General features: G+C 42.2%; 1 protein-coding gene and 3 long non-coding RNA genes across 6 annotated transcripts; 1 reads left to right on the top strand and 3 right to left on the bottom strand.

The window, feature by feature from the left end:
* Nucleotides 1-122,875: 122,875 nt before the first annotated feature.
* LOC114014676 (uncharacterized) lies at nucleotides 122,876-130,918 on the bottom strand. Its single transcript, XR_008731637.1, has 4 exons — nucleotides 130,785-130,918; nucleotides 128,959-129,070; nucleotides 125,299-125,420; nucleotides 122,876-124,816 (listed from the first exon to the last, which is right to left on the bottom strand). It is a non-coding gene; the product is annotated as an uncharacterized LOC114014676 (long non-coding RNA).
* A 136,006-nt stretch (nucleotides 130,919-266,924) lies between these two features.
* On the top strand, nucleotides 266,925-271,010 carry PRL (prolactin). The gene is made up of 3 exons (XM_005434920.2): nucleotides 266,925-267,058; nucleotides 268,498-268,677; nucleotides 270,604-271,010. Exons 1-3 carry the CDS (start codon nucleotides 266,927-266,929, stop codon nucleotides 270,793-270,795), a joined length of 504 nt encoding a protein of 167 aa, XP_005434977.2. The 5' UTR covers nucleotides 266,925-266,926; the 3' UTR covers nucleotides 270,796-271,010.
* Nucleotides 271,011-282,718: 11,708 nt separating this feature from the next.
* Nucleotides 282,719-301,070, bottom strand: LOC114014692 (uncharacterized). Its single transcript, XR_008731455.1, has 5 exons — nucleotides 300,333-301,070; nucleotides 286,244-286,471; nucleotides 284,284-284,370; nucleotides 283,280-283,402; nucleotides 282,719-282,782 (listed from the first exon to the last, which is right to left on the bottom strand). It is a non-coding gene; the product is annotated as an uncharacterized LOC114014692 (long non-coding RNA).
* Nucleotides 301,071-306,876: 5,806 nt separating this feature from the next.
* Nucleotides 306,877-575,151, bottom strand: LOC114014675 (uncharacterized). Of its 3 annotated transcripts, none has more exons than XR_008731533.1 (10): nucleotides 574,916-575,151; nucleotides 572,487-572,798; nucleotides 517,464-517,645; nucleotides 493,612-493,691; nucleotides 437,779-437,894; nucleotides 435,968-436,040; nucleotides 418,923-419,066; nucleotides 411,405-411,474; nucleotides 356,559-356,711; nucleotides 306,877-311,400 (listed from the first exon to the last, which is right to left on the bottom strand). It is a non-coding gene; the product is annotated as an uncharacterized LOC114014675 (long non-coding RNA). The 3 variants fall into 3 exon arrangements; XR_008731534.1 differs by lacking the exon at nucleotides 517,464-517,645 and adding an exon at nucleotides 328,608-328,805; XR_008731532.1 differs by lacking the exon at nucleotides 517,464-517,645.
* Nucleotides 575,152-576,716: the final 1,565 nt, after the last annotated feature.

The following is a 576,716-nucleotide window of genomic DNA, read 5'->3' as shown; positions in this document are numbered from 1 at the left end:
GGAGCTGATTAGAGTACAGGAGTGGATCACCCACCTTGCAGACCAAGGCCAGGCCTTGCTGAAGCAGGTCCCATGGGAAAGTCCTACCCTGCAGCCGGGAACTGCTGTGCTGCCATTTCAGGTCTGGGTTGGTCAGGAAGCGCTTGCAAGTTCTTTGTGAAATCTGGTGTTAGGACAAAAAAAAAAAAAAAAAAAAAAAAAAAAGCAAGCTGTTAGATCACGCCAAATGGGTGCAGCTAAAAGCAAACAGCAGCAAAACCACCAAATTGCAGAACATGTGTTTCATGCAAGCCCAGAGGATGTCTGGATAGGACTAACTCGCCTGGCTTAACAGCACAAGGCTATTACAAACCCAGGTTCATAAATCAGGCCGTATTAATTGTCCTTCAAGCTAGAATGGTGATAGAAAGGAGCTTCTGTGGGTCAGGATTTCCTCTTGTTTAGTTTCCACATCTGCAAGGGCCAGAGATGAAAAAGAGTGTTTAAATTTGAAAGGAGTTTTAAGCATCCTTCCTGACTGAGAGCAGCTTTCCTGAATCGGAGTGGGCAGGGTCGTCAATGTGCCTGCATGCCTACATGCTGTGAGTCTGCTCTGACCACTGGTCACGGAGTGTGGTTGCAAAGCTGAATTGTTTGCAGTATGTTTTAGAGGCATGAAGTTCAATCCGTGCTCAGTAAAGTTAGCTCAGTAGAAGTTTTGCTGGAGAAGATGCATGAGTCCATCTCCTCCAAAGTCACGGCCCAGATGATACCGTGCTCTGTGCCCACCTCGGCGAGAATATCTCTCATCCCTGCTGCACTGCTGTCCTCCATGAAACATTTTGCCAGAGGAAAATTAGATATGGGCTTGGGTAGATGCAGGTATTTCTGTCTAGTGATACTTTAGAGTATGAGCCAGTAAATAACGCATAACATCAACCACAAGAAAACAATAGCAAAATAAACTGTACAAAGAATAATAATTTAAACGTCGGTCCAGAAAGGAAAAAGAGGTCACAACAAATGCAGGCCTGCCTTAAAGGGATGGAAAAAAATATTTGAAGGAGGCACAAGCACTTGTCTCATTGACACTGTGTGTGGGGATGAAAGGCAGGCACTAGTCTTCAGGTCAGCCCTCAGAAATCCCACAGTTAAGGGAGAAAATACTCAGCATTGACTGTATCCTTCTGCCTCTCTTAGACAAGAAACAAATACAAGGGGAAGCTGCAGCCAAAGGTGGTGTTTTTTTTTAAAGGAATTGTTCTTTGTTCGTAAGGGGTTGAAAGCCCAGCTGTGTGCCTTGATATTTTGGATATGGTTGCTTCAGTAGGATCAGCAGAACATAATTTTGTGCTAAGTGGCCTTGCTTGAATCGGACTTGCTGTTTCTTTGGTCTTTCAGTACCAGCTACATATGCTGATTACAAAACTCATGTTGCTCCCAGCAAGGTGTTGTAGACAATTGAAAGACCAAGCAGAAATTTGTGGGTTTGTAACCTTCCCGTGGAAACCGCTGTCAGAAGAAATGTAGCCAGACAGAAGTTCAACATGGTGGCAGGCTGGAGTATTTAACCTTTACCCATGGACAGATCCACGGGCTCTAGCCTGGCCGGGCACTTTGCTCTTCTGCAAGGAAGAGAAACGCAGAGGCTGCTCCCTGGGACGTCACGAGTCAGCTCTGTCACAGCGGAGGATGAGCATGAGCGTCTCTCCTATCCACATGTGGGCAGCTGACTGTGGCCTGAAATGATGAGGTCAGGCTTAAAAAAAACAACAAGGCAGAGCTAGCACAGGCTTAGCACAATTTCCCAAAGCACTATACATTTATTTGTGTCTGACTATGAATACACAAGGCTAACTTTAGTTCCTGTTTTTGAAAATGTTGGCCCTAATCTACATAGATCATCATTTATTCCCTGCCCTGCCCCCTCCACTGCCTCCCATTTTTTAACAGATGGAAATATCATTTTCCAGAGCGAGCTTTTTCCAGGTGGAATGCCTCCAAACCATAAAAGCGAATTTCTCACAATCATCTATGGACAGAATTAATACCAGAACTTTAAGTGAATTGGAATGTACTGTCAGAAAATCTCAGTTAGGTGTGTAGCAGGCAGTGGCGAGCCTGCAAGGGGGTGAGTTTGCCTTTTTATTTTTCCTTTTTGTTATTCAGAAAGCTCAGTGAAAAACTGGAGAAACAGTGGCCCCACTCCAGCTTTGCCCCTTTTCCGTATGAAATCAGGCCATAATTATAGCACGGAGCAGAGGGTACGGCTCCAAAAGTTCAGCCACCCATTTGAATCTTTTTCAAGTTGAAATCATGTTCAGAAGCAAAGTTGCTTAAGCGCAGCCCTGGAATTCATTCTGCTGGCTACAGACACCTGCAGAGTCACCAGAAGATTACTCCTAATGCAAATAATCCAGCCCGTGGCATGGAGTACATCACAGAGATTTAGTTACCACCGTCAGTGGGGAAACCAGAGATCTGTGGCCAGAAATATCACACAGATGGGCCTCTTTGAAAATCCGCTGCATCCTGGGCTTTCAGACCTTAAAAACAGATGAAGTGATTCCAGCGTGACCCCTGCTGTGATATAATGGATCCTGTCTGTGCGTGCAGTGTTTGTCATGATTTACCTCTTGCAATTCCTGGCTTGTGTAACAGACAGCAATTCTGAAAATGAATTACTATTGATTAGACATCCTGCGCTATTGAGTTCTGGGCAATTTTATGAATTTATTTATTTGAATAAAAGCTTTTAATGACCCCACTAATTTCAAATGGCTCTAACAAAACAGCAATTCTTCTTTCCTTTTTTCCTGTTTGTGAACGGCAGATACATACTTCCAGGCCCTGCTTATGTCAGCTATGACTTGCTGGCACTCTTAAATGGGCAGAGCTACCTGATTAAAATTACAACGTGGGTTTGGGGAGAAGCAGGAGGGACCCCCTCCGGGGGATGGAGCTCTTGCCTTTCTGTGGCAGGTGGAAGGGGTCAAGCCCCAGTCCCAGAGCATCGTCGGGGCAGAGCATCCCTCCTTCTGCTCAGCACAGCAGCAGCCGGCTGCAAATAAAGGGCTAGCAACAATACAACGGGGGGGCCAGGCCCCTTAATTACCCCTCACACCCTCCTGCCAAAAAGAAAATTTTCTGCTGAGAAAGGGGAGGATTAGGTGCTGCTCCACTAAAGATGGGATTGTACAGAAATGAATGAAGGTCCCAAACAGGCGGTCTAGGGCTTGGAATGGGCTGTGTTTCAAAGACTAAATCTTGCCAATGTCTTATTAGGCCTATCTGCTTACTGCAGAAATAAACACTGAGGCAAAAATGTAGCCTGGTGCTGAGCAGTGCTCTGATGGAAATAAATGACACAACATGCTCGTTGGGGTCAGGTGCTCTGTGCTCTCCCTAAAAGCTGAGGAGGCTTCTGCAAAGGTGTTCCCAGTGCCTCTACATTAATGGTCTCATCATAGGAGGTTTTGCTGAATAACCTAATGTGTGAGAATAGTGTGCGTATTGCAAAAATCAACAGCAGCCCACTTCCCACCATTAGAGGGAATGGATTCAGCAGGATTTTGAGGGGGTACAAAGGATCTGAACGTAGGAATAATATGGCTTTTGATATATGATAGTTTCAGGAGACTGACACAAAAACAGGCTGAAGAAAAGTCCTCCAAGGCACCTATACACATTTTCAAGCCTTGGAAATAGCTTGTATACAGAACATCCTCCTCTCATTCAGCCAAAAAGGAATGTGCTTACATGGCAGAAAGGACAAGGAGCAGGAGTCACGCGTGGCTTCCTGTGATTATTTCCAGCCATAATCAATGCGCTACTAATGTACCAAGGTATCAGCTCAGTAAACAGCCTTGAGTATGCTGGCTATGGAATAATATTTAAAAAGAGGGAGAGAGAATGAGAGAGGCAGAGAAGGAGGAAAAGAAGGAGCTCAAGAGGGGCTGCTCGATTACAAGCAGAAAAACAGGTTCCTGAAAGATGGATCAGGGCTGAGGCAGGCACTTAAAGCCTTTAAACAAGCTCTGCAGGGAATTGAATTCTCTACCTTCCTGTGAAAACATGTAGTGATAAAACAGGCTGTTTATGACACAGACTATCCATGATTTTAATTGAAATTTTTCAGAAAAATGTACCTCCATGAATGGATGCTGAATTTAAGTGCTCAAAGTGAAAAAAAGCAAGCAAGAAGGTACAACGCGCTCAGTCTTCCAGAAGCCCATGGAAATGTAGGCTTTTTCATTTAGTTATTAGGTGAGTATTTCATGCCCTAAAGGCAGATCATTTCCACAGGAATCAGAGTAAGTTTTGACGGTAAGGATGGATTTGAATGTGGGCTCCTGCAGTGCCTCCCTTAATCCCTGAATGAGTATAAATAAGGCAAGTGAGAAACCAGTGGCTGTTCTGGTACCTTAACAAGCTGTTTTCCTCCCTGTGATGGTGGCTGCTGTCACCACCACAAGGTGACAGGCCAGTCCCTCCTACTTCCTTCCCTCTTTCCTCCCACCCCATTACCCCCCTCTTTCCCCCGCGTTCATAGTCTGGCATTCAAATCAAAGGTTTGCTTTGAAGTTATAACCTAAAATGGGAAGTTGATAACTATTTTCCTCCCAGTGCTTTAGTGATGATGAATTGCTGATCACAAAAAGGAAATTACGTCCTTTTTTTCTTTCTTTTTTCCCCCTTTTTTTTTTTTATTTACATGCAAGCAGTAAAAGTCAAAGCTCCACACTGCAAATATGTGCAAATTCATCCACTGGCTGTGTGTGCTACAGCAAATCCTATGGAGATAAGGAGCTAAAGCAGCAGGGGTGCAGCAACATAAGCTTCAAAGCTAGACATGCAATTTAATAGGCAACAAACTTAACAAAGGGCAAAGGGATATTTAACAGGGAGGTAAAATATTCCAACCATTAAAACCAGTAAATTGCTGTGATGGCCAGCGGTTTAGCGCTGCACCTCAATATAGAATATATATGTGGGAAGAAATGTAGATGTTTGCCCAAGAATTGGCATAGATAATAATTTTTTTTTTTCAAGCAAAGGGATGTTCTGAGGGATGGAGATTGTTGCTGTTGTTATGAACAGAATTAAGTAAAATAATATTGGGGCAGGGTAGGGGGGGAGCTTAGTAATTGGTGCTGAACGCTCAAGGTAATCATCCTGTTCATCATAAATGATGGTGTTTAACTATAAGCAAATTAGACTGTGTCAATCTTATAGGACGCAATTAAAGCAATAGATTTTCTGTGGCCTGTTTTCACACGCATGGGGCCTGATTCAACTCCCGTCTGCCTCTCCTGGGCACCAGCGTACCTCGTGGCTGCAGTGCAGCTACGTCTGACTTTTACCACTATCAGTGGTAACTGGGTCAAGCCCAGTTACAGGGCAGAAATGTTCTTCAAAAGGAAAAGAAAATAAAAATCTCTTCTAAACAGGTATCAGTCCTTCCTAAAACAACAATCTAGTAAAGAACTGATTCTGCTCCAGATTCCTAACACCTAATGATGGAGAGACTAGAAGGTATTTCGGTTTGCTAAGCGCTTGCAGCAGTAGCAGTTGATCGACGTTTTTTCCCCAGTCACCTGGATCTGCAGATAGACACATTAAGAGGCTGCACCTACATTGCGAACTGGCCTTTTTCTTTCATTTTCTGCAGTTCGTTTGTATCCAATCAGGTTGCATCAGGATTCATTGCATTTAATGGGAAATGCACTCGTCTGGATCAGATACCTGTTTTCAATTTGGAGAGTATCTGATTCCGATGGCAGAGGTGACAGGAATGAAGAGGAAAGGAGAAGCAAGTGCCTATAGTATAGATTTCTGCCACACTAACAGAGCTGCCAGTTTCTGAATCACTGGGACCTTAGAATTTACTTATATTTTCCAATTTGTGGTGGTGAAAGAAGTGAAAAATTAACTGTCATTTGCACTTATTTGAAAATTAACTATTGTCTTTTTCTAAGAATAATAACTGGGTTTTGAGATAAAAGTATCTCCCCAGAGTCACAGTCTTCTAAAGAGCCCACTACTCTGCAGTGGTGCTCTGCAGGAGTATTCCTGACATACAACCTAACTTAGCATCAGGCTTACTACTGGTTAGAGTGGGATGAAGTTCAGGCTCATTATCACTTGCTGTATCTTTCAAGTGTCGTCTTGAGGGTTTGATAAGGGGAGGAATGATGGACAATGTATCTGTGGGGGTTATTTTTTTTTTTAATTAAAAAGTCTCTGCCTCCAAAAATAAATCGTGTCATGGAGACAGTATATTTTCTGTACCAAGCTTTGATGTAATTTGTATTAGGAAAAGCACCTGCTCGTATTTATCTGTGGCAGAAATGTTGGTGTACCATTTTCCTAAGAAGTAGAAAGAAAAATTACGTGGCATCACAGCATTAATACTGTAGACCCCTGCGTCACTTCAAAAACAGTCTGCCCAGATTTATTCAATCTATTTAAATTATGGAGAAGCTAGACCTGTGCCGGTTACTATTTCCAACTTGCTTACAGGCCTTTGGAAGAGGTCAGCTCCTATATAGAAGTAAAAGGATAAGGAAAATTTGGGATCAGCTTTGGTCCCTTGTATCTCACCATTTCAGGTGTCCAACAAGCTTACCTTGAAGGTCTGAGAGAAGTGACGTTTGGAGAAAAGAACCAGAAGGGCAGGAAGGAAATTATTAATATAAGAAAGTAAGCGAAGAGAGGCTTCTTCTTGCCTCTAAATAAACTATTGAATCCTGCCCTGGATTGCTGTACGCTGTGACAAAATCCTCCATCAGACACGGATGGCCGTGGCATGTAACCAAGCTGAACGCCAGACAAACCACCAAGGGGCCACTTCCACTTTGCCAACCAGATCATGCAGATGATGGAGCTTTCCAAGTGGCATAGAGTTGCTCCTTCCCACTCACCAACAAACAGCCCATCGATATTCCCTGAATTCAGCACATTCATTCATCTCATCAGGACATAACAGACGCCCTCAAGGAGCCGCAACCTCAGCCCCAGGAGGTGGCCTGTGTCCCTCTTTGGCTTGGGAAAGAAAATGCTCAACAGCTGGTGCCACTCCTGAGGGCAGCTGCCAGTGCGACACTCAGACAGAGGGTCCTCCTCTTTCTGACCATCTGTTAGTCCAGCGCTGACAAAAGTGACGTTGCAGACCTCATTTCTGGCCAGCTGGCACCCAGTCCCATAGCTCTGAGTTTACCCAGAAGCCAGCAAAAGCCAGCGTCAGGGCTGCCAGAGGTAGCAGCACAGAAGTGGGCAAACTAAGACAGAGATGGGTGGACATTTTCAAAATAAAGCTATATTTCATGAGAAAGCACCCTATAGCTAAACCTGAGATGTTCTATGAAAAGAGACCAAGTCTGGACAAACTTTGGGTGAACAGTCAATGGGCTTGCAAGGGACTACACTTGGTGGGCTGCATTGGGTACTAAAGAGTCCACATTTTCAGACCTGTCTTAATATATTCCCTAAATTCTGCCACCTAAAAGCCAGAGGAGTTACCAGGAGCCCAACAGCTCTAGGGTCTGGATCTCCCAGTTCCCACCAGTGAACCTGCAAGCCCTAAAAGGCTGCAGCTGCTAAAGTTCATGGCCCTGCAGCCCTGTGTCCCACCAGGGAGATGGCAGTGCCACTGTTCCTGATGGGCTGGAAGTGGTTGGCCTGAGTTTACTTGGAGGCCGGGCAACAGCCTGAGCCAGGGTGGCCGGGAGAAAGGCAAACCCAGCAGGTTTCTAGTGGCAGCAAGTGACCGTGGCCATGCTGCTGGCTCTGCCTGTGCCAGACCCCGCGGGAAGCTGGAGTTGCTGCAAGGGCAAAACCGGCAGCAGTTGCTCCCTGCCCACCTGGCACTGGCAGGAGGAGATGTGCCAGCCCTCTGTGACCTCCCTTGGCTCTGCTTCCCAGCTCTGCTCTCCTTGCCTTCCCTTCCCATAGCTGGAGCATCCCACCTCCAACACCACTGCCCCAGCGGAGCAGCACGCGACGTTGCAGGAGCTGCAGTGAAGGCTTGAGCCAGCCCTGCCTGCAGCCAGCTCCCTCGGTGAGCAGAGACCGTCGCAACCCAGCCCCATGGCTGGCAGCACGAGGTGCACTCTCACCTTCGCCTGCCTCCTCCAACAAAAATACCTGGCAGCACATGCGTTTGCAAATATCACACCAAAACAACGCTCCGTCCCGGGGGAGAGTATGAAGATCTAAACAGCCTGTGACAGATGTTAGCTGTGTTGCTGAAGGCTTTACTTAATGGCACTTGCAAACCAGGGGGGTTGTCACGGTACAAAAAACTACATAAAAGAGAAGAATTAATCCTTTCACCAGAAAATGCACACACACACATACACACAAACCCAAAAACAAACACCACAACAAAAAACAACCAAAAACAAAGTTATGGTCTCAAGATGTCCAGTTCAGCAGCATTTGTGAGCTGACATAGCTGAGAGCAGTGAGGAAGAAAGGCCTTTTTGTTAAGACACTGGAATCAGAGACTAAGGAGATCTAGATCTGAAGCACAGCTTAAATGGACCTTCCTGACTCTGCCTCAAGTTTCTTACATTTCCTTAGGCAAAACATTTAATCTCTCTGTACTGGGTTCCTCATTTGTAAAATAAGGGTAATGCTTCCTTCCTCCGTCTTGTCTAATGAGTCAACCAGGGCCAAAGCTGTAAAAGAACTTTGCTACCTAAAGTGAAATTTAAGTGACTGAATTAAAATACGGGTCCGCAGTATGTTCTCACAGCTGCTGCCTAGAGACATCTGAAACCTGTATACACATACATTCAGAAATGGGATGCACCCCCACGTTCTCACCTAGGTATTGAACCTTTCAGGCACCTGAATTCCCTTGCATCTTTAGCCTTTGCTATCATTTGGGGATTTATTGTACTGACCTTCATAACAGTTATCATTTAGGAGACAAAAATATCTGACTTCCAGGGAACATGCAGTTGATTTTGAGGAGCGAGCGGTTTGTCTGATAAGAAGAGATGTCAAAGTGAGACCGTTTAGTGTAATTTAGTGCTGAATGAAAAGATGCCGCATAACAAGGACTGTCTGATCACAAAGGCTTTGAAAGAGTAGGAGCACGCGTATCCTGTTTGACAGCATCCCCCATAATGTGTCATTATAGATATTGATGATTATATAGCCATAATTAAAGTGTTGTGCTTTAAATAGCTAAATGCAGAAAGAAGAGTCAGATCATTAACACAACTTTAAGGTAAATCATCTACTTTATGTCTGGTGATGCAGCCTGCACATAAGAGCCAAGGCAAATATTTGAGTTTCCTTGCTTAAAAGAAGAGTTACTATGTCTAATCATCAAAGCAGAGCTGCTTGCCAAGAACATAAAAACCTAATGGGTTTTGCAAGAAAATCATGTCACCTTCAAATCAATGTTGATAATACAGGTGCCATTTATAAAAGGTAAAGTCATTCATATTAACACAGTGTATCTCCAGCGACTGTCAAAAGAGATTACGAACCCACTGTCCAGAAAGACGTTTTGCCAAAGCAGGGTTTTGTAAGAATAAGACAGGCTGACAAATCAGTGACTTTATTTTTTTCCTGAAAATTTCTTCATTTGGACTTAAACAGTGACATATGGATGCCTCATTTTGTGCAAATAATCAGGAGTATTCAGGCAGCTACTGGTGTTATTCCCATGCTTTATTTTTTTTGTGATGCTCAGAGGATCAGCATTGACTCCATGTGTGAATGCAGGAATGGACTTCACAGAATTTGCAGAGAAAGAAATGGTCTTTCAACATAACATAAATGTCAGCTACCTTAGAAAAAAACACGGGATGGGAGAAGGTACACAAATATTGAGCAGAAAGTTATATATAATGCTTATTTAAAAAAAAAATAATCAAGAGGGATCCTTGTAACTGCTTCACATTTGTTAAAAAAAAATAATCAGTTTAACTATAGAAGTTTCATTGCTTTATTTGGATAGGTGTGCATTTGTTGGAGTGCCCCATGCTGCATTTCCTGAAACCTTTTTCTAAAAGCTAACTGAGATACTCTTCCACAGGAAAGTGTAATGTACATCAAAAGTTGTAAAAGACAATAGGCAAAGAATAACGATGAATAATGAAGTAGTAAATCATTAGCATCCTGAATTCTACCACTGGACATAACGACCCTATCCATGAGAATTTTGTGGTGCTGTTGTGGTTGAATGAATGATTTCATACCAGAGAATGAAGTACAGAAAACCAGCGTAAATTGTGATCTTCTAGCATGAACATACATAATAAAATGAGACTGAAATATGAAATTTATGATCTGCTAGACACTAGGAAATACAATTCCAAACACAGAAGTAAAAGGACCGGGGACTGGTGCTAATGATGGAGACTCACTGTTGAGCATGGGCAGTGAAATCAGGCTTGTGCTTCAAGTACGAGCTGACATGAGAGAAATAGAACCACCCTCAACAGTCAATATGTTGCAGAGGCAGGGGAAATATTTTATGCATCAAGGTTGTATGAGAACCATCATCTGGAATATTGCATCATTACACCAGATACATACTGTGTATGGGAAAGGTGCCCAGAGGGGATCAACATAATTCAGGAAAAGCCTGAAATAAATATATATATATATATAAAAATCCACAATAAAACTCATTCTGGCATTGTGACATTCCATCAACATTTGGGAAACAGAGATGAATTTTTTAGTCTAACTAATAATCGACATTTAGCATCACATAATGGATGTAGCTGAGTAAATGGAAGGAAATTAGGAGTGAAATTTTAAGAGGAATTTCAGGGAAAACTTCTTGACAGTGAAATATAATAGGTTGTGGAGTAGTCTCCCCAGGGAAATAATGAAAGCACTGTCACTTGGGACTTTTAAAATTACACTGAAAAAAAAAATACCCAAACCCCACAATGGAGTCTCTGGTAGAGGAAGAGCCTTTGAATTGGCTTCGGGGAGTCAAACGGAATGGCTTAATTGGTCTTCTCAGGCTCTAATTTCTGCAGGACAGACCATGCCCTATGTGCTTTCCACACGGGAAACCCCAGCCCAGGCAGTCCCCCACCAGGGTATTGAGTTTCCCATCGCCTGTGCGGAGGGGGGAAGAGGGCTGAGCCCCCAGCCCAGCCCTGGCTGCCCCCTCCTCCCATTCCTGCACCCAGCCCCCCTCACCTCCCCTGGCTGGAGATAGACTGTGTCGATATGAATGGCTTTACCCGGATTAACTTATTTCAGCGTGTTGTAAACTCTCATCTAGGGGGACTGATGGCAGAAATTTATTTTTTTTTTTCCAATAGGTGCTTCTGCCCCACACTCTTAAATTTAGAGAATTCTCCTGTATCTGGACATTGGCTATAGAGAAGTAATGAACAAAAGTGTCCATGGCTCTTGGGTCCTACCTTTCTGTCTAATTGATCACAAGTTCCTTCTTTTCTGAGCCCAGCAGCTGATTTTCTTCACGCTGTCTCTTGGTGTAACTTTTTATATCATTTGATCATTTAGAAAAAGGTTCAGCTCGTGTTTTGCATCATTTGATCATTTAGAAAAAGGTTCAGCTCATGTTTCAGGTTTCTGCATTCCATTTTTTCTCAAAAGAAACAGCTAAAAGAAAAAAAAAAAAGAAATAAGGAAAACACTGTTACTTAGGCCAATGAAGCTGTAACCGTGGAAAATTTTTGTAGTGTAAAACCACTAACCTCAGTTCTCTGGTATAACAGGACTGTTTTCTATGAGTTATCAGCACGGTAAGGGAGGTTCCGCATGTGATGTGGGATTTGATGCAGGAGAAGAGGTGTGACTGGATCACAAGATACTCTTCATACTGTACATGTACCTAACGCTTTGTTAAATTCAATCGATCTTAAGTTCAGAGGCATAAATTCAAGCAGCCCTAAGGTGCACTGGAGCTGTACTAGGGCTACAGAGAAGGAAGCGAGATGCCAGCCAGATGCGATTGCTGTCTCAGTTCATTTTGTATGCAGTGGCGATTCAGCAAACTGGTAACAGATAGCAAATTTTAATCATGTGAGCATCCCAATCAAAACCATTCTGCCTCCGCAAGTGCTTAATTAGTCTTCGTTTACAGAAGGGAGACCAGCAGATAACATAATCTGGCAATTATGAAAAGTATTAGTGGTTCTTGTAAATGAGAAAGGCTGTCTGCTGCTCAGAGGAGTTTGGTTTTTTCTGACTGATGGCCACCAAACGAAACCAGCTAGCAGCTGCACAGCAGCCATGCTGCCTTCCTCAGCTCATTCTGCACAGCAGCAGCTGACTTTCCTGATGAGACCCTCCCAGATGGACGTCAGGCTCTTGTCCTGCCCAGCGTTTCACAGTGGGTTTGCTGTCTCTTTTAGGTTTCTTCCTACTCGCCTGATCCAGGTCTTCTTCTCCATCATCCCACTTTCTCGCTTTCCTGATGGAAGAGTTTAGCACCTATGTCTGGATCCCATCGGAGGAACAAGGTGTTGAGGCATTGCAGGACTAGCCATTAAGCCCTTAGGTCTGAACTTTGGGGATCTTCTTCAAATAACAGTAAAGGCATGTATCTGTTTGGCCCCTGGGTTGGAAATGGCCCCTGTGCATCTCACAGCAGGCATTGATCTGCTGCAGAGCAGAACCTGGTTGTCTTGGTGGAACAGGCTCGTGCTGGTCTTGTGTACTGGTGTTCGAAAGCACTGGGAGCTCTTTCCTCAGTTTCAGTGGTGTCCTGATGATGTCCTATGTTAGCAAAGACACTAAAAATAATGTGATCAAAGTATTACTTGCAGTCAGGGCATCTGGTTCATTTTCATTATTTTTTTTAACTTCAAATGTATTTTAAATGATTCATTTATACTCCATTTACTTTTTTACCCTTTCCTACCCATCTCTTCTGCTGAAGGACACTGATGCAGTAAAGTGCTTGAACTTACTGCTGAGTTTATGGACACAGATAGTAATGTTACTGGGCTTTTATGGGCCTTTTTTTTAGGTGCATAACACTATCCAAAGGAGCCAAGTGCTGTTTGCCTTATCTTACAGGTGGGGAATCGTGGTACTTGTGCTGTGTAATGACTGAGCTGGGAAGGTAAGCGAGGACCCCGGCAGGTATATTGCATTTCCAGTGATTTCAGTGAGAATATTCATATGTTTATAGTCAAGTAAAAGCTTTCCCACTTCTCTGACGTGAGCAATCTCCCTTCCTCATGCCCTCCCTCCTAAAGCCCAAATCAGAAACGCTCCCCCCACAGACTGTTTGCTGAAACTAGACTGAAAAAAAAAAAAAACCCCAAACAAAAAAAAAGATTAAAAAAAGCATGAACAAGCATGTGAAAGGTGCTGTGGAGTATTAGCCGAGCCTGTCTTTGTGGGCCTGAAAAGCCCATGATAATGAGCTCCTCCACCAGGGCTGGGGAGAGGCACACATGCAAAAGAGGGTCCTGGGCTTCGCATTTCATTAAAGACAGGTTTCAGCCTTCTTCCTCGGTAAAAAATCAGCTTTGAAAATGGAAAGCGACACAAACTGATCATTATGGTTGAAAGCGCCATCATTAAAAAATCTGTCATCATTCACAGGCTCCTGACAGCTGGCCGCTGGGGCCTGAATAAACACAGTCAGCGCCGCGTGGATTTGGGGGAAGAGGCTCCACGTTTCCCTAGCTGCTGGGGGGGGACACAAACTGTGTCTGCAGGGCCACCTCGCCCCCCGCCCCCCCAGGCTACCTGCCAGCTGGCAATCGCTGGGGGAAGCATCCCCTGCCCCTGGCTGCCAGCAGGACCCCTGCCTGGTGACAATGCCCTATTGAGGGCCTTGGGATGCTGTGAATGCCCACCAGCCCGCTTTGTCCCACTCCCCTTCTCCACCTCCTTCTCCCCTCTCTGCCCTCTCCCAACCTCTCCCTTTTCTCTGGCAGAGTATTTCCCCATCCAAACGCCTTTTGCTGCAGTGGCTCCTCTTGTCCTGCCATCACGCCTGGCTGAGCCTGCTGTCCCGGCAGCAGCCTCGCTCCGTGGGGACCACGGGGAGATGCTGAGACGCTGAGCTTTATTCAGCGTGGCACAAAATGGGCCTGGCCACATGAGCAGCAGCAACCCCCCAACGCTTAACGTGCTCTTCAACCCAGAATGGGGGCTGTCTCCTGCCACCCACCTGTTTCTGGGGTAGATGTCTGGGCAGGGGCACCTACGTGTCCTTCCTGTGTGTCCCTGGCTTCTCTCCAAAGCCATTTTAACTCCCCCATCAGCTGCGTGACCCTACCTATTCCCTGCTGAGCCAGACCATAGGGCACCGTTATTCCAAGGTGTCTGCAGATACTTAAATTGCCAACAAAGTAAATATCACAAATGCTTCACAGGGAAAAGAAAAGGAGAAAGAGGAGAGGGAATGAAACTGGAATGGAAATCATCATTGGACTGGCTTTCCTTGCATGTTGCTTGCTAGTAAGCAGAGAGGCTGGAAGTCAGGAAGGGGAGGGAGGGATGGGGGAAACAGGGAGAATGGAGTCGGGGAGGAAAACAGTGCTACAGCCAACACTGAATGGAGCCCATAAACAAACATCTGCTTTGAGATGGCTAAGGAGAGAGCCAGGCTTTGTGCAGTCTGACAAAAAAGAGGCTGTCTTATATGTATTTAATGTTTTAGGCACACTGGGTCTGAGGAAAGTTGCTGAGCATTTAATGCTTTATGGAAACAGCTAAGGATGGGAATTGTAACTTCTGAGTTTTGCATCCTTTATTAAAAAAAAAAAAAAAAGTCAAAGGCTTCGGTTTCTCTTTAAACTGTTTTTCCAAATAGGTGTTTGCAATCATTCAGGAGTAAATGCATACTTCCCTGGGTGTAAAATAGATTTCTCTGGAAATTTCTACGTGACAAGAGTCACTATCCAGCAGGTTTACTGCTACTGTGAAATGACTGCTGAGACGACACATCAGTGACACTAAGGTGACACCGTTGGCATGCAGAGTAGAAACAGAGAGGCAGGTTTATACTGCAAGGTTACAAAAACCCTACCTCCCCTAAAAAGACTGTGGATTATTGCAAGTCTGAAATGCAAAAAACGAGGCCTGGTGCTAGGCACAAACTACTCCATAAATGCTGCTCTCATGCTGCTTTCATGCCTTGTAAAATTACAGTCTCTTTTAAATGGCTCCTCTTTTCTTTTTCTTCCTCTTCCTTAATAATTGTATGAAGGTTGGTGATTTAGAGTTGTTCTGGCTAATAACCATACTACAAAATTAAATCAGACTTCCTCACAGTCTTCATTGTAAAAGTTCCTTCCCATTCAGAAAAAATATTTTGAGCTAAGAAAGGTGAACTGTGACTAAAATGAAATATTTAATTATTTATTTAGCATTTTATAGTGGCAGGAGTGTGGTCGCTGTTCTCAGTGTCACCCTGAGCTCCTTTCACAGTAGCAGGCTCTGAGCAAACCCATGGCACTTTGGAATTTTCGTCGTGGGTGGAAAGATGGGAGAAGGGAGATGGAGGCCAAAAGAGGTGGAGGATAGTTCACAGGATGGGTTATAGATAAGCAGCCACGTTGAGACGAGAATGTGGAGGTGAGATCTTGGATTCCTGATGTAAAGGAAGTTTTGCTGACAGCATCGGGGAGGCTTATTTGGGACCACTGCTCCCAACAGCCAAGTGAGCTAATATATCTGATCCATGCGAGCAAACTCCTTCTCAGACCAGGATGCTTCCCAGGAGAGTCATCTATCTACAACGGGAAAGAGGTTTCCATTTAGTTTGAATGTTAAAAACCATTGAATTATTTACAAGCATTTACACTGCTTGCTTATTATCTGTATTTAAAAATCAACACACACTTCCACAGAGAAATACTTCGACTGTTCTAAGATTCTGCAGAAACCTGTCTTCTAAAAATGTAATTTGCAGGCTAAGTCTGACTCAACAGAACACATTTACAATAGTGTACAAGTCAAGTCACAAAATAGTGCCAGAATTAAATTTAAACAATCAGTTCTAAAAATAAATGTTGGCTGATGGATCGAATCAATTTCTGAATTTACACACAACACTTCTGTGCAATAGGTCTGGGAATCACCGCAGCAGTTTCCAGTAAGGCAAGGAAGAAGCACTTGTGATGATGTTAAGTTGTATTTTCCTACAAGCTCAGTGTTTTTTACTTCTCAGGACTTGCTCACGCTGCAGTTTCATGTAAGTAACCGTAACTGGTGGCACTACAGAACCACCCTGTACCTTGTATTTTCAAAGTCAGTCACACATACACAGACAAGGCAAGTCCTCTCCTTCTGGCCAGAAGCAATGTGGGCAGAACAAAAAAAAACACCCAGCAGACCAAAAAAAGCTCAGCACCTGCAAAATGAGGACCATATGTTACAATGTACAATGAGAACTGGATTTAAGAAAAATGAGGCGAACAGTCCCCTTTAAAAAAAAAAGAAAAGCAACCCACACTGGTTTTGCAGTCTCCCAACGAGTCACAGACACATTTTGCTTTCTGGTGATAGATTAGAGTGTTTGGGGGCCATGGGATCGGGATCGGCTGATACAGTAAAATGTATGGCCCTAAAGAGTGATGTCAGAGAACTGCATAACTAAGGCCTCACCAGAGGCACCCAGCGGGGTGAGATTTCTAGCTACTGATAAATCATCGTGTCTGCTCTTAATGTAGTGACATCAGCACATCCCCTGTGAAAATACTCCCAAATTTTGCCTTAGTAGCAACTGATGTGTAACCAGCTACATCCAGTTCTCCAGCTGCTCTGCCAGAAGCACCTGCAGCTACTTCATCTTGCTTCTCTGCTTGCCCGCAGGGGATAACCAAGATGTAGGTTTTCTCTCTTTTGTCGTGAGTTTCCCGATTTTTGTGGAAATCAATGAGGAACTCAAACTCCTTTCCGTATCAGTGGTCATTTCTCAGTACTCTTACTGCTGCTAATAAACAAGTAAGTAATTTTAGAGCTGTATGGAGATCCTGCTGAAGACAATTACAGACTACAGATGGAGCTGACTTAACGCTTAGATACTAGCTAAAACCTCAGCGCTTCTTCCACAGTGGTGGTGCTTCCCCTGAGAAAGCAGAATTTTTGATTGCTGAATGTCTTGATGGCCTTGAACGTAAAGATGGTGCAGGAGTAACATTTGCTCTTGAAGGCAATCTAACAGCCCACTATAACATACGCATGGCAACTATGGACTTTTTTTCCTGATCTTATACTATCGCTTGGGTGAAGTGCTGCAGCTTTGCACCAGCTGCGCGTTGCTTGTGCCCACCCCACCTCTGTGTGGAGAGACCACATTTCTGATGCAGGTGCATGCATCAGGGCAAGCATGCAGGGCAAGTATCAGGGCAACATGCAGGGTATGCATCAGGGAAAGCATGCAGGGAAAGCATGCAGGGAAAGCACCAGGGCAAGCATGCAGGACATGCATCAGGGCAATCACGCACAGCAAGCATTAGGGCAAGCATGCATAGCAAGCATCAGGGCAAGCATCAGGGCAACATGCGGGGTATGCATCAGGGAAAGCTTGCAGGGAAAGCATGCAGAGAAAGCACCAGGGCAAGCACGCAGGGCATGCATCAGGGAAAGCATGCACAGCAAGCATCAGGACATGCATCAGGGAAAGCACTGGGTTCCCCAGGCCAGGTTCCTCTTCATGCTGGATTTTACCCTGGGTGCAGCGCACCATACACCCAGCTTAAAACCAGCAGGGGTGTCTGGCACCCAAGCAGAAGGAGGAAAGGGAAATGAAAACTTCTTGTGATTTGCCCACTCCCATGGGCTACTTTCGTTACTGCCTGCCAGGAGAAGCCCTGTGCTCAGAGATGGGGGGTTGCCTGGAGTGTGCTTGGCAGGGCCCCATGGCACTGCTCCTGAGCTGCCAGCAACTCCAGAAGAGCAGAAATGTCTCTCAAAAACTATTCCTGCTGGTGACTTCTGATAAAACACTTGCAGCCTGGCAAGAATATTGTGTTATTAAAGCGTCACTACCGGAGGCTTTCTGCAAGGTGGGGAGCACAGAGCTTTGCTGTCTTCAGCTGGTGCACAGAGCCTGGCTGGTGCCACCACCTCAGTCATGGGGCAGAGACAACAGCAGCCACTGCCTGAGCTGTGCTCACACTGAGCTCAGCTGCTCCAGCCGGCACTGCGCTAGCTCAAGGGACATGTTTTCTGTGGCACAGCATTTACCAAGAGCAGACATGAGCCTCCAAAGAAGTAAGAATAAAGCAAAATCCCTAGGTGCCTGGGAATTCAGTGGATCTCTCACACACACCAAAAAAACCCCCCAAAACAAACAAACAAACAAAAAAGTAATAATTTCAAAATTCTCAGAAAAAAAAACCAATACAAAAACAAAACCAAAGAAACAAACAAAACCCCCAACAACATGGAGAAAAGGAAGAAAGAATGCCTCAGTGGCAAACAGCCAATTTGGCACTACAGCAAAGTTGCTAATTTTGGATGCGCTGCCCTTTGCTGCTGTTGTACAACAATTATTCACACAGGTCTGGGGCTTGCCCTAGCTTATGATACATCTGTGTTTAATTATACCTAAGGTGGGGATGTGAGTTAATTTGGTAGACACAAACAAAGTAATTTTTGTTTTGTCTCTGCAGGCCTGTGAGAACACGTGTGAGTGTGATGGATGGCAGTGGGAGTGCACGCATCCACATCCCGGCTGTCAGGATGGGGCTCTGGAAGTCGATCCTTTCTGCCAGCGCTTCTGTCCTGCCCATTCCTGTGATAACCATAGGCAGGCTCTGCAGCTGGCCACAGAGCAGAAGTAGTTTGCTGTGTCCTGGAGCATTTGCATGCCAGCCAGCCAGGCAGGAGTGCTGGTGGTGCCTGAGCCTCCTGACGAGTCATCTAAACCTGCTCACGACATCACGCTGCAGGCAGGGAGGTAGAAGTGCCAGCCAACGACATCAAGTGTCCAGCCAACAGCAAGTCACCTCTCATTTCTGCTAGAAGTGAAGCTAAACTGGTGAGCTTTAGCTTCTGCGTTTGTGAGGAGGAGGTGGCATGAGGAGTACCATGAAGCTTAGTGAATGTGTGTAAAGCGCTTCCCAGCAAAAATCCTCCTATCTAAAACTCACTTGTCAAATGTCAGGCTGTCAGTGTCAGTCAAGCGTGTGCCACCTGTCTTCTGCTACTCAGCCACATCACAGCCTCCTGTGCATTCACTGACAGTGACATGACATCTCTCTGACTTCAGGTACAGGCTGGTGCATGGGCAGTGGGGGAAGCAGCAGCCCCAGTGCTGGGTGGTAAGTAGCGTGCATAAATTGGCTCACCTCGGGATGCAACGTTCATGAAGCGCCCTGTGTTTCCCCCCAAAATAAATCAGTCACTTCTCTTACGGAGTGCTAGACTTCCCCATCACACTCCCTGAAACGCTCAGCTTAACTGGGAGGTTGCTAACGACAGACACAACTGCCCTGCCATCCAGCTAGGAGGCAGAGCAGGGCTTCGCATCCTCACTGGGGCGGGGAGGCAGCTCCAGGGGGAGGTCATCTGCTCCACCACTGACACCGAAACAGTGGGGAAGCCACTCAGTGGGACTTCTGTGAAAACAGTCCCAGAAAAAACAGCTTTCAGTGCCAGTCGCAGGTACCAGAGGAGGAGGCAGCATCGCCGCGCCCCTAGGACAGCCACATTGCACGTCCTTCTCCCACGCAGGCCGTGCAGAAGAAGTTCTCAACACAAGTAATTTGGGTGGTGTGTGATGTGTAGGGGCTGCGGCTGCCCACAGGCTGAATCCGTATCACTTCCCAGAGAATTTTGTAGCCCCCTGTGCCATCTAGTACATCCCTGTCCTAGAGAAGGATTGATGGTACCTGTTTTTATTCTTGATCAATATTTGTCTGTGTCCTCAAAATTCTCTGATGCTGGCAACTCTCCTAGCCCATCGGAACCCTGTCCCTCCTGCTAGAAAATATTTTTAACCTCTTTGCTGATATTTTTACTGCTGAGATTTAAGACTCTGGGTTATTGCCCTCCTCCCTCTCCTCTCCTATCCCTCTTCGCTGCAGCTTTTCACCTTTCTGGAGGCACTTTTCTTGCTATTCCTCCAATTTTCTCTTTAGGCTGAATAACTCCAATTTTTATTCACGTGTTTTCTAGACTACTGAATAATCTGGGCTCTGCTCAGCTGTCCTGCGTCTTTCGTGAAAGAGCAAAGTTCCCAGCTGAGGCTGTAGGAGAGCTGGGCAGAGTAGGAAGGATTGCTTCACGTGTCTGTAGGCAAGACTTCACTACTTGCTTTATCATGACTTTTTCCTTTTTTGCAACAACATCTCAGCGCAATCTGGTTAGAGACATGACAACTCCAGATGCCTTCTGCAGAGCAGCTCCCCAGCCAGCTGCTCCTCAGCCTGCACTTGTGTAGCTGGCTATTCCTGTCTGAGGGTGGGATCCTCGGCGCAGGAAATCATGGCCCAGGACACTTGCCAAAGCAAAGCTGGATGCACGCTACACTCATTTGTATATAATTATCTCGAATAGGTTGTTTCACAGACGCATTTAATTCTGAGCCCTGGGAATGATCCAAAGGCTTGGCTGGCTTTAGCTTGTGTGTCAAAGTCATGTTTTTCATCTGTGTTCTAGCAGGAACTACCTTGAACGGTGCTTTTGAGAGGGCTCGTTCTCTGTAAAGTTCTACTGAAAATTTTGCACTTCTTTTGTACTCGGATCTGTTATTGAGACTGCATAGATTTTACCAGTGGGATCAAAGAAATTAAAATAGTCTGTAGTTTCTGTCAAGAAGAAATAGTCAGCTAGAAAGTCAGCATTTTCTTGCAGTAAAATAAAGAAAATAAAATACCAGTTTCCTGAAACCTCTGACAGTAAGTTTTCTTTACTGAAAAAAAACAACCCCACCAACCTGCTGTGGATATGCTGAATGACAGATTCCTGCTCCTCTGAGTAGGCACAGGAACATGCACAAAATCCTTTTCCGCAGTAACCTCCAGTTGTTAATATTTCTGGGGTTAGTGGCTAAAGGGAGACATAGAGATGATTTTGGGGAGATTCCATCACAGTGGTTTCATTCACCATTTGTATATTTTGCTTTTAATAAGAAAATTGATTGCCTGGGGAGAGCAGCAAGGATGCTGGTATAAAGGTTACTACGGCAGAAAAAATGGAAAATAAAAGAATGAAAAGGATAAACTATTTCCCTCCTCCCCTTCCTCTCTCTTTTTGTTGCCTGGAGCTGCTCTATTGTATCAGTAGGGGGGAAAAAGGTATCAGTAGCTTTTCATTCAGATATTTTCTTACCATGGCTTTGATAACGCCGGAACAGGATAATGGGAAACTCTGACCTTTGACTGAGAGTAGGATTGTCATAAAAAGCATGAAAAAACAATATTCATATGACATATTGTCTCAACCTTTCAGCCCCAAGACAGTTTTTCTCTCCTCCCTTCTCCCTCTGGACCAAAGCCCATTTCCCAGCGCATCAAATGCAGCATGAAAGGCAGCAGTGGCCCCTTCACCCCAGAGGAGAGGAGCCCCAGCTGATACGGGCCGTAGGGACGCACCTCGTGTAGCATCACTTTGCTTCCTCTCGGGGTGGCCAAAGGGTGCTAAGGACAGGGGGGACCTGGGGGTCACCACCGGCTGCTCGTGCTTCCCTGGGCAGGTGGGTAGAGGCTGCGGCGCTGCGGGGCTGTGGCAGGCTTCCCACAGGCTCCACGAGGAGGGAGCGCATTTTTCTAAGACAAAACCCTCTTCCTCCTCACAGACAGAGGGGGTGGGGAGAGAGAGGACATTACATCCTTCCTGGTCTCCCCATGTGGATTTTTTTTTTTTTTTTCTGTTCCATGGGTTGTACTAAATTTGTAGTTATTTCCCACATGAGTAATACCTGGATAACTTATGGCTTACATAGGCTCGACACTTGAAATGAAAAGCAGATTGCCGTGCAGATTTGAATTATCTTCCAATATTTCATGATATATATTCCATCTTCATGGGTTAGTATTGTTATATATTTCATAGTTATGATTTCCATGGTATCAGACTTCTCATTATCTGCCAGTGCTATCCAGCTATAAATGCCAGAGCTCTCCAGCAGCAGTGTGTCCTTTTTCAGACGTATAGTTCTGTGTTCTGTGGATATTCAGCATTTAATGGTGCTGAATAAAACAGAACTGCCATCACGCTCACACAGAAACCCCAGCTAGGCTATTGACAGTGTAAGTTTCATTTAATTCCTTGATTCAACAGCCATTTCTAGATGTTTCCTGAGCAATGCAATAAACACAAAATGCAGTGCTCAAATTGAATATTTAAAAGTCAATCAGGCTTGAAATTTAATTTTATCTAATTGGTTTGCTACATTCACACACAACTGAATGACATTTAGAAAAACTCAACCATCCTATATAATTTCATGTTTACTCCAGTCACAAGATGGATATTTTTTTTAACTTCTTTTAATCTCATTTTAATGCTTTAGCTAATTGACTACCAGCTCTGCCACAGTTTTAATACAGTGTTTTGGAATCCATCTTTGTTCTACTGATACACAGTACTATCAAAGCAACCTCCAGTCTTATTTAGCTCCCCGTGCAGGATGCCTAAAGGAAAAGCATATATATTTTTGTGGATCTCATTTTGCGAGGTGGGAAAGGGGTTTGGTAATTCTGTGACATTTACAGGTAAGTGTTGAGTCAGGAATCAGACACAAGCCAATGTTAGTTTATTGGTCCTATAGAAAACCAAGGGTGGGTATTTAATGGTCTTTAATTTCCTTTACAGGTTCTTTGTTAATCAATGATACACACACACTGAGGGACAGATCACTCCTGTCTAGAGCCGGTGGGCAGCGTTACAGGTTTCCAAGGTTCTCCTCTGGAAAAGGAGTTGTGCCACAAGCTGTCAGTGATGCAGCCTTGTGTGGAGTAATGGTCACCTCAACAAAGACATTTTTGAAGCGTTTCTGAAAAGCACAAGGAAAATTATAAAGGTGCAACATATATATATGTCTATATATGTGTGTATATATATATATAGACAACATATAATGTACCTTTGCAAATAAAAATTTCTCTTGACTGTAAGAAAGAGACCACTGTGAAACACAAGTTTAAAAATAAATGTGCAATTGAATGTCGTAGGTGAAGAACTCACATTACATCTCTCACAACACCAAATTCCAGGGGACCTTCAGGGATGGGAACCTGAAATCCCAGGAAGATGCTGCGGGGCTCATTGCCACAGGAGCCTCACCTGCAAGGGCCAGCGGAGCAGGTCCATGCGAGTGCCTGGACGGGAGCCCGGAGCGCTTGGCACTGCTCTGCTCCCCCACCACGGCCTGTCTGGACCTACCAGCTTGCTCTCCATGCCACCATCATGCTCTGCGCAGGCGCAGCCAAGGCTGACCAACTTCACAGCATCTTTTAATGAGTCATGCACTCCTATAGATAGTATTAGCTACATTAGTTAAAGCTTTTACTTTAACTAAGTTAGAAGGTCTATAAAAAGTCAGGGTGTAGTGGTGGTCTCTAACGGCTGGAGAGACATTTCTAGGAAGACATTTATTTGGAGAGGACATTTATAGGGCCACAATTGCCCCCTGGAAAAGGCTGAGCCAGGGTTTCTTGCTCCTTCCCAGCAACCAAGGTCAGTCATTTCTGCAAACAAGGTACTAGACCAAGCAAACAGCAGTCTGGGTCCTATACCTCATTTGACCTGTCCCTTAAAGCATTACCAGCCTCTATGAGCATCTCACATGATGCCACTAATTTCAAGCAAGATCCTACCTCAGTGAGTACCTGCTTTTCATTTCCCGTAGGAAAACCTGAGGAGCTGGCAGCATGGAATTATTTTATTTTTATTTGACCATTATTTTTCTTCATTTTCCTTTCCTTCATACTAACAGCTATACAAAAGAGATGAATCCCTCCTGGAAACATACCGAGGGCACAAAAGCTGCTGAACATAAATATTATTTTTTGGCATATAACATCAGAGCAGATATCTAGTTTACCCTTAAACTTAGTAAAAGCTATTATCTCGCTTTGATATGTGAAGCTTTATACATTTAACTTCCCATATAATGAGGTGAAAATACAGCTCCCCATCCCTGGAAGCTCTGCCAATTTGTCATACTGTGTGAAGATGGACAGACAGTGCCTCTTCCTTTAAGAAAAAACACATGGATAGCAAAGTGATTGCCTAAGAATACAGCTATGCACAAAACACTTACAGAGTACCTGAAAATAGAGTGTGTTTATAAAATGTGTATAATATTTGCTGTCAAGACTTTAAAATTCACTTCAGTAGTGACTAGCAGAGACTAACCCATGCCTGGTCGGCTTGTGGTGAGCTAGGACACAGTCAATCCAAACAGCACTTCAGGTTTTTCTTGTGTTGTCCTCATTTTCTGCAAAATGTATGCTTTCATTTTTCTAAAGTTGAAGTTTTTTAACTGTAAGATTTCCAAGACAACCCTCAGAGAGGGAAGCAAGGCACTGGTGTTTGACAGGGGCAGCAGGCAGTCAGGAGCAATACTTCCAAGAGAAGTGTGAACAACTTCATTTGTCTCAGAAGAGCATTGGCTCCAACACCCAGTGATGACAATTTAAACATCAACTATTCCAGGCTAAGTGATTTGAACAGAAGCATCCAACTTTGCCTTTAATCCAGTGTTGGTGGTTACAATACAGATCAGAGATACCAAATACATGGTATGACACCTTTTCCATTTCCTGAAAGGCCAGCCTAGGTGGTTTCTGAACGTACTTATACCTCAAATATTGCTACGTCTAGTTTTAACGCAGAGCTTTCTCTTCCACAGGTTTTCCCACCACCACAACTCCTGCCCAAAAAACCCAAAAAACAAAAAAAAAAAAAGGGGGGGGGGGGGGGGGAAGGGGAAAAAAGGAAAGAAGAAAAAGGTAAAAAAAAAAAAAAGAAAAAGTATAAAAAAAGTGAAAAAAAAAAGTCAAGTCTGCTGAAGAATTTCAAAGTCGTTCTGGGACAGCAGCAGCACTTTGAGTTGGGCAGGTGCAGGCTGCACCTCCCCTCTTTGGGACAGATCCAGCCCACCCAGACTGGTGCTTTGGGACTGCAGACGCTGCAGTTTAAAGAAAGGAAGAGGAGCGGGGTGACCTAAACACCGATGGCTGTTGTCTGGGTGCTTTGCGTGCTTACCCCAAGCATAAGCAGCGTGGGGGGAAAGAGGGGCAGAGCCGCGGGGCAGGGGGTCTCCCCCCAGCTCCCTGCCTCCCCACACCGCGGTGCGTGTCAGATATCCAGGCGAGGTACAGCAGCATTTGATGTACTTTGAAATGCAGCCCAGAGCCAGTTTCTCAGAAACCTGATATGCTTTTAAACCCCTCCGGTCTCCCATTAGTAAACTCAAGAGATATAAGTAATGACTTTCCCTAATCAATTAGCTTGTCTGGAGAGTGTTTAAGTCTACACCTGCACTGTGTGTTGAACCCGTGATCCACTGGCTTGTTTAAAACTGTCTTTCAGTTGTGGGTTTTTTGTTTTTTTTTTTTTTTTTTTTTGTTGGTTTGTTGTTTTTTTTTTAATATGTTTTGGGTGTGTTTTGGCTGCCAGATCCTGGGAGTAAAATGGTTTTCTTGACACCACTTCTGTGTTATCTCACATCTGCGTATCTAGCTCCTTAACACCTAATAAAGTAAAAACCTTGCCTCGGCTTCTGACGTGTAATTCCAAATGTCAGTCGATTACGGCTCTGGCTGTTTGAGCATCTGCACTTGGGTGGATATTGCTTTTTGGCTTATTGACTCCATACCTTGAGTCTAGCCTGAAAGAACAGAAGCAGAGTTTTCAGACAGTGAAAATTTCTACAGCCTCTGAGGAGTAAGGACCCACATCTGATTTGGAGAGGGATAATTTTGAAGGAAAGGTAATCCTCAGAAAGTGTAAGAGCAGCTTATGCTTTCAGTCAAGCTCCCCTAGGACATGCCGTGCATTGATGAGTATTTTTTCACTAACACTTGTCAGTAAAAAGTCCAGATTCTGAAGTAAATGCCATGAAAGAAATTCATATGAACATATTAATGAGATTATGAACTATAGAATTTCTCCTATGATTTTTTGTGGGTGCTGTTTGTAGGTCCTGTGTCTGTTCTCTCAGAGGGAATGGACAACAGAGCCTTCCATGGAGGGACCCCCTCTTTTTCCCTTTTTCCCTTTTGAAAGAGCTGTGGTCTGCAACCAGTCTTGGTTGACCTGGTAAAACCAAAGCTGTTCGGTGGCAGAGATCTCCACTGTGCTCTCAGGCTGCCGTGGGTGACCCCAGGGCATTGCAAATGGGGAGCCCTTTCAGTGACAGCACACAGCACCAAGGGAAAGCAACCCCCTCTCCTGATGCCGTCAACGCGACGCAGGACCACAAGCAGCTGCCTCTTTTGGAAAGAGCCATGTCAAAAGCAGCCTGGCCACTCTGCAGCGTGACGCAAGGTGCCACGTGGGTTGCAAACTCTAGCTAAGCCTCCACCATATGGCTTGAGAAAATTAACCATGTATGTTACACCTGCTATAGGAATGAAGCAGAAGTCCACACTCTTTATTGTGTTTTCTCCTATTTTGTACAGGTAAACCCCCTTTTTTCTAATTTCTTTAATTTACACTAGGATATCTGTCTATAGGGAAAGACAAGGAAGAGGAACAATACCTTTACTAGTGGGAATAAAGTCAGCTGTCATTCATTTTCATTGGGTTAATTTAATTTGGGTTAATTTTGCCTAAAAGTGTCTAGATAAAGGACTAATAAATAAAAGGAAGGATTGATTTAATCATCAGGAAATGACTGGGAAAAATACAAATTAACTGAGAATACACAATAAGAGATCAGAAGATACAAGGGCTAAGATGGAAGGTGCTGTGAGCCCTTAAATTGCTATACCTTTTCTCAGCTGAGTCAAAAAACATTTATTATTTGCTTGAGTGATTTAATCTGACTAGGTTTGAGATGAGAATGGAGATTTAGACCCTATGAGCATTTCCATCCTATAGAAACAAATGCCCTTCATCAGCAAGATCGATCAGCTGTAGTGATGACTCTGCAGTGCTGGAGAGCCTTCCTCCTCTGGTAACTAGACTCTCCTGTATAGTTCATCCTGTGAAAAGTGAAAGCATAATTATTCCTCCTAAAGACAGCCTCTTAATTGGACCTAATTACCTGTTGTATTAATTTGACAATAGATCCTGTTTGTGCAAAGATTTATTTTCAGATATGACCTCAGGTTAGTAGAACTGTAGGAACAATCAGCAATATATTTGCTATGCATATATTGCCCAGCTTACTCTTTTTAATAAAATCTATAAAAAGTACACAGAATGGGTGTATTCCATTAAGCAGCAGCACGGTTCATAAACTTTGAAGGCACAAATATCCTTAGGTTAGAAATCTTCAAGGTATTGGATTCTGCTTCCAAATTAATATCAAGGTCCTTCACAGAATGTTAAAGCCATTCATGGCACAGACACCACTTGGCCATTTCATGGGCAATGGATCTCGGAAACTAATTTAGTGCTTTGCAACAGAATCCTCAAAGTTTAGTATGATTTTTTTTTTCCTTAACACAAACAAATCAGAAGCACTCAGATTAATTTAATTTTGCTGTACAAACAATCTGGGGGAGAGCATTAGGGAGAACAAAATAAGGCATATGAGAAAAAATCATGGGTCTGAGTTTAAAATGATACCAGCCCTCGAACACTAAACGATTAGTAAATGTATTTCTCCATGCTGAAAGGGAGAAGAAGGAAGAGTCAAGACATTTGAAACCCATCAAAACAAAACCACCATTTTGTTATAAAAAAGAATGAAGAAAATTCATCCACATAGTGTAACTGTTGGCATGCCAACAGGGGTGTCCTGAGGGCCATTTGGAATAACTGTATGGATATTTCAGGAGCATCTAAGATTTACAGTGGACCCGAGGGTGCACTCCTGAGTGACCTGTCGTGTGCTTTGCTCCCATGTGGCATGCCACAAGTCTGCCAACATATTTCCCACAGTTGCAGTATGGCCCTTGCTGTTATCCTCCCAACACGTGCATGACAGAAGGAAAATCTTCCAGTACCAACGATCTTGTGATCTCTGCAGTGGGTGCTGGGTGGTTTGACATCAAAGGTGAACATGTTGTGCACCCTGAATGCTGCTGTGATGCCCCCATAGCGGAACTGCAGTATGGTTTTCGCCAGGAAAGGTTGTGCAATTTGCTAAGAAATCACCCTGTGGGCTTCTTGCATGAAAACCTTCTGAAGCCTGACAGATTTGAAAGAAATAACTATGCAGATGATGTCTGAGAACACAGAGGTTTCACACAGTTTTGAGAGGGACAGTTTCAGGAGGGCAAGGTAAGCATTTAGGGCTGGAGCAAGAATGACACTGCCAGTCAGAGCAGGTTTTGTTTGACGAGAAGCCTGTCCTCTGGAGACTCCCAACAGCTCTAATCCTCCTGCAGTGTAGCAGAAGATTGTTCTTGCTGTTACTCCATAAGCATGGTATTTCTAGATGTGTTTGTATATATATATATATATAAAATGGTATTTTGGAGTTATAGAATGAGAAAGAAGGCCAAAATGGAAGAGGCACTTTAAGAAACCAGTTTATCTATATGCCTGCTGAGTTCCTTCTTCAGGTGTTCTCTGCTCTTCCAGCTTTGAGCAATGGTTTGGAGGAAGGGGGGAGTGGTGAGGGGTAATGGGGCTGACAAGAAAAGTACAGTGTAAAGGAGATGATTGATGACAGAAAAAAAACAAGAAGATACACAAGAAAGTTCAGATACGATTTGAATTTTGGGCTTGTAGATTATATTGAAGCACCAAATCATTTCTTTCATGTATCAAAACCCTAGCATGCTTTGCTGTTACCTGATCTTCCCCCTCTTTTTCCACTTCACCCTCATAGTTTTGCACCTTTTAGATATGCTTTGATCTGTAGGATAAAATTCCCGTTTCATGAACTATCATTCGCATAATTCCATGATGCACATTGTGACTGGGGACCCCTTAGTAAGTTGCACGAGATCTGCTTTACTCCAGCTCCAGACCAAGCAGCCAATGGTTAACACCACCAAAGAGCTTCATAGCTTTCCACCCAGTCTTTGCCTCTCAGAAGTTCAACCCCTACTGACTCAATCCTCTGTAATATACAATATGTATTGCATGCAATATGCAGTGCAATAGAGAACTAAGAACTATGGATTACAATAATAAGTTTCTGGAATTAATATTTAGCTTTACTGCCATGCCATCTTGACTCAAGTAAGTTTGAGTGCTGTAGGAGAAGGTGGTCCGTACCAGTTAGAAAAAAATGAAGAGGTGATGCAGCTGTGTGAAGGACTTGAGATTCAAACGATAGATCATCACACCCCCAGGACAATTTCCATAACATTTTCACCTCTTACACCTAGTCTTTCATTTCCATCGTTACACCCTATGTGTTCAGAGGCAGTGCATTCGTGGGGATAGTCAAGAATGGAAACAGGCTCAAAAGACAGTGTCAGCAACAAAAAAAGGTTAAAAGCAGTATCCACAAGTGCAGTAAAAGCCTATCTGGAAGTATGTGTTCAGTTTCTTCCTCTATCTGTAATAATCTGGAAGGCTGATAATGTAGGAAAGAAGTTTCAGTATTTGAATCAAAGGAGCACACAAAGCCAGCTGTGGGTATTATGGCTCAGTAGTTTGTATTATCCCCAGTCCTCTCCTCCATGAAGACATTACTCCCAATTAAGTCATAGATACAGACTCATTCCTTGGATTTGGCCATAATTCAAAGCACTCTTGTGCTCTCATGTGCAGACACTTGGTTTGTATGATCAATGGCTTTTTTGCATGTCTGATGTTGCCCCATTGATTCGTTTTTTGGCTCACATGCATATTGTATCACACTGGCTTGTCGTGCTGTGCGGTGAATAATGGTGGAAAGCAAGATAACAGATGTAACACAATGCAATAACCAAAAAAAGACAAGTAATTTTCTGATCAATAAGCCAATCCAATTGGTGAGATAGAAGACATCGGTTTGGAGACATGATTTATTTTCCCTTTAGGCAATGCTTGAAGGTCCTTACAATTAGGAGTCTTGTGTGTCTGACTTACCAGAACTCTCCTGTGTGTAGGTCATGTAGCACAGCTGACAGATGCATGATGGTTTTCCACAGTGCTCTCTGTGGGCATGCTCTGCAGAATTTCAGGGGTCTGCACAGGCGCTAGTTTCCAAGGCGCTAGATGTGCCCCCTTTCTCTCTTTTTACTGCAGGTTTCCATCTGCAGAGGACCAGCTCCAGTCAACGTGATCCTGCTTATCTGACATCCCCCGTGTGCTTGCGTGGACTGCGAGGTGGAGCCAACACATCAGATATTGCTCACTAACACAACTTCTGACCAAAAGCAAAATAAATCTGGGACATCTAATATACAGGCAGTAGTCGGAGCTACCCGACTAAAATCTAGTGGTTCCAATCAAAACATTAGGCTCAAAAGGACCAAAAGATCTCTGCTCACCTTAATGCCTTTTCCTGTTCCCTTTTCATGGTGATGGTTCGTTTTACCATCGGCATGATAGCCTTATCCCTGAGAGACAGCACTGTCCACCAGCCTGCCCACCCAGAGGATGTCCCCTCTGCCCACAGGACAAAGTGCTTCTCCATACAACACCTGGGACATACAACACCTGAGGACCTGGCTGTCCTCAGCCTTGCTTATATATATATATGTGTGTATATATATATATATTCCCTGTACACCCACCACTACTTCCAGGGCACTCCAGTGCTTGAGAAGCAGTTTTATTGGGGGCAGACAAATAGTTTTCAATACACATCAAGGGACTGCAGCTCACTGCGTGTGTCAATGACGCTTGTTCATACCTTCTGCAATGGGTGAATGGGTGCCTATAGGAGGGGAGAGCCTCCTTCCCCCTTCTCCAAGAGTCTGAGTGGGTCCTGTCTCTTCTTCCAAAGTTTTATTGACATTTGTTATGTTAAAAAAGGAGTGTGTTCTCTAAAGTGTTTTTAATGAGCTCCTGAGGTTGTACCTAATGGGAGAAGCGATCAACACCAGAGACGGACAATTCACCCCAAGTTTTCACTCTTGTTTGCTGGCAGAGCATTACCAGCAGCTATAAGGATCCCGTGTTAGCACATCACTGGTTTTATGGCTGTCAGGTGGGAATCCTGGTCTGATTATTTGTCTGGGAGGATTTCAACTCCTCATTTCAAATTTCAAAAGGATAGGCAGCAATTAGTTTCAGCACCTTTGTTCCTTCTTCTTCACAACCACATGCAAAACCCGGGATGTTTTACTCTCAGCTATTAGTACTTCCATGAGATTCCTCAGCCTGCCTTTTCCTCTTCCGCTCTCGTCTGCTTTGTCCGAGAGTGCAGAGCTGACACAAACCCTGATAGTTCAGTGCCTCAAAGAAAAGTTAGACATCACCGTCATGAGACACAGTTTGACTGCTTGTTAGCAAATACTCCAGCAGTTTGCAAATCTCCTGAGTCTGATCTTCATGTTTTCTGATGATTTAACAAGTCAAGATTTAAAGAGAGAGGGGAGCAATTAAAAAAAGGCAGAGAACAAAGGCTACCATCATAAAAATCTGGTAATGACTTATCCTGAGGGCTGGATGCTAACTATTGCCTTTAGGATCCTACACACAAACTTTCATCTCTTCTGTCCTGTAAGTTGCTATGACCCTTCCTGGTATACAGATGTTCCTTCTTCTTTCTTCACTAGCTCATCACTTTCTGAGGCATTCACCTTGCAAGAGGCATTTTTTTCAGTGTTGGCTCCTGCCTGCAGCCGTTTTATTTTTTTAACAATGTTGTTAAAAGAATCCTAAAAAAAGTGTAGTTAAGAAAAACGTACTTTCCCTATTCAGAAGGAAAAAAAAAAAATGATCCAGGTTATATTTTAATAATTACAGAATCTTAAGGGGATAATGGAATAGTCAGTGTGGAAATAACCCAGAGGGTAAGGTGCTATTGAATCTTCTGTTGAAAAGTCTCGATGGATAGAGAATTTGCCAAAAATAGTGATAAGCGTGTGAACAACTGTGACTATGCAGATATTGTATTTTTAAAAGGAGAGATTTCACACAGGATGGACAAAACAAGAACTGTAAAGGTGACCTTTATTGTTTCACTGCACTATTGGTAAAGCCAAAGCTACCCCAATTCCTCTGTAGGGTTAGAGCTCACAAGGCAGAGACTTGTTTCTGCGCACCCTTTGGCAGCCAACACACAGCACCAATTACCAGTTGATTTAGAGGAAGAATCTTTCCATCACTTTCTCCTCTTAAGTGCACACATGCTCTTGCCCCAAGCTTGCCAGCTCTCCTCTTCTTTTGCAGTCCACAACTGCAGCATCTCTTGCTCTCCCTGCTTCTGGATGCTTCCTCATCCACTGGGCTTTGCCTGTCTGCCTACCCTTCCCTTCCCTCCAAGTCCTCCCCAAATGAAAGGTCTTACACTGCTGTTCCCTTCTGGGACATACCTAGTTATCCCCACCTCTTGGAGAGCAAAGGTGAAAAATCAATCAATGTTTTGGGCTCCTGTACCTTGCCTCAGACATTGAAGTGTCATTGACATGACCACCACCTGTTGGGAGCCCCAGAGAATACTGCACTCTGGAGGTGCCTCCTCAGGGGGAGGAGAAAATGCCACATAAAGGAGCTACTGTTGCTATTTCAGTATTAGGAAATTGCATTAAAAAAAAAAAAAAAAAAAGTGCTGAAGTTATGCATCAGAGGCTGTGAAAGTCAGGTGGGTAGAAAACTTTATTTGAACATCCACACATATCCCCTTCCCTTGCACAGACATGTTTAATGTTTGTCCTAATCCCGTTTACAAATAATGCTGCATTACACACTGTTCAGAAAGCTCATTTTGATGACTAGGCAGATAGACGGTAGATAGGCAGGCAGGCGGATAGGCGGGCACAGATGCAACAGCGAGATGCAGCTCTTCCTTGGCCAGGGCACGCTGCTTATCCAACCCCCCCCACTCCCACCTTGCTGCCTGGGTGCCCTGGTTTGTGCATGTTTCAGGCTCGGTTTTGTGTTCAGGTAAATCCTGACCACCAGGGATCCCTTGTTTGCAGCATGTTTACAAGCACAGCTTGGCAACACCCCCAGTAACGTCTGTATGGCTGGAGGGGTCACTGCCCAGCTTTGGCTCCAGGACATCTGGCAAGGGTAGCCTTTTCTCAATATTAGACCTATAGAAGTTTTTTTTAGTTAATTAAGTATTGATGGCTGCTTTAAAGTGGAAGTTTAGAACTGGTGAGTGCTGGCATCAGTTGCATAAGGTCTGTTTTCTCAGAGAAAGCATCTTCCCACACAAGACTCAAAATAAAGACAGTGGCTGATGAAAGCAATAAAAACTCTACAGCTACTACAGAAGAAAATAATTACACAACACATTGTTACATATTTTTTCAAAAGAGTTAATGATAGCTTGGGATGTTTCTGCTATTGATTCCATGATTTCTGCTTCAGCAGTAAAATGTTTTATCATGGAACCGTTGCATGACTTCATCACTTCAGAGCAGCACTAATGAAAATAATCAATCTCTATATTGATAATATGTAACTGCATATAACCATCACTACCCATGTATAGAAGACAGAGAGCAGAGTGTAAAGGACTGGAAAGTTGTTTTTTTTGCAACAAGGCACTTTCAAGAGAAACATGTGCAGGTCAGCTAGAGTTTTCAGCTCCAGATGCTGAAGGTGCATGGTTGCATTACTCAGTGTTGCCATCATTTGGGTCCCACACTGAACAGTAATCCCTGGACTGAGAACACTGAATTAGAACTGCTTGTTAGACCAAGTGGAGAAGGCAATTCTGACAGCAGCCATCATTCCTGGGGTGAAAAAAACCCATACAAAGCACGGCAAACATGAGGATGTGGTTCTCACAGGTGTATTTGTGGAGACAACACCAGCATCAATAGTTGTGTGCCATTTTACATTCCCTACATCTCCACCATCGGTCCTCTTTGAAGACCTTATCACTGTTTTTACTGGAGCTTTTAACAAGGTGCTGTTAAAAGTCAAAGAGCTCCCGTGGCTTTGCCTCCTCTGTGGGAATCCGGAGTACAAGGGCATGGCCAAGACGCATGTCGCGGCAGTGAGCTAGCTATGGCCAGAACCCCTCACAAGCCACAGCCTTCACTTTGGGGCTTTCAACATGGAAATCAGAGGGTGGTTACAGCAATAGATTATCTGGCTCACCCTCCACTTTGTCACCTGTTTTTTTACAATGATAATTTGGAAAATAGCTCTGCTTTCAGAAACATTTTGATGGAAACATACCACGTCACTGTAACCTCTTATTTCGTCAGCTGCTCCTGGTTGTTTCCCTGCCCCCCCACGCCCCACCCACCCCACCCACGCCCCTCCCCACTGCCCCAGCACCAGTAAATTGAAAAGGGCCGGCGTGTTTTTGCTTCACAAAGGCCACATGTATGGACACTTCAGACTGTTTGCAAGACAGAAGCCTGTGAAAAGAGTACAATCTGTTTTAATGAGCCAGAACTCCGCATCTATGAGACTTGTTCTGCACCCCACAACAGGGTTAAGTGCCATACATTACCTGCACCCCACTACATGGTTAAGTGCCATACATTACCTGCTTAGGAAAAGCCCCTTCGTGAAAGCATGAAGTGTATGAGGGAAGCCATTGACTTCACACAAGCATAACGAGTGCAGGAGTCCTACAATAATGATGCAATCATAACTAGTCTCTCCAGGCACACATGTTCTCTGACTCTTTACAGAGCACTGGTGTATAAAAACAATGATTACACTCGTTTTCTTTTTGCTGGAAAGGTGCAAACCACAATCCCCTTGTCCTTGGAGCGAGAAGCCTACGTGGGCCATGATGTTGCACTCAGGCTCATGCGAGGGGTACTGCAAGCCCACCGAGGGGAGAGGTGCAATGGTGCTTGTCAAAGCAATCGGTGTTTGGGGGGTAGGAAAGATCCATGGAGGAATGAGAAGGAAGAGAGGGAAGGAAACGCAGCTGTACCACTGAGCTTATGGTGTGGTAACCAGTGGCTGGATCATGCAAGCATGCTGAAAAGAGCTGAATGCCTGAGGGGAGGGCATGGATGGGAAATCCATGTCGCAGTCCAAGTGTGACCATCTGGGGCGGATACACCTAGCTAGTCAAAATGTCATGGAATAAAACCGAGAGCTAAAATCCTTTCCATGGAGGAGGTCTGCAGCCCTGCCACCCTTCCCCTTGCTGGCATTTCCAGTGGGTAATGGTACATTAAGTGACAGTGGGGCTGCTCAGTCCAGTTTTAAATGAACACTGTAAAGTGGGCTTTTGACAACTTATTAAAAATGTAAGTAAAATTCCAAACCCTCGAGGTAGTTGATTTTATAGTTAACATTTCTCTGTTGGAATAGCAACACATGATGTCTGTCAGCAAGCCAGCCACAATAGCTCCAGGCTGATTTTCCAAAAATAAAATAGCAGTCTATATCTCTCAGGGCTGTGCCGGTGCCATGTTCTACATGGGCACTTCTTTAACCTGATAATTCACACAGCTGGAACTTGTCTAAGGATCGGCTGAAGTCTTCTTGCAATGTGGAAGAAACCCTGTTCTCTTCACCAACATGGCATAATCAGACTAGCTACTGGCAACAGGCTTTCAAAACAGTCCACAGGTTATGTCAGAGAGCACCGAAAAGTCACAACTTACCAAAGTTAGGCAGGTACATGAGGGAAAAAAAAAAAAAAAAAAAAAAAAAAAAAAAAAAAAAAAGAAGAAGAGAGAGGTTGGTCCATTTTAAAATGAAAAGACGGTTATAGAATTTTTTTTTAAGGGAAGTAAGATCAAGGAAAAAATGTGCTTCAACAGAGCACTGCCCCTGATGGCAATGGAGACCTAAGTTTGCCCATGTTCATGACTGATTTGGTATGTGATACCTGGCACAAACACAGCCTGGCTGGGTTTGTTTTCTCCTTTTCTAAGGAGGGTAGTGATGTCCCAACGACTTGCAACTGCAGTTGAGTGTGTACAAGCACCCATACAAAATCTGCATAAAATGCAAATGTTTACTGAAAATCAAGAAGGTTAACTTTTAGGGGTTTTTTTCAAATATAGACTAAAATCAATTGTGCCGAAATATTTTAAGGAAAGAGGCACACCACCCCAGAGAACCTAACAGCTTTGGAGGCTAACAAGGCAGCCATGTGCAAGCCCTTGTGTTGACTGACTTGCAGTAACAACTTGGGGCTTCCTCAGATGCTACCTTAACCTAGGGACAGGGAGTCAAGCTCTCTTCAGAAACTAGTTTTTACAAGAGGAGATAACTTTAGCCGTATGATTGCTAACTGGAGGAAGAGAAGGAGCAGAAGTTCAGATGCAGATAAAGATGGGCTTAGCGTGGGACCCAGGTGCATACCAAAGCTCTTGACTGTTCTGCAGTAACAGAGTACGCAATGTTTTCCTCGGTAATAACTGCTACCCTGACCGTGAGAAAGTGTTTGCAAAAGCAGCTTTGCTATCTCCATCATTTACTCCATATAATTTCGTTATTTGGGTAAGCTTGCTTTTTCTGTCTCTCCCTCCCAGTTAAAACTTGCTCAACTCACACATATGTGTGCACAGTATTCAAATATTTAATAATGTGCATATGTCTCTGTAAAAATTTCAGCACACACACAACTTCCAGCTATAGTAAGATTGATAGTTGGTCTGGGGGATGTTCTTCAGAAAAATGAAAGAGCAGAACTAAGTAGCATTTACTTTGCAAGTGCTTCCAGTTTGGCGAATTTGAAGGCCTTTTTAATTACTTATTCTCTGTCTATAATACTTCTATCTGTGAGCGTTATAAAGGGCGTCACAGGGAAGGATTATTAATTTATGGTTTCTTTTTTTCTATTTACAACAGTAACGAATTGTGACAAGGTTACAGAGCTGCTGTAGTCTGAACATGGGAAATTACATGGAATATTCCCATTTCACTGCAAAAGTGATTGTTTATAGTCTGTTTTTCCTTACAGAATGGAGATCCATAAGGACGCCACTGTCTGCATTTCAGCTAAGAGTACATATGAAAACCCAAACCATGAGGCCATGGAATACAGCCCCTTTTTAGAGATGATGAAGTGACAGTTCAATTTGTCATGGCACTGAGCGCAGCTGACCACTAAGGAAAATGGATCCTCTGTCTGCAGCGGTCACGTTCTGAAATTAATCCTTTCACTGTATCGCACTGTTAGTGAGACTGTGAAAAGCCAGGCATTCCCATCGAAACTGATCAAATTTAATGTAATACAAGTTACAATTATTGCCCATATTTGTGGTAAAGAGATTCTGCTCCAGAACTTCACTTCTTGGATGGGACTTTTCAGTTTCAACGCCCAATTCATTCAGAAGCAGTCTGTATGTATTTATTTCTGTGCCACCCCCGGTGTCTTTGCTTAGCTCTCATTTCACAAGGCCAGAACCAGGCGAGGGGGTCGAGCTTTCCAGCCATTGCCCTGGTCAATTGGCCTTTTTTCTGCATCTATTCCTCTTTTATTTCAGTAGATCTTTCCTCATCATGGAGCATGAACATTGTACACAGTGTCTCGTGTGGAGTCTTCCCATATTGTTTAGAAGGCCATTAACAGCACTCTGGGAAATGCTCCCACTTAGCAACACTTGGTTTTCTAAGGAAAAAGTTGCTTTTCTTCTCAACAGACCCTTATCTAACTGAGCCTAAGGTGCTGGGCCTTTGCTGCTTCGCCCTTAAGTGAGGTCTGAGATTCAGCAAGACTATTACTACTGCACAACAATACAGATTGCTATAATTGCAAATGGATTTATTGGATGAAAAAAAAGAGGTACAAAACTGTATCTACGAGACAGGACAGAAGAAAAAGATAAAGTAAGTTAGGCATCAAATGTTTCTTACATTTTTTAGGGAAGTGCTGAGTATTGTACTTCTTGCTACATCACGTAGAAGTTACATATGTCATTGCCCAGTTTCCAAGTGTAACTATATCTGTCGTGGCCATTACCCATCTTGCGTTCCATCAGAAGGGCTGGTTTTAGTTTCAGTCCAATCTGTCGTAGGTTGTGTTTGCTCTACTAAAGAGGATTGTATTGCTGCTCAATGATGTATGCTGGAGGCACTTTACAACCAGCTGTAAAAGATATTAAATATACGGGAATGTGGGCAAACATTTCAATTACATAGAATGGACAAAACCCAGTTTTTCTTCCCTGTCCTCCTCCCTTGCTACTGAATTAAGGAATAGCACTTATCCTTAAGCCATTGGCTCCATTGTGCTCATATGCTTAAGTCATTTTAAGCACAAGCATAGTAACCTATACTGAGAAAAACTAATTCCCATCTCTCCCTTGCACCCTGTTCTTGAACGTACATGCTGAGAAGCAAGGGGTGAGTGTATTATGGAAGTGGAAGGAATACATTAAGAGAGATAGTCTCAAATTTTGTACTTCACTGTGCAATACTGTATAATGTAATAAATGTTATACTTACATTGATGTCTACTTTATAGGTAAGAATTGTTTGAGGAATTGGATAGCACCTCTTGCTCCCTCAGATAGTTTTACTCATCTTTGTCCCATTTATCACTAATGTGCGTAACACAGGAATAAAGGACTGGGAGGGACATCCTGGTCACAAACGTGAATGCCAAAATACTCAGCACCCCTGTAAAAGTCTCTTCCACCAGCTGACAGCCTTCCTCAGACAGCAGTCCTGTTTTAAATAGCGCCTGCGCTACTCTGCCTTCACTGCAGTTGCACGTTTCCGTAGCACACCATCACTGATATGGAAATGCCATGTAACTACAGCATTAATAAGGAGATGAAACTGTCATGATTTTTTTTTTTTTTTCAAATAAAATACCGATTGTCTGCAAATTGACTAACATATCCAGGCACTTTGTACTTCATTCCCAGCAAAAGTTCCCTAAAGACACTGGACTTAGATCTTACACAAGGACATGTCTATAGATCAGGAATATATGTGTGTGAAGTTTAAAATGCATTTGTTTCTTCTCTCCAATAATATCCTGTCATTTGACTTAATTTATTTCATCATCAATAAAAATTTTCTCTCTTACAAATCCCAGCTTTTGCCCTTTTGCAGCAATGTTAGCTAAGTCTTTCCTTCTATGAAATCTTTCAAGACATACTTCAGAACAGCAACATAGAAGCTTCACTGAAGGATTGAGGGTTTTTTTATATTTATAGACATTTCTATAGAGAATATCACCTGAGCACTTTGATTGAGTTGGAACAGACGTTCAAGAAGGGTACAAGGAAAGAAACCTTGCTTAAACGTGAATATCTGTAATAATGGCTCACTGGGAAGGTGACTTTGATGGCACTGTGGGTAAGGTGAGAACCAGGCTATACATCTATCCAAAGAAATTCAGAAGGCCACATCTTTTGTAGTGTGTGCCTTTTCACGTGTGTGCCTGAGCACAAGCCCCTGGTGTTTCCAGAACCCTCCACCTGGCACGGGAGAGCTCTCAAGCTATATTTGGAGGTATGCAACACATTCAAGAAAATACCACACTATGCACAGGGCTGTCAGGCACTTGCTGGTGACAGCTCATATGATGAGTTAAAAATGGAGAGGTAGATAGGATACCAAGCCTCTGCTGGGCCAGATTAGGAAAGAGAAAAAAAAAAAAAAAAAAAAGAAAACCAATCACGGCTGTAAAGTAAGCATTAGTGGAACTGTGTCATGGATTTACCTTGGGACCGTACTGAACTCCCAGTATGAGCAGTCATATATCGGGCCACAAGGAGAATAGTCTGGTACACAAAGCAGAGAGAAAAGACGAGTATGTCGAAAAGAAAAAAGAGAAAGATATAAGTCCTTACAATATTTGGACTCAAAACTCCTCTGGCATTTCGCCTGCATCTTTTGCCCCCATTTAAGCTGATAATTGCCCAGAATGGCAAGGAAACCTCTAAAAGCACTACACTGATTCCCACTGATTCCAGATTTCAACAGGAACCATGGCTATGTATATTGTTTCCAGGGAGAAAGTACCCTGACATTCAGCCATATATCCTGCTCTTTAGCAGGCAGGCATGATTTATCAGTGTTCTGGCAGAGCTCTCGCTTTGAAGTATTTGTCTTGCACTTTCATGTCAAATGCACTATGTCATATGCACATGCCTCTTACCTTCTGCACCAGAAATATCCTTGGAAATATCACAAGAGAGCCAGAGGAGAACTAACTGATTTTCTGGTCTAGAGTGGACAGTTTGAAGCTGCAAATGAACCACTACCTCTCAAGCAATTTAGCTATTCAGGACTGGAGGGAGCATGTTTTAAAGCTGCTTAGCATAGCCAGTGACAGCACACAAATCTGTTGGGCTCTGTCTGGTAACAGCAATACAGGAATCACAGTGCACTAATTGTGTCTGACACTGTTGGCTCTGTGCAAATGTCTTTTTAATTAGAAAATGTGGGAAAAAGTCTAAAGCACCTAGGTTAAACTGCAAGTGCAAACATGACATGTAGAGATACAGGTGATTTGGTTTAGGCTTAGATGAAATAACACAACAGTCCTTCACGATGAATGTTTTCAGTCTCTCAAATGTGCAAGGAATATGTATATTCATTTTCACTTCCCTTTATTGAGTTGTTTCACCTCTCTGCTGTCATTCTCAAAGCAAGGAGAAGCATTAGTGTGACAGCACAGGACACATTCACAGTGGTGTTCAAAGGTTTCAGAGGCTTTCAATATTTTTCTAGAGATGTCAGAAGTACCCATTCACCACGGGACGGCACAACCTTCAGATCCAGCACTTGAAAATGCACCAGGAGTGCCGTGATAGCTCACACAACTGATAGGGATGTAGATAGCCAAAGATGCTGACATGAAGGAATGCAATCGTGGCCTCACTGGAGTTAGCACAGACTCAGGCATCGATCTCAGCGTGACTGTGATTTTAACAGTGATTTTAGAAATGCCAGGCACGCCTCATGAGCCTAATTGGTGGAAACATTTTCATGAATGTCAAATTTTAAAATGCCATTTTTACCTCAAACACATGGCTTGCTTCTATACTGATTCCAAGTGCAGGCTTTTACAGCACAGTATAGGACATACCATGATTTTTACACACATAGCTCTGGTAGCGGGGTCCTCGATAGCTGGAGTTATTGCTAGGATGTGGAATAACGCTCAGGAGCTCCAGCTTTGTGCCTGCATAGTTGTGCTATTGGTGATACCAAGCTGTGCAACAGTAACTTCAAATAGTTAGCTGAGAAAACAAAACAAAACAAAACAAACCCCCCCAACATTTCTATGTGATTAAGACTTCTGCTTGAGCACCCAGCATTTCTGCAGTGCCTATACAGCAGCTTAGGGAAACCAAACTAAAATCAGCTGTTACTGCATCTACAACTCCTTTCACTGTTCCCATAGAGGTCCCACAGAAACAGCTGCAAGTCAGGTACTCGGACTGGAGAGCAATGGACGTTCTTCTTCTTCCTCTAGTCCCCATCATATGCTGTGCTATCAAACAATGCCAAAGCCAGAATATAAATAAGGCTAGAACATATCTTTATAAAATATACATCTGTATGCATGCACATGCTGTATACGTTAGCCCAGGTGCACATAGCATACTGGACTGCTAACCAGCTCTCTGTATGGGCTTTGCAGGAGCAGAGACCCTGTTATGAACTGCTCCCCTTCATTATTTTTTTCCCCATACACTCAAGCTATTGTAACATCTTCTCTCCCAGCAGTGCTTCTTTTCTCTTGACCTTTTAACCCCTCTGCTTCAGCACTTCTATGAATGGCAGTGAAGCAAAACGGGAGAAAAATCAAGAGAAGAGTAATTAACAAGACGACGACTGTTCCAGCTCCTCAGAGGTATCCTTACAGAGTGACTCTCTCAAATCACCAGTGCAACAGAAGACACCAGTGTCAGGGTTAAACAGGAATGGGCAGAACTTGAAAAAAACCCTAAGATAATCAAGGGACTGCCTTAGTTAATTTTGACTCCCTTTTTATTGGAATAATATAACATCAATGCGAATTAAAAGCTTATGCAATTTAGGCTGGCATTATGTTTTTTAAGCTATAGCTGTTCAAGTGGACTGTATGGTTATACTGATGCTTCAGCTCCTGGAAATCTTGTGTCATGTGTGTTTGAACAGTATCAAAACAGTAATACTGGGAGAAAAGTCTGTTAATACTCAGTTATTCAATACGGTATTGCCAAATTACCTGGAGAGACGCCGTAGATAGAACGTTGAATGTTAAACAGCTACCAAGCCTTATCTGTTTCATCTAGCTCTACCTTGAGTAATACAAGAGCTAATATAGATTGGGGAATTTCAAATGTATGCCCCAAGCATGCACATATATTACAGCAGTAAAACCTAATAGTGAACCTGTTCCTTAGGCATTATTAATAGGATTTGGATAATCACAGGAAAAGCCCTTGGTGCTGAAATGATATTCTTTTTGTTGACAACACATTACCTAATGGGACTGTATGAAGCTGAAAAGAAAACACACTGATTGACATGCATATTACAGTCAAAAAACCCCAACAACTTCAGTGAGGCCTCCCTGCAAGTTAATAATTTGCTTTACATTCCCCTCCTTGCTCGTCTCAAGGAATATTTTTGAATGAAAATAACATGCTCGTGCCTCCTAGCTGGAGTTAAGTACTCAGATAGCAGGTTCTACAGTGTGCGCCGTGGGGCTTAGAAGCCCTCCTACCAGGAAGCCACACCTGGTGCACATTTCGCGCAGGGACCACGGGGGTCCTGCCTTGAGAACGCTTCTTCTCGGTCATTTCCTTCATCACCCACACACAAAAAAAATCCATCAGTGACACTTCACACGTTGTTTGCTGCTGCAAGCTCTCCTATCCTGGCCCTTGGCCAACGAGATGAAATTATATATATTCCATAAAATTACTGAAAATTGTGTTTCAGCATCTAATGCTGCATCTGATGTTCCAGCATCTCTTAATACGATTGCTGCTGCCTGCCGAAGAAAGACAGACCGAGTTAGGTAAAGAGAGGCTACAGCCAAACTGGAACAGTTAATAATTAACTGGGAAGTTTGAAGGACAGATGCCTCGCAGAAGGAGGCTGTCCCTTGGCTCTCCAACATGCCCTTCTCCCGGTCATCCGTGAGCTTCTCCTGAACGTGCAGCCCGAGTCATTCTTCCATGCAAGGATGTGGAAGGAAGAGCAGATTCTGCTGCTTTCCCCCCCTTATTCCTGGTTTCTGTCTTTTGCCAGTGGGCACACAGTCCCACAAAAGGATGACAGAAAAGCAGGCACGTGTAGAAGTCACTCTCCAGTGGCGTTTTACTGGCACCAGGCTACTGTGCCACGAGCAGTTATGGGTCACACACTACAAACTTTTCTTTCCCAGCTTTCTGGCCACAAGGTACCAAACGCCCTGCCTGCAGCAGGAGGCAGGTGCCTGCTGCTGGTATGCGACCAAAGGGAAGAGGAGCTTTCCAGACTCCTTGGGCTATTCACAGCCATTGTCCTAAGCGACCTTTGGCTGCCGGAACGCTGTACCTTACACTGAACATCACGTGGTGGGGGTAGAGGCGGGGCTTTGATCCCTTATTTCTACAATTTGTAAAAAGGTAAATGTTTATCTCAATTTTGGCACTGCGAGGAAGAACAGAGAGGGGTTTAAAGGCACCTTGCCTGTAAGTATTCATGAAACAATTCTGTTATTCTTGCACAGCGGGCGGTAACCAGCAGAAAGAGACATAACAACGTAGCAATGCAAAATGAGCTCCAGGCATGTGGTAATTGCACCTTTTTTCTTTTTAAAAACCCTCACAACACTGAATTGCACAGGGTCAATCTGACCTGTTCTTGACGCTGTTCACAGTGGTAGGAAGCCTTTGTGATTCACACTTTCAATCAGCAGAACACTTTAGATTATTCAGGTGGGGAGAGAAAAAAACAACTGACTGTTTATTTGCACCCATTTTATGACCTCAAAGGGCTCTGGGTTTCATGATTTGCATTGGTTAGTGATTTCTAAAAGTATTTATCCAAAAGATGTGGTTTTATCATGCAGCCCCCAAACCAAACGTAATTAGTTCCATTATATGCAACCTATCTTTCTGACTTTATGTTAAGACATACAATGATATGGATCTGTGGAAGCATGTGATTCAGAGAAGCAATGCAACGTGCCAAATGTTTGCAATTTAAAGGTACTGGCTGTTCCCTGGGGCAGGTACTTCAGCATCATGACAGCCAGGATGCTCTGTAATGAAAGCAATGGCTGTGGATGGCTCAGCCTCTGCTTCTCAGAGTTTTTGTCAACTGGTTCCTCATGCAGCATCTAAAAGCCTGTGCTCCATACCTGGTGCTCCTGTGGAAAGGGTGGGGAGAGATGAGTGCTTTTAAATCCAAAACCCAAGCATCCAGGCAACAGGAATGAGCATCCTTCCTGGCTCTACCAGAGGCGAGTATAGCCAGGCACCTGCAGAAAGAAACATGCACCCACCACCAGCAAGGCGAGCAGTGACACTGGCTTTCAGGTGCTCCTCTGCTCCATCAACACTGCATCCCAGGTGGTGCAACAAGGAGACAGGTCCCACCACACCTACCTCTAGTGCCAAGAGATGGCATCAGCCAGGAGGTGCCAGGCTAGCACAGCCCCCCGCGGTGCAGGCGGCAAGAGCCCAGAGCCGCAGGCGGCCAGACTCACACGATGACCACAAGTGCCCCATGGCTAACCTCGGCACGGCACTGCGCCCAACAGGCACAGCCTGGGAAGAAGCCTGTTGGCTGTGCACCATCCTGATGGCTGCATGGCTCTCCGGCCAGAACGGGGCTGGGAGCACCAGTTGGGAGCACCAGCAAGCAGCCCTGCTCCCCAGCAAGTCTGCTCCTGCCATCTGTCATCGCTGGGAGCTTGGTACGTAGTGATTTGGGCAAAACCAGGATCTGAACCTCGCATCCTTCCTCAAGATGAGCAGTCAGTATTCTTTACTCACACCACTTCAGTGTGCAGGTCCTCTGCAGTAAGTAAATGCCTTGGGACTCAGCCAATAAAAAAAAAATTGATGACAAGTGGATGTAAAAGATTGCGTATTCCTACAGATAACGTTTATGTGCCTGTAACCCACCTTGTAGTTAACCATACAAACAGTATTAAAAAACACCCAAACAAAAATATTTAGCTCTCACCACTAGTTCTACTTCTTGCAATTAAGTGTCATCCATAAATACCGAGGGGTTGTTCACTCCAACCATGTTATGTTTTAATTGTTAGAACCAGAAATAGTATTACTTTTCTGCCACACATTCAATTTAATAATAGTTACCATGTTGGAAAGAATAATGAGAAAAACCTTTCCTTAGGTTATCAGAGGGAGAGAGCTAATATCTGCCAGCAAATCCCATTATGATTATTATGTATGACTCTAGGTTGGATTCATTCACAGATTGCACAGATATTACTAAATAAGAATTCAGGCAAACACACATGAATTTCTGTAAATTGTGATCAGGCCTCAGCACAGTGGCCGCCAGGTAATGGATTAACGAGCTGTCAGTATTAAATTCATTCATTTCCTCTTATCATTTACAGCGCAGGTGGCCTCTAACTCTACCAGTCTGCACACACAGCTCTGAAAGACTTCGAGCTTTTTGCAGAGAAATGGAAGGAACAGCAGCAGATTTCATTTATCAGGAATAACATTCTGCTCATGACCTTTCATCTCCAGCACCTAGGCAGACTCAATCTGCCGCTGCTATTGACCCTGCACATTTTCTGCAGGCTGGGGTGGAATGATGATAAATATACTGAAATAGGATAGACTTGCTGTAACTTGAAATTAAGCAAGGCCTTGAAAGAAAAACCTTCAAAGGATTAAAAATGTGTGCATGCATGCATGTATTTGTTCAAAGAAAGCACGTAGTGATTGATTGGACCGTGTTCTGCAGATATGCACATATATTGGTTTTGGTGGAACTGTAAAGTGTATAACTCAGTGCAAAATTTGTCTTACCCTTCTAAAAGTCAAGTCAGTCCTGGCTGTTTCTGTCACATACACAATGTAAATTCGGATAAATTTAAAATATGTGAATTAATTTCACTAATTTATTTAAAACAAGTAAAACTAAAAATGCTGGAAACATTTAATAGTTATTTTAAAATAAAGAGAGATAACCCCTAGTCTAGTCAGGATATATTGTCCCTTTTCCCCCTCTCCTTTCACTGTACTAGAGCCAATAAAATATTTGGCTTGGAAAAATGAAAAAGGGTGGGAAAGAGTTCCATTTTGACCTTTAACTCAACAGCTCGTCTGATTGAATCTCCATATGCTGAACAAACGAAGGCGGGCGAGCAAGCAGGAGAGTTTCCTTTCACTAGGCAGGGCCTCAGTGGGGCTACACTTCCTATCATCTCCCTTGTTTACACAGTGTGTTTATAAAAACTCTTGCAGCTCCCTATCTGCGTCTGCAGTATTCCCATTACAAGCTAAAAGGGTACCAAGGACTTGCTTGGGGAGGAACGGCAATCACAAACAAAGTGAAATGTCCACCTGCTCTGCACCAGCAGGGAGCTCTTCTGCAGGTGAAGATAAAGAGGAGCAGCACAAGATTTGTTGAAAGAGTTTTGTAACACTTCTCATCTTGTCTTACCATGGTGGTAAGTGTTGTCAAGGAGTGCTTTCCCCGAGGAGCTGAATTACAGTCATCATAAAGAACGAGGCCATGCTATTGCCATCAAGACTCCTGATGGCATAGTGCAACGCTGTGTGCAATGAAAATTTGAAAGACAGGATGGATCTGCCATCAAAGGAAGCTTTTTCTTATCTGGACAGGGGAGTTTTGCATGGCTTTTTATGAGACTTCTGTATTTAAAACAAACATACAAAAAAACCCCACAACAGATAAAGGAATTTTTAAAGTAGCCCATGAGAAAAATCGTACTAGAAACACTTGTTGTCTTTTGGGGGGTAACTGGAATGTATGAATTAGGGTGGGTATCTCAAAAAAAAAAAAAAAAAGAAAAAAAAAAAAAGAACAGCCAAATCATTTCTCCAGGAATTGTGTATGCTTACATTTCTGAGCCCTACACATGTGCTAAAAAACATCTCTATTTTCATTCCCGAAGCACCGCTGCCATGCACGGTACTTGGAATTCAGAGCAGTGTGACATTTAGAAGGCAGGTATAATGTAAAACTGTTTCATTAAAAGCACATCATATCAGGAGCCAAACAGAAATACACTTTATCCTGGAATGCCTGAAAATTGGTCTGCACGGTCTCTTTTGCCATGAGCTTCTCCGAAGAAGGTGGCCCAACTAGACCTTTACGTTGTGCCCCAGAAGGGCCTTTGGACACCCACGTTGCTCAGAGAAGTGTGACAGCAGCTGACGCTGATTCCTAATTCCCAGGCAGTGACACCACAGAGAAGTCCACTTCCACAATTTTTTAACAGAAGTAATCTCTTCTTTTTACCTCCATGTGGATGAACATACTCGCATGGATCCCCACCTCACTCCATTTATATATAACTGAAATTATTCAATTGAATTGAATATATAATAATTTCAATTGTTATTGAAGGTAAAAAGGACAGTGGCTGGTTTTACAAAGTCACAGTAGACAATAAACCCATTTTCAGTCTTTTGGCATACATGTCCTTTCTTCCTGAAAATAAGAAAATTATGCTTTAATAGAAAAAATCACCCAATTGTTTCCCCAATGAATCAGAAAGTAGCTGTTTCTGTCATGAAAAAAGAAAAAAGTAGTACTTGAAATGGCGACACTCAGATGCAATTATTTCTATTTTGCTTTTTCCCTTTCTTCTTCCTCATTATTCCATTGGGTTAATGTTCTCCATGTGAAATTTTGAAGAAGTTGAAAAAAGAAACCCGTGAGATTATCCTCCCTTTATCTGACTTGCGACCTGTTGTGTATAATGCCCTATGCATAAATAATTATATATACATATAATAAAATAGGTTTCCCATCAGTTGTTTTTTTTTACTTCTATGGGTAGCCCTGACCTTTTTCCCCTGCTTCTAAAATAAATGTTTGCTCCAAAAATATGCTAAACGTCCAGTGTTTTGTTTGCACTCTATTCAGGAGCTTGCATAAACATTCAAGATACACAGAGAAAAAAGGGAGGAAAATGCCTGATATTCTACTTTACGTTACTGGGATTCCTTACGTGACTGAAACAAACCCTTAGCCACGTTTGGTTCACACACTTCTGTGGGGAACTACTGGCAAGCCATGTGAACCCTGGATGCTGGGTCTCTTCTCCTTTCATCTCCTCTCTTTCAGTATATAGGGATTCCTTACTGTATACCACCTACCTACACTTACACTGCTGGCAGCACGCCAGCCTGCTCTCCCCCTGGTTCCTCCTTCACACCCTCTTTGCCCCCCCCAGCCTGCCTGCAGCATCCACCTTGCTCCCTAGGCTCTCCCTCATTCTCTTCTGTTGGTGCCCTGCTGATTAGAACTCCTCCACCAGTTATTTCCCAATCCTTAGATACAAAAGGGTATGTAAAATGCTTTCAGTTTGCCACCTCAGTGGTGTTAATCAACTACTCTTCCCCAATCCTTACTAATGAAATGGTATGTAAAATGCTTTCAGTTTGCCAGCTCAATGGTGTTATGCAAGTTATTCCATTGCTTATCAGATTAATGAATATTTAGATCAATCAGGCTTTCTCTAGGCAGCCGGCTTCAGTGTGTGCAGGAATGCTAATTGCAAGGTGGGGGAGATAATGACTCACTTGGTACTTTGAGCAACCAAGCAGGTACCAGGGAGGGAAGCCAAACTCTTTGAGCCAACGACCTTCACATCTCATTGCTGATGGAGACCCACAAGTCACAGCCCATAACCAATTACCTATATTTTGGAGTTGTTCACATCAATCAATACACTTGAGTTTTCTCTTTGTTTTGTAAGGAAACAAAGCCTACATAGCCGCTCTCTCTCTTTCTACTCACAAACGCCTAACACCTGGTGTTGGTTTTTGGTACTGGATTGTCCCCTTTCACATGCTACCAGCCATCAGCCAAGACACAGGTCAATAGTCCTGCAAAATGGGGACAGTGCAGAGGTTTGCATTTGTGCAACGTAACCCATCCCAGGCACTGCGACGGTGGGAACACAAGAGACGGTACATGACAGGGAAGAAGCCCACTGACATTTGCAGGAATGTCTCTGGTACTTTTAACAGCCTTTTGTACCAGCCCTGTGAGAAGCTCCTCTGCCGCAAGCCTCTCTCTGCTCTCCTGTTTGCAACATTTCCTAGTCCAAAGCTGAGATCTTCAAAGGATACAAAGAGATTTAGGAACATAAATGTCCCTGAATGCTGATGGCACTTTGCTAATGTTCTCAAACTACTTATAAGAAATGCCTCTTCAACGGTTCTGTGAGTGATTTTATTTTTTTTTTTTAATCACATGGTCATTCTTTTGGTTCCTTTCTGGACTGCAAATCAAAAGAAACCAATTTTCTACTCATATAGTAGCTTGCAGAAAACTTATTCAGCCTAAACTACATCCAAAATTTAGCCACAATTCAGCATGGAATTTAAACAATATTACAAAAACAAAAGGCAGCAATAGTCTATCACTAACATTTAAAAGCACTAGCTTTATCACACTTCAAATATAGAAAATGTTCCAGGATTAGTTAATACCAGTACATTTTTCTTACTCTCAGCCAGAAGTAACTGATCTCCTGTTAAACACTTTTTCTCAGAAAGTAATCCACAATTTGTAGTACTTCCTGAATTTAAAAAGTTAATTGCTATCTAACTGAAGTAGCTTATTATACAAGTACTGGGACTACGCCTGTCTGCCAGTCGAATACACTAAAGCATTCCATTTAAGCAATTTAAATTAAAATATAATTTTATAAAGTTGTTTTGATTGTGATTGCATACTGAGATTTTAAATAATTTTGACTTAATTTCAAGGGAGATGGATTCATTTTGTATATTATCAGATTGTAATCATTTCTATGTGATTAACATTTAATTTATGTCTACACTTTTAGCACTTTCCTTCCCTATAGCCGTAGTTGTATTATACCTTGTAAAACAGCTGAGTGTTCTGTGCAATGCACGGTGGAGATGAAGTTGCAAAAAGCACGATGCAAAACCCCACATTTGGAGCTCTACCACCAGCCCCCCAGTAGAAGGCCACCATCACGTTTCATCACACAGCCAAAAAGATAGCGCTGTAACGGTAGAGGAGGCTTTGTAATAGAGACAAATCAAAATACCAATGGGTGCTCTATAGTGCAGTATAGTCCCTTGCTAACCAGAACCAACACAAACCAGAAAACAGCTCTAGATGAGCGTTCAGCCCAACCTTTTTCTACTCAGGAGACAGCAGCACAGACATAGTAGCGCTGTCCTCTCTGCAGCACAGGCGGCTGCCTCTTCTCGGTCCTTCTTCAAGGTCTACTTCAGGACTCACCCCTCCCCCATTTTGAGAAACAGTGAGACCGCACATGCTCCACTGCAAATGTATTATTCATGAATGGAAGTGGGCATTTCTTTTCCATTTTGGTAGCTGGTGGGGTTTGGGGGTGGGTTTTTTTTGGTTTTTTTGTTTGGTTGGGGGGGGGGGGGAGGGGAGGGTATGCAAAATAGCTGAATTATCAAAACAGTGAATAGTCTGCACAAATAGGTCATCTGTGGTGAATGGCTCTAGCCAAATGTGATAAAGCAGGAAAAATAAATGTCAGGAGCAGAAAGACAAAGCCTTCTGATTTTTTTAAAAATTATTTTTTTCTGATTTTTTTGCTAAGTTCACTGGGGGACACCTTTTCTAGTCGTTAAGCTGCATTTGAGGTGAATTACCTGGAAACAGTCCAGTTCAGATAACTTGGATTACCTAGGGAAGGCTGCAGGAAAATATATGCCTCTGAATACGCTTTCAAAGTTAAAGGAGTGCTCTGAATTCCCTCAGCCATGAGCAAACTGGTGAAGAACAAGCACGGACTGAGACTTTAGCTTTTGACTTACACTGAATTTCACCCAGGCAAATCTTTCACGTGTACACAGCAACCGCTGTGGTCAGTACGACTTTAAATCCAAGTGTCCCAGGTAATTGCACAACTCCCCGTGTCTCTTCTGAAGGAAATACCGTTAGCAGCGATCTGACTGAGCTCATCGGAAACAAGTGCCAAGCAGGAATTTACATCCTGTCTTTGTCTCAGGGCTTGATCTCCAATTTACAGATTTGTTTTCCCTGCTAAGGTTTATAAATGAGTCCATGGATGGTTTGTCAATGCGCACCATGTATTATTTTCCCCCCTTGTCAGCTCTTTGCTTTGGAAAGATGATGTGAAATATCCCTGCTAGCAGGTTTTTTGAGTGTTCGGTTAATATGCTGTAAACCAAAATGCACACATAAAATAGAAAAAGAAATAAAAAATCTATAAGGTAAATGCACCAGTACAGCAGCTGAAGGCACTTACGAAATTACAGTCTTTGTAATGACGCAGTAAAAGCAGGAATAACGTAATCCAAAGGGCAGATTGTTTTAAAAAATCTGCACATGCAAGTTACAGCAACCATATTTAAAGTATATTAATTTGGAATTTTTGGATTTGGTCTTTTTAAGGTTAAAAGGTACCTTTAAATACAAGTTCTAGCTCACCAGCCTCAGACTTTGATTTGCACCTAAAAAGGCAAATCCCAAGAATTAGACTCCTCAACCTTCTCTACCTTCAGGCAAATTCTACTTTAAAACGCCTATTCTAGTGATCCTAACCAGCTGACACCACCGTTTTGTTCACCATCTTTTTAATTGACTTTGGGACATTCTCAAATAAAATTCCCCTTGCTTAAAAGGCTGTGCACTGAAAACAAAAGGTTAGTTTATTTCAGTGAACAAGCCTCACCTGAGCCTTCTGAGTTTGTCTAAATGTAGACACTTCAATCAACATGGATTGGCAGAATGAAAACCCACCAGCAGAAAACAAAGCTAACGACCTTCACACTGCACAAAGGAAAACGTACAAAAAGAATTGGTTGCAAAGGGCCAAATCCTGAGGGACTTTAAGCACCCACAGGATTGCTAAATTGACAAAGATGTTGGCACTTGACAGCTCTGAAAATTTGCATCTAACATCAAAATCTACCTGTTCTCATGTTGCATTTAATCACATGAAATACTGTCATGTGCCGTGCTTCTGTGCCCCACGGTTTTGCTGCCCCTGCTACGCTGAGGATTTTTGTCCAGCTCTAGGTCTTCTAGATACTTTCATATTCAAAATGGACAGAAGAATTTACAGAGCATTTGTTTTTTATATAGCATCTAGTATTTGTTCTATCTACAGAAATTACATCCCTGAAGCGTCTTAACCAATAAGAACTGGAAAAAATATTTTAACTGAACTAATGATCTTCATTCCTCCACCTCTTTTACATTAACACATGAACTACTGTAGAGCTCCTTACAGAGCTGCAACACAAGCTTTGCAACCTGCAAGACTTATGCATAACAGGGTTTAGTGTTTCACATGACAAACTTTTGCCTTGATTTCCAAGTGCTCCATCACACTGTCTGAATTACTCCCCAGGCAGGACACCTGAAGGTATGGCAGATATGTAAGAGGTCACCCTTACCATTAGCTTCAGGGACCACCTAAAGGTCTCTGAAGAACTTGCAGGTTTGATGGACTCTCAGAAAAGAGCTGGGAGTACAGATATCTGGGCCGGTAGAGCAAAAAATGAGGCAGAACAAGTTTCACATCTTCTTCCATTAAAAACAACAGAAAAACCTTGCACCACTGCTGCATGCAGGTTTTTTTGAGAAGACAGCATTACATTACCAGTCATTCTTGAACAATGATGTTCATCTCATAGTGGCGTATTAATCTTATCACTTACCGCTTTCATCTCTGCCATTTCTTCTCTTATTTACGAAGGCAGTGTGCTACCCTCCACTTTCACATAGTCACAGAGATTACAGCCTTACGTAAAGGATTTGGGTCAAAATGAACACTTTCTTCCTCTCTTTGCTCTTTCTTGATGTACTGTGGGAAGTTGCCTGAAGAACTTACTCTCCAAATAAAATAGTTTTAAATCCCAGCCCCAGCAGCTTTTGAAGCTAATACACACTTTTTTTTCCCCTCTAGTTACACATGCTAACTTTTCCAGAAATCCCTCTAATACAATATCTGTGTGTGTATACACACATCTTTTATTATCTCGGCAAGGAAGCGTGGACAAAGAAGACTTAGTAGCAAATCATTTAGATAAGAGCTAAAAATCCATAAAAGACTGAAAAGCTATCTTACTGTGGTGTTCTTTTTTTCCTCCTTAAAACATTGCTATTCCAGAGAAGCGCTAAAAAAAGGAGCTTTGGGAAATGAAGCTCTTCAGAATGGGTTATCAGTCTCATTGACCCATATCTCTGTCCTGCCTTTTCATCCTTGTGTGACAAGTTCAGTCCCTGTGACTTCCCTAACCCACTGCCAGCTAGGTTAGCCAAAACAGCGAGGATTTACATAACACGCTCGTCTGTCCCGTAGACAGGAGGATGAAATGCAAACATGCAGCTGTCAGATTGTCATCACCTTGAGTCTCTGCAGAGCAGGCTCAAGAGCTGTGGAAGGCCTCCTGCTCACAAACCCCCTTGCACAATCAGTGTTGCAAAAAGCAGCAAAGAAGCCACATTCTAGTAAGTTGACTGTAATTAACTACATTATGTGAAAGGCCTGAGGAACAGAGGGGGAGAAGTGAAGCAAGAAGTCTGTCTCCTGGGTGAGGGTGCCCAAACACCAGCATGCTGCGACCTACCTGGTGGCACATGCGCTGCCTCAGGCAGGAGGGCAGATCAGGGAGCTCATCCCGTGGCTGGCTTACCACCCAGGGAGCCTGCAGGACTCTCTCTCTGAGTATTTCCTAAAGGTAGCTTTCAAGATATGCCCCAGCTGGTGAGCCTGTAATTAGAGTAAGGGCTAATCACCATGGTGGTGGCCCCAAGCTGGCGGACATGGGTGAGTAGGCTGGGCAGAGGAACTGTTCCTCCAACAGGATTCAAGGTCAGCCTCCAAGGCAGCGAGGGAAAACACAGATGCAAGGAAAAACATTGGATCTCCTGGCAAGGTGGCCACACATGCTCACCCTGCCCTCCCCACCTCCGGCCGTGCCACCTGCACTGGCATTGCCCAGCCTCCCTGCTTCCCCAAGGAGGGGGGAAATATTTTTATATACATATATATATATATATATATACAAGTTTCCCAAGTTTCAAAACACTTCTAACAATGAGCTGTTGCTGCACCTGCTTCCTTAGCACCGAGTGAGCTGCCAGAGCTCACCTCCTGTGCAAAGGCAAGCCTGGCTCACGATGATTAACTCCAGAACACAATGGTCAACATCTGAACCGCCTCTGTGCCAAGGAGCATGTTTTCCTTGTTTATCTTGCACAGCAAGTTTTTAGCACCGCTTTTTTTTTTTTTTTTTTTTTAACAAAGGCCATGCCTACTCCAGATTCCCAGACAGTGAGTCAGCCACAGTCCCTGGTAAACCTGGGGAGCCATGTGATGGAGGGTGAGGAAACTTCACCCGGTGGAGGGGTCAGGCGGGCTTGCCACTGGCACGCAGCCGGATTTTAAAAAAACAAACCTGTTTCCTACCTCCACGCTCTGGCCTCAGCCAGCAAGTAAACAACTCGTGGAGGGTGGGTTCCCTGCAAACCATGCTTCTGCTCCTGCCTGTCTTTCCAGCCTCAGGGCTGCAGCAGCAAAGTGTCTGCTTTTCACCAACGCTCGGCATTATACCCTCATGGTATAGAAGCATGATTACTCTTTTTCTTTTTTTTTTTTTTTTCCCCAAGGCTGAGTAATCTATGTACATTACAGGGCTGTCATCTTAATTCCTAAGCCACCCAAGCTCTCAGTCTGAAGTACAGGGTGTGGATGTGCTGTCTCCAGCAAAACCCAACAAGGAGAACGGGAGTTTGAGGTCATGAGCAGCCAGTTGGAAATTACAGCAGCCCTGAGGCTAAAGAAACTCAGAGGCGGTAGAAAGTTTCAGCTAAGCAAGAAAGAAGTCCAACGTGCAGAGTGTGTGCTACAAGGACGTTTGCGTCCCACAGCATTTGCCATCTCAGTAAGTGACTTGTTAGAAGTGAGAAGTATGGAAGTGATGATATTTTGCACCACCTTCCCACTTTTGTAGCATATAGCAATGACATACACAATTCATTTTCTGATAGAATGCTATGGATAATATTCTGTAAGGGTATCACATTGTGCTATGAAGTGGGGAGTGGTTGTCATGACGAGGGAATTTATTATCACTGCTAAAGATGGCCCCAAAGTGCCTAGAATAACCTTTGTAAGATGCAAGGTAGATTAGAAAGTGTGAGTGTTTTTCTGCTTATGCTATTGAGGGCTTTTGCTCTATCCTTCAGCCTGGGTATGTGTTATCTTACCACCACTGCTGTGCTGTGAGTCAAACCATGGGCAACAACACCGCGTGAGGCCAAACCTAGATATCAGTGCTATCCCAGCGCCTCTGGCACCGCTGTAGCGCCACTCGGTGAAGTCCAGCCCAGGTCTGCTCAGCACTACTTGGTCTCAATGTTCTTCTACCTTGTTTATCTTTTCCAGGCTTGGCCTGTGTTATGAGCTGGGGCTGAGGGTGGTGGTGTGGTGTGAATAGATCCCAGGATGGGGATAGGCAGGGTTGGTGGGAGAACAGAACAGTAATGAAAATTGGTCAGCCTCCTCAGGCTGTCCATGCACTGCCTGCTCTCACCATGCACACTGTCTGACCTACCCTCCCTTACCACCTCCTCCCCCAAGCTAGCCAAATTTGTGCTGGCCATCATATCAGGACAACCTTGGTTGCTTCATGGATCTGGCCCCAGTACCAGTTTCACTGAGATCAAGGTGGCAGAAAGAGAAATGTTCCTCCTTTAACTCCTGCAAACCTTGAAGTATGTGTGATTTAGAGGAGAGCTGTGGGGACCAGAGCACTGTACCATTTAAATTATGGTTTGCTGATTTACCCTCCTTGTAATTCCGCATTGGTTTTATTATTACTATTTATTAAGAACTAAATATAATGAAAGTTTTGTCTTTGACCTGAGTGAAATTTTGTTTGGTTCCTTTACCGTTAAGCACCACTTTCCACCATCTCCTCTCACAGGCAGGGTTAGTGTAGACCTTGGTGAGAGGTGTGAGCTGCAGGCTGGGAATGCCAGAGACTTCCCACACAATGCCCACAAAGTTTCTGAGACTGATTATGTCGTAGCTTGTTTTTAACAAATGTCAAAATGGAAAAAAATCAAGTCGTCAGTCCACACACTGAGCCCTTCTTTGCAAAACAGAGGACCTTTATGGGAAACCCAGCATCCACGGTACAGCATCGTAGGTGCCCAGCGACTTGTGTGATGGACATACAGATTACCCCACGTTTTTTCACCTAGAGAAAATCATGCTTGAAATCATGATTTCCATCTCCAAGGCTCATTCAACCCAGAAGGTTTTCATTTTATAAAAGAACATATGGTTTAATTGAAGTCATGGTATTGAGCCTAGCTTGCTGAATGGCTATTGTTAGAAAGCATTGGTAACATGTGGGATAGTGGAGTTTTGTTTTGGTTAGAGGTTTTATGCAGGATTTTGATATTTATTTATTTTTTCTTAACAACTACAGCAACACAAGCTGGATGGATTAAAGCACTTCAGTCGTGTCATCGTTTATATTGTCATAGACTGTCACAATGATTGGTGTTCAGAAAGGATGAGATGAAATGTTTATGTGGAAAACTAATCATTGTTTTGTACTTTTTATTGACACTTTGCATGGTATATCCTATGCTGTTTTTGTGAGGCAGGAGGGTGGTTTTTCTTTTAGCTGTCTAGCTCTTGCAGACGGCCTGATCCCGCTCCTGCTGAAACCTTTGGGCATTTTACCACCCTTGTGAGCCGGCCTGGAGCCATATTGTCTACGGATGCAATAACAGAAGCCCCAAGTCTATGATGAGCTCTGAGCAGAGGGAATTCCATCCCCGTATATGAGACCTTGCTCAGCTACAAAACATGTCAGCTTTAAGCCAGATTTTCTGCAGAGCGGCTAAATAGAGCAAAGCTGCTTTAAGTGCAAGGTACTGCTTTAGCACTACAATGTCAGCTGCTGTTTTTCAGTCTGGGAAGCGCATCTGGACTGTTCATACCGTTCACCTTGCTAAACACTGGCATTAAGGTCTAGCTCCACCGCCTTTCTTTGAGGAAAAGGAGCTTCTACACTCTTCCTCTGTGGATGCAGGGCTAAGGGCCAGCAGACCTCTGGGCTATGCTGAACTTGAAGTGTAAAGGAGATATATATCCCTTATTCATAATAAAAGAGTAACTGCGGTTTTTTTCCCCACATGCCAATCTGTTTCCAAATTGGATATGCTCCATTTTAAAGAGAGGTGGGGGTGTTTTGGAAATAGCTGATGGCAGTGACCCCAGACAGAGAGCTGTCATCCAAAACCTGGTACCCTACAGAAAGCCTAACTATTTTCCCAGTGTTGGTCCTTCACCCATCTTACCTGCTCAACCGTGCCAGCAAGTCCACTCCTCAGAGGGTGCAGGAGCCGCCTCTCAGCCTTCGGAGGGTGGATTTCCTTGGCAGCACTTGGCGGGTGATGCTGGCTCTGGGGTGTGAGTGAACGGGCGGTGTAACTCCAGCGCAGAGGGACAATCACACAGCTTCAGCCTTCTTTCACGGCAGGGGGAAAACTGTACTTGACTTTCACATAACTTCCACCTCCTGGCTTTCCTCAGCAGTTCCCCAGGTAGACGAGATGGCTGAATTTAAAATGGAGGTTAAGAGATGCCCTGGAGCATTATTTAAGCCTTATTACTTGTCCTTGTGAAGACCTGTACTTTGTAATGTGTAAGTGGCAGTGGACATCCTATTGGCCTCCCTCCTGCCCCGGCTCATCTCACATTAAGGGGATACAGACTCAGAAATGGGTCATTTTATACCTGGAAAAGAAATAGGGGTTGAAATTATGCCTTCATCAAGGACAGAGATGTCAGACTAGCCAGAAAGTTAATGTCCAGGATTACTGGAAACATTACCTAAAATAATAGTTTTCTAAAGCCCACTTATCAAAGGATAGATGCCTGTGGCTGAGACATTGCTGAAGATTAGACTCCAGCAGTGATGCATCCTGCTGGGAGGGGCAGTAGGACAATGCTTCCGAGAGCGAGGCGGTGGTGGGGACAAGACATGTCACAGCTGTGTCCCTGCAGGCTGGTTTCTCCAGCCAGACTGAAGCCTCAGCCAAAGCAGCCACCTTTGGCAAAACAAACGTCAAGTGGGTTTATGTTACAAATTAGGCAGCATTTCTTCATAACAACTTCTTAATCTAAAGACAAGGTCACATTTTTTTGTAGGCATGGTTTCTCACTAGCCACCTTGGCATGAGTAGTTCTTTATGTCCACTAAGTTTTGATATGTCTACATTGGTATCATTTTTCATATCTGGGGTTTAGATTTCTGTATGGATGCGTGTAGAAATTATGATTAAAAGCCTAGACTGAAATTCAGCATCCAAGGAACAGGAACAACAGTGTTCGAACTGCAGTTTGTCCTCTGCCTCAGCTCTTCAATGACAGTGTGTATATGGTGAAAGCTTCTGCTCGGTGTGCATTACCCACTCTTTGCTGTACCGTTACTTCCAGGGAGATGAACCTGTTGCAGATCTCAGCTGCACCTGTCTGCAAAAGCAAATTATTTCAGTTTATCTACAAATCAGTTTTGCAGTTTTTATAATTTCTATGGTGTGTTCAGTCCTAGCTTTAGCTGATAAAAAGGATTTATAGGGATGGAACAGTGGAGGAAATGGAGTTTCCTTCCTTCCTTCATTGTCCTCAGAAACTGTGCACCCAGATTTTCCTTTGTTCATCACTCTGAGGATGTGACACAGCTGGAGGTGTCACACCACTTGCAGGCATAGTGGCAAATAGAGAAGGCTACCTGAAGAGGTGTGTGAAAATGTTAGCAGTAAGGGACATGCTATAGATAAGGCAGAGTTTTGTAGTTAACTTTTTAAGGCATAATATGGAACAAATGAAGAGTTTTTAAGGGACAACATTCTCTTTAGTTATCATGTTAATAATTGAATTTTGATTATTAACAGTGGTAATTGATCATTATCTATGGATGCCAAGGGGATTATCAATAGCCGTAGTGGGTAAACCAAAGGCTTGTGCAGGTCAGTACCCTGTCGCCAGCAGCAGGCGTGAAGAGGTACATAGGAAAGATAAGACAGCGAGCACATATGATGCTCCCCATGGTTACTCTCTCCTCTGCCAAACATTTTAAACTTCAGAGTTGAACTAAGGTGTCTGGAGTTTCTTTGTGTTTGGTAATAGATTTCAGCTACATACACTTGTCTATCCTTCCCTCCCTTTTGAACTTTTGGCATTCATAACATCCTTCGGTTACGAGTTGCTTGTGCCTGCTCTGTTGTGTGGACCATCTCCCTTCCCCTTGAGCCCAGCTTCCCTTACTGTTCTTTCATTCTTGTACCGAATATGTTCATGTTATAACACCATCACCAAGCAGAAGGTAGAGTGGATGGAGCCAGGCAAGTTCTGACTTTTTGGTATGCCCTGAAGGAACTCTCCCCAGCTGAGGAGCAGTGCAGAGTGCAGCACACAGCCTTTAGCTGGAAACGGGGACAGAGGAACCCTATCAGCCATGCACAAAACTCCGGTGACAAGAGGCTTAGAGCTGCCAAATACTCAGTAGCTAAAATTCACTCACTAGAACCTTCTAATCAAGTTCATATTGCATATTGAAGGTCCTACAGGAGGAGTAACGCTATGTGTCTCCGAGCACACGTCTCTGTGCTCACTGTATTAAATTTGGCAATTACAAAGAAAAACTTTGCATTTGGAGATGGTTCTAACACTAGAGAGGTTTGCAGAGTGCTTAGGAAAGTCATGAGGAGCTGTAGATCATTCCATAATGTGCTCATGAGTTCATGAGTAATAGTGTTCTTTGATTTGAGTATCTAAGCCTTGAAATACAGACAATTATCATCTTTTTTGGTGATGTTGGAGACACAAAAGATAGCTTAAATTTCCATAGAGCTCTTCTGCTGAAATTCTAAATGTGATAAATGGATAAACTCCCCAGCACACTGTGATGTGGGTCTGAGTTGTCCTGAACAGAAAGGATTTAGGTGGCCATGGGAACACCTGGTGAGCAGAACCTTTCATAAGAAGACTGTACTTGTACGTGAACTGTGTTTCCTTTTTAACAAAAAAAATGGTCAGCAAAGGCAGAAGCTGAAATTCCACTTCACGTAGAGTAACACCCAATTTGCCTATTATGTTACAGATCTCTCCTGCATTTGTGATTCAATTTAGGAGATAATGTCAATGAAATTGAACGTTGTGACTGGATAATAGACAGCTACTGAAAGGTAAATGCTAAAGAGAAGAGATATATTTTCAGAGAAAAAACCCCCCACTATTTTTTAATGATGAAAGTATGGTTCCATTACAGGTATTACTGTTATACCAACCAAGATGCTATTATTTGTGCAATGCGATAAACAATTTTCTTCTGTCCATGACAAGCAAAAAGAAATTTGCTTTTATACTTCATTTTTTTTTAATTCAGAACTTAATTGATTCAAAATCTATGGTTTTGTTAGCCAAAAGATGGAGCAAATCAGTGAGAACTTAGTCTGTGTGTCAGCTCCCCAAATGTTGCTATAAACAACCCTTTCCATCTCCTTCTATAATTACCTAAATATCAGTCACATAGATCAACATCTTGAACAATCTGAACTAAAGGATCATTTAGAACTGCAGAAATGTTTGGTTCAGGAGGTGGCCAAGACTTCTGCTGGCTAACACCGAGTTTCTATGGTATGCTTGCTACAAAGATTGCATTAAAGGAAAAGTTAAACGCCAAGCACTGGGGTTTCAAAGTTCCAACATTTAAAACAATAAGAAATTTAATAGGTCTGGAAGATCTAATTCAGACCCTTTATGCATATGCTTTGCACCACAAGGCTGTGTTTTCTTTTGTTTTGTATTATAACAACCTGACCTCTCATTGTCATTTGCTATCTCTGCTCCTTTCCCCCTCTCTCCCTCTTATCTGTCTTCCCTTTTGTTTTTTTCCCCTAGTCTAATTTATCATTCCATCTTTGCTTTCCTTCTTTCTTCCTCATCCTTTAGTGTTTGCTGCAGCAGCCACAAGGAGTCTCCAGGGCCTCAGCTCTCATGTCTAGGCGCTATGACAGCCAACCAGCGGAATGGCAGATCCACATTAGCTTCTGCCTCCCTCTCTTGTATGTACCGTCACTTCATTGCTATAAAAAATAATAATCCAGCCATCGGTTAGGAATTTTAAAAGAATGCAAGATGCTTAGTGTTTTATGTAGATGGATCTGATAGCCAGACTCTAACAAGTTTTGGGGAACCAATTATTTATTTTTATTTTGTTTAAGGCAGGGCAAAGGCAAACAGAATCCCAGTCGTTATATGAGTAGAGGCAGCTGTATTTACAAATGCAGGCGCACACGGAAGCACGCTGGCTAAGAGCACACACAGTTTTGAGCTGATCTGCAGCACAGGCTTCCAGCCGACTGCTTTCCTCGATGTCTTCCAAATGGAGGTTTCACCGTTGTCCTCACGGACACTGCTTGTTGTGTGGCAGGTACCTGGTTGCCTGTGGAATTATCTGTTGTGGAAGCAATCTTGAAAGCAGCATGAACAAATTCTGAGCTGCAGCAACTCACCAGGAGTTGACCATAAAGCTGAAGAACATTTGGGATCCATGCTTGTCAGGCCACATGCCAATGGGCCATGCTGTTGGCAGGGGAGATGATTGTTCTCGGGTTACTGATGCTGAGATTGTGGGACTGATATGCAGCATGTATCAGGACCCCAAGACTGTTAGCTGTAAGCAAAGATAGAATGATATCTTCCACAAATGCACTAAGGGCAGCATTCCCCCGAGTGGAACCCAGGTGTACTTGTCTCGAGGACAGACCCAGTGCAGGTGGGTGTTCGGCTCCTCTGGGCACCACGGGGCTATCACAGACAGCAGGCAGCCATGACAAAGCAGCTAATAGGCTGTGTCACACCTCCCACAGCAATGAACGGTACAGTGCCAAAATTGCTATGCCCAGGAGCTGTACAACCCAACATATGTTGTCTCTCTTTGAGGTGGTACTTGCTTCTCATGAAATGCCATGAAGCCACACCTGTAAAGTAGTAGTCCTCTAGTAGCTATCCTTTGCCAGTTTGTGCCTTAGGCAAAGTCATGACTACCATGACATAGCAAAACTGAGTGTGTCAGCAATTTTTTCTGAAGATTTCTGGTCCACTTTCTCATATCAGTCAGGGTGGCATGGTTTGGAAGATGACTTGGTCCTCCTTGCCCATCAGGATTCCTCCTGTTCTTTTTAGCTTTCTTGACCTCACTGATAACATCTTGGTTTAGTGGGGTGTGAGCAATATGAATTCAATATTTTGTTATATGGTAGGTCTTAATGTCAGCACATTGCAGGCATTGGAGGAATACTGCGACTGCCAGATGGCCCTTATTAGGATGGCCACCAAAGATCTGAAGAGTAGGTGACATTTCAAATCCAGCCAGTCTTGCACACCATATAGATGCGCCCGGATGTCCTAGAGATGCCCTAGGAATCGGAAGCATCGACATAGAGAGATCACTCACGCTTGGGACTCTATGACTTGGGACAGCACTTGTGATGGCCCTAAGAATCAGGAGAAGCTTGGGACTCAAAGATGTAACAGAGCTGAGCACAGCTGTTAGCCACTACACCTCCACTCCCGAAGTATAAACACATTTTTCAAGTATTTTCAAGTATTTTTCAAGCTATCATAATAGCTGTGCATGGAGTTCCATCGACAGAAACTCATGGAAATACTGCCTAAATTGGACACTTCACACAAGTCGTTACTAACATATTTACAGGCGTGCCACAAAGTGAAATAATTAATTGCAACATTAATGGTTTTCATGGTATGAGTATCCTGTGACAGCATCTGTTGCTTTCAAATTCCCCACACAACAGATTTCTTTTTGCTGTGGCCTTGCCTTCACATTAGACACCATCGTACCTCAAAGAACATGCAGAAGTTCAGTTGCCTTCTCAGCCAAGCAGTGAAACAGAAGCACTATGTGCCAGTTGGCAGTTACAGACTCACTGAAAGAGAAAAAGAAAGACTTCAGCTGTTTGCATCCTTTTGTTTGTGTCAGGTTTACTTGGCCTCATTGGGATGGTTATTATTTGCTCTATGTGAATATTTCAATTAAAAAGCAGACTGCAGAACAAATAGTTTGCTACCAAGATACAATACAGGCTTTTCTGAACAACATTAATATTAATATTAATATTATTATTAATATTAATAACAACAACAACAACAACAATAGAGGAGACTATTAAGAAGATTATACCACATCTTGGAGAAGTACACTTGAGTGTTGCTCGGTATCTAACAGGGCTTATGGACAGCCTGATAAGCCTTCAGTAAAAAATCTTAAAATACATGAACAGGTAAATCAGTGGAAGAGGATATACAGCTTGTTTTCATCAATTTTGCATATGAGGTCATTTGTGGCTGTGTCTAGGGGGTCCCACATGCTGTGCACAGGGCACAAAAGTTAAATTCAGATTTAAAAAATCCATTGTATGTTCCCCCATCAATAGGGATTGCATGGAATTTGTTTACTCAATGTATTTACATTCTTTGACCATCTTTAATAGTCATATAATTTCATATGGATATAACAGACTTTAGACATCTATGAAAATATTCTGAATGTTCTCAAAAGCAAAATAATGTACAATTTACTAAAGAACACCAAAGAGAAGTTGCAATTCTTGTCAGAGTTAAAAAATTATTAATAAAGAAGTGCCTTTGCAGATTGCAAGGACTCTTGGCAGTAAAGGGGCCTGATGGTTTTGGTTTTTCTTCAGCCCAATAAAAGCAAATGATTTCTATGGGGAATATTCTTATTTCAGTGCTGCAGGTTCTATTACCTAAACCAATAGTGTTTTTTAATGCAATGAATCAAGATATTCATAGGAACTATTTTTTTTCATAAAGTTTTCCACAAAGAACCAAAACAATGGGAAATGCATAATTCATGTGTTTCACAGGAGAAGGGACACATTTTATTTACTTGTAAAAGTAAAAAAGAACTTATGTTGTGAAGTACCCTGTGTAATATCAGATCAAATTCAGTGTTAATAAAAGATGGTGTGAATTAGAGACATAAGGTTCAAGACTGTACAAAAAGTAACCCTTTTGAGGTCTGGTGTATAAAAAGCAGAAGACTGGAGGATATGGTTTCAAAGGTTTTATATGAAATATTTTCTGTCAAGGAGAACAGTGCACTCATTTTTAGAAATGTATAAAGTGATACTATCCACTTCAGTCCATCAAATTAGGTCTAAAATTACAAAATATTTAGAAGGGGGGCATTGCATTTCAAAAACTACAGATTCTGATTATTTCTATTATTTTCTATTGTAGGTTTATATACTGAATTTGCTGAATTTATGACTGTTTCTTAATATTGTATTGAGTTAACCACTCAGTGAATAACAGAATAAATGAAGCTGGAAGGGAACTCTGGAGATGGTCTGGTCCAGCCCTCTGCTCCAGGCAGGGCTATCATCAAAGGCAGACCAGGTTGCTCAGGGCTTTGCTCAGCTGAGCTCTGAAATTCTCCGAGGATGGAGATTCCACAACCTCTATGGCAAACCCATGATGATGTCACAGTAGTATTCCAAGGCATGTCTTTTTTTAGAAATATGTGGGGCTTTCATCTGAATTCCAACTTCAAATCCTGTTGATGTGCCACCTAGAGCTGTACAAGTCTAGAATTTCTCATGCCCAGTTCAGTATGTTGCTGTATTTCAAGTATTTTCAGCATTTAAATGATATGTATGTGAAAGACACATCAGCAAAGAATATAATCCCCTTAGGATGCATTCAGTGTGTACAGTGATGTAATGCTGAATTCATTTCTGTAGTGCTGCATATGTTTATTATTGCTTGAAAACATTTTAAATTATTAATATAATAACTATTCAAGTGGTATAGTATATAGTAGTACCTCTTATAGACTAAGGATGTTATTTAAAGTCCTCTCCCTCTTCTTGAAGTAGCAATTAGTTTAATTTCAATAAAGAATTCACTAGGAAATGCTCATTTTTATTCTCCACCCACCCCCACAAAAAAAAAAAAAAAAAGTGAAAAGTCGTGCTTTTCTCCCAGATATGTAAATAATCTATGAACGTGACGTGTTTTGTGCGGATTCCAAGTCCCTCAGTTGACTAAACACTCCTTAAACTCACTTAAATTAGCTAACTTTGTCTCACTAATTTGTAAGTTATGGAAAGGCATCCAGGCTATTCTTTGAGGAACGATATTTTTTATATATATTTGAAAGAATTTCTGTATCTTTGAAAGAAGGTGTGCATTATCGTAGACACAGATTTGGAAGATCTGTTTTGGGGATTATATGGAAAGATGATTTGAATGGTGCTAAGTTTTGTAGGCACTGATGAGAAGCTAAAGCCTATGGAGTGGTGCCATGAATTTTTATTTTATTGGAGGAGGAGGAGATATTGCACTAGCTAGAGCTTCTTCTGCTGAAAATATCAAGTGCTTAGAAGGTGATGTGTTGGCTTTTTAGTATCCACCCTAAATTCAATCAGCAAGATTAAAATCGACTATGATGTGCATGCAAAGCATGTATGTGCCACAAACAGGCAGTGCGCTCGGAGTGCTCTGTCATCGGCTGCAGCAGACCAAGGATACACCACTCTCCACTCCAAAAAGAATTTAACTTGATGGTGGTGGGTTTGTTCTTTCTGGTTTGGGTGTGGGTTTTGTGATTTTTATTTTATTTTATTTTATTTATTACTTTATTTCATTTCATTTCATTTTATTTTAAAGTTGCTCTCTTATTATGAAACCCTAATGGTCCTCCTGTCACTTGGATAGCCCGAATAGATAATGTTATCCATTGTGACAATGCTATTAATTCACTGTAACAATAAACCATGACTATCTGTAGTGTGCATGCTGCAGGCTGAAATTCATATGATTACATTAGTTAATAATGGGGGATTTTGTCTGCTATTCTTCGTTGTTTTTTCCAACAGATCTTCATAAAAAGTTGAAGTTTCTCCCACTCAGTAACAGGTCATAACTCCTTGCAGGTACCTCTGTTTTCTTATCATATAAGGGACTGCCCTTTCTCTCTTTCCTTTTTTTTTTTTTTACTGACTGTAATTACTACTTGAAATCTGTGTCCATCTTCTTTTGATAAAGCAAATAAAACTGCAAAATCTCTGAAAAATTAAGCACTGTCTGTATTAATGAAACAAGCCAAGATGGTGTTTAGCTATTGACACCGGCGTGATCCATTCTGCTAAATATTTGCATTATGTATCTTGCTGCATGTATGTAGAAAAACCTTGACCTCAGCACAACCTTTGTTTCAGTTTCTTGAAGGATAGCTTTGCTTTAGTCCTACTTCAGTGACTGCATGAACTATCTGACCTGGCCTGTGTCAAGGGAAGTAGCTCCTTTGCGGTGGTGCTAAAAAACTGAATTTGAAAGCAGTGACCTCACAATCACTCGAAATTACCAGTTGCCCTCCATCAATTTCAGGTAGGGCTCCCAGATTTCCATCTGAGATTTTCTGAGAAAAAAACAGATCCCAAGAGGTCTACATTTTTCTGGCTTACCTACCACGCATCCGACCTACCAAGGCTTGGGCTATAGAAACACATTTGCTCTCATTAAGTACATCGCATGCCAAACACATCAGACCTACTATGTGGATAATCAATTTAGTAAGATGATTAGGTTAGTAAGATGATTTGCATGCAAGGTTTAGCATAATGCAAACATGAAAACGTTTGTCAGCTGAACACAGCAGAGCTGTCCACTTTCACTTAAAGCATCTAAAATGAAGGCTCCAAAGCCAGCAAGGAAAGAGGGTGCTTTGTACCACTTGTTGTCAGCCGTATCCATCTCTCTGTGAAGACAGTTGCAGGTTCCCACTGGTTTCAATTACAGGTGACTACCTGTGCATCACCTTCCACAAAAGCAACATGAGCACAGTTTCACCACCTAAGCCAGCAGTGGTAACTAAAACATGACATGTATGTTCCTTCCAATATGTTGGTATAAATATCCAATATCCACAGACAAACACATCTATCTGGGCATAAGGGTCATTCTTGTTAGAAAAAGCGTTATTCTTTCAGTTGGTTATCTTTCCCCCCACCCCCACCTCCACCCGCCCCCGATGAATACATTACAATTTCCAACAAAAAGAAAATGCACAGAGCAATGTTTCCTGCAATCCCCTCAAAGGACTTCCATAGAAACACCAAAAGTTTAGAAGAAAACTATCTGAATAACCTTTGCTCTTCTGCCAAATGTCTTCACTGTGGCAAAAGTAAAGGCGACTACGCACTCCAGCATCAGCATACACAGCAGTGACGGTTACAATTCCATGAGCAGGGGAGAACTCTATGCTGGATTATACTCTTCACTGTAAATAGCAAGAAGATTTATAGTCCTTTTTCTACACTTTATCGAAAACATCTGATGATGACTATACAGTGATAAAGACCTTGGCACTAAAAATGTTTTCACTGCAGTTTACACTCCAGTTTAACAATTCCATAATATCTTCAACTCTCCCATGTATTAATTATGCCACAGCTTCTTCCCTTGGGCAGGGTTTGAGAACCAGTGCGGTGGGATTGCAGCCTCCCCGATGCTGCTTCCTCACTGCTGGCCCTTGGAGGAGGAGGGGAGGGGAGAGGGGCTGCTTAGCAAAACACACCGTCTCCTTGAATTTAAGTTGGGTTTTACATCTCTGCCCCCACCCCCACCACCCCCTCCAAGTCCCCCTGGCCTTTTGATGAACCCTCGAGGAATAAGGCCCCAGGAGCAGGCAGGGGAGGGACGAGCCCCTTTCCTGCCCGGTCCCAGTGCAACGCTGCTGGCAGGGCATGGCTCTGCCCCTCGCCGGCTGCAGGTGACCGGGCAGGGAGTCGCGTGTGAGGCTGGGCACAGTGCAGAGGAAACCACTACCTCTCAACTATGCTGTAACTAGGATGACTTATTACTCTGGGGAAAAAAATGCATATATACATACATAAATTTAACTGGAGCTGGAATAAAAATGCATGGGAAGGGAGAAGGCATATTCCTTTTTTATTATCTCCCACCACCGGAATGCCATTCCTTTCACTCTGTAGCACTTAAGTACAAGTGGACATGCCATTTACCTTCTGAAGCCTCTTTTTGCTGCAGAAACATTTCTTGAATTTGTCCTGGTGTTCAAGTTCGCTTGACAATTTGAGGATGCGTTGTGTTAGATCAGGTATATTTAGATCCTTGATCTTTGGGCAAACCGTGATCAAGTGCAGGACCTCTGTCTATTCCCCCGCTTACCTGTGTCTGTTAAGCTGTGATTGCTTGCATCTGCATATCCATAAAGCCGTGGTGTGGCGTTTTGCTTCTTTTTTTTCACTTGCTCAGCGTATCCTCTCCTGATACCTAAATTTAGATTCAGCAGCAATTCATTCTGCAACTGGTACTGCTGACAGGGTAGATTGTTCCACGGTGATATTCTCTCTGATGTGCTGAACACTGCACAAGACAGAGAAGAAGTCATTAATGTACTAAACTTAACAAGATGACAATTAATGGAGAACATGGCTCTCTGGATGTATTTCAAACATACATTTGAAATTTGAACGTAAATTGTTTTACAATCTGAACTGTTCTCTAGTTAAGTTTCCTAATTGCGATTGAGAGCTACTAATGATATTGACCTGATCTCAAGCCACTCATGCCAGGATTGATTTTCTAAAGGGATGAGCACTCTGGACCCAATTCTGCAAGGGCTTCTTATGCACATGCCTAACTTTAAGCCACATGAATAGTTCCATTTAGCATAAAGTCCGTTCTTGTGCTCTCGGGCTGAACATGTACTCAGCTGCTTTGCTGGAGCAGGGCAGGAGCATGCATCCCTTTTGGTAGTTTTTCACCCACAACAATTTAATTGTCTTATCCAATATCTTATTGCTGGGCTTTCAGGTAAGTCATTTAGAGCAAAGACTCCCCTCTAAATCTTCCTTCCCTTTCTGTCTGTTTAACTAAAGCTCCATTTTTAAAACTGCAGCAACTGCTGCCAAACCAAAAAATATGTTTTGGTTTAGCTTGGCATTATTTAAAATTGACTTCTTTTCAGCAAGTTAGGAGAACCCTAAAGAAGCCACGCTGAACACTAGAGTAGGGATTTTGCATCAGGTTTAAGTTAGACACATATATCCAAACAATCTTCTTGCCTTTCCCTGTTATCACACATCACTTGGACTGTGCCGATCCTGATGTGGAATAGCACTAGGCAAAAGGCATCACAGACCCGCTGTGCGTGTTTTCTCTGAAGTATGGGGCATATCTTATACAATAAATTTAAACCTGAATTTATTTCACCACTGTTTAAGAGCAGCCAGATTATTGTGAGTTTCCTGTGATTATTAATGTACATCTGCCCATTATCATGATCAAACTGAAAAAGCTCAAATTCTGGCAAACCGCAGCTGCTAGATCACATGGTTCATAAAATACTTTGGAGACCCATTTATTCCAAGTCCATGCAAGATCCTTGCATACACAAGTCTCAATTTAGTTTAATGCATCATGCAATGGTGTATCATCAGTAATAGCATCTGCAGAGTGTAACAAGTGGCTGAACATGGCACAAGCCCAGCTGCAAGAAGCCTGACCAAGGGAAATCTAGTTCATCTGAAGTCTAGTTTATGAATGCTCTTGCAAGACTGCTAACACAGTTCTGCACCTAGAAATACACCAGAGGCCTTCTGGCTTCCTACAGCGAGGAGGAACATAGATCACAGCATGGAAAATCAGTTCAGGAAAGTTCTTTGTGACAACAAAAAATGCATTCTTGCTTCAGAGCATCTTCAGAGCATCCTTTGCCCAACCCAAAACCACAGCAGCAGAGTGACAAATAAGTCTCCCTCTCTAAAGCTATGATGAAGAGCTAGATTAACAAGGCAATAAAAAGGCTTGTCATAAATTAACTGCTTGGTTTTCTCAGGGAACAGCAAAAATGTTCCTGTTCCAGCCCATTCCACCCTCTACATTCAAACGCTCCCAGGGGCTGGCAGGCGCTTGGTCCTGTGGGGACATCCCGCTCTCCCTGCGGGTGGTCTGCTGAAGCTGGTGCCCACCCGTGGCATGGAATATGCAGCCTCCACCCTCTCCACCCATCCACGGTGCTGCCCCAAGGAGGCCAGAAGGCTTATGGAATACCTCCCTGTTGGTACCCGATTTCTTTCTGCTTGTGCAGAAACAGACTGGCAGCAGCATCCTTGCAAAGATATGGAGGCATCAGGCTGAGGCATGACCTTTACTTCCATACGGTCATTTTATCATGGCTGTATATTAACGAGTAGCGGCATCCTAAAGAGCAGCAGATATGGAGCTCATATTCTCATACTGTTAATTTTTTACCATATATCAAATTCAGTAGGCTAAGCCTCCTGCTGGGACGTTGCTTGGCACAAAGGTGGGTGCATGTGCGCAGACATACATGTGTGCGCATGCACGGACATATGTGTGTGCACATGCGTGTTGAACAGCTGCCTGTGAGCAGTGATGGTTTAACAGTGTGTTTGCTGGAGTAAGTGGTGTTCACACAGTTCCCGAGCAGATGTAAGGTATCCATAGGCTGTGCTTTTTTACCTCTTCAACCAGATTTACTGTTAAAATATGTGCAGTATGTGATGGCGAGTTTTAGCTTATCTATTTATCACTACTGGGTCTTGGATCTTTTTTCTTGCTTTACTTGCTTGTGAGCATCCTGGTAGAACATTCATTAGCATTTACTGCGTTAATAAAGGGTTTCTATTTTCCAGCCCTGTTATCATTTTCTACTACATTTTTTGAATCAATTATTTTATTATGCTGTTATCCAGCCTTGTAAAAACAACTTTGAAAATCAGCACCTTAAAATGAAATACCCACTAGAAAACATGTGACAAGAAATACCTGTCCCCCTGTCCCTTGATGGGTTTTCTCACTGTTTTAAGCAAACATTTTGGAGCCAAGTCCTTTATCTCTAGGCTGCCCAGCAGCTAGATAGAGATGCACCCATATATCCGTCTATCTACTTAGCTAAATATCTTCTGTTTGCTTACTGAAACATTTTTCCTGGACAGTTTATTTTTTCAGCAGAAATTCGCAACTTCTGAAACAAAGTGAATCAAGGGTTGAATATGCTGTTATCCAAACTTTCCCCCAAAAGGGCAGACTTTGGGAAGTTTTCTTCCAATGCACAGATCATCACTACTTCATATTCTCTGCAAAAAAAAAAGTGAGTGAAAAATGAACAAGTCATGGATTTTCAGTGCTCTAATGACTTATACTAATGTATTCCTTCATCTAAATACAGATTTCTATTTAAAATTCAGTATGCAGGGGTATTATGAATTCTAGTTTAATAGATTCCAAATAATTGCCCTTTAGAAATGATGAATAGCTGTTTAAAGCCACTGATAAGAATATACTATTCCTCCCCTAACAATGGGCCTTCCGCATTAACTGTATCATATATGCCTGAAATTAGTTTATTAATTTTTTTTATTGATATGCAAACTACCAGCTGATGGCAGATGGCAAATAACCCCTCACTCTAACACCAAACCCTCCAAAAAAAGCCTTGTCTCTGCTACTGTTCTTGTAGGGGGACAAAAAAGAGAGATAAGAAGATAGCTTTTATATTGAAGGCAGGCCACTGAAATGCAGATGATGCCATCCTCTCTTGTACTCAGTTTTCAGATTTTCTGGCTTAAAAAGAATAAGAAACAAGGTTGAATTAATGACCAGATTTTGCACAACTGCAAATCAAGATGCTTTCTCTGTGCTGTTCACGCTATCTCTGACTGCCCTTTAAAACAGCCATTCTAGACTTGTTCTTTCATTTAAAAGATGAGCATCCAGAAATACTGAAATTAAGAATACATTATTCATATATTCAACATAGGAGTGACCTGACAAAAATTTCACTTCACTGAGCTGATGGTTTCTTCACAACATGTGAAACCCTTTGAAAACACCAAGCAAAATAGATTAAATGCATCTGCAGTTGAATTTGCAGTTATGCACACAACATGATATTGGAACTTTCTGAGGCTGTATGTGTTTTGTGTGCTTAAACACACCTGCTGTACTTAAATGCAGCACTTGGGAAAATATATTCAAAATGTGAATCTCTTAGAAAACTAACACCAATAGCTTTTTCTTTAAAAAAAGTGTGTTTGTGTATATATGTGTGTGTGTGAAGTATTATCTCAAATATTTAAGAAGACATACAAAGATATTGGACACTGACACCAGTGGTTTTGTCAAATACTGTGGTAATGCTGAATTTATTAAAAGACTGCTGTATATTCATATGGGTTTTCTCTGCATAATGGTTGGATTCTACCAAGCTTTTAGATTACAAGCAGAAATAAAACACCTGCTGTGTGAAAAGTACATATATTTATTTATATATTTATAAAATTAAATTGCATTAAGAAACATTACTATTTCCTACTATGCACATACTGTGCAATGTAACATCCTTGTACTGGTGCTCGCTTGGTCTCTCTGTCCATGTGTGACTGCACGTAATTGTATTTGTGTACAGAGACTGCATCTCAGCTAAATGTTTGCTGCTAGAAAAATAGTTGCTAGTGTCCTTATATGCTAAAGCTAACAGAAGAAAGAAAACCTCTTCGTTCTTTCCTAGAGCTTAGAAAGATACGGTAAGAATTGTTTCACTTTCCTCATTTTCATCCTTCCTACCTACAAGCAACTTAGATTTACTTTCCAATTGATTTTCCCTTAGCAAAGTTAACAACACCGCAAGAGGTCCTGAAAGTGGTTTTAAGCACTTTTACGTCTTAACTGTAGTTGCGTCTATAATGCTTGGCGCTGGTCCCTTTCGCCTTTCATTTTTTTTCTATAGGAGCAGGGCAGTTACCCCTGTCTCAGGGCCTTTTCTTCCTCCCTCTGGGGTAGGCTGCCTTCTCCACACACCACTGGTACCCAGAAAAGAATGGTTCTTCTGTTTGTCTGGCTGCCTGCATATTGCATCCATTGCTCCATTCAGCCTGTCTTTTCAGGTCTGCTAGCTGCTGTACAACTTAGCTTTTGTGCTCTACTGCCAGGGGTTTTCTGAAGCCAGACGCTTTTTGAAAAGAGGGTATATTTGCATAAACAATACCATGTGAGGAGGTCTGCTGGAAACAAAATCAAAATTCAGCTGAGCAAATCTTCCTGAACAACTCATTTCTTGCAACCAACACCTCCTATCTTTACCATCTGTGTACTAAATTATGGCCGAAAATGTGTGCAGCTCTTCTTTTTTACTTGCTCTTGTGTACAGATGCCTCATATCAGCTGCAGTGCATTTTGTTTTCAAATTTAGGCTGAACAGGGACCCTTGAACAGAATTTGGTATATGGAATGAGAAAAATATGGTTGTGTTAAATAAGGAACAGAAGGCCAGCCATGCATCAGCTAGCTTGCAACCCAGATTGGATTTGTACTGAAGGCTCATCAAAATGCATATCAGAAACAAGATCTACCCCTCAGCTTGCTGAGATTTCAGGTCAGTGATGGCAGGGCAGCTTTATCAGAACAGAGCAGGGAGAGGAAGGCTTACCTCTGTGGCTGATAGCTGTAGGAATCGTCCTGGAAATGTGTGTGCTTAAAACAAATCTCTAGTGGCTTAAGCTATCAGGTATACTGAGTGCATGTGTCTGTGTACGCACATAAACACAAACATATAGAGGTCATACGTACATATACATGAGTGAATTCATGTCTATTTCTACGCACAAGCAAACATACACACATGGTCTGTGCTACATCCTCTGTGCATTTACAATATCTTACCCATGGGAATAAAAATAATTAGGCTAACCCTGCAAAAAGGCAGGCAGGCAAACCAAAAGTAGCCACATGGAAAAAAGGAAGAATGCAGTTTCATAAGCCACTGCTCAAATCTCCCTCTTATTTGCATTTTTTATTCAAATATCTAGCTAGGTAATGCATCTCTCACTATTCCATTAAATTGCAATCTTAATTTTGCTTTCTTGCTCAGATGCTTTAGATATAATTAATAACAATATTCAAAATGTGCCTCCCCTAATGCATTAGGTCTGTACGTACAGCATCTCCTGGTTTGCACTGCCTGTTCAACCACATTCCTGTGTCCGAAAAATGGTGCCTATGGATGCGTTCAGCACACACAAATTCCACAGATGAGGGCTTCTCTTCTCCTGCCCCGCTGCCCTGGTCATCACTGCCTGCTTCCCAAGCCCTAGTGCCAGGCAGGTTGGGGAAGCCAGATTGCCTCCATCCACGGGTTAAAACAACACACACAGGGGATTTTTGTGGGCCTCTTTTATTAATCTGGGTTCTTTCCACACAAAACCCAGCTCAGGGGAGCAGTTTGAACAGAAGATCTTAACGTGTATTTTCACCTACAGACAGAGGTCCTATCCAACAGCTTCCCAGGCATGTCCTGAGTGTCTGAACTAGCCCCTTGCCATCAGCCAGACTTAATTTCTGTCACAGGGCTCCAGTCAGGGTGCATCCCACCCCAAGGATGTTCCCAAATAGACAGGTAGCAGAAAACTGGAAGGAAACACATTCATTCCTTTGTATAATTTCCTGGTCCTCTGTATCAGATGTGGAGCTTTGTTATTCTTACCAAGAATGTAAAGTAGCCCATTTCATACAAGACTGGGAAATGAAGGTCAGTGAAGATCCTGGTAAGGAACTGGGCTTTGTGACTCTTTTTACCAGATTTCAGTTGGGGGAATCATCCCTTTAAGGTATTTACCATTTGTTACATGAAAAAATTAGCTACACAAATGACACACATAAAACGCCCATTAGGGTTTAATAGGTGCGCTAGAGATAGGAATGCCCACTACTTAGCATCTGTAAATATGGCTTTATTATTCTACTTCATTGCCTATAATAAATCTTTCATTATTATGAAATTGAAGGCATGGCCAGCACCCGTTATTCAAACCACGCCCAGTATTAGCTTACAACATAAGGGACTGTATCAAGCAAAAGAGAAAACAATAACAACAATAAGCAGAATTTGGCACTTGACCAACAGAATCCCAAAGCCCTGCTCCAACCATGCCATTGAGTTGTAAGCTGAAGCACCAGAGAGCACGTTTGCTCAGCCAGCAGCTTACAGGTTTGCAGTAAGGAGTGAGTCTCTCCTGAGCTCAGTCGTCCCCACGTGTCCCTGTGCAGCCCCGCAGGGCCAAGCACAAGGTCCTTCATCTCTGCAAAGGCCAGATGTGACCCCATTGCTACCTCACCCAGCTCACTCTGGTCCTGACCGGTACTCTCATATGTCTTGTCCTCGCAAGGTCTGAAAATGGTCTTACGGATCTTACGGTCCCTCTGGCTGTAACCGTGCGGAGCCGTCCGCTGATGGCAGCAGGGAAACATCTGTGTCGTGTGTTGGCCTCAGATCAGCCAGGCTCACGGAGGGCAACCTGCCCTGGTCTCCCTCGAAGCAATTCCTCCCATCACAGCTGGACATACATGGGGGAGTACAGGAGAAACACACATTTCAACGTTAACCGGTGCCACCTTGCTGGTGTAACCATGGTCTGTGCTCCCTTCATTTAAGACCAGTTAGCTTTGTGGTGACTGGGCTGCTTCTTTAAAACGACCCCCCAAGGGTCTATTGACTAATAAAGACTATTTCAAAAACAAAGCTCAGGAATATGTCAGTTTGATAGCAGAAGTTGCACTTGAGTGATTGCATCCTGCAGTTAATAGGTTCCACATATGTTAGCATATACATTAATCTGCATGTTAATCTCTCTGCTTTCTTAAGGATTTTCTCTATATTACCCTCCCTGTCTTGAAAAAAAAAAAAAAAAAAAAAAAAAAACCAACCAAAAAACCAAAAAACCCAAAACAAACCCCACACACAGAAGAAATGATAGTGTGTCTGTAAGAGAGACATTGCTTGATTAGCATTACCTGTGGGCTCATTATAGTGCAAGAAAAATTAGAGGGGAGGCTCGGAAGTAGGAGAGAGGGAAAAGTGAACTCTGCTGTTTGCAGAATGTATTTTTCATGGAGTCTGCAGAATGCTTTGGAGGGGGGTTTGCATGACTGGATTTTGTAATCCTCATAACTTGGAAATCAATAAGATAAATGGAGGAGAACTGAACAGCTAGTGGCCTCAGTCTTGATTCCAGGATAAATCCTTTTAATAAACATGAAACTGCAGCAGAGCAGAAACTCTAAGTCCTACTTTTGATTTAAAGATGTTTACCTCTGTATCTGCTACATTTCTCAGGTTTTATTCTCCTCCTATCTTTTCAATTTTATCTCTCTGGCTACCCATACGGTTAATTGTTTTTTTGCATTTATTCTTCAATGGGAAAGCACGCATTTACGTACATAACACATTAATATATGCAGGCTGTGGGGACATACATATAGTTTTGCTTTGTAGTGGCTCCCGAGAAGCCTTAATGTAAAATGACTGTCATCCTATAGTCATTTGGTGCGTGCTTGAAACATGCTGTTTTCTATACGGGAGAGTCACATTTCTGAAACAGGCAGAGGTAGAGGAAACGAAGGGAAATGTCATTTAGTGAAAACTTAGTTACAGATAGAGTCTGCTGGTGGTGGCAAAGGTATTGTTTTAAAAAATGAAATAAAATTGCACTGGTTTCATGGTATTAGGATTCTGTCACTAGTCAACCCACCAGAAGTGGGATTTGACAAGGCTTGGTTATATACATATGTATGTAAGTATATATATCTGTATGTGTGTATATATATAAAATAAATGTGATTTATACTTTTCTACACTATAACAAAAAGAATTTGGAAGTTCAAGATTTAATATCATGGCTTCCTTTGATATACACGGGGCGGGGGGGAGGGGGGAGAATACATTTAGATCTCTCATTTATTTTCCAATTAACTGTTCTTTATCCGTGCATTAATATTACAGATGTCTCAAGAATAATTAAAACAGATAAGCAATTTATAAAAATCTTCACATTTCATGCTAATTACCATAATGTAATGTTACATTTCTATTAGCAGCTTTTGTTCCCTCCCTGCACCCTTTACTTCCAGCAACCCTGGGGCCTTAGCCAGTCAGCATGTTATAAATCTTTGTTAAAATATGACACAAAGCTAAGAAGCTTGCAACAAAGCAAATTGGACAGTGATGGAGCTTCCTTTCTTTACCTTCATTTCCCAACAGCCAGCCTGTCATCAAATATCAAAACAACGATGTTTTTTCACAACTTTTCACTGTGAAGGCTAAGGGGCTCCCGGGACAGAGGGCTGTGAGTACGGACCTCGAAGGATCACGGCCAGGCCATGAGAAAGGCAGAGGAGAGCAGCTTGATCCTGGGATCCTGTTGGACATACATCATGAGTCCAGGAAGGAAATGTAGCATCAACATACCTGGTATCACCATATCACGCAATTCTATTCACAAGTAATTAAGTCCCGTTTGAAAATGAGTTGGCTTCCTTGTTCCCACCATTCCTATGCCAGATTATTACAGGGATAAAAAAAAAAAAAAATATTTAAAAGTTCTAAGGGGAATTTTCTGCTGATGTCTAATGTTCAAGCCAACAAACCAGAGCACAGAAGTGATGCCCCGTGCTAGCACACAAGCTCTCCCACACCTCCGGTCCAGCCATCAGTAGAATCGAACGTGCAGTCAAGCTAAGCAGCGTGGCTATCGTGAGTAGTTTGGAGTACGAAATACAAACAGGTTCAAAATCCTGATCAAGTGAATGGTTTACATTGATAAAGAGGTTTCCTTTGCTGAAATATGAGACTTCGTCTCAGTAAAATTAAGTAGGTGATCAAATGTTTAAAGGACCAGGATAAACACGTCCAATGAATTATCTAGAACGATACCTGAATATCATGATATCACGAGCAACAGGATGAGCTCCACTGGCAGCAATACAAGTGGCAAGCACGTTCGCATGTGCCCGGGCAGGCTCACGTGTGCATCCCTGTCTACTCCCATGCTGTGCGGCAAAGCCAAGCTCTCAGCTCTGCCACTGGCTGCACCTCTCCGCAGCCTCTTCCACTCAGCCCCTGAGCAGTAATTTGTGTCATAATACACATAATGTACCTCCATATGTTTCAAAAATACACTCATCTAAGCTTTCAGAAATAATAATGCCGTTTAGGTTTCAGTTTTGTTTTTATTCCTGAAATAGACTTTGGTACAAGGCAGTGGAAGTGAGATATTAAATAAAAATCTTCCTCTGGTGCCAAGTCCTGAAACCTTTCTTTAAGGAGAATAGTACATATGTGCATCTTCTCAGCTGCTACCCAGACTATTGATTCAAAGCTACAATTTTTTTTTAATATTACTTAATTTATCTTTATTTATTGCAACACTGATAACATTCAAACTGCATTAGATAATGTACTAGATTAGATACCTTTTTAAAACCTCTTACTGAGATCCTATTGGGACTGGCATGTAATTGAAAACACTTAATGGAATATTTCAGGGCATATTGCCAGAAAATGAACAAGAGAATCACATTTCATTTTAAACTGCCATACAAAAATCACTTAAAATGATCATAGCTGTGGTTTAGCGTAGAAAAGGATGGGTATTATAATTTACATAGACTTTCTTTCTTTCTAAAATTATTTTCTCTCTTTGTTACATCTGACAACTCACCCACTGTCTTTTCAGAAATGCCTGACATTCCTTTTAATTAAGTAGTGAGGGGCGACAAGCAATACATTTTTTAAATATTGCTGAATGCATTGGGTGTGTTTTCAGCCCCGGGGCCAAATCCCAGTTGGTTTGTTCCCTGGGGAAGAAATATCAGTGCTTACAAGTTTTGCCTTGACCAGTGCTGCGACGGCGCAAAGCCAAATTGCACTGTTCTGAGTTGGGGCTTGGTTTGCACTGTCCTGACTTCTGTGAGGCCATAATAACATTTGAGCTCTCGGGAGGCTCAAAGCTATTAACTTCTGTGGTTTCTGTTGCCAATACAGCAAAACCCAGCCAAGACACTTTGCAAGCTGGAGGTCTTATCGTGAACTTTCTGGGTGCTTGCACAGCCCCAGACAAAAGGAGATGTCCTTCTTCACCTCTTAGAAGTAAACTGATAAACAGAGACTTTAAGCGATCACACAAGAGACTACCAAGCAAGCTAGGAATAGCGGCCAACCTGCCTGTCTTCATCATCCTGTAGACTACAGAAGGAGATGCCTTGTAGGCAGATGACAACACATTCATGCTGCAAATTTACCACTGAAACTCTCCCTCAAGTGCTTTTGCACAAGGAAAGCTTTTGCAGAAGAGAAACCTTTTGTGCAAGGAAAAAAAAAGTTTCCACCAGGAATGTTGTAGCCAGGAGAAGCGCTAAAAGGTGCCTTCAGCTGACACAAAAAAATCTCTAAGTTAAATGAATAAAAGCAAGGAAATTAATTTCAGATGTAAATTTGCAAAATCTGCCTCTACACACAGAGGCAAGTACACAATAATTTGCTGAATCAGGCTTGGCCAGCCTCATACTAGAAGCCTCTCTTTGTATATGTGAGGAATTATGTATTATTTTTATTACACAAATGTTTAGTTGGACCTGTGCAATTTTAGGAGCCTTGAGCACTCAAATCCTTTTACCCTCATTTCGTAGACTAATATTGTTTAATTGCTACTGACATTTTAGCTCTAATTAATGCTAAAAGTATTGGTGCCACAAAGACCTGTGTCACCCAACTCCATTGCATTTTAACAGCAGGCAGAGAATCCACCTGGGGCAAAGGACTGTGTAATTCAGCCTCTGTTCCTTTCGCAGTCTCTTCTGCAAGTTGCATTTAGCACTTGGTTGCTTTTATCCTGGCAATGGGCAAGAGAACCAGGTCCCTTTTATGGCCTGGCATTAAAAATTAGGGCTAAATCCAAACACCAAGCTTGAATTCAAAATCCCTCCAAACACCGTGTTTTGACAGGCAGCTCCAGATCAAAATGTGTTTGAGTCCTGTTGGTAACTAACTCTTCTCAGAGGAATCTCTTAACATCAGTCAGCCAACGTCTTACAGGGTGTATAGCTTGTCCCTTGTCTATAATCCTGGTCCTGGACCTGGATTTATATGAGCACAGGGATGTGACCACATATTATCACCAGATGTCAATGTATATTTGCCTGCAGTTTTGAGTGCCACATTAGTAAATAGGCCCTTCATAAATGTGTGCAATGACAATAAAATACAGCAAATATTCTGAGACCTATCTCATCCTTTCCACTTGTCACTATCTACATGATTCTGTGCTGCTATCAGCTAATATTCCCTGCAGGCAGATTTTTCCCACTGGGTGCTCCGAAATGATGAGGTTCACTAGAGCTGTTCTCTCTTCTTTTCTGTTCTGAGTCTGTTGCAATGATGACCCTAAATCTGGAAACAGAATGTGGTGAGGAAGCCACAATCACCAAAACTGAGACGGCTTATCAGCTTGATTCTTGTTTTGCAAAGGTCAGCCCCAAGCACCCCTGATGCTGAGAGATCTCACGTCACAGAGATAAGCCGAATGTGGAAAGAGCCTGCAGTGAGCAGGAACCTGTGTACCAGAGTGGAGATCAGAAATCAACGCACTTGGATTTCAGCCTATGGAAAATGGATGGAATGTGTGAGCTACCTGCACTGATGGTTGTGCTGCTGGAAGTGTGGGGGGTTTACCACCTGCTTGAACAGCACCAGCCAATTTATTCAAAATCAAAGTCTTACTAGCTAATAAAAGCAAATCAGCATCAGTCACACGATCACTGCTAATTAATGCCTCTCTCAGAATACATCCAAACCTCTCCGATAAAACAATTGCCTTGATAATATCCTGTCTGCCTCTTGCAAATCTCATGCCCATTCTCCCCTGACGCTCCTGAGGCAGAGTGATCGAGAAGGAAGAACACACAGCATATGCTCACAGCTGGGTCATGTCAAAAGCAGGTTTTGAACCAGGGCGTAGTGCAGAGATGCTTAAAGCAGTGGTGATAAATATCTTCCTTATGGCTGTGATTTAAAGCCCAGGTTTACAGTGTTTGACCTCATCTGCCTTTGACAAAGTCACAGGTACCAATGACCTATTTCTGTTTATAGTGCCAAGCTGGAGTGGATGTTGCCTTGGAGGACACACTCCATATATCCTCTGCTATCTGAGGTGATGAACACAGGCAGGATACAAAAAATAAATAATCAGTGTGGTGATGCCATGCAATTCCACATACACATCATGAGGGACGGGGTTTGCAAGGGTATACGTGCGCTGCTGCTTGCCAATAGACACAGATTGTTTAACAGCCACCTCCAGGCAGTAAAACCAGTTGCCAGTTCAAGTGCCAGGTAATTTTATAGGATAATTATTAACCTCACTGAAGTTATTAGAGACTAGCTACTGGGAGACTTGTGAAGTGTGAATTATCACTATCCGTCTGAGCAGGAAGGATAGCTAATCCCCTCAAACATTTTATGCCAGGCTGAAGATTATCCCCCTTTTTAGATATTAGAAAAATCTTCAGAAATGATCAAATTACATACAATTTTTACAGTTGTGAGAGAGAATTTACAAGATTTCTCTTCCATTTCTCCACCACCCTTCATGTTCACCCTTCTTTCCAGCAATGTTAGGAAAACACAGTTCTATCTCAGCCCTCTCTGATACTGCCATCTTCTTAGTACACCGCAAGTAGTGAAGGAGTGATGTGAATCTCATTATATCATGCATGGAAAACCTTTCTAAAGATGATAGCAGAGCTAACACCATGTGTTAAGGCAGCCAGCACAGCTCTTTCAAGGTCCCACAGCATCCCTGCCTCCTCCTTCCCACTCAAAGTAAAATTGGGTTTGCTGAGGATATAAAAATTAGGTTTTATTTTTCTTTTTTATCAAGCCACTGCTGAACTACAACTGCGAGACAGCATGGTTACCTTGCTCTCCTTCACACCACTTTCACTCAACATTGTCCCTAACGTTGAGCTTCCAGTACCTGTCCCAAAGTCCAGTGCCACTATGGGACATTACAAGGCCACATGCTGTGAAGGAAAATGTGAGCAAGTTCTGCCTCTGCCAGGGCCAACTGGTTCAAAGAAAGTAGCACATGACAGTACTGAAAAGAATTGGAGGTTAACCAGAGCAGAAGAAATGAAGAAAAATGGTAGCCCAGGTTTTGGAGGGTCTCTTTGGTTGCCTTGAAAAGTGAAATGATAGAGTACCACCGCAGCGTGCCCTCTCGCATGTGGTGTTCCTCACCAGTGGTGTCTCAGCCCTGCCCTGACACACAACCATGTGTTTGCATATCCTTTCTCCCTGGGTGTCTGGCACAGCCATCTGTGAGGAACATGCCGAACTGGACTATTTCTGCCACAATTGCAGAAACGTCGTCTCAGTACCCCTGGAGATGCTCATGTCTTTGTTCCAAGCCCCAGCTGATGCTGCTCCCACTCGTTAAGCTCCTGCCCCATACCTGCGTCTGTGCATACTGGTGTTAACTGTGCAGATGGAGAGATGGTTTCCTGATGTGAGCTACTGCCATTTCCAGTCTATGACTGGCGACTGTCTGCCACTAGGGAAAGCCGTAAATTTCAAAAGTCTGTCCTTTGCTGATTTGTTGCCCATCTTGCGGCTGCTTCCTCTCCTCCCTTCCACATGTCTCTTTTGAAATAGCACATTTCTGCTGGCATGCTTTGAAGAGATGTTCCCTTCATTGCCTTGCCCTTTCTTCTTCTATCCCCAGAGCTTTGTAACTGTCTTTTTCACCCCTGAGAGAAAAAAAAAATATATATATATATACTGTGCTGTTGCCTTCCTCTTCAGAGAATTGCTACATGTTAATGCACACAGACTTGCATTCCTTGTCCTGTTGGCTTCCTCTCTACCCACTTTATTTTTGATCAGGAAATATCTTCTTAAGGACTGCACAAAGGCAAAAGTTTGCTATTTCTACTGCACCAAAAGGGGTGAATCTGTGTGACAGTAAGGCTGCAGAAAATGCAGCCACCCAGATTCCCACCACAGAGCAACTGCTGTGTTACATGGCCACGACTAATAGAACTGAGACACACGGGAGTCCAGCAAACACTTTCAGTCATACCCCTAAATTCCATAGGAATTTTTTTTGGTTTGAATTTTTCTGAATGTGACACTAGATTAAATGTGAGTTTTCTTATGCTATGTGTACTAAGCAATCTCCACTTACATACTATTTTTGTGCCAGTAAGACACCTTAGTTATTGCAGAAACTAAGAGGCAAGGACACTCATACCAATGCATTCTCTTTCATGGAGCCTCTGGTATCTTTTCTTTATTCCCTGATTTTATCTTCAAGCTCCAAGAATGCTGTATTTTCACCTTTTACACTCTATAGTATAAAGGAAAAGGAAGCCTTTTATTACTTATTTGCCTTGTTTGATAAAGGTCCTGGTGATATAGTTTGTAAACTAAAAGAATGTTGGGACAGCTTCATTTAAAAGAGGGTTTAAAACTACTCTTTTATATTGATGGGCTTACTTAATTTGTTGAACTTCTTGAGCCTTCTACCAGTCAAATGTGAAAATAGATTTGTAAATTATTGTTATTCATTTAGATAGAAGGGGAAATAAACTGTTGCAGTTTCTGTATATATAGACTGGTAAGAAATTCTGCATAATCAGAGTCCAGAGGCCATTGCACATTCAAAACAATATTATTCATTTCATAAAGTGTAAGGCTGAGGCATGGGATTTCTTTTCCTTGGTGCCTTTTTTGGATATTTTTGGTTAATCCAGGGCATGGCTTGAGTAAATAATTTCCTCCTTATGCTTTATTATACCCATCTTGTCCATCTGGGCCTTTTTTAGCTTGTCTACTCTCAGGAATGAAGTTATGTGTGTTCACAGAGTGCTCAGTGCACTGAGGCGCTGAGCTCAGGTAAAGCCTCTAACTAATTTCTAAGTAAATTCCACAGAAAGGAAGAATTTAAGCCATCAAGTTTTGTCCCACAAAGACTTCCTGGCTGGTGGGTAAAAGGCATGAGCCTTGCCCCGTCTTTAATCCTGGAGGACCCAACCTTGTGTTTGCACAGGTAGGAAAAATCAAAAGGCAGCTGCTCGGTGCTGGCCGGAGGGGAGGGTGAGGGAAGGTCAGTCTAGACAGGAAAAATGGGTGAGAACAATTGCTCCACCGCTTGCTCGGTGCCTCTTAAGTCACTCTGCCAACAGGCCAGGGCTCCCCTCTTTGACAAGGAGACATTTTACTCTTAAAGGTGCCACCTGCAGCAAAAACATCTTTTTTCAGTTACCTAGCCAAGTATCCTGAAAATATATTACATCAAATTAATAAAGTTTGATACATGGGTTTTATATATCTTGCTGTTGGAAGGGAAGGTCTCCAAGGAAATTTATTTTATTTAATTTATATATTGCACCCCATGATCAACTTTTAGACAAATTTTAAATAAAATACAATAAATATTTCAGTGTGACATGCCAGCTGTATCAGTGTTGGCACAAGGGCAGCAAGTGCCTCATCAATAAATAAAGCTACTATGGGTCTTTCAGGTAATTTTACTCCTTGTAGAAGCCTGTTCCAACACCCCCCCCCTCTGCAGCTAGCAGTGTTTTGCTGACATGGTAGCCTTTTCAAGGCTACATGGATCCACAATTATGATCTACTTGTTATGTCAGTATTGTCCCTAACTTTAAAAATTAATCTTGACCATAGCTGCCTCTCCTCCTAATATATTTAAGGGAGCAGTCACATCACCCCTTCTGCCTTTATTTTTCCAGGCTAAAAAATAAATATCTTATTTTTTCATTCAGGTTTGGTTACCGTAAGTGCAGCCCATTCTCTAGAAGCCATTTCAACGTGATCGCTCCTGCTTAAAAATGAGGTCTTAGGAGAGGCTGCAGAGCATCAGATGTAGTTTTCCTCATGGAACAACAGTCTGCCCTGCTCACAGTACAACAGCATGGATATTCTTCGTATAGGAAGCTACTTCAGGGAATTAGCTGCCTGAGTTTCATTTCACCTGGCTTAAAGGTTCTTTTTTGATTACTCCATAATGAAGGTTTTTTTTTTTTTTTTTCCCAGTCCCAGCCCTCATTTCCTAACAGATATACACACATTATTAAATATTTTTTACAAGAATCCAGTCTAGTAGTTGTTACTGTTTTCCAGGCTTTCCCATTTTAGGGGGTGGGAACCACTGCTTTATAGCCACATTTACCCACTGCAAACTTAGAAGCAGCTTTAAACTTGGTAAGACTATGTGATATTCTTTTGCTTCCTAGACATTTCCTCTGCTGTTTGAACGTGTTACAGAGTCCCAGAAACTTGTCCACCTATCTTCCATTCCAAGGAAAAGGCTTGAAATCACCACAGCTGATGGCACAGCAATGTCCCATTGAGCGATGGTGCAACCAAATAGGTGAGGATGAAGCCAGCCTGTTACCCAGGGTCAGTGTGGTGAGTGGTGGTTTAAGAACATGAAAAAGTGAAATATGGATTTTTCATGGTCCTTTCCCATTCTATAAAAGGATTCTGACTGGAGGACTGTACCCATCTGAGGACTTGGGGAGCAAAGCCCAAGCGCTGCACTCGGTTGAACTGCTTGGGCCAATGGGATCTTGCTTGAGTAAGTATGGAGTAACAGAGTATGTAGGACCTAGGCTTATTAATCATCCCACTCTGTACACATCTTGGCTTATGAAGGTCTTAATTTTTTCTCTTACTAAATCTTAAATGAGACTCTGACTCCCCTTGCACCCAATGCTCAGGAAAAGTTCTTTCACTGAAACAAAAATGTTCCCATATGTGTTTATTTCAAGGAAATGCATCCATTTTTAGTTCTTTGGCTTCCTTGATTTCATTTCCCAAGATATAAATCTGCTCTGGAGTCCCTTCCATAGCTTGTTTACTTCTTTCCTTCTTTCTTTCTATTTTCCCTTTTTCTAGTCTTCATTTATTGCTCCAGTCCAGGCTTAGGTTCATCAATTTTCAGCCCGGCCGAATTTAAAAAAAACCAACACACTATTCACTTCCTTCTGTTGTGTGTATCTGAATTTGGTTGTGTCTTTTCCTATGAAAAGCTTTGCCAAGAGACTGTTAATTTAACCTTGTGTCATTATATCTTTCATGGAAATCCATGATGTGGAGAGGTCTTTACCATCTGCTTCCATCAGGAGGGTTATCTCAGTGTCTAGACACTATAGTGATAGGCTTTTTAGGGTTGCTGATAGATAGACGGGGCTTTGGAAAGCTTGCATTTAATCCTCTTCAGATGTGGATGGATGTTTTCTGGCAGTCTGGGATGAAGGTCAGGATTGTATTTCAAATTTGTCCTGGAGTGTAAATGGGACAACTTTGGTTAAGAGTAAACTCTAACAGGTCTGAGGGATTAAATGTGGGACTAAATAATATGCGAATCAGAGGGCCTGCATTTTGATCTAGGATAAGTTTGTCTTCTTTTGATTTTTAGCACAAATTAAAATTCTTAAAGTAAAAACTTATTCATGCAATTTTAATGGCAATGGTTTCCTTCAAGGAAAAATGTTATAAGAAAAAAAAAAAAACCACCACATAAAAGAGCAAAATAGAAAGGAAGTGTGTACCTATATGCACGTGAATTTTTTTCACTGACTCTTTAAAATATATAGATTATTAAATTATTTTTTAAAATGTTTCTAACTGCTCACCCTTTGTTTATTTTGGCACAATTCTGTTCTCAGAACATGAGAATAAGGCAAACAAACATACTCCTGCCCTGTTGCATTCTGGTTCTCATGTGAGACCACAATGCAGCAATGTTTGTGTCTCAAACAGCAGAAAGCAGAGTCTGTTCTGCAAACCTGCCTCCGTGGAAACTTTTAAAACCGCCAGACATTCCTGTGCTGTGAGGTGTATGTCCTGCAGCAGCCTTCCTGGTGTTCCCACCATCCCCCCTGCGAGGTGGGCAGTGCCCTTAGGAGCAAGTTCTTTCAAAGATGCTGAAAGTGCTTTTACCTGAGAGGAGAAGCTCGCTATCACGATGCTGGTCCTGCATCCCTGCCCTTCTCTGGCTGCAGCTCTCACCAACACCCCCATCTCGACCCTCTCTCCTGCGAGCCTTCCTGGGCAGACCCCCATCATCTTGCCCTGGCTCCTACTCTTGCCCCAGCTCCCCAGTCATCTTGAAAAATGAGTTGGAATACTTCGGGTAGTACAGCCGGGAGGTGATAGGCACAAGTCCCCTTCAGGAGAGCTAGTTCATCAAGGGGAGTTCCTCAGGAAACAAATCTGGGACTGATCTTGGTTTTATTATTTACCAATGCAAAAGTAGGTGTAAGAATGAATGAATGAATGAATGAATGAAAGAAAAGTGGCCATTAGCTAACACCATAAATGTGGAAGGTGAAAGGAAAGAAGACCTCGATGCTCTTTCAGAGCAATCTTCTTTTCTTGCAATATGATCAGAAACACGAGTATAAAATCATGTCTTTTTAGGAAAAATAAATTAATATTTAATGAATATCTGTTATGAAATGGAACCAACAGAAAAATCAGAGAGGACAGACTCATGTCCAGACTAGTTGCATACAGTATGGTTGGAGCTAGCACTGTAACATGGTCACGAGAAAGATACGTATGGCCCTTGGAGATAGATGGCAACTCTCTCTGGCTGAAGTAAGGAAGCTTTTATACCTTTATGCGAAGATGTTGATAGCACCCTCATGGGAGCATTATACACTGTATACTGACAATCCACACCGAGGAGCAACAAAATTGGGAATGGGGGAAGGAGGTCACTGCACCCAACCAGGAGAATGGAAGGATTGTCATGCAAGAAAGATTAAAAGGCTTAGGCCTGCCTGGCTAAATACAGGCTTTAAGGACATAGGTTTGCTGCTCCAGGGAAACGTGCACAGCCGGAGGAAAGCCCCCCAGGCTGGCAGCCAGCCTGCAGTGGGACAGGCAGGTGGGAGGGAGCTGTGCACAGAGCCGTGCTGGGGAGCAGAGGGTTTCTAACTGCCACTGTCCAGAGATGCACATCCCAGTGTGTGGAACAGCAGCATAGTTTTTAGTGTCTTTGAGACGGAACCAGCCGTGTTTCTGAGGGGGTCACAGAGTGTCGCTCCCTGCAAGTGCGGCAGCTGAGCTGAGTGCCCCCACACCACTCACTGCGCTCGTGCTTGTCAAGGAGCCAAACAAAACCAGGTAACCCTCTTATGCTGTAGCACTGTTTCAGTTTCGATGCAAACTACAATACCAAAGTGAAGAGACACCGAAACGACATATGCCTTTCCTGCCTGGAATTTAACCGTCCTTCCGAACAGCCTGATATGCTGCTGTCTTTCTCAACTCGCTGGCCCCCAGGGTATGCTTTGTTCTTGTTCTTCTCTTCCTCTTTCAGGGATTTCTCTCATCAAGCTTTCAAACCTTCTCATCAGCCTGGTTCAGCTATGGAAGACAACTCTGCACAGTGGTGGAAAAAGAATTTAAAATCCTACTCCGGAGGCGAGTCCTACGTATTGGCTAAGACACATTTGTCAGCGCATACCTCAGGCACATCAGGAAACGCTGCAAATTGGGCTGAAGGGCAGTTTAATTAAGCTGCCTCTTCAGTCATTTACCTGTTGAAAGAGACTGTTACAACGTGATGTACGTTGGACACAACAGGCTGGATTAAGCTCACGAACACACCCAACACAAGCTGCTGACCAGACATTGAATTTACCAAGAGTGCTGCATGCCAGTTTGGCATGCACACATCCCAGATTTTTCACGGCCAGGCTGTAGACTATCTGAGCCTTTTCCAGCTCAGGAGGGTCCTGCAAGGATACTGCCTTTTGTCCACCAAAAGTACAAACTAGCACTTCACCACTGGTAAAGCATGCCTGGCTTCATGCCCACGCTTCTGCAGAGAGGAGCGCAATTCAGTTCTTCAATCAAAGTTTCACACCACCTTTTCCGAAATGGTTTTCTTGAGAGGTTTACTGAGTGTTTTCCTCTGAAGCACAGTAAATTGAGCATTGCTGGAACTTGTCCTGACAGCCAACAGTGTCAAGATGGCATACCTGCAGGTGAAGATACGCCGCGGCAGGGTTTATGGGGCATGCTCCCTGATGCCTGGCAGTCCCACGTGGAGGAAGAGCAGATGCCCCGCTCTGCAGCACCGCAGCACGCTGATGCCGGAGTGAGCAGCTCTGGGACAGGCTGAGCTAAACATTTCCCTTCAGCTGGGATTCAGAAGTCGGGACAATTGACAGGACAGGGCTTTTTCCTTGTGCTTTTGCAAGCAGCCAGAAGAACGCATGCTTTCTGGTCTGAGATGCTGTGTGGCTATCGGTGTCTGGCTTTCGTAACTGTCACTTGTTATTGTTACCTCACAGGGAATAGCAGGCAAGCAAGGAAATAAACCCCAACCCAACATGTTTATTTATTTAAGAAGTTCTTATTTGACAAATGAAAAACTAAAAATCAGATAAACGTGAGAACAAGCTGCTGTGGAAAAAAAAGTACCTAGCTGTAACTCAGAAAAAACACCCAAATTGGTGGTCTTGCAATATGATCAGAAATAAAGGAGAACAAATATACAGTGTGAATACAGGTATCTGTCATATCTGATCTGTGAAAGAACAACTTACATTCCTGCTCCTGTGTGGGTTATAGCTCAGATTTCAAAGCTCCGACTGCAAAAAGTGTAGGAATTTGTTAAAAACATCACTGCCCTTAACTAACAGGCATATTATAACTCTCAGACTGTAATTTATCAACTATGTAAATTGAAAGAGATTGATCACGAGAGGCTTCACAAGTCCTATCCTGCTGTTAATATTCAATAGTGTTTTAACATACTGAAGAGTTTGTGTTGCCCAGAACACTGGGGTGCTCTGATTTACCAGCTATGATTGATTATGTTTCTGGTAGTACAGACGGGCTGAAGTTTTGGTCAGGGGAATTTCTTGATACGATGGAATAAATTCTCAGCTGCCACATCAGGGCACAAGGGTCCTTCTCCCTGGGGAGAAGGCAGCACATGGTTTTGCTGACGGGTGCGTGTCTGTTGTATTTGGGACCATACACACAGTTCTCCCTCTCCTCTCTACGTGCTTTCAACTATATTCTCCTAAAGGAAGCTTCCAGTTATCAGTTACAAACGACCAATGTAATCACAGTTCCCACTGAAATGGCAAGCAGGGACTGCCAGTCAACTGGTGAAAGGAAGAAGGTTGCTGGATCCAGCCACTGCTTGACTGGTCTTGCTAAAGTTTCAATTCTGACCAATCCAGCGTGGAAGCAGAAGGATGAGAGAAGAAATCATATAGAGTCTTGCTTCTCTGTCAGATCAGTGTAGAGTTCAGGGACTCACTTGCATTCCTTTGCATGTAGAAGAACTGGGAGAAGAACAAGAACAGAACCACGAGTGAATTCCACTTGTCACGTGTGCTGAAGCATGGTCCAGCCTTTAGGCAGCAGATGGCAGATGAGTGATGTTGGTCACTTCTGAAACAAAACACGCTCACATACTTTTCCCAGGCTCATCCTGTCAACTCAGCTTCAGAATTGGGGATGCACTCAGTGGGGATCTTTGCCAGGTTCAGCCAGGGTAGACAAGGGGAAGATCTCTATTCTAGAAAGAATCATTGCCATGATCTCAGCAAATCAGGGCATATGTGTTCCCAAACCACTTGGAGTTCTGCACCCGCTTCCATGGCTTAGACCGCCTGCAGGCCTGAGATGGCTGCTGGCAAAGATGGTGCCTGCACACGCTCCTGAGCTTGGCTTTGTTGGCAGCTCCGTTGTGAAACTGGCTGCCACAGGTGAGGGCTGCAGTGGGGTACATGGCCACTGGGATCACATGGGCCATCTTTCTGAGATGCCAGCAAGGTGAAGGTTGGCCAGAGCTACTAGGAGCCATGAAAGGCTTCCTGGCCTCTGAATGCATTGCTCTGTAAAATCAGCTTGCTTTGGCCTTCTTTCTTACACGTTGGGGTTTTTGTGTTTGTTTGGTTTGGGGTTTTTTTGTTTGTTTTGGTTTTTTTTTAAATGAACAATTTTTTGTAATATTTTGTATCATGTCGTGCAGGTTATCATCCATGACTACATGCAGATATTTCATTACTTTGTTTTTTAGGTGGTGATTTGGACTCAACTCCAATTCTTTCAGCTAGAATTGGGACCGTATAGAGAAATGTTTCCTTTCCTGTTAAATACTTATGAGCAAAGTTCAAGAGTTAAAGAGCACATTATGCTCAAAAGACATCACTCATTGACAGCAGAGAATACACAGGACTAACAAAGGCAAAATCATCCATCTTTCCTCTGACCTCATTCTGCTACAGACGTTCATTACTGTGGGGATGTTTTCATACACATGTACTTATTTTACAGCTGGAATATAGTATTTCTCCCCACTGCTGGAAATGGAGACTCTCCTGCTGGTTCAGAGCAGAGACTCTTTTTGTTGGAGCAGAACGTTCCCTGATTGCTCAACTGGATGTGGAACAGCTCACAAAGCTGAGAGGTCTCACAAACATCACCTTCCTGCTACCTCTGTTCACAAGGCAGGAGTTCTCGTGTGATGACAGTTAAACAGGTGAGAAGTCTCACTGAATCACACTGAGAAATTTTCTCCTTGCTGGAGCGAGACAGTGTGCTGTGAAAAGCTGTTTGAAAGTGAACAAGTCTCAGCCAAAATAAGTGAGAGGTGACAGGTTTGGTCCTGCACGTTACATTCCTTTGTAAACCAGAGAGGTGCTTTCTGTGAAGATTTTCCATGGTCCATTACAAAAAATAATCTTATCTTGCATGTATGCTGTAGACAGAGACTGCTTAACTGTAGTGGTGGATGGGATTTACAAGGAAAGCTACACTTCTGAAGCAAGAGGGAAGAAAAAAGGCTTCATACATTTAAAGGACTACATTTCAGACTGTTGAAGGATAAGAAAATAAGTTTCACTAAGCATTACTAACAACACAGGAAGCTACCATCAGAATCTCGAGCACGTACTAGGAAAAATTTTCTAAGTCACAGGAGCAGGCTGCAGGGCATCAGGGTTCTCCTGTTCTGCATAAAGCTTAGGGTATGAATTGAGGGGAAACATTCTGCTTAATATTTGGCAAAACTATCTCTATATTCTGCTTCGTCATCATCCACAACAGCTCATGGCTTGTGCACTGGAGAGGAAGGAATTGCTAAGGAGGAAGAAGGGCTGCAGTTGCAGAAGTAATGACCCTAAGTTGCAGCCCGAGACTTTGGTTAGGTTTTCGGGAAAATCATAACCCAAGCCTCAAATCCTGTGTTGCAGAAGCCATTTTTCTACCACAAGAGTGAAAACCAGTCTTTCAAATGTCAGATCTAAGAAATCGGAGGCATTTTGCCTGGGTAGTGTAGACAAATCCAATTTTTATTACTGGGGGAAAATAGAAGCTAACAATTAAAAATAAAAGCTGTAACTAGAACACACGTAATTTTCTCCTTATAAAAATATAAACCCTCCATGTATACGTGGGGAACATACTAGCTGATACATTATGGTTTACCTCTATTTATTGCTAACTTGAGGCTAATGCCTTCACTCATGAGTCAAATCATATTCTTTAAGCAACATTGACCTAAACAGACTTGCAAGAGCAATGAAGTACTACTTGAGTACTCCTTTGGGGTGTCAGCACCTGGCCCTAGAAGCTGCATTAATTTTAAATATACTTTAGAAAACACAAAAGTGTTTAGACATTGCCACTTCTGATCGTTAAATTGCTATGACAAACTTTGCCAACTGGCCCACGCATACACAAAACAGAACGACAAATGTTTGCATCCAGCACAGAGCAGTTACAGAATAAGCCTTATATGCTTGCATGTACACACACACACTTCAGCTTTTTGAAGGAGAACCAACTGGAACAAAAGACAGTCCAGAAGCTTTTCCCATTGAGCTGAAACAAAGGCTTGGGTAACGGCTTGGGTAACATGGCTCTGCTCGGTGCTCTCTACAAAACAGTGCATCTAACTGGAAGCAAGGCTGTGTGAGTCCCTAAGGAGGTAGCAAGCATGCAGCTGCTCTAGTAAACAGGGCAAGCTGGTGGGAGAAGTGTTTGGCAGCCTTTTGAGAGATTGGGTGGTTAATGGAAAACGTGATCCAGAACCTGGAGCAAGTGAAAGCATTTCCTTGTTAACAAATCTTCAGTATTTGCCCAGAAAATGCACTCTCCAGCTTCATTTGCTACCTGATGCCCCCCCTGCAATCAATGGCATGTAGAGCAAGCCGTAACAATGTGAGACAGGGCACAGCGAAGGGTCCTCTCGGCTCCTCCAGACCCACATCTCTATGCCAATAAACACAGAGTTGTATCTGTTAGGGTATATCAGATAGTTACAACTTCCAAAACCTTTTCACCAGCAGAACAGAGAGAAATGAAAACTCTGAAGGTACCAGTGAAATGCAGGCAGGAAGGCAGATCCATTCTGCTGCTGAGGAAGCCCGAGGCCACCAGTGACCAAGAACATCCAAGCAGACGGAGGGACTTATTCTTGGGACCAGAGCCAAATTGAATGTTTCTAAAAATAAATAAATAAATCATTAGTACCATTAATATTTGTGTTTGGGGTAACAACCGTAGTGGATTGCTTTTCTGACTAATCCCCTAGGCGAAAATGAGTGCTAGGAGTGAAGAGCTATCACCCAGGAGAGGTTTATTAAAGTTGTCAGAAATATTTTTTCTTCTCTCTTATTTGTCTATGTCCTGATTTCAACCTGAGAGTCACAGGATCACAAGATCACAGCCCTGTTCAGGCTGGGAGGGACTTCAGGTGTCTCTAACCCAACTTTCTGCCCAAAGCAAAGTCACTTGCAGGATCAGACCAGGTGGCTCAGGGCTTTATACAGCTGTATCTTGAAAACCTCTAAGGATGCAGACCACACAGTCTTCCTGGGCTTCTGCCCCACTGCTTGGCTGTCTTCATGGGCAAGCACTCTCTCCTTACATACAGTCTGATCCTCTCTTGTTTTAACTTAGGCACATTCCCACCACACAATACTGTTAAGAGCCCGTCTCCATCTTCCTGAGTCCTGCTGGGGAAGGCAAATATACCAACAGGCATAGTCACAAAAACTAATATGATGGGAACTTTTACAATCAGATTTACTATGAGCATATTATCAGGCTTATTTTCTGAAGGTAGTGTTCATGTAAAGTAATACAGCTTTAGCAAAATAGACCAATTCTGACAGAATATAGGGACACAATCCTAGAGATTAGACTTTTACTAAAGACAGACCAATCTGACTATGTATGTAAGTACACAAAAGCTCTCCAAATATTTGATGCTTGCATGGCCACTCCCCCACCCCAAGCACAGCAGTAGCTCCGTGTTACAGATCTTTTTTTCAATGCCACTATTGCAAGGAAGAGTACATCAATATTCTCTACAACATCTTTTGAAAACAGACATGAACTAGGTAGGAGTATAGAAGGTGGAAAATCTTCATAGATATAAAAAAAGAAGTGTTGTAAAGCAGATGGTGATCAGTTGTTCAAGTCAACTAAAAGCAGTCATTGGTTTTCTTTGCATGAAAGATATTAGCAAAAAATCCAAGTTATGAGGGCAGTAAGGGGCGAACCACAGGGGGACTCTGTGAGAGCAGAGTAGGCTCAGTAGAGCCTTTCAAGAAGTTAACATCTGTTGGAGTTGAAGGGTCTACCCTGGGATACTTCTGCTTCAAGACAAGAGTTAGATCGTCTCATGGATGCAGCTTTTCTTTGTCACCATGAAGGGTTAGCTCCCAGGCTTTTAATGTCACATGTGAATCTACAGTTCAGAATTTTTTTAAAAAAAAAGCCACACAAACCCCCGAAAAGATAACTGACTGCTGGAGATAAAAGCATAGAAAAATCATGAGGCTGGTGCAAGGACAAAAAGGAGAGCCAATAAGTAAGGAAGTTAAAGACCTGAAGGGCAACAGAGAGATGAGTGCTGGGAGGAGTAAGGCCATTCTTGAATTTGCTGACAAAGTTGGCAAGCAGTACTGTGGAGCATCATAGATGCTTTCCAAGCCATAAGAGTTGATTGTTTGCCAGCAGACTCACAACTTCACAGAAGGAACCATGGATGGGACAGAACCTAAGAGGAAGCGTAACAGCCTTGGGCTGAGAAATGCTTCTATCAGCAAAGACTTTGCACTTTTGGGTGGTAAGTACCATTCACCCCCATTACAGACAAGGGACAAGGTAACAGAAACCAAACTGTAGGTTCTTGGGTGTCAGGATCGGCTCCTTTGAAGCCCAGCAGAAAAAATGTTTCTTCATTAGCTATGGAGTTGTACGTTAGCTATTAGTCAGAAGGCCACATGGAAGAGGATCCTGGCTCTGCCACAGCTCTTGCCCCACAAAACCTGATTCTTGAGCTCCAGTGTCAGGATGTGTTCAGGTTGGCAGGACAGAATCCGACTGGCAAATTAGAGCAGAATCTGGCAAAGTAACTGTAGCTGCTACAGACCTGTGCTTATAAACCTGTACTTGCATTACACAGGGGGCAGGGCCAGGAGTTCGAACGCCTGCCTCCTGCACCGCTCCCAGGGGAACAGCAGAAGAGTCACTCACATAGCTACAACGGGCTTAAGGGTGTTGAGTGATGGAATGAAAATATATTTACCATGAAACAAGACAATCTGAATCCAGAGCACTTTTTCAACCATCTACAGAATATTTAATTGGTATTAAATTGGAGACTGTATAGTGTAAGCAGAACCCTTCAATTCTACCATGGCAGTCTAACCACAGAAAAAAGGAAACCCATAACTGTCCTTATGAAGTTGAAGCCTGTGGGTTTGGATTAAGAAAATAACATGAATTATTTTATTTATTTTTTTTAGATCAAAAGTTCAGTCTGGTTTCTTTTGCAGATTCTCCATAGCTCTGCCCTGCCGGGCTTTGACTGAAAGGAACAGCAGAAGTGTCAAAACATCTCGTCTATTCCTCTTCTTGCAACATTTCTGGCCCAGCCAAACCCAGGATCCTTCTGCTCCCACTGACCAGCGGCTGCCTGAAGTCTGTTCTTCCAGGACAGTTATTTAAGGGGTGTGACTGTCAGGGGCAGCCAGGCGGTGTTTACATCCTCTGCCGATCCTCTTTCCCAGAGCTTGCTGTCATGCTCCCAGGGGCATGCGTGCCCAGATAGGGCAGCGCCTCACCAGCCTCCCCAAACCCTACTAAAGACGACTATTTTGCTGCAGCAAAGGGTTTCCTCCCACTCCTTTTTGTGCAGCCACACGTTATACATCCCCTAATGTGGGGAAGAGCTGCAGACATGGATCAAAGCTGCTAATAGAATCATGGAATAAATGAGGCTTAATATGCTAACTACTTCAAATGTGATTAAAGTTACAAGAAACCAATCCTTCTCCTTAACCAGGCCTGGCAGTTCCAGGTTAAAAACTGATTTTGTGAGGTTAGATGCTCCTCTTCCACATTAGTCTACTTTCTGTATTTTCCCCCTGTTCCCACAAGCTGCAATTTGCACATTTCCCAGCAGAACCCTGCCAAGCCATCAAACAGACAAGCTGGCAGCTTCAGGGACTCGGCAGCAGTTTTAAGCAGAAGAGAAGGAGCCGGCCAGCTACTCAGCTCCCTTCCCCCTCCCAGCAAGTCTCTGCCACAGCTTTGTAGGTCCCTGTACTTTTATTCACCTTGTATAACGAGTAATTTATCAAGTCTGCCTCTCCCTGTCACTTGCTGTCCTGTATATTGTATTGATTTAAAATACAGGAGACACTACACTGGGAGCGTTCCCCTGCAGCAGATACCGCGTGCCATTGCAATTTTCATGTTCATCTTTGAAGGTATTCCACATATTAAAAATATGAAACAAGATTATTTTTTTCATGCAAATTAAGAGTTATTGTGACAGAGGGTGAACTGAATTTAAGAGAGATTAGCTACAGTAGCGATGGATCTGGTGTGTGTTTGTATTTTCTCATTTGTGTAAAATACACTGTGTTATCGTTAGGTGTTTGTAACCAGCCAGCACTAAGTTCAGGATGGGAGACTACATGTAATTGATGCTACCTGGATTATGATGAGATTAAATTGCTAAAGTGGAGGGGGGGGGGGGGGGGGGGGGGGGCAAGTATTTAGGAGACATTTTGTAACACTTGTTGGATTTTTAAAACATCCATCATCCAAACAACATCAGTAAGGTTAAGACCATTTGCAAAGCCCATACCGCCTGGTAAGGGACAGCTTTCTTAAAAGGAAGAGTTAATAATCAGAAGGGACCTCCACAGAGGTCTGTGTAATTGAGACCACCAGGGAAGGTGCCCAGGGATTGAGCCTGTCACAACAGGAGAGCTAGGGGACCTCAAATGAAATTAACAGGTGGCAGGCTTAAAACAAACAAAAGGAAGTACCTTTTTTTAACCCATTACATTATGGAAATTCATTACCACAGGATGTTGCAGATGCCAAGAGCTCACACAGCTCCAAGAACAGATTAGACAAGGTAATGTGAGAAAATTAACCAAAGGCTGAGGCACACGAGGCACAGGTCCCTGCTGTAGGGCATCCCTGAGCCACCGACGGCAGGAGGCAGGGCAAGCACACCAGGACAGCATCTCTATACCCTTGCCTGTTCTTGTTGCCTCCCTGACATGTCTGTCCTTGGCTACCAGCAGAGACAGGACATTGCTCCATGGGGCCCTTTGATTTAAGCAAGAAAGCCATTCTTACACATCGATGTTAACTGGCAGCCAATGTGCCAATTCGGGCTGATACAGCACTCCCACCTGGCCTGCTCTCTTTTCCCAGAGGAGCCCAGAAATAGCTGTTCAAGAAGCAAATGCCACCCAGCTGGCTCAGCTACATTCACATATAACCCAGAGTGGGGATGAACGGCAGCTGCTGTGGGTGCAGCCTCTGCCAGGCAGCTTCCCCGACTCCCCCTGAAGCAGCAGCCATGGGGCTGGCAGGCTCCCATCCCATCTTCTGCTCCCAGGCAAGCAGGGAGAACCTTAAGGGGTTTGCCCAAGGCAGGACTGAGAGAAGCATTTGCAGCATGTGGGAAGGGAGAGAGGCTTGGGCCAGACCAGTCTGAGCACTTGGAGTGTGAGAGGGTGATGCGTCCTGCCCATGGCACAGAAGATGTGCACCTACAGCCCAGGCTTAACTACTGTGAACACCGGAGCACGTTGAGCCTCGCCTATCCATTGAAACATGCCAAAAAAACTAAAATACAGACAAAGTCTTCCACATCTCTTTTCTACACTCCTAGTATACATCCACCGAAGGCAATGGCAGCTCTGCTGTCAGCTGCCAGGGCATAGGGTCAGCCAAAAAATGCAGGCATGGTGCTACAAGGCTTTTCCCCCCCCTTATTTATCATTTTTTTTCCCTCCTTATGTTCCAGACCAGAATTACATGGCAAATACATTATCTGGTGGATTAACCTAAATAAAATCTCTACTCCAGCTTCTGGAGGTAGCCACCTGATCTCCTTATTCAGCATAGATTATATGCTTTTAAGGTCTTTGAATGGCAGAAGCCAGAAATACCCCATAAAACATAAGGTACATCTGAATACATTTGATTTTTGTAAGATGGTGTTAATATTCAAGGAACCTGAGAAGTATGAGTTCATCATCAAGTGTTCCAAAGACTGATCAATGTTCATTTATGAATGCATGTATAATATATATACATATCAGTCATAAGTTCATGGGTTACATGCCTGTAAAGAAATCTGTGAAAACTTAAACAAGAAGCTGTCATCCCATCAGCCTTGAAAAGCTGAGACAGCAGAGAAAGGTACTTTGTTAATGGAGCTCTGGTTCTATTTTTGCTTTCTACTTAATGATTTTCCTTCTGCCTTTTAGTTATTTCAGCTACTTTGCAATTTAAAAACAGCTATAACACAGCAGAATAAAATACTTTGTGTTTCTAGAGACCCTTTGAGAAAAATGGATCAGAACTTTCCTTATAGCCTCCCTCTGGGCAGTATTGCCTTTTCCAAAAGGTTGGTGGGTTGGGTTTTTTCCCCCCTGCTCTGGTTTCACAGAGTCAAGTATCTTTCTTTATGCAGCAGGAATTAAGCAATTATGAATAGCTTCATGAGGAACAACATATTTTGGACACATATACATAGCTACTGCAACAACTTTTCAGCAAACACCACACTATCTCCTCCAGAAAAACTCATGGAAAGGGACACACACAGCCCTTTTTCTTGAACAGAAATCCCTTACCTTTCTAAAGCATTAAACACGTCAGTTCTTTAAAATACAGCCTGCTGTATAAATCACTGAACAATGGAAGGGCTCTTAAAGAACCAGAAATGCATCAGGATTTACTGCCATGGATGTATATTCTTTCAAGACTCCTCCAACAATTTTTTTTTTCCATTTTCCCTTTTCAGTGCCTGATGAACAAGGTCCCGATTCCTGTCCCTGCAGAGGGCAACAAAGAGCTTTGCTACTGGTCAAATGATTTGATTTGCACCCTAATGAAATGCTGTGGCCAATTATACCATGCTGTGGCTACCAGCCAGCCCAAAGCCCCCGGTGGCCCATCGCCTCCAGGAGTGTGGTACTGCTGCCTGACCATGGGATGCTGCACCAGCCGGGAGCCGGGCTCCACATCCCAGCCTTGATTCTTCTGACTTACTGACCCATGTGTCTCATGGGGGAAACCTATAAACCCTGTAGAAAAAGGAATGCAGGCAGGAAAGCTAGATCTGTGATCATTCAAAACATCATATGATGTTTTTTAAGTCGTCGGGGCTTTTTCCCCTCCTCTAACGCAGCTGAAGAATTAGGCTTTCAAAAATCTTGAATCCATAAATCAGTTGTTTTTTGGAAGAGTAAAATATTGACTTCACAAAAGTGCAGGATAACACATAAAATAAAGTTACACATAGAAACAGTTTTCAGTGTTACATTTCACATTTTTTGCAGGAGATGTTATTAGAAAGCCTGAAATATTTAAGTACCCAGCAATGCAAGCTGCATTCTGCTACATACAGAATATTTATTCTTATCCCTATCTTTCCTCCCCTACCTATAGGGGTAACTACCACTTCATCTGAACGCCCACAGTATATCGGTGCATCTGTGTGTTGGAGTGGGGGAGAGCTGCACTCACTCCGCTAGAGTGGAAGTTTCCAGCATGCCATATGCATTGTGGCTCGCAGCACAGCTCGTGCCCGCAGGCTGACAGGCTCCCGTCCTGTATCTCTTCATTATCCCCAGCCCCTGACAGCACGGTGAGATGGGCAGGCAGCAGGAGATGCACCAGTCCGCATCTCAGCTGCATGAATCGGGGCTATCAGTCATCAGGTAAAGGATTATCCTGGCAACTTTGAGAGATGTTGAGGAAAATACAGCAGAGCCTAAAACAGCAGGTGAAGGAAAACCTACCAGAGGTCTCTGTTGGGTGTGTGAGCTGTGTGCCCTGGCTACCTTCAGCTGCATACAGTTAAGCGCATGCAGAGATGGCTACCAATGTGCACACCTACATTGCCCAAATACCTAGAGTCCTACCAAATCATAGGATGGTTTGGGTTGGCAAGGACCTTAAAGACCACCTATTCCCAACCCCCTGCCATGGGCAAGGACACCTTCCACCAGACCAGGCTTCTCCCAGCCCTGTCCAGCCTGGCCTTGGGCACTGCCAGGGATGGGGCATCCACAGCTGCTCTGGGCAGCCTGTGCCAGTGCCTCACCACCCTGTAGTAAAGAATTTCTTCCCAATATCTAATCTAAACCTGCCCTCTTTCAGTTTAAAGCCATTTCCTCTTGTCCTGTCACTACAGGCCTTATTAACAAGTCTGTCCTCACCTTTCTAATAAGCCCCCTTTAGGTACTGGCAGGTGCTTTAAGGTCTGCCTGGAGGCTTCTTTTCTCCAGGCTAAAGAATCCCAACTCTCTCAGCCTGTCTCCATGGGAGAAAGGCTCGAGCCCTCTGAGCATCTTTGTGGCCTCCTCTGGGCTCACTCCAACAGTCTGTGTCCTTCCCACGTTGGTGGCCCCAGAGCTGGATGCAGCGTTGCGGGAGGGGGTCTCACCAGAGCGGAGCAGAGGGGCAGAATCCCCTCCCTCGCCCTGCTGGCCACGCTGCTGGGGATGCAGCCCAGGGCACGGGGGGCTTTCTGGGCTGGGAGCATGCAGTGCCAGGCCATGGTGAGCCATTTGTCCACCAGAACCCTCAAGTCCTTCTCCTGAGGGCTGATCTCAATCCATTCTCCACCCAGCCTGTATTGATACTGGGGTATCAGTATTAACCTCTGAAGTTTTGGTGTGGGGTTTTTTTGTTTGGTTGTTTTTTTTGATTTTTCTTTCCCCTTTTCAAATTATAGGTAAGACTAGGGAGCTGAGCAGCAACACAAGCCAGCCCCATACTGCAGTGCCTTGTTCCAGAAGGACAAGCCAAACACCCCTTGTTAAACAGCTCTCCATCACATCTGCTGGAAAGCCTTGCTCAGGTCCTGTAGCTGAGATGGGCTAAGGATAAGTGCAGGGAAGCAGGTAGGATGGAGCAATATCTATCAGCAGAAAAACTGACAGAATTCAATGGGGTAGTGCAGGATTGCTTTTGGCAATGCCAATCTTTTTCAGGTCAAAGAGCCCGGGAGAGCTCATCCCACGTTCACGCAGGGTTTGCTTCCCACAGGCTTAGCACTTCATGAGTACAACCACTCCCTCAGGTGACTCAGGTTTTCACATATCCAACAACAAACACATTTGCAAGTTCAGGGCCTAGAACATGTTTAGAAACTTCAAGACCTGGGGAAAAAATCCTGGAAACATATACAGAAAAAGTTAACATTGGAAGATTTATTTTTTCCCCTGGGCCTGGTAGGGAAAAATTGGGGGTGGGGGGAAAAAGGAGGCTTTCATGTTAAATACTCTGACTCAGAATGAGCAGTGAAAATATGTTTAAAGCAGTGTTTACAATTATACTGGAAATTTTCCCTGAAATAGATGTTTTTTCTGAACATCTCCTTCCATCCCCTCCCCCTCTGTACTTTCCAAGGAAAATATTTTCTTTCCAAACTTGCTATATTTCCAAAATTTTTACATCTGTGAGAAGATTAGGGCTGGGGATAACACTAGGATAAAGATCTGGGCCAGTAAGGTAGGATAAAATAAGGCAGACACGTCATAAAATAAGGATTATATAGGAGAAACTCGAGGTGAGGTGTGTGGCTGGTACAGTCATGGGACCCTGACTGGGGCTGGGGACCTCTGACTGCTCCTGGAAGCCCCCCATGAGGCTGGCAGCCTTTGCAGGTGTGGGTGAGCTGACTTGGTTTAATCCTGAAGCTCACTAGCTTCTTGCTGTAACAACCAGGTCAGATCTAACAATTCCTACCATCCAGAACAAAGGGATAAATTAGTTTTAAATTTAAACCAGAGTGTGTCAAAGCTTCGCCGGATGCAGCCACGGACCGGCAGAGGCAGTGCCAGGGCTCAGGCAGACAGCGATCCTGTCAAGGGAAAGGGTGCCCATCTTAATCTTTGTTTCTGGAAATTATTTTTCTTTTCTGTATTATAGAGCTACAACTCCACTCACTGCATTTCTCTTTGAAAGCCACCGACATCTGAGTTCTTGTTTTGTATAGAGGTCACCACCACTCTTGATTTTTATTTTCAAGGTGTAATTCTGACTTCCTACCTCAAGGATATGTCAACAGTTAGCAAATGCACTTGAGAACACTGGTGTGTGGGAAAGCACCATCTTCAGCATTTGGTACAGCTATTAGTATTCAAGAGTAAAGTAATTGTATGCATTTATTTTATATACTAATACTTTATAAATTACTAAGTATATTTAGCTATACTAGCTAAATACATGCTAGCTAAACCCAGTAGACTTTTTTGTTTATAAAGAGATAAAACTTCATTTTCATAAACACATAATAAAGACAAACATTTTGTTTTCCCCAAATTTCTCTTTGCTTTTCCTCTAATAATAATAAAAAATTCTAATAATAAAAAAAGGAATCTCTAACAGTCCTCTTTTCATTAAAAAGACATATAGATGTTCTACCTTTTCTCACCATAACATTTGCATAGTTCAAATCAACCTAGTAACGATGTGCTCACAGTAAACATAACATAGCTTGCACTCACCAGTCTCAAAGCACCAGAGAAAAGTACCTCAGCCCAGGATAACATCCCACAGCCATTTGCTTTTAGCCATGGAACCAAACTTGTTGGAGGCCTACTTCCCCTCCCTAAATAATGAGAAAGCTAATTACATTTCACAGCCAGGTGTGAGTCAGAAAAGCCTTTCCTAATGTAACTCCCTGTAAGGACCCAGCTGACTTCAAGAATGTGTTTTTGGAAACTCAATTAAGAGCATGCCTCACCTGTGTTAATAGTGAGGCCAGACCTTGGAAAAAATTGTGCCTAAATTCACGTTATTTGACACTATCTGTAACTTTTATATGTGTGTGTGTGTGGGCGGGGGATGTGTGGGTGTGGGTATGTATACAGATATAAAAACCCAATGGTGTCGCTTGTTAGGTTCATAGAGATGATAACCACAGTTGAAAGCAGGCAGGAAAGTTTGACACAATAAATGTATGGAGTGTAGGAATTCATCGGTAGCAGTGCTCATTGCAGAGGCGTTTATCCCTGGTTGCTCTCACAATTCTTCCTCCAGTGGCATGGTTGTGCAGCAGCCTTCCTCACACTGCCGCACAGGTCTTGCTTCACTTTGCACCATCCATTTATTACAAATACCGAGTCCTCGTAACTCCTCATACCTACAGGTCCGTGGCCCCGTAGTGGTTAGAAAGGTTGGACAACAGTAAGTTACACTCGGTTAGCACGCATCCATCCTCAGGAATTCACTCTGGGGAGCCACACCTTAACATGGAGCTGAGCAGTATCTCAGTTACACCCCCAAGTAACTCAAGGTCAAGGCTAAGAGTAACTCCCAGGTACGTAGCTAGCTTGCCACACTCACATATTTCACCATTATTTGTGTAAGGTACCACAACCGTGCTGTGGGTTATCCGCTTATAACGTCCACACAAATGCGTCGCAGCCTTCACCGGCTCTCCTCTGCTGCCCATTACAGCTCAGAAAAGAGTTGAGAGATGAACACTTGTTTCAAATATCTGTATTAATGTAAACTTAATTTCTCCTTGAAGGTTTCTACAAACCTTTCATGATTATTTTATATGGATCCGCCCAAACTCAACTTCCCTAGTTGTGAAAATCCACAGAATAAAATTCTTCCTACCTCATTCACCCTCAACAAATTTCAGCTGAGCTGCAACCCAACTGCTGACATTCACAATTCAGAGAATTTAATTTCTGCCTTTATAACTCACAGTTCTCAGTGGGAACAGTTGCATCGATCATGCTGTTTTGCTTTTGTTCCTGATTGCACAATATAACAGTGTGACCATACCAGAGTGAAATTTTCATGTTACACCCAGATACGGATTTCAAAATTTCTTCTCTGTTGGCTTATTACTTTGGCCACCAAAAGAGGGAAGGAAACAATACTATGTAATTAACAAATGCAACATACATATTTACATGAAATATTAAATTTTTACAAATTAAACTTTTAAATTGGCATAAGCTAAATGTAACAGTTGACGGTTACACAACAAATACACCATTTCTTTAAACTCTTCTGACTGGATCTTTTAAAATACACACCATAGGCAGGACTTATTGATTATTCAGTATAACTGCATCAGTGGAAGGAGGGAGATAGAAGTGAGGCCAGGGGAACATGCACAGAGCCTTCTATCTCTAAAAAGCTTGGCAGCAAGCTCCAGCTCCAGCTCCATCCAAATATCCTTTTGTCAAGCGCAACTTGTGTATTTCTACCTAATCCATAGGCTTTTTGAGCTCCCACTGGACTAAACCAACCTCACCAACACACTCCTGCCCTACGCAAAACAGCTCAGAAATATTTAGAGGAGCCATCAGGATCGGCGTCCTGATGGGTTTCAGGCAAGATTCATCCTTGGCAAAAGCTTTCTAGCGGCATGCTGCAGGTTTAAGTTCCCCTGGATATCTGCCCTGGTCTTCTTGGAGCTGTGCCTAAATATCTAATGACATCTAGGTAGAGAGGAGAGTAAATGTGCTTTCTCTGGCCCCGAAGGCTCATGCCGGAGAGGGGAGCAGCAGGGAGCTGGCAAACCCCGGGGGAGGTTTCAGAAGCATGGTCCTTTCCAGCCTAGCCCTGCCAGCCTCAGGCACTGAAGTGTTTTGGGGATGTGGGTTTCATTTTTCTGTCCATTCGTAGCAGAGGTAGAAGATGCCCAGCTGTTTTGCTGGCCTGCCAGTCTGTTCCCATCCCTCACGCAGCCCTGCAGTGTGCAGCCGGTTAAACCGCGCAAAGAGCAAGTACATCGTTAGCCTTCCACCAGAAGTTGTAGTTTACCCACAATTTACATCAGTATCAATTACTAGACTGGGGAAAGCAGTGGAAGATCCAGCCTTTTGTGGAAGTAGTTAGGTGGTATGGGGAACACACGTGAAGGGCTTCGCAACGGCTCCCATCTGCTGGCTTGCAGAAGGATGCACGAGCCCAGTCCCTCATCCCAGCACTCGGAGGTGAACTTCACATCGCATTGACTGAGATGTATGGATGTTATTTATTTTAATAATGCTGGGTGAAACTAATCTGTGTTTTCTCAGAAGGAGCACATGTATCTGAGTGAAAAATAAAACCAAACTGTCTTTCAGGGGGCGGGGGGCGGAATATCTTAGGAAAAGTTTTATGTAAATAAAGTGAAAATCACTTAAGAATGAGATATTGAGGGACATTGGAGTCATCAGCAAAACTAACAGCTTAGGTGTCTTGGGCTTGAGCGGCCCCTCAGCACAGCCCCTCACCCTGACAGGCCATGCTGTTCCTCCTCCCGATGACTGCTAAACTCGGGGGAAGGGGCCATTTGCAGCTCTGCTCAAGGAAAACTAATCTTCTGTGGTGCTCCACCATACATTCTGGCTTTCTCTATTAACAAACACAGTCCTGCACTAATGACATGCCAGACCTGTACCATGAACAGGAGCCACTTATTTTCTGAGGGAGAATAACACTTTTTTCCCCCTTTTTCTTCCCCCTCACCTCTAACCCCCTGTGTGCTCTACTCTAATGAAAGGTCAGAGGTTAGGACTTTATTTTCCTCCAGACCATGAATGCTATATAGCATCAGCACGAACAGTTCAATGACCCCTGTGTGTTCTGAAGCCACTGAAAAACGAAAACAAATGTTAATCTGGGGTCTGGCTCAGGCTCTCATGGCTGATCTATACTTATGGAGCACATTAGGGCCACTTACATCATCGGAGCGAGGGCTGACCCCTGACCCTGCTCCGTTTTCAGATGGCCTCGCTCCTTGCAGGGGGGGCCTGGTGCCGCTGGCCCCAGGGGTCGCCACTCCTGCCCCTGTGGTGCCCGCTGCCGTGCACGTGCAGCTTACACAAACCAGAGCAATCGCCAGCACACATCAATGGCAGCGCTCCAGTTTGAAAGTAGATGGCTGGAGGAGGTGTTATTAGTACCCCGTGTCAAGCGGTGATTGCTCACATATGGCTGCAGGCTGAATAGCACTTTTGATTCAGGGCAGAGAAAGAAAAAGTTGGTGGTAAGAAGAAAATTTAAAAAAAAAAAAAAAAAAAAGATGAAGGAGGCTTGATCCTACCATTTTCTGATTTGAAGTGGCTGGATTAGAAATAACTACAGCCAAAAAGAAATCAAGTTGGATGTCATTGAGATACCTGTATGTGTCGTCTTCTGGGTTCCTGGGTGGGTGAACTGGAAGTCCTAGTCCAGCGACGTCAAAGCCACATATTCAAGAGCAAACCAGTTGTTTGCCAAAGGCTTCTAATGAAGAAGAAATTCTTCTTGGTAGCATGAAAAAAGAAGCAAGAGAGATATTTTCTCTATAAAATTAATATTAAACAACAGTAATGTTCTTGCATTTAATCTCATCGTTCTGAGGCAGACACTTAATTTCTTTTTCTTTTTCTTTTTTTTTTAATTTTACCCTAGTCTTTTTCCTTTTTCCAATGTCTCTAATGCAAATAAAAACCAGAGGTTTAAGTCTGCACTGTTGAGATCTGAAGATTACTGTTGGTCTATGAATGTGGGCTATGTGAAGACTGTTACAGAATTTGCCTTTCTTTTTTTTTTTTTTCTTTTTCTGGAAAAATATCCTGGATTTAAAATCACATGCCACATTACTTTCTATTTGAATATTTCTTGCTGAAGGACTGCCTAAAAAGCATATGTTGTGCATATACAGTATTGTGCAAGGGGAAAAAAGGAGAGGAGACATGATAGACTAATAAAGTTTGTGAAGTGAAATAAGCAATGAAATAAAGTTCTCCTTTGAAACAGTCAAGCCTCAAAACAGCAGAAAAGCCAATGCGCACTTCATTCGGGAGGGTTGCACTGAACATATTTCTAAGCTCACAGGTACATAAAACCCCGATATTCTAATGTATTGTAATTCTCTGCTTGAGCACTTAAAAACAATGTGCAATTTTCTCTGATTCAACAGGGCTCTTCAAGTGAACAGGCTGAGCACTAGGGGTCAGAAAGCACTAGACGTTCTCTTTCATAAAGCAGCAATTGTTCACAAATTTCCTGCATACTTTGAGTTTCAATACAATTAGTTTCCACTGGGTTTAGAGAATACGATTTCCTATTTGCTTCTGGGGACATCACCTGGTGTTGTATTTGTGACCATTAAACTGATGTTAGCTCTCTTCAGTATTTGCTGTTTTCTTTGTTTCAAATTTCAAGGTAAATCTAATGTCAATATGTAGTGGTTAGCAATTTCATTCAGAATAACAAAACCTCATACCTTGTTATTATTCATGATTTTTATGCCATTTAGGTGAGTCTGGCCTATACTGACTTGGTCAGAAGGTCAGGTCTTTTGTAATGTGATGGATACATATATGGGCTGGTATTACAGAGTCAACATTTACTGTAAGTTCTTAAAGTCCTGTTGGCTGACACTCATGAAAAAACACTACAAGCTTCTTAATGGTGACAACCATAAGTGGGTAGATTAGCTGTAGATGTATATTCACCTTTAAGCTGTAAAACTTGGTAAGACTGAGGAGGAAAAAGCTGATGGGAGGGAAGAAATAAATGCATAGATCACCAGCATTGCTAGAAGCAAAGCATTTTCAATTTAAGCATGTAAAACTTAATTTAAACATGTCTTCTCTTGAGTTTCCCAACTTTTCGTTATTCGTGGTTTGAAATCCACCAGTGATTTTCAACAGATATATCTTGACAGTGCCTTGTACAAACAACCTTAGTCCGGAAAACTTCCCCCCCTGCCCGAGAGCCTGACTCCTGAGCAGTTCACCCAGCAGTCCAAGAGCTGAACTGGCTGACAGATGTCTGCAAGATTCACCATTTTTGTGTAAAATCCTAAATACTGAATTATTCAATTTCACATGTTTTTCCTTAGGCTATAGGATGAGCTAAGTGAGTAATTGAGGTAAGATTGAAAGCACAGTGGGGTGTTGAGGGGTATTTTGCAGAACTGCCCAGGAGAAAAATCTCTTCCATAGAGTGTTTCTTGCCTACATTTCTGGCATCCTTGAAAACCTGTTTAATTTTTTACTTCATTCTAATTTTGAAGTTGTTTAGTGTGTTTCCTCTTTCTTTTTCCCTTGCTTTTCTTTTGGTTATCTATAAAGCAAGAAGCCTTGCACTGACATAGCCTTGTTCCTGTTATCTTCAAAGTCATCTGCAGGTTTTAAGGCTGCGTACCAACTATCCGTGTAATCTGTATAGACCCCCCATATGATAATTATATAACTTATGTAAGTATTTCTGTAACTATGAGTAAGGATACATACCGTTATAATGCAAAGCTGCGTTAGCACCACAAAAGAATATAAAACCATACAAAAATGTAGGCACTTTTTCCTAAATGATCTTACCTGGCATTGTGGCTTTGGATTGAAGTACAGACCTGGATGTGAAAGAAGGACACTCCTTCCACCAAAATTAATTTTCATTACCCAGGTGCCGCTTTCCTTATGTATGGAGAGAAAAAAACCTTGTGTACTTAAAACCTCACTCTTCTGTGAAGTATTTTCTTCTCTTAGATGTATTCTGAACACAGTCTTTCCGTGGGTAGGACTCTAGCAGTCGTCTCTTGAACAGGGGTTATATAAACATTGTGTTACTCAGTCTTGCTTTTTTTCAGGGCCAGATTTTTAATTTGGGTCTAAATAGCCCTTTCATGGGGCTACTAACTGAAGGGACCCAGACAGATTGCTTCTCTCGTATTGTCCTCCCACACCTCCCTGCAGAAGCAACATGCATATGCAGGAAATCCTGGCAGACAGCAATTTGGGAGCCAAACCCTGGAAACGAGGCAAAGCAAGGAGAAAATGCTGGGAGCAAGGCCACGTTTCTTGTTGCCTACCTCCAGGCCTGTCAGCTGGTTAATACAGGCTAGCTCCTTTCCAAACCCACCCGAGCTATGAATCCTCCTTCCTAGGACACATGGCAGCTTTTGAGCAAGAGGGCACGGGGGTATCATCTCAGATGGGGACAAGATTTACTTGTCACTGCTCTGAGTGAAGTGATTCATGTGCTGTCAGTTTGCATCTCACTTTACACCTATCGTAAATACTCTGTCTTCACTCAGAAGTGAAATATAGATATATATAGATAATAGAAAATGCAGGTCCAGGTCGAAGGGGTGGGTGGTTGTGGAGAAGAGGACATAGGTTTAATGGGAACAGACTATCAGAAACCATTTAAAGAAAACAATGGAAAGACAAGAAAAAATTATGAAAAGGAAGAAAACGTGCATTACTTCCCCAGCTTTTAAATATACAGAACTTCCACACCGAGCATCAACTGCTAGAAAACTATTGATCCCACACCAGCATCCTCAGAAAGATTTTGGAAAGTTTGTTCAGTGAGTTAGGTCTGTGAAATTTATGTGAGCTATTTGAAGCAGGAGCTATCTTTTATGTATTTGTACAATATCTGGCACAAGATATTTGTAAATGTCTAGCCAGATAAATGGAGTTATTGGGTAGTGTCACCTAAAATGCAAATACCAATAGCAACAGCAACAATAAATCTCTCTGTACTGAACAGGAATTTAACTTTGAATCACAAGTGGTTTAGCTTCATTTCTTGAAAACTTATGGCATGTATATCTAGCCGGACAAATGAGAGAAGCTGGGTCTCATAGCTCTATATCTATAGCTCTAGAGAAGAAGTGCACAGTATGCTGGAAGGCTGAGGAGTAAAACCAATGGGAACGATGGGTCGCCTGCAGCAACACGAGCCAAGAACCTGCTGGCAGGCATGCAGCCGCCTTCTTGTGCACCGCTGAGCCTGCTGCTGCAGCCCAGCCAGCACAGCGCCCTGCCACGCGTGTGCCTGCGCCTCTCCACAAAGCCCTGCCTCAGTTTACCAGGCTGAAAATAGCTCTATTGCATTTTTGTTGTCCTAGGAATTATGGAATCCATGACCAAATAAATATAACATGGCAATATATGGTAATGCTTTATTGAAAGGCAGGAAATATATACCTGTGTGGCTATGTATGTATATATACACCTACATACGCATGTATGAATGCCTGTGTGCATATATGTGAATACATATATATGTATGTATAGATGTGTGTGTGTGTATACAATCACTAAAGACTATAAAACACAAGAGATCATACTATACAACATATGGTAAAGGAGAAAGAGTCGAAATCCAAAATCACTACCCCTACAGGATCTGCACGTTAAGAAACCAATTGCATAAATATCAGAACAGGTATTTTAAGCGAACTTACGGACTCCTATCCCTGTCGGAGTAACCTCCCAAACAAGGACCTTATGGAAACATTTTCTGATCTGTGTTCCTAAAGTGTAATTTATTTATTACATCAACAGACACCCATCTTACTGGAGGGAGAAAAATTTCATATGCAAAACTCTTAGTCTGGATGAAGTTTATTCTTCCTCTCATATTTTTGCTTTTTTTCAGTTTACAAGAATAAGGTCTCTGAAAAAAAGAAGAGAAAAAAAACCCCCAACACCTCTCATCTATGCCTCTAACTTTGTCATCACTGTCTGACACTGTGGCAAATATTGTTTGATACATACAGTCCTTGAACCCCCAGGAAATAAAATGGACTATGTAAACAGTGACAGCAGCAACTATGGATGAATAAAGACCACAGTGAGCTATAATTTTTCCAAACTGAATAGATATACTAGGAATGCACCCCAAAAACAATCAGGGCCTCCAGGCTGTCTCTTCCTCATCTTATCTCCTGGTCCTCGCATTAACATTGATTTCTATTGATTTAATTCCTAGAGTGTCTCAGCTGAGCTCGCTGGTAATATTACCACATTTCCTACAATAAAAAATTGTCTTTCTTTTGAAGACAGTTCCCTCTCAAGAAGTGGGAAAATACGATTGGTTTTACATGCCCAGCGAGTGGCAAAGCTGGGTGTAAAACCTACGTGTACCAGCTCCTCACCCCATGGTCTAAAACAGTTTGGTGCCAACATTCATCTGATTCACCAGTCTACCTGGACGGTGAAAATCCCACCTTAATTATGAGCTAGAAGGAAGGATGACAACCCTCTGTGCTTGCTTTCCTGATTGCAATTAATGCCAGATGCCTGCCTGAGGCAAACACGGGTGTGTGAGCTGACGCAGTGCACACAGGACTCGGGTTTGCCCATCCCGCCTAGGTAATGGGCAGCCAGCCGGAGTGGTGGGATAGTTTCATGAGCACACAGCTGACAAAAAATCCGGGTCTGGAAAGATGGCCTCACCTTTTCCAGATTCTTGTCCCAGGCAAGAGGAGCTGGAGTCAACATCCCAAAACTGTGTTGTGGCTAAAGACCAGCGAGCATTTCAGAAACGGCAAATTTGCCTAAAAGCACAGTTTCGTGGCTATGAATGGGAAGATATTCCAGATGAAAGAAGGAGTTACAGAGGGCAGAGCTTGAAATACCCCCAACACCCATTTTACCAGGGTTCATTTCTAAAGGGTTCAGATGACATTTTTTCACATGGCTGTCAATGTGGCGTTACGATAAAGCTCCACACTGCTTCTGTCTTGGCAGATGCTCAGCAGCTCTCCCTCTCTTCTGCTCTCCCTGTCAGCAGCATCTGGCTGCAGCGTTTCCACCTCTGCAGCTGTTTCTCAGCTGTGCGCACAGCCGGGCGGAGTGGGGGTGACACACAACCACCAGGAAACCAGGCAAGACAGGGAAACACAGTCTTAGAAAGGAGGTTATGGCGTGCCTAGGAATCATTTCCAACCCTGAAGAAAGGATAAGATACAGGTTTGCCAGCTGATGAAGGATGTAAAGAAAAGACCAACTGGTCCATGTGGTGAGAAGCTGGGGAACTGAAAGAGGGTGTATGAGGATGGGAGTTGTGTCCTCCACCAAACTACAGAAATCTCTAGACAGGTCTCAACATGTGGGACGGTTCAGCCACAAGCATCAACACCTGGATGGTGTGGAATGACTCCTCCAGCAGCTGTGTCAGGTGCTGGTGGCGGAATGAAATGGTCAGTGTTGGTCACACCTACATCGGCTATTTACATCAGAGGCTGTGGTGGGGCAGCAAGGTAATGAGAACATCATGGACACTCTTGGTGCCTCTGCACAGTGTTTTCTCTCTTTCTGTGAAACAACTGTTCATAATACCTTAAAAAAAATAAAATCCTGACTGCAGACTGGGAGCAGCTTTAAGCTGAACAACCCAGGCATCACGCTTGCACAGCCTCGCGGTTCTGTGCCGGGGCACCGACCCCTCCACTGTGCAGACGGGGCATTCGACTCCAGGTACTGTTGGACGGGTGAATCAACTCGCTGGAGAAACACAGGACTTTTGAGTTTCTCCTCCTCCCACTGCTGGATGGCCTTTCTCTGTTCCTGTTCATGCTTCTCTCCTTCCCTCCAGCCTCTTAACCCCACACCACAGTCACGGAGCTGAAGCCCAGCATTGCTGGCAGACGTTCTTATGTGTTCTCGGTCTGGGCTGATTTTGTTTCTCCAAAGCACATCACTGAGGGCTTCAGGCATCGCTCCTTACCTAGCAGGCAGCTGCCACTGCTCCAGAAAGGGGCAAGCAGGAGTTGCCTGCTGCTGCTGCTGCTCACTTGGGTGCCGGGGCTGGTAAATCTCTTCTCTTACCAGCTCAGCTGTTTGAGAGATTCCTAACAAGTGAAACCGAGGTAATTTCCTTCTGAGCAGGATTTCCTTCCACCTTCATGATGTCCACAGGCTTCCCCTGATGACATTGTGTGGCATTAATCTGAAAACATACAGCATTAGGAGCTACTCCGGTGCTCATTTGTTTCCTTTTTAGAACAGGCTCACAATATAAAAACGTTGCAAACGCTGACCGTTGTGACAACAGCCCATACAGAAGTACAGGTGAGACTGCCCCTGATGGGAGCAGCTATGGCTATCAGAACATGTAGGAGCAGAAAGCTGCTTGAACTGTTCCTGAGCCCAGCAAGGTCTCTCCGCGAGTGCCAGGAGCAGAAGCTCAAGCTCCGTGCCCAGCCTCACCACCTCCACGAGCCACCTCAGTCCCGGAGCCCCGGTCCCCCAGGAGCCAGAGCCATGCCAAGGAAAATGGGGAGGAACCAGTTCCCCTGCCCCGCATCCCCAGCCGTCCCCCCTGTGTCACTGAAGAAGGGCGGGAGTCCTCCCCAGGACTGCCACCAGACAGGGTGACTTTGCATCGCCTCTGGCTCAGGCTGGTGGCAAAATATCCCTCTTTGGCCTCATGTCTGTTTTTTAAGCTTTAGTTTTCCTCAGCTGTGGTGGGATTGCTGGGGTAGCAGTGGGATGCTGACCTGGAAAGAATGAAAATGGTGGAATATGCTTGCCAAGTATATTTCAGAGATGAATTTTGGAAAATCGTGTTTTGTTTTTATGTCTATACATTAAATTAATCTCTCTAGTAAGCCAGGTTTGCTCGAGAATGTGACTTTTGAGAAGGAGTGGCAATTAAAATTCCTTATGTACTTTCCACCCTTAGAGCTGGGGCCAATGCATCTTAAAAAATAAAAGCAAACCACAAACACATGTGCACACTGTGAGCATCTCATCACCTGACTTCAATCAATGGATATTTATTTTTTTTCTGTTTTTCAAATACAAAATACTGTTTTTCAAAAGTATTGACTGCCACAAGTGATCCCTCTGATCTCTTTATAGGGATGCCTACCAGACAGATGGATGGATGGATGGAAGGAGTAGGGGGGAAACCTGCTCCTGCTCTGGTGGTTACCATGTAGCTCCTCTTTTTTATGGAACCTTTCTAACAGTCTCCACCAGCTTTTTGAAGGAGAGTCACTACTGGAGGGAAGACAGGGAAAAGGCTTTTATTGCTTTAAATGCAATGGAGAGGAAACCCAGCATGAACTTTTCTCCAGCCCTTGTGTCCTCTTTATTCCTTTTATTGGCTTTTCACAGTCTTGGGCTGTCTGTATTTGAGACAACACTTTGGATAGGGTCCCCAGCAGTCCATGACTTTAGTCAAGAATTGAAATCAGCCTTAACCTCCCAGGGACATTTTTTTTTTTCCCCTGAAAGCAAAAGATTTCCACATGATTTGAAATTTAAAATGTGATTTTAACTTTTTTTTTTCTTTCACGGGAGCTGCCTGCTGAATCTCAGTGAGTTTCAGCCACCTAACCCTCTTAGGCTCCCTTGGAAATCCCACCCTCAGCCAGAAAAAGCACGGTGGTTTAGCTGAGCAAGGAAGTTAGCGTTCACATGGCTATCTGCTCCTAGGGTTTATTACTAGAGGACAGACTTAAAGAACATGGGAACTGAACAGCAGAATAATTAACTGTGGAACTTTCTCACTCTATTAAACAGAATTACAGTGCCCAATAACAGAGGCAAGAAAGGGAGGTCAGAGGAGAGATGAGAAGCTAAAAGCCAGCTGCTGGAATATGAGCTATTTCCTTCCTGCATGTAAAATGAGAGACCTGAATATCCTCATGGATCTTAGTGAGGAATGGAAGTTGAACCAAAATGGTGGGAAGAAGAGTCATACAAAAAAGGAGAGCACAACTCTCTTTTTTTTTTTTTTTTTTTTTTTTTATTTATTTTTGCACATCTTAGAAGGTGCTCCCATTCTGTTTTGAGAAATAAATTTTAGCTTTTATGGACTGGTTTGTTCATCACAGTTTGAAGAGGGCAACTACAAGGTGAAAAAGTAAGTAAGATGGGAAAAAATGCAGTCATGTCTAAAAATAATCCTAAATATATAATAAATCTGCAGTCTGGGTTATAGTCTTCAGTTTTATTTAGGGAATTACAAACATGAGTTTAAGGAAACTTGTTTGTACGTAAGAAGTATAAATATGCTTATAAAATAAACATAACCTTTAATCTTTTGGGAATCCTACTGAAAGCTATATATGTCTGTATATATACACAGACATGTGTGTGTGGAGGTGGGAATGAGATTCAGATGCAGTAAGAAAGCAGCATCAGGACTTTCTTCCTCTAGTCAATAGACTCCTCTCTGGGAGGGAAGGTAGCAGCTGTTTAGCAGGGTGATGTTACTAATACGAGCACTTCACACATCACAGGCACTTAGCATATATCCAAATAGAGCAGTAAAGTGAACTTAAAGAATGAGATACAATTAAGTCTGAAACTTGGTCCCTCAAAATGTGAAATTTACTTTGCAGTGTGAATAAAGACAAACAGCACCTTATTTTTCTCTTTTTCAGCACAAACTCCATGCTTAAATGCTGGTTCAGTAGGGATCCAGAAGCACCATCTTCTCTTGAAACATGAACAGCCTTTTCTTCATCATCTGGACTGTTGCTAACCCAATTCTGCTGAAATACTAAGGTGTAATGAGCTCGTTTGTTGGGTTTGGTTTGGGTTTTGTTTTGTGTTGGGGTTTTTTTGTTTTTTTGTTTTTTTTTTTAATATGGCCCAGCAGAGTAAAACAAGTTAAAGAGCTTTGGCTTAGTTGAGACCTAAGATTATCAGGCTTTAGCCGCACGCAAGCAAATTTAGCAGTGAATAGCAACTTGGTCCAGTCTGGGTCAAGGCTGGGGAAATCACATTTTGGAGAAGAGGTGATCCCCACTCCACAGCCTCTGAAGATTGCAGCTAAAATTAGATGGTGGCTGCTAGCCAGAGAGAGAGGACATTTTTCCCCTGTTTTGCAGTATATCCAGAAACCATGTTTTCAGGGAGATTTGGTACTGTTGACAGTGATTTCTATAAATCTGTCAGACATTCAAGAAAAATCATAGGTCTTCCCATTTACTTGTGAACCCAAAGTTGACAACTCAGTCACAGAGCCGAATATGTTCTGGCTTGGAAGAATATTTAGGAAATAAGTATCATCTCACTGTCCCCATTTATGTCAGCTCAGAGAAATAAATAGGCAGCTTTCAGCTGTATTTAGGGACCTAGCCTGAATCTCAGATTTCGAAGGTGGACTGAATTTCAGGAATAATCACTAGGCACTCTATAAAAACCAGGCCCCTTTCACTTTCACATCCCTTGCATTAGACCTCCAAGACCTCACATATCTTCTGAAAACCTTAAGTTTTCAATACCTATACCTACAGAAAGAGATCCTAGAAATTTAGTCCTTGGTGCCCCAAGAAGTTCTCTGTGGCCAAGTGTGAAAGGGCGAGCAGAGTTCAGACCCGTTACCTTCAAAGGGCCAGAGCTCTGAGTCACCAAAAACCAGTGGCTGAAACAGCATATTTGCACTGTTCCTCTGATGAGAAACCTGGATGTCAGATGGGGGAAATTCTGATTCTCATGGGAAAAAAATTTGGTAAACATGTTTCACATCGAACACGGTCTGCCCACACAGACAAATCCAGTTTGCAGCTCTGTTAGTTTTTCTCCTTATTTAGTAAGAAAACATATATATAAATGTAATCTTTTTTCATTTTCTTGTGGCTGAAGCCTCACTTATGGTCTTCCAAAATGACACCACTGAAGAGCAGAGCCTAACCTCACTGTTTGGTGAAAAAACAGAGAAAAGGCAGCACCTCCCCTGAGGAAAGGAGTAGGAGCAATGAGCAATATTTCCAAACAAGTGGACAAACAAAAATATACAAAGCAGCCACTACAAAGTCAGTGCACCTCTTCTCATTTCTTCTGGATATTTAAGGTGAATCAAAGCCAAGCCAGAGGCTCATCCAAACACGGGGAAACAGTCCAGTCCACATGTTTAGGCTGTTTTCCTGTGGCATTTCATGATTAAAAACTGCGAAGCGCAACACTCTTTCTCTGAGCTCCTCAGGTTTTGTATATCATTCCACATAAAATAGACACTGACAGCAAAGATCCAGCTGCTCTCTGTTTTGCTATTGCTATTTGGAAGAATGGTAAATCTCCATTTGGGATGGGAGAAGAGGGATTTCTTTGAGGACAGGTGACCGTGGTGAAGCAGAATTATTTTTTTTTTTTTAAACCTCCCACTCTAAATTCACTTTCTTTCTCAAAGGACCTGGTGTTTGTAAGGAGTATCCATGCAACATGGTGGTTGAGCATATACCAGTATGATCTAGTATGAGAGAGCCTCCTAGCATGTGCACAAAGGCTGGCAGCAAAGAATACTCATTATAACTTATTTCTTTCCTGAAATAGCTGAATAACTGTTTTACAGAACTGCTGGGGAATGTAGAAGAAATACCCATATGCAAAATGATAGGTGCCAGAGAAATCATATCCCTCCATCAAAGCTGTAGCTATCTTACAATCCCCTTTTTGATAGGAAGGTCATTTGAACTAGCAAGTGGGGGCAGGGAGTTATTGTTGGTAGGTACAGCCCCATATTGATGGTTCCTCTATATGTCAGTGCACGAGCATTAACGTTGCTCAGATAATCTTGCTGGCAAGCAAAGAAACAACTATCATGTTACTTGAAAGAACTGAAGCTATATTGTACAGCAGTCATTAGCCTCCTTGAATCTGCTCATAATGGTGAATGCATCATTCTGCCTGCCTGCAACTTGTGTAACAAACAGCATAGCCAAGTCTTTTCCAGTTCTGTTATTCTGTTTTAAAAAACACTGACATTTTCTTAAACAGACATAATTTACAATTTTAAGTAACACAACAGTGCCTTGGTGTGTAAGGGCCAGCAAGAAAACAAGACTCCTTTCACAAAGATTAAAAAAAAAAAAACAACCAAAAAAACCCACAGAGTCTCGTGCTCTCTGAGGTCACCATGGCTTAAAAGTGGGGTGAGGGGGGGAGGAATGAGGACCCTTCTGTGACATATCTTTGGCTTTGAAATATGTGTTATACTGCCACAGCAGAAACCCCAAGCGCAAGTACAGTTAAAAGCAACATGTAATGCCCTCTGGGGACAAACAGCTGCCTGTGTCCCCACCACCCTATGAAAGCACCTCAGGCGGCCGTCTCGGGGTCTGAGCATCCATGCTGTTTTGATTCCTGGTTTATATCCCCAGCTTGCCTGTGTCCCCCCTGACTGCAACACCGCATGGCAAACATGGGGAGCACCCAGCTGGCACAGCACCCACCAAAGTGTCCCCCGCACACCATCTGACTGAACCACTTTGTCGGGCACCGCTGCCTGGAGCATCCTCCGCCTGCCAGCATGTACCCACCGGTCTGCGTGGGATGATGCTTATCACCCACCTTTCCGGGCAGAAATCACTTTCCTTTATACGACAGGCTCAGCTAGGAGGCGTGCCCTGCATAGCCATCCTCTGGGTGCCACCCATCTCTACTGGAAAGCACAAGGTGGTGCTCATGAACTGACCAGCAAAGTCCCAATGTACGGAGAAATATTAGTAAATAGCATCAATTCCCTTCTGGTGGGCACCGAACAGAAAACACTGTCCTGCTTATGGCCCTGGCACAGCTGGGCTTTTCCACTGCCTGGACAATTCAACTCCTCTCAGCGTAGCAGCTGAAGACAGGTCACAAGCACATGATCTTGCAGGCCTCCAGGACAAAAATAATGGTGGGCTTGTCAATGCTGGACTGCTGTGGCACAGGTCTAGAGGAGATCAGCGTGGCAGCCAAGGAGTGGATGCACTTTCCTCTCATGCCTTGTGTACAAGATGCCATAAAGGGCCACAGAGGGGGCCTTTCGTGCCTGCAATTAGCTTCTTGCTGTCTGTTTTTCCACTTTTGGAAGACAACATGCTTCCCTCTGTGGGACTCCAACGTATACCATAAGGTAAAACTGTTCTCTGCCACAGGGCATTGGCTAATACAGCTTATGGCAACCATCCTACCTCTGGCTGTCATGGCAGTGGGTTCATGCTTCCCCCAGGCAGAGCACTCGGCAGAGCCCCCCCCCCCCCCGCTGCCCTCCCACCTCTGCAGGCTGCAGAGTGGGCAAGGGCGTCAGCACGGTGCTGTAGGACCAAGTGATGGGAGGCAGCTGGGCGTCTATGGGGGGTGTGCGATCAATATGCATTGGGGCTGGGGCTCGTGTCTAGAGGGGTTGTGGGGCACAGGTGCTTGAAGCAGCCCCTTGTAATGTAAACAAGCTTCCTTGGAGGCTCATGCAAAGCTTACACGGTGGGTGGTGCATACCCTGCATTGCTCTGCAAGGGGGCTCCTTAATATTAGCCTAGCAGAGTTAGCAGATACAGCCAGAGATTTTTGATCTGAGCTTGATCCTTATTCAACCGAAGTCAGTGATTTACCTTCCACTGGTTTCAAGATGCAGGCTCACACATTCAAACTCTGGTTTTCTTCCTTAAGAAGCCAGTGTGAAACTTTCTGGAGCTGATTCACTTTTATTATTGGTGGTCCTCCACCACCATTCTTCCCATAGAGCTTTAGCACTGGAGAAACTCAGAGCACACCTATGGTTCTCTGGCTACAACAATACTATGGCTTTGCAGAAAATACTGACTGATGTCACAGCTAAATAAACTATCCCATATATACCTGCCTCAGGCAAAATAAATAAATGAAAGTCCTTCTTTCAATGAGGATTATTAACTCTGGGTTAGTGAAAAGAGGTTCTAGAATCCAAGATCCTTCACTAAAATTGCTCGCTCTCTCTTCCATCAGCCCCTGGGACTGGAGTAGGAAGGTACAGCATCTTGTCGACAGCGGCAGCGTATGAAAAGCACATGACTGTTACATTAATTTGTGATGGACTGAACAGAGCAAGTGTCACACAAACTGCAAGGCTGGTATTGTCAAATATTTGAGCAGAACCACTCTGCAACGGCAGTAACACAGCCTGGAGGGTGAGGAGGGGTGCACTGACCACTCCCCCAAACGTCTGTGCTCTGTGCTCAGGGCTTACTCACTGCATCACAATTAAAGTTTGTTTAAGTGTCAGGGCTTTTGTTTGGTTTTTGACCTTTAATGGATGTTGGGTCATGGACGTACTCATAAAACCACATTAATAGAGGGGAAAAAACCTATGTGTTTACATTTTAGTCTCCAAGTGAGATCATGAATGTCCTAAGCAGCGTGACAAAGGCTGCTGTCAGGAGATGGTTTGGGACTGAGCAGAAGCAGGAAGCATGGTGACTCACACGTGACGGCCCATACCTGGACATTTCCAGAAAATTTCGCAAATGTGAGTAGTTCACATAACTCAGATAAGAATTAGGTAAGAATGCAAATATGGGGGTTTTATCTGAAAGAAATTCAAGCTGTGAACTTTTCCAAAACCTCTTGGTCTGGAGTACACTCCCCGTGTACATTCAGCCTTTCAGTCGTGCTTATGTTTTGCTGAAGAAGCAAGTTTTATAATATTTTCTATACTCACTCTTTCCCCATCTTCCAAAACTTCAGCCCACAACAGTAAAATAACATGATCCACCAGGGAAATTGTCCTATTTTTCCATTGTCTACAAGCTAGAGAAAATCTGAAATCAAATCTGAAATTAAAAAATTGGCAGAAAATGAATTGAAGTCAGTATTAACTAGAAACTTCAGCACAAAGTATATTCATCTGATCAAAGCAATATTCTATATCCCGTGGAAGCTTTTGAAGAATATTTAGAAGTAAAACAAGTGGGAAAAATGTCTCCGTGCCAAATTTGGGGCTGTTTTTTAAACACACATCAAGGCAAAGCCATAAAGCAGCCAATTGCCTGTATCTTCTGCCAAGAGCAGCATTCCCCGCCCCCCCCCCCCCCCCCCCCCCCGCCTCTCTCCCTCACTTTTTCCCCTCCTCCTTCACCCAAATGAATGAGATCAAGATCAAGAAAATTGTATCAGGTCCTTGAAGCGCTTTTCATGTTTGCAGGAATATATACTATTGCACTCACATGAGTACAAAAACGCACACACACACACGTGCGCACACCCAAGTCCTTGTAGATGCTCCTGCTGCCACCACCACCAAGGAGCAACCACAGGACTGTGGAGGTAGTTAGTGGCACAGGGGGGTGACTGAGGGAGGGAAGCAGAGAATTTGGTAGCTGGTGGAACGCTAAAGAGCAGAAGTGGGGTCGGAGAGGGAAGGGAGAGAGCGGGTAGCATTTGCTCTGGATGCCAAAAATGTCTCCCTACAGCTGTGTGCTAATATTATGATTATTATTTTGGCAGAGGTCTTTTTGTTTTCTTTCCCAAGCTGTTCCTGCTCCCCTCTTGTGCAGGTATTGAGCTTGTGCTGGGCCAAAAAAGCAAAAGAAACAAGGCCATCGGTTTTAGATCTGCTGTGGTCTATCCAAGATATATAGCACAGGGCAGCAGGGGAAAGCAGGAGAAGGGGAGAAAAGGACCATGTTAATAGTCACAGCCTAGGTAAGGACCTTTGACTTCTCTAATAGTTCTAGTTCAGGGTGAAAAGGTGACAGGAATGAAGAGTTTTAATTCCCAGATCGCCTCTGATGTAAATAACTTGGTGTATCTGATTAGCCTGAAGCTCTCTGAAAACATTAAAAAAGCGTTAGTACTAGAATATTTTACTGGAGGAGGTTATGGTCAGATCCTTCTACGCCTCTCTCTCTCGTTCTTCCTTCTTCTGTCACACTACAGTATGTAAATCATTAAAGACCTTTTATAGCTGGCACTAGGTTACATCAGCTCAAGCCCTCTGCATATCACATGCTGAATCAGCAGCCCCCCAGACAGTGCTATCCGTGACAGGCACCGCTGCCCAGTGGCAGCAAGGCAGTTGTAGTTTCTCCATAGCCTGAAAAAGTCTTACATACAGTGAAAATGTTGCTTTTGAGCAAAACTATTCCTTAGATACCCCGTTCCTTAGAATTATTACACACGCACTCACACACACACACACACATGCCCCTACACACACCACTATTCTTTTATGCCTTAGAAAATAAAGCTCTGCACTCTGAGGTGCATCAGCATCCCTCCTGTGCTTGGGACTCCCTGCAATATGGAGCTTCCAGGCACTTTTTCTCCCAACTCCCTAGCACAGGGCAGCATGACTAAATATGAGGCAGTATGGGAACAAGTGAGAGTAGAAGCTGAATTGGTGACTGTCAGTGAAGCGTGCTGCAATTTAAATTTTTAACATAAGAGGAGGTGTCAGTCTTAAATTAACATTCTATTTCCACTTTCTATGTCCTTTATCCCCCCCCTCATTCTATTACTTTGACATTTATTTTCACATGTTGCTTCCCTCTGTAAGCCCATTACTTTTATATGGTTTTTTTTCCTTCCTTTACTTAAAAGTCTCTACAACATTCCACATACTTTTTCCTCTTGGTAGTGTCTCTTTCGAGCCAGCCTCCATTTTCTTGTCTGAAACAGCTACACTCATTTGTCCTTTTTAGGGCCTTGATCCTGAAAACCATCTTAAATCCGAAAACACTTAAGCACATGTTTAGCACTGGGGTTAATTTTTACATGAAGTGCAAGGTAAGCATTTACCTGAAGTTGATCAAAGTTCAACTGCTCTGCCAAACAGGTGTAGATTTTATATACATATATATATATACATATACATACACGCATGCATGCATATAAAATAAATGTTTTGGTTTGAAACTGAACAGCTTTCCAGAAGGGGAACCACTGGCTCATGAAAAGTATTTGGCAAATTATAACCTCTGTCTCAGGTACCTAAGACATATTGCAGTCATTACCATCAGTCATCTCAGCACCTATCGAGTAAGACCCTGAACAAAACACATCCTCCCTTCACCCGTGACACACAAGTGGGTTTTTTTTCCCACCTGTTTGTTCCTGTGCTGCACTACACCTCTGCAGAGAGGAGCAGCCACTGCGGTAGCAGGGCAGCAGGGGAAGCAGGACATCCTGGAGTTGCTCTGGTACGGGGGCACAAGTGTGGCATCTAGAAGATGTCCACCATCTCAGATGATGCCCAAAGCTCTGTGAAGAGGCTAAGGTGACCTGCCTTTGCATGGGCTCAACAGAGCTTCTCATCGGGAGCCTGCAGAGGAGGGTGGCATGGCCACAGCCCCACGGCACAGATAGCCACCCAGAGAGCTCCTTCAGATTGCAGACTGAGCACCTTTACAGCAGAAGGGAGCTCAGAAGATCTTTCACAGGGTTCCCATCCACTGCTACTCATTGTTTGTACTGAAAAATTATCCTCAAGTGCTCATTTTTCCATTCAGCTCCCATTGCAGCTGTCTCTCAGGTTGCACACAGAAGCTCACTCATGTCTTGAGCAGGGCATCGCTCCACCTTGACCTGGGCTCCTTTGCTTTGTTGGCTGGGTAGTCTAAAAGATGGGAGTATTCATTTCAAGCACAGGAGAGATGTGGCTTTCAAACTGGAGAATTTTCCTATGCAGGATTCCAGAATGTGGGCAGAGGAGTTTGTGTTCGCTTGTGCTCTCAGTCTCTGCCAGAAGCAGGGCTTGACCCACATGCTCCCTCCACCTTTCTTCCCAGGTGAGCTGCTTCGCTCCATGCTCAGTTTGCTGCATTTGCTGAACCTGTTCTCAGGTGCTCTATTTTCACATTGTATCAGGAGCCTGAACCATGAATTCTGCTGGGAACAGTTTGCTGTTTTGGGGCTTTACAAAGCCTATATCCGTGTGGGGTTTCAGTCGTTAAGCCCATTTAGGTATGCCAAGGGTACCAAGCGCGTTTAGGTACCTTGCCGAACAGAGATTATATTAACATTAATAAGAGCTACTTCCACAGGAAAGTAATTGCAAAACTGGGAGCCTTTTTGTTTTGTTTTACTTTTAATTTCGGAGCCTGCTCTCAGAGTAAGACCCTGGGTGAGGAAGTGGAAAGGCAATTACTTCCAGTGTGCTGGGCGAATTTGCCAGAGGAGAGAAACTGAATGTTTGATGTGTTCCCCAAGGCCAATGTTCTACAATTATAAAAATACACTACCTTCCCTGTAACTCTGTGAATATGAAACGAAGCAGCTTACCTACTATTAATTAGCTATATTTTGTAGTTTTATGGACATTGAACATGGTGTGCTAATTTGCATACATTAGCATGTAATTTAGATGCTTACTTCAAGGTATTCAGTTTTATTGCCATTACCTTTTGTGGCCTATTTCTCTAATGACTGTAATGGAATACAAAAGAGATTTCTCATTGTGTTTACCCTGTTACCTTATACATGAGTTTCAGAATAATGTGTCATGCTGAGAAGTGGGAATTTTCCTGCAGAAGGTTTTGCTTTCAAGTCTGAGCCACGTTGTGACCACCCACCCTGCTGAATTTTCTGACGCCGCCTGCATTTCCTTGGCTGCTGTACTTTTTTCACCCGTGTAAGGACACACAATCTTCTAAAAGTCAGGTACAAGTGCAGAAATCTGCTCCATTGCCTGCACTAAAAAAAGAAAGTCAGACACAAGAATTAATGGGTCCTATTCTGTCTATCAGCACCTAAAGGCACAGAGAGAGAAAAATAATCTGCAGCTGGGGAGAGCAGAGCAGGGTCGAAGGGCAGTGCCTGCATCTGCATTCACTGAGAGGCAGGGAGCAAAAATAAAGGGTCTCTTTTTGTTGCAGCTCAGCACTATTTTAGAAAGCGCAGATACTAACTTAATTACCACAGTTCCCTTTTGCACTAGAGCATTGCAGCAGGCTATAAATCAATACTTAAGGTCACATTCCTAAAAGCCCTGAAAACCAGCCTTTTCTCTCACTAAAGCATGTTGTTTGCTACTCCTGCATCAGTGTCGCACAAGTTCAAGATCAGCTAGGGGACAGGGCTAAAACAACGATTATAAAAAGAAATCAGAATTGCAAAACAGTAAGTTGTACAGCGAGCAAGTCCAGCTTGTGGCAGATACCACAACTGCATCAAACCTTCCATCCTCTCCGAGCAGAGAGGCAGGAGACGCATCGGCAGGTGCTCAGGAGTATGAAATGTGTTTCACTGTGTGCTGAATTCTGGTGCTGGAGGCCAAGTTGATGGAAGAAGAGCAGATCTGAAAAAATTACAGTTATTTCTGCTGAGTATATCTTTGGCAACTTTACTGTACATCTGAAATCAATTATACATGTGCATGCATGACATCTTATTTCAATAAATTGTTGGGAATGGGACTCGGGAGTTGCAAAAATAGATATTTTTTTTTTCCATTTGCTTTTCTATTATACCTGCTGACCCAGATATTTCACAACCTTTGGAAGAGAAAACAATTCGTATGAGATTGGGAAGATATGGAAAAAGCCACTTCCAGCTGAGATACACTTGGCACAGCACTGAACGGCCTAGCCAGAGGGAGGCTTCTTTTTGTTTGGGTTGACGCTGGCAGTATGTGGCCAACAGTAATATCAGATATAGAGAGGACTTGCATCCAGGTGCCCAGGGAACTACCAGAATGAGGTGCAGGATCCTGTAAATTTAAAACCTGATTTAGATACTAGATAGTCTTTATCTAAAAAAAAGTCTTTATATAAAAAAAAAACCAAACAGCTTTAATGTTTACAAAGTAATTTAGGAATCTTATTAAATGTGTACATTGCAGGGTGGGGGTGGGGATTAAAGAAGTTAGACATCTATTCAACATTAAAAAACAAATTTCAAGGAAATTTTAATTTTCAATGCGAAACTAGATTTTCACCAAAACTGAAATTTAATTTCCAAAACTTGCATGTTTCCTTACCAGGGACTTGGATTCCAGATGGATCACAGCACACTGCTGAACAGCATTATTAGTTCAGGTGCAAAATGGTGCAGATGCATTCAGTTCAGAGCCATCACTTGTAGATTCCCTGGATTTCAGCCCAAATACAGCCCCTGGAGGTCTGCCATACAAGTGGGAGAGCATGGACACATGTCCAGGAGCTCATCATCTCAGGCATGCACTGCGCGGCTCATCAAGATGTCTTTTGATTTAGAAGGCAAGCCTTGGACAATGCATTTTGGACTCCACAAATCACATTTTCCAATGGCATTTGTGAAAAATTTCTGAGAAGAATAGCAAAAGCATGATATCATTTGTAGTTGATGGGGTGAATATTTTTTACCCTTTTGCACGAGTATAAATAGCTCCAATAGCCTGTGACATGTCCATCCTGACAGCAAGGGTCCCCAGAGCACTGGAGCCAGCTTCCTGAGACATTGTTTGACGAGGACCTGGTCTAGATTATGGCATGCACAGGATAAAATTGTCCACGTGCATCTTCACGGTTACACATAAAGACAAAACTAATCTCTTCCTTTCCATTCTTTGTTAGAGAGACTCATGCGTGACTAGTGAACATGTGCTGGCGAGGAAGAGGAAAAAGATATTTCTCTTTTTAAAAACGTTGGTATTCTGATGATGGGCATTACACTGGTTCCTGAACAGCTACAGAGACAGGGCTGTCTTTTTGAAGGTATTCTCAGTTACTAATGCACTTCTGTATATGTTTAGGTTAGAAAATGTTGAAAGGCTCCAGACCAAATGGATAAGTATTTGTGGTAAAATTTGACAAAGCTTCTATACTACAGTAAAAACAAGGAAAAATCCCAACATTCAAAGCTATGCCCAGAGTAAATTTACTACTTCCTAATTCATTGATGTGCTGTTGACTTGAAATCATCAGTTAAGGCGTATAAGTCCTCTATGATAAAATAATGTCTGATACAACTTTTTTTGAAGGCTTAAGTAGTGCTGTAGAAGGAAGGAAACCTCAATGTACTTTAAATCATAGCAGGCTAGTCAATGCCTAAACATCCGACAGCACATATTTGTCACATAATTTACTACAGTGACAGTTATGAGCATCCAATTAACAATGCATTCAAAATGTTGCTGTATTATTTAAATCTGATCATTTGCCATAGCTCATCCCAGTCTTCAAGTAGGTACAGCCCAGGCTTTAAGAAACAGTTACAGAGCTATAAATGAGAAAGTGGCTGGGGATTAAACATTGTGCCAAAACTCTAGAAAACAACACCGGGGTTTTCAGAAGAGAGCTGCAATACCTTGAAAGTAAGATGTAAAGCATGGCTTAGGAAAACCTTCAGTCAGTATTTTCTACATGATATGTAAAAGTAATTTTTTATAATGTCTTGTGCTGTTGTGTGATACGACTGGCATGAAAGTAAAAAAGCCTGACTGGGCCTTGACTGTTCTTGTCATACATTCCTCATGCATTTCAGCTGCTGAAGAAGCCTTCTTTTATGCTCAGAGGGGCTGCACTGTTCATTAATCACAGGCTTGCTCAAGCAGTGCCACCATAAATACTAAATATGCATAAAATTCACAACTGAACCTACACTGCCTTTCCCCCCCTCCCCCTTCCACGGACTATCATATGCAGAAGTGACGTAGAGAAATCCAATAACATAGATAGAATAAACCCAAAAAGAGCACTTCCTCATGTCAAGCAGATTTTGCTTGGAGGATTCATTAAGATGATACTTTTCATCTTGGAATTCTTGAATACTGGAGTTTTTACCCTTAATACAGGTAGGTAGTCTTCAGCCATAGTGAGTGTATGGTTTCAGGTTTAAAAGAAAACAAAAATCCTGTAATTATTTCCGTATTATGTGCATACTTTCTCTAAATGCAGCCTCATAAAAGTACATTTCCTTTACATTCACTGTATCATATTTAGAGCTACATATGCTACCAGGCTAAAGGGCTTTCACGCAGACAGCTGAAAACACCCTTAATTAACAACCTTGAACATACGTGTGTGTATATATATATACACACATATTTCTGTGTCTGATATGTATAATACTGATTTGATTCACTAATGAATAAAAAAGAAGGGAATACTGTTATTTCTAAATATCTGTCTCATCTATATTCCTTCCATGCCTTGATAATTGCACAGTATGAAATTAACAGTACTTCTGCTTACAGTATGCATATAAATGTTTGTGGATTTGGAGGACTAGAACAAGCAACAGAAATTTGAACAGATTTGTATCCACTCCTAGCTCCTTTGTGGTTTTTTGGTGTAACCTTAATCAAGTCAGAGAAAATCTGCTCCTTTCTTAGGTGATCTATAAAGTGGGATGAGGTTTTTAATCTATATCATACTGATGTTATGAGACTTAGTTGCTGCAGTTAAGGCACTGAAATGTTTTACATGCTTTTGCAGGAGAGTTTCTGCATGGAATACCCATTCCATCACTGTATGAAGGGTCTGTTAAAACAGTACCAGATAAACCTTTCACAGGGAACTTGAATCAAGAGTTATGGATGCTAAAAAGTTCAGAAACTGTGCAATATATTCTTGAGCACCATCTACTGGTACTGAAAATGGTCAAAAACATCCGTAGAATCATCAACAAATATGTCGGTCTTCAACAAGTTGAAACTGTGAATAAAAGTAGATGTTTTTTGTTATTTTAAATTACGTTGTTCTGCTCATTTGGTGCTTTGTGATTTGCTTTGGTTTTCTTTTGTGGGGTAGGGGACTTGGGTGTCTACAAAAATGGAAATATCTTGGCCAAAATGCAAAATACAATGATTTGAGATGTGCTGCCACAGCGTCTCCTAACATGCGTAGTTTGCTTACTTTGTGCTTCACGCTCATCAGTTTGTAGACCTCTTTGGCCAGCCTACATCTCCAACACTGCACTCCCTTTTCTTCCCTGGGGGAATCTCCATGTTGCCTAAGCAAAAAACTCCTATGGGTAAAGAAAAAACGAGCCATCATTTAGCCTTGGAAGATAGATAGCCACTTAATCTTTGCAGAAACATTGACAGTTTAGGGGTAGGGTGCATGTCCTGGGCTGACTGTCACCCAGATGCAGTCAGACCACGACATCACCCTCATCTAAGGGCTGGGGAGCCCATGGAGTTCAGGCAAACCTACAGCCAGATGAGGCTTCGGTGCAGCAGCATTTACAGCTACAGATTATCCTTTAATCATGCCAGTGGGCAGTGGCACTGCACTGTGTAAAGCACAGCTTTGCTGATGTGTCTGCATCCACAGTACGAGTGTTTGAAGAGTTCCACGTGCCTGACAAGCACGGGCAGTACAGACACAGCGGGAGGGGAGGTGGAAGGCAGAGGGTCCTTACTCAGTCCTTATCAGCCCTGGGAGCAGGCGGGTTTGCTGGAGAGACTGGAAAGAAACTTACAAAAGTAGGAAAGAACTGGGTGTTGCTGCAGGTATATTCCTTAAGGGAAGCTGTTTCTTTGCTTGTGTTGGCTGACAAGGCCAGTAAAAGGCAAAGCAGGATGATTTTTCCTGAGTGGTGCCTGCAGATATTCTGCTTTTAACAAGCAAAAGACCACAGCCCTCTGCTGACCCTCTTCTGGCAATGTTAGGCACCGGACTCTCATATTTTTATGATATGCCTTCACAATATTTTGGGGATATTGATTAACTCCTTTCTAAGGAAGCCACTGGATAATCCAGTGGAAGACTTGAATCTATCTAGTAACATGCCAGAGGGGAGTCGAACAGAAAAGCCAAAAATGGGAAGAGTAAAACAAGCTGAAATAAAGCTAGGGAAGCGGTTTAAAAGTTTGGTTAATCAAGGCACAAGTCAGCTGAAGTTCAAGTACTATGGAATTGAGGGGCTCAGAATATTCATAACATTATCTTCCTTAGTGTACCAAAATTGACCAATGCCAAGCAGCTGCTTTAGCACTCCAGGACTTTGTGTCCAGTCCCTTATAGCTGAAAGTACAAAATGGGACTGCCCAGGTGAAAATCCCAACTTACTAAAAAATGACTGCCATACTCGAAACTTCTTGCACTCTTTACATCAATTTAAACATTCCTTAGAGCCATAACAAAACCAAAATTCTGCCGACTTTTGCACATATTTTTCTTAAAGATAGAAAAATAAAAATTTTTAAAAAATGTTTTCCAATTTTTACAAATAATCTAAAAGACCAGGATGCAAAGTGTTTTGTATGTTCAGTAATCTACTAATAATACATATGTTTTTTCCCTAAAAGATCTCAGTCTCTGCCTGGAAGAAACATTTTGAACATCATGAAGCCATCTAAACATTTCTTGCAATTGTAGCAAATTTAGGCAGGATTACTGCAGCAATATTCAGGCTTTTGATTCTGCTGACAAAGTTTAAATCCCTCCACCTAATATATACCTCCTGTTTCTCCAAGCCGCAAGGAACACTTTCCAAGACCAAATCTCCATAGCAATCCCTCCGGCTTTTTGGTTTAGAGGAATTTTGGCCTGTGCCATTGGTTACGAGGGCTGGAGAAACTGGGTTACCTGCCAAAAGTCTGGCAACACGTGATGATCAGATAAGCACCCCAAAGCCTTGACTCTGTGATTCCTCACGCCTTGAGCCTTTGCACAAGCACCAGGCTCTAATAACCCTCTGGGGGATGCCAGCAACCAGGGCAAGGGCAATTACTCACGATGGTCCAGAGGGCATGGGTGTAAGCAGCTCGTGTTTCTGGTCAGATGCCAAGCTGAGGTAAAGCCCGGGGAAAGAAGAGCTCAGTTCTGAGGGAGTGAAGATGTGTTGCTGTGGTTTTCCTTGTTAAAGCACAAGAAGGAGAGCAGGCTTTAGGCTCTGTAGGGTTCTCCCCCTCCCCCCTTTTCCTGTTTGAATACAAAATTAAATGTTTAGTTCAAGGAGTTAAGGGTTAGAATCACAAAACTGCCGAAGAGAGGGGCTTCCTTTTTTACCCCACTGCTCTGTGACTAAGACCGGGATCCAGGAAAGATCCACCACGTTTCAATTCCTTCCTCTTCTTCCTGGAGTATGAGAAGATGAGTATCTTTGTATCCATTGATACGTCCTCTCTTTCTTCTCTGGTCTGCCCTCTGCCCAGCAAGCTTCTTACCCTGCTTTCAGCTGTCTCCTCATCAGCCGAACCTTCTTCCCCTCCTCTTTTTGTGCAAGTGTTCAAAACATCATAATCTGGTTCCATGCAATTAGGTGTTAAATGCTACTGTGATAAAGCTATACACATTTTGCTTACCTAGTTTTCAAAAGAGGGAATAGAGAAACGAAGGACAAGCCCAAGAATTATAGAACTGGGGAGTTTTTAAGAATATTATCCCACATTCCTGCCACCACATCATGCTCATCCATACCAGCAAATGTGATTCATCCACTTCATGCAGCAGCAATTATTTGTGAAAGCATCCCTCCTTTCCTAAGTGTAAAGCTCTTCTTCATTTTGTTAGGTTATCAAGGTATCAATCATCACAGGGGGGTTGGGTTGTTTTTGTTTGTTTCTGTTTGGTTTTTTTTTTTTCCCTGAGTGTGTACACAGTGGCTTCTTCAATAGCACAGGTCTTACAAGATTTTGTTTCAGAAAAGGACTGTGTACTTCATTAAAGACAAAACAAGAAACACCTAGAGCAACACACACGCACCTATACACACACAGAGAAATAAATGAGAGTAAGTCTTCTGTGACAGCACCGTTTTCCACTGTCTGAGTGATTACAGAGTCCAATGCTTTTTATCAAAGACAACCTCTTTCTCTCCCTTCGAGCTTTAAGTAAATACTTGTGCTAATTGCAGATAGCAGCAGAATACAGCACCGAGTGTTTTGAAACTGGCATGGATGTGAAAGGGGCTAAACAAGCTATGGTAGATTAAACACTGTGGAGTGCTGTTTTTCTGTCACTGTAAGAGTGTATAGTAAAGAGTCCTGTGCTATTTTACTGTTTCTGCCCCTGTAATGCATGCCGGATACCTATAATTTATGACACGGAGCCATTGCTTCATGAGTTGCACTTCCTTTTAAACTGATGCTGAACTCGTTAGTGGGGGAAATGTGACAGGCTGATAGTGGTTTCTTATCTGCAGGTTAAACATTGTCAGAATAATTCATGGCCAGGCAACTGTTAGAACTGTAATGTTTTTATAATTAGAGCTGGAGTGGACTGTTCGCTCAGGATCTGAGCTCCAGCAAACAGGCCCCCATCACTGTCAGTCTGAAGCTTGTTGCCTTCCCATCCATCAGATTTCAGGGAGGAAACGTTCTGAAACTCAATCTGCTGAGCTCAGAGGAAATGTCCCCAGCACTGAAGCCACCAGCACTCTGAAAAGCCAAGGATGACCATATTTCCAGCCATCACCACTCAAAAATAACGAGTCAGGTGCCAGACATAAGCTTTACTTTAATATCATAACACTTTTGGGGGCTGTAATGTTATTGCTATTTTTGTCCTCTCAACTTTTAATCATTAAGATATGTGTTTTGAAGCATTTTAACTATCAAGGCCAGAATCTTGGTTTCCAGTTTATTGAGCAAAGGCTTTGATTCCTTTGAAATCCTGTGACTTAGAGAGATGGAGATTTACAAAACATACCATGAGACTCGCAGCAAAAGTTACCAAAGTTTACCCTGTAAAGGTCACAATCCAAATGAGGACTTTCTAACACAAGTTTAATTGCTCTGTTGAGCTATATCAGCTTACACCAACTGAGAATCTAGTTGTGTCTCTGATTTCACCAGCACATATACTCCGACAGCTGTGTGAGTTATGTGTAAAGAGGAATTTTTCTGTGTTCCTCAAGAACCACGGTATACTCTAGTATTCAGTACAATGGCTAAAATGAATTCACATTTGCGCAGTCTGCGTTATAGCTCTTTGCTCATTTGGCGAATCGCATCGCAGATAGGTTTAACCCAAAACTTCACTGTTGGAATGTGCAAAAATTCCAAGGGAGCATTTTTGTTACAATTGAGCCCAACAGCAGTAAGATCAACTGTTGTTTTTAATACTGACCTGTTATGTGCATCCATTCATTGCCATACAATTTTCTTTCACTATTTTTGTACATTCACAAGAGTCATGGAGGGCTCTTGGGCCATGCCTTCGGAGAATGACACCTGCCTATAGCTTCTGTATCATGAAATATGGCATAAATCCTGATTAGAGCTTATCCACAGCAAGAAACCTGCCTTATACCCTTCCTTCCAACAGATGAGTTGGGGTTTTTTTCTTTCCAAGTTTATTAGAGAAATAAAGCATTCAGTATTTTTAAAAAAGTGGAAAAAACCACTGTAAATAAATAAGTAAGCAAACACACGTGCATTTTTAATAATGCACGAACACTTATTTTAAGAATAATATTCCTGGAAGAGCTATGATTGTTATATGCCTAAAATTCCCAAATGGCAAAATATAATTAAAGTAAGAACTGTTGAACAGATAAACCTGTTAAATACACAATATTACCAGGCAAAATGGATATGCATTTATCACTTTGCCACTTTAATTACACTGACTGCTGCTCTTCATGCATATATTAATAGCTGACTAACATTATGGAGGCTGAAACATAAATTGCAAAGCACTGACTTAAAGGAAGACTTTTACCCAGGCACAGTGCAGTAGTAACAAGTATTACATATTTTTACAAAAAAATTTTACATTGAATCCATTTGCTGGTTTTATTTGGATAGTCATTTCTTGCAGTTCTGAGAAACCTCATCTCCGTAAAACAGTAATTAATGAAGCGCTGGCTTGGAAAGCCTAGCTAGAATGGGTTTCAGATACTGCAACTCAAGAGACTCAGCTTGGGATTCTGAAAGTAGCTGAAGTGTGAAACTCACAGGAGATATTTGGTTTATCTTGAGAAAAGAAAGGAAAGGAAAAAACAGTATGTCATTTGATGTCATTTCTGTTTTCTGTGTAAATAAAGACTCCTATTTTAAGATTGTTCGGATTATTTTGGGAGGTTCTGCCTCATCATCGATTGGCTGGATGTGGCTTGGAGTGGGTGTGCTAGCAATTCACAGCAAAGAAGGTCAGGAAATTCATTCCCATGGGATGAACTTTTCTGAACCTGGAAATGAGCGAAGAGACTTGGAAGTGACTTTTGACCACTTGGACGAATGATGCCAAAGCCGCCTTCAGCACATTGTAATTCTTATAATGTATGCGGCACTGCCTGTGTTTTGGGACTAGAAGCTATTAAATAGTCATTGGGCCTGAGAAATCCCTGGGAATGTGAGGTGTGTCTGAAGAAAATTAGGGAGAGATTCTCACACAGCATGTCACCTTAAGGACCCACTTACAGAGGGCTTATTAAATGTTAATATTTGACTAATAGCTGTTAAAACTATATTACAGGCATGAGTAATACGTGTTACACAGGGTTATAGGCATTTCAGAAGAAAGTGTCTAGACCGTTTCTGTTCCAAAATATCAAGTGCATTAGAAAAGTCAAGCCTGTGAATATTTAACTGAGCCCAGTTGTGTGTATTTAACCACTCAGTCACATCCTATTTTCTTCATGCTCCCCGCCTCACCCAGAGTACAGGAAAGAAAACACCTCCACAGTGGGAATCGGTTCTCTCTCCGTAGCGCCCCATACACTAACCCCAGAGCAGAAGACAGCTCATCAGTCTTGTTCTACTTACAGAGATATCAATTTCTTCACTGAAGCCCGGCATTTTAATATTTTTGTTGTTCCCAAGCATTAACAGTTCAATCTTTCAAACTTCTCTGTGGATGGAGAGTGTAGGATTTCCCTTATTTAATACATTAAGAGCTAAGGCATATACAGGAGTTTTGAGGAGTTCTTCATTCCTGGGTTGAAAACCTAAGATCTAATTTTTCAGGTTCCTTCACTTGTTATACCATTCTATGCATTAACAGGTTCAGAAAAATTAAAATACAACTGTAATTATTTAACACCTTGCAAAGCTGCCACTGGGTGCCTGGAACTGACACTGCAGAAAAATGGGAGGCAGATGAACAGCTGCTCAAATGCATGATTATATCCATGGATTTTCCGGGATTGTGCAGAAATTGTGTGCTACTAAGAAGGGTAGAATTGCATTTTGATGGTGAGTATTTGCCACAAAGTCTTGCAATCTCTCCCTGCTGTCTTGCCTTACCTGCTGTACACTTTCCAAATCCTGCTGTCAGAGGGGCACAAATGTTCTGGCAAAACCTTTATTCACTTGTCAGTGTTGGCTTGTTCTTGAGCAGGTTTATTCACTCCTATGAACAACACAGAAGCAGGGTAAGAGAACTCACGATCACATACATAAGTAACACAGACCTGTAAAAGGACCCAAATTCAAATTGCATTGACAACTTGAGGGCTAATATCCTTGGCTTCTGACCACATGATCATGCAACCTAAATTAAAACAGAACAAAAATACAAGAACATTATGTTAAAAATGTATGCATAAAACTGCATAAAGTGGAACCGTAACAGGACTGCAATCTCTGCCTCCATCACATCATCTTCTACTGACCAAACAGGGTAACCAACAGCAACAGGCAGCAGGAGGCTGATACCCTGAGTAACCTGCCCTTAGCAATGGGGTAAGGACAAAGCTTGACACTGTATTTCACAACTATTTGCTTCACAACTTGAAGTAATGTTGCAATTCAGGAACCTCCTGTGCTTTTCCAGATCCATGGAAGTTCAGTGTAGAAAGCTTCCTGCTATTCCCTCCCATGGTTCTCTCTCCATGTTCCTGTCTCCCTAACACCTATATATGGATACTCATCCTTATGGCCTCAGTCCTGGCTCTGTCCCATCCTGCTCCATTCTTTTCTCCCTGCTCCTATAGCCTCGAAGATGCAAAGGCAATTGCAGACAATAAAGCACCTAAGGAATATCAAATTTCTGCCAAACCTGTTGAAACTGAAATTCGTTAGACTGAACACCTTGCCAAATTTGGACAGATCTTCACATTTTAAGTGACTCCTCCAAAGCATGGAGGTGTCTCATTTCCTTCACATCATACTTCTTTTGGAGGAAGCCAATCTACTTGTGTCACTATTACCTATGGGTTGGGGTTTTTTTTTATTGAGTTTGACCAAAATTTTGTCATCAAAAGGGTGACACAGAGAATATCATGATATCAAGAATGCCTTGTCACTGACACCTAGATAACTGGGCAGCTCTACACAAATGAAAAATACAGATTGGAAAAATAATAATTTTATTGGTAAATTACCTGTGTGGTTTTAACAATGCCATTTTCTTTAGCAAAGTATAAAGTTCAAAGAGCAAGTGTGAGGCATTTTTCTAAAAAATAAAATAAAATAAAAACGCTTAGTTGCATTTGAATAGATTTTTATTTTCTTACATTTCATATCGTCATGCTTCAGGAGTGCTCCCACTGAAAGCTGCAAAGGAAGATAATGCATAGGAAACATTATAAAATCTAATCCTTAATTCCTGTAGACCATTCTTCAGATACATCAGCATACACATTGCACCTTTAGTCATCCACAAGTTACAGTAGGTTTGCCTGCTGTATGTATATTACAAGTATACAGTAAAAATTTTGAATAAAGCAAGATTTTTCAGATTTGTTTTGTTACTGTAGATCCAAAAAAATTGTCCTTTCAAATTCAAATCAGGCACTATCTTGTAGAACATTCCGAAAAGTCCCTTAATTTCTGCTAAGAGAATAAAATTCCTACTTTGTAAGGCAAAAAAAAAATAATCCATCATCTCATGTTGCAAGTAATGAAAAAGCAGATTTTCAGCTGGTATACGATGCAACAAGTAGTGTAAAAGCAGATTTTCAGCTGGTATAAGATGCAAGCATTCTCACAAACTCCTGAAAAGCTATGCTGTTTTATACCACTGTGCTTAAGGACAGCTGTGGGGTTTAGAACAATGATGATTATTAGAAAAAATTACAAAGAAAACCACTTTTTTTTTGTAAAGGTGCTCAAAAATGAAACTTAAGGGAAAATTCTCTGGCAGAAATTACCCTGTCAGAGAATAACATAGACCACTGGAATAACAACCACACTATCAAAACATAGCCAAAGGAACAGTTTGAAAAGAATTAGAATATCATTATCAATGACATGAAGAAAAAAAGATAAGAGCAGCTTAACTACTGCCTGTCATTGCATGCACCTAGTGCAGCACCCAGCTTAAATACTAGCCAGGCAGCTGCCTGTGGATATACCCAATATTACATGTTAATGTAAAAGTTAAGACTGCCAAGATAACACTTTCCCCCCCCCCCCCCCCCCCCCCGCCCCTTGTTCATTTGAATGGAAACACCAGAGACTATATTAAACTTTTTTGCACGGTGTGTACTATGATTGCAGAATCGAACACCGAGATGTTCAGGGTGGCTCCGTGGCTGACAGCCGTTCCATGCTCTGCAGTGTAGTTAAAAAGGCAGGGGTCAGCACATGGACGGGGCTTCAGGTTCTTACGAAAAAGCCTCCAAACTTTCTCAATGTTAATCTCATCCACAAGTCTTCACCTCCTAGTAGCTCCGCTTTCCCACCTCTACAACGAATACAAGTGTTTGTCTACTTGGATAGTACTGGAATGGAATTTAATATCTACCTGTCACAATAAATTCTTGGTCAACAGATAGGGGAAAGGCACTTGAAATAACGGGTTTGGGTTCTAGCCCTGTTTTTATGGAAAACCCATGCAGTAACAGCTCCTTTTTACGTTTTCGCCTCTTTGTTTTCCCTCCCCCATCTTGCATTGGCTGCTCAAGAGTTTATGGAGGGGCTGCCTCTGATGGTGCACTTTCATCTCTTGCTCTTCTCATGCCTAGCACAGAGGAGTCCTTCAATGGTAACACTGCTCAGAGCATCTGCCGCTGTAATTTGAATTTTTAAATGATTTCATGTAACTTCAAAATAATTGTTTTCTTTAATGCACTAAATATATCAGGCTGTAACCCACAAATCCTGAAAGAAATAATAAAAGAAACACAGTGTAAAACTGAAACAGATGTCAACTTGATAGGCTACCATGGCTCAAGAGGAATTACAGTCTGTCATTCAAAAAGTCAAATACACAGTGGTTAAATATTCAATAATATTTATGAGACAAACAGCAGTATTCAGAGTTCAGATAAAGAGGCTGTTCTGAGGCATGACACAAAATGGCATCTGTTGAAATACTTCAAGCACAGAGAAATCTGAGATAGCATTCTTCTTCCTCAGGTATGGCAGTCTTTATCGTTTCCCTCAGTAGGTGGATTAAAATGATGACAGATGAAGATCCATTGCCAAAGTAAATGAAGGCTCACGTTTAGATACGTAATTGCTTGGTTCTGGTCCATTAAAAAATACCAAAAAAAAAAATAAATAAAAGGACGCTAAAAAACAGGCTCAGCCTGGTAATATTAAATTGTTCTTTGATATTTTACCAACACTCAGAAACTCAGAATAGCAGTGCATTTCTGAGTAAAGATCACAGCCCTGGTGATGTGCTGACCATGTCCCCTAGGTTTTAGTAAATACCTGTTGCAGCATACAGCTTTCAGCTAAACAGGTGCATAAAATTATCTTCTTCAAGAAACACTGTCTAGTTCATACGCGTGCAGAGTTTCCAGGTCCTCTGTACGATGAAACAGGTAAGTCCTGTTGCAGCGCTGAAGACTTGGCATGAAACCCTAACCCTACTGAAATAAATGGGATTTATTCCACAAATTTCAGTCGGGCTTGGATTTCACCTCTGGATGAGAGAATAACTCGATAGCTCATTGGGTTCCTAACCATTCCCTCAAGTCAAATAGGACGTAATATGTTTCTGTGATACTCCTCAAAGCCACTGTTTTTGTTTCAATGTGGTGACAGATGCCAGCCATAGTGGATGCTTTTCAAATTGACTCCGAGTGAGACATAACTTACTGCCCCGAGAACAAACTTTCCTCTTATATTCGCTGAGTGCATTAGGGAACGTTTCAGACATGTTTTGCAGGACAAACCCTTTTGTTTTGCTTAATAGGGCTCATGTACACACTTCCAGTGGGAAAACATCTGTTTTACAAATCTGTCCTCCTAGATATAGCTGGATCCAAGCTTCAGACTTGGGAACTGCATCCAAACATTCCCAAGTTCAGCAGTGCTTGGATCAGGGGGTTGGACTGAAGTCATTACGGAGAAATGGGCCAGGTTTGAGATTTAAATTTACACTTTCAGGACACTGTGGGGTTTTGTCTTAGGTCCAGCTCTGCTTCTCAGTTACGAGCACAGTCATTTACTGATGCTTTGGGCAGGCAGGCAGCACCTACCCACAGCAACGTAGTACAAGCATGTGTCAGTCAAGGGAACTGCTCTCATGAAAAACTGAGGTGAGATTAAAAGTGACTCTCTAATTACCTTCTAGTTCACCCACCGAAGACACTCAGAAACTTCTGCCTCAGTGCACACCTCAGGCAGGCAATACAACAGTATCCAGGCTTCGTTTTTGTTTTGTAGCAGTGTGTTAGCTAGCATCTAAGGGTTGTCAGCTTTGACATATTGTTGATCTTGTTTTAATATTGGGCTCAGTTTAAAATTTATTAATAAGTGGGGAGGTAATTATCTTAGGTTTTTGAAAATATGTAGGTTTGATCCAGCTCCTTAATAAACTGTCATCCAATAAAAAATAAACAAGAAAGAATTGAAAGAGACCTTGATAATTTGGACAGAAGGACCTCTGTAAACTTCTAAAGTGAGGGATTAAAGTCTTTTGAAACATCTGCTGCTCAATAATCTTTATCAAGTCGGAAGTTTCACATGTAGAATCTATTCCTGGAAAACATATAACAGATGTTGCTGTTCATTATCTTACATACAACATGTGAATATGCAAGAGAGGTATAATAAAGGAGACAAAGGTAGCAAAAAGTCTTATGAAGGTACCCGTGTTCCTCCTGGAGACAGTATCCAGATCCATGCCAGTGAAGGGCCCACACTGAAAGTCACAGCTTCAGGTACCTAAAAAATTTAGAAAACACACTAAGCAAATGGACTGCCCAAGCAGGGCCAAGCAGCCAAAAACATTACCCTGAAATAACAAATAGCCATAGCTATTGTTACCTATCTATATCTGTCTACACACATATACATATACATATACATATACATATACATATACATATACATATACATATACATACACACACACACACATACACACACTTCTATACATCTATACATAATATATAATACGTATATAAACACATATATACCTATATACAATCTATACTCACTGAGCTCCCTAATCAATAGACTAACAATAAAATGTTGCTCTAAATCCTCATTCGGAGAGACACTACTTACCAATAATCAAAACAATGCAAATTATAACATCAGTCATTGTATCTACATGTGACACCTGATGCAAAGAACACGCTGAGGGAAGCTCAGACCACTGGTGCTGACGAAGCCGTAGCCAGGCAGCTCCGTCTCCAGCTGAAGCAGCCTCTGTCCCCCTCCCTCCCGCTGCTGATGCCCTTTCACTTCTTGCCCTGCACCACACGTGCCAGCACAGCTACATAACTGCACCGTGAGCAGAAGCAGGGGGGAAATTCTGCTAAGAAATACCTCATTTTTCGGCCACATCACTCTTTACCCACAAGGAATGAGAGTGGAGGGAGATGATAGCAAGGAGCAGGTACTGCCTAAAAGGACTCCAAACACAAAATGGCAGCCAAAGGCTATTTCTGTAGCTGTAGTGAGCTCTAGGCTGAGTCTTATCTCTGTTACAAAGGGTTTGCCACACAGCTATTGTTTCTCTTTCAGCTTAAAGGGCAGAGCCCAGCCTAGTTCCCTTGTTTACCTCTGCCAGCAGCAAGTGATGGTGACAACAACCATCCCAGTATCTTCTACAGAACTTCCTCCCCAAACATAGAAGTAACTTACACTATTTTTTGGATGACACAAAACCCCTTAAGTGGTGCGAATATTCAGGAAAATTTATATAACATACATGCCACCTAAAATACTGTAGTTCTGTAAAGCTGAGAGAGGCAATTTGTACATTGCCCAGATGAGCTGCCAGGACAAGAACAGCTCGCCACTAGATGAATGCCATAGCATTCTTTTTTAAGGGGGATACATGCTTGTGAGAAAAATCTCCTACCATAAAAATTCTGCTATTGTGAAATACCCAAAGTATTCTCAAAAATCTTCAAAATAATAATAATAAAATAATAAAAAATCCAAAATTCTCTATCCTCCTTTGGGCTACAAAGACCAAGGAGTGAGTTCTGTGGTGGGAGAGTGGTTCTTTTGGGAGACTGCTCGATGCAGAGCAGTTATCTCTGAGAAGGGCTAGAGCCAAATGCCTTGGGGGCAGGCTATTGGACTATGTGACATAGTTTTTTTCCCAGAACTACTTTGCTCTGATAGATTAAAGGAATCTAGGTTTCTTCCAGCCTCCACAGCAAGACTTCAGTGCAGTACTTTGGCGTGTCTCAGGCTATGGCACAACGAGGCAAGTGTGTGGAGCAGGTGGTTCACCTCACTCATCATGAGTCCAAGATAGATGAGAAGGGAGGCAACTCTTGAGAGATCTCTTGCAGCCTGGCAGCAGTTAAGTCCATCTCAGTGCTTCTTGCAAAGATCTGGCAGGATCTAACCACTTCAAAAAAAATTCCTCCCCTTGAACCCCCTAAAAAACCCACAAAGTTTATTTTAGAGTGGACTTTGCCCCATAACTCCAGAAGCTCTGATCACTATAACCAGGAGTGAAAGCACAAGGTCACTGCTGGTGGAGTTCGTTCTGAGCCAGGACTGCTGGCACACACTCTAGAAGAAAGCACAAAGTAAGCACAATTTTAAAGAACTAGCAGTCAGCTAGACTTGTGGATGTTTTGCCTAGAAGCAAAATTAACGTAACATATTTCTCTTCCCTTGAGATTATACAGGGCACTGCCATCCCAAAGAAGCTGGGGTCACTAAAATGTTGGTGTATGGCACCATCCTCATCACTCTTTAGAGACAAAATTGGGGCATTCTGAGTGTTCCTCCTTCAATCAGTTTTAGACAGAGCTGTTTGGGTATCTGACAGGACAGCTCTTTTTGCATCCCAACTGCCTCCCCACTATTGAGGGACGACCCAAGGAACAGAACAGGAAAAGGTATATGGAAGAAATGAGGGGCTCCCTCTGTCAATATGAGAGTCCCATCGATGACCTTGGGTTGGTAAGAACAAAAGCTTTCAGACCTCTGGATCTTTTGCAATCTTAAAAAAAGGGTCATTGACCCACTCAAGAAAGTGTCTATATAAAGAAACCCATTTCTGGGTTTCAGATGCCTGCTATCATCATGATTAAAACTAATAAGCATTTGTGTTGGCAACAAAGAAGTTAAGGATTTAATGGATACAGAGAAGATACAACCTTCCAGCCTAAGGGGCTCTACCCCAGCTATATTAAGCTGATATATCCTAGCCTGAGGAAAAAGGAAGGAGCTTGCCCGTGCAAGACTTAGTATGTCACACTTAGGAATTATTATGGAAAAACAGGAGTTTTCATCTGTTCTTCAAACATGAAGCTTGGGCTCTTCTGTTGCTGACAGAAATCCTTCAGCTCCACCAGTGTTACATATTTGACCAGGACTCAGAAACCCTCTCCCTTCTCTTTAAAGATTCCCAAGCTAAGGTGAATTGGAAAATTATAAAAGGCCTTGTACCCCAAACGAAAAAAGCAGCATTTCCACACTATGCTGTTTGCAATGTATGGGCTCCCTTTACTTAGAAGAGGAGAAAAATGGCTCTGCCTCAAGTTGCAGGTCTCACACTGAAAAACAAGAGTGCCAAAAAACAAGTACGACTAGTACATAGGGGAAAAAGGACATCTCTTTTTTCATGCTCTAGTTTTAATTTGAAAGGCATCAAAATTAATACAATCTTCCATAAATGAAAATTCCCTGGAACTTGCAGCTGTTGAACGAAACTGATGTCCCGTGAGTTTTATAACTGAAAATTATGAAAATTCCCAGCAATCACAGGGGAAATTAGAAGTTCCCCAAATCTGCTAATGAAAATGGTAATCTTGATACTGGCAGTGCTTGCAGGGTACTTGTTTCTTAGCCATGTCTACAAGCTATGTCTATATTAGGATGTAGTGCAGACCAACAGATTATAGAAACAGTTGGTGCTGAGAACCCACAGTATATATGTATAATTTGGTTTTGTTGTTTTTTTTTTATACAAGTTTTATCTTGGAATACTTCCACCTCTTGTGGATTGAACTCCCATTAGTGATAGAAGGAGGTTGTGTTTGCTCATCAAATACATCATTTGGTTTAGTTTAATTTCACCAGAATCCAGCTACGGAGCCTGAGACCTCCATGCAATGGAAAGCCCAGCACAAGAAGCACAAGGGTACAGTCTGGAGATTTGCTTCTAGAAGGTATAATTCAGCCAAAACAATATGCTCATGTAGATGCCTCTCAAAGAAGATGAGGTATAACTTTGACTAGGCAAGTAGGAATAAAAAAGAAGCAGGGTATCCTGGTGGCGTGGACATATGGAGAGGTTCACCTTCCTGGCAGTATTTGAGCCTTTCCATGCCCATCCAAGTGAATCCCAGAGCAACACAGTCCTGCTCAGCTGGGCAAACTCCACGTCTGCTGGAGTGAAGGGAAGCACAACTTCACTGATTTACTCAATTGAGTCTGATCTTTATCACAATAGTTCCATAAAGCTAAAAGTACCATCTTATTTTCTTATACACCCAGTCATACGAGTCTTCCCATTCATTGTGAAATGCTCCTACAAAAATAAGTATGGCAACTGGGGCTGCCCATGTTTTCTGGGAGCCCTGAAAAGAAAGCAAATAATCCTATTTTGTCCAGAGTAGGAATAATGTAAAAGAGTTACACAGATGTATCCATCTGAGGCCAAGTATTTTGAGTCCATTCCAAAGCTTACAAAAACTAAGTCAAGATTTTCATGGACCAGGCACATTCTGCCTTTCTTCTGCTGTATCACTGGAGGATAAACAATTAATGATCAGTGGAGAATTTATGAGTTAATTATGGATCACTTTCTATCTGACTTGCTCTCCTGAATCATTTTTATTGTAAACTAAACTCTTGCTGCTTTTGTCATTGTCATTCATGAATTCCTGGTAATACCAGTTCTGAGCCTGATATCTACCCCTGATAACTTGCTATCTGACAAATTAAGGAAGCTAGACCTTTTTTTTTTTTTTTTTTTCCCATACCATGAATATCTGAAGTAATTATGTTAATTGGTACCTGGACTGTTTTATAGAAACTAAGTACTGGAATAATGTAACAAGATGATCAAGCAACCCAGAGATAATTAATTGCAAAAAGAGGTTAATAATAACAGAGCCATCTTAAGGCTTCTCCGCAGTGTAAGGAAAATTGAACTATGTAGCCCCAGAAGATAACAAAACTCAGTCCTAGGACACCATCAGATTTTGTTCTTGGGTGGAAAAGGGAAGGCCTTGGGAGGTATAGTGAGAAAACCATGGCTGTGAAACTGGATTTGGATCCCATGGGACTGAGAAAAGAAGGAGAGGGACTAGAAGAGTCACCAGGATATGGAAGCCTATACTATATTTTGTGGGGGAGTTCCATACTCACCTTATCCTATAATCCTGCAGGACTTCATTCAATCTGTTTGTCTACAAAAGCTGACTCTGGACATGCCAATGACATGGGATCCTGTTTATCTGGCCAGTGCACATTAATTGCCATCTTCCACAGGCCCCCAGCTCTCATCCCTTCCTTCCCCACCTCCCCAGACAGCAGATGTGATGGGACAGCCAGTGAATCTCCTGCTCTGCCTTTTGTAAGTGAAGGATACACCAAGGCATTTCCAGCTTGGTCTGGCCTCGGAGCGGAGGAATTCTGTGGCAGGCATGTGTCTCTTGGCAAGGCAGAGGTCCACAGGCCTTTGGCAGACAGCGGGTATCCCCCCTTGGATGCCGAGCACGCTTCTCCTCGTCTGTGTGACCAAAGCGGGCAGGACCAGGGAGTGGACTCAGCCTCTCCTAGCAAGGATTATGTCCTTGTTTCTGCCATGAAGCTCCCACCTTCAAGGCCACGGAGGAGACGGGAGCGCACAGAGGGCCAACTGCCCTAATGGTGCACAGGCCCGTAAAGGCTACCCGGGCAGAAGGAATTCTGTCAGTCCAAAGATAGCTGACTTCATTGATTTGCAAACTTCCTTGGAAACAGCAAGATTTTTGACTGAGTTATTTTGTTCTGAAACACAAAATAGAGCCGGTTAGAAAAAAACCCCAAAACTCAGCAAAATGTCTGCCTGTTGTAGGATCATAGGGTCACCTGAAAAGACATAGTTTTTCTTTGATAAAGATTCCTTCCAAAGGAAAAAGAATGGTTTTAAGGCTTCTTTTAAATTTGAAAAGTTCCAATCCAGACTGTTCAGAAAGGCATGGTACATTTTTCCCTCTTGAAATTAATTTTTAATTAACCTGCCTGGCTCTGGACACGCTCCAGCCCCTCAGCGTCCCTCTGGCAGCGAGGGGCCCAGAGCTGAGCCCAGGGCTCCAGGGGCGGCCCCGACAGGGCCCGGCGCGGGGGGACGGGCACTGCCCCGGCCCTGCTGGCCACATTATTTCTAATACATTTCTGATTTTTGCATCCTTTCAAGAATTTAATAAACATTCTTTCATGAACTTACCCCACGCAGGTCTTAATGATGACCACAGTGCTTTTTCACTCTGGATACTCATGCCTTTCCTTCTGCGCATCTCATCCCAGTTTGCAGTTGGACTTCTAGGATGGGAATACAAACCATGGTCATCTTTAGGGTTCCAAAATCACTGGATTCTTAATACATGTCATAGAAATATAATCCAGGTTTCCCTTATTAAAATACAGAAGTGTTTGTTTTCATTAATTTGACCAGACTCTAGATTCCATCCACTGCCCAGAGCTGTTAACTACAAAACCCATCCTGCACTGTCTGTCAGAGGTACAATACGTTGCTGCAAGAACACAGATGCACTTGGACTTTCATCTTCCCACAGCCACTGTCATGCATGTTGCTTTTGCTGTCACACCCCAGAGTTTCCCAGACAGGCAAAGCCCAAACTACAGCGCGAATGCTACGTTTCTTCTTCACAAAAAAGTATGCAGAGTCCATACAGGGAGCATCAAAATATCATTCCCTGCTGTGCAATTGGGACAAACATATAGACAGCTTTCTCAACAGTCTGAGAGGGTAAGAAAGGCACTTTCAGCACTGCATAAATTGCAGAGCTCTGCTGACCACAGAATTTCAGAAGGCATGCAGCTCTAGGCTCGAGTGGGCACTAAATTCTGTCAATCTATATACAACCAGCAAAAATTTCTAAGATGAGCGCTACAAATATTAGAAAGACTGTATCAATGGATAGGACTTTACACCACTGAACTATTTAATTGGCAAGATTTTGTATGATAACAGCAACGTGAGGGAAGGATAACCCAGTGCACAGGGTGCTCAAACAGGAGCTCACACCACTGGCCAAGTTGTGACTGCACAACCAGTTGCAACTGTACAGGTATCAGCTCAGCGTGTTCCAGCTGTCAGACTGTGTAAATCACCTTACAGTATTTCATCAGAGTTTCAGTGACCCATAAATCACACATCAGAATTTTAAAGTGTGTTTCACCCTTCTCTCAACCAAGATTTCCTCTGTGACCTTTGACGCGATATTGCATTTTAGCCTTAGTGCAGGCCCCCACCTACAAAAAGGGGCCAGCGCATGCCTGGTGTAGGAGGCGGTTCTGTGAAGGTACACGCTCAGCACAGAGCAAGGCACTCAGAAGCCACCCTACTAACAGCTGGACAAACCAGGCAAGAAAAGGAGCTAAGCACAAGGCAGCTAAACCAGTTTGCTAAATGTTTTGTTGTTCTTTAAACATGGATTGTTCATGAGGGCAGATGTGCTATGAATTAATAAACAGGTGACACTACTGTAAGAATTTCAAAAATGGATATTGTGTGAGAGTTTACATTAGGGCAGGCTCCAAGAGACAGAGGCAGGCACAGGCACACACATCCTTGCATTTATTTGCACGTGCAAGTTCAGGTGCATGTGAAAACTCATTTTTATTTGCAGGTGCAAACTTTTTCCAGTATCAAGGATTACAACTCAGGAAATTTTGCACATTTCACAAGGGTGGAAAAAAGTTTTGATTTCATGGTAAATATTTCATGAAACAAAGACCAGATGTTTGCCTTAGCTCCTGTTTTTACTCTGCCTTACTTTTCCAGCTGGAGTTATTAATTATACCTTTTATTCTCCTACTGCAGCTCTTAACTCTAAAAGATTAAATGGCTTGATTAGCACTGTTTAGCTTTTCCTAGGTGGTTTATTGAATGTCACATTTAACATTCTGGCACCTCACAGATGAAGCTAAATTCCTGTAGCCTTGAAGAAATATGGCTGGTTTTTTTTCCCAGAGAGCAAGAGAAGGGCATTTGTTACATATTTATGAACACATCACATTGGACATTTCTATTTATTCTTTAACACACTTTCACAAACACACAGACTATCCTAGATTATATGTTTGTCTATAAATGTTGATAGGTCTTTTGGAATTGCCTACTGGAAATTTTTTTGTAAAAACAGTGACTGGAAGGGTTACAGAGATTTGTGGAAACCTTGGAATCAACCGAATATTCTCACATGATTTTTCAAACTTTTCTACCTTCTTGGAAGCCTATAGAAAAGAATGCAATGAAGTACACAAAACTTTAGTGGATAAAGAACACTTAATTCTTCATCCTGGTGCAGCCTTATGGCTGTACCTATGCTCATAAGATAGAATCAATAATTCACCATAAGAGATCTCTGACACTGCTCCACTAGTGACTGGTTAAGATAGTGCCAAGATTCATGCTTTGAAATTGCCTAACACCCAAATCCTAAAGCTCTCTACTCAACTGAATCTTGAGCCAACCATCAGGTGATGGCCATCCCAATGTTTGCATTGGACCAGTATCTAAAGTCAGAAGGCTGGTGTGGGATTGCTGTAAAATAAAAAGCAGCCTTAGCCTTAACACACAGGCTATGAAAAGTGCTTGCAAACAGTTTTCTCTCTTCTCCCTCCTACCCTTAATGTCCAGGGCTAACCTGGGTAGCTACCTAGTTAGCTGAAAGTGCTTTCAAAGCCATACCTTTAGATCTATTTAATCCATATTCTTCAACATCTCTTGAGATTCTAATGTTTTAAGGACTTTTTAGAAAATGCTGTAAGATTTCATGTGTTTTCTACCTCCAAGAAAACACAAAGATGACCGACTAGCTACTTACCCCGAGGAAAGAGAGATTACATAGACTCCAACTGCTAGTAACAGAATACAGTAAGAGGTAAAAGTTGAACGCAGATTTCACCCTGCATCAAGACAGAGGTCCTATGTAACCACTGAAAGGTGTTCCTGTGTGGATGGAGTCAATGCGAGCTCACTTTGGTCAATTTTTTGCAATCATACCTTTGGATCCAGAGGCACCTGGCCTTAAAAACCATATATTTTATTTCTTCCAGTTTGCATACACATATATAGATGCCCACAGCAGAGGGGCTGTATCTGCACCACAACAGAGCACAGGGGTGAGGGCACTGCATGGAGCCTGCCGGGTGGAGGAGCTCAAACTACGAAGCTGGGAGCAGCAAGGTCAAACTCTGGGTAAATTAGACAGAGACCCTCTTTCATTCTTTGCACCACACACCGAGCATCCTGCACGCTGGGCACGGGGCAAGAGCAATACACCTTTACGTCTGTGTTTACATACATGTGCCAGGAGCTCTGGCCGCTGGCACAAGAGCAGAAACAATTAAGGTTCACAAACGTTTCTAAACCCGAAATGATTTTTATTTGTCACGGATTATCCCCTCACCCCACTCCCTCCCGTGGTCTCTCACTCTGGTTGGTTTCCCATTCCATTTACTTCCAAAGTGACCCCCTGAGCCCCAGACAAACAAAACCAGATGTGGGACTAAAATGCTGGTTTGTGTCACTGCAGCAGCCCTTTGTTTTGCCTTGTTTGTCTAGCTCTAGTTTGTAAGAACTTTGGGGCAGAGGCTCTCAATTGCTCTTTGTTTACATCTCATCTGCAAAAGGGCCTCCTCCTTCTTTGTGGGCTCTTGTGCTCTGCCACAATAATGATGACTATTAATAATATGACCTTCAGCTAGCTGGAATGTATTCAGCAATTTAAGGCATTGACATTGGAGAAATCCTTATGAATGCCTGAGATCATATAACCCTTCCATTTGTTTTCAGACCTATCTCCAAGCTGTGGTTAAGTAGCTATCATTTCTAACATTTGCATTCCTCTTACCCCATAGTGTGTGTGGGGGATGGTACTATCATAATTATACCACATTCTTCTGGGTTCCATAACGAGCTATTATTTTGCTAATGGAATATTCAAGCAGTCTGCAGTAATTTATCAAATAGTCCCAAGTCCCATTTTCTCTGTGTGAATCTTTTTGTTCACAGGTAAATTGATGTGTGGGGGGTTATCAAGGCTTTTTTGTAATTCAAATTAACCATTCCACCCCCCTCTCTGAAAAAAGATCATTAGACACAGAATGTTGGGTGGTTGTTTTTTTTTTTTTCTAATGATGTTTAGAATTAGAATTGTGCAGGCTTCCTGTGAGTGGCAATTTCTGCATTTTAATTCATTCTTACAGTGTTTTTGCATTTTAAGGCCTAATTTTGAAAATTTGCCTAAACTAAAGGGGGGCAAAATGTATTCCATTTCTCCTTACAACCATTGTCTGCTCCACTGTCAGATTAAACTGCCAACAGTGTAGAGTGCCATTGAATTGGAGATGAGAGAGAAAAAACACCACCCTCTCCTTTTATTTTACTTACAGTAAAAAAAAAAAAAAAAAAAAAGCCAAAATCCAAGATGTGCACATATACATAGACCACACTGCACGCACACAAACACACCTCTCTCCCACTGTGTATTGCTCCGGGTAGGAGGAGGGGGAAGGAGTGTGTGTGCGTGCAGGTGTGCACACGCAGGGTAGGAGGGGGAGCTGGTACCTCATAAAAGAGCGGTAAGTGCCAATTATTTCTGTGGAAGACAGTATTTCTTTCCTTCTCAAAAACTGTCTCTGCCACGGTTCCTCACTTACCTCCTAACTACAGTTAGGAAATTAATAGCTGGCGATGTCGGCGGAGAGTTTTAGTGTAGAATCACGGGATGGCTGAGGTGAGAAGGGACGTCTGGAGGTCAGCTGGTCCAACCTCCTGCTTTGAGAACGATGGCACAGGTGGCACAAAACTAGGAGGAGTGGTTGGTACACCTGATGGTTGTCAGTTAGAGCAGGTTGCTCAGGACATTAGCTGGTTTTGAATATCGTTATGGAGATATTCACATAACCTTTCTGTGTTATGTGAGACTCAGAGACTCCACAACCTTTCTGGACAACCTGTTCCAGTGCTTGACTACCCCCCCTGTTAAAAAAAAAGGAAGGTTTAATGTTTAAATGGAATTTCCTTTACTTCAGTTTGTGCCCATTGCCCCTCCTCTTGCCACTGAGCACCACTATGAAAAGTCTTTTTCCATTTCTTTGTCCCCCCAATCAGGTAATTATACACATTAATAAGATCTCCCAGAACCTTCTGTCCTCTGGGCTGAAGAGTCCCAGCTTTCAGCCTCTCCTCGTACATGGGATGCTCCCTGCACCCAGCGCATCTCACCAGGGAAAATGCAGGGGAAGGACCGCCTCACTTGACCTGCCAGCAATGTTCTTCCCAGGGCAGTCCAGGATACCTTTGGCTTTCTGTGCTCCAAGAGCACGTTGCTGACTCATGGTCAACCTGGTTCTTTCCAAGACCCCCGGGGCCTTTTGCCAGGCTAATTTCCAGTCAGTTGGCCCCAGCCTGCCCTGGTGCATGGGGTTATTCCCCCCAGGGGCAGGACTTGACATTTTCCTTTTTTGAACTTCATAAGATTCCCCTCACCAATTTCTATAGTCTGTTTACATCCCTCTGGCTGGCAGCACAACCATCAGGGGCATCAGCCGCTCCTCCCAGTTTTTTGTCATCTGTAATCTTGCTGAGGGTACACTCTGTCCCATCATCCAGGACATTAATGAAGACAGGAAACACTAGCTGCAGGATTGATTTCTGGGATACAGCACTAGTGACCGGTCTCCAGCTGAACTGTGCCACTGATCACAAACCTCTGAGCCCATCAGTTCAACCAGTTTTCAACTTACCTCAGAGTCCACTTCCTTCATTTTCCACACCTCATAGTCCACACTTCATTTTCTATGAAGATGTTAGAGGAAGCAGTATTGTATGTGACAGAGAAAATGAAAAGAAAAAAAAAATCATATGGAGAGATTATTGCGCTCATCTGCTTCTATATACGTTCTGTCCATCTCATCTTCTTAGATCCTGGTCCTCACCACAAATACGGTAAGTGGGATCCCATGGCTTTTCTGGGGATCTGCCTCTATAAAGTACATTACACAGGGAGTGCTTTGGTTTTTCAAACAGAGTTAATTTTCCTTTGCATTTGAACACTATATACTGCCACGAGGTTGCATTCCACTTAGGGTGCCTGAATACAGGAACCTGTTCACTCTCTCTCATAGGAAAAACAGCTCCCACTCATCTGTTGTGGAGTGGAAAACAGAACCAGCTAACAAACCATTTTGGGATCCAGTCTGTGAGGCATGAAACCAGAAAATCTACCATCCATAAGTTTTTCATCCTTGGCCTGCTATTTTGGGCCAAAACTATATCCTGTAGCCAAGCATTTGTCCCAGTGAAGTTTTATATTCAAACTGACACATTACTGGGGAGAGAGGTACAGGGAATTTTGTGACTAGGTGGCCTTTTCTAATGAAAACCATTCTGTTGCAAAGAATTTCCAATTTGCCCCAGCAAGATTATCTTCCTGTAGCCTTAGCTTGGGCAGATGCTGAGCCAGGTATCATCTGACTGTGCTGACCTGTTCTAGTATCTTTACTAAAAGCACTTCTAACTTCTTATGTGCTCTTCTTATTGAAATAGATAAGAATCAAAATAACCAAACGATTTGAATGTCACCAGTTACCAGCCAAACAGTCTCTCCATTCTTTGGTTCACGCCTTCAGAATAAACTGGTTCCTCCCTCCTGTGCTGGATAACCACTGCAGGGCAGCATGGGTTCCTCCTGGCTGTGAGCAGCGCTGAATTCCAGCCTTCCATTCCAAGAACTCACATCAGGTTCTGCATCCCTCAGGTGTATGCGTGCCTACCCCAGCATGTCTTACAGGGGACCTTATAGGTGGGGTATCCTGACGGTATAGCATGAAAACAAACTGGTCAGATAGATACTCATTCTTACCAAGTCACACAAGTGGTATGAACAGCACTGTTACTGGCAGAGGGAGCTGGGGAGGTGGGCAGGAATTTGCAGCTGAGCTAGAAATACCTACCAGAAGACATACAGTCAACAAGTCAATGTGTAATGTGGGAATTTTAACCCTGAATCAACATTCTGCCATGAGCAAGTGAGTGAATCTCTTGCAATTCCCTGAATGTGGGCGGGTTTTTGGTTGTTTTTTTTTTTCATTTCCATCTTAGAACATATGTTATATCTTATACTATTGTGACACATTTTCTTTGAACAGTATCACTCCCATTTATAAATATGTCATTTGAAGTGGTGAAATGCCAGGAGACTGCTCTATTGCCACATCATTCATTGGACATAAATACTCAGAAGCTGAGCACCACTAGCCACATTTTTAGTTGATGAAAGTTGTGCAATATAAACATTTGGTTCACAAATAAATAAGCCATGAATGTCTTTGACTGCTACCTCCTGCTGATAGCAGCTTAGGTTAAATGCAAGCTAAACTCTCCATGTTTCCAGTAGATTCATGGCATTATGGTTAAACCAGAATTCCCTTCTTTGTTTAGCCCACCTTTGACAGTGAAGGTTGCCACCACTGAAAACCTGCAAACCTGCAGCCTTTGCTTAAGAAAAAAATCTGAAAAGGTAGTTTGTTGAGAGTTTTCCCCTGGATTTACATTTGCTGATGTGTGGGGTTTGGTGTTGGTTTTGCTGGAACAGACAGGTAAAGCAATGAAACAAAACTAAAGGCCTATATTTTAAAAGTGAAGACATTTAAAAACAGAGGTATGCTTTGTGCAGCACAGTAACATTTGTATGAATACAGTGTCTTGCCATGGCTTTAAAAAGCTACACAAGCCATTATCTACTCTACATCCAAAAAGTTACATTTAATTTATGATTCCTGTAGATAAAGACAGAATTACAGTACATATTTTGCTGGCAAAGATCAGTTGGTCAAAGGTTTCTCTGCTTCATACTGTTACCAACAAAACTGTATGAGAAAAAGTTTATATGAAGATATGCTATTAAAAGCATGCTTTGGCTAGCACAGCTGCAGATACTCAGGGGAGTGCTGGGGAAGCTTGGATAAGTCTTGGCAGTGCTGCAGCATTGCCTGTGTAAAAGCACTGCAAACGTGAAGGCATTTGCCATCACAAGATACTGATGGAACTGTTCAGACCTAGTACAGATTTGTCCTGCAATAGAACTAAATACAGGCACACCTCAAGACAGGATGATATTAGGTACATACAGGAGACGTTTGGCAATCCATATGTGCACATAATCTTCCCCAGCACTTACCAGCGATGGTCTTTTTGCAACAAGGAAATCTCTGCACTGAAAATAATGTAAACTCATTTTGCAACAGGCTGATGAACAAGACAGCACAAAGCAACAGCTTCCAGCTCTGTGAAGTAAAACTGAAACAGAGCAGCCTGCCGAGAACTGAGCATCCCATTGCTAATGCTGTGAGCCAGTCCACTATTCATTCGTAGTGTGACAAAATGGAACAAGGGTTTTGGGGGAGGGGTAGCTTCTTTAGCAATATAAATTCTTTTCAATACTAATTTATGTACTGCAAGAGCAAACCAGCGTGTGTTATGTACACCCTCATGATACTGCTCTTTCAGCTGACTGGGATCCTGCTTTTCAGGCCATTCGATCAGCTCACATTGTCCAGGGATGAATCCTACCAATTTCGCTTCAGTCTCGAGCTGTAAATGGGCACACACACACAGAGGAAGGGTGGTCCAGCAGTGGAGGCACTGTCCCTTGGGGACCAAGGCCACAGCTGCTGCTTTGCCACTGACTTCTGATCTCACAAAGGTCATTAACTGGCTATGGGTGAGCACAGGGAGAATGAAACCTCCCCCCTTTGCTAGCAGGAGGAAAGGAAGAGTAAAAATTGTCAGATAGGTTCAACTCTATAGAGATCCACTGCCAGCCCAGTGTCTGATCAATCGTATTTCGACCATAGACGCCTGGGGCCAGACCCAATACTCTGTACTTCTGCCGTGGTTGATGCGATGGCACCCTGAGCTCTCTTGGCTCATTCTGCCACAGAATGTATTATTGTTATTTGTACTATAACAGCACCTTTTTTTTTTTTTTTTTTGTGGCAAATAAAAGTTCTGCTTCCCAGAAGTATCTCATATATACAATGAAATTCATCTCAGAGGAGAGCTGGATGCTCAGCTGCATTGCTTTCTTTTCATCAGATGTTTTTGTGCAATTACATATCCAAAAGATTTTTTTCCAAAATAACACTTCCACATTGCTTTTCTATACAATTCAAAGCCTCCCTGCCTTTTCCCAGAAGATTTTCCCAGTTCAGCATATTCAGTTGAGAGTTACTCTTTCTATCTCTGGTAAAGTGATTTCATTAATGTGGAAAGGACCACACTCAGAGGTTGCTTTTATTTGTGCAGAAAATAGGAGTTCTCCTGTGTCCTGCGAGAGGATGGACCAAGATGCCAATCTTCATTAAAACCTGCCCCGTTTAAACTAACATTCCCCTAACCTTATCTCTTGCTGTTGCTGTGGTCTGGTTAATGCAAAACTCAACTGCAAAACACATGACACTGAGAAGAATTTAAACACACACATGTACGCATAGTAACCACAGTTAATGTAAAGGTCTTCCACAAGGTGACTGTCCCCTCAGCAATACTGTGTGACAGTGGAATTTATAGCTGGTCCAGGCACAAAAGTTCACATTGCTGTTGTACATTTGACATCCTAGTAAGCTCAGGGAAGGAAAAAACAAAAAACTCAGCTTGCCCTTGATCCTGACAAAGAGCTCGTACGAGCCCCAGCACTGCAGCTGTTTCAACTGAGAAATCTTAATTTTGCTGAAAATCCTTTCCTGCCCTCTTGTCTTCAGAATCAATATGTTGGAGTGAGTTATTTCGTTAAGTACTCCTTATGCTCTGCACACAGCTTGCCTTTGAGGACAACCTTTGGGTATACCTGCTGCCTGTGGGGCTGCTAGTAAAAGGACACCTGGTATTTTGTGGTGGGGATAAGCCATGTGGGCTCCTCCCTAGTCTTCTTCATAAATATGTATGACAATTGCTCCCATAACTAAGGAAAAGAAAATTGTCTTTCGGTTGTTAACAAGACATATTTGTTCCCTTCCCACCTTCGCTTCCAGGCTGACCTCTCTCCTACAGACAGACATGGAGACAACCTTAAGTGACAATGGGACAAATTTCAATTTGTTGTGAACTGCTTTTTCAATTATTTTTATCCTCTCTATTTCTCCCAGCTGACCCAGACCAGGCTGTTACTCTGGCAGCAGTCCCTAACCTCCAGATTAAAATATGTAAATTATCGTCTTCCCTTCCACTTAGACCTGTGTCAGATACACAGTAATTACGAGGAAATGTTTGATTCAGGTTTATATGAGAAGAACATAGTTACTTAGTTTTGTCATTTTCCTTTATAAAATAAACCAAATTTGACATGATGTAATCAATGTTCAGGTACAATATAGATCAGAGAGTATTTTAGATACAGTGGGGCAGCTGCTGTTATAAAAAAAAAATAAATCAAACAACTTCTGAGAATCTCTAGCACCCACAACTTTCTACCTTCCACTTCCCACCTTTCAATTAGTATTAATTAGTTAATAATTAATTATAAATTAGTATTACACTAAAACAATTGAAAGAAAAGCAGGTGCAACACATCAAGTTTTGAATTTCCTTCAAATAATGCACACTAAAGTCTTATAGATTGATATTAATGATAACTGGCTTAAGAATTTACAAAGAAATTATTTCCAAAATCCATGGATATATTCCAGTTTTCAATCACTGTAAAGCAAAATTTAGCCAACATTTTTAAATTGCAGAATTACACTATACAAAGAATGGCTCTGTGCAGAGGGTTCTTTTCCCCGGCTTTCTAATTCCTCTTGGTTTTTAACAAATTCTTAAAAGCCCATTCAGTAGTATCAGAATTAATAATGATGATATAACAGAGGTCTCTAGGTACAGAGAGTTTTAAAAATACAGTGTTGAAAGAGAACTGTACATGGTCAAAGCAAATTCTTTCCAGATTTTACAGGGAAATTTGGAGACGTAGCTAAAAAAAAAAAAAAAAAAAGACTGTTTCCATAAGCATGAATCACTTTCTGTTCCAGGTACTGTTACAGCATAACATAATAGCTGAAAACCTGGAATTTCATGAATGCAGTCCTACATAGTTGATCCAATTTGCCAACACATGACATAGAGGGTGCATTGCTGGAAACACAGTGCATGTGTTAGTGGGGACGTGAGTTTTCCTGCTGTGAAATGGCATCTAGGTCCTCCTGTGTGCTGCCCACACTGTGCGTGTTGGTGTAGAGGCACTTCAGCAGGGTTGTTGATCCCACCACCTTTGTGGGGCAGAAGCCCTAATTCCTACCTGACCATTCCCAGGTGTTTCCGTGGCTTCTAACACATCAATAATCCTTGTGTCTTTGCTGACACATGGATCTCCATCCCCTGGCTCCACTGAGGCGGCAGACCAAAGGACCTCGCTAGCACACTGACCCTCAAACATCAGTGTGCCGCCCCCATGCTTATCTCTAGAGAACTGGGTTTTATCCCTTCCCCCTCCAAATCTAGCCTCAAGCTCTTTCCACGAGCCCTGCTAACTCCTGTGCAAAGAGCCTTCCCCCCTTTGAGCCAGGTGTACCCCATCTGTCACCAGCAGGCCTGCTGTTGTGTACACCAACATGTGATCAAACCCCCAAATTCTGCTGGTGGCACTGGGAGCCAGGTATTGACCTGCTGGCTCTTCTTGTTTCTTCTTCATCATCCCCTGCAACTGGAAGGATAGGGAACACTACGTGTGCTCCTGATCCCTTAACCAGTTGTCCCAAGGCCCTGAAGTTTCTCTTGATTGCTCTTGGACTTCTTGTTGCAACTTCATTGCTTCTTACGTGAAGAATCAATAATGGATAATAACCTGAGGGTTGTACCAGGGTGGAAAGTTTTCTCTACACCTTTAACCTTGACCACAGGAGACATCAGAGTTCCCTACAAAGTGGCTCCATTCTGTATATTGGGCCTTCTGCTCCCTTCAGAAGGGAGTCCTCTATGAAAATTACTTGGGTTTTTTTTTCCTTATGGAAGCATTTTTGATGCAGGGCATAGGCTGACTCAACACCTCCGTGTTAGATGAACCATCGTCCTTGTTACTGTTGGGTTCTGCTTGCAGAGCCCCATAGGTGTTACACATGGGCACCTGGGCAGGTGGGGTGGTCCCAGAGGAGACGCACCTGCTGCACTGGCCAGGGACTTGTCACCATTGCCCCCATCGCTTCAGTCGCTGTGTTCAGCCAGGCGGAGAGCGGGTAAGGAATCCATATCCCGTGTCCTGTCTGCGTGTTGGGCCCACCCCCGGGAAGGCAGGGTGCCATTCCAGTAGCCTATCTCTCTCTTACATTCCCAGATGCTTCTCAAGCTATGCACCTCCTCCTGGATCTCTGTCCCAAAGCGGAGGAGGTCCTCCCCGGGCACAGTCCCACAGGAGCACTCACCTCGGCCGTAAGTGCTGGGCACAGCCAGCAGCTCGGCACCAGGGGAGCGGCGTGTTCCCACCAGAGCTGTGCCTGGGCAGCTCCACCTGCCGTGGTGGGTGCCAAGCTGTGGGCTCCTGGCTTGTCCAACACAAAAAGATTGATGCCATTTCAGTGGGATGCGAGATGAATACAGCACAGTAATTATCCCTCTAGGAAGGGATTCAGGTGTCTGTGACAAACTCTCTGTGCAACTGTAACCACATCGCATGGAGCCACGTACACAAAATTTACATTTGCCAAGAAAAAACAACATAAACCCAGTCTGGTACTTAAGCACAAGTAAGCCTTCCCTCAGTAGTCCGGCTGAACGCTTGAGAGGCTGCCGGCTTTTGTGCTGCAGCCACCAAAAAAAAAAAAAAAATCACATAACTTTGTGCATGTCTGCAGACCATTCTGGCCAAGCTGCACATCTTGCAACGCATCTCCTCCCCATGCCCGGGACTTCACAAATTAATCTTATTCCATGGCTGTCTTTATGTACAAAAAGAGTACCTTAATTAATTCCCATTTTTATCAGGCAGGTGAAACTAACTGCTTAGGCATTGCTAGAGGAAAAAAAAGTGACTCAGGTATTCATACTCAAAGAAGCAAATTGAGTAAATCAGGCCAAAAAGCTGTTTCAATCTGATAATCCCTGCTTCATCAACGTGCCTGGCTTAGCCTCCTCCTCCAAGAAAATGTCTAAATCTGGAGAAAAAAAAAAAAAAAAAAAAAAGATAGAAATGAAGACCTCTGTCCTCAGTGTTTCTTCCTGGCTTAAGCAGCCTCTCCTTCATGCCAGGACAGATAACATACCCGCTGTTCACTGTACAAGGAATCTCAGTGTCTGGATTACCACGTGTGTTTGTGAATAGGGCATCCCAAGACTTTAACCACTAAGGGTGATGCTGTGATGCTCCCTGAAACACTTCTGTATGCCCACAAGCCACATCCATACATGTAACACACAACTACAGAAACATTTCCATACCTGACAGCATCAAAGCACTCCCAGTTTTTTCAGAACCTTTGAACAGAAAAAAAATTACACACAAAAATAATAATGATGTTGTGAGGCCAGGAGGGCCCCCTATGATGCTCAAAAGAGAGACAGAAAAAAATGCTTTGTAATTCTACAGGGTGTTTCCCCCAGGCAGGGTATGCATGCCTGGTTGATGCCACCTGGCTTTGGTTTTAGTGAGTAGCTTGGGCACAATCTTGGTGATCTTCTTTGACCTCCTTCCCGTCAATCCTCACTCTCTCCTCCACGACCTTCTCGGGAGGCTGGCATTCCTTCCATGAGTGATCCCTGTCGGATAACACCAGCTCTTTCTGCAGCATGGCCAGCTGCCTGCCTGAGCCAATCCAGGACCCAGTAACTTAATGTATCTTAGCAAATAGTCAACAGATTGTAAGAATTATTCACTAAAACCACTAAGGACTACAGTCACAGTGGTAAGGTAAAGAAAAAAAGATTTAGTATCCTGTTACCAATCCCTCAGCCTGCTACTTCATATAAATAATTCTGCCTGGGATTTCTTATTATCTGCAGCACTTCTATTTAAAATCCTTCCTAAAAGTCTGGAAAACCAATTTTAGAGAAAATTCCAATTTAAACTTGGTTACAATTTACTTGTTAGATTAATCTTGCAAACTTTTAATGGGTATATTAATTAGACATCATTAATAACTCCCGTATCAGCCGTGAATTTCTGTTGTCCCTTAAACTAAATATGATTAACTTCACTCTTTCTCAAGGGCATAAATTTACAAAAATTGGCAAGCATGAAAGCATAAGCTACTCTGGTATTAAAACTGTCATTTTGTTTATGATTTCCTGTGCAGGGCCAGATCAGCCTAAGAAGCACCCAGAACCTCATGCATTTTTACACCAACATCCTTGTGGGATTGAAGATAGCTATCAAACGGAAACTGCCTCAAAATGCCAATTTTTTCAGCCACACTTCCTATATTCTAAGGCAGTTTATCTGAAAAAGAATCATCTCACCTCAAACTGATCTTTTTTTAAACATTACAGTGTACCTTGAGATACTGCAGAAGTCCAGCGGTGCTCAGATCTCTAATGCAAAGGTTCACGAAGGACACAGTCCTGGTTGCGCAGAATGCAATGGGAAAAGATGCTATTAAAGGTTTCCCTTTGCTCCTATAATTGCAGCTCTTTAATTAACCCTTAGACCGAAGGTATCATCAAGACCCTGGGAAACAGAAAACTACACTGTTCCTAGCATTTTTGGCAGACTCTTGCTTTGCTGCTTCATTGGGTCTCTCTTGCCCTTAGTCCCACAGCTGGCAGCCAAGTCTGTGCTGCACATGGCAGGGTGACCCCCCAGCAAGCCAGCACGGCTCCCAGGTACCTAGCAGCTACCCAGCCACACATGATTCCTAGCAATTCCCATCTCTCACTCTCTCTGAACAGTACTACCAAATTCCTGTCTGCCCTTCAAATACATGTTCTCCACAATCTAGCTCAAGTTTTGTACATGATTCATCTCCCGATGACTTACAGTACAAGCACACCATCATCACAGATGCCCTTTTTATCATGGCATTGTTCTGGCCCCAGTTCTTCTTTCACTTGTCCTGACAGAACCACTTCACATTTCAAGAGGTTAAGTAATTTACAAGAAGTAGGTCAGCAAACTGCAAAACACAACATTCCCAGTGCATGAGGCTGCCATGGAGTCTGGTCCTCACGCAAAGGTTGGTAAGTCACTTGTTGCCTTTCCTGCCCGCACATCCCCCCCAATATGGAGGGTACCCTCTCTTGCACACAGGGCTCGTTCAGGCCATGACACTGCATTAAACCCTATGTAATCAGATTTAGAGCTAAATATTCAGGCCCATCTAAGAGGGAGCTGCCACAACCCCATGCACCTTCTCAATTGTTCACACTCCTGTCTGCTCCTTCCATATGACCCAACAGTCTCCAGTGCTCCATCAAATAAAGGTGAACACAACAGAGCATTCAGTGCTCCCCATCTGCACAGGACAGATGATGAATCAAACTTCTGCCAATCAACCATTCCTGAAGGGAGAAATCTTCGGGTGATCAATTGGTGCTTCATCAAATGGACCCCTTGTCCTTGCAGCTCCAACTCTTCTGATTGTTTTCTGTTAAATATCTGAGACAAAGAACTGCTGACCTCAACTTTCAAACTTCAACTTTCAGCATCGATCAAGAGCAAATAATGGATAAGCCCTTGACAATACATTTCCATGCTATATCACTTTTTCTTCAGCTGGTGTATCAAGTCACAAGGATGCAACTCCATCCCCAGAGACCACAGAGGTCTTTGAAGTTCCTGTAAACTGAGAGCAATCCAGAACTTTATGCACTTAAATCATCTTCCCACTGCTCGGGACACCAGACAGTTGACAGCCAGTGTGTGGGACCACTTATATAATCTCAGGCAATCCACAGCACAGCTTTCAAGCTTTCAGAAAATTAATTAATTCAGGATAATATAGCAAACTCGGAGCTGGGAAAGGAACCATCATATTTGTTGAGTGTGTTACGAATTCATATTGTATTTATATGGTGAGAAAAACAATATTGGATGGGTTTTTTTGTTACATTCATTTGCTTGAGAAAAAGATACTGAGGAATCAGTGGGCAAAAAGCTAAAGCTAATTTTGAATGAGGCAACATGTAAAGCGAATGCCTTCATATAAGATAAGTTAGTGAATAACTATTGCAGCTATTTAAATGTTTAAGTCTGGGAATCAACTGTGAGGAGAAGGAGGGGAAAGAGATATCTACATTTTTCTATGCTAAAATTTTTTTGTTGTAGGTATTTTTCGTATTGCACAGCTTCATCTGGTGACATCCAACTGATTCATCATTTTAAAAAGAAATAACAAACCTTCAGAACCGCATCCCTTTCCAGTTGAGCTCAGTAACATGGGAGAGTGGGGGATACTGCCTTGCCTTTTCTCACAGTGCAGAGCTTCACGTTTTTAGCAAGTTCTCATTTTCTAAGCACCAAAAAACAATCTCCTTGGCAGTTTTCCTCCCTGGTATGAACCTCATTTTCAGCAGGCGAACGCCTGTCCAGCCAGAATCCACTTATTTCTTATGCTAATACTGAACCTCTACAAGCTGACAACAAGGAGCTTTTTTTGTATCTGTTACATTTTGGGGAAACACAGCCTCGTCGCATGCACCAGGGCCTCAGACTTGCTCATATTAGCTTACGCCATGGAGGAACTTGGTCTAGTAATTCCCGATGTTGGCTCATCATTGCTAAACTATAAATGGATATCTCCTGATTGGCTGGGTGCCCAGGCAGCTTTCCTTTAAATTCTTAATCCCACTTTAACAGCATGTTCTTAATAGAAACAAGTGGTGGTTTCCATACAGTATCTAAGTAACTAAATAAAGCACAGCTACCACCAATTACCATCTTGCCAGCATGACTCGCCAAAGTGCTGAAGACTAAAGGCTATCTGACAATTCTGTTTCTGATGCTGCTATTCCTGCTTTTTCCAGCCAGCTCTTCATCTTTCTCCCTCAGACAGTCAGTAAGAAAGTCACGTTCTGCATCACCCACCTTGGTGCAATGACCTTAGGGTGGCCCCAACTAACCACATTCATCTCACCATTGTACATACCCTCATCCATTTATGACTCTTGAGTATCTTGGTGCCTTCCATACACCTCTCCCAATATTCAGGTTTTCTCCATAGGTCCTATATTGCTCACCCACTTCATGGGCAGACTTGATTCTCCTTTTTATGGCTAGAAAGGGTCAAGCTGTCACGGTAACATTTATCCCCACAGATATTGCCATTCTGTCTGTTGTATTTCCATTAAAAACTATCCCAAACCTCACCTGGTAAAAATGTTTTATACCGGGAAAAAAACAAGGAGTACATCAGAAAACATATGCAGCTGGCAAGGAGGAACACCAAAGAAGGGTTCCATTCTGGAGTGGCCAACTATATACATCAAAAACATTGAACAACACTTGATGAGAGAAGCCAAAGTATCTCCGTTGTAAAAGAAATACAGCCCTCTTGTCACAAATACACCTCCTGCCAGCTTGTTCTTTCACTAGTAAAATATATAAATACATAATGGCATTTCTGATCTATAAAAAAAACAAAAGCCTCTTATCCGTATACTTTGTAGGCAATAAAATGTGGGCCCATGTTTCCCCATCTATTTTAAGACTTCCTAATGTAGTTCAGACGTGGAAGCTGGGGGGAAAGAACATGTATCAGAAACTTGCATTCTTCTCCGTAGTACAGGTTTTAGCCACATTTGTTACAATGCCCCAACTTGTTTACAACTCAGTATTTATTTGTATACTTAAACAACAATGTAAGCCTTGTTCACTGTTGCACTGTAGAATTTATGTGGCTACAGCCAGTACCCCAACTGCGAGTCAAGAGAGCCTGATCTGGGACACTAAGCTTCTTCGGAAGGCATAACCCATCCTCAAACTCATGAATAATGTCCGTCTACTTCCATGGTAAATGGATTGTGTAAATACACATGCCTGAGTGATTTCTTTAATCAGGGTCTTGTTTTCTTTAGCGAGAAGTCCAGAAGCATTCCCATGCAACCAGTTTGTTTCTTTTTTCTCCCAGCTGTGAACTTGCAGGCCATCCAGGTCTTCTGACCAAGCACTGCTGGCATGACCTGGGACTCTGCACGGACACAACAGGGAATGTGGCAGGTTCACGACACTGGGAAACTGCAAAAAAACCCCACCAACTACAGTAGGTGTGCAACTCAAACATTTTCTGTATCTCTTAGTCCAAACATTGTCAGAAGCTGAGCACCAAACCATAGACAGGTTTTTAACAAGAAACCTTCTCCCGTTCCAGCACAGCATCCATTCATTACCTACTTTGTTACACTAGTCACTGTCTATTGAGCATTATATGTTTGTTTATTTTTTAAAATAATGTGGTTACAGATCTATTTGCCTGCAAAAAAATAATAAAGAAAAGCCTTCAGAGATGTGATTAGCTCTGAAGGTTGTGTTAAAGTTGGGGAGAATAGAGACTTTTAACAGAATGTGGGAGAATATGTGTATATGAAGGCTGCCAATATTTCAGTCGAGTGGATTTTATTTTGTATTCTGTCTGGTTTCACTTATATGATAATTGAAGGGAAATGGTGAGAGAAAATAAAGCACTTTCCCATGCTGTGTCTAAAGCTTTTTTCATGATTAAATGTCATCATGTCTCAAGAGTACCAAAAATACTGGTGAAGGCCATCTTAATTTTGAAAAGCAAATATGCATGAGAACTGGTTGTAGCTGGACACAGTTTTGAACTGCAGCAGGTCTGCTGTAAGCATAAGTTTTATCGTGACGTGCCCTGGAGAGTTTCTCTTAGGATGTTCAGGAGAAAAACAGTAAAAGATCTTTAAATCCAGCTAAAACACCCCCTCTGCATGGAAGACTGGCCATATCACTTGTTTTTGTCACAAGTAAAAATATCACTAAAGGTGTAACTGTAGCTTACCCCATGAGAGCAGCGCTGGTCTCTGCTCTTACTCCGACAGATGTACCTTTTGTTTATAAACGAAAACAGTTGGCCCTTAACAGGAAAGGAAAGGAAGGAAAAAACCCAAACAAACAAAACAAACAAGCAAAAAAAAACAACCCCAAAAAACCCCCAACAAAACAAAAACAGAGAAAAGCAAGCAGCTAAGAAAAGCACAAAAGGGAAAAATGGGACACAGAAAAAACTTGTAGAACTTAATTCTCCAGCTGATGACGGGAAGTTTCTCCCGTTCCTACTGACCTGGCTGGGATTGAATTAAGAACCTGTCTCCATATATCAAAACATTTCATTCCCGTCCCGTATGACTCAGGATCCAGTCGTCAAGTATATACATCAATGTATATATTCATACCTCATGGATGTAAGCATACATCCAGTCCTAATCAAAGCAGGCAGCTTTAATTTCTCGATTTCCATGCATTTCACTGTTCCCTTTCACTTGGTTCTGGAAATTTATGTTGTTTGCTACCTAGTTTCTGTGCCAGGCATTCAAACACTGGCTGCCAGCAGGCGGGCTTTCCATGAGACAGCGCAGTTCTTCCCTCTCCACCGGCAGCCTGTCCGGGGGGAATGCGAGTGGTGGGAGCCCAGATGGAGCACTAAAGGAAGGTGACAGCAAAAGCCTGATAGCTACCACCTGTAGACGTGAATTCAAACTGATGTAGTTCTGTCCTGCATCAGCTATCTGACTCAGCTTGGGGTTTTAAGGGGAATCTATATGTCCGTTGCCTCAGTTTCCTTGCAAATTGGGACAAAGTTTTTGAAACAGCAAATCCTTACTAAAATATTAAAAACTCCCATTGGTCACGACAAAGGCCAAGTCAGCTAATTGATTAAGAGATTACTATTTTATTATTCTATTTTACTCACTTCAGAACTCAACCATGACGGTTTGAAGAAGATTTTGGTCTGTTAGCACATGCATTTGGACACTATTTTATGAATTTCCACTATGTTTGGACTTCAGAGGTCTCTATTCCCACCAGAGAAATCTCACAAGATTCCTATTATCTCATTTTCCCTTTTTTTGGCCTTGCACTTTGACTCTGGCATTCTCAAAAGGACACTTGGCTTTTTACATTAGGCTTCAACCACAGACTGGTTTTCTAAACAATAAAAAACAGTAACTCCTAGTCCATACTTGTCCAGAGTCAGAGAGACAAGCTCCACAAGCCAAACAGATACAGTGGGAAAGTATAATTTAAAACATTCCAGACTAAACATTTTAAAATCAGACAAAATAAATATTTCAAAGCACTAACCTGTAAACCATTGCTTGCTGATTCTGGAGCTTGATGTTGTTACTGCTGTAGCTCCTTGTTAAAAGATCATGAATCTTTAATGCTTTCAGACATCCTACAGATAACGCGAGCAGTGTACATTGGCTCACAAACTATTTGTTGTCCTTCAGCATAACCTGCTATATGCAGTGTTGTTCCTTGGAAATTTGGAGTTTTGACAGTTAATGGAAAGGCTGCCCTTCCTAGGATCAGTTATTTACTTTTTTGAAAGTATAATATTTTGAACAATGAGTACTTGTAGCTATATGAGATAAGAATATTAGGCTCAGGGCAGCAGTTATAATAGGAATTATTACTCCTGTCGTTCCATGGATAAAGATGTTGAGGCAGGCGAGGGTTACCCTGGTATCAGGTAATTGCTGGGAGCACAGGCAAGGCACCACCAGCTCCAGGCCACTTGCTCCAGCCCATCCAGGAGGACAGGAGGGTGGCTTGAGCCGCCAGCAGCTGGCAGGCAGGGTGCCCAAGGATCACAGCAGCTACGCTGCTGTAAGTCTCAATCATGACAGAGCATTTCATTGCTCACAGCTCCAGCCGGAACAGGAGCAGGGTGAAAGGAGCCAGCTGAAGGAAGAGCTTAGGGCTGGACAGGGTCATCCTCCACAACAAGGCATTGCTGCTTCTCCCAGGTACTTGCATTTCCCAGACCTCTGTGGTTCTGCCTCCTTGGACAGACTCTCACCAGGCTCAGAAAGAGATGCAAACACTATCAGAATATGGGCGGCATCTGCTGTATTCCACAGGTTTTCTCTCCAGAGGTTTGGGAGGGGTTTTTTTTTTTGAGAGATGGGGAGGTTGTTAACTATAGGATTAAATTCAGTAGGGTATTCAGCTCTACAGGCCACTTAATAATTCAGCATCACTTAACCTTCAGCACGCAGATCAGACTACAGCCTATGCAGAAGTGTTCATGGTATCAAAAATGAAAGTGTTTTGGGATTATCTAGGGCCTGTACCCCAAGCAAATCACCTGCCTAAGCACTAAAACCAGGAGTGTAGATAACGAGGTATCAAATCTGGATTTATTATTCCACCAGAAAAATGAGATTTGTCTTTCATTAAGAAAGAAAAAGTAAAAGACTTGCAGCTCAGGAGCCTGAGGAAAGCTCTGGTAAAAATGTCTTGCAACTACGTAACAGTAGATGTCTGTACCAGATGATTTCATGCTCCAGTGGGATGTTTATCATGCTTTCAGTGTCACCAACAAGTAAACCGAGAGGTCACACAAGCTATTTCTAGAGCCTTCAGAAGGATCTGAAGGAGTCAGATTTTTCCACTGACCAATGGGAAGGACATCACTATCCTTCCACTTGGCTTTCCAAACTGCTTTACCCAGCTTACCTAGGGAGAAAACATCTTGTGAAATGAGTGAGTCATTAAAACACGGCATGCACCTGGTGCCAATGAGGACAGGCACTGTACACTACTACTATTACTGTCACATGCAAAATTAAAGGCTGAGCAAAATACTTCTCTCAGTCAGTAAGACACAAAAACTTTTTTTTCTAGCTTTACTCTGGGATTCTGACAGCAGGAGAACTTATGTATCTAAGTACCACTTACTCTTGTAAAGTTAGATCTGATGACCCTGCTCATGCAAAATTCCCAATGTTAGAGCAAATTTGCAGTTTGGATCTGCTACTGGGGTTGACACATTCCTAAGAAGGAAACACTCAGGAGCAGGTGCTGTCTCTGAGCGAAGACTCAGAGGCCAAAATGTAGGCCACGAGCATGACAACATCGTATGCCGTGCATGCTGAAGCTAATAATTTTGTATCAATTTCAATTCAGTGTTGAAGGCCAAGCATCCAGCCCAATTTGCAGTGGTAAGCCCAAGAGTCCATGACACAGGAGGAGACAAAAGCTGTCCATTTTCATGAGATAAGTTAGTAATTTTACAGTATTTAATTAGATATTACTAGGGACCAGGTCATAAAGCAAAAAGAACAGTATGTATTATAGAATTATCTATAAGCCAACAGACAATCACAGAAGTGACATCCAAAACCACCCTGTAGCATCACTGCTGGTACAGGACATTTTATAATACTAGATGCAAGTGAGTGCTATACAATCTGTGTGTGCCCATGTACTTTAATTTTCTCACAGCAAAAAAGCTATTCATTAATGTGACGGTATATGACATAGTTGAGAACCACCAGGAAAAACATATGCACTACTCTCATGTTTCCTGTTTTCTAAATGGAGATTTGTATTAAGAGATGACATAAATTCCCAGGCTCTGTAAAAAAGCAATTAGCTGGTATGCAACCGTATACAGTAGGGAAGATTTTAAAAACTATCTATGAAATCTTTTTCAGCCATCAGAAGGAAGCAGCAAGCTGACTTGCTACCTCTTAAAGTAAGTAGTTACTACTGCCTTCTTTCAGAACAAGTCCTTGCATGGATATACTTTTTCTGCAATAAGAATATCAGCACAGAGGTTTTATACAACCCACAATTTCACCCCTGGAAAAAGAAAAGAAAATCCTAATACCTCTTTGCAGCATTTATTTCCGAGCAGCTGTATTGTAGATTCCCACATGTGGACAAGTTCTTGCATCAGTGATCATGGGTTAACACGATACACTACGATGTTGAATGTTGCCATTTATAAGAATAAGGTCTATGCGTGCAAACAAATAAATAATTGTGTCATTAAACATCAGTTTTGCTATCTAATAGTAAGATAATTATAAAAATCAATTCATTAGTTCAATGGGTACTTCAGTGGGTACTGCCAGTTACTTCTCTTAACCTACTAACCCTTCTCATAGCAAGTGTATATGTTATCCTTCTTCCTCACTATGGGAAGATATCAAATAAGCACAATCATTCCTAGTGTGAGCAGCACTTACTACATCTTTTTCTGAAATGCAAAAGGTACCACTTAAATTACATACTGTAACTAACTGACAAGAACAAACATGCTTCGTGAACTTGCCCATGGTTTTACCAGAAGATGACAAACATGGTTTTCTACTGCACTGCCTAAAGCAAATTAGCTGCACCCCCCCAGTCAGCTACTGAGGGACTTCAAACACATCCAGCACTGCTCTACAAAGTCTTAGATGTAAATAATGAAATTATCAAAGGCAAAGGTATACAGTAATTGCTGCACAGCTCAGGAAGACAAATGCTGTATGTTCTACTACTAAATACAACACCGCGCACCTCATCAGGTGAAGCATTTGATCTGAATTGTCCTATATACCAAGGCCAATGCAGAATATATGTACACCATAGAAACAGTCAGCACTGAGTCACTTTCACCTGCGCTAAATCCAGAACCTGAACTCCTAGAGGTGTTGCTGCAAGGACACTGATGCTGATTAGACATGACACAGGAATGAAGTAGACACACTTGAAAATATTAAATACTGCTCCCAGACTCATGCTGGTAAGCCTGTACAGCTGCTGTGCAATACCAAATGAATACACTGGTCTGGATCTGCACTAAAGGTCGTAACATCATGTTCGGTCAAATAATGTAGATGCTGCAAGGCTCCCTATGCTGCCTCCATGTGAAAGAACCAGGTGGAGGGTGCTTAGCTCAAGAGTAAATGATGTTTACTTTTAAAAGAACCCATTTCCACTAGCAAGGCAGAGAGCAGAAACAAGACTTGCGTTCTTAAGGGTAATACATCACAACTTCTCACATGAAGAAAATCGTGCAAAAGCAACCATACCTGGTGTATGAACTGCTGGGAGTTTGTTCCCTATGTAATTCTTCCACCTTTCGAAAATACTCACAGTGTCCGAGTGCTAATCCACCGCTTGTACATTGTCTCTCTGGATGGCCTGGGTTTCCAGCCTGAGACTTTTTCTTCTTTCCACCTAGGAAAACTGCATTTTAAGAATAAATCTTATCATCAATTGTTTCAAAGGCAAAATATTTACTACATTTTGAAAGTGGTAATCCTCATATACCTCCATATTCAGTGAGATGCAGGGACATATCTGAAGGACTAAAGGATTAATATGACCATATATTCCAGATGAGGTAGCAGAATTCCGTTTGCTTTAAGAAGTGCCTGTGTGTCTGTTTTCCATGTTCTTCTAATGAGTATTGCATATGGGTTTTAATGCAATGCAAGAGTAGAGCATAACGTAGGTCGGTGTGATGGATATGGGGTAGTGCATTGCTGCTGAAAAGCCAAGTGGATGTGGCCAAAGTGGAAGAAGCAGTGCCCCTGTGAAACTTCAACAGCTGTAGGAAAACTAACAGTTCAGCAAGCTTTAGTAAGCTATGAAATTCTCTGCTTTGTTGTCACTGTCGAAATATGCTTGCATGTTCCCTGTCAGCCATTTCACTTTGTTGACTGAATGAGATGTTTTGCAGTCCTGGATAACAACAACAACAAATTCAAACCCCAACACTCCTTGTTTATAATTTGACTGCATTCATGAAGTATGCCACATCAACCCACCAAAAACAGCACAGCAAACCCTCTATTCTATACACTGTAAAATCAAATTATTACAGCTTTTCAATTAAGGAGCCCAAGATCTTCCCTAACTTTTTCGTAACTAATCAAATTAGTTGTAGTTCAGGGACATTTCCTTTGGTTTGCAAAGCATTCTCTGCATCTGCCCCGCAAATCCTTTCTTCGGCTGAAGCTGAGGACAGACAGAGCTCAGAAGTGCCGACCACCGAAGGAAGATGCACAGATTTAGCTGATGTCCCATGAATGCTGTTCAGCAGCAGTTATCTGAAGGAAAGACGTCCTTTGTCACTGTGGCTGCCTAGGTATGCATTTATTGATCAGAGTATTGAGGCTGAAAAAACAGAGACAAGAAAACAACATTGCACGCAACACACCAGGTATTGCAAGACTACGGTGTCAGTTTGATGTGGAGGACATTTAATTTTTATGTCATATTTGAAGTATGGCCAGTTTCCATCTAATTGCTAAGAACAAACTATGTGGCAATTTCAGTGAAAGCCCTTAGGCTTCAGTCATCTACAAATGTGTTTGAAGTTTTCCACAATCCAGCAGATGTTCGATCTCTCTTTTTATTATTTTTTTTCAAATCTGATAAAAAAAAACACCAAAACCCCAAACCACAACTGTTTCATCTTATGCTTTTAAGGTTGCTCAAAAGTCTTGCTCATGATATACTTAAGATTGCACTAGAAAACGCAAGGACAACTCAAGGTCAAATCTATACATCATGGAGATGGAATAGCCTGTTTCCTTCACTGCAGCTCATGGTCTAGAGGACAGCAACGGGTGAAGAGCAGAGTTCCTTGCACAAAGCACATGGCATTGACCTCAGGTGCCCTCCTATGAACATGGGAGCTATTGCAGGGAGGTGATGGCAAGGGTAGCAATATAGTACTTTGTAGCTCCCACTCTTGAACAAGGCAGGGAAAGAAAAAATATTTCAGCCCTCGAGACATTTGCTGAGCTAATATTTTTTCCTCTTCTTTTTTCACAGCCCCAGCATAGTTACAGTAATGAACTATTTATGCTGGTGCAGCTAACGGTCCCCTAAGCATAAGAGTCAAGTCATCAGCCATCTTAAGTGCATTAAAAAAATAAAATAATAATAATAAAAAATGCACAGTTGCCTTCTGTCTATCTGTCTGCCTATCAGCCTGAAGGATTCATTATGTACAGCTCCTCTGAAGAAAGTTGCTGCTATGACATTGACGGCATGCGTAAACACACAGGTACAGATAAGAGGTGATGGATGTAGTCGGAATTGTCCTCCATCATTCCCATTCACCTTTTTGATTGGTCCTCATTTTTTACCTGTGGCAGGGAATAATTTAAAGGCACACTCATGTTTTCATAATTAAATGATCATATTCTTTCAGGCGCTATGGAGATTTCATAGTGGGTTCCAAGCATGTTGGCTTGGCTCTGGAGAGATAAGGGCTTTTTCCTCCGAGCACCATCTGCTTGAGGACTTCCTCCTTTTTTAGATGTTTTCCTGCTCAGGACCTGTACAGATAGCAGTCTATGAGATGGAAAATAATGAAAGAACATATTCCTTGGGGTCAGATTGTCTGTGCTGTCCTTTCTCCAGAGTATTGAAAATGAAGACCAGATTTTCAGTTCCATCCAAAATTCAGACAGAAAAAAGGAAAGGCTGTACCAGGGGGATAGAGTGTACTACAGTATTCCTTCCTCCTCATTTCTCATTCCTGTGTATACTCAAAAGTAGCTTGTGTCTTGCTGGGGCTGATGGGTGTAATACAGGTCTGAACTTAAAATTGATGTTCACAGCAACATCAAGGTGAGAACCACTCTACTCTGGTCTTAACTGAGTTCAGCTAACCTGATGCTGTAGGAGCAATTTCCTAAGAATTCAACTGTTTGGTCCAGGAACATAGTCGGTGTGTAGAATCTTACAACTTTAACATTTCAGTGCCCTGAATGCAGAAGCATTTAAGGTATCTCCTTGAAAAGCAAGCTGCCTGCATAAAAATACTTCACTATAGCAGGTATTGGAGGAACTAAAGAAGCCATCAGAATATCAAGCTTACTAACCCCCTGGATGTCTTTGAAAATGCTTTGAAATACTTCAGGGGGTTTATGATTTTTCATACCTAGTCCTGCAATGCTCAGTTCTGTTCGTGATGCCCTTGCAAGCTTCAAAAACCATCACTGATACTTGGGGGACTGAGAGTAATATGCTTAGGTTTCCAGCTGCTAGTGGTAAGATAAATTGTAATCGATACATATTGAACAGTGTCTGGTACCAAAACATGCCAATTTCTCAGAAATCGTATTGGTCTTATGTTCACACAACAGCCATAAACACCACCACTATTGGTCTGGCTGCTCAAACACGACGGGCAGCTTCACAAAGTCTGCGTTCACCTGTAGTCAACACACACTGGCCACTGTTTTATGGAGATGGAAAAAAAAATTAAACAGTTGTGGTACAGAAGAAATCATGTGACTGTGAAATAGTTGTAAAGTCACTTTGTAGTCACTTGCTCATTGTTCCCTAGTAATCAAAAACATCATTAAGCACCTGCTCCCATCACCAGACCAACACCAGTTTCAAGAACCATCCAGGTTACACATCTCTTTGCAGTCATAGTGAAATGCTGTAAAGAACACAAATAAAACTTAAAAAGCTAGATGCATATTTAAAATAAATTACAAGGATGGCATGTTCCATAACATTGAATCCTAATTATTTTCTGTTGAGGAAAAAATTAGAAAAAAATCTGCTGAACTTTCTGATTTTAACTACTTCACAGTGAAAACAAACAAACAAAAAACCTACCAGGTCCTTATCTTTATTTGTGAGCTTATTTTTGGTAAGTTTCCTTCAGAAATAATTAGGGATTCTTTAAAGAAATATTGAATCATCTAGCCAAGTAAGAAAATAATTTCAACATAAAAGTTTAACCAGAAAGTTTCTGACAACTAAACAAAGCAATAGCAGTATGCTTATGAAAATATACAATTTTTTATAAAAAAACAATGGCAGAGCATATATTTGAATATGCTGTTATGCTGTGGCTTTAGTATTCAAGCTCAAGGATAAACAAGAACAAAAATTTCCATATATAGATACATTCTGTAAGCTAAAAAGACAGTGGTATATAATGTAGATTAGGTGGTTAGTAAGAGCAGCATGAGAAACCGCACCAGAGGGTAAAAACTAATGATTGACAAATATTCAGCATCAAAAGGACTGCATGTAAAAGGGGAAAAAACAGGACTTGTTGACAAGTGAAGAGCAGTGAGGGGAGATGAGCTGAACATATTTTTTTTTAATGAGGTGTTAAGTACATCAGCTGGAGAGGCTGGATAATGACTGTGCTGATGAGTTGGCCAGGGTGAAAAAAAGCTGAATAACATGACATTTGGGAAACTCAGGAGAACAGTGAAACATAAGATGAGATAGCTTCTGGGGGAAAAGGTGAACTACTTTGGCCACTCAGATAACTTTTTGTGATGCTAGTGCTGCAAGGACTTGGCATCTCACTAAGAAACACATACAAAAAAACTCCAAAAGTGCACAATTTAAAGAAAAAAAATCCTACCTTGTATCAACTCCCTCATTCCCGGAGAAAACTTCTGAAAATGCGGGTGCTCTGTTACTCTTCAGGGCTTGGTTAAGCAGTCAAGCAGCACAGCAGGTGCAGCTGCTCAGCTACGCTATAGCACGGTCAATGCAGAAGCGCGCTGGGCAGTCCTTGGGGGGAAACGGGTATTCGTCTGGAAGAGTCCTGGGACACTGTCAGGTGTTCTAAATGCTCCACAGAAATAGATTACAAAAGAAAAGCAAGAAACACACAGTAAGATCATGAGTTTTCTACCTTCTGATCTTTGCCAGAATTGTTTCCTGCAGAGAGTGGGGGACAGGACATTGACCTAAACCAGCCTTCATATCATAGCCACCGGCTCCTCAGCACAGAAGAGTAGGCTGTGCTTCTGTGTCTTATCTGTTGGGTGTCTGAATCCTTTCACATGCCTGCAGTATCACTGGGCACTTCCAAGCTTTTCCTAAGCATTGTCAATTCTACTCTATGTCCATAACTTTAGTGTCCCTCTGGAAAACTGGGGGGACAGGTCTACCACCAAGACAGTACCGTATCAATGGAGCAAGCAGGGGGAAGAGAACAAAAAGAACAGGCAGGGTTTGCTTCATCGAGTGTCAGAATTAAAAAAAATAAAAGAAAAATCAAACTAACCCTCTTGGAACATTTTAATGGGAGAAAGAGTAAGCAGGAGCATTGTTAGGTTAGGCAAAAAAAGGATTTTAAAAGTGTCTAAAATAGCTGGCGGCTGTTTGAAGGAATTTGACAGTGACAAAAGCAGAGGAAGTTTGTGGTGGGTGTTCAGGGATGGCAACCAACAGGATATGTTTATGTGCAGAGATGCTAAATATAAACACCAAGGCGCAGCAGAGATGAAAGACAGCTTATCAACAGCATCTGTAGAAGGCCAGGGTGCAATATAAAACTGGGGAAAAGACATAGGCCACTATTCACACAGAAGATAGCAGAGAGAGATTTTATGCCACTTTCCCATGGTTTTGCTGGGCCAATATATAAAAATACATAAAAGCTACCCTTACAAACAAGTTTTATTTGTAGCAGAATCACAAACAACACAAGCTGAAGAAGTGGGGACCCACACTGCAAAATCATTACTCTGCGTAAGCAGTATTTTACAGAATAAGCGCACTATTAAAGTCAGTGCAACAGTGTCTGACTGGCTGCTCATCAGAAGAGATGAATGGAAATATTAGGATTTCAGACTTGTCGTTTTTTTCCTGTGATAGAAGTGAAGATGGCTGAGTTCTGAGAATGTCATCAGACACTGCCACAAAATTAGAAGAAAGGGCTGTATAAATACATAAGGTAAAATTTCCTTTAAAAGAGAGTTTGAGATACTGCTGGCATGACAGCCCACACCACAGCAAACTTAGGATTGCATATGAAGTTTTGTTTCAAAGAAAATTTTTCAAGTTTCATGGCCTGTGAGTTATATTTTAAAAAAACAAGTATGAGACTTGTCTGCCAGTAAGGCAAAGGGATTTATACAGAGGTCGTTGCAGAAAGGCTAGGCATGGAAATCATGAAGTGATGTAAACCCACTGAAGAGGGTTCTGACCATATGACTTAGTTCTTCCTTCACAAATAACCAGTTGATAGGCAAAACTATGTTCATCAGCCTCTCAGAGTAGACACTTCTACTCATTACCTGGTGCAGCTGTGGTTTTAATTCATGAAGCAATCAGATATTTAATTCATCAGATGGTCCATTTCCAGACCACAGTTCCTTCCAAGACCATTTCCTGAGTCTTATTTTTCAGGTAAGAATCCAATGGCCCTTGTTTCAAGTGATTGTGACAGTGAAATCCATCCAGAAAGCTCAAACACAGACAGTCCACCTTCAGCTGCTTTTCTTGAGCATTGCAGCCTCATTTAAGCTGGAATCAATTGGTATTGATTAAAAATGCAAGGGAATCTCAAAGGGGTGAAGTAGGGTAGATGGGCAGGCATAGGGCAGGGTGGGAACGGTGACACCGCTCGGTTCTAGCTTTACCTGCGTCCTGCGAAGAAAGCACTAACTGCACAGTGAGCCGTGGGAAGAGCAGGGTGAGCAGACTGACTTTTGTTATTATTTCTGCTACTTACACCCATCTTAGCAGCTACAAAGAAGGAAGATCACCTAAAGGAGAACTTTCCTACTCTGTGTCCTGACACAGGTCTTTCCACATCAGCTGGAGCTCCAGCCCAGCCATGCTGGCTGTGGCTCGTGTGGTAGGCAAAGAAATCAACACATTCAAAGTAGAATCAACAAATCAAATCAGATTTGTTGATTCAAAAGAGAATCAACAAACAGAATCAAAAGGAATCAACAAATTCAAAACAGCAGAGGAAGAAGAGGGAGAGACGCTGAGGGGAAGAACACGAAAAGCCAACAACAACAAAGGAACAATAACAGTTTTCAATTTCCATTTCAAATGGAAATACTGAATGTTTTCCCAGGAAGCATGTCTTTATGGGCCACCTGAAAAATATCTACGTTTTATTTGATTATTATGTTATGTGGCCAGAGGAGATTGCAGCATGAAGTAGATAATGATGTCCGCTAGCTCGGTAGTATTCAAGTTTTACGGGTAGTTTTTTTCTACTGCTCTTAATCAGAACACGGAGACCAGCAGATGGGCCACCTGTGATGAAAGGCAAGTAGAAAAATTGAGCTTGCCATTGTTCTTAAAACTGTTACTCACATGTCTGACAGCAACTAGCTTAGATCAAAGCAGAGTGCAGAGGAGATCAGAAAGCAACAGCCACTAAAGCAGGAAAAGACGAAGTGAAAAGAGCTACAAGCTAACTAACCACAGGGACATACAATGGGTATTGACCAAAGCTGCAAAACAATGGCACCCAGCAGTATCAAAGGCACTGTTTTATTGCAAAAGAAATGAAAAAGTGGTGTCATGAAAGAGAGGGTTGTAATAAGAGTGTAAAGATGTAACATCAAGAACCTCTTGTACAACTAAAGTTGCAAACACCCAACAGGGGAGATCAGATGCTGTGTTTTCACCTACACAGAAATTATTTCACATAAACAAATAGGTTTGGGAACAATAAAACAGCAGTCCTGCCATTAGGTATGGGTAGCAGAAGTGGAACTGGAATACCCTTTTTCTTCCCCTAGATTACTGCATTAAACTTCAAGGACTGTTAAATACTGGAAACATGTGTCCTTAACCAGTTTTGTTTTTCCCACTCCAGGCTGCTGTCATCCTTGTAGATCCAGACACAGGGAGTGATACGCAGCGTTATTTGTATGCCAGTCACACTCACCCTAGGCCAGATAACCCTGTATTGTAGAGAGCCCAAGAGAGCTGGTAATCACTAAAACCTCTTGGATATACCTCAGCATCGATCCCTCTGTCAGTGGGAAAGTCAGGGCTCTCTCCAAAGGGCTCTCCCCAGACCACCAAACCAGGTCTAGACAAAGTGCTGTGGATATGCCATCTCCATGGCTCTCTGACAGAGAATCTTTAAGGGATTCTCCTATTTTCTAAGCAATAAGCAAATTTCAGTCTGGGATTTAATCCAGCTAGGACAATCACAATTTTCATTTTATAAACCAATTTGCTTAGCCATGTGAAACAGAAAGTAAGGCACAAGGTCACTTGTCAATGGAAAAGCATCAAAGGAAGAAGAGCCCTTTCTTCTGACACTAAAATATAAGTTTTACTACATCATTTCAGAGGAAAAAAAAGGGAAAAAAAAAAAAAAGAAAGCAGTAACATATCCTACTCTAGTGTCTTTGCTTCTTCCCTTCAAACCATAAATTCTCTAGCCTTCCCTTAGCTCACCTCCTGCTATCAATTTAGACAAACTGCTCGCAACTCTTCGCCGATGTAAGAGGCACACGGCATCACCCACCTGCCCCAGCAGACATCAGGAAGAGCATCAGCTGCCGGCTCTGCCCTGGCAGTGGAACGGCACGAAGGTGGCAGCTGAAGCGCCAACAAGACGGATGGAAAGTGGCTCTGTGCTGAAGTTGGCGGTACTGTGTCAGGAAAAGTTCAAGCAGAGGATGTCAGAGTTAAGGGTCTGCTCTTCCCTGTGACCTGTCCTTCCACCAGGACAATCTGTAGTGGGTTGCTGTGCAGACATGTAACTGGTAGAAAAAGGTACTGTAAATTGTTTCCTTTCTGTCAGATTAATTGCTGTGTGCTTTATTTAGGAGCAACTTAATCACACAGAGCATAAAAATAAATGTGTGTTCAGCAGCTCAATTTATCCTCAAGCCCTGCCCAGCCTGCTGTGAGCCTACAGTTTCAATCATGAGATGCATTTCTCTTCAACAGATAAATTTGCTGGACATTCAGTGGAAAAAAAGCTTCCATTAGAGCACACAGCCGGTCTGCTGAGAACCTGGCATTTGTTGACGTTGGCTTCACTGGATTCAGGGACAGGGAACCCAACCTCAGCCGCTCTTTAAGGCTCCAGTTTTGCATCACCGTGTAGTTGGCCTTTGCTACTCAGTCTGAAGCTGAAAAAGAAATAGGATGCCCTCCGCTCGGAGTGAAAAGGGGATGTAAAATGAAAATGATAGGGCTTTTTGAAAGAAGCTTATGCTCAAATTCTTCCCTCTGCGTCACGACTCCATACCCGGGGGGTGGGGAAAAAAAACCAGTCAAAACCCCTGGCAGCTACCCTCCTGTATGTGAATGTGAATGTGAAATACGCAGTAAGAGTTCTCATTAGTTCACATGTTGAGCATGAAATGGCTCCTGTACATTGAAAGAATGTATATGTATACACGACAAGAGTTTTGAAAACTGTTACCAAATGATTGCTTTACCAAACTGTGAACTCCAAACTCTGGAGAGATGGAAATGGCTTTCCCTTTTCACTCATCCTTTCCTCACCGTCAGAGCAGAGCTGTGCCGAATGCCTCCCAGCCTTCCCAGCACAAGTGGGTGACGCATCTTGAAAGCTGCCTTGCAAAAACGACTGTTTCAATGATAAACCAGCATAACTGCTTAAGAATAACACGAGTGACATAAAAGTATTACTGCTTATCTCTTTAGATATAGTTAGCCTAATTAAATGACTGTAAACAGCCACACCACACAAATACAGGAATTTTGTTATTATTATCATAAATTTTATCGTTATCTTAAAACCTATGTATGTCGCAGATTTACAAGAAAGAATGAACCAGTCACCAAAAAGAGAAACTCCTGTCTTAGAAAAATGTGGGCCCATGACAACACACTCTCACACTCGCAACTTAAGGAATTTATCTTTTAATGAGGTGGTGTGTGCCTCACCCTTTGCTGCTCTGGAGAGCGTGGTCTCAGGTTCCTGGAGCTCCCCATGTGCGGATGGGGTTCTCACTGCACCCCCATTCCCAGGAGGATCAGGGGAGCTGAAGAACACAATGCTACATACTGCATTACATTTAGGTTTTGTGTGATTGTTCTTAAGATTCATATATTCCTAGAAATGTAACTACATTATTAAGAAGACAAACGCTTCACAGAATGTGGAAGGACACCCTCCCAAAAAACATTAGTTAGAAAGATCATTGCTATTATTACTTCTGCTGAGGGCAATACTTTTCTGTTAAGGAGTAATGCAGATGAACTTGAATATAAAACATGCAATATATCAGTTATTGTTTCAGAGGTATTAGTGAAAGAAGCTGAGAACTGAAATATTCTTTTCTCTTCCCCCTGTAAAACGCTGGAGTGAAAGTGGGACTGACTAGAGTGAAAGTGGGATTGAAATGGGGTTTGTTAAGACTTGAAACTACAGGAGGGATGAGGGATGGGTTCCCAAACAGAGAAGTTATTGGCAAGCTGTGCCGGGGGAGGGCTGAGGGGTCACTGAAAACAGGATAATATAAAAGAAGGCAGGAAGGTAAGAGCTGCAGGTAAAATCAAGTTTGTAGATGTAAAGAAACAAGCTGGATTAATATTGATGCAAAAAAAAAGAGAGAGGTTAGCATGTAGATGCAGACAAACACTGCAAATTAAAACCATGGGGAGTTTCTCTATACAAAATATTAGCTGTCAGGTGGCACCAAGTTATAGACACAGATATGAAGCCTTAATCATGTTGGCTTCTCTTTCTTGATCATGTATAAAAAATATCCTCAACATGAGGGCTATGGCCAACAAGACCTTAAATATCACAAGGCATGCAAAGTTGGTGTAAAGAGGAGGCAAAGACAGAAGAAATTGATGGAAGGAGCAAGAGAGTTCATTCCACTGTCTTAGCTTAACGAGAAGCAAGAAGAGGTAAGTTACAGTCCTTTGGACTATGAGACACTGTTCACATATTGAATGCTTAATCTGGCTCAGGTAATTTACTTTTCCACAAGCACTCTAAAGCCTAGTTTTTAACAAAATCTTAGCTAAATCCTTGAATGTGAAAAATTGCACTGAACATCCACAAAGAACAACCAAAGTATGTTTCTAGGATATTTTTCTGTAAATTTTTACATAGAAACTTTTATGTAGAACTAAATATCTCAAAACATTTATTTCTCTTGTGCTCTTTCTTCCTATTTAATCCCAAATATGAAAAAAAATATGTATTTATTTAGCGCTAAGTTTGAATGTCAGAAAATGCTATTCTGAGGATGTGGCAGTTTGTAGTTTATGGGAGCGGGTTTGCCTATTCCTGAGAAATGCCTCTAAACACAAAAGTGAGGAGTGAAGCTAAGAATAAAACAACAGGCAGCAGAAATGCACCACAGCCAGTAGTACAGAGAAGGGACTTCAAACACAATGCAGCTTGCCAGACACTGGCACAGCTTTAAAATCAAATAACATTGCCACATCTCTGGTTCTGCCATCACTTCTCATAAAAATATGGGCTCGGATATTTTCTGTGTTACTTGTCTATACAGTAGAAGCACAAATTCCAGCCAAACGAGGAAAGTGTGGCTTGCCTTCCAAGAGATAAATGAAAGCCTGAACCCTTCAAAGCTGGCATGTTTTTTCCCCACACCTGAAAGCTAAGTGAAAAATCCCCTTTTACAGCACAGTTGACCCATTTCTGCTCAAGGGACTTTAAGTGATAAGAAACCCAGCATGAAAGACACACCTGTTGGGGTTCTTTTTAATTCCTTGTTGAAATTCTGACACAGGTATGAATATGCTAAATGTATTATCAAAATATAACCTAGTGGTACAATAGAACACTTTTTTTCATAAGCCTTTAAATTAACTCCACGTTTCTGTTCATGCTGAACACAGATACACACACACAGAATGAAGACTGCAGTTAATAATTAAACAATGAAAGCAGTTTGAAGGGCAGATATGCTGTGCATCAAGGTATTTGAAGAACTAGACAGTTTATAAATCCCAGATAATAAACATCAAATGAATCTTCACGACTGTGCTGAAGTAGCGACGCCTGTCAGCTGCTATTTCATCTTCGGTAGTTCTGTGTGTTTGGGTAGCCTGGAATTTTCTTGGTGCAGAATCAAAGCTGAATTTTGAACTAATCCAGTGAAATAATTTAGAAATGCTTAATGCTTCTGCATTTCCAGCTTGTAGTTCCTGGTGTAACCATTTAACACATTGCTTGGATCAGTTGGGTGCTCCCCTTACAATGAACAATCTCATTTCTGCTGCTTCTCCTGTGTCACCACCAATCAAGGGCATGAAGCTGAACTCATGTTTAAAACAAACAAAAAAATATTTCTTAAGAGACTTCACCACAAAGAGAGGACAGTAACAAAAGTCAGGAATAGGCATTTTGATAGGCAAGGATCTTATCACATATGTGGGACTTTGACTATATAGACTTAAACTCCTGAGAATTACAAGCTAGTAATGCCAGCTGTATAGCTTTTATTTAGTATGATCTTGTAGCCTATTCATTTTAACGGATGCTGAATAGTTTTAGGAAAAACAAAAACAAAAACAAAAACAAAAACAAAAACCCACAATGGTAATTACCAGTCTCAGCATTTTCTATCTTATCCCAATTTAGAACAAAGCATCAATTACAAACTTATAAATGATCCTATGAAATGCTTTTAGAGAGCTGCTTGAAATCAATCCACAGTCACCCTAGAAACAATACGAGAATGTACTTATCCTTCCCAACATTTGGCATTTCTGCTTCCAGATCTAGCTGTAAGGCAGGGAGATGGGAAAAAAAAGTATGAAAACATTTCTTTTGTCGCTCTGTTTGTGTTCTTATGTATTTGAACTTGTATTAGATATACCTTTTAAGTTTCCTTTGTGTTTGCATATTCTTGCTCTAAAGCTGAACAAGGCACCCTCATGAACCAAGTCCTCGCGTAAAACTCACCTTGACTTCAATGGGGGTTTAGCACAAAGAGAAAATTAAACCCACAGACCTTAAAGCAGGGGGCAATGAATTTGTGTGTACATTATGTATGAAATAAATAATTTGCACCACTTTTCTGGACTCACACAAAGGTTTACGGGAATAGCCACTAGGCCAGACAGAAAGCGATACATTTTCCTAAACATTTTCAACCTATTAACTTGGTGCAATTTTGCACTTCCCCGTGTTGATGCTGAAGCTCTGAAAAGACATAGTGCATGCTGGATAAAGCAAACTTTCAGCATTCACACTCCATTAATTAATTCATCACCTAAAAGCTAAGTATTGATTTTTTAATGGCTCTACAAATCTGTTTAAGCTACTATGATGTAATTAAGAGGACATGTGTTTACTGTAAATTATCTAACAAGTACAAGGGCTGTGAATTCAGCAGTAACAGAAATTTTAGCTCAAAGCAGACAACACGGAAAATGACTGTTTGAAATTTTTTTTCCACTAATTGTATAAAGTACCATGATTATTGTCAAGCTGGATTATTAAAAGCCTCCTATAGCACTAAAAATGGAAGGTCTGATATTCCTTCCATGGAAATCAAGAGATTGTGTGCAAATTCAGTGGTGGGGAGCCAAATGCTTAACACAGGTGTCCAAAGGGATGGTGAATTAGGCATTTCAAGATGAGCTTTACAGAAAAATGACTGTAGTGCATGGACTCCTTATAACATATTCTATCCGAAATATTAGCAAAAAACCCAAAGCCATAATTCCCACAGGTGGCATCTGGTTAGCCACTAAAATCATACTCGAGAATCAAATGAACACATGAAATTGATATTAACTTCTTCCACTAGAAGCATGAAGACTTATGGTTAAATGCAGAATGGTGTGCCACATACCTCTTGTGAGAGTGTGAGAAAAGCTGCAATCAAGTCAACCACTGGCATGCAGACTCTCTCTCTCTCTATGTATAAATGCGTGTGTGTGTGTATATATCTATATCTATCTATCTATATATCTAACAGAGGAGCAACCTGATAAATAGTACAGATGTAGATTGCTGCAACTACAGATAGTTTCCTACCTTACATTTACACTGCAAAAAATGAAATATGCAGAGAGTATCATGATTGCCACCAAGGAAAAAAATAAAGGAAGATGAGGTGGGGAAGGAGGGGGAGTTGTGATTACAGATACCAAAACAAGAGATGTGAGATGTAGTGCAGGGAGGGGAGCAGAAATTATGCAGGATAAGTCTCTTATTGATACATTCAGAAATCAGTATGAAAAGGTCCACACGATCTTGACCTCTGACCAGCCTCAGCAACCTCTTCAATCTGAGAAGACATCCTGCAGCTATCTTTGCCTGCAAATCTCTAGCTTTTCAATTACCTTGGAAAAAAATAAATTCTAGCCATGTATACCTCTACGGCTGAAATGTGGAATGCATATTTTATTGTATAGCAGCCTCCAGAGGGAGGGCTTCAACAGTTCTGCTGAGAATAGTTACTATTATTACTCAGTTTTCAAATGGCATCCAACTGTTAATGGGAGAAGGGAGGATATTTGAAGGTACTTATCATGCAGAGATAAAAAGACACCAGAATAATCCAGCTATGTCTTTTGATAACATTAATTAGCAGTAGAGCTTAGTTAGGTTTTTAAAAATAAAAAATGCATCAGTGTTTTATTCTTAGTAGCAAAAATGCAGAAGCGTCTAAATATTTAATAACAACAGCATGAACGTGTTTTTTCAATGTCATATTTTGGTTGAAGAAAGGACTTTCCCAACGGTATACTAATCTTTCTTTTTTATTTTTTTTTTGCTTTGCTTTGCAACTATAATGAAATTTTGCATAATCAGCCTTTTTCACCAACCTCATGTTCCATGTTTACTGATAGGAGCAAAAGAGGAGCTGGTTTTTACATCAGTGGGGCTGGCAGGGGACAGACATCTCAGTATTCTGAGTCCATTCTCTTGAAGGGTTGGGAAAGACACCGGCTAAGCCAAAAGCAGCTCCAGTCTGTGACAACGGAACAGAAGAAAACATGAAGGTAATTATTGTATATGTGCATGGCACAAAGTGTGAATCAATAATTAAAGAGTTAATTATCTCACCAGTTATGGATACAGGCTGGTGATTAATCCCTGCAAATAGGCCGAGAGACAATTACGCTCCCTGCATGCAGCCCGTGATAACCAGCCCTTCCCTGGCTGCACAGATGGGATTCACGAAGGTGCTGTGCCCCCACAGGGGGAATAATTCAGAAATGATCGGTGACAACACACGGCAATAACCAGTGGCAAGACAGTAATCCTCTACACCTCTGTATGTCCAGGCTGAGAAACCTCTAGTAGCGATAACAACGTAGTGTTAATGCATCCTTTTGCAGAAAATCAAAATTAGTGCTACTAAGTGAATCATAATGGCTGCTAAGACAATTAATTCCCTCTTTCATCATTGTTATGTGCTGAAAGCCTTTCTTGGTGCTATAAAAAGCGAGCCACAGATTTAATGAAATCATAATAAGTGATCTCAAAAACGAGTACATTTTAAATGCTTTTGAATTCCTTTCGGTCTGCTCATTTTCCCAGGTAAAATCCCAGTGCAAAAGCAGCAAATACAAACATGGAAAACAGACACAAACTATAGCTGAAAAATCTGTTGAGAGACTAGCAACTGAATTAATTAATTAATTAATTGATGGCTTCAACTTTTCTCCTTTGCCTGGTTTCATCAACTTTACATGTATTGTATAGAGAAGCTTTTATTTTTAGTTGGATTTCCAAATGAAATGAGATGTATTTACAGCCAGCATCTGCCCCAAGTGTTCTCAAGTTATCAGCCAGTTTCAGTTTAGACCTGAAGAAAAAAGAAGCCTCAATGATGATGAAGATGATGGCCTCAAAGATGATGGACAAAAATCCATAAGGAAACAGAGCTCACTGGTTTCGTGGCTTACAGAACTGTGTACTTAAGGATAGGATGTAGCTGTTGAGAGACGATGCCAAAGCCAGAGGCCTGGGCTGTCAAACGCGGTTCCTACAGCAGCAGACTAGAGCCCACAGCAGTCTGGTTTTGGCATTATATAACCCTTTAATTAAAAAAAAAAAAAAAAAAAAGAGAGAGGTACAAGCTGATTTTGCTTTGTATGTGATATTCTATGTATTACTCACTATTGCCAACCTCAAGCTTTTGAAAACCATGAGTCAAGCCACAAAATATCATGAGATTAGCTGTAACATGAGTTACCGAAAAATAAATAAATACATTTGTGTGGTTTATTTGCCTTTTAATGCAGGGTGAGTTCAGGTCATGTTTTTGAAGCTTTCTTTCACAAACACCAAGGCTACAGGCTTTTTTTGGCTTTTTTTTTTCTTCCAAGTGGATTTGAGCTAAGAAACCATAAGACTTGGTAACACTGACACTTTTCAAACATCACACGTAGCTGCACCGACTGTGAGGAACTTTCGCTGCCCCCTCAGCGGCGGTGGTGAGGCCAACCCAGTGATTAACTGGGGCATGGCTATGGCAAAGGTCCCAGCATGTGCTGGGGCTGTGGGAGCCTCCCCAGCCACAGCTCTGCGGGGAGCCCAAGGGTGTGTGAGAACGTAGTGACCAGGTGCCCCGCCACAAAGCCAGTACTCACCACCATGCTTTGCACAGGTGGGCACCCCTGGGAGACATCTTACCTCCCAACCAGCTGTTGGCCATGCAAAGAAATGGAATCAGGCCAAGGGAGTGGAACTTCAGCCACAAAAACATCTTTTTTTCCAAAAAAGTTGGGGGTTTGATTGTTGTTGGTTTGTTTTTTTGGTTTTGGTTTGGTTTTTTTTTTTTTTTTGCAATAATCTTCATTCTTCTCAAAATATTTGGGCATTCAGAAAGAAAACACAACCTTTTCCCCTAGAAATGAAATGGGACAAAGCCTAAATATGTCGAGGTAAATGACACGTTATTGCATTGTGTTCACTTTGTGTGGGAAGTTCTCACCTTCTCCCGCAACAAGCACAAGCCTTCCCTAACTCCGGTGGGCTCCTAACTCTTTTTCTTATGGTTAATTTTAATGACATCAACACACAGCGCATCATAACCAGCTTTTTATATCACTGCTCCATTCTCACATGGTTCAGACTTCACATTTAAGCCTGGGACGTTCTAGCTGGTAACATGCACCATACATACAGAGCCATTCCTATTTTCCTCCTCCTGTGCTCCTTCATGGGTGGCATAAATTAAAAATAGTTTTGGGGGTGTTGAAATTAAAACTGCTCCGCAGAGGCAGTTGGGAACAGTCTCAGGAAATACTTTCTGGTGGTTGGTAGGTTGGTTTTGTGGTTTTTTTTTTCCTTGATTACTTTTTGTGGGGGCGATTTCTATTCATCAGAACCAGAACTTTCCGTGGGAGCAGACCACACCTTTGCAGCTATGTGCAAAGTGTCTGCTCAAAGTAAACAAGACCATTGCACACAGTGAGAGCAGCTACTTACACGCTGCTCAGGGAAGTTATTTGGAGTATCCCATTGCAAATGCCAGCTCTGCTTCATCAGAGTGGGGACTTAGAGCTGAGGCAGCACCCAAAACACTGTGCTTTTTTTTTTTTGCTTTTTTTTTTTTTTTTTTTTTTTTTATCCCTCAGCCTAGAGTAATTTAAAATTTCAAAGTGCAACAAGGAAATTTCTGGTTTGAAAAACTTAGGGGAATAAATCCACCTTTTCAACTCTCACAACCAGTTACCTTGCAGATTACCAATTTCAGATATTTATCAGCTTTAGGATTTATACATATATCAACCATCCCTGCTTGACCAACATACAGTGCCAAGAGACTTTTAATTTCGTTTTAAACCCAAGAGGCTTTTAATCTGGAATAAATATTGTCCCCAGAGAGAACATTAAGAAAATGTACCTCTCATATTGTTCTAGTTCCCAAGTTCTAGAACTTGCTCTTTTGCTCTCATTTAACTTCAGTTTTCAGGCTTCACCTCTAGGTAAAGGGTGGGTAAACCTCTCCTGCCTGCCTCTTGCAGTTCTACCCTACATTTTACACCAGGAGTGCTTAACCTGCAGGTCAAATCCTGCATGCCAACATGATGCAACTAGGTTTTGACACAGTGCCTGGCACCCTCTCTCCCAAGAGTATCTCCCAAGATGTCCTCCCTACCATCACAGTGACCGAAAGGCAGGCATCTGCTGTTTCCTCTCAAGGATGTGTACCTACAGGTCACATCACATGAAAGGCATGAACCTCATTCTTCTCCTGTATTTTGTTATGATGGCACACTGGAGCAGCCCCTACACACAACTTCACATCTATGAACACTCCCATTATACAACCCAATACATCCACCTGGTTATGTGGTACCCAGTGATGGGACAGCCACATGAGAGGTCCTAATCTGCTGCGTCTGGGTGCTTCCAGGAAAGCCAGAGATCTCTTACCACTGTTTTATACATGTTCCTCTGAGAGAGATTAGTAAAAAGGAAGGGATAGAAACAGGATAAAAGGATCTAACTTGTGCTTCCACAGGAGTAGAATAAGGTCAACTTATTCTAGAGTGCTTATCCCAGCGTGCTTATTCCAGAGCGCCTATTCCAGCATGCTTATTCTAGAGTGCTTCTAGAAACGTACCTGGTGTCCGCAGGTGAAAGAGCAGGCAAGATTCCTTTTCTGATGAGCTCTGGCACACTCAGGGACTTGGGCCTCATACCTTCAGTCATAAAAAATGCAAAGAACCAGAACAAAACACTCATAAGGCACTTTAGCAGCTCAGGATTTGTATAACCCAGCACCCTTGTGTCATACAACCATATTCCCCCGGTACCTCAGTATCTCCACGCAGGAACTGGCAATATCCATCACAGGACTGCAGCACCTGCAGCAGAGGGCAATGCCGGCAGGACTGGAGCCTGGGGAGCCCACAGCCAGGGCACTGCCACGGGCACTCAGCTCTGCTGTTCTGGCACCGTCTTTCTTTTCAGTGTTTCAGCTCCGGTTTTAACCCGCATACAGTGTATAACTCGGGATACGGTGCTGGCCTGTTGGTATGTCACAGCAAAGCTGTGTCAGGACGGCTGCAGAAGTTATTCTTTTAAGCTGATGCGAGCTTCTTCACAACATGCTCTGCTAAATTCAACCCATTAAAAACACCACATGTTTTTTGTTCATTATTTGAAATTAAATTCCAGCTGGTCTGAGAAACTCTATCTGCCTCTGGTTTGTATGTCCAAATCCCTGGTGCTGTTGTAATTCTTGTAAACACCACAAATAGGTTTTTACCAAAGTCTGCTGCTGAAGAAATGACAAACCACTGTAGATTCGTAACATGAGCGTGTCATTGTTAACTGCAGTTGCGACATAGAGGATACTAAAAAAATAACCATGGTAAAAATTGTATTTTGGAGATCAGTGCAAACAATACAAGCTCCATTTAACAAACTTCAGCTTCATCTTACTGAGGCATTTAGCTGGACGAAAGGAGTGAGACCGGAGGGAAGATAACCTTCAGGAAAATTTCATACATGCCAGTGCATCAACTATACCAACCTTCTGACAATTTCACATTTGTACATGTAATGAAACAAACTGAATCTTGATAACAACAAAAAATAGGTATTTTTATATCAGTAGTTAACAATGAGCATATAGTAGTCGTTTCCCACTGGTGTTTCTTACTGTGCTGAGCTTTCATATTCATACAGCTGAGCTGTGATTTGCTCACAAATTGGAGCTTCCAATTTTCTTTTAGTTTTTGCGTCAGCACATACAGAAGTGATGCCTTAGTTTAAAACCATATGGTCCAAGAAAGCACTGAGAGTAGAGTAGGGTAACAATTCCCTGGGGCTTTGCTATAGCTCCTCCTTTTTGGTTCAAAGCCTTTGGTTTGCTTCAACCTGGTATGCATATGCTTTTGTAAGACCTTTCTTCTTTCAGTGCCCTCTTCAGAGAAATATTTCTAGGTCTACTGGTGATTTATAGTAACTTCTCAAAATAATTTGTTTTTATTGTTTGCCGTTGTGACGAGCTCTCTATTATTCAGCTTCAACCAAATATTTTTTACTTGTCCATGTAACTATCACAACACTGCTGGATAGATTTCCTTTGACTATCTAAAACATATTTCCCTCATTTATCACAGAAGTCTGAATTCAGCTGAATTAATATGGCTTATTTAGCCTTCCCTAAAGGAAATGTATAATACTTTACAGAAGTAGTGTGGCTTTTTATATAAAAATCCCACTATAAATCATAGAAAACTAGCTTCAATAGCCTGCTTATCCATGAAAAACAACTAACTCGAAATAGCTTTACCCATAAGCAAATACCCATGTGCGTGGGCTTCTTTGTCATTTCTTCACCTGTTTCTGCACGAGCACAGTGCTCATGGGAAGTGCCGGACAGGCAGACTTGGAAGCACAAATCCCGATTTTTATCTGCACAGTCAACAGCACAGAGATGCCCCAAACTGTGCCTTTGCAGGGTGAGCCCGACGGGGGATGCGCAGCCCCCCTGCCCACCCTGTGCTCCCCGAGCCCACCCCCCCAAGTCCACCACAGGGGTGCTGCTCACAGGCTGGCCCCCTCCAGACACAAAACCCAGCCAAGTGGCTGTTCTGTTCCGATAACACAGCCCGATTGCTCTTAACCTAGATCAGTCTTCTGGGGGGAACCTGGATCTTCTCCTTTTCCATTCTTCAGCCTCCCCTCTCACATCATCCTACCAGTAACTAGCTATACTGATTCCCAGAGTGCTGAAAACATAGCTTTCCCTCTTGAACCCCAAATCCCCCGCCTTTGCTTTTAAATCATGTCAGCCTCTACCTCCCTTCAGTCTGAGATACCAGCCTCTATCAGCCACTTGTTTGGAAACTGAAAAAACAACAGTTTTATCTTACGCTGCACTTCACATAGAAGAGGCTTCCTGTCAACACCAGCAGCACTTACGCGTTATCTGTTTTCATATCTCACCTTGAAAATATTCTTTGCTATGAAGTGCAAAGCAAAAACAAAAACAGAAACAAAAAACCCGAAAAGCAAACACAAAAGCAAAACAATTTCGGAGGCGGGAAAATAAAAAGGCCAGCAAATGGAACACAGAAATTTTAAAAATTTATAATGGCTATTTCCATTTTTTAAAAAAGAAGTTGGACGAGTCTAGTAGAAAAGTATGGGGAAAAGAGATATCTTTTTGATTGCAAAAACTTGACTCAGTCTTCTCCGTCTCTTCTCTGCCCTTCACAGAATACTAACAATTATGTTGTACCTTCATTCTCCTTTTGAAATCTTGAACCTCTGTGTTTCATGTCTTCCAGCTTTCCTATACTATCATAAAGGCTAAGAAGTTAATTTATTTCTCAATGAAAAGCAACATTATCAGACTCCAGGAGGGAAAACTATAGCAAAGGCATCAAACACCACAAATCTCATAATGCAAATATCAGATTTGCTAGTGCAGGAGAACTGGAAAACGGTCTGTCTCACACCGATGCCTGAGGTAGCTCGCCCCAGCTCACAGCCTCTCTAAACCCACCTGACCTACATATTCTTTTTTTCTTTTTTCCAGGCCTCACTGAGAAGACAAGCTTCTTAGTCCTATTGTGAGGTTCACTGGGAGGTTAAAAACATGGAGAGTTATCTTTAAGTATAGAAAGAGCAAAGTTTATTGTGTAAACATTTACACTGTGAGCTGACCTTCTCCTGACTTCGACTGCTAAAGAGACTGGGGGGAAATGTTTGGGGTGGGAGTCCAGGAAGCTGAGTGGAATGGGAAGATAAAGAGTGGGCCACAGTTGAACAGGGCAGTGGGGAGAGAGACCGGGAATGCTCCTCTGGTCTGTGAAAAGGACCGTGCAGCTTTGGAAAAGGATTCCATGACACTGTGCACTGAGGAGAGCAGGGGAGCAGAGCCGGTGACCCAGAAATTCCTTTCTGTGTCTTATCAGGATAGTTTCTCAGGCATCCTGGAAGACAGAGCATCTCCTTGAGGGTGCAGGGATGGAGGGCATCCCAGGGGCATGAGCTAATACTCACACCACACCATCCTTTGAACCACACAGACACAGCTGGGATCCTCTGGATGACTCCCAGTTCAGGGACCTGAATTCTCCTAAGATTAAGCTGTGCAGTGGAATGCAGCTGCCTAAACATGGTGTCATCATAGATACCCAGGGGCATCCCACTGCCAATCCAGAAACATGTGTGTGTTGGTGATCCCTTGTAGGTCTCACACGTCAGCCCCATGGGTGAGTCTCAGATGCTAGGATGCCTGCCTCAGGTGGCACCTGGCGCGTTTACATGTTTCAATCTGGAGCTGGCTACAATGCGTACTGATTCCCAGCAGGCTTTGAAAGCCTATGGAGTGATATATCGTATATACTAATGTATAATATGCAGCCAGTAATACATTTAAAAAAAATACTTCTTATATTTTCAGAAATCTGAACACTGCGGATCTTCTTCATTTGTCCAACATATAGTGGGTATATAGTGCCTAGTACATTTAAGATGCCCTAGGATGTCTAAGACATCCAGCTAGGAACAGCAGATGTTACACAAGACTTGAAAGAAATCTATGACAACCTGGCTGTGAGCCAGGTAGGAGACTGTAGGGTAGCTCAAACCATAGCAGATACCCTTGAATGACAATTGGCTGGTTTTTGGTTTGGGTTTTTGGTGTTGTTTTTTTTAACTGTAGAAATTTGATGCATGTTGGTTAACTTTAACATGAACAGTGACCCCTCACCTATCCCCTAATTTCTGCATGCTCGGTGTGATGGGGCATGTGGGTTGTGATGGGGATTGGCAAGGATCTGTGCTGGTAGTGTACTAGTGGTCTGTAATTTACCGACAACTCAAATTAACTGCCAGTCCCAAGCCACTGGATAATTGACATTTCCCGGTCAAAACAAGACAGCGGATTTTGTATAGGTGTGGGCATGGGAACGGTGTGTGGAGAGAGATCTGTATAACTTCCCTGCTTGTAAAATAAACAACACACCACCACTGTCTGTTAAGGACAGTGGTGATGTAATGTGTGACATAATTTCTACTTACCCTATATCTTAGATTTTTTTCTATGTACATCAAAGAAAACTCTAGATACTTCACCAGGTACCCTAGAAAGTGAAAAACCAAGGATGTTATGTGAATGTTTTGCCCAAAGCTGAGACAATACTGTATGTCCTCAGAAAATGGGTTACATTGTAATTTAAGATCCCAGGCACCACTTCACTCTTGCGTGGAGTTTACATGCAAAGACATATTTTCACATAGGAAAGAATAAAGATTTTGTTTGGCAGATGGATCCCATGAGCTATGACACCTCTTTTAATCCCAGTTCACTGTGTCTACCTGTGTGCTTCATATAGTATAGCTTTCTTCCAAAAAGCAGTCACTGGGAAAGAAAAAAAATCAGTTCCACAGAAACAAACAAACAACAACAACAACAAAAACCTCAAAGCATTCAGCATAGAACTGCAGGTGCAAGTGTTCAGTTAAGCCGTATTACATATTTCTGTCAACATTTGTGAAGTTCAGTAGTTTGGGGTCACAGAGACAGTCAGTTTGGATTTTATTATTATTATTATTAATACCTCCAGGTTTCTTTTTCTTACCTATTTTGGGAAATAGGAATAGAGACAAAGACTGTGCTGATGACATCAGGAGCCTCTGTCAGTGTCAAGAATTCAAGTAGAATTACAAGGAACAGGTTTTAAGCAAGGCAAGAGCAAGAGGGGGAAAAAACTAATGTAGTGCTCCTTTGAACTCTGACAAGACAGATGAACCTCCAGCTAAGATACTTGAGAAGGCAGATTGATGCCTTTCCAGGGCAGATATTTGACTGCAAGTTCAGGCCATCCATGTCAGAACTCGAGGTGAGGTTTAAAGTACGGAATGATTGAGTTATCTAAGAAAAAGGTATTAGTGAGTCTTTGAGCAGGAAAGGCAAATAATTACAATACTAAGGTATCCGATACCTTTAATACAGTATGAGATGGCTGCAAGACTTCATGCTTTTCAGCTGTGGAGAGATTCCTCTCTTCTTTGACAAGGCAATTAGGCGCTGCACACTCACCACGAGCTGAGGACTTGCATAGGTATCGAGCAGTACCGAAGTCAATACATGAAGTCATTAGAGAAATGATTTCTTAGGAAAATTCCTCTCTCCCTCTCTTCTCTAAACACAGTTGAGAAATGTCTGTCTCCTGCTGCTACCCGACATATACCCACTCGCTCTCTGGCTAAATTCTTACAGCGTCCTACGTAAAGATGTGAAAATTTGTTATGAATCAGGCCCTAAAAATCTGACAGCAAATCTCATGCTGAAATCCTAGAGGCAGAGTGGAAAAGATTTCTGGAGAATAACTGGAATGCTGCCAAGAATTTTAAAGAGCTTGGTTGTCTTGGGGGAATATATAAAAACAACCTCATGATTCAGCTAACCAAAGCAGTAAAACAAGTTCCTGAAGGCAGGGATCAGCACTTTGAATATATTTGGGTGCTGCCTTTAATTTCTGTGTTTCTTTTTCCTTCTTCTGTCCTTTTCCCAGTTCCTTTCTACTTTGAAGTTAGGAAGGTAGGCTTTATAAGTTACTTTTCCTTCTCACCCAGCCAACAGGGAAGGGTCATAAGTAGGGCAGCCAGTTCCCTCTTCTTTGAAAGCTGTATGACTGTTCTACTTTAGATACACATCCTCCCGCATAAGCCCCAGCACAGTGAGAGCCCTATCACAAATTTATAAGCTCCAGTTCTGTCCTGTATACTACCTAGTCCAGACATGTAACAGTCAACTTAATTATAACTCAAATGTAGAAAGCATGCCGATGCGTCGTCATCTTTCATGACTAAAACAGGGCAAAGCATCTATAGGAGTGCCTTATAAAATAGTGTTTAATTTCCAGCACACAAAAGACCACTGCTGCACCACTGAAAAAATGCTTCTATGCGTTGTCTGTCCTGGAAGTGGGCTCTCTCTGCTTCGAAGCAGCTTGTCTGACCCTCATGAATAATGAACTCTTTAAGAACTTAAAGAAGAATCCTCAAAGAGATCAATGAAGTGAGACCAAAAGGAATGACAAGAATACAAGATTAAAGAAGAGTCTCTGATATAATCTTGACAAAGTTGATTTAAGCACCTAAAAGTTTAATAGATTTAACTGACAGTGGCTAAAGCTAACTCACACTTTACGGCTTGCATGATCCTTGTTGGAAGCATTTTAGATACCTGTGAGCAGTCTCAGGTCATTTGGACTTTCTAAAGTATGTTGTACTTGACTATTAGTTAGGAAACCATGGCGGCTTTTAGAACCTTATTGGCTCTTGGAGGTATCAGGGTAATATGATTTCACCAACAAAAGAATTGCTTCTAAGGACAAGAAAGCGTCAGTCATCAGCTATATCCATGTTAGCAGGTGGTATGACGGAGCAGATAGTCAACTGAAGCAGTCACTGCAGACACCTCTATCCCATACGCAGATCACAGGTTGTGTTTCAGACTTTGTCCAGTCTTGTGAACCAAATGACTCGTCCATATACGTGGTTCAACCTGCTGAAAGGATCAGATCTTCCTGGGTTTAATACCACTTTGGGTTGTAGTGCATCTGACAAGCATTTTGAACAGACCTTTCAGTGTGTCTTCTTAATAACTTTAGGTCCAAACATAAAAATAAAAAGATTTTGGAAAGCCAAATGAGGACAATCCTTTCATTTCTCAGGTGAAAAGAACAGCAAACAGAATCTTCATGACATGCTTGCCAGATTTTAGGGCATTTTGACACTGCCAGCAGCTTGGAGTTCTAAGGAGAATGCAACAGCGGTGCAACAGACAACGTTGTACCACCAGGAGTGGCAACACCTTCCATCTTTAAATGGTGTTGGAATAGAAGGTGAAAGGCTCTAACAAGGCAGGAATTTCCGTTTAGAAATAACATAGGACAAGAATGCTAAGGAGCTTTTAATGACTGACTGAGTTTCAAAAGAAAACTTGGCCAAGGCTGCCACTGAATTCCCTAGAAGAGGTCCCAGCTGTTCACTGTACCCAGTGGTTCCAGTAACATGAAGAATCTTCATCTATCACTAGGAATCCAGTAGTCATCTCTCTTTGTGATTAAAAAAAAATAAAAATGGTTTGTTCCTAACAAAAATACTGTTTTTTCCGAGGTAGTTTATTTAAGGTCTGAGAAGCAATGAAATAATCCTGCAAGTTCAAGAAGTGGTGCCATGTAAACCTCATGAGGTTCAAGAAGGTCAAGTACAAGGTTCTGCATCTGGGGCAATCCCCAGTATCAATCCCCAGTATCAATCCAGGCTGTGGGATGAAGGGATTGAGAGCAGCCCTGTGAAGAAGAAATGGGGGTACTGGTGGATGAAAAACTGGACATGAGTTGGTGACGCGCACAACCTAGAAAGCCAACCATATCCCGGGCTGCATCAGAAGCAGCGTGGCCAGCACACCAAAGGAGGTGAACCTGTTGGAGCGGGTCCAGAGGAGGCCACTAAATCAATCAGAGGGCTGGAGCCCCTCTCCCATGGAGACAGGCTGAAAGAGTTGGGGTTCTTCAGCCTTGAGAATAGAAGGCTCCAGGGAGACCTTACTGTGGCCTTTCAATACCTAAAGGGAGCTTCATAAGAAAGATGGAGACGGGCCTTTCAGTAGGGCTTGTTGTGATAGGACAAGAGGTAATGGTTTTAAACTAAAAGAGGGGAGATTTAGACTAGATACAGGAAGACATTTTTTGCAATAAGGGTGGTGAGCCACTGGCAAGAGAGGTTGTAGATGCCCCATCCCTCGAAACATTCAAGGTCAGGTTGGACAGGGCTCTGAGCAACCTGATCTAGTTGAAAATGTCCCTGATCATTGCAGGGGTGCTTGGACTAGGTGACCTTTAAATGTTCCTTCTGACCCAAACTCTATGATTCTATGATTCTCTGAATCCAGCACTCTGATGAACAAGAAGAATTCAGCATTTGAAAATCCCACCAGTTTAGTAATGGTCCCATGGATCGAGCTACCACAGTCGAGGAGGTTTAAAATAATGACATCATCCATATGCACACATTAATCTTATGAACGGCAGGAAGCATAGTCCCAGGCCTTCAATCTCAAATCTCTGGTTCATTTAAAATTTCTGTCCAGTGCTTGACCACTAGCTCTCCAAAAATACTGAGCCAGCAGTCAAAAATGGAATCTAACACCATGCCAGACATAAAGAGAAAGTATCCATGACTCAAAGTCTGCAGACAAAGCATTTTTGAGTCACACTGAAATTCAGTCCCAGGAACCAACAAAGGTAAACAAACTGTTCCACCAGCCATGTGATGGGCTTAGCATACTGTAAGTGGCAAAGTGAGGACATACAGTAAAGCACGCAGACACTAAGCCTCCCTACCAGAGATTACGCCTCCGCAGAAGTGACCAAGAAAGGGCTATGCACGAGTTCAAAGAGTTTGAGGATCAGAAAACAAAGGTCTTAAAATTATCCCATCATTACCCTCCAAAGCACATTTTGTCAAAAAGAACTGCATTTTGTCAGAGGAGACGGAAATAAACTTCAAAGTGATCAAGAATATGAGAATACTTCTACAAGCCAATGTCTGCTCTATAAACAAAATGGCTAATTTCAATCACATCTTTCCTCATTTGAGAAGAACAATACTTCACTGCAGCAGAGCACATGAAGGAACACACACTTAACATCCCTTAAAAACACAAACAACCCCACTGGGGAAGATTGGCCTATTCACAGGCTTTATATGATGCACAAATTAAAGCACTTCACCAAATCAAGGTCTCAGTTTGCTGAACCAGACTTCCCAATTGGCAGCAAATGAGCCTGAAGTACAAACGAGAGGTTTATTTTATCTGTAGCATGAAGTGTCAGGTGTTACTTGTATATTTAAGTACAAATGGTCTGCATTTCACAAGCCCAGCAGCAAAAGTGAGTGCTTTAAAAAAAAAAAAGCAATCAGTCTCATTCTTTTCTCATTTATACCTGCTTAAGAAATTGAAGCCAAAGGAGTTCCACTGCCACCTGCAATCAATAATATCAACATGGAAGAATGTTCATTACGAGAACATAATTTAGCAATGAACTTCAATGTGAACAAAACTAGTGAACCCCAAGTCTCATCACGTAAAATAAACCGAAACACCACTCTTACACAATATCTAGAGCTTATATTTTGTACTTTCATAGGCCCCTCTAAGTATCTGAAGGTTTTCAATTGTTAATGTGAATAGACAAAAGGAGACATTTAGGATGGGCAGTAGTCCTCCTCTCCCCCCGTAGTGATGTGATTTTTTTCCCCCTATTTTTAACACAACCTAATTGAAGTCTTCTTAATTGATTTATCAAGGAAAAGGCCCTTCCCTGAGAGTTCTCCACAGACAGAACGGTCAGTGCCACCAGCAGGAGTTCCTGGTGTGACACTGATGCATTTACACCTCCAATCTAACTAGAATTCTTGACGAGACAGCTTCTACCATGCTACAACACTGGTACTCCATGAATGACTGGATCAAATCCAGCAATGATTTCAAAACCAGGTGTTTGTCAATTTAGTGTTGCTGAAAGAATGCCAACAAAAGTATCCTCCATGCTCGGCAGTATCCCTAACGTGACACAACATGTGCGGTTATATACCGAGACCTCAGCGCTGGTTCTATTAACAGACACAGATATCGCCTAATCACTGTGCCTCATTTTCCAGTTTCAGCAATGAGGCTACTGAAGGATTCCTAGCAATAATTAAAGTCTTTTGTAATGCACCCACCTGTTTGATGACAAATGGATCAACGGGGTCTGACGGACTGTGACAGGCAACAGACACTCCACAAATGCCTGTGAACAGCCACCGATCTCGCCTTTAATAAAGACCTTTGTCAAACTCCTACTAAACTCCTTCAAGCACACCAGGGAAAACAGCCTGGATGAAATTAGCCTGAGATGGGCGCACAGGCGGCTCAAAACTGTATTTAAAAGGTGGGTATCAGCATTTGCAGTCAAACGGGACATATTTATTAAATGTGACCTCCTGAAGTCCATGGTATTGTATGGTTTCGTTAACAACGGGAATCAGGAAAACTTTCGTGGCCTTTGAAAACAGCATCCAACAGGGTGGGCAGCAGGCACGTCTGACAATAAGACTAGAGTGGAAAAGGTCTCTTGTCCACTGGAGCAATACTCTGAAATACAGAAGAGGTCAGAAAAGAGGAGCGCAAGCTCCTGCATTCAGATCAGAATTAACAACTCTATAAATATAACAGGGGGGAAATCCAGCTGATCAGAAGCTTTGCAGGAAAAGGATCTGGGGGATTTCAAAGTGCATATGGGTCAGCTGACTTAGGTTGTTTCAAAAATACACCATACACCAGTTAGAGATGTAAAAATAGGAGCATTAGAAGAAAGGCAAGCTAAGGAATCCTCTCACTTTCCTCGCCCCACAGCTGAGCATTTTGCCAGCTGTAGGAGCACTCTTCTAGTGGGACAGCAGCCACTGAGCATCCAGAGAAGAACAACAGGCACTGTAAAAAAAGAATGAGATTCTTTACTCTAGAGAAATGCGCCCTGTAAAGAAACATCATCTTAAAATATGGTAAAGACTGCCACAAAAAAGAAGCTGTTCTCCTTATCCACCAAGGCAAGGACAAAAATAATAAGCTTAAAGTCCAGTTGTGAAAATGCAGAATAAACATTAGGAAAAGGTTTCTAATAGTATGGTGTGGAAAAAAAAATATTAAAGAAATAAGGGTGAGAACACTGTAAGATCCTTCCATAGGATCTGGGACAAGCAAGTAAGATCTTAAATAAGGTCTGTCTGCTGTTGTGCCTCTGAGTCTGTGAACAGAATTGTCCTCTCCAGCTTTTGTCAGAAGGGCTGTAGAAGGGCTGCTCTGCTAATCTTAGAAGAAGCTTAAGATGAAAACCAGCAGACAGGCAGCATCTCAGTCTCTGAGTGAGTATGTGTGAGTGTGTGTACACTCACATCACTCTCTGTGTGAGCACGTGTGTGCCTTCCTACATGTGTGTGTCTGCGTGTACAAGCCTGTGTTTATACAGATTCTTGTGTGAATGTGGTGTCCTTAACAGCTGAAATTTAGTTTTAAAAACATGTGACAAAGATTTCCCTCCATTGAGCCTCGATAGTGTAAAGGGTTAGAGCATGTAGGGTGGTTGCTATCCAGGGATGCTCTCATGCTGGTATTCTTGCCCACCTTTTTCTCCCAAAGCACAGCAGGTTTGCAGAGGTATCAAAGTAAATGTGAAAAGGGTTTGTTGTTGGTTTTGGTTTTTTTTTTTGAAAGGGTAGTTGACATAGCTTTTGTCTCATTTACATCTGCAAGTAGCACTGAATGCAGCCAAATGACAGCAGTATAGAACTGACTTGAAGAGAGAAACAGATCTTTGTATGATTATATATGAATATATGAAAAGCTATTGATTTGAAGATTTGTTCCACAAGGGTGAGTAAGATTATTCAACAAGCATGCTTGATGAGACTTGCACATAATAGCCTCATGGTGGTACCAGAATGTGATACAAAATAAACATCCAGGCAATGCAAGCTGTATCTAAACCTGGTGAATGAAGGAGACAATTATCCCCAGTATTCAGACCAAATGGTTTTCATTTACACTTGGCAGCTCCTTTTCTCCATTTTGGAATATCTAGGCAAAGTTTCCCTCAGTATTGCATTCCCACTCCATAGTTTCAGTGCTCTGGGTAGCTGCCCAATGAAAAGCTAATCAGCTATGTGCATTTCACTTAATCATACCAATATATCACCTCTGCTCATGACCACACAGTCCAAAGAGTGGCAGCACACAAGAAATCTGAGAGCACACTGAAGTTGCATGGGAGGACGCGAAGGAAGTTAGGTAATTCTATTATGAGAACAAAGTTACTTAATTAAAATCCCTTTAAAAGTTTATGAGATAGTCTGATGAGGCCAGGAAATAAAGTTTTCCCGAAATGGAACGCAGCAAAAGCCAGCCATATGACTTGCAGGAAGGAGGGAATGGGAATTTACCCTAAAAATATTTAGCTCCTTCCAGCAATGAAGAAAATTGTTTGCAATACTCAAAAATCCTGGGGATATGGTTAGTTGTTTTTTGTTGCTTTTGTTTTGTTGTTTTGTTTTGTTTTAGATATAGATATAGATATAGATATAGATATATAAAAGGGCCCTGCTCACTGGAATAGCAGTATGCTCTCTGTTGTTGCTCTAACAAAGATACAAGCCTGGGGATGGAGGAAGAAGAAAAGCCTCAGCTTATACATGGCCATTCAAAACCTTAAATTCTCTCAGATAAAAATCCCTGTGGATCTTCTGTGCATTAAACGTGCTTGAGGCTCTCACCGCTCCCAGTAGCGCCCACTGCCTAGGCTGCACATGTGCCTCCCTCCGAGGATGAGTGAGTATGTTCCATTCCCTCAGAGCTCCCCAGGCTCGCCGGGCTGCACATGTGCAACTGGGACAGATACGCTCCAGCCCAAGGCTGCTGCGGCTGGCAGAGCCAGAATTTCGCTGTAATGGCTGGAACTGTGACCAAGAACCTGTCTCTCCACCCTTCCCAGTAATCCCCCTGCTAGCAGTATATGGCAGGAAACCATCTCATTTTAATGCAGGAAGGATAAGAGGAAAAACTGAATAGTAAAACCAGGGGAGTGGGGCACAAGAAAAACAGGCATACAGATACGTCTAGGCAAATATATTAAGAACTGGGAGAATGTGGAGAAGCAAAAGATGGAGAAAATTACTCTCATGAGCTAAGAGAGCTTGACGTTGGAGAAGATGCCTGGCAAGGAAATTGAGACATGACAGAAACAGTTTAGAGGAGAAAGAGGAAAAGGGATCAAGCTGGAAAGGGAATGAGGAGAAAAGTTTGTGCCCAGCAGAGAACGTTCTCCTGCAGAGCTTGAAGTGGAGCTCAGCATCTCCCTTTGTTTGACCGTTACAAATGTTTATATCAAAAAATCTTATGCTCATCCAGCGATGATCATTCACACAGGACAACAACTCAATTATTCCTCAACAACTCAATTGCTCCTTAACTCAAGCAGCAGAAACATGAGCAGTTTGCCTAAACCATTGTGATCAACCTCCTCTAGACCACTGATCTCATTTTCAAAACAAGGAGAAATTATACATGTACATGAAGAATACTCAACGAGTATTGCTAAATTTGAAAAGCCAAACACTTAGGAAAAAAGAAATGCTAGAATCAAGGCTATATCTATGTTGCATAAGCCTCTCATGCAGATGTGTTAGGACATAAACATATAATGTTTATATGCAGACCGCCTTTGTCTTAACAAAGTATCAAGATGCATCAGATCTGAACTAACACTAGTCTTTAATATTTTTGGGGGGTTTATCCTTTTATCCCAGATTTCTTGTTTCCTGGGTGTTTTTTGGGGGTTTTTTGGTTTGTTTGGGTTTTTTTTCCCTGTTCACTTTCTATTCTTGCAGCAAACGCAGAGGAGCAGGGGCAGAATTCTATGAACAATTCCCTTTTCCTGTAACAGTGCTCATTAATTCCAAAAACCTATGTGTGCACCTGTGTCTGTGCTACTGAAGAAAATAAGCCAGGCACTGCTCTTTGGCTGAGAGAAAGCAACAGCACAGTCCAAATCTACATGGGTAAACTCTTCTCCTCCCCCCCAAACGAGACAGGCTGCCTCTAAACTATCTGTTAGGAAATGACCTGGGTTCCCAGCTTGTGTTCAGGCATTGACTGCACAGATGCTCTTCAACTTGAATAAAAAAAATATACCAACGGGGTCATGCTAAAAATTACACAGTATGGAGACCTGTAATCCCATGCTTAAGCCCATATACGTTCCCTGTTTCATTTAGTAGAACAACTATAGCAGAGAAGACTAGAATTCCATGCAAGAAGGATGTGCTATTTAATAAAAAACATCATCATCTATGCATAAGGCAGCATCTTCAGATCTGGCGTTTCCAAATAAATGTACTTGTCTTTGAAACATCAGTAATGTCCTTTTACTATCATTTGTCTGATGTGTTGTGTAATTCACACAGGGACACCAAGCCCTGCATGATAAGCTGGTTGGCAAATCCTGAAACAAACAAACAATCAAGAAACAACCTGAAGAAACAAAACAAAACAGCCAGCTATAGGACTCGAAACCTAAGCTCTCCTATTAGACAGCATTCAGGCTCTATGTCTTAGCCTTGAACAAAATGCATACATTATGCACACGTATCACTAATTCCTGAAATAGCACGTGCAGCATGGCATATCATTCTGCAGACAAGCAATTGGCAGGTAGTTTTTACAATAGCAAGATGAATTCACAGTATGGGATATGTTGATTGCTCATGTCAGTCCCTTTGAAATTTTAAAGCGATAGTAATCAGAGCTATAAATCTCTCCTAAGTATAATTAGATTACTATTTATACCTACTGTTGTTAAAACCAGCCTAAGAAATTACTTTTAGGGTACCATTACTGAATAAATAATCTCTTTAAAACAATAATCACTGAGTTAAGTACAATTCATATTCTTACTTTCTATAATGAGAATGCATAATTCAGGTATTTAAGAATACTGAATCTCTTCCTATTTAAAAGTTTGATAATGGCATTTTCAGACTTCAAAGTTTGTTTCACATTGTAAGGCAGGTGTGGGAGCACCCTCCAACGTTGTAACATGCTGAGATGAGGGATCGGATCCAGTGCCACCTCTCCCTAGAAGGCACCCATCGAGGGACGCAAGTTTTGTGTTACAGCAGGTGCAGGTTATGACTGCTGTAGGGCCCTGGGGGAGCTATTATGATAACGAGACAATTATGATCAACTGACTAGAACTAGAGTTATCTCCATAGACTTTTTATCTTTTAGGAACAAATTAGGAATTCTAAAAGATGGTACATTTGTATAATCTGGTCCAGTGGTTCACTCTAGCTAATTTACATCTTATTTCCCATGGGAACTGTCTTGACTATTTTTTTAAATTTTTTTTTTTAACAGCAGAGAGAAGGCATAGCAACATGCAGTCCATAAAAACCAAAAATGTCTAGTACCACCTCCCGATTAAACAGATCTCAATAGAGATAGCAACAGGATTCTAAAATAAAAAGAGAGATCTTGAATCCCCAGGTAAAAGCATGGCATTCCAGAGGAATGGGGAATTTTTTCTCTTGCAGAATGCTCCAGGATGCAAGTGTTCATGGCTAGCTACTCGCTGTGGAGTTGCAGGCTTCGGTCAGAAGATGCTGATACAGCTCGAAGCTTGCCGGTGTTCTGCAGAGAGTACCTTCCTCAAGCACTGGCCACTGCATGAAGAACGCTGCTTCCAAATCCAAGGCTGGAATAACCTAGGCAGATAAAAGATGAAGGAGTTACAGTACTAAAATAAAATCATAATAGTATACATTGTCACTGGAGCTAGAAGCAAAAGAGCCTACGCCTCTCTTTCTCTCTTGATGTTTATAAACCTCAGTAGACTTTGTTCCTCATTTTTCTAGTGGAGGTTCATGATCTTGTAGTTTTCTTCATGCAAACCAGATTCCTGAACTCAGCAGCCCTCAGAGAGGCTTTGTGCATGACCTACTCATGTGAAGTTCAGGGCAAAACTGCCCCCACGGTCTCACAGCATTGTAAAGTGAGTTCTCATACAGAACATCCCCCCTTTCCCTCAAGGAGTCACTCCATTCCCCCATTAATATTTTATTACACAAATCTCAGAAATGGAAAAAGCATATGTTTGGAATGATATGTAGCAATAAGAATAGGACCCCATTTTTATGTAGTTTTCCATTGCATGATCCAGCTCATGTATTTAAAACAGTTTTGGTTCCATTCTCTTCCAATTACATTTTTCTTCTCTTAAAATCTTCAGATGAAGAATATTTCTAATAGATGTATTTTATCTTAATTGTTAAGAGGCCTCTATTTAAGTCTCTAGATATTGCAAAACATAGTATTAGTCAAGTCTAACAACTTATAAAAATCAGAGTTCAAGCATAATTCATCAGGTAATGCTATTCTCCCACCAGGCACAATCTAGTTTTCCTGTGCTATTACACTTTCTCTTCACTCAGCATTAGTCATAAAGCAATGGATGTGTGCTGAGATTTTGGGTTTGGTTTACTTTGCTACACGTTACTGATTTAATGGAATGTATCGATTCATCAATTTATCTCAATTATAAGTATCATTTCAACAGCTAGACCACCTATTCACAGAGACAGGTTAGGGTTTTTAAGGGGTAACAGGGGACAGAGGCTCCCCAACGTTAGCCTTGCTATGTGTCACCATGCTACTGTCACAACATTCCACTGCTGCTCTCACGGGTAATAGTGCTGTAGACATCAGTCTCACAAGAACAGGGATCAAGGCATGGAAGACACAGCCCTATTCGACATCGACACCTAAAACGTGCTTTGTGATTCCTAACAATTTTAGGGTTTTTTTTTCTCAAGAGGCTCAAACACAGATTCTGCTTCAGCATACGAGCAGTCTCATTTAAGACACCACCTACAAACTCTGACCACAGCCATCAAGCACATTCTAACACAAGTAACTCATCCACCAAGGAGCAAAGCTCCATTCCAAACCCCACATTAAAATTACCTACACACACTGTTTTATATGTGCCTTTGTTTGCTAGAGACACCATGAATGGTACACGGCATGGTGTCACCAGTGCCCAGGCCTGTTACACACAGGCCACACGGTGTTTGAATGACTTAAAAGTCCAGAGGTAAAAAGAGGAGGGGAAGAACCAGGAAAATCTAAGATGTTTCCTATTTCAGATTCACTTAGACTCAGCTGCATGTATCATTTGGGCCATTTGTTAGCAGCTACCAGTAAGCAACTATGCCCAAAGGGGAAATGTATTCTAGTTAAAGATTGGCTTATGGCCTCATCAGCCAGGTTTTACAGCTCTTAAAGCACAGCAAGAGAAATATTTATACTGAACTTGTTGCACAGGGACTTCAGATAGCAGGACAGTCATTTCTTGCATAAGTATTATATTTAGCTGGAGACAGCAGAGTTACGTTAAAAGGGAAGCAGGGACTTCTAAAAATAAAATGTCTAGAAAATAAGATGAAAATGGAGAAATGCTACGCTCACAATTCGAAGTAATTCATTTTTTTTCTGAAAATGTTCCCAAGACTACAAAATATTTTATGTGTCCTTTGAGTTTTGAACACCCTAAGTACAGTAGCATATGTCTGTGCTGTTTAACCAAACCCTCCAATGATTGGAACCACTTCTATTTTTATTTTTTTTTTCCCTGTGTATGTGTTTGTATAGAAGGGAATATTATTTATAACCATCTAAGGTCTGGCACAGCATTTTTGAATTCATGCCATTCAACACATCAATGTTACAGTTGTTCTATATTAATCTAATTGTTTTAACAACATTGGAAAGTTTGTTCTTAACTAACATATATATTTACATGTTCTACAGTTCTAGCCTGTTGGGTAATGAGGTCCTAAAGAAGAATGTTTCAGCACTACTTTTTACACTAATATTAAAAGAAAAAATAAATAAATAAATCACCACAAGTACATACCTATTCAGGGACCTCCCAGTATTATTAAAGTCTCCAGGAAGTCTCAGTCTAGCTAAACTGATGTAGGATTTGAAGTGGTAAAACTAAGGAATGTAATTTCTGCAAAGAGAAACACCCTAGGAGATGGGAGAGAAGAAAGATTTCATAGAATTCAAAGATGAGATTGCCAAAAATATTAGAGCAGGTAAATTAAAATGTAATAGTCAGTTAAGCCAGCAGGAACTGGGACCGAGAGTTTATGCTGGGTTTCTGTTCTGGAAGGCTGGTTCCTCCTGTCTGGTGGTACTTGCTTGCATCTCATCAGCAATGTGTTACATCCATACCCAGTGACAACTTCTGGTGCTGGTATTTTAAAATACAGTCACAAAAGACTAAGTAAACATACCAGATGATCAGGAGTTCCATTTCTGAAAAGAGAAGTGCTTTTTGAGTGAAGTCACGTTCACTGAGCATGAAGTCAGTTGTTTTCTAGAGATGTAGCCCAGTACTGTGCCCCTAAGAAAGCTGCAGTTACGTATGGAGTGTACAACCTCGTGATTGACTTTGCGTGTGCGTGGGCATGTGGACATATATGTATACACACACTTGTGTATGCATGTGCGTGCTTCTTTACTCATTTTTTTTTTAGAAAAAATGAAAATATTTGCACATCATCATATTTTTGGTCTAATTTGTAGCTCCAAACAGGCAAGTAGCCATCTGACCACCCACTGGGATGATGTGACTGGCTTTGAGAGGTAGAAGATACGTTGGAGTGGCAGGAAACAATACTATTAGGAAACTTCAGCAACACCTGTGTAGATCAGGGAAAAGTCACATCAGGGCCTGGTGTTGAGACCAAATATTTAAACACCGCTAATGACTCATTCATGGAGCCACTAATGAGGAAACCCACAAGAGGGAACCGACAAGAGGAAACCCTTGAACCTGAGCAGTGCTTCAGGCGCTTCTGAAACTCTCACTCATCTAACTAATATACAGCTGCAATTGCAAACTTTGTGGTTCAAACCAATTGCCAATGGGTTTCCAGCATCCTTCATCACAGAAATTTGAACGCTGAGACTAAAATCCTGCATCCATCTTCTCAAAACTGTCAGAGTAGAAATTTGAGCTACAAATCAATAATTTCCGCAAAGGTCAAGCTGATTGCTTCACAGTGGGATTAAGGCCATCATAAAACCAGGCTCCAACTGCCATCACAAATATTTGAATTTAATTCCAGGATCTAATCACAGTCCATTTCTAATGGAGAAGTGATAGAGGAAGTACAAAATGGGACATGAAATTGGACCGTGTGTTGTTTCCACATACAGGTTTCATACCAGAGGGGTAACGATTTTGAACCAACAGACCTCACCAAAGCCTGAAAGTAATAATTTATATGTGTGTGTTTATGACATTGCAACAGCTATTTCAGTTCCCTTTGTACTTCCTACTACTTCCAACGCACATATATTTTTAATTGCCTAGCTTTTCTGTGTTATCTTTTACTATTCTTAGTCTAGGAAGAGTTATTCAATAAGCTTTTTCACATTAATTGTTCTAATTTAATATTGTGCTTTTTAGTAGAAAATCTAATTTGAAATGGCAAAGGGTTAATTATGGAATATTCCAAGGGACTATCCCAAGGAAAGAAAGAGATATGGACTAAAATCAGTGAAATGCTAATTTTAGAGTCTAATTTCTACTTTTAATTTTTCTATATAAGGTACTTTTATATTAACCCTACATATGGAGAAACATCTCTAAAATAAACACATGCTTTTAATGTTCTGAATGCCACTCCACAAGCAAGCAAAATAGAGCATGTGTTAAACAAGAATGCTAAGTAATCTTTTATTTAATTCAGTATATTTACACACTTGATTAAACATGAATATCTAAAGACCTGCATGTGTCATTTTAATTATAAATAGATGTAATTATATGTAACAAGCTCAAATTTTCTTTATCTTTCATAAACTCAGGCTTCTGAACTCTTCCATTTAACTATGGCTATTTGTTTAATAATCTCAGTGTGCTGGATTCTGGTGCTTTCAGAGGTTTTATATTTGTGCGTGGAACAGGATGGTTTTAGGCACACTACTGTCACACAGGGTGTAAAGGAAACCTCTGTGGCTCGACAAACATGCAGACAGGCATGAGCACATACGTGCAAATACGTCCCCAACACAGTTTTTTTGCAGGTGAGATTTGAACCCAGGACCTCGCGTTTTGGGGAGATGCTGACATAGAGTCAGCCAAGGAGATTTGTTTTGAAGAAAGCGATGTATTCAGAGAGGAGAATATTTCAGAGCTGGGTCTTTGGCTTCCAAAAGAACCAAAACTCTGGTGTGCCTAGTGATGTCTGAGGTTTAGGCAGAAGCAACTCCCCCCATCACTAACCCTTCCAGAGGTTTTCACCATAACTACGGTAGCACCGAGAGCAAAAGGTGCTCAGGAGAGTACTTCAGCCCTCTGCCTCTTCTCTCCCCAGCTCCTCATCCCTGGTAATTGCTCGTTGGTTGCTATCTCAACCGGCCGATTGTGTTTGCTGGACTGCAAAAGCAAAAGCCCATCTTCTCAGGGCAATGAAACAATCCGCAGCCTTGACTTCTCATGAGATTGCTTGATTTGAGCCAGACATTATGTCCCAGAAAGAAACATTTGCTTTAAAGTGCAGTAAATCTGTGCAACAGCCTGGTACTCCTACATCTATATTTCTAGTCTCATATACATCTGCAGGCAATTAATTTGGTCAGCCATATCAACCTTTCTCTTAGAGGGGCCAGTGAGCCTCACGCAGTACACAGGAATAAGGCACAAGGGAGCCAGCTCCATTTTCTACCTTTTCCGTTCACAGAATCAATTTGAGCCCATCAGTTTGAATAAATCAGCAACTGCTCGGTCTCCAGCCCCCCAGAGTGGAAATGCCGTAACTTGCTGACATTTGTAAGGCACTCTTAGTCACCTGAAGGAAAAGAGACTGGCTTTAAAATTTGATTTTATACAAATTTCAAAGGAGCCTCAGGAAAATCTTCCAAATCCCATCGCACGGTGGTAGAAGTTGAACACCCAAGTCCTCCCAGCATCTTTGTTGAAGTCACTTTTTCTGCCCACACATACACACACACCTCTGATAAACTTCTCAAACCTTTGCACTTTGCTGGCAAGACATTACTCATAAAACCCTCAAAGAGGCCATTTGTGCCCTGGCTGTCAAATACATCCAGAAAAACACAAAAGTTTATGAGTGGCAAATGGAAATAAGGAAGTTTATGCCTCATATATTAAATAAAATTAGAATCTTGAGCCATGTAGCTGCTAAACAAATTGAACCTGTCACATGCTGAAGCTGTGCAACAGGGCATATGTACTTGTCTCATCATTCAAGTTGTCAGCTGTCCATCAAATCTGTAAATAGAACTGAGATTATCAATTATTCTACCACCTTTGATTATTTATTTACACATGGGAGTGAAAATGCAAATTTGTCCAAACAGAACTACTAATACATAGTGTATGTGTTTATATCCTGTGACTGCTGGTAAGGAATTCACTGGGAAACATGTGTTATCGGGTATTTATATTCTTTGGAAAACCTTGCTTGTAATCCTATCTTTTAACATCAATCTGTGTACTTCACTCAACTGAAAGACTAACAATGCACTGTAGTTTATGTCTGGCCTCTAGATGATGCTACAATGCTTTTAACTCTCTGGCCTTTAGTAGCATGTTACATGCAAGCAACTTTGAACTATACTCAAACCATTTAGTACCGTAACATAAGAGCAACAGAAAAGTGACTCTACAAAAAACCAGAAGTATAGGAAGACCAAGCAGGTTTCTACTGCAAGTGGATTGATGTTAAGCACACAATAAAAATGTTATTAGATTTGGTTTGCTGCATTTCGTGATGACATCAAGAGTCGATCAAATTTAACTCCTTAACTCCTCCAGTCTGTAGCAACAGGTCTCAAAATCCTCACCCTGCATCCTCAGATTTCTCCCCCGCCACAAAGTACCCTTCACTCCGCTTTGATCCATCCTGTGACAAATGTATTTGGCTCACTGGCCAATAACCGCTGCTAAAACTTGATGGTTATTGAAGATTTCCATAGCTGCAGGGAGCACTTTCCTGGTGACTCAGGCTACCTGCACAGTACGTTAATTGCCATGACACTGTCCAGGTGACCCCACTGAGAAACAAGTTCCTTTGACTTTGGGGAGCACTTGTAGCTGCCCTTAAAATCACGCCTGAGTAGACCTTGGCTGTTTCCTAACGCCTCTGCTTCCCGTTCCCCAGTGATGACTTCCTGTCCACCTGCTGCCCAGATCCACGAAAGGATGCAGGAAGTCTACATTTATGGTTCCAACAGTAAAAACTTGAAAACAAGAGTTGCAGGCAAGTCACCAAGACAGAACAAAAAAAAAAAATAAAAAGAGAGAGATGGGTTTGTTCCATTTGTTATTGGTTTTTGGTTTTGTTTTTTTTTTAGCAAATCAGATGGTGTACAGCAAACTGGTGAATTTTCTCTGGGATGCTCTCCCATTTGGCATCTTGAGAAAACCCTTAATGTTGTGAGAAGAACATGATGAGGTTCTGACAGGTACAAGAACCTTACACTTCAGAAGTTTCCACCTTCTTTTCAAAACTTTGATAGGGCTAGTAAAATCAGTGACAAATTATTTGTTTTAATCCTTCGGAAGATACATTTCTTAGATTTATATTTTTCACCTGATGACTACTAGTGGTTGCTAAGCAGTGGCTAGTCTACAGTAGCCACCCTGCCATGCTCATATGTCACGCTACACTGTCACACAGAAGGTCTCACCTAAGCCATTTGGTAATAAGTGCAATAGGAGACATATTATCTTTAAGGCATTACCATATTAAGGATTCAGACACTGCTCTCCCAATAATGGATCTATTCTGATTTCTTCAGAACGAGGGTCTGCAAAAAAAACCCCACCAACAACCAAACCCCCATGCCTCAGTGCTGTTGATTTGGCAGGTGATACCACCTCCTCACGTCCTGGTGGGAAGCCCAGATAGCTGGTCCGGTGGGAAGGCTGACTTTCACCCTGACGTCCAGGCTCTGGGTTATAAGGATGCCTGCCCCCCCCCCCCCCCCCCCCCCGGCTTTGCCATGCAGTCTGTCTCCTAACCCAACAGCCAAGGGAGTCTCCTGCCTTAAACACTTCTGCTCTCCCTGCTGAGCCGACTTCCCTGCTGCACATTTCCTGATCACACTGGCTGTCAAACGCACAGACTGGGGCCCCTATAGCCTGGGGAAGGGGTACGATAATGGATTTATCGCGTCCCCAAATGTGACTGTTGGTAGCTCCCTGCTATGGAAGCAGAAACTGCTTGGGGGCCGCGCTCAGCACCCCTCGGCAGCCTGCACCCAGGGTCCCGGCAAACCGGGGCAGAGGTGGGAAGGGACTTGGAGGTTTTTTTTTCCTCCACTTTTTCTCTCCCAGCTGCTGCCAGGGACCTCAGCCTTCGTGGCCCATAGATAAACATGTCGGTGTCTACAGTTGCGTGGAAGGTTATTTATGGGAGGTGGGGGAGGGAGTTCACATTTGCTTCACATGAGGTAATCGGTTCCTGTGTATACCTCAGGAAGCTGTTACAAGGCTTAAAAAAAATTAAGAGGAGATTATTTTATGTTTCCAGGGTCTAGCTAAAGTGTCTCATCACAGTTTCTCAGAGCACATGAACCTGTAGCTACACACAACGGTTCATAGATCAACAAGACAGCAAAGCCTTCAAAAAGGAGGTGTGGAAAAAAGCAAGAGGACCAGCAGCTGAAGAATAGTCATGGCTACAGCTTCTGACAGCTCTTCAGGCTGGAGAGACTGCTGGTCATGACAGCCCCTTTAACATTAACCACCTCCATGTCTTGATTAGGTGGCAATGGCACATCAAGCAAGGGGAGAACCCAAGCAGGCAGTGTCGAAACAGATGGAACTGCCACCGCCGTCCCCCTGCCAGCTGCCCGGGGACAAGGTCTCCACCCTGCAACAAAACCGGCACGACCTCAGGGGGGTCCCACACCACCCACCTGCATCGGCAGAGGGGCACCTCGCGAGCTGTGGGTGGAGCATGGCACAGGGACAAGCAAACATCCAACTTGTAGCAAGCTTGAATCCCAGGTACCTACTGGAAACACGTGGCATCTGGGTTCGTTTCCAGTTGGAAATGTAAAACAGAGAAAATTATGACATATATATGCAAAATTAAAGCCTGGTTTGGAATCAGAGGAAAACATGATCTATTTGTTCTCCTTACCAATGGTCTTACAAGTATTTCTTTCAAACACTGGCTTATGTTCTCACAGGTGCTCTTCGGTAGATGAAAAACTAGTCCTACCATGCCAGGACTGGAAAGATTTGTGAGACAATCGCATTTGTCCATTTACAAATATTTTTGGTTTCAACATCTTTATACTTCTTTTCCCTTTCAGATACGTTTACTCCACTTATGTTATTGTAAAAAAGGCCCAGCATAATTCAATACAATCTTCAGGACAGAATTCTGATCACATAGAATAGGTGTCTGGGGTTATCACTCAGTCCTTGCCACCTTTCCCCATTTTCGGAAGACACATGAAGAGCATATTTTGGGTTTTCCTGTGCAATATCTCTGGCAGAGCCATCTCCCACACAGTAATTACAGGGGAGTAGACAATATTGAAACACACATTACTGCACATAGAAAAACAGGAGTGAATAAAATCTACCCACTGTAAAAGACCAAGGTGTATAACTCAAGTAAATGGTTTTCCTGCAAGGAAATAGGGCCAGATAATGAACGGAGAGTTTTTCTTTTTTTCCACCTGTTGCGTGGAAATGCTTCCTGCACAGATTTCCCCCATTAAAAAAATATAATAATTGTCCTACAATAAAAGCTCCAAACAACAGCTTTCTATGATATTTTTAGTATATTGTTTCAGGCCATTGTGAAACAGTGCCATTTCACTTCTAAGAGTTAGTAAGTCAAGACAATAGAGAGGTGATTTGTTTCACCTACCTGCCAGCAACATTCATTTCTCTACTCCAGATCTCTGACATAGAATAAAACATGTGAAAGAGGCAAAAAAATAAAAATAATAATCCTTCAGGGGTTACACCAACATACGTAATCTTGGCTACAGTGTTCAGCCTCCGCAGCCATATCGCACGTTCACTAGAATTTTTCTAAGGGGACTATGTGCTTTGGGACCATTTGAAATGGGAATGGAGGTAACACTTGAGCCTTGAGCTGGGGCTCGATGCGCAGTCCAGGGGTGCAGCGGGTTGTGACCATCTTTACCAAGTTCAGCCCTGCACAGAACCGACCACCACCACGACTATGTGCCTTGCCAGATTTTCCACCGCAGCCACCGGTTGAGGTGTAACCAGATGGCAACGGGGCACAGTGCAAGAGGACCATGGTGTTTGCCAGAATGCAGCTCAGCTGGAGGAGTTTTTTTGAGCAACTTTGATTCAGCAACATGAGGTTAAACTGGACCAAAGCTTTGAGTTGTGGGGTTTTTAATCTGGAATGAAACAGCCTAGAGTTTGTTTCTTGTATTGCAGAATCATGGTCTTTAGGCCAGGCAATGAAGTTCGCAATAGCCTGAAGGTCAGAGCAGCACACGCAGCATGTCAAATGACTCAGAGAATAAACAGACTCAGGAAGGGCAAATACCCAGGCTCCAGAGGCAACACAATAGACTGACCTTCTCAACTTTCTTTCTTCAGCCTACCACGTCACCAGACGTAAATGCGGGCAAGGAGATAAAATAAATGAAAGATGGATCTCAGCAAGTGGTCAGGTTTTCAGCTACTGGCTGCTCAGGCTGCCTTGCGTAACAGAGCACAGGGATGAACATGAAAACAAGCAGAATGTTTCTAGCCAGCTGTTTCAGCTTTAGTACCAACCTGAAAAATATTAGCAGATGTATTTTCAAATAGTTCAAAAAAAAAAAAAAAAAAAAAAAAAAGGGCAGGGGGAGGAAAGCTTTAACAAACATTCTGTTGCAGGTATAGATTTGATACAAATTCTTAGAGAAGACAGCGGGATTTATTTGAATGCATGGTACAATGTAAAATAGCAATTAGAGCTAAGAAGGCACTTCAGCTGGCTGCTGGCTGCCAACAAAATATAAATTTGGATTACCCAAACTTATCACAAATACACATCAAGATCATCAGATTCTCACAGCCAAGAACGTCCTCTAAAAGCCAAAACGGTTCATTTCAAGATTTTCAAAACAGAATATTAAGATTCTAGTCTCAAAAGGTTTTGAAAACATTTTACTTTTTACTCAACAACAAATTAAAATGAAACCAAATGTTTAACCTGGAACAGTCCCCCACACCCTTGATTAAACCAGCAAAACAAAAAAAAACCAAAAGTCAATTATTTGCACAGCTGGACTACTAATTAGGAAATAAAGGCAACACAGTTGATGTCTGACTAGTGACTACCACATCCTACTCCAATGTGGTCTTTGAATAAAATAAAAGCAAGAAAGACTAAGGCAGCTTTGAACAATAGCTTTTTAGTTAAAGGCTGGATCTCCCAACATAGCCCCCCATCAGCTGGAGGCTGTATCGCTGAAATCCAGCTCTAAAAGCTCTGTGAACACAAGAGAATTTGGGTAGGTGAAATCACCACCAAGAAGTTAATAACTGTCTTTCCCTTGGAGGAGCAAATTCAAGCCAAGCACACAAATATAAGAAGTTTCCTTTATAGATTTGAGATCCAAAGCCAAGAGGTGCTGCATAAGGGTTTCACTCCCCCTGAAAACATTCTCCAGCAATAAAAATGGACCGCAGACTAAAAGGAAATAAAGTGAGAGGAAGGAGCTCCTCTGCCCTTATGCCGAGCTGACCCTGGACTGATGACAGCTTCATTTTCCACTTGGCACAGGCTGACTTTGGAATGGCCCCAACTGTATGAGAAGTGCTCCCAAAAATCCCGTGGCCCACTTGTGACCTGAAGCAGAGTCCAGCACTGTGGGTGAATCACATCACTTAACACCTTGCAGGATTCCATAAAATAAAACAAAATATTCTTTAAAAAAAAACACAAAACAAAACAAAACCCACAATACACAAGAGGGAGAGGGAGAGGGAGAGGGAGAGGAGGGGAATTGAGAGGGAAAGGAAGAAGAAGGCAGAGAGGGAGAGGAGGAGAAGCACACTCCCGCGCTTTCTGGTGAAAGGATGTGATCAGAGCAGGGCAGCTCACTTGTTCTGTTCCAAACTGAAAACCCGAGCCCATTCCCCGTGGCTGTCCTGCGCACAGTGAGCTCTCTATATTTTCAGCAGTACATCTGAGTTCAAAACTGCTTGTTATTTCCAAGCAAACATTAATTTCAACTGCATAAGTGCCCAAACAAAGAGAGATCAGACCTTAGCCTGGCTGTGCTCAGTGACCAAAGGGGTGGGAAGGGGAGGGATTGTCTGTAGCTAGATCCTGAGCTAGCACAGCCCCAAAAGCAGCTGGAGCAGCCCAGGATTTACTGCCATTTATGCAACAAGCTGGACTTTACAGCAGTGGTGGTTTGGCAGAGCATGACTCTGTTTTGCATTCTCTCTACTGCAAAGGAGTTGTTTTTGCTGTGTTTATAACTGGGGAAGGAGTTCCCTTCTGTCTGAGGCCATAATATGCCAGTTAATTAATATCCAGGACAAGCCCTTTTTGCACTGGAGTAGTGGTGAGGCTGTCTGGCAAAAATCGCTGCTCAGAAAGGTTCTAGCACTTAAAAAAGCATGAAGCCCAGATCCCAGGTACAAGCCACACTTGTCCAACGCCACACACATGTTATTGTCTTGCACAACTGGAGCATGTGGCGTTTCGCAGCCAAAGACCTTGGTTAGTCCTACAAGGTCTTAAGTAAACAGCTTTCTTGTCAAAAGTGGCACACACCAGATTGTTCCTCTACAAATGCCATCAGCAGAAGCTTTCCCTAAATTCGAAGTTACAAATGTATTGCTGCCTGAGCGATTCTGAAAGCCTTAGTCATCAGTTTTAGGGCAAGATACATGCAAGTGGCCTCGGGACATTATGAAGGATTACTGCATGAATAACACTAATGTAAACTCATTCCTGAGCTGATTGTTTCTTTTCTGATACAAGATTATTGTGTTCTGGTGTGTTATTTTTTGGATTATTTTTTTTTTACTCTCAGCTTTTTCTTTGCTTTCATTAAACTACAAAGATTTATTAGGCCTCTCCTTCGCAATATTCCAAATCTTGACTGGTTTTGTGTCATTGGAAGACCATATTTTCAGTATATGAGGAATTCACTCTACTGAGACCTCTTTTATTGCAAGTTCGGGTAGAAAGTGGATTACAGACTAAGAAATGAACACCTTCCTGCAGGTGATGGCAAACAGTATCCCTCCAAGCGGTGTGGACGTTTTGGCTTCATTCCGAAATGCCACTTGCAGAGGCAGTAAAGCAGAGTACAGCCGGCTCCCCACCTCCCCCCAGCTCCCACTGCTGTGGCTGCTAAGTAGATCCACATGCAGCCAGGTTGGGGCTACTGGTGACAGAACCAGGGATGAACCAGTAAGTCCCAATGTCCCGTGCTTCATTCTAGAGAGTGATATACGCCCCTGCACTGCACGGCCCAGCACCCCAGTTCCTGAGGTGCAATGCAACCTTTGCCTTGCTTCCCTCTGGCATAGTATATTACTTTGTATTTCGGACCGTAAAAAAAATCCAACCAGCTTAAATTGTTTCTAGACTTGAAGCAACTTGGCAAACAGACTCTTATTTTAATAGTGCTGCCCCTGTCAGATTTTAACAGGCTCTCCATGTATGGAGCAAAGAAGTCATATCTCATATAAAGTGACTATTAATAAAAGCTCACTACAAGTGACTGAACACATGGACATATACTCAACAGTAAAATCACAGCCACCTGATAGCATCCGTGGCAAGCACACTTGGTGCCTGACGCCAAGTAGCACCCAAAGGTCTGGCTTCACTGATATTTTTGCCCAGAGTCAATACCTTGAATGCCTTTTCACAGGCTGGCCTCAACCCTGCTAAGAAACAGCCCTAGAAAAACCTGCTCATCTAAGGGTGGTAGTCAGCAGCTGAGATACAGGCATCTAATGCCACTTCTGTGTCATTGGATACCTAAGGCACTTGTGTAGATATGGTAGATAAAACACAAGAGGCCCCACCACCATGACCAGACAGCCAGAGGCTGGACAAAACATCTAAGGGTATCTAAAATGGTACCTGGTCCTACTTCTAGACACCTGCATTGCTCTCCACTATACCTCATGGGCTACTACTGTTACGTAGGCTGACCTGCCTGTAAATCTTGAGTGAGCAACACCTACTTCTAACCCACTTGAGCTAAAAAGATATCCAGGTCTGTTTTAAAGGTATTTATAGTGACTGAGCTGTCACAAGTAGATTCTACAGATCACCTGAATTGTCTTCTGTCGTGGTTTAACCCCAGCCAGCAACTAAGCCCTGCAAGGCCACTCACTCACCCCCCACCAATGGGACAGGGGGCGAGAATCAGAAGGGTTAAAAGTGAGAAAACTGGTGGGTTGAGATGAAGACAGTTTGATCAGTAAAGCAAAAGCTGTGCACACAAGCGAAGCAGCAAGAGGCACCCATTTCCTGCTCCTCAGGGGCGGGCAGGAGGGGCTCAGCCATCCCAGGACAGCCGGGCTCCATCATGCCTGATGGGGGCTTGGGGAAGCAAACGCCATCACTCCGTATGTCCCCCCTTCCTTCTTCCTCTTTTCCCCCAGCTTTATATGCCGAGCATGATGCCATATGGTATGGAATATCCCTTCGGTCAGCTGGGACCCACATCTGTCCCAGCTGTGCCCCCTCCCAGCGCCTGGTGCCCCCCAGCTGCTCGCGGTGGGGGAGGTGAGGAGCAGAGGAGCCCTTGGCACTGTGTAAGTGCTGCTCACCCATAACAGAACCACCCCTGTGTTACCAACACTGTCTCCAGCACAAATCCACACCGTAGCCCCACACCAGCCACTATGTAGAAAATTGACTCTATCCCAGCCCAAACCAGCACACCTTCAAAGAACAGGTTCAGTCTTTTCAACGTGCACTTAAATCTTGTCCTAAAAGAATTTTTTCCCGATTGAATTCACTATCTCCAAGGAGATACTTCACTTAAAAAAATATATTGGGTGAAATCTTCAACACAGGCTGTAATTTAGTTTCTCAATTTGTATGTGCTGCCTGAATAGCTTTAAGATGTTACAGCAGTCAGTGTCAATTTATTCCAAAGGATTATAATCATACACTGCAAGTCACAGAGATGCCACACTAAAGCCATGTTGCTGTGGGATTCAGAATATTTTGGGCTGGGGATTTACTGGTTTAGTACCTCTTTTGTTCATTCTAAAACTGCTGTCATATTTTGAGTCTTACAGAGTAGTGGACTTACAAAGTTATGTTCCCTCATAAATTAAACTGCTTAGCAAAAGTGCTTAGTAATGATTTTACATTTTGGCTTAAGCACAAACCTTTTTAATTTGTTGTATTACAGCCTGTACTCCTTGTGGAGCTATCAGCTAATTTAATAGCCTGCTTGTCTAGCTTCCCTTTTAGTCAAGACAAGACTTTCATATAGTCCTTCAACAGTTCTGATTCTGCCTCCAGGATTCACAGGGAAAATAAAAAAAAAAGGTCATTTTCCTCTGTCATAGGAAGAAAAAAGTGACTTTTAAAATGAACAAGGATCATTACACAAAAAGTGGTCTCTGCACAGACTTTGTCAGATCCCACCCAACGGGGGCTTTAAAAATACAGTGTGGCCCATGTATGAATTTAATATAATGCCTGAAATGACAGTAATATGCCTCAGGAGATTTGTGAGAACAAATTCATTAGTATTTGAACGATGCTTTCAGAACAGCCTTTCTCTTTTGCCTTGTTTTGCTGGTTATCTAGAAAGAAGGCTCAGTATGAAAGCATGGGCTTGATCCCTTGGGAATGCAGTACATGTTGCATAAACAAGTGATTTTATGTGCTCATCTACTAAGACACATTTTAGAGGGGTTTCAAGCCAGCTTTAAAAATCCAGTGTTTCAAGTCTGTGTTGTGGTCTGCACAAATACATGGATTAAGCAAAAGAAAGACAGACGGGGGGAAATGCGGTTTACTTTCTGAATGTATACTTAAAGAAAATTAAATTATCAGATAACTTTGCCATACCAAAGTGCTCCTGCTCTGGGTGCTCACTTGAAAAGCAGCCTACTACTCTGCCTGGGGTTGTTCACAGTGTAGGAGCTACATTACTGATCTGCTGGGAGTAAGTAAAATTAATGTAAGGCTGTCCTAACTCAAATTGTCCATGTTTTTATTGGGCTGCACCTGCGCTTTAACATCAACTCTATTTTTAGCATTTAATATGACAGTAAAACAAATCATATAAGGCTTGTTCTTAATGGATTTGCAGCATGCATACTTATCACACACCATAACGTATTTCCAATTCATATTAATCATAGGAGGATAATACATTGGACAATAAACCACATTTTTGACAGGTTTGTGCAAGTTTAGATTTGCTCAGCCCAGCTCTCCCTTCCCTAGAATCATGCTCTACCTGATTTATGTTTCAACACTTTCCTAAGACATCCCTTCCGCCTGCAAGATTGTTAAGTACATTGCTGCAATCCAGCTTACTATTCCAAGTGACTGCATATTTGAATCAAGTATTAAACTCCATTTTAGGGTAATTTATGTTCCCAGAAAGCTACATAAAAGCTTTCATTTTCTCTTCATACTTATGCCCTACGAGTCTTGCCATTTTATGTCATTTAAATGAGAGAAACACAAAATGGAATCTACTCATGCCAATCATATAAGATCTGTGCACCCACACACAAGGCAACATCCCCCTCACACACCACCACCCCCAAAAACAAAGAGAAACCAAACACAAAACCCCCACCAAAGCAACTACCTTATTGTTACAGGCGTCTTCCTCCCAGTCAACTTCCACAGATCCCACAGGAACTAATTGGTGATGGACTTGATGCAGCCAATTCCAAAGCAAAATCCACACTTCCAAAGACTGGGTTTGGACATTGTCCCCCCTTGTTATCTGCTGCCCAGCCCGTGGGCATTTAGTTACTGCTGCTTTCCTGTGTTCCTATCTGCAACGTGCAGGTACCCCACATGGTGAGAACTCAGGGTGCACTTCACAGCGGGGGAACTGGTCTGGACCGGTCACTAAAATGAAGGAATCCCTTGGTGTAAATGTGTAACGTGAAATACATTTGTTCTCCTTTTCTAGGCACCCCTGTTTGTTAGCAGTTTACCTTCGCCTGGCTAACTAAGACTCCACTTGAGCCTTCTGTCCTATTTGTCTTGCACCTGCGAGCATCACCAGTGCTGCAAGTGCCGCGTGCGGGATGTGTACGTGACTTCGCACACACTTGGCTCAGTCTGAGCGGGCTGGCTGACACAGCATTCAGCAGCGAAGGTCGGATCAGCTCCACGCCAAGCAAAGCTTACCCAGCACCTGCAAGATGGCCTCTCACAATACCTCTCCTGCTAGAACGGCTGCTTGTGGGTGGTAAGGGTCTCGGCTGTCATACAGTACCTTTTCCCTGCAGCAGGATGTTTTTAACCAAATGTTTGACTGGGCTCTACCTTAACAGCTACAACCACCACACTGAATTATTGTTATTAGAAAGACCCTGCCTATGGTTCTGGACCCAAGGAGTTTTGCTGTCATCATGGTTCTGTACAGACTGCTACATTTCAATATTGACCTATTGTCAAACTATACTTGGAAATTTGGGGACTGAAGGTTCTGATTGAGTTCCAGGTTTTCTGGTCTGGGATAGAAGTTTCTAGTGACCATCTCTAAAGCAAGCTGAAATCCCAGAAGTGCACGTGTCTCTGAAGATAGATGACCCAAGTGCCAACCTAAGCACAAGTCAGATTCCACCGACTAGTAATTGTCAAGAAACCCTGGCCACACTGACATCAATGGCAAAATGGAACCCATAGCCTATTTTGGCTTCAGTTCATTTTATATTTTATATTTTTGATACATTTTATGATATAGTCATGAAAGTTCAGTATGTCTTACAGGTTCATAACAGGCATCAACATGCAAAGACCCAGCCTCATGCTTAATATAAAGGGGGGGTTTTGGTTTTTGTTTTGGTTTTTTTTTTGGGTTGGGGTTTTTTTGTGAATTTAGAAGTATCTGTGTACGGGTTTTTTAACACAAAAAATTACTCATAGAGTGCTGTTGTCACTGAAGAATCATCACTGGATTTTAGCATACTGACTCAGGCACTCAGTGAACAAAATAGGAAAGACAGCAGTCATGTATCTCATTTTGAGGCTGTTATTTCATTAGTTTAGGAAGGAGGAACACGGCAGAACCAATTGTCAATCAATGTCTTCCATATCACAGGTTTTAAAAATTAAAAAATACCTGGTCGCAAAAACTGAGCCTACTTCAGGTTTCCTGAAATGCAGTCATACAGATGAAGACAAAGAAGTTCCCAAGCGCTCTGAAACAATCAATGTTTATATAAATTAGTTCGTGATCCATATTACTCAACTGTATCATTTTATTTTATTGAACACATTAATGTGAAATAAAGACCCACATGTTCATTGTACACAGCCTGAAAGCTCTTCCAGCAGAGGAGAAATAAAATGTAATTAGAAGAATAGCTGACTAAAAGGATTTAAAATTTTATTGTGAACCTCTGGCTTATATAAAGCCTGCATTAAGTGTTATTCATCTGAATGTTTCATTCACCTTGTTCCTTTTCTCAGATAGAAACAGGGGTTTAAGCATAATTAACCCTATATTATCATCAGGAAGAAAGGCAAAAAGAAGTACAATATATATGGCAGCAAAATAGGCTATCATAAAAGACTGCCCCAGGACTGTATCACACCGATCTAAGTCAGTCAACAGCAAACAAGAAAGTATGCCTGGGATATTTGATCTATCCTTTTCTAATTAAGATGGAGGTGACCTCATTCTTGTTTCCACACACTCATGAAATGATTCTAATTTCAGTCAGGCAATGATCTCACAAGAGCCAAGAAATGATTGCTTAGGCTTGATATATCCAGGTCAATACACTTTAAAGCTACATGCTATGTTACTACATTATTCATTTTTAAAAATATTTCATGTTCCTTTCATTGATTTGTTATTATGTCATCAATGTAACTGTGTAGTAATATTAACCAATACAGACATGTAGCTTTCTGGGGTTTTTTTACATTTCTTTTTTAAATAAGTTTTGTTAATTCTCTCTTCCTGACTTGATACAAGCCTTGACAGCTTTGGGCCACGTTTCACCCAATTTCCCCTTGCAGCATCGGCTGTGGTGGAGCTTCACCAGTTTGTATCGGTAGGTCTGTCAACCCTCCCTTCCCAGTGGGAAACTGAAAGCCAGTGGCGTTCAGTACTTTTAAAAATCCATTCTCGAGAGACAATTTTGTCATGAACAGTTGTAAATTCTGCTTCTTGCTAATGAAGATAGGCCTGCACAGTTTAAATCAGCATAGAGTGAGCAGACTGGTCAGCTAAAGTGTAAGTTATAGCAGCAGGTTTGTCCTTCACTCTGGAAGAGGAGAAGGTTACGCACTGACCCCTGAACTGGTCCCACCGTAATACACTGCTGCTCTTCCTGGCCTTCCAGTGGAGAAACGACAAGCCCATTAGAGTCATCAGTCAAGTCTCCCAAGAGGCATGGAAAGCAGATGTACTATTGCTTCTATTTCACAAAGAGATAACTGAGGAAAAATGGTTTTCCCAAAGTCCAAAGCTGCCAAAAAAAAAACTAATTTCCAGTCTTTAAGCTCAGAAACTATCTTCTGATACTGCTGAAGGAAAAGCAAGCAAACAGTGTTGGAAAGGCTTGTCTTCCTAGAAACAGGGACTTCTCTGTGGATTAAGAATTAGGAAAGAACACCAGCCCTTAGATGCAATGTCCATCTTGGGATCCTGTTTGCTTTGGTGAAGAACAGGCCAGGAATATCTTGTCCCCACTACTGATAAGAAATCTGCATCATGGATTGCACGTTTATTGACTTTTGCCCTAACGGTCCCAATTTTCTCAGTTCAGTTTGAATCAGCTATTACGTTGCCAAAAAGGCAGAATCACATAGCTGTTAGTTGCAGTCGGAAAAAAAAACAACCCACAAACACAAACCCAAACCCACAGAAAACCTTGCACAACGAAGGATGATGAAATGCTGTTTCCCATTGTCCCACTCAACCTATTTCAGAGCCAACAGTATCAGGAAGATTTAGAGAGCTGAAGAAACAGGGAAAAGTAGGTGCTGCTTTTAAAGGCTTTTTCAAACACAGTGTTGTAATTGGAATCAACAGCATAGTCCAGCGATTCTGTCTCACTGATAAAAAACATGTGTGGAAATATCTTTCTCCAGGAGGACCAGATGTCCAAGCCAGTCAAGGATTTGCAAGACATTGCCCCCATCTGCCTCTGTATCTCAATTTGCCTAACCTATTGTGCAGCAGCCATCCTCCAGCGCAGCTCTAGCACCCAGAGGAGATCTGCAGCAATTTTTAATAAAGCCTCTTCATGGCTGATGTGGACTGTGGAAGGAGCTCCTTTCTTTCTACATCTCCATCTTTTTTCCCCCCTCTATTGCTAGGCTTATACGAGGGCTTTCTCAGGGCTCCTTGGAGGAAACAGTTTATTTTCCATACGTTGGACCGCTGCAAAATTAGTGCCGTTCAGAGCGGTGAACTGTGAGACACGGTTAATCGATGGAGAGGACTATGATCTCAGTGAGCTGTGCTTTCACAGATCTGGCCAGAGAGGTTTAAAATGCTAGTGCTCCCTGATTACTGACACCATCCCTGCGCTGACAATTACCGTCCGCTCAGCCAAACAGCACGAATAAGCCAGCAACATGCCGCGGTTATCCCAGACAGCTCTGTCAGCGTGTTTTTTAATAGTGGGATTCTAATAAGAGCTTCAGATAGCATTTGCCACTCATTCCAATATCCCATCACTCTCTCTTTTCTACTTGGAGCCTTATTTATGCATGTTGGTGGTGGCATAACCCATGGATGGGACTTTTTCAGCTTGAAAATGAGATACTGTCATATATGTCAGAGAAGATCAAATGAAGCTTTCCAATATAGTGCCCCAGAGGTATTAACTTCTTAGAGTGGCTCTCCTTTTCCCAAAGGATTGAAATAATCTGCCCAGAAAACATGAGCCTGGCAGTCAGCTCTAACTGTTTTTGTAGGAGACTGGGGGAGATCCTGGTATTATTTAATAACTGTAGCTTCTGGCAAGGGTTTAATATGCACATTTAAGCGCTGTATTTAGCTCCATTTGTCTGCACGCTAGATTGGATGTGTGAGGCACTGAAGTACAGCACAAAATGTGGTTATGTTTCCTCTGAGAAATTCTCCCTCCCTCTGGGTCCAGCCTTAACTAAGAATCATTATTTTTCACCTGAGGCAGGTTCTCCTTTGCAAAGCTAACAATTTTATATTTATAAATAAAGAAACAGAAATAATCAGTGGTGCAAGTAATACAACGGCAATAGGCCCTTTAACTATCAAAATGTCATCTGAAGGCTGCTGTTCTCCACTTGTAGCTCCACAGGGCTATAATTTACTTCAGAAATATGGTTACAACAGATGAGAGTGGAGGTTTCTCAAACCAAGCCAAGTGCATCTTTTTTTTTTCAAACAGCAATCCTAGATATTATTCCACAGACCACATATGGCAAAGAGAAGACTAACATAAAAGACGAAAAATCCAGTAACAAAAGATTTGCCTCTGTGAAGCAATTTGTCTCCACACTTAATGACTTTAGGTGTGATATAAGATATGACTTGGAGTTCAGTAGAGTGTAATGTCATGAAGGAATTCTGTAATGCAGCTATTCCTGTGGTATGATTACCCATTTTTTCACTCTGAGTCTTGCAACAAAAAGAAACACTATTACCTTAAAATGCCCCCCAGAGGATTTTATATCACGCCTACAACCTGGTTTAGAAATGCAGAGCAATATGTTTTCTGCATAAAACAGTATATCACAGGTCCAGCAGCAAGAATAAACCTGATTCAGACGGTAACTGGAGTTGTCAGGAAATATCCCATTCCTCCGCAAATGGGCAGAAGATGACTAAAGTCACCTCTCCCTCCTGTGCCTGCTTCTCTTCGCCGTGCACGTCACCAGGGAAAAAGGGCTTATGAGTGCTGGCTCAGAGAGCTATAATAAACCAGCCAAAGCCACCAGTCCTCCCAGCACCCCCGAGGCTGACCCAGGAGCAGCACGGGCAGTGTTCTGCGCACCCCCACCAACGACGCAAAGCCCATTTCTATGTTGCCTGGTCGGTGTGCTGGGTCATCTCTGTGGAATAAGTCAAAATACGGAAAGCCACATGTTGCTCACACGCTAAAAAAGGTGGACTCATAGAACCGCTTTTGAGCTGTAGCTCAGCAGTGCTCACAATCTCCTCACCACGGAGAAGATATCAGTAGAAGATGTGGGCTAAGAAGGCTTCCTAGAGCACAAGGAGACGCACCAGCAACACCAGTCCCAGCCAGAGCCTGTGTGCAAGAAATGGGCTAATGGTGTGCAGCCAGATGAGGCACCTCTGCAACGTGTTAGCATCTCCCTGCACTGGCGGGCACCGCAAGCTGCCAGAGAGGTCCTGAGCCTCTCACCTCTCTGACGGCCACCACAGAACATCACGCACCGGTTCTGAGACCTCCAAACAGGAAAAAAAACAAACCAAACCAAAACCTGGAAAAGAACAAATAACGCTTCAACTAAGTATCATACTCAGCTTTGTCTTCTTGGATGCTAATGCAGATGAGGAACACCAGGGAGAAAGAAATGAGCTGGTTCACTGAAAACACATGTCACAATGCATCAGTAAATACAGGGAAATGATTTTGTTAGCAAGAAATCTGGAGAAATGTATGGGTATTGATTAAAAGGGGGAAGAGGCTAATCTTTATGCCATTTGCATATCTGCCTCTTTAACTAAGCCTTCACACCTGAAAACATCACAAAAATTAATACCGAAAAATGTGTGTCTGTACTAGCCACTTACTGGCATGCTTACAGATATTGTTAAGGCTCATCTCTTTATCTTCAGATTTGAAAAAGAGTCTTAACTGAAAAGCACACAGATATTATTTTTAGAGCAAAATAATCTTATTTATATACAGTTAGCTGCAAACGTGAAGGAGAACATTCACTCTTTTCTGCATGAACTGAAGACATCTGGATTATTTTATCCTCCTGTCATTGTCTGGCTGTGATACTGTTGAATACATGAGTGTGGGGAGTGCCAGAGATTAATTCAATTCTAGAACTTGCATTATATTAACAAACTAAAAAAAAAAAAAAAAGAAAAAAAGAAAAAAAAAAGAAAGAAAAGAAAAGGAACATAAATCATTATTCCCTTCCCTTTTCCAACCCCCTACTTTAATAAGTGAAATGTCAGGCTTCTTGTTGCTAATTCATTAGAGAGGCTTTAAGCTTTTCTGGCTTTCTGGTTAGAAGAATTCCACTACAGCTTTGAGGTTTTGTTGTACCCTGAGGTTGGCTGAAAAAAAGACATGCTTTGAAAGGGTTAATTTGTGGAACACACTATAAAAGGCAGCAGTAAAAGCTGCAACTCTGTTCAAAAGGAGACTAGCACTTAGGAGGGAGTAAAAAATAAATAAACCACTACAGAGTAGAAACACAAGCTTATGGAGGCTTTGAAAGAAAACTGACCCCCTTCCATTCCACAATACCAGTATGCTGTTCTAATTAAATTACACCTTTACTTTATTATTCCTAACTCTGGTTAGTTTATTTCATCACAAACATATGCTTCATTGATTGATTAGCATCACTCACAATTCTCCCCCCTTCTCTTTGCAGTTTGTACCTTCCGCGCCCTGATCCTCTAGCTTGATCAAAGTGGGGTTTTTCCATCAAAACAATCACATCTATCCCTCAGCTAATCTGAAACCATTTAAACATTTTAAATGTTTAGCCCACGCGACTCATCCACAGCCATAATATTAGTTATATTGTTTGAATTGTAATAAAAACCCCAAACTAATTTTTTTCTTCTTTTTTTCTTCTTTTTTTTTTCTTTTTTTTTCTTGTGACACAAAGAAGTAACCAGAGCTAATGTATTCCCTGTTTGCAATTTTCATGCAATAGTTGCTAGGCAATTTTCCTGGCAATGAAGTTTTAAGAAAGTAAAGCACAGATTTGCTGAAGGCCAGGTTTATGGTTAACCTTGTCCCGTCTAGCGGCAGCCGCAGCGCCTTCGCGGGGCTGGCGGAGCAGGAGGCAGCCAGAGATACTGCAGAGGCTACCCCCAGATACAGGGCTCCTGACTCGGTATCGGAGACAACAGGTTCCTGTGGGCAAGCCCCTTCAAAATAAGGAGCAGCAAGAAAGTAACAGCTCCCAGGGTTTGTGAAAGCATATGACAATTTGTGGATCGGTCTCTGCGCTTTCCTGGGGAAAAGACTGTACAGTTGGGAACGGACCTCGCACATCAACAGCATTTCTGTGTCGGTATCTGCGTGTCAGGGCAAATCAAGAACATTCACGTATTAGGCACCAAGAAATATTTTGCCGCACATTCAGTACTTTTTTTTGATTTAATAAGGAAATCATCAAACTTACATGATTCAGAAGGTTGCACTCCAGACACCCGTTTAGGTGACCATGTGCAGGGTCACTCCCTGCCCTCCCTAGTCCCTGACTTTCCCCCTACATGGCAGGAATTGCCGATTTCTTTCACTGAAGCTACATGTCAGTGAAAGTCAGTACAGTGACTGGCTTTAGCCCCCCAAAAATCCTGCTTCAGTGCTTCTCAGGTCCAACACTACCTGCCTATGTGACACCTCCCACTTGGCTCTTCCCACAATCTTTAACATAATCCTGCTAGGCTCCTGCCATCGTTCCCTGCCCACAGTGACTCTTGTTATATGCTCATTAAGCTTCCAGTTCCCTTAAAACTCTACCTGACCCAGAAAAGAGCAAAAATAGGATTGTTCTCTTTCTCAGCAAGTCTGGCTTTGACATGTAATATACAATCTGAGAAGAGAACAACCAAAAGGTGGAAGCTGAGGCTTATACATCAGAATTTCCAAGCTGTTTGGGCATGTGACATTCATTTTTATTAAAATGAGACTCTCCAAGATGCTCACTCACTTGGTAATGGCCTCATTCCCAGTTTACTAAACACAAGGTTGGTTTAGTTAAACTTGTAAGTCACACCAATGGAATAAAATTGTCACATAATAATCAGCAGCAAAGAACTAAACAATAAAATTTCAAGTGACTCAGCCGAGGCCAGGCAGAGACTGTATGTAAGTCATTGCAAGTTAAAAGCATAAGGAGCTTCAGAAAAGACATAGCAGGCAAGGAAATAACAATATTCTGACGACCAAAAGCTAAGTCATAACAATCTGAAAGGAAATACTGAAAAAAGAGTCAGAAAAGAAAAATATTTGGCTGAATTATTAAAATTCCAGAATTTGTAAGCACGGCAGAGATTATTTTCCTGGTATATTCCAGGCAGGGAGAAATGAAAAGTCAGAGAATGAAAAAAGAGCAAGTGGAGAGGATGACATAACCCTGCTAGGAACAAAAGGAGACCCAGCATTCTTGAGTGATCAAAAGCTTTTCTTCTTTGAATTGTTTTTCAAGAAGAAAATACAAACCACAGCATCTTTTAAGCTCTTTATCACTTTTGGACATTTGTCTTATTCAAAAAACAGACAAGAAGAGAACCCGGAGAAAGATTTTTGCTGATAAACAGAAACAATCATGAGTGCTTGTATGCCAGTGACAGTGTGCTTGTGGCGCTCTGGGCTTCGGGTTTGCAGAGTGTATGGGAAAGCATCCTGTCCCAGTAAGTCCATGAAAGAATAAAGGAAAGGCAGAGGATTCTCATATACACTCATTTATATTTTATCCTCACAATTCTAATATTTTTATCTTATCATTGTGAGGATCTCCAGAGCTGCAGGCACTTACAGCTAGGAATGAACAATGACATTCAGTTTATATAAAGGTAACTTGAAAGTTTCCTCAATGACTGTCAAGCAGTTTTGAACTTCAGAAGATGCAGTTGTTTCATGTCTGGTAGGGATTTGATTGGTTTATTCAAACTTTTCACTTGTTTATTCAAACATTTGTCTATGACCTAAAACTAACACCCCTAAATTCCGCAAAAATCCCTATTATACTAGTATTTCTGGTTCATTCATAGCCAAGAATTGCTAGAAATCTCATTAAAAAGTATTTTTCTCCCATTAAGCCCCACCTACTTTTTTTAATCAACCGTATGGAGAACATCCAACAGATCAGGCAATGGCCTGGAAATGCATAGCCACAAAAGACACATCACTGGTTGTTTTTACAGTTTAGTTCTGCTCCCAGTTTTTAAAAGAATGCCTGTGTTTCCTTAGTGGTTTGCTCTGGGCATTAGCATAGAGTTCAGGAACTCACAGGCATCTCACCCTATCTCTATTGCTCATAAAGCACCAGTTTTTCATAGTGACTCATTTAGTTACAAACCCTCTGCAAATAAAAGTCACGGGTAAACAGACGCAGGTAAAAGCAGATAATTGCATATTATGGGGTATTTTGCTCGGCAGAAACATAATCTGTACATGCAGACAGAGGTATACGCAGAGCCCCCTGTTCAAAAAGTCAGCGCCTAGTTAGAGCAAACTTGGCATGATCTGCACATCAGAGCCACAACCTTCTGAAACACTCTGAACTGGTCCCCCCACAGTGTGAGCGGACTTACCTGATCTTTGTATTTGTTTTTATTAATGGTGACTTATGTCAATTCTTCCCATTTGGATCAAGTACAGCTTCTTTCAAAGCAGGTCTATGGTTCTGGTCTTCATTTTAGCTAAAGCTGCAGTGAACCTTAGAGCTATGTGCCCTTCAGTTTTGAGTTTAACTTCTAATCAAAAGCTGAAGAGGTATGACTGGCTCTGGGACTTGAATCCAATCCACATGATTTCAGTGTGTTCTGACTGAAGATTCTAGTTTTTGGTCTATTTTCCTCCTCCTTGTGCCAAAGTTTTGACACATTGACAAATATCAGGGACACACTGAGGCTCCACATATGGATGAAAACCAGGGACAGATGGGAAAAGGAGTTCCAGTACAAATTGCTGAGCAAGAAATAATGCTTAATAAAATATAATGCATTTATCTATAGTACTATTTTTTAAAAAAATTTCATCTCAAATATACATCACAAGGTGTATTTTATAATTTTCTCTTCATTTGCAGTTTTCTTTCTCTATATAGGTTAGCAAAATAAAAACGTTGTTTAAAAAAAAAAAAAAGACAACAGCCTTGTTGTTGGCATAAGTCACGGACATATGCATCCATGAGACACCACCTCATAGTAGCCCAGTAAGAACACGAAGCTGGGGGTTGTATTCCAAACCATTTAGATGAACATATGGGTGCATGTGCATTTTGTGTATGGAACAAAACATTCCATGACCTACCCCTTTCAGACTGGCCATTTACTTCAGGAGCCTGATTATAATGTAGCAACTCCAAGGGACAAAGAAAGAGCAGAAAAACAGCCAACTGTGATTTTCAGACTTCTTTGTACATTTTTCCCTCTTTGGTCAACGAACTGAGTATCTGAAGTCACGTTTCCTATTTTTCAGCTTCCATCTAGTGTTTCTATCAAAGGCGGCAGTTAACTTCATATTGTCCAAAAAAAGGATTAATATCTACTCACATGGAAAAATGTGTATCTTGCTATTTCCCTCCACGTACAGAACTACTTAATTCACTATTCCCGTGTTTAAACAGCCCCTTTAATGTCATATCCAACCAAACAGAAAACACTACAACAATCACTATTTACTCCTTCCCAGCTTATAAGAGGCACGGCTTAACTCATTTGTAGCACGCTTATTTTTGGTTGCATGACATACTGTGTAGCGAGACTGCTCAGAAGAGAAACCTGAAATAAAGAGAATGGATTTGTACGAGAGAGTAGGGCAGCAGTTCTCACTGAAATTTGAAAAATCAAGTCCTGGGGCAGCTGCTGCTGTAACAGTACTGCGAACCCTGGATTGCCGTGAGGTTATTCAGTGCATCTGCACTGAATTTCCTGGGTTACTGTAACGTATTACAAGGATGCGCTTTGATGTGTCCCACATAAATGTCCTCACCACCACACCCTCTTCCTCTCCTCCCACTCCCCACCTACTCCTGGCCCTAGGACCCCACAGCCCACAGCAATGTCATGCCGCATGCCTTGCTGCTCACATGAACAGCAGTTGTCAGAGAAATGAATCCAAAAGAAACAGTCAATAAAAACAGAAACAGCTGTAACAATTTTACATGGCATGGTTCTGATTTCTGGGTATATCCTCCACACACATGCTTGCTTTTTCTCTTTTCTTCTACCTTTCCCAAGTTTCAGGATTTCCAGCCATTAGGAAGGAGACAATGCAGCAGGGAAGTTCTGCTCACAGATTCTGTCATTTGGAAATTAGTGTAGCTTAGGCATTGTTGTTTGCTTGTTTGTTTGTTTTTAAAGATGCAACAAAAATGGAAATAGATGGGTAGAGAGAAGAAAAATGATTAGTAGTCAGAATAAAAGCGGACCACAGGTTCTTCAGGCAGGTGCAGATTTTTGCAGCAAGAGGGCTGACAATGTTTTAGGACCCACTGTTCTGCCCCTTCACACCCTTTGCCAGCAGGGCAGCCGGTAGCTGTCGGCACTTGGACTGCACTGTTCTGTGTGAGGAGCATCTCAACAGACTTTCTGGAGAGACTGCACAGCAGGGCTGTGATATTTGCAGCAACACGTGTGGCCTGAGTCCCCCTCCCTAGTTTTAGATAATGAATGATGGCACCTAAGCGAGGAGCCATCCTCTGCTGCCACTTTTAGGTACCACTCTCCACTGAGTGTAGAAAGAGCCCAGAGCACTTGGGCTTTTAACCCTGTGTCTTACCTGAACTTGGGGAATAGAAAGAAAAAGGGGCGATCCAGCTAGAAACTGTAATAAATGTATTTAGTAAACACAAGACTCCCTAAGAAGGAAGTAAGTGGTAGGTTTGAAAGGTATCAAATACTTAGCAAATCCTACGAAGGTGTGACCCAGTCGCAGCGGACAGGGTGATTTCTGCACCAAATATCACAGGCAGGACAGACTGGTGGTGGTGGCACGGATTTCAGTGCACACCAGCCGTTTCAGAAAGTACCCAGAATATACGTGGCTCGTCTTTCTGATTGCACTGCAGACATATCATAAAACTTTATATGTCTTGAGTATTTATCTGACATCAGGCTGCATAAGGAACTCACAGGTTTTACACAAGATCAGCTCGCAAAACCCCTCCTTTATTCTACCCAGAAATCCATTTTCCCAGTGTAGGAATGTAAAATAAGACAAAAACATAAATCTAAAGTATTGCTACAATATTTTTGGGGTTCTAAGCAAAGGGGGGAAAAATGTGATTGAAGCTGTCTAGCTGATTTGCTTAAAGGTTTTAGTTGATGGGAAAAAGTTATCTAGTGAACAGCTGGTGTGACAGCACATACCTATTTTTTCCTAAATGTTAAAATACTCTCTAGAAAAACAAAAGATGTAAATTCAGTTCCTCACTCGTAAACCCACAATCTCCAGCAGAACACCCGAAATACTGTGTCACGGAGCATTCTGAGCTGGCTATTTGCAATAGCCATTAAAGTACTAACCAGCAAGGGTACCAAACCTTCCAGCTGAGCACCCACTAATAACCTTTAAATGAATTTTAGCATGGTGATACAGCCGTATCTTTCAGCCTCACCATCAAGGCACTCGTGTAGGAGAGTTCCTCCTTCCAATCTCATTCTAAAGCAGTGGCAGAAAGGGCCTGAACCCAGACCCCCGCAGGACAACTTGCTTTCTTAACCCCTGGACATCAGAGGAGAAGAAATCAAAATGCCAGCTCTTCTTCAGTTAGGAAGCCTTTTACTGTTATTAAAAATGCTTAGAAGCCAAACGAAAAGCTGGACTTTTAGTAGTAATTTTTAAATATATAGAAAATAATAGTTGAAAGGTATAAGCTTAACACAGGAAGAATTAGGTAAAACAGAAGGATGCCAATACATCCAAGGACTGACTAGTTCATTGTAATGATTTCTCAGTGGCTTTAAAAATCTGTGGAAGAGCAAACTGCACACAATGCAGTTTGAGTTTGCATAAGTCCTTCAAAAATATGGTCTAAACCTTTGTGACCTGGAGGTGTCACAGGAGCAGCTTTTCTTTCAGGTCACATTACACCTTTTATTCTTCTTTTTCTGCTAGAATCCAGAGTGCCCAAGAGAACAAAAGATGAAGAGCAAACCAATGCTTTTCAACTCTTTCCATTAGTCAATGGGTCAATTTAAGCTTTAGACAAATACAGGGAATCTCCCTTTACCCCAGCTTTCAGCAGTATAATTGAGAACTGTGCCCTAGGCTGAAAAAAATACAAGAAATAAATAAGAGGGCCAGATCCTGCCTCTAGATAATGAAGTCACATACATTTGAATAAAATCAGAATTTGTGTCAGTATTTCCAAAACCTGCATTCCACATTAAGCAGTTTTTAAACCAGAAGTGTCCCTGATGTGTTTCTTACTTCCAAGACTTTTTCAGCTGTGTCACTGAAGCCAAACACGGTGTCCCTCAATAAATCAGCCATAGCTCAGGCTCTTATAATTGCATTACATGACTTCATCTTTCCTTAAAAATAATACTAATGTGGGCTGGTTTCTGTTCAAACCATTTGCATGTAACTAACGAGTTCAGTATGTCTGCACTTTGCTCCTGTACCCAGGGAGTTTGGCAATATGATGTTCAGGGAGCACTAACACCTGATGTGCTAAAACTGACAGCCCCTCTCAGGTACCCTGTGGCCAGCCAGCTACCAGTTACAGATCCTGCGGTATTTACGGAAAGAGTGAGGAATGACGCTGGCATTTCAGCCAAACGCTTCCTTTCCCAATACACCATGTCCCAGCGGCCAGGCTACATGAAGGTTTTGGCCAGGTGCTGAGCCATGCCATGCTGGCCTCTGTCCATTGCGAGGTGATGTAGTAAAAGATTTTATTGACTTCTTCATGTATTAAGCAATTAAAAATATTTAATAGAAGGAATTACTTAAAATTAACCTGGAATACAAACTCCTAGCTTAAATGCTTTGTTAACATAATCACCAGGCACAACCTACTCACAAAGGTCAAAGCAGAAAGGTGGTTGCAAGGGTCCCTGGCGTTCCCTTGAACTGTGGTGTCCCATCCAAGGCTGACCACGGCACGCTCTGCACCGCCACCAGGAGCTCACTCCTGCCAGATACCAAAATAGAACAGACGACAGTTTCACGCTACTTGTGCTCTGATTTCAAACCACCTCAGAACACCACAGTATGAGCACCCAGCACCAGGACAGCGAAAAGAGCTGGGCTGTGGGTTGCTGTGAAACATCAGCAGTGCCTCAGCAACTGAGATGGGAAGAGATGTCCCAAGAGGAGAACCAAAGCTTGGGCTGTGGTATTCTGCATGTCTAGGCAAAGCAGAGTGCTTTCACGAGGTGGCCACAGCATCGCCACATTTTTTTCAGGCTAGTTTCATGAGCTTGGCAGCATGAGATAGGGGACAAACAGTTAGAACAGAAATTGTCATAGACTTTATGCTTACTAAGACTGAAGCACTTTTTGGTCTGCACTCTTCACACAACAGTACAGCTTCATCAGCAGATCCTGTGCGGAGAAGCATCTCTGCAGCCAGTCGTAAATTCTAACACCCTGTGCTGGGGGCATAACTGAATGGCAGCCCGCAGGGGGTCAGCACCCCAAACTTATATTACCCTAAGTTTATTCCCAGCATGCACTGATAAATACTGTTGTATTGCCTAGGCAGTCTTCGAAAGATATAAAACACACCTCTGGAGCAGGTGGCACGAGAGGCTCAAGAGGATAACCGGGGGATCAGTTATCCTGTTATAACTGTTATAACTGTTATAACAGTTATAACTGGGGAACAGTTATAAGCAGTGCAGTTCTGACAAGCCATCACCAGTATGACAGTTTTATTTAGCATCTACTAAAATGGTGGGGCTTTCCTCCATGTAGCACACAGGTCAGAGCCCAACAGTAACAATAAATTCCAAGATACATAGAATGAGCAGAATTCAGCCCAATAATGAGTAAGTATGGCAGTCCAATGCTATTTCTTGCACACCAAGTTTGCCAGGTGCGTGATAGTACAGTCTGTGCTCATTCTCTGGGCTTGCTTTGATCTTTTCTAGAACAGACTGGCTAAGCACTAGCCGTCCAGTTCAAGCTAGTTATCTAAGACACATCTCCACCAGAGGGAGGGAGGCAGCCAGAGAAATTTCTGCAGAACTCAACACACCATGAAAGCTGTCTGAGAAAAGTGGGATGCGTTATCCCCTGGGTGTGCCTCACGAGCGTTACAGAAGATAACTAAGGCTTCCTCAGATGAGATACCCAATTCCAAAGTTGAAAAAACACAGCAAAATGAAGTGATTGCAAAACGGAAAAGCGTACAGTTGTACAAGAATTCCTCAGGCTCACTTGGCTACCTACAGCATTGAAGGCATGGCCCTCGGCATGAGCCAGTAACCACACACACAGGTTTCTTGTGCTTTGCCCATTTCCAAGCCTACGGTAGCAATCCGACTCCACTACCGCAGTAGCTAGTTCATTCTTGTCACCTCCCCAGTCTGCAATCAACACCACTCCACTTTGTAGGCATATGTTCAGGGATGCAGTGAGAAGTTTTTAGTCACTATGCTTTTTTCACAGCTTTCTTAAGCTTTATGGCCAAAACACAGGCAAGAGAGTATTTTTAACAAAACTGCTGTAGCCCCAGTTGCGGACAACTGAGTGGATTTTTGAGCACGTGCAATTTCTTAGGCTGTTAATCAAAGATAAATACTTCACATCAAAATATTTATGCTTAGTTAAAATCACATTCTGCAAATGGGTTCCTGAGGCCATCAAATAACAGAGATTGGAAAAACAGCGTGATGGCTCATGCATGTTTGGACAAAGATACTCTTTTCACATAAGAATCTAATAAAACGTGAAAGGCAGCTCCGTGTATATTCCTGCAAAAGTAACAGTGGCAAGAGGAAAAGGAGATGCTCATTCCTCCCAGGGAGGGCCCCCTGATCTTTAGACTGGTTCTGACCTTCAGTGAAACCTGAGCAGAGATCACCGTCGCTGCTCTGCTGCAGATGGGAATTAGCTCAGCTGTGGCTGACTGCGTCTTACAGGGCTGTCAAGCAGTGGCTGTTTGGAAGGACAGTTCAAAGTACTTGAAAAAGATTTTAAATGTCTCATTGAGACACCTTGAGGAATAGTCATTAGAGAGCAAGGCTTTTAGGAAAGGCCCAGAGGTTGCTGTGAGAAAGTCTCTTTTCAGCTACATGAGACTTGGCAGGTCTGAGCTCAGCTGCATTCCTGTGATTTTCACTGCCAAAGATAATAAATAAATAATATTTGTTCTGCCTAAAATGGTAGAGAAATCTACCATTCAACAATGAGATTCCCTTCAAAAACTAAGGACCGAGGCACAGGGCAAGTCTGTAGCTCTCAAGTCATGCTCATGTTCTTCAGGATTGCTAGGTGATCTTCTCCCTCTGGCATCAAGAATGTCCTCTCTCCCTCATGGCCACTGAGAATTTCTGAAGTACTTCTACTAACTCTCCCAAAACTATCGGCAGCAGAGCCCTGGCTCCTGACAGAATTCCCTCGTTACACATCACGTTAGCCCAAACGTGTTTACCTTCAGGGCAAGGTGTAAGTTTCATCTATTCATTCAGGTTAATGCCATTGGAATGAATGCAAGGCCTTGACTATGGCTTTGCTTATACAAGGAAAGCAGGGTGTGAATTTACAAGCTACAGTGTGAATTTACACCGTGCTGGCTGCTCCCTGCATGTGTACTTTTACACGCAGTTGAGGAAGCCGCTTCATACAAAGGAACTCTCAGTGTGCACTCCCAATGTCCATAGGGGGGTTTAGTGCAGAGCAGCTAATGCAACGTCATTTCACATCTTCGTTTACTGCTGGTAATTTACCTGTATAGACAAGTCTTTGCGTTGTGAATTTGAGTGATTTCCAGAAAGTAATGGCCAACAGTTAAGGCCAACAGTTAAAACAGTCAGGTTTCTGTGAAACCTCAGCAGGAATAAAGGTTATCCAAAAGAAACTATTGCTTCCCTTAATTAAAAATTGCATTTTTGTTGTTATATGTGTACCTAAGTATTCACTGTTAGAAGTGAAGTTAATTTGCCATCTAAACAAGCTTTACTTAAGACTCAATTGTTCTGGTTTGCACATGTTAGGTGGTATAAAAATATCTGGAATTTCTTCTCACTTGTATGGCAGTATTTGTCTACCTAGGGAAAGTGCACATTCCAAGAATTAGCAAGCAAGCTGACACACAAGACCTCAAATTCATGTTCAGCCCTTTGTGAGCTCAGAACAATTAGCTTGTTGGTGCACCTTAAAACTGCAGGTGCCTGTGTACCTCTGCGGCCAGACGCCCACCTGACAGAACTTAACCGAGTTGTATCTGTTTCAACAACAGTCTGCCAGTTTAGATAAGTAAGAATCCGGCCTTACTTATTTCCCAGACAGCATGGTAAGGTAAGGCATGCAAGCTTTCACAGCAACATTTTTTTGCTACACCCCAAGTAAAAAGTCTGTTCTTTAAAACAGACTGCATCAGAAAGAAATCATCTCCCACTCCCAGCAAATACATTCTAAATTCTTAGTAGGTCAGCATCCACTTCAGGGTCTTCCAAGTGCATGTTGTCTCATCTATGTTTGTCTTCAAATTTATAAACTCCTCAGGGTATGCTCTGTGCTTACCTGTGTCTTGTTCAGTGTGATCACATCATCAGAGATTAGCAAATAATTCTTATTATTAACAATAATAAATAATATGTGGCAAGATGTCCTCACACTTGCTCTTCGCCTGTAAAGCATGGCACAAGAGAAGATGGCTTGGAACGACCCGGCAAGAAGCAAACTTTTCAGGATACTGGAAGGTCAGGTCCCCAGAGAAAGGACACTTCCACACCCAATCAACACACTAAAAGCAAGCAACCGTCATCTAAGCTGTTCTGTTTGGAAGAGTGATACTCTTGCCTTTCCCTGCACTCTTCTGTATGCTGGGCTTTCCCCTCTCTTCTCTGTGTGCAGCAAGCCAGCTGGGGTAACTAAAGTGCAGTAAAGTAAAATAAACAGATCTGCAAAGTGCTGAGTCCAGTCATTTTCCCCAGGAGAATCTGCAGAGCTCTGAGGCTTTACTGGGGATTGTAATTAACACCTGACTGAAGCATGTTTATGAACAAAGTTAGGGAGGGAGAAGGATGTTTTGGACTTGGACTGAATGGCTTTGAATTGGCTCAACTTTATGGGCTATTTTGGCAGTGGCCGTGATTGAGCATAACCCTGAAATGAAAAGGAGCTTGGGGCTTCTTGCCACCTCCTCCTCCCTCCCCGATCTAGCTCCTAGTACAAAGCATGTGTTTCCATTTAATACTGGGTAAGAGTCAATTGATGGCTGGATTCTAATTCAAATGTTTATTCTTCTGTGGAATTATTTTTCAGTTAGGTGTAGCTTGCTTCTACCTCAGATTAATAAAATCTCTTCTTCATTTCTTATGAACACATTGCAGCCTCAGATTCTTGAGAAATGCTCTATCATCTCCTGAATTCAGGCTGTACACTATTTCTAATTCCCTCTTCTTGTTTATAGACCAAATCCTTCACATTATTCCAGAATTAAAAAGAAAAACTTCCCACTGGCATTAGCCATGAGTTTAACATCAAAAATCAAGAGCGTCATGGACCTAATTCTTCACCGATTTCCATTATTTTCATATCAGAATGACTCCATGAGCGTGCCCACTGTATTCTCTCCGTCTTCCAGGGAGAGTTTGTTTGTGTTTTTCTCTTTGATTTTGACTGACCTTCACTCAGTGACGAAAACTTGGTTTACATCAGGATCTACTTCTACATTAGGTTTAGGGCAGAATTTGGACTTCTGCTTCAAGCTCACCAAGATGTAGCTGGAGTTTAAACTTCAGTGCACCTGTATTTTACCTGTGTTCCTATAATATCTAAACCCACAGAAACCTGCTTTGATTAACAGCTTGATTTCCACCATCTTCAATAACTTCCCAAACACCCCAGCTCCCTACATAGCATGCTTGCAAGCCGTTCCACCTGTGAAACTCAGTCTGAGCTCCCCTGATACTCCATAAAGCCTAATCGAGTGTTCTGCAGTAAGATGACATGCGCATTGACGGTTCAAGTACAGCACATAATAAATACACAGCAAACACTGGTGTCAATACTGCTGTGGGAGCTTTAACTCCTACGAGTAACTCCTAAAGCCCTGGCTTTAGACCTGCAGTACACAGGGCTGACAGTTCTTGCTCTATATAACCAGGAAAACCAAGAACTTCAAAAGAGGTAGGATGCACCACTCAAGCAACACCTGGGTCTACCTGCCTTCTGTTGCCTGTTTGGCCCAAGTATGCCTTGTCATTTTGGTAGCATCCTGGTTGTTCCACAATGAATTCTTTTATTTTCTTTCCTGAAGCCCCTTTGGCAAACTTTTTTGTGTCAGACATCCTAAATTATTCATCTAGTTTCCACAGTTTTACTATTGGTTTGTGTTATTACTAAAGACAAACTATTTTCTAAAGAAAATATACCAAAATAAAGTAAAACTACACAAGTTCCCTTCTGCCCAAGCAATTTTTAATCCTAGTATATATAGCACAACTAAATGAGTCATAGTATCAAATGAATCAGAATTCTTATCTTCCTACAGTAGAGACAGGGAGTGCAAAGCAGTATCTGCATTTACAGCAGTAATAAAAACTAAATCATTAGGACATTTTATTTTCTTATTAATTTGATCAAATGACCATTTTGCTTAGCATTTCTCCAAGTCGCTAAGATTTCCAGGCATTCGGTCAAATGATTGACAATATAACCATGATGATGGTAAGCAGCCTGTCTGTTTTCTAAACAGCTCTGTGGGCAATCAGTCACACTGCAGAGTAGTGCATTCTGTTTCAAAAAACTAAGATGAAACGCTTGTGGCATTGCTATGTCCATTAGCCACAGCACAGGTCTGAGTAATAGTTGGGGAACCATTTTCCTGGAGCCTGGTTAAAGGCTGCTGTTATAATAAATATAAAGGCACTTGTTATAATTAGCGAGAGCTTCAGTCTGGGAAGGTTGGTGTTGTCCGTGTGGCAAAACCACATCGGGCTCGTCTGCTCTGCCACAGCCACGCGGCATTCGCCCGCCTGTGCCGGCTCCTCTCCAGACATGCGCTTCCTTCACCGGCAGGACTAAAGCAAACATACTCGAAGACCAGCTCTTTAAGAGTCTAGCAGCACACATTTTAAAGAAGAATTTGCCATGATGAGCAAATCCACATGAATCTCCCACACTTCCCGAGTCTTCAGAGCTCTTTGGGGATTACTTTTGGCACAGGACTATCTCATAGGCAGACACGGTCATGATTCATTTGCAAGGTACAAAGCTAGGGATCCACAGCTGCGTGGGTCTTCACCACCCACACAAACATCCAGGAGAAAGCTGAACTTGCTAGTGCATTGCTACCTTTGGTAACAGCCTAAAGTCCCACCAGGCACCTGGAAACATTCCCTGCGCCTGCAGGGGAGACAGTCTTCTTTGTTCCCCACCACAAAGCTTCTCAGTACTCAGGCCAGTTTTCCAGTCTTCACTGCCAACGTATTTGACCCTATAATTCAGTCATCAAAATCACAGTTGGAGTCAAAGTTAAACAGTCCACATGCAGTTTCTATGTGTGTGAGTGTGTGGATGTGGATTTTGTCAGACCTTAGTGACAAGCCACAAGCAAGAAGATAACCTCATTTGTGCTGTGCGTAGGCAGGGGTGGGTTTTTTTTGTGTTTTTTGGTTTTGCTCCTTGGTATTCCTAGGAATGGAAAAGTTTTGGGAATGAATCCACTCCTCTCTTCACAATTTTCCATAACCACAAGCAAACCACACGTTACCCTCTACCTTAGTGCTGCTCCCTGTGCATCTGATCAGCCCTGGGAAAGATGAGAAATACTAGGAAAAGGATGCTTGTTGAAAACTGTTTCCTAAATGTATTAATCTTTTGACCTGTTCATGTGTTCCTGTTACAACTTCCTCCAATGGTCATAGCTTTGCTCGATTGCCTAGAACCTAAGCAGCACTGTGCACCCTCAACTCTGACACTTTTAAGGGGAAGGTGACACTCCTACGTGACAATTCTGTGCTTCACAGATCAAGATTTCATAACCTCATCACAAGTGACTCACAATTCTGCTTTTCTTTCTTGGGAAGAGTGACTCAAGCCTATTATGAGAGCTACAGATTTAGGAATACAATGAGCACCTTCATGAGGAAATTTGGCTGTGTGGACTGAAATATGCTTTCACCGATGTGACTTGTTAGAAACTTCAAAAGGTCTCTCTTGTTTATGAAACCTACAGCATTAAAAAAAAAGTAGATTGAAGAACGCTAGACAAAGTTACCATTTTCTTATTCAGAGTTCATTGTCTGCCTATAACCCTACAGAAAGTGCCACAAAAAAAGTAGCTAAAAAGTCATGACAAGCTACTGAGCATGATTTAAGCCCTAGTTCTGCAAACGTATGTATGTGGTGAACTATACACATAACAACTCTCTCATTGAAGTTTCTTCATCCAAGTTAAATCAAACCAGCTATTTGTGATCTTAAGTTTAAGTACTTGACTATTTACAGCACCAAATATGAGTCTGCTACTGCCATTTACCTTGCCAGCTTCTCCCTTCCTCGGTCTAGGGCTCTGTTGTCATCCTCTGTGGAATTTGGAGTAGACCTTCTCTGATGCTGGACCAGAGCCTGTATTTGTTTATGGGATGGTAGCTACCTAGACAACAATAATAGTGGAGATGCCATCGAGAAACTGCATTTGTATTTTCAATTAAATGATTTTTTTTTTTTTTTTTTACTAAGCAGGGTACGGAATATACAGTCAATACTTGCTAGACCTTTTGGGTCAAATCCCATGGATTCCCTCTAGATTTATGAAAAGGAAATGGAAAGTTGCATTTGTCCATCTCTCTCCCTCACAGTATTTTCTTTGCCTCTTTTTTTTTTCCCTACCGGTTACTTCAGCAGTAGGAAAATACAGGAAAGGCAGAGGAAGGGTGTACAGCTCTCTCTGCTCCATATCCCAGTAAGCAAAACAAGCCAGGCAGGCAGGGAGTAGCTGGCTGCATTTAACAGCCGGAGTTCCCACTCAGCATCCTGAGTCACTGCGGAGCTGCCATCCCTGGTGTGCCTCTGCCCCGCGGCCTGGCCGAGATACAGGGCTTCATCTGCTCAGCCCTGCCCTGACACAGAGGGAGGGAAAGGAGCAGTGGGACAGCCCATGTGCTGGCCCTTCACCAGCCATTGCAGTCATGAGGCAGACCTGAATGTGCCCTGTCTGAGGACATCTTCATCATTTCAAAATTAGAATATGTGCCACAGCGAACAATGGTATTATCTCCTCAACATCCATACACAGTTCAAGATCATTAAAACTACTCCAGCCTCCTCATCTGTTCCCTTCTGGGAACAGAAATAAATGAGGTTTACATTATATTATGTCTGACTAGTTCAGCTGCCAAATGTTTGGAGACTACAAGTGCCTAGAAAAGCTCAAGTATATGATGACAGTGCATAGAGAAGGGAGGCTTTCTCAAGTTTTTTACTGCTTCTTTCCATTTACCTTGCACTTACCTTAAATACAAAGTGAGCTCCGCACCTCCCACGAGGTGCTCAATATGCGAGGGGATGATGCCCGTGGACAGTCAGCACCTAAACCACATGTGAGTTTACAGATCAAAATCAACCCTTCATGCCCTGAAGCAACTCTGTAAGCCAGGGCAGATTTCGGAAAATTAGAATAATATGCTGCCTGTGACTAGCTCTACTAAATAAGAAAGCAGCTGCATTTGTACAACGGGCTCTCAGGCTCTGCAGGCAGACACCATTTTCTGACATCTGGGAGGGAAATGCGAATTCCAAGCTTGCCACACAGAGGGTCCCAATCAGATCTAAGATTTAACAGCAATACCTGATTTGAGTCCAATTTATTTTGGGATTGGGGTTTATTATTTTGAAAGGGACACAACCGAGTATCAGAAGGCAGCACTACAAGATGAATAGAAATGTATATGTAGATTAGGGTTGGAAGGAAAGTAGTTTTCCTATGAGACCTTGTGGGGGGGGAAAAAGGCTGCTCAGTGTCTATTTACAAAAGGAAAAATGGGACAGAGGAATGGTATCTTTTGGCTAATTGCAACATACATCTGGGAAATTGAAAAGAACTAAGAGATGTTTAGCGTCTTAAAAAACCCAGAGCAGTATGTTTCCCAGGTTACTGGCCCATAAACCAAAAAGCAGGCGCAATAATGAACTCAGACACTACACCACTCCAGGATAATCTGCACCGGGTTGAAAGTGCCGAGTGGAACTTTAAAGTGAGAGAGAATGTAAAATGCAGAGTAGAAGGGGAAAAGAGAGGAGTGGGGAGGGAGGCGTGCTGGTACAGAGGACTCCCCAGCAACTCCTGCGCACATACGCTTCCCTCATCCAGACTAAGGGCTGCTTTCAGCTGATCCAGCCACTGTCTTTCTTCTATCTCAGTTGTCACCAATCTGAGGCTTTTTGTCCACTGTTAGATGGCACACGCCATGTGTCAGACAGTTATTTTTTTTCTCAGACTCAATTAAAGCAAACTTGAGTCCACCCAAGAGGCATTCTGCCCCAGCTGCACTTCTGCTCTGGTGTACGCTCTGTTCCAACCCTACTGGAGACAATAAAAGAACTGAGGGTGGAAAGACATCCTCTTTTTTAATTAAAATCACTTGTATTATGTAAAATACTCAGGACAGAAGCAAGAAGGGTTTATGAATATCAGCTGAAATCAGCCTTACAGAGCAAGGGCCAGTATTTGCATTTCTATTGCTTAACATTGTTTGGGTTGGGAATTATAGCAGTTTTCTGATTAACTACCTGCAGGCATGCACCAGTCTGACCTTTTGCATGCTAAATTGCATGCACTAAATTAAATTTCCCTCTCTCTCTCACTGAGATAAACAAGGCCAGTTACATGACTCAGGCTGCCCTTTTCCTCCTGCCATTCCATATGCAAAGTCAATCCTAGCCAGTTAATCCTCTAATTTAAGAGCAGACTTCTGTATTTTTGTAAGTGATTAGAAGGATTTTCTTTCTTTTAATTAGTTGTGGGTCAATAATTTGTATTCAGAAGTAATTGCAAGTAGCATCATAATAACCTAAGTTTCCTAATAACAGATTTGCATGAGCACTTCAAAGGTAAGTGAATGAACAATGTTCATTATTATTTCTTTACAGATTTGATGAAGCAGTATTACCAGCTACAATGGCTACTTAGCATACTTCTCCAGAGAATGTGGGAGGCAAAAAAATAGGGGAAGGAGAAAACATCATGTTCAGCAGGTGATCAGTTGTCTTTTTGTATAGGTAATAGGTTAGAAACTCTTACAGCAACTTCAGCTATTCAGTTGTCAAATACTAGGAACTAATTTGGGAAACATATAAATTGCATCATTACTCAGACATTCTCATTCTATTCTCAATTGAAATGATGCAAACCAGGGACAACTTTCCTGAAATCAGTTGAAGTTATTCTGAGCCCAGCCACACAGACTTAGTAGTGCTTATTCTCCAACAAATCACATGGAAATGCAATCGATTTACAGACTACATTGCTGAATTTACACAGATGAAGGTTACAGGAAAAGTAACAGGTCAGACTGCAAAAGAAAGCAAAAATCTGTTCTTTTTCTCAGTGGGAACTGGGAAAGATTTGTGCCCTTCTAAGATGTGTTATACTTTATCCCATGGTGAAAGAAAATTTTGGTTGCTACACTAAAATACAGAAAGGAACTTGATGCTTTGTATCTTAGATTACATCCCCTCCGAGAGGTAATACCCCTTGCTTGTCTGTGCAAAGGCAATTTCAGACCCTGGCTTCTGCGACTGAGTAGAACAGGGAGCAGTCATCATTTCCCAACGCAGCTCACCGTGCCTACCCCACGAAGTTCACTGTTGCTGCTGTTGTGCAATGAAATGTTATGTTCTGTTACCATATCATAGCTCGTAGGAAACACCGGCTCCCCGTTCAGCCCAGCCACGGCTAATTCAGCAGCAAACGGTACACCCTTGGCAGCTCTAAGGGCGGCTAGCTAAGTCTCAGTCGCAGTGATGTACCGTCAGTTCCCAAAGCCTTGTGGTCAGAACAAAACTTTAAAAGTAAAACCACTCTAAGAGAGACTCCGTGCTGCTCAAATGGATCAGCTCAGGATCTTTCAAAACTTTTAGCAGAACGGATTCTTCTGGAAAAATGGTTTGCAAACACCATTCACTGTCGCTCTGATAACTCTTGTTGCGAACACATCTCATTTACAATGACCCACAAAACAGCAAAACACTTGCAGTTTACAGCAACTTTTTTCCACAGAGAAGTGTTGATTGGAAAGCATTTATGTGTTTGTTGGTGTTTTGATGAAGATTTTTTTTTAATTTTGAGTTAAATATTTGGTCTTTTTTCAGTGGGCTGAGGTGGCATAATTTTTCTCTATATCTCATCTACCCATTCCATACAGGTTGTGTCAGTGAGAAACAGAACAAGAACCAGCATGATGTGACTAAATATTTCTCCTCCAACCACAAATCACAGTTTGAAAACTTCAGCTTTGCTTACCTGATATAAACAAAAGCAGATGGCAAATCATATATTTACCATGACTACATTAGGATTTATAGGACATAACTATTTGCTTATACCAGTCACTATTAACTTTTACTGGCTTTTTTTATTAGTATGTATCTGTGGGGTAAAAAGACTTCTGAATGCATCAAAAGAAATCAATTATCATGCAAGAGGATGTTTTTAACTGAAAGAGTATGTCCCATTTGTTATATGGACCCTCTGCCAATATTCAAGAACAGAATGGCATATACGATCAGCTCCTTGTTGAGTCAAGATGTATATGTATAAATCTTCATGATCCCTTAAGTACCACCTATAGAGAGACAGTTTTTCCCTGTATAGTTTTGCAAAGACATTCCAAATGTACCTGCTGTAAGAAAAGAGACTTTTTTTTTTTTAACTGGCAAATCTGAAACAAAAGCCAATTAAAGTGTCGCATTCCTACCTTATACTGCACAAAGCTCAGCTGGCTTGAAAATGACTTGCACTTGCTCATCCTAGAAAATGCTTTGTCCAAGTTTACTGCTTTGCTGTGAAGTCAGAGATAAATGATTCTTCTCTCTGTTTAACAAAAGTTATTCTCAAAAGGACAAAAAAAAGTGAGGTATTATTAATGTTTAGTCATCCCACTACAGTACATGTTCATAAACATTTCTTTTTCCTAACCAGTGTACATTGAAAGCCATGCTTCATTTATGGTATGTAAACACATGTAATTTGCATCAATCACAGCTGCCCACACATACCATGATGCACAAAGAGCAAAACCCAGATGCAAAAAACCCCAAAGATGCAAAACCCCAAACCCAGACACTGTGCACTATATGAAAAAACTGGCAGAGGAATTTTCTAGGAGAAACCAGTATTGGAAATAAAAGAGAAGTCACATTTCTCAAGGTCATCTCCCATGAGCTCAAGTTCAAAGATTCTGTGAAAAAGCCCCTGCCAGGCTGCACAAGCATTAGGTGAAGGGACCAGAAGGGAAAGGGACTAGCTGAGCCTCAATGAAAATAATTTTTACAGGCAAATAATTCAGACAAACTGATGGTAATCAGCATAGCTGTGAGAAAGAGATAAGATTCACTTGGGAAATTCTCCTAGATACCCATCATAATTTGTTTAGTCCACAGTTTAGTGTTCTTGATATAGTTTCATGTCATTCTCCTTCTGTTATACTAAGAGACAGTGAAATCTGTGTCTTCTAACTTATCATTTACAATTTTGTAAGATCTTTACTAGGTCCCTATACCAGAATCATACTGAGCAAAGCTCTTTGACTTGTTTTCACGTATATCTGTAGGTATGTATATGTGTGCCCAAAGAAAAGCCATACTTAGTTTTATAATCCATATTATTATATCTATCGAGTACGTACATGTAGCACATTAAACTTGAATTGTGTTGTCAAGTGTTTCGCAATATCCTAATTTCAGTTTGCAAACATTGAAGGAGTACTTGCTTCTAAAAAGGAAGGTAACAGAAACTATAGAGGTAATTAAATAAATAGTAATATAATTTTTTTTCCTTTATATTCTGGTTGCCTGACCCCTGTAAGATGTTATAGCTATGTGGTACATATTTTCCTGCCGGTATGGTATATCTAAACGACTTCTAGATCTCAAAGATAATCCCATCAAGGGGCTGGGGCACATGCTTGTCCCAGGAACCACCCAGGAGTAGCCTTTGAGGAAGTAACAGAAACACACAGATCTTAACATTGAGGCAGGATGCACACGTTTTTTCACTCCAGACTCTCCTCCCACCGCTCTTCACATATGCTTGCACTTCTGACCTGAGTCTCCAGCAGTGGGGGAGGGGTGGAATTTGTGCTGTATGCCACAATGTGACTGCTTTCCCCAACAAAGCTATTGTCTGGTGCATTGTTTTTCTTTCCTTTTTTTAGGGGGGGGGGGGGGGGGGGGGAGCAGGGCAGAGACAGCATCCTTTTGCAATGCAAATAAATTATTACAGGCCTTGGGTTCTGTTTCACTTTGGCTTTGTTAATTAGCCACAGGTGGGGCACATATCCTTTCACACCAGTCTCGCAGACCCCAGGTTGAAAGTCAAGAGAGCTTTAGCCTCTTGAGTAATATCTTGATTACTTGATAGCTCCAGCAGCTGAGAGATTTGTTTCCACAGTTGGCTCCTGATAGTCTTACACAAGGAGACTGAAACTGAATAAACAGAGAATGGTATCTTGGGCCTATGGAACAGAATGACAAACCTCTCATTGACTCCAAATAGCCAGAAATTTTAGTTTAGGTTTCCAGGATGGCTCAGAAGGTGTGAGCAGTTCTTCCACCACCGAGAAGTTTTTCCTCTTTTACTTTTCTCAGTTTTCTTCCACTAAATTGCTTAGAATCGGATAGGGCAGAAGTATTTCCCTCCATGGCACCAAGATTTATATATGAAAGTACACTAAAAGGATCCAAAAAAGACTTCCAATATTTCCAAGCACTGACATATGCAATTCTGTCCTGGAAGTGAATGTGAAAAAGTGTAACCACCCAACTTGTGTCTCGCAGGAAATACGTGTCCATCAGGAACACGTACTTTTCTGAGAAGGGTAATTTTGTGTTTTAAGCAAAGAAGGTGAGCAGAACTGGATCGAGGGACTAACAGCACAGGTAAAATGAAATACTGCTGTCCCCGTGACAAGGAACCAGCCATTCGGAACATGAGGAAGGAAAGCTCATGGGACTATCCGCCTGCAGTCAGATCGCCAAGATGTGTCCACTTTTTGCCTGTGCCTAAAGGTGGCCCAAGATGCAAGTAGAGCAGAGAGCTGGAAGAGGATCTATCCAGGTCTCTTTCTACCTTTCTACTTTCTTATTCTTAATGATCTCTACCTTTTCCTCAGCTTCCCCACCAGAAAAATGGGGCTAATTCAGTCCAATTCCTGGGAATAGCAAAAGCACAAGCCCAATGAGGTCACAATCTTTATGTGCTAAGAACTACGCTAGCATACAGTGGCCATGATGCTCAGATTAAATATTTTGTAGTTGTAATTAGCAATCTAAAGGTTGACAGGTAGGAGAAATAAGCCCAATTTCCCTGCAGATGGAGAACTGTAGCAGAAACTTGTTAAGTAACCTGCAGAACAGAGTTTGTGGAAGAGTCAGGAATTTAACCCAGATCTCCAGGAAATCACTTCAGTTCTTTCACCATTGAGTGTGTTACTATGGAGAAATAACTTTTATCTCTATCGCAGACTTTTGGCATAAGACTGAACAAGCAGCAAAACTCCCATTTATTCTGAAAAAGGACAGAGTGCATAATACTGCCTTTCAAGAGCTGTAAGCTTCCAAGTGAAGAGCAAAAATGCAGAATTAGCATGTGAATTAATACTATCACTGTGCTAAAAAAATTAATCCCATGCCATTTAAAGCTTTTTCTCACAGGCGCATTTTTGTTTCTTACATATGGATCTTGGCAATTAGGGACTGAGTTACTAAGTTCCAAACCAGTGAAATTCAAACTGTGCAAAGCAAGGTATATGAGCTGATGGTAGGAGTTAATAAGCCAAACGACAAGCTAATGCTGCCAGGCGTGACCTTTGACAGGAGGGTGAGAAGTCAGAAGGCAAATCTAGAAGCAGACTGGCTCTTTCAGCCTTCTCACCAGGCTACAGGAGTGAACTCTACCTGCTCTATTCATTTCTGTCTGGAAATGAAAAAATATCTCCAGTTTCACTTAAGCTGTTTCAGCTCCTGCCATAGGCAGTCGTTAGGCTGTGATAAGAAAGCTTTCCTTTATGCTTCAGTGTTGGTCATGTCAAAGGAAAAATTAACACAAGGCAGAAGAAATAGACGTTATGTTTTACCAGTTATAAAACTGAGGGTTTCACTCATTCATGCACATTCTTAAATTAGCCAGCTGTCCTTTAAAGGCCATCATCCTTCACTTTCTATAACGGCTTTAGTGAAAACTTGGGAAGAGAGTAACTCTAAGGTGAAATACCTGATGATGTGTAAATACTTCTACAGCATGTTTTCAAGTATACAGTTAGGCCTTAACAACCTGAATTTAAGAGTCAAACACACAGTTCCAGGATAGCTGGTCAAACACTTGCATCACCAAGAAGGGAACAGAGGTGGCCTCATCTGCCTCCCTGCAGTCCAAATTACAAATATTTTTCATGGAAATGACTGCAAATTAACTCAGAACAAGAATATTCACAGATGTAACTGACAACTAACTTTAAAATAATGAACGCATTTAAGAGTAATTTTAAAATTTAAAAACAGTGTAATTGCAAACTTATGAAGGGAAAAATAATCAACATGCTGCATAGCTTGTTCGTTCTGAATGATTCATCCAGATCTAATAACTATCTGTCTCTAAAAATATTGTCATAAGGTGGAATCAGCCAGTATAAAACACTAGAAAGAAACAAGCCACAGAAAAATGAAGTACTATTACTGCAGTTTCAGTACCGAAGGACGGACTGCCCACACTGCGCAACCCCTCCCTAGCTGCAGATGCCCCTGCAAGAGCAGAGCCGAAACCACGTTTTGCTGCCATGCGTCATGGCTGAGACCACAGACCAATTATATTTTGATGCTAAAGGCAATGTGAGGCGCTTATTCTCCCCTCCTCTCATTTCTCCCCCCTCTTCTCTTCAGAAACCCAGAACCAGAGGCGTAGGGGAAGCCTGTGACCCAAACTGCTGTGTGAGCAAAACCTACAGGCGAAACGCTGCTGCTGCACATGGGCTGGGGGAAAAGATGATGGGCCTGTCTCAGAAGAGCCCCCAACCATCACATCTGAGAGCTCCTCTCAGGCGTCCTCAGCCTAAACATTTTATGGAGCAGGGGATCAGAGGTCACCAACTGTCAAAACACAGCACAAGTCACACTGCGCGCCAGCGAGGAAACTAAGCAGACGGCAAAGGCGGAGTTGGGGGGCTGCACGCCTCCATGCATGCCGCACACAGTAGAGCCGCCCTTAAAAACTAACATGCTTTTCCCCCTAAATCTTTCTGATTTTTACAAGTTGAGCTCAAAGTTAAGGGTAAGTGAGCTTGAAAAGATGAATGCACATGTGGAATTAGACTATGCTAAATGGTTTTTTTTTTTTCCTTCTTCTTCTACTTTGTTTTAATGGAGGGAAACAACCACCAAACTTTGAACTGCCAAATTTAACCAGCAGCAAACTCCAAAGCACCAGGTGGTTTCATAAACCCCAAGGTTCATAAATCTTTTCTTTAAAGTTTCCGATTTCAAAAACGAGCTTGTTTTCTTTGTGGTTATTTTTCAATTTTTCTCCTTCCCCCCCCTTCTTTCCTGCCTTTGGGCAGATGACCTGCCAACCCCTGACAGCCTTTTAAGCTCGCCGTGCTGGCTCCTGCTGACGCTGCCGGAGCCAGGCAGCCCGCGCACGGGGCAGCAGGCATGACTTCATCTGCCGGGAGGAATTGTTGGGAAAGGGACTGCACAGGGGAGCCACAGTTTCTATTTTTAAACACTGCCTGTCGCATAGCTCCAAAGAGTGCAAAGAGTTCAAGCATTCAGTGAATCTGTTCTCCCCGCTGCTTGGGTCTTTTAAAATATTAATAGTAATGATAATCAAGGTGGAACAGCCATCAGTCTCACCAATCTACAGCCCGTGGGCCACATACCAGAGCAATTCATCTCTCCCGTGGGCTGACTTGGGACACTGCCAAGCACAGGCAGGGAGATTGGGTTCAGATGAATCACTTTTTTTGATTTGTTTGACGTGGGCCAAAGCATCTTCAGGAAAAGATGGCAGCTGGGAATAAAATTCTGCTATAACCAGAGCAAATCACCTGCCCTGCACCTTTGCTTCTGCCGTATGTGAATTACCACTGCAAAAGGCAGCTGCCAGGCATAGCATAGGCTCTTCTTGCAGCCAGAACCTGCTGGTAGTTGTTCTGTTTGCAGGAGCATGTAGGGGTTTACCTGCCTGTGCATCCAGTGGAGCATGCAAGCAGTATGCCTCCAAGAAGCACCAAACCTGCTGTAGCTCCTGTGATGCGAGAAGAGCGGCAGTACCATATGCAATCCTCTAACATTAAAAGAAGTCAGCCCAAAAGGCTGGACAATGCTCATTTCAATGCTACTCTGTAATCAAGACACATGCATACATGGTCCTCTAATCTGAAACTGTCAGAAAACAAAGCAGCAAGGATGGAAGAAACGGTCATAGACTTCTGGATTTTTTGTTTCATAATTACACCTCTAAATTAAACAGCTCACTTTCACACACGCCTCAAATCATACAAGCACAAAATCATTCTGGTTGGAAGGGCCTCAGAGGTCACCCAGTCAAACCCCTGAGAGCAGTCTGCTCCCTCTGCTCCACACGTCCTCCCACAGAAAGGCAGCATGGAGAGAGGGCTGCCAAAACAGCTGTGGGACTACTAACTCACTTGTTTTACCTAAGCCAGACAGATGGAAATGTTCAGCCCGTTATTAGCATCTCTCTTCTTTAGAAACCCAACACAGAGACCCACACGTGGCTCGGTAGAGACCGAGCACACACAACCACTCAGCTACGTCGCAGGTCCGCGTGAGGGTAGGTTATTAAATCTCCAACCACCTGATGGGTGAGGGTGTTGGCCAGTCAGATTCAGTACAGAAATTGCATTACATCTCCTCAAACATTACTTAGTTAATAATAACACTCCTATGAAACCCCCAGATAAATATCGCCCACTTTAACCGATGAAGCTAATGAGGCAAAAATGCTGTGGAATGTGACCAGGGCCACACAGGAAGCCTAGATGGGTATCAGAGCTGGGATTACAGGGCACAGGCTTCCCCGAGTGCTCTGGCTCCTTCTGTGGTTCTGATTATCCAACTGCCCACCACTGTGGCCTGAGCCGTGCTAGCTGAGGAGGTATGGCACCGGCCCAGATACACGAAACTGGGTTTAGATACCAGCAAGAGTCACCCAAACATTTGTTGCCAGTCCTTCAGCTGGACAACACTCTTTCCTCTGGAATAAGTGTTCCTTACTTTTTGTCGGAGCTTTCTTGTGCCCACTTTCATCCCATGCCTTTATCCACCTCACATGTGCAAACATATACCTGCTTTGCCAGAAAATCAAATCAAATGATCGCTTTGTTTTTTAAAGGGAAACAAGAAGAGCTTTCATGTTTCTCATGTTTTATGCTGTTGTAACTGCATTTGATACAGTCCCATGAGCAGAATCTCCAATAATAATGACTAAATCTTCTTTTCTTTTATTTTGTAGGCTATTTAGGAGCTATTTGGAGCTGTAACCACAGTTATCCAGACAGCTCTCACCACATACATGTGGTATTATTTACTCAACCTCCTGATTCATTAAACGTATTTCCAGCTCCTATTATTATTCCTCTGTGGCATCTTCATATTGATTATAATTTCAAAATTCTTTGCTGGAGATGAATGAGTATCCACTAAATTAGGTGACAGTTGATGGGGTTTAAAGTTGAAACACTGCAACTATTTGCTGTCTACAGCCATCAAAGCAATAAAGAGATTCCATCTCTCCTCACCCACACTCTAGAGCTAGCTCTAATTCGTTGTTAACTGCAGGAAAAGAAACAGGGGAGAAGAAAATGGGTAGAAAACAGGACTAAAGCTAGCTATTTAGCAACGGCAAACATGGCATCTAAAATCTTCCAGCATAGTGGTCAGCATCACAAAGAAGTTATTCTTTTCAACCACAGCTCCTGCAAAACCTGGATCCAGTCTTCCCTTAAGGGTGTTAGAATATTGTTGTCTTCATCCTGTATCTCTGAGAATTATGGACTTTATTGAGAAACAGCTGTCAGGCTAAACAGAAGAGGTGATGTGGGGCTCATTAGCACAAGGCAACACTATCATGAACAAGTTGAAACCGTAGACTCCCCTGCAACAGAATTCATGCTCCAGCTCTCATAGTGGTGCCTGAGCATCAGCTGTCTCTGGATTCATTATTACTCACACAGAGTTAAAAGCAATTGTCAGGTATGATTTTTTCTTTCTCTTTCTTTGACTGGCCAAATTCCGAAGTGACTGCCAGATCTGGATTTGGCAGTAAGGGTCTATGGCTCTGCTAGTATCTTACATACCTCTAGCCCAGATTGTCCTTCAGATTATCTGAAAAATATTCTTGGGTTCCAACTGCAACAAGACAATTCCCAAGCTAGAGTCTCCTCTGAGCAGAATGTCATATCAATATTTTATATTGACTATTTCTTTTAAGTGTATGAAAATATCTAGTCCTTATCTTTTCAGCCTTAAATAGACTCATCTAGTCATATACATATGAAGAGTCCCTTCTCATTCCACCAGGTGCTGTGATAAAAATCTGAGCAGGATTTCAAACCTAGCAGAATGCAGGCTGGATCTTGGTGGGACTAGGCTTGGATATGGGGACTCATCATTTCCAGAGTCATCCAACTACCTAGAGAGCTGCCACCCTGAGGGAATGATGCAGGCCTCTTTTCTTTTTTATGAAGCCCGCTCCAAAACCTACCAGAATAGCTTGTAGCAAACAGTTTCAAGGGAACATGACATGTAATTCTTATCCTGACAAGAAAATATATACATTATTAAAGATCTGTTTGACTGATAGCATTTTTCAGAATTATTAGCAGTGAGATAGATAACTGTTCTCTGTTTTGCTAGATCCCTATGTTGATTATGCCAAGATTAAAACAACAGGATAAGGCAATATAATACTTCCAATAATTAAAATCCTGAACTAAGATCACGAATTAAAATGACTTAAGAAGGCTTGGCGGGAGAAACAAGTATATTTCAGGTTCTCAATGAGAGGATCAAAGTGACAGGTAAATGATTAGCTGCCATGTTCATGCAGGCAACATTCATTAGAACCAAGATTACAAATGTGGCAAAAAATACTTTTCTCCTTGTAATTCTCTCTGTCATTTATTTGCCAAGCCCTATCAGTGTTGTTCAAAACAGAGGTTTCACTACCATTTCCAAGTAAGGATCTGAACATTGGTTCTTTCATAAATCTACAGGAGTACACTTTAGAAGGGGAGCTGTACCAAGCTGCATCCCACCGATTCCACTAATTCTGTATCGTACAAGACTCTCCTAGGAAAGACCATAGCATTTTCCTAACACTGGCCATAGAATCATGTATTGCAATTGTATCATGACCTACTGAAAAACCCAGTCCAAGCTCACATGACAAAGTGCTAAGATTAGCTGGTCTTGCATTAACACAAGCTACAGTATGAAAGCAACAAGAGTCCAAGTGACGGGAAGAAGAGCAGCTAGATGACTCACTTCATTGCTTGCGTAGAAACTCACTCTGTCAAAAGCATTACAAATCAACATGGAGTGGCCTACTAATTTTTTCCTGTACCTTTAACTGAGCCTGACAGCCATTATGTGGAGTAAACCTCTGAACTGGGTGTCCATGCACACACTCGTGTGGGGTGTTTCTAAGCATGCCTATGGCTAGGTGTGCCTGTGCAACGAATTTCTGGACTGATCTAGGCCATTTGTCCAGAGCAAATGAGGTATGTGTGTGAGCTGCATGCAAGTATGTGCATTATTACATCTAGACACATGAACACAGGTGGCAGATTAATGGATTTTGGGAGGGTAAAGAACCTTTGTCTCGTAGCAGTAAGTAGTATGCGTCTCATGTGGTGCCACAGTAGGGGAGGAACAGCAGGTATACAGAGAAAGGAAAACCAAAGCCAGTAAAAATGAAATAGGGTTATAACCTGTGAATGATTCTGCGGTATTTAAAATAGAGACAAAGAATATGTTTTAAGAGCATATTTTATGCACATGACCTATGCCTTTGGATATAGGAAAGTCATACTCTATTAAGGTTACAGAAATAGTCCCATCTTCAAAGGTATTAGAAGATATAATGTTAAAACTCTTCCTGCAGAAATAGCAACATATGCACTATTGGTTTTACCCCAAAACTCTAGAACTAGTTCCACAATCCCTTAGATTTATCAGAAAACAGAAATATTAGGACCATCTCCCTACAGAAAACACAAGAAATAGAAACATTAGTGGCATATTTTTCTGACGGCATTTATACTAACTACAGATTTCCTTCTTCTACTGTCATTTTAAGGCATGTATGTGTAATGCAGGCCTGGAAAATGTGAGAGCAATTCTGTCTGCTTTGATTCAGAGGGTAACAGTCCTTTGTGACCTGACATTCTTAGCAAAAAAAGCTTCAGACTAATCATATGCCTCTACAAAATCTTCAGTGGAGAGCAGTGAACACTGTCATGGCCCTGCCAGATAAGGTAAGTGTATCTCTTGCTGATTGATCCTTTTCCTCTTCTTTTAAAAAAAAAGACGACAACAACAACAAAAAAGAAACCCAAACAAAAAAACATGCAAATTTCATTTCGGAAGGCAAAAGGCAATTTGAAATTCTCTCCAGATGTCAAGGATTTTTGTTGGGTTTTTTCCCCCTTCTGAGATTCATGTTCTGAATAGAAGAAAATAGAGACAAAAATAAGGCAGAGAGAAAATAAATAAATAAAAGTCTTTAAAAGATATGAGGGTTCTAAATTAAAAACCTTTGTGAAATGAAAGGTGGCTGGAAGGAATGTGCAAGAACAGTCAGTTACTGCTGGCATGTTTACAGGTTTTGAAGGTTCTTCACATCTAGCTCAGTGAGAATGGTTAACAGCAGCTCTACCTCACACCGAGGTTTTATGGGATTAATGAAGTCTTTATTAAACCAAATACCTGCAGTTTCTATTATTGCAAATGTAGCTACAAAATCTTCACACTTGTCCATACATTGTAGAGAGCAAAACTGGAGTACAGCAAAGCTGATGGGCCACTTTGCCTTTCCATTTTTGTGATCATCACTATTTCTAATAAGAAAATTGATTAATTTCTACTGACACTGCTTAAAATGGAAGTTGTTTGGTTTTTTAACAGCCATAGATTTCTGTCATGCATCAAATCATGCAGGAAAGAAGACTTTGTACAAGATAAACTGACTATGACAGCAAGAATTTTGGAGATGACATTATCTGATTTACCTAAAGATGATTTCTCTCCAGAGCAAGTCTGCTGTAAACTGAAAAAAAACTTCTGCTACCTGGTCACCCTGTTTCAATCATTTGGAATCCTCCTCTCACAGCCACCTGCAAATAATGGATCCAGTTACAGCATCTGTCTACACACAAACTCAAGAGCCATAACAACAAAATGTGCTGCAATCTGATAACACACTCTTTCTCCCACAAAATTTCGCAAGTCAATATGTAATACCTTTTTGCTCCACTCTTATAAAAGATGAGAAAGGAACATCAACAAACTGAGAGCTGATGTTCTACGATCCTCTTTAATTGTAACCTGGCTCTTTTTCTCCCACACACATATGAAAAATATTATTTTTCACATATGAAAAAATATATTTTAAAAATCTATTATAAGTTTTATGGGAATATTAAAGATTCAAAATTTTTAAAATCATGACTGCATCCCTCACAACAAATGTGAAAATCAAAATATATTTCTTTTGATACAGATCTCCCCTCCAATTTCTAAAGACCGATTTAAAGACTGACAAGTTTAAGGAGATAAACAGGATACATGCTCAGAAAAGCAGAATTATTGTAGAAAAATTGTGGCAGGTTGTTGGGTGTTTTTTTAAGGGAAAGAATGTCATAAACTGAGTAAACTTTGGTCCTTTAAGAAAAAATACTTTCAATCTATTATGTTAATACAATTTAACTGCCTCTGTTTAGCATATTCATTTTTATGAAGGATACAAACTAGCTCTTCTATTCGTGAAGAACAATTCCTCTTTCCTGGTGTCTACTAGGTAGGATGGTATTGATACGTATCACAGGAATAAAGCCAAATACCATTGAAATATAGTCCACAGGGAATATTAGCCCTAAGCTTTGAAACTGGAGACAAAACAGAAAAGTTTTAAGAAGAAAGTGATACCAAGACTATGCTGCACTCCACTCCTTCCTATTGGTCTGCTGTGGTTTGGTTTTTCTTCCCAAGAAGCACCATAATAATACCAAAGCCTTCATCCCTTGGGAAAAGCTGTGTTTGAAGTAGCTCAAATAATAATTTTATAATCACACTTCAAAAAACTAAAATAAAATATATAGATCACAATGAAAAAGCATAAAGACATCAGGGATGGGTATGTGTAAACTGCCAAGCAGTGTGGTGTCTCCCATGTCAAGTTTAATGAACACAGTGCCCTGGATGGGGCTAGCGAAGGGTCTGGAGAAAAACAGATGGCCGTTCCTTCACCTCCTCCTGCCTAGGCGAATCCTACGGCTAACACCACAAGTGGCACACTGCGACTGACATTACTGCTCTTGGTCGGTCGTGAAGCTGTACTGTGTCAGCTGTTCGGAATGACTAGGCACTTCCGATAGTGGCAATGTCATGACATTTCCATGATGACTTTGGCCTCAGCTTTGTAAATCCCACAAGATCAGGTTACAGGTTGAGGACTTAGGAAATGAGTAAGAAGGCTCTAAAGGAGAAAAGCTGTGATTACATGCAAATATATTCATTACAGATTGAACAGAAATGCACCTTCCATATTTTTTAATGAATTTTTAAACACACAAATGTGCTGCAGGTGTGCAAGTTAATGTATTTGACCTTTTAAGGAGTGGTTAGCAGTGCTTGCTACCAAAAAGTTTTCTTGACTAATTTTTTTTTTCTATTTCGGTCTAAAAATGTGTACTTCAAACTCTTTCAGCTATTTCAATTTTCATCAACAATCATTTATTTCTTCTTTTCTTATATTACTGGATAGCCAATACAGCTATCGTTTCTAAGTATTTAAGCTATAAGGGAATCCTACTGGGTACCCTGGGACAGCTGACAACCTCTGCACAGACCGTACCGTGGGCTGTGCCTGCTGTATAGATCTGTATGCATTTCCATGCATTTGCCACCTTGTAACATACATTTCCTCTTACTACCACAGAATATATAGTCAGAGAAGAACTCCTTTAAGCTTTTTTCCCTAAAGAAAACATTTTAGCTTTAGGAAGGAGGTGAATGCATTTTACTAAAGCAATTTCACGTGTCTTGCAAAAAATCTATGTCAATATTAATTTCTAGCCCGGGTTAAAAAAAAATATGACAAGCCTAATTAAAATATCTACAAAATGTGGTAGACTGGAAAAATAGTTCTAATGAGGTGCTAAACATGATTTGAAGATCCAAATTTCCTGTGGGTCAGGAGATTCCCAATACCCACACATCTTATCCCTTTATAAATTACTTTTATTTATGTGTTAGGTTTAGAGACAGTAACAAACAAATGAAAAATAGAAAATTTATTAGGTTTTGGAACTGGTAAGAGAAACAGCTGACACTGAATGCTTCCTTAAAGACAGTTAAGGAAAGGTCACATCGCTTCAGTATTTCTTCTATCCCATTATGAAATGGAGAATTTTGAGCAGCAACATGCACTCCTCCCTCTCATAAATGTACAACCAAAAGCGCGATCCTCACAAAGACGCAAGAATGTCAGCACTGATCTCTGCCTGCTGTTTGGCTTTCAGCTAATACCACAGCCCAACAAAAATTTTCTACTCACCTTTTCCTCTCCATTCAGTCCGTATATACATATCAGAAATTGTCTGACCAAACAGTATTTCACTGAAGGAAGAAAAATGCATCTTCAGGAAGATGCACTTCTAAAGCACAGGACAAAACCTCCATTTGCCATTTTGGGATACTATCTATCAGGTAAATCAAACACTTCGTGCTAAAACAGAAACATATTTACCACAACCCTTGGAAATACCTAGCTATTGAAATGTGCTCAAAACCTCTGCGAGCACTTCAGTGTTCTTTTCAATGTATTTGTAATAAAAATAAAAATTAAAAAAAAATAAATCCTCTTACAGACTCTAGTTCCACAAAGCACTTAAAGAAATGTTTTTCCAGTGATGCATGTATCCACAGAATTAAAAATACACAAATATATAAACCAGGTTCCTATTTTTCTTATTCCCCACTTGTTAGCAGGAAAACTGCAGCCTTCTGATGGCAATTTTATTGTTTATTACCTTTCATTAAAAGTGTGTTACACAAATACAATACTCAAAACAATAGCAATAATTACCCTGTCCACTATTAAGTTCCACTGTGGCATGTTTACCTGAAGTAAATTCTTGACACTCATTCTAGTTCATCCTCAAATCAGGATCTCATGGAGAATAACTTACCAATTGTTGCAGAACATGATCAAGGGAAATAAATCAGACATAAAAGCAAATGTATGGGAAAACAACAAAAAACATACAAACTGTTTAAATCGCTAGGTCTTCAGCCTTTGGAGCTATGATGGTCAATATGCCTCAGAATCAAGCATACTTCTCCCTGTAGCTAAGACAGAGCAATTCAGTGATGTTTTTATAGCAGTAACTGTATCTTACAGGCCAAAGTGCGCAAATACTTACATGCTTGTAATACTTTTCCATTTGGACTGGACTGTAACTTACAGCTTTGGAAATCAGCCCAACTATGACCCAGTATGTAATTCCACTGTCCCAGAAGTAGTGTAAAACCCAAACGGGGCAGACAGAAGAAGCTTTCACAACTGCTCAAATCCTCAATGTGCCGCAGTGCTCCCAGGAATCTATTCTTAAGATTTTTGGAGGGTGGGAATTCCGCATATTTGTCTCCACTTTTAAAATCACTAGTTTTCAAGCTCTGAAAAAGGACAATTGGATTTAAGATATAGGATAAATAATATCGCAGCCACATGACATGAAATGCTGAACCAGCACAGGCTTGCTCTGCCACTTCACATCTATAGAAAAAGTTTTGTGGGATATCTTTTTCCTAGCAGATGTCAGATCATTATCCTCCAACCTCCACCAGTCAAATATCAAGTATCAAGCCGGGATAAGAACCATAACGTGGTCTCTCGATAATTCAACTGAAGTGCCATAATGCAGTTATGTGTGATCAAGATCAAATTTACACTGCCAGGTTATTTGATAATACACAGATACAGCATTAGTGAGCACAGAGCCACAGGCTTCAAACAACTTCCAGCATCAGGAGCAGTAGACACCAGCTAGCTTTTACTCCATTCTTTGCAAATTCCCCTCAATTTTTTGCTATCGTTAGCTGGATATCTACTTGGGAATGACAATATTTCATGGTGCACTTAGGCGCATGTCATCATAGTGGCAATGTTGATAAATTATTTTTGAAACATGTTCTGCTATTTTATTTTTATGTCTACTTCTGAAATTGTATGAAACTACACTAGTATTTAAATGAAAAGTAAACTGAAAATCTCCCAAAGATTTCCACCTTTTTTTTCCTCCATATGGAATCATTTTCCCTTATGTTCTTATCTATTTTTTACCAGCCTGCATGCAGGGATCACAGTATGAAAGTACTCAATCCCCATTTTGCTGGTTTTGCTGAGACAAACATTTGGAGAGAACACTTTTAAATTCTCCTGTTTCCTAGAAGAAGAAGATGGAGAGCAAGAACCCTTGTTTTACAGAATCCTAGAAAATCACTTTAATTTTGCACAAAAGTTACATGGAGGTTATAGGGAGTAATCAGAAAAGACACAATATTTGTCATTTGAAACTATCTAGATTTAAAAAGTATCCTGCTTATGTTCATCCTTAAAATGTATTTTCCACATGTTTGAAAAGTTAAAGTGCTCTGAGGATTTGGTTTTGATCCAGATTAAATATTATTTGTATCTTTCCAAAGCCAACCATTAAATGAAGTTGACTGGACAACTTTGTAAATTATTACATGAAAGGAAGAAAAGAGCAACTATATTTTTATCATTATGACTCCAGCTTACATATACAAACCAGGAAAACATCAACCCCTCTGCTGCATTGTGTATCGGAAGACTCAGACAATCAGATCACCTATAGGAATAGGTTTCTGCACATTCAGTTTTGCATGCTCAGTCATCTGCATGCATAACTTGGGGATCACCTTTCAAAAACATAGCCAGAAAGCTGGCATTTTCACTTCTGCATTAACTAAAGTTCTGTTATTAAATACAGATACTTCCAGGTAAGTAAAATTAAAAAGAGAAATACCGATTGATATTACCCAGTCTTTGATTCATCTGCGTGAAATAAGTATTCTGCAAAGAACTATTCCATCAGAAAAGATTATTTTCATTCCTCTGTAGTAGATGACAATCAGACACAACACTTTGCATATCTCAAAAACTTAAAATAAAATAAAATGGAATAGGAATATTTGATCTTCTAGTCCTGACCCAGAGCTCTTAATCAAAATGTGACAGACTAACTCATGGCCTGCAACCTCACATGATACAGAAAGATAAGATTATGGAGAAATGAGCACTAAATGCTGTTATCTGCAATATTGATACGTCACATGTAATGCCTATGAAGCATGAGTAATGAGCTAAAAGCTATATAATAAAGTCTGCATAAATTAAGCCCTTCTTTTGGCATATTGTTTACACTGGGTGGTAACAACCTACTAATTTTACTTCCAGAAAAACTCTTGAAGATAAAAGGAATGTGATAATTAAAAAAAAAATAAATTAACTCCATTAAATTCCTAATTCCTACATTCCTAAGAGTGAAAGACAAAGGGAGATGGAAATGTGCTGCTAATCACAAATGTGCTTTGGAGTTCCTCGAATTGTTCCAGGAGCAATCCCCTCACTTGTGATGACTGTCCAGTTATTTACAGTGCTGTCCTCAGCTACTGTCACAATTAGGAGGCTATTATGGGCTAGGATCAGTTTCCTTTACCAAGGTTCAGGGAACAGTCAGAGAAGATGGGATGCCAAGTTCTATATTACTTCTTTGAAAGATGTAAAACCAAGCCACTTTCAAAAGGCAGAGGGGAGCATTTTCAGCTACTGTTGAGGTTTTTTCCACTTTTAAATAGAACCCAATTCCTAATTAATATAAGAATTATTTGGACCTATTTATTTATGGTTATTGTAACTTTTCCTCCTCTTTTTCTTCTCTCGCCTTTCTTTTCCTTTTGGTACTAGTAAGAAATTTGAGTCTTCACTTAGAGTGCAGATCTGGGAATCAGGAATTTTTGTTGTTGTTGTTGTTGGTTTTTTTTTCCCAAAAGACTTCCTGTGCAGCTGCAAATAAACATCTTAACTTCTATGTCAGTTCTCATACCTGATAAAAGAACTTTACCTTTATATTTATCTACATTACAAAGAGTTTCTCCTCTCCTTCTGCCTATGTTTCTTAATTGCTGACAATTTTAACCTATTCGTGTTAGTAAAGTATTTGAGGATTTCAAGATGAAAGGTGCAAAAGAAAAGCGAAGTATATAATTTTGTGGTAGAATGCTTTCATTAAAACATCACGCAATGCTTTAAAAACCCCCACTTTTTCCCATGATCTGCATTTGAGGTGCTTTGGCTACGCTTATATGGCAAGAAACAGGCTCCTCTCGAAGATAAGTCGTATACGGATCCTGACTTTACCTGATGCCGTCAGGCCTGTGAGCAGCTTCCCTCTCCAGTAATGGTAAAGGGAGCCTAGGGAGTTTACCTGCTGCCTTTGTGAATATCTTCCTTTGTTATCTAGTCCCTAATATTAATCAGTTGTGTGCCTTATTTTGGCATCTCTACCAACCCCTCAAAATACCAAGAAAAGCACACTAGTAAATGAAAGAGTGAAAGGTGTGTTGAGAAGTGTTAATTCCTTTTATTCACAGGTCTCTTCTAATGTTATAAGATACCAGGATTTTTCAAGCTCACCTGTAAGCTTATTGGGGAAGATTTTCAAGTTGAATTAAACCAAGATCATAAGCCATGTGGCTGTGGTTTAGAAGACAGCTGGGTTTCTACCATCCATTCCAGAGTTTTGGCTGTGGCCATATTCTAGTTATACTGCCTTCACCAGGCTGCCACTTCTCCCTGCTGCAGGCAACAGCTGCTTCATTTACTCAGCAGGGCCTCAATTTCCAAACAAGATCCAGCCTCTAAGCAGAACAAACTCTTCTAGCAATCATCCTAGAACCTAGCAGAGGTAGACCACTTGTTACTGGTTTTGGTTTACTGCTGAAGCATCTCCTTTTACTGCTTCCAAAGGGATGCCTTCCATGGTTTACCCCCTAAATGCTCTACCTTTCTTCTCGCTTGTTTATCACTGCTTCAAGAATCATGTCCATAGTTATGAAATAATGAAGGACTCAGGGTTACATAAATACCTGTTCCACAAGTACAAAACAAGTTGTCTAAAGGCAGGAAAATTCATTAACGCTGTATACCTTATTCATTATAATCATCTGATTTGGAAAGTCTTTTCACAGGTAAATGGACCTGAGAAACAGGTGAGAGATTACACATTTGCTAACATATTCATACAGATGACCCTTACACAACAAGACAATGGGGCCAGCCTGCTAGGGCTAGTTTGTAGATTTCCACAGGCACATCAGATCTGGAAACAAATCCCAGTGATTATGACAGCATATGTTTTGCGTATGGTGGAAATGCCCATCTTTTACGCAGGGAGTTTCCAAGTACAGAAAGCAATCTCATGGTTTTGTAGAGGGCTTAAATAATGCTGACTTATTCATGAAACATTTGTGCTTAAACAGTAAACATGTAACTTCTTCCTCGTTGACTGTTGCAAATTATTACTTTTTTAATGTAAGAACTTTCTCCAAATATCTCGCAGACTGAGGATCAATTATATCATGATTTGTGCTGTGTAATAACTTTTTTAACTGTATGGATCTATATACCCAGAATGTCACATTGATAATCTTACAGATAGTGACCTGTATTTCCAGGAGCCTCCATTCCCTTTCTCTGGATACATTTCACTACAATTTATGCTGTTTCTCTCACTGTGGACATTGTAAAATATTATTTGCCTTCCACAAATAACCAGAATTTTAACATAAGCAAGCTTGGATGGCTGAAGAAACAAGGAAGGATGAGATGACAGTTCTAGGGAGGAGGAACAGCAGGCTAGAAACATTGAGAATATGTCTTAGACTTGACAGCAGGAGGTTTCTAGGACCAATGGCATTTGCACCTCATTCAGGGTAAATTTTTGGCACACTCTTCCTCCAACCGTATTTAGGATCCCACAGCTGAACTTGTTAATGAAATTCCCTCTCACCCTTAAAAATAAAAAAACCAAAAAAATACTGAATATGAATGTGGAAGGAAGGCAATTCGATGTTTGTAATTATCGAGATAAACTCCATGACCTGCTGAATGTATGCAAGATGGACCCTGGATGGTGTATATAAAAGTGGCATGCGCAAAGGATAAAAGCAAGTATTGAGACTTTTTCCAGGTAAAGCAAGTCATCACACAGGATCCCCACCATGAGCAACAAGGGGGCTTCACTGAAAGGTAAGACTTCTGCCATTCACTCGCTGATAACTTGCATATTTCTTTAAATTTGGATTGAATTAGGAAGTAACTGAAATGTAACAGTTGTAGAAACTGAGGTCTTCCAGCCACCTAGTCTTCTGATCGTGGTGAAACCTGCCTGTACCTCAAATGTTTAGTGTCCAAAGCTTGGAATTAGAAGGCAGCTTCATCCCTTTTTTACTCAGTCTTTTGTCTCCTAAGACTACCTTTGCATTGGGCAGTATAACAGAAAATTGGCTTGAGGGATGTGACACCTGCACACAAAAGACTGGAACCAAACTGTTTTGTTATACCACTCAGAAGGCAATGACTAAACTTTATTACCCACAAGTCTCAAAGTGGTGTAGTAATTTTGAACTGAATGCTTTCATAACCATCTTCAACTTTCTAAGCCAACAAGTTTCAGGTTTTCTTATTTGCAGAATTATTTCCCAGAGGACTTTCCTAATTGCAGCATGCATGCACCCTGTTCATGGGCGAGGAGGAAGGCTTCCTTCAATATAGTGTAAATGGACTTTTCTTTACTTTAGAGCTAGAAAGAAACTTATCTCATTATAAAATTAGGGACAACTCTGCTGATTTATGGAGTACACTTTAATTTAGCATCTAAAATAAGTCTAGTGAACCAATACTTGTAGCAAGCCAATTTCCAGAACTGAAAATCGGAGAGCACAGAACAGTGTTCTTTGAGTAAGTACGTTCATTTACCAAATATTTGCTTTAAATTTTCCCCATTGTTTTTCTGTGCATATTTCATTTCACTGAATAGAAAACTTGACTCTGTTAAGTTAATATTAAAAGTTTTAAACAGATGAGGTTTTGTGTTTTAGATAATGAGAAGTTCTCTATATCGGTTTCAGAGCTCAGGGGAAAAGATTAAAGTACTCTCTGTTTTCTTAGCAGTAGACAATTCAGGGTTAAATTCTAAACAGCAAAGCAGCACAGCTGCTGGAAATCTTCTGAAGGAACTCCCAGGACAATCAAAACCTTAAGAGAGTGACCTAACCACCCTCCCACAAAATTAATTTAAACTCCAAATGTTTGCAAAGAAGAAAAGGACCTGTGGGAGGAGGGGGAGGAGGGAAAAAAAAAAAGACCAATCTATTTTCCAAATTTATATAGCTGTGCAAATATAATTATGTATCTATATTTACACTGTGAAGAAGTTTGATTCTCTTTCTTCCATTTATCACTGTGTAATAAAGTCAGGCACAACAGTAAGAGAATTCAGAATACAGTGTACACTGCAGCACAGGTTACCTTGTCTCCTTGAATTCTGCAGCAGGCTCTGCTACACAGTCAGGGTGACAGAGGGGAGAAAGGATAATAGAATTACAGTGCTTCCCTCCTCCGCTGATTTTCAGCATCCAGTACAGGGGGTACTCTGAGCCACGTGACAACACAGCCAAATCCATCCAGCATCTGGCTCTGACAGCTACTTCTAAATGCACATACAAGTCAATGTGATTCCATTTTGGGTTGGTTTTAACACAAACAGGTTTATTGCTGGTGGTTCTTCTGGTGTCCAACGTGCTCCTGACAAAGGAAGGAGTGACCTCCTTGCCTATCTGCCCCAATGGATCCGTCAGTTGTCAAGTTTCCCTTGGAGAACTTTTTGACCGAGCAGTTAAACTTTCACACTACATCCACTTCCTCTCTTCGGAAATATTCAATGAATTTGTAAGTACTCTGCCTTTTCCTGCGAGTGAGAAAACATAAAAATGCAATTTAATATTTTTTAAGCACAAGCATATGTTAACATATGGAATCCTTCAATAAGTAAACAAATATGACTGCTGCACAGTGATAGTCCCAATGGTGACCAAATCTGTGTGTAGTGCTGACCATTGCTAAGGTCCCCAACACTTCTATTAAAAGATACCTTTCTCCCATCATTCTTTATCTGTGGGACAAGCCTGTGTTTGCTGGATGCTAGTTTCACTCTAAAGACTCACCCGAAACTTTTGACCTTTGCAGCATAAAAGCAGTGATAAAGGCAATGGAACAACAATTAGTTAATACAGTGTTTGAATGGAAGCTCTTCTTACTTATCTCTTTCAATAATGCCTGTCCTTGCTGATCTGCAGGATGAACGCTATGCTCAGGGCCGGGGTTTTATTACAAAAGCTGTTAATGGCTGCCACACATCCTCCTTAACCACTCCTGAAGATAAGGAGCAAGCTCAGCAGACTCATGTAAGTCCCATTTCTACTGTCATTCAGTGTGAGATAGAGCAGGGGGTACAGAATGGAAAGGCAGCAGACAGATGGAGAGGGAAATCAGCTCAATCGGAATGAAAAAGCCAGGAAGAGGAAGGCACCAAAAAGCCAAGAAAAGCTGATTTGACATTTGCTGATACTAAGTTACAGGCTGTACAGAGTACGTAAGTACCGGTAACTTTCATCTTCCCCTCCTTTTCCTGTATGCTGCTTTCAGTCATTGCATCTTATTTCCATTTACAATACAACCTCATAGAGCAGCAGCAGTTACCATGCTTGTACAGCACTGAGAACACTACAGCCTTTGAACATTATCTTAAAGCACCTTATAGACAGGTATTATATTAACAAACATAAAAATACATTGGCAATATAGTGAATACTGCATGCAGGCAGAGGTAAAGTTTTCCAGGAACTGAAAACACTGACATTACTAAACAAATACTACATAGATATTCTTGCTGTTACCAGTAGGCAAAAGTGGTCACATCATCATCCAAATACAAAGACTCTAGTGCGAAATATTGCAAAATACTTGTAAAGAGAAACATGCTACGTATGTCAAGTTAATAATTATAAACTTAAGGGAAGATGACGATACTCTTGTTCAGCTTGTACTCATGGATACAACTTGAAAATACTCTGGAGAAAAAAATAAGCACAGCTGTATGAATGGGGGTGTGTCAGGGAGAAATCTTTATCAGTTGCATGGTGGTGCTATCTTTGCAATTCCAGTATAGTCATCTTCTCAGTATCTCGTTCAGAAACTATTGGGAGCAACAGAATTCACAGCCCTGGCTACACAAGTCTGGTTGTGTGCAGATCCAGTGCATCTAGCAAAGAAAAAAAAGTTGAATACTACCATAACCATACGCTTTATGAATTTTTATCACCCACAGTAAAGGACAATTTTTAAAGCCAGAGAGTTATAGCTGGAAGCACCATTGTTCAAAGGGGAGGATACATGAGTTACATAGAGGCAATAAAAGCTATTTAGTGTTTTACCGTAATATGCACCTTCCATTCTGTACTAAACATTAAAAAAATAAAAAATAAAAAATCATTGGATTTTAAAATATCCATCAAAAATCCGATAAGGAGTTCTGGTTTTCTCACAGTGATGAAGCACAGTTGTGCTTCCTAGTTTTTAATGTGGAGTCGTTTTAATGATATTTTCCATTAAAATACTTTAGGAGCTTGTGCTAATAGTGTAAAACATGATGACAACAATAATAAATTTCGGAAATGCAATTGCACAGAGGTGTCTAAGACAGGGTTATAGGGCATATTCAGTAGCAGGTCCTGGAATGAGTTCCCAAAGCACTACGTCTAAGGACATTGCTCTAAATGCTTCCTACTGCTGCCAGCATTTAGCCTTGCTATTTTAACTGTCTTTTCTTAATGTGGGTGAGCAGCATGAAGACCTACTGAATTTAATACTGGGAGTGCTGCGCTCCTGGAATGATCCCCTGATCCATCTTGCCTCTGAAGTACAAAGAATCAAAGAAGCTCCAGAAACCATCCTCTGGAAGGCTGTAGAGATTGAAGAACAAAACAAGCGTCTTCTAGAAGGAATGGAGAAAATAGTTGGGCGGGTAAGTACTGAATCCTTCACAGCCTGCCAGCCTGTTGCTGTAATGAAGACGCATACAGTGACAGGCCCTCCCTACCTGGAATAGGAAACAGTGGATGTGAAGGGAAAAAAGGGAGGCAAAATAGCTGAATCTGAGAATGTTCAGCTTTCTTCTTTCAGTTTTCTCCTCTTCTGCTACCTGCAATTTCTGAAGAGACAATGTGATATGACTGGCACAGCATAACGCAGCATACTCCCAGTGCTGCTTTGAGGGAAGGTGTAATCATCAGGACTGGTGATCATCATTCTATCTTCGAGTATTTTGAATTTGCAATCCTGATTTTTTAAGGATGTGCCTGTGTGTTTCACATGCACATATTTATATGTATTTTTTAGCATATTTATACATATCTGCACACATATAGGTATTGTGTATAGTTTTCAGAAACAGATACTGTGTTGAAAACTGTTCTAGAAGGCTGGGCTATCGTAAAGATGTGGCATACAGCAAAGTAATTGTGGTATCTTTCATTTTGCTTTTTGCACCATACTAGTTACTATGAGCTCTGGCTCTGACTTGGTTCCCCCTACACTTGTAAGGTCAGACAACAAGGCTGTTGTCTGACAAAACCCATACTCGAGTAACTCTTGTTATCAGTAGATGATTGAAAGCTTTCCTGAATAAAATCTGCTCTAGCATGTTTATTTTTAAAGGGGCCTCTGTTAGTCCCTGAATACATCATTCTGTCACTGAGCCAGATGTTAAAAGAGGTTCTGACTTTACTGGCTTTTGCTTAGTTGAACAGCATTAAGTGTGCCACCACCGCTGTATCCACCACTTTCCACTGGATCACTCACTCCTGGTCTCTCTCTCTTTCAGTTAGGTGTCTCTTTACTCAGAAACCTTAGCCCATCCAGGCCACAAATGCATTTATCAGTGTAATCAAATATATCTCTTTCCCATATCCACATGTGAAAAGGGTGCAGGCGAGGATCCAAGATAACAGTGTAAGTCAGGTGCTGCTACAGTTTTACCCTGTCACCACCTTCTCGTTCACATTATTTACAGAAGGAGGTTGAAGACAGGATTGGCAAATTCATTAGTGTCAAACCACGTTTCTGAGTCATAGTAGGTCTATAATTTTTTTGGCTTGTTGCTTAAACTGAGTGACAGAGAGTCCACAGATACTCTCCTGTGTGCTTGTACGAACTACAGCTGGTGGGAAATAAGGAAAGTGCACAAGCACCAGTAGACTCGGACTTCCTTCCTGCTATGAAAGGTAGATTTCTGTGATACAATTCTCTCTTTCAAACAAGGGAACCTAAACCTCAGATGCTGGCTTACTACATGAGTTCCTACATGTACTACATGTAGCTTTCTAACATTACAGGTTAGTGTATTACTCAGTTTTTGGGGTTTTTTTTGGTTTTGTTGTGTTTGTTTTTTTTTTTTAATGGAACCTGAAGTACAGGACATCTGAAGATGTACTGTTAGGAGATTTGTCTGGTAACATGTTCTTGAATCTGCCTGTATCAGAGATCACTTAAGAGATAAGCCAAGATGAAGCTGGAGATACACACAAAAAAGTTCTAGGAACAAGTGCTAACAAAGATTTTGAGATGGAGGGAACCCGAGATGTCACTGAGGAATCCATGCATAAAGGAAAGGGTGATTTCTCTGCAAAGTCAGATTCCACTGGAATCCACTTAACACAGTAGTTTTCTTAAAACACTACTGACACAGTTAAGGTTTTTTTACATATTTTAGGGAAATAAACTGAAAAATCTGACAAATTCATTCAAATTTCTGCATGAAGATAAAGAACATCGTACAGAATACTGGGAACCATAACAGGAAACACTTCACAAGCCATACACTAGCAACAAGCATTCCTCAGGGCCAGTCAGATCCACTATCATTTACTACAATATCATTTTGTGTCTTTAGGTTCATTCTGGTGAGATCGGAAATGAAATTTACCCTCAATGGGAAGGCCTTCCATCCCTGCAACTCGCGGATGAGGACTCCAGGCTCTTTGCCTTTTACAACCTGCTGCATTGCCTCCGCCGAGATTCCCACAAAATTGACAACTACCTCAAGCTTCTGAAGTGCCGTCTAATCCACGATGGCAATTGTTAAGTACTCATGGCCTGAATCACTTGCTGAAGTCATTCATCATGGAGTTCTTGTTGTTTTGCCGCTTTTCACTGCAAACTTCATGAAAAGTCACACTGTACAGTATCAGGTTCATCAGTACTTTCAGGCATGTTTCTGTGAATTTTGGCTGCAACTATTAGCACCATTTATCTTAGTATTTTAAAACGTTCTCATTTACTTGTATGACAAGAGTAGACTTTTCAGTCTCATCTCCACACTTAGTAGCATTTCAGTGGTAACCAGATCATGCAGATACAAATAAAAATGTTATTAAATCCAAAAGTGCATAACATTGAGTGGTATTAGTGAATGAAAAATAGCTAGTATGGTTTATACGTTTAGCAGTTGCTTCTCTTTTTGGATCTCAGACTCCAGTTACTGATGACAGGATATCTTACTTCTATTGCTCTCTACCCCCACCCTCCAAAAAGGAGGGGGGGAAAAAAGGAGGGATATCAAAAAGCAGATTAATCACCTATTACACTGAACTACTCTAAACTAAAAATATGGTCTCAAATCCAAGCCTCTTGAACTGATGCTTCTACTCTGTACAAAAACTGAGTAGGGGAGAGAAGAGTAAGAAATCCATCTTGGCTAACTTAGCCATTGGTTCCCCATACAGTCCATGGAGAAAGAAGACACATCCAGAATTTTAAGGACAGAGATCCAAGTATATCTACATCTCTACTGACTATTTGAAGAAGAGGCATTTCCAAAGGAAGGTTCATTACATTTGAGGTGACTGTCTGAGGGCAAAGAAACAAATAGGCTTCACTAGGTCCCAATAGGAAATACTGGGCATCCATATCATATCCACCTACCTTCACATTCCTCACAAGCGATGTGGTGGCTGCAATTGCTCAGAAAACTTTCAAGCTGTAAAAAGGCACTAGCTGACCCAAGGTATCTGCTGCCCTGAACACAAAGTGTCTCCATAAACTTTGGGTTTAGTCACACTCAAAGTTTTTAGGGCACTCATATCAAAACACTATGGTTAAACATCAGAAAACTGGAGAGACCAAAACAATTGACTATTTTTTTAAAAAGTCTGGCTTACAGTCACACAGCAAGTAAGAAGCCAAATAGCAGCTGGAGCCACTGACCGTATCTATATGCTGTCTTTGTAAGCCATAAACAAACTTGGCCTTGGCTTTATCACACAGCTTCAGCAAAGAGGAGCTTAAGTTCCAATCAGCTCCTCATGGGTTTGGCTTCCACCAGACAAGCCTGCTGCACTGCTCCAGAGTTGAGCCAGCTTGGAGGAAGAGTGAAAGACCAGAGAAGATGGGTTTGAGGGCTTAAGGCCTCCCGCTTATAACCACAACAGAATAAGCATAGCCATTGTAGGTATTTAGGTAAGAGATTAGATATTACCAACGGCTAGAAAGGTTTCATTTTAGCCATCCCTATAAGGATGTAATGATAACTTGCATTTCTAATTTTCTATATATATATACACACACAATGGTCTTTTAATCCCTTCGTATTTTCAATTATTGACTGCCTCAGGCTTTATCTGGATAGGTATATACTAAGCCCATTTTTAATACATATAAAATCACCTGTACAGCAAACAAATTCCTTGTTGGACAGTCATAACTGACATCTTTCATAAGCTCTGAAATGCACAAAACTTAGGGCATATGCAACAGTAGTTTAACAACACACAGCTGTGCACCACCACAGTCAAGGAAGAAAATGGGTAAAATTTGCCAGGCAAAATGCAAGTGCCCAGACTAGAATTTAATCTAATCATAATATTCTATTTTCTGTTATAATGCCAATGGGCAAAAAAACATTTTGAAGGGGAAAAAGAAAAAAATATCCTTTGTAATTATGACAAGTGCTTAGAATTACAGTGTGAGTTCTTATTCAAAAGAAACATGAATAATGGGACTAGTCTGTATTGAGCTGGAAAAATGATTATGTCTTGCTGAGTAAACTCCTACCTCAGAATCTCTTTAGAATTCAAAAGCAACTTGATTAATAGGGCAGACATTCATAATTTTACACTTACATGAGTAGATCTAAAACAATGACTTTCATTAACTGCTTAAAAATCACAGTGCTAAACCCACTTGTTTAAAACTTGCATGCACTGGCTTTATTATAGCCTGGTTTAGTACAATTATGAGGTTTTAATTTCATAAAGAAAGACAGAAGAGAAAGACAAAAAAATTTCTAAAATAACTGAAAAGCTATCTGGTTTGCAGCTGTTTAGCTAAAAGCGTATTTAAAAGTGATCTGGTTAATATTCTGAGTCATCACAGCTGTCACAGACACAGAAAGACGTCGAACCCCATGAGCCATTCAAAGCTACACCTTCATTGTCAAGTGCCCTGGCACGGACAATGCCTTCAGACTTTGAATATTTGAGCCACAACACAGGCCAACTGGCAGTTCTCATTTTTTCAGTTGCTAATAGGGACAATACATTCTTATCTCACTAGTATTTTGTAATTAGTGCACGTTCATAAGGCCTGAGTGACTTGGTTTTTGTCCAATAAAAATAGTTACATAGCCAATCTCTTATTTTATACAAATCTGAATTTAAAACAAGCATGTTCTTTCTAAATTAAAGAAACTGGTATCAGTAAGAGTTTTTTTCCAAGTGTATAACTTCTTGCTACTTCAGGTTTCCAGCATTCAAAATAGCTAGTTTTCTAGTTATTCAATACCCAAATTGTCCCTATTTAAATCTCTGCTGGTTTCTTTACTTCTGTTTGTTTAAAATTCCTTATTGGCAGAAATGGGAAGGAAATGTCCACACGGCTGAAATATAGTCTCTGTTCCGTTCCCTTTGAAAATGATATTCAAGCTTCCATAGATGGCACTAAAATTAAGATAAGACCTTGTGACACCAAATCTCAATGGTATGAAGTTTAAACCAATTCATCACTGAGGCCATTTATCATTGAATACAACAGAGCAATAGAGATATGCAAAATGAAAATCTAACTTGTTATTCATGACTTGTGTCTAGACTCTAGGACAATATCCAACCATTGGAGCAAACAGAAATTATTTTGAGAATGATTTTAAAGCCAATAAGGGAAGATTTTTACTGACAGTATGTGTCATTTGGAATCAGCTGTCTAACTAATAACGTGATAATCTCTCTACCATCTTTTTTTCTTTTTTCTTCTGAGATGCTACAAAAAGCCTCCAATGGTTTAACCATCACTTGGCAATTCATTTGTACAATACAGTTTACCATCACAACATTAATTCAAAGGCAATTAACAATTTTAATAACAGGGGATACAGTGTAGAAACCACATATCTTCTAAGTTTAATTTCTGAAAATCAGAAATACTCTGAGGGCTACATTTTAAACTAAGTCTGCTTATTATAAATGAAACATATACAAACAACAAATTATGTCAGAGATGTAAACTCAGTAATCATACTTATGTATATACCCATACACTATAGAAATCAAATACTACAATCTTACATGGGAATAACATCACAGGCATACACATTCCCGCTGAAATTACTGGGTTTACTGATCTGTAAAGCTATTTACATATATGACTATTTCTATCTCAACCCCTTAACGTCTTGTGCCTGCAAATTACTTTGGTAAATCTTGAAGAATGAAGCTGAGCCTCAATGTTCAACTGAAATTTAAGACTGACTATCCATAGGTTTATATTAAGTGTTAAAAAGAGGTTTAAAACAAGTTTTAAAACATAGTACATTTTGATGTTCCTTATGCTCTTATTCATCTTTAGGAATCAAGCTAAATTCAAATAAATATCAGTCTTGAAAATGTCAGCCATGGTTTTCCAACTTTTTTTTCCCCAAACACCTTGGTGACCATCAGATAACATTTCACCAATATCAACTATCATTGTGATTTTAAGGCTATATTTAGATATATTCCCCCATAACAATAATAAAAATGTACATTTTCTGGTAGTGATTTTTCATTTCCTTTCATGTACTCAACTATGAGGAGGAAATGAAAACAGATGAGTAATGGTGTTTAATGTCCTCTTTTTTTTCATACAGGTGAAAGCAGTAAAAACAGTCCTTATCTTTGGTGGAAGAAAGGGTTCAGAGACTTCTCCCATTTTCTTTGATTTTTTGGTTTGGCACTTTTTTAAGGTCCCACAGACAAAGAAAATACAAGGCCATTTTAAAGGAAAATACAGAGCCCACAGTTCAGCCTATCATTTTATTGTGCATTGAGGGGAAAAACCAAACCCTTTTGTTATTTTGTCACTAATTCTCTTTTATATCATTGTGTTTGTGCTCTTTTAATCACCCAAGAACCACTAGAATCTCATGCTAACATTCTGTTTTTTTGAGAAGGACAAGTTCTTGTGGCACACTGCCTTCTAATTCATGCATCCAAAAGAGAATTGCAGGATATAATAACTTCTTGTTCCTTTGCTCATGAAGGATTTCTGAAGTTTTCATTGAGTGGTAATATTTTATACCATTATTGGCCAGTCCACATCATCTTATTTTTCTTCCTTTGTACATGGTATGAATGGTAACAAACTAAGTGAAAAGAGGTCATAGAAAGAAAGACTTTTAAGGTCACAGAAACACTCGGTCTCTGGCTCAAGAAGTACTGATGTATACACAGATGAATGTTTGTTTCCTGTTTATTGGTGACACTAATCCTCACTAAAAGTGCTAAGGACATGTCTCAGACAGAGTCCTTTACTGGAGATTTCCATATTTCACAACTATTTAAAAAATGATGGCATAGACACTAGTCAAAATTTATTAAAGAACACTTTTACAACAAACACTTCCTTACATCTTAAGCAGTTTGCTACCAGAAAGTGCTTTGCCAAGCATAAAAATTAATAGTATTTACTGACAATATTTAATAGTAGTAGTCCCCCAAAAATTCACTTTTTCTGTCAAAGAGCACCACACTAATTATAGAAACACTTTTCCCTTTTTAATAAACGATAAGGTTCATTACACTGAAGAGTTCTGATCGCTTATTAATTCACATGAGTGAAAGTGTGAGTCATCAAAAATCCTAAGAGCATTCACTCTAGCATACCAAAGAAGCTATAAAACTCACACCACTTGTACATATACCACATGCTGAAAATGTGCAGTTTGCAGAATGCAAAAATTGGAGTTTGCAGAATAAAAAATACATAATATGCATATGCACTTAATGAATAGGAATTAGTTTGTACACTAAATGACTAACTATAAATATTCCCATTTACTGATGGAGTTTTTTTCACTATCAAACAGACTACCTCCCTCTAGTTTTCAGTGTCAAATAAATTAGAAATTAATAAAGAATATTATATTTTTAACAGTAATATCAGAATCACTACATCCACACTTACCAGCCAAGTCACCACTACTGTACACTAACACAGAACAAAAAAAAGGGCCCCTTCCCAGCAAAGTCATGCTCTATTCACTTATAATTCAAACAAGTAGGAATCAGAAGTATGCAAAGTATGATATATAACAACTTGTCTCTCTATCATTCTTTTCACTCCATTGCTAAGGTAGAAATAATTCCAGAAATACATGAAGATATGATTATGCTTACCTTTACTGACTTCATGTTTGCAAGCACTTCCATGGTTTGCAGGATTAGGCCAATAATCATACATGACAATAGGCCCTTTTTTTAGCCAGATGAATGAAATAACAATAATCTTCCCCAGGAGCCATTCTTGGGAGATTTCCAGCCTGATTTCATGGACAAAAATAGTTCGTATAGCTCAAAAAAGTTTCCAAGCCTTTTGATGATTATCCAAGCTTAACTAAAGCCTCAGAACCTTTTGGATGTTCCAACATCCTGGACCTACAGCCAATGTACTATAACTCAATATGACAAAAGCTACTTGAATTAATTTGATTTGCATGGTATCTCTATGAGACCCATGTAATAGAGACCATGGGTCTTCATGACAAAGCTAATGCAATAGACAGCTCAGCAATTCTTCAAAGTGGCTTTTGTGTTATTTGCAAGGAATCTGATCTTCTGTGTCCCTGTTGCATCAAAGTGAGAAAATAAAAAAGATTCTGTTCTTTATCATTTTGTACTAGAAAATACTTCATCCTATTAGAAAATTCTCTCATGCTTTCTCCAGGGCCATGTGAAGGAAGAAAGTGCAATGCACAGCCTGAGTTTATTGAAAGATTAGCTTTTGATGGATGGCACCATGAAAAATGTAAAGAAAAAAAAAACCCCAGAAATGGTTTGCAAGAAGTTTAGGATACCCATTTATTTTTATTTTCACTTGACATTCCATCTAAGTGAAAGTAAGGTTTAGGTAAATATAAGACATAAAGGGACTCATACAAAAACAAATCTTGAAGCTTTTAATACAGTGGTAGATAGTAGCATTGTTCTGCAAAAAAACATTTTCTGTCCCCTTGACAACCCTCCTTGGGCATACCATAACTCCTCCGCAAAAAAAAAAAGTTCATATTGCTCTGACAGGGAAAAGGTGCTTGTGTAATTAATTATATCATGCACCTCACCTTAGTATCAAAGCATGACATACCTGGTATAGCTTTTTATACAAGGGATTATGAATTCTGGCTTGGCCTAAATTAATAGTAATCTTATATACCTGTTGTCATGGCATAAATCTGACTGGGGACAAAACAGCGGAGTGAAGCTGTACAATGGTAGTGCTACAGTCTTGAACATGCACAACACGTTTCAGAGAGATGGTCAAGAAACACTGCATGGTCTCCTCCAAAGCATGCACCAAGTCAACCTCCCTGTCATGGGTAGGGACACCATTCACTAGGTCAGGTTGCTCAAAGCCCCGTCCAACCTGACCTTGAACACTTGTGATGATGGGGCCTCCACAACTTCTCTGGGCAACCTATTCCAGTATCTCATCACCCTTGTAAAAAACTTCTTCCTTTTATACAATCTAAATCTACCCTTTTTCACTTTAAAACCATTGTCCCTTGTCACTGCAGGACAAACTCTCCCTTTACATACTGAAAGGCCGCAATAAGGTCCCCTTGGAGCCTTCTCTTCTCCAGGCTGAACAACCCCAACTCCCTCAGCCTGTCTTCATAGGAGAGGTGCTCCAGCTCTCTGATCATTTTTGTGGTCCTTCTCTGGATCTGCTCCAACAGGTCCAGGTCTTTCTTGTACTGGGCACCCCAGAACTGGACATCCCAGAGCTGGATGCTATACTCCAGGTGGGGTCTCACAAGAGCAGAGTAGAGGGGCAGAATTACTTCCCTTAACCTGCTGGTGACGTCTCTTTTGATGCAGCCCAAGATACAGACAGCTATGGTGCTTGTGCAGAGTGTGATTGGCTTTCTGGGCTGCAAGTGCACACTACCAGCTCACGTCCAGTTTTTCAACCACCAGTATTCCCAAGTCCTCCACAGGGCTTCCCTCAACCCATTCATCTCCAAGTCTGTATTGATCTTGGAGACTGTCCTGACCTAGGTGCAGGACCTTGCACTCCATCTTGTTGAGCCTCATGAAGTTTGCATGGGTCCACTCCTCAAGCCTGTCAAGGTCCCTCTGGATGGCATCCTTTAGGAAATCAAAACATGAAAAATGGGTTTTCATGTTTCACAGATGAAAGATGGTTTTGATTGAGTTCTAACCTCTCCCATGTATTGACTGGAGCCAAATCCAGATTCACAATTTTCCGAAAGAAAATTAAAGTTTTCAGTTGAATTGCCATTTTAGTAGATAAGAAGCATGTCATTTCATCATACTCTCTCTCATGAGAAAATATTCCTCGAGCAGGGATTCCATCAGTCCACCATTTTAACAACATTTCAATAAATATTCTCAGTGGAAAAAGGGACCAAAACAATAGTAAGTATGACAAAGTGCTATGCAAAATCTTTTGAGAAATGCAATGTTGTACAAAGTACATCAATACACATTTCAAGATCAAAACATACATAGCAACCAAACAAGTAGCTTGATGAACATAAGAGGGTTCTTTGTGACAATTTTTGAAAAACAATATTTTTTTTCTTTTCTTTTTTATTTTTTTTTGAATGTGAAGATAGCCACAAGTCAGTTAAGTAACACAGACTTTCAAGTAACATGAAAGAAAGATATCTGATCCAGGAACACTGTGGGTAAAAAGAAGACTGTCCTAAAGCTTACACCTGTGGCCAGCACCTACAAAGCAGAAATACACAAGTCTTATATCAAAGGAAAAGGAAACTGGACTCTTTTTTTTTTTTTTTTTTTTTTTTTAATCTCTGCATAAGCTCATTCCCTTTAGAAATTGGCAAATACCTCCCTATTCACGATTAGTTATCAGTGGCTGTAAATTATCAAGATTCTCCAGCAAGTCCCTTCAGATAGGTTCTTTCTTTCAAGGGAAACCCGATTTCACTCACATATTCAACATACCCTTTCTACCCCACTGGACATTTTTAAAGAGTTTCCTTTTTTATCATTTTTAAAGAGTTTCCTTTATCATCAAACGTACGGAGTTTGAAATCCTGATGGAACTGAACCTGAACTCTGAATTACTTCTTTAAGCAGCTGTTACAAGGTAGCGTGCCAAAAAATGGGAACAGTGAAGATTAAGCCCATTTTACTACACCTCCAAGGCCAGAAGAAAAGTCAGCTCTGAAGCTCTGTGCCAGCACCAGCCATTGCTCTCTGAAGAGCACAATGCTCAGCACAGAGGCCTCCAACATGCACAGGGGCCTCCAACACACCCTTGGCACCCTGACTTTCGGGGCCACAATTGTGTAGGCTTGGCCAAGCTAGCAACAGGGGACACACACCAATGAACTGCCCTGTTTGGTGGGATTTGCGAATAACCCCGACAGTGATGGGGAGAGGCTGGCAGGCAAGACAGGCCTCAGCAGGCCTCGGCGGCCCCACTGCCTGCTGGGGGTTGCTAGGCAACCCGGGCCTACCTCCGCCCCCGGGGTTTCAGGGAGCTGGGGGGGGGGGGGTGCGGGGGGCGGGTGTTTCATCAGGCTACATTATTTTCATCCAGCATATACATTATTGTAAATAAGGGGGGGGCGGGGGGGGGGGGGTGGGGAACAACCATGGTGTCAGTCCGCTTTCTAATTCAGAACATTCATTGGGTAGCAGATTTTTTTTGTGGGTTTTGGTGTGTTTTTTTTAAATGTAACTGACAAAATCTGGCAACAATGCGTAGTGTAAAAAGTGACATTTTGACTCTAAGGGAGGAATTATTTGCAATTTGTTTTGAACAGAAGCTTAGTTCATGTCAGATGTGAACCTCCAGACAATCATTAGTTTAAACTGCCTGCTATGTGTTTAAAAATTTCAGTCAATTTAGAACTGATCTGAATTGCAAATGGGATGGTAATAAGCCATTAGGGAACAACATATCTCTCTTTCACACTCACAACCCTCTGCTTTAAGGGGCCTCAACTGCACTGAAATATGAAAATACCATTTTAGTCATGCGTGTTGTCAACAAACATGGAAATGTAGGAGGTCTGGACCCAGAATGGGGCCCTGGAGGAGAAGATGGGAAGCCACCATGGGAGCTAAGGAAAGTGTGTAGGCCCTGCTTTGAACAAGGGGCAGCAGTAAATTTTCTGCAGAATAGTCTGACTTGCTGATGGCACAGTAAAGCATAGGTCTGGCATGTGACTTTGATTATTTTGATTTCTGATTTTCTCATCCTCTGGGAAACCATTTTTGTGAAGATTTTTCTAGGCTGTGCATCACCTACGGTTTTCTGCACAAAGTTACCTGTATTTCCTCAAAATTAGCTAACAACCTTCTGTGTTCAAATAAGTGAAAAGAGGTTTTTCTTCATTCTTTCAGCTCAAGACAGGGCTCTACAATACACAGAACCATTGACTAAGAAGATATCCGCACAACTAAAACAGATCAAATGTCTTTTACTTGACAGCATTAAGCATCATAGGTCTGATCTCAAGTATCTTTTCCCACTGAAGAACATTACAAATCACCTACTGATGTTCTGTAGGTGTCTCATAGGTGGAAAGACCTTCTTCTACAGGCCTATAGCCACTCTTGGATAGCTGTCACTGGCATTTTATGCTGCCTCATGAAATTATACACCTTAAAAAGCTCATCTATTTCATGGTTTCTTGAGTCTGCAGCTGCAGCTGACTCAGTGTTTTACCATACCAGCTAATAACCAACCTACTCTCTACATTCAACACCGACAGCAGACCTCAGAGACTGCAAAGTCTCACCCCATGGGAGGTCCAGCTGACCCAAATGCCACTGTATTAGCACACGTGCTGGACTGGATTTCTGCAAAACATGGTTTCATTCTTAGGAGAGCATTAAAGTGGATATTCCATTAATTCCTTCATGGCATATCCACTCAATCCCTTCTGCTTTTCAGAGATAACACCTTAAAATTGCTGACTGCAGGTGAATTTGGATATTATACCACATCTCAGCTTTCCTAGAAGGTTCATGTCAGCTCCTGTCCAACTGGCGATATGCTAGAAAGGGGATTGCTTGTACAGTATCTTTATTGAACTGCCACGCAGTGGAAAGGAAATGGGCAAGGTCAAATAGGTTAAAGTTAAACTGCTGAGCCAGAGACTTTGCATAAGAAGAGGGGAGCTAAGCAAGGAAAATGCAACTCAGGTAGAACTGTGGGAGCAGATGAGTAGTAGAAGAGCTTGATTAACCAGCTACCCACCCAGGACTGAAAAAAAGCCTTAGTCTGAGCCTCTCTGCCTCAAACTGTACCTGCTAGCCCATATCTAAACCAAACTTAACATGCACTAATTTTATTGACACAGTCTTCAAAATCTTGGTGTATCTATACATATAAATACATACACACATGTAACTTATTCTACTTCAACACTTGAAAGAAATTCTATTGCATGAATATTAAAAACAAAGGGAAAAATATTTTTAATAGTCAACATTTCATGTAAAAAGGCTGTAGCAATACGAATAAGCTTCAAACAGGGAAAACCCGAGTTTTTGTTTTGGATTACTTCTTCAAGGACAGGTACACCTAAAACTACTTGACCATGCAAACTTTGCAGATAATTCTGCACCAGCAAAAGTAAAGAATTCCAAACTCTCTGTCTCCTGGAAATGCAGCAGACTGTGCATCTCCCTCAAGGCCACATGAAGTAAATTAATCCTTTCCAATTATCCTCGCATGGTATAGTTGGGGTAACAATTCCCTACTTTCATATGTACACATGTGGAGCTTCCACTCATTTTAGTGAGATAAAAGACATTTCCAATTTGGATATTTGAAAAGGTCTGACATTCAGTACTTATTATTATACCAAAGATTAAGAACAGTCCTACTGAACTCTAATATTTAAAGACTTAATCTTTTCAGAAGTGATATTATGGCACAGGACAATTAACATATTCCCAGAAGTATATCTTTTGAGCAAAAAAATTTCTGTGATAAATACAGAATTAAAGATGGTATTATATGTTAATTGAGATGGAAATAGAGTAGTTAAATACTTCCAAATCTAAACTTGAGCTACTTACAATTTCCCCAGCAACTGCAAAGTAATAAAAAAAATTTAAAAAGAATATTCAAGCCTTCTTATCATTACATTATGTTTAAACAAGACAGCGCACAGAATAAGATACTCAGAATCTAGCAAAATATTGTAAGCAGAAAAAAAAAGTAGAAATACTTTTCTCTTTGCCACTTTTTCAGTGACTTTAGGCAGTTCTGTATTTTTGTGTCCTTACATGAGGTATTCAATATTCTTTCCATCAATTACTCTGGCAAAGTGTGTACATGCCAAAGTGCTTGCTCTAAACTTATTCTATTTTCCACACACAAACTGTTTAATTGTCATAAATGGGTTCTTGCATGTGCAAGTTACCTCGTGCACATACACCTGCATAATCTGGCAGTTTAAAGATACATATTAGATAGGGAAACTGCTGAGATTTACATATCTGCTTCATTTACATTTGAAAACTTACTTCCATGTAGAGGGTTCTTATCCTTATTTGACATGTGGCACAGGCCAAAGATCTGCAGTTGTATTTACTGAAAGGAAACCAACACAAACAGTGAAAGGGAAAGATATGAGCAACTTGGGAGATGTGATTTCTTGGACTTTTAAGCATGTGTGTGTGTGATAGTCATATACTTTTTGTGTCAGATATTTGGCTATCTAAATATTACTTTTCACATGACATAGTCCTGAAAACATGTAGTATAAATTATCATATATCAGTTATGAAAAGATAGTCATGTGAATGGAATCTGAAAGACAAACAATCATCTCTCAGCTGCAACTGAACACAATCCAAACACAGAGTAATATTTTGGTTTGGTTTAAGAAGAATGCTACAGGAATCAAAGGCTCAGACCTACATTCTTTCCTTGTGTGGATACTCCAATTGACTTCAGTTGGATGGCTAATGTAATAAGGCATAAACAATCAATACTATATTTTAATCCCCCAAAAGTGGCAACATAGGTACATGATATTCATGTGTATAAAAAATACAGAAGAGAATATTATTGGCAGTGACACTGACCTGTCTTATTTGAAAACAGAAACAAGGAAAGTTTTGTTCTTTCCATCCCCAATTGCCTTCTATCAGCTAACCAGGTCGCAGGTTTCAGCAAAAAATAGAGACCAGACCAGTTGGGACCACCATCTGCTAAGTAAAAATTAACATAATAGAGAGTAGATGATTCATGAGAAGAAAGCCATGTACACCTTTGTCAGTGCAGAACTGAGTAAAGTGGGAAGCAGAATTCTCCCCCCAGAATAATTAATGTTTTATTTCTCAATGCACTCTACAGACAACCCAAAGATTGTCTGGCTCCACTGAAAGTTCACAGCAAAGTCACAAAAAAATCTGATGTATATGCTTCACTAGGACTGGATAAATTACCTGCATGAGGTTCTGTGCTAAGATAGTCCTCCATCTTGATACTCAGTCTTTATGCTAACATAGGATTACCCTCAATCACCTTGTGCAACTCCTTTGGATTAGTGGCAATATGATATTAACATGCCAGTGCAGTTATAAAATTATGTATAATATAGCAGTCTATAAAATTGCCAAGAAGCACAGGACTATAGCGCAAAGATACCCATTCTCTCAAGTAAAAGCAAGCATAGACAGGTTTAGGCAATATAAAAATCAAGCCTTGAAAAACACAGTCCTTAAGGGTAGGTCCCTGCAAAGATTTTTTTATATTGAAATAAATTTAAGTCAACGCAATCAAGGCTCAAACTGTGAAAATTCAGCTCTTGACTTTGAATCTGCCTGTGTCATTACTAATAAAAATTAAAGAGGTTTCCTAACCAGTAGTTCAAATGGCAAAAACACCTGTTCTAGAAATGTCTTTATGTGAAAACACTGATACGCACTCATTTCATTAGAAGGGTTTAATGGCCTTTTCCAAATAGAGGGCATGCAGAGAAAAGCACTATGCACTGAGATGCGTTCACATTCTTCCAGAAAGCCACAAATTCTCACCATATTACCCCCAAAGGGAAGACGGAGACATTTTGGAGCCAAAGTCCCACCTTTTAGAGTGTTGCTGATTTTGGAGTACCCACTCAAAGTCCATCCAAGCTGCTTCGTGGTGTCCTGTTGCTGAATCCATGCTATGCCTGCCATGGTAGACAGAACCTGCTCTCATAATGTTGGAGCTAAATTTGGTATTGCTTACAAGAGGTGATGTATAAACACAGATTTGCACAAAGCCCCATATGGTTTCCACAAGCAAAAGCTGGAGAAAGTCAAGGTAGCTGCTTCCCACAATCAGGAAGGGGGAAAGCTGCATGAAGAGTGCCTCCTCCATGCACACCTACAGAATTCAATCCTGCCCTCCATTTCCCATCTTCCAAACATGGTTTTATTCAGTCAAAAAATGAGACATGACAGAAAGCATGTGGATATGAGGTAACATGTGCCCTAGGCTACTAACAGAGGGAGGTGAAGGTAACAGCCCCAAATGTGAAGGTGAAGACAACGATGCAAAATGCAGTTCATCTCATGCAGACACGAGCCTGTAAGTCCTGTTACTGCGAACATAAGAAGACCTGAACACACACAGGCACGCACAAAAATGAAAGTAATTTTCCTGATAAGTCTGTATAAAATGTTCTATCCTCATTGATACAAAATAGAATATCAATTAAGAAGCGAACAAAAAATATCATAAAAGACCTGCTTTTAAAGCTTAACAGATCATGCTATGGTAATGTACAGAAAGGGATGACTATGTTCCTGGATCACAGTGTCACCAAATGACTGCTCAGGGACAGAATGTGGCATGAAGCCATACCATCTTGCTGGATGTTTTGTGGTCACTACTGTCCTCTCTGCTTCATTCACTTTGCTGCGCTGGTGTGTCAGCTAACAATTATTTTCATTCTATCTCATTAATGCACACTGTTAAACCTTATCCTTGCTAATGTGTCCAAGTCTCCGAACTCTCAGTCACATATACAGTTTTTTCCTCAATGCTATGATGTGATTTAAGAAAGATGGGACTGGACACACAAATAACAGTTTATGTGAGCAAGACCAGACCGCGGTATAGAGAATATAAGAAATATATTATCGTCTTATAAAAATACACTGGAAGGTATGTATCTGTTTCACAGTGAAGCACCAAATTATACTGGGAGCAATTGTTCCTGTAAGTGGGTTTTAACACTCTGCCAAGATACAGACAGATCAATCCTAACATGTTAGTATTTACAGTGAAGTCTTTTTTTCTTTTTTTTTACTTCTAACGTGATGTTATTTTAAAAAATTAAACCAAAATGAAACAAACACAATCACCATTAATATTCCACAGAGATACTTTGCAGTTTTTCTTTTTTTTCTTTTTTTTTTTCATAGTGACTTGGTAAAATTTATCTGTTTCATTCATTAAGAACTTTTACATAGGAAAAAGAGGACTCATCATTCAGAGACTGGCACCTTTCTTCCCTTCCTTTCCCTTACCCTCTAAAAAAGCAACCAGCAAGAAAGAAATCTAAAACCTCTCATGGAGCAAGAGAAAAGTTTTGGTTTGTTTCTAATACCGAAAAGTGGTGGGAACTGGGAGTGCTAGGGAGCTGGTTGGTTGGTTTGTGGTTTGGGATTTTCTTGGCTTTTTGTTTTTTGGGTTTTTTTGTTTGTTTGGTTTTGTTTGGGTGTTGTGTTTTGTTTGGGTTTTTTTTGTTTGTTTTGTTTTTTGTAATAATGTAGCAAAATATGAACTTTCACAAATGGTGGAAATCTATTTCCCTGCATCTTGAGAGGCCTACAGCATAGCTGAGTGCTTCGAAATTGGCTATTCTGTAGCTGGGCTGTGTCTGAAAAATCGAATGTATCTAGGAGATGGGGAAATATTACCTGAAATATCAAGGACTGTTTCCAAGACAATAGCTCTGAGGACAAGACATCCACTGGAGAGGTAATCCATCTGTCCTTGTATCTATGTGCCTTATATGACTCTATAAAATCTTATTCCCAGATACTAAGGCTTACCTCGTCTTTAATAGCCTCATTAGGACAGGATAAGGATTCATCCACAGAGCAGTAATACAAAAGATGACATATCTCCATGACTCAAGGAGGCAGACAGTGTGATTACAAAGCAGTCAGTTGGCTCACTGCCTGGAGCAGTTGGAGAGGACTGGTGTGAGAAGTACCAAGAAGGATGGAGTTCAGCAAGGCGGTGTGCAAGGAGAAAGGCAACAACAGACTGGATCCTTCCTGTTGGAAAAATTTGTTGTTGGAAAATTTCCTGTTGGAAAAAAGATCAGCAGTTCAGAGGTAGTTATGGAGCATGCACTACCAGAAGAAAAGATTGTGGGAACAGATAAGTGTTCTAAGGGTTAACCTTAAACACAGGTGTGCACTTTGCTGGTGTATAAGCCTAACATAATCAGGTTATTTATGCAATGTAGAATACAGAAGCATAAATATCTATCTTCTGGTACTAAGTCCGTTAACATTAGAATTAGATATGTCACCTATACCTCGCATGCATTATTTTACTCATCATTACACATTTATCCCTTTATCAGATTTTTGCTTAAATGAGCTTCACTGAACACAAAAGACCTGGAAAATTTGATATGAAATAAATGTGTCTTTGTAGCCTTAGTATTTCCTTAAATGGAGAAAAGAATATGGTTAGATTAGCTCAAATGACAATTCACTGTCTGATATTAGGTCCACTAGGTTACAGAGGGAAACATTCATGCGTTCTCAAATGAAAGGGTTCAAAAAAATGACAGAAGGTATAGTTAATTAGTTGACTGGATTATTCAGTCCTTGCAAAAAGGCATGAGCTCTCCTTTACAGAAGAAGCAAGCACTGACAGAAGTTAATGCCTTGGAAAGTCTTCTTTAAACATTTTAGACTCTTGTCAAAATTATAATTGCATTCATATGAGATTTCCTGTATTCGGTGTAACAGGGGGTTAATCTTTTTTCACCTGGTAGGAGTTTTTCAGCTAGAAAAGGGAACTGAATAATTGGAACAAACACAAGTAAGTGGATGACATGTATCAGAAGCAATTGTGTAGGTGCTGTACACAACACCTTGCAAAAACATCACTTGTCTCAAAGGCACTTATAGCATGAGTGGGACAAAAAAATGACAAACTAGAAAGACAGACAGATGGAAGAACAAAGAAGCAATGACACAGTTGGTCAGTGTGATAGGCAGCATTCTCAGCACATCCCTAGTCTGACAGCTGTCAAAATTTTAATAAACTCCACAGCAAAAGAGGGTTTTAAAGCAGCAGCTAAGGAAAATCTCTTACGGAAAAGTGAGGTGAAACATGCTAAAAATCTAAAATCTGTGAAACATTTATCTTTTTTGCTCTGAAGCCCTTTACTTCTAAGGGAATAAAAATAAAGAAAATTATTTTTTTTTCTGATGTCTGGATTCCTATATCCATACCCCAGCATGACACACTTTCTTCTCCTTCATTGATGGTCTCTATTGTCTTAATGCAACTGAAGAAACCCTTATTTTCACTTCAAATTCCCTCGCCTCTAAGAAAATTGACAGGCCATCCCTATAAGAAGAAAGCTCCTTTTGCTCTGAACACATGTTTACCATCTCTAGGCACGCAAGACATTTGCAGGGTGTCAGCTGTGAAGGAAACATGAATATGTTCACATGATCAACAGCTGCACTGTGAAAATGCCTGTGGGGATGGGGAAATATTCTAGACCCCTACCCATCAGCTCTACGTGCTGTGAAGTGATTAAAAGAATAGCCCAAGAGTTACCAGGAAACCAAAAGTTATTTAAGGAAGAAAAAAGACAGGAACTGATTTTCTATGACATTCAGAAAGGCCAAGATTATATTACTTCAGGACTCTAGTACAACAAGTATTCCTAACAACACCCTTTTTTGAAATTTAATCTAAGCAGCAAAAATCAAATGTGGACTTTGAAACAGTGGCATTATGACCCATAATGTTGCCTGAAACCTATCAATAATCCTTCTAGCTATAGACAGAACCATTTACAGTTTTTTCTAAAGCTTGTGAACGCTTTGTGAGCTATTGCTTTGTGTCCTAAGCCAGAATTAAATACAACAGACTTCCGAAAAGAAGGCTCCATCATTTAGCTCTCCACTTTATATCCAGAACTCATTAAAACAATATTTGCAGTCAAATCATAGTCATTTAAAATGCACATTTAAATAGTATGTTATTGTCTTGGCGAAGACTGAATATAAAGAGACTCATGCAAAGCAGAGTTTGATTTACAAATGAAGAAATACTGAAATTAGCATTGCTGTTTGTTTCCTTTTCGTGTCTGCACCCTCTCAACTATTCTGCATGAAAAACGGGACGAAGAACAAACATCTTGGGAAGTCTGCTATTGATCTAAATCAGTAATAGGATGGCCTATAGAATAATAGAAATGCTGGGGGATGGAGACAAGAAATAAATTAAGAGAAGCAGAATTACTCATAATGGAAGCTACTCTTGTCTCACTAGGATTCAGCATCTTAGATTTACATTTGCTTCCTCTCACTGGTCTGCCTCTTTTCTTTTGTTTTGTTTCTGCCATTACCCAGCAGGCTCTTGCAAAAGGGTGTAATTTGCACCCTCTTTTAAAAGATATCATATTAGTGACAGCTTTATTGTTTCAAATAATCCAGGTTTACATTCTGCAAATTACTTCTAAGTCAAAAAAGACACCTTTATGTAGCCTTCAGTAAGCATGGATACATTTGGTATTAAAGAGTGTCATTCCCCTTTGCACACCCAGGATGCACAAGAACAAGATTTGTAGCTGCTACACCAAGGATCTATAGAGAGAAAATTAGCTCACCACATTTGATGATGCTTCTCAGTTACAAAAGAGTGGTAGTTTGGCATGTTGCAAGTCCCTGTGCTACAAGCACAGACGAACTCTGGCACCTTGTCAGCAGTTCCTGACCCTGTGTTGCACAGTATTACACTGGCAAGATACCTGCTCAAGCACATAGGTGGCAGAGTAATTTTCCACAAGCCAAACAGGTAAGAACCAGATATTGTCCTTATAAGCTTGAGACAGCTAAATATACTGTATTAATACTGGTAACACCCATCTCCAAAACTTCCCCTGATGTTTAAAGGGCCCCTGTTCAAAGGCTAATTTCAGAAATAGATTTTGTTTTCCCACATGGTTGCCATCCTCTGTATATAAGGTATCCGTTGTTTACTCTGTAGTTTACCAAGTTGTCATTCTCTTTCACCTGGACCCAAAGCCAGCCTTGTGCAATGACTTTCAACAACTACAATGAAAACATTTTCAGGTCAGAGAATTGCAGAGGTTTTACTTTCTGATGTCATGCTGATGAGTTCAAAAGGTTCCAGTCACTCTGCAATATTACCCTGCCAGCCTCTAAGGTAACATCCCTGAGTAGTCATATTGAAATGCATACATACTCTAAGATCTGTGCAAACACTTAATAATTAATGTTTGGATAAATTACCACTATATTTGTTTATTAAAAAGTATTTCAGTTAAACAAGGGCTCATCATTCTGTTTTTGCTCTCTACCACTAAGACATTCCCTTATCAATGGAATGCCTTAAAACCCAAAGAATTTTCTGGGTTGCAGTCATTGAGTTTGTTGATGATAGAGACTTTCTTCCCCCTCTATTCTTGAGACATTGTCCGGCAGATACCCATATAAGCACATGTTAAAAGCAAAAACATCACTCAGCTTCCATTTGCTGTGCAAAAGCCACTTCCCATTCAAGGATTAACCATTAGACTTGAAAAAGTCAACTACTAAGAAAAGCATCTCAGACTATCACAAAATGAACCTCCATTTCAGTTTGCCATGAGAATAATTAGAAATCACTATGAAAATATTTATCATAGACAACCACTGACATAAAACATAAAGTCTATGTCAGAGGATGCATCCTGCTTCTCACTTATATGAGAGCAGAACCGGACTTTTCCTTGTATCTAGTATTATGATTATTTATGCCCTCAACCTTACATATAGGGCAGTCATTAAAAGGAAGATATTACCTCTGCCCTAAAAAAATTCAGTCTAAACTAGACACTGGCAATGCAGCTCCAATATGCATTTGAGCAGGCAAATTTGGGCCCTGAGGGGAGAAGGAATGCTTTACATGGGAACTGAAGTACTGGCTCGCTCTAAAGAACCATCTGGTCCATCGTCATGTTTCTGACAATGGGAAGTGGGAGATGTTCAGCAAGAGACCATTAGGGACGGGCAGCTCTCTTATTCTCAGGTCCTCTGTAAGCAGGAGGTGATGGGCCTTCTGAAGCACTAGGATGGAACCATCACACTGAACATAACTGCTGGCCTGTGCTGCACAAACATTTAAAACACTTAAACTTCTGTTTTCCAACCACAGTGAGTTCCACAACTCGTTGCGTGATGATGATTTCCTTTTGTTCACTTTAGATCCTTCCTTGGTTGGAAGGATCACAAAAAAGGCTGATAAAAAGGGGTTTGTGTTCATAGGAGTTAAAGATGGTGAAGAAGACAGGAGGAAACATCTACCTGATAGAAATCATGAGTGGGGAACAAGGTGCAAAAGCAGTAAAAAATTATTCAGGAAGACAGTCAGAAAGGAATTTATCTCAATGTTACAAAGAGCACAAATTCTCCTATAGGCTTCTACTAATACCAGTAAAATCTTTGCTAGAACCACTAACTTACCTTCACTGCGATATGTGCAAGAACATATTTAATTCCCACCTTTTATTACTGACATGTAGCTTCAAGAAATAAGTATATTTAATTGACCAAAAAGAAGAAAATCACCTAATTTCTCTAAAATCTAGTAATGTTGGAGAAGCTTGGTTTTATATACTAGGTGATTAGACTATGGAAAGAATTGCTTACGTGCATTTCTGCCAACTGACGTTTTTTCTACAACATTAGTAATTTCATCATGAAGTCAACCTGCCTCACAAAGGTCTGTGGGTGGATCTTCACTTTTTCTTCCAATGAAAAAGAACTTTGACTGAAGAATCACCCTTTAATTTCAAGTCAAAATACTGAATTGAAATTAAAACTCTACTCAAAACTCTTCACAGAACTTACTTGCTTTTTAGAGAGTGGCATTACCCTGTACAAAAGGGAAGATGATACAGAGCAGAAGCCTACAATGCAATACTTTCAGGCTACGCACAGGAGGGGTTTGGGGCGAATGCATGTTGTTCCTGAGCAAACAGTGACGCTCCATCATCCTCATCATTCCTGCTTGTTCTATGCATGGAGATGGGTAAAAGGAAATGAAATTACCAGGTCTGAAGAGAATATTGAATGTAAAATTTTATACTGGAAGTACAGAGATAAGTTCAGAAAAGAAATTTAATACATTTTATAAATCTAGGCAGATTAAGTTCAAGTACAACTACAAAAGATTATCGTCAGTCTTTGAGAAAAAAAGTGCAGTTTTATGGGATCTGCTGGAAGCACCGTTTTCACCCCCTCAACTTTCCTTCAATGAACTCTCCATAAAAGAGAAAATGCATGATAACGTGCACTTGGAATTTGACCTTAAAATCAAATAATGAACCCTGATACCTTCAGCACTTTAAAATCATTCATCATATTTTTAAACTGGTTTACTTCTTTTCATTGTTACAATGCAGTAGATTTTAATCAGATTCACGTAATTAAATGTTCTCACACAAGCTGCGTATCTACCACAGCCTCATCTAAGCCACATAGCATGGGTTATATCAAGGTAATCAGAAATAACTGGTCAAATTTACATATACATAGGACCCAGTTTTCAAAATTCCCTCTGCTGTTTATATTGGATAAGAATGGATGCATTCTTCTGAATGTTCATTTAGACTCTTTTTTTTCAAGGCTGTAAGCATTTTCCATAGTCCTCTCCATATTTCTGGACCCCTCACTTTATTCCTGTGTATGTTACATCTGCAAATGGTTTTTCACACCTTCTTCTTTGCAGTGCATTATGTTCCGGATTTTATAGCCTCACTGACACCCAAATGGATGCAGTTCTTCCACCTCCACATCTTGCATCAAAACTGAATTCTTTTGTGGTCAGTGAAGTGTTGAAGGTGTCTTAGCTGTGCTTATTCTGCATTTCTGGCCATGCAATGCCTCACTAAATGCAGGGGAGCTCTCTAGCAGCCAGATTTGTTCCAGTCTAAGCTCCTGAACCAACTTCTAGGACATACAGAGTTAGATAAAGATGCATAGACATGCATGTACATCCACATGTACATGAGCTTTTCCAGTTAGATTACCAATTGCAGTAATTTGTGTTACTTCTAAGGGGAATGTTCCAGTTCTGAATTTCATGAAATCTAATTTCCATTTGTACCTTTTAAACCTCTCTTTTACTGAGCATGAATGATTGAGAACATTCTTTTCAACTTATGAACTTTTATTATGTAATGTCTGGATGACTAATTGGCCCTGGTGGTTTTGGAAAAACTGCTTACACAATTCTGCCTAATTAATATGTATGCCCTGACATACATCCTCCAGAGTGTATGGGGAATGGGTAGTGGTCCATTCAAATATAGGATAGAAGGATCATTAAGATTAACAGCTATTCACGAAGTACTAGAAAGAACAATCAAACATGATGTGAATTACTATCTATATTGGTTTGAGGGTGAGAAAAAAAAGAGAGACCTCCCATAAACTCAGTTTAGAAGGATAAAAGGGAAAAGGAGTCCCCTTGTTTAGCACTCACTGTATCTGAGATAAAAATAAACAGACTTACCTCTGCAAATATGGCCCCTCTACAGACACGAAGGAGACATTAGAGATGCTCAAGAGGAAGCAGTGGGAGTGGGGTCTTTTGGTGAGGTTTGTTTTTTTTTTTAACCACCTTGGTTTAAGTTTTCTGATACTCCCAGGCCTCACTGAAACCTTACCTAATGATAAAAGGAAGGGCTGTTGAAATAGGGCATGTGCTTTTGGGATGTTTGGAGGTGAGATCTGTTTTTCTGTTTGGAGGCATGGCTCTTACTGTGCCAGTTTTTACTGAGCCACTTACAGGGTGTTGGGGGGGGGGGGGGGGAGGGGGGAAGGGGAGGCAGGGGGAAAGGAGGGGCAGGCAGGGGAGGTGAAGGAGAGGAGAAAGGTGCTTCAGTAAGAACAACAAAAAGTGCCCTTTCTACAGCAGCATGTATGCTAAGAACCTCTGAGGAGAATTAGGCATTACAACCGAAAAAAGAAAATACCCTCCAGCCCTTTAAATACAGTAATGAAAACAAACCACTTCTAATATTTTAAATATTTGAGTGAAGGAAAAGTTTGAAAGTTGCCCAAATGGAATCCAATTATTCTCACAACCAGAGGCTAATTTCCCCAACTCTCTGAGCCACTGATGCTCAGCAACCGTCTGAGTGGTTTTTCACTCTAAAATCTAGGGCAGCTGACAGTCAACAGATCTACTTTGCTGAGAGGATTTGCTGTTAATTTTGTCCAGCTTCTGTTTTCCAGTGCCAGTCAATGTTTTCCAAGTAAACTCATCCATGAATTCATGTAAAGACTTCACTTTAGGCCCTCGGGCACTGATGGATCTATTTTTAGTGCTTTAGATGCAGTCCTAACTCAGCCAAAAGGTGGGCATTTTTGATGCGGTGGAGTAATAACATATATTATTAAATAAATGCAAATACTTGAGCGCCTTAAAATGTTGAGGTGTTATATCTGAATGTCTTTGGCTTAAATGATCAAAGCCTGGCAGCAGCAGTGTTGTTAGAAAAAGCTTATAAAAATCTGACCAGTGCACAACAATGCCACATTGAAATTCCCTATTCATCATTATCCCAGTGACAATTTCAAGCCAAAAATCAATATACATTCTTTGGAAAGACATACACAGAGTGGGGAGGGGAAGGGAAGAAAGGAAGGACAAAGGAGAGGAAGGAAAGTCATTTAATCCCTGACCAATCAGTTTTTTGTGGTGCATGTGTCCCTTTAGGAACTTGAATAGCCCACTGAGGTTACACACGCAGTTCAGTGTTTGCTGGCTAAAGCCGGAGCCATCAGGCAATCTCCAGACTCATACTATTAACGTGTTGGCCACAAATACCTTGTGCAAGGGTGCTTTTGTTGCAACAGACACACTTTTCCGTCAAAAGAAGCTTGAGATCAAATTCGTAGCATAAGCAGCCATCAGCAGGTGGGTAAAAGTATATGATGCTGGTCAACTAGTTCAAAATGCTATCCTTTTGCCAAAAGAGAGACTGGGTAACATCTCTGTAATGCCCTAGCTGTCTTTTGTTCTATTATAAACATATATCAATTGTTGCTGGAAATAGTCTCATTTCAGTTAAGCCACTGTAAAATCCATAACTTCACCATCTCATCCATACCACTTACTGGTATGCCCTATTTACTCAAAGCTTGAAAAGCTACTGATAATATTTAAACTGTCTCTCTCAAACCATATGTCAATACAGCACAGCACTTCTGACTATTAGGGATCTGCTTGCTATGATATAATCTGTCCGCATACAGTCTCACTCATGCAAAACTGAGGCATTCAAACGTCCCCACTATGACTACTGAGATCATGTCCATTATGGCAAGATCTAGGTCACTGCTGTTAAAGCTGAGTCACGTCGCCAGTCATATTTGCCAGTCATAGAAACACTGATGCTCTTCAGACAAAAGCAGCTGTGATTTCTCCTCTAAATGCGTTCTAAGGATTGTAGAAAGCAAAGGATGATATAAACACGTTGTGCTCTTCCATGAAATGTCTATTGGGCGATGCACATAGTTTGTCGTGAAAGTCACTTAGTCCTTTATCTGGAGGAAACTAGCACATGGACAGGAGCAAAACAATAACTTCAGAATAGATTCTCAGAGTAAATAATACAGCATGTCAATTAAACTCTTGAATACATGTTAGAGTTCAAATAAAAATGACTTAGACTCACTGGTTTGGAAGATTTCTTTGTTCTTTTTAAGCTAGACACCTGTTCATTTGTAGCAAATGATTTCGCTACGCTGTCATAAAGTATGTTTAACCTTTATTTCTTTTTTAAAGATCTGCTCATTCGAATAGCCTCAGCCTGACATGCCACTGAAATATATTTCTGCTATGATTTAGAAAGTGGACAGGACTCACTCAGCCAGTCAATAATTAATTCAAAGTGATGACCAGGATACAGTTCTACACTGAACATAATTTTTTCACCCTACTAGGCAGAAAAAAGCCACAGCCCAGATTTCCAGAATGAGATCTAATAATCTACATTTTTTCCAAAGCAAAATAAATGTCTTTTTTTATCCCTCATTAAGAGGGCCTTCATAATATTATCCGCAGCTCTAAGAGGACCCATGTCACATTGTGGTTATTTTTCTTGGGTTTTCTTATTCATACTAAGAGCATACCCTCTTTTATGAAGAGAACATACTGCTAAGATTGGAAACGCAGACAAGGGAAACAGCCTACTTGTCATGGATAATGCAACCAAATGTCATCCTGAAATAGAACAATTATCCCATGGTGCATACATCAAAATACGTCAAAATTCCGGTATCTTCTGAGTCCAGCAAGTTTGTTTACAACAGCTTGCAATTAAAACATTTTAAAAGTTCAGATGGAAGAGAGGTTTGACCTGACTTTTCAAGACAAAGCCTAAAGGACACCACTCCAAATTACAGTGTGGTTTAATGTTATGTTAAATATTTTCTCAAATTTTCAGGGGCCAGATTCCAAAGTGTTCTTTTAAGAGTATGAAAGTAAGTTGTACCTAGTTTTAAGAGAACCAAGTAACTAGGTTCACAGTTAGAGCTAACCAGATAACTTGGATCCATAACCTAAGTTGATATTTCAAATTCTAAATGATCTACTTGTTTAACACATGTATTAAACATACCAAAACCAAGTAGGAAACTGTAATCCAAGCTTTTTTCTTTTTAGAACCCCTGTCACAGCACAGTCCTCCACACAATGCATGACAGATTGTGTTAATGGTGAAAAGACTATCCAGGGTCCCACAGATAAGATTCTTTTTACCAAGAGAAGTTGAAAAAACATTTCTATCTTCAGCAAAGCTACTCAGTAATTTCTGAAGATTTTTTTCCTTATAGCTCGCTACAGGTGGTTAATGCATTACTGAATACCTGCACAAACTTCTTCCAGACAATGGTAGGAGGATTACTTCAGTAACCTCTTTATCCGCAATAAACCTCACACATTTTTTTTTTTTTAAATATATGTCTTCTTGTAAATTTAAAAAAATCCAAAACTCATTCAGCACTGACCACCAGTCACACACGCTCCTGCAACAGGATACTGGCCACAGTGAGAAACTGGCCACTTGCTCATACATCACATGATTTTTGTTTTTACTTAATATAATGAAAATGCAAGGATTTATTTTTATCATCATTTCCACAGATATTTTACCTTTGTGAAAATGACCTTGAGTATGCGTACTGAGTAGTCTTAAACTTCTCCTTGAGGGAAAAAAAAATTCAGCAGGCCAGGCATTGCAAAGCAGTCAACATCAGTGAGTCAAATTATGTTCTGGCATAAGCTTGCTGGCTAGGGTTCAGTGGGGAAGCGTGTGTGCAGGGGGAGCAGGGCTGGAGGTGGCACATATAAAAAAGAACTTACAGAAGACTGCTAAGGCAGATCACTCAAGGATCCCTGCAGCAGCAGTCCCAAGAACTGACAAATAAGAGTGTCAAATATAAATGTGCAACTATTTGTCTTGAGCTGCAGAACTGAACCTGAGCAATTAATGTGCTCTGTGGGTACACAAATTTACCTGAAAAACCCATTACACACTCTTAATCCCTTTTTAATCTTTAGCATGACGACAGTTTTCAGGATAGCACTCCTCAGAATGAGGGGTGATAAACAGGAATGATTCACTTAGGCAGGGCAAAACCCTTGGAACTCTAAAAACCTGTTCTGCTGAGCAAGGCACACTTACTATAGCAAAAGTTTTCAGCAGATACAAGCAACAAAGACTTTTTCTGGAATCACTTTTATTTCCCTTAACCCATATGCTTCAAGTCCCTCTTACATACTCAGTGGCCTGATGCAGAGGAGAGCTAGGAATCAGTCAGTGTTAGTCAGCAGAGTTTCGAGGGAGTTCATGGCTATGTGTCACCCTGTGCTATCTGAGGACCCAACAAGACGCAGCCACAGAAATTCAGGCAAATGACTACTTTCCAGGCGATTTTATCTGAATCACCCTTATGAACTCTGGCTATGGGATTTTTCTTTAACTTAAACTCGAAATCCTGCAACATTAAAGAACAGAATGCATCAACTTAATTGGAAACAGTTTTGCCTCAACATATCCTGCATTTGTTCAAGGACTTAGAGAGAGCAAAAGCCCACGCTTTGAAGCACTGTGACAACTTAAGATAAATTTCAGCATTACTTTTCTAACAGATTATAATTGAAAACATATTTCAACACAGACTCTAATTCTGGGTAGAGATGTGTTTAACCTGCAAGTCTGGATCTCAACATTCCCAGGTCTTGAAGAAATCCTGACTGACCCAAACTCTCCTCTCTGTAACAAGCAAAACCAGTCTTAACACTACAGAGTTGAGTTCATCACTTCTTCAGAATCATTGCTTTTACCATCATTTATGTGTTCCTTTTCATCACACTGATACCTAAAGTCCCCATTTCTTCCAATCCCTCTCAAAGATTAGGGTCAAATCATACTGTAGAAGGCAGCCCCTCCCTCCAAAACCTTGACGCCTAAACAGACAGAAGTGGCAGACAGTAAGATATAAAGGACACATTGTTATCCCCATTTTCAGCTGGGAAACTGTGCCTTAAGATGACTAAGAGTCAGAATCCCAAGAGAGGTCAAGGATCAGATTCTCAAATGCTCAATAACCAGCATCAGAGCCAGACTTTCATAAGAAGAAGAGAAGGGGAGAAAAAAAAAAAAAAAAAAGGGAGAGGGGGGAGAGAAAAAAGGGGGAGAGAAAATAAATAAGAAAAAAAAAAAGGCTCAAGCCCTACTTTTATTGTAGATTTTCAAAGATCTTTTTGCCCATCTTGAAGACCTGGCCACTTAGGCACCCATTTGAGTGGGTGCAGAGTTATCTTACTAGGAAATCCCTCCCCCAGCTTGGGTGCCACCGCCGAGCCGCCCAGGGTCACAGAGGAAGTCTCTTGCAGAGCCAGAAATTTGAACCAACATCTCCTGTGCCCCAACCACAAGTCTATCCTTCCTCTCACTAACAACACAGTGTATTTCTTTGTTAACTTTCTTTCTAGTTAGATATCACATAATGGGCCTTTTTCTTTATTCATCCGCAATGGTAATATGACATTATGAGATTGGCACTTGTCATTCACAGGGAATGCTCTTTTTCCGCTTGCCCCCAAAACACACACTTAGCAGATTGTCGTCTGCGGATGACACTAGAACCTCTGTATTTTAGAATCTTTTTACAGCAGCCTCACACGAGTAAATTGCCCTTTATTAATATTTTTCAGGATACAAGAGGCTGACAACTTATGGATCTCAGCTACAAAGAATTATTCCCCTTTCCCACCTAACTTCCGGGGGAGAAAAAGCCAAACCTTTTTGGTCAAGAAGATCAAGATAGCAGCAGGTTGTTCATGTCATACTCCTTGGCAGCTGCCGCTACCATGTGAAGGCCTAAACACCAGAGTAACAGGTCAGTAGCCACTGGCTACCATCATGCATGCGAACAGCCTTAAGTGTCCCCACAAGACACGTAGAGTAGAACAGCATCAAGTGGAAAACCCAAGCACAGCATCTTGTTTTCTTTTGTCACTTCTCCCACTTTATTTAGAGGGACACGTGTAATTACTCGCCATTTCAAGCTCTGGAGACTACAGGGGGATGTCACTGTACAAACCCGGAGAATTAGAGATATTCACTGTATCTGCACAGACAAATAAAAGAATGCATATGAGAAATGCTTGCTGCACAGAACTCCATTCATCTCTGAGTTACTATTTTTGCATTTGTCTCATTTGGGCTTTTTTTTTTTTTTTTAATTCAGTTTCTTCAGACCCTGTCCTCTTCTGCATGACCTTTTGATCAATAGCCCATTGTTGTGCTGTGAGGCCTTGGCAGCAGAGGACAGAATGACTACAGCTAACCCTTATCTAATGTTTACCTTTAAACTCTTTGGGTCTTGGCACAGGTTTAAGACATTTGTTTTGTTTAGGTTTTATAACTCTAAATGATGAACACTGCTTGAGAACGTGGTCTCCTCCAGAGATCCTGGAGCTCTCAGCTGCTGTTCCCCTCTGCTCCTGCAGTCACCCCCACCTCCAGCCCACTTGCACTTTTCTGCTTTGCCACCTCAGAAATCAGTGGATTACCTCAGCTCTTCTGATACCTCTTTTGGCAAGTCAATGGAAGTCAGGTTGCCAACTATTTCCATGTGTTTTTTTTTTTAAGTGTGGAAGACATTTTTCGTGGGGAGGGGACTCAAAAAGCCTCTTGGTCAGATTCTGCAGTTGGCTGTCACTGTAAAAAACAACTCCAACTGGTTTTTGTCACTGTACTATCTTCTCACAGGAGCTTCACAGAAAAGAATATGTGGCTGATTTTCAAATAGTAAATCAATATGAAAGTTTCTATTCTTCCTGCCCTTAAGAAAGCCTGTTACCTTATGTATTAAGATCTATTATGTTTCCAGACATCGCAGTGTAACACTACATCCCTGGCAGCTCCTAGAACAAAACCATTAGACACACGGGAGTCGACCCCTCCCCAGCAACTTTATCTCCACCAGTACTTCGTTAAGCAAACAGCCTAGAGCATGACTCATACCCCAGTGAGAGACAAATATTTGAAAACTTGAGGGCTGCTATAACTGACCACACCAAGGACAAAGGTATCAAAAATAAGCCTAATGCTACAATTGCAGATGCAAAACAAATTAATACTCCCATAGTGGGAAAGCCAGATCTGCCAGGCTGCTCGAGCCTCCCCAGGGGGTTCAGCTGCTGCTGCGGCAGCACAAGGATGGCTTGGGGCTAGGCATGTCCACAGCCCTCGAGTTAGGCACATATGCGCTTTGGAGGGTTGCACACAGTGGGAAATCCTTGTGCTGAGCTTTTCTGTTACCAACCCAGCCTGTCCCTTCACAAATAGTAACTTACTGTTTTCTCTGTAGCAAGTTTTCACCAGATCTGAATGGTCCTCTTGGTGTACTTCAGAGCTGTGAAGTTAAGCTGAAAAAAAGGTATTTTGTGTAGTTTTGGTTTTATTAGTTTTTTAGTTGTCTTTTTTTAAGTAGCACACGTACAGTTAAAAAGCCCTCATGCAAAGTTAGAGCTAGTCATTAAAATTACTTCTAAACTTACTGTGAAATCGGTTGGGATCTTAAAAAAAAGTTAAAAATTGTATCAGGTCTTGCCATTTCCCCCTCCCTAAGAGCAACTGCTGAAAAGGTGCAAGTTACCAACTATTGAAATGCTACATAAATGCTTTAAAATAAATCAAGAAATTAAATCCAAGCAGATATAACCAAGTAAAACTCACCTTCAGCTTCACAATGTGCAGTAACATTAGTGACTGACTGATCTATTGCTTATGAAAAGAAAAAAAAATATAAGAAAAAGCCTTTTCACAGTTCAATAGAAAGTTACAATATTTGAGAAATGAATAAGAAGTCATGTAATGGCTTTGCAGCTTTTGAACTTTCACATGTTTCAGATTTTTCTAATGCTTGTGTGGATTAAAGAGATTCACATCTCAATGGCTGGGGCACCTCACATTTTTTCTGAATCAGGTTTAATGATTTCCACACTGTAGAAATTTCACTTTGTATGAACACACCCTGAATTTGAGGAATTTTTCATACTTAGGTGTTTTCCAGTATGTTTCTTTTTATGTTAAGCCTGTCACAGGGTACAGTGTCTGAATCATAAGAACAAGCAGTTCCTTCAATTTCACACATCAATACACTGGGCCTTTTCAGCATGCTTGCCTTTCCAGACCCCAAAAACAAAATAAAATAATAAAAGGGGTGGGGAGGTGGGGGCTGCAGTTAGGAGGCAATAAAACAGAATAGATCCACATTTTTTTTTACATCTGTGTATTACCTCAGCCTGGACCCCAGAATAAAGAGAGGAACCGTTTATTTCCGTAATGTGCAGAGTTCATGGTTTTAAAGCTACAATTACACCCTTTTCATCTCTTCAAAAGACATTTCAAAGCTGGGTTGCGGGACCCAAAGAGAGAGAAGAATCTCTGATGTCCATCCAGCTCACAGAGAAAAAAACCCCTGCATTTTCTACCCTTTGACGTAGGATTAAGGAGTTACAAAAAGCCATTTCATGCTTTCTAAAAAAATGTGTATGTACGTGCTTGAGTACCTTACATTCTAGTGGCTATCGGGATGGCATGGGTACCATCTAGAGTCTAGAAATAATCACAGACTTCATAAAAGCCAGCATGTATGTTAAGTCCTTATGGCTCAATGACAATAAGAACCAAATACTTTAAAATATTTGCACACAAGAGGTGTGAAAACCTAGGATGTAAACTCCCTGGGGCCTGTGCAGAACAATCTAGTGTATGAACAAAGTTTTTTTTCTGGTTGTATACCCATGGAGTAAGATAATTTCAGAGTTTTAACTGAATGCATTGGTCTCCATCATTATGCAGCACTGGAGTACAGCCAAAACTTAGCTGCCTTGCATTTCTTCTAAATTTCTGCAAACAGAAATGACCGACCTATCTAGAAATCTTCAACTACAGAACACTGCTGTTCCAAAATCCTGGCTGTCTTCCGATTTTTTTGTATGCTCCACAATCCTATTAAAGTCAACACTAATAAGAGGCAGCCAGGACTACCTAAGGCTATGAAGAAGCCTAGGCTTACGGGAGAGAGCTGGTTTAAATAAAGGGTATTACCTCTCCTTACAATCACCAACAAACTGAAAACAGCATCAGTTGGGCTCAGCAAAGGTGGCAACCAACTGTTGGCAGTGCTTGAAATTTTTGGAGAATTCCTTTGGAAGATATGCAAGTGGGCATCACGTCCCCATCAGCCCAGCTCTCCAGTGGCTCCACCAGAGCTAGGATCTCACTTGGTCTCACAGCTCTGATTTCAGATGATCTACTGTTTGGAAACACACAACCAAGCTGATCTGCACAGCATTAGTTCCCTGTCTTGCTTCTTAGGAACGTACCATAACACAAATACCTGGTTTGTGAAATCAAACATCATCTGTCCCCTTGGTCTCCTTGGCCTGCCATTCACTTGCTTCTTCTAAAAGAAATGAGATTACTTCCATAAAACAAGGGAAAACATTTTGGAGGGCAGTGCTTAATCTTCATGTCTTAAGTTAAACTCATGAAATCTGAACTGACACTACAAATATAGGAACCAGAGGAGACTATTTTTTCACATTTGCAAGCATCTCTTCACAACCACAGAAAAGTTGGGAAAGGCGAGTATAATGCCAAGAAATCAAAGTCCAATGTGAAGACAAGTGTGCTTGTTAGCAGAAAACACTTGATGGAAACAAGATCAACTGGCTGTGACAGAGCAAATAGGGCACTGAAGTGCACTGGAATTTCTGGCCCTTTATAAAAAGGATTTATCTATAAACTCACGAAGGGACATAATCTTACCATCCATTGCTGGGGGAGCAGGGAATATGGAGAATGGAACCTGTGGTCTCATCTGTACTTGTAAACAACCGTAGGTTTGAGTTTCAAAGGAGTAATATGAAGACCTGCTGGAGATGACTTCACTAGCAATTTTAGCTCACCTAAAATAGTGCACGTGTGCCTGTGCAGACACACAGGAGTTGCAGGGGAAGTGTACAGCACATTGCCATCGTCAGAGGTCATGGTCAGGAAATTTAAACTAAAATTCATCAGCTGTTTGTTTCAAACATAACCAAACCAAGTACGCAGCACAATGCGCCACCTCCTCCATTCTACAGGTTTGCTGAATGATACAAATACTGCGCAAAATCCATCACCCATGTCCTCTAACTGCCATTATTTCAAAAATCTTGAAATACTAAAAAAGCCTTTGACCTCAGAAAAGCCTAATTACTGTGTATGTATATAACAGAGAAAAATATGACAAACCCCGACACAGCTGTGGTATACCTACCTTCAAATGAACGACTTCACTGAATATTGGTGGGAGTACTATTTGTGCAACACTAAAGCATTAAGAAAAAGAAATCTGCCATTAATCCAATGATGATAACAGCATAAGTTGCCAAAGAGACAGCAAGTATTTCTTTTTAAAAGTTATTGTGTTCTGCCTCCCTCTACATTTCTATGAGCCCTAGCTCTGTAGGTCGAGACACAAGCCATCTCATTACCTGAGCCTCTGCAGCCTGTTAGAGACTAGATTCTCCTTGGTGTATTTGCTTTTTTACTGGTCATTCCATTTCATCAAACTAAAGCCATTTTATGATGAAAGCACAAGTATACTAGAAAACATAACTATGGAGACTAACCGCAACTCAACCTTATCTGCTCAGCACTGGAGTGATGATGTTTCCCCACATTTTGTCATACTCAGGAGCAAATTTATAGTATATTGCAAAAAAAAAAAGTAAGCTTTCAAAGCATTTTCAAAGGGGGGAGAAAATAGAAATAGAAACACCACACTTTGGAGCAAGAGGACAGAAAAAGAAAAAGAAAAAAAAAAAAAAAAAAAAGACATGTTCAGGAGAAAATACCAGAGATGAAAGCCTAGCCTCACTGAATTCCTGGATAAAACAGCCATTGGTTTCAACAGGGTCACGATCTCTGTCAAGATCTGAGTCTGGATTCACTTTTGAAGTAGGTGTGGCCAAAGAGCAGGAGGGAAGAATTAATGCTAATATAAAATATAACTCTCCCTCTTAAACAGCCCATCACACATTTCATTTTACATTGCTATTGACTACAAAAAGGGTGCAAGTGGTTACAAAACCCATCTGTCTGGGTACACCCTACTTTTCACCACAATATCCTTTTCTGTTATCTTTGTATTACACAGCATGATTTTTTTTGTTGTTGCTGGTGGTGAATGGGATGACAGCATTAACACAATTGTTATGCCACATGCCAGAGCTGCATGAATTTTACGACAAGCCACTTTTCACCATACATAAACCAGCACCACACATCTAGGGGCACAGGTTTTGGTACTGCCCTGAGTCAACCGTGATTACATGTTACCTGCTTCAGTGTTGTATTTGTGTGAGTTATGTTTGCACCTTGTATACACATTCACACACACTACATGTATACAGCATTTCTGAACGTATAGGCACACGCATCCATGGATGCAGGAAAAGCACGAATGTTGGAGCCACAATAATGCTGCTCCTGGCTGGTGAGAGTATGTTACTGAATTTGTTTCCATGTTAATGGATCACAGAAAAAATCTTGTAAGGATTATTTTAATTTGTAAAACATTTGTATTCCCTACTGTATTGCAATAAAAGGAATGTGCCAACTGCCAGTCTTTTAAGAAATATGATACAATTCCTTGTACTTTTGGTTTGAAATCAGAACTGAAACACATTTGCTGCAGAAGAACTGATCTTTATGGCCCTGGCAGGAGGTGAAGGCTGGTAGTCAACTCCCTCCTTGCGGCTGTAATCCCTTCATGGGAAACTAGATGTGTCACTCTGTATCCTCTATCCGCTGATTGTTTTCAGAAAAACAGAAAGTCTCCATGACATCACAAAACGCACAACAAATCTATGACTGGAGAAGGCTTTGAGGTCATGCATACACCAGGCAGCACAGCCAGCTCACAGCCGCAAATGGAGGCAGGATTCTGGGTCCTTTGCTGGGAAAGAAAAAAAATAAATTACTGCCTGCATATGCTACCAGTAAATCAGCACTCACTTAGCCACACTAGAGCATGAAACTCAGCATAACAGATCTTTCAGAGCTCACAGGAGAGGTCATAGTACAAGAATGTTGAACAATATAAGAATCTTTTGCAGGTAAGCAACTTTAAGGTAGGAGGTGTAAGCTGTTGCAACGATAGAAACCTCAGAGGAGATCATCAGAAAATGATTAACATGTTTTTTTCAAAGGAATGTGCACAATTGACAATATTTTCAACACCAACATGTATTTCAAACTCCTCTGGTGTCCTGTTTCTTATGCTTTATACACACACACACAGAGCTCAGATTTTGGTTTTGTTTAACTCCGTATTTCTCCTACTTATAATTACTCGAAGCATTATGATCAGATTATTCACACATTCATTTATTTGGAATAATTCCCATTAAAGAGACTTTCAGAAAAGTAACCTAATGCTGAACACAATTTCTGGTGCACTGCATTTTTTATATTTAATATGTCACTTGATAGTTTGTTAAACTGCCCGATTTGATGTTTGTTATGAACATTCGTTGCATTGAAATCCCAAACAAACATCAAGGATACAACTCTCTTCACAGAGTATATGCTTTATATCATTTGTTGATTTTCTTTGGACTCTCACTTTCTTAGTGGGATTATACCAAAATAGCATGACACTCAAATAATTTTTTTATAAAACCAGTTTCTGCTGAAATTAATACAATATTGCACCCTCATTTTGATTTGATGAGTTAGCCAACATCCCAGGTGAACTGGATGATACTAACCTGGCTACAACGAACGAGGGCAAGAACTTAACAGACAGTTGCACACAGCGGCTGGCTGTTACCTAGCATCCTGAAAGCAAAGTTGGCTTTTCCTCGCATGAGGAATGGACTGAATTCCATGCCAGTACTTCCCTTCTGTCAGCAAAGAGGTTGCCCACCTGGGTACCTGCCACCGAGGAGGCACAGGGATGGGTCAAACCTGGCCATGCTCCAGCCCTTTTCTCTGATCACTTGAACTAATTCATCACGGGGAAAGCAACTGGGGAGAAGCTCAGCAGACAGCACAACACAGGGATAAGTTTGGAAGACCGATGTGAAAACCACAGCCCAGGTGGGAAGCCACAGCCACTGACAGCATCCTGCAGGAGAGCAGATCAAGAGATCAGGCTTTGATCAAGAGAATATTGCTGAGAAAAGGGGGACCAAAGCTGCTGTTTCACTTTCTGGAGTCACCTCTAGGGACAACCAAGGAGAACACAATTACTGGGGTCAAATGATGCCTCTCTTCACTTTCACTTCTCCAAAAAAACTGTCATTCCATTGGAGCGTCAGGAAGGAGCAGACTAGGAAGTGGTGTGAGTTTCAGTAATGAATCAAGGGCAGGAAAGAGACATAGGAAACTCAAATCTGTAGGAACTGAATGCTTTGCCTTGGCCACAAAAAGACATTCAAATGCCTGTCTCCTTTTCCAGTTGCTTCTTCTTCATACCTTCCCAAGAAACTCCAGGGACCAAGGCAGGGGAGCTCTGCATCCAGCGAGGCTGCTGGCCATCCATCCAGACATCCAGGCTGCTCACACACTTCTAAAAAGTATCTCGTTCATCCCAGTATTTCAAATGAAACCTTTTCAGACACAAGTGAGCTCACTGCTATTTAGCACCGAGACACATTTTTTATTTTGTGATTCCAAAGACATTTGGATCCCTCTCCCCCATCCCCAACTGCCTCTTACTTGGAAAATTCCCAATTCTTCAAGCATGATGTCACGATGTGTTTCCATGAAAAATTAATTTATAATTATAAGCACTATATTGTAACTTCTTTGCATGGTAAAGGATCACACAGAGGGGAATTGCGGTTTAAACAAAGATCTTCTATAATTAGTGATAATAACAAAGGAAATATTCATAATTACATCAAAGGATTCTTCACTGAGTATTGTTTTTATTTGCTTCCTGAGGGAGCACAGAGTTCTCTGAAAGATAACACTATTTTAGGCAGATGTAGATAAATAAAAAAGGTCCATCTAGAGAATCCAACTTCAGACCGAAGCTTGAAAAATACTCCCAAATCCCGAAGAAGGTTTCTAATTGCTCTGATTAGAGGCTGGGCAGCAGTTCTCTGCGAGGTTTGCAGTCCTGGTGGGTCTGCAGTGTGTGAGCACCTTTCCAGATGAACACGACACACGAGGCTGCAGCGTAGCCTGGGCGTCTGTCTCTGTATATAGGAGACATAGTCCGGGGATTAATTTCATCCACCAGCATAAACATCAGACTAATTTTGTGAAGCACAGATAGCTAAAAGTAGCCGAGAGTAATGTTATGCAATAAAACCTGGGATATGTTTCCCCTTTCCAGACCAGGGAATCTGACATAGCTTCAAATAGAAAGAGGCGGCAGTCTGACCAGAACGCAAAACATATTCATTTCATTCCCTTCCAAAGAGACAGCGTCTGAATCTCCCCTACATTAAAGATGCATGCCCACTGTCATATCATTTCAACAGCTTAAATAGTAAATGATGATCAAAATTTCACAACACTTCTGCCCTCCCCTGGAAAAAAAAATAGGTCAAAAATAAATGGAAACAAACTGGCTTCTGCTCCTTTTCATGCATTTGGGGGGTGGGTGGGTGGGTGTGGGGAAGAGGGAGATAAATCTGCATAATACTGAACCGAATCTCTTTAATTCCAGTCAGCTTTTATCATTCAATCACCGAGTCTGTATGTGGAAAAATTCATGCTAATTCCCCCTAGCAACAGCCGCAGCCTATCGGGGGAGCGCGGCACAGGCAGCTGCCAGCCAGCAAGAATAACTCTAAGTAGGTCAGGCCTGCATTTCTAAAAATGCCACGGTCTAGTAACCCCACTGTCCCGTCTGTCTGCCCTGCCCCATAATAACCTCGATTGCTCGGTGACACAATGACATACTACCCTGTTCGGGCGCAATCAAATCACGCTGCATTATTCTGCTGCGAGCATCGCTGCTGGATGAAGGACCCGTCGAGGGGCAGCATTAATCAGGCAGCCATTCATGTCCACTAGCACTTCACTCTGGAGATGGGGCCTGCATTAATGACCAGCTGTTTGAACTAACACAAACAAAATAATGTCTTCCACCCTGCTGGCTGTACAGAATACACTATTCTAATCAGGCAGGTTATGCTCATTGACTAAACCTAAGATGTAAATTAAACAGCCCCAGAAAACACCAGCTTTTGTAACCTTCTATTAATTAAAGTAAGTATATTTAAATTATACTACACACCATTCAAAGAGCTAATGGTTTAATATACAGAGTCATCTCCTCCTACAAATTTGTGTTCACAGTCAAAAAAAAAAAACAAACCAAAAACCCAAACCAAAAATAAAAACCCAACCAACCATCCACCCCCATTTGCATAATGCAATCTACCTATCCTGCTAAATTAAAGAGTGGCATAAACAGAGCTGAACTGCATCCGACTTCTGCTGGGAGCAGGGAACCACACCAGGCTTCCAGCAACGGGGCAGCGTGCACCCTGAGAGGCAGGCACAGGGAACATCGCGGCGGGGTGCTGACCAAAGCCCTGCACGCATCTCCCAGCCCTACCGCCGAGGAAAAGCCAGGCCGAGCAGATTGAGCACCTCCCCGCAATCCCACGGCTTAAACGCTGCCGAGTTGCCTGCACAGACCTAAAAATAATTGCAGAGGTCAGAAAGCTGCTGGCGGGCTCTGGGCATGTGGCTTTAAGAGCAGATCGCCGTGCCCATCCCGCGTCCCCTAGCCGCCCTGGGGACTTCTGTGTGGCTGCAAGATGCTGCACCAAGCCCTTTCCCTCCTCCCCCACGCTCCCCCAACCAGAGAAGCCTTAATATAAACCACACCAGAGCCCAGCCACTCTTCTCTGGGGTGGTATCTCATATCGAATCTGTAATGCCGGAACAGAATTTCGGCATGCCTGCTTTGTGTTTAATTACACCCTTCCTTCTAAACACCTCCTTGCGGCTCGCCCGCCTCTCCCTTTGGAGCATGCCTCGTGTCACGCAGCTGCCTGTGCAGGGGAGCCAGGAAGGGCATTTGCTGGGATAGATGGTTCATCTGCATTTTTTTTGCTGCAGGTTTTACACTTCCACTTGTGAGCGCGTGCCCTCTGGCAAACTGATAATTCAGTCTTCACCGCCGCAGAATTCAGCAAGCCTTGTACATGTAATCCATCCGCAGCTGGTTTAGGAACACAGCAGATTCATTAATCCATTTTGCTCCTTCTTGCTTGAACCAGGCTCGATAACCAGGTTATGACTGTCTTCCTTTGCTCCGTGGCACCCATCACATAGCTATTCTTGGAGAGATACAGTCACTGACGTAACCATGGACTCCTAATTACAAGATGCTGACATCTTGCTTGTCTCTGCAGCTTTGAAGCTGTGAGTTAAGTCTCTCTTCCTCCTCCGCGCTTGCTTTAAAATGCCTTGAGTTAGAAGCACACGACAGTTTCAGAAAGGCATAGGAGTGGCATAAACCCCTTCGCAAAGCCTTCTGTAATGCCAAGGTTATTTTTCTTTAAGCAAACAGAAAACTACAGTTTGGGAGTAATAAGACTCCTTTGCCCCCAGCACAAGAATGTTATCCAACAGCTGGCTAAATATAATCCAACACACAGGGCTGCCTTTGTAGGCTGGGTAACAAATAGTGGAAGGACCAGACAGGCGTCTTGCAGGGCAGCTCACCATGACTATTGGGAAATCCCCTCGTGAACATTTTAGGATGACATTATGGTCTATGGATTTGTATAAAAGGGTAGAAAAAAAAAGGGGGGGAGGAAAAAAACCTCCAACCTCTTTCTCGGTAGGCAGCTGCTAGAAGCTCTGCCAAGCTCTGCAGCTCAGTGCAGCACTTGTTTCCCCTGTTTCTGCATTGTTCCAACGTGGCCGAGCCGAGCTGCCTACCAAACTAAATATAAATATGCCCACGCTGACGAGTCTACCTGCTCGAAAAACACGGTCTCCTCCATGCACGTTCAACAATAAAAAGTACGCTCAGGTACATTTCAGATAAATCTTTTGCCAAATGCGAGCATTGCCTTTTCTCCATAGATGAAGAATACCTTCTAATGAGAGTTTGATGCTGAATAGTTTTTTTTTAAAAAAAAGTAAATATAATGCTGAATATAAATGCTCAGTTGAGCATTTAGCCATCTGATGACTGTGGTAGCCAGCTGGTCTAGAAGTCATCTGGGATGCATTTATTTTGATTAGATTGATCACATTTCTATTTACAGTATAGAATTTTTCACCATACTGAATACAGCTGTGTTTATAAAGATTTTAAAATGGAGAAAACAAAACCCCATAGTTTCTTGCAGCACAGTGCAGAAGATTCAGTGCTTCAAGGTGTTAAGCGGAAAGGATCTGCTTTCACATTTCTTAAAAGAATTCTGCCTACCATCTGTTTTTGCAAAGTGCTGCCTCAGTCAGGAAATGGGTGTAGGGCTATAGCTGAAAATACAAGCTGCAATCAAGTCTGACCCAGCAAAGTAACAAACTTCCTCTGTAAATTGGTCAGAAATGTCTTTCTTTCATGTCTATGCATGCTCACACACACACAAAAGCACATACATACAAATATATATACACAGAGTGCATGGCTGCTGTTTTCCCTGAGGATATCGCGGCAGCCACCTAGCTCATCAGTTCCCTCCCTGACAGCATCAGGAGTGTTCGAGCTAGAATTTACAGTCCCTCTGTCCATACGTTGCTTTGTTAATCAAGCCATCCTCTCTGCAGTGAGAATGCACAGAATCAGACAAACGGCACGTAGCATTTCTTCTTCCTTTGCATTTGCATTCGCTCGCTCTCTCCTGCTCCCATGGCTTTGCCTGAAGAGGCAGGCACAACCGATACCTTATTGCTCCATCTCCAGCACAACGCTGAGGTGAAACCCGACTGCAGCACTGTGGCTTCCCCATGTTAATCCTCTGGAGCAGCAGAGGCTGGATTCTTGCTGCTGATGCCCTTATCGAGCACTGGATTACTTTACATAATATTTCTTTAAGCTTTCACCCACCCCATCCTAGATTAACACCCCTCCTTTCTCCTCCCCTCCTCCCCCCAAAGAAAACCCCAAAATCATCACATATCGCAACCCTTTGCTTCCAGAACCAACAGAAAAAACAGGGCTCCATCGCTCTTCTTTCTTAGCAATGTGCAGACGAGTGAGTTTCAAGTCAGCCAAGCCGGGGTGAAGCACAGGCAGCGAGACTGCAGCAGCCCCAGCAGCAGAAACAGCAGCAGCCGCCCAGGTAAATGGGGGGAAAACCAGGCTGTGTCGAGAGCGGTGCAGCATCGGAGCTGTAAGTAAAGACAATCTCGCTTCTTCCGAACGGTGCAGCTTTATGCCTGCAGGAACAGAGAAAAGGGAAGACCCAGAATTAAAAATACAGTTGAGAAGAAACAATAACTGCAATAAATTACTGTAACTTTATTTTTCTGGGCTTTGAGGGTTTTCTGGGGGTGTGTTTGTGTCTCTTTTCCTCTCCCCCTGCAAAGTCTCCTGTGTTGCTGGATGCTACTGTCCAAGAGTGCGGAGTCACAAAGGCTCACTCTCCAAAGCGCAGTGAGACCAGCATCACATGAGAAACCACATGACGCACCCAAATCGGATGCTGATGTGGTCCACTATCGGGAGGGGCGGGGGGGGAATCTCGACCGAAACATGCCCCTCTCTAGTGCTTAGAAAGAATTTCCTTTTTAAAACATTAAAAAAAAAAAAAAAAAAAAAGCCAAACCATAAAATTCTCCCTATCTATCCATCTTCAACACCAGCGCTCCAGGAGGCAGGAGAATGCTGTTCCACAGATACTAGCTGGATGGCAGCAATATTACTTCCAGGCTACGTTATTCAAAGCTGATTCCACTTAAGTGAATTCCTGAAAAGCATACTCCATGTCTTCATAACATGAACAGGCTCAGAAAACCAACTCCATTATCGTTCCCTGCAATCTGTATCCAAACCTGTGTTCTGAATAATTTATTTGAGACTAATAAGCTGTTTGCCAAGACCACTCCTTTTCCCACTCAGCCCCACTCTCGCGAGCAACTACAGCAAGGAACAGAGGGGCATTCACTGTTTTCATAACTGGTAATTTTAATAAATGCACTGTCCCACAAAATAATCAGGAATAAATGAGCAGAAGGGGTTTTTCCTCACATATGGACATGACAGGGCTCTCTCTGGTTTGCAGACGGTGGTAACGTTTTCCTGATATTGCCAACTCAAAAGCTTTCAGTCCAAGTCAAGAAGCAAACACTCTTGTCTGCCAATTCCTGCAGAGGTGTTGTGCCACGCTGTTTAACGCAGAAACATCTGGACACCCCTGGCAGTCCCCGAACCAGAGCACGCAGCTTCGCAACGCTGTTCGCTGTCAGGGCACCAAGCAGTTAACATCCTTGGCTGTTTTACCATCTTGCCTATAGGAGCTTGGAACCGAGGGACTGGTTCGCTTGAGAAACAAAAGCAAAAAAGCTGACCTTGATGATCGATGGAATTGCTGCTGCATAAAGTTATCATCCAACAGTTAGCAGTTTGTAGCTTGTTTTACTCCTAACATTTGTTGAAGTGACAGAGCAGGTGGCACAGAGTCCTCCATCCCCTTTGTTTGCAAAAGCCGGGCACCACCTCGCAATGCTGCGCTCCCTGGCTCTTTACACTGGAACCGTACGCGGTGTCGGGGAAATGTAAGAAGATAGCTGCTGTCAATCCGCACAGCTGTTTTGCGCAGGATACCATTGCAAGCTCTGAAGTTATATGATGGAGATCAAGCACAGAATTCCCCAGAAGAGAGAGAGATGCCTAGCACTCACACGGGGAAGTGCAATCGGAGCAAAACCCGAGTGCTCCTTCGTGCCAATTTCAACCTTCCCAACTGTTCACGCAATAGCAGATTGCAAAAATTTGCACAAGGCAGTTGTAGCTTGTTCTCATTGGCTCCTATCAGAAAGGGGGTTTGCAATGGGCTGCACCTAGGAGTTGCCTAAATTCCATGTAAAATCCAGTTGTAGCATTTACCCTCAGCCTGCAATTACAGTTCGGGAGAGCCGCAGGACTGCACGTACAGAAATCGCAAGTTTACCACAGTCATCTGAGGGCATTTTCACCTGCAGGGTTAATAATTTCAGCATCGGCAAGTCTTTGCTGGAAAATGATATTGGTACACCCAAATTCAGCCTGTAGCTAATGGATATAATACTATTTTCAGATGCGGTGTCAGCTCGTATAGAGAATAAAGGCCACGGATGACTTTTTCTCAGTCTAAAAGGTAAATGTTACTGAGGTAGGGACTCAGGGCAGCAAAATAAATATCTTCAGGGCTTTGGATTACAAGAGGAGCTGTCCTGGTGACCAGTCTCTTTGTTCTTAGCATATAGCAGTTATAATACCACTGCTTAGAACAGCTTCTGATCTGTCCTCACTAGTTTCTAAGACAAAGCTGCAGGAGTTACTGACTGTGAGCTGATGATCTTTCCCACTTGATACCAGTAGCTCCTTTATCTGTTCTGACTTAGAATGACAGATATGTTGGTTGGAAGAGTCCTCTGGAGGTCACTTAGTGAACCCCCTGGCTGTCATCAGCATTACATGAGGCCAGCTGCAACTTCCTGAAAGGTCCTGAAAACCCTCAGAGATGGAGGTTCTAGAACTTCTCTGGGTAACCTTTTCTAGTGCTGTGCCTCCCTCCCTGGGGAAATAAATGTGCAAGAAATAAATGTTCTTTCTCTACTTCTTACATACACAGCCTTCACTGCATGCTAGTGGGAAACACTGAATTGCACACATTTTCCTAAATCTAACACCGAAACCAAAGAGAAGTGAAGGAGTCAAGGAACAAAGAGACTTTCCTTTTCATACTTATTTAACCAAGTTCAGCTTAAATCAGTAACACCTCCAAATTGCCACTACCTGATGATCATTTGGATATCTAGATGTTTCCAGTTCAACTATTAAGTAAACCACTAAAACCCCAGTGAACACCCTGAGAACAATCCCAGTGTTCTGCCATGCATTACCCCTGAGAAAGGGGAAAACCCCAAGACCAGATACATGCGAAACCTGAAGTACTGTCAGACGTCAGAATTAGGGCTGAACCAGCTCCTTATGAGAGACCGCTCTATGCACATAGGGCTTAAAAATCTAATTCTTACACTCAGATCCCTTCAGATAACCTCCCCACTAAACTCTTTGATAACAGCATGGGTAACTAACTCTTTCTTCTCTCTCCAAATCTCTACCATCGGTACTTTGCTCTGTTAGATACTGTTAACTCTCAAAGTAATTTGTTGGCAGACTCTGAAATTGCCTGTCTAAAATGACTTTCTCGGTCGAACTCCACAGGACATTTTCTCCTCCTCCATACAGTGAACAGAGAAATAGGAAGCTGTACAGACAGAAGGGCTGAGGGCACAGGTAGGGATTTCTGGTTGACATCACTGCTGCCTGACTTCACATGAAAGCTTTTAGACTGGAAGACACAGAAAGAACTGGGCTTTTTTTGGATGCTGCCTTAACAGGCCATCAATAGAAGTCTTCCCAACATCAACTTGGTGCCAGCATTTGAAGATCTGTTCTCAAACATTTGATCATAAACCCTGCTCTGTATTAGTGCAGCTTTGTCTACCTCAGGGATACGTGAGCTGTGCTGGATTTGATGTAACTGCCCACAGGGGACAGGCTTTGGAGCTAAAGATTCAGCAGCAGGCTCTAAATCAACGTAAAGAATGACAGCAATATACAGAGAGGCCAAAACAAGCACAACTCGTGACTGCTTAAAGGCTACTGAATTTTGTGGAGGGGTTTTCAGCTATACTTCTTCATATGGCTAATTAGCTGTTTGGTACAGACCTTCACTACAACATGCATCCCTGCAAGTGTAAGATTCACTGAAGGTCGCTGAAAATGAAACCTTGGATCCCAGCTCCAAGACAGTTGCACTGAGAGAGCAAGACCTAAATTCCTTTCAACACCAGACGAGTGTTGGGGCTTGAAAGAGGAAAGCTACACAGCCGCCTTCAGGGCACCAGCTTTTCTGTTTGGGGAAAGTCCCTTTTGGGTCTTACTCCCTGAAGTCAAAGGAAGCAGAACTTCACACTGGTTAAGCATAGCAGGCACCGCAGAGACCAGACAGAAGGAAGAGAATTTAAACCAAACAAGTATCTATCAAATAGTTTAACATCCATTTAACTTTTTGCTTACTACAGCCAAAACCTGTCACCCCAGTGTCATGCTAAACATTGCTTCCCCCAAGCAGTAGGGACTGGAAAATAGCAGAAGCTTGGAAAAATGCTATAGTTTCAGTCGAAGGAGAATGCCACTAATACGCTTGTGCATATCAGTAAAAAGCAGAGTTGCTAATTCTGATAGAAACATACAATTGCTAAATTCTGCAAGGAATGGTCCATTTGAATGCTTGATAATTCTCAGCAAGTATCAAGCTTGCGGTTTGTTTTTCAGTGACCTTTCCCTCCATAATCTGCAGATCAAGAAAGCATTATCATTAGGCTTGAGGTTTCAACCCAAAAGCCAGTCAAAACTCGATGTTTCACTGAACTTGAAACCTCAAAGCGAACCTCAAGCGTGCAAGTCTTATGGACTCAAACCAGAACAAACATACGTCAGTGAACAAAAACCGCAGAGCTGCACACGGGTCTAAATACTGAGCCATGCTGGCTACTGGCCAAGGCATGAAGTGCCCTGTGCTTCACACAAAATACCAGTAGGCCTTTAGTGACCACAGGGTATGTCTAGACACACATTGCCATAGCTTAGAGACATGCGGGTCAACTTTATCTGAGACTCCAGGTCCCAGAAGCAGTTTCTCTACAGTGTACAGAGCTCTTCAGCAGGGTAAATTATCCTGCAAGGAGTTTTGTGTGACCACAGCTAAACTCCTTTGGTGCTTGATGGGCTTTCTCATAGCCATCTCCTGATACTGCTGAGCTGTGTGGCACCTGGAATGAAGATCTAACTACTGTCTCATACAAAAGGTATGCTTTGGTTGTCCATCAGCTTAAAGAAAGAGCCATGATTCCACCTTTTGGTAATTTTCAATAGAATAGCCCAGAATCTGCCTAGACCACCTTAGTAAGTGCATGTAAAAGTAAAAAAATAGGGAAATTCTGCTTCTGCATGTTCAGAACAGAGACCTTCATCACAAGAAACTGGTGAAGCACGGATCTGTACTTTTCTCTTGCATTCATCTGGAACCAGATCAATTTATTTGAATTAACTGATTATTCAATAGGACTCTATGAAAAATTTCCCACATTAATTCTAGGTTATATGGATGTGTGATGAGCGGTTTATTGCAATTAGCCTCCCAAAGTTCTGGGTATCCCAAATAATAGCACTGGCTACATGCATTTGTATATGCCAGGTCTTTAGTATTTGAGATTCTGTTTCCAGTGTGAGTACCAGTGCTATGTTTAAAATCTGAGTGATGTTTTCTCCATATTCAGCCATGTTTGATCATAGTATGCACTTAAAAGGACTAAGTCTACATAAATTAAGCCCTGTGTTGTTGGATCCCTGCAAACCGTGTGAGAAAGAAGACTTCAGCAGAAGGGGAGCAGAAATACAGGAATTCAACAGAGCAGAACATGATACATTGATGTAAATGCAACCAAATGATAATCAACACTGAAAAAAATATATAATTTTCTTTGCATTTGTGGACGCATCCTAAGGTTAATATTCCCATTATTATGCTGACTTACTAAAAATTGTTTCCTCCAGTTAAGTTAGCCCTGGGGCCAAACTCTTCTCACGGTTCACAAGCAACTGACATGATGTATATGCCAGTGCAAAAGGGGTCAGGCCATAAGTTAATGTAGAGTACTGTAATTATTGTAATGATGTAAAAAGAAAATAAAATTTATACAGAAGATTTGGAAGTGTGCATTAAAGCACACATCACTTGAACACACAATTTGCAGGAAAATAGGAATGCTTCATTAACCCACTCTTTATTTAACTTCCACTCTTCTTATCATTGCCTTCTAATTTCCTGAAAGTGTAGAAAAACACTTTTTTTGGACACAACAGGGGGACATTTAATTGCTGCGAAACACATCACCAAAAGCATAACCACTGAACTGGGCCACAAATCTTCCAGTAGATTTGCATTCATTTTGCCTCATGACCTTATGACTCCAAAACTCAAATGTTGCTTTGCTTAGTAAACCTGCACTTCAAGAAAAGCATCTACTCTGAACACACAGATTCCTCATTTAAATACCCCGATGTCCTTAAAAGGTCTGACAGCCGTTACTGTTGGGTTGATGAGCACACAACACTAGGAAAAGTGATGCAAATGCCAGAAAACAAGGAAGTTGTGTGAGCTATCAGTTCTTCATACAAACGAATCAACAAATCCTAACACATTTTACCAGCCTGTGAGAAAGCTTTGTGATACAGAGGTTACGTGGAGATCAGAGCTGCACATGCAATAGCTAGAAGTCAAGGAAGGGTTCTGAACTGCTCTGTCAATTAGCAGCCTACCTATATAAAAAATTAAACAACCAGTGGTTTAAGGTTGAGGGGTTTTGGAGGTGGGGTGTTGGGGTGTTTCTTTTTTTAGATTATAAATTATGTTACACAAGGAAAAATATACAGAAAGACATTACAACCAACTCCTTAGTGAAACCGCTGACAGAGCAGTTAATATTTGGTCTTGGGCAAAGGGCTGGTTTCCTTTTGTTGGCTGCCCGGTTTCAGGCGGGTATTTTACATGAAACACATTACAAGTTCAAAGTGGAAGAACTATGTTTTTTCACCTGTGAGTGGTTTCAGCTTAGACTTCAGCATTACTGTCAGGAAGTCAGTTTTTCCATGCTTGTTACTGTAAACAAAGATTGTATGGCACATCTCCAAAAGTGATAGAAGGTCAAGGACCAAACTGCCAGAGCAACAGACTGCTTCCAGAAACCAAAGGCACAACACTGAAGTGAGAATAACCACACGTTTAAACCCTGTTTGATGTTCTCATCACCCAGTTCTTTGGGCATGCAAATACAACCTCACATACTTTTTTTTATACATACACATCTACAGAAATATATATACTTGTATATGTATGCATACTTATATATACTTACACATACTTTATATATGTATGTGTATATATATCTATAAAGTGTACATATCTAGCTGAAATGGTGAGTGAACAGGTAGGGAGAGGAGCCAGTAGCATCACTTATTATTAACATTGCTTCCCACTCACTTCATAACAGATGCTTTTATCTCTATCAAACCTCAATCCTACCTCTACTTAGTTTTATTTTATCTCACTTTGTAAACTTACAGTTAAAACAACATTAGACGTTTCCAAGAAGAGCCCTTCTCCCCAAACAATAACATTTCTATTGATATCTTCTTTGTAAAGCATTAACACTTAAAAAAGCTATAGCCAGAATTTCTGATTTTCTAAGCATGTATCTTGTTCATCATGGCGTTACTTTTTGCTGCTCCTCAGATATGAACGCAAATTTCTTCGTGAACGGAATTCACTCCCTTCTGCCCTCGTGTGAGGCTTGTAACATTACCTAACTATACACGAGTTCTATATGTGCATTTTCCTCCCCAGGCCCCCAAGCTGAGGTTCTGCAGTGAGTATTTACAACCACAACTGAAGCCAGTAGTTGTGTCACAGTAGTATGGCACAGCGCATCCCCAGCCGAATACCCTAAACTGGCGGGGACTCCACACTACTGCATCTATCCTTCAGCTTTATGTCTGTAAAACAGGGATAATATCAGCCCATCATCTCTTGTGTGACAAAGATTAATCGGATTGTGGATCAGTAAGAAAATGCACACATTAGCTGATGACAAAACACATCTCTCTGGAGCAGAGATCTCAGAGCACAGTAAACAGAAAGACTAAAAACAAAGGGGCACATGTACATCAACTCACTATATCCATCCTGCTCCAAGAAAAAAATGGGAACTTCTAGGAAAAGAAAGCATATATGATCAGGCGCACAGAGAGCAAATGGGCATGTACAAGCCTACACATTACCGAGGGACAATTTTACTGCTGGTGCTTCCTCAGGTCTAAGTATTAGTGCCTGAAACCTTATAACGTTCTTCTAACTCACCTGTGTGTGCAATATTATGAACGGTGTACTTGGGATCATTATTCATGCCACGGGAAGTAACAGGCTGCATATTTCTGTTGAACTATGAACCTTAATCTTTCCATTACTTTAACAAACACTTCCTAATGGCAGTCCACCTCACCTGCTACTGTACTAACCAAGCAGTATCCATCACAACACTACAGCCTCTCGGGGAAAAAAAAAAAAAAAAAGGGGGTGGTGGTGGAAAGATTAAAAGCAAAGTAACAGCAGAGCTTAGGAAGGATGGTTAGATGACTGAGTATTATCAGGAATGAAAATGAAGTCAGAAGAACAAACCAAAAATGAAAAGCAACATCTCAAATTTATTCAAAAGCCATGAAATCCTATCAGTTTAGGCTTATGTACTAAGCACGCACTTGACATTCTCCCACCTTCAATATGACATCGAAACACATACTTAACTGGTTTTCTCTGGTAAAGGCCATTTTCTGAACCAGAACTACATCACCCACAGTGCAGATGTTATACTGGCTGAGCGACATAAAAGCCTCAGGCACATGTTATTAATTTGTGAACTGCAGATATGTTGAATTGTAAACAAATTGTGAAAAACTTTCGGGAGCTCTAAAAATAATTTTGGCCAACAGGATGAATGCTTCCTGGTCTTACATCCAACATCAAGAAGTCATTTGAAAATGTCTTCTGCACTCGGTTGCCATTTAAAAGTTGATTCAGTTCCTCTGACTCTGACATGTGTAACTAGATTCAGATTTGGAATATTTGGTTTTGCTCATCATTAGCATCTCGTCCTGTGTTTTTAAGCATTTCAAAATATCTCAAAACAAAACCTTCCAAATTATGACAGTGAAATATGATAAATGAAAACATAACCCTCCACTCTGTAAACCAGACTAGAAAAATGTGCTGTTCGTCGTATTTGGACCCAACAAACAGTCTGTGCTCCACTGATACTGTTAGTTACTTACAATGTTAAATATTACAAGACATTATTAAAAGGCATTTTGACCAAGCCAACCTTTACTGTAGGTTTAACAATAAATGAAGCTGGTACCCAGCCGTGCTATCAGCCCACATACCTTTTTTATTGCTAATGAAGGCCAACCATCCAGATTCAGGGCAGAGGAGTTCCTACCATAAACACAAACTCTCTTCACCTCTGCGTACAACAAAATAACCTTCACCTGTAAGCTTCCAGTCGCAATAATGAAGCCTGTGACCACTGCTAATGAACCTTCTATTGATAAGCCTGAACAAGCCTTGCAAATACGCTATATAAACAACAGTGCAGGTCAGAACGCTTTCAGCAGCCCCTTTGTGCCTGGCCACACTGAGCAGCGGGGGCTTCTGCTACACATCGGTCACCCCCAACAACACACGTCCTGCAACCTAAACCTGTTTATAACTAGGATTGAAAACAAACATAAAAAGTAAATTCCTGTAAGAATGAAATGAGAACAATACAAAGTGCCTGTAGCATGCCTTTTGTTTTATACATTGTAGTAGGAATAATTATCTAATTGGCACAAGTCCTAAATTACATCTTTCTACCCCCAAACTATAAAGGATGATCTCCATGAAAGCAGGGTTGTTGTTTTTTTTCTATAAGCTGTGTCTTCCTAATCCAACTGTCTCCATCCCATTACCTAAATAAAAAGCACACCTTATTTATGGATGTACTTTTCCAGCAAAGCACACTCAAGTTCCTTACTGCTTTTGCTCTCCTTAAACCAACAAAAAACTTCTTCAGACTTAAAGGATTTGAATTTCACGTATGGTGTCAAAACATCTGGATACGTGTAATGCAAGAGCCTTTTTGCTTTTACTGAAAGCAACCGCCCAGCTGCTGTTGCACTGTGTCCAGACTTGATTTCTTTCAAGAGAAAAATATCACCCTCTTTCCCAGCTTTTGGGAAATGAAGGGGTGTTTACCTGCAATATGAAAATAATTTCCAAACATGAAACTCTTGTCAGAGATACCAGTCTGACAGGAGACAGACTCATCTCAAAATGAGTAACAATTTGATGAGATACATTCTTCTCTTTTCAAGAATTATTTTTAAGCACTTTTACAAAAAAACCCAAACAAACAATGACAAAACAAAGAAAACCAAACAAAAAACAACCCACCACACACAAACACACCCCAAAATAAAAAATCTCACCATTTTTTTAATACAAATGGAGAGAATGAGAGACACACATTTGCTGTGCCTGCAGCAGGCCAACCTATAGATCAGCTCTCAGCTGGACCACAGCATCCTAATGCCAATTTCTTTTGTTAGGATAACCAATTTAAAGCCAGCACTTCAGTTACAGAGGATCTGGGCATAAGTTGCAACCACTAACTGTCAAATATATACATATATGCATATGCATGCAGGCAACACAGATGTTTACCTATAGCATTTCAGTGTCCTTTGGTTGACCAGAGGCACCTTTGCAGTCCCAGAGAACTCTGTCTATCTTCCTGCCCCAGCTTTCCGTGCTAGCAAATTGATAGCAAAGGTTGTCCTTGTAAAACAAGTAGCAACACCATATACCTCGTTCTCCAGCACAAGCTGGAGCTTCTTCAGCCAACAGAAAGAGTGGCCTGCATGCACAGAAACACTCACTGTTGCTCTCTTAATATCACATGCTGTGCTGGTTTTGGCTGGGATGATTTCCTTTATAGTGGCTGGTGTGGGGCTACGGTGTGGATTTGTGCTGGAGACAGTGTTGGTAACACAGGGGTGGTTCTGTTATGGGTGAGCAGCACTTACACAGTGCCAAGGGCTCCTCTGCTCCTCACCTCCCCCACCGTGAGCAGCTGGGGGGCACCAGGCGCTGGGAGGGGGCACAGCTGGGACAGATGTGGGTCCCAGCTGACCGAAGGGATATTCCATACCATATGGCATCATGCTCGGCATATAAAGCTGGGGGGGAAAGGGGAAGAAGGAAGGGGGGACATACGGAGTGATGGCATTTGCCTCCCCAAGCCCCCATCAGGCATGATGGAGCCCAGCTGTCCTGGCATGGCTGAGCCCCTCCTGCCCGCCCGGGGGAGTGGGGAATGGGTGCCTCCTGCTGCTTTGCTTGTGTGCACAGCTTTTGCTTTACTGATCAAACTGTCTTCATCTCAACCCACCAGTTTTCTCACTTTTAACCCTTCTGATCCTCTCCCCCCCCCCACTGCAGGGGGTGTGAGCGAGTGGCTGCCTGGGGCTTAGTTGGCGGCTGGGGTTAAACCCTGACACAAGCCAATAATCAAATTAACTGCAAAAACATGGCAACCAGTTTTTTCATGCAGTAGTCCTTCAAGCCTAACAGGATTCCTGATTAAATAGCAATTTTTATTCCTCTGGATTATACATGCACATTGAAAGGAAAACCAGCCCCAGAAGAGAAGAGTGCCAGCTTCATTACCCTCACTAAAATGCAGTCTAGCAATACCTTACCTCAGGGTCAGTGGGGCTGGTCAGCACAGCCCAGATAATAAGAAAAATGTAGATAACAGAGGCTCTGTACTGTGACTCGGATAAACACAGATAGCTGAACACATTTCCTATTGGCCCACTTACTGAATATTTCAGCAAAGAGTTAATTAGACACTACTCTTTTAAGATGGACAGCCTGGTGAAGAAATACCAGAGGTGGAAGTTAGAGGCTTTCATTTCCCACCCTGTAGAAGACTCTAAAATTCCCACTGAAACACTTCCAGTATGTGTTTAAATAGGAACAAAGTGCCAAATGCTAAGAAAAAATCTCTTTTATAAAAAAGACATCTAAAATAGGAAAATAAAGCATCTCAACATCTCTTTGAAAAAAAGGTAAAGCAAGAAATAATCTAATGCATTTTTATAAATCATTTTCTTCTAATCTGTATTTACAGGCAATTTTGTTCATTGATCACCAAGTTGTTACATCGGAGAATTAAAAGTTGGTGGGGCATGTTTTCACCCACATTTCACATGTTTTGTTTCCTTTTAGATAAAGCTTTTCTTCTGAATTTGCTGTGTTTTTAACCACAGTTGAGGAATAGTCATTGGTTTAATGTTTCATCTTTTAAATTATTGATTAAGCCCTCGCACGCACTCAAGATTAACTGCAGTTTAAAGCCATCCACTTTTAAGAACATAGGAAGGTGCATCTGCAAAACCCGGGTATAACTCAAGGAATACAAGTTTGCACAGCTCCAAAAGAAAGAGGCGACCAGAGCAAGATAACACAAAGTGATTATGTTAAAGACAACTACTCCAGGAAAACCTAAAGGACAAGCATTCTCTGCTTGGGAAAAAGAGCCAGGACACTAGGCAGACATAAAAATACCACATTGTATATGCATAAGACTGTGAAACCCTTCCACGACAGCATACTCCTGCAGTTTGCCTGTCTATGGCACACACTGTGTCTCAGAAACGGGCATATCTTAATGAATAAAGAAACAAATGTGTAAGTGGATAAGTATAGTTCTTCCACTAACACACAATCTTTTTTATTTCCCCCCTGTTTTGAGGTTTGGCCAGAGTTCAAAGATACGGAAACTCTCAGCCTGTTCGGTGGACAGAGAGCCTGGTGGGAGTAGAGCCCACTCGGCTTTCTTCGCTTACCTAAACAGGGGCTGAATTTGATCCCGTCTACAGTATCTGCAGAAAACACATCCATCTACAAGCTACACAGATCCTGAATTGGCATCTGACATCAACTCGTACCCATTTGTACATGTGAAATTTATATTATTTGGTAAGCATGCCAAATACTTCTCTACATTCATTTCTGGTTTTACAGTACATCCATTTAAATGGCTCTTTTTCAAGAACAAAAATCAATTGAAACTGTACATTGAACAGGAGAGGAAAAAAACCCCAAATGCTTGAATTAATCCTACCTAAGAAAAGATTTTGAAAAGGGATGCATGGATTCCTGCTGAATGAGTGGCAGCACAGCATTTGGCTGTAATTTAAATCTATATTATATTTAATAAAACCACAGTGTGTTCTGTTGTCCTATTAAAACTGCATTCTACCTTACCAGGTCTGAATAATTTGTATAAAATTGATTGCTACAGTTCTTAGTAAGAGCTCTAATTGCATTCCTGGTATAACTTAAAATGATAACCTTATCTTAATTAGTATTATGCTACAGAAATGCTTCTGAAAGCCACAAGGATTAACCTGCATTTTTAAAGAGAAGCCTTCGGGCTGGGTTTTTTTGTGGGTTTTTTTGTTTGTCTTTTCTTTTTTCATTCCATCTCCATCACATGAGCTAATGCTAGTTTATCATAAACAAAAAAGAGCAATAATCAAATTGAGAGAGAATAAACCACCCTGCTGCCACCTTCTCCGGTCAGCGTGAGTTTCGGTGCGTAGGCTGATCTCTGTGCACAAGCACATGTGCTACTTGCAGGGCTTCTCCACTTGGAGAGCAAAGAATGTACTTGTATGAAGCATATGCGTCTGGTAACTCCCCAGCACACGGCGCGTTTGTCTCGACTCTCAGAGAATCACCAAGTGCTGTGACTGAGCTGGGTGTGGGACAGGAGCAGGGTGAAGAGCAGGGGCTGGGACAAAGGGAACTCTGCCCTTCGAGGGCCTGGGGGAAAGCACCACGTGGATGCACAGCCAGCACACACAGCAGAAGAAAACAATCTGCTCAATTAAAGATGAAATTAAAAACCAACACCAAAAAAAAAACCAAACTCCAACAAACAAAACCAAAAAATCCCACCAACCCCAAAAAACACTAACCCAGAAAACCCCACACCTGCCACACACACAAAAAAACCAACCCAAAGAAACTCAAACATGCCAGCACCCCAAAACAAAATCAACCTGAAACATTCACATGGGCGATGTGCTCCAGACACCCCATCAACGGGGCCTTCTGATGACAGAACCAGATTTAATTCCGAATCTGTAAGTACAGCTGCCCACCGAGCTCATCAGCCAGCCAGATGCTGTCCAGCTGATGTGACTTCTGGAAGCATAGGAATACTGGCTGCTTTGTCAGAGTCAGAAAAATTAGTATTAGTAAAATTCAGTAGCAAGTCACTAAAAGCCCTTTATGCAAATCCCGCCTTGCCTTGGGTTTGGGGGAATTTTTTTCATGTGTTGGTTTGGGGGCATTTTTTTCATTTGTTGGCATTCTTGCTACATTTAACTTATCCATATTGTTTTTCTGTGAAAAAGTGACACAGCTTTCTAGCTTAATAAGCAAACCCTAATTGGGTTTATTTAGAAAGTAACTGGTCTAGCAGTAGCTGAATAAGATGTCCATTCACAGAAAGCAGTATGGGAACCGGCAGTCTGCAAAGGGATCCAAATGCTTCAAAAGCTTTTGTGATATATTTCACAATTGTTTGTGCTCCAGTTCTGCTCAGAATTAACTTTAGGAGTCCCACCTTACTCCATCAAAAATAATAAAACCAAACAAAACAACGCCCATGTCCCAGTAGTAATTTCCTTGGACTTCATGGCTGTCCATCGCACACCAGAGTAAAACTACAGTGAGCGACCCAGCAGTAAAGACCACGATTAAGGTGCCAAGAAATGACCTTTCGTAACTGCATCTTTTCCAAATTAACTTCTTTTCCTAACTTTTTAGCGCTAAAGGAAACATCCTGCTTTTTAGTCCTGCTCACCAGGCCCTGTAGGGCACAGGCTGCTCTGAAAGCATCTGTGTGCACCTGCCCATATGCACACGGAGTTACAGAATCTCCATCCTGAGCTGGAGCTCCATGGTGCCAGTTATGAACACAGAAGCCATAATGGGGGGGTGTGGGGGTGGGGGTGTGGGTGTGTCAGAATCACTGTGGTGATTCTACTTAAAAACGGACATGTGTAACTTGGTACACATCCATACATATGCGGGCATCCCTGCGTGGTCCCCTGAAATTTCACTTTCACATCTATGTAAAATGATTAAGCTCTCCCAGAAATGGTAAGACCTGTCAGAGCTGTAGCATTTTCCTCACGGTAGCAATGCACTTTTGTAAGGTGAACACACGTTCATCGACCATTTGTCACGTGCTTTCACAAGAATGCCCACAGAGCAAGACTCCGCATTGCAAGATGCCTACGGAAGATGCTTACATCTTAGTAAGTAGTTAGCCTTCTGATAGGAGACTTTGCTTCGCACCTCAGCATTTCCTTTAACTTTTACTAAGGGTACGGAGTGGAAAGAGAGGGACTGAATGAAAATCAAGACTGCCTGTTTAATGTTTCTGCTCAGGGCAATGCGCAAGCAGATCAGCCTCGCCTCTGGTGTGATCCCAGCCAGTCTGTTAGCTAGTCCTTATAAATCCATCCATCACCTCTATGAAAGTCACTGTCTTCCTCTTACCGAAGATAATGTACGTTATTGGGATTATACCACTGCATGCAGAGTCATTAAAGAAAGATAGACCACAATTTATGACTGAGCCTGCGGACAGCAGGGCATTATTTTAACCATAAAATCGCAATCTGCAAGGAGAGTGGCCAAACCAGAGGAGCCCTTAAAGACTTATAATTAGCATCAATCAATGTGACACTACTGTTGACATCTTTATTACTTTAAATATACTAATCAAATACTTCTGCATTCAGATAGAAAGACTGATAGGTAGACAGGCACAGGGAACATCCCTACAGAGATCAATTTTAAATTACCTATTCCAAAGGTAACAAAAAAATAAGCACACCAGCATAATCACATGGAAACACAATGCACTGATGGAAATGGTTTTCAGGTGTGATACCGGACTTGAGATGGTCAGGCTTCTGTATGAGACACACCAGCTACACCCTGAAAGAGTACACACCTGCATGCCTCAGCCATGCAGTCAACTGTCGACTGTCCTAAACTGAGAGAAGAAACATCCCACAGACAATTTGCTATAGGGCATTTTGCATTAGAAAAATAAAACGGCTCAGTAACTCTTCACAGCACCACTCCATTTGCCATCTCTACTTTTCCTGGCACAAGAAAGTTAGATGGAAGGATATCATGGGATTATTTGCATACTCAGCATTGCGACTATGTTATCTAATTGCGCCCGCATACAATTTCATACTGCAGACACTAAAATACACCTTTCCTGTTGCTGCTGATACAAACATTTCAGTACTAATGAGCACAAAGCTGTTTCACTACACCACTTCTCAGGCCACGTGCTCTTGTACTGAAAATACTTTTGAGGAGCAGCTCCTTTCTCCATAGGGCATCCACTCTGACATTCATGAAAAGCGAATCCTTGAACAAGCACTGGGAAGAAGATAAATGCATGCCAGTTCTTTTCAGAAAACATGGTTTGGAAGGAAACAAATTATGCTGCTCCCAACAGCAATAAGGTTTTAAGAATCCCTGCTTATTTCCCGATTCTATGAGGAATAGTAATACTTAAAAAAAAACAAACACCAACATGTAACAACCACATATTTATTTAGATCTTATTTAGCTGTAATTAATAGCTTGTTGGAATACAGAAGTTGCCTTTGAAAGGATACACACTGTTTCCTGTCCCCCTTCACTGGAAATAAGCATTGCTTTTGCTTATTTAAAAAAATAAAAATAAAAATAAAAATAAAAAAAGGCTTCCCTATATATAACATGAGAGGCTTTACGTGGTGCTTATCCTGGTGAGTGCCTTCTTTCGGAAAGGTCAGTGGCAGCTTGCCGATCATCTCACCCATGCAATGAGCATGAGGATTAGCAAACCTGTGCGCTGGAAAATGGCAACACGCCTTCGATAGCAAGGCAAGTGGCCCAGAGGGCTGAGCCGCACAGCATCCCTGAGCTGCACAGCATCCCTGAGCCACCTGGCCTCCTCGGCAGCCACAGCCTCAGAAAGCATCTCCAGTAAGCGATTTCACTCATCCTGCTCAGCTCCATGCAGGGACAGTACTCTCCCATACAACGTGAAAGCCTTACAGAGCACTAAGTAATGAGAAAAATGCAGTAATTTGTCTATTGAAAATCCAATTAGTTTAAGCCAATATTTATCAGATCACTCTCCTTAAAACATTTTACTTCAATTTTAAGTGAGTTACACTAATTTGGATTGGACTGTCCTCCTCTAATGAAACTGCCAAGCCTTTCAGACGCTTTAATTCATTTCCAAGCACAGTGGAGCCCCATAAAACAAGCAGAAAGAGGCCGCTAAATGTACACGGGGTTCCAGTGCATTAAAACAAACCATGTATCAAGTGACAAAATGTAATGAAAGCTTTTACAGGGGGAGGAGTTCAGACTGAGGCCTGATAGGACACACTGCAAACCGGGCAGCCAGCCACCCATCTGCCAGGATCTCCTCCGCATCCTGCTGGAGAAGCTGCTTCTGCACCAGAGCTCTGCCCGGCTCCCCACCATCCACTTGAGACATTCCCAGCCCTTGTCGTTTACTGACTCAGTGGGAACACACGTACTCTAATCCAAGTAAAGGATTGTGAAAGATCCTATGATTATTTTTTTTAATATTTTTTTCCCCCTCAGTCTGACCTTATTGTATGTGAAGAACAGCACAAACGAGCAGATAGCCACGGAAAGTTCACTAGCCCTGAGTCAGCGACGGGTCCAGTCATATCAAAGCCTGGGCAATGTGTCTGTAAAAAGGCAGCTGGCAGTAAACAGGAGTTGCACGCGGGGGAAATGACAGCCATCAGGGTGCAGCCGCTTCCTGCTCCCAGCCTTCGGCCTCTGCCAAAACAAAAACAATACTTAAATCTGAGCAAACATCCTCAGTTACAAAGGGGAAGGGTACAACTCATAATAGTATTATTCACAAATATCCAGCTCACTCAGCATCCCAGTCCAAAAGAGGCTGACGTTGTATTTTCCGCAGATACATTTACATATTAAATACTATCAGCACCAGGTATCACACACCCACCAATATACACCATGCTGCACACTGGTGCGTGTACATGGTCTCCAAACTAATTTTCATGTGCATTTGGACAATCATCTCTGCACTAAAACTTTGCGAAGGTTTTTTGCTTACTTTTGAGGGAAGGGCCTGAATAGCCAGGTGAGAGGCACTGGGCCTGAGAGAAAAGGGAACTTGGGAAGGGATGGTTGGATGGTACGGCAGAACAGAAAATACTGAAAGGAGAGGTGAATACATGGAGAGCAGGTGAAGATGGGAGAAAGAAAAGATAGCCAGAGCAGTCTTAGAAAACAGAATGAGCAATATCAGAGACCCCATAAAATTTTTGTTAATTTCTCATTTGTTTTCTATTCGTCATTACATTCATGTACCTTGAGCAGCTTTGCAGATTTAACTTTGCCACTGCCACAAAGCGTACCTGCTGCCTTCCCTCTAAGCATGTGTGACCCTACACAGTCAGCCCAGGGACACTCTTTTCTGGGTAAAGGTACAGTGTTCCAGCAAAACCTGGATGAAATTCTGCACCTTGTCCACTCTTCCCTTTTCCCTGAGGACACCGAATGGCCTTTATCCATGAATCTGAGGGTCTTGATCTGCTCACAGGAGGCTTTAGGATGCTTGTAAGTAAAAAGTGCTGCAGAAACGCAAGGCATTCACGTGATGTGCTTTCTAGTCAAACCTGAGTGCTGACCTGACAAATAGGGAAAACATATGGAAAAAATTATTCCTTGCTTGACACCCTTTTTTTTCCTCTCTCTCGGCTCCATTCCACCCTCCATGCCCCTCCACATTGCGATGCACATCAGTAATGCCAGAATGGTGTGAAAATGTATGCAGCTACAGCACTGGCCTTTTACAATTGTCTGAGCTAAAGGTATTAATCATCAACTGGGATTTGAAAATCATAACCAGGAGACAGCAGTCGCGACAGCTCTGCAGCATAATGACAAAATACGCAAAGCAATGTGGAAGAGGAGAAGGCGCTCTCTGTCTTTTAGTCTCTGTGCAATTGAGAGGCATGTTAATAAGCATGTTCATTTGAATGGCTTTTATTGTAACAATAATTTTCTTGCTCTGCTGGATTTTTTTATTATATTCCTTAGAGTAATAATATTAATCAAGGCACTGCTACATGGCACTGTCAAAGAAAAAGCACATCCTGAGTGAGCCTACCTATAATGGAACCACTAGTGAATGCTTCAAGGTTTAATATGGACCATGAGGTCGTATACCTGCACACGGATGCACACACACACACTCATTTTTACATACATGACCAAATACCACAGATGCAGTAGAGGAGACTAACTACTTCTTTTACTTAAAGATATATCAACATTTAAAGCAATCAGCTGAATAATAGGACTCTCTATTAGATAAGCTTCCTTTGAATAATACATGGGGCAAGAAAGGTTATATCCAACTGAAAAAGTATGTGTTGGGTTTTTGTCACCTTGTGCGACTGCAGCAAAGGTAAATTTTCAGGAGGGCTTCTTTTGGGCCTGGGTGTGTGCACAGAGCATGTGCCTGAGCTTTCACTTCAAATGCAGGTACAAGACCTTGCAAAAATGGTATTACAATTTCAGGTCCCTGCGCCTGCATGTGCAAGTGCTCTTGGGCCAGCAGCAGTTCTGCAGGCTTGCCTTGCCCGTGCACCCCAACGCTCACACGCATGCTTGACATTTTCAAAGTTCAGATGAAATACGCATACAAGAGAAGCTGGCCTTTGAAAATACAAGCCACAGCTGGCAGCACACCAGCCCAAAAGGCTGGCACTGTCCTAAGCCCACCAGCCAGGGCCACAGGTGGCTACCAGGCGCTCACTCCCACTGCTGCCTGCGCTGGAGCGAGCCCGGAGGAGTGACCTGGGAGAGTTCAGCCCGGGGAACTGCTCTGGCAGCCTCGCCCTGTCCTCGCTTTACCCCTCGGGCTTGCCAGCGATGATGACAGCTTTGCTATGAACTGTCTGACGGAGCACGAGGGCTGATTTCAGCTGGCTCCTGCGCAAGGCAGAGCGCGCCGTGCCTGCACCACAAAAATCTATGGGAGCTCAGCAACTGACTTCAAGGGCTGCAGGACCAAGTCCCTTGGAGCGACTCCTTGTATAACCAGCTCAAGCAACACTTTGTGGTTTCCTTTAAGAGCCATTAGAGAGCTTTACATAGTTTTATGTCTAGAACTTAAAATACTCGTATCTAAGACAAACCCAGAGCTTAGTCACAGAATACATTTGATATTTGTCCATGGTTAAAACTTGCTAAATTAAACTTTCCTAACAAACAGGACAAATATTATGCAGCACGATAACAGTCAGCTGAAGACAGCACATATGCCTCTGAGCAGAGCAAAACATACAACTTATAAATAGCCTTTTGAGAGATGCAAATACCTTATTTCCATGTAGTTTTCCATACAGTTGTTTCAACATGAGCTCTTTATGGGTTATTTCAGGCTAACAGGGGTCACTACTGCTTACTGATTAAAGGCAGGGAGTCAACTTTTGGTTTTTTTAATTTCTATTTCACTCCAGCTCTGCTTATTCCAGTCCAGTGCACTTGGCATTAGGAGCTGTGACAATAACTTCTCGTATGAACTGCAGTTCACACAATTGCAGTTCTTCTCTATCATACTCTTATAGCTACCTTGAAAAAAAGAAAGTGTAGCTTATTGATTGAATGTCACTTGTCCAAGGCCACCACTGCTGGATAACAATAAATACCCCAAACCTTAAGCATCTTCATTTTAGCATCTGGAAAACATGTGCATCATGGAGTTTTGACATACCCCAGAAACAATTAACAAACACTGCCAAGGACTTTCGCTGGCCTACAGTAAAAGCCAGCAAAGATGAAAAAAACCCTCCCTGCTTTATATCCCAACTATCCCACGTAATTCAAGCTTTGAACATACAATAGTAAACAAAACTGTATCTCTACATCCGTATCTTTGCACAGTAACAAACTCCTGTAACTATCACCAGTAAAGCAACTCCTATATATCATATATATTTCTAAAATACCATTTACATGTACAATAGCTTGAAGCTTGAAACTGAAGCTGCCCGTGATGCATACAAAACAGTGCTCCGGAGTAACGGGATAGTTTGCAAAACTCTGCCTGCCGCTCTGGTCCCCTCTACTGGGAAGGAGACCTATGTGGGGAAAAAGGGCCTTAGCTCTACCTAGAGATATTTTTGCAAGGGAATAATAAGCCTGAGGATTTGTTTTTCACCTTTTAAAGAGCTATTTTATACTTCACACTATTTTTTCCTTCTTCTATGAGCAGTTTGTTTGGACTGTTTGTTTTGGTTTTCCTCCTGTTTGGTTTGGTTTTCCTCCTCCCTGAAATGGTAAAATTGCAATTTCTTGAAACTCTTCTTGAGTAACTGCAACAGCCAACTGGAAAAGCACCACTGTAAGCTTTTGCTACCTCACTGTTAAAAACCAAAGTGCTATGTTGTCTTGGTTGGGCTTTTAAAATTGTTATTTTATTTCTTTTTCTATTACTGTGTTCAAGATACAATGCCTGATTGGCACAGGAAGAACTTGTGTTACATGCTGCTAAATCCATCTAGGCAACAGCAGCTGGGTAGACTCAGAGCATCTGGTACTGGTAGCGATGGTGGTAGTGGTGCTGCTGACATAGTTCCTAGCTGCTGGCTGCTCCCCTTCTATGTAGTTAATGCCATGCAAACTATTTAGTGATCTTCCAAGTTTTATTACATGCACATTGCCGTGATATTGAAATGCTGCATGACAAAAGGGAGCACAATAAAGATGGTACGTGGTCATGAGTTCGGGGCAGAAGTTATCTCTGGTAAGAGAAAGGCAGCTGTACAAACCACCCCTTGTGAGGACTGTGATAGCACGTCAGCCCAGGGATTCCCACTCTTTAGGAAGCCTCTCACAGGTATTAGGGAGAAGAAAGCAATATTGGAGATTCTCTGTGGAAGCTGTTGGGATACAAACATCATCCTGCACTGCAAAAGGCATGTCAGCCCGCTGCTGTGGTGGCCTGTCCATGCAGCTCCTCCATAGAGGATTTCAGAGTAATTCTGTTAATTGTACAGATTCAGCTTTGCTCCCAACATCACACCCAGAACAGTAAGAATTACAAATACAAGCAAAGCTTCAATATTTCTTTTTTCTTTAGCACTTTATATATCTAGTGTCCACAAAGACATGCTAGTTACACAGCAGACACATGCACCTACATCTTCAGATATACCGTACCTCTTCTATGTTGGACTTAAAGCAGAATAAAACAACATCGCAGTGGAAAAAAATACTGGAATAAATTAAACCACGTATAAACGTTACCTATATGCTGACTATACTTAACCAAGGCGCGCAAGCTTACCATTTCAGCCACTCCCCATCGGCCGAGGGCACCCTTGTAACAGCCCGACCCTACAACATGCCGAACACACCTTGGCACGAGCCCAGATCGCAGGTCAACATTTCTTGGCTGGCTGAAGTTCAACGCACACTGACATTAAGAGGACAGAGAGGACCTAAGCGGCAGGGTTAAATGGCTGCAGAGTTCGGGTACATAACTGAACACACGGTTGACCTAGTCCCAGGCAGTGGTACAACAATTTCTAAACAGTGGCAGCAGTGTGTTGGCCATGCCTGCTGCCAGCTGCTGCCTGTGGGCATACCACGAGGACCAGCTCAGCCCTACGGCTCCTCTTGGGGAAGACAGACAACAGGTAATTAAGCACGGTAACGACGGGTTTCAAAATGCAAGCCCCCACCTCGTTACACTCATGCAGCGCAGGTATGGTCTTGTCTCGATATGCCGTTTATACATTGCAATAATTGGCTGATGACATTTCCATTCCTTTCAAAAGCAGTTGGTCACAGGCTGTGTTAAGTGGCCTCGTGACTATGGCAGTAAGTGGCTGCAAGTAGAAGGCTTTGTACAATCTACTTCAGAAAAAGAAGTACCATTTTGCACCCAGAGACATTAGCCCAAACAATCTAGGAGAACAAATGTCCTCTTTTCATCACCAACTATAGTTCCCAGACAAGGAGGGTAGGGAAAGAAAGATATCTTGAAAAAGTGATGTTGTGAGAAAGCAATTTAAAAAAAAACAACAATGCAAACTCAGGAGCTATGGTCTAGCTCTGGCAAAAATTATCTTCCACTTTTTTGCCTCAGCTCTAAAAATTACTTTACAAACACAAATGTTTGTTGAAAGTGCCTTGCCTCAGCAAATGTCTTTTACAGTTATTCACAAGCAGGTTTTATGGCACCATTTATACCATTGACCTTGGCCTGAGAAAAAATATAGACCCTACCCTTCCAGGTAGGCTATCAACTGTGCTCACCAACTTTACAGCTTTTAAATCCTATTAGGCTCCCTTATATAGTTTAAAGCCCCTCTAAGGAATTTATTCCCACGAATACCCCTGTGCAATGCACAGAAGATAGAAGGATTTGTCTCCAGAACCATTTGGTTCTTTAGTCACCTTGCAAGTTCCCTACATGTCAGTTTAGTCATGTGACATTCAAAGAAGAGTAAAATCAAAATCCTGGTATTTTAGCAATAATGAATTTAGGAATTATACTGACCAATATATTGTTTCTGAGGCTTATCAATTAATAACACATGAACCCCACCATAATCTGATATGTTCACAGATTCCTTAGACATACCGAATGCTACATTGGTAGGGATGTAAGTTTTCAACTGAATTTAATGTGATGGGTTCTGCTTTCACATCACATACCTACAAAAAACACTATTCAAGGTCTGTTGTTCCACAAGCACATGAAGTAAATGTGATTTTAAAAACAATCTGTTGGGGGGGCCTTTCTAAAGAGAGATAACTTACCCTGATTTTTCTGGGGAGAGGAGGGGAGAAGGAAGCTTCCATGAAAGCAGGCTCATGATGCCTCACTAAAGACAGTAAAGTTAAGCTTAATAAACTATCTTAATTTGATGCTCTTTTTTCAAGAGCTAATAACTTCAAATCTAATAGAAAAATAACTCAGTCCACCTCTGAATTAAACAGTTCCAATACGAATGCACATAAGTTAAGTGCAAGTCGTGCTTTAATTATGCCCAGTTGGAACTTAGTTTTAACATTTGACAACTAAACCTTTTCTGATGGGAGCACTCTTATAGCAGCTACTCCTTTTTCTATTTTCTAAACATCCTAATATATACACTTAAACATTAAATAAATGTCAATTACATAACCATAAGTAGCAGAAAGGAAAAAAGGTCAGTGATGGGATAAACGTACCCAAGAGCAAAAATCCAGCCAGCTCTGTAAGTTAAGGCTAGTAAAGTAATCTAGTAAAGCCTTCGACACTGTCTCCCACAGCATCTCCTGGAGAACCTGGCTGCTCCTGGCTGGGATGGGAGTGTTCTATGCTGCGTAAAAATCTGGCTGGATGGCCGAGCCCAGAGTGCGGTGGAAGACGGGTCAAATCCCACCGGCATTGGGCACACTGGGGGTTACTGGGCATTCACTGCTGGGGCCTGTTCTGTTTAATCAATTATGAGGGGACCGAGTGCACCCTCCATGAGCCGCAGGTGGCCCCAGCTGGGGCAGTGTTGATGTGCTGGGGGCAGGGGGCTCTGCGGGGGCTGGGCAGGCCGGGCCCAGGGGCCGAGGCCAGCGGTACGGGGTCCCCAGGAGCCCTGGGCTCAGCTCTGGGCCCCTCGCTGCCAGAGGGACGCTGAGGGGCTGGAGCGTGTCCAGAGCCGGGCAGGGGCTGGGGAAGGGGCTGGGGCACAGGCTGAGGGGGGAGGCAGCCTGGAGAGGAGAGGGCTCGGGGGGGCCCTGATGGCTCCCTACAGCTGCCTGACAGGGGGCTGTGGGCAGGGGGTCAGTCTCTGCTCCCAGGGAAGGAGCAGCAACAGGAGCAGAGGGAACGGCCTCGAGCTGCGCCAGGGCAGGGTTAGGGTGGGGGTGAGGGGACATTTCTTCCCTGGAAGGGTGGTCAGGCACCGGCACAGGCTGCCCGGGGAGGGGGCACCCGCACTGGGGGTGTTTCAGAAACTTGTAGATGCTCAGGGACAGGGTTTAGTGGTGGTTTTGCTAGTGCTGGGTTAAGGGTTGGGCTTGTGATCTTAAAGATCTTTTCCAACCTAAACAATTCCATGATTCTACACTTCAAATGTAAATAGGCAGTGAAGTAGCTGTAAGTATAAAGCTTTCTATTATTGGTCTCATGCTACAGTTAACAGAGTTACAGTTACTGGAATTATATTGCGTATAATGGAATTCATATCCATAGATATATTTATCATTCCTTGATGAAACTCCCACAGAAGCCAAATAGAAAATAACAGTGGTTTGTAACACATCAACAACTCATAAAGAGAAAATGGTGCGTTAAGTTCCCATACCAATTCATCTAAGAAAGTAACAAACTTCTTAACACAAAACATAGCTTGAAAAGAATATGCTAAGCGCCTCATGTTGTACTGATTTTTACAGCCAGTGTTGCTGGGGAAAATAACTGAGGTAGTTTTCCAGAGTTACCTGGATACTTACTGGAGCAGGGACTTTTTTTTTTTTTTTTTGCAAACTTTTTCCCAAGAGAAGCCACAGACTAAGGGAAAAAGTGTCCTGGCCTGCTCGCATGAGCTTCCAAGTAGCTGGGAATTCATGTAGAGTTCACCTTCTTGTAGAGTTGGTCACAAGTTTACTATGAATTACTACACTTCTTTCGCAGTAATTGGCTTAACACTTACCACTTCAGTGAGGACATTTAAGTCTACTGACAAACACAAAGAATCATATTGAAATGCATATATATATATATTAATTTTGACCTAAAGTAAGTAGTCTCCTTTGTGGTAAGTGAAAAAGTGGTAAGTGGTCTGTCTTTGAACAAGAGGAGTCTGTGGTTTGCAGACTGCTCTAGTGGAGGTGGGTTGCTGTACCAGGCGACACATCAACAGAGCATTACTTTATGCAAGGAATAACAAAATTTCACATCAAAACAAAAATTCTGGCCTGCCAAATATATCATTAGCCCAATAGCAAGAGTCAGGGTGACAGGTTACTGTATCCCAGTCCCAGGGAGGAGGAGCCCTGTATTAAGGGCAACTATAATTTTTCAGGAAAAGGCATAGTAAGAAGTAACAAGAAGAAACTTTGCTAAAGACACTGAAACTGCAAGTAAAGCATGACTTCTTAACATAAAATGCAACTATTAAATTGCCAGAAAAGCCTATCAACAGTTTCCAGATCACTTTGATAAACGAACTTAAAATAAAAACTGGGGGATTTAATTTAATGCGGGAATTATTTACTTACAGTTTCTTGTATCAGCCTTTTCAAAATTATCTTCCTTAGCTTAAAACACATGTAAAACAACATGCAATGCAAAATTTCCAATCTGTAGCTTTGATCAAAGATGAAGTAGTGGGGCTGCTGCTGGGAGTGCTACACCTTTAAATCTGCAGTGCTGATGTAGAAGTCTGTGCTTACCGGCCTGATATTTCTAATTGTCAGCACAGTGTCATTGGACTCATATACATCTTAATGAGGAATTACTAAAACAGGAACTCTGCTTCTACTTGTTAATCTGTTGTACTTGCATCAAAGCCAGACCCTGTACAAACAGGAAACTGGAATCGGTCCGATAATGTCTTACCCACAGGACTGAAGATTTAAAGGAGACTGGACAGACCAGCAGAACTGCAGCCACTTTTGTCTTTTCATGTATAAAACAGTTATTCCCCAGCAGATCATCATCCTTCATGCAGCCAAGAACTATAAAGTTCCCCAGGATAGCCTGATAAAGTTAAATAACTTTATGTGAAACCAAGTCTCAGCCATACTAAGCTATATCCAAGTTTCCAGCCTTCCTAAAAGATTAAAGGTAAAACTGTCAAAAGAACCTAAATTCCCATTTCTAAAGCTATACAATTCCACTGACTTTAATTTTGATACCTGTTGTCCAATATAATGTATTTGCTTTCGAAAATGTAATCCCTAGCCTTCTAGCTGTCCTAGAAGTTGCAAAACTGAGTGGCTGCAAACAACTGATCAGTAGACCAAGACAGGAATCTTTTAAGCACTTGTCTCTCACTTTTTTTTTTTTTTTTTAATTTCCTAATATGAACAGTTGCAAATTGTTTTTCGAAACACTAAACACTTCAGTTGCGGCTTGAAAAAGGCCTACAGGAAAATACCATATAAGACAGAGCACCATGCCCTCAATTTTAGGCTATGTGTTACTTGGTCTGTTGGACTGTCGATGGAGTGTAATGTGGACCTGCCATCAATATTTAAAATAATCTTCCAGAATACCGAGGGAATTCACTTGAAGGTGCCAGTTAAAGTACTGCGGATTTATTATTATAACAAATAGGGCAAATACTGGAAAGGAGAGTAAGTTCTGCAAACCCCATGGTGGGGACCATCAGGGCAGAGATACAACAGGGAAACACATGCTGGATGTCCAGTCCCGAGGTCTTCCCCCCTGGTCACAGGGTCTTGACTTCCAAGGACACCAACATCCAATTCAAAGTAGGGAGGGGGAAAAAAACCAAACCACCACAACCTAAAACATAACACTTTCCTTGTATAAGATAAATTTTATGGTATAAACAAATAATAAAACATAGCGCTGCTAGTAGGGCACTGCAGTTAGCAGCAGGTGAATTTCAAAAGATTAAAGATGTTTTGCTGTTGGTGACTGAGATTAACTGAGTACCTAATCAGGCAGTAATATCTTTCACCAACAAAGTTCAGAGTAAAAAAACAAAAACAAAGGAGCTTAGGGGCAGCACAAAACCTTTTCCCAAAGTATCAAACACCGAACCCTACAGGTATGGTGTGCAGGTTGTTGGGAAGTGAGATTTTCTTGGTTTTACGTCACGGTGAGGTTTTCAGTTGCTCTGCAACTGTTTCTCCCTGTTTCAGCTCATCAATCTGCTGTTTAAAAATAATGAAGAGTGAGGCAAGGTCTCTAATTTTAACTAAAAATTGAGAATCTAACATTGGTTAGATATTTATCTTACAGTTGCTAGGTATCTACATAGGAGTACCACGTTCAGTTTAAGATTACTTTAAAGTTAATATTATTTTTCCACTCTTCATTTACTACAGTGTATTTTAACAGCAACTTCACATATTGCTCAAGTTATATTTTCTTGATGAACTCATATATATATATATGTAAATAAAATTTTAAATTACATGCTTCATTCAGCTGTGCACCTTGACACACACTTAAGCATGTGTTAAAATCCATCCTTATTCAAAGCACTGCTTGAACTCAACAAAACCCAAGCTTACCTCTCCTGCTTACAATACCAACATGGGCTACAAGGAGAAAAATAATGCTGCCAACAGAGGGTGAAATCTTTTCTTTTATGCTAGTTTTAGAAAGGCGTAATGATCCAGGAGTTTTACACCCACTTTTACTTATAGCACAGGTGGAACAGATACAAATCAAAGAGCCACGATCCCCAGCACAAACCTTGGGCTACAGCTCCAGTCAGCATGATACTAAAGGGTGTTCCTTCCAACCAATAAAACACACTTTAGCGATAACGGTTTCCTACTAAATTTTATCTTCCCTACCTCTACTCAGATTAAGTGAAGGCTACTACTAATACATTTTTTTGCCATTTGGTCAGAGTTCTGCTCACAAACAGCTCCAGCTGTAAGCTGTAGCACACATCACAGGCTGGAGAGAAAGAAAACCAAGGAAGGCAAGGGTTCCTCCGAGCATCTCCCACAACCTCCAGCTACCTTTATCAGAATGCTGATTCGTCTTTTTCTTTCTTTTCACAGTAAGACCTGTTGGTCCAGCCTTAATTCCAGTATCCTGAGACTTCCATGGGTTGCGTTGCTCAAAAGTTTTAGGGTGAGGCCCCGTAATGGAAGATGAAATAATCTCAGGGCATGTTCACTTGTGTGACAGAGGAGCGTGGGAATAAACAATTTTGTGTCTAAACTGCATAGAAAGTGTTTCCTTGGAATTTTATGTAATTTTTTTTAAATCATACTTGTTTCAAAATGCATGTAAAAAACAAGTAGAAATTTCTTTCTTAATCTTGTAAATACAATAATAAAAGTAAAGAAATCAGCCAAGCCTCGTTATGGACAACAGAATGTGAGGGAAAGGAGTATTTGATGCAAAATTTATCTAAAGGCTTTAGAATATTATAGAGGTTTACTGCCTTGTTTTCTCTTGCTGTGACACACACATCTGTATCCAGCATTATCTCAGAGCACTGACCAGCCACTTAAAACATAATTTTATCAGGTACTTGGGCTCAGCTCAAATTACTGAATCTCCTCCAGGGACAGGACAGTATCTCAGGTATCACAGAATCCTAGAATGGTTTGGGTTGGAAAGAACCTTCAAGATCAGCAAGTTCCACCCCCCTGCCACCATCAGGGACACCTTGCACTACACCAGGCTGCTCCCAGCCCCGTCCAACCTGGCCTTGAGCACTGCCAGGGATGGGGCACCCACAGCTGCTCTGGGCAGCCTGTGCCAGTGCCTCACCATCCTCACAATAAAGAATTTCTTCCTAATATCTAATCTAAACCTGCCCTCTTTTGGTTTAAAGCCATTCCCCCTTGTTCTGTCACTACAGGCCCTTGTCAGAAGCCCCTCTCCAGCTTCCTTTAGGTGCTGGAAGGTGCTCTAAGGCCTCCCTATAAGGTCTTCTCCAGGCTGAACAACCACAACTCTCTCAGCCTCTCTTCACAGCAGAGGGGCTCCAGCCCTTTGATCATCTTCATGGCCTCCTCTGTGCTCGCTCCAACAGGTATATATCCTCCTGATGTTGGTGGCCCCAGAGCTGGATGCAGCGCTGCAGGGGGGTCTCACCAGAGCGGAGCAGTGGGGCAGAATCCCCTCCCTCGCCCTGCTGGCCACACTGCTGGGGATGCAGCCCAGGGCACGGGGGGCTTCCTGGGCTGGGAGCGCACACTGCCGGGTCATGTTGAGCTTCTCATCAACCAACACCCCCGAGACCTTCTCCTGAGGGCTGTTCTCAATCCATTCCCCTTCCAGACTGTATTTGTGCTTGGGATTGCCCTGACCCATTTGCAGGACCTTGCACTTGGCCTTATTGAAATTCCTGAGGTCCGTACGGGCCCACATCTCAAGCCTGTCAAGGTCCCCCTGGAAGGCCACGGTTACCTTTACAGGTAATCGTATGGATTAGCCTTAGCTCATACATACTTTGGTTTTGCTTCTGTAAGATTTTAAGTATCATTAAGTTCCTTTCAACAGAAAACCCTAAGTGCTTCCACTTCACAATTTCTATACAATCCTCCAGTCACAGCAAACTAATTCTTTTACTTTCTTGCTGCTTGCTACATTTGTATCTCATTCCTCTCCTGATATCAACTAATTAACGTAGCATGATGGAAAACTCAAAAGTAATTCAACGGATCAAAATCTCTTTACCCAGGCTATCTGCCTGTAAAAGAGCTCTTCTTCAGTGCTAGAAATCAGAACTTTTCCAGTGTCCGTCTATTGCCTATGAATCCCTTCCTACTTCAGGAACCTGGGAAGGGAGATAGCTATTAAAAACATGGTCTTCTAGGACCAGAGCAGGATGTGATTTTCCCTGTTAATAAAAGTCATGTCAATAATGCAGTATGAGCAGCAAGTGTATTCAAATAGTGTTCTTTGGGGGGGGAAAGACACAATTTTTTCTTCATCTGCTCTTGCTCTTGTTTTGTTGGTTATTACTGCTATTCAATAACAATGCATTTGCACTAGTATTGATCAAAATATCCCAATTCTCAGATCTTAACATACATATTTCGATTTGTAAAGGGCTATCAGCATGACATACATTATCCTAGGCAGGATTCCTTCTTTTCAGTATATCAAATATTATAAACCAACAACATTTATGAAACTCCCCTCAGGGCTTAAGGTATTTTACTTCCAAGATCTCTCAGAAGCATAATCATCCCTTGGTAAGAACCAGTGTCATCTCCTTCTTCATTTTCTCTTCTAACGTCTGTTTTATATCCCCACATAATTATAGAGGAACTTTAAGTATCATTCAAAGGAACAGGGAGGGGGACAGAAATATCCTCTGTAAGAAATGAATTCCAGGTTGAAGTGAATGTAAAAGTGCCACAAAATACTGAAGAATACATCATTACCATGCCAATTTTGGTAAGAATACAAAATCTGTGTGTAGTATGTATAGTAGTATGCTGCTCCACAATAAATATAATGCACATGCTAGGTATGTATAATTAATGAAAACAGACTGTGCATTGTGAATAGCACAATTACCAAGACACAACAAGTGCAGAGCAATTTTCCAGGAAAATTTTGTAACAGTGTCTTTTGCAAGCAAGCAAATTCATTTTTTGATTTAAGCCTCAGTCAGAACATTTACAGTGGTAATTCACCTGCATAAGTCTCAGTTTTATGATTTTCCACTTACCAACACAGCTCTGAAAGAACAGACTCAGTTCTTTTGGTTGATGCATGGGGAAAGAAATATTCATTAGACTATGAATCATAAAAAAAGACATGTTGATGTGCCAATGGCAGGTTGAGCACCCAAGGACAGAGTTAAAGGTCTTCCCTTATTTGTACGCAACTCTATGTGGAATAATGCCATAAGTTTTGTCTAGACTAAAATTTAAAAGTGAGCTGTTAACCTGCCTTAGCTAACAAGTATGCTAAAAGTCTTTTATGGTTGTACACATATACTTCAACACATCTTAAGCTGATCAAAATGTAGCATGGTGGGAAATGAACCTTGATCAAGTACACTAGGTAATGCCAGCCAGAATTCGAAAATTTGTTAGTAAGAAGTTGACAGCTGAAGGTCTTTCCTGAGTCCACCTTGAAGTCAGTAACTAGAAAAAGCTATCGAAGAGAAAGTTAAATTAAGTACTACTTATGCAAATGATTTTCTAGAATCCCCAATTTTATTTACATCAATGTTGAAGCAATAAGGCATCACCCATGCCATGTTAACTTAAGCTACAATGCTCCAATTATCTCTCTAAAGCAATCCTATCCAGAAAATAACTGAGGAAAAAACCCAAAACACCCTCAATTCTATATTTGAATTTAAAGTATACTAAGTCAAGAAAACCAACAAAACTCTTTCCACAGTTTGATAACTATTTTAAAAATCAAATATGAAGTATTAAAACTGAAGTAACTTCTTTGGCCCAGAAGAGTGAACTGTGTGCTTTGAAAACCAAAGGAATCATTTAAAAACACTAAAAAATCCCATATTAACCATATTTAATTTTCCTGTGTTAAAGCCACAACAATGAGCTTCTTTGGATAACAATGTTCTGTGCTCTATACTTTTCCTGTCCAATAGTGGTACAAGGATGGGTAGGTACTACCTGCATGACAGTTAAGCAGTAATGAGCAAAATAATATGGTGTACATGTAAGAATGCAGAGCAGAGTTGAATCTCAGTACAACAAAAAGCCAGGCTAAAATGGTATGGCAAAGAATGGGTTTATGTTCGTTACTGTTGTTTTCTGTAGAGAATTAGTTATCAAACCAATCAAAAAGAATTATTTTCTGTTACACATGCATACAGATACATGTATAGGTACATGTATATGCATATATCTCAAAACACTGCCTTTAAAAACAATAAAAATGGTACCAGGAGCGAGACTAATACATCTTTAAAATTGTGGGTGAATTTTCAGCCCTTATTGATGCAGCTGTGCTATTTACTTATAGTCTGCAAGTCTATTAAACAAGCTATCCGTTGCATTTCTAGTATATACCCTTAGAGTGAGATGTTCATTTACAGAGACTCAGGCAGTAGTGGGACAATTAAGAAGTGGAGGACTTCTATAAAGAAAAGAGCCTTTTTGGTGGCACATGAATTGCAAGAAATGCTGATGTGTTCCTTCAGTGCTGACACAGCAAACAAACACGCACAAATAATTCTTCATGCCTGGAAGTGGAAAGGAATGCAATGTCATTCTTTGGGTGGGAAGGCATATTTATTATTTCAGTACAGAATTTATTCTGGTTGATGGATGTTGACCAAGAGGAGAAAAATCAATAGTCTTAACACGTATTCAGTTTGAGCCATGTGGATTTCACTCTGAGCAATGACAGAAAAGTGAGAAAATTGGGATTTAAAAAAAACATTTTAAATAACAGTAACAGATTATTATGAGTTTTACTCACTGAAGTTAACCAGTTAACTAAAGGGTATCATCAACCAGAATCGGGATGGGAAAACATATAGTAAGACAACTTTTCTTCTCAAAATAGCCTTTACTTATTCATCTTATAACACAATGTGCAGTCAGTACAAGTTTACTAGCAGGATGCATTAAGGAAAAGCAAAACACATTCTGTTTCCCAGCCGTTGTCCATAAATTTACCTTTTCCCTACAAAGAATGAGATGATGAAAACTCATAAGGTTTATGAGATCAGAACAGTACAAATCTGCCTTTCTTATTGGCTTATATGTAGTGTAATTTCTTTTTGCTAAGGCTCTGGTCAACAAATATTGCGCTTCTTCCAGGGGAACACCAGTGCAACCAGTCTCCTTGAGAGCTACTGCTGTGTTTCCTGGAAGACTCAGAACATGGGTAGAAAAAATGTCAGGGGGGAAACCTTGCCTCAACCTAGGCCAGGCAGTAAAACTCCCCAAGGGAAAATCATGTTTATTAAGTCACTCTTCTTGTTCAGTAAAGGTTAGCAAGCGTTTCAACGAATTTCCTCTTGGGTCAAATAAAGCTGGAAAGGGAGTGGATGTGATACCACCTGACAGGCCTTGATTTTTAGCTGGAAGCTACAGTACTATTTTGGACTCTCAGGTTCTGGATCTTGGTTTACAATAATAAAACAAAAATTCCATGCTTATTTTGCCAAGCACACTAAGAACGGTCATTTTGTTTTCAGAGTACCACAGAAGTTTTTTATTCAATGTCCCATCGCTATGCATGAATCTAGAGCGGGCTGGCAGTAACAGCTGTTCAATCACGACACCTGCAGCTGTGGGGTATTGCAGAAAATTGCTGCTGCTGAAGCTTTAAAAAGAACCAAAACCTCTGCTTATTTTCTTTCAGCCTTATGAAGGTGCATTCCTGTGAGAGGCTCACTGTGTTCCTCTTAAGGAAAATAAATCCACTTGTATTTACTGAGAGATGCATTCTGCAGATGATGTAGCATCTCATGAAGATGATTTTACCCTATATTTTTCTGGCACACAGGCTCTCACAAACAACATTTTCAATAGTCTGCTCTTCAGATGTCATCACAATCCTAAACTAGGTCACTTGGAATGATGGTATGGTACATGAACAAATAGACCAGATCCAACTTCTCCCTTTCTTAAGTACCTGATATTTAGAGGCACTTTCCCTGCAAAGGAAAGTTTAAGAACAAACACATGTTTTAGATGACCTTTACTGTAGAGGAATGAAGCTGGGTTAATTAGCATTGATAATATACAACTGTGGGCTGGCTTCAGGGGCAGTGGGTTGGCCGATGTAGACAAGGTGCAGCTGTGGCCGGTTCTGTTGAGTGGTTGAGAGCCAATGAAGAGAGAGTGGCCAAGGAAGAGATATGAGGAAGAAGCAGAGAGAGGGAGAGCAAGCGTGGGATGGGGAGAGACTAAGACTAGGAGAAGGCAGTAGAGGGACTGGCATGAAGAGAATGTTGGTATGAGATGGTAAAAGGCCTTGTTGCAGTTTGGAGAGTGCTGTGACACTTTACCAATAGCTGGTTCCTCAAATCAAGCTCAGGTTGATAATAAGTTACAGTGACTTGTCAGTCAAGGGCTGTTTGATGGGGTTTGCAACACCAGGCAGCTTGTTTCTAGCAGACTGGGGCATGGGTTTGCACCTTGAGGGGCTGAGGCTGGAACAGCTCTGGCACACGAGCCACCTCTGCACCCCGAGACAGGGAAGCTCCAGGTCAGGGCTGAGGTCGTTCCTGTCAGGGCGACAGGCAGCAAGACCTGTCTTAGTGCATATTAGCTGACATTTGGTAAAACCATAACCAAGACAAGGGAGTTTGCGAATACTTTGCCAAGAGCCACGTCATCCCGATAACTCATATTACAACTACAGCTTGCCTCGTGGTAGTTACTGCACGTTAGCCAAGATGTGGAGAAAAATACATTCATTGTCCAGTGAAGACAAGGCAGCTGAAAATTAATAAGATGAACTTGCTATGACATTGGCCAGATTTAATTAATTTTATGAATAAACAGAGGGACCAGCTTAGCATTTCAAGGGACATCAAACTAATGTTAATGTTGAACTTCTGATCCATCCATAAAAATGCAAACTCTTAACAGTTTGCATCTTGGAAAAAAATAAGGAGTTTGATATTGTTTTGGTATTTTGTTTTCTAGAACACACCCAAAAATTTACTTTAAATGGACAGCTGTTATCCCCAAAGTTATTTATGTTAGCCATCTCACTCCTGCTACTCAGGCAAACCTTCAGGGAAGGGAAGTGGGACAGGAAGAAAAAGGCCAGAGGAAAAAACAACTAGAAGCAAAGCAAACAGTAAAATATTGAACCTCCAATACAAGACTACAGAAGAAAATTGCCAAATATGAAATTAAACCATTGCCAGACACTGCTGGAATCATCAACACAACTTACTTCTAAGTTCAGGTTCTCGTACGTGGTCCTCAAATGAAAAAATAACCGATTCGAGTTCCCTGGTCTCCACTTGTTGTAAATAGTTGCAAAATGCAAACCATTTTCTTTACACCTATAACTTCTGCTGAGTTCAGTAGTTCAAAAAGTCTCATTATTGCAGTTGATAAGACAGAATTACAACTCTGGGCTTGACATTGTGGAGTGCCTCATTACACACTGTCACAGACATCACAGGACGCACCACAGATTTCTTCGTCAGGGAGAAATAATGAGCTGTCCTGGGTCCACAGTGTCTTTTACAGCCTCCCAGATGTTTGCATGCATTTCTTTCATTTTTTTTTGTTTTGCACTTAAAACACCCCCAAACCTGTATCAACTAAGTAATGAAAAATAAACCTTTATTAGCATAAACCTGATAAAGATCAAAATGCCAAGACTGCTGACAAGGCACAGTAATGGAAATAATCTGTTTATTCAGCATTCTGTTTTGATAATATGGGATGCACTCGGATTCCTTCCACAATTCCCTCCTCATTAACATCCTGTCCATTTTGCCGCAGGCCATGACGTAGTCTCCGATAATAGTTTTGGCATATGTTTCCTAAGGAAAGGCCCCGGCCACCCTTCTGTTGGGCGGATGTCGATTGTGTTAATGTTGAAGATGCACATGCACCGCCTCCTGCTGGGTCTGCGCCTCAGCAGTCACCTGACCTGTCACTATCACTTAATACCAACCATCAAACATCATACACAGACACTACACATCTCTGTAAATTGGCAATGCATGTATGTGCATGCTATTCATATATATATATACATACACACACACTAGGCATGCACTTGAAGCACACAGCTGAAATGCACTATATATTGTGGTGACAAGAAATCACTATCACTCCCTGAAATCTTAAGGAAAGGGCAAAAAACACCTCAGGGAAAAGGCAAGCTCTTTCAGTCCCATCATCACAGAGCCTCATGTACAGTGGCCAGTGTTACACTTGCTTAAGGCTGCTGCTTCCATATTCTTTTTTTTTTCTCCCAAGAGAGATGCAGTAGTAGCACGCGTGTCATTTTAATGCAAAACCATAACAAAGTCTTCAGCAGTGATAAGACAAAATGAGTTCCCAAATGCATCGGTTGGAGTGCTGATCCTCAATAAACAGGATAACCAGAGATAAAAAGCCAAACATTCCTCCTTGGCTACTTCTACATCAGCAAATTAAACAGTACCAAGGAGCAATCCCGGACAGCAGCCTTGCATTGTCTCTGCAGTTCAGTTATTAGACAAGTCCTTGGTACAGGTTTGGCACAGGCTTGCCAGCACTCTCCCCAGCCCCACAGGGGAAAAACACAGCCCAGGGATAAATCCTGTAACCCAGTTTGGATGGGGCCACCTTCTCTCAGAGAGCAAGTGTTGTATGATAAGTTCACGGGCTGTCCCTGCCCTCAGTGCCAGACGATGCTCCCAAGTGCATTTAACTTAGTACAGACACAGCCTTTCTGTCCACCGCCAAGCAGACCTCTGGTTTAATACAGGTACCAGATCTCTCTTAAACATGGAATAACGTCATAGTATCATTATTTCCGACTAGAATTTCACAACATTCCCTACCAGGTGAAACAAACTATGTCTTAGCTCCATCATACAGCCCTGTGAAGAACATCCAACTGGACAATATATAGAAAAGCAAGAATCTGCCATATCCAAGTGCATTCCTTACCCAGCATTCCAAAACAAGAGGTATTAACAGCAAAACTGACGCTGGAACAACATGTAGAGGAATACAAAGCTGCCAAATGCAAAGTACCATGTCTATGTCCTTAATTAAAAATAATTATGGATAACCCTAACCCTGGGCTCAGCTCTGGGCCCCTCGCTGCCAGAGGGACGCTGAGGGGCTGGAGCGTGTCCAGAGCCGGGCAGGGGCTGGGGAAGGGGCTGGGGCACAGGCTGAGGGGGGAGGCAGCCTGGAGAGGAGGGGGCTCGGGGGGGCCCTGATGGCTCCCTACAGCTGCCTGACAGGGGGCTGTGGGCAGGGGGTCGGTCTCTGCTCCCAGGGAAGGAGCGACAGGAGCAGAGGGAACGGCCTTGAGCTGCGCCAGGGCAGGGTTAGGGTGGGGGTGAGGGGACATTTCTTCCCTGGAAGGGTGGTCAGGCACCGGCACAGGCTGCCCGGGGAGGGGGCACCCGCACTGGGGGCGTTTCAGAAACTTGTAGATGCTCAGGGACAGGGTTTAGTGGTGGCCTTGGCAGTGCTGGGTTAAGCGTTGGGCTTGTGATCTTAAAGGTCTTTTCCAACTGAAATGATTCTATGATTTTATGCTTCTATGTACACATACATGCAATTTAAACACCTTAGCACTCACAACATTGTAGAAATCTCTGAGTTGTTTTTCATGCCTACCTAGGGACAGGTAATAGACTTCTGCAGGACCTAAAATCCTACCGGGGGAAAGGAAGACTAATTGTTAAGGTCCTAAAGCAGTGTCCAGAGGATGGAATTCACAGCTGCTTTCATGCTGGATTGGGATTTCTGGAACCTGCTCACCCACAGTTCATTTCCCTTGATGACACCCAGATGAGAAGCCGCGAGTTTCACTGTGCTACCATGTCCCCCTTGTGCTGCTGAACCAGAAGATGCAGCAAGCTGGAGTTAGAAATTACAGAAAGCTGACAAAGAGCAGCCTAGACTTTATTTTCTGGAGGTAAGCAAAAGGAGTGAAAAATGGGCAGTGAAGTTTGCTTCAGGATTTTACATTTTTCCAAGTAGGAAAAAAACGCAGTAGAATTTCTCACAGAAATCCAACTCTAACTACTCCATGCCTGTGTGCCTTCAAATCCATAACTTTGTATTCTCATCTTCAATAAATACACGGGTATCGGTTTGAACAAACCAAAAAATGAGGCAACTTGATGATCTCCTTCCCAAATTCTTTCTACAGAGTTGCATATCTTCACATTCTCTCATTAAAGCAATTAAGCAACTCAATAGGGCAACAGATACTAGTAAAGGTGCCAATACTGATATTGCTTCTCAATCTACAACCCTAACCTGTGTTTACAATGCTTTAGTGTAGCATCAATACTAAATCACAGCCAAAGTACAAATTCTCTCGCTGTTGCTCCTTTCCACACTCACCCTCCTTTCCTCACCTCACCCTTTACGAGTGGGTGAATTTGCGTCGCAAAACTTATTTTGACAGAGACAGGGCAAGGGCTATAATCTGGCACAAAACTTCCTTAAAAAACAAGCAGGATGGGCAATTCTTCCTAGTACTATCCATCTCAAGATTCCAGGTGCTGAGTTGCTGTTTTGTGTTGTTTTTCCTAAAGCCGCATCTCATTTAATCCCATGTTCGGCAACACCCCTGTGAACTGCTGACCTTTCTTTAAACAGCCATAGATTATCCCCAAAAGTGAAGCCCTTTTCAATGAAAATGGTTGCTCCGTCATATCTATAATTTAGAGAGGAAATAAGACAACACAGACAGGAAGGAAAGTATGGCAAGATACAGAAGCAAACATGAGAAAACTGTAAGTAGAGAGCCTATGTATAAATTCTAGACCAAAGCAAAACTCCCTATTTCAAAATATACCACTTGCAAAACTACCTGTATTTCAAAGGACAATATTCACCTGCTCTTTACAGTACAGGGCTATAAGAAATAACAGTTGAGAGATATATTTTAGATACAATAAAAAAATATGCTTTGAAGCCAACAGTGTAAAACATTACAGCGAGTCAGCTGCAAAGCAAGCTGAAGGTCTGGCCTCCTTCCCTCTTCATGCGTGTTGCAACTCCTCTAAGGTGGTACAGAAAACCCAATGCAGAAAGCCAGGCATGAGAAATGTCGCTCACCAACGCCTGTTTTGGTTACATTTCCCACCACCAAGCAGACAGGAAATGTTCTCAGGCTCACAAAGAGGCAAACAGAAGCCGGAGCTAAAAGTAGACTTTTTTTCTTGCCCCCCCAACGCCTGCACACTATTACTCTGAAAGAACGGAAGCCATATGGGGATCAGGTTATTATTCAGCTACTTATCGCCTTCAGGTGGCTCCAAATTAAAAAGAAAGATTGCCAGCAGATGTACCCTTCTACTCTATCTCTTCTTCATATGGCACGTTACATTATTACATCGACACCCATCTGCATGCTCTACGCAAAGGTATGCCAGCATTTCATTAGCCAACCTTTTTTTTTTTACCCCCCTTTAGGAACTCACAGGTCAATAGCAGAGCTGAAAAAAAAATAAAATATCACTCTGGGCTTCACGACCACAGTCTTTTTTTTTTTAAAGGAACAATCCAAAGGAGTTTCAGATTTATTTTTTGAAGCTGCTGCACCTGGAACATGGCGATTGTGGCACGGGTATCTCCCCAAGAGCTCCGTCATCTCCTGCATCACCTGTCTCTGCTGTAACCACCACAGTGCCTTGCCTGTCTTTGCTTGTCCCTGGAGTCATCAGATGCATTTGCGCTTCTGTGGGTCCTTAACATCCCACCAATCTTAAAGGAAATTCCAAAGGAAGCACTCACTGAAATGAACCACTGATCCAGATTTTGAAGTTTAATTACATCCAGTCCAGTATCTTCTTGTTCACACTTAAGGCTATCGGTGCAATTACTGCTCAGAGAGCAGGTTTCCGTTGGCAGTGAATTGATAATGTGAACAAATGGGTACATGCAGTAAACATGCTCAATTTAATAAGTAACAATGATTAGCACTCTCTCCCATTTTGCTTTTGTTTTGTGGCTAGCTAGACAATAAGAGAAAGCCGCTGTTTGCAAACAAATTTTTGTATCAGATAAGTGCACAGAAAACTAACACAGACCTCTCCAATTATATGTATATATACACTAAATATATGTGATGTTCAAAACATCTCAAAGACACAAAATAATTGATGATGCAAACTTGACCTACTGTGGTGCTCACTGGCAATTCATATCCGCTTTAAGGCATGAAAAAAAATAATGAAGAAAACTATGGGTATAATACATCAAACTCACGAACTCATTGGCTTACTTATGTCTTCGTAACCTTGCAGGCTGATTTGCAACTACTGCAGATTTGCAGGAGTAGAAAAATACATGTATGAACAACCAGGCAAAATACATCCAGAACACTAACCTCAGGGCATCTTAGTGTAAGCATTCCTCTGTTCACTCACACAAACAAAAAGATTCATTGCCAGTAATGGGTACGGCTGAAAAACAGAAGCACAGCTGAAGTTTCAGAATACAATTTCCCCATGTGTATATATGAATTATTTGATGTTTTCTTAGTACAAAGAACAAAAAGTAGTAAACATTTTATCTGATGCTGTTCATTACACACTATAATCAGAACTATGCTCCGGCTCCATGGAAGTGAAGCTGAAGGTTAAATTTGGGAATGCAGCAGGAGAACCTTTCAGCTGTGAATACTGAGGCAGGTTCCTCTTGAATTCCTGTTTTTCTTTTAGTTCTGCAGCTGCTCATGAACTTTCCAGAATTTGCTGCTGAACACTAGCTACAGAAGACTTTAGAAATACTAATATACTATTTTTAACTACACGAAAAACAACTTATATGAAAAAAAAAAAATCATGTCAATATTATTTCCAAGGTGGACTGGTTGTTCTCATCCATTGAAATCAACTTTGAAACATTCTCCTCCAGGCTCTATTATCCAGTCCCCAATGTTGAAGCATCCTTAAAAATCACTCGGTGCAATTGAGGAAGGTCCACATTCTCCAGCACAAGTGTCCTTATAGTATAAAGAGCTCTGAATAGATTTGGAAGGCACTATGCAAGTCAACACACACTTTACAGTAACACAGGCTTACATCATGGCAGTATTACATGAACTTGGATTTTTGGTGCAGAACAGCATCCCAAATCAAACACGCAGAGAATTGTTTGAGCTGGCAGGGACCTTCAAGACAATCTGGTTCCAACCCCCCTGCCCTGGGCAGGGACACCTTCCACCAGACCAGGCTGCTCCCAGCCCCGTCCAGCCTGGCCTTGGACACTGCCAGGGATGGGGCACCCACAGCTGCTCTGGGCAGCCTGTGCCAGCACCTCACCACTCTCATAGCAAAGAATTTCTTCCTAATATCTAATCTAAACCTGCCCTCTTTCAGTTTAAAGCCATTCCCCCTTGTTCTGTCACTACAGGCCCCTGTCAGAAGCCCCTCTCCAGCTTCCTGGTACCAGTACTTTAGGTACCTGCAGGTCCTGTAAGGTCTCCCTTGAGCCTTCTCTTCTCCAGGCTTAACAACCCCAACTGTCAGCCTCTCTTCACAGCAGAGGGGCTCTAGCCCTCTGATCATCTTCATGGCTTCCTCTGGACCTGCTCCAACATGTCCATGTCCTTCCCATGTTGGTGGCCCCAGAGCTGGATGCAGCGCTGCAGGGGGGGGGTCTCACCAAAGCGGAGCAGAGGGGCAGAATCCCCTCCCTCGCCCTGCTGGCCACGCTGCTGGGGATGCAGCCCAGGGCACGGGGGGCTTTCTGGGCTGCGAGCATACATTGCTAGGCCATGTTGAGCTTTTTGTCCACCAGCACTGCCAAGTTGTCCTCCTCAAGACAGTTCTCAATCAATTCTCCACACAGACTGTATTTGTGCTTGGGATTGCCCCAACCCTGGTGCAGGACCTTGCGCTTGTCCTTGTTGAACTTCATGAGGTTCACTCAGGTCCACCTCTCAAGCCTGTCAAGGTCCCTCTGAATAGCATTGCTTCCCTCCACTGTGTCAGCTGTACCACACAGTTTGGTGCTGTTGGCAAACTGGCTGAGGGTGCACTCAATCCTGGTGTCTGTGCTGACAAAAAAGATGTTGAACAGCACTGGTCCCAGTACAGACCCCTGAGAAACACCACTCACCACTGGTCTCCACTTGGACATTGGGCTGTTGATTGAAACTCTGTGAGTGTAACCATCCAGCTGATTCCTTATCTACCAAGTGGTCTATCTGTCAAATCCATGGTCTCTCCAGTTTAGAGACCAGGATGATGTGTGGGACAGTGTCAAATGCTTTGCACAAGTCCAGGTAGATGACGTCAGTTCCTCTTCCTTTATCCACCAACACTGTAATCCTTTCAAAGGCCATCAGGTTTGTCAGGCAGGTTTTGCCCGTAGTGAAGCCTTGTTGGCTGCCACCAATCACCTCCTTATTTTCCATGTGCCTTAGAATGGTTTCCAGGAGGATCCACTCCATGAATTTGCCAGGAACAGAGGTGATACTGACTTGCCTGTAGATCCTCAGGTTTCTCTTCTGTTTTTTTCTTTTTAAAAATAGGGCTTGTTTTTCCCCTTTTCCAATCAGTGGAAACTTCACCAGACTGCCACAGCTTCTCAAATACGATGGAAAATGGCTTAGCAACTTCATCTGTCAGCTCCCTCAGGACCCACAAATGCATCTCATCAGAGCCCATGGATCTGTGCACCTTCAGGTTCCTTAGACTATCTCAGAGCTGATGGTCTCCTGCAGTGGGCAGTTCATTCTCCCCGTCCCTGCCTTTACCTTCTACAACTTGGGCGGTGTGGCTGGAACATTTGCCGGTGAAGACTGAGGCAAATAAGTTGTTGAGTACCTCAGCCTTCTCCATATCCCGGGTAGCCAGGTCTCTGTTTCCTTCTGGAAAGGACCCACACTTTCCTTAATCTTCCTTTTATCATCAACATACCTATGGAACCTTTTCTTGTTGCCTTTGATATCCCTGGCCGCATTTAATTCTCTCAGGGCTTCAGCTTTCCTAACCTCACCCCTGGCTGCTCAGACAATTTCTTTGTGTTCCTACCAGGCCGCCCATCCTTGCTTCCACACTCTGTAGGCTTCCTTTTTGTGTTTGAGTTTGTCCAGGAGCTCCTTGTCCATCCATGCAGCCTGCTGGCATTTTTGCGTGACTCCCTCTTTGTTGGGATGCATCACTCCTGAGCTTGAAGGAGTGATCCTTGAATACCAATCAAATTTCTTTGCCCCCGCCTTCCTCCAGGGCTTTATCCCATGGAGGGATGGGATAGCCTACCAAGCACATCCCTGAAGAGGCTGAAGTCTGCTCCCCTGAAGTCCAAGGTAGCGAGCTTGCTGTGCACTGTCCTCACTGCACTAAGGATCTTGAACTCCACCATTTCATGGTCATTGCAGCCAAGGGTGCCCTTGAGCTTCACATTCCCCACTAGTCCCTCCTTGTTGGTGAGAACAAGGTCCAACATAGCACTTCTCATTGGCTCCTCTACTGGGGAAGGAAGTTACAATCAACGCATTCCAGGAGCCTCCTGGATTGCTTATGCCCTGCTGTGTTGTCCCTCCAACAGATACTGGGGTGGTTGAAATCCCCCATGAGGACCAGGGCTTGTTAACATGAGGCTCTGTCTATTGAGGACTTCATCTGCTCAGTCTTCTGAGCAGACCCCCAGTGTAATGTCACCTGTCCCTGCCCTCCCTTTAATTCTGACCCATAGGCTCTCAGTTGGCTCCTCATCCATCCACAGGCAGAGCTCCACGCACTCCAGCTGGTCACTGACAGAGAGTGACAGCCCCTCATCTCCTTTTCCTAAAGAGCCTGTATCCTTCCATTCCAACACTCCAGTCGTAGGAGCCATCCCACCACATCTCCATGATGCCAATAAAATCATAGCCCTGCACATGTGCATGTCTCTAACTCTTACGTATTCCCCATGCTATGTGCGCTTGCATAGGGGCATTTAAGTTGGGCCCCTGATGGAGCTGACTTACTGGCTGGAATTCCTTTGTGCTGCTCTTCAGGTGCTCTCCTGCTGCTCTGCCATCCCTCTCCAGGCTCTGGACATCTATTGATGGCACTGGTGTCGAACTGGTAGGAATGGGAAGGATTGAGGTGCCCCTCCCCCAGCAACTGTAGTTTAAAGCCCTCTTCACCAGCTTGGAAAGCCTATGAATGAAGATGCTTTTTTCTCCTGTCAGATGGGCCTCATCAGCCCCCAGGAAACCAGGTTTCGCCGAGTCTCACAGCCTTAGCAGCCAAACCCCTGGCTGTGGCACCAATTGTTTAACCATTTGATTCGCCAGATTCGACTGGCCCTTTCAAACCCCTTCCCTTCCCAATCTCTTGTTGAAATTGCTCTGATCCTACACTTGTAAATTACTGGACTGTAGAACAGATAATTGGTTGCAGAAGGTGACCATAGAACAGAAAATTGGGTGCAGGAGGTGGCCATACTGACAAGGAGAAGGAGCAGTCATCATGTGGCACTTCTGGACACATGAGGTCCTACAGTACAACTAGAGGTGTTAAAGATACTATTGTAATCATTCTGTTCCTACGGCACCCATTTTGCAACAGCGCTGAGGCTGAGAGAACCACAGACACTGCAATTGTTATTGGATGCATCTTGCCCACCCCGCTACTCTGGTGCCCAGCACTTCAATAGTTTTGAGCTGGTGCTTGGCTAGACCTAGGTTCCCCACCCCCTGCAAAAATATCTTCTGTCAAGGACATGCTGCCTACCCTGTCTTCCTCCCCGCTGCCACACAGCCTCTGCGCCAGGGGGTTGGATGAGCTGCTTGTATCTCCTGAGCCTCGTAGCAGCAGGGGAAGCCACCCAGGAACGGTCAGCTCTCAGGCCTCCCGGAGGAAAAATGAGAGAGCTGGGGGAGAGCAAAGACTCCACCAATCAGTCGGTCATTTCCTCTGGCTGACAATATGCAATATTCCTATAAATCCGTCTTCTGCAGGACAAGACAATCACCTGAAGAGCTGAAATCTATATGTGACACTCAGGGCACAAGCAAGGCTGAGACATCCAGGTAATATCAGAGGTACAATTACCCACGGAGGGGAAGCAGCCAGGAGGATGATAAGTATCAACAATTTGCCTATATAACAACAGGAGACAAAGAGCCATATATCTTGAGCAAAATAATGTCTCACTTCCTCCAAGAAATTGAACTATAATCTCAGCTGACAAAGTATGAACTTTAAAGTATAATTTTAGCATAAGGAATAATCTTACTGCCAGCATTTCTTCTGAGCTGCATCTGCCTGGCTTTCCGGTCGTGACGGCCGGCTGTTCAGAGATGCTCGGGCGGAGCCGGTTTGAGCAGGGACAGGGGAAAGGGTCCTGTGGCAAAACCCACATGAAGTCCAGGTCTGTGTTCATCGACTCCTGTGGAAGTAACAGAATTAATTATCGAGCTGCTCGTCCTTTGAACCTCAAGGGTTATGATCTGAACAAGAATACACCCTGTCACTGAAGCACAGATGCTGAAACTTTAAGGCTGATTCCCTTCCTTAAAGGGAATCAAAACACCCTGATGGCACCTGGTGAACATTAAAGCCAGATTTGATTTCAAAGTCAGAAGCCCTTGGGAAAAACAGAGGTCACATTTGTCAGGTCACTCTTCGCTCTCCAAACATTGCTTTCTTCCCTTCTTTCTTTGTGTTTTCATTAACACTATCAAGCCTGACAAATATTTATCTTCTTTTTTCCATTTCTTCTCCCTCTCTCCCTGCCCCCCTTCATTCCCTGCCATTCCCTGCCATACCCTGGCAGGTACCAGCCTGCACCACCCTCACTGTGTGAAAACCTGATTAGGAGAGTGAGCTCGTTTGTACGATAAAGTAGCAAACCAGAGCTGGTACGGCCAAGCATGTGTGACCCCTCCGTGCCCATTGCACGGCCACTCTCCTGTGCTTCAGCCTGCAGGTCAGCACCCACACAACGTTAGCCACATGCATGGAAAAGCCTTCCTGCACCTTCAGGTGGGGCCACCACTGCCCAATGGCTCCCAAGTGCGAAACAAGCAGGGACCAGCTTCTGTAGGAAAGGCAAAAACCCTGACACTGAGGCAGCTGGTCCAGGAGTTTGTTTGCAGGAGAGGCTGTTGGCAGAAAAAAAACCCAAAGGGATGGGGTGGGGAAAGAAGAAACTTCTCCCTGTGGGAAGATTCTTCCCAACTGTTTGGCGGTGGTGAGTTCACATCCTAAAACCAGAAAGACTCAGATCCCTTTCACAGAAGTCACACCAACAAAGAGTCCTGTAATATATATGTAATATTTATGTAATATGCAATATATGGCAATATTCAATTATACACTTGCTAAGTCATTACCTTCCATCACCAAGCAAAACTGTTTCAAAGCTGGAAATACCCTGTAGGAGTTTGAATTGCTCTGCTGTATCTAAGGACTGTGCACAGAACTGAAGCCACCTCCTCTCCTGTGTCTGGGCGCCTATGTCTATTATTATCTGTAGGTGAAATGGAGCAGCATGAACACTGTTGGCATGGCAATATAAGGGGAATTTGTTCCCAGCTAGGCCCTTACCCTGTAATTTTTACATGTCTGCGAACACACTGAATCAGAAAGGCCACAATATTTTAAAGGATGAAAAAGTCTTTTTTGTTGTTGTTGTTAAGAAAATAATATATAGAAAAGATTATTATAGAAAGGATTTCTATAATGATTACCACCACTCTCTTAGAATCTTGCTTTCTTCTTCTTACATGTAAAGATTAAATAATTAGATAAGCCATTAAATTTAAAAGTTGAATTCTCTGAGTTTCTTCTTACACTTGTTCATAAGCAAGGTCTGGACTGCAACTGGAAGGCTGGTGCGCATGCATGCTGTCCCCAGGGCACCCTGGGGTGGAGTGCTACAGATAGATTGATATTAGATACCCTAAACTCCATTTCTAGAGACACTAAACTTTTGAAACCCCAGCCCCAAACAGTGGAGGCATCACTTCATCAGCATTCTGAGAGCATGCTGAGAACTGGAGACACCTACTGCCCCAGTGCTCCTTGGATCCCCTCCTCTGCCCTCTGGCACAAGTCCAAAGAATAACTTGTTCCAATAAACTATGTTAATTTAGCAAAATCAAGGTTCTTTACACAGATACCCTATTTGAAGTGCCAGAAGCTGACACCAAATTCCTCTCTCATATTTCTTCATACAACCCAGAGCCACGCTACTAAATTTCCAGGGGCTAATTAAGACAGTGATGCCCATCCACACTTCCCAGGGCACAGGGGGACAGAGTTGGCCTCACACTCCATGGCAGAGGTGGTAGGTGGTCCAAGTACATAGGACTTGGAAAAAGCCAGCAGCTCCACTTGGGGAAGCACAGAGTATTTCCACTTCATACAGTTAATTTATTTACAGCTAGGCGCTGGTCTACTACAAACCACAGACACCCAAATAAAGAGGGTTGGGTAGGGTGAGTGTGCGTGTGCTCTGGGTTCATCTTTCAAGGAAAGAAAACAAGGTGCAATATTGGTGTTTCAAAAACCCCCAACGCTAAAAGGACCTGAAAGCAGTGGCTTTGCAAGAACTTTACCCAACAGCACAGCATCTGTCTGTGCTTCAAAAGAACTCCCCAGTCCTTGGCTCGCGGCTGATCTAGCCAGCTTTCCTTCTGGCTGGATGCAGCCTTGGTCTTCCCTTTCTCCCTCTGCAACACCTGTAACTGGTTGGCAATTTTAAGAGCACGGCACAAGGCAGGGGGTTTTGCACAGAGATCTGAAATTTTCTGCAGAATCATCTCCCGCACTCTTCTTCCCCTCTGCTCCACCGCAGCGTACCTGCGGGAGGAAAGGATGGGTATCAGTGGTCTGAGTGCTGGAGATGTATGTTTCGCATCAAAGACTGTAATTTATTTTGGGAGGTAGACCTGTTGTACTCGGAACACATACCCGGTGCCCGTGGCTGACCTGTGGCATCATGTCACCTGATGTCACTGTGAGCTCACACACCTGCTCCAACGGTGCAAAGAGCTGAGGGTTTTCCCTGATTGATGTGTGCAACTGCTTCTCGGGGCTGTGTGGGTGAAGGATGTGGGCTGGCTCCAGCAGCACGCCGACCTGAACTTCCCCCTGACATTGCACAAGGAGGAGACAGACCGAGACTCATACCTGCCCACCCACACAGACAAACCAGCAGATATAAAAACACATGACCTTAAAAACGAGGACATGATCAAAGAGAGAGGAACGTCTCTCCCTTTTGCTTTTTCTTCCCTCTCTCACTAGCACTGCAAATAAGTCATGCATGAAAATAGCCCATAAAAGCAGAGGGCTTGGCTTTACCTCTGGTGAGGCTCTGCTGACTCAAATCAAGTCACACACAAACTCAGTTGGCCTGTTGCCTTCACCATGTTTGCCACCACACTCCTCTTAGCACCCTCCTAGAAAATCCCTCAGAAATTTCTAACTCTCCATTTGTCTATTTAACTCCAAAAGAAAAAGGAAAAAGGGAGGGTGGGTGGAAAAAAAAAAAGATTGCACTTCTGTCTATATAAAAAGTACAAGTTTGGCTTAAGAAAGTATCTGGAAAGTACAGAAGGACCAACTTCTCAAGTCTACAAAAACAACCACTTCTTCCACATACTCTCACCTATCTCCTGAGAGGAAATTCACTGCTCCGAAACCTGATATTCTGCGTGCTCTAATTAAGGAAAAAGGAAATAACTTTCACAGTCTCTTGTGCAAGGGCCAATGAATGTAAGTCAAACACTCACCTAAACCCATGAAAATACTTTGAAAAGAAGTAAAACAAACATTCTGATTTCCCAGATGCATATCCAGTAATGTTTCTGATGTAAAGGGCAGTGGGTAGGAAAAAGAACAAGAACTTAGTGATGTGGGAGGGAGATGCACCTTTATCATCCATCATCCCCAACCCATTTTATGCATTTGTGATGGAGGGATCTCCTCTGAGCTGCTTTAACAGGGCTACCAGGGTGGTACAAAATGGACAGTGCCACGTCTTGAAAAGCTGCTCTCTGAGAAGCATTCTGGTTCTCTGGTCACACTTATTTCTGTAGCACCTATTAAGTACTTAGGTAAAGTTAGCAAGAATCAAGGGATATGCAGCCCTTATGTCTTCATCCACCTCCTGAAGTTTCAGGAAGAAAGTATTCCTCCTACAAGCAATTAGGAAACTCCAAGACTTCTTTCACATTGAAAACACTTTCTGTCCATGGTGTATAACATGTTATTCCACCTGCTTCCAACTAGTTTAGTGAAGGTGGTTATTCACCACATCTGTACCAAAGGAGAAAAAAAAAAACGCTAGCCAAAAATAATGTTTACATACACATTTCCAGTTCCACTCGGGTTCATAGTGATCTGCCTGTGTCTGGCCCCTTTGAGCTCAGCTACAGCGCTGAAAGAAGGCAGGTGAGTGCAGCAACCACTTCTGAGACTAGAGATTGCAATCAAGGGTTGTTCACTAAACAGTTTTTTTCAAATCTAGAGACTGCTAAGAGCACACTTAGTTTTTCACTGCAAATGTACTTAACTTTATTTGAGCCAGCAAAACTGAAAAGGAGACATTTGATGGGACAGGCATGACTACGCTAGAGATAAGACCTGAGCATTGCCACTCTTGATGCAAAGAGATGACCACAAATCCTTGTGCACCTTCTAGCACAGTCAGCTACAGCAACACTAATTGAGATGTAATGGCAAGAATAAGAAATGTAACTTTTCTCATCTATTTTCTTCTACCAGTGTCAGTTAAGCGAAAGACACACCATTCTTTAGATGAGGATGCTATACAAGATCTAGTATCTTCCATCTTGTTTTCCAAAATATGAGGCAACTTCAAAAACAGAAAGAAAATGCTGGCTTCCTTTTCAGGTGTGCTCTATTTGTTGATCATTTGCTGGGAAAGTTCTAAACAATTCAGCTGAAATACATTGATCTGAAAAGACTTTACTGCTACTGGCTATGTTACAGACCAGGACAAAGCAAAGCACCCAAAGCTTTTACAGGTTACCTCTGAGCAATGCCTTCTGAGAAATTATAATACTTTTGCAACTTTATGCATCTTACACTGTTCACAGAAAAAGAGTGGTTACATCTGATGCAAAAATTATGGTGAGAATAAATTGATAATCATATTAACAGGGTTAAAACTCTATTTTCATATAGCATCTTTTTATCCCTAGAACTCAAGGCACCTTGCTTACTATCCCTATTTCCCAAATAAAAGGCCTCAGGAACATTCAGATGAGTTACTTTCATAAGGCTGTACAACATGGCACTGACAGACCCTGGGACACAGCTCAGGCTCTACAGTCCTACCAGATGGTGAGCAAGAAAACTGGATACCTTGCTTTTTTCCTTATTTTAATTTCTACCTGTGCCTCTATGTTTTCGATCTGCCTCATTTAGAATAGCACTGCTTCAAATCCTGGAACACAACTGGTTTTTTTTTCCCTGGAACTGCCCCTGCTTCCTGCAAGACTGAGCAACTACATGTACAAAAACATTCACAACTCCAACTCGTGCAAGAAAGGTCATCTCCCCCTGCCCCCCAAGTACCATTAGAGTGCATATTTGGAAAAACAAGATAAAAATTATTTGAAAACATGAGATACTGGCCTGTCTTTTCCTGGCATGGTACACACGTTACACACTATTGCAGTTCCTCCTATTGGTCAGAGTGTATTGATATTGCTTTGGGTATTAAAAGCCCCCAGTAATGCCATGATCACAGCTACAAAACTGGCATTTTCTAAACCATTTGTATTTGTTGTGCATCCATTCTCCCTCTCAGAAAGCAGCACCTTACCTCTCACCCTTCTATGATCTACTAAGTGCAGTCTTAATACCTACTGTAGACAGCAAACAGGCAAAAAAAAATTTCCAAACTACATAGTTAGATGTTTCAGGAAGAAGCAGCGCCCACTCAGTGGCAGATGATATCAGTAGAAATGTCACAGCCATCTTTTTTTCCTCCACCTCCGTTTCATCTTGAATACCTGGTGCTGCCAGAACTCCTTTTAACAGAGCCGAGATTTCCCTGCCAGCCACAGCTGTCAAAAACTCACACCAGCGAGTCCCACACAGATGGATGGATGATAAGGCTGTAAGCAATTCAGGGTCCTTCGGCTACCAGCAACTCATCTATTCGCTCCAGAGGTGGCTCCGCAAATGGACAAGTTGCACCTCCCAGCACACCAGCCTGGCCAGCTGCAACCTGGCTGAAGCAAGAAGCTGCATCCCGCACTCTCACCAAAAAGGTCTGTAATCTGCAGCATGAGCTCCAGAACAGGGGCTTTACATTACGTTACATATTGTAACATCTCTTTCTTATCCCAGATGGCAACTCCCAGGTTTTGAGACCCTGACAGCTGGCACTACCCAGCACAGGATGGTTAAGTGGATGTAGTAACCGCTCCCTGCCAGTGCCTGCCCATACACAATCTCTTCCTCAGCCAGATGTTTTCCTTCACACACAAAAAAAATGTCATCAAGTGTGAGAGGAGCCAACACTGCGGTGTTTTGCCTTGTGGCTAAAAGCAGAAGGGTTTTCTGTAGTCGGGAATTCAAGCCAAGGGGTCTGGGAAGCAGGAGATCTTTTAAAGCTCCTCTGCCTGTAGAGTTGGCTGAACTTCACTTTTTGAGATTAAATACAAAGGCAGTCTCCCCATCAATTCCTCTACTACAAAAACATCAACCAACTCAAGCTCCTGCTGAACTGCAATACCTAGTAGGCTGGAAGCACTCCTCTGAAGTTTCATTGTGCATTTTCTGACAATTGACACAGGAAACCAGTTATGAGCTTTTTGAGACTCAGAAATAAATACCAGTTATTCAGACATGAATCTGCAAATACTGGTAGCAGCACAATAAACACCATGTAATTTGTCTTGCTAAACAAAAGCCAAACTGAATGGATGAAATAATTATTGTAAATCAAGCACATAGTCAGATTCCAGCTCATCTTCCTGTTCGTGTCTCCACACACTCAACACAGAAATCATCTAATCTCTTAAGTAAACAAACACATAAAGGCATCAACTAAATTAGAAGCTCCATGGTGTTGACATATTATGATCTCATCACTCTTTCTTCTTTGGAAGCACTTCCTTGCCAAACTGAGTTTAATTCACCTGAAAACCTTAAGCAGAGAGTGCCTTAAACTAACAGGAGGCAAGTTGCTCAGTCACGACTACGCTGCTCTTTTGGTCTGGTTTTAATTTGACTGAAAGCAATTTATTAATTTGATTTGAAGCAAACACAAACCTGGTAAAAGCAGATGCAACAGTTCTAAATGGGATATGATTCAAAACCAGCAAATGTAAATGCATTTTAAAGAAAAAACACTCTCCTGTCTTTGGTTAAATGAAGAGTTAATGTTACAACCATAAATTGACACCTTTTTTTTTCTTTTTTTTTTTCCCCCCCAAAAAGCAAAACCTCGCAATTAACCTTCGGGCAAATCATCAACCTCCACAGTGCTCAGTATTCAGTCTCTGAGACATTTATGGCAAAAAACAGCCCTGTGAGGCCCCACGATGCAGAAACACCCAAACGCAGGTGTGTCTATGGATATTTGTCTATTTTCTTTCAACATTTCCACCCTGTGGCTGCTTATCTAGACCGCCCTCTCCTTTCCACATTAATCTCTGTTTACTCTTCTGTTTGGCAGCGAGAGAGAGAAGAACACTCACACACTTGTGTTTACAGTCCTCCGGACCACTCCTAGTAGCTGTGCTTTGACTCAACAAATTTCAGGAAAGTCAGAAGCAATGTGCAACTTCCCGGCCATGCTGCTTTGGAAGGAAATGAGCTGTGCTCCGTAGGGAAAAGGAAATTGCTTTGGAAGTCTAGACCGAACCCTTCCTTTTCCATCACTCCTCCCGTTTCCCCCTTGAACATATTTAAGGCGAAACAAAAGGAAGGTGGAGAATGAAAAGGAATCATTGGGCAGTTTTCCTCTCGGTGTGTAATAAAAACATGGTTGGATGTGGATTTAAACAGCAGCGAGACATCAGCTAGAGGAAAGGGAGGAGAGGCACAGGACTAGAGCAAGTGCCTGAAAGGTGAGGATGTTGGCAGCAGCTGGTGTAGCAAAATGTGAGTCAGGAACACGGTGAAAGGCAACATAGTGCGGGCAGCCCCTCTGACCCTCCTGTCAGGCTGGATTTGTCTTTAAAATGCAGCAAGTAATGCAGCTGTGCAGCTAGCTGCCTAAAGCAGTGCCAGTAAAAGGGAAAATCGTGCGAGGTATTTAGTAAACTTGCTCTGTTTTGGGATAACCCCCAAACTGAAGACACAGTACAAAAAGCAGCTGTGAAATCAGATCAGAACAGCAGAGAAGCTTGAAACAAATGAACTCAAGCAAATTTTAAAAGAAAGCTACAGAGACCCTATGAACCAAGGCAGCTTGGTACCGCTTGATTCAGCTGGGGATCAGGTAATACAAGAGCCAGCTAAAAGGCTTCCCAATTCAAGGAGCAAAACCAAGGGAACGAATGTAGAAGTTGCTGGGTATTGAGAAAGAATGACCAAAGGGGTTGGGGGAAAGTCAGACAATAGATTTTGAAACATTAAAGATCATGTCAGAGCAATGTTTAAATCAAATTGACAGGGCCACCACCAAGGAAGCAGTAAGCAAGAAAGTACATGGGCACATGGGCATTTAAATGGAACTGCAGAATGGCCAAGCACCAAGTGCCACTAACTCGCTCTATTTCCTACATAAATGAAAGGATATATTTTGTTTGCATTTGTTTTTTATAAGGAACAACAAAAGAGGAAAGTGTGTGAAACCAATCCATCGTAAACTGATTGCTTTATGTGCACCTCAGGAACTTTGCACATTCCAAGTACTCTTAATTCCTCTCGCAGCAAGAGAGTCACTGCAGCTTATATGACCTTCCCGCCCCCCCCCCCCCCCCCCCCCCCAGGAAAAGGAAACCAGTTACATCAAGACAGCAGCTGGACTGCGAGATCACAACTCTCTACTGCTCAGGGGTAGAGCTTGGGCTGTGCCCTTGGTCAGCCTTCTCACAGCGATGCAAACGAATACAGCAGCGCTCCTGGCACCTTCTGTCCCTCTCCATAAGAAAAAAAATGAAAAGGGAATACTCTGAACCACCCTTTAGCCCCTGCTGGCACATGTCTCCGCATGGAGCAGGGGAGAGGAAAGGGAAGAAGCGATCGGACAAGGCATCAGCCAAGGGCTCACGGGGAGGAGCGCTGCGAACTCCTGCTGGAGTCACACCGCTCGTATCCTGAGCTTATATTGGACTACAGCGTGTGCCAGAGCTCAACATCGGGTTTATTAGTTGTCTTACTTTCCAGGCAAAAAAAGAGAAAAAAAAAAGGAAAAAGAAAAAAGGAGAAGAGGGTTTGGTTTTCTTTCTAACCAAGTGCAGGAAAGAAGTTTTATTCCTTAAGGAAAATTCTCAGGAGTGGGAATGAATATAAGGACTTTACTTCTGAATCATCCTGTTAATGACCTAAATCCCACAGCATATGGGGTTCATATAATGTTGTCAGCTAGGAAACTTATTTTTAAATAATTTATTTTTATTTTACAAAAGAAAAAGGGGGGTGGGGGGAGCAAGGGGAAGCGGTTTAGAGCTCCTCCCTTTCTAAATCACAGTTGGACCCAGAAAGACCAGTTTTGTTTTTAAACAAAGTTAGCAAATTGCCCTTAAGCTGGCCAATTCCAGTAATCAGCATCAGAGTAATGACAGTCACTCAGCCGGTTTCCCCTTTGCCAGACCAAAAATAACCATTCAGCTAAATTCTTCCCAAAAATGTTTATTTCGGCCAAAGGGCATGCAGTTAGGTTGCAGGCATATCTTTCTTCCACTTGGAAAATGTACACCTCAATACCTAACATCATTTCAACATCCCTCTGTTTATTCAGAGGTACCATTAGACCTATTATAGGTCTATATATCTTCAAAATAACCACAAGCATCTCCTCCCTTTCTTGTTAGGCACAGCAGCAAAGGAAGGAATTTTATCAGCTGCTGCCGTTCAGTTACAGCCCTTGTGCAGTTTACCGCACGCTTGTAATGCACCACAGGAAAAACATCTATTTCTCAACAATCATGAGAACTTTCTGCTGATTATAGACACTAATAAATCAATATAAAAGCACCATTTGTATTTATTTGAGCCACTTTCATCCACCTAAAAAGCACAAAATCATCAAAATCACAATAAACTTTCCAGGTGTTAAGTCAAAACCACTCCTAATTAACCAACCTGGAAATGCCAAGTGGTAGCTGCACCATTACACAGTGTATTTATGGCACAGAGAGCCTGAAGCACAGAAGGACCACAAAGCTGGTTCGATGCAGCCCATCCCAGGCATCCCAGTACCAGGACACCGAGGATGCTGCTGAGAGCAGGGACTATGCAGCAAGTTTTGCCTTGGCAGCCAGTAAAGAGCGTTCCATTTGCACCTCCTAGCAGAATAAAGGCATTCCCTATAAGAAATTTGAACGATAATAATTTAGAACAAAAGTAATAATAATAGAATAAAAATAATTTAATAATAACAACAAAATACACTAGAAACCTGTATTTCACACCGCTATAGCCACTCATGCCCCATCCCAGTCTCTCCAGTTTTGGAGAACAGGAAAGCCACACTTAACACCTCCATTTCATCCCAGCCAGCATGAAACAGCTTTTTTCCCAGAGACTGGAAAGGACACTGGTGCCAAGGCTGGGGGCAGGCGAATAACATGGAGTTCACAGGTATAAAATAACTGTTTCATAACTTGTGAAAAAAATTATCTCAGTGAGTCTACTGGAACCAAAACGTTAACTAAAAGGAGCAGACGAAAACTATTTTTCAGCCCGTGGTCACTCAGCATGAGATAGTGGAAGGAAATGACGGTGAATCATCTCAACATGGGATGGAACAAAATCTGAAGGAGCACTGGAGGCAAAACCCAAGAGATAAAAGCTAGGGTAAGCTACTGCTGAATCCTGATGAAGTCACAGCCGAAGGGAATTTATCTTTAATCCCCTTGACTCTGAAACAGAACACATTTCTTGAATTACACAGTTTTACGTTTGCTTTAAAAATGTAATAGAAGATTAAATATTTTCAGTTGTTACCATTCCTATTCTAAAAATGGAGAACGTGGCCATGCAATTTTAATACAAATGAGTCAATATTGTAGTTGTTGTGGCATCTATATAATTGTGTTTGTGTAGGCACATATGTCCGTGTGCACACGTAGTATAAGCCCATTCATTATATTTACACACAAACTATATAAGGTTTGTTTCAGACCAAAGAAAGGGCTTGTGCTTCCACAAATATTTTTCTCCATTAGTTCGTCTAATAAAAGGCATTTCCTCTCTGATTCTTGTAGTGTGACACACTACTTACGCTCTAGTAGTATTTACATACAGACAGCACACACTTATTCCCCCCTTCCTTTTTTTTAGTTTGACTTACATCAATGGACTGAAAATAATTACACCCTACCAGCTAATAAAAATAAAGTACTCACACATCAGAAAAATATTCAGTAAGGTGTACGTCTTACTAATACACATGTATTGCTAGGCAGTACTACTTAATATATATATAATATTTTTTTCCTGAAAACAAAAGGGTACAATTTACATTTTGTACATAAGTAAAGGATAAAACCTTCACACCGCAAGTCTTTACAGCCCCATAATTTACACTCTGGTGTCATAAACCAGCAGTAAAATATTTTAGAGATAGCCATAAAACTGTGATCCAAGTCCAATCTTTTCCAAAGCTCTGCTTCAACTCGGCTCTGAGGGTCTGAGCAGGATTACTTATATTTGATCAGTAGCAAAGTTCGCATGTGGTCCCAACTTTTCCAAAGTTTGCCCATTTTCTGATGCAGCCTCCCAGCTCAGGCTCACCTCTGTGTCTGGGAAGGGCTGGACATTTTGCTGTGAATGTTTTCATCTAAAGAGGCTTGCATCATCAAACCCAAAATGCTTTATCTGAAATACATGGAAATTTCAGGTAAGCAAAGGAAGGCGGGGCTCTCTCTGAACTTTCATGGGGATTTCTGGTGGGCTGTGATGGGTGTGGGTTTTGGGGGCTGCCCACATCTTGATTTTGCCCCTGCTCCTGGGATTTCATTGCTTCCAGAACCTGCACCTCTGGGCCATTCAAGCGTTACACCAACTAAACCCCAAATTTCCCCAACGTATCCAAAACATGGCAAACTGTGAAGCCTCAGAGCCTTACCCCGGTACAGATCCAGTGAATCCAAGAGTGGAAACTGCAGACAGACCCCTGGCATCAGACTTCTGCCTTACCATCTGGGCTGCCAGAGGCCACCATCCCCAGTCCCAGAGGTCCCCGGTGCCAGCCCCATGGGGACAGGTGACTTCCCAGTGCCTTGACCGGAGGTACTTTGCCCACCTTGCAAGCTGTGCTTGAATTCCAGCTATGTCTAGGTTGTCCCTGCACAGGGAATGTGTTCGTTTTGGCTATCTGGTTTTAAGTTTCAGGTCCAAATAATATATTAAAACCAAAATACCACTCCAGCCCAATTCAGACTGGAAACAAAAGTTGAAAACATACATGCAAGGTGTCACACACACCAGAAAACTTATTTCTACTTTTTCTCTACCAGAACAAAGTAAGAGGAAGAATGAAACAGTCCACGCTCATAGCATGCCTCATCAATTAATCACTTACAAAAAACTTCATTTAAAAATTGTTTGGAGCTACACTCACCGCAGTCAGCTGGAGCTTTGCACTGTATCAATGGGAACAGATCAGACACTGTAGAAGATGGAGCAGTGAGCTATGACAATTCAACGTACTATTACCAAAAACGCTAAGTTTAGATCTCCTAGTAAGGGGTTTAGATTGAACCCACAAGCCACACAGTGGTTCCCTTCATAAATAACTCGCAATCAGTGAGAGAACAGTTCATATACTGCTGTTAACCCCCGAAACAGAGCAAAGACATTTTCCTGATAAATACTGTAATGATTTATCGATCGGGTATCAAAATAAGTGGATGTTATACACCAGAAAGTAAGCGTAGGGAAGTGGTGCATGTTGTTACATAGTAAAAAAACTGGATTTTAGTTCTCCTGGTAATCACTTCTTTACTTGACCACAGGAAGCAGGCTACAAAATACCACCTTTTTAAAGTAAGAAACATTACAGTCAGGAGGCGTGTAACAACTCAATCGCTCTTACTGCTTCTTTTCACAAAGAATGGATTCATTTTACCAGATTTTTTTTTTTAACTCTTTCCAGAAAACTAGGCTTGCATGATTTCTTTTAATTTATTTATTTATTTTAAGGTTACATAAATGTAAACAGTCTGCTAGAACTTCTTTGACTAGAGAAGCAACAGTGATGCCCAGGAAATGGGTTTTAGGCAGCTTTCCTGCATGCTGTGCAGTCATGTGGGTGGGGTTTGTTGTTCAGTTGTAGGTTATACTCAGCTTGAAAATCAGCAAAGTCATTATTTCAGGATTTTCAAGATTCCTGGAAACCTCTAAGAACTGTACGTAACATGTCAGGCCCTGATTTGGGAACGCACTTACCTGTTTAACCTCAAGCACAAGACCTCACATCTTTATTACACAAAACTTTAATCAAGCGTTTAACTTTGAACATGTATTGAAGTGCTTTGCTGAATCAGGAAGGATCTGGACCTTTTTAAAGAGCAGCATCGTTAATTGACTGCAAAGATGTTACATCCTGCACTGAGGCTCCTAATGAGCCATGGCTGCTGGCAGGCAGCTCGGGGAGCACGCAGCAGCAGCTGCAATTCTGCAGCCAGGCCTGTGGACCCCACGTTCCTCACAGGGTACCCCCACCCCTCCCCAACACTGCAGTACAGGTCGTTGCTTGTTCCAAACCTACCGGTTCCTGTGCATACCTGGCTGCTAGTCACCACAAATTTTAAAAAAAAAAAAACAAAAAAAACCCCCAAAAACCCCAAAAAACAACAAAACAACCAACCTCTCCATTTTAGAGTCACCTATAAACTAATACTGAAGTGATTTACTTAAATGTTAAGTTTTACGGTGGAAGAATATACAAGGCAATAAAATGCCTTTTACAGCTGGTTAAGCACTGAAACAAAACTGGAACATTTGCTAACTGCAGAGGGGATGCTGGTGAGCTATTCTAATGCAGTGAGCATTCATATAATGAAAGGAGATAAAAAAATTCATACGTCATCGTTTCCTTCATGTCGTTTCATCTTTCAGCGCCACATGGAGCTGCAGCCGCCACTCACCTCAGACCTTCTGCAGAAGCCGATAGCAAGGACGTGTGGTCTGGGGACAACTGAACAAAGACAGGTTTTGAAAAGTGTAGATCTGTTCGAGGCCGAGTAAGTAAATAATTGATCAAAGCCACATCCTTAGTGGAAGAGGAATGCTATGATTAAGAAAAACATTTCCAAAACAGTGGCCTGAGTATCTTCAGCAGCTTAACTGAGAACCTGAAGAGATCACGCTCAGCCATGATGCAGGCATGTGCAAATCATCTGACTTCAAAGAACTTAAACACACTACATGGGCTCTGAATTCATCCTAAGTGCTCAATTACCCATTCTGTGCAAGTAAATATTACTGTGAAACTTTACAGATGTTATTTGGAGAAGCTCAACATTCTGCTTAAGAAAAGACAGCTTTGATGGTGGCAATAGAGACTTTGGTGGTGTTTGTCAAGGGAACGTTTGCTATTTCTAGGCTGTGGCAGAGTGAAATTCTTCTCTTGTCATAGACTACTGTATTACAGTGCCTTAAAGTAAAAGGATCTCAAAATAATATGAGTCCTTTGGGTTATTCCAGCTTAAAATCAAGCTACTCACACCCCTCTTCTTGAATAAAAACAAAAATAGAGAAATATAAGAAAATCTCCATATGATTTTAACTGCAGCAAAATCAATTTAACTTAATTATTCCTACACGTCTTCCCCAAAACTCATCATACAACTTCCTCAGGTCAGATTTTTACTGCATGCACTCTCTGCTCTCTCTCCATACACTGCATTTTGCTTTTGTACGACATCAAACAAAATGGGCCCCCACCTTCAGCTGGAACTTTTATATAGCATTGCTATACAAATGAAAGAAAATATTTTAACAGTTTAAGCTGGTTATTGTTTCTGGTGCTCCAGCTAACATTCCTGCTTACTTTGGATGGGTAATTGGTCTATAGTCTCTGATTACAAATTCTTACACAACTTAGATAAAATGCAAGGGATAGTTGTTTGGTTTTTTTTTTAAAAAGAAAAAAAAAATTTGGGCGCGTACTGTGTGAAAACACTTTTCCAAACTGTTCTAAAAACCATGGGTCAAATTCTGGAGTTGCTGTTATTCATAATTTTTAACATACTTCTGATGCACAAAGTTAGCTTCATTCTTTACAGCTGTAGATGAGTCACACTTCAGCACAAACTGTACATTTTAATATTTAATGCTCTGTGTTACCTTAATTGTGACATCTTGAATAAGGTTATCAGTGTTTAGAATAATATTTTTTTTGTTTGAAAAACACTTTAGAAATTCACAACTAATGGGACACATCCAATGACTATTGTATTTGACATGATTTTCTTTTGTCCTTGTTGAAGATGGAGTTACTTCGGGTACGCTGGCAGAACCTCTTAAGTAACATGTGACAAGGTGGCACATGTTCTCTTAGTGTCACCTTATTCAAAACAGTAAATCGTTTCTTGTTCTTCTCAATGATTTGCAGCAGTATTTTACACTACAGAAGAGCGGTGTCCTGTAAATGACATCTGAAGGATGGAAAGAGTGTCAGCTCTTCTATCACCACAATATTTGGTTTCCTGCTCACACAGTCAAACAAATTTTGAGAGACTGAATTTAGACCAAGCCTGAGTACTTGTGGCTTTCTTAGCCCACAACCAACTTCCCAGACTTTCAGTTTGCGAAAGTCATCGGAACATTAATAATTATTCTCCTTTGAACCACAGATACTCCTTTCCCATTTATTTGTCTTCCTGTAAACACATTTTTTGCTTCAGCGCAAAGCAGTTGCATCCTACACATCTAAGCAGCATGACCACAGTACTTCAAAACACCTTTAATCAAAACTATAGTGTCCAAACTATTTCTATATGCAGCTACCACAAGCATGTACCCACAGAAGCTTCTTTGCCTTTTTAAGTTGCAGTGGCAAAGCCAGCATTTCTCACACATCCCTTTCTACTTAGCAATGAATAAATTCAACCTTCAAAAATGCCTAATGCCTTAGACTTAGAAACAACGGACACAGGTGAGGGATGATAGAAGTAGCCCATTCTGGCATGACAGTGTTTAGATCATGTCCCCATTTAAACAGGATCCCCAGGTTTAATCTGCTCCCACCACCACCACCTTCCTCTGCCCAGGAGGATCCAAAGCTGGGGTCACATGTGCAATTTCCAGCAAGTTTAAAAGCATCTGCTCTTTTTTGCATTTGCTCGATTTAGGCTACAGATAGATTCTTCCCACCTTGATGCTTTGCCTGTCCTTCTCCACTCACCTCCTTTCTTACAGGTTGTTTTTCCCTCACTGAGCCTCCGGTGGGGTTTGGGCGCAGGACTGCAGACACACGCTGGTGTAAACACAGCAGTACTTGGGGGTGGAGGGAGTGTCACAAAGAGATGATTGTAAAGATACCAGTACTTCAAGCAAGACTTTTTTTGTCATTATCGTCGTGTCCTGCCACCCCCCCCCAGCCTTTTCCCCCTCTACAGTAGACCCTGTAAAACAAGTGTCCCCTTTCTCCCTCACCCAGTCTGTTCCTGTGCTGCTCTCACTCTTGACATTACTGCAAGTCTCATGACTCGAAGAGGCAGTTCCCAAAGAGAAATGCTCAAGTGAGAATGTCATGACCAGTTGACCACAAATGCTACCATTATTCATCGTTAGGCTGAATTATTCCTGCCCACCACAGATCACATCATTATGCAAAGGCATGAGCTAAGAATATGGGGAAAGACTGGCAAAAGGTCTCTTTGAGAAGCATGCCAAATTTCACCAATTCATTTCACAAACAAAGCATCTCTATCAAGGTAATCTTTACATATTCCAAGAACTTTAATGCTAAAGGGAATCCAGGTGTTTATTTCTGAGCTTCAGTGCACACATTTCCCTGGCTTACATTTTCAAAAGAGGGGACTAGATATTACAACAGCAGCAGCATGAAAAAAGAGATTCAGCTCTGTTTTTTCCATAGCTTCATTCACCACTGCGGTCATTCCTCTTGGCACTGACATTTTAAAAGCTGCAGGAAAAGATCAGAAATGAGGTTGACTTCCAGATTATTTTTTTTTCCCCAACGTGAATGTTGTCAGCCTCATGTTTAGAGGGAACATTTAAGCTTTGTCATTCCATTTCTTTTTTCTAGGACCTCTACAGGGAAGTTAGTTTATAATTCAGAAAAAAAATATACACTAACAAAATACATGAAGGAAAACCTCCCTTAAGGGAAGACTTCTTTTCAATTAGAGAGGAGACTAATCAAAAGAGCAAATGACAGCAACTCATTCTCAGGGCACCACCAGATGAAGACCCATTTAACAATTATACACGTGTGTGACAAGAAGCCACGTGTGGCTTGAATATGCTGGAGCTGTACCCACACGGTATTGCAGCTTAGTGATTCCATGGCAATGATCTCACCCTGCTGCCTGGGAGGGGGGAGCAGATAATTGTGGTCAGCTTTGGCACATGCACATGATCAGGAATCTTGCAGAACTTCCATCACCCTAGCATTACCATTCCTGACACAACCGAGGGCAAGAAGAGATGCAAACGGGTACAGCAAGGTGCAAAGGGGCTGCAGCTCAAAACGTGCCTGTGCTGCACCCATAGGAGCGGCATCAGAGGATGCTGAGATAAGGGAGTTACATGCACCCGGTTTCTCATAAAAGCACAGGATTTGTAATGAAGCCGCTAGGGATCCCAGTTGTGAGCATGACCCCAAGCACCTTGCACCTGACTTCAAACCAACCAAGCCTCCTGAAAATAAGTTTGCTTTGCGGAGGAACAGCACAAGCTTCGTTTCTCCCATTTCTACCTCCACAGCCTGTGTGTCCTCGCCATGCTCCCTGCGGCATGAGGCATGGAGCAGGGTTGCTGCAGGGAAACGCAGCAGGGAGGCAGCAGCAGCAGCCACGGTGCAGCTCCAGAACCAGCTCAGGGCTTTACCTGGTGCTGGCACTCAGTTTCCCCTTCGCAAATTGTTTAACAACTGCCCGACTACAGCCAGCTCTGCTCAATGGCCAAGCCTAAGTGTGCTTTTGCACATTTAGGCAGGGCAGATCCCAGATTTGAAAGTATTTTTATGTAACAAAAGGTATCTTAAATCGACAGCACTTGGAGATTAAGTGCATATAGTTACAGATGAATACAAACTCCTGAAGAAATGGCTTAATGCTTAAAATATTTTGAGACTATGGCACACTGTCCACAGGCCCCACAGGTTGCTTGGAAAGCAGGAGGAGAAACAAATGTGTAGCAAAGATTTTGATAATATGTCCATCCTATCTACACCAGCTAGCTTGGTTTGATTCAGCAACCTCAGGAAAGACAGCAGGGTTATCAAGAGGGAAAAGCACCTTTAAAGCCGCCCTGATTTTGTGCATTACCTGCGGTTTGTACCATGCTCAGATTTCTAGTCCTTTAGCCATGCTAACCTTTTGCCAGCTAAACACACTCAGCAGCACCCACCACAACGAAACCAACTGTCCTTACAGCGGCTGTAAATGGGATTTGCCTCCTTCACCCGAAGGCAGTGTGTGGGGGCCAGGAGGTGCTCGGGGCTGTGCTGCATCCCCAGCACACACAGAGGGCTCTGGGAGGTGGCAGAGGGGAGCAGGGGGGTGGGAAAGCAGTAGCTGCTCTCCCAAACCCAGGCACAGAAGATGTGAACCATTGTGCACACCATGAAGGCAGGCTGCCTACACAGCAGAGTAGCTTTTAGCTACTGTTTTAGCAGAGTGAAAGGCCACACTTAGTAGGTTGCCTGAAGGCCACCTGTAGGTCTAACAAATAAGGGACTTAGGGAGAGGTGGAAGAAGTTGCTTATGCCAAAGGAAAGGAAAAATGTGTTCTGGAGCAAAACCAACCCACCCTCTCTTCTCCAGTCCCATTTTCCTTTTGCCCTCCTGTTCAGCTGCAAAGAGAAAGCCTCGCATTCAGTGATCCTGCTACAACATTCCTGGCAGGAAGGGAAGGACAAATATAGCGGAATTCCATTTACCCCAAACATTGGCTTTTGGTTTATTTCATTTCTTTCTAACTTGAATTTTTTTTAAAGGCTTTGAATTTTTCCTCATTTTTTTTTAAAATATATGTTGCAGGAAAAACTACAGAAGTCATGTCCTAGTTTAATCCCCATGTCAAAGCTCCCCACCCCGTGCTTCACGCCCTGCTCCTTCGGTGCGCGCCTCGCTTACGCAGAGCTGCTCCGTACAGCCCTGCTGGGACCCAGGGAGAGGGAATAAGGAGCGACCCAAGCACCTCCCATTAATATTGCAGTGATTATTCATTTCCACAGTTCTTCCAAGACCAAAAAAGCAAAGTTGTCAAACTACAGCAAAACAGTAATGTTTGGGAAGCAAGGCAAAATGGTCAGATTTTCACACTTTATTGGCCATTTCAACTCCTGGTGCGATTTGTTCCCTCCTCCCGCAAGCCTCTGTCCCTCGCCCCACCACCTCCCTTAGCAGGGCTTGCAAAATAGCCGAGGGCAGCACAGGGCAGATGCCAGCGCCTGACCTCTATCCATCCGTAGCCAGGCGCCATGTGTGAATGAGGTTTGGTGCTGGTTTCCATGGCAATGCAACCACACCGTAAAGTGTACGCCTCGCACAGAGGGGGTGTTGCAGAGGTACATGAAACAATAGAGCTAAGCTTAGGACGTATAGCTAAGCGTAAGATGCATAAGGGGTTAACATCGCCACGTAAAGGCAGAGCCTTTCTCTTAATGTTTTCCCATGACTATCTCTTCTTTTTTTTTCCCCTGCAGCAATCTGTCCTTTCTAAGCAAGCATTGAAGAGTGCCAGTTTCAACAGCTCATACATATATGTGGGTGTGTAGAGTATATAGCTATATAGAGGATATAGGATGCATGGAGTATATCTACACCCGCAGGTACATACATGCAGAGAGGAGAGACCACGCCATCTATGTATGTTTGAACCATATTTCCAGTGACCCCTCTTTACCCTCTTATGTCTGAGAGAGTTTCTTAAGGGCTTTCCTCAGAACCACAAAGCCAAAGCTTTAATTCCTGACCTATTTCCAAAGCTCAGCGAAAGCCAGCACAGATGTATGTTCACCACAGAAACATCCTGTGATTTTGTAAAGCAATTTAAAAAAAAAAAAAAAAAATCTGAACTTGCACAGCTAAGCGCTCTGAAAGCTTTTGGATCAAAAAAGTCATTAGAAAAAAATAGTTATTGTTTGGTTTAATATTCTCTTTTTAAAAAGAAAGTGTGTTTTGCTAAATGAAAGCATTTAATGGTTTGAACAAAAATCTAAGGGCTTTGAACCTCCAGCATGGGTGTAGCATCTGATGGCTAATAACTTCCTAAGCTCATGGAGGGGCATAAACCACACATTGCACAGGACACCCCTCAGCCCCCCCACCTTCCTGCCTCACTCCTGCCGAGAGCTAACCGTGCTTCTCCAACAGGTGAGAAGGCACGGCCGCTCTCAACAGGGCTTGAGACGTCCCTTGGAGACGAGACCAGGTTTCTAAATTTAGGGCATGCAGTATTTTCCGCGAAAGCTGTCAATCCTGTACACAGCAAGTTGATGTTCTTCAAGAAGCATTTTTTGGGCTGGCCTTCACAGACCCTCTCAGGCTCAGCAGAGACTTGGTACATTTTCTTGAGTCATAAAAAAAAATCACCTGTCTTGTCAACGTTGGATCATAAAGACCCTTTGCCAGAGCTGAATATCTTACTCAATGCTGCAACGAACAAACATACTTTTCAGGGCTTTTTAGCACTCTCATATAACTGTCTTCCACAAATGCCAGACATCAAAGACTAATGTTGCCTGACAAGCCATAATTGACACAATGACAACCAAGTATCTCATATCATCATATAATCTTTTCTTAAGCACTGTGGCAACCTTTCCTGCTATCCACACTTCCTTTAAACATTTCACTTTAAACACAATGAAATGAACTTTAAAATTGGCAGTTTAGTATAATGAAGCATTTGCAAGAGCTGTAATGTCTTTTTCTCATTTTTCTCCTAATCGGCACCCATAATTTGCACTTAATTCAGATTATCAACGTACTACTATTTTAAAGAGGAGAAAATTGCATCATTTGCTTGTAAAAGAAAAGATTAAAAACACTGCTTAAAACATAGCAGGTAAAATATGAATGCTCAGAATACGATAATCCTATTAATAATAATAAACCTGAGGTGAGAAAGTGGACATGAATGTATGGAACGTTTCCAAAAACCTTCCTCTCTTCCTTTCACACACTGTATGGAAGAGCATGCCAAACCCCAAAGAAACATTCCCACTTGGGGAGGGGGGGGAGTAAACCACATGCTTTCCATAAATAGCGCTCTCCTCCCTTAAATAAACCTTGCGTGCTCAGCCTGTGACTATGTTACAGTTTAAATATTTTGCTAACCTTACACTATATTCTCAGGAAAGCAAAAAGCAACTCTGAAAAACATCTGCCCCCAAAACAAGTTATAGGTGGGTGTGCTTGAAAGGCGGCTTCTCATCTGTTTAGAAAAAGGGGTGCCCTCGCTAGGAATGCAGCCCGATTCATCCTAGGTCATCTGGAAAGGCTGGGCTCAAAGGTCCCATGCTTTATCCACAGCTAAGAAACTGCCCAGCTACGCTGCCTTACAATGAGGCTGGCTTACCCCTGCGCAAGGGAAAGAAAGAGAATAGCATCAAAAGAAACACTCTTACTGGGGTTTTTAAATGAGAAATCATCTCAGCAAGCCACTGTCTGAGGAAAGGGGAGGAGGTTGCTTTGCATAGATTATAATATTTAATGAAAGCACACACCAAAAGCAATTTGGGTGCAAAGATACAACTGGGCTGAAGTGCCAGGCTGGTCCAGAGCCCCCACCAGACCTGGTGTGGTCGCATCTGGGAAAACATGGGCACTGTGAAAGGCCATGTTCGGTCTGGTACAGAAAACGTGGACGTCTCCTCCCATTAAAACTTGCATCACTTCACAATACCCTCCGCCACAGCACAGAGCAAAGACCGAACGATGTCAGTAAGAAATCAGCCCCCACACAGACCCTCCTCTAACTCTGACCCCCAAAAGTGAGTGCACTAGCACTTTGTACGCATGGGCAGGCCACACTGGACCCTGTGTATCATATATCCTCCACCCCTAAGCAACAAAACATCAGCCTTGCTTTTAAAACCTTGGCAATGGGGAGTTTACAAGGGCAACTGCGCTGAACCTGACCATTCAGAATGTGAGTTTTGGGTTGCGGAAAGCAGACTGCGGGCAACACAGCATAAAAAAAAGCAGAAGCAGAGATAATTGGATAGGTCACAAAAAAAACATCAACACCACCACCACCCCCCAAATAAGCCACCTCTGAATGACTAAATTAAAATAGTGGAAATTGATGATCTGTATGTATCACAGTCACAGCTATCAGCAAACAAGCTTGCTTAAAAATTGTGGTGTTAAAAATAATTCTCTCAACTCCTTATTTGCCCTGGAGGATGGTTCAGCCATATAACACATATAGATTGTACATTCAGTATCTTCCTTCAAAAAAAATGGCTAGAAAGATAGTACCAAAAGAGTAAAAGCTAAAAGTTACAGTTGATTTTAACAGAAACGTAACTTGAAATTTAAAAACAAATAAAAAACTCCATCCGCCAAGAAGACCAAAACCAAACAAAAAAACCCCGAAAAATCAACAACAAACCCAAACACATTACACAAGTAAAGCCCTTCTTTGGCATATTTGCTAAATACTGCTGGCAAAATATCATTTACAAGTTGGCCATCCTGTAGAAATTCTTTGGGGAAAATTGCCAGTAAGAGCTCAGTAGTGACACTTGGATGTCAGTTGTGCCTTTGGACACACATAAAGGCAGATAAAGGCTTTTATCATAGATTTATCTACAATCACGCTCAACTGCTACAATAACTATACTGATCCAAGAACAAGAGGAAGAACTGTTCAAAATGCCGAGGGAACTGCGACAAGTGCAAAGTGCAGAAACAAAACGGCACCCCACGCCCAGTGAGCTGGACTCTCCTTGGGCTATCCCAGATCTCTAAAATCCAGCAGCCTGCCAGGGTTCCTACCACATTTGTCTTCATGTGTTACACAGAACGATCACTTTGCTCTATAGTAACGTTTCAAGTAGGGCCACAAATGATGTTACTCCCCTTTACCTTCTTCAACAACACCCCCCATAAAAGAGAAGAAGGGAATTTAAAACACCACCTATTAAAACGGCTATTTGGAGACCAGGAACGCGTTGGCTCTGCTAAAGCTGACTGTGATCTGAGCCTATTTTTTGCATTTCCAGCCAGAGTTCTACACTGGTACCTGCTGCGGCTGCACAAATCCTGCCCAAAGGAAAAGGCATTCCTGGGCTCCTCACCCAGAGGCTCCCACTGCCCTCTGATGAAATTACCTGAGTCTTCCTTTAAAAAAATAAACCCCAATGCTTTCACATCTCTTGGATGCATGCTGCTAAGGCAGACCCAACCACAGACCCAGAAGGGCATGCTGCAAGTCAAAATCTTTGTACGTTTTAATTACAGTTTACACAAAAGGAAAGGCAGGTTAATAAGCTCAGTTCATAAAAAATTAATAAGAAATGGCATTTTTGTCCAGAAGATCAGGGGACTTAGCCTTCAGAGGGCTGATCAGAAAAATATATTACGTGCAGAAGTCGCCTGTAGTCCTCAGCTGGGAAAGGGGAAGGAGCAAAAGGGGCAGAGGACGGAGAAAGGAACAAGGGATTTTATTTAATAAAAACTTTTTAAAGAGAAGCATTTCTCATTAAGCTGGTCCCTCTGTACCAGAGCAGCAGATTCAAAAGGTTTTCCCCCATGTGATATTTTTCAAGACCATTGAATGCACACAACTCCACAGGCACAGGAAGCAGAAGAAAACTATTTCGAGCAGAAAACTGGAAAGGCAGACAATAGTTGCCACCTCCAGATAGTGAGAAAGCACACTTTCCCGAGGGACCCGTGGCCACCCGTATTTCATGCAGCTAAGTGAGAACATGCGCTGCTCTGGCCAATAGGAGACCCACTACTGCAGCTGCTCGCCAGAAGCACTGGGTGGCCCTTCTTCGCTTCAGCCGCCCTGCATGCTTTTAAATGGAAAACATGAGCGCAGAGATCTGGGTGGTGTTCCGAGTGCGGTGGCCTGGAAAGGAGGGGGAGGTGGGGTCGTCCCCTGCCAAACACCGAGTCACAGCCCTGTGCCAGGGAAACCCATGCGGAGCCGCCCCACGCCGGGGTGCAGAACTGGGCTGTGCATCAAGGGAACACCACCCCGAACCTCTTGGTAACACCGCCAAAACTACCCGAGCATAACATATGCTTTAGCTAGACCTTTCTTACATCATGTTTTGACTATCCTGTACACAACACTGGTGTTTTCAGTAAGCAGAGAGCATGAGAAAGGCACTGTGTGCCCGGGCTTGCTCTACACCCCCTATCTTGCCCCATCATTGTAGCTCCGTGCCCAGGGTTTTACCTCGCAGCTCCCCACCTGCCCCTTGGAGGTGGCGGTGGCTCTAATTCCTCATACTAAATTTACTTCTGAATGTGCAGTGGGGAGTATTAACACATGATTTCATCTATGATTAAAAAGGGATTTATTTTCTTTTCCTTCCCAAATGGGGTAAAAGGGAAATTACAAAGTTGCATCCAGAAGAATATCATTTCCAAGTTAGACGCCTTGAGTTTTTAAAAAACCCTAGAAGGTTCTAATTTATTAATGAATAGCTGCTGTCTTTGTAATTTTGCCGTACTTATTCCATTACTGTCTGACACTTCCTATTGTCACTGCTTGAATTTTTAAACACTTCCGCATGACTAGTGCTAATCTCCACATTTCATGGAGAACTGGTAATGAAAGGAGAGAGACGCATGGGTGTATAAGAACCATTATCGCTAAACACGTGCTCTAATGCACACTCTGAACATCTCTCGATTTCTAGCATTTCTCCCTTCCTCCCAAATCCCAGCTCCTGAAAAGAAAATAAAAATGGAAAGAAAGATTTCTGCCCCCCACCGGATTGTTTTTGGATTTTGGCTGTATTTATTCCTGATCAAGAGAGAGAAAGAGAGCTCCTTCTCAGAGCCAAAGGACTCCCAGCACAGGGTGCAAAGATGCAGGACTCTTGTGTGAAACAAACATTGGCAAGCAAACAGCAAGCTTCCTATCTTGATTTTTTTTCAGAAAATCTTGTAGAACTGGTACGACAAGCTATTGTGAACAGCTGCTTTGAGGATATAACCTCGCAATAAACAATCTCTGATTTACACAGGGGACTACATACGCCTAGACAGTCTTTTATTTGTTTACTCCCGGGGATTTCAACACCTCCTTTTACCCATGTTCTCTGCAACACAGATTTTCAGTAGATAATTGCAAAGAACTTACGCATTTGAAAGCCCTGTTAAAGGACCTTTTTAATTCACATTTTCTTAAAATCCTACTATCCACACCTTGAAAGAACAGTCAAAGGCCTCCCCAGTAGCATGATACGTTCCACTGACACAAAAGCCAAGCCTACTGACTGTACGCACTAGCTTCACACATTTTACTTCCCAGCAGAAACCTCTACCAGGCTTCCACAGGGAGCCATCCTGCTCCCCGCCTTTCTTGGGAATAAGTGGGCATACCCATCCCATGCAAACAAATCCAGCCGGACTTCTGTGTCGAACGAAGCTACAGCCCAGGGCACCAATGGCTGCTGCAAGCAAAAACGGCCCTGAAAGCATTAGGAGAATGCAAAGGCTTCGTGAGAATAGCTCGGCCACCGTTTTCAAAAGCGGGCTACGACTCTGTGATGGCTAAAAGCAGTGAGCTGCAACAGCCTGTCAGGTCAGTACTGCCACTTAATAACATACTGAGCCCAGGGTATTTATTTACAAGGTTTTACATTTTGTTGAGATTCTGCCTGTTGTTTTAGAGCATGATGCAGCTCTTCACTAGGGCTCTCAGGCGTGCCCAGAAAGTGTCCGCATGCTTTCATGTCCTCCTTTGGGCAGGGAACCCTATCCCACCACTTCTTTGCGCCCCGTTTCACTTCTTCCCTCCCTCCAAGATGCACCGGATTCCTTCTTCCTCCTGACCACTGCAGTTCTCAGTCCTGCCTCCCATGCCGATCCTCCCTTCCCTACTAACACGCCTGGGAAGGAGTCCCTGCCTCCTCAGCCCTTTTCACCCCCTCTGCCACCCCCCAGCAGCAGCACCGCTCCCAGCCATCATGAAAGAGCTCCCTCTGCCCTCCGTGAGTCCCCCCTTCCCCCCCAGGGTGCTGCATCAGATCCGTTTCCTACCCCCAGCTTAGGTCTTAGGTGCTTATTACTGGCCTATGTAATTAAGCACACACTACAATAAAGAGTAGCTTAAATGCATAAATACAAGCAGGAGGGGAGTGGGGCACAAGAGTCTTCCCTTCTTAAAATGCTGTGAATTTTACACTTCCACAGTGAAGATCATCATGGTAAACAGGGACAAATGACCCTGACTGCTCCTTAAAAAAATATTCATTTTGTGCAGGCAATAGGATTTTTTCAGCACCTCGTTCCAAGAGCAGTTTCTCCATGCTCTACATATACTGCGGACATCTACCTACACATTGGGCTTGCGTACATCATGCCACCAGCACCCTGTGGGTCTGCTGGCAGAAGAGATGTTCAGCCAAGGTTTCCTCATGCCCCAGTGACCACTGGCCTCTGTAACTCTGGCACTGGGATTTCCAGCAGCTCAGCTGTCCCAGTAACAGCCATGCCTGCCTCAGTGCTTGAGAGAAAGCTGTTGCTCCCATACTACTGGTTCCTTAGATGCCCCAGCACCCCCAACTGTCACCATAAACAAATAATTCTTGCCATTAGAAACCATATTTCCAGCTGAACTCGTCACTTCTTCCACCACCAGCCAAAAATGCAGCAGAATCAAGACAGTTCATTGCACTGGGCACCAGTAAGCAGAGTAGGCATGTGGGCAGCTCAGCCGGGTTCATAGCTGGGTAACCACATTATACGGGATGTCTGGGGTCAGTCATTCGTAGCTAACAGTGATCAAATAAATTTGAAATTTATCTCATCAGCCATGGCCACTCACCAGAGATTCCTTAATAGCCAACAGCATTTACCTGGGAAGCCCTCGATCCCTGCAAGGCTTTGCAAGCTGCTCTTGCATGTGGGGTGCTGGGTGGACAAATACCCTGCTTTACTGTGGTCCTCCATCTTCAGGTAAACAGTGCTCAGCTTATTTTGTATTTCTGTCTTGGCAAATAAAGAGGACCTGCATTACAGTAGCTCTGTAATTAAACAGAATGCAAAGAGGCAGCAGCAAACATGGCTCCTAACCGGTCAAAGGCACACCACAGGAGCTCGCTGATCTCTGAAAGAGCGGGCAGGTTTGCACGGCACACCTGCTTCAAAGAGAGCAGCTAACCCAGCTGGCTAAAAGACATCACCTAGTTGTCTGCATAATAATTTAAGAGCAAACCTGAGGTGAAAACAGTTCATAAGAAATAAAGAGGACAGGTTTTCTATGGCTTCCACAACTCCCCCCACCCCAGATCCAACCTCACCCTCCATCCACTTGGCATCTCGCCCTTACTTCCAGAAAGAGTAAGTGGTGTTTCTAAATGTTACTCCCACAACTAAAAGTGCTGCGCAATAAGCCAGAGCTGTCCAATTTTAATGCAACTGGCATCTACACCGGCAATTTAACAGCAGCCCTAAAGCTATGTCTAGCTTGCATATGCACACCTATTTACATGAATTGCTACAAAAAGAAATTCCAACCATCATGAGAGCTGATTATTCTCCTGATTTCCCTTCAACATTAATGAAAAGCCTGCGAGCAAACAATGTTCTCCTCACCTTGAAATGACAAGGAAAGTGGATATGCAGGCCAGGCTTTGAGGGTTGTATGCAGCTTTTAAGGTTCAATCTGGACCTCCTAAAGCAAAGTTTTCTAAACTCACAGGCCCTCAGATCTCATCTACTGAGCTCTTTCAAATACAGGACAAAGTCTAAAATGTACTAGCCCTCTCACTACAAAGAAAGAAATACACCAAATCCTCCAGGCAATGCTTTGAAAACTTACTCTTTCATGCCTTTATATTTAAATAATGACATTTGTCAAAAACTCACAATGATTGCATTTAAGACCCTTTCATTCGCTTTAGGTAACTAGATCACACTACCGGTGATATCTTTATTCTTCCCTAGGAATCCCTAGGCAAACTGTCAGAAAGGACAAAAAACCCTGAAAGTCATGAGGTAACATCACCCGCTTGTCCAGGGATGAAATGCAAGATCTCCTGATCGTGTCCCTTGTGCAGGTCCAGCTACCAACACCAGTCAACTTTCTGAATGCAGGGACTGATCATAAACCTGCTTGCATTGGCGCAATGTCGCAGTGTAATATAAAACATTAACTGCTTACCATCTAAACCCCTCTTCTCCTTTTATTCCTCTCCTCAAGGAAATAGTTACAGATAAAGGTTTTCCAGAGAAGGTGCCTAATTGCCTCCTGCAGCCTCAGATCAAGCAGGTATTTGCATGCTTTAATTTACGTCTACAAAGTTACTTCTGGGCACAAAATAAGAGCTAGACCAAGGCCAGCTTAACCAGTTTCTGACAGCCCAGTACACAACAACCAACCTTTTCTCTATTTTGCATTTGAAATTCAGGTTGATTCCCGATTTTAATCAAATAGAACAGCACACTGATGACAGAGCTAAGTCTTTATCGGGATAAACATAATTTCAAACACATCTGCTCATTCAATTCATGCAACACATTAGGGTACCGGGTTCACTACGCTATCTGCCTCAGTAAGGGCTCAGGCACAAGACAGAGGGAGGCTGTGAATCCACAGGGCAGCAGGTACTCCAGGGAGTTGCACAAATATGCAATTCTGGTGCACAGGAACTACCTCATGGAGCTTTACATTAGCCATCGGTCAAAAGCAGGTATGGAGTCACTAACCAACGCTATGAATTTACAATGAACTCACCCCTCAGTAATTTGTTTGTATACCCACAGCCACAGTTACGTGGTACCAGGGCTGGGCTGGTTCCTTCTGGCGTTTGAACATTCCTTCCCCCTCTTCCTATTCGTGGGGTGAAAACACATTGCACAGCTCTAGGGAAACTTTGTCACGTTTGCCTTCTTGTATTATGACAGTGCAACAAGCCACAGTAATCCTACGTAACAAATACCGCACCGACCGCACAGAGGTCTGCCAGCATCCTTACCCTCCTGCAAGGCTATGCCGAGCGACAGTACGAGTGTGCAGCCCTTGTTGATGAGGTTGCTCCCAAAAGTTTAAGCCAACAATAAACAAACCTCTAATACTGATAACTAGGATTGCTATCCAAACTCTGTGAAGTGCCATTTATATACACCTCGGCAAGTTTGTGGATCTGGAATCCTTAAGCTCTGTTTTAAGCTTGTGACACATTCCTGAACTCAAAGATTAGCATCTATTCCACATTTCTTCATTTTATTCAACTTTCTGAAATATCAGAGTTCATAAGGTCACCTGTTAGTCCATGTATAAGTCCAAATATATATATATATTCCATATGTGTATATATATTTATAGTCCAAATGACAGAGGCAGTGCAGCCTACTTTATTTTATCTAACTTTTAAATTTAATTTTTGCCCTCTCTTTTATTCCTTCATGCACCTTTTCCATAATCCCTGTTTACTTTCTACTTTCTCTTCACTTTCTGCTCCGGGTTTTTTTCTTCCTCCCATGGTATTTTTGTTATTTTCTCAGAAACCTGTGCTCTGTTCCCATCTCCCACGCCTGTGTTAGTGTCTCTTGCTGAGCAGAGGTGAGCAGTCATGATGGAGTTAAGATTTAGAGCTAACATTGGCCAGATGGGATTCAGATAAAGCAGAACAATTTTTCTATCACTAATAGCAACATTGCATAGAATACACACACAATTAGGGAATTTTCTTGGAGGGGAAATAAAAAGTTGGTTTCCTTTGTGTTGAAGCCATCCTCACGCTAAACTACGCTCTTAAGTGACTACTGAGATGTTAAATGTAATACAATTTCAAAGAGATTTCATACTATTCTTCATCATGCATGTCACTTTTTTTAGTTCTGTAATAGTTAACTTTTTTCCTCCTTACTTCATTTACTAGGAAAGGTAAGGCGTTACATCACCTAATACCAGTTTGCACTTGTAAGCAATTTAAGATGCAAGTTTATATTTCAATTTCCTGATCTGCTGCCAGCAATATTTCTTCCTTGGACTCTTAAAGCAAGATGCTGGATCTCCAGGGCGTTCCATGTGAAATACCCTTATTTCTGAAAATGCTTAATAGTTGTGACAAACGAAGGGGTTTTGAGCAAGTACAGATCTCAAAAAGCAGAACTACAAAACTGTCAGAGGGTGGCCTGCTGCATGAACAGCAAAGTAAACTGAACAGTAACCGTGGTGTCTGGGTTCCCAGCATCCTCCGCATCAAAAATATACAGGAATATAAAAATGTTCACTTCACCTGCAAATTTGGGTAGCAAAATATTTTAATTAGGTGCTCAAATATGGAGTAAGATGGTTGTTCACAGAGAAGCTTTTTAGAGTTGGTTCGGAAGTTTCATACTCTCTCAGTGATTTCGAGGAAATGCCTGGGGAAATAATGATTACAAAAAAAAAAAAAAAAAAAAGGCAAAAAGCCTGTGCTCTTGCAGATGCCAACTGTACTTCTTGGATCCACAGAGAACCATCTGGTCAGCTGGGTTTCATGTTGTCATGATGTGCTGTGATATTATTATAACGCTTAGCTTGATCCATCAGAAGGATACAAATCTGAGGTAGATCTAAACCTGTCCCATATACACACACGCTTTTGATGTCCGACTAACTATATAACGCTTTGGGCTGAAAGCTTAAGGATTAATTTCACAAAGAGTGAAGCCAAGGCAAAATTATCTCAGTCCAACTATTTCTGAAGCAACAAAGCTAGATTTGGAATTGATCTTCAGATATTTTTCCACCAAAAAAAAAAGAATAAAACCTCCTTAACAAAACTTTGCTCAAATGCATCTGTCTACTTGCACGGAAATTCCTCCATCACTCTCTCACACACACACAAAGCGTATGTAATCCCCTCTTCTCAAAACACAAGTTCAACATCAGCTATCAAACAGTGTGTTGCTCCTAGATTTAAGGTGTTTGTTTTTTTTTTTACAGTAATTCACAGCCATCATTCACAGGCACAGCCTCCCCAGGGACATGGCAGAGTCCCTATTGCTGGAGGTTATCAAGACGCAAGTGTACAGGGTGCTAGATAATCTCATCTAAGCTCCCTTTTCCATGAAAGTTTGGACCAAATGATCTTTCAAGGTCCCTTCCAACCTGCGGTGTTCTATGGTTCTGCATGGAAAAAACCTTCCATCTCTGAAAAATAGCTGTTTTATGGAGCAACAGGCAAAAGAGGATTAAATATTTGAAGAATAATGTGTTTTTAAGCTGCAAAAAGTAAATCACCTAGAACATGTATACCTTCAAGGAAAATTCTACTCTACAAGATAGTCATTGCTGATTACTGCTGCTGTACTATTTCCAAATGTTCTTCTCCCAAAGGTAAGCAAAAAAAAATTGTTCAGGGTGGCGGCAGGCAGTGATTTGAAGCTAACTGTGTACATTCACCTCCTTTTCCTCTACTCACCTTGTTTTCACCCAAAGTCAAGTTTTCCCAGAAGAAAATTGGCTCTTGCCTAGAAAACATATTGTAAAAAGCTTTAAAAAGGGTATGTCAGTCCATGACCATGAGCCAAATCAGAAGGAGAAAGAACAGAAAGCATCTCACAATCCCAACTAACGTCAACGTGCTCCTGACCCAAAGCCAAGGTTATGACATATGTCAGAAAACATATGTAAAAAGTGCTTTTGATATTTAAAAAAATAGTTTGTGTCAAATGCACTGAAAACAAGTTTGTTTACTTTTTTCATGTTACTACTTGTCTACATCACTGTCACATCACGGTGTCACTTTGATATATGAGAAGTATAATAAGCTTAAATGAAGAGTTCTGTTCCTTACAGACAGGACAATGATTTTCTTAGAAAGAATTTATTCCCGGGAAGATGCTGGGATGTGGACTGCAGTTCTACAGTTCTTCGCCTGCCCCTTTCACTCTCCCCACCTGAGGAGAGAGGAGTGTGTGGGGAAGCGAAGAGGAAAAAATTGTCTTTTGTGAACTAAGTGAAGGTGGGGACAAAACTACCAAAGATAAATAAATATGAAATAAAGTAGAAACAAAAAACATAGACTTTAAAAATTTTTACTGCAAATAGAGGGAAACATTAAGAGGTCAACAGCTAAAACTAACTGACATACTAATTAATATCAGAGTTATGGTTACCAGGGCAACCACAGCTCTCCTAACTTTCGTTCTTTTTATATGCTTATTTTTGCACTGAAAATTCTTTTCTGTTCAGTACCTTGAAAATTCAGGTATCTCTGTAGGTACAAAAGAGCACCTGGAGCACAGAAGGCTTCTTTGGGAATCCTGTATGTTCAGCACAGAGTTGTCAGACTCGCTGCTTTGGCTTTTACCTTCTCATGGGTTTGCAATGTTAAAATGTTTTAAAAGCTAGAACTCCATTATCTTTCTTTCTAACATTCATCGCATACTCCTAGCTATTTGAAAGTCCCTAGAAACTTGCTCTCTCAAGAATCATGCCCTGTCAGGACCCAAATATCTGACAGAAGGGCACATACTTCCATCCATACAGCTACCCTCGAAATCAGTGAGCAATGCAGAGCTTTCTCCCTGTGGAGGTTAAGCAAACCACCAGTTTGTTCAGACCAGGCCTGGGAACAGAAACCAGGTCTTTTGCATGGCTGCACATTACTGAAAGGCTATTGTGCTGACCCTTGGTCTCAGTCACAAAACAGTACTGGTAATCCTATTTTCAAGAAATATTTTCAATTAATAAATATTTTTGTTTAATATTTTTGATTAATAATTTGATTAATACTTTTGCTTTTAGGTTAAGCCTGCTGCTCATTTAAATAATTCTCAGGTACACACCAGGGCTTATTTGTACTGTTTGGTGAGGAAGAGTTATCGCACTAAATTTCAGAGGAGATACGATCTTCAGAGTTATCTTAGGTGGAAAAATTAATGGAAGAGACAAGCAGAGCAACTACTGTGCTCCTTGGATGATTTACAAAATAACCTGCAGAAACGCAGAGAAGTACCTTACAGCTCCAGGATCAGCAAAGCACATAGTGGGGATGGAGAGAAGAGGGACCACGTGCCTGCGGGCTCCTTCACTGGGGTTTCCCGAAAGCAGCTCGAGGAAGGGCCAGTTTGGGATGCCAGCACACGCTGATGAGGAATGCTCAAGTGCAATGAAGTTATGCTAATCGTAAGGCTGTGAAATATGTACTGCCCAGCTGGAAGCAGAAATCAGAGCATTGCTGTTACTGGTTTGAGTGCAAAGAAAAAAAACATAGGTAAGATTATGAAAATTTCACATTGTGCAATAACACCGAGAACTAATATTTGCTAAAACTAGCAGTCTTAAATTTTGCCATTTAAATAAATAACCCCAATAGTATCTTAGGGCTCTATTGATAATTAAAGAAACATTTCAGACTTTTATAAAAGGCCATTTTGAGTTAATGTTGAAATTTGTTTCTATTGTGCAGAGAATATATGTGCACTGTGCCTTTGCAGAGTCTGTTATAGTCAGGATTAGGATCTGAATATCATCACAACTCCACATTCAAACAAATCGGAACCAAAGATTCTGTACACAAGAGCGTGTTAATTAAAAAGACCTCTTTCAAAAAGACAAGAGAAAAGATACCAACAGTTTTCCCATGGCATCAGAAACACACTTGCACCACAAGAACTGCATAATGGCTAACAACGTAACTGCCAGCTACAATCGTAAATATACAGCCTCAATCATAAAAGTATGACCTCAAAACGCATGCTACATATGTAGTTTCTTTAAATTAGCTGACATTAAGGACAGATTCCAGGGCTGAGGAAATTAATCTAGCTTTAAAGAGTTCCAGCGCTGCACCGGAGGCTGTTTTGATTCTTACCACCGGGATGCTAGATAAGTTCTAATCTTGCCATCAATTATGAAAGATTCTTATGACAACCTTGATTTTACAAAATTGGGTTATCTTCCAGCCTGTGGACATTTTCCTATTGCATTTTGGGTTAATCCACGTGTACAGCTCACTTCTGTCAGAATGACAAAAGACAATTGATTTTGTTTCATGGTGTATTCTTATCAATGCTCTCCTCTGCTCTTAGCCAGTCTTTGACTGATAGGGTGTTAGAGGAAAGGTCCATTAATTGATTTGTAAATAATTACAGCTAAGTCTTCACTTTTGACTAGCTATCAGTAAAGGTCTATCCTTTTTTCACTGGTAAATGCTTTCAAATCAGCTTCAGTGTCCAACATTCAGCCACAAAATTCATTAAAATCATTAGGTACTTTCAGAGCGGCACCCACTGGAGATGGAAGAGGTAAGAGTGTGTCAGCATTTTTCTTATACCACTTATGAGGATGGATTAGAGAGAAGCAAAATAAATAAACAAATAACATGCCTGGAAAAAAACACAAAGGTAAATCAATTGTTTCTTAAAGTAGGATTTAATTTTCAGACCTGGTGGAATTTCACCAGGTGTACAGAGAAAAAAGCACATACAGTTCTTGGTAGAGATGTTCCTACACATGCAAAGCCTACGGGTTCATTACCTGTGTGCACATGTGTACACGGGTCTGTCTGTCCACCTTCCCAGCAATTTTTGTACCTGTTGACTAAATTCAGACATATTTGATGGGGGACTAAGAGCCTCAAAGCTAGTACGTTCCTACAGATTTTGTGAAAATATGCAGCTGGGTACATGCAAGGGAGACCCGTTTATTGCCCTAATGGAGCAGGCGGCTGCAGAATGAGCTCTGCAGCATTAGACACTTGAGAATTACACCCATATGGCAGAAACAAGGCAGCCAAGGAGGCTAGAAAGCACACACATACACCCTGTTTTGTAGGTCCTCAAGTGCAGGGGGAAAGTAGCAGCCAGAAAGAATGTGTCAACCAGCACCTGCTCTTGGAAACCCAGGTTTCATAGGTTTCAATAGTTCTGAGTTTAGGGTTCCTGTCTTCTCCTTAGCACCTCATGCAGAACAGGAAACCCTGCGCACAAATTTGAGTTTTCAGAAGTACAAGCTCAAGTCTGAAAAGTAGCTATAATACTTAGGCAAGCCTTTCATAGGCTGTTAATATGTTGAAGCTGTAATAAGAACACACTGAAATTGTCACGCAGTCAGAGTACAAACACCATTAATCCAAGCAACCACATCGTATTTTGAGACCACATTTTAAGTGGCCAGCAAAAGGCAAGGCAAGTTATATTTAATTCCTTGTACATAATGTCAACAAATGAGGTGTAGAGTCGTATTGGAGAACTGCCTGTTCAGCATTATAGAACAATTGACCAGAAAGCCACCTTTATTGCTGTTCGCCACTGATAGCCACCTGCTTTATATTAACAAGTATATAAGCTTTCCACTTAGTTCAACAGAGGAGAAAGGCACTCCTACAACAACTATGCAACAGTTTATTGCATTATTTTTGTTATTAATATCTGATCCCTTTGTCAATCCATGCTTTATACCTGACTTACAACTATGAGCCTTTCCTTTTCCCCTACCTTCACTGTCAGCTTTCCAGAAAGAGCTTGAGCTGCAATGCATCGAACTACAAAGGTGTACATCAGCACACCAGCAGGTCCATGCATGAAACATGGAAATAGAAAAGGTTTGTGGGTTCCATTCCCTCTCCTGTGACATTTCCCATTAAATGCCCAACCAGTGTTCATTCGAGCTCCCGCAGGTTGAGCCATTTCAGCTACATTCCTGCTTGCTCACAGAGTAAAGGTACGAGTCACCATCACAGCACATTTGCTCGGTGCCTTTTAAATAGGAAATCGTTAAGAAAAAGAGGCAAAACCCCCCCTTATACTCAGGAAGAGTTTGAAAGTTCAAAGATTCCCAGTCTTGTGGATCTGGGTAAGGCCATCGTTGGGGACAGCAAAATTATGGCCATCTTCTACCACTTCAGAGGATGGATTAGAGAGAAGCAAAATAAACAAATAGTATGCCTGGAAAAAACACAGAGACAAATCAATAATTTCTTAAAGTGGGATTTAATTAATTAATGTCTCTTTCCACATAAAGTGGGAGAGACAGTTCTACAAGTTTCCCCCAAGTGGCCTCCTCACCCTGCCCATCTCTGTTCACCTACGGACACCATTCCGCTTACCAAGGGAAGAGCCCATAAAAGCCAGAGCAAGAGCAAGCCAAGCAAGCAGGAAGCACTTAGAAGGTCACAGCCTGGTCATGCTGCACGGCTCTTGCACCTTTGCCCCAACAGGAGCCACTGGGTTGCCTCAGCAAAGTCTGGGAAATGCGGTCATGTATTAAGAAGCTTTATGCCATCTGAAACATATCTAGTCTGTGATTGGTCACATGTGACATCACCCCTGCACATAGGGAAGGTTTTCTGAGGAATGCTTCACCAGGGACAACAGTATCACCTCCTGCCCATGAAGCAAATGAAGCTCATGTCTAATGGATGCTTTGTCCTAGGCTCAATCACAGCATCTCCTATTGTCCTAGGCCATCACACCTCTCCTATGAGGACAGGCTGAGAGAGTTGGGGATGTTCAGCCTGGAAGGTTCCAGGGAGACCTTACAGCACCTGCCAGTACCTAAAATGCTGGTACCAGGAAGCTGGAGAGGGGCTTCTGACAGGGGCCTGTAGTGACAGAACAAGGGGGAATGGCTTTAAACCAAAAGAGGGCAGATTCAGATTAGATATTAGGAAGAAATTCTTTACTGTGGGGGTGGTGAGGCACTGGCACAGGCTGCCCAGAGCAGCTGTGGGTGCCCCATCCCTGGCAGTGTTCAAGGCCAGGCTGGATGGGGCTTGGAGCAACCAGGTCTAGGGGAAGGTGTCCCTGCCCGTGGCAGGGGGTGGGAACTAGATGGCCTTGAAGGTCCCTTCCAACCCAAACCATTCCAGGATTCTATGAAAATTCTATGGCGTCTGGGTACTGTTAAGGACTTAATAGGAAACACAAATGTAACTTAGATAAACACATGGCAAGGAAAGAAATGCTGGTGACATGTTTCATTTAAAACCTCTCTAACCTAAGAATCTGTCTTTAAGCCACTTAGAGAAACCTTTAAAATCTGATAATCACTTAGTAATATTTCACACTTACTGCTCAACATGAACCTCAGCTACAGCTTTTGTAAACCGTGGCGCCGTTCTCCTTCCAGATGGCATGCAAAATAATTTATAAACAACAAAGTTCAGCAGGTTTATAGCAGCTGTTCAATTCCAGCACTTTGGCCACCCACTTCAGCATAACTGAGAGCTTTCAATCAGCTCCTGCCTCTCATGGGGCCTTTGAACAGCACTAGAGCATGTGTTCAATATGCTCTCAGAAAGTAGCTAGCCAAACTGGGAGGGCTAGTCATCCAGGCAACCCTGTAGCACACCTGCAGCACACTCACGCTGCCTTTTGCTTTGCTTTTTTTCCTTTATTTTATTTTAAAATACATGAACCTAGGTGAGAACAAGCAGTAAAACGTTTCAGAGTTTAAAAAACACCTTTGTTAAATAATACGGTTCCTACAAAACAATTCCAGTTTGCCATAGCTCAAACATGGAATATAATCTTCCCAGCAGGAGCATACTAAAAATGCAAACATAACATCTCATGGGGTCAGAAAGGCTCCTTTTACCGTTGTACCTAAGCGTATGCTAAGTGTTGTAAGAAACAGAGTGTGTCAAAAAGGGCCTTCTCTGTACTTGACAGATTTCCATTGCTATTTCTGTTTCTTCCTCTCCTCTTTCCTTCCTGGTGCTTACTTTGGCTCTACTTGTCTTGTGTCCCTTCAAAACCTCCTTGTCCTGAACTGGCCTTTGGGGCACAGAGGGAAAAGGAGATACTGCTTTGCAGTCTCTTTAAAGGTCACACAGTCTGAACTGGACAGAGACAAATTCAGAGTCACTTTAAGCTCCTCTGATTATGGACACATCCACACAAAGTATTCTGGAAACGGCATGACCACATGAAGGTGGCATTAAGCCTGATAAAATATACCCTGCCTGTCAACATAGCTGATTACCCTGGGCTTGATGCCCCATGAGTCACAGACATACGGTTTCCAGAAGGTTCAGGATAAGCAAAACAGTATGGAGACATGCCCTAAGTACCAAGCATGTCTGGAGTCGGCAAAGGGTGTCACGGCACCAGCACATTCAGTTGATCCAGGACAGCAGCCCTCGGGGTATCTTACCCTCTCAGTAGGTAAGAAAGAGGCAACTTGTCTCCTGAGGAGCCCAGTCCCAGCTTGGTAGACTTTTTACTAATCAGGGCTGCCTTGAGCTTGTTTGCTGGCTGTGGCCGATCCGGTGTGGCACGCTGTGCTTGTGGTCTGTGGATGTGTTTGCTCCCTTTGCCTAACACACCCGCACGCTCAGCCTGAAGGGATGGCTAGCAAGAGTAAGGTGGAGGAGGCCACCTCTAGGCAAGTGTGCCACTGAGAAAAGCATTCCTTATAAAATGTTCAGCAGCCCACACCTCCTGGAGAAAAAAAAAAAAAAAAAATCAAGTCAATTTAACCCAAAGGTTTCTGTTCCAGCTCAATCACCAATGGCCAGTTTATGCTGGATTCTTCTCCAAGGCATCCTCTTCCCACAAATCCTGTGGTCTGCACAGCGTATACAAATTTGTTGAAATGAAAATAGCAGTTTTGCATTATGCTGTTGTGTAAACATAATTTGTATTGAGCTATTGTATAAACATTGGTTAAGAACTAATTCAGGGCTTTTAATGAGTTTATGTCCTGGTCACAATGCTGTTGTCAGGAAGTATCAGCATGCTGAGGGGAAAAAAGATTCCTTTTGTTTTGATACACAGCAGGTCTGTAAGTAAAGCAGACAACTGAAGCCATCACCATTTGGTATGGGGGCACAACTATAAATGACAACAAGAAGAGTCAAGGCAAGAGGTTTTTTTCAAGCTACACAACCTAAAACTAAGGCATCCTCTGCTTGCAATGGCAATAACGCTCTGACTACAGAAATTGTCTTCTGGCCATTACTACTGCTCTGAAAAGGATTTGAGTTAGTAAATGTAGAAATAAGTCAAGACCTAATTTTCTAGAAAATTTTATACTGGGAAACACATTTACTTTTTTAAACAGAAAAACTCTAAGAGACAAGATCTTTGACATTTGCATGGAGATTTTCAGTACAGCAAGTGTCTGATGTCTGTTTCAGTAGCATCCAGGAACCTTAAAAAAAAAAAAAAATACCACAAGCAACAAGCTCTGCCAGACAAGCAATTTCAGCAGCACGCTGCAATCAAACAGTGCTGCAGAAGCTGGAGGGCAGTGCAAGAAGGTACCAATGCATAGAGGGATCCCAGACTGCAGAAGCAACCCTTCCCCAGCTCGTGGAAAAAGCCAAAAGGTCCCCACGCCCCTTGCTGATCCAGCTGTGTGCTCGCAAGGAGAGGACACATCACCCATCAGCAAGGCTTCCCCAGACCACATCAACAGCCAACTGCAGGTTTGAACAAGGGGGGCAGTTTGAAGCTGGCCAAACTGAAGAAGCCAAAGCTTCTCTGGCACATACAGTCAGTGTGACAAGCTGTATTTAGCAGCCTTAGGATCCAGAGAGCCATTAATAAGATGCAAATAAAATTAAAAAAAAAAAAAAAAAAAAAAAAGGAAAGGAAAGGAAGGTCAGAAAGAACAATTACACAAACAGACATAGCTCTCAGGAGCTCACTGAGCCCTGGGAGGGCTTCCTAACAGGATGGTGAGGGCAACAGAATACATGACTGGTAGGCACTGGGATTTTCATCCTGTTGCTGCTTGATAGGCACAACATTAACTTCCCTTCCTCAGGTGCAAACTCTGTTTTAACCCTTGTTCCTGGAAAGTTAAATTCCTTTCTATTCATAATGTAATTAAACCACAAAATGAAAAGTGTCTAGGGATGTATAAAACAAAAAGCTGACTAGGTTTAAAAAAAAGAAGTTCATCTAGTAAGAGGTCAATGGAAAAGAATCCAGCTGTTGCTCAGCGTCTGATATAGTAAGACAGACCCAACAATTCTGGTGTTATCTAGATAGTAATAAGAGTTAAATCCACATTTGTGGGACAGTAAGGTCAGGATTTTTAAGCACCACTGCCACTCTAATTGTAGGCCTGGAGTTACACTGGAAAATGATCCGTGATCAGCAGATTTTCAGTCTAACGTCTAAAATCACACAGCACACAATTTTCTTGTCAGAGTGGATTTTCCCCCCCGCTTTGTGCCCCAACAGAGACAGGATGAATTCAACATTTTGCACAACACTAATCATGAAGAGGTAGGAATTTTTTTTTTTTGAAGGGAGGGAGAATGAAAGGGATCAGTTATATTACAAATATACAATATATTTGTGTATATATATATAAAAAATATACAAATAAATATACAAATAATAGCCTCCCCAGTTCTCTAGCAGCCTTCTGCTTTCTCCACCCCTCTGGGAGATGCTGGACACAACAGCAGTCCTTCTTCTGAGACTGCAAAATTAACGAATGCAACACAGTCAAGGTGCTAGGCTAGCAGTAGCGCAAGGAACAGGTTGGAGGGAGCGCTGGTTGACTAGTATCTCCCGCAGTAGCACTCCACGGGCGACTCCCTCATGTGCTGTGTGTTAAAGCGCTCCTCAGCCCTCTGCACACAATAAGCATAAGGCGGCAGAGCAGGAGAGCTATGTATCGGGTGCAACGTAAGGCATGCAGCTGAAGGCAGACAGCTTGCAACCACAGAAGTAGCTCGGGTATCCAGTAAATCAATATTTGCCTGTTATTATTCTCACATACATCCCATTCGCTGATCCAACACTTGTTCCTGCAGAAATGGGACCAGAGAGGCCGCTGGCAGGCAGCAGGCGAGCACAGCCTGCTCCTCCTGGAGCCCGGCTCCTGACCCAGAGCCAGTGTACGGGGACGCTGCCTTCAACAAGCAGGCAGAGACCTACAACTGTTTTTAATTAACAAACAATACCTTTACAGTAGAAAAAGAACTAGAAGGGGGCATGTTTTTAATGTTTCTCCTCAGCAAAACGTCAGGGTGCTCTCTCTTTGTGCTGCTTTGCACAACTCCTCTGCCCTATTTCTGAGCAGATCAGACCAGGTACCAACTTAGTGTGCTGCCAGCACAGGAGTTCCCTCCCCTACAGCACAGCAAGGAAAAGGAAACTAAGAAGAAGCCAAGGGCATTTTGTGACAGCATGCAAACAAGCCGTTCAGTTCTGCTTCACCTCAGTGCAGCAGAAGCAGTCATCATTGTGGTACAGCAGCAACTCAGCTGCTGTAAGGACGTGGGAGATGGGCTGCACCCATGGGTACTGTCACAGTATACTAGCATCTCCTGCAGTAGCACTCCACGGGCTCACTCCCTCACATGCTGTGTGTTAAAGCACCCCTCAGCCCCCTGCACACAATAAGCATCTGGCCTTTGAAAAGTCACGGGGAGCAGCACAACTGTCTCACACCTGGAAAAAGGTGAGCGTTGCACCCACCTCCAGAAACAACCAAGAGGGCAACCCAGGCCGTTGCCAGCTGGTCAGCCTCACTTGGCTTTGTAGGAAGCACACGAAGGGGGTCGGTCCTCTTGAAGCATATCTCTGAGCCCATGGAGAAACTGGCTGGGAACAGTCAAGCATGGGCTAAGCAAGGATAAAAATCATGTCTGACCAAGCTGACTGCTCTCTGTGATGAAATAACTGGATCTGAGGACAAAGGCAGAACACTGGATGTGATTTACCTCAGTTTTAGCAAGGCTTTCAACACCGTCTCCCACAATATGCTTGCATCCAAGTTGGGACGTTATGGTTTGAATGGATGCATATCCTGATCAGCAAACCACTGGGGGGATGACTGGGCTCAGAGGGAGCCCTTGCAGTGATATAGTGTGGGGACAAAGTGGTTGGGGAGCAGCCCTGAGGGTCCTGGTGGATGGTGAGCTGAGTATGAGCCGGCAGCGTGCTCTGGCAGCAGCCAGCCACAGCTCCTGGCTGCATGAGCAGGAGCACAGCCAGGAGCTCAAAGGTAGCAATTATCCTCCTTCTACTTACTAGTAGAAGGACTTGGCAGTCCTGGGTTAACAGTTGGACTGGATGATCTTAAAGGTCTTTTGCAACCTGAATGATTCTATACTAGGTCACATACTGGTGCCCAGCTTTGGGCCCCCCAATGCAAGGCAGACACTGATTAACAGGAGCAGGTCAGCAGATGATCACCAAGATGATCAGGGGCTGGAGTACTTGCCCTGTGAAGAGAGGCTAAGGAACCAAGGCTTGTTTATCCTGGAGAGGAGTGCTTCAGGGCTGGAACAGCAACTCCCTGTGCCTACGAAGTTGTTATGACTCAGGCTCTTCACAGCGGTAGCATGTAAAAGACAACAAGCTTAAGCTGAAAGGAGGTGTTTACAGACCAGCTGTATGGAGAGATTTTTCCCCATGAGGGTAGACGAGTGGTGTAACATGGGTCCAGAGATATGGTGCAGTGCCATCTCCATCTTTGCAGGTTTTTGAGACCCAGATGGATAAAGCCCTGAGCAAACTGGCCTCATCCCATAGCTGTCCCTGCCTTGAGCAGTAAGCTGGACTAGTGACCCCCTGATTTAATGTGCCATTCTCCTTTGCCTTAAATTTCCAAAGCAGCAGCAGGGCTGCCAAGCCCAGACCTTGTCGTTGCACTAGTTATCCCTTCTTGTAGCATCCACTTGGTTCCCCTCTGCCAGGGCACCCCTTCAAAAGCACCTGTGTTACAATCAGGTGTAGATGGTACCTTAAGCTATAGAAATACTTCGAAAGATTAATTGCTAATCCAGGCAGAGGTGTGAAATAACTGAGCAAGTAATGGTGCGTTGTTAACACCAGTTTGATTCCAACTATGCACATGGCAGAGACGTGGCATGGCAGCCTTCCTTACAGCCCCAGGTTCCTGGAAAGCCTGCACACCCGGGTTACCAGCAGCAGCAAAACCCATGCTGACACATCTGTATTGCTATGAGAACCTGTGCTTGCTAAATGAAGTATATCTTCATGTATGCAACTACACCTTTCGTTGTCACGAACCACTCTGCTGTAACTTCAGCCTGGAGGAGCGGTCCCAGAGTGGTGCATTTAACCCTTCTGTGCTACAGACTCCCACAGCTTTTCCTCACATGCATGTGTCTGAAGTGAAAGATCGGTACTTCCACTCAGACCACATGATATCCACTTGCTTCTTACATTCAACATCCATTTTCTCTACCTGCTTTTCCCAGACAGAGTTTTAAAACACATTTCTCGGTTGCAATCCTTATTGACAAATAAAGAGCAGACCATTCAAAACTTGCAGCCTCAATACAGAGAAAGGATTAAGGCAGGAACTAAATTGGTTCTGGATGCCTACTGTATTTACCTTTACATAATTTCTGTTTGATAGTGAAGAACAGGTAGAAGGTACAGCTGGCCTGCCCTGATGGCAGGAGTGAGCTTTTAGTCATACAAAGAGGGCAGCTGCACTCCTTCACTGCACCGTTATACAAAGGAAAGCTATGGATGCTATTACTTTACCAAAAAGAAAACAACGTTGAAACATATCATTCCCTCCACACTCCCAAACTGTGTATCTTTATAAATATTGCACAAAATAAACACGTGCTCCAAATCCACATGAGATAAAACAAATAGTGACACCAAGTAATCCATCTGGAATCCAGCCCATCAGGAAAGCTCATGTCAGGATTATCAGATTAGATCTGACAGAAGAATCTTCTAGAGAATACATACACGGATAACCAAATTCTAGAAGCCTTTGTCAGCCCTGCAGACAATTCATTCTATAGGCCCAACATACCAGCCTTCTTTCCCTTCCTTATCTCACCCAGCAAATGGATGCTATTAAATACACAAATTTCTTTCAGCAGGCTACGCAAACAGAAATACACACAGTTAATTAATACTGCAGTAATTTCTTTGATCTTCCAATGAAAACAAAATTTAAAAGTCATACTATTTCAGCCTAGAAGCTTAGAGTTAAAAAGCTTAGGAACCCATTCGGGACTTTGAATCCAAGAATCGTTCAGCTGATGTCATTAAAAGAGCTGAATTAGACTCGTAATTATTCCCTCGTGAGTTCCGCTGTCTATCTGAGGAAGAAGGATATTCATTTCTGCCCTCAAAATAAATCAATTTTGGTGAAAAAACAGAAGGGTTGGAGAGACCAGGAACTTAGTTTTACTGTGCATCTGGTAGAATACAAGAAAATAAGTGTCAATAGCGACCAACGTCCCTGCCAGTCAATAAGAGTAGTACCTTCTCTTTACATTGCATGGCAGTTTCCTTGAGATTCTCAGGATAAATCCTATCTCCATAGTTCTGGCTAGCTAGTGCAGTAACACTTCATTAACATGCAAATGCTTGACAGTTATTGGACTTAAGTACATCTGCATATTTATAAACCACCATTCCAAACCCCATCCCCATTTAAGGAAACTGTTTAATGACAATGAACCTAAAGTCTTTCTAGAACCATTGAAAAACATGTCGCAGCCGGATTCACTCACTTTAGATGGTACTACTTTTAAAATACTGCTTACACAGGTCAGCTGAAAAATGCCTCAATCAACTTTTTCATTAGTTTTCTTATTTGTTCTTTTGTGGCAATCAACCTTTTCTCCTTTTTTTAATCTGTTTTTCCATTGACAAGGCAAAAAGAACACAAAGAATGAATGATGCTTTGGAAATCGAGACAAGGTAAACTTATGGTAATGAAAGCCAAACATTCATTAAAACATATTTAACCAGAAATCTGTAAAATACTCAGTCAAAAAATGCAATCTCTGTATTTTCAAAGCAAAGGCTTGAGAAGCACCAGGCAAACAACACACAGAACTAAAAGTTACCCAAAAATCTACTAATTTTTTTGCTGACAACAATTCTGCACACCTCACGATGACTCTTATTTGTTCTCCAATGTCACAAACACAGTACAGGCACTGCTACTTCTAGTAGCACATTCTACCCAAAGCATCTGGAATTTTTAGCATGGAATATCACAAAATTGGCCTTGAATTTGGATTTCTCCAAAACTTTCATGAAAATTATATTTAGCGACAAAAATTTTAAAAATAAAAATCAGGAAAATTTTAATGGACAAAAAGATCCCAAAGGCAAAAGGATACAAACTGTTATTAATAACTTAATGTTTTGTTGAACATTTTTTTCTGCTGCTTGAAGGGCAATATAAGAGCACATTAATGTAGAAAACAATGGGAGCAGCTGAATGAAGTTAAGGGGTAGTTAAGAAGATCCCACTCAATCACCCCAGAGAGGCAGAGTCATTTCTGATTCCCACCCTTTTCTCCTTCACCATGCCAGAGTACAAGTCACATATCCGTCCTCAACAACCACCTGAGGTGCACTCTTTTTTTATTTGGGGTGGGTGGGAAAGAAATAAAGTTACCAATTGAGATAAATTACTAGTGTTTTTCTTTGACTCTATTGGATTTTATCCAGCTGAAAAGTGACTTATAAGTTATGCACATTTATAAACCTTCATAAGTAAAATACAAAATATCTCTTAAATCGTGTGCTCTTCCTGTGGGGCTCAGTCAGTAACCTCTGCATAGTATGATTTCTTTCGCCCTGCCGCCCAAGTGGCAATACTTAACTGTGGGCCTCTGCCCTTGTTTCTATCAGTCTGGGTGGCAAGTGAACACAAACCCACGCCTAGCCAGCCATGACGTATCAGAGACCTACAGGAACCATTTGCGCGCGCATGAACTGTAAAACTTGGAGTATTTCATCATAGGCAAAAGATGAACATGAGCTGTACTTGTACATTTAACGAAGGTATGGGGCTGAAAGCCAAACACCTAACCCAGAGTAGTAGTTGTAGAGACCTAATCCAGAAGATCCCAGCTATATAGATTACATAAACAGCTTTGTCACGTCTTCTGCTTGCTGGCCTACTGTCTACAACAACAATCTTAAGAATATTGGTGATGAGGAGAAACTGAAATGCTATTATGGTACATAAATACCACAGTAAAAGACAGAAGTATAATCACTGCCAGTTTCATTTTGGTCATAAGTGGCTGTATGCATCACTGTATCAGTCAAGTACGTTCTCGTCTCTCTTTGGACTTTTTTATAAGACACATCAAAGCAATAAGCAGTGAAGCCCTGGAACAGAGAATATATGTCATAACAACTACTAGCATACAAGAGAAGAAATTAACTTATTAGGACAAAAACACAACCATTTGAAAAACTGAAGCTAAGAGTTCATGGTGGGTTGGGGTTTTTTAAGTTAAGAAAACATGCAATAAAACCAAAAGTGTCAGTTATGAATAAAAATCTAGACAGCACTCATTAAAAACTAAAAATTTTACATTTACAGCAGCTAAAATTGCCTCCCTATTTCCAATTCTAAGTATAGGAAATACTACTGTAAAAATAACTACTACAGCCATGCAGACACCCACATTTTCAACTACACATGTGACACTGAAGTTAAATTACATGAAAATTTCATGTATAATTCACCTGACATACTTTGAGAATTCTAAAGATAAAAGTGACGTTAAGATCATTTTACATCCAAGTATGCCTGTATCGATTTTGTGTATTTAATACTAGCCTCGTGCTTTCCCCACACTTCAGAGCCGTGTTTCCTAGCCTCCAACTAAACTACAAGTAGGAACGCATACAGCCAGGACAACATTCCTTGGTTCTCATTGCCTAAAATTTGGCCTCATTACAACATATAAAGATCGAAGGTAGCACTTTCAAAATTCCCAAAACATTTTAGCTTTTAAGACTCTCCTTCAGACCCAAGGTCAGAAACACATCTCACTGGAAGTCAGTGAAACAGCCTTCAACGACCCAACTTTTTATAAAACATTGGCCCTACAAGTTTTTAATCAAATTTGGCATTTCTGAAAGTTTTACCCCCAGCCTAGAATTTTTTCTTCTGGCTTATCTTCCTATAAAAACAATCAAAAGGACAGCTTTTATTGAACAAATATGTCAAAAAGACAATAATAGTAACTATGGGAGTTCAGGTTGTTTATATGATAAATTAGTTTGCCTTTATTGTAAAATAAACAGTTCATTGTGTGTTTAGAATTGTGTTGTGTACCACTTTGGCACCATTTTCAGGTATTACCGTACCGGTGATGATATAACTGATCAAACACAGACCCTTATCAGAGGTAATATTCTAATGACAACTAATCATCAGGACACTTTAGCCTTGTGACAGCTCACTGCTACGATAAGCAAGAGAGCTGGCTCTTGAATAGCCCGTTCACGATGCTTACCTTTCCACCTCAACTGCCGAACGAGTGAAGTGTTGTCTACCTGAGATTTAGTGTCATCGTCAAAATCACAAGTTGACATAAAGTATAAGCATAGTGTACCACAACGAGATCAGCAAAATGGTTTGGCAGATACAACATCACATCACTGAGATCATCACTGAGTTTCTTCTCCTGTATCTTTGTGGTGCTTACAACTAAACTCTCTCCACTCCATTATTTTCTTTTAATTTGCCAAAGAGATCGCAAAAACACCACCCTCCCTCTTGCAGATGAGACGTATTCTCACCTCTCAGTCATGAAATGACGTGTGCCCAGTACAGGGGAAAAAGAAAGGAGGCTAAGTGAGTGGACTTTTTGAAGTACATTATGGTTAAAACAACTTTTTAATTAAGAGTACCGGGTGGGGAGATGCTGGGGAGCAGTCCCTTCTAACAGAGGCTGAGCTACGTCTGCTCCTTTCAAGCTCCATCGCTTTGCTTAAGGTTGATACCAAGGCTTTGGAAGACAGATAAAGTGCAAGAAAGCAAAGTCTCTTCTCCACAGAAATAGTCCTTCATTTCTTCTTTTGATCTTAAGTGTTAGCCAAAGTTTAGGGTCTTTGAAAAGTGCTCTGAAAAACCCTGAAATCCCTATTGACAAGGTGAGCTTTGAAGACATTGAGTAAACAATCTCATTTTAACAATGAACTCTCACACTGCTTCAGAATAATTTCTAGTTTGTTTCTGAGTAAAAAAGAAAAGTGTGATTATATAAAGGTGCACACAGGAATCTGAAATACAAAGGCAGGTCAGACCCAAGGCATACCTGGTAAAGACATCCACCAGGATGGAGAGCTCAGGATCAGCATGACCCAAACCAGCTTGCCCAGCACAGCCCCATTCCTTCTGCCCCACACTGCCATAACTGATGTTCATGGCCAGCCTACTCTTACCAGGACAGCACAGCTGAATACTGTCTGCTACACACAGAATATTTTAGATAGGCTAACAACGTGCCATTTTAAGGAAAATCAACATTCTAATACACTTTCTCAGCCTTGTACAAACCCAATACTTTTATCTAAACAGCTTCCCCCATTACCAAGCGGGCCAGATATTTTTAGTTACAAAGACCCAGTTTCCAGCAAAATTAAACTGTTTGGGCCGAAATTTTCCTTTCCTATAAACATAAACTTTACTTTTCACAAACAAATGAATTGAAGAATACACACTGTAAAATCCTGGTGGCCTTTCCTTTGGGAAGCTTTAGAACACGCTTGCTTTGGATCAGGAACTGGCAGCATGTCAACGTTTGTTTGTTGGGAACATGTCTGCTTTTTGTATTTTATTTTCCCCTCAGAATTTTCCCAGATCTCTCTACCTGCTAGAAAATAAAAATTGTGAAGACACACCTTGTAAAAATAAATTTCAAACCATAAATTCTCCAAGTTTACGCTGACAGGGCTTGTCTTGCCACTGCAACTAAAAAAACACTGTTAGGTTATACAGGGTCTCTCTGCTCCTCAACTGAAGTACCACAGAGAATTGCAGGATAAAATTAATTATTTTGCCCTCATATCAGGGCTGGAACAGCATCCAGTTAGTGCAACTTGTTCATATACTTCATAAAGAGAAAACAAAACATCAAATAGCTTGCCAGTTTAAAGAGCGCTTTCTGTTTGAGGGAAGGGAGAGGTGAGAAGGGATGTTTATGTAAATGAGGCAGAGAAACTACAGAGAAAAAAAGATGCAAGCACATAATTAAAATCTGTATCATAATGCCTACATACAACGTACCAACTGAGATTACAGGACCAAGTTTGATTCTAGCGTCAAACTTTTCAGCGTTACATTTTACAATTTAATAACATTCTTTTAAAAGATGCTTTTCATGTGTAATCTCTATTATAGCACAATGGGCCCAAGATGATTTTTTCAAACAAAGATGGACTTTTATGAAACAATGAGTGGAAACTTTCTTTAAACTCCCATCCCAGCTGTTTGATGTGATCCAGGCAGTTGAACATCTGAAACCACGTCGTTTCATACAAGCTTGCACAACACCAGAAGTCCTTCTGCGTGTTATGTGCTGGGGTTTATGAGAGCTACGTGGCCAGGTGTTAAACACTGAGAGTCACAGTTGGGTTTGACCTTAGTAAATGTTGTAATTTTAAGGTGACATATGTCGGAAGATACTTACTTCTGTATTCAGAGGTAGTATGAAAACAAGGGACATGGTCCCCTGTTATGAGGAAGGTAATTATTCCCCAAGCAGTTCTACCTGTGTTTTGTTTTACCAATAAAATTGAGAGTTTTGACTTGGTAAGAAAGAATTTTCTTCAGAAAGAGGAAAAGATGCATCTTTATTAAATCAAAACAGATTCAGACACTTGTCATTCTCCTAAACTGCAGATGGTTATGAGGCCTAAGACAAGAAACTTAAGCAGGGCTTAGCAATTTTAAATTTTTTTTTTTAAAGGCTCTGGCTGTCTCACATGTCAGACAGGCATGTGTATTATGCACATCCAGCAGGGGACAAAGATCAGAAATTTAAAGGAGCTGTTTGTGATTTTGGATGGGATGTGGCACACAGATGAAAGAGCAAACATTTTTCCCCTTGGTTTAATGCTAGCTCTAGATTCCTAAATTAAGCCCAGCAGGAAACAAACATCCACCACAGATTTCAAAAGATATCTCACATCTTTGTATTAAAACGTGTTATTTTAAGAGTCCCAAATGCTGCATGTCTGATTTTTATTAAGTCCAGAGCCAACATAGGAAGTGTTATTTGATTTATTTTAAAGGAACGCAGAAAATATTAGTGGACAATGGGATGTAAATTGCAAGAAGCCAAACGAAAATTGTGGACGAGGAGATACTGGGCCTGATGCTACTATCTATAAGAATACTAAGGCCACAGGCTTCAAAAAATTACTGTGATGACCTTGAGAGCTCACTCAGACTAAGGACCATCCAGTGAGTGGATTTTCCTGGGGGGTGGAAGGAGGACAGTCTCAATTTTTCTTTTCCAAATGGACAGGGGAGATGTTTCTGATACACACTTCTGATTCCTTCTACACCAAAGAGCTACAATATTCTACTCCCATGGAGGGCAAGATCAGGCATCACCCTACACGTTCCTCACACGTTTCATGTGTGAGTCTTGGTGGAAAGGACAAGATTTCTACATCTATATACAAATGCAGTTAAAATGTCCAACCCCCAAAATTACTTTCTTCTAAGACTCCATCTTTCTTCATACAAAATGTAAAAGTACCAGCATAAGACATGAGCCTATCTCAATCACAATACACTGAGCTTTTATTTTGGAGGTTGCAGATATATATATTTGTTTGTTTGTTTGTTTGTTTCCAACTGACTTTGATGGTGTTTTGGGATTAAAAGAAGGAGCAGGCAGTTCCCATGAGATGAAAGACATAACTGCAAAGGACACTCACTTAGAAGATTTAAAAAAAAAAAAAAAAAAAAAAACAAACCCAACCACACCAACCAAAAATAACCCCACTCTTGGAGTCTGAGATGCTGTTATGTATTTATTTAAAGAAACACTCCCTTGAAAGGACTTAGACTCTGATATTTTATATAAGTTTCTGCTTTTATCAACTGTAGCTGGAAATAAAATGAGGTTTTTTTAATTGACAAGCTATTGAAAATTCTAACAATACTTTCCCAAGTATGCTAGAATTATTACAGACAGAAAGAATAGCTTCAAGTTCTTCTGTAAGCAGTGCCAGTAATAAAACCTAAGTTTCATTCTAATATATGGCCAATTCAAATTCCCAGCAACCCTTCTCCCAGTGACATCATTTCGAAAATGTCCCCCCACATCCCTCCCCACCACCTAACTGCCGGCTGGGCACAGAGGCAGCCCCTACTATGGTAAATCCTGAGCCATGGTTGAAGAAGTTCAGCCAAGTTCTCAGGTCAAACAAAGCAGAGACATGGTAGGCACCCACATCTCTCAGAAAGGACTAACTGATCTTCCTTCTCCAGCCAGTCCCTTATCTCATAACATTTTTAGTGCTTCCACCTCCAGCCCTGCCCATCCCTCCTGTAATTAGATAAGACAAGGAAAGGTTACTGGGGGAAGAGATGAGGCAGGGGGCGGGGAGGGGAAGGAACAAAAAAAAAAAAACCAAAACGGAAAAGTCATGTTTTCTTTGGGATGTAGGCTAAAGAAGGAGTGCAGAAGTACTTTTGACAGCATGCATAATTCTGCGTGCCTGAATGAGCCTTCTCACACTCGTGGGTCAACCAAGCACAAGGAGAAAGGAGACCTTTAGTTTCTGTTCCTGACACTACTTCTGCATGCAGTGCAAGACAAGTTGATTTATGTTTCCGTTCATGAAGGCCTAAAATAAGCACATAGTAGCTTACATACATCTTTAACATTGCTGCCAAGATTAATTCATTAGTTATAACATGCTTTGAGATCCCTGGGTAAAAAGTGCAAAGAACTAAGTCAGACCCTGACTGGCATCAGAAGACAGAGGTGCATGCACTGCTTCAGGTACCTAAACTTCACTGCCTTCTGCCTCCGAGCTTCAAATCTCATCATAAATTGTTTCAAATACCTCCAAACTTTTGGCTCCACCTTTTGAAATCCACCTTTGGCTGTGAGATGGATGAAGTATTAGATTCACTATGAACTCAGATTAAAAATTATGCAGGACCCTAACAAAATGCTGACAGAGACAGAAGCAAATACCATTTAACATCCAAAACTCTTCTCTTGTAGAAGGCCAGTGACACTGCACTTACGATGCCCTGGATGTATCAACCTCCAGGCATAATAATTTGCCCATCTTTGCAAAAGATAAGTTCATCATTTGCAAGTTTTCTATCTGCTATAGAATAATAAGGATTACATGCTCTAAAGTAAAAAACATAAAAGGTGTGTTTACTGTTCTTTGCCAGCTTTGGAATCTAGGAAAAAAAGTCTCCTCCTTTCATTACATTTGTCAGCTTGCTAATGTACTTATGGTTCATATTTCTTTACAACCCTAAAATGCAGATTTATCCTTTTATATCGGATCCTGTATTTGCTTCCAATCACTCAGCTATTCTGCAGGGGTTTTCATCAAAATTTGCCCTCATATTCTGAAGTACCAGCATTTTGTTAAATTGTTCCAAGAGCGTCAAATACAGGATTGCTTTTCAAACATGAATTGGTTTTGTTTTTAAACACAGGTGTGCCACAACTGCTATTTATCATACTTAGTAGTGGTATTGTACCATCATGGGCTGCGGTTGTCTCTTGGACATGTTTGTGCTCAGTGGTCTTGCACGTAAATTGTGAAGCCAAAGAGGGGAAAAGCAGGGGGACAGGAGCCACAAAAGAAGAAAAACAAACTGGTCTTCTGAGTTTTGTGAGGTCTTGTACAACAGTGATTCCCAATTCACAAATTTCACACAAATACACAACGTTCTTAAAAGCACATCAACAACTGAGTATGTGGTCGTTCCAGATTGTTTTAAATATGCATGCAGCTTACATCAATACTTATCTAAATAGAAAGGATACCTTACACCAGAAATAAATAGGACATATTTACAAACTTCATTGGGAATGCTGGTAATTTCATAAGGGGTAGTAGTCTCAAGAAAAAGCTAAGAATCTCAGTCTGCCCCCAAAGGTGACTGATATGCTTGGCCCAAAGACAGGACAGCATGGTTAGACTTCAGGATTCCTGAAAAATTAGACCCTAAGGGACTTTCTGCCAATTACAGAGGCCTCCCTAAATGCCTTGATACTGGTCATGATCTCTCAATGAACAGCTTTATGGAAGCACCCAATGGATGTCAGTGACCACTGAAATCACATTTTGGACTCGTCACCACTGTAATGACTAACCACATCTTGTTAAACATGTATATTCCAAACCTGGAAAAAGATTTTTACTGGAAATAAACAGAAAGCTGAGATGACACACGCTTTTGCTAAATTAAACTAACAGCGCAGCACTTAGGTGGTTTTATAATACAAAATTCATCCTTAGGGACTGATAAACAGACTGAAGACTGCTCACTTCAAGAGAAAAAGATGAAGCCCTCATTTAAACTATAAATCACCATTCTGCAAAAGCTACTTCAAGAACAGGTAAAAGGTTTAAAAAATGTCAAATGTAAATCACAACTGTTTTCATGGAAATGCTGCTTTATCTTTAATGCTGCACTGTCAATAGCTGTCTTGTCCCTGGAAGCAGTGAAATGCAAGAAGTTCAGTATAATTACCTCAGTGTATTCAGTATTTTAAATTGATCAAATTACATGAATTGATTTTTAAAGATTCAGCTTAGGGAAGTAGGGAGGGGATGCCTGGGAAAAAAACATCAGTTCCATCTGCAGAGCAGAATTGATTATATGTTATGGATGGCTTATGCCCTAGGACTATAAAAAATGGTAGGTGACTTTGGTTACTAGAGGAGCTATCAGTCAGCCTGAATTATTGAGATATTTTTGTGTAGTGTAGTTTCAAACATCTCCCTTGGTTTTCTTTTTCACCCTCAAAATGTAAACATTCAGAGCTATCAACTGAAGGAAGGTCACAAGGTTGAACACAGGAACAAGCTATTCCAGTACCTGCGATTCCATCAAAACCAACCCTTATCTTGCAGCTGGTACGCAGGGGAAAGTTTAACTCTCCTCTTCCATTAGCTTCTCTTACGATCATTTTGTATCAAGACATAAAATCCAAATGAAAAAACTATATCCAGAGACGGTGTTATATCCTTCATCTGATGCTTGAGCACCAACAATGAAAAGATTCACTGGGTGGCAGGAAACAATGAAAATACAATTCAGGAAGAGAATAGGATTCCCAAATACTATCACCTCATTGTAAGGGAAGACCTATAGACTTAAAATTAGACAGTTTAAAAAGCCTAAATCTCTTTATATTTGTTCCAAAACATACATCATAACTAGTATTAAAGGTCACTGGCAGTAAGAAAAAAATAAATGAAAAAGAAACTATTTTATCTTTGTTATCCTTTGCAATCGTAGACTAACGTACAATCCCTTAGGACGCAACCACGCTTCTTCCACAGGATCCCATTCCCTTTCAATACTCTGAATGAAGTGATAATTGAACCAGTGATCATTATTTGGCCTTACTCTTACTATTCAGTATGAAGTCCCATGTCTTGTTTACTGTGTACTATTCAGAGCCCGATTTGAACAATGAATTATTCATTTGCTTGTGGGTTTTCCTACAGTGCTCATCACAACAACATCTGAATGCATTACAAACATTAAGTGATTCATTTTCACATCATCTTTGTGCGATGAAGTGAATGATATCATTGTATGCACATTACAGAAGGGGGGGCATGACACAGGGATATTAAAGCATCTGTTAACTCCAAGTGCACAAACAGAGGCTTGCAGGGCCAAGTTTCTTCAAAATACTTACATTTGTCGCACCATTTGAGTCAGGGTCGGTAGCACACGTGGATCATGCCCACAGGTCTCAGAGCAGGCCCCTAGGAAATGAGGAATACAATCACGATCCCCTGATCACATGAAAACATTCTGCTTTTAAACTGTATTGCACATAAGATGTGAAGAGACAAAGATGGTGCCAGTGGAAGGAGAGAAATTCTCCAAACAAAGTAACATTACAAAGGTGTAAAAGAAATTAAGCCACAAAACCACAGACACAACAGCAGAGACACCGAAGCCCAGTAGGGATTTGTGCCCTACGGCTTTCAGAGAAAGTCACGTTTCAGAGAACATCCATCCTTTATTGGGTGCAGGGGGAAACACAGTGACAAAGGCTGAGGAAAAGGCTGAGGTACATCCTGCCTTCTTTGCCTCAGTCCTTAGTAGTAAGACCAGTTGTTTTCGGGGTACCCAGCCCCCTGAACTGGAAGACATGGACAGGAGCAGGGTGAAGCCCCCATAACCCAAGGGGCAATGGCCAGCAACCTGCTGCACCACTGAGAAACACACCAGGCTGTGGGTCTGGGTGGGATCCACCCGAGGGACTGAGGGAGCTGGTGGGTGCTCGCCGAGCTCCACCATTTCTCAGCAGCCTGGCTCACCAGGGAGGTCCCGGCTGACTGGAGGTTCAGGAATGCAATGCCCATCTGCAAGAAGGGCAGGAGGAGGATCTGGGGAACTGCAGACATATCAGTCTGACCTGGGTGCTGGGGAAGGTTATGGAGTAGCTCTCCCTAAGTGTCATTATGCAGCACATGCGGGGCAACCGGATGATTCAGCATGGATTTATGAAAGGCAGGTCCTGCCTGACTAACCTGATTTCCCTCTACGACAGTGACCCAATTAGTGGATGAAGGAAAGACTGTGAATCTTCTTTACCTAGACTTCAGTAAAGCCTTCAACACAGTTTCCCAGAGCATTCTCTTTGAGAAACTGGGTGCTCATGGCTTGGACGGGTATACTCTTCACTGGGTAAAGCATTGGGTAGATGGCAGGACCCAAACAGTTAAATGGGGTTAAATCCAGTTGGTGCCAGTCACAAGTGGTGCTCCCTGGGGCTCAGTGCTGAGGCCCACCTGCGAGCACCCTCCAGCACTCTCCATGAGCCGCAGGTGGCCCCAGCTGGGGCAGTGTTGATGTGTTGGGGGCAGGAGGCTCTGCGGGGGCTGGGCAGGCCGGGCCCAGGGGCCGAGGCCAGCGGTATGGGGTCCCCAGGAGCCCTGGGCTCAGCTCTGGGCCCCTCGCTGCCAGAGGGACGCTGAGGGGCTGGAGCGTGTCCAGAGCCGGGCAGGGGCTGGGGCAGAGGCTGAGGGGGGAGGCAGCCTGGAGAGGAGGGGGCTCGGGGGGGCCCTGATGGCTCCCTACAGCTGCCTGACAGGGGGCTGTGGGCAGGGGGTCGGTCTCTGCTCCCAGGGAAGGAGCGACAGGAGCAGAGGGAACGGCCTCGAGCTGCGCCAGGGCAGGGTTAGGGTGGGGGTGAGGGGACATTTCTTCCCTGGGAGGGTGGTCAGGCACCGGCACAGGCTGCCCGGGGAGGGGGCACCCGCACTGGGGGCGTTTAAAAAATGCGTTGATGCGGCACTTGGGGACAGGGTTTAGTGGTGGCCTTGGTAGTGCTGGCTTAACAGTTGGACTCTATTATCTTAAAGTTTTTTTCCAACCTAAATGATGCTAGGATTTGCTGTCTCCACCACTAGTACACCACTAAGGTTTCTTGGTTTATGTCTCTCATCTTTCTTCAGCTAGGTGAGCTGGGGCAGTGAAAAGGAGAAGAAATAATACCACATGCTCAGTTCACACTTCAATCCAAGCGGGAAAGATCCCAGAAGCTCAGGACGGGCAGAACAGAAAGCAACAGTAGGTGGCTAAAGTTGGAGCAAGCTGCAAGGACCTCCTCACTACAGAGCCAGGAGTATGCCAAGAGAGCATACCATCAGAGATCAAAAAAGACTTTGGACTGTGTTCATTTAAGCAGTGGGGACCACCTTTCATCTTTCCCTGTTAAATGTAATTCACTCAAACAAATCCGACCTCATTTAAAAATAATTTAAAACTTTTACATGCTGGTTGTATATATTTATACAGTTTCTAGTACAACAGCTTCTTCCACAGTTTGATTCTTTCCCCAGTGTCTAAACCTGGCAAAATTGTACACGAGACCGCCTGGCATCTTACCTAGCCTTCCAAAAAATGGCTACACTTACTCAGGGTTTACCTTTCTCCACTACAAGTGAAAACAGCTCCAAACTGTGTTAAACTTTCCTAAGAGGCAGGTACGGAGACAGAGCTGCTGTGGTGGAAAAAAAAACTTTCAGCATTACAGTACTACAAAAATAAAGGAGTTTCTGCTTCCATTCCAATATCCACAGTATTTCCATGAGAACTACAGCTGGATATAGCCTCACCATATGCAAGGCAGCACACATGTTGTGTTCAGCAGCTGTAACCAAACAGGCTGCTCATTAAAGTCCAATGCTGATCTGTTTTTCAGAAGTGACCCAAAATCTGTTCCCAGTTCTGCAAAAGGTCTCTTACAGACTGTGAGCACATTAGTGGAAGATGCCTTCCTCCATGCCTTCAAAAACCTGATGCAGTTACTTCAACCCAATTCAAATCATACAGCAAGGACAGGTGGGTCCATCCTATACTCAGGATTGCAGTGCCTTTCATTCCATGACCAGTTCTTCCTGGCTTTCCAGGCAGCCTGGGAAAGCCCCCTCTGAATTCACTAATCCCCCTGTGTTGGTTGCAAACCCAGACAGCTCCTCCAGTCTTTGCAGGACTCCCCATATTCTTCACCCAGGAAAAGGGGGTTCATCATTAACAGCAGCCGTACACTGAAGCTGACTTTCTTTCTTCCTCATTCCCAAGGTGCTACCACACCAGAAACAGGCTACTTTGGGTTTGTGGATCTCTGAGGAAGACTCTTGAAACTGCCCGGAGTGTTTGTCGTGCAGCTGACAGTACCAGTGAATGCAGGTACAAGATAAACCCAAACCGAGCGCTGGCTGAAGGTGTTTCCCCCGTGGCTAGGCAGGATGCCTGGAAGGAGAGGCTGTAAGGAACCGAGCAGGGAGACACATAAGCCAGTATCCTGGCATTTATCTGTTATCATTTGTCCGACTCCGATGTTTCAAATTCTATCAGTCACTGGTTTTAAAGAGGCTGGGTTTAAATCACTAGCCACTGTTGAGCTTACAGGCCAGCCGTTAGATCCCACTGATCCCAAAACTGCTGGAGAAGAGTCATACCTACATGGTCCTTTCTGCTCAGGACATCGGCTCCCATCGAAGTCTTAATTCATATCACTCATAGTAGCTGTGTCTTCATATATAATGTTCTACCCACTTTCTTCTCGTTACATATTACACAAAACTAAAACACGCCTTGGTTTGAGTAGATAAAAAAGAAAAAGAATATTTGCTTGGGGACATAAACTTATCTCAAGAATTCAGCTCAGCCTGATTTTAATATAACACACAAGCCTGACACAAGATTCAGGCTTGTTAGGAGACTGTGAGTATATTTCAGACGCTACTTGCTTTTTACGTTTGACTGTTTCAGCAGCAGAGTAAAATTGACATGCATTACCTGGGAGCAAAATCAGGAAGAAACCCAGGTCTGAGCATCTCCCACCCAGAAGAACAATGTGGAAACTAAAGCAGCAAAAATGAGTTGAGGGTTTTATGATAAGACTGAGCTCTCAAAGACTAAAGCCTGTGCTTAAGCTTGAGCAAGAAGAGAAAGGTGAAGCCATTCTAGACTCAGAGTGTAAGCTGGTAACACAAGGTCACCAGCAGGTAGCTTTAAGTGGAACAGACAAGAGCATAGATAAAAAGCACGTTAGTGAATACCAGTTCCACTGCAGCTGTCTATGAAACACCAACCAGTTTAGTACATTCACACAGAAAACGTGTAGCACAGGCATTTGATAGCTACAAGTCATGTAGAATTTGCTGACATTTCTGCTGAAATCTGCATTTGTTGTTAATTTATGACCACCTCTGTCACAACATTTGTACACGATTGCCTGAAAAAAGTCAAATATCTAGTATGCTGGGATAATTTGTAATTTTGTAAATACTAAGGATAGTTCATTGTTCTACTATGCATCAGTATTCAGCATTTAAAAAATCATTTTCTAATGCAGCCTTCCCCTGACAGTAGCATTTATTCCAGTTAAAACATACACAGTGTATATATATATTTTTCCCCCCCTTCAATACCAGTTTTATATGCCTATATTGTTTAGTCTATGGTTTGTGTTATACCATTATACAACAAAATTAGCTTGTGTTTAGTGGATTAACTAGAGAACCTAGGAATAAAAAGTAAGGCTTGGTGGGATGGGGTTTGGAGCAACCTGGTCTCATGGAAGGTGTCCCTGCATACAGCAGTGGGGGGTGGAACCAGATGATCTTTAAAGTCCCTTCAAACTGAAACCATTCTGTGATTCTGAGAAAAAAGGACCTGATCTTTGTATCTACTTCAATTCAAAATCAATATTTGGAAAAAAGATAACATTAGAAAATGTATTGTCTACTTTTTAATTTAAACCAATCCATAAGAAAACAATCTCTATACTTGGCTATTAACTGAGAAAATGTTATAGGCAGTTAAAATATTTTAAGTAATACCCCATGATTTTTAATACACTACTTAGAAAACTCTTACATAACATTATGTAAATATATATTTTAAGTGTTACTAAGTTTGAACATGGTAATTCTGAAGCTGTGTTTTAACGAGAAGCACAGGTCCCGTGGCTGTTACAGTCTGAGCGTGCTATGGAAACTTCACTCTTCCCCTTCTCCTCGTCAGCTGCCAGGTGATCGCCCTAATGGCTCCCTCGGGCTGGGTTCAAGGAGCAACATCAACACACTATAGGAGAAGCTGCAAAATTTTGATACCTCCTTTTGTAGCCTATTTCCCTTAGGCCAAACTGCAGAGCTTTCACATGAAGGGGCCGGGAATAAAAAGGAGACTTTTAGAAGTACTTCTGCCTTGCACAACCAATAAAATGAATTGCCAATGTCCCACAACAGAGAAAAGCACCTCCCTGTCCCATCACAAGTTGCAAGACTGTGGCCCTACTGAGTAAGCCCCCGGAGGAAAAATCTTTTCATCACTGTGAAGGTGCAGTAACACTGTTCATGCACAAACGTTCAAGCTAATTCAGCCAACAAAACAGGAAGGAGAATGGTCTGAATACCTTGCATTTTTAAAAAATAGATTTATGGATTTATTTTTTGTAAAACTTCTGTCTCCTGAGGCTTCAAATTAAATTCAACTTTATTGTCAACCTTCCCCCCCTAAAAAAAAAAAAAAAAAAAAAAAAGTCAAACTGTAAGTGCTCAAAAGAAACTGAGTTTTGTAACACGGAGCAACACAATTTCACAGAATTCTTCCTCTGCAAGAGCAAAGATCACAAATACCACCCAATCTCTAGAGACTGCAGTCCTAGACTGAGGCTGTATTAACTGCTTCTGCAAAATACTCACTTCATATTTTAAATTAAATTTTAAAGAAAGCCAGCCAGTGACTGATTAGAAAGAAGCTGGAAATGTGCCATGTACTGTATTCAAAACACCTTGAAACAAACTGCACTACTGTCTATATTTGGAAACCATAAAAACATTGCAAAACTAAAACCATATACATGCAAAATATACGTTCAGCCTTCATTGTTTTCAAAGGAAACAAGTACAGATAAACTACAAGGATAACATATGGTTCAGATAAGAATATGGTTTACATCTGTTCCTGGTTAATTAGTTCAAACTTTACTCACAGTGGAGTTTCGAAGATGCAAGAACACGAGTTCAATAAATGAGCCATATTTTAGAATGCTGAACAGACCTACAAATCCCCAAATCCAGCTGGTAGGTCTTTCAGCCTTGCAGAAGCACCTTTCGTGATTGGAGCATTTCCCAGGGGATTAGGCATGAACAACACTGTCCTGTTGGGAAGCTGGGTCCCTACCCCAGTTCTCACCAGTGTGCTCTTATCTCAAGGCAGTCACCTACACACAGAGTCTCAGTTCTGTCACCAAGAAAACACACTCCATGGCACAGACTTGCTTAAGCAACTCGTATAAACACAGCCAGGAAGATAAGACTAACTTTATTTTTTGACCTAGCCTTTATCTACTCCCAGTAGTCCCAATGAGCTTCATGTACATACCTTTCAAAATCAGCAAGCAGAATTTTCCCGAAGTAGTCTTCCCACTTTCAGTTTAATGTAAAATAGTGTTAAAAAAAAAAAGTCCATCCATTTTAGCATCATTATGAAGGCAAAATACAGTAAAACTGTGTTAAAGTAAACTTTCAAAATGGTTGTGTGTCCTAACTTTGGCAACTGCTTTCTATTTTGGCTAAAAAGTTAAAGCTAACATTAATGCACCATCAGCAAAGGACTTGCTTGCTACCCAGGCACAGACAGGATTAGCCTCTGCTAAGGATTGTTATAGGGCCATAACTGCATCTCCACAACTTCATTTTCCTTTTTCAGCATATGTAACATAATAGTTATAAAATAGCAGTAATACAGAACCAAAATGATGTATCATCGTGATCACCTGTGCTGAAGGCATCTCCTTACATCTCATTCATACATGTCTCAATTTTAAAAAGAGGAAAGTTGATTGTTACAGATACTTCATAGAAACAGCCAGAATTTAATTTTTTTAGTGATCTTGGTGTTCTTCAGAGATGCTAATTTTCAAGCATGCTATTTAACACTAAGAAAATCTTCTATCAGCTATGGCAGTCTGTATTGATCAGTGCTGAAAAAAACAGATGGGAAAAACACAAGTTCCCACTACTTCCAATAGCATTCTGGAGAGCTGGCTATGGGACTCTACATTTTATTGATCTCCTTCTACAAAAGTACCACATCTACATTTCAGAATTGTATTGGGGATTAACTGTAGAAGGTTTCAGAAAAAAAAATCCAACACCTGAAATCTAACAAGAAAAAAAAATGAGTCAGTCAAGAATGACTGATTCTATTCCTAGTTTTTCCATGGACTCAATACATGCTTCTTGGAAAGGTATTTTAGCTCCATTTCTTATTTTATTTGCTTTCAGCTTCTTTCTTTCTTTCTTTTTAAATACTCTGTTTTGGATTAGTGATTCATAGCAACACCAATGCCCTCCTCTTAAGGAGGAAGCTACTTTCCTCCCACAACTTTCCCTCACGAAGTCTCCCAGTTGACTTATGAAATCCTGTTAAAGTAGGAGGTCACTTAAATAAGTCATAAATCAATAGGAAAAAGATCAGCTTCTTTCCTACACAGGTGTCACTTCTATTTATTTTGAGTGCAAAACCCAGCGATCACAGGTTCAGAATATTTATATTGCAACCTGATCCTCATGGTCCGTTGACAAGTGATATTTCTTTGTTAAACAGAGCAAAAACCCTTATGGACCCATCAGATCTTGACAGTTTTATAGGACTCCTAGCAAGAGTTTCCAGCAATAAGACATACCTGGCCTTGTAGTCGTGTGTCCCTCAATGCAAGGTGATGTGAACTCGCCTTTGTGCTAGGCTTCAGTGATGCTCTGAGCCTCCTGAGGTCAGATAATTCTGAGCCCTCTGGTCTTCAAGAGCTTTCCAGGCATACCTGAATCACCTGTAAAAGGGAAAGAGAAAATGCAGATGAAAGCAACCACTTACCTAACTCAGCGACAAGGATGCCACGCTGCACCTTAGCTGAGGAGAAGCATCACTAACTCCTAATACCTCAGCGAGTGCCCTCTTACCAGACTTTATTGTGCCGTATTCATAGATGATGAAGGCTCCACAGTGTGAGCAATAGCATGTCACAGGAACAGAGGACAAATTCACTGGGAAAAGCAACCCAAAAGTACATGTGTCCCAGGGCTGAGCAGGAACGATGAGGCACCAGGTCACAGATGTGCCTGCCACACTGTCAGATACGCAGCCTGATGAGCAGGGAGAGGGGAGGAACGCAGAGTTCCAGACAGGTGTATCTATAAACCCCTTAATGCTTCTTGTTACTGCTTCAGTCAAGAGCAAGCAAGATATTTGCCTCATGGTGTTTGATATCTCTTAACAGAAATAATTTATCATTTGCACAACTGAGTTACTTCTTCCCCTTCTTCCTGCTGCCTCCTGCCCAGCAAATCTGATTGTACCAACCCTATAATACATAAACTATCTCACTAGAAGGGCACATATCTATAAGGATGCAATATTTATTTAAAAGTCTTGGCAGTAAAATTCAAAGAAAAATGGTAAGGAGAACACTGGCAATTGAGCAGCATTTGCTTAAAAAAAAAATAATCAAAAATCAGCCCCTTTCCTTTGAAGATAACTTTGTTGGTAACAGAAGACTCCATGACAGTCTGGGTACCAGAAAGGTCCTCCTTGCTGTTCTTTGCAGCTTTGGTGCCTACAGCAGGGCTACAAGAGACCCACGCCAGCAAGTTCTGCTCTCCTCACACTTGTAAGTGCTTTACAGACTCAGGATGGAGGTGATGCAGTAACAGAACGGTTTCCTTTCCACACAGAAAGTGAAAAGGCACACCAAGTAATCAAGAGCATATCATAAGTATACCAACAAAGAGATGAATAAAATAATAATTCTGATCACTGGTACTGGAATTTTCACTCTCATCTCAAAACAATCTATTTCTGCCAAAATCTTTCTGAATCTGAATGGTACTTGCTGAAGTACCATTAACATGCTTTCACACAGTAGCATAGGAAATTAATCCTAGCTGGTCTGCATGGAAATCTTTAAAATATGCACATATTTATCAGTCTCGTCCTACATGCATAAATCTACCTTTACAATTTCTGGAAAACACTGATAAACGCTGCTTAGGAGACAAGAAATGTGCAAAGAAAGGAAAGGAATGAATTTACATGGGAATTTACTGTATCTGCAGGTCATACAAATGAACCCAATTTTTTCCCACAATTAAATCTATGGTGTTTATCGCGACAATCAGTTTATTTTAAGACTGTCAACCCAATATATAAATTTCCTTTTGTGCTTGAAATGCCTTTATCAGATAAGATAGCTTTTGTTTAAACTGCTATTTTCAGCCTTTGCTTTGGGGTTTTTCAATATACACAGTGAAGTAACTTGAGATTTCCTACCCTGTTTTAAAATGTGTTTCTTCTGTCTGTTTGTATTTTGTAATTTCCTGTCAAATAACCTCACCATAACTAACTTTCCTTGCTCCAACCTACTACTATTCTTTTTTTTAAAGCCATTCCCACTTCCTGGGGATGGTAATAAAACACTGATTACATTCGGCTGTTATCTGCCTTTTCTTCCCCTCCTTCCCCCCTCTCTCACTCCCTTTGTCAAAGCCAGCACTCAGGTTTCAGCTCTTCATGGACTGAGAAAGGCACATAACGGGGAAAGGAAGCAAATCAGACTGCAGGAATCCAGATTCATTAGAGTTTATTGGGTCGATCAGCAGCTGGACCAGAGCCAGACAATTAGGTTGTGCGGTCCCTGAAGGCTGGACACACCGCTTGCTTTCCAGAGCCAAGCGAACCCCGTAGCAGCCACTATAACACCAGCACATGTCGGCACTATGCCCTGCTGTCTGCCGTGGCCGTGGGGGTGGAAAGAGGGAAAGGAAAGCAACAATGTGCTGCTGCTTCACATCGGTTACAACTGCAAAAAGTTTGCTTGGCCAATTTATTTTTCATTAAGCATGAAGCTGCTGGTTTTGTTTTTTTCCAACTGAATTCTCCAATTGCTAATTCCTACCAAAAAAAAAAACCAAAACCCACCAAACCCCAGTTTGCTGATGTATCACCATACAGAACCTATAGACTATTTAGCTATATTCATCTGAGATTCTTTAACCTCTTCCATTTGTCTTCAACTGCATGTTTCTGCTTCAGCCAAGCTTAGTCCCTGTTTGCCCCTTTATCTTCTCACTCCGTCCTCCCTTTCCAACATCGACAAGATGACAGCCCCACCTATCCCAGCAGTTACTCAGTTACTCCTTTCCTCCTTTCCCTTATCTACGAGCTTGTTGCAAGCGTAGGCTGAAGCCAACCCACTCGCTTCCTCTCCTCCAACTGAACACTGGATCCCATCCAGCCCTGCTTCCGCTGTTTCTCTTTGAATGAAAGTGCTCTCGCCAGGGTCATTCATGATCTCTTCCTGGGCAAATCTCAAGGATCTTCTTCTATCCCCCTCCTGCTTGGCCCTTCTGGTTCTTTTGATACTGTTGACCATCACCATCGCTCTGACATCTCATCCTCATGGAGGTTTCAGAGCAGCCTCTGGTTTTCTTGTGAATGATCATTCTCTCTTCTGGGCAGCCCACCACATCGATGGGTGCTTCTGAAAGCGCTGCCACTGGCACACTGCTGCTCTGCTCAGTTCAGCAGTTGGGTGAGCTCTTTAGGTCACGACTTGAGCACCCACCTCCACACTGATGGTTCAGACACCATTTCAAGATTGCCAAAGGATGTTGAGGTGATCTGACACGAGGGCAAGGGGAGGAATGTGTGGTAAGGGACAGGAGATGGGTACAGGCCAGGAGCCTTAAATCAGACCGAGCAGGTCATGAAACCATGTTGTCTGACACATCTTTTCCCCTTCTAAGCCACCTACTCTGCACTTACACACATGCTTCATTTTACCTTCCAAATTTTCAAGTTTTACAGTTTGTCACCTACATAAATTAATTTGCCCTAACACTAAACGCCTTCCCTACAAAACTTCCTCCTCTCTCTACAACCAATACCAACGTTGGGATTTCAATGCTTACAACAGCACGTTCAAAGTCACTTGTGACTTTCCTTCTCTCCTCCCGAGTATCAAGCCCAACCACTCCCTTTCAGCCCCTTTCTTCCAGTCTCAGCAGCTTAAATCTCTCACTCTGTACTTTATCCCAACCAGCCTCACAACATTCTCCCCTTGAGTGTCCCAAAAATGCCACAGCCTTCTGCCAGAGCACAAAAGGCACAACTGCTGAACTCATCTCCCCCTTCTCTGTTCAATCAGAAAAACTCCAAATAAACCCTTGACTTAGTTTCCTAACATGGCATCACACACTTAAAGTTCTTTTCACACCCTCTTTAAGTTTTTTCTAAGGTCTATATATTTTAAACCTTCCTGAATTGACCTAACAACCCTCAATAACCACAGCACCCAGAGGTGTGACAACACAAAATTACTTCTGCTCCGGGTAGCTGACACAATTAAGCACAAAACATAGACAGACAGTGGGTGCTGAAGGATTTGCTAAAAATCCTTGCAGTCATACCTTCAATTTAGGAATTAGGGGGTACAAGGTTAGCTACTTCCATGCAATTCAGGAGTACTGCGATACTGAAGCTTTGCTTCCACCGCATTCAGATTTTTCTCTCCTGACGGTCACCATGAAGGTTTCTTTGAGGTGATGTGTGATGGGTGTGCTGTGGTGGTTGGGGGGTTTTTTGTTGGTTGGTTGGTTGGGTTTGGTTTTTTGTTTGGGTTTCTTTGTTTGTGTGTTTTTTTACACTGAGGCTACATCTAACTTAATCCCTGCACAAGCAGCACCACTACAAAATAGCCCTCCTGCTGTTTGGAACTTTTTTATATGGCTTAACATCCTTTTTCTCTGTGTCTAAACATTCCTTGCTAGCTTCCATTCAGCCTGAATTCTGGCATTTCTGTCAGCCTTTCCCCGATAACTTTTTCTCCTCCCTTGGGACACCAAATCCAGGCTGCTGGAGTACTTGTAAAAACTTCCAGTTTCTGCACTGTTCAGGCCCCTGAGCTCTCCAGTGCAGCTGGCTTGCTTTGCTAGTGGTTTGACAGACTCAGGTTTGCTGTCTTGCAAACGCAATTTTTAATTAAGGGCATACTTCTCATCCTCCCGTCATTTCAACTAAATCAATTCCTGATCACTTGGATCTGAAGTTATTTCTCATGTTTAGATCATCTATGATCTCACCATTGGCTGCTAAAACCAGAACAGATACTCTAGTACTCACTATGTCCTTTCCTGTTGTGTGTCAGCTGGTTGGGTTTTGGTTGTTTTGTGTATGTGTGTTTTGGTCTGTTTTGGTTCTTTTTTAATGATCTTTCACATAATTAACACTCATGGACAGCCTACTACCTTCTTTTTTCTGTTCTTCCTGAACACAACAACTAAATACTACTTTATCAGCAAGATTAGATGCATAGCAGAATAATATTCTTCCCTACATTTGTCTTCACTGGTTTTTTAGATTCCTCTATCCTATAGACCTGGTACTGAAGTACAAACCTTTTTCTTGTTTCTAACTGGCCCACAACCAATTGCCTTGTCAGGTTATAGGCACAAACCTTTTAACTGTCCTGTTTGTCCAATTAATGTCCCTATCATTTCTATCCCTCCCTTTTTTCTTGCTGTCCTTCCATTATCCATTATTCCATCTTCTCCCTTTTCCACTTCCTACAGACTAAAGCCAGGCATTAATATTGTATGAGCATCTTCAGACCTTTTCCCATCATTTCCTGACATATTTAACTGCTGTAACAGACTCAGTATCAAAGGCTACTACCCCACACAGTGATGTAGACCATCCCTTAAGAAATATTCTATTTTATCAAATAGATCCCAGTAGAAACACAGCCCAAGCTTTCATTCCATCTGCCCGCCTCACCTATGGGCCTTCTCTAGGGACTGAACGAATTCTGATCACCAGCATCCAAATTTTCTGCAGATATCATGGCAAAAGTAGAACTGGGGAGAGACCTGCATATCCTGATGGATTTCTCCTATGAAAGAGCACAAACACTGAAGCACCACTTTAAAACACCGAATCCGGGAGGGAGGCAGGCAGGCGTCAGGGGCCAAGGGAGAGCACGAGTCAGTCTCCAAAGACTGTACGAATTACAGCTAGAGGTGGACTGCTAAGAGCTTTAAAAATAAAGTTTATTTTTGTTTAAGGTAGTGGAAAGTAAAGGGAAATCTAAAGAGAAAAGTATAAAGTTAAAGGTGATGTGATCAGAAGACCTCTTGTAAGAGCACTCTAAAGGGATACTAACAGAACAAGGGAGCACATGCCAAAACAAGGAAAATAACATGGCAGAGAGAGAATCATAAGGTGACACGAGTCTGGGCAAAAGCTTTAGCAGTACATACGGATGAGAAATGCCTTTTCTTCCGAAGTTCACAAATATCCAAAAACACCAGACAACTTTTTGCAAGAGAAGCTAAAAGAAAAGTCAAACTGAAGGTGATATTGGACAGAATTCTGATCTGTAACATAAGTGTAGAAAAAATAGCACCACCACCACTGGGAAAAAACTTAGATTTTCCTCAGGCAGGACTCAAGTACAAACATAGCTGAGTGATCAGAACAGAAGGTACAGAGAATAAAGGGAAACCTGCAGAATTATTCCTACTCTGAAAGCCATACGTAGAATATCCTCCCAGATGTACAGAGCATTAAAAGGAAACAAAAAATTGTCATAAAAGTGTACGGAAAACATGCCTGCTTTAAAAAATAAAAGGCATGGTGACTGCTGAAGATGACTAATAGATTCTCAGTGGTCCTTAAATATTGAATGACATATTCATATATCCACTTATATGATTATTTCCCCCCACCAAAACCGACCTTGCCTAGCACGCCACAGCTTTTGCTGACACCCTGTGTAACAGACCTGGCCATCTGAAACCTCCTTGAAGCCACTCCTGCCGTGCTACAATTCAACGGAGTTATACTGACTTGTCTATACAGTGCATAGACTTCGCTTCCACTGCATCCCAGTACCCGTGGACATCTGTCCTACTGAGTTCCCTACAGGGGGACACAGCTGCTAAATATTTCTTATATTTATGATTGGAAACTGTTTGTGTAATACCAGTTAGGATTATATTTACCAACAGAATAAACACGCAGAAGGATTCAGTACTTGCACTATGTAAAAGCACGATGCATCACAGCAGAGACGCCGGCTCAGTGCCTAAGAAGACAGACTAGATAATTTTACCTTCTTTCTAACAAGGGAACCACTCTATTTCCCAGTAGAGTAAGTCTACAAGGTCTAAATAAGTTCCCCCAAAAAAGCTGTAGATTATTTCAAATCCCCAGCTGTCAGCCAGTAGCCTGGATAATGGAAATCCAGCCTTGCCTGGCTTCCTGCACACTTCCTTGCAGGAATTCCTTGCAGGCTTCGAAGTACTGGTTTCTCTCTTATTTCCCTACACTCACTATGATGTCCTTTCTCCTATCTTCAAAAAAAAATATTTTTTTTTCACTTCGTCTGCAGGAGTTGACACAAGGGATTAACACTACCAGAGACTTTGCGTATGACCTCTTCTTTTATGGGCACCGTTTGTCACAGGGGTTCATTAGACTTGTGTTTCCTAAACTTACTTCAGTCAAGGAATGAACTTTTGAGATGGATGAACACTCACAGCATAGCTGCTTTAAACAAAACCACCTCAGTTTGTAAATAAGAAGTGATTAGAGAAATTCGCTGCAGAAATCAGTCACGTTAATCAGCTGGTTATATCAGATTGATGTGCAGCCACTAGAGCTCTCTAAACAATTTTGTTAAGCTTTAACAAAAATGTGAAGGAATATGCTGCAAAAATGGTTCAGCTGTAAATGGACAGAACATGCTTCTTTTAGGAGGAGAGTTAAGTTCCAAGATTATTATTTTATTCAGATTTTGCCAGAAAAAATGGCCCAAAAAGAGCAATTTAGAGTTACAGCACTCCTTTCGGCAAGTTCATACCAGGGTGTGAACAACGGCCAGTGGCAGGACACAGAGTGTTTATTCAAAGGCAGATCATAACTGGGACTCATGGAGGGAGGCTGATGCTATGTCAATGTACAAAGCAAAATGAATCATCAGAAAGCCGCTGATGATTTCCTCCAGCATTGCTTTCCTCTCTGTGTTACCACCAATTTTTTTGGCAGCCAAAATCACTGTGGAATTGCAGAGCAGGATGGTTCAAAACCTGCAGTGGTGGCCACACACACTTAAAAATAATGAACCTGAACATAAAATACTCTCCCTCCCCCCAAAACTAACTGAAAAGTAACAGTTAAAATAGATATATTCTTCCTTTTTATTTTGCTTCCTCTTTTTTTAGTTTGAAGAAGCATTTGCTTCATATTCCCAGGTTTTTCTCCACAACCACCAAAAATAGAAATCTGACTTAAGAGGTGAGGAGCAAAAGAAAAGAAACTCAACAAGCAGTTTTTATCAGTTGTTTTCTGCCAAGAGCTACAGTTTTCAGAAGAACACCAAAGTAGACACTGATAATATCGTGCTTATGTCAATCATAATACATCTCATAATACCTGGAAGCTCTGAAGTCAACACTTTCAGAAGAAAGCCTTACAAGAACAATCTTGGGCTATCTTCAACTTAATTTTGCCCACACTAAACACAAATTCCTCCTTTCTGTAGCTAATAAAGACCTTCTGTTTCAGATGCAGGATGCTAGATGCAAGGCGAGAGATTCTAAAGCAGGATACACATGTTATCAGATGCAGGGGATTTAGATAAATTCAAGGAACCGTCTTCTATTTTTCATTATATACACCTACTTCTAATAGTTTTCAGCCCTCGTTTACAGTGACAGACCAAAATTAAGCTTGGAGTCATCTCTTACTGAAGTCTGATACATGTTTTAGAGTTACAAACTAGGTGTGCGATAAACTCCCCTCTGCTAGAATAGCATCGCTCAGTTATACTCAACAGGGACATTTGTTTAAGCAACAAAAGAACCTGGTGTCAATCCCTCTTGCTGGGTAAGCTGCACTTGATCTGTACAGCCAATGAATAATAAATCAATGCAAATTACACCACTTTATCACTAACAACCATTTTCTGGTCAGCTACACCACAGACTACAGTCTCTCCCACAGGAGACAAATAACCCCCAGTGACTTAAAATAGGAGTTATTTATAGCCTGCAGGGGTACAATTGGGCTCTAGCATATAATTTGCACCACTGTTTATATTTGCAGTGAATTTGGCCTTGAAATCTTTGACTACAATGAAGGCACAAGCTGCTTTCATCATTAGTGCATGTCTCTGTAAATTATTTTAATTGATATTTGAATATTTAGCTGTTATGCAGCTCCCCATGCCCCACAAGATGTGCCTTATGCTTGACGACTGGGTCACTCATACCCTGTTTCTTAACCACCTTCCTGGGTAACAATTTTTGATAGAGATCACAACTGTCTTATGGTACAAACTATCCAAGATAAAATCAAGCTCCACATTGGTACTGCAGACATCTTGAGCGGGGAAGGTTTATAACTCACTCTCTATTAGCCCAGTATAAAGCCATTCCTCTTTCGAAAGATGGATGGGTTTAGCCCCTCAGAGGTGCCAGGCAGTCATGGATCTGGAGAAAGAGGCCTCGAGGGCACATTGCGGCCGGTCAGGGCCCCACCTTTTCCCAAAAAGATGGATGCTTTTTGCCTAGCATTGTTTTCATGAGCACCAATCTGGAACTCATCACTGAGCAGTAGAGGAAAATATGGCAAACCAAAGCTAACTTCACCTATTTGAAAGACTTACAAGAGCATAATACAAGATGCTGCTATAACATCATGCAAACCATCCACAGTTTTCTCACCCACGACAGTTCAGCCCTGACATGCAAACTTCAATCTGAAAATTCTCTCCTCGTGTAAATATTAACGGACAGCTTTGATGACATGGCCAACCTTTACCAGCAGCAGTTCCCCACTGAATGCAGGGACCAACTGTCCGGACGCAAACCTGCACTGTGCAACGCTTTGGATGCCGTTCAGTGAATGAGCCTCACCCGGGTAATGGCACGTGAAATCTTGTGAATGTTTGAGCCATGCTGAGGGCAACAAACACTGAGCAGCACCCCATGGTGAGAGCGTGCATGGAAAACACGTAGGAGGGAGGAAGGAGGGGGGTGAAGGACACCTGTGAGCTGCCTCTGAGCCTGGTAATACCCACCCCCCAGCTCTCCTGCTGCAGGAAACCCCAGCCAGGCTGGTCAGGGAGCCCAGCCCCCCCGGCGGTGCCGCCGGGTCCTTATGGCTGCGGTGAGAGGGCAAGTATGGCAGCCACCGAGAGTCTGCCCGAGAGTCTGCCCGCCGTCCCCCGCAGCACTCCCAATTAAGCTGACCTCAGCTGCTGCGGGGTCTGAGGTTATCGGGGCACAGATCTCTGCAAATAAAGACATACGAACTGTGGGTGTCTGGTCAGGCTCGTCTCTCTTTGTGACCAAGAAAACTGCTTTTATGGCTGGCTCCACTTGCCCAAAGGCTTCCCAGAGTGCTGTATAATAAAGATGATTGAAACACAGACTATGTCAACAGACACTTCCTTTGAGAGAGGTAAACAGGAGGACAGCACCTCGCTCATCAAAACCAACCAGACATACCTATAGGGCATGCAGAGCCAGCCAAGATCCTTTGGGGTTTTCTTTTTCCTTTTTAAAAGAAAACATGTATTAATTTTTTTTCTCCCCCCAAATTTAATATTAAATGAAGAAAATGCTGGCAACACCCACAGTGATGTTATGTCAGCTGCTTATGTTAGGTCAAACTCAGTGCAACAGGAAGCAGGGGCTCCATGTGAATACGACCCCATCAACTCTGCTCTTCCATCCCAAACACAGGCTGCTAAATGATGCTCAACAAGAAAGAGCACGTCCAGACCCGCAGCTTTCTGCCCAGCCTGCCCAAGAGAAAAGCACCCTTGTAGAAGGGAAAAGGTAAAAACATGCCAGGCTGCACCTCTTTTGATAGCTCCCATATGATCATGTCCTCCCATTCCAGGAAGAAAATTAACTGGGCATTCTTCCTTGGTCTAGGTGAGCAGTGGAAACAGCACAGTGTAGGATAGCAAATAAATATTTGGAAGGAAGATATTTTCAGCCATCCAGCTCATAAAAGTAAGCAGAAGACTAACCTGGCACAGTACTTGAGTCGCCATCAGGACAGCCAAAGTAAATAAACACACTGACCGAGAAGGTAAAAAACGGGACCCATTCAGAAAACTAGTCATTTTCCAAGTTTCTATTTCTCTAGTTGTTAGATATGCAAAACCTTTCTCTAATGCCTTTATCAAAATTCCTATTTCTTCATCTTACCATCCTTGTTATCCAAGTTCCCAGTTTTTCCCACTGTGTCAGACCGATGGAAGCAACATGCTGGCACAAAGGCAACAGCAAGGCTGCTTTGAGCTTTGTCAAGCACCTTTCCCCACTCTCTGCCTAGGAGAAAGCGGGATATGGCTAGATCCTCTTAAAATAAACAACAGATCTTTGCTCCTCCGCTATACAGCATTAGTCATGTTTTCTTTTGAACTGTTTAGCAATTTCCCTGCTACAAGGTGCCATAGGTGATGCTTTAACAAAACGTATGGGAGAGAGGGGCTGGGCTGCGATAGGCAACTACGCAAGAGCCCTTGTTTGCGCTGAGCAGTTCCCTGCACCTCTCCTCCCACCGCCAGGAAGTCTTAACATGACTGAAATTTACAGCAGTTAGAACAATCCGCTGCTAACTGCAAATTTTAATTAGAGCATTTGCCTCTGGTGTAATGCAGTAATAAGGAGAAAATGGGGGTGTCTGCTTTCTTCTAAGGATCTCTTTACGCAGGCAGGTACAGACAGACTCGAGCTTGCTCCGCCTGCGCTCCGAGCTGGCTCCCTGTTGAAAGCTGTACATCACTGTGTATTGCAGGCATTGTGTAACACATGCTGTGTACAAGCAAATAGGCCCTGCACTCAACACACCTAAGCTGGATGACTGCAAACAGAAAAGAGAATTGTGCCCCCATAGCAAAGGAAAAAAGAAAAAAGTAGCAAAAAAAAAAAGATACTTTTTCTTTACATCCAACACTTGTTCACACTTGTCCTAAGAAAAACAAGTTTGCCAGTCTTGCCCTTCTCTTCTCATAGGGATATGATTTTAGAGTTTTTATGGCTTGCTGTTCATCGTATTTAGGTCGTTTGCGAGTATTAAGCTATCATCTGTACAGAGATGATAGCAAGTATAACAGAAGAGTAATATTCGGAAAGGATAAACCACAGTGGGTAGTGGATTATAATACAGAACCAGTGAAGCCTGGCTGACCCTTATCAGAGTGAGCCAGCTCTTGCTAACACCTCTAAATTAGGGTTTACCACTTTTGTTTCACTCTAGCTATTTTAAAAAACAATCACAGCAAAATAACAGAACATGAACAAAGACATAAAAAAAGTGTGTAAACCCAATAAAAAGTCCTTATTCTTTTTATTAGGAGGTTTACCAAGTGCCTAACCCATCAACAATCAAGCCACTCAGGCAACATAATAAAATTAAAGTCAGTTTTTGAAGACACTGGAAATTTTGGTACGGAGCATCCTGTATTTCTGTTGTCTACCAATGATTTTTTTTTTAAAAAAAAAACCCTGCTCAGATGATGTTATTGAAGAGGAAAACAAGAATAGGCTAGGAACAGCAGGGTTCTTAGAAGCAACTCCTCTCTAGCACCCCAGAACCACATGAAGGCACTCATCTTTAGGCAGGATAACAGACTATTCTCCTTGCTGTTGTTTCACCAGCTGAGCAGGAGCCAGGTGATTTCCAGCTCTAGCCTGTGGGCAAGTAGCCTTCCCTGCCCTCCCACAGCTCTCCTACCCTGCCAGGAGAGCTGCTCTTCCCAGCAGGGGAGCTACCTAGCAGGAGCTACTGACTCCAACCTCCAGCAGGACCCAGCAAGTCCTTCCTCCTCATCACCATCCCCCACCACCACCTCCCATCTTTGCAGCAGCAGGTTCGTGGAAGTGCTTTGGAGAGCATCCCAGAGGAGCCCCAGCTGACAGATGCCCTGCACCTTCAATGTGGCTGTTTGGGTGAGCTGCACAACTTTGCTTTCATGTCTGATTTCTGGAGCCCGCCTGTCCTGCAGAACACTAAAAAGCCGCCTTTGATCTCTCGTCGCTTTCCTGCTTTGGGGCTCAAATTTAGCAAACAGCAGCCCATAACACATAGCATCAACTCACCGTTCTGTGCCATCGCTACTGGTACCGAGGAAAAGCACTTGAGAGAAATAGATAAATATTAGGGAGGAAAAACACGGTTTAGTCCAGTAAATTTATCAGTTAATATTAATTCATTCAGGGAACTTGCCGGGGGGGGGGCGGGGGGGGGGGGCGGCGGGAAGTCTCCTTCATTTATGGCAAAGGCAAGAGAATATAAACCCTAAGTATCTTTCCCTCTTTTTCCCTTGCTAGCAAGGCTGGGAGAGAGCAGGTCAAGCAACAACATCACAACTTTGCATGCTGTCAGGCTGCCATTCAAAAAATAAAACAGAATATGAATGTAACCTGATTTCAAGTGGATCTGGGAGAGCCTTAATGCCGAAATTTGTATGCCAGCTTTGTAATTATTAAGATCTCAGACCAGCCCTTCCTTCTGAGTACTGGCCTAGATTAGCAAGTCACCTGAAAGTTTACAGTAGGAAAACCATATGGGTATATTCCTGTAGCTACATGTGTACAGTAATTATGGCATAGGCAAGCAATAACACATGCCCAAGGCATCGTACTTGGTGAGGCACAAGGCTTATGTGCATATCTATGATTATGACTTCAGACTTCCAAGTACCTTATTGCTCAGACAAAACTGGTAGCCTACTTCCTTGTAAAACATACACAAGGATCTATTAGTATAAAACACATATAAGTGCTGATATAACATGACATTCAAAGTGTGGGTATCAGCACTGTGAAAGGGGGAAGGAGGATCCCACTTAAAATATTTTCATACATCGTTTTAAAGGGAGCGCACTTTAAAGTAGCAGACAAAAGTAAGCATCACTTAAATTCTAAAACTGCCAGTCTTATGCTGATGCCTAAAGTCTGGTTACTTGGCAAGCAGCACTTCAAGCTCATGTTCCCCTCTGAGAAACTGGGTTCTTTCTAATACATCATCCGCTTGACTGCTTTCAGACCTCTAATCAATCAAGAAATCCCATCACAATCACGTGATCGGTGGCTGCAGGCTGATATTCATGCATGGCAATTTATGACAAAAATCAATAATGAGTGTTTCCCTTTTACATGGCTTTTCAAAAATAGGACCAGAGTTTACAAAAGTATATTTTTCCTAAAGAATGGTTTCTAAATGAATAGCACCAACTTCAAAGCAAATGTTTCTGTGAGGGCTGTTACAACATTCGAGTTCCTACATGATCTTCAAGGCTACAGTGTGACCTAGGAGGCAGCCATAATGAGACACAGACAGTGAATAAAGCGCTGATTTAATTATGTTGTTTGATATATGATGAGCTCATCCACTGGTGTTTATACTAATGTAGTGCTTGAAATGCTTTATCGACATGTGGGAAGGCACAGTCTCCAGCCTGAAGAGCTTACAGTCTCAAAGACAGAAACCAGATGAAGGGTTTTCTCTTCCTGCAGCTTATTGTAGGTTTGGAAGCTCTGCTTGTTTCCATCAGGTCTTAAATAGGCACTGAACGCTGGAGAGCAGGTTGCTGAGGGAGCACTCTAGGCTGGCTGGGCAAAAGCTCTACTGCATGGTTACCTGCGATCACTGAAGAGGATTTCCAGTACGGCAAGTCTATGTTCCTATGTACAATCAACAACAGAGAGATGCAAACATTGGTGGGCTGGAGCTGTTTACATCTCCACCAAATTCCTTCAGTTTTGGAGATACCTTGTGCCCCAGCACGAGCTTTGACCCGCTGCTGTCTGCTGCTACAGAAAGGAGAGTCAGGAGCCGGAGCCGGCACAGCCTGCCAGTTCCTCCACTAAAGTCATCCATCAAGGTGACTGTGTTGTAACCATCTCCCCCCAGAAAATTAAATCAAGGCTGAGAGTTTGGTTATATAGATATATATATATATATATATATTCTTTTGTGCTTCCCGTTAGGACTGATTGAAAAATCAGTGACTTTTTCTGGTGTTAATGCCATGAAACCCTCCACGAGGAAGTGAGGTGTTCTGTATTCAGTGCACCATCTGCCAACCACGCAGCAAATAAGGCCATACAAAAAACGGTGAGAAACAAAACATCAACAACCTACCCACTCATTAAGCATTAGCCATGCAGTGCACTGAACAATATGCAGGCCTTGTAGGAAAAAAAAAAAAAAAATAGTACACAATCCTGTAATTAAAGGCAATCAAAATGAATATTTACCAAAGGGATGAACAAGTAGCTTTAATTGTAGAATTTTATAGCCTACAATTGCTTGGGTTTGCAACCTTGAAGTTCAGCCCTGTTCGGTAACCTGAAGTCCTAACTTCAGGCATTAGTTACCTCATTTTACAGGAGACCCAGAAAACACACGCAGCTGACACACTTTTACCCTTATAGGTATGCACACGTTCAAGGCCATTGCTCCATTGCTTTCACTGACGCCTATCACAGCAATCGGACATAAAAAAAGCAAAAAGACAGGTGAAAGAAGAGATACCCTAGCTCTATTGTGGTTTAAGGTAACTCTGGGACAGAGCCAGGGCTGCAGTACATCCTCTCTCTTATAGTGAGTTTTCTCAGTAACACTAGATTTTAAAGCCTCTATTAATAAAAAATAAAAAAATAAAAAAATCCCAGGAGTCTTGCTAGCAAGGATAAAAGATCAAAAGAGTATAAATCAAATGCATTATTAGTGGAGAAAATGTATATATACACACATATGTACTCAGAAATCTTGATACTGGTACATGGAAGTTAACCAATGACCAAGCTTTTGCCTGGCAAAGCTGAAAAATCGCTGAAAGAAATTAACAGTAACGTGTTTTCATTTTCTTTTCAAACTCTGGTACAAATTCAGCTTTGTATGATCTCATGCCGGGATAGGAGCCAAAAGTTTCACTTGAAATCTTAGCAGTTATCAGATCTGGAAAACTTTTCAATCACTTAAGTTTGAGAAGCATTAAAAACAAAAAAAAAAGGGGGTGGGGGTGGACCAGAGATAAAAGGCCATGGGCTTGAAACATTTATCACTTCATCATACTCTTCCATTTGATGCTAGGTCAGCATCTTTACAGATACAATGGAATGCTTGCTCTACCTACTTTTTGAGAGGTTTTGAAAAGAAATAAAATTAATGAACGTACAGGCTTAGAAACAGGCGCAGAGCAACAAGGCCAGGCAACCCATATGGAAGACAAGCTCCTTAGCTAGCACATCCAGGAATGGAAATGTTCCTAGGCATAAAGGGAGGTTTCCAACACTTGCTTCCAGCAGTGGGAAGCTGCAAACACACAGCCAACGTTGCTCTGGTGTCGGCCTCACAAGCACCAGCCCTGCCATACGGGGGGACGGCAGCTGAGCAGCACGGACAGGATAAGTGCCATGCTCCCTGAAAGGTCAGGATGGCCACAGCTGGACAAGCTCTACCCTCGCTGTGCCACAGTGCTTGGGAATCCCAAGCCTGCCCATACTGCAGCTCGCTCATCAGCATCTCCTTCTCACTGCTACCAGGTGCCTGGGACAGCGGGACACGTTCACCAAGCCCTCAGACTGACCCAGATCAGGGTTGAAAAAGGAAGATGATGGGATGTCCAGGAAAACATAATGCCCTGCTGGAAGGAAATGTTACCAACATATTTAAGCAATTGCTAGAACAGGAAACAGCTCCACGTGACACCACATAGGGACTGCATGAGGACAGATGCATGTAACAAGTACTTTTCTTGCATAAGTTTGGCACCTCTAGACTCCTGATAAAAGAAATATAGCACAAACACTTTGCAAGCACAGTTGTAGCCAAAGGAAAAGACGGCACAAGGTAAAACCAAATACAACCAGCAGCACGGAGTGCTCTGTACCTTGCCAAGCTGATCATTGTTTTGAAAGACTATGCCAATTTATGAGCTATTAGGGCAGCTTCAGACCTGCTCTGGTTTCAGGCAGGAGCCGTATCTCACCGAGTGACAGCCCACCTACAGGACAAATGCTACTCATGCAGTCCTGAATCTTTAATACATTTACAACCATTTAAATCTTACCCTCAGCAGTGAATATGCAGGCCAGCGTATAACTAGACTTCCTTATGACAGACTTCAAAGTTTTTAAACATTATTTTTTCTAAGCAAGCCAGTATATGAAAGATAGGAAAAAACAGACCACGTTTTTAGACAGCACCACAATACCCCTGGCTACGGGTTTGCAGGCTCATGGTTACTCAGTTGTGTGACCATAGGCAGTCCCCTCTTTGAAAAACAGAAAATACAGAAAGTACTATCAAAATGTTTGTATTGTTTTCCCACACTAACATTAAAACATTCTTTGAGCATGCAAGCAAATCTAGTGAGCTTATTCATTTCCTTGCTGAAGAAAGCTGATTTTTCCCTCCCTCAGATAAGAGCTGCCATTCACAGTATCCTGGTGAACAAAAATGAGAAACCTGGAAACTGAATCTTACCACCGTGTCTTTCCTGATGCAGACTCCTGCTTTCCCATCAACTTCCAAAAATCCCCCTCAAAATACTTGTTTTCTCATTATTGTCTGCACAGTTTTCATCCCTTTGTTCTTTCCTCTTATTCAGAAAGGTCTAATCTTTTGGTTCCCCAACTTTGTCTTTACCTTTTTTCTCTGACCAGCTGCAGGGGAGACTCTCTCATACTTCCTCTCAAGTACAGCCCACCAAGAAACAACTCTGGAGGAGAAAAAAAAAAAAAAGTTTGTTATACACAATTCAACAGAAATATTCCCACCCACTTCACTATTGCATCCTTTCATCCCACTCTTCGTTCTGGAGAAGCCACAAAAGTTACTACTCCCATTTGTTTCCCTCCTTCGGTCACTGCACTCCAGATGCTCTGACACAGCCCTGACACCCGCTGTGCCCTGCTGCTGCCCCTTGTCCCCCTCCAAGCCTCCACAGCTCACTGCAGCCCGCTCCACCTCGCTGCGTAGCTCCCCTTCCTCGCAGCACACACCTGCACCAGCTGCCGGTTTCTGCTTCAAGCAAAGCTTCAGACTTCCTCCCTGACACCTCCAACACAACCATGTCCTCCTCTTTCCTTCCTACATCCCCCCAGGCATCTCCTTTGGGCTGCGGGGTTCTAAGCAGTGTGGCAACATCTCGGTTCTGGCCCTCTGAAGATGGCAGAGTCCCATCCAGAATTTTTTTTTTTTTTTTTTTTTTTTGGTATGGCTTTCCCCCAGTATGCTTAAAAGGAAGACTCAAGAGGTCATTCCAAGCTGCCCTGGATGGTGCAGCTCTGCACCCTGTTTAAATAGACAACATGAATCTAAGCTACAAGTTTCAGCCCTACACATGGCTTAAATGGACAAAATTAATCTGTTACAAGGAGGTTTAAATCAATACCAAAAAATATTGCTGCTACTCTGCCGGCGTTACAGCTCACTTTTACTAGTGCTTAACTATTTCTTGTGTCACAGCATGGCGCAAGAGCTATCTGGTCAGCAATACCTGCAATCAAAAGCTTGTCCTATTATGCACTGCTCAGCATTGGTAACCACACAGGACCATATAAACGCTCCTGATGGGTCTGTATAGATGCCGAAGTGAGACCACCCTGCCAGAAGCCAGGGCTCCAACACCTTGTGTTTTTCCAACAAGAACTGCACCTACTTATTTTTGGTAGATGGTACTAAGCACCATGGACCTTACTCACTGGTCAGTGCCTGAAGGCAGTATGTGCTAGGTACTCCCAACGTTCGAAGAACCAAGAATGTTGAGATTTAATTTCCACATAAAACTCATGTGCCCTTGTCTAATGATGGACCTGTGTACCCACAGTAGGGTCTAAGAAAGACAACCTGAAGCCTCCTCCCATCTCTCCCCAATGGGGTTGGCCCCTCGTTTCTCTCTTCCCCTTGGAGGGCAGGGAAGCAGGGAGGGGGGGAGGCAGGGAGAGACCCACACTGGGTTTGCAGCTGCTGGAACGAACTCGCACATCCCCTCCGCTCTCACAGGCGCAGACGGACCCACGTGGTGCTGGTGCTGACCTGCCCCTTTCACTAACAAATACCTGGCAGGGGACTAATACAGCTCCACCTCGAGCTCTTTTTCAGTGGCAGCCATACTCAGAACTGCTTCAAGGAAGGCTAAATTAATTGTGTCATTTCGGACTTCTTTGACATTGGGCAAAAAAGCTTCTAAATATAAAACGTTCTACATGGGAAAGAGTTGCAGGGGGAGAATGGGATTTACAGAAAACTCACTCCACTTTACGGAAACCCTCTTATGGTTGAACAGGAACAAAAAACTCTGAAGGCTGATGTTTTTAATTAAGAGATGTATCTGTAGTATCTGCAATTCCTCCCATTCTTGCATACAGCCTTCTGAATCATATCTTCCTGTTTTGACTAAAGACCTTCTGAAGCAAGGACCGAGTTAATTACAAGTGATCCGATAATTCACTCACCTCTCTTTCCTGGAGCAGAAAGGAGGGGAGTTCAGTATCCTCCATGTAAATCCTTCAATCCCTTTCACACTCCTACTCCAGGAGTGTCAAACTACGTGCTGCCCTGCGACTCAAGCCTGAAATAAAGAAAATAATAGGACAGGAGCGCTTAGTAACTTTATGTAATGCACTGATAAAAAATAAAACTATAATAATAGGTCTTTTAAAACAATTCATTCATACTATATTATGTCTTGCAGACACTCATAGATACTGCTTTAATTCAGGGTCAAATGACCGTTAAGATGACAGAAAACAATGGTGTTATACAGCAACCTGGTCCTACATTCCGGAATTTCTCCTGTTCGGTTACAATAAATCCCAGTTAGGCACCATGAGCTCTTCAGTGACTGGAAGAAATCCAAAATTTCTGTCAGGATGCCTCCTGACTAAAAAACTTTCTACAGCGGAAACACAACCTGGTGTGCGCTTCTAGAAACACAGCCATGAGAAACAACATTTATTCAACTTAGATGCTGCAAAAAGGAAGGCAAATTGTGTCAACAGAAGGCAAAGCCACCCTTGGCAGTATATTTCGTTGTTCCTTTGTCAATTGCAGTTTTAACAGCCAAAAGGCAAAACCCAGACTTAAACCTTGTTAAGCACAAAAAAAAAAAAGAAAAAAAAAAGAAAAAAAAAGAAAAGAAAAGAAAAGAGATCCAACACAGTAGCTAAGATTAAGTACAGAAAGCTTCATATACACACATCAGGCATGCAAGTCTATTCTCATGAAAATATGTTCTCATGCCATTTCTTATTCCTATGTTTATAATTTTTATGTAGTGTTACTATAAATACCAGTTCTCGTTCATACTGTGTGCATTTGTGTGCGCATGTATACGCATGCATGCACATGTGTGTAGCAGGCCCTTCTGTAACCTTGCAAGGAAATCAACATAAGCAGGCATTCCAGCCTGAAACCACGGAGTTTTAAAGTACACGTCTGTAACACTGAACGGCCAGCACGAACTAAAGACACCGAGGCCTGGCAGATCTGTGGCATCCAGAGATTCTACCCTGTGATTCTTCCAACACTCAGAAAGTCAAATAAAAGCTCGCTCCTGCAAAACATTCTAAAAATCCCAAGGGGGATAAAAGGAAAGACATTTTGTCTGCAATCAGCTTTTGTTATATCTAAGAATAAGTGCACCTCTGCTTTTTTTGATAGTATGAATAAAACACATTGAAGTTGATCAAAGTCAAGGAAAGTTCAAGTCTTAGCCACCTAGATAGTACAATCCTTGTCCAAATTAAAAGCTTAAGAGTTAAAATAATGGAAGTTACAAGCTTTCATATAAGAAAAGAAAAAGGGGGTGGGTGGGTAGTGTGTGTGATTAACACCCAGGTTTGGATTAAGGCTTCGCAGTAAAGCAGCCAGTAATTGCCAGCTCATATGGAAAGCTTCTACAGCCCATGCTAAAGCACTCTCTCAAGAGCACAGGCACAGCATTGTGACCACTGTGGTATATCAGGAAGATCCCACACTACAGATCCACACGCAGCGCCGTAAGGGTTACAGCTGAGGTCACTGGTTTGACAATCCAGCAGTTTTCAGTTTATGCAAACGGCCGGTTCAGGAACTTGCAGTCGGTTTTTGTAGAATCATGACATATGTAGGGTATAATGTTCTCCACACATGCTGGAAATTGTCCAGAGTAACTGCATGGGGCTTGGAGAGCTTTGTCTGTACAGACTTCTGGCTGTTCAGTTTACACCCAGAGCAGATACAGCATCTACAAACACAAATCTCTTCTACAAACACAAACCTCTTCCTATTACAAACTTATCTGATTGCATGTGACTAAACATAAAACACTGCATTCAATTACTCTGCTGAGGAATGTACGGCACATTAAACTAGTAATGGAGAGAAGATCACCCAGCTTCATAATTGGCAAGTCTTACCTTCAAAACATACAGCCTCATGTTTTCTAACTTAAGCAACTAACACTGCAAAAAAGGAAAGATACCCATGGAAGCCTCTGGGGGGTGGAAATCACATGAGTTTCGACACCCCTCTGGCAGCCACAGAAGAGATGAAACCTAAATTTGATTGATTAATCAAGCCTAGCATCATAAACAAGTCGCTCCAATCCCAGACTTTAACGACTAGATCACTTTTAGCGGACCACGAGGAAGTCCTCTATTTTCCCCAGCCCAGGACAGGCTGTTGTTAGAAGACGAAGACATGAAGCAAGTACGGTCTGTAAATGTTTGTAACGACCCTCTGCCCCCATGCACTTCATGCTGGGTGCAAAGAACATTTCAAAGCCCAGCTGTCACCAATATCTATAATAGCTTCTTCAAACAGAAATACACACACACCCCTTAAAACCTGCCAGCAGCTGGTGTGAACAAGGAAAGCCAGAAGTCTCGGGCAGCTCTGGAAGAATCACTTGAAATGTACACTTTGTTGCTCAAGAGTTAAAAATAAAAATGGATGGGCACCAAAATGAGGAGACCTTGATGTTCGATCTCAAGCTCAGACTCACTGAAACCAAAGGGTACCTGGATTTCTTGAATTGGCCCTAAATTCTAAAAGCAAACTACAGGCCACAGGATTTGCCTTATTTTTGTGCAAGTAAACTTGCACATAGAAATCACTCTTACTACATTTCCTGATATACTTTTATAAGACAGGGAGAATATAAGAGTTCATGAAAATACATGAGATAATTGCAATATATCTTCCATTTATCTAAGAAATTTGGGTCTGAAACTCTGCCTGGTTTCAGGTATCTAATTCTGAATGATCTGATTTAAGCTTTACCATAATCTCTGCAAATAGAAAAAGAAAATTCCGTTATTTTTAACACACCCAAAACCATACCATCTTTCCTTAAGATTCAAGATGGCCAGATAGAATATCTTTTTTTTATGCAACCATGCTTATATTTCACAAAGGACTTAACTGAATAATTAAACCAAGATACATTGCTGAGATACTGAAGAGTAAATCCCCTTCTCTGCATAAGCTCTACTATTCAGGCAACCAACAGCATCTTTTAATACTTTTATCTATAAGGAAAAAAAAAATTAGAATAGTCACAGAAGCTCAACCCTTCTTTTCAAAAGGCTACCAAAGTAATCTGAAACACATTTGTCAAACATACATAGCAAAGGGAAACGTAGGACTTCCCTAGCATTTGGGAGAACATGAGGGAAGAGCTGAGGAGAAAAACCGATCAAATAAAACACAACCGAATAAATCAGACCACTGAAATGCGTGATGCACCTTCCTCCAGAGAACCTTCTACAAAATGGTCATCCAAGAGCGTGTGTACAAAACAGACCTGGCTGCCGATCACACCACCGGCCAGGCAGGATGGTGAAGTTCCCCTTTTTCCCTGCTTTTAATGCAAGCAAAGCAAAGAACGTCAGGATCCTGCCCGCCCTGGGCCCACAGCTGCAAGGCAGCATGTGTCTAGGCTCGTATTGGATGGCTTCACACAAGCGAGCCAGGAGCACCTGCACAGGGGGAACCCCCATCCTCACCCTGCCATGGCACCATGTTGACACGGTGCTGCCTTTGCACCCTGGGCAGGCAGAGCCGCAAGGTGGTCGCACACAAAGGGTTGGCTGGGCTCACACTAAAGGATCTGCACATGCCAGAAAGCATGAAATCGGTTCAAATGCCCAAAAGAAGCAGCTTCAGATGCAGAAAGTCAATAAACACTAATTGCTTTATAAGACAGCACTTTTGTAGAAACACCCATGTGCATGCATGCACACACACACACACAAAGGGGGGGTGGGGGGATGTTGCAGAGCACCATCTATACTCTAAAACCACTGTGAAATAAGGTAAGTTGAAGATCGACTGGTTGTGAGGTTTTCCTAGAAATGCAAATATACTTCCAGAAATCGGTCTGGATGTTCTTCCCTCCTCCAAACACTGCTACGCCTGTCCCCACAACCAGAAGGTTTCCCCAAAGACTACTTTCACAACCATCACTACCACCAACGATCTTTTGACTGTTATTTTAGCAAGCAAAATCATATCACTTTGTCAACACAATGCTGCTACAACCGAGAGTTTGGCTGGATTGCTTCCAAGGATATTCCAAGTGGCAAAGTGAGCCTCAGGACCTCAGAAAAGTAATTTGTGTTTGCTTATACCTGTTTCAATCCTACCCAGCGCAGCCACAGCTTGTTCTGGCGATGCAGGGAGGCAGGTTTCGGGCCCTGCTTTCTTAACAAAGGCCATAGGTAATGTGACCCATGGTCACCTCAGGAGAGGAGATGGTCTGAATCCAACCTCTTGCCTCATCATGGAGAAGCACAATAGGGGAGGAGGCAAACCATACAAATCTGGGTCACATCAATCCAAAGCCTGTATACACTGTGACAGTCACCCCCACTGCCCTATTTCATGCAGTGACCCCTGTCATCTCCTGCTGGAGTGGAAGAGGAGGAGGAAGAGCAGCAGGAATCCTTTCATCCCCTATCACAGAGAAAAAGCAGCATCAAGATTACCTTGCTGTGCCATCTCCCATAGGAGCAGAGAGAAGATGCCAGATATGTATGCCCTTAGCTCAGAGCTCAATATAAAATTAGGGTTCAGGATGAATGAGAAAAAATAAGGGTCTACAAGGAGGGGGCCTGGAGAGGGTCCGCCCTGGCAAGGTACAGAGAAAGCAGGGCTGCAAGAAACTCCTCACCTGGGCCATGGCTGGGGTACCTGGTCTGGGGCTTAATGCAAAGTTTGTGTTCCAGACCGAGTTAGGGGTGAGAGGAAGGTAAAAACACAAGGGCCCACATAGAGCGGGGGGGGTTGCTCGGCAGGAGGGTCAGGGCTGCAGGACTTATCTCCCACTGAACTCACCTCCTGCATGCAGGCAGGGTGAAAGCTGTAATTCACCCCTCACAGCTGCCGCTGTAGGTTGCAGATACCTTCAGGCAGACATCCGAAACTTCATTACACCTGGCTAGCCTCAGGTTTTTAGCACAGCGTCCCAAAACATTACCTCCTCCTGCCTCCCACCCCATTTTCAAAGGATAAAAAAATAATTTTTATATATATATGTATGTATTCCAACAACACTTCATAACTTCCAGAGGCGCATTCCTGCACACAGGCCGTACCCTAACCTAGCCCAAAGCACAGGGGCCACAGATGCTAAAGGAGCTGAGGCAGGGACCCCGCTTTCAGACACCTCTATGAAACCCAGCCCTGGGATGAACCCACCCCAGTGCTCTCCTCCCGCCCCACTCAGGGGTCTCCAGCCCCCCAGCCAGCCCTGCTGCAGTCCCACTTAATTCAGCTCCACTGCTGCAGGAAGTTTTGCTTCTCCTGGGCTTCTCCACAGGAAGCTTAAGGCTGAAAGGAAGGTATGCATGCCCAGCAGGTGTACGAAATTCTTCCCAGTTCACTATTTTTAAGTTGGCTTGCTATGCAGATATAAGTACAGAACTTGGGTTATCCACCACTTAATTGCTGGTGACACAGCCCTGAATTGCCAGTCTGAGCTCAAGAGACAAAACCTTTGCATTAATTGGCTTTGCAACGGAATCAACTCAAAAGAGAAAAAGGTGATCTATTATCTTTTTGCTCATTTTCTTTTTGCTCAGAAAATCTTTTTCTTCTGTTAAAAACTACCACAATACACATTCCCTGAAAATTAACTGTAAAGCTAGTCAGTAACTGTAAAGCCATCTGAAATTTCATTTAAGTTACAAAAGGTCTGGAAAATATTTTAAGTATATCTTGACATGGAAGTTCACAAAGTACAGGTCACTAAACCCATCAGAATAGGTATCTGGGAGTAGAACTTGGAAGTTTGTTACTTTCCAATGAAAAACTAGCATCTATGTATCTGGGGAAGAGTTGCACAGCCTCCCCAAATTGCCACCTAAACTTCTGTGGTGGTTTTTGTTCTGGTTTTAAATATTTTATAAGGTATTCTAGGTATAATCTGAATAATGACTATCAATGAACAAGGTACAAGATAAAGGAAATATTTTATCTTTGCTGATGACAGCACAACACATCCAACAATGTCCACACTCTTTAATCCTTCCACTGATCACCAAGTGTAAAAACAGTCTAAAAAACAGATGCTACTTTGATTCTGCCTTTTTCTATCAAGTTGCAGCTGAACCATGACTCTGAGCACGGACTAGTAGAACACCTTGCTCAAAAGCACTCAGAGAAGGAGCCTTATTTACGATATACATAATTGAATCTCTTTTAGATTAACACTGAAAGAAAACCAAAGCAAAAAATTAATTATGAAAATAATCTAGTATACTCCTGCAGTATTCATTCTTTAAAAAAAATATTAATTACGTGCACCAAGAAATATAATGACCACAGGAAAAAAACTACAGTACATCAGCTTCCGGGTTTCCAGATATTATCAGTGGTTTCAAGTTGTCAGATTTTGAAAAGGAAATAGCTTTCTATGCTTCTACTACTTTCTTTTAGCTACATACGTTCCTTATAGTTGTAATTAATTCTGGCAACAAATAAGTCTACATATTTAATGCAAAACAAAACTGCAAACTGTTTTTTACACATAGCCCTCAAAGAAAGAATTAGCAATTACTCAGAAATAAGCTAAAATTATGAGCTTAATCGCACTCATTTGGGTAAGAAGAAATCTGCCTTATCTTCAACGATCATTCTTTTAAAATAAATATGAAGTATAAAAATCACTAAAACATCTTGAGCCCAGGAAGACACCATCAGCTTCAGAAGAGCTAATGAGGGTTGTGTATAAGCTTTTACCACAGCCAACCTATTATATGGGGTAATAGTCAACAACATGCAAGTAGGAATATATTCCACATTTGGATACTTTTAGGGAAGCTGCCCTGCATTTCTCAAAAATTCTTATCCAATGTTTACTTAGAGAATCATTTATATATAATATTGGCTATTAAATATTCAGTAAAACCTCAGGATACTAAGACTCTGGCCTTGTGCACTGTAGCCTCACAAGCTACATTTCTTCCCATTGAAAACTACAACAATTGAAACAAATTCTCTGCAATGCCTCTTATTTAATATATAAAATTCTACTTAACCTATGCCATCCTGTATGCCACCTTCTGCTATAAGCTACATAGCTAGAGTAGAAGTTACCAGAGATAAAAGGTCACAGCCTTTAACTGCCAAGAGCCTTGCAACTTGAGACTGGACCAGCCACTACATTATGACAAAAATGGAATCTAGTTGGACCTTCAACCGAGAAATAGTTAAAATAAAATACCAAATATTAATTACCAAGCATTTCTGTCTCAGAATCCAGCACTACACAGATGAAAGGGGCAGTTTACACTCCTCTGAGCCATAGCAAAAGAAATCAAGACCCGCGTTCAGATCATGCTTGAAAATTTTCTGTGGTATTATTATAACAATATATTTCTATTTAACTTCTTCCCCAACTCCAATTGGTGTTTTCTGGCAAGAATCTCATTCATCCAGGGAGAAATAAAAAAAAAAATCCTCATCAGCTGAACAAAAATCTTTTATGAAAAAATAAAAGATTCAAATAACTGGTGAGGAAACACAGACCCTGATGCGATGGTTCCCGTTGGCAAGGCAAGGAGGGACCCAACCTCCCTGGCCTGCAAAGTCAGCATCAGCTCTTGGGTCTGCAGTGCACAGCTCCCCAAACCAGGCTGGTCCCTCCTCCGGGGAGAGCACGACCAAGGGCGTTTAGAGACAGGCACCCCGAGTCTGCAAGACGCAAGGTGCTGCAGGCAGGAGTTGAGTCCAGGTGGCTTGTCTGGTGCAGACGTCTGTCCGTGGCACACCGAAACCACGGGAGCCCGCGGGCAGAGAGAGGGAGAAGCAGCATGTTTGCAGCTGGGCGTGGGACAGGTTAGAGGTCAGTATCAAATGTGACAGATTTCTGAGTGGGCGGTAAATGACTTGGCTCCAGCGCTGCTAACAGCCACACGTCAACACCAGGCTGCCTCTAAGCTGCGACACAGCCCCACTTCTGGGAGCCGAGTTGGTATTTCTACCTTACAGGGCATAAAAGCACCAATTCACTCCCAGACAGCTCAGCAAGCTCTGAAGCAAGAAGGTGCTGGGAAGCAAGGTCCTAAATTCTCTCCATAACCCTTTCCTTAGATGAACCTAGTGCTGTGGCTGGGTTTGCATCTGTGGTTTGCTCCAGCACTGCACGAGGGCCAGACCAGAGCATGCCAGCCTTGCTGAAAGGCCAAGGGAGCAGATGAGCACCAGCTGTGGTGTGTGCGGACCTACCACAGCTCCAGGGCACCAGGAGAGATGAAGATCTGCAGGAGGTGTCCTCCTCAGAGGTCCGTGCAGGCAGAGCTTGACATAATACAGCAAGAAAAGCTATCCCAGCCAAGGCAGGAACAGCTAGTTCTGAGGTTTTTCCTTATTGGTCCATTATTTAGGGGGCAAAGGGAGGAGAGAGATAAAAGGAAGGGGAAAGAAAAGGGGTTTTTAATAGGCCTGGTGTTAGCTCCTCCAGAGTTCACATTTTGAAAAATAAAAAAAAAATAGCATCATGGTACTTTGCCAAGATAGTCAATATTTCTGAAGGAGTTGTTCCTGAAATAGTTTTAATGAAACAGGCCTAAAAGCATGTGTATATTCAGAATTGATGCTGGCTCTTGCTATTAAACCCTTATCTCCCTTCCCCCCCTTCCTGACCCACCATTAAACACAATTAACTCTGGTTTTCCTTCCAATGCTTTATGCTTTCTTGGCAAAGACCAGGCTGCAAAACCTATGAGAAAGCAGAGAATGGAGGAAGGAAGGATGAAACACAGCAGGAGAGCTGTGCCCAAAGCTGGTGATTTGAACACAATTTAGCCCACAGTTAACTCACAGCAGGACTTTCGCAATGTCCTTTATCACCTATGAAGCCATTTCCTCATTACTCATTATCATTACACATAAGACAAGGAAAGATGTTTCTGCACAAAATGGAAAACCATTAGCATAGAATCACAAATCAGGAAAAGTTCAATAAATTTTAGAAAAGAAACTAGTTCTTGATTCTGTTCACTAGAAAAAACATCACATCCCACTGAAGGTGACCTGTAGCAACAACCCTAGACATCTTGCGCAAAACTTCCACTGGACTCAACAGAACTCCTCTCGGAGGGAAACCAAGGAATCCCACCCCACCTGCACCCTCCAGTTCTCACTTGTGTGTCACACTCAGCACACTTCTATTCACCCTGTTACATTCAAATATGGGAAAGTCATGTACAAAGAATAAAAAAAAAAAATCTGTGTGCGTCATATACATTTTAACTTTGCTCCTTCCTGGAATCCACGGTTAATGTATTTCATCTATACAGCGTAGCGCAAACATTTAGCTTCCTGCCATTTTTTCAAGCCATGGACAGAACAATTCTTAGTCAGAGCCATAGGGATCTTCCCATAGCATTCATTTGTACTAACACATGATGGAAAAATTGGTTTCATCATCACAGACAAGGAATCTGCCTCAGCAGATAAAGACAACTCACTCCTGAAGTGAAGAGTCAGAAATATTTCAGGAGCAACCACAAGCCAACGTGACATTTCTTCTATTTGATCTTGGACTTTGCTTGCACACAGCAAAAGGAAAAACAAGCTGATAATGTTTGTGGTGTCTTACTATTTGTCACGATTTTAGTTGGGGTAGAGTTAATTTTTTTCTTAGTAGCTGGTACAACGCTGTGTTTGGGATTTATATGAGAATAATGCTATAATGCACTGATATTTTAACTGTTGCCAAGTAGTTCTTACTCTAAATTGAGGACTTTGCAGTTCCTACGCTCTGCCAGTGAGCAGGTGTACAAGAAGCTGGGAGGGAGCAGAGCCAGGACAGCTGGCCGAAGCTAGCCAAAGGGATATTCCAGACCATAGAACATGATGCTCAGTAGATAAACTGGGGGCAGGAACTGGCCAGGGCCTTCCAATTTCAGCTCAGGGACTGGCTGGGCATCAGTCAGCGGGTGGTGAGCAACTGTATTGTATGCATCACTCAGTTTGATCTTTTTTCCCCCTTCTTTGCGTTTCATTCCTCTCTTTCACTCTGTGTTTCGTTACAATTGTTATATTTTACTTCAATTACTGGATTGGACTTCTCTCAACCCAAAAGTTTTACCTTTTTCCCGATTCCTCTCCCCATCCCACTGAGTCAGGGGGAGCGAGCGAGCAGCTGCGTAGTACTTCTCTACTGGCTGGGGTTAAACCACAACAATATTGAAACAGAATTTGTGTGCACCTGCAAGACAGCAACAGGCAGATAGCAAACCATTACCTGTCTTTGCCAACTCAAAGTGTTTTCTTTCTCAATGAGCAGAAATCTGGAAAGAACTCTATGGAGGATGGTAGAATCCAAGTTAGAGAATTTACAAGACATCAGGCTTTTTGCATTTCTACAAAATAACATTTTGAGCTTTGGAGTCAAAACAAAACTTCTGAATATTGATGTCAAAACCAAGAGAATTTACCTACATGTAACAACCTCGCTACAAAACCTGGCCATTAAGCTTCATCCCTACTTCTAATCCCCTGTACTATTCACTTCTTTCAGCTGACTGTTTCTTCTCATTTGACCTGTTTAACCTCACTGCTTAAGCTTTCTGCTCCCAGACCACTTCTGCTGCTCTCTCAGCTCACAAACAGCCTTCCATTAGAGCTAATCTCAGCCTAGAGGAATGTTAATTGTTGTAGAAATTACACTGTAAAAATGGGTGTCATAAAGAAAGAGCTGAGCAACAGAAACTCAACCACTAGTCCAACACATTCAGTTCTGTTTCCATCACTGAAAAAAAAAATTATACAAATGACAAATCGAAAAAGAAGTTTTGTTTTCAGGTATGAAAAAAGGAAAAATGTAACACAGCTGAATCGTGAAGTTGGACATGGCAAAAAAGCTTCCATGGAGATGAAATGGCATAATGCAAGTACACGAGAAAACCACAAACAGAAATCCTGGCACAGATTAAACTCTAAACGGCATAGATATGATTGTTTCAAATATATACACACAGCCCATCCTAACACAAGAGGTTTGTTTTTCCTTATTGTGCTATTAGGCATTCGCCCCAGCTCCTCCTTACATGTACACGCTATGGAAAGACCCATTAGTCAAAAAAGCCAAACCAAAACAAAAAAACACCCAAGACTTATGTTCAGACATGACTAACTAAATGTGTTTTTATGTAATAAAAAAACCCCAAAAATTAAGTACATTTTTATGGTATAGTTCTGGTAATTTCATTCAATGGACCTTGATGAACTTCAGTTTAACCCATGTCTAAGTGGCCAAGAACGCTCTTCTAGTCTCACAGTCATTACACAAGTAGTAAGGCTGCGCTGCCGGGAACAAGCCTCTGAGATGCTGGAGACAAGGCAGAGGTGCCAAGAGGACTGGTGGAGTCAGCAAACAAGTCAGAGAGGCTCACCAAGGTTTCCACAGGAAAAAACAATAAGTAGTACTAAAGTGGTTGTTGGTTTTGTGGTGGGTTGTTGTGTTGTTTTTTTTCTGGAAGACCCAGTAGTTAGAGGCAAAGCTTTTTTAAGCTCCATGGAAAAGACACACACATACGGCACCGGTAAATTACAGAAGCCACCACAGCAACCTGCCACGGCTGCAATGTTGTGGCCTCATCACTGGGCTGTGTCCTCAGCTCCTGCCTCCACCTCCTCCTACCGCAAAAGCCTTTCGCTAAAAGCCAGATGAATTGGTGGCCTCGCCACAGTCCAACTAGAACTAATTTGCTCTCCAGCTACAAGTAGTACACCAGATTCTGAGATTGCCTTCGAGGCTGAGAAAAGCTAAGCAGCTCCCACCCTAGGTGGTGGATCTCCTTCCCACTGCAATCCACCGGCTGGAATGGATCAGGAGGGCCAGAGCTGCAGCTCCGACCTGAGCGCAAGGCTCTTAAGGAGACACTTGGGACATCACCATCAGTGAAAAGGGGGACACTGAAAGAACACTGCACTAGCGTGGCCTTTCCTGCAACCTTAGGATGGACCATGCCTCAGACAGACAGGAATGTCTTGTCAGCAGAGGCACCGACTTCCCAATTTCTTTCTCTCTCAAAAAAGGTTTTGTTTTCCTATTGTCCTTTAGCTACTTAACAAGAAGCCAGCATGTCTGCTATACTTCAGCTTTCCAAATTTCTCTTGGTTACATCAGCAAGTCCCTGTGCAGGACACACTGCCTGCCCTGCTCGAGAGCTGACATGTTGGTATTTTGGTGGGGTTTAACAGAGCTGAACTTTTTCCCTTTCATTTTCTTCCTTTGAAGGTTGAAAGAATTACACCTATCATCTTTTCACCATAAATATAGCAAAGCTCTACAGGTAATAAGTTGACTCCCAGCTATGGATTTTCCAGCAAACTTGATGCCGAATATATCCTGCCAGACCCCACACAGGGCTATCGGTGCTACCCCCGCACACCAGTTCCCTCTCCGTTAGCAATTGACCCCGATACTATTTTGCCTACAGAGGGTCAGCAACTACATAAACTCACGCCCTGCCAAAAAAAAAAGCAATTTTTACCTTGCTACTGCTTCATCAAACGCCGAGCGAGAGAATGCACATGTATGTGTGTGCCTGCAAGGGAGGTTTAAATCTCCTCCTCCCACCCCCAAGTCTTTTATTAGTGCTGTAAAGCCAGGGTACCAGCCAGGCTGCTTCTTTCATCACAGCACTTGCAGACAATCAGTTGTACCCAATAACAAGCTGTCATAACTTCTTCTTTCAGAAGAATACTGGCTTGGCTTGTCACTACCCCCATTCCGACTATCCAGCCTAACCCTGAAGGGGAAAGTTAAAACAAATGGCATCTCTATTAGGGTTTGCCTTCAAATAGGACACAGAGTTGAAATGGCTGGGAACTGATGCACCGAGATGCCAAAACACTAAATGAGATGTTCCAAACCTCTTCCCAGGTAACTTCATAAGAGGCGATTTCAGACTTGAAGGCACTGTCTTGATTAAGCTACCTCCACCAAAAAAAAAAATAAAAAAAATTACCTCAATCAAATGAAGTGACTTGGAAACCTCTTTTAAATACCACTGCTTGCAATCTCACCGAGTCCCAGGCACGGTTCCCAAAGACTTCAATAAAACCTTTGTCTGGGATAAGGAGTGCCAGATTTGGCCCATTTTAATACATTAAGTCTGTGGTAGGTGAAAAAACTGAAACAGAGCAGTTGTGAAATTACCCTTGTAGCCAAGCAGATAAGAGGAAACAGGACTCGTCCTTCCCTGCAGTGGGAGCATACAGGGGGTGGATGGGAAAGTTAAAGAGGAGGAGGGAGCAGGAGTTTTAGACTAAAAAGTATTTAATATCCTCCCAGCATGGGCTGGAAAGGATAGTGGTGTGCTTGTTAGAGAAGCTGGCTGAGTGGAAGGCTGCGAAAGCATTCAAGGACGCGGATATGTGTCCGTGTGTGAGTGAGTTAGGGGCCAGGCCTGTGCAAGTTCAACAAAGTTTAGTCAATTCTCCTGCCAACCCTTCCAGGCTTGAGGCAAATACAGATAACCTCGGCTTAACCCAACTCCAGGCAAACCTTCCCTTCTCACCCCCGCCCTCAATTAGCAAGCTTCAATCCAAAGTGCCTAAAAATAAACTATGAAATCACTTCAGTTACAGCTCTGGTAATGCACTTTTCCATAAACTGCTCCGTACGACTGAAATGCCTGCCCCAAGTCTCATTTGTTAAAGAACCCATTTGTTAAAAACCAAATAAATGGATGGGAGGGGTGATGTGGCTCAACCTCCAGCAGGTCTTTACTCTTGCATCACAGTTTTTCTACCCCCCTAGTAAGCGAGGTACTCCTGACTGCATTACTGTTACCTGCGGCTACCTTTAAGATAAGCAATGCTAAAATAGCTAGTTGGATTACTTTTCAAATAAGACAGGTTTCTTGCACAACAAAACTAAGGGCCAATACAGTCATCTCCAAATATCAGGATTTTTTTTCTCTCCCTGTCCCCCAGCTGTGAGCATCCATCCTCATGGCAGTCTCTGACATCAAGACCACCCAGATTCATCTTCGTCTCTCAACCATCTGCCTCTGCTGCACTTAGATAAAAATCTAGACAGAGCCTTTATTATTATTTTATCCATAACTTGTCTAAACCTTCACCTGCAAAAAACACTGACTCACTCCATCTTTAAGCACCTGAAGAATGTAAGGGAAGAAAAATTAACTCATGGGCATGAAAGCTAAACAGGCAACAGCATAAACTTGCAAGTCAAACAATGAAAAGCAGAGCAACAACAGAAGTTTTTAAAGCAGATGAAAATTCAAGTCCTAAAAATAGAAGCCCCAGGAAGCTTGGCTGATCCATTCCTTTTTATCACATAGCTAGCTTATCATCGGATGATAGCTAGCAATATTTACCTTTATTAATGCCTTATCAACAACAAATTAATAGCTTTGAATACCGAATAATCACCTCCTTAAAAATGTTAGTACCCTTCCTTGGCATGCAGCAAGAAGGGGAAAAAAAAAAAGAAATAAAAAAAACCCAACAGAACCCAACAAACACAATTTTAGTCAAAATTCTCCTAAGAAAAGAAGATATTGGCAAATTGGGAACTCTTCCAGCTCAGGTCTTAGTAGGGAAGAAAGCTGATGTAAGCTACAACGTTGCAAAACATTTCAAGCCATGGTAAAAAGCCAGTGGATCACTCAAAGTCATTACTTAAAACTTATCAAATGAAGTTTAATGCTACAGCATGCTTGCTTTTCCCTCGGGACTGATGCATCAGCCCCCATTGCCAAAGCTACTTCAATAACAAATTGGGACACCTCTCCTTCGGGTGTAATTGCACGGTCTGGGTCACGAAAAACTCTGTGGAGTGTTGAGAAATAGGAAGCAAAAACCACGGGCTTTCATTTTGACAATTAGCATCGATGTAGGGCAGAGCCTTCTGCCCGAGCGGGTCAGCAGATCACATCTGGCCGGGAACTCGCTAAGGGTGGCAACGCACAAAGCTCTTCCACTGCAGAGGAGGGCAGCAGTGCTGCCCCGCTCAAAGGCAGCGTCAGGCATTTGAAAAGATGGAGGAACCTCTTAAAAATACGGATGAAAAAAAACCAAACACAGCCGTTCCGGATCCAGGAAAACCTTCACCCATCGGTTTTGACACTTCACAGGTCAGTATAGTAAGATTATCACACCAGGATGGCCATGCTAATGGAGCACACTGGAAGGACACTTGAACACTTCTCTTCCAGACTTCTAGTGTCATTGAAATTTAGCACCAGAAAGAATTACCATGTTTTGAATGTTCTAAGAGTCAAAATGTTTCAACTTTCACCATCATAAATTATAAAGCAGTATCAAAAGGCTAGTGTAAGTACCCTGACTGCATGAAATATTTCTATAGGGTTATTTCCAAAACTATTTTAACTGAAATTTCATTAAACAGGATATTTAGTCCCACAACCCCCACTCCCAATTTGCATAAGAAACAGCACCGTCATTACCAGAGCGCAGCTGCTCCAAGCTGTGATCATCCCCATGCACCACCTTAGGGGAAAGCAAAGAAACGTATTCAGTAGGGCTGAGTCAGGAATGCTCTGCCTTTGTCCTCAGCAACAGAAGTGTAATTTGCTTTTTTTGTTATTCAGATTATCATGAGTGGGTCATCAGTTAAAAATCCACTGTAAACCCGTTACACAAGGCACTTACTTGTAACAAGGTAGTGCAATGAAGCCTACAGTTTACCCACTACTGTTCACACTTAATTTACCTTACAGTAAAACTGAACTGCTTGGTATCAACGCTGGTTTTGCAAGGGGATAACTAATACACGTTCATTAATTGGTGGTGCTTTGGGGAGGGAGTGAAAGGAGGAGAAAGGAGAGGCGAGGGATGGTCTTCACTGTCAAGCTTTCTCAACCAACAGGTTTCACCTCTGCTACTCTGTCTTCCGCAGAAAAAGGGGAGATAGTCGAAAGTGTTTGGAATAACAATATCTTCATATGTAAATGACAAATGCTGATTTCTTGTGAAAGAAAAGGGACCATCCATCACCATTTTCTCAAGGAAGGGAAGTCCTCAGCTGCACTGGGGAAAGCAAGGATGAGCACATTCCTGCTTGTGGCACAGAATCAATAGACATACACATACAACAGCATCTACTGCAGCCCTGAATCCAAAGCAAACATTCAGGAAAAAGGTGAATATTGGCTCTATTTAATTTTTTTTTCCCCAGTAATTACATACATGAACACTGCCTTTTTTCTATATGAGCTGTCCTTGTATTTGTGATTTTATATTTTGGGAGGAGAAAATACAAAGGTATTCAGAATGATTCTCTGCAATTACTAGTTATCGTTCCAGGAATAAAGAAATATTGATAAGAAAACCTCGGCGAAATCAACTTATTTAATTAAATCTTCATTCATTAAATAAATAGGCTTCATGTGAGGTTAGCTCCAGGATTTATTCAAGTCACATCGGACATTAATGTTTTAGCCAAGCCCATTATGCAGTGATTTTCATGGCCTTCCTCAAGAGGGGGGAAAAAAAAAAAAAAAAGAAAAAAAAAAAGACAACCTCAAAAGATTTGGGAAAGGCAGACTGTGTGTTTTCACAATCCTGGGAAAAACTTGGGGTTGTCCCACAGTGCAATTAAAAAAAAAAAAAAAAAAAAAAAAAGACACTCCCTCTATGAGTGATGCAGGATTCCCAGCCTTCCAGACCTCGCCTGAGCAGGGAGATGGAGTCCAGATGGCACCCAGATTTTCTGCTAGTTCACAGGCCCAAACTAAGCCCAAAACCGGAAAAAATACAGCAGGCTTGCTACAGCCAGATTTCAGCCCTGGGCTACATGCTGCTGTAGCTGCCTCTCACACAGCCCAGGTGATCAAAGCCCTGTTCCCACACAAAAAAGCCCAGCACATCTATCACTGGAAATATTCCCCTACAGAAGAAATGAGTACTTTGAAAAAGCAGGGGGGGAAACAGAGAAAGCAAATACACTGTAATTATAAAATCTTACTGTGAAAAGTAATATTTTCACAAACCCTTTCAATAAGTAGAAAGACAGGTCTGCAGGAATTTAAAATCTTTCACCTGAAGTGCTAAAAGCCCAAACAAAAGAGCACTGTTCCGCAAGGGTGAGGGGAAAAGCCATAAAGCAGAACCAGTTGAATTTCTTAATCCAAGCTGCCTGAGACAGGGTGAAGGTAAACCAGCAGGTAAAATGATTAAGTATATTACTTGAAAATAATTCCTTTTAATAAGCCAAAAGAATTTTCAGCAAAAAATGTTAATAACAAATATATATCTTAAGATTTAAAGCTGTATCAGTGTAAGGATCCTGCCCAAAAAAATAGAACTGGCTCCAGTGGAAATATTCCTTCAGAGGCATCATCTTTACCACGTGCTCGTCTAGGGCTTATCATCGTTGCAACACAGTGAAAAGCCTTCTATAACACACAATTTCTGTTCCATTTCCTACTTGTCATGAACTTGATGAAAAAAATGACTGTTCTGATCTTCGTTTTCTCCATTGGTTCCAACTTCTTTGCAGCCCACCAAAAAACACTGCAAAAAGGGCTTTTGTTACAATGCTTTAAAGGCTAATTTCTCTTAGCAGAAATAGAAACAGTAGTGTGGAAAATCCATAAGATACAGCAGCTTCCTTCCCAGTCTGCAAATGGTGAAAGCAAACAGGAAACAGGGATTGAAATAGGATGGGCAGAAAGAATTTTGAGTCTTTTTAAGAGAAAATTGAACTTCTTTGTAAGCAATGCTTTCCACAAAATACGTTTTCTTACTATGAAGATTTTCAGTTTTTCTTTTAGACATTAAAAACACCTAGCATTTCAACCAGAACCCAAAACATTTGCGTTTAAAAGTTGATGTTTTTGTCCTTCTACCAAGTAGCACCTTGTTCTTTTTCACCGCCTGGGCTCCCCCTGCCCCGGTAGGTTGGATTTTCAGACACACCATTTCCCTTTGGGGGGAATGAAGCGCAATACTTCACTGAAGGGCAGTCTGGTCAGCATCCTAAGCCACAGAGGAAGAGTGAGCTACGCTCCCACAGGGCAGGGCTGCAGCGAGTCGCAAATCCAAGTTTGCAAACATACTGCAGGATTTAGGCAACCATATAACATGGCACTACAAAGAGAGTCAGGTCAGAGACGTGCGAATGCTGAACTCCCCAAGGGAATGTCCTGCAAGTCAACCAAAATGCACCCTGATTCGGAGTGGAACGTGCAGCTGCCCTTCACTTTCTCCTCCTCCAGTCATTTCTTTCTTGATGCCAGGGTGTCCGCCACCTTTGGCTTTGTCCTCTGCCCACCACGAGCCCAGGTCTGGCTCAAACCCCTGTTTGCTTTAGGATGTTTCAGCACCTTGCCTTCCCTTTCTAGTCACATAACCAAAACTCTCACGCAGGCCCTCATCATTGCTGCTGCGATGCGCGATAATCTCCTTCCTTCTGGCCGTGACAGAAGCAATCTTGCCCCCTTGAAATCCATTCAAAATGCAAAAATCGTCTTCCTGGATTACTGCCTCAAGCACATTCTCCCTATTTCATCCTGCCAGTCCTCCTACCGGCTCCCCCTTCTTCTAATACATTAAGCACAAATTGCTTGCCTTCATTTTAAGAGTTGTTCTTAGGCAGTGACAACTGATCCAAATGCCCTATGTATCTACTTAAAACCCAGGTAATGAAGCCTAATAACTACGCATAAAATGCCTTACGTAAGGAGCAGATAGCACTCGATGCCGTGCACTTCAATAACCCGTTCAGTGAGTACCACCCCTTCTGGCAGCAAACCCTGCAGCGCTGGGCTGAAGCACTCTGCAGCAGCTTTTTGCAGGTTGAACCCAGCACACCAGCTTTTAAAACAGCTGCCCTTCCGAACCACTTCACAACAGACTGTTGGGCTTCCAACAGAATTGTGCTGGTATGTGGGAAGTGCTGTGGGATCTTCTTGGTAAGCAAAGAGCATTCAAAAGCCAAGAGCATTCACAGAGAACATCACAAAAATAGCAGCTCGGTGTATTGAGTCCTTTCTGCCCTCAGCCAGACAGCTCCCAGGGAAAACTTCCATCTCCCCCGATGCACTGCTTCTGCTTAGCAAACTGGTGTCATCTCAAAGAGGTAACGGAGGTTCCAGGAGAAACTGCAGCATATTACACTTCACTACACGACAGCATGTGCTTTTCATTCCACACGAAGCAAGGTCCACTGCTTGTAGGTATGAAAGCATTTTTTTCACCATCTCCTAGACCCTCTGCCCAGAAGAAAAGGGGAATAAAAGTACAGATGGACAACTTGCAATTCCAGTTTATCTCCAAACCAGGGAGCCAAAACCAATTTGATTTTCAGGGTCTGCACTCCCACCTCACTTGCAGTCCAACCCTCCGGCTGGTCAAGCCACAAGCACACATCAGCTCCCCAGACCTCACACCCAGCTGACCTGGCTTGCGGGGAAAGGAGATCCAAAGCGTTCAGGCTGAAAGAGGGTTGGGGCAGGTTCTAACATGGTTTCCACGGATCGTTTTAGGAGATGCCATAGTGTCTTTAGAAAAGTCCAAGTTAACCCTCACCTTTATTAAATGGGCTCAAGAAATTCCCCAATAAAATAATGGTCCTTTATTATGTACATGAAGGAAAACTGAAAGATAAATAACAAATGAAAAAGGAACTCCAGGCAAGCATACAAGCATGCATACCCTGCACACCAAAGGAAAGCTTGCACCCAGAAACTGTTTTAGAATACAGCATCAGACATCTCACCAGTAGACTAAGTTTCATGTGAGCAGAGACAGGATTTTCCCGGGGCAGGGGGCAAGAAAAAAAGAAGAAAAAAAAAAAAAGCCAAAAACCCAGCCACACACAGAGCAAACATTCAGGGCCATGCATACACCAGCCCTGTAGCAAAACATTTCTACACTGAACTTTAGAAACAGAATCTCTCTTTTGTTAAGGATGACTGGCAACTTACTGTTAGTGAAGGTTTTTAAGAACAGGTTAGAGAAACATCTGTCAGGAATGACACAGGGATGATTCCAGCACAGGCAGTGAAGGACACATCAGCCTGTTTTCCATCATCCAATGCTGCACTCCAAATTTTTGTCAACATGCATCAAAAGCTAGGGAAGTCTTAGTCTCAATACGAAAATGAAATGACAAAAAAAGATCAGCCTCGCTGGATCAGCAGGGCATTCACAGGTCTACCCAGCTCAGGAGCAGCCTGCAAAGCACAGCGGGGACTTTGCAGGGTCTTCTGTCACCTCATCCTCCTGCAGAGGAAGCCTCCTCCTCTACACCTCTCCGAGGTCTATGGTATGTGCCTTGTAGCTTTCTGCCCTGCTAGGATCCGAGATGCTCACAAGGTCAGGCAGGCTGCTTGCTATGTCTGAAAAGCAGTGGGAACCTCTTGGGGCTCTCCCTGTGTGTGTCCTGCCCCCTGGAATAGCGGTGCAATAAACCAGCCGCTGCCCCCCTACCTGCTGTCCCTCCCTGCCAAGGCACGTCGTGAGATGCCAGCGCTGCCTCTGGCTTATACTTCTGTCCAAGTCCTACATATATTATGTTCCCCAGCCCAGCATAAACCAACAATGATGTTTGGTTTTTTCCAAATGTTCATGGTTACGGAAAACTTTAAAAGAAGCCAAAGTTTTACTTTGAACCTCCTGACACTTTCTTCTTTCACCAAAGCTATTGTAGATGACCTTGCACTCAAATTACCCTTTGTCAAATTTACTGCATCCCTGCCCCTCATAATTTTTGTGTCACGCGTCACCCAGCAGCTTTCAGGATTCTTTTACCTACTGGTGCTTCTGGGAAAGTGCCAACATGCAGCATCTAGTTTTTCTCCATAAGAAGAGTTAAAAAAGCCAAAGCCCACCTAGACTTGAATCTGGCCAGAAAAGTGAAGGCAGTAAGAATAGCTACTATAAAAGTACCAGCAACACAAGGAAAGCCAGGGGATATGCGGATCCTTTGCATGAATGAGCCAGGGGATCTGGTGACAAAAGGACATGGATGACACTGAGGTACTTTGCTGTTGAGATTGGCCTTCAGAAATCCCAGGTCCCTGAGACCAATGGGAAAGTCTGGGGCAAGGAAGACCGACTGTTGGTGGGGAAGGATCAGGTTAGGATCCGATTTAAACAAGCTCTACAAACTCAAGTCCTTGGGGCCCAACGGGGTGTACCCAGAAGTGCCAAGGGAGGTGCTCAATGCCATTTTGAGGTTCCTCTCAATAATCTATGAAAGGTCACGGCAACTGAGAGAGATTCTCAAGGACCAGAAGAAAACAAATGTCACTTCAAGAAGGGCAAGAAGGAGGATCTGGACAACTACAGGTCAGTCAGTCCCCACTTCAGTCCCTGGGAAGGTGATGGAGCAAGTAATCCTGGAAAACATTTCAGAGTGGTTTCAGCAGGCTGGAGAATGGGGTGACTGGACTCTCATGAAGTTCAAAGAGAAATGCCAAATTCTGCCTCTGGGCAGGAATAATACCAGGCACCTCTGTCACATGAGGAGAGACAGAGAGCTGGGACTGTTCAGCCTGGAAAAAAGATGACTCAGGGGGATCTTATCAGCCACATCACAGCAGGGAAGGCAGCGCCTGAAGAGTGAGGAGGGCAGGCAGGAAGGCTGACACAAATTTCCAGACAATTCCAAATAACCATTGGGGATCTCCTACTAGAAGTGCAAGAAAAGCAGAAAGCTGTAGGGTTTAGGAGGAGAGGGTTCCCCACTGACAATTAAAGCTATTATTTTATGATTACTGAAACAAATGTATAATGCAATGACTACAAATAGAGATGTAGTATATTCGATTTTCCTAGTTTAGTTTTTTCTAATCACACCTAACACGGGCTTTATGAAGACAGTGATTACACTAATACAGCTTAACTGTGTTCCTTAACATCTTGTATTGACCTTGCTCTAAAGAATCCAATTCCCTTATCTCAACGTTTATACAAAACTAACTTCATGGAACGGCATCTGTCGGTAGGAGTTGGACTGGAATGATGAAGGAGGGATGCTGTTTTATATCAGCATGAAGAATTTCAACCTTTAACATAAGGTTACAAATTAAATGCAACGTAAAGACAGAAAGGAAAGGAGTCAGTCCAGAAGGAACACCACCAAATCCCTACCTTTCTTCTGGCTTGTCTCCCACATGACCACAGAATAATCCATATACAGGAATCTGGGGGTGAAGCACAGGGCATTCGTCTCAGGCAGTGGAAAAGAACAGTGTTTCCTATACACATGGTAGAGATACACAATTCACTGACAATACAGAAGACAAGAGAACTTTTTCATAGATAAACATCTCCTGCAGATTAGAATAAATGCTTTGATAAATCCAGGTGTTTATTCTAGCAGCAGGGAGTGACAATCATAACATTCCCTCCACACTCTCAAGCATAACAAATTTTAAAAAAACTCCCATGCTTCACTACAAAAGACATTTGTGAGCATTTTCTTTCCATACACAAGCAAAGACTCCACTTAACTCACTGAAATAAACGAATACATTTATGGTGGCACTCTCTCAGGGACCAAGTGCACACGGTACAAACCAAGGATCATCCTTTACATTCTGTGGTGATGATCAAAGTCAGATAATACATCTAATTGTGGAAAATGTCACAGGAAAGATGACAACAGAGGAATCTCTCAGAAAAGCTATCACAGCCCTTGATGTTTGTATTTACTTTCCTTGAAAGATATTTGAAAACAAGAACAACTAATCTACTGGTCAGCATTGACACAAAAACGTATTAGAGGTACCACTACTACCCTAGTAAAGAAGTTAATGTCTGCTGAAAACCCAAGCAAAGGAAAGAAATATGCTATTAGAAGTTTTATTTTGTTACTTTCTTAGACCTTGATACTTCAGCACTTTCAGAAGTCAAATAGCACAGCGTGCAAAACTCATGTGTAAATAGTGGTTATTAGGGGTGCAAAAGCTGACAGCACTCCGGCTCACAGGGACTCTGCAGTCTCTGACTCAAAAAAAAATAAAACATATACAAACTAATGCTATAGCTTATTCGAAATCTCATTAATCTGGCTGAAAGGGGCACCTGTTTACAACTGAAGATCCCCTCCATCCTTGCCATTCCCCCACCATGGTTCAAAGCAAGCACCACCAACAGTAACTCCCCCAGAACCTGTGTACACAAACCAAGTGCCAGAGTGAGAGCTGGCAGGATCAAAATCTAATGGGAAGAAAATCTCCTGATCAGAGATCTTGCTGAATGCCCTCATTTGCATGCATCAATGAAAGTCCCTGGAGTGGATAAAAGGCCTTCATTAAAGGCAGAGATGAAATCATGAAGCACGATTGGAGACATTTCTGGTGTAACTCATTTATTAGGGGTTCTTTGGGTTTTTTGGTTGTTTATGGTTGGTTGGTTTTTTAGTGTTTTTTTTTTTATTTTTGGTTTTGGTGGGTTTTTTTGAGGGAGGGCTGGTTTTGTTCTTTGGGTGGGTTTTTTGAGGGGGGGGGGGGTGGGGGGTGGAGGGCATGTTTTGGTTTGGGTTTTGTTTAAGGTATCCAGAACATAGGCTGAGATGATTATTTTTGCACTCCAGCTATCTAGGCAGGTTTCTTTTCCAAGCTGTAAGCCAAGAAAACAAGCCAAGGAAAATGGAAATTCCTGAAGATTCTGAACTTATTGGGTGGTAGTTAAATATTTAGATGCTGCTTTCCTCTTTCCTAGCCATGGCTTCTTTTTTCCATCATTTCACTAGACTTAATTTTTTTCTTACAGAGTGATTTATGAAAAACAACAACTAGCCAGCAGCAGAAGCAGCAACAGCATGAGCTCCAGCTGTTAAGAAAAAAATCAATGCATAATTAATTTTCTTTTTGATATAATATCACATCCCCAAAAATATTATGCTTGAAGATTCAAAGATCTACAGCATCCTGGCGTAGTTTTATTCTATGTGTAACATTTTCCTGGATGATAATGTATTTCCCAGGAAATACAGATAGAAGGATTCAAGAATGGATTGTTCTGTGGCAACTAAAAATATATCAAGCAGTGCTTCGAGATTGACACAGCCTGTTGGTGTTGTTTTAAGGCAGGATCTAGTAAAACAGATGGCATCGGATTTCAAACTCCTTTGTCAACTCCATGAGCTGAACGTTGACTTTTCCATTGTTTTTGAGGACCTCCAAGGAGTTAGAAAAATTCAAATCTAAATTCAAGTTTAAAGGACATTTGAGACCCCTTGTTACTGTTGATGGTTTGAATGCGTTCATATATCAGGAGCGTGTTAATTCTGCAAGCTGACTCACAGTGACTGTAACAGCATTTGAAGCTTTTTCTTAGCAAAACCTTCTTATGTTGCAACCTGAAATTCATAACTGGAATAGGTTTATTTTCCTACATGGTGACATACACTTCTCCAAAACGTATTCTGGTATTATGGATCCACAATTTACCATCCACCAAATGGCATCTCTACCAGAAATATGGAAGCACTTTAAATAAGATGATCAGTTGCCAAAAGTTGACTGGGACAGGGAATTTTCATCTCGCTGTGAATATGGATCCAGAAAAGCAATGAACAAAGTGCAGTTCTAGCAAATAAGATGGGGTACCTGAGGATAACTTGGCACTGCAGTAAAGGATGAGCTGGAAACAGCTGTGCCAAGAGATCCCTGGAGCCTCAGGAGGATAAAACTGGTCTCAAAAGCAGGAAGAGATACACGGAAAGCTTTCATAAAGTTGTAACATACTTAAATGCCAGGTAAAAGCACCAGATCTCTTGAAACATCAAATTCAAAGTCTAAATATTTTTTCCTCTCTGCTTTCTTCTAACCAAGGAATTCCCAAAACATGGTACACAAGCTACTTCAAACATATATGCAGAGCAAGAGCCTCACTTTTGCTCTCCAGGAGAGAGCCAGGAGCTGCCATCTCAACAAGCGGGTCTGGGGGTGCACACCACCAGCCCCAGGCTGCACAGGGAAAAGGACTGTGCCCCCATCCTCACAAAAAGCAGAATCAAAGCCCCTGCCTATGCCATCCATAATCCACACCTCAAGTGTGCCTGGAAACTTCCGGTCTAACTTCAAAAAAATCCATATATATCCAACTGTGAGTGTGCCCTTTGCCCCAATATCGCCATGATGCTTTGCAGGATTTTTTCCCCCTGCCTCTCCAGTAATCATGTTTTGAAATCTTGAGCTCAGCATCATCAATACGTGATACAGCTAGTGAAAACCGGCAGTTTTCTTCCCCTGCTCTTGCTGAAGAGCAAAGGCAAAAAGGCATTTCTAGTTTCAACAAAACGCATGAGGCAAAGAAAACTGACAGAGCAGCAGTCCAGTTCCCAAAATTTGTTGCTGAATCCATTTACATAAGCACTGAGGAGCTACATAATTATGTCCTTATCACTGGAGTAAGTGTTTCAAAGAACAGGCAGAACATTCTGCTTTATGGATAAAAAAAGAAAGAGAGAGAGGAAAAACACCTTCTTCCTTTAATCTAGCTTCATTTTGGAAAGCCTGCAGATATTTCATTTGCAGCTTTCTCTTGAAGAGCGATCAAGTTGGAGAGATGCTGCTGGCGGCAGCTCTGAAAGAATTAAGAGCATCAACAAACAGCATATCTTCTTTTTTAATCCTAAAATTTTCGAATTGAAGGAATTAAGATTCCATTAGTCCCCCTCTGAATATAAACAAGAACGCTTTGAAGCAAGAAAGAAATAAGATAGCTCATTTAATATCCCAAGTGTTCTGCACATAAGAGATTTTTTTTTTCCTTTCAAGAACACAGAAAGCAATCTCTGAAGGACAGGAGCAGGCAGAATAAAGGTAACAGTATCCAGTGATATATTAAAAATTAAGATTCAGTGTCTGCAATACATGTTCACACTGCAGCACCTTCAAGACATCAATGTGCAATGCTTCACAGTAACCGGAGAGTTTAATTTATGTCTTAGTCTTTCCTATGCCTTACCTGTCCTCGTGGAAGATCTGACCATCTCCTGACCCCCTCTGAGGAAACACTGCCTATGCCACCATGCACAAGCACACAAAGCCCTTTGCTGAGGGGCAAATTTCAGAGCTTGCATTACATTTTATGTGATATCCCAAACCACTGGCGATATCCATTCCTCTTTAAAAGAAAGATATTAGGACCTCTTTTACTTTTGTCACCAGCTGAGGAACACTTCAAAACTGAATGAAAACTGGCAAGCACAGCAAGCATTACCCTCTTCCACCCTCAGTAACCCATATAATTAAGGAAAGAACTATACTACAGTGCCTTTTTTTTTTTAGGGTTTTTTTTTTTGGTTTTTTTTTTTTTTTTTAGCTTTTGGAGTTTTGTTTTTTTTTTTTTTTTTAGTTTTTGTTTCCCTCTTTTGTCACCATACAGGAAGTTTGGAGACTGGGGAGAAAAAAGGGGTAGCTTTGGCCCAAAAGTAAACAAAAACCCTGCCATAAGGAAAGCCTCATAAAACCTTCCTAGACTGATGTACAGGTTGCATATGGCCTAGCATGGAGGCAGCCACGTACTGAAAATCGGAGTAGGCAATATTTCACTGAATAAAGTCTGTAAAATGTATTAATAATAAGGGGCAAGGAGGAGGTGGGAAAGCAAACTACGCTTAAGCACTGCAGTCTTAAGCATGACTTCATTCAAAGACAAACTGGGCTGCAATGTGTATTTTTAGCTTATAAGTGGGTGCTCATATGCCATATGTAGCTTTTTACCACAAAGTGTTGTATCCTAAATATAGGCTTGTGCTCCTGTTCACAGTATAATTGTGGAAATCCATGCTCCAGCCTGAAGCCACAAGGGAAGCAGCAGTTCTTAGCAGCAATGACTCTGAGGTTAGAAACCCTGCCCCAAAACCCCGTCCAACTTTCTTGGAGACTTGTATTAAGTTAAAACTTAAAGGGTTTTAAGGATCCTTTATTCAGTGCCCAGATTCACTTTAATCACAGCTCATTTGCTTCCCTTGCCAACACTTCCTAAATTCTCTCTCTCGGGTCTTTTTTCCTAAGATATCCCTGTGAAGGCTGGCTCCGGTGTGTTTTCCAGGGAAGGGGGATGGTAAAGATGACATGACAGTTTAAAGAGGTCACAGAACTGTAACAGCACCATAACACAAAGAAGCACTCAGAGAAAAAAAAAAAAAAGAAAAAAAAAACCAACCAAAAAACAAACCATACGTAGTTTTGAACACAAGGATGGGGTGAGAATGGATTGCCAGGACTGCAATAAGGTGAAGGATTCTGGCAAATTCAACCCTTCAGAAAGGGAAGGGCTGGATTTGGAGCAGGGGGAGCAGGGATGCAGCCAGTGGCAACATCCTGCCTTTTTTTTTTTTTTTTTTTAAGTGGGCTTAAAATCACAGGGTAGAAAGGAAGCAAATAAAAGAACTGGCTTGAAGGTTAGACCACCAACATCAATGAAAAGATGTCTACTTGCCTACGTTTTCCTTTCTGTTGCCTACATTTTTACATAAGAGCTATAAACAACCCCTTACTGAACTGCTCGCCTGCAAAGCAACATTCACCTCTGCAGCTCCCCAGAGCTGCCACAGCACTGTAGGAAAGCCTTGTGAAAGGCTGTGGAGGGGCAGGGGGGAGAGCAGGAGGAGGAGGATGCAGAGAGGAGCATGGAAGCTCCAGATGGGGAAGACTTTCTTGACTGTTGCTCCTCCCAGCCAGGCGATCCGCAAGAGCCCAGCTCTGCCCAGCGCTGCAGCCAGCATGACCTTGAGGCCCTCTGTAGCTGCTCACACTGCACCTGCATGGGATGAAGCATCCTGATAGCCAGTGGTAGCCTTTGCCAGCTCCAGCTGAAGCAGCTTTCACCAGATCAAACAGCAGCAGGAGGAGAAGGAAGGAAAAACAGCAGAAGGAACAGCAGAGCAGCGACTTCCCACCCGCACAGAATAAGCAATAAAATTGATTTAGGTTGCTAGTAGTTCTGCAAGGCATCACCTGCAAAAATCTGTGGATTAAATTCTTACCTATGTTTGGATCACTGTTGATTGCAGCTCACCCATAATTACAGCCCGTCAGAGGTGTGGATGTAGCCCGGAACTCGGAAATAACCCCCTACGAGTCCACTGCATCTTGTAATGGCTTTTTTGCCTTCTTTTAAACTGGCAAATTTATGGTCACTGGCCATTTGAAATTCAGCAGTATTTGGGGAGAGGAGAGCTAGCACTAAAAGTTTCTAAGGCATCAGCCAAGCCACTTGCTTCAAATTTTGCTAATCCCAATAAGAATCCATAACATTACAGCATTCAAAATATTCCTGAGCTGTCACATGAGTTGAGATAGCAATTTATTTTTTTTTTTTCCCCAGTCCCTTGGAAATACAGCTCCTATAACTATGCAAGGGGCTACCACACCAGTTTAAGAGTCACTTCTGGTCAATTGACGGACATGGATTACAGAAAGGGAGTTTCTTTTTAAAAAGAAATGGAAGAAAAATCTTGCAATAACCACTTTCCAATATGCTTCTATTTATACAAGCAAATTCATTCTACTTAAAGGCCTTGTTTGGAAATAGTGTCTCTCAACCTACAGGGCAAAAAAAATCAATGCTATTGCTACATTAGAGCGAAAGCCTTAGAATGTGAGAAAGTCCAACTAATCCCAAACTTCAAGGGGCTTTTTTTGTGTGTGTGCCCTTCCCATCCTTTATTAAGAGCAGACTATCACATCTTAGAATTTCTAATTCCACTTAAGAGTATTAGAAAAATTGACTGATCTGACCTGCATGTCAAGGTATATTGGCACATTAACAAAATAACCTTGAAACGCATTGATAATCTTACAATATACCAGCAGTGGGTAGAAAAACATCATAATGCTCCTCCATTTACCTAGATGTAACGGGGAACAGCTGGATGGAAACCTGATTATTCCCATAGAGTTACCTTTTATTCCCCCCGCCTCGCAATTACACTCATCCACATCTATCCATCTTCCCAAATACACACTCCTGTTCCCTAAACTTGCAATCATAGCATGGGAGGCTTAACAGCTAGCTTGACTCTCCCACTTATTTCATTAGCAGTTAAATCAGAGAAAAGTTGACTGCTCACATAGAAGTGTTAAAAAAAAAAAAGGCAAAGAGGGAGGGGCAGAGGGACACATACCTATGTGAGGTGATACAAAATATTGCCAGGCTCAAGAAAAGGCCTAGAACCACCCCTAAGTGCAACAAGGTCCTAAAATGTGCCGCTACACAATGAAATTTATACAAACAAGTAAAGCTGATTTTTTTGATAAAGGGTAGAGTGACATCAGTGTGACATCAGTAGCAGCCAATCGCAGTGCCCCAGACGTGTCTGCTGTTCTTGCACTATTCCATATTTACGGATAAACACCAGGAGGGTGTTAACCCTAAGCTGTGTTTTTCTGCCCCATCGTATTCTAAATAAAGCAGCTGCTTCCATTCAGCATCAGACCTAACCAAAATAAAATAAAATAATAATAATAAAAAAAGCAGCCTCTCATCTCAGCATGTACTCTGACAAATCCAGAAACAATAGGTGGAAAGAGGGGGAGAGCAGCTGGAGCTACTTGTCACCATTTCCTGAAAACCTGTAGGCAGCCCCAAGCCTCCGCTCGACTCTTCCTTGGCTGGAAGATACAGAAACAAGAGGGGAAGAAAAAAAAAAAAAACAAAAACACACCACCACGTAAGGTCAAACATGGGGTCAAGGCTTTTGTTGTCACTGAAAAAACCAATGTAACCATTATTTCCATCTAAGGCATTTCCAGCTGTCTGAACAAGTGAGGCACTGTTCCTCTTCCTCCATCACTGTCTCCTCCAATGTTCTTTTTTTTTTTCCCGGGGTGGGGGAAAAGCTTTTTCAAGGCAAGAAGCGAAGTCTATGGCTCCCTGACCTAGCACACGATCCTTGCGGTGTGAACAGTTCAGGCAGACCACAGAAGGCTACAGCCCCCCACCAGCACCCAGGCTTCCACAGCTGGCTCCAGGGGCAGAGCCAAGGGCACTGACCTGCACATCTGTAACACCCTGCACATCTGTAATGGTCAGAGCCTACACGTGCCGGAGCCAGGTGTGGCTCAAGGTTGCCCCTTTGGCAACCTGCTGCTCTGGCAAAGCCAACAGCACAGCAGGGGTGATGCAGAGGTTTTTCCTCACCCAGCAGCAGTTGCATTCTTTCCAACAGAAAAAAATTGCAAAGCTTCTCGTGGTGCCAAGCGAAACCAAACCAGCGTGCCACCATCCTTAGCCATAAACACGCTTTAGCCCATGCACTGACCGCCCTAAGGCATGCGTGCATGTGCCCAGGTGGCATGTGCCCAGGCACACACACGCACCCTCTAGGTACACACAAACCCAGTAACAGGCTCCTCCTTCAGCTTTCAAACCTCCACCCCAAGACCAGGATTTCTGATGCCGCAGCCTTGGCTGGAAGCAAAGACAAGGCCAAATCCAGCACGCTGGCTCTGGGGTGAACTGGTACCTCCCAGACCCACGTCCCATTCTCACCAACAGACTTAGCAGATTTTCACAAGAAAAAAGAAACAGCCAAGGCTAACTTCAAATATATCTCCTCCAGGTACTTTGGAAGATGCCATTTCTGTGCTCATGTAAATCCACATATAAGCATTCTGATTGTTATGCACCACCTTATAATTAACATGGCTCAAAGGAGCAGAAGGCGCAGTATAAATATAAAACTAATGAGCTGACTTAAAAGGCAGAACGTATGTGAAAACACAGCTTTTATGGGCCAGTACTCTATCCCAGTGCCACTTAATCAAGCCCAGCTCATTTTACTTGTACTATATTGCTCAGAGCTAAAGCCCGGTGAGCCGGCTCTGCCATTTAAGTGCTTCGTATTCAGCTGTGTCTACTCCCTAGCTATGATAATACATATATTCGTTACATATGTACACCACATTATAACCAAATACAACCAAAGAGCATCATGTATTAATCAAAATATACATATATATGTATATAAATATATATATATATTAGTTTCAAAGATGTATTTGTCTCCTTCCCTCCAAGCCACTCTCTGCTAGCCCAGGAAGCTGTGTTATAGCCCATCTAGATAGTGTTATTGTTGCAGGAAGGGAAATTCCAGCCTCTTGCCAGGCTGTCTCTATATACCCTTTGTGGGAACTATTCATGGATAAAAGTACAGAAACTGTACCTAGCTGTCTGCAGCTCAGACGGCCACTCAGCACCGTACACATAGTATTACAGAATAAGTAGACATACTTTTGCAGAAGCAGCTAGGGGTGGCGGGTGGTGGTGGTGGGGGAAATGCATGTCAGTTGGTACGCCTACAGTTACAGTTTAAACCCCACAAGGGAGATTTTAGGTATCTGACACAGCATGAAAAATTTGTTGGAAGAAGGGAATTTGTTTCTAAAGGCACACTGAAATACAGTATAAGCCTGTCACAGGCTCTCCTTCCAAAGGATACAGCTGCTTTCTCAGAAGTCACCAGTTCATCCTCGGGAGGATGCATTAACAACAAGGTGCACTCGAACAGGGAGGGGCTATAACCTGAACAATCAGGATGTTTTATGATTAAGGAAACAGTGATGCAGCTTATGAATTCAAACTTCTCTGTAAAACCCTTCAGTTTCCACATTCCAACTTATTTACTCCAACTAGACTTCACCAGAGATGATAATTTCACCACGCTTACAGCGCCACTCTATTATTGTTCTCAGCCTCTAAAAACTTAAAACTAAATCATAGAAATGTAAAAACTGTTCTGCTTGTCATTGACCACAAATGGCCAATAATTATCCAGCTTTTGCACTTTTTTCACACGAGAAAAAAACATTTTCAGTGATCAGAAGTGTTTTCAGTATGCACTTAAGGTCAAAATTAGTTTAAAACCCACGGCCAAGCCTTTTACCTCAACATTTTGTTATTTTCATTACTGCCTTATAAATGTTCGTGGATAAAACCTCACAATATCCTTCACGTTATGTCCCAGTCCAGAATTTTCTTACGGTTAAGCAATCTGCAATCACCACTATCCAGAAAGATTGCAGCGAGAACATTGTAGTTGTCACTCTTGGAGGGGAACAGAAAGGGAAGACCTTAGAACAAGGAAAAAGAAATAAACATACTTATCATGCAACTTGTGCCAGAAAGCCCCAACCACGCACCGAGGGAGAGAGAAAGTGCTAACAAGGGAAAGCACATGCTCTGCGGTTCTCGGAACATGCAAAATATGGAAACAGTGATGTAGCTTATGCACTCAAACTTCTCCGTAAAACCCTCCGGTTTCCACATTTCATCTTATTTACTACAACAGAAAATCAGTAGTTAGTATTGGTGGAGCAGAGTTTTACGGAAAGGCTCTTCAGTCTTTGGATGACCAGAAAACCATTGTAATACGCTAAATATAGACACTATAGACCTCGGCAGAATACATAGAGGACTGAAACCTCAGGAAGGGTCCGAATTGAAGTAAGGAAATATGTAACAGCTGTACTTCAACTGCACAATAACAAACTTTTTCAATTACAAAGACCCTTTTTGTGCATTTTGCCATTTCCTGAACAAGCCTTCAGAAGAGGCAGGAAGCCTGGCCATAAGGCTGGGCAGTTCCTCTGACACTGGAAAGAATAAAGAATCACGGCCATTATTATTTTAGGTTCTACTACCAGAGCAGAATCTCAGTTCTTTTATTTATAATGATTTGAGCCAGCTTCTACGCACTTTTATTGAAAACACCTCTGATTTTAAATCAGGTGATAAAATCAGATGCTGCTGGCAAGCTTGTTCTCTGCCCCTCTCGCACACACCCCCCAAAGACACCGGCACACAAGGGGCGATCGCGGCTTCAAACGTTTGTTGTGTCAGAGGAGAAAGAGGGGCAAGACTGCATGAGAGAAGTTCTGGGTTACATCATACACACCCACTCTAAAGCAGAAAGCAAGAGGAAAGGTAGGAAGGTTATTCCCATTCTTCCAAAATATATCTGAGGTCATTTAAAAGCAGTAATAAATCTTCTTAGCCTCTTACTCAATCATTTTCTAATATTAGCTAGGCCAAGCTGAGGGCATGCGTTACAGTATCAGCATTCAGAGACAGGAGGAAAAAAAGAAAAAAAAAGCCATTTCTCCAGCTGTTAATTCACAACTGCTCCCTGAAGGACGGCTCCTGGACAAGCGCTGGCAAGCCCTGCCGGAGGCACGCCAGCAGCCGAAGCCAGCACCACGCCAGGAGCCCAGCACACGCTCTGGCACCACCAGCCCTGCCACAAGCCGGTGGCACAGGCTCCTCACCAGGCTGCCCACTGGCTACGGCACCCAACGGGCAGCAGCTTCGTTACTTCACACGTGGCATCGGAGCGGGCGAGAGACGCCAGATGAACTGCAGGGATACAGGCTAACTCCATAATTAAGTCCCAAACGCTGCAGCAGGCTGAATCCAGGAGGAAGGAAGCCTCCAGCTGCTCCCTCTGGGCTCAGGCCGAGGAGAACAGATGCACCAGGCCACCCCATGACTCACCAGCCAGCTCCCTCGCCCAGCCTCCAGCCTGCCAGTAGGGAATCGGTGACTGGGTGGCTGGCCCTACTGGTGTGCTGTGACTGGCATTCACACAGCTGGCTTCTGATAGCAGCAGTTTTTCATCCCTTTCCACAAAAAAAAAAAAAAAAGTAATTAAAAAGTCAAGTGACAAACCAGTGACAGATACACCTCTAACATGGTTCATTCTCATAAGCCATCTTCAACAAACTCAAAATACAAAATGTGTGTTATATGTTGCTTACTAGAATTCAGTTCTGCAAGAGGAAACACTGGCAGTTGGATTTATTTCCCTGATCCCATTCAAATCAATGTTTTGTTATCATAATCAACAGTTACATGCGTTGGGTGTCAAATATGTGAACCTCTGACTTCCAAGACTGAGCATCATTTAGCACATCTTTAAAAGCAAATTACTGTAACAGATCAAAACACCCGCTTTGGTCACTAAATACTTTTTTTTAAAAAAAGAAATTCTCTCTTTCACATCTTTTCTGTTTGCATTTTTGACTTCATGTAGCATCAGAGTTGGTGAGAGAGGCAAGATGAGCCGCGCAGATACAGGCTTACCCCAGAACAACTACAGAGTTACCTCCCAAACACTGCAGCAGCCTGAACCCTGCCATGGACTTTTAGGAGGAGGAAAGGGTTATCTTCCCATTACGGCTTCCCAGCAGGGACCAGGAGAAAAGGTGCCAATTAATACCAAGTGCTCCGACAGCAGGCTGTGTGGATAGATATTTGCCCACGGGCAACTATACAGGAGAAATTTGCCCCACATCAGGTGGTTGCTGGGTGACCTACATTACCTCATTAAGAACAGGATCCTGCTTGTCTCACAACTTCATCTGCCCAGAAATGAGGCACCTCCCCAGCGATGACAGACGAGCCAGGTAGTCTGTCTGGTGCAGGTCACCAGATAGAAACACCCCTTTGGGGACAGCGGGCAGCACCCCCCCGCCTGCAGCACCCCTGGGGACACCCCAGCCTGCCTGGTCCAGCTGAAGCAGGTCTGAAGTGTTCAGCATCCTGCACCAAAGAGCCTGGGCTATTCATTCTCCTGATTTCTAGACAGCATTTTTTTTTTTTTTAATTTTTTTTTTTTTTTTTAAAGACATATGATGATCTACATTCAGTTGGCTTAATGTATAACATTTTTAAGGCATTTCTTTTGCAGCGGTAGAGCTGTGCAATAAATGGTCTACTGAAATTAATTCCAAAAGATATTGTGAAAGCATTATCAAGGAGGTGTTTTGTTTTCTTAAGATTTTTTTTACTAGTCCATCCATTCTCCTGTTCCAAAATACCTAAAGTATAAGTCCACACTGAAGACTAACATATAAAATAAGTAAATTAAGTAGGTTTTTGATTGCAATAATACTGCCTTTCGAATCATTAGACTAATGGTTTTCATTGCATTCCTTTGGCTTAAAAAGTTATTTTAAAGGGGGGGGAAGTTTGCTCCAGGCTTAGTCCTTGGATGCCAAGTTTCAGTCGGCAGTGAATTTTAATAGCAGTTATAAACCCTTGAAAGCAAAAAATTTATAATGGAAATGCTGACACAGTAACAGCTATAGCTAGCAGCACAGGTGACGCTCCTCTAATATATTGATTCTCCCCTGTTAACCTGTTCCTAGAAGCTTAAGATTTTGTGCATTTAGAAGCCTAAAAAAGAATTTCTGTAATTGTATTCGCTCAGATTGGAAGTCAAAGGCTTTACATACGTACAGCCATTCCCGCTTTGTCAAGAAGCTGAAGGACCTGATCAGTAGGATGCCCCAGATTCAGGATTTTTATTGTTTGGGTTGGGTTTTTTTTTAGAAGGATGACAATTTTGGAAAAGTACAAGCAAGAGGACAACCTAACCAAGGCACGTGTGCAGGGAAGGAGAGAAAGAATGAATATACAGCTTCAAGAATGTAAGAAATATCAGGAGAGGAGAAACAGGGAAAAGAAAAATTAATTTTAAGAGAGAAAGGAATTGTAGCTCTGAGCAGGAGATGGAAAAGAAAATACATGTTAATGAAAGACCAGAAAAAGTACACAACAGATCAAGAGCACAGGAGAAAGCAGAGCAATCAGACAAAACCAAAGAACTGGAAAAGAGAAGGAAGAAAAAGTATTTTTAATACAAACCTAACACAAACTCACTGTTTGGACAAAAAGAAGACGACAGGCAGCATAAAGAGCTGAGAATTAGACTCACAAAAGCCTGCTACTGGTGTTTGTTTTGCTGGGTTGCTTTTTACTGTATCCTTCTTCAAATATTCAATTGTACTCTGTTTCTCTGACAAAAGTCCAAAAATTCTGTCAATGCCAGGAAAGAGGTGACCAAAACATTTCGCACTTCAGCTGAAATCAAAACAGCTGCTTGTTTGGGGGCAAGTCCTGAAATTAATAAAGGACTTCTTTTAATCTGCCTGTCTCAATTGCGAAAAAACATTGCTTATATTTCAGGGTCCGTGTTATCAGTGCCACCGCCATCCACAATGACCATTTAAATGATGCAAGGATGCTTTCAGAGCAAGATGAGGAGATTCACAAATAATCAAAATACTCTGCATGAGTCATTTTCAGAACATATGCTCACAAAAAAATACAGCATATGAAACCGAAGCTCCAGATGCTTACAGGTAAGCATAATATTTTAAGCAGTGTAGGAAGAGATTATTTTTCTGTTTTGTTTTTAATAAACAGCATATGAACAGAAAAGCAATATATACACTGGAATTGGGGAGAGGGGAAAGCATCAGTGATCTGAAGAGATTCAGACCGATTTGGGGACATGGCTGCAAAGGCCGGCGCAAAGCAAGCTCCATCTGCAGAATTATAAGGCTCTGAAAGCTTCAAGAAGCCAAAACTGGATCCTGAGGTTCTCCTGGATGCTCCACATTCCCATCTATTTTTACCTATCATCCAGAGCTATAGAAGCTCCAGACTTCAAGCAGAAGCCTTTTCTTCTCCCATAAAATAATGCCTCATTAACTTAAGAAAAAAAAGCCTCTTCTCCCCCCTCCTCCCCAGCCACTGCATTCTCTTTCAGGATATGTTATTCTGCAGTTAATAGCTCTGACAGCCTGCCAGGTCAAACACACATAAGCAGCAGTAATTCCTGAGCAGCTCTGGAGCTCAGCCTCGGAGCCCCGTGTGCTGAGCTCCCCGTCCCCGCTGGGTTCCCCTGCACTCCCCCCCACCATCACCCTCCTGCTTCAAAGCAAAGGGCTGCAGGCTGGAGGCTAGGACAGAAAGTATGTAAAAGCCTGGACCAAGTTTTCAGGCCCTGCTGTTGAACGGCTATGCTGTTTCCTTTGAAAAACCAAAACATCGGTGAATTTTGATTGCATTGGGCATAAACATCAGACGACAGGGAAATGATCTTCCTTAATCGCTGGAAAAATAAATGGCACGCAGGTTTGTGCCCGTGTGCTACTGTAACATTTGGCACAATCTTCTCATTGGAAGGATTGTGTCATGCTGACAGATTAACGAGCTCTGAGAGAAATGAGCAGATAAATACGAAATAAGCAAGCGACCTGCACTGACAGAGTTACTGCAAGTAAAGGCTGCATGTCTCGCCACTGTTTGTCTGTGCTCAGCAGACTCAACAGATGAGAAAACGTACATGGAACAAAGCCAGACTATAACTTTACAAGTAGAAAGGATAATTTTATAAGAGTTATGCTTCATCCCACCAATTAAGGGGGAGTGGGGAGAGAAGAAAGGTGATTCCCAAAATACAAGGAAAAAACCAAAAGTGACTAATGAATTTTATAAGGGAGAGATATATCCCTTTTCTCCCTTCTTTCCACTCCTGAAACAATACCTTTTTGACGTAACAGCACCTTAAATCAGTGATTCAGCCTATCAAATTACTGTAATATACATTCTCTCTTCTATAAGAAACTAAAAAGAAAATAGTTTAAGTTCTTGTGTAAGTTTAACCAATTCATGATTTTCTAACACTTGGCCTATGCAGATAAAAAGCACTGGATTAAACAGAGTAAGTATTAAGTGCTGGCTGCAATAGGATGCTTTGTGTTTATGATCCGTTTCTGAATTGTGTCAACTGACTAGAAGACTAAAAGTAACAGATTCTAAAACCATGCAAGGAATTCTGAAGTTTACCAAACTTTCTAAACTAGTTAACAAAACCAGGAGAGCAGTCCAAAGTTCTTTTGTCTACACTAGAAAACTGGAGCAAACTGTCAAGCTTAAGACTTTCTATCAAGAAATAAAAAATAAAAGGAAAATGCTGAAGTATTTCAGAAAGAATGAGAAAGACTACTAGAGTCCTGCCCCTTCCTAACAATTCAAAGACAACAAATCCCAAAGCCATAAATCCCAGTCACTTCAAAAACTGTGAAAAAGCACAGACTGCTTCTAACGTCAGCCAAACCTGTTTGCTCATCCCCAAATCAATATTTTCTATGATTGTTTGCAAAAAGCATTTAAAAATAGCATGCAAAAACCCCCATACTCTACTTGTAAGGTGCTGGCATGTCCAAGACATTCAAAACATGCAGCACAGCTGTGGTTTGTTTGTGTTTTCTTCTTTCAGGACAACTAAGAAGCTTCAGAAGGTGGTATTCCTGGGAGGGATGCTGCAGGCAGTCACAGCTGAAGCCGGGCAGTCCCAGGGCAGGCGGTGGCCCTGGTTATGCCCTTGGCACAGCCCACCCTTGCTGCCAGGCTGCCCACACAGCTCCGGGTTGGCTTAGCCCAGTATAAGGCTGCTGGGACCACAGAAACACCGGGGTGGGTTTGCTGAGCTGGGAGCTACTGGGACGAAGAACTTCCACCAGTGGTGGGGATTCCAGCTGAAAAAAAAAAGAAGTTTCCCAGGGGAGGGGAAGGGCTAACGACATGAGGAATTAACCATCCCGGCCACCTGAGCTTGACCCTGCTCTGATCCTGAGCTGGCACGAAGCACACAGCAAACGCAGAGCCTACTGTAACGATAACAGCACACAGAAGGCAATGGGAATGAGGCCAACCATTCTCTTTATTATTATTTATCCAGCAAGACAAATGCAGGAAAGCAGCAGTTAGAGACCACCACCACTGAAGGTTGCTCCATGCCATCAGCATCTCCCTGCACTTTCAGGGACATTCAGCCCCAGAAGTTCAGGGCTCCCCCACATCTTCCAACCCTCAATTTTTGACCTCCTCTAGCAACAGGAGCACATGGTGCTGGAGATTGCTCGTCACCTTTGCTTTTGGTGGCATTAAATGCAAAAGAAATGAGGAAAGTTCAAAACAAATTTCAAGCCCAAGCAATGGGCAATGAAGCAGTTGCATTGCCTTATGCAAAACAGCCTCTCACCTCCGCAGAGGTGCGAACAAGCATCTATAAATAACACACTCATCTCTAAAATAACACACCAAGGCAAAATAACAACACATCACCACAGCCACAACAGGCCTAAAATAGGAGCCCCAACACTTACTGTAACTAGCTGTTGGTTATTTCTTGTATTATGCAGTCAGAAGATTTCTATTTCAGATTTCTTTCTGTTTACAGGCTATGCTCCAGAAGATTATTAACATCAACAAGCTATTCTCAGCTTAGGTAGCAGCAGCAACTTCTTTTTCACTAACAACAAATCCTGATAATTGAGAAATGAAAGATTCAGGCAAGATTGCCTGAGCAGTTCTTGGGTGCTCAGGAACTATCCTAACACATCCTTCCACAAAACTATTAACTATGATAAGAGATTACGATTTTTAAATAAATCATATAGAACAGTCAACATACATATAAACAGAAGACACAGCTGATAATTGTAATGAAGTTACTTGCTTTTACTAAAAGAGCCTTATTGGGGGGGGGGGGGGGTGGGGGGTGTGTACAGCAGGCAATAATGCAACAATAGGGAAAGTAAGGTAAAGGTCAAAACAACCCTGCAATGAAACCTTTGAATCTGAGGACCTTTGAGTTGCATTTAATATTAAATATTTCAATATTGCAACAGATTATCCCGTATTTTTCATCATACCTTCACAGAAATGGCAGATCACCCTTTCAAGGCAATGGGGGAAGGAAGGAAGGAAAAGAAAGGCAATTGCTTGTTTGTGATGTTTTGCTTTATTCTGTGATGGCTTTTTAAGTTCTTAAATGAGAAGGATGCAGGGAATTCAGAGTACATGCTAATATAGAAAGAAGTTTATTAGATCACCCAGTGACATACTGCATTTGGCAACTGAAGGTTTCGGCTCCTATGGCCACAGTCTGCAGTTTTCCTTCGTACACAGTATATGTCAAAAGGGATCCTGATCTTCTATTTACACCTAAAAAGACCTGCATTAAGAATAAAGTAGTGTCCAAGTAGGCATGATATTTTAATAAGTTTTTTGCCTATTATAATGTATTTAACTGCATGCTGCTTGTTCAAAAGTAGTCAGGTCTGGGGACATCCCATTCCCTTCCCTCTGTTGCAAAACCAATGGAAGCAGAGCATGTGGGGGAGCAGGAGAGGTCAAGAACTGGAGTAACACCTACTTTGCTTGAAAATCATGTGGTAGATTTCTTTGTAGACAAAAGAGAGGCCAATGGAATATACTCAAGTACTTCCCGTGTTGTTCTAGAAGGGGATGTACAGAGTGAGAGGTGGAGATGGAGGGAGAAGCAAACATCTGGCAGGAACAGGTAACTCTGAGGCCACGTGCACCAGAGCACACCATCTAGGTGGCCACAGGAGAAGGCAGCAGGACGACAACCGAAACCCACCCATGGTCTGCTGTGAAGACCCCATCACACGCAGCAGGATCCCTATGCTATGAAACCCTTACACAGCACCCGCTCCCGGTCGCGGCAGGGGCACTCCCCGCAAACCAACAGCCAAGCCTCAATGCATTTGCAAGCAGCACAAAGTACTTACAACTTTACTGATAGAGGGCAAAACTTTTAGCCAGCAGATTATTTTTTTTCTGCATTTCGTATCACTTTAAATCTCCTGGTCTCTTCCCTTTTGGGGGGACACTGACTGCACAATGTTTATCTGGGAGGCGTGGTTGGTTGGTTGATCTTAATGGTCTTTGTTGATTCCTTTGAGTCTTCTCTAGGCAGCAATTTTTTTTTCTAGTTACTTTCAAATACATCACAGGGGGTTTTTGTCAGCTTTTGGAGGGAACTAGCTTTAAAATTATGTTCTATGTACATTCCCTTCTTCAAGCTGTGCCTTGCTGGAGGTCCTGCTTGAGGATGTAGTATTACTACAATGGCTTTGAGTTTCGACGGGCTGGACTAAGGCAGTCTGTTAAGGATTTGAGCATTTGAATAAGGAAAGGCTGGTGGCTTTTGCTTTTTCACCACTATAAGGCTTAGCAACTAGTTCTAAGTCAAAAATGCGTTTGACACTCAGAGTGTGTTACTTTAACTTCTTTTTCTACTGTCACTGTCTCTCTTTCCCAAATAGCATCTTCCAAAACATCTTCCAGGTTTCTAAATCTCCATCAGTTAATAAAAGTGAACCCAAAGTTCCAGGATACAACAGAAAAATTGAAGCATGCATCCAGTATTTCCTTGGTATTGTAATTAAACAAAGTCTGAAGAACAAATCAGTGGCTCCCGTTTTGACCAAGTGCCTTCAGAAAGGAAGGATGAGGACCACCAGCAAGCCCACCCACCGCCAAACCTTCTCCATTCTTCCCTTCGGCACAGCAGAGTCTCCTCTGCCTGAACATAAGTGACAGTAACCTCTGTCATAGTCCGTGAAGCAAAAACAACAAGAAAAAAAAGCACCAGGTTTTGGCAGCTGTGGCAGACAGTATCTACTTGTAGCACAGCTACATTTTTAACAATGTTTTTGAAGCCCGAGCAGAGCAATGGTTGCTGGCTATCACAGCGATGCTACACTATCACAGCAATGCTACCTGCAGCTACTAAAATGCTGAGAAGGTACAAGTCAAACAAATTCACCCTTATCACTTGGTCCCTGCTCTAATAGATACATCACAGGACAAAAGAAGCATCAACAGACAGCACTGCCACATGCTTAGGATTTTATCAGAAGTCTCCTGGTATGTGTTGGGGGTTCCTTATGTAGTTACCTAGCTCGGCAATCACATGAAGTAATTACAGAAGAAACTCAGCTTTCCCGAGCTCTTATTTGTGGAGAAGAGGTTTTTTACAATCAAGATCTCCAGTACCACATCACCAGTTGATCAAAATTTTTCTGGAGGCATTTAAAAAGTGATGCTCCTAACACACACACACATACACAAAATGGACCAAACTCTTCTCAGAGACATGATCCTGAAACCAATGCTGCAGCCCACTCCTCTGACAAAAATCAACACCCTGCTAAGAACACGTAGCCTCAGATCCTGCTCACAGCAGGAGAATAAGCTGTTGGTGAAGAGCTGATTATCCCTGGATGCAGGAGAAAATACAATGAAGTGGAAGAGAGCTTGTAGAGTTTGTCACTACGCATCTGCATGCCACCACATCCCTACATCAAGATATATTAAAACAAGATGGGAAAAGCATTACAATGCCCACTTAATGACACTCTCTAACCCTGTATATTGTTACTGCCATCTGTTTCTGGGCTTCAGAGGGTCTTTTTATTTTTGCCAGTTTTCAGTTTCAGTCAGTGTGCCAACTTTCACAGACCAGTCAATTAAAATGGTATTTTAAGTAAGATTTCACAAGAAAATTTTGTATGGTACTCCCCCAAAATCAAGTCACATTATATGTACTGCAGTCTCCTCCTCCTAGCGATACTATAATTTTGACCAAAAAAAAAGGCTTTCCAATTTTTCTGGCCAGATTTCCACATTTACATAACTAAACTCACGATTCTGTTACCCAGAGACATAGTTTCTAAGTCCTCTTTCTGTTATTCAGATGCACACAGTTTCTATTTCTAAATCTATTGTTTTATTCATTGGCATATGTGTTTACATGAGGACTAAACCCAAGAAGCACTGAGCAGCGGTTCCTGGGTGGGTGGGAGGACAGCAGATGACCTTTCCTTCTTGCTTCCCTTGCCCGACTCACTGTTTATTTCACAATTTAGCCAGTACAGAGGCAAGCAGTGTTTGAAATTCATTGTAGATAATCTTCCCAAATCCTTCAGCTCTAGATCATTTGAACCTGCTGATTTATACAGCAGCTCTGGTTTTCCAAAGGGCACTCCAAGTCCTTTCTGTGAGCAGTCAGGTTTGCAAGCCCACCAGTCCTGCCCTCCCCTGGCCCTTGCACTCTCTCCTCAGGAGCATTCTCAGCTCACTCTTTACTGGTGCATGACTCCTGAAGCCATCAAACAGTACAGAATATATGAACTAGCACATACACGCACACACGAGGTCCCTTTCTTATTTGGAATGGGTTAATTAGATATAAAGCATTGGCTAGTTCAAGCATGCCATCTTTCCTCGTTCACAAGCAGTCAGCTTTTGAATAGTTTGAGAAGTACCACTCCAGTCCTCCTGTGTGCACTTCAGAAAAAGGCTACAGAAAAGATATTACATTTTGATGACCGGTTTACATATCTGCAGCACGAGCAGCTTATTGTACAATAAGGCTCCTCCATGAATATCAACAGTGTTGGGCTTTCTGTGAAGTGACCCACCACCACCAGTCACACGCATCAGAGACCACGTGGCTCTGCGCAGCACGCCCTGCCACGGGCCAACAGACAGCTCAAAAGGGAAGTTTTCAATTATCATACTCCAACTACATCATTCCTACTGGAAGGATATTGCAATCTGCGGATTAACCATGAATTAAATTTATATTAAAAATAATAGCCTGCATTTTACACCCTAAATTAAAACAGATGAAATCAAAGCCTTTGAAAGTAATTTTGGCTAGTGTTTCATTTGTATCAACAGCTAAAGCAGACACCTTCTCAGGCATTTGTGCCAAATTTGACTAATTCTTCTGCTCTGTGTTTTAATTACTGTATAAGCTTTCCTGTTGCAGTGAAGAATATCCATTACACAGTCGAACAGCCAACGCTACGAAGAAGCTTGCGCTCTTTTTTAAAGCCTAGTGGTGTTTCAAATTGTTATGTGATAATGGCAAAGCTCCGCAGCTCGCAGATGCTCCTGCTATGTGCCGCTCTAGATGGTACGTACACGTATGCACCCCCCATGACCCGCACCTGACCTTGGCTGTAGCAAAGCACAGCGCACCCAGAGCGACCTTACAGATGTACGAGAAGCTACACAGCATCGCGTTCAAGCCAACATTATGCTTAAACACCACTGCGCTTCTCCAGCTCTGGCACCTTTATTGATGCCAACTTCAATAAACATTTTCTTCTCAAAAAGACTGATTTGTTTGGGGTTAGATTCCTCGCATCTCCCTCCCTCCTGTGCAAATGCAGAAAAAGCAACCCTGCCAAGAACCCAGTTCACACAGCACAGCCCTGTACCAGCATCCCCAGAGAATCTCAGCCTCCTAATTTATGGGTTGAATTTCAGAGACTTGATAACAGTTATTCTTTAAGTTCAAGAATCCATGTCAAACAACAAAGTTTGGAGATCACCCCTTGTAGCGCAAGTTTTAAGTTTCCAGTCCACTTGTAAAGTTAAACAGTGGATATTTCAAGTGAAGAAAAAAAAAAAATGTAAACTGCAGCAATCCAGTCCTTGCTTTGCTTGGCTTAACTGCTAAGTTACCTCCCCAGGCAGCCAGATGCAAACCGTTAGTGGAACTGGAGTTTTAGATAATTGCATTTGGTGAGATCTTCCTGCAAAACCAGCCTCATTCTCTTCCTCGGCTTTGTAGACCAAACCACATGACGAAGTCATTTAACATATGTATCACATACTGTAGGTATGTGCGTACACACACATTGCCTATGGTTAACACTGAAGGATCAGTGAGAAATTTCTCCTTGAATTAAGCCAACAGTGTCTAGACCAACTGCTTCAGTCAGTCTAAATTTCAAGGAAAAGGGAACAGCTGCAAGCAGAAGGCAATCACAGCTGTCTAAAGCAAATTCTGTGGGAGGACTTGCAGATAAAATAAAATGAAGTGTATTTAAAATAGTAATTTTTGAGTATTGAAAGTTTGAGATATTTAAAATAAGAACAGAATGTATACCTCTTGCATACCAATAGGTCGAGTCTCCTCTCAGTTGTACAAGCAAAATTTGAACTCATTGCAGAGGAGTCAGCAGAACTGTTTGTTGCACCTCTGTGGATTTGAAAAAGCAGAACTTGGCCAAAAACTCTTTTCTAAGAGGAAAGCATGCCTTTGCATGTTAAGTGGTAAGAATAAGAACCTACAGATTTAAAATCTTCATATCCATTCTACCAGCATTTACACAGGAAACACTTTCTTCACTTCATTAAAACTCAAAAGAACTGTATGTGATAATGTAAATTACTTTAATATTTCCTTAATGCAACGAATACCCAAAGGACCTAATCCAGCCTAGGTTTTGTCCTATGAAATTGTTCAAATTCAGGTTGGACGGGGCTTTGAGCAATCTGACCTAGTGCAAGATAGCCCTGCCCATGGCAAGGAGGTTGGACTAGACGATCTTTGAAGGTCTCTTCCAACCCAAACCGTTCTCTAATTCTATGAACAAACAGAAGAATGCACCTGTGTACTCTGAGTATATATCAACGGTGTTCCTTATGAACAGTCTTTACCAAAATCAAGAAGAAACAAGAACATTTATGCCATTTTGGGGGGATTTTTCAGTAAGAACTGACAAAACAGGGAACACAAAGGGTTAACCAGAACATGAAAGCTATTCAAGGCGAGTCTGAAATTATCAGACATTCCCTTAGTAAGCAAGTCACACACGTTCTGCCCACACTAAGCTTCACCATGACTGCTCGCAGCTTTGCAGGAGTGATTCAGACCCACCTCATTCTAGGTCCCAGCTCAGAGCGCACCATCAGGTGGGGGTCCCAGCCCCCCCCAGGAGACCAGTGCTGTGGGAAGGACCTGCACCCACAAACCTGGGAACTGGTTTCAGATACAGGACCCAGAGCTCGGTCTTTTTTCTTTATGGTGGCAAATATTACAGCTTTTATCTGTACTGAAATTCAGTGTTTGCCAATACAAAGCAATCAAGCTAGGCAGCAGTCCCCTCCAAACAAATGAAAGCACGTCCTCTATATTTTATACTTCTTTTCCAAAGCCTTGGTCAAATCCTCAATTGCCAAAGCATCAAAACCCCTCACATTTGCTTATTTTCAGACTCTTCCTCAAGAAGTGCAGCATATGACTCAAAAATTCTCCACTTGGCCTGCAATTTGGGGATTTCTAACAGATCTTGGTCTAGTAAGGACTCAACTTTTCTTGATAACAAAGGCTCTATTTTGAAAAACAGAAGGCTCAAAACTTGCAACGCAGTCCCCACAGAAAATAATAAGAGTTTTAAACCAGTGGGCATTTGAGAAGCTCTGAGAAGTCAGCACTCCCCATCTCCGATGCACATTCCTATTTTTATTGTGTTCATTCCCTAGAAGAAACATCTACCACACCACATCCCTTTTTCCACCAGCTTATCAGTGTGTGCCCTTGACCACAGTACAAAACCCCAGCATTTACCAACACTCTGCAGGTGAAAGACCATTCTTCTGTATAAATTCTACATCTTAGGAACTCAGCATTTCTTTCACACTGAAAATCTATTCAACCCTTCCCATATCTGTGGGCTAAGTGGTTTGCTCCAGCCAGGGGGCTAACAAGTGCTGATATTTCAAGAAAACTAATCTCATAATGATTGGGATCAGACGAAGGGTATGGCCATGAAAAAGACAGCTTGAAACAAGCCTAATCTCCAGCATATCTGAACCTACAGATGGCAGAGATGCAGCTCTGCCACCAACAGAGCTCCGGCTGCCTGCAACCTCCCTACCCAAGGGGCGTCCAGCCACAGCGACTGCATTGCACAGGGAAATCCCTCACGCCAAGACTTCTGTCCTGGGAAAGTACAGCGAGGCTGGGCACCTGCAGGAACCAAGCAGACACCACCTCCATCGGACAACGGCAATGCGAACCTGCTGACAAGACAATATTCCTGCTCAGTCCTGCTTTGATCGTGGCAAAACTCCCAATTCTTGGTTTCCAGAGGGCTGATTTCCCCGGGTCTGCCATCTCACTGGTGCCTCCTTGCTCCAAGATTTCCTGACTGGGCAGCCCCATGCTGCCTTTCCCAGTTTATGGTCACATAAACTGTTATTTTTTACAGAAACACGGAGCATTTTCTAATTCACTCCCTCTATCAGCTAGATACAATGTTTAGCAGCATCAGGGCACACAGCAGAGTCTCAGCTATCCCAGTCAGCCCACTCAGCACAGTGGCACATAGGGGTACATCCCCCTCCCTCTCATCCAACAGAGCCCCAGCTATCAGCCCTGCAGCAAGAAGCCACCATCCTCTTCACTTCCTTGCAAAATACAAGTTATTCCACCTCAGCTTAACCTTTCCCTGCAAAAGCACCTATTGTGACCTGCCCCCCCAAAAAAAAACCAACCAAAAAAAACCCACTTTGAGTTGTAAGCATCCTAAAACAAGTTAAAACTCTCAAGTTGACTTATCAGCTGACATATAAACTAAACCAATGAGTCACCACATGTCCCCAATGTCCAAAAGCAACGGTTTGCAATCCACAACATGGCCCTCCTACACGGATCCCTGAAAGAAGAACAGAGACCGCCCCGGCTGTACACAGAGCAGCACCATGACCAGAATTAATCATTTCCGAGAGGGTCGGGAAAAGACCTGTCACGCAGCTGACCCGGGAACGTTCAGCCTGGGAGAGGGCCGTCCTCCCTGGGATGGAGCACATCTGCCAAGCAGGATGTTTTCCAAGCTAAGAGCTGATGTGTTTTTCTGGCATAGAAAACAGGAGCCAGGAGGATTATAGTTACTTTTGAGAGCCCTGGGAAGGTGGGGGAGGGGAGGTCAGGCACCCAGGGCGCATTCGCACAATTATCCAGGCACCAAGACAGTGCTGGTCTGATCCCTCCTTCAGCAGAACAGCAGCAGCATTCAGCAAGCCGTGAATTTACTGCGTGGGAGTCGCTTCAGCACTCTCAGGGAGCTTTTTCTGCCTATGCTGGGTTACATGTCTAGCGTGTCTTGTATTAACTTAGAAAGCACGCATTTCGGAGGGGGCACATGGGGGCTGAGGAAGTGACAAAGCGAGAGGGATTAGCAGATCGGCATTTCAGGAGTTAAACTGATTTTTTCCAAAGTGCTCATCACCATAGATCCTTTCATAATGAAATAACTGGGAAGAGGGAAGTGAGTTAAGATTACCACTGCCCATTAAACTTGATTCAACTGGCTAAAGGATGACCGGTCAGTTTTTAAGTACCCCGAGACAGAAAGACTTTTGTTACTGGAGTTTTGAACACCAGAGCCCATTCTGGATGTCAGAATGCTTACACCTATAGTTAAAGTTAAGATTACGAAGAACAGGTTAATGCAGAAACCACTGAATATAAAATCAACATGATAAAATTAGTTCCATGCTCCTGTTCAGAAATCCTGCCTAAATATCCTACAGCTGACAAAAGGAACCAACACCTAGCTGTAACCCTGCAAAAACACACCCATCCAAGTGGAGAGTTTAGGCAGTAGTTTGGGCCAAAAGTATCAAAACAACACATTTCTAGATACTCCACTAACTGAGTGTTCATTTAAATATCTGTGATGGAAACAGATGCTTATCTTTCCACATTTTGGCATTCAAAAACATAACTGAAAGGCCAAAGACAGCACAGCAGGGAGCAAACCTAAAGCAGTAGCTTCAACAACAGACTGAAATGACCAGGAAAGCATCACAGAAACAGAAGTTTGTCATTTTCAAGAAAGTTTCGATTACTTTGTTTCACCTAAAACTTCTTGCACATTGACTGTCACCTGCCCACAACATTTGCAGAGGTACTGACAACCTGCTGCCAACACCAAAGTGTGCATTGCTCGTTCCAAACAGGATGAGCAAGGCTAGAGTTAAGGATAAGGCTGTATTTTAATTTCTGAATCCAAAGTCTACTGTACCTGTTCCAAACAATTCCGTTTCAGTAATTAGCTATGTATCAGGTGCCTGAAAGAATTCAGAATCCAAGGTTTTCCCTGGAAAACAAACCCTCAAACTTTTTTCCCCATTGACAGATGCCTTTGAGATGGCTATGAAGCTTGTGATTCACTCAGGGACAGGTCAGAAGGATTCCACACGTGTCAAGATTCCCCATGGAGAGAACAGCAAGTTGGACTGAAATCTGGAGGCTGATTTAAAGAAAACAGTCCCCCTCCTCCTGTTCTGAAGACAAACTGACAACACAAAACAATTTTCTTTCAAGTTCTGGCATTAGACTCTGCTTTTTATGACAGCTCAATGCAACTTTAAGATAGCTGTTTCAGTCTACCATGCAGCAGATTCACTTCTAAAAATTAATCGGAATGTAAATGGTTGTAATGGGACTTCTGTGCTTATTGACCAACTCTTAAATCCCGAGATCCATAAATCTTAAGACTAACATATATATAATACTATTTGCCAACAAGAAATGGTTCTTCAGCAATTCGAAAAGCTGGGTTTATGCCACAGGCACCTTAGTTTCACGCAGCAGCTGGCAGTGCTGCTGGAGCAGTGGCTGAAGAGCACCCAGGAGCTCCTGCCAGGGATGGTCTTGCAGGTGACCAAAGTTCATGAAAGGTAGTGAAGAAAGTTTCTACAGTCCTCTACAAGGTGAGAGAGTTGTGATGTTACACAGGAGGCTCACAGTCAGGGATTTCACTTAAAACATATGTTAAAGGGCCGGAGAGCACAACGGGAGCCTCTGCCAGATCTGCTGGCAGTTCTGCTCTCGCCTTCTCTGCTGCTGCCCTGCAGCTTCCAGACACTTGTCCGTCACTGGGATGACACATCCGTTTAACAATAGACACACAGACGATTCATGAGTGTAGACGAATTAATATTTGCCTGTGGAACAGAAAAGACCAAGAGAAACCCATTCTAGAAATGAAGAGTTTCTTATGATGTTTTGCAGAAACACTCGTGCTGATCACCCTTGCCAAACCCTCAGTCTAAGGCAGCGCGTGCCTGCACGCAAGCCAGCAGGCCAGCACATGGCTGTCTTGAAACACATGAGTCAAGAAGTAAAACCCCCAAACCTGCTGTTTAGCAACATCACCACCAGCACCAGCAGTCCCTATGTAAGTTAATAAATAGACATTATAACAAGACTAATTTAAACAAAAACACTTAATTTATTTCTACCTTTTCCATCCCAGATATAAATCCCATCCCCTCAGACAACTGGGTTCTAAACTACCATAGCCTACAGCTTGAGTAGAGCTGGTCAGAATATTTAAAATTTGTGTTTTGTTTAACACTTTTATTGGGAGAAGAGTTTCCAAAAACTTCAACATTTCCAATTTTGAAGCGTGGGACAGGAGCACCCAGAGGGCTCCCTCACATGCCCCAGTGCGGCTCTGGCCAGCTGCGCTGTCCCTGCACCACAAGCTCTGGCTCACCAGGGTGATGGCAAACAGGGAAAAACAGACCTGCCCTTTCACCAAGGACTGCTGTTTCCTTCAGCTCATCACTGATCAGGCCCAAATAACTGCATGTGGTAATTATGAAGGAGTGTAATGCATGTGTATGGTGGACAGCAAGTTTAAGTTTGAGCCCTAAAGTTGATAGCCCCCCCGAGGGCCCTTGCTCACAGATTCTGATAAGGATCAAGAAGCACTTCTGATGATTTTCACCACCACTTCTCTAAAAGCTGCACCACTTGAGCTATTTAGTCTCAGAGTTTTAAAGTAATAGCTGAAGTGTATTTTTCTACTATTTTCTTCTCATTATAAGTGAGATGCCCAAGTCGTGTTCACTTAATGCATCAGAGAAAAGAGCAGCAAAGAAGAAAAGGGACGAAAGGTCACTGTCAGGCCAAGACCGAGGCTGGAAAATTTCAACTTGAGACATGAGCATTTCATGAACTTATAAGCAACTGAAATAATAAAGGAATTATAATTGAAACACTGCAAGAATTTTTAACTATAGCTCTTGCTGTGCTAACCAAATATTATTTAACATCTTTCAACAGCATTCAGAAACTCTTCTTAGCTGAGACACGAACGGGCTGTGCTTTCAAGATCACTCCCAACCTCCTTGAAAAGGCAGAAGAAAGGGATAGATGCTGTTGGTCACAGCACAGCTGACGGAGATCAGCACAGCTCCCTTGCTTTCTGCGGCATCAGTGAGTCACAGGACAAGGGAGCAAAACCAAAATCCTCCAACTTGAAACAGCTCGTCTAGTTTACTTCTGTGCTGCTTCACCCCCCGGCACAGCAGTGCCGTGTCAGCCAGCCTCTCACCAGGGCAGCTAATCAAAACATGGGCTGGTCTGATGCCTCCTGCAAGGGTATACACAGAAGGACAGAGAAACATCTCTACAATTTAAGAGATTTTGCTGTTCAGATCACAAGTTCAACATTTTTGTTCCCACCCGCACATTCCCCTCATCTCCTCACAGGAAGCCCATGAATAGAATGAAGCTTAATCAAAGTTTTCCCTGCCTCTCTCCAGAGCAGATTTATAATTGTGAACAGACTAAATGCACCTTTTTTTGATTCTTCACTGCTCCAGAGGAACATTGGATCTAGAAAGGCATCCTATAATTGCTGAATTATTGTTGAAATAACCCTAGAATGATTATTTTTCCAAACAGCGCTCTGTTAAAAAATTTCAGACATCCTATGAAAATTCTTCATGCCAACCCAGGCATTTAAATGTCTGTGTCTCCTGCAAAAAAACACCCAATGTTTCAAGTTCAATCCACTTGACTCCACTTAGCAAGTATTTGCAAAAGACAGGAATGCCTAAATACACCGAGCTTCTAATACGATGCTCCAGAGGCACTGCCACCAGCATCTTTGTGTAAGTTCTTTCCACACACTGTGATACTGTGTTACAGTCAGAAACTAGGTCATAAACTTCTCTATTGGAAAGCGTTTATAGCTTTTTGGACTGGATTATTCTGTTCAAGAGGTTATAATAATAAAGGAAGCTTGCAAGCCTACTTTTTCCACTCTTGGTATGTCATTGCCAGCTTGAGAAATTGGCTCATTACTTATCCTTGCTTGGCTCTTCCACTCTCGATTTCTTGTTTGCTTTGACCTCTTTCTGGACAAATATAAAACTTACTGTTTCACCTAATTAACATGGGGAGAATATAGAAAAACTCTCAATTATTCCAGTTCCAGAATCAGTTTTACAAAAACATTGTCAGAGTTTCAAGAAGCATTCAACATTAAGAGTCCTGCCAAAGTTTACAATCTAGTTATATCCTGCTACAGAAAAAACACGCCGCTGTTTTTTCAATTTTATACAAGTCTCTGGCAAGAAACAGTCCTCCTCCATATATTCACATGCATCCAGATGATCTATGGATAAACCTTATTTCTCTTTAGTCTAATCAAATTGGCCAAGTCACTTTCTCCCCTTCCAAACACTCACAACACTGTTTCTCAACCCCTCCTTCCCACACTGTCAAGCAAAGCAGTGGGTTTGCTCTTCTCCCCACCACCATCCCTTCTTGAAGGCTTAAAACGGCAAGCAAACAGTTCAGCCACAGTCCTAGCCTCACAAGCTTTTTCACTTGAGGTTCTTCCTCTTGGTTCCTCACTAAATAGCTGGTCATTTTGCACCCCAGACAAGTTCGGTGTCCATCAGCCTCCCAGAAGGGATTCAGGGGAAAACCTTTGCACATTTTCTGGGGACTTGAGGAACAAGGTGCCCAAGAGTTTCCTCTAAGTGAGAAAGCCGGCTTGGCTATCTTGCATGTTTTTCCATGAGCTATTAGAACAAATGCAGTGGAGTCATCTTCAGCTGAGAAAGCCTTAAGCACCACACTACATCCAACTGGCCTTGTATCTCATAAGGATACAGCTGAAGGTCTTGCGCATCAAGGCAATGCTTTGTAACAGCTGCCTTATCACTTGCTGTGAACATCGGCACAGAAGGGAAAATGAGGGCAGACAGGATGGAAATAGGTGTACAACATGAAGTTGGTTCTGTAATCAGGAACAGACATTAAGTGAAAGATCTCCATTGTGTTTTGAAGAAAAACAAATACAGAGAGCAAAAAGAAACCCAGCTTTTACCCAGCTGCATTAATTCTGTCTCCCAAATATTCTTTGACAACAAGGAAAAATCAGTATAATTAAATCAATCTCTTTCAGTAGAATTAAATTACTCTTTCAACTGGCTAAGATTTTGGCCAAGAGTTGGGTTTGGTTCTGGTTGCTTTTAGAGAAATTTAAAAGCCTTTACTCCTAGAAGTGTAGTACTCTGTATCCTGCACTTAGCACACCCACAATATCAAATTTTACCTTTCCAGAGAGGCTCACCTTCAGAAAAGCCATAGCTCTTCCCAGTTCGGCAATCCCACCACAATGGTTAATATCATACATATTGCACAGTGTAGTTCTGTGACTCCCTCTAAGCAAGGTAGGCAGCTTCACGCAGTGACCACACTTCCTTCCACAGCCTTGACGCGTTAGCTGGAATATGTGCAGTCAGGTCCTCAGTGCAATTATTTTTGCTTTGAAAAGTGTTGTTGGGTAATTCCCTTTTCTTTCTTTTTAACCTATCTAAAGTTTCTGTGAACCTGAAAGCAATGTTTTGAGTGTACAAAAGAAATACAAGGGGGCAAAAAAAAAAAAAAGATCAATTCTGATTAATGGTCCTGTATTTTAATGTGGTGCTGGGAGGCTCAATCTACTGAGCATTTGTCACCAGGATATTTTAAAGATATATTAAACTTATGATGGTTTCCTCCACACAATCTTGAATACTGCTGGGGGGGGGGGGGGGGGGGGGTGTGGAAATGGCCAGGACAACTGCCTCACAGCTCAGGAGACAGAACATCTTCTCTGTTGCTTTCTGGAACTCCAGGAGGTACAGAACATAATGGCCACACAAACCCAAATTATATTAAAAAACATGGGAAATGAGCTCAAAGAGAAAAGCAAGACAAGTCTGAGCAGCTACCTCAGACCTACACATCAGGAAGGCAGCAGCAATGGGAAATCCACAGAAGCCCTGTGGTTTCATCTCACATCAGGAAGATTTTAGTCTAGCTACTTACCAAGATGCCTTCTTTAGAGCTTAGCACCCACCACCCTTTCCCACCGCCACACCGGAGCAGCAAGGGCACAGTTCAGCTCCTGACCCTCCCCTAGCACATCTTCCCAGCCCCCAGGTATAACTGAGTCATCAGGTAGGATGTTCAAAGCTAACTTCAGGGGGTGCTCCCTCCCTCCCACACACACACACCCAGTATTCAGCCAGGGAATTCTGAACAGTGTGAAGCTGCGGAGCCTAAATATTCACCTGGATTCAAAACATAACTTGACACATTCACAGAAGGGGAAAGGATAGCCAAGACTGCTCAAACAGAGAAGCCAGCACTGACTCAGAGGTCCTTCATCTGCGGATCAGGAGAGGCTGATCTGGGAAAAGCCACGTGCCGCACTTGCTCCCCTCCCCTCTCTTGGCATCAGCTCCCAGTCCCTCCCTGGGACAGGAGGCTGCCATCCTTCCCTAAGGGTCTAGCCTTAACGTGGTCCCTTGACCTGGCTGATAGTGACATTCTGAAACGTTCACTGCGTTTATGCTCTCACAGCCTGCACATTGCAGAATAAACTCAACTCCAGGGTCATCCATTTGTATATTTTGTGCCCTTCCCTTAAGACACCTCTTTAACAGCGTGCCTGTGTTAGATACACGGCTGGTCCCAACCCGAACACAACACGGTCTTCATCATATTTATCTTTGTGATACTCTTACAAAGGAAGAGAGCACCTGGAAGCCCAGAGGTACAAAGCCCATGCATGTGCTGAGACATCACTTACATATGAGACCAAGCCTTTTACTGTAGCCACAGCCCACATTTGGTAGCAACCCCTTCACTGCTGGGCACCAGCTGCCCAGCAGCTCCCTGTGACCAGCACAGCAAGGTGGCCCCCACAGAAAGCTCAGCAGAGCCCTGGGCATATCAGAGTTGTACAAAAAAAAAAGTACTCTGGGCCCACCATCTGCTCTACCAGAATCGCAAGCACATAGGTATGTATGGCACTTACCTCCCGCGGATATGGGGACTAAAGAATGTGCCTGTGGCGTACCAGGGAGCTTGTGACAGAGCAAGGATTGAGTCAAGATCAACCTTTGCTGGCCTTTGGGTAGGCTTTAATAAGCTTGGGTTGACCTCCAAGGGTATCAGCAACTTGACAGCTATATCCTGAGTTGGCACGGCCTCTAAGACGAGGTACTTAAACCACTCAAGAAATGCTGAAATTGTCTTTCTGTTCAGGCTTAGACTTATAACTGTTTGTGTGAAATCAAATCCAAAAGTTCAGGAAATGCTTTTACACAGTGGTAAGGGTAAAGGCTAGAATAGCAGCAGCTGGTTTGCTCCCACCATTCTAATCGATTACATAGGATATTTATATATTCCTAATAATCTCAGAGTTTATCAACATCAGATAACTCTTGTACACAGGAGGACTGAGGAAGAGTTTGCAGCTTTGTGCGAAGAAACACACATGTGCTGGCACATGATCTCTTTTTGTGGCATTTCCATCACATCCATCTATTTGACAGGAGTGGGTTTATTAAGAAAAATGAATCTTGTGAAGTCTCCATTTAACTAAGACACACAGAAATGCAGCAGAAACCTGCATCAGAGCAGTCATGGCCACTACAGAACCAAGTGCAAAATCTGAGTGAATGAAATTGGATCACAAGGAGCAGAAGAACAGAACTCACTGGAGAGCCAGCATCTCCTCTCTGGGATACAGATGGAATTAACTACGAATATACCAAAAAAGTGTTCTGTTTTCTTCTTCATGGAGATATTGTCACCAAATTATTAGCAGACTAACTGGTTAAAAGTTTGCTAAGGGGCAAACATCAAAAATTTGTTAGCAGGCCAAGTGTGATTTAGAGAAATAAAGCCTTCTGGAATAGATGCTCCAATCTGGTCTAACTTAAAGTAGCTGGAACTCACTCCTGCAGGAGCAGGTGGTTTGATGGAAGAATTAGAAATGACAGACCATATTTTGTAATAATCTTTCGATCATTAAAACCCAATTTTACATGCAACGTCATCTGTTGTCAGAGTTCCCAAAATCTAGGAGAAAAACCAAAAACCTGCTCACGATGATTTACAGAGAGACATATGTAGACATTCATGTAGACAAGAGATTTATGTTTTGCATTCAGTCAGGTTTGATCCTGTAATGCTAAAGACTGCTGCTACTGAAGCTTAACCTAAACAATGTGAGGAAAGTTAATGAACAGCCATAGCACATGGCATCCATCTGATTTCTTACCTGCAGTGTGCTCATCAATCATTGCTGCTGTCCCAGGATAAGGCTTCAGCAACCACATAACAAAAAGGTCTGGGGAACTCCTAAATGTTTAAAAAGAAATATAAGCACGTTACACAATACAGAAGTCACCGAATCCACAGCAAGTAGAGCAGTAATACTTCAGAGATCAGTCTTACGCCGCACTTGGAAGTGGTTTTTTGTTCACGTGGTTCTTTTTTTAATCTAATTTTTTATTTAGACTTTTTCCCCATGCATTCAAACGAAGCTATAGTACGTTCATCTGAGGCAGAACTAGAACAGCAAGAAATGCAATTACTAACAAGACTAATTATAGATGGCAAATCAACATGACATGTAAAAATAGAAGTATCAAAAGAGAAGCAGTCATCCCTAGTTGGTTTAATGATTTGGAAACTATGCTGTATCCGCACATTCACTTGTTGATACTAATTCACACTGCCCACAGAGAAGTTCTTCAATTTTCACAGAGCAAGAAATAGCGTTTCCAAATTATGGTTATATTTTGCAGAAAGAATGACTTATGCTGAATATGAAACATGTCTTTTCTTAACATTTTTCCTTCCTTTTCAGTCTCAGTTGGAAAGCTCTGTATTTCCTAAGCATCCAGGTACAAAGAATGCTTTAAAATTTTGGACACAGCATTCTTCAGAGCTGCATTTTGATTTTATAGCCACAAGCACAGTAAAAGACTCTGCAACTTACATTAGTTATACTGTATCTCTGCAAAGTCTTCCCTTTATAAATCAAATCCTGAATTAGAAAAAACATGTGCTCCTAATGTTGCACACGTCTGCTTGATTAACAAAGAGTGACTATGCAGTAAGCTAGCTAGCAAATTAACCTTTCAGGTTTTGTGTACTACAATTAACTCCCGTGTCTATGAGCATATCACCATGAAATTCATGGGCAAAACATGTTTTTGGGGATACAAGAAAAGTACTACTTCGTAACAGTGTGCCAACTGGTCTGCTTTTATGAAGGATGCTACATTTTATTGCAAATGACACCTATAGCACACATTTTCTCCCTTATACGCACCACAAAATTATCTTAATCAAATCAAAGTTGCAAGAAGCAATCTCTCAGTAGGTCCTACCCAATTTCTAGCAATTTATAACACATGGAAGAACATTCTGCTTTTGTGCTGCTTCAACACAGTTACTTCTCTCATGGACAGCACAGGTGCCTACTGAGGCCAGCAAAGCATCACTCTGGGTATGGCTACAACTCTACTTTGCTACATCTTGCTTATTATGAGATGAAGCTTATAAAACCCACATGTACATACCCATCTCGCCATCTACAGAATTTAAAACTGCTCGCCTAGTATTAGTATATACACACAAACACTTTCATAAAAACTAGAATTTAATTGATGTGAGGAAAAATAAATTTGCGATCATTTTTCTAATTTGTGCCCTTTCACACCACCAATTTTATGTAGCTGTCTTCAAAGTCCACAGAGCCTCACCACTTACGACACAGAAGCTCCAGCGCACTCTATGTTAAGAAATAACTTGGAAAATGTCGTGAGCAGGTGACATGATTTCATTACTGACTCCTCTCATATTTTCCCTGCTTACAAATAAACAACTAAGTAAATTCATTAGCTCTCAGATCAAATAAACTTAAAAAAAAATAAATAACCCAGAAGTCAAGTGGTGCTCCCTTCACCCTCACATTACAGGAGCAGCGGCAGCCCACCTTGGCTAACACATACCTTCCTTCCCAGCCACACTACCCACTCAGCCTGCACCGAGGCAGCTCAGAATTAACGGGGAGGAAGGTCCCAGGGCCATGAGCTGCTGCCCAGGTGTGGCTTAGAGGACACGGCATGGCTGGCGATCTCTGGGTGACACGTGAAACAAAGAACCCCACTCACCCTTCCCAGTGGCGACCGACCTAGCAGCATTTTTCAGCGACAGAATATAGAACGTTTTAATTGCTAGTGTAAATTGACTTTACCCAAAATGCATCTTATAGACTTGGTGTGCATTCGGGCTACTAAGTGGCTTTTCCAAGGGGCAGGGAGGGAAAGTGGGATGGATCCGACATTGCTGTTCCCCATCCATATTTAAATCCTGTTACTGTGAACCCATCAGTGCACCAACGCAGGACCTATCGCACAGACACAGGGCACACTTGACAGCTGTCCCACTAGCTGCAGCTTTGGGCTACAATTTTCACCTTACAACAATAAGTTTCTGGAAATCCAGTCAAATTAAAATGAAGCCAGGCCACTTGGAAACACCACGCCAACTGTTTCCATGAAACATGCTTTTATAATTCAAGCCTCTTCCAACAGAATCTCTGCAATTTCTGCAGGGTGACCTCTTTCAGAGAGATCATTGAAGAACGTAGGAAAAACAGGGAACAGCTCTAAAGCCCAGGCTGCTTACCTGGGCATACAGCCCCAAAACCCCAACCAACCAATGACAAAAGGAAGTTGATAAAAAGAGCATGCCTAATTTATTTGGCTGCAATTAGTACCTTTAGACTCACTTGCCACTTGTGACTAATTAAAGCCACATTAGGTATTAAAGAAGAGACCATTAGAAACAGCTGGCTCAGTGCTGGAGCAAGGGTATAGCAAAGAACAAAAGTTCACGTGAAATTCTATGCAGACTGCAGCTCCTCAGCCATCCCTATGGACTGCTGGTGGTCCCTACAGTTTCAAAGGGTGGTCTACAACATGATCATGAGGAGGGAAAATTGAAATCATGTTCTTGAGCAATGCAAGCAAGAAAAAAGGAGGAGAGAAAGAAAAGAGTCAGTCAACATTCAAAGTTTAGTCTGATTCTTATCTGGTCCCAAGTGAAAACCATTGTTGAAACACAGCACAGTGCTGTCCACAGATTTTTTTCTTCTCTGAAAAGAAGTATTAGATGGTCTTTTGATGAAACAAAGATTGAAAAATGCTTTTACAAGATATATATAGATAGATATAGATATAGATGCACATATATCCTAGATACATAAACATGTCTTAAAGGGCCAAGGTCTTTCAAGTAAAAATGAGGAACAGAAAAGCACCTGATAGAACCCAAAATGTTTCCCAGTTCTTCACGCTAAGTGTGAGCTCAGGCAGCACCTCAGATAATTACTGGGGAGACTTGTTCATGCACCAGCCTTCATGCCTTGGCTTCAACACCAGGAGCTCCTGGCAGGCAACCCAGATGGGCACTGGGGCATTTTCTAGCCAGTGGTTCAAGAGGGTCACCAGTCTACCAACCGACCACCTCCAAAGCCCAAATGAAGCAAAAGATACAAAGCTAATATTGAGCTTTAAAATTAGACAACTTTTGTCTGTTTGATTTCTTCAACCCAGCAGGGCAGTCGCATTACTCAATTTTAATTTCTTAGTTTCCTTCCCAAGGAAATGGATACAAGTATTGCTTTGACTACTCCAATAATAGTGCTTCCTGAGGCTGGCAGTCCAGAAATGCTGGGGAAAGAGCCAAGGTCACTGTTACCCAGCCCCTTCCATGCTCTCCTCACATGTCCATTAGGGACAGGAGAGCCCTCAAGGATCAGACTGTTGCCCCCAGTACTGGCTTGGCCCTTCACACCAGTTGCTGGTGTGGAAAGGGGCCATAGCCCAGCCCCCATCAGCCTACAGGGATCCTACCGAGGGAGGAAGCCCCCTGCCAGGAGCCCCTCTGCTCTCCCCCCGTCTCTTTGAGACAAGACAATGAGGTCTATGTACGCAGCCAAAGAGGTTCACCCTGGAAAACCTCCCTTTCTGCCAGGAATCATTCAAAGCAGTTTGTGGAAAATGTCCACGCTCTCCTGGAGCAGCAAGATGCATCCCCTGGGCATTGCTGGCTGTCAGAGCTGGTCCCAGCAGAGCTCTCCACCTCACGCCCCTTCTTCCTTCGCACCAAGCAAAGTTTTGGGGCAGAAGATTGCATGAAACACCTCAGAAAACATTGTTGCCTTCATAAATGCCATTGTTTTTTCAATTCTTTTTCAAGAAAAAGATAATTTGTAGGCCAGGGACCAAAGTACTCCCCTGAACCAGGTCATCTCATCCTTTGTTGCTGTCCCAAAAGCACAGCAACAGCAGGAAGGGGATGGGGGGTCAGGGTGGAATAATCATTTGTTAACAATTTTAATAGTAAAGCTTTATTGGTTTTCCCTATGGATTCTCATAGTTATTATAGTGAAATTAAGCGGGTATTTCCTTCAAGTGAACTCTTGCTAATCCTTTTATTTAAGTTCAGAACTACAGTATATGACCCTGCAAGAACATTCGTCTACAGTCACAGCTGGAGCTGCAGACTGGCTGACTTGAAGGAAATAATTTCTTCACAGGGCAGGAGCAACTGAAAGGCCAAAGGCTTATCTACAAGAAAATCTGAATTTCACCAGCTTGTACTAAGAAGACAGAACCAAAACATATAATCAGACACCTCATTAAAAAGCAGATGTGAAAAAATTCTGGCACATTAGAGAAACACAAGTTGGGAGAAAAAATATCTAAAGGTCTGTCATACTGAAAAAAAAAAAAAAAAAACAAAAAAAACAAAACAACAAAAAAGGAAAAAAAAATCTGAATTTTAAAACCACATGAAGTTCAACTAACTGCCATCAAGAGAGCAGTCTGATTTAATAGCACTCAACCAAAGCCACCCAGCCTTTCTGTTACCTCATACCTTCAACAGTCACTTGCTCACTTGCAAGATTTATCTAAAGCCAGTTATAACAGCACCACGTGAAAAGCCTGTTCTTGCTTCAGCTTGGCTGTCAGCTTCACAGCCCATTTTCTCCCATATAAGTAAATAGCCATAAAACCACAAAGAATGCTGGAAAGTCAGATTGTCTGGGCATAATGCAAAGGTCTGCCACAAAAAAAAGAAATAATACAGAGCAGAACTGTGGCCATCAGGGCACTGAGCATAGAAGGATGTTGGAACAACTCATGGGTAGGCAGAACTTAAAGCGTGAGTGACAACCTGTATTTGGAAGCTAAAATGGATCTTCCATTTTTGATGGTTTTCAGGAAAACACTTCAAAAGCAATGTAATAGTTTAATTTTCCCAATCTTAAAAAAGAAAAATTCCTAAGGCAGCGTTCAGATTCAACACTTCTTCCAACAAGCCTTAGGTAAGTACTCATTATGTGCATCACACTTTTACAGACAGTGTTTAGAGACTTCTATTAACTTGGTCATGCATGCTTACATTTATTAACTTTTTAATGATATGAAGTTTGACCTATTAAACTGATCAGAAATATTTCTATATCCACAAACACTCACAACAATTTATTCTGAGCATATTGCACTGAAATGTTTACTTATGTTTTCTAAAAGCTGAGCATCCCTGACACTTTTGAGACCTCAATATCTTGAATTTTTCAAATCATTGCTTTCATAATCAAGGAATAAAAGGACATAAAAGCTTCATTTAATGAAAATAATTTAGAAGCAGATTTTTTTGCAAGGGGAATGGAAAAGCTAATATACTTTTACTTCTTGCCCATGTTTTAATTTCTCAACTTGCTTACATTTTCAGAAGAGGTTTGCAGCACATTGTGTACGAGAATAATATTACAGCCACACTGGTCTTGCAAACCTCTATCTGAAACAGCATGAGGAGCTTTTAACTAGAATTACCAAGTAAGCAGCAACTAAATTTCAATTTCTCTCATTTAGAGCTAGGATTTTTATCCATCTGAAGTGAAAATGTATTTAATTAAATAATACCAATTTTATAGAGTGTTCTCCCTTTGCCATTTTACTATTAATTTATTTTACCCTACTAGTCCACTTAGCATAGCTGCCCTTAACACCCTGTTCCCAAAGAGACTCACTCAGCTTAGGAGATGATTCAGGTCAGACTTCACTGATTAAAGTTACTCTATCACATTGGCATAGGGCATCCACTAAGGAATCCACATGCAGGAAAGAGCAAGTACTCTTCAGCCTCTGGAGGTTTCCCTGCTGCGATTTTCTTGGATGAGGAGGAGAAGATTTCAGTTGGAAAGGCCAAAGGGAGCACAGAGCCCCTGCGCAGTGCTGGAGAGGGGGCTGGAGCTGCCAAAGCTACACAGATCCTTCACCCCACTACACCATTAGGTTACTCTCCACTACTACTTGCCAAACAGCTTTTTCCTTAAAAGATACCTATCTGTAAGAATTTGTATTAAACATTGCTATGCATATCGTGATCATCACCTGATTAAAAAAAAAACGGTAACGGCGTTCTGATTTTTTTTCCTCATCTAGTTTTTCTTAATAGTCCTAATCCCCCAAAAGGAACAAATTCCCTGAGCAGGACCCACCAGGTTCTTCAGACTAGAGTCGTCTTTTAAGATGAGCTATGCCAACAGCGCTCTCGAGTTAGTAAGGACGTGAGCAACAAAACGGGGGCTGTGCACAGAAATTGCAAGGGTCCCCCGCAGTCACCTGGCCGAGCTGGTTGTGTCATGTCACCAAACAAAGCCAGAAAACTCAATCTAGGTTTCTTTCCAAAGCACCAAAATAAGGGCCTTCAAATTAAAAGCTAACTTAATTCACTTACACAAGCCATCATGAGCTATAACGGCACCACCTCCCCCTCCTTTTTAATTTTGTTCTTTTCATTATCATTATCCCAGGTGGCTTTCAGGAAGTCCCTACAAACTAGTCACTATTATGAAAATGGCCTATTTTAATCACAGTCCCTTGACAAGAACAGCTAATTATCTAACTTTTCTGTCTCAACTACCAGATGGCATTAGTTCTATACTTAACTTGCTTTTAGTTTTCAGTAAGTAGCGATATTTGCATATTAGAAGATGTCTGGGGTGACACAGAACAGAAATAATAGCAGTACCAACATGACAACCTCAGATACAGGCAGAACAGAAGCAGATGCATCTACTGCATTCTTCCACGGTAAATAATAAAGTCATTTAAGAGGACAGGCATCTTTCACGTTTTCTTTTCTTACCAGACCCCCAAAAGGTGTGCCAGCTTTCCCTTTTGCTGATGGGCCGCCACCTTCACATTGCCTTCTCCTCTGAAGTGGCAGACCCCCCAGTGCCGGGAAGCAGAGCTAGAACCCTTGCGGAGGGTTGTATTGGTGGTGGCAACATAGGGGTTTGTTGTTTGGTGTGGTTTGGGTTTGTTTGGGTTTTTTTCTTTAAAAAACACTGACATCCATTTCAAGGAAAGCAGAGGGAGCTCCCCTGCATTGCTCCAGCCAACCCCTTTCAGACTTTCACGTTCCTCCTTCTCCCAAGACCTCCGGGTTTGGATGCACCTACCCATCAGGACAGCAGGAAGCATGCCCATGCTGCATGCCTCGGTGCTGAGCACCCAGAAGGCATCTAAGCATGATGTCTCGTGGGACTGCACAAACAAACCGGGGGGGGTGGTACTGCAAGCCTGTCATCATTGATGGTGCAATTAGAAATTACAGTTTGTGGGTGCTTCCAGGACACAGACTCACAAAACTGTTTGGGTTGGAAGGGACCTTCAAGACCACCTAGTTCCCACCCCCTGCCAAGGGCAGGGACACCTTCCACTGCACCAGGTTGCTCAGAGCCCCATCCAGCCTGGCCTTGGACACTGCCGGGGATGTACCACAGCAATCAGATTTCAGCTAGTTCCAGTACCATGGTTTTAGCTAGGGTTCGACTGTACCCATTCCCATATGGCATGGTGCACTGCAGACAAACCACTGAGGGAATCTGGCCTGAGTGCAGAGGCAGCATTTACCCCTGGTATACACCAGGAAAATACAACTGCCTCTGACTAAAGACAACGGAGATCAACCAAAACCAAGTCAAGACCCAAGATGAACCAAGTGAAGGAGTTTTGTGCACAGACACAGGACATTATATTTCAGGCGGCAAGAAACACTGGATATTAACCATAAGCAAACACATCTCTTATGAATCACACTCATAAAAAAATGCAGGCATTTTCCTCTTATATCCTTCTCACTACACTTAAAATTCCAGAGTTGATTACATATACATATTCTACACTGCCAAAAAGTCTTTTTTTCCAAAAACAAATCAACAATGCAAACATTGACTTTTTTTTTTTCCTATGGGTTACAATGCCTGTGAATAATTGTAAACATTCAATGATGTTGCAACATTCACTGCAAAATAATTGAAGAACCTGGACTTGAGAAAATTTCCATGTCCATGACAACACAGGAGTTATAACTTCATTTCTACTTTTTTTTTTTTTTAATAGAGTCTATTGTCTTGATACAGAAACAAATGGAAAAGCACACAACAGATAGGGAAACAGATAGAGAAGAAAATACATTCAGGTTTCTAAAAGGGTACTGCAAGAAGAGGCAAATAAATTCCAAACAGATATTTTTTATTATTTTTTTGTCTGTGTATCTTTAAACAGTCACTCACTTTTAACCATCTTCTCTGAAAGGGTTAGGATGTATTCTAGAACAAAGAAAATACCTTCATAATCAGAAATCCAACTTTTAGTCATATTAACACTAAGAAAATATGTATATATATACACACGCTTAATTATATTGGTAACAAATTCAGAAGGGAGAATTGTTGTGTTGTTTTTCTTTTAAAGAGACAGTTCTTCACAGAAGTAAATTACTTTATCAGGGATTAGAATACTAAAACAACAACATTATCTTATTACCATTGTTTATACTATAGCAAGCATCATCAGATAAGTGTCCCTTGGTACCATCCCAGCAACATAAGGATCCCTAAGCATAACCAACCGTCACAGCTTTCTCTTTTGCAGCAGTGACTCTCAGGCAGGGAAGCAGGAAAGAAAGGCTGACTGAACACCTTCCACTTCAGAGACAAAACTGATTTTTTCTTAGTGTAACAGCCATTATAGCTTCCATTCGTAAGGCTTCTCATCTCTGAATGTATTGTGGCAAGGATGCTCATTGAATCAACAGAACACCTTTAGACTGACAAACTTGGTACACCATTTCTCAGGTTTGTTTTCCAAAACTGCTTTGATCTTCTCATCCCTTAATGGCAATTATATCAGGTTTCATCTTCTGCCACTATAGTCCAACTGAAGTCAGTTCTTGGAACAAGTACTCCAATAGAAACCCAAAATAAATTAAAAAGTCCCACCACCACCACCTCCTTTAATATTTGCTTGAAGGTATTTATGCAGGATTTAGACAAGCAAACCTTCCCAAATGGAACTGTAATTTATATCCATAGGATCCATAACATTAATCTTCCAACAATCAAATGCTGTACTGTCTATTTTTAGTAACCTACAGAGTTTTTGGAGCAGACTTGAGAGTCAGTGCTTAGTGTAAGAGGTCTTGGGAAGCTGACTGGAGTAGGACTTGTACCGACAATCTCTAGTTATATTTCACAGAGCCCTAGATCTTCCTGAAATGGAAAACAAGGGTAACTATTGCCAAGAACACTAAATTTGCTTGATTTTTCCCATGTAGTGCTGTTTAATGTTCAATTAACCAGCTTGGGTTCTGACCAGTTTGTAACACTGCAGCATGTGCTGCCACTCCTCAGTTTCATTAAATCAGTGAGCGACTGACTAGAAGTTATGATTTAAAATGAAGCTTCCAAGACAGGTCAGCTTCTGTCACATAGTCATTTGGCCAAGCAGCAGCAGCATGGGTGAGATCTCAGCTGCCTGCCCAGGCAGCCTTGAGCAAGCCAGCTTTAGGCTATGCCCCACTACAGAGCTCAGCCGCACATCATCTCCTCACCTAGAGATGCCCCTGGCTACATCCCTGCAGCAGGACAGAGCAGACCCCTGCCCTTTCCATACATCCTGGCTTCCACAGACCCAGATGAAGCCCCAACCCACCCCTCTCAGGGTTAGGGTGCTGGGGTGCTCTGAAGCATGCCCCTGATGGCAGGCTGAGACACTGCTTGGGCATTCTGTAACTCCAGTTCCCCACTTAAACAAAAAGCTCCTCCACCACAAAAGCAATATAGATTTTAACCTATTAACGAACATAAAGGGCACAAGCAAAAACGCCTGTGTAGGCAAATACTGACAATGGGTAACAGTTTCAAAGAAATGACTCAAGTACAGAGTCCTCCTGAGTCATTCCTCCGTGGGATTTCTGCTCCATGGTGACTTTGAAAGGAAGTCTTGCCTATCCCACAGCATCTCTGTATGCACACACGTTGCCTGTGTCCAGTCTGCAGTCTGCAATCTGAATCACTTCCTATGTGCAACTCCATTAACGGGAAGCCTCCTAAAAAAAAAAAAAAAAAAAAAAAAAAAAAGCGCGAGGGGGTGGGAAGGTGGGAATCTAAAAAGAAAAGAGTTATAGCTAGAAAGCACACAGATAACAGTTTTCTTGACCAAGACCACCAGGTATTTCAAATCTAACAGATAACACCACTAACAACATATACAAGCCACCGTATATTAACACTAAAGATTTCCCTCCTTTCTTCATGAAAGGATTCAACTGACTGAATAAGACAAAATACAGCTTCTTCCTTTTATTGTCATCCATCCTTAGTACAGTGCACAATTCTTTAAGTGCTAGTACTCTGACATGGTATATAAAGATGAGTGTTCCTGCTGACATTCATAATATCGTGTTAGAATTCTGATTTACAGCCATATCTTAACATCATCTAATAAAATGACTAACATGGGTGATATACAACAAAATCACAAGCCCTCCAGATACAGACCAGCCTGGGCAAGCCACATGAGTGAGTTATCTTTAGTACTGGAAGGAACTGATGAGGTAATTCCTTCAATAACTTATAAAAAAAATAAATACACAGCTTTAAATCCTAACTCACACTTTATCCCACATAGCAGGAGGGTCCTACTAATTGGAATCTGCAGAACATATGGACTGGAATACATCCCATCATCCAGCACCTCGATATACACACTAAGTCGCTAAGCTTTAGTGCACTATTTACTATTTGCCTTATGAATGTGTCACTGTATTTTACATTACTGAAGTGTACATGTAAAGAAAAAAGGAAGCTTTATTGATGGCAACTAACACAAACATCAAAGACGTAGTGCAAAGAAATCCATTGCTATACTGCCTTTCCATTGAAGCTAAGCAAGGATGGTGGCTCTATGATCCCCTTTTTATATAAAACAGATTCAGAATTTTTTTTCCCTGCCTTCCTGTTTCCTGACTGCATCCTTGTGTAAGGAAGCCTGTGAGCCTTTGAAGCCTCTACCCAAAACAAACATGAATCTTTATAACTCTTGCAATCTTCTGCCTCTTGGCCACCCAGTGAGAATCTAACAGGATCCCTTGTTTGAAGGCCACCACGGAATAATACTAGCAGGGGAAAAGAAAAAGAAGATGAGGTCCAAATATAATCATTACATAATATTTTTCTAATGAAATATAAAGCTGCTTTAATCTAAACAACATGTTAAGATCTTGATTAATCAGCTTTGAAGAACGGGCAACATTCATCAATTTAGCAGTGAAACGAAAACAAGTAGAAACAGCCTTTAGACAAGAACTCTAAAAATTACACCTCTCAGATAAACGGGCAACAGTATTCCAATGTTAACACCTCTCCTAAAAGGGCATTCCCTGGCGACATACCAGCCTGTGACAAGTCACATCACCCAAAGCATGCTTCATGCAGGGGCAGGGTGGTGAAATCCCGGAGAGGCAGGACCAAGCACTGGGAGCGGCTGCCTGAAGCTTTTAGGATCCAGCTCCTCTCACCCCAGCCACCATTGCTGGTGCAAGCGGAACAGTACAGCACGTGCCATCGTACAGGTGACGAGTCAGTGCCAGAAGGACGCTTCCATCCTCCAGCAGGGTAAGCCTCCCAGCTTTAAACACCTCCACTCCAAATCAGGCATGGATTTGGTTGTACAAATAAGAAATTAGCTGCCCCCTTATCATGATCCAGTACTGTGATGGGCTCTTATTTATCTCACAAGGTCATGATATACAATATCGTGGCTCCTTTTTACTTCCCCTCCATTCATATTTCTGTGAGCATTTTAATTTCTAGTTTGTATTGAAGCTTTCATTCTGAAGGATCCTGAAGTGCAGTACAGGTTACTTCCAAAGAAAACCTGGATGCAATTCCAATCTAATTTCTTTTTACTACAAAGTTATCCAACCCTAGAAAATCCTTCAAACAAAAATTATACTTTCATGATTTTTCTGATTAAAAATGACTCATAATTTTTAGGTATTTCAAATTCTCACATGCAGTTGCCTTAGTTATTTATCAACATTTATCATCCCACAACTGTATTTCAACATCATTTTTAAAAGAACACTCAGAAGTACACTTCGATGATGTATCATAACAGCAGCTTAATTACAATCATTAATTGCAAGTGCAGAGAGACTGAAACAATGCTCATGCTGAAGCAGTCTCATAAAAAACATTGATCAAGACATATGAATACATATCAATCTTATATTGGCAGCTTTGGGGTTTTTTTAAAAAAAAATGCTTTAAATTCATATGAAAGTTGCAAAGCACATTTCTGCTGTTATCCTCCAAAAAAAAAAAAAAAATGGGGGAGGAGGGGGGAACGGAACAGACACAACAGCAGAAAAATATATCCATCCATGGAACGCTATGGTCCACCTATAGCGCTTCTCCGCAGCTCACAGACTGCCAATATAAAGGAAAGATACAGGAAAACACACCCTGTATAAGTGACCTAAAATTTGTTCAGAAAATTAAAGGACACATCCTAAGATGAAACACCTTAAATCAAGGCCTTTTCAAAACATTCTCCTCTTTTTACACCACGTGATTTGATAGCATCTCTTCACAATACAAAATACTTTGATCTCCATTTATTTACTGCAGCACCTGCATCCTGGGGCGGGGGTTTTGGTTTGTTCGCTTGTTAGAAAAAGGCACTCCAGAGACAGACACTAATCCTGCCATCCAAAGGTCACGAGCAGAGCAGTGCTGTCATGAAAGCTCAGTTGCCTGCTCCATTTTGCTCAGTCCAACCTTGCTACGAGATCTTTGCCTACACAAGCGGCCTTTCAATATTTAAAAGCAGCAACAGCCTGCTGGGAAAGCAGATCTGACTCCTACCAGGAGGTATTAGTGGCAGCATATAGCCCAGAAGAATTGCAATAGTATCTATATAGTCTCTTAAGGTACAGAAAACTCTGGTTCTTGAACAGAGAAGGAGAACCAGGCTGTTTGACATGCCATTTGTACAGTAAAACAGTGCGGTACGCACACTGAAAATATATATCGGTCATGTCAAAAGTGGGAGAAAGTAGTGATGTGAAATAGCCACGCAGAAATGAATGCTACAGCCAAAGAAAAAGATTTGGGTATTCAAATGATGTTGAAATACAGTTGTGGGATGATCAATGTTGGTAAATGACTAAGACAATGGCATGGGAGAGTTTGAAATACCTAAAAGTTATGGGTCATTTTTAATCAGAAATTCAAATTCAGGGCAATGAATATATGATTCATCATGACAAGCCTAGGCTATTTCTTTAAAGAGCAAGAACAACAATAACGGTACTCCATGTAGGAAGGTTCTGGATGTTAAATGAGCCAAAAGGTAGGAAATTCCATGTAGGAAGTGTACTGAAATGCCCTGACTTCAAACAGCCAACAACATCAGGATCCAGCCCCCGAGCCCACTGGCAGCAGGAATGCATGCAGCTGCAAAGGGCATCCCGGACCGCTTGTACACACGAAGCTCAAAACACCACCCAGAAGGAGAGTTCTCTGCAGGGTGCAAAGCAAATGGGTACCACATTTTACATCCTCAGCTACCACCACTTAGTGGTAATCACTTGACAGAACTTATTCACACATTTCTCAATAACATTCAAATAATTATTAGAAAAATAAGTAACATTTATATATATTTTAAGCATAAGCGTATTTCATGATGCTTAGGGGTTTGTTTGGGGTTTTTTTTTAAACAACATATTTTTGTAAACACAGGCCATAGCAACATACAGCAAGTACCTCACTGTGTAAGCAGACGTGGTACTGGGAAATCACTCCTGTCATCTTTTTTATCCCCCACGCTGCCTAGCACTGCCATTCTCCCGGAACCAGGCATTGCTCTCCCTTTAAGGCAGTGCTGCTTACAGCCCCTTAGTTAGCATATGGAAAGAAGAAAACTTTCCTAACGGAAACATCTTGAATACATGTTAACTGCTGAGAATTTAAGAAACATACCCAACAGAATTAGCAGCTTTATTAAACCCAGAAAACAGAATGTGCACGAAGCAAGGAGAGAAAGGGCTAAACTCTTCCATTCCTTGCTGAATCTCCATTTTTTTGAATTCTGTACAAAGAATGGGGGATTCAGGCTGACCCATTTTGCTGCTGCCTCATCTTCCCTCCATCATGCAAACAGTTCAAGTGAAAATAATCCCTCCACACTCACTGCATATTCTCTGTAAAGCAATACATCAGCTGAACAGTGCACATCATCTCCATGAAGATTTATTTAATGGTCATCATTCAGACTGAGTCTCTTTATGTGGCACTAGATACCAGTTGCATGGGGTAGGGAAAATTATCACATATTTTTATATATATAAATATACATACACACACACACCATGAATAAGAAAGTCCTTATGTGAGGTTTTGGCTTTTCAAAGGCATTCTTTCCCTTACCAGTAATTGGAATGTAAAAGCAATCCTCCTCCCCTGAAAATTTTCTTTTATTGGGATATTTGTTTCAAATTCATCTAAAAAACCTAAATCAACCAACAAATCTAAAATAACTAAGCTACCATTTACAAAGGCAATCTGGCCGTGGTCAAATGGTTGGTATTTTTATTTGCAGATGATCAAAAGGCCTTTCAGAGTAAAGCACTTTTTCAAAGGCCCTTGGTGCAAGCTCAGTTTATTAAAACTCATCACTGACAACATTAATGTATTCCTTTCTGTGAGATCCAGTTCTGCATTCCCCACAGAAAGTACATCAACCTCCTAAATAAGCAACCCATATAGGCTTGCTTCCAGCTGCTTGTAAGCAGATGAGACTGAAAATACTCCAAACCTGGAGGCTGGAACCAGCTGCTGTCTTTAAAAAAAAAAACAAACAAAAACAAAACAAAAAAAACCCCACACCACATTTGTTTCATCCCAACATCCTTGTCAATATGATAAAAATAAATATTCTCACAATTTGAAATAGTCTTCTCCTTTCCAAAGTCATGGAAAAAGAATTAACCTTTTCTTTGCAAGAACCCCTTCTCTGGTCTTAGAGACTAGGACAGTAAGAAGAAAAAAATCTTCAGGCACTAACAAAATTAATATGGATTAAATGTGGAGCTCAAAAAGAAAAAAAAAGATATGTCTTTGGTATTTCCAAAAACCTTCCTGAAACAGGAGTTGGCCAGGTCTTGTCTTCTGAGGTACTTAAAATTGTGATATTGAAAGAAATAAAAATAAACAAACTATCATACTTGAGATTCACAGAAGTGTAAACTTCTTTGAAAGATAAGTCCATCCATCTTCTGCAACCCCATGCAGGATTTAAAAACAGACCATATATGGAACATACCATGTATTTTGATCATGAGAAATGTTCATTTCTACACCAGAAATCACCTAGCTATTGGTACAGTGATGGGTAGGAGTAAGCATTAATCCAACACCAAAGCACATAAATCATCATTTACTAGAAGAAAAAAAGCACAGGAAAAAAAAGTGTCAATGACTCCTCCTGAAAGAGCTACCAGGGACCACTTCTCCACAGCCTTGATGTCCTCAGGAATTCTCCCTCCCACTCAGAGATAAGTAGCTGTAGTAGACAGCACTTGCTTACTTGGAAGAAAAAAAAAATTCTTAAAAGAAAAAAAAAAAAAACCCAAAAAACAACGCATCAGTGTGTTTTTAGCTGCTTTTTGCATGATTTGATCTCTGGCAAGAAGCCTAACAGCAGCTGCCACAGCATGTCAGCTCCCCACAGACCTGAAGTGATCCATGGGATCATGGTTTGGGAATCTTCAGACCAGGTCATTAGGAAAAACCATTAATAACGGAGTTACGAACGCTGGTCAGCAGTGACATACAGCTTTAAGCAAAACCCATCCTTTCTAATTAAGCCTATGTTTGCACTCAAGTTGAACACTGACATTTCGTAAGATTCACACAAGAGGCTCCTAAAGGAAAACATGCACTAAATATTTATTTTAATTTAAATGTGCCATGACTCTGATTTGGGCAGGTCTCCTCGCCTCCGCCCGCAATTCCCGGCTGGCAGCGGGGTCCAGGATGGGCGCGCTTGGCGGAGGGTCTCCCAGAGGAGGCAGCCCCGCATCGGCTCCCTCGGCCGTGAGAACGGCTGGCGCTGGCCGGGCTTGGCGCTAGCTCATGCTCAAAGCAGCATGAAATCACCACTGCACAGGCTGCTCATACAGAGGGAGGCATGCTGCCTCTCCCCCCTTCCCCCAGACAGACGCCTCTGCCCTTTCTTCATTCTTCACAGCCCAGTGACACGCTGCAAGTATGAAGCCTTCTAGATTAATAATGAGAACCCAGCAACCATCGCCCTGGACTGAATCCATTTTATGCGAACTATGAGAACTTGGATTTCTGTCAGTAACAGAAAGAAATTAAACGCAAGGAGAAAGAGTAGGTTTTCCACACAAGCATTTACATCTCCAAGGAAAGAAAGGAGATAAAACCCCCACCAAGACATTTCTGATGCATGTCGTGGGCCAAATTCCTAAACTTTCTTCACCCTTTTTTGCCTTTCCAACTTTGTGCACAGAATAGCATTGCTCTTTACTGATTTTATGTACTGCTTTTATTGTGCTCTTTTATTATGCTTAGATAAGTCTACGTGCTTGGAACAGAACAAGCATCTTCACTGAGGAAATGCGCGCTCAGGTTTAAACACATACACAGTGGTCATGAAAGTGGACACTGGGAAAAAAGTTAGCAGTTTATCATCACTGTTTTATTAACAAGTGCTATACCCCAGATGCAAGCCACATGCATCCTATTTCCAGTGTTGTCAACATATTAAACTTAGCCCTAAAATTATCAGGTTAAAATAAATACGGGATGTTGCCTTTCCTGAAAAATAAGGCATTTAAGGCATGGATAACCTTTGTCCACGTGAGAAAGAGGGAGGTGCTCACCACGCAAGAACAAAAATTATTCCATAGCATGTACCTCTTCTATGATACCCTTTCTCTCCAACATTCCAGCCTAGGAATGGGCAGGAGCATTGCCTAGTCCTCAGGCAGGCTACCAACCTGGAACGCAAAAGCCTGATGGAAGCTGTTCCGGAGATCCCTACAAGCTGCCCAAGGGCTGTACACCAGGCACGCAGAGGTCTAGGCTAACCTGCAGCCTCTTGCAACGCTGAGCAAGTTCAGCCCTGCTGCAACTAGTACCCGCTGACCTTACTAGTTGGAAATGAAAAGAATTTCCCTGAACGATAATTACATCTATATGGGACAAATTCTATCGTTGTCCCTTTCTGACACTATGTAGCTTCCTTCACCTTGTTTGATAAATGCTGCCCCCAAAAAATGTCTGAGAGGGGTTCTTTTCCCCCTATTATTGATGGGATTATTTTCACGAACAAGAAATGAGATTGATCTATTCTAGCCCTTGCCTTAATGAGAAGTAAAGATTGGATAGAAAAGCTGGCTGTCAAAAATTACTGACTATTTAGTGAGAAGAGTCAAATAGACAAAAGCAAATGCAATGGGAGCTCTAGGATCTCAGAACAGGAAATTCTGACAAATTTTTTAATTTTTTATTTATTTTTTTTTTTTAGGAAAATTAGCGAGGCTGTGCTCACACACAGGAATACTTCCTGTGAAGAACACCAAGGTTATTCACACTCCCATTCCAAGCAGAAGGGGGGAAAAATGGCAAGGAAATATTGGAGCCTTTCTCAGATGAATAAACACTTAAAACAGGATATGGAGAGGAAGTCCAGACTCTACAAAGAACGAAAAGATTAATTAGGAAAGACGACAATGTCTCAGGGGTAAGAAGTGTTGAAACTGTAAAAAAGGACAGAAGCTCAGCCGAGGGGAACTCAGCCCAGGCAACCAGGAATGAGTTTGCCACGCGTACAAGTTCACCTTCTGGAATTTCACTTTGGCTGCCGAGGGGCTCGGAAGCGCTGGCAGCCGGGCAGGGGAGCAGCACAACCGTGATGGAGGATCCCCCTCCCCAGCCGCTGCCAGCCCAGAATAATTCAGATTTTTACCTACACAGCCTACTAATTCCACTAAAGCAATGACTCTGGAGGTCTTTTGCCCCCATTAGGTAAAAAGGGGAGGTAAGTCCAGTTGCACTGAAGCGTTCCACACAGAACTAGGCCATCAAGCCGGCCGAAGTGCTGTAAATGACACGGGCAAGACAATTGTTAGAAGTGGCGAGGTGAGAGACAACCGCTGCCTAAGCATTTCTGTCATCACACAAACGACGTGGGCCGAGGCAGCCAGGCTGAAAGGCTCAGCAGGTCCCAGGCTCAGCGTGGCAGCTGCCAGGGTATTTCTGATGCTCGCAGTGGGCCCTGCCTGCTCCTCCGAACAAAATCTGCTGTGTCTTCTCCCACGCGTTTCCTGCCAAGCATGAGGCCACGGGACCCAGAGAAAGTTACTCTAGATAGATTTTTCCATAAACATAAGTCGTAACTTCTCTTCTTCAGAGAGGGAAACAAAAATGCACTAGTGGCCTCTTTGGAGCAATAGCTTTTTCTACCATCCTCTCTATTTTATTATAGTTGCAGTAGCCATAATATTTCTCTCTACACTTCACTGCCTTTGAGCCAAAACATATCCGTTTGTTAGACAAGTCTAGATTTAGAAAACATTCGTTTCATCCTCCACCTATCCATCCATCCATATACACAAATATATTCTATTGAAAACTTTTGCTTTACCAGGGTCTCTAAATATGTCATATGGGGGTGGGGGGGTGTTTGAGGGATTGTTTTGGTGTTTCTAGGGCGCTCTGGGGTTGGTTTTTTTGGAATTAATGTAAGACTAAAGCCAGCAGTGTAGATGATAAGCTTGCAGGTGGGCAAGTCTTTTCTCAATGCCATTAGAAATGTAAAAAAAAAAAAAACAAACCCAAACCAACACATACACCCCAAAAAACCCACCCAACCACACACAGGTACAACCACCCCAGTAATCCTCATGAAATAACACCTGAAAGAGCACAACACAAGTCCAACCACTAGCCAGCAGAAGTTAACATGAATTATTATTTTTGCCAAGAAAAAAAATATATTATATATATATATATATATTTTGCTGGTGCTAGTTTGGCCAGCTCTGCAGGCCCCAAAATAAAGAGGTGCATCGCCATATTCACAACGTATGGCTACTCAAACTTTTCAAGGATTAAAACGGAAGCTGCAGGTGAACTTGAAGACCTAAGCAAAGAGAAGAAATGCAATATCCTGATGCAAAACAAGAATACAACTCATTTCCTTGATGTGTTTGAATGCTTTTATGTGAATACAAAACCAAAATTAAAGCCCAGTGTTGCTATGGATGTAAGTCAACTTCCCAGGTCTGTGACCTCTGATCAAATCGCATCTTAGTTTATTAGTTTCAGCCTGGATTTTATATTTTTGAGATTTTTCTAGAACAACAATTTGGTAATATGTTAACGGAAAACATTTTGAAAGACATTCATTTACAGGACTTCCTTCAGGGTCTAAGAGTGTGCTTGCCACGACCAAGGTGCCGGTATAAAAATTACTGCAAAAACACATCCAGGCATCAACTGAACCAATGTGACTGGTGCTTCCAGAAACTTAAAGCCTCTCACACAGTCCACACCCTCCAGGAAATGGGCTTTGCAAAAGGCTGTGAAGTTAAATAAATTTATGCCCTCCCTAAGCCTAAGAATAAAAGTAAATTCAAGAACATGACATCCACACCAAAACCATGGTAACCCCAGCTGAAACGGCCTCTCAAACACTGAAACCAAACATAACCAACTTGTAGTAAAGAAGGGCAAAGAGAATGATTTTAAATTATTTTAAACCTTCAATGGCACTCAGAAGTATATGGTCAAAAAAACCAAACCAAACCAAAACAACCAACCACATACACTCGTAAACACACAGCACATTTTACGGTAGCATCAGCTCCCATGGAAATCATGCTCAGCAACCCCAGGCACAGCGCATTAATGCAACAGCAAATGGCAGGAGCTGACAACTGCATCAAGGCTTGTAAAGAGGCCAGATCAGATCAGCCTCTTCACCAAGGACGGACTGAAAACACAGTAATGTGTCCTGTGCTGCTGAAGCGCTTCACAGCGCAATGCTCCAAGCCGTGCACCCGTGGATGGAAAACTCTGTGGGACAGGAGGAGGAGGAGATGCACAACAGTCAGAAGAAATAGGAAGTTGCCATTTCTCTGCCTAATTTTCTATGAGTCAGCCAGTATCATCTTCATCTTAACAAACTGCAGTTCAGCTACTTGTTTCTGACAAACTCGAGAACTGCCCAGGCTGCAAGAAAGACCAAACAGCTGCAAAATCAGCTGTTGTTGTGCTAAGAGACATGGGACAGGCAGCACAGCGCCCCAACCAGCCCTGGTGCTCTGCTGAATACCACTGACAAATTGCAATGATGGTGTCACCAGCCCTGCACTTTGTTACCTCAGAAAACACCTGCTTCCCAAAACGGCCAAAATTAGGGTCAGAAACAGCGGTAAAGGTGGAAGAGCTTGCCAACAGGTTAGCACAACCACGGAGGTGGTGTTGGAGCAGGCTTCCTTACAGGGTCCTGGACCTCTCTTCCAGGCTTCGTGCATCAGAGCATGTATTTGTTCATCTCCCAAATAACTGCAAAGCTGTCATTAATTTCTATGTATTTCACTGCAAACTGGAGGGAAGGTTAATTATTTGCTTTTATTGTTGTTTCCTTCTACAATTATTGATCTGGACATCCAGAATGAGTTATCTAAAGTGTTTTGGTTTTTTTTCTTTCCTCATCCTCTCATACCTCCTCTAAAAGTTAGTGATGTACAACCCATCTACAAATGAGTATTTAAAAAAAAAATTAAACTTTTGCAAAAAGGAGTCCTGCAGAAATATGGACAGAAGAACTAATATAGAGATTCTTCTACAGGAGTTTTTTCAGGATTACTTCGAGTCAGCTGAACACAACCCAAGTTTTTCTACTGTGACGAACAACATCCATCCATAGTCGTGTTCTGCTCTCCCCATAAATTTACTTCATCACAACAAAAGTTGCTCTCGAAATCTATCTATCAGACCTGTACTAGTCCATTAGTAGTTGGATCTAGTCATGAAACCTGTATAAAATCCAATAGAAAAAGTAGATTAAAAATGCCCAAACACTCAAGCCTGTGCATTTAAATTATTGAACTAGAACTAAGAGAGATGATGATAAACAGTCACATCTAAATAATCCTCAGATATTTCAACCACTCTAGCAAATATTTGCTGTTTCTCTAAATCTCCTCTCAGCACCTGTCAAGAGTGCAGCCAGCGACATGGGGGAATAAATACATTCAGCAGGCACAGATTTCCAATAAATCCAGTGATTTTCAGAGCTCACTAATTCCCCTCTCCAAGTAAGAGAAAAATTACTAAAAACCTTAATCTCCCATGTGCTGATACAGCACTTCACAGCTCCAAATCACACCGAATTTCCCCTAGCTGCCAGCCCTGAGCTCAGCAGGGGAGCAAGGGCAGGAGCAGGACATGCGGAGCAGTGACCCACAGCACCCAGGGCTGAAGGTTAATGTTGAAAGACAACAGGCAGCCATAGTGGGAGGAAGAGAAGGAAGAAACACATCAAACCAGAGCGGCACACATTTATTGAGGAGTCATACTCTGTTGGTTTTCCTTTCCTTCTTATCCTTTTAACATGTTGTTTTCCTGGGTTGCATCTTTCACCTTTTTTTGTTTGTTTGCTTGCTTGCTCCATTATTTACTTATTTATTCTACTGGTATTTTAGGCTCTACGAAACCCATGCTGTTGAAAGATAATGTATTTCTTCAGCCAAGCCCAGCGGTGTCAAAACTCACACAGGGGACCTGAACTGCTATTTTAGAGCAAGCCATATTCAACAAAAATCATTAAAAGGAGACACAGATAAAGCCCTATTGGTGTTTACAACTATGTTACATTAATGCTACTGTGTCTCCTGCCCCTCTAAAGCCTGATACCATTTGTGTGTCTACAAGCTGCTATATTGATGCAGAACTAGAACGCCTGACAGGGCTTCTAAACCCTGGGAGGAGGAAAAAAAAAAAATATTTTTTTTTTTTTTTTTTTTTTGAGTAAGCAGGTCTACGTGTAGCAGTTAAAAAAAAAATTGAAGGCTGCAAGATTTGTCTGCTTTTTGTTAATATCATGAAGGAGAGCAGTATTTTCTTTCTTGGATTGGACATGCTGCTTTCTTCCCTTAATCTGATCTCCAAATCTCTATGGCACAGAGCTCAGGCACCGACCACATCCTACTGCAAAAATTAGCCAGGGGTGGATGCAGCATGCAGTAATGCCAAGAAGATGCCCGTTCTCGCCATTTCGGAAGTTGTGCGCTGCCTCAGGGGACAGGGGGAATCAAATCTGCATGGCCCGAAAGTGGCCAGTGTCACTGATAGAGGTTATGAGCATAGCACAAAGGCAGCGCAGTATGTGTCAGCATTTGACCCCTGCCACTTGCGTATTTGCATCCCTTCCAGTCACGCTTCCTCATTTTGTGGCCGTCCCGCTACAAACGGCCTTTGTGTCCGTTCAGCATCTTTGCTGCGCTGAGCTCACACTCTTATCAAAGGAAAACATTTTGAGAGGATGGAGGGTTTCGCTGTTGGTTATTTGCCTCCGGGACTCAGGAAAGCCTACAGTCAAATTCTCACTCCCACCCACGCGTTTTCTTGAATGCTTTGCACAAGCCTGTTAAGCAAAGGCACTGGGAAAATACTTTGAAAACCCCCAAAGGATGGGCTCGTGCACCTCAAACAGAGCTCAAGCGGAATTCAAAGCCCTGGCATGTGTCCCACCCAGTACCTGCTGTACCAGGAAGCCCACAGGCACTTGCGCTTCCACCATTAACTTCCACTCGGCACACACCAAGACGACAGGAGGACTGAGCACAGGCATGGCCACAGCCCCATCACCACTGCTGAGAGGAGAGAAGCCCCTTTCCCTTTTTCCTCCACCCCCAGAATGGGCAGCCCTGGTTCTTGCTCCCCCCCAGCCCCCAGCGCAGGCTCTCCCTGCCCTCGCACCTCCTGGCTGCCCCACAGGGCACCCACTCACTAAAGCAGCAGAAGAAACACGTTTTGGTTTTTTAATACCAGATTGCTTTTCCACGTGTTCTGCATTGCAAGGTGGTAGAAGGGGGTGTGAGGAATGACGCCCAAAGGGAAGCCACAGGAGTGGGAAGGCAAAAGCAGAAACTCCTCATCATCAGCAGGCTTCAAAGCTGTTCAACACATGCTGTTGAGCCGTACCTGGAGCTTCAGGGAAAATACAGCAGCAACTGGAATTACACTAAAAACAACCCCAAAACAAAGAAAAGACAACCCACCAAAAAAAAAAAAAAAAAGAACACAAACACAAAAAAAAAACCCACAAAAAAACAACACACGCGAACAGTCCCACAGACAGGGAGAAAGGCTAGGTGTGTGCTGTGAGTCGCCAATGCCACATAAGCTTCTCGACCTCATGGTCCTTCGCTCCCCAAAGGGCATCAGAACCACAAAAATATATGAGAGCAGCACTTCTTGATATTGTGCTATTTTACAGAACAGCACCCAAGATTAACTCAGCCACAGAAAAACACTCTGGTTTATCAGGTCAGGACATTCCCTAGGAGGAAGTCAACACTGTTTCCACTATCAAACTGCTTATAGATTTTTATCTGGTGATGGCTGAATGTAAAAATACAGAAACTAACCCGAGGGAAGGAACAAAGCCCTTGGGACAAGTACTTCTTCACTGTATGTCTGGGCTGGATGTAAAACTGGCACCCTAGCAGCTTTACATCCACTTCACGATCAACCACCGTGACGGACAACCCACAGCTGGGAGGAAACAAGTCTCACATGAAATCCTCACGTTAGGTCAGGCCACGGGAAGCTGAGAGACAAAGATGAAGCCATGTATTAGTGTGATATTACTCAGTATGTTACTTGTTCCACCCAGCTGCCCATAAGACAAAGGTTAGATGTCAATGAACAGTAGCATCCTGTTCTCAAACTTAAAAAAATATTATATTTACATAAAAGTTTTTGATGTGTGCATGTATGTATATTAAAAAACACTTTTAACGTTCAGGTTTTTCATTAACAATTCTTGTTGCATCAAGTAGTAAGAGTACAATCATTTGGATTGCATCATGGTAAAATTATGATACACCAATTCAGCGTCCCCCCAAAAAAATTTAAAAAAAAAAAATAAAAATCACAAAACCAAGACCAAAACAACCACAACTCTGGTTGAGATGATTGTATGCATTACTTACAAACTACTAGACTGAAAGTATTCAAATGAATTTGGCAAGAGCTTTCCCAGTGCATCTCATTTATAAGCTTTGACAGGCCAAGTTCTGTAGGTGAGAGATTTGTTGAAATTATACTCTTGAACGTTCCTTCCAGCTGACAACATGGCTACGGGAATGAATCCTCTCCCACATTTATCGGAGGGACTTCACTTTTAAAGAAGGAAGATATTGGGAAATAAATCAATAGGAGCATCAACCAGCTCCTGTGGGGCATTCACTCCCAGCTGCTCTCCAGAACGTCCTGGGGAGATGGCAGCAGTGCATCACAGACGTGCATACACTTGGCAGTGACAGGGCAGAGAAGGACCACAAACTCAAAAAGCCATCTTCCTTTTCCTTGCGTACACTAAACACGGGGCAAACAAAACAAGACCCTCAAACAGAAGTATTATTGCGCAAAATATTTTCACTCATCTTGAAAAAGATCACCATGAAATCTTTTATTCTATGTGTACATGTTTCTACAGACCATATCTCACTAGTAATATCACCTTTTTCCTCGTATTATAACAGGGCATCACAAAAATTTAGTAAAATGTATGCATATTAAGATTTCTATGCCATTAATTTTCTGTTGTTAGAATTGCTGGAAAGGATAGCTGCTGGAGTCCCACACTTGAAGTTTTTCAAAACATTAATGTATACAAATCCCTCTAATGCCTTGAAGTCTCACCCAATCCCAGGTACATAGCTGAGCTGAGAAAAGCCACAGACAGACTTGTTAAACAGAACTGAGAATATTTTTCCTGAACCATCCTCACTGCAAACCCCTCCTTCACATTCCTTGGTCAGAATTCTGCCATTTTTCAAAAAATAATGAAATGAATATTCAACCATCATTTAAATAGAACCTGCCAGGACAGCACCCGCTGCATTCCTAGGTAATCAGCAATGCAAATTCTAATCTGGGGGTCAACACTGGGTCTTCAATACAAAAAAATAGGTAGCCCAGCAAAAATAAGGAGGAAAGCTATCAAGGAAGAAGAAATATCAGTACCATTTTACAGGTGAGGAATTAAGGCACAAAAAATTGCAGGAAGAGAAGAAAGCCTCATAAAACATACCTAAATGAAATTTGAATAAGAAGCAGAAAAATAATACAGCAGGAAATGAACAAAAGCAATTTTTAAAATATGAAACTCCTACTTTTGAAGGGCTCTTCCTAGTGTATGTCATCTATCAAAACAAATTTAGTGCGATAGGGAAAAACTGCACCAAGCTAAGCTAGTTATCTCTACCTGTAGCATCCCATGGATAAATTCCATTTTACAGACTATAAAACAAAATATATTTAAAACAAAAAAAAACAATATCACTTCTTATTACTACACTGAAATGCTACACTAAATTTAACACTATACTAAACCTCAAAGGGGCCGGGGGGGGCACCCAGTGAGGATGCCTCACTCCTTTCCTCCTGCACTCATATAAAAGTGACAGCTGGAGTAGATATTTTTCATCCATACAGATCTCATTCCATTGCCTGTGGACACTCAGCACCACAGAATCAGCAAGATATGGAAAAAACATATTGCGACCACAGTTTACTTAAAAGGAAAACATGTTTTTTCCCCAAAGTGCTAGGCTATTCTAGAGGTTACACCTTTACCCGCCACCACTGGTCTGCAGATCCTTCAGAGTAAAGCATATTTAAGCCTCATTAACAACAACGTTTCTGGCCACCGAGTTTGTTGGATTTGTTTTGGGGTGGGGTTTTTTGCTATTAGTTTATATTAACTTTAGAAAAACTGTTCAAGGTTCCTTTTCTCTTTTGAAGCAGCTTTGAATGCGGCACAGGTCTCAAAGAAGATAAGCTGTTTTATCTCACTTTTCCAGGCACCAACAAGGATAAGGACCAAAAAGCTGACAGGACATATCTGGGAAAATTATGTACACTTCCACCACACACAACTTGGAAACACAGCAGAATCTGGCCACGGAAACATGCATCAGTAGTTCACTGAATAGCATTAAAACATCATTCTAAAAAAAAAAAAAAAAAAAAAAAAAAAAAGGAGAGACAGACAGACAGAGCTCAATGATGACACTGGTAATAGATGAGGCTGCGTAATCTCACTACTGTCACAGTAAACACCGGTATCTAAACACTGCACATGAACATGCAGGGAGACTCCATTTATTATATAATTTGTCTTTTTACCTACAGATTCAGAGCTTGGCTTAAAAATAAATGAAGAGCAATGACTTCTGGTGAACTTTCCCTACTTTGTAGCCAGTTCATTTCCTCCTCCTGGTGAAAGTCAGTTGTATGCCTGTATGCCACACATCCTGCTCCAGGCTATCACTCAGATGGGAAAACTGTGGTTCCTGTATTCCTATTAGAGTTTAAAACCAGGAAATACATCCGTTATGAATTTTTTAAGAGTAAAACACATGTTAAAGACATTGGCAGAACTCTGGAAGAAAATTCCCAAGACTATAATCACACACATGAGAAAAGAAACATTTAAAAATATATTAAAACATACAATGCCTTCAAATTTATCAGGAAGCACTGCTAGAAGTGACACCATAGAGAGCTGAACAGTGTTCAAAAAAATCAAGAATTCAGCATGGGGAGAAAGGGGGCACCAGGAAAATGCACTCCAATTAAGTTCTTTGTTGCAGGCTGTGTACAGGCAGGAATGCTGCAGTTCAAGGGAGACCTGACCCCTTTCTCCCTCTCCCATCCTTCCCTTGGGCAAAGGGAGAGAGTTCCTCATATCACATAACCCTACAAAAGTGCCTTGCAATTTAAAAATAGCTTTTGAAAACTATTCTGAAACCAGGAAAGCGCCCTAGCTATAAGCCCAATACGCACAGCTTCTTCATAGCTATTCGCACAAAAAATAGCAGCAGTTCTTCACAAGCCCATTGAGAAAAAAACAGAACAATTTGGAATTTAAGCCCCACAGCCTCAGCCCGGGAAGCTTGGCAAGAGAAGGTAGCGCAGTGATTCACACTGCAGCTTCTCACATCCTGATATAGAGCCGCTCGCTGGGAAGGCTCCCAAAGCGTTTTATAAGCAAACTATCAGCGCAATCCCCATTCATCACCAAAACGCAGTCCTTCATGGCAAGGGTCAGAAGCTTCTCAACAACATGGGGGAACAGCTTGGAGAAGTTCAGGGTGGGAAGAAAGTTGACTACGGCATCATGCAGGTGAGACTCAAAGGAGAGACTGGGGAGCAGCACCCTCCTCCGCACTGGGACTGACCCCGTCAGACGAGAAGATCTGGGCAGAGTAAATGCTGTTGACACCTTTGAGCAACCTTTCATTGACAAGTGGGCATAACCACGAGTGGAGAGGCTCCATATGGAACCCACCGCAGCACAATAAAGGGTTTTGGAGCATAGTGGTGACTGCATGGAAGAGCCCCCCACTGAACCAGCCACAGAATCACAGAATTGTTTAGGTTGGAAGAGACCTTTGAGATCACCAAGCCCAACCCTTAACCCAGCACTGCCAAGGCCACCACTAAACCCTATCCCCAAGTGCCACATCTACGTGTTTTTTAAACACCCCCAGGAACGGTGACTCCATTCCCTCTTGTCTTGTCGCTCCTTCCCTGGGAGCAGAGACCGACCCCCTGCCCACAGCCCCCTGTCAGGCAGCTGTAGGGAGCCATCAGGGCCCCCCCGAGCCCCCTCCTCTCCAGGCTGCCTCCCCCCTCAGCCTCTGCCCCAGCCCCTGCCCGGCTCTGGACACGCTCCAGCCCCTCAGCGTCCCTCTGGCAGCGAGGGGCCCAGAGCTGAGCCCAGGGCTCCAGGGGCGGCCCCGACAGGGCCCGGCGCGGGGGGACGGGCACTGCCCCGGCCCTGCTGGCCACGCCGTTTCGGACACCAGCCAGGGCGCCGCTGGCCTCCTTGGCCACCTGGGCACTCTGGGGGCTCTGACCAGCTGTTCACCAACACTCCCAGGTCTTTTCCACCGAACAGCTTCCCAGCCACTCTGCCCCAAGCCTGTAGTGCATGGGCTGGTGTGACCCAGACCCATACTACTCAAGAGACCAGGGCATGCACCCCTCTAAAGGGTAGGTTACTCCAGCTGTGTTTAACTTCACACACACAGCTTCAGTAAGAGAAAGCCAAACACATATTGTGACACGTTTTAAAATTAGCTTCCTCCTATATAAATAGCCAAATCTATTTATCCCTGATATGCAGAGTTACAACACACACCTCAAAATTAAGAAGCGAGTTAAATGGTTGCAGGCAGCCCTCCCAAATACATACATGACACAGGACCACAGACCTGTTCATGCTGGAAGGGACCTTTGAGGTCAGGTGCAGCCTCCTGCCCAAAGCAGGGCCAGCTGTGGGATCAGTTTGCTCAGGTCTTTATCCAGCTGTGTCTTGAAAACCTCAAAGGGTGGAGATGGCAGATTTTCTCTCAGCTTGCATTTATTGATGACAACTGAGGAGCAGGAGGCACAAGTACTTCAGCCTTACCTGTGTCCACTGCCCTGGAGTCATCCACCCTACCCAGCAGCAGGCTTCAATCAGCCTTTTCCTACAGGTACAAGTGGTAGAAACTCTTCTTGTGGTCCTGAATACCACTTGCACACATCAACTCCAGTTGAGATTTTGTAACACCGGCCCTGCGTGCTTGGACGATGTTTCTAAATTCCTCTTTTACTGCTTTCTCCTCCTCCTGTACATGGCCTTTTTGCATTGGAGCTCCATCACATTTTGGGAGACCAGACTGGCTGGGCAGGATTGTTTTCCCAAGTGAAGACTGCTCCTGCACTTGGAAAAGATCGCCCCTCAAGACATGTCCAGCTTTCATGAGTTCTTTTGAGTTTTCCGGTACCAGCTGCCTGAATAAGCTGAATACCTGCTTGCCTGAAATCCAGGGTCTGTCATCATGCTACTTGCGTTTCTCACTCCCCTACGGATCTTGGACTCCTCTATTTCATGGCGGTTACAGCCAAGGCTGCCATTATCATTCTCCCAGTGACTTCTGCCGTCTTTGTGAATAGCAGATGCAATCATGTGTAACACCTGTTTGACCCCTACAAGGCCCTAACAAGAAGTTAATCCCGATACTCTCAAGAAACATCCTTGCTGATTTGAGTCCAACCATGTCACTCTTCCAGCAGATGTCAAAGACCTTCCAGTCACCTGTAAGAGTCACAGGTTGTGAGCCAGACACTTCCTCAACTTTCCTAAAGACTTTGTCTGCTTTCTTATCATCAGGTGATGTGTAAGAAACTCCCATCCTGGTGTCCCCCATACTCGCCTGTCCCTGTCATGACCCACAAGCTCTCTACTCACTTGTCACCTGTCCCACAGATGAGCTCCATACATTCACACTGCTCCTTCATTTAGAGGAAGACCTCCTCAGTCCTCACCTTCTCTTTCTACCTGTCCTGAAGAACCTGATCTGTCACCCACAGCACCCAGCCCCACATGCTGTCCCACCATGTTCCCGTTACTCCAGCAGAGTTGGAGCCATCACCACACAACGCTGCACTAGCTCCTGCTTGTCTCCTGGCCTGCGTACATTTCTCTACACACACTGGAGGTGACACTTCCCTTTCCCACATGAAATATCGGCTCCACTGGGCCGGCCAGCATGTTTGACAATATACCTTTGCCCTATGTTGTCAGGTGGGAATGCAACACTGACGGACCACAAAAGCCCTGGTGTCCTACAGGCAGGGCAATGAACTTTCCCTGCCCCAGACAGCCAGCAAAGCAAGCAAGGCAAGAGAGAAGCGCGATCACCTCTGCTCCATAAGGGAACACAGAAGCATGGGAGATACAGATGAACAGGAATTTTATCGCAGTGAAACCACATCTCCTGACACCAGCCCAGTGCTTTGACCACAAAACTGTTCCTTCTCCCTCTGTCGTAACTGTCTAACAATTTGTGACCGCACATAGCGGTTTTGAGAGGACTGAGGAGCTTTGCTCTGCTTGCTTTAGCCTCCTCCAGTCACCCCCTTTAACATTCAGTCCATGTCTGCCCGCGGTCTTTGGTGACACAGAAGCATCAGAATAGTCACATTGCACATTGTATACTTTAGGCCTCCAGCCTTGGTCCTGTGACACACTCCATGCAATCGATGCTCCTACCAATCGCTGTAGAGAGAGAGATGTTTCAGCGTGGAAAACGCACAGCACTTAAGGAAGATGAGCTACCAACTCATAGGCACACCACCCACTGTGGTGGGCTATGTTTTTAACTATAAGCTTTTGACGTGCACTCACTTCAACAGCTGCTGTGATTTAAGGCTTTAATATCTCTCCCACCCTCCTCCTCCTTTCTTGCCTGTTACCATATGCCAGACCAGCAAGCCAAGCCCTGGGAGCAGCTGCACATATGCTTCATTACCACCAGCTGCTGTTCAAGCTAAAGACACTGGACACTGGACTGGAGCAGTTCAGATGCATTCACAAGCACTGGTCTTTTTTCTGCAGTGACCCTGGGAAAGGTGTGCAGCCACCAGCAGCACTGAGCAGCTTCTAAACCTGCATTCGTTGGTTGACATTCCTGGGTGTGATACCGTCATCCAAGCCACTGTCTCAAGTTGGGGCAGGAGGAATGTGTTGACAACTCTACTGAAGAGAAACAAAGCAAAATGTGATGCTTCATTGTCAATTCTCTTTGGAATATATAGTATTATATATATATATATATGCCTGCATATAGTAGGCAACCATTTAGGAAGTCCCTTCCACTAATAAATTTAAAAGAAAAAAAGTCAACTCTAGAATACATTTCCCATTTAAAAAGCGTTGACTTTACCACCTTGTTAAGCACATCTAAAACACGTCCTTTCAGTAGCTCCAAAAGTCTAGAGTATATAAAAAAAATATTAAAAAATAACTTCTCACTATTTGAACTTGACACAGGAATGCACCAAACCAACATTTACACTGCTACAGCAACTAAATACATACAATTACTTGTTAGAAAAAATGCTCAGCCGAGTAGCACAAATACTGAAATGCACTGATCACTGTTTGATGTCACTGCAGACCAGAGCTGAGTTCCTGTAGCTCATCATCTTTTCAGTTTTGGGGGGGTTTGGATTTCAGTCATTTTGGATACTTTCAACCTCATATTGTCTACATTCCCTCTGAAGTACAGACTTGCTACTCAATTTTTTGAGTTTGTGCTACTTCATGTGGGGAAAATTATAACGTGAAGAGGGGATTGTTGTATGGTCATTTTTAAACATTACCATTTATCTTAAAACAATCTTAGGTATAAATTCCAAACCAAAACCCACTACATTAATTTAACACATGGTAACCCAAGCAGATAAACCAGTTGGAAATATGTACCAATGAATACAGACCGACACTCCCAGGGCTAGCAGATCAACAACCACTGCTTCTTTATTCATTGCAATGGCATAACTCCTCAGTTAAGGCTCTTGCTTTGACACCACTCTGCTCATCACACATGCTGTACAATAAGGACGTTCCAAGTCTGCATTGCTTTTTCCCTTATAGAAGGCCTTGTGTGTCCCTCTACTAATGACACTAATCATCTAACAGTATTCGAATCAGCTATAGCAGAAGAGAAAATTTTTTTCCTTACCTAATAGCATTAGTGATGCCTTTGCTAATGCTGCAATACAATTTTTATTTAAACCCAGATCATCAGCAGAAAACTGATTTGCTGTTAGTGGAAATGGGCCAACCACTAACTTCTGCAGCCTAAAAACCTCAAGCAAACGAAGGAATGTCTTACTTCTCTGCTCTGTGTTTACATCATAAACAACATTAACACACATAAGCCAGTTCCAGGACTGTGATTAAATCTGACCAGCAAGGCCATACACCTGCCCTTTTGTTTTAAGGAAAGGGAAAGAAATTCAGGGTCTCTGCTACTCTAAGGCAGGCAAAGATTTTTATCAAGTTTTAAGAGCTGTCATTTGCACAGATCACTGTGGGTAACACTTTCTCCATCAGTCAGAAATAAGGGTCTCTGGTGCTTTAATACACATGACAGCTTGGAGCTACAGGTACATCAAGTGTTCCCTGCTTTTTTCCCATTAATTTTTCACTCCTGTAGTCCTAAGCTCTCACCCATTCCCAGCCCAACACCTCATCTACCTCCAACAGAGACAAAAAGACCCACACACCACAGCCTCCAACAAGCTAGTCTGAAAAAGAATAAGGATCACAGAATAGCTGCCAACCATCCCACATACCAGAATGAGTAGGATGGGAAAAAACTGAGGCAAGCTGAAGTTGAGGTGTTGAATTAATGCTTGGTGGGCCAGGTGCTGGTCAGGAAGGCAAGAGAAGGTGTCTCCAGAGACTCAGCATCCCACAATGAAAGGAAAAAGAAAAAAAGGGGAAAAGGGAAAAAAGAAAAAAGCCCATACACACACAAAATGAACACCACCAATTACTGCTTTGCAGAGGGAAGGAGGAGTCTTTGATACTCTGCTGCACGCTCAGATTTCTGGAAGCTATTGTGCAGCTGCTGGATGTCACATCTGGTAGCAATATACTAACACACACCACCCGGCTTTATCTCCCCTTGTTGGCGAGCACACCCAACCCATCACGAAAATGTCAACAGAACAGCAAGAGATGTGTGTCCACATGGAAAGAAGCTGGCACAAGAGAAGTCACACTGATAAGAACAGAGGAAACATTTGAAGAACCAAGCCCAAAAATCAACCTTCCCCTTCAATTTAAGCCGTATGTACTGTATTCATCGCATCTGTATGGAACCTTGGACCTGACTCGATCAGGGTTCCTGGCAGTGCTGAGGATGTCCTGGCAACGATATGTCCTTCCCAGCAAACAAGGTGCCATTAGGGTCGCTGTTGTGGAGACGGAGCAAAACCAGCAGAAGCTGCAGCTTAAGTTGAATACTCGCCAAGTAAGCCCCACAAAGACCATGTCAGTGGGTGCAGTATACATTCCAGTGGCTCCCAGACTAGCTCAAGGATCCAGTCTTAGCCTTCAGGGGTTTCCAGAGGTTTGGCTCTAAATACATAAAAATCTCCCTCCATTCATGGGGTACGTAGCTATTCCTGGGAAAACGTGGCTCTCTGTGCTGAAGGTAATGATAGCCAGCAAACAAGTACTTCATGCTCCCCACAGCAACATTGAAAAGAGAAAACTAGGACTAGAAAACAAAAGCTTCTCCACAGACTGTCCTCAGAGCCTTTTATCTATCATATTTAGTTTTCAGACTCTGGGAAGACATTATCTTTTTGCATAACACCACACAAACGCAATTGCCTTGACTGGGCATAGACTAGCCCATGTCTTACAACCCAATATATTCTCAAAGTAAAAGGGAAAAAAACACTCAGACATTTGTCATTTGCATTTCTCGCTTTTCTGGAAATACAAGCAAAAATGTCTATATTTGTCTTTAATTATTTTAGTATCTCTACGGTATTTTATTTTGTCAAGACAACTGGCAGCAGAAAGGGCGTTTTCCGCCTATCTCTAAAGTAGACACCTGATATAACTTGAGATAAACACCAATAAAATTACTTAAAACAAGAACATGCCTGTATCAAAATTAAGTGCCATATGCTTTATTTCTCACTATTAAGAAATTAATTGCTCTCAGAAGATAGAATACAAACTTCAACTTCATAAAGTAATTTTTTCATCCTCTTAAATACTCTGCCGGGAAAGACTTACAGAGGCCAAGAGAAGAAATATCAACAGGTTCCGCAGGCAATTTTATGTTTAACTGGCATATTTATAAACACCACACATAGCAACCATTATTTTGTTTCTGCTGCTGCTTCTTAATAAAGAAAAGCAAGCCCCTATTCACATGCAAGGCAGGCTGTGTAACCAATGTATACTATCACCCTGATCCATTAACTGAAATTGGCTAAGTCATCATTATAGCCTCAGATAAAATTCATTTTGAGAAACACTCTGATCTTGTGAATGAAAGTATTACCCAGTATTTCATTAGGCTATTGGCAGCACCTTTTTCGATAACTGGCTACACAGATCATTTGCCAGAAACCACAAAACCATTAAACCATATATTTTTCCCTTCCAGAAGGCCTATATGAATGCCAGAGGACCCTCAGAGGTCTTAAAATTCTTTAAGAGGAGGGCTACCTGTTCAAATTGCTTTTTAGACCTAACAACCATGAGTGTCTATTAGAAGATCAAACTAGCTTGGACCAAGCAAAGCGTTTCTTTAGTTCTTCACAGAACATTGCAATCTTTAAATCCCCAAAAGCTTGCTCAGAAGTTTAGTGTACAATGAAAACAACTGTCTACCAATCGTCTTGGTAGTATTAAAAATAAATAAATAAAATGCAGTTTCTTCTCAAATTCAGAATACTGAGACTCAACTTTCAAAATAAATTGAGAAAATACTATTCTTTACAGTTTTAGAGAGTGCACAGAAAAGTCAGAAAACAAACACATTTGGTGAACTCATCCACAGCCTGTAAATACCAAGTATTCATTCATTAGCTGTTCAAAATGCTAATTACATCGTTCCCTGTCAACACATTGGCATTGTACTCCACTGTGTCAAAGATCTGATGTTTGCAGTCTTCCAGACATGGAAGAAACTAATGTCATTAATTTCTTATTAGCGCAATGTACTGATTTATTACAGTTTCGGTTTAACCTCTGCCAAAGACACTTCCCACTACAAGCCAGCGCAGTTACGTATCAAAGTACTGATGAGACTTCCACGAGGAAGCTTTTTGCCTCTTTAGCAGGTCTTAAAACGGAGTCTTTGCATACAAAAAGCTCTTTGCCTCCAAGCACAGAAATCTGAGGCTGTGATAAAGCACTTGTCAAGGCGAAAATAATATTTGACTAATTGTTTTCTGCTTGATGAAAGAAAAATAAGATTATGCTTCCGAGAGTACTATTTCATCACAAAGCCAGTAAGGCTGATGTTGCATCTCAACAGGCTTCTTCCCTCCCTTCTAACACTGGTTAGCTGGACTCAACAGCTAAAGTACTTACTGTAGTTTCACTAAAGTTAATATATTAGCAGGATTACATCACAAGCTAGGCAGTCATAACATGCTATTTTTTCTCCACAGCTGTAATTGTCCTCTTATTTTAACAGAAATGATTAGAGGTTCACAAAGGCAGTCTAACAAACAAATTCAAATTTAAATCAGAACACGTTAAAAATCAGACAGTGACAGAACAAGCGAGCACAGAGACAAAGTGTTCAATAACTGTGAATACATTCAGCAAATAGCACCCTATACCTCATGCACCACGCCACAGACACTACTTGGTAGTGCTCGAGGCTGCAAGCCCTTAAGTGCTAGTATTTTTCCTAGGAGACATTTTAACTACTCCAGAGTCCTATAAACCTGATGTACTTGGAGCTGTTAAAGGGGAATCTCTCAATTCTGAGCTCCAGTGCCAGTCGCTTAGCACACAGTACAGCCAGCTCTGGGGCAGCACATGCTTGGGTCCCGGTTTTGGTGTGCCTGACTGCCAACCACCCCCTCTCGTGCTGCTACACAAGGGAATAAAGCACAGGTCTGCCTCTCCCCCTTGCAATTCACATCTTGGATATCGAGGAGTTTGAAAGCCAGACTAAAGAGCAGGTCAGGAATCCGTGCGCAACAGCAAAAACCTTGAAGAACTGACTTTTCTTTTGGGAAAGAAAGATGGTCTTCCAGTTGCGTGCAGCAGAGTAGGTCCCAAGGTCACCCCCAGAAGGCATTTAAGATACATGTTCAGCCTGACCTTGACCTTCGAGGAAAGGTACAAAGCAAACCAGCACCAGGCAGCGGGCTCGGTACTTGATGGATCTCTGCGGTGGGACCACAGACACAAAAGAGTGTATGTGCTACAGCAGCTGGCTTTGAGAAGACTACCAAGTTATAAAAGGATGAAGGAGACGGCTCACCTGAGAATCACATTTTTAACAGAGTAACAAACACGGACGACCCCTGATGAATGCCAATATCACGGAATGAGAGACTGAACAGAACCAACAGCAACGCAACACACGTTACTGACAGGGATGATCCTTAAGAGCGTTAAAATTAAAAGATACCAGCCCTGCATCCACACAACATACAGTCAAGAGTTTGGAAGCAGAGCCTCCTGGCACTGTCCTGAACTACCTCTTACAGAGCCTCCTCTGCTTTCACGGGACAGATTTCGTGGGTTACGTTGCTTCACTCAACAGCATTGAGCCATTATTGATGGCAGTCAACCAACCTGCAGCCAAGCTCTCTGGCATAACGACCACGGACGGGGGGCGTGCTCCTTGCCCTCAGCTCTAACATAACTTTGTCAGGCCAAGGGTACAGTGGGGAGCAGGGTGACTGGACAGCTGCCTGCACCTCTGGAAGAAGCAGCGTGGGCCCTCATCCACATCTGTAACAGCCAAGGCAAAGCCTGCCCAGTGATGTCACTGACACAGAGCCCAGGAGTCTCAGCCCTGTTTGTAGAACTGCAGACCTCCATCCCACTTTTCGTTGGCCACCCAGAGGGCCTGGCAGCTGTCTCTGCAGAGGACACACTGCTGTCGGCGGGGATTCAGCCACATTTCCTATGAACCAAGTCATGTCTGAATGGTGTGAATTCTACTTGTCCATAGATCACAAGGACTCCTGTCAGTAAAGACAGGCAGGACACCATCCTAGGCTGCTTACAAATGGTCAGGGATGAGGTAGATATGGGTCCTTTACCTCCTTAAAAGTGCTGTAAGATGTTTAGAGTCACGAAGAGCCAAAAAGGCCCTTTGTATTTTCAATATTACTGTTTGTGATTCTTAACTTCCAGGCTTCACTAGTTAGAAGCCTCAAACCACTTTTAAGGCTAGAGAGATGAAATAACTGTCCTGGTTTCAGCAGGGATACAGGTAATTTTCTTCTTAGTAGCTGCTGCAGTGCTGTATTTTGGATTTGGTGTGGGAACAATGTTGATACCAACAACTAAAAGCATCGGTGTGCTAAGCGATGCTTATACTAAGTCAAGGACTTTCCTGTCTCTTGGGCCATGCCAGCGAGTGGGCTGGAGAGGCATGGGACATTGGGAGGGGACATAGCCAGGACAGCTGACCCCAACTGAGCAAAGGGATATTCCATACTACGGGACATCAGGCTCAGTATGTAATCTGGAGAGTTGGCTGGGGCCTCCCGATAACTGCTGGAGGACTGGCTGGGCATCGGTCAGCAGGTGGTAAGCAGTTGTATTGCACATCACTTGTTTTCTTTGCTCCCTTCCCTTTGGATTTCATCCCTCTCCCCTTCTCCCTCCTTTACAATGTCATTGTTGTATTAGTTTACTATTTTATTTCAATTACTAAATTGTTTTTCTCTCAACCCTCGAGTTTTACATTCCTTTCTGATTCTCCTCCCTGTCCCTCTGGGGATGGTGGAGGAGGGAAGTGAGCGAGCGGCTGCGTGGTGCTTAGTTACTGCTGGGGTCAAACCCCAACAGTAACACAGGCAGCATCACCAACCTGAATCAGCATTAATTCTTCTGTCTCAGAAGAACAGGTGACTGTCATTCTCTAGGGAAAAACTCTCGAGTAACAAAGCTTCATTAATTTTAAAAAACTGATCACATATGGCATAAATTAATCCAGAAGAGGGCTAAACTACACCTGCAGACCAAGAGAGCTGGACTTACTGAATCCCTACTGTGGTACAAAAATGATAAAGGAAATTAGACGTTAGAACAATATACCCAACTTTCTTACCTTAAAAAGACAAAAGAATTACACTCACAACACTAAAAAAAAAGCAACATCCTCACTATCTTTGTTAGAAACCACTGGTCTAAGGGTGATAAAACAAGTCTTTCCAGGCTGAACTTTGACACAAGTTCTCAATGTGAGACTTCATCTCTGTCTTTGAAAGGCTCGTGGCGTTGGGCAAGAGTGAGGGGGACTGGTCTGTCACATGATCTTCACTTAAAGCCTTTATTTTACTTCCCAAAGAAAATACAAGCATTTGCATGAAATTCATGCTGGTTAATTAAATATTACCATAAATACATTTAACATGTCTGTCCTTGGTATTTTGTTTTTAGATGGCAGGTACATAATCAATGAGGAGTGGAACATAAGTTATTCCTAAAACACTGAACATGGAGAAATTAGCTCTAGTTTTACTTTGGAAGACAGCAACCCTCTGCACGATTAATCTGTTTCACTGCTTTCTTGACAGGTACTCACACATCCCTCCTAACGCATTAGGGTAAGGCAACTCTTTCATGTTGTCCTAATGCAGCACGTCCCAAACGAGGGGTTGTGATCCCCAAGCAGGGGCACAGCAGTTATAGCCGGGGTCACGAGCCCAACAGGAGTGCACTTGTTTATAACGCTATCTGGAGTCACAAGACCAACAAAAAGCAAAAGCTCATAACCAGGAGGCTTTGAAACAGCTGATGGAAGGAAGTATTCAAGGCAGTAGTATTTGCATGACAGTCTTGCCAGATACCAAAGCTACAGAAATGCTAACTATGCTTAAGTGGTTATTAATAATGAATGTTTGGTGCCTCATTTGCATTACTGTAGCAGCTACGGTGTTAAATTTTAAACTACTCAATTTAGTAATGAACTTTTTTTGAAGTTAGAATTAAAACACATTATATCCACCATCACAGAAAAGAAGCCAGCTGGCAACCACGAAGATTTCACTGAGAGGAGCTCCAGAAACCTCACAATCTAGTGATTTCACATAAAATAAAAGTGCTAATTTAAATATTGTTACTCAAAACCAATGGAGTATTCCAAGTGAGGCACCGATACAACCTGACAAAAATCTCCATGAAGCCTAGAAACAAAAAACTTTCCCAGAGTTCATCCGAGCTAGAGAAGAAATCCCAACCCGTACCACTCCTCTCACGCTATTTCTAGGCCATTCCAGCAGCCTCCTGGCTAGGCTGCCCACTGGAAGCAGATGAGTAGAGCAACACTCCTGGTATTAAAGACTCAACATTAAGCACAACACACATCTCAGGAGTTTTACTTCATTGTGGGGACATATTGAAGCTCATCTAGAGAGGGAACTAGGAGGCAAAGTGTTCTAAGTACGCACTGGATATGAATCTTCTGGCTTGGTGTTATCTGAAATAAATCCAATTTGTACTCTCAGGATTGCCCCACAATGTGGCCAGAGTCAGCCCTGACTCCCAGTGCCCCAACTGTACCCCAAAACTGTGCTCCTGAGCCAAACCAAATCATTAACATGGCAATGAATTACTGTGCCTTGTAACTTTGACTGCAAAGCACTGCATCCGCTATGGATCGTTAGGGGATAAATCTGAGACACTGATGAATTGGAAAAAATGACACTCATTTTAACCAAATGCAAGAAGGAAAACTAAATACTCAGTGCCTCAACTAAATATATCAATCCGGATCCTTTCTTCCCTCCACCCGTCAAACACTGCTGGGAATTATTTTCCTACAGTGAAAACCACACTCCATACTAATATCCATTAGTTTATGAAAAGTGTGGGCTGCTAGAAAACGGAAAGAAAAGCCTGTGCCTTCTGTCACACATTAAATAAAATATGTTCACACTTAGAATTTAAAGATGTTAAAAAGAGTTGGTAAAAGCATGAGCAAACTATTGGGAGCTGGTCTAATTTTCACTCTGCCTTCATTTTCCACATTTAGGAGCATCAGCCTACGCAATAATTTTTTGCTTTGGGGCTTAGAAAAATATATGATATTTTTTCCTCTTTTTAACTAGAAATCACTTATATTATGGGCTTACATATTTATTTCTAAGAAATCCTAAGTACCCCTCACTGTGCTATACTGCAATGGAAAAGTTTAGCAAACAAAAGGCTTACCAGCTGCTTTTGGGACCTCCACGAGGTGCTTGCTGATGCTTGAACTCAAATTTTCAAATAGGGGTGACAAGTTCTATCCTGCTGTCATAGTCAGCTGAGCATCCTGACCTGATATTAGGACACTAGGGATATTTAGCAATTATTTTAGTGGGAAAGAATGTGTTTCCTTCATTAACTAGACCATGAAAAATGGAAATGCTCTTTTATGGCACTGAGAAAAAAATTAAGTAATAAATTAGTGTCTTTTTCAAGCAGTAAGACATGGAAAATATAAAAATAGCAGACTGTGTTAACTGCAGGATGGCCATACATCTAATGAGAACCTAGTGTATCACCCCCGTGAGTCAACCACCTTTTGCTGGATACAACCAACCCTCAACACAGCAGTTTTAAAACCGGCAACACAAAAATTGCCACAGCACTAACGTATCTGAAGAGAAACAAGACCCTACCTCTGATGCTTCCAGTTACACACACACAATATGTGTGCAGGCTCACAATCATGAAAGACCACAAAATCATACAAAAAGTTACTCATTTAACTTTTGCGGTGATACAAACAATTTTGACATCCCCCAGCTTCTATTTGGGTCCCCAGGCAAAAAAACTCTGTTTGCACACTGCGCTTAGAGTTGCAAAGGCAACTTTAAAACAACAGATAACGGCAAACCGATAAAGTTGTGTTCCTGGGGCTGTAGGTATGGAGTGTGAAGCCATCAGCTAAGGGCTAAGGCAGCTCATGCATCTCTGCCATTAAAATTCATCATACTCCAAAGTATCTTTCAAAGTCTCTACAACTGTCAAAACACAATTTACCTTTTTCTGAGTTGCCAAAGTATGTACGTTTCCCCTGTTAATTCATATAAAACATTGAGCTGTTGATAGGTAAGGCTGCAGTACCCCACAGTTAAGACATGGAAACACTGTCAAGTATTTGGAAATCAAAAATTTATCTTCCACTACATTAAACTACAGTGCCAACTGTTTGGCAAAACAGAGCAGGAAAACAAAGGAAGGAAAAAAAAAAAGTATTTGTTATCTGTGAAGGTCTTTGTACTATAGGTCCAGCCTACCCCAGGAGTGTGAGTCCCTATTATCTGTTGAGCACCATTATAACTTTTCAATAAAAAATACCTTTGCACTGATCGAGTTTGCAAAGGAAGCAAAAGGATTTGAAAGGCAGAAGTTATAATGGGGAGCAGAACTTGTAAGAATTCAAACTACTTAACGCTGGTGCTGTGCTTGGTCCAGAAACGAAGAGCAGAGGTGGGAAACAAGCTGAACAAAGTGCAGGCAAGTCTCAAAGCAAAACCCAACACCACCCATTTCCCTTCTGCTGTGCCGGTGGAAAGGCTCAGGCGCCTGCAGCAAGGAACGCGAAACCTCCGTGGGTCCCCAACGCACACGGCGCAGCTCTGCTCGCCCCTCAGCTCTCGCCTCCGCATCCAAGGAGAGCCCTTTCAAAACACCCTTCGTGTACATAAAACACCCATGATCCAAAATGAAAAATAACTTTTAAAATAGTTTTTATACAAGTCTTACTGAATTCATCCGTGGAGAAAAAGAGATGAAAGAGAACCCTATGTGCTACATACGTACATGGCTTTAGTTACCCACTAAGGCTGATGATCAGTTTAAAGACGCAGTTGTGTCTCGTGAAAAGAAATATATTCTCTACCTTTGTGAAAGAGAAATTTCAGTTGAACAAACATTCAAAGCTTAAAGTATTTCCATGATATGGCTCCTCAGCCTGCAGGCCTTTCTCAACATGGAAACGGAACACACAATGGCTAACACCAAGCGCTCTAAAACAAATACCGATTCTTGGGGTCACACAGCCTACTTCACCTTGTTTATATAGGGCTTTTTTTTCTTCTTCTACCCCTTAAATCCTCTATTTTTAAAGACAAACACAAAAAAGCGTTATTTCCACAGAACACTACCCGTTACCCTCCAGCACTATGCAGAGCACCGCTGCTGGTGATGAACTGCAACCATTGTTGGGTTACTGTAACGCGAAGACTTCTCCCACACCCTTGAGAACAAAGCTCATATATCCCTTTGGAGGGATTTATTATATTTATATTGCCATTAGTAATATAAATATAATCGTTTATATCAATATTCATAATAATATCTAAAATAACAATACAGTATTTATAGTACCATTATTTATTAAAATATGGTCCAGTCGTATTTTCAAATGGAAGTTGTATAACTGTATAACAGATGACCAGAAGCAGAACAGATAAATTGCATGTACTTTTAAACAGAAAACTAGTATTTTGGCCTCTGTTTCTAGCTTAAGATAGAAGTTTAAGCGTCACCAATACCCACCACACACATGCCTCACAACAGCACCTGCAACAGACGTCAAACCTGCTCTCCTGCCAGCTCTCCCCCAGCCAGAAAGTGCAGAAAAAGAGCTTAAAAGGACAAGGAACCATAGATCCCATGGCAGTTCTCAGTCAGAGAAAGCACCACGCATGGCTAAGGAATAAGCTGTGCCAGCCCCGGGATGCGCTGCAGGTACGGTTGCCCTGCTGCACGCTAGGGGCCCCCACCTTAGCAGGCAGTAAGGCTTCATGCTGTTATTTTTGAGTGAAAGAGATGGAAACAAACTAGCAGAAAAAAATACCTAACAAAGTTTAAAATAAGCACTAATTTTAATTAGTTTTTTGCATTACTCATTGCACACTGGTTGCTTTCTGGAGTAAAAAAAAAAAGGGGGGGGGTGAGGGCATTGCTACAGTAACATTGGCTTGACTAGAAGCGTTTGCAGAAAGCAAGGCTCTCCAAGAAGCCCCTCTGCATCCCCCAAAAATAACCCATTCCTGGCAAGCTCCAACCAGTTGTCGATGCACCAGAAATATTTACACCATAAACTAAGGGGCGCGAGTCACCTCTAGGTTTGCAAAGCGAAACCACATCTCTGCCCACAACAGGCCTCCAGTGCCTGTAAATAACAGTAGCCCAGGTCACAAACAAGTTCGTGTTTGCCAATTAAAAGATTTAAGTTCACTAACGGAACGTTCCTGCAGAAGTAAAACTGAACACACATAGCACTAAAATTACGCATGTCACTGAAGATCAGGACCCTACTTACTCTGGCCAGAGCAGGTTTCCTGAACAGTTCAGTTATTCCATTAACCTGGCACAAAACACAGAAACAAACCTGGAGCTCACATCAATCTCCACTGCTGTTATCGATCACCAGCTTTTGCCGCTTACAGTGAAAACTATACCTCGTGGTCAATCCAAGGTCAAAAAGGAGGGTACAATGCTGCTAACGCATTCCCTGTACACATATGCTCCATGCACAAACAACTACTTTAGATTTGTTTTAAAAAAAACTTAGAAAACACCTCACGCTAAATGTGGCATCCACTAAAGAGTTTTATTTAGATTGGAAAATGCTTTGTAACAGAAAATCAGTTTTACTCAGTTTAACTCCTAAGGGACAATATAAGCAAGCCTTATTAAAAGCACAAGCACTTACCTATCACAAAGTGCTGTATTTTTAGAAATCAAAGTAAATTGAAGTGCTTAGTATCATCCCGATATGCAATTGTGATGAAGAGCATTAGCTAGGTGCAGAGTTAGTTACCCAATGTGTTTCACACGCTTCGGAAAGCAGCTCGGTTGATCTGGCCATTAAATCTTTTCTGCAGTTGGCTAGATTTTATTCCACGGTTTTATTCAGTTTCATGTTTTTAAGCTATTTTGCAAGCACATCTCATTTTTCTGTACACTAGGGGCACCTTCCTCATAACCTTCAAAATGTTTCTGCTTTTTCTGACAGAATCAATGAAAAATTCTTCTGTAAATTGCCAATATGATCCAGCCTGGTTTAACAGATTAGTAGTGTGGATTTTAAAGCAGCTTTAGAGAAAGCAAGTTCTCTTAATATCCACTAAGTGAATGCTAATTGGTTACACTTACTGTGTTTAAAATGGTTTCTTGTGTTTTCTGGAGTTATTTTTCTATCCTTATGCTATGACAGTGTTTGTGACACTGAATCATTTCCAATTTATTTATAGCAAGAAACACAGTAATTATGTTCAAAGTAGTAAAAAAAAAAAAAAAAAAAAAAAATCCTCCTTGGAAAACAGAATAAACTCCAGATCAAAGAACAAAGCACACATGCCACCAAGTCCACCATCCAGTCACTCTACTGAGTGCCAAAAAGAAAAAAAGTCAGCTTTAGAAATGAAGAATAGTCATATCACCTTACAGTGTCTTTTGAAAGCTCCTGGACATACCAGCCTTTTGAAAACAAGTTTTTATAAACCAAACCCATTTTTTTTTATCAGACAAAACATAAAAGTTAGACAAAATGTTTTAAAGCCATACAAAAAGAAATAAGAACCACCACATTACGTAAATTAGCTTTATTTACCTCAATTCTGTATCTGAAGAAACAGAATGACAGAATTTCTATAAATACACCAGACTAAAATAATAGGAGTGACTGAAATAACGTGATGTGAATGATCATAATCAACTAGAGAAAAAAAAAAAAAAAAAAAAAGGATGAAAGCACGCACTCATGCTTAAAAATCCCTGACCATTAACAAAGGGACCGAAATCCACCGCTGACCATCACGAGCAATATGCCCGTGTCAGGATCGGCACCTTTTTGAGAAGCTGCAGCATCAGAAAAATGCACAATTACACCTTGTGCCTGGATGTGTGGCCAGCAGCAGCCACCATTGCTCTGGGCTGCCTGTTTCTGGAGACCAACATGTAAAACAAGAGCTTCTCCTAGAAACAAACACAACCGACAATGCAGTTTTGCAGGCAATTTCTGAGACGCGGCAAGTTTGAATCTCCGGGTGCTGTCTCAAAAGCATGAAATATTCTTAAATTCTAATCCTGGTGGCTTTTATATCAACTGTCTGAAGGCATTACTGATTAAAAGGTGCACCATTCCTTTAGAGACTCTGGCAAAGAGGTGAGACGTTTACTCAGGCAAGACATTAAATATACACGCACCCCTGCAAACACCCACATAACTTTAAGGCTACTGAAGAGAAGGAAAAAAATCACTATCAGGCAGACAAAAGGCACAGTTTGCTGGGGCAGGCTCAAGCCCCAGGATGGATATTCAGCCTGTAGCACCTTCCCCTCGTCCTTCTGGGGGGCCGACAGATGTACAGGGGACCCCCCAGCAGGGAAAAACAGGCACGTTCCTTCTGGCGTAGACCTGCTCTTCCACCAGTTGTGGCCACACCACAGACTGTGAGCTCTCTTTAAAGGCAAGAATGATAACTTTTTGGAAAAAAACATACACAAATACTTTCAGGCATAAAAAGGAGGCAGCACTTCCAGGAAGGACCCTCCAGGAATACCTTTCCCAAAGACAGGCAGTCAAAGCTCTCAAAGACATGTTGCTGCTCTACGTCCTTCCCATTCTCGCTGTCCCAATAGCTAAAGATCAGCCTATCTCAGCTCAGCTCTCTTGGCTTTGGCGCTGGCACATCCCCCAGGCAGGCCTTTCCCCTCTGCAGATGCTCACAAGCTGTTCCCGGGGCCCAGGGCAGAGGAACAGTGGTGTGGGCAGAGCCTTCAACATAGTCTTCTGCATGGCTGTTCGCACTTCAACCAGTCAACACATCCATAAGGTACCTCCCACACGCACAACCATACAAGCCCAGAGCTGCTCACACTTTCATACAGCACAAGACCACTGGACAAACCAAGTGATGGTATTTAGAAGCCATGGCATGACTTTTTTTATAAAAATCTTACAATTTAAGCTCTACTCCTGAAGCTGATGAATTGCATCGTCATTCAGTAAATTTAAAAATCAATACATGATACAAAACAACATTTCAGATGCACTTCAGTGCCTTCAGAAGGAACAAAATTAGTATAACATTCTTTCAGTGATTGGTAATTTCTGAAAAACTATCACAATCTTGATGATTAAGTCTGATGATGCAAGGAAAAGAACTCACATGAAGAGTTAATTAAAAAAAAAATCACAGTTGATCTTACAAGTGAAAAATCATGTGACATTCCTATTCCACACATTACCAACCAAGAACATCTCATTGCAATAAGAAAAACTCAGAAAGTTTTCTTCTGGAGGCAGAACAACCACCAAAGCCATGCCTGGGTAACAGATTCTTACAGTTATATTATTCTGCTGTTTTCTTGGTGCCCTATAGCTCTAAAATTCAAGACATTCTGCAATAATGGTAGAATTTGGACAGAAATGCCTCCAGTAGGCACGGAAATATCTCCAGAAGATCATTTTCAAGGCTTGGAGAGAAGGACCATGCGAAAGACCTTCATTTCTGTTCCTCATACACTATCACTTGTTCTTCCTGTAGTTAAACTCACAGGTGAGGGTCATCACCACCATTAGGACAAGAGTGGAATTTCTCAGCTAAAAAGCAAAGCATGCTTGTGCACGGTGAAAAAAAAAAAAAAACAAAAAACAAACACCAACATAAAAAGAACATCCAGACCAAGATGAATACTAGCAGAGAAACCTACTGAGCTGTGATAAACACTTGTGGGGGGAGGGGGAGTACTTGCCACAGCATCACCATCTTGCTTCTGCTGCAACAGCATCATCTAGCTGATCTCACTACAGAGCCGAGCTGAACAAACTGAACAGGAAGTATAAAGGAAAAAAATAGACAAGCTATGATTTATTATGTACCATACAAGAACTACTGGTTTAACTGTATGCATTTCAGTACATCCTGACAAAAAGAGGGAAAAAAATAATTCAATATTTATCATAAAGCAACAGTTCTTAAACAAAAAAAAACAACGAAACACAACCCAAGCTGTACTTGCTGCTCAGCTAAAAACCAAACGAAAGTATGTTTTGGAAGGAGTAATATGAAGACACCGGTAGATTTTAGAAAGTTTCAAGTTTGTTGCTAAAACATTTAGGTAGGACACACTGCCTTTTAAATGCTATGAGAATAGCACACGTGTCCCCCTCTAATGAGTGGCAAGACTAATAAATCATGAACAGTGAAATCATGAGCTCTGAGGGGAGTCTACCTCTTCATCTGTGACAATTAATGTGTCACCCTCACAGCAGCCCACAGGCAAATTCCTTATGCTATTTTTTATGCATGTATTGTTTTAAAACATATCTCTTCCAAAATTACACTTGACATTTCTTTAATGGACTGCCTTGCACTCCAGCCAACCAGCGTCATAGATTTAAAGACATCTGACACGATAAAGATCTTGTAAAATTCACCTAATGCTCTATTTTCCACCCAATGCAGAGGGATAAATTCTCCCCCCAGAAAAGGCATTGAAGCATCTTTTTTACTTATTACCAATAACACTCACTACATGGGGAGACATTTTTCTCAAGGTTTGTCATGAATTTTTCATCACTAAAAGCGGTGCAAAACAGTCTATGGTTGTGACCTATATTCACAAAACAAGGGGATGTAAATGTAAAGAAAGGAATAACAAGAGAATGATGAAGTGTAAATAACTATTCCACGGTACGCATGGAAATCAAAAGGCTCACCTTAGGGTAAGCTTATATGATGCCTAATTTTTAGGTTAGCCCCTGATAGAGGCTGATAAAGATCACAGCCTGCATCATTTGCTTAACACTTTAAAGTTGCTTCGGAGCAATTTTCTTTAATATCTTTGCACACTGCTTGTGTGCAAATAGACTTCAGCTTACACTGTTTCCCACAGATGTCACAAAATAGATGATGAAAGTAAGAGGAACAAACGCGGGATGAGCAGCACTACTCACATAAGTTGTCTTACTTAAAAAAAAAAAAAATCGGTTGGATCATTCAGCAGACGAAGCCTGAAAGCTTGTCTGTCCCTATAAACGAGAGGAGAGAAGGAGGTTTACAGCAGTAAACGAGGACTTTGACAAGGAAGCTGCAGCAGTTTTCTGCCAGTGGGTAGGACATTGTCCTCCCCCATCCCACTCCTGCCCAAGGACTGCCGTCTGTGTAGCTGAGGCGGCAGAAGAGAACACATGTCCTTACCACCCTTGCCATGGTCACCCTCAGCATATTAATTTAAACCAGCAATGAGGGCACTGTAATGCTGAGTCCCAGGATGGATAATAATTGCTTGGATTTTATATTGATTCACATTACAGGAAATTATGGCTATCCATGGCATTTTTAATGTAACAGCACATAAAAATAACCTTTTTTTAAAAAAAAAAAAAAATCTCACTTTAAAAGCTGGCAATCTACACTCATAAATGAGCACATTGCCAGTAGGCATGCTACTGAAAAACAGTATTTTCTTCTGCAGGTACTATCCAATGCAGGATGTGAAAAGACCTCAAGAATTTTTCAGCACCTGGGTTTGGCAACAATTGGTATCTCCACCATTACACCTCCAAGCCAGGAGACACACAACAAGAGAGCAAGTCAGCATCTTACAGGGAATCATTGAACAGGTCTTGGTCCTGCGAGCTCTGGGAGGCAGTGTGCCACTTCTCCTCCTTGGCTGCTAGTAGAGGTTGGGAATGAAGATTAAACAAGAATTCACAACCTGACTCTGGCATCCTACCCAAAGGCTTCAAACTCCAGCTCTTCCACAGCAGAAATAATTTTGCTGCCTCAGTGACAGCAATGTCCACAGGCACCAAGCAATGAGGGGAAAAAAATAAATCCGTGATAAATGGCTACAAGATCTTCAGCTATCACACAAATTATTTAGGACTTTAAATCAATATTTGAGATATACACCCTGGAGTACTGAATCAAAAGGAAAAAAGCAACTTTTAAAGATAAAGAAAGATGGAAGAGTGGCTCTGGCTATGTTTCAGTCTCTCGCTACTATTTCTAGAATTGTTAGGAAACGCACAAGCACATCTCTTCTTGCACCAGGCTCTGCGGCTGCTCCTCTCATTCCGGTGACTCTAGAAGCGACTAACACCTCCAGCACATGAATGCCACACTACGGCACAACCAGTGCCTCCATGCTGGGACTCACTTTGAAAGACTTTGGCACCGATCAGAAAAATAAGGTGGGGAGAATTGTATTTGCATGTCAGAGGCTGCTGTCAAGTCTTGGGGGGCTGTTCCCACACTTGCCCAAACCCCTCTAAGAGCACTAGGAACTTAGCTCCGGCTACTCCTTCAAACCATGGAAATCTGGCACTCGCTGAAGAAGAGACAGCTGCCCTGCAGAGACTGCAAGCCCAGGAGGGCAGATACTTGTCACAGAAAACAAGGTCTTATTTTTCACATCCCCTGCTAGTCCGGCAGCAGGCCACCTGGCACCAGCTGGCCAGGCACTCTCAAGAAGCACAGCAAGAATATAATTTCACCACGTTGCCTGCTGCCTCTAGTCCCCTGCCTGACATCCAGGCCCTTGTTGCACAGGTACAGTAACGTTCATGCGATTCCTGAAGGCTTCCTATTACAGCTTAAAAGAAAAAAAGGTGACAGAAAACCCTGGTGAGGATCCCATGGAACAGATGAAAGCTGAGGGAACAGAAGAGATCATTAGGAGTTTTATTTCTTCAGACTTACACTAGAGAACTCTAGTGGACTACACAAAATTAATGAGGACCTGTATTAAATATGTAGCCACTCCCTCTATATAATGAATACGTAAGGCATTAGAAACCCCCGCTGCTCTGCTCAAAGCAGATGGGGTAATGCTCGGCAGCCCTGGTTTTGAATGTGTCTGGTAGCCAAATGTCATCTTTCACAAAGCTCCTTCCCAGAGCCGCTGGAGTGGCTTCCCAAGCTACAAGGACACAATGCAAGCCTCCACGTAACCATCGCAGAATGGAGCTCTATCCTGCTTGAAACCTTAGCGACAGTTAAAAAGTGGGTTCTCACATTACCTCGCAATAAGAAAACAAGGTGTCTTGGACTGGATTTGCAAAATTGCTGAACAAGCTTACTCAAAGAAATTATGTGATGTGAGCCAGGTACCACCAAACACACCAGAGATCAGCAGAGCAAACAGGACTTGTCACCAGAAAAGTCTGGCTTTTGCTGAAATGCTTGCTCCATCACTAGTGGAAAAATAATCACTGCCACGACACCAGAAGACAGTTCTATCTATGTATGCATAACTTCACATTGAATATTTTGCATGATTCTGTTCACTCTGACTTAAGTCTTTTCTATGTTAACTGGTTTAAAAAAAAATAATAATTCTTAGTATATCATTTATTCCACAGAAATAGCGGTGGATAAGAATCCTGCAGAATAAATATTTATGAAACGATGCACGTTAGCGGATAGCTAGGGACTTTTCGTTACATGAATCAGTGACAACAAAGAAACGGTTAGTGCAAACACATATTTAAAGGCCCCCTCATCTGCATGTGGCCGCACCAGCAGTGGGGCCAGCCCGGTCCCCGGCCACCTGGGGGGATGCTTTGTCCACCCCCCAGCCCTCAGCAAGCCAGCAGCTGCAGCAGTGCAGCACAACGGCTCCTGCAGGATGCCGCCTACGGCATCAAAGCACATCCATAAGGCTCAGGCCGGGCATCCCTACAAGACCCAGAAACACGGGGTGCATGCGTGGGGGTCAGAGGCATTGTTAAAGAGGGAGCAGGCTCTCCCAGGGTGCGAGGCAGGGAGCAAGGGGCTGAGCAGCCGCAGTGCTCCAGCATCTCCACGTCAGCTCCCCGCGTATTTGTACACGCGTGTGCCACAAGGCAGGGGGGGAACACGGCCACTGTCAGCCCAGAAACACTAACGTTTCAAAATGGCAGCCTCAGCCCCCGGCTGCTTTGACCCAGAAAGCAGCGATAAGGCAAGTACGCCCTTGGAATAAACCACGGTCAGGGGCAGGAGCACGTCCCTCCAGGCTCCCAGCTGCCACGAAAAGGCCTCTCGGACAAAAAACAAAGTGAGTGACCACGGTGAGAGCACAGCAGGACCCAACGTGCAGGGAAGGCTGTCAAAGGCACCCGTTAAACTAGCACAACATTTAAAGTATTTCATTTCTCATCTTGCTTTGGCTTAACAGCCACACCGAAAGTGAGAGGAGCTGAAAATGTTTTGTTATGTAAACAGGGCAAAGCTGTAATTTTACCTTGATTGCATTCCTTTAAAACCCCCCATTTCACCACACCGTTCTGTAACAAACTTGTTCAGATTATGATCTGAATCCATACCGCAAATTATCCCGATGATCAAAATAGTGTTTATCAAATATGCACTAATCCTTAAAAGAAAGAGTAGCGGCTTTAAGGGATAAATGCAACTTTAAAAAAAAAAAAAAAAAGACTTTTTACAAATGTATTGCTCTCAATTTGCATAACATTACTAACTCCAAAATCTTCAAAACACAATACCATCCATTAATCACCTACTCATTATCAAGCCTTGGTATATATGTGCTTTCATTTCATGTCAACTTGCATTAACCAAGAGAAAAAACACCAGGATCCTTTGAAACATTAAATAATTAAAATACCCAACGCGCCACTGAGGTCCCGATAAGATGTTTGTATCAAATTCTGCAAGTTTATTGCTTTATCAGCTGGTTACGAACAGGGATAAAGCTTTCAAAAAAGGTTCTTTAAAGGGTTGTATTATCCAGCAGTTACATTATTCAGCAGTTTTCTGAAACTATTAAGTTACACTCACACTTCCCACCCCCCTCACAAATTGTAGGTCTTTGTTAAACATTCTTTTAGCTTTTACCATGGCAAAGAAGAAAAGCGATGAATTGTGGGATGCCTCTTACTCCGGGGGAGAGGTTTTGAATAGAACAGCTGTCCAGAGGCCAGGCAAGAAGGCACTCCCCTCTGAGAATAAGGGGCTTTTTGTGGGAAAGGAATAGGAATTCAGAAGAAGAATTTATGGAATTGGGTAGATACAATAGGAGGTTAAAGCGAGGACTTCAATCAAGAGGAAGGGGGGCAAACAAAAAGACAAAAAAAAGGTACTGCAGAAGAGAAGGGAGACATCACCAGCCAGACCAGCAGGGAGCAAAAAGCTGAAACAGTTGTCTGATAAAAATATACGAACAGTTGCTGGCCTGAGGAGAGGGGGAATTCGCCAGAGCCTTGGCCCGTGAGCAGCCTGAGAGCATCCCCACGCCGTGGCGGGGCTCCCTCTGCTCCACCTGCTGTGGGTGGACACCCCCCCAGAAAAAAAAAAAAAAAAAAAAAAAAACAAAACAAACCACAAAAAAAAACAAGAAAAAAAACAAGCTGTCTGCATGGGTGGGCAAGGTGGGAAACGAGGTCCTCACTGTTTCTGCAGCAAAAGAGAGCAGCGAACGCAGCATTCGCTTCAAAAGCGCCCAGTTTAGAGGCAAACAGGGCCACGGCTCAGGTTGTGTGGCCCTGTACTGGACCTGTGCTGGGCACATGCTGGGTCCTGTCGACCGCAGGACACTGAAAAAAGCTTTTAGCAAAACACATCACGCTTGCCTCTTATGTGCATCTTTCTTGCCTCAAAAAGAGGAGAGGGGAAGAACAGAAAAAAAAAGAGAGAAAGGTAGTTCAGTGAATACCTGCACACAACAAGCAGGTCTCACTCTTGTAATTAAAAAAAATATAAAAAATAGCCTGTGTTGCAATGCTCTTGAGTGGGTATCCTTGTTTAAGAGTTATTTAATGCTTATCAACATACCACGTGGGACAGAGCCTGTGGAAGGTTAGCCCATTTCACTGCCCAGCAACTGCTTGCATGATGGGGGGAACCGCCACATCCAGCACAGGCGGTTTGCACACCCCTGCAGCTGCACGGCGGCTACCAAAACAACAATTTTCAGATGTTTACCTCAATGTGAGATAGCCCACCATGTACTTAGACAAATATTCTACATGTTGTAATAGAAATTGCAAAGCGTTAGTGTAGATGCAGTAGTTCTACAGCCTGCACCTTTGCTTAACCCTATGCTGCGGTTAAAAACATAGTTTTCAGTTAGCCTTCTTCACATTTCTCAGTCAAACCAGAAATAAAAGGAAATGGCAGGTACTGGAGCTTATGAACTTCCTTAAATCCGAGCTATGAAGTTGGCCAACCACCTAGAACTGGGTTTTTTGTGGTGACAGAAGGTTACCCAGCACTCTGCTTCAGAGAGGGTATTTTTTTCCCCACACTGCATTAACAGTGGGACTAAGAATGCAGCACCCCAGACAGAAAGCAAATGCTATCCTACCAAAAAAAAAAAAAAAAAAAAAAAAAAAAGAAAAAAAAAAGAAAACCAAACTCAAACAAACAAAAAAAACCCCAACATACAACAACAACAACAATCAACAACACAAAGCCACTACATGCCCTAAGGCCCTGATTCATTGAAGCATTTCTACGCCACTGGAAATGACGTGATATTTAAGCACGTGTTTTCCGCACTTCACTGGAGCAAGGTTGATACTCAGTCCCATCCCAAATGCTGAGCAGCAGAAACAAAGCTTGTTTCCCCATGCACGATTGGTACTCCAAGGCTTGAGCCACCCAGGGCGCTGTCAGACCAGCCCCCAGCAACTCCTGCCAGCCAGCCCGGAGCCTCTAGCACCTACAAGGATGCTCCCCGCTCTTCCAAAACAGGTACTGCACTGCAGAGATTTAGTTTCACCGCACCTGCACCACACAGACAGGAGATAATTTACAAAAATTTGTCAGGATTAACCTTTTGATAAGGCATAAATTTTTCTAGATTTAAAGCACTTTATAAAGTACAAAGGTTCATTTATATTAAGTGAATGCTGCATCAGCAGTTTGACAGTAGCAAAAATTCTGATGCTGAGAATAACTGCTGCTCTGCTGGCCTTAATCTCTATCGCAATAAAATGAAGCTCGGCATTTCAGCACGGCAAGATATGATTCACAGCTAACCATCATTCTTATTTAGCTTTAGAAATGTCAAACAGCGTAATTAATAGGTGATACTTGTGGGTTCACACATTCCAGATGTAGAGATTTATGTGAACTCTGCATCGCCAAACACTGACAAGTCGTTTGTAGCCATGTTTTAAAACTGCCTTTGTAGCTTCATCCTGTTCAGCGCAGCCAGCATGAGCCAGAGCTGGATGGATGCTCCTGCCCTTCTCTGAGATAACGAATAAACACAGTGTTGATTCATTATCTTTTTACATCCCAAATCCAGCTGTTTATACACATATCCATAAGATAATAAAGTTCCGTGGCCTGCTGTTCGCATGCAGCTTTTATTCTCTCCCCAAAACCAGCCTCTAGCAGCCCACAGCAAGCATTACCCAGTTCTCAGCCTTCCACACCACCTACGTTTATATTTACAGCGCTTTTCTTCACTCTGCTGAAGTAGGCAAGTATTTTTAGCCATGCCACGGTGCATGTTTAAAAATTGATTAAAATAAATACTCCTACAACATTTCCATTCGAAAACTACACATCCCACATGCTCTTCTGCTGGACCGAACCACACATAACACGGTGCCAAAATATTTTCTTGTAAAACAGGCACATCCAAACGTCACCCACCCAGAAGCTGGCCTGATCCTTTGCCAAGAGCCCAAAGCAGCAGCTAGTAACTGTGAAATACGGTCATCTTCCTTGCTGATAGCGAGGGGAAAGCCTTCCACACAGAAGCGGGCCCTGGGTGTGACAGGGCACCGCATTTTGCAGCCGTGTCCATCACGGACCATACCGGTACAACAGAGACATGAGGAGCAGGGTCGCTCAGTAGATTAGCATGCGCTTCATTAAACCCACTCTGGTTCTCACTTTTTCTTTATCACAACGAAAAATCCACTGAGGAACAATTTGACACCTAAAAAGCCACTTGATGTTTTCAGTTTAACTTGCCGGCAACAAATATTTTTATCTTTCTAACAGCACTGAAACATTTTAACAGTATCTAGACTGACATGTAAGAACGTGCCTAACTACTGACAAATGAAGTTTACCAGCCTTCAAACTTACTGCTGTCTCTATTGAAAACAGAATTATTTTCAGTACTTTTCCTTCCGAATGACTACCTCACTCCCTTCTGCAGAATACCTAAGCGTATTGTTAGAATCCCATCTGCAATCAGTCGGGTACCAGAAACACAATCTCCAGACAGAGGCCACACTCACCTACTGGCTGTGACAGATGCCAGACACTTTGCATCCTACACACCAGTTCAGGGAAGTGCCTCTTATTCAGAACGAAATCCAGATCTCAGCATTGGCCTTGGTAGGAACAAAGGTAACCACACATTTAAATACTTGGCTGAAATGATGGTCTTAATACTTCTCCCCAGTGCACGGACAGGTCTACCAGCATGCAGCAAGGCAATGGATTCGGAAACGAAAGTGTATAGGTTGTTTCTTCTCATTTGGGGTCGGGGGAAGGGTTTGATTTTGTTTGACCTTTTAGGTTGGGAAGAGCAAAGCAAAAGACAGAAAAAAAGACCAGCTAGGTGTTTTATTGGGAAGATCCACTTTTTAATCCTCCCTTTCTAAAGAAAAGCTTTCTTACAAACTGATGCCTTCTATTTACTGTTGCCATTCTTGAACTACAGAAAAATTAAAAAGCTTTTCAAAAGAAAACACACCCATTACTTGGAAGTCATCAATAAAACGCTGCTAAATGAAAAGAAAGTTCTCCATTGGCAATATGGAAGCAAAGGGGGGGGGGGGGAAGCAAAACACACCAGACACACAGAGAAAACGCTCGCTCCTCAGACAAAACCTTGGACACCAGGTTCACCACTGTGTTGCCCAACAGCAAAATTTCTTTCTAGGCAAAGAGAGAGAAATTATGTTCATATCCTTCAAATATTTGTACAGATTTTTAACTCCTTCCCTATTATTAATGCCACTAAGTTCACAAGCAATTCCAACACAGAGACTTTAAGAAACACATTTTGTTCATCTCTGGACCCATGGAAACAGGTCTCTGACTTTAAGGGGGACATGGTAAAAGTCAGCTAAAGCTAACAAAAGAAACAGTGCTTGTCCATAGCCTTCCATTAATTTTTCCAATATTTACAAAAATAAATAAAAAGGAGACACCCTTCATAGACCCTTACATTGATCACGCTAGGATTATTGAAATGAAGTGACTTAAAAAGAGTTCTAATCGCTATTCACATCAATGTAAAAAAATAAATAAATAAATGAAGCTCATTTGGTATTTATGCTTAGTTATTTTCCTTAAGAAAAAAAAATAGTTCTCATATTAGTGACCTTCAAGACATTTTTATTTGAAGTTCATTTGAAGAATTATCCTCACAATAACTGCAGCGCTTTGGCAGAAATTCTATTTATATTTAGTGAATGTGACTGTGTTGGTGACCATGCCCCGCAGTGTTTAGAATTAGTAGATCTTCACCTACTACACCCGCTGTTCTCTTCTGCCAGAAGGTGAAAAACAAGCTCTCCTGTCTTCTCTTCCAATTTGCTTTTAATTTTGAATGGAATAGCTACTATACTAAAGTAAATGGGAAGGAAATATTCCTCCTGTGCAAGCAGACTGCCTTTGTCGAATGCTCACACCTCAGGTATAAATCTTGCAGCCTCCCACCACTCGGAGAGCTGGTTTTTCTCTAAGTTCAACAGTAAATTTACAAACTTTTTTTTTTTTTTTAAACTTACTGTAATTTCCTCAGGCCTAAATAAGCTCATGCCTCACTCTATGATCTGTTTTCAACTCAATGCTATTTTAAGAAAATATTGAGCTATTGCATGTTTTTTCAAAATAAAACTATTTTCATCAACTCAGTCTTTCAGAAAGGGGTCTTTGCAAATAACAGATTTTGGTTTTATCTCTAAATAAAAGCATCTGTACATATTTCACAGCTTCTATCTCCTTGTTCATACAGTCAACTGTTGTGATTTTATTAGTGTATTTGGATAGAAAAGAAACAGGAAGAAGTGAAGCCTACCCAACTATTTTGTCCGAAAACACACAAACCTCAGAACCAAATTACCAACAATTCCTCAGCCTGTCTCTCTACTTAACATACTCTCCTACACAAATTTAGCCTTTTTTTTTTTTTCTAATGCAGAAGTGTTTTCCTAAAGCAGCAACAATTGAAACAAAACTCATTTCACTGGTTTTATACTGACAAACAAAAACTAGCCAAACAGGAAAAAAATGGAAATAAAACCACAGAGTAGCTGTGTTCACATGCTACAGAAGGTGAACCCGGAATAAGTAATACCATCCCCCCCGTATCTCCATGGCAGCACAAACACTTTTAATATCTTGACCTCACTCCTAGCACTGAAATCCTCCAGTGGGACCATTTCCACTACAGAGGCTGTATATTGCATATGTACCCTTATTTGTCTGTAGGCGTGGTAAAACCCGGCTTTCAGTTACTCCATTGAAACAAAACACACCACCAAAAAACCCCACAACCAACCACCAAAACCAGCCAACCAACCAAAACCAAAAAAAACCTAAAGGCTGTGGACAACAGCCTGGAAGGGAACAAGGAAAGGCATTAGGTGCACCCCTGCAGAATTTTCATTTCAAGGTCTGCACAAATTAATAAAAAAAAAAAAAAAAAAAAAAAATCACAAAAATCACCACATCAGAGGAATGATAAGTGCATTTGTTTTCTAGGTCCTACAGTCCAGTCAGGAGACAGATGATGTGGAGCTGGGGTCTGTCCTCCAGCCGGTGCAGGCAGCTGCCCATCTTTAACCTCCCCCAGCCCAGCCCTGCAGCAGAGCAGCACTAAAGCCTTCAGGGACAGATCAGACAGCACAGAAAATGCTGACAACTCCTTCTAGCCCCTCTGCCACCACTGAATGGAGGAACAGAGCCCGGCAGGGGCCAACCCCGGTGGGTAGCGGCAGGTCTAAAGGCTCCTGTGGCCCCCAGGAGAGCCCCATCTGCACCCCACAGCCTGCTGCAACCCGGCACGTCCACTCCTCCACCAGCCCTTCCAGTGCAGATTTAAACACCTAACCTGGTTAAAAAGCAGGTAGGAGATCTTCCAGTTGTAACAAGGATGAAATCATCACACCGTGATTTAAAAAAGATAAATAAGATGCCTCCCTTTATGGCAGCGCAGTAAGTGACAGCAGGATTGCTGTGGCACGTGGAAACCACATGAAAGGACAGCTGTTTTTAAGAAGAGAACCAACTCCTTCAAACTCTGAGCTAAAACATTTCTTCTCCTTCTACTGAGGAGGTTATCTCATCATGCAAGAACACCATGCAATAAAGATGGTTAAATTCAGAAAAATTTTCTTAGTTTGAGGTAGGTAATTTTATAAAGACATGTGGAACCAGAAGTCTGACTTATCTTCTAGATAGCTTCAAATAACCCCTATTTAAAATTACATTATTTTTAACTCAGTAAATTAATACATTTCTAAATTCTCCAGAAATATTCTCTTTTTTCCCCAAGAGTTATTACATACCAAGGACCTATTTTACTCTTCGAACACAGCAAAGATGATCTCCGTTTTAAGTGCCAGATGTAGCTTTAGAGATATAAACTTAATAACATCATGTCATAATTTCTAATTTTGGATACATCAATATGTTAAGGCTCCACGTAGGTATAGACTAGTGCTGGAAACAGAGGACAGACTTCATTTCAAGTTAAATGGGCTTGCATGCCAAGTATACTGCTCTTCTTGGACAAGGGAGAGGAATGACAAGTAGAAATATTCTATTTGATTATTTAAGTATTAACAGCAAAGTTGAGAAATAAAGCATCTTATGAGTAGAAAAAGACAGACCTAGTGATTAAAGTATGATCCCTTACTGGGATAGCACAGTGATGCATGTGTTAAAGCAACAGACCAGAACACGCCAGCCAGCCAGTATGGCACAATTATTAAAAATAAACTTCCAATTTGCTTTCTTCTAAAAATAAAAAAAAATTATGCATTTTTAAAGACCTACATAAATCTCCACTAGGTACTTTTAACTGGATCGAGAAATGAACTATGACCCTCTCAATAAATATCTTTTTTAAAAAATACTCAACTAATATCCCTACATTTCTTCATGGAAGAGAAGTTAGAAAAAAAAAATATTCTCTCAACTGATCTGTTTCTTAGGAAACATTGCCTTTCAAAATGCAGTCCTGATATCTTTGGATTCAAAAAGACTGTTATCAACAGATTATCCTTTAGTCAACACAAAAGGAATCATTCTCTAATATTCACTGAACAAGAAAAGAGCTCTTAATAAACCTGATATTTATGCAACATTCAACTCCCATCTGATACCACGGACAAGACCTGGCTGATCAGACTCGTTCGGTACTACCAGCTTTTCCGCAAGTTTTGTGGGGACCGTCTAAACAGGCAGGGCCCTGGATTATTCCCATTTTCTCCTCTCGGCATTGCTCCGGTGATCCAGCATGCAGAGGTTTCTATACAGCTATCAAGTGCTGCCAACTTCTCAGAAGCTTTCTCCTTCCCAGTTCCCTCTGAAGGGGAAAGGGCAGCTGGCAGCAAAGCCATCCATCACTTTCCCTAACGAGAATTTTGAATGCAGCCGCTTCTCCCAGGCAGCCCCCAGCAGCATTCACACTGGGAGCCAAGCACCATGGCAAAAGGGCCACGTGCTTGTGACTTGCTCTTCCATTTCGACATCATCAGAGAGGGGGGATAAAACCCCAGCATGACAAGCACAGGTAAGCTGTCCTTCCAAAATGCATCAACTTAAACCAGAGGCACTTTCTAGCAACCCAAACCTCAGCGATTTTGCTCCCCTTGCAGAGTTCTGCCCCTTTTTTAACGTGAGGCTACTTGCTACAGAACAGTGAATAGAAAAATGAAGAACCTAAATACCCGTGTGAATGATTCCAGGTACTCAATGCATTTCTTCACAAATAAGCCCAGTTTTGCAGCTCACACCAAATAAACTGTGCACTTGGGATTTGCAAAGAGGGTGCCAGAGGATGATACCTTTGTGGGGAGACATTGCAGCTCACTAACCCAACCTAAAGGGTGTCCTACGGAGGACAAAGGGCTTGCCATTCAAGAACCTGCTTGACAGTAAAGAAATCCCAGGCACGCTACGCTATTAGCCCTGCAAAACATAACCAGTTTGGAGAAGTACGTGCCACAATCAAAGTTCCCGGTGTCAGTCTTCAGGCCAAACACAGGTGCTCAGCCATGGCCACCGACAGCTGCCAGTGCTGCTAACCAGCCCACCAGCGCTCAGTTTCAAGGTGCCCTGGGCCACACACAGACCCCTGCACCTCCCAGAAGACCATCATTGCTGGTACCACCCACAGAAGTCTGCTGGTTCTCTCTTTTCCCCTTCACAGTTTGTTACAGTTATTCTCCAAGGCCTTCTGGAACAGAACAGCTCAGGTGAGTGCTCCCTCTCTCCTCCTGTGTTAGGATTTGGAGAGGCGATGCCTATGTTCCTGAACTGGTACACAGCTCTAACAAAATAGAGTTGCATCTTGGAAACCAAAGTTTCCATTTACAGCCAGGCAAAGGATCATTTCCATCATGCAGTGGAAACACCTAAGAACCAGTTTTTTATTTTGCTTTTCTCTTTACGCACCTACAAGCCCCTGGTGACTCACATCAGTTTCTAACAGTCCAGAGTTTCTCCTGCCACTTCTTGAAGAGAGCGTTGGCAGGTGACAACCTGTGCACTGTTGATGCTGTTCAATGATTTAATATGGCTAATACAGGTCCATCTGACTCTACATCCTTTTTAATAGGTACTTTTTAATTTTGACAGAAAGACGTGCCAACCCATTAGATGCTGCTACTGAAAGCTAGTCATTACATATTTAAATCCACAGGGTCTGAAACTCAAGTTCGCTGAACTTATAAGACCATTCGTAGCCATTATCAGCAGCTGTACCATCTCTACAGGGGAAAAACACTTTTAGCCACACCAACCTGACTAATTCGTGTCTACTTTGCTCGAAGGCCTCAGTTTTTCCCTACACAACCAAGATGGACTCTGGCATGACTCGTGTTTCGATGCTGGGATACACAAAAAGAGTTAATAGCTTCTCCAGCCCCTTCCATTCCTCTGGGGGCATTTAGAAGAGCTCTGATCTTCCTCTTACTTTTTGATCCTAAGTGGCTGTCATACCTCTTCTTCAATAACTTCAACACCTTAAGAATCGCAATTCAAATGCCTTTAATCAAAATACCGCCTAGAATGGAGATAGTAACACCGGATAGGAATACACTCTCTGGCTGTCCTCTGTGTAACTATCTGAGGTAGCTCTAGTAATTGAAGTCCAAGCTTAACCAAACCAGAGGCGCAATTTTTAGGTTTCCTTTTAAACAGAGTAGGACATACAAAATGAATGGAATTTTGTTGTTTGTTTGGGGTTTTTTTTGGTCATGAATTACAGAAAACTACTGCAACACACCTGCAACTACTCTGTATCACCTGGATCTGTACTCAATTTGCAAATCATACATTGAAAGCTGACAATAAAACTACTTGCAGTACCTGTAATACACAAGGGGATGCTCCCTGTTCTGAATGCTGCCTTCTCTCAGCCTCTCCATCACAGCTCCCGTTAATCCCTGAACCCTTCCTTGTCTGTCAAGCCCAGACCCAGGCATGGTGACAGCAGGCTCCATCTTACTGCACTGTGCCTATACGTCTTGCTCAGCTAACAGGGAATAAGGTATTTTCATTAATTTTGGCACAGTTTTAGAACAGCCCTAGTTCTTTCCAAATGCACTTGAAGCATCTATTTGCTAGCTTTCTTCCTTGCCCTCAGGATATAAAAACTATAAGAAAGATTTAGGTTGATTGGATCATCAGAGTTATTTTGCATTTTTTCCTGTGAAACTATCAGGAGCCAAAAATATGGCTGTCAGAGAAATAACTTTAAAAAAAAAAAAAGTAGCAGCAAACATGTGAAAAGCCCCGTGCTAAGTTTCTGCTACAAATACTTGTCAAAACGCTAACGATTCAATAATCAGATTTGCTTAAAGTGTTCCACCAATACCTCTTAGTCAGTAGTAAACAATATTTCTTTGTATTTGGTTATACTAGATACAAAAATAAAAAACAGTTTCTGTGGCTTTAGCCTACAATGAGGACCGATTGTTCCTACTCTCCTGGTTGCTGTACTCGCTATCTGACTCCCAGAGGAATGAGCCCTCCCAGCTCTTCTTTGGCCTGCACCGTCTGCTGGGACAGCTCTGGAAGGGCTACAGCTTTCCAGCTTTATCCTGATGAGTGTTTCTTTAACCTCTGAAAAAGTGTTTACACCATCTTTAGTGACTACGGCATATAAGCTATAGGTGAAATTAAATAAAAAACAATCACACACTCATATATATATATATGTATGTGTGTACGGAGTGGGAGGGTGACAGGGAATACCTAGCATTCCCTTTATGTAAAAGGCCATGAGTCCTGTAAGGAACAAATTATTGTTTTAAAAAAATAGATCATTTTAATAGATAGTTTAATTCTTTGTAGCAATCCAAAAGAAAAATTAAAAGGAACATCAGTCATCATTATGGAATGCAAACAGAAGAAAACAAAAAAAGCTGTGTCACTGCATAAACCTTTTTTTTTTCTCTCAGCACGACACCGTAGAACTAGAAAACACGAAGTGAAATAATCAAGGGTAAGAGACGGTCGGTACATGCAGCTCCTTTAGCCTCATACCCCCTTTGAGGGGATGCTGAGGGGAGAGGGTGCAGTGTCCTGGCCGGGAAGGCGAGCAGGAAGCGATTCCCTCCTGCGCCAACAGCGGGACCCGGCCATGGCAGGTTCAACCCACGCAACAGGAAGTTTCTTCTCATCTGATGAGGTCCATCATGGAGCAGAACGTGGCGAGTACCACCAGTCCCCACTCGTTCAAAAAGCTCCGGGAATACAAACCCTCAGATGATTATTAACTACAAAGACATTTTCACTTAGTCAAGTCCAAGGCTCACAAGCCATAAACCACTGGAAACTGTGAAAGCATAAATATGAACTCGCCCTGTTCTCACCCTCTTCCTGAAGTGCCCACAACAGCTCAGCAAGATCTTGAGTGTATCAACCTTTCATCAAACCAACTACAATGCTTACAATAAAACTCCTGAGCTACTGATTACATTGTTGTTATCTTTGTGCATATTTCACACTTGGATATGGCACCAAAAACAAATTCTACTGCATTTATTATTTCTTTTTCCCAACAAAAGAAAGACAAAACTTTGTTTGACCAAGTATCACCATTCCTGCCCCTGAGCTCTTCCCCCTCCTTACCAACACTGTAAATCCTGCCTTTTATAGGTAGGCAAAATACCATTTTCATACTCACACCACGAGAGCAGTCAGATACAAATAACCACAAAAAATTATCACGGAGCAGACAATGCAGTCCCCAGCCCATGCAGATGTGTGCTGAAACTTCCCTTCCCAAAGGGCAGGGAGAATTGATAACTCGCTCCTCCCAGGTACCGACCTCGAGGATTTCATTCCAGCAAACCAAAGACCTTCAAGGATTCCAGTTCCAACAATGATATCACAAAATGGAAAAGTAAAAACAAAACCCACGCCACAAAAAAAAAAAAAAACCAAAAAAAAAAAACCAAAACAAATTAACAAAAACCCACCACATCACACACAACACCCAGAAATCCTGACCACAGAGTGCACAGTTTGAGATCTGGACCCTGCCAATGTACCAACCCAAAACTAAAAATCCTGGTATAACAATTAAATGGCTCCCACATCGGAACGACACACAAGAAAGAACTGTCTATTACCTCTTAGAGCAAAATGATCAGAACTGAAGGAAGAAATCAAATTCCCACCATGCAGGCAGGAAACCAAAACCTCAAAAAGGGATGTAGCACACTGTGCCCATATATACTGTATAGAGACAGACCCCCAGTGACATTCCCATTCCAACTGACATAACTGGTGCGGAGGGAGGGCCAGTCCTTCCTGGGACTTCATGGCCCTGCATTTCAGAAGCATCTTGTAGTCCAGAGGAAAAAGCAGCCAACTACAGAAGCAACACAGAAAAGCCCAGGCAGTGCTGATAGCAAAGCAAACGTTCTAACCATCCCCATGATGGGAAGGATGCCCATTTCTCACAGCCCCCCCAAAAAAAAAAAAAAAAAAAATCAGCTGTCCCCATTATAACCCAGCCATGGATAGGTGCCATCAACTGAGCATGTTTCAATTAAATTGCAACTTTAATTATCACAGGACCAGTGTGTCCAGTTTAACTATTTCCTAACACTGTCTTCCTCTACTAAAGTAATATTTCGTTCCTCCAGCGTGCAGACAAGTCCCACCAGAGAGAGATTCCATGCCAAAGCTTCCCTTTCTACTACCCCTGGTTTAAGTTGACTAAGTTTGCACTCAGAATTATTAAAGTATATAGGGTTACATTTATTGCATCCAGGCCTCGACTAGGCAACCTCAAGCATGTCACCTGCAGTATCACAACCCTCATCAGTGGTATTGCCAGATGCTGAGAAGGGCTTATGATGGGGTTACCTGGGATTATCCCATCAGAGTCCTTAGGAAAATGAGATACACCGACCATCTCACAATTGGATTAAACTGCTGTGGAGGGGTCTGGTTCTCAAACCACATTAAAAAAAAAAAAAAAAAAATCATACTTCTCGCAACTAAGAACAGAACAAGTGTCTGCTCACTCTTCAGCGTCATCAGAGCCATGGTCAGAGATACCAACAAATACTAAAATAGGTCCCACAAAACAACTGTTTTAAGTGGATGATGCCCTGATTCCAGTCTCCAACCCTTAAAGGTCAATACCCGAATTGTAAGAACTCATTGAAAACCTTGGGCGCTCGCCCAGATGTGTGAATTTATTGGAACAAGTCCCAGACAGTAGGATTAATTAAATGCACATAAATCAGGACTTGCTTATTCACTGAAGTTTCTAACGGCAGTCCCTGGTATTAAAACGTCTAGGAATTCTAATCCCCGGAGATTACAGGCATATAGTTAAACTTGGACCCAATTACCTGCAAATCACTAATGACTTGAGAACTGGAAAGTGTATAGACACTCCCTAAACCTTTGGACAAAAACAAACCTGAGAAAAAGTGCACATACCACACAAATAAATGGCTGTACTCCAGGGACTCCCAGGCCTAATATTCCATACTATTTTCAGAATGTCATGTATGGGGGGGTGTTTGGTTTTTAAATGAGAAACAGGCACACAATTACTTTAAGAGTTTTTGACAACGTCAAGAATAGGAGAAAAAAGGGAGAGAGAAGGGCTTAGTAAAGTGGCAACACACTGCTTTTGTATTAAATAAAGCCACGTAGCATAAGCTAATTGTGAACAAAATCTAGTAAGCAAAAAGGGTATTTCCTTATCTTCTACATACAGCACTCTGCACCAGACCCTTACTACCAACAGAAACCAACTCCTGCCTCATGCACGTAGACAAACACCTAACTTCGTCCACAGAAACAGTTCCCTGTCTCACCTCAAACAGGGGCTTCAGCACAGTGAAATCCAGTTGTAAATGAGCAGGAACAGAGCCAGAGAGAATACAACACCACAGAAAGCCAGCCAGAGGGCAACACACCTCAGGCATCCAGGTAAGGAACCAACAACACAGGCCAGTGTTACTCCTTATATACAAGACCAACTTACCTAATCTGACGACAATACTGGTGCTTCTCCAATACATTCACTACACTTAACCCAATATAAACCAAAAGAAACCCATTTTTCTCCCAAGTGTCAAAACACCTAAAAAATCCAGAGAATGCTTCAATTTCCTGAGCTAAGCAGCTACTTCATAATGCAAATGTCTCACGACCCTTCAGAGATGAAGAGCAAGTCAAATGAAGCAAGAACAGAGCAGACAATTGGCAAAATACCTAACAGCTAAAGCAAAAAGAGCAATAATAAAAATTAAGAGAACACTGCACTCAGCCTCCAGTTGCATTTCTACCAATAAAATTATCTTAAAGGTGCCTAGAGGTCCCAAAGACTTTTTTAGAACATGTAAGTGCTCCCCAACGATCACAGTTAGAGGCAAGAGAAAAGAAAACAAGAGCACACGTATCATTATAAGCTTTTGGGATTATATGCAAACCAAAGTTAATGAGATCCTCGTAGCTTCACTTGTTCTTTAAGCAAGTAACCTACACTCCTGGATTTGTATTTAGCAAACAGCCACTCATCATTTTAAAAGGATGGCAAAAGCAGCTTTGGGATACTATTTTTTCCTACATTGAATTTTACATTCTCATTTTTTTTCACCTGCATCCTGCTTTCTTATGTTCACCCCATCAAACAAGGCAAAAAAGATGGCAAAGGTTTCTATAGTGCACTAAAAAGAAGAAATTTGCAAGTGGAATAAACCCAGACAATTGACAGAAAAACCCAGAAAGATAAGTACCACTGAAACAATTTCCCCCCAAGCTCATCAACTAAGAATCCCTGCAGGGAATGTGAATATAAGGTCAAAGATAAACACACCAGCTTCCGTTAAGTTCCCCCCCCACCCCGCAACATATACATACACATACATAAAGGTGCTCTCCCTTTTGCTTGGATTTCCACTTTATTTTGTGTTTTGATATACACCATAAAATCCATATGCTGAAAATAGCACTTAATATAATCTAAGCTTTGTCTAAAGATCCATCCTCTCTTAATCCTAGTGTACGAAAGTGTTGTTTGTATCCTATGTATTGGCCCTTAGGATTCAAGATTCAACACACGTAGTAACTGTAAAAATAAATCTCCAAACTGCTTTGATGTATAATGTTCAACCAAACTGAGCCACATACACTCAGACTTCACCAGGTAAGCAAAGTCACTAAAAAAAAAAAAAAATAAATCTGATTTTACACACTTGTACTTAATCACATGTGGTTTGACAATATGTAATATATTACGTAATTTAAGATTTCAGACACATGACAATCAGCAGTGCTTCAGTTTATTATAGGCTAACAACACCGACCTTCCCAGTTCCAAGAAGAATCAAACGGGACATTAAACTACCCAACCAAAGTTGCACTAAATTTCTTCAGAAACACAGCAAAGATTCATTTCGGTCTGATAAGTTTTGCTGATACGGACGTGACAAACAGCAGTAGTTCAGAGAAGTGCAGCTGTTTATTTGCAGATCTTGGTTTATTCTGTAGCCCTCAAAGCACCTGATGCTTCATATTACACCACAGAGATACTACTCTGACAGCGGGCTGGTGAATCTGATACGCAGCGTTACTCAAAGTGACAGTAATAACCACCCCTAGCATAGTTTTTCCTACACCAGTTGTAAATCAGAGACATACAGGATCACAGACTTGCATATAGGCACACTCAAGCCATCTCCTACATCCACATAAGTTGGCCAAACGAATAAAGGGAAACCTTAATTTTCCCCAGACCTGTTCCACTAATTAATATACTAAAACAAGAAGCAGAAGAAGATATCAAGGTTACTGTATTCCTGCCCCAGTTCTAATGTACCTTACTATTTCAAGAGATGAACCCAATTAAATAAAAAAAAAATATATCACACATTAAATACAATCCATAATCACAGGAATTTGCATATGGATTTCTAGTTAAGGTTTTATTAATAAACGTGCACTAAGATTACCAGCAAGTGCATTACTACTCTGCATGCATCAAAGATGCATCTTTGTCTGCCTTTTTCTTCTGCTTATCTAGCCCATTTGGAATGTTAAACTTCTGTGCTATGTAAATGAAAATATTTAATTATGCAAAGCAAAGGGGAAAGGTTTACATTATTATAATTGAGTTAAATTCTTTCTGCTTTAAGCTCAAATACTGGGAGCATAGCTGAGCATCTGTTAAGAATTTCAAAGTCTTAAACTGCTGCTTTATAAATTTTAAGAGCTACACGTGAACAATTTGAAGCCTTTTGATGTTAATAAAATTACTGTAATATATTCCGGTTTCATGGTTAAAATTAAAGGAAGTCTGAAAGCTTAATGCAAATCCAAGGTAAGAAGCAAATCCAGAAAGAAGTCGCTTGTTTGCTACAATTTTTCAACTCTTATGGTAACCAGAATTTATAAATGGAAATGAATGAACCAGCAAATGGCTAAGGAAGCTACAAATAAAACCATCTCAGGAAAACAGCGCCTCAAGAGCAACCTGTTCATAGAAAAAGGTCTCCTTTGGGTAAACCTGATGGTCACAGCTACGTACACAGCAGCGAGTACGTCATTACAAGGTCAGTGTGACACGCTGATGGTTGCAGCCACTTCAAAGGGATCGTTTTGCCTTATGCCTTCACCTGTGCTGAGACACACAACAAATACACCCGTGCCATGAGCAGCAAAGCAAAGAACGGCACATTTTTGTGGACAAAACTTCACCGAATCTTCACGGTAAAACAAACAGTCACCAGCTCTGCTTTCTACTAGGGTACAGAAGTAAAAGGAGCCTAGAGGAGCTTGAATGCTCACACTATTTCAAAGGAGGCAGAAGAACGCTGCTGTTCTTCTGCCAGCCCCACCTGCTGCAAAGCTGCCGTTTCTCAGATACGAAACACTGCTTTCAGCAGGATCCTGAAAGAGCTAACCTAGTTTCTTCCAATGTTCAGGCTGTGAGGTGATGGAACACGTTGGCTGTTTACTTGCATTTTATTACAAGGTGGTAACCCTTCTTTCCCCGGCTCAGCCTCACCACGTTTAGCTGGCCACCAAGCCTCAGGGAGACAAGCATACAATCCTCAAGCAAACGCATCTGTTTGGTTAGTTCATGATTTCTGAGGTGGACTGGTAGGCGCCCTCCAAAGCTTCAGACGTTCTCTGCCGCATGCCAGATGGACTGCCTTCCTCCTGCGCCGTGCAAGTGCTTATGGCCTTTAGCAAGGGAAGAGGTTTAAACATTTCCACATTAATTTGTGATGCAAAGCCGTTATCCCTTGACCATGCCAGCCTGTGCTGTTCAAGTAAAAATCCACCAGCTTTCAAGACCCAAGACCTTCCACTGATCCAGGCTTCCTCAGGCAGAGAAAGCCCTCTCAAATGCTTATCCCAGTGCTCATCGCCGTTTGGATGCATAGACGAGGGCAGCATCTTTTGCTTAGAGGTCTGATCAGACCAACTTGCCTTGCCAGCCCCATGCCCTGGCGTACCTGTAACAGCTGAGCACGATGCCAGGGCTTGGCACAGGCTCACAGCCCTGATGGCAGCACTACACCATCACCTCCTCTGAGAGGCTGGGGATTGTTTTGTTTTGGTTTTTTTAAATTCAATAAGAAAGATTATGGAGTCATACTAACCGCTCCACAATTACAACTGAAATTTGCCTTCCGCTATAGAATCAGTTCTAATGCTTCTCTCAGGGCAGAGATAGATGAAACTACTTAGCTAATTACAAGCATGTATACTTGCAAAATGTTTAGCTGTGTTAATATCAAATCACTTAAATCTGCTGATATTCAGAACTAGAGGGCTTTTTACCACTGTTTATGTATGCTTTCCTTGGGTAACCCAACACCAGAGATATTTTTTTAAGGTTAAATGGGTGTTACAGCACCCAGCCCTAACATCTGCATTTCTACCAGGTTTCTCTCTTGGCACAAGCTACGCTACACACTGCGCTGCATAATCTGAAAGCTCTGCATCACTGGCTTATCCCCCACACAGCCCCCCAAAAGAAAAAACCCTCACACCACTGAAAGCATTAAAATGCATTAAGCTGGATGACTGTGAAATGTCATGAGTCCTTACTGACTCCACGGTTTAACTGTGGGTTTTAATAGAGGTAATATTTCTTCATTGCTAGCCAGTGCAAGATTTGTTACCTACACAATGACTCAACTATGACATCTTTTATGAGTGATATGTTAAACTAATTAACATTAACCTACCAGAAGAATCAAGCATAAATTAGAGACCATTTCAGTTAAAGATACAGAGAGCTTCTATACCGATAATTTTCCCCAAACAGAAGACTTTGACCCTTGAATTATGAGATTTCATTTTAAAATTAATATTAATCACCTCAGAATTCTTATGCTGAATGTTTTTTCAAATACATTTTCTACTTATTTCAATTTCGACAGAACATAATAAGGCATGTGCAGCTAGTGTAGCAATTCTAAATCCAAGAACTGGAGAACCAAGATAGGACAAAAGTTATAAGAAAAAAATAAATATTCTGTTATGCTTAGTTAAGTGTTTGTTCCCCTTTCTCCTACTACAGAAATAAAAATAAGACGGCCAGTAATGCCTATAGATTACGCCAGCACTGCTATATAGCAAGTAGGGCCCTACCCTCAAATGCAGGCATCAACCGTTCATGGCAATATTCCTCAGAGCCTGTATTTCTCATCTTTGAGTGCCAAGGCAAGAGGCAGATTAAGTCAAAATTCACTAAAAATACATATGACAACATAAGTTGCCCAACAGAGAGGCCAATATTCTTCCAATGAGTGCACCCTGGCTCTCTTTAGAGACACACTAAGTAGCTGCACCTCCCTCAAAAGCTAACTACTACCAAGCATCTTTCTGGCAAGTGGTTACTGTACCACGTTCAACCCCTGCCCCTCCACAGAGATTCCTCTTTGGTTTTTGTAGGAGAAATTGATCTTACCTAAGCAGTACTAGAGATACCCTATTTCACTTTCACTGTGTTTTGCAGTGATGGCGATACATGACCCATAACAAGTTTTTTGCCAAGAAGTTAATCCAGGCACTGACCTGGAATAACAGGGTCTACTTCATAGTTCTCTTCAGCCTGGAAGCACTCAGAATAAAAAAGAATAAAGATACCCTGCTCCTCTTACACAAATTGTGGCCATAAACCACTGCCCACAGTAGAAAACAAGGGAAAATGTTATATGCAAAATATATGCAAAATGGCTCCTGGCAATTCCCGGGGCGTTGGCACAGCACTGCTCACACCGAGCAGCCAGACACCCAGAATACACCCTGCTCTAACTCAGCACCCATCACTCGGGTACACCGTCGCTGATAGAGCAGAGCAACAAACCAGCGAGCTCCCCTCCTCTTCACCTTCATAAACTACCTACCAGGCTACAGAGGGTCTGCAAATCCTTATTTCTAATAATGCTATAGACATTTTTCAGTGTCTAGAATATGGTCTCCTACACAGCTGTCGGACAGCCCAACCACGCTCCATAGGACTGTACCAACACTCCGAGGAAAGGCTTGAGATGCCTAACCCTGGGCAACAGCCTCACACACAGAAATCTGCAAAAGTATTCTTATTCTGCCTCTTTTCTGTCCTACCCTCACTTTGATCCATCATAACTTAACTTACTGCCTTTTGCAACAGTGTTCGGGGGGGGCGGGGGGAAATGTTTTAACCACAACACACAAACCAAGGTCAAAGCAGTAGATTGATTTCTTTGCATTTACAAATGCAAAGAAATCAATCTGGGAATGGGTCTGGTCTTCCTTTGCAAACATGCTCTCCCTTGTCTCAAAAAGAAAGCCACTCATACATCTACCCTCCATGAAGTCCACAACAAGCAACATTCCACACATAGTTTTGGTGGCACAATTCCTACTAAAGATGTTAAAACAAGATATATATAAACAACCTCCTCTAGCCACTTCAAGTATTAGACTGTGTATAATTTAAAGCAATGCATTCCATCAAACCAACATATATAACTTGTGTATATACATTCTACATACACACATAAAAACATTAAGCCAGATTGATTGCCAGTTGAAAACACTTTCTTTTTTTAGTGCTTGTCATATCCACCTCAGATATGCCTTGCTTCTTTTCAGTGGTGTCTTGGAGGGGGGGGGGGGGGGGGGGGGGGCGGGGGAATGGGTGGGAAAGGAGTGAGCAGTATGCCTGAGATTGAGATAAAGCGTTTTAAACCTGATTAAAGTGAATTTTTTCATTATACGCCTGATCACTAATTCAATAGATGCTTCTCCATTATATGTTTTTTGACTGATGGGAATTTACACACAGGATGTACATATGTATTTAAGTCTAAAGTATAAGCATATAATGTACGTGTATACACAGGGGTGCTGGTGTCTGACTTGCTTTTCCAAAAAAAAGCAAGTGGTCAGTATTGCCACAGAAGTCAACAGCGATTGTTATTTGGCTCTGCTGAAAAATCGACCTAGATGACTGGATTTAGACACAGCAGCTCAAATGTTGGTGGCTAAACAGGGAAAAAAATGCACTGGGGAATGCAAACTGGCTGATGAAAATATTTCAGGTATTAGTTTTAAGCTACCATACACTAAAAGGCATACAAGGAAGGTGTCAAGTATCAGTTTAAATAAGACATTTAAAATAAACTAACATCTAATTAGTCTTGCATCTAGATGGGTTGTGTGCTCCAAAACCGGCCTCAATAGACATTAAGTAAATTGTCCATTCATTCCTTTGGGGAGAAGGAGCAGCTTCCTCTTATTGTTGCCCTTAAAACTCCCTTTTCAGCCCTATTACTAGATGAACTGCTGTCATGAAATTATACCAAGTTGCAGCCCCCTTCCTCCGCTGCCAAAGCACTGGAATTTCTGCAGGAGAAACCCTCTCTCCCATCGATGGGAGATCTACAGAAAGTAACTAAGTTGACAATATGGATATTTAAAGGGACAGCTAATTTGTTTTTGCAAGCTGTGCTCCCATTTATGCTTTAAAAGCAATAATCACTCAACTTTTCTCTCAATTTAAACAAAGTTTTTCACAACACGTTCAAATCAACTAAATTAGGCTTGAAATGCTCATATGTCAAAGTCTCCTGAAGATGGATGATAATATTCAAATATCAGGTGTTGATACCATGGAAAAGAAGCTATTTGAAAAGAAGAAGTGGCAGTTAATCCAAATCTGATAAACCGAGTCATGATCTAGGACGCAGATATTAACCATATGCAAAAGGAGAACTTTAAACTGATAAAGCCACAAAATGCATAGATGTGAGACTATAAAAGTAACATATACAAATCCTGATGATGAAAGGTATCTACATGATAAAGAACAAGCTTTTGGGTTTAGAAATATATTTCTTTCCTTACTTCTTTTGTAAGTATAATGAATTTCAATTAAAAAAAAAAAAAAAGCAAGGCACTAAAAACATGAAGTTGTGAACCAGAACCACCCTTCCTTCCAATGTCTGTTTTTCCGTAGGGACCCATGCCTAAACATGCCCCATCAGTCCAGTCCAGGAACTCAAATGAATAAATCTACTGCCTATATTGCATCATAAAACTCTGAATACGGCCAAATTAAGACGGATGACGAGAGGTATGCTATCTCTGGTCATACCTCTGGTTACAGTACGCTTATCTTCTGATTTTTTTACCAATAAGGCTATGCATCTTCTGTAAGCGGAAGAATGCCTCTTCCAACACCTTTGTGGTTTCCAACACTTGTTCCCAACACAAAGCCTTTACACAGCAGCCCCTCTGCAAAGGGCAGCGGAGACCACATTCACACCCCACAGGGAGCCCAGGGAAGAGCCCCCTGCGCCACCACCACTCAGGTCAGCTACAGCACCAGCAGAGCCACATCATATGCAAACTCAGCTGGGAGGCAACAATTAATAGATGAAGGCCAGTAGCACCATCACAGTTTCAGTAGCTTACAGGTCTGAATTAACACCCTGTGTGGCACTACACCAGCAAGCTGCTTAGCTACACCTCTGCTTGCCACATAATCTTCACGGTGCCTTCTTAGGTATTCCGGAGCCATCACAACTTTTATTATTTTCAGAGCATATGCACAGAGCAACACTGATAACAACCAAAAACCCATTTGCAAATTCTGAAAGATAACTAAACGAGCAGCCACACAAAGTCTCACCTCCAAGATAACATTAAAACAACATATGCAACTCCTGAACCACTTACCTAAATGATTTTTTTTGCCTTGCACAGTATTGCGAAGCCAAACAGAAGAAGCTAACTTGTATCCTCAGCTGAAGACTGCAGTTATTCTGGGAGCAGATTTAATTCAAAACACACAAAGTTAAACTTCTCTTTCCTTGTACAGCATTAAACAGAAACTATTTTATCATACACCAAGAAGAAGCCAATACTACTGATCCCCGAGATATTTATAACCTATGCTACGGCCATTTAAAGATTGCACTACATTTTCCCATTAGAAATGCTCCGATGGCCTCCAGGCACATAAATTACGACAAACCGCTTCTCCTCTAGTCCCACAAAATCCACCTCTCCTTTCTCCAGCGCATCAATCACCAGCAACCAGCCCTCATTTCCAAGATGCCTCGCTGCTTCCTTGCCTTGCCCACCACCACTCCAACCCTATGCCCCCTCCCATTGCCCACTCACTAAATTTTACGGCACCATGTGCCTTCCCCCCACACACACCCACACCCACCTCCTCCACCCGCAGTCCTGCCCCACCACTCTCCCTCACCTCTGGAGGAAAAGTGATGCTGACACCCAGAGCAACACCACACTCACCGCCCGGTACAGGATTTCAGGCAACTCCTTTCACTTAGGAGATGTTCTAGGAACAGTTAGGGGAAAAAAAATAAACCCACCCACACAGGGAAAGTGACAGAAACACCAATACCGGGATGGTTACAATGTATCAAAACACAGACTATTTGTTTAAGGTGGCAACATTGTTTCTAATTGGATGACGTGAGGTTTCTTTTTAGTTTTTAAATATACACAATGTAACATTTCGTTATTTTTAGCAGGGGCATAGCACTGAGATGAGGTATGGGCGTTTTTCCTTGCACAGGGTTCAAGGCAGTATGTCCTCACTGGTCCCACCACAGCATCCACACTTGCAGAGTCCCGTCACCTTTCAGGGGATGTGCTGTCCCTGTCCCCCCACAACGACCACAATTAATTTTGTGTTAAAATATTCTGCATGCCCCCTAGCTTATCTATTCCCCCTCCCCTCCCCCCAACCCCAAACACACCTCTGCATTTTAATCAAGGAAAGGTCAAGGTGTCAAGCACAACAGCATCAGGCGTCACATAGTTTGTGACAAATTTCACGTTCTGACAAGGCAAGTAAAAAAAGAATCAAAATAGAATTTTAGTGAGTTGGAAAGCTTCTTGCTATATAAGATAAATTCAATCAAGAGAAAGAAAACTATTCCAGACACGATATGCCTCTGACTAAGTGACAGCACATTACAGAAAGCAGCTCACGCAGTGGAAGCTCCTTTTTCATTATAAGTTCTTATGCAAGTATATCTCAATCGTAACCATAATGGAATGGGGGAGGGGGGCAGTAAAGCATCCCCCACCCTCACATTGCAAGTGGCAACTCTCCAGCCTTGGTCAGCTTTCTCCTACCTTTCTCACACAAGCTAAAAAGAAACAAACCGTGCTCCAATGTGTGTGTTGGTTCTGCAAATGTTGTACCCCAAGTTACTCGATAAGGTGAAAAACAGGGAAAGCAGATAAATAAAAAGAGAAATCATCGTATTTGCAGTTACACTTTCTACTATATGAAGGTATATGATTAAGCACATGGGATTCAGCCAGCATTAAGCAAAATAAAGAGGGGGAAAAAAAAACCAAACAAAACAAAACAAACCAGACACCGTTATCAACACGGTTTTCTATGAAGCCAAAGCTACAAAGCCAGCTCTGTCCTAGAAATATGCCCCATCCTACAGCTTCTCCCTCATGTTCCCAGGAAGGCGCACAGTCACTACTCACCACCTCATCCTCCTCGTAACTACACAATACTCTTCAGACTGTTTGGGAGTCCTTTCAGGGACTAACAATCACATTACCAAAGCTTTCTCCCAAAATTTTACTCCAGCCAAACTGGACCTCCGCATCCCGAGGAGGATGCTCTGGGAAGGCTTGCGGAGAAGGAAGCCCCTTTGCCCTGAGCTGCCAGGAGCAGAGCCTCACACCAAGCTCTCAGGTAAGCATCCCTCTCTCCATGACATATCAGGAGTCAGTGGGGCACACATGGGTCTGCAGAAAGTTCTACCTCACTTGGGAATTCCGGAATTCATGACCCAAAATAAAGCACTTCAAGTAAAGGGAAGGAACAATCAAATAAATAAAAAAGTCCTTATCACATTTTCCTTTCTACCCTCCCAGATGTTTGCTGATACTCCACATACCACCTTCACGTGCTACCTGAGAACCCTGAAGTGACAGACCCTGTCCTTTTTCTCCTCTGCTTATTCCTCACAATGCACAACTCCAACACTGCCACTCCACCCACCCACCACACTCTGTGAAAGCACTTCTTGCACCCTTTTAAATCTCTTCTGTTCCACCAGCCTGAGGCCACGGCCATGGTTACTCTCACCCCAGCTACACGGAGCAAGGCACCTCCTCACACCACAAAGTACACTGGCTGGAAGACCTTCTTCACTGAGAATACAGTTCAAAGGAGTAACTGCTACTCAGACTGTCTTGTGTTTGTTTTAGGTGCAAGTCCTGCTACCAGTTTAACAATGACACATCCCAGGACAGCCTTGCAAGGGGGAGTCCAGAGCTCACTCCCCAGCCCAGGATACCCGCAAGGACTCCCACCACCATCCAGGACAGTCACAAGCAAAGCAAGCAATGGCCCAACTGCAACCAGAGACAAAGCACAAGAACAACCCTTTCCACACACTGCAGAGCTACAGGGTTAGGGCCCTCGTACCTGGAACCCTCCTCCCGAGCACAGCTCCCAGGCTCCTCACAGCAGCAAACAGGCTTCTCACAGCCAGCCCCCACCGATGGCAGCAGGGCTGAGTTAACCTGAGTGAAGGCAGGTGCTCCCCAGCACCCAGGTGCTGCTCAGACTCCAGCCACCCCCTGCCCCACCTGCTGCTGCTGCCCCTTTTGCTGGGGCTGCTCCCAGGAGGAAGGTGCAGGGATGCTCCAGCCAGGGCCTGCAAATAGCATTTTCTCCATCTCCATCCAAGCCCTGCAAGGGTCTCACCTCCCACCAACGCAGCACGCCTACCAGCTGGGAACTACCATGCTAAACATTTCCTAGCTGGCCCTACTCCTCCTCTCTGTGCAGATCCTATCTCCGAATATGAGAATGCTTCTTTTCGTTTTATTGGAAATAGTCCAAAGAAATTTGAAGACAGATAAATTGTATTCCCCTTCTTTAAATCGGAAAAGTTTTGTCACCAAGTCATTAAAGTTTGAGATGTTCCAGGTATAAACACACACAAGTATATCTAATAATTTGCATAACATATCCTGAATCCTATGGCAATGATCAAATTCAGTCTATACAAACTCTCAGATGAAGCTAAGCTAAGGAGTTGTCCCTATTTACATTAACTGTATGTAAAAATCCACGCGCATTTGCAGTGCTGATGAAAACTAATGGCTTTCAAGCAGATTGTACCTTTTCTGTCCAGTTTAGCTTTCCTAAAGAGCGGCAAGTGCCTGAGAAGAAATTGAACAAGAAAATCTGCACAGAAAGGAAAAATGATCGGAGTTTTGGTTTTCTTTGAACACAGCAACGTAATAGCTGGGCTGCTTTTACCAGATGACACTAGATAGCAGCTCTAAATATTTTTATCCAGCTCAATCCATTTATTATGGGTTTTTTCCCTCTTTCCACAAACAGCCTAAGACTTTCCTTTTTCAAACCTCTAAAATAAAGACTTTCATATGGCTAACTTAAGTCACGCAAAGTTCAAAAATAGTATAAATGCACAATATTAAGAATGGCAATCTAAATGTACATTAATTGCGTTCAGTACATAACAAAAAGCTTATCCTCAATAATCAAGAAAATTAAGAGCTGGTCTTTATTACAACACAGTCAGAACGAGGAAATTGGGACTGTATTGCTTCTTGTATCTCTGTTTACAACTGGAAAGGATAACAAGTGATTATTCGTTCAGATTTCTATTTTGCTCTAAAGTAGGCCAGCCAGCTCAGCACTTTTCTTAAGATTATGAATACTTGTCTGCCCTACATATGGTCTAGGCTGGAACCAATCATATGAGCTGAAATATGCAGCAAAACCAACTATTTTCATGTCATTCATTTTCAGCTATAAATAAGAACTGCACAAAACAGGTATAAAAGGATCAGATTTTAAATAGTTTTAAAATTTGCTTTGCAATTTTCATAGTTCACTGAGGGGCTCAATGATTTCTTCACCATTGGATTAACACTTAATCTAGATTCAAGAATAATTTGTTATTCATAAATAACTCTTCTAATAGCTTGTTTCCTCCACTAGTTTTCATTTCATTTTTGTACACCTGTTATCTCATACAGTAACAAGAAAACTGAGAGCTGTCTGCATTCAATAAGCTGTCACAGTACTAGGACATTCAGGATGTAAACATGCTCCACAAGAAGCCTTAAATCAAAACTTAGAAATTCAAGTTCTTTTGTTTCATGTGTTTTTAAAGTGAAATATCCCTATTTGCTCTCTCCCCCATACAAACCATCCGTAAGATTTTTGTTTCTCTTTGGAAGAAGAGAGGTTAAATAATAGAAGGTTGTTTTCTTGTGTTCAACCCAAAATACTAACACGTCTTTAAACAAAGTCAGCTACTTGGAAGATCGGAATTGTAGAAAATGCTTTGTGTAAATTGTTTTTAATTTATTTTTATTGGAAGTTAACTAGTCTGATCTAGAGTTGCTCAGACTCCTCAACCCCTTGAAGTCATTACCTTGAAAATATCAGTTAACTCTGAAAACAAAAACACTTTCAGTTTTTCCTGCTACATTCAAGATATAAATGCTGCCAAACCATTAGTAAGGCATTTCTGTCAGATTACGCCACTCAAAACTACTGCTAGGTGTCAGCAGCAAGGCAGAGGCAAAAAAAAAAAAGGTTACAGAGCAAGTTTAAGATGAAGACAATGCGCTTGGTATTTTGATGTACAAGACAGTATTTTTGCAAGAGGGCAGACACATACCTTTCATCAGCTGCAGAACCTTGGTGACAGATGGTGATAATAATCCAAATGGGTCTCAGCGGCATTTCCCACAATATCCTCAAGTTTCGGCAAGAGGCTCTTCCACTTGTTCCAGGAGCCCATGAAGTTATGTATGAATCCAAACAGTTAAGACATTCCGCAGCTGCATGGTCCAGTTTGTGCCACATTAACCACCCCTGAAGAATCCCAAGCTGTATCCCACCGCTCACAGAATAATGCAATATGGCACCCATCACAGGCGGGCGTTTTGGCAGCCATCCCATCCCATCTTCCCCACAACCATGTTTTGACCTGTTCGAATAAGGGGAAGAAGCGTTAGTTCAGCACAGTAACTCTGCCGCACCAGTCAGGGACGAACACACAGCTATAAAGTTACATTCTTCCGAATAATTTCAAACACGTATTTCTTCACAGATTTAGACACATACTAAACTCAAAGCCTGGTGACAGCATTTCACTTTAAAAACATCATCAGGCTGGAATGTAACAGAAGATGATTTAAGAAAAAGGCTTTCATATTTCTCTACACATTGTGCAGTCCTACATTACAGAAAGCACTGAAGTGACAGGAGAGGAAGGTAATATAAAGGCTCTTCAACTGCCCCGGCAGGTATTTCAAAACTCATGAAAAGAGTAAGTCAATAACAAAGCTTCAAGTAGCAAAAATAAAACTCATCAACCTTTTTGAAGGAGACGTATCAGGATGGTGGAGGAGAGAACTTAAGGGTGATCTTTCCTCCCACTTCAGCCTTGGCTCAGTGTCCCTCCGTGGCACCTCCACCAGCAGACACGCTACTGCAGCCGGTGCCAGAGCAGCAAGCATCACTGTTGGTGCTTGGCCCAGCAAGGAGCAAGCCAGAACAGCCAAATCCATGCCTGCCTGCGCTGGTACCCCTGCTCTGCCATTCCTTCAGGAGTACCAACTGCAAGCGTTTGCTCAGGTTGGGCAGGGGAATATAAGGAATGGCAAGAAAACTTGGAGTAGTCTGCACTCCAAGGAAATCATGATGTGAGGAACAGCGTCAAGTCTGCCAAGCTGGAGTGGGGGAAAGAACAAACTTCCACACCAACGATGAGGAAGAGGAGCTAGAAGAGGCTTTAGAGACTGGAAGATGCATATGCACCAAGATAAAGACAAGAAGAAAGGAGAAGGTGAATACCGGTGAATGCATAAGAAGTTTTTGCTGGAAGCTCCGTCTATGTTAACTGAGTAACATGCACGTAGGGCAGACCACAGAAAAATAATTTTAGGAAAGGGAACGGGAAGAAGCTTTTATATTTGCTACATATCAAGAGAAACCCGATCATATCTACACATGCATGAAATGAAAGATCCTGGCCAAAGGAGATTTTCACGGGAATCGCAAGTAAGCATAGAGGTGGACAGGGACGAGGAAGAAGGAGAATGAGCAACAATAGAATGTGGAAAAGTAGAGACTTCAGAAATTCTCAAATGGACAGATCTAAGGAGGAAAAAGGACAACTGACAAATTAGGACAAGAAAATAACACCGGAAAGGGAAAGTAGTGGACTGGGATGAAAAAAGAAGAAAAGTGGAGGCTGTTACATAGCACAGAAAAATGGAAGGGGAACTAAGAAGACACTAAGTTAATCAAGATAATTTAGAAAAGTACAAAGTGGGCTTGAGGAAGTTTTCCAAAGTTGCAATGCTTGCTCTAGAAAGCGCAAATACCGGAAAGATGGAACAAAACCCAGGCAATTACCGCTTTTTCCACGGGACGAAGCTGAGCGGGCTGCGCAGGGGAGGACAAGCTGAGGACGGGCCAGCCTGGACTGACCCTTCCCACTGCTTTCCCCCCCCCCTCCCCCCGATCAATGCATTCGGAAGAACAAAGTCCTCCCCCTGGTCCCTCCCCTCCTAAAATTGTGCCTGCACACTTCTGGGCACCTTGCTCCCCTGGGATGGTCCCGCAGCAGCAATGTGTGACCCTCTGCGGTGTCCCCCCCCCCTCGTCCTTGCTGCAGGCTGCCCTCCCCGGCCCCCCAGCCCCCCCCTCCCCCTTGGCCAGCACTCCCAACAATCCCAAGAACTTTTCCCCGTCTTCAGCCTTCCTCTGTCCCGAACCCACCGAAAGCACTCCAAGCCCACTTCCCTCCCCCGCAAAAAAAGAAAAAAATAAATGACCAAACCCAAAGCAGGCACAGGGAGGAGGCGAGACACCCACCCACCCCCCCCGAGGGCTGCCCCCCAGCCTGCATTACTGCAGCTAGGGCGGAACGACGGCCCTACCCCCCCCCCCCCCCCCAAAATACCTGCATGTGCTCCGAGGAGTACAAAGGACGGGCTGGGCCAGCCGCAGCCCCCCGTGCGCCCCCAGCCCAGCGCCCGGCGGCGGGGGGGCGCGGGGGGCAGCCCGGAGAACAATACACGCCGAGTCCCAACGTACCTTTTCCTCGCTTGCTGCTGGGAAACCCGGGTTTTTTCTTTTCTTTTTTCCTCGGGAGCCCGCAGCGGGGCTTTTTTGCTGTTCAGCGGCGGGAGAGCGCGGAGAAAGTTGAGTAAATCTCTCCGGATAAAGTTGTCGAAGATGAGAGAAACCCGGGAGCGATGGAGAGTTCATCCGAGTTTCTCCTTTTGTTCAACTTGCCCGAGCAGACAAAGAGGCGGCAGCGGCGGCAGGTCCCCCCGCCGGCCGCCCCCCCCCCCCCCCCCGGGGTCCCGCACTGCCCTCACCCCCCGCCGCCGCCCCTCCATCCCCCCGCGGCGCGGCGCGGCCCCGGCGCTGAACTTCCCTCCAAGGGAACCTCCCAGAAAAAAAACAATTTAATTCTAGACGCCGGGGGGGTGGGGGGGTGGGGGGGTGGGGAAGGGAGAGAAACATCTCTCAAATCATTATTTCCGGTAGATGCACCTCTTTGTTTGGATTCCCCCGACTGTCAGTGAGGACGAGGCTCTGGGTAGCTGCTTTCGGTCAGTTTGATCTCACGGAATGAGATGGGCAAACGCAGGACGTAAAGACAAGTAAGTTTAAAAGAAAGGAAGAAGTAGTAAAAGAAAAGAAGAAAAAGAGAGAAAAAAGGGAAGAGAGAAAAAGAAGGAAGAAATGAAAGAAAAAAAAAGGGGGGGGGGGAGGGGAAAAAAAAAAAAACACACACACAAAAAAACCCAAAAGAAAATCATCCGGAGTTGCGAAACGAACCCTTTTTGCATGGACACGGGAAGTACATAAATAAACAACTGAAGGGGAATTTGGGAAGACTGTTGCTTCTCCTCCCCCTCCCTTCGCACTTCTCCAGAGCCCCCAGCCAGGCAGCCCCCCGCCCCGTACCCCGCCATCCCTACCTGTTGCGTGCCGCGCCGAGCCGGGGCCGCCCGCGGCCGCCCCAGCGGAACCCGGAGGGGAGGCGGGGGCCGTAGACCCCTCACCCGCCCCCCACCCCGGGCCGGCAGCCCCGCTCGGCCGCGGGTGGGAGCGCAGCTGCCGCCGGCCCCGGGCCCCACCGCCCGTCGGGGGGCAGCGGGGTCCCCGCCGAAAGTTTGGCGGGGCGGGGGGAGCGCGGCGGCCTCGCACCGAGACAAAAGAAGCGCGGAGCAGGAGCTGCAGCTCACCTTGGAGGGCGGGAGGGAGGGAGGCTGAGGGAGCCACCTTCCGCCTCAGTCCTCCTCCTCCTCCTCCCCCTCCCCACCCCCGGCCCAGTGCCGACGGCGGGGCCGCGGGACGGGCTCACGGCGTGGGCGCCCCGCCAAGGGTCGCTCCCCGGCGCCGAACAAAGGCGCGGGGGGCTGCCCGACCCCCACTCCCTCGGGGCCTCGAACTTTCTGCTGCCCCCCCCGCATCCCGGCCCCCGCCCCGGGGGCAGCGGCCCGGCCCGAGCGGGACCCCCACGTCGGGGCTGCGGGGCAGGGGCGGGAGCGGGGCCGGAGCGCGAGCGGGGCCGGAGCGCGGGCGGGGCCGGAGCGCGGGGCTGCCGCCCTTTGTCGGCGAGTGCCAGGGGGTGCACGCGGGGGGGGGCGGTTAGGGGGCTCGTGAGGGCGTGCACAGCACGTGTGCGTGTGAGGGCGTGCACAGCACGTGTCAGGGTGTGCGCAGCGATGCGGGTGCAGAGGTGCACAGTGCATGTTGGTGTGCACAGCGCAGGTCCAGGTGTGCACAGCACGTGAGGGTGTGTGCACAGTGCATGTCAGGGTGAGGGTTTGTGCACAGCATGGGTGTGCAAGTGCATGTGCATGAGTGTGCACACAGCAGG

This window comes from Falco cherrug, chromosome 3 (genome assembly GCF_023634085.1).
Source record: "Falco cherrug isolate bFalChe1 chromosome 3, bFalChe1.pri, whole genome shotgun sequence".
Taxonomy (NCBI): domain Eukaryota; kingdom Metazoa; phylum Chordata; class Aves; order Falconiformes; family Falconidae; genus Falco; species Falco cherrug.
This window is presented reverse-complemented; position numbering and strand designations above follow the sequence as displayed.

Bases quoted from the DNA above. Each gene is read 5' to 3' on its own strand.
- PRL (XM_005434920.2), top strand. From the start codon at position 266,927: ATGCCTGTCCTTGCTGATCTGCAGGATGAACGCTATGCTCAGGGCCGG. The intron at 267,059-268,497 runs GTAAGTCCCATT...GTGGGTGAGCAG, and splicing joins AGCAAGCTCAGCAGACTCAT to CATGAAGACCTACTGAATTT. The intron at 268,678-270,603 runs GTAAGTACTGAA...TTGTGTCTTTAG, and splicing joins TGGAGAAAATAGTTGGGCGG to GTTCATTCTGGTGAGATCGG.